This window comes from Apteryx mantelli, chromosome 7 (assembly GCF_036417845.1).
Source record: "Apteryx mantelli isolate bAptMan1 chromosome 7, bAptMan1.hap1, whole genome shotgun sequence".
Lineage (NCBI taxonomy): Eukaryota > Metazoa > Chordata > Aves > Apterygiformes > Apterygidae > Apteryx > Apteryx mantelli.
In genome coordinates this window covers 22,931,329-23,504,257 of record NC_089984.1, presented here as the reverse complement: position 1 = coordinate 23,504,257, position 572,929 = coordinate 22,931,329, and the positions used below count along the sequence as shown (strand labels likewise).

At 43.5% G+C, this 572,929-nt stretch overlaps 14 protein-coding genes and 1 long non-coding RNA gene across 33 annotated transcripts; 9 read left to right on the top strand and 6 right to left on the bottom strand.

Moving 5' to 3' along the window:
• The first annotated feature begins 14,962 nt into the window (after positions 1 to 14,962).
• Positions 14,963 to 77,220, top strand: ANTXRL (ANTXR like). The gene is made up of 18 exons (XM_013958790.2): positions 14,963 to 15,187; positions 27,220 to 27,291; positions 27,461 to 27,532; positions 29,521 to 29,602; positions 29,712 to 29,745; positions 31,834 to 31,913; positions 32,030 to 32,098; positions 32,313 to 32,393; positions 32,494 to 32,554; positions 39,321 to 39,419; positions 41,769 to 41,838; positions 43,618 to 43,696; positions 47,889 to 47,984; positions 49,606 to 49,644; positions 52,721 to 52,819; positions 54,464 to 54,631; positions 55,832 to 55,912; positions 75,548 to 77,220. Exons 1-18 carry the CDS (start codon positions 15,027 to 15,029, stop codon positions 75,776 to 75,778), a joined length of 1,674 nt encoding a protein of 557 aa, XP_013814244.2. The 5' UTR covers positions 14,963 to 15,026; the 3' UTR covers positions 75,779 to 77,220.
• Positions 77,221 to 93,926: 16,706 nt separating this feature from the next.
• LOC106497820 (annexin A8-like protein 1) lies at positions 93,927 to 107,540 on the top strand. Its single transcript, XM_013958843.2, has 13 exons — positions 93,927 to 94,007; positions 94,115 to 94,161; positions 98,147 to 98,237; positions 98,517 to 98,611; positions 99,821 to 99,934; positions 100,783 to 100,873; positions 101,514 to 101,593; positions 102,220 to 102,279; positions 102,813 to 102,906; positions 104,584 to 104,679; positions 104,924 to 104,982; positions 105,854 to 105,976; positions 107,282 to 107,540. The coding sequence occupies exons 2-13, from the start codon at positions 94,141 to 94,143 to the stop codon at positions 107,339 to 107,341; spliced, it is 984 nt and encodes a 327-aa protein (XP_013814297.2). The 5' UTR covers positions 93,927 to 94,007; positions 94,115 to 94,140; the 3' UTR covers positions 107,342 to 107,540.
• Positions 107,541 to 139,075: 31,535 nt separating this feature from the next.
• On the bottom strand, positions 139,076 to 140,209 carry NPY4R2 (neuropeptide Y receptor Y4-2). Its single transcript, XM_013958811.2, has one exon. The coding sequence runs from the start codon at positions 140,207 to 140,209 to the stop codon at positions 139,076 to 139,078; it is 1,134 nt and encodes a 377-aa protein (XP_013814265.1).
• A 28,517-nt stretch (positions 140,210 to 168,726) lies between these two features.
• LOC106497808 (beta-microseminoprotein-like) lies at positions 168,727 to 173,351 on the bottom strand. The gene is made up of 4 exons (XM_013958814.2): positions 173,290 to 173,351; positions 171,177 to 171,282; positions 169,892 to 169,997; positions 168,727 to 169,178 (listed from the first exon to the last, which is right to left on the bottom strand). Exons 1-4 carry the CDS (start codon positions 173,290 to 173,292, stop codon positions 169,049 to 169,051), a joined length of 345 nt encoding a protein of 114 aa, XP_013814268.1. The 5' UTR covers positions 173,293 to 173,351; the 3' UTR covers positions 168,727 to 169,048.
• A 6,873-nt stretch (positions 173,352 to 180,224) lies between these two features.
• LOC106497801 (beta-microseminoprotein) lies at positions 180,225 to 185,361 on the bottom strand. 2 transcript variants are annotated; one of them, XM_013958807.2, is made up of 4 exons: positions 185,197 to 185,361; positions 182,075 to 182,174; positions 181,508 to 181,610; positions 180,225 to 180,608 (listed from the first exon to the last, which is right to left on the bottom strand). In XM_013958807.2, exons 1-4 carry the CDS (start codon positions 185,197 to 185,199, stop codon positions 180,479 to 180,481), a joined length of 336 nt encoding a protein of 111 aa, XP_013814261.1. In that variant the 5' UTR covers positions 185,200 to 185,361; the 3' UTR covers positions 180,225 to 180,478. The 2 variants fall into 2 exon arrangements, with proteins under 2 accessions (XP_013814261.1, XP_067155620.1); XM_067299519.1 differs by lacking the exon at positions 185,197 to 185,361 and having other exon boundaries at positions 182,075 to 182,198.
• A 13,388-nt stretch (positions 185,362 to 198,749) lies between these two features.
• On the top strand, positions 198,750 to 236,371 carry WASHC2C (WASH complex subunit 2C). Of its 4 annotated transcripts, none has more exons than XM_067300003.1 (31): positions 198,750 to 198,794; positions 198,864 to 198,974; positions 199,294 to 199,458; positions 201,145 to 201,210; positions 201,888 to 202,061; positions 202,742 to 202,835; positions 203,255 to 203,313; positions 204,109 to 204,156; positions 205,011 to 205,118; positions 205,947 to 206,034; positions 207,280 to 207,348; positions 207,707 to 207,822; positions 210,320 to 210,392; positions 211,193 to 211,249; positions 213,287 to 213,445; positions 214,211 to 214,341; positions 216,018 to 216,110; positions 216,623 to 216,727; positions 218,113 to 218,229; positions 219,569 to 219,732; positions 220,218 to 220,329; positions 221,247 to 221,429; positions 222,459 to 222,647; positions 224,039 to 224,167; positions 224,376 to 224,471; positions 226,080 to 226,202; positions 227,838 to 227,900; positions 228,575 to 228,787; positions 231,017 to 231,628; positions 232,259 to 232,433; positions 235,857 to 236,371. In XM_067300003.1, exons 2-31 carry the CDS (start codon positions 198,864 to 198,866, stop codon positions 235,991 to 235,993), a joined length of 4,029 nt encoding a protein of 1,342 aa, XP_067156104.1. In that variant the 5' UTR covers positions 198,750 to 198,794; the 3' UTR covers positions 235,994 to 236,371. The 4 variants fall into 4 exon arrangements, with proteins under 4 accessions (XP_067156104.1, XP_067156107.1, XP_067156105.1 ...); XM_067300006.1 differs by lacking the exon at positions 235,857 to 236,371 and adding an exon at positions 235,382 to 235,847; XM_067300004.1 differs by lacking the exon at positions 211,193 to 211,249.
• An 80-nt stretch (positions 236,372 to 236,451) lies between these two features.
• ZFAND4 (zinc finger AN1-type containing 4) lies at positions 236,452 to 265,441 on the top strand. 4 transcript variants are annotated; one of them, XM_067300010.1, is made up of 10 exons: positions 236,452 to 239,927; positions 240,854 to 241,156; positions 248,014 to 248,089; positions 248,189 to 248,256; positions 250,464 to 250,650; positions 254,763 to 254,910; positions 255,753 to 256,937; positions 257,572 to 257,626; positions 260,488 to 260,602; positions 262,664 to 265,441. In XM_067300010.1, the coding sequence occupies exons 2-10, from the start codon at positions 240,973 to 240,975 to the stop codon at positions 262,797 to 262,799; spliced, it is 2,154 nt and encodes a 717-aa protein (XP_067156111.1). In that variant the 5' UTR covers positions 236,452 to 239,927; positions 240,854 to 240,972; the 3' UTR covers positions 262,800 to 265,441. The 4 variants fall into 4 exon arrangements, with proteins under 4 accessions (XP_067156111.1, XP_067156108.1, XP_067156110.1 ...); XM_067300007.1 differs by having other exon boundaries at positions 260,485 to 260,602; XM_067300009.1 differs by lacking the exon at positions 236,452 to 239,927 and adding an exon at positions 239,949 to 240,127 and having other exon boundaries at positions 260,485 to 260,602.
• Positions 265,442 to 275,579: 10,138 nt separating this feature from the next.
• MARCHF8 (membrane associated ring-CH-type finger 8) lies at positions 275,580 to 378,733 on the top strand. 10 transcript variants are annotated; one of them, XR_010884730.1, is made up of 10 exons: positions 301,012 to 301,084; positions 302,565 to 302,670; positions 322,515 to 322,581; positions 323,546 to 323,677; positions 355,296 to 355,346; positions 367,711 to 367,790; positions 368,095 to 368,940; positions 370,881 to 371,061; positions 372,625 to 372,750; positions 375,007 to 375,085. XR_010884730.1 is itself a non-coding variant. In XM_067299995.1 (10 exons), the coding sequence occupies exons 2-10, from the start codon at positions 302,630 to 302,632 to the stop codon at positions 377,666 to 377,668; spliced, it is 1,851 nt and encodes a 616-aa protein (XP_067156096.1). In that variant the 5' UTR covers positions 301,012 to 301,084; positions 302,565 to 302,629; the 3' UTR covers positions 377,669 to 378,733. The 10 variants fall into 10 exon arrangements, 9 of the variants coding, with proteins under 9 accessions (XP_067156100.1, XP_067156097.1, XP_067156101.1 ...); XM_067299995.1 differs by lacking the exon at positions 372,625 to 372,750 and adding an exon at positions 377,364 to 378,733 and having other exon boundaries at positions 375,007 to 375,154; XM_067299999.1 differs by lacking the exons at positions 302,565 to 302,670; positions 322,515 to 322,581; positions 372,625 to 372,750 and adding exons at positions 275,580 to 275,597; positions 377,364 to 378,733 and having other exon boundaries at positions 300,906 to 301,084; positions 375,007 to 375,154.
• Positions 378,734 to 392,701: 13,968 nt separating this feature from the next.
• On the top strand, positions 392,702 to 431,502 carry ALOX5 (arachidonate 5-lipoxygenase). The gene is made up of 14 exons (XM_067300013.1): positions 392,702 to 392,851; positions 400,201 to 400,399; positions 402,152 to 402,233; positions 407,535 to 407,657; positions 412,652 to 412,758; positions 417,860 to 418,032; positions 418,863 to 419,009; positions 419,115 to 419,318; positions 419,552 to 419,638; positions 420,809 to 420,987; positions 423,866 to 423,987; positions 426,372 to 426,472; positions 428,577 to 428,747; positions 430,015 to 431,502. Exons 1-14 carry the CDS (start codon positions 392,702 to 392,704, stop codon positions 430,192 to 430,194), a joined length of 2,025 nt encoding a protein of 674 aa, XP_067156114.1. The 3' UTR covers positions 430,195 to 431,502.
• An 11,351-nt stretch (positions 431,503 to 442,853) lies between these two features.
• LOC106497810 (uncharacterized) lies at positions 442,854 to 443,412 on the top strand. Its single transcript, XR_001294848.1, has 3 exons — positions 442,854 to 442,911; positions 443,187 to 443,225; positions 443,326 to 443,412. It is a non-coding gene; the product is annotated as an uncharacterized lncRNA (long non-coding RNA).
• A 5,124-nt stretch (positions 443,413 to 448,536) lies between these two features.
• On the top strand, positions 448,537 to 464,350 carry LOC106497804 (insulin receptor-related protein-like). The gene is made up of 11 exons (XM_013958810.2): positions 448,537 to 448,572; positions 449,607 to 449,754; positions 451,742 to 451,812; positions 453,077 to 453,095; positions 454,333 to 454,400; positions 455,420 to 455,551; positions 458,937 to 459,131; positions 459,877 to 459,992; positions 460,516 to 460,669; positions 461,527 to 461,690; positions 463,468 to 464,350. The coding sequence occupies exons 2-11, from the start codon at positions 449,664 to 449,666 to the stop codon at positions 463,811 to 463,813; spliced, it is 1,356 nt and encodes a 451-aa protein (XP_013814264.2). The 5' UTR covers positions 448,537 to 448,572; positions 449,607 to 449,663; the 3' UTR covers positions 463,814 to 464,350.
• A 10,869-nt stretch (positions 464,351 to 475,219) lies between these two features.
• Positions 475,220 to 484,558, top strand: LOC106497784 (cytochrome P450 2H1-like). Its single transcript, XM_013958783.2, has 9 exons — positions 475,220 to 475,396; positions 477,404 to 477,566; positions 478,533 to 478,682; positions 479,483 to 479,643; positions 480,058 to 480,234; positions 480,691 to 480,832; positions 481,119 to 481,306; positions 482,617 to 482,758; positions 483,254 to 484,558. Exons 1-9 carry the CDS (start codon positions 475,220 to 475,222, stop codon positions 483,433 to 483,435), a joined length of 1,482 nt encoding a protein of 493 aa, XP_013814237.2. The 3' UTR covers positions 483,436 to 484,558.
• An 8,787-nt stretch (positions 484,559 to 493,345) lies between these two features.
• Positions 493,346 to 497,202, bottom strand: BLOC1S2 (biogenesis of lysosomal organelles complex 1 subunit 2). The gene is made up of 5 exons (XM_067299994.1): positions 497,125 to 497,202; positions 496,264 to 496,380; positions 494,662 to 494,781; positions 494,050 to 494,154; positions 493,346 to 493,508 (listed from the first exon to the last, which is right to left on the bottom strand). Exons 1-5 carry the CDS (start codon positions 497,174 to 497,176, stop codon positions 493,477 to 493,479), a joined length of 426 nt encoding a protein of 141 aa, XP_067156095.1. The 5' UTR covers positions 497,177 to 497,202; the 3' UTR covers positions 493,346 to 493,476.
• Positions 497,203 to 497,710: 508 nt separating this feature from the next.
• LOC106497819 (broad substrate specificity ATP-binding cassette transporter ABCG2-like) lies at positions 497,711 to 516,834 on the bottom strand. 3 transcript variants are annotated; one of them, XM_067299992.1, is made up of 16 exons: positions 516,624 to 516,834; positions 513,914 to 514,194; positions 513,287 to 513,346; positions 511,899 to 512,013; positions 509,420 to 509,572; positions 508,517 to 508,674; positions 507,285 to 507,436; positions 505,997 to 506,113; positions 504,898 to 505,163; positions 504,228 to 504,310; positions 503,766 to 503,855; positions 502,296 to 502,420; positions 501,772 to 501,926; positions 500,215 to 500,304; positions 499,254 to 499,360; positions 497,711 to 498,549 (listed from the first exon to the last, which is right to left on the bottom strand). In XM_067299992.1, the coding sequence occupies exons 2-16, from the start codon at positions 514,192 to 514,194 to the stop codon at positions 498,402 to 498,404; spliced, it is 2,100 nt and encodes a 699-aa protein (XP_067156093.1). In that variant the 5' UTR covers positions 516,624 to 516,834; the 3' UTR covers positions 497,711 to 498,401. The 3 variants fall into 3 exon arrangements, with proteins under 3 accessions (XP_067156093.1, XP_013814295.2, XP_067156094.1); XM_013958841.2 differs by lacking the exon at positions 516,624 to 516,834 and adding an exon at positions 516,331 to 516,376; XM_067299993.1 differs by lacking the exon at positions 503,766 to 503,855.
• Positions 516,835 to 530,417: 13,583 nt separating this feature from the next.
• On the bottom strand, positions 530,418 to 548,914 carry PKD2L1 (polycystin 2 like 1, transient receptor potential cation channel). The gene is made up of 15 exons (XM_013958804.2): positions 548,620 to 548,914; positions 544,370 to 544,483; positions 542,369 to 542,496; positions 540,902 to 541,158; positions 539,605 to 539,829; positions 539,020 to 539,248; positions 538,482 to 538,652; positions 537,605 to 537,786; positions 535,124 to 535,244; positions 534,429 to 534,527; positions 533,502 to 533,623; positions 533,043 to 533,160; positions 532,681 to 532,817; positions 531,644 to 531,791; positions 530,418 to 530,630 (listed from the first exon to the last, which is right to left on the bottom strand). Exons 1-15 carry the CDS (start codon positions 548,912 to 548,914, stop codon positions 530,418 to 530,420), a joined length of 2,559 nt encoding a protein of 852 aa, XP_013814258.1.
• Between the last annotated feature and the right edge of the window lie 24,015 nt (positions 548,915 to 572,929).

The following is a 572,929-nucleotide window of genomic DNA, read 5'->3' as shown; positions in this document are numbered from 1 at the left end:
TTCTGAAGATTTCCCACAAGCTTTTGCTTTTGCTTCTTGAACAGCTGTTAATGCAAAGGAGGTCAGCAGGACTGAGAGAACAGTATCAGTGAAAGGACTTGCCGTGGGTGGTAATGGTAGTGTCAGAAGACACATGAAGATGCCATTTCAGCAAGGCTCAGGGAAGCTTAGTGCTGTCCCAAGCCTCGATCTGCCCTGTGCTCTTCCCCTAGTAAGTCCAGTGAAATACTCATGTCAGTGACACTTTGCAGGAGTAACTCTTAACAGCGGATGGGCAGGAGATTGCCCAGGGCCTAATCAGCTCTATTCTTTTCCGTTCTCCCACCATTCACTGCAAGTCCAGAGATAGCCAAGGAGGAGCGGCTGTGTGCAAGGTCAGGTCTGACTGCTGTCCAAAGGGCATCTGCGAAATTCCCCAGGGAGGGTGAGCAGGTCTGCGGCTACACTGAGGCAGACTGCAGTGCAAGAGAGTTGCTCCCTAAGAGTCAGTGCAACCTGATAGCACCAACACTGCCAATGCATGGCACCATGTGCAGCACTTAAAACAGAGAAATGAGCTTGATGCTAGAACAAAGTAAGATCACTTATAAGTGGGCCAGAATATAAACCTGAAATACACACAGCTCTGAATTTTGGTAGAAGTTTGATTTGAATCTAGACTAACCTCTACATGTTTCTCCTTTGATTACAATCCAAAGCCAAAACTTCAGCCACAGCCAAGAATGCCTGATTTTTGCAAAACTCTTCTTAGTTTTCAGAGAGATCAGACTTGAACCTGAATGAAAATTCTATAATAACCCCTGAACTCAGTACTTGAGCTCATTTAAACCTAAATCAAGTTCCAGCCGAAATCTCTCATCTTTGCCAACAGTCCTCACAGTCTAAGGAAAGACTTAATCATTAAGAATCTGTAAATGGAGTCATAAGGAAAAATGGAGAAGATATACTAGAATGCATGGCATTTTCTTTGACAGAATGAAGCAGGTGAATTGCTCACATTCTTCATAGTGAGCAAAGGACAGAGAACATGATCATAACAATGAATTCTCCAAGACTTTGCCAAAATGATTTTTTTCCCCTAGATTTGATAGGAACTCCTGAGGTTAGTATCAGAACTTCATCTCCTTTAGCTCAACTTCCTATAAGACCTACAGCTCTTACAGTACATTCAGCCACTCCTGTCTCTATCTGCCCAGCATACCCTGGTGCAAACACCTACAAAAGCTTAGAATTACATGGTTCCCACTGACTGTTTCAGCCCTTATTTTCCCAAGCTGCACCCACCACCCCTCTTTTTCCTCTTAGCCTGCCCTTCAGACAACCACCTCTCCAGCTCTTAACCAGTTAGGTGTCCTTCTCTCACCTCACTCTGGTACTAAAGCATCTACAATTGCAACCCACTCTTTCAGTGACCTAGAAATCCCCGTAGGTGTTTTCCAGTGCCATCAGGTCAAGCACTTCAAATTTTTCCAGTGAGCAATTTCTTTTGTAGAGTTGTCATTTTCATGGGTGATATCAAAACAATGATTTTTCCAAAGAAAATACAGGATAGAGTTGCTTATGTTCCTTTTTTTCTTTAAACAAGGAACAAATCAGAACTGGAAAGGTAGTTCTGTATTTCTGTGTGGAGGGGTCTTCTGCTCACAGTGACATTGCTAGCAGCTTCCTTTGATTTCAGTGACAGCAGAGGCTTCATACAGAAGTTTAAAATGAATCTGAACAAAAGAAACTGCCTGAAGAGATGGGATTTCCACCATATTTGGAGGGTATTAACCTGTCTGGTTGCATTGTGTGAAGAGAACTCTGCACAATGTCTCAGAGCTTCTGTTCAGGACATTTGAGTGGGACAGAGTGAGCTAGGCAACTACCTCTCTTTTTGCTTTTACTGTACTAAAAAAGAGGACTTGATGCAATTTCATTTAACATATAGGTACAGACACACTACATCAGAATTACACCTGTCTTATGTTACTGATTTCCACATTTTGTCTACCTGATTAAGGAAGAATAATTCTGCTGTACTCCCATTTCTTACAGATCCCCTAGCTGTCTTGCACATCTGACTAACTCAATCCTCTTCTACTATATAGCTAAGTTTACAGAAGTCTGTCACATGCCTCTTTGTGAAGGTCATATCTTCAGTTCTGCATCATGTAGGCAATGATATACTTGCCTCAAACCACCAATGCTGGGAGTGTCATTGCCTCCTGGAGACACAGGCTCCTATGCAACATAATCCTGCTGTTCTCTCTCGTGTTCTGCATAAGCAGTTCCTATCCCTTTGGGCTCACCCACACATATGTCTCTGAAAGGGTGAAATAAATTTAATATTTATAGTGTATTAGTAGCACATTAGACTCAGATCACCTGTTAGATGACGGGTATTCTCCATATTCTATCTGTCACTGATGAGAATTCTTCATATGGATGAGTTCAGGGATTTGCTGTTTTATGGGCTCTTCATCCCCCAGAGAGTATCTGATACACATATACCATGTCCTTGAGTGATGGATTTTGCATCTTGATTTCTGAGATGTGTGACAGATCTGACAAAGAGCAAGTACCTATAGGCAGGCAACTTCCTATGGATCATGCAACTGGGGATGTTTCATCAACAAGCATATGAAATAGATAGTGCTCACCACAATTGCTCCCAGCCTTCTTGCTTCCAGAAGCAGCATGCAAATTGTTAGTGAAAAGGGTTCAGCCTGATGAATTTGGAATAGTCTACGCCAAATCTCTTACAATGTGAACTATGATACTTGAGGCTGGTTTTGCTAATCCTAATCTAGAGGATTTAGATCCCCCCGGCACCTGCTACATTTCAGTATAATGTAGCACGTAACTCTAGCAGTCTCCTTTGAGGATATAGCTCCAATACTTTGGCTTACCCATCTCCATGTGTAGCTCTTCAGAAGACCTCTGTGAATACATGCAGTTAATAGAGCATTCTGATTAAAACACAATCTGCTTTCAGCTCTTCCTTACTAAGACCCTTTTTGGGTGGTTTCCCATGTTTCTCCATGAAGACTAGCAGCCCCACTGGAATTAGTGTGCCTTTCAGTAGTGTGAGATACTACTTAGCTTGCCTGTAAATTTGTGCTCAGTATGCATGCGTGTGACTGAGTTTCACACAATTGTGACATCTCAGTTTGGCCCAGAAGATCTTTACCACCTAAGTAACATTCCTAAACTCTCGCAGAAAGGTTATGGCAGACTTAGCAACAGAGCCTAACGGAGCCTAAAGCAACACCCACTCTAAGTCTCTAGGTGCATCTCTTTAATGTGAGTACTGGAAGAACTGACCACTTTCTAACAAGCTTTTCAGAAAGAAAGAACAACATGCATTAGTTGGCACTTTTGATCATATACTATTACAAGTGGCTTTGCAACCATGAACAGATAATGCAAACAAAGTTAAAAAGAGTTGCCCGTTCTTCCATCAGGATTACAGGAGGTGGGAATGGTTGATGCCCAGTTCCCTCCCCACTCTTCTGCTTGGGTTCCATCAAAACCTTGAATTTCAGGCTCTCCACCTCCTCTGGATCACAACAGGATCCCCTGAAACAAGCTAGGAAGGTTGTGGTTCCTATTAGGTGGGCTACAGTTTGCATCTCTAGTTGTATAAAACCTGCTCCCTGCCCTTCACCCGCTTTCTAGCTCCAACTGCTGACCCAGGTGATCCAGCCTGGCCAGTGGCTGGAAAGCATGCAAGTCTGTTTAGTTCAGAAATACCAAACATCCACAATGCCAGGGCAGTTCTGTGTATACCCATCCCATCCTATAGTCCAACAGTCTACTGGGCATATTAGGAAATAACTCAATTGCTAAAATGCTCTTCCAAGCTGGAACCCTGCAGATATCCTACTCGTCTCTCTCTCCCCTTTTCCTAGTTCTTGCCTCTCATCCCATTTGCACTAGCTAGGGTTAAAACTTGTGTCTTCCTGAAATATTTTTAGGTGGCTCCCTCAGATTTGAGAAAAAACATTTCTAGGGAGGGGGAGTGAGAGAAAGGCATTGAAACAATCCTGAGTTAATTTTCAGATCCCTGATTTTATACTCTACGGCCTTCAGATGTCACTGCAAGCTCTCCTAAGAAATGTCTGAAAATGCCCAATGTAGAAAGACCAGTCTGAGCAAGGACTCCCATGTCTTCTATTTTCCTAGGATTTGGACCAATTCTCCTTGTCACCGTGGCAATGCTGAACCATAGCACTGCTCTTCACTTCCTGGTGGTGATAAAGGGGCTTGTAGCCTTGCTTAATGTTATGACTGACTTTGACAGTGGGAAGGTGACAACTGAACCACCTTCGCAAAAGGGCAAACTTTTCAGGCAGAACTTAATACTAGTGCTAGTTCTAATGCTAATGCTTAGTGCTAGCTCAGCACTTTAAACTTGTAAATGGAAGGGAATAATAAAACTTGTTTCTCTTAATTTGATAAAAAAACCTTCCAACAGGTTCTTCAATTTTACCTTCATGTTCCATTTTAATCGTGGCTTAATTTGCGTACAGCAATATTCCTTTCAAAGCAATTATCCTACTTTGAAAAAAACCCTAAAAGTTACTCATAAAAACTGTTGACCCTGAGAAGCATCATCCCAGTCTCCTATGATCATGAATGACCATTCATACTCTACTCTGGCCTTTCTCCAGATCAGGGATTAACTTAAACAGTATAGCCCTGCATTTACCAATGTCAACAGAACTGAAAAAACACTTTAAACATAAGAACCATCATTTCTTTCACCTTTTAACTTATTCCTCTGTACTCAAATGTGTGACAGTGTTTACCCTGAAGCACATAACCTGTGACTTCATGCCAATGCACTCCTGTGGCCACTGCCAAAACTCCCTTTGATTTCAATAGGAGGTCTGTCGGACTGAAGAATCCATGATCAGACATGCAGTGTCATACACAATAAACTACAGCTAGTAAAGGAACTGAGTTGATGCAGACAGAGCGCTTCTGTCTGCAGCATTTATTATTCTCTGTTGTTATAAGGAACCAAAGATTCTTATGCATGAAGGAAATTTCAAGGGAATTAGAGGTGGAAAAGTGAGAAGATTCACTTTTTAACTTTTACACTTTTCTTTTGTTTTGTGCAAAGATTTTTCCTCTTTTTATTCAAGTTATGTACTGCAAATGAAAAGAATCCAAGCTAAAATGGAAAGAAAGGCAAGAAGTTAAAAGAAAGGGATGGAGAATTCTTGTTTAAAATACAAAATAAGTAACTCTCAAACTTGAAAAATAAATCCTGAAACAAACCACAATCTGTTTTCTAAATCTGTTAAATTACAAGCTGAGTGGGTCCTTTTAAAGCATGGAAGGTCTAAACAAGCCCTTTCCTTTGGCTCATTGATACTGCAAGATAAAGTTTCTGTGCTTCGGTTTGGACCCAGGTCTGTGAGCTGTTCCTTTCAGGCTTGAAGTGGTTCCTCCATACCTTATGCTCTTGAAAAGCCCATGTACATGAAGAAAATTGTACAAGTGTATGTGGAGAGGACAGGGAAATACAGCCATGTGCTGCCATTCCCAGACAGTTTGAGCTGAACAAAGTCAGCTGAAGGTTTGCCCATCTCAGGCAGTCAAGTCATCATATCCCAAGCAGAGTATGTAAAAGTCTAGTATTACCTTGGGAAGGAAAGAATTGCTGCTAATTTTAAGAAAGAAAACTAGTTATGTGTCATTTATTTCTGAATCTCAAGTTGAGCCCCCAGTTCACCTTTGAGAAATAGCCCACAGGCTGTATTCTTCCCCTCCCAGTATGGTGGCAAATCTGGATCCAAGGGAAGAAAGGGGTCAGCAGATCCAAGAGAAGCCCATTAGTGCCAATATACCATTTCAAATAAATTGGGATTGAACTTGCCTGATGCATGAAAATGGTTTTTCCTTACCATTTCAGCTGTCCCTAGTTTCCCTTCGTCATACCTTCCTTTGCAGCAGCTGCACAACTCTGGCTTGGCAAGCCTCTAAAAAGCCTAGCTAGAAACAGGGAAAATCACTGCCTAGCATCCCCTGAAAAGAACATGAGAGGAGTGAAGAGCCTCATGTCTACTTTGAGCTTCCAGAAACTGACCCTTTCTGGAGTGTGAGACCAGTCTGAAGGTTTTACTGTGAATCAGACATTCCCAAGCTTCTGGGGTGCTCACAACTATGCTTTTGTATCATCATGATATCTTCAGACAGCAGTTCTCCAAAGCTTACAATTTAAAGGCTTTGTGGTCTTCAGACTGTCTTTCATCACCTGAAATCCACAGTGCATGCAATGCAAGCTGACAGCTTTTGATGAACCATCATTATATCTTGGCTGGATACCCAGCCTAGTGAATCATGAAGCTGCCAAATCTTTTTATTATGAACAGTCTCGCAAACTTCAGTGACAATAATGAAGAAGACAGACCTAAAATCTATTCTTGGAAATGAGTAAATACCTCGAGCACCACATCTGCCTTAAGCAAGTCTTGTGAAATACAGGAGCCATTTGGAGGTGCGGATTAAAAGAAAAGCTTCTGTGAAGTTCTTCCTTCTTTCTCTGAGGACAGGGACAGCTGAAGCGAGATCTCTCCTGATGCATGGCAGCTGCCCCACAGACAAACAGAGCTACCACTCTGAAGTAGATGCAGATTGCATCTATGCTCCCAAAACCCACACAAGGATGGAATTTCCATTCTTTACACGAAGCCCAGGAATGAAATGCCTGAGATTTAGCATCAGACCTGCCCTGATGAGGAAATAATTGAGATTTGAACAAGTGCCAGGAAAGTAATGTACCCTGTCCTCACTGACTTTCAAATGGGAGCTCAGTGTCTAACTTCCCTAAGCCGTTTGGAAAATTACACAACGAACCCCCATATCTGCTGCCAGTATCTTCCATGACGGGTAATAGGGTAGGCAAGAGTGGAATGGAGTATCTCACATAACAGGAAAGCTAATATGGATTTGCTGTGATGTGTGATGCAACAGTATCCGCATAGCTCCACATGGAGCCTTCTTTGACCTAGCAGAGCTTGTAGTAAACCAGAGATTATAAATCTGGTTGAACATGAACTGACCCTGCACAGAATCATTCATGTCCCTGTCCCACACCTCTCAGTGCTTTGGATACACGAAATGCAGTCCACTACGACTAGGAGTGCTCTCAATGTTTCAAGCTGGACAATGAGCAATGGTAAATAATATGCTGTTCTGATTAGAAAGGATAAAATCCATTTATCCTTGGCTACCCCACTGGTTCAGAGAGACTAGGTCTAGGAATTTGGGCCCGTGTCGCATAAAATGTCACTACTCCTTTCCAGTTGGGTTGGCCCCAGATGCAGAATTATTACTTTTGTCTGGCACTGCATCTGAACTAATGTACAAGCTAGTACCATCTGTCAGGGTCCAATTCATTCCAAAGTCAGATAATTCACCTGTGGATAAGGGAAGAGTTGGCTATAGCTCTATAGTCTGCTGGTTTTTAAAGACCTAATCTGTATGTGCAGGGCACTACTTAAGGGCTGACTCTTCACTGGCCCACTGCTCCTCTGTCTAATGGAAGCATTACCTTTATCCAACGCTTCTGCTCTTGTGGTTTCAAGGCCTAAGACCTAAAAATAACTCTCTAGCCAGGTCTGAGGATTTTGTTATATTAACAGACTGTGAATATTACAAATTAACACAATTTCAGCTGCACAGTACCTGCATTGTATGGTATTTCGTATTCCAGACTGGAACTACACTAGTGGGTGTCTCAGTGACTTGGTCTAGTTTCTGCTCCCACTGTTTTGGCATTGATCACCCTTCAGAAATAAACACAATGCCCAAAAACGTCATTGGAATTTTGAATTTTACAGGGAACAACCAGAAGAGGAGAGAAAACAGATGTAACAATTCCTTTACTTTTCTCACACACAATAAGAGCATACACCAAACATATGCATTTTAAAGCAGCAAAGTTTTTCAGAGGCAAAAGAACTATGCAAACTTATCTTCTGTCAGACTACAAGAAAGTTTCTTGTCACACGTATGTGTGTATCCATTTACAGCAAAATCCTTGTTTGATTCACATAATTAGAAGAGACACAGGCCCCTGGCCATGGTAGTTTGGAAATCTTTTTCCAGTGTGAATACACAGCAGCACAGCAGTGCTGATATACCTGTCAGGCATAGCTGCTGAGCCCACGAGTCCCACTTGCTCTCGTGCTACCATAGGCACCACACTAAGATCATAAATGTGCTGTCACACAGCTGACTGCTCTGTCCCCAACCCATCCACATGATCTGCAGAATTTCCTCCTGCAGCTCGGTCCCCTCCATCTCCCTAGCTGGTCACCTGCACGGGATGGGAGCTGGCTGCGGCCAGGCAAAGCGCCTCTCGGCTGGGTGAGCATCCTGCCTCCTGCCCTGCCGCCCTCCGCCTCAGCGCTGCTCCGCCGCCTGCTTGAGAAACAAGCCTGTTCTCCTCTCTCTTTTCATCTTCAAACTACCAACGGCACAAAATCGGCATGAAAAGGATCGCTAAGAACAGCATTTCCAGTGCTAACACATTTTGTTCTCACACAGATTTGTGCATTCGTTCACTCACATAAGCATCCAGGCAGACAAAAATCACCATTCCCTATGACTAGCCACAGCAAAGTGAAAAACAACCAGCCCAACAACCAACCAGCCCATGATCCAAACACAATTAGACAGAAACAAAATTCCCAACTAGTGAAAACAGTCGCAAATCTTTTTTCCTCTCTATTCATCTAACTCAAACTGATCTCTCCTTTTCTGAAGTTAAAAGAAATTATTTTATCTGATTGATTTTCAAGATATATAAGGTACATTTGCATTTAACAGTCCTGCTATTTATTTTTGGTAACTCTTGATTTAAAAAAAAGTGATAGCTGTTCAAACATTTCTTTCAGACAGGCGTGTGTATATTTGCATGTATGCACATATATATATATATATATATACATTATATATATATATACACACACACAGACGTTCATAACTATGCATATGGTTATACATACAGCTACATAAGCTTTTGCACTCTTGTAAGTTTATCATGTATATTGGAAGAGGGATATGTCAGGATTGACAGCACTCACTTTCACACAGTTAATATTGAAGATTTCTCCAAAAGTATTAAGTAACATTAACTTATATTAATGTTCTTTACATTAATGCTAAACATTAAATAATGTCAACTAACAGCAAGTAACTGAGTTGAATGACACTATGTAATGTGAAAGTGCGGTGAACAACATAAACTACTGATTTTACACTACAGTGAAGCAAAGAAACCTTCCAATAGAAAGTGTGTTTTGTAAATTAAAATAGGTCTGACATAAAATAATTTGTTTTCCAGCAAAATTGTTTATTCTCTGACCTGGTACTTACTAATATCATATGCAAGTAACATATGACTGTGCTGTAGGAAAATTATATTAACTGGTTCACAGCATTACAGATCTGAAAATACATGCATATAACATCCTAAGCAAGCCACATTCTTTATATGGAATTTATTTTTGTATTTTCTCCTCTGGTTAAATTGTATTCAAATAGAAGAAGCTAAAGGAATATTTTGACTTTATATTAATATTTATATGGCAATAAAGCTAATCTTCATTTCTGTAAGATGATATTTCTATATAGGAGTTCTACAAAGCAGTTCTGCTTTGCTTTGAAATACTGGAAGATGCTTAAATCCCAGAAAAATTAGCTTTCTCAAAGAGCAGCTTATGCTGCGACATAGTTCTACACACTGAAGAATGAAAAAATAAATCTTGATTTTCATCTCCCTGTCTTCCCATTGCCTAAATAAATCCCCCTCCCTAGTACCAACTATATTTAAAAATGGTAACGAGTGGTCAAGTACCACATTTAGCATTTTTTAATAGCTGGAAATAAGGCATAGCTCCTGAGCAACAATTAATTTTTGAATACTGAATTTAATGTTTGACTGCAACTGTTTTTATTTAAGAACAACTATATTAAAATATGTAGCTATTTAAAAATCATGCCTTCCATCAAGATTATTGTTAGGTCTTTCAACTAGTACCTGTCTGATTACAGAATAAAGACATTAAAACACTTCAAACATTTGTGTTGAACTTCATTCCTATGGAAACCTTTTCCTGGAAGGATCTGCAAATGGAATGACCAATGTGACATTTTTAAGTGACAGCAAACGCAGTTTCTAACTCGACCAGTACAAATTCCTGCTAAGGAATATGGATATCATTATACTAAATATCAGTGAATAGCGAATAAAAGCGCGAGGCATTTCCAAGAAAGTTCACCAACGCTTAAATGCAATTAGATCCTAAACGGGAGCGTGGGATGGCCCGGCTGCTCCGATCGCCCGCGGGAGTCAGGGGAGCCGCGGCCGCCGCGGAGGCAGCTGCGCCGGGGGCCCCGCCGAGGGAGCGGCGGAGCCGGCGGCCGCTCTGGACGGCACCGGCTGCACGGGGACCCCCGGGAGCCGCCACCCCCTCCCGCCCGGCCCCGCTCACCTGTGCTGCCGCCCCGCTCCGGCTCTCCGCCGCGCTGCCCCGGGCCGCCGCTGTCCCGCGTGGGGCGCCCGGCGAGGCCCCGTCGCGCTGCGGAGGGCGCAGCCCCTTCCCCGCGCGTCCACGACGCCCGGCTCCCCGCCGGCCCTGACCACAGCGCCGGGGCCGCCCGGCCCCCAGAGACGCCTCGCCTCGGCACGGCACGGCACGGCACGGCACGGCACGGTGGGGGACGGCACGGCTGAGCTCGGCTCGCCTCGGCTGGGCACAGCACCCTCCGCCCCGCGACGGCTCCCGCCCAGAGCGGAGCCCCGGGACCGCCTCCCGCGGCGCCCGCCCCGGCCCCGGCCCCGGCCCCGCCGTGCCCCCCGCGGCTCCCCCGGCCCCGGGCCCCGCCGGCCTCCCCGGCCCCCCCGGCAGAACCTGGGAGCCGCCGCGAGCTGCGGCTGCTCGGGCTGCAGCGAGGGGGTGCTCAGGCGGTGCACGGGATCCCCCCTTTTAATGCGCTCTAAAAAGGGGAGTTGCTTTTAAAGCAAAACAAAAGCAACCCCCCCCCCCCCACACACACACACCTCTAAACCCCTCTTCCCCGCTGTCCTTTGCAGCCTCTGACAGAACACTTCTGATTTATACGGCTATTCTGGGAGCTGCGGATATTGATAAAATGGCTTAAAATGAAAATTACTGCTTCGCAGAAAGTACTCGCGGGATACAAATTATGAATCTGTGTGAGATATCAAGCGATTTGTGGCACAGCTGGTATGTAAAATATAACCATCAAACGTCTTGTCATAATCAGATATTCCCTAAATCTGGACTAGCAACATTGCTTTTGAAAGATGTCGTTCCATATAAATGCCTTTAACGCTTGGTAGAAAATTCTTATGAACATGTTGACAAATGAAATAGCCCAGGTCATTTGATTAGCGTCCATGTAATTTGAATATTGGCTTGTATTGGAAAAAGAAATGTCAACCCTTTAGTGTTTTTGAAAGGATAGATTTTCGCTACAATTAAAGAGTAATCTTATACCAATAAAGAGAGTGAATCACACGCTGCGTGTACTGTATTAAAGGGATTAAAGAGAGGATAAAGTCAACAGTTTATGTTTTCTTTAAAAATTCAGATCAGACAGAATAAATAATGTTAAATAGATAACGGGGATTTGGTGGCTGCCCCAAGCACCATGAAAGATCTGCAACCTATCGCCCAGTCAGGGATGGGTTTCCGGGCCCCTGGGATCTCTCACTGTGTCTTTGGGAACATTTTCTGACTCGGGATACAGATGTCAGCAAAGCGAGATTAACAGTTCCCACTGCAGTTCATAACGCACCCGTTTATATTTTTGCAGCCTGTATACAAACAGAGATACAACGCGTACGAAAGGGATAGTTAAGCGTTTTCACCTGCCTTACGGAACACGGAGCACCTTATGGATCGTGCCTTGTGGAGCAGGGATAACCCGGGTGCGCCGGGGCGGCATCCTCATCCTGCTGCCTGCTCAGTCGCCGGGGCGGGGTGCAGCGGGCTCGGTTTCACTTAGAGCAGTGCCCGAGCAAAGGAGCCCGGCGCCCTCGGCTCTGCAGATCCGCGGCTGCGTCCGTCCGGCCCTGCCCCGGCCCCGGCCCCCACCCGGCCCCGATCCCGGCCCCCACTCGGCCCGGCCCGGCCCGGCCCGGCCCGGGTGCGCCCCCTCTCCCCGCTCCCAGTCGCTCAGACAGAGCGTCAGACAGCTTCTCCCCCCCCCTCCCCCAGCGCCGCCGCTTTCGGACCTGTCAGGCTTGCCCGGTGCATATGACAGCCACCGGAGGGGCTTTGCGCAAATACATACCAAATCCTGCTGCAAATCCCAGCGCGCGAGGCGGCGACGCGGCTCTGCAGAGCAACCCGCAGCCCCGCGGCGCGCTCAGCGCCAGCGGTGCCGGCGCGGAGCGGGCGCGGCAGCCGGCCGGCCCCGAGGTCCCCGCGGTCTTCGCCTCGGCACTAATCGCGGCAGGCACTAGTCAGCGCTAATCGCGCTGTTATCATTGCCTTCGCTTACGCCCAAGAAGCCCTCAAACATGCCCCTCTGCTGGGACCGCGTATCCCTGAGCCCCTCTGGGGAAGCAGGTCGGCCAGTCCGGTCTCTTCGCAGAGGAAGATGAGCAACGAAATTGATGATTTGCTAGTGACCAGAGCAGAAGAGTAATGCACATTATCAGAAAACAGCACACACTGACCATATTTTTCTTTTTAATATCTATTTTGTTCTACTTTGGAGAGCCTGGCATGTTATTTTACGTAGCAACCGGATATCCATCCTGCACAGAGGGAATCTGAAGCTATTAGCATTTATATTTCCTTCTGAAAGGCTGCGGCCCGGTGGGTCTGTGTCCGGGGGCGGACAGGCTGCTCCTGGCACAGGATAAGGTGCGTGGCTGTTTCTGGCACGGGATAAGGTGCTTGGCCGGGACGCTGCGCCGGGGCCGCGGAGCTGTGCCGGGAAATGTGCGCGCTGCGGGCGCTAGTGGGCACCAGCGAGGCCGAAGCCCGGCGGGGCGGGAGAAGGGGGATTCCTGCTGCCCAGCAGCCGCTTGCTCATTTTTTGTGAATGTCAACACAGAGGATGTGGGTTTCTTGTATTTCTCCATGATCTAAGTAATCGCTGGGGCTGAACTGGCCAGCGCACAAAAACCTTTAAAGTGGTTGCTAGCTCAAGCAGCGCATTCAACTTTTAGCCGTGCATGGTTTAAACCGGGCAAGCGGCTGAAAACCAGTGGACCCTCTAATCTTTTCTTGATAAAACCCCTACTGCCGCGGCGCCTTGATGTGTCTGGGCCGGGTCCGGGACAGAAACGAGAAGCCGAGCCGGAGGCGCTTTCCCTGCGGTGCAAACTTTATTTCCGACTCGCAGGCGGCACCCTTCACCGTGCAGGGCACGCGAGGGGGTGCTGGGGGGCGCCGGGGCCGCCCGCCGGGGCCGCCGGGGAAGGGCTCTGAGCGGCGGGCACAGGCGGGCCGCGTCCACGCGTGTCCGCGGCGGGCGTGGGCAGATGGAAAGGGTCCGCGGGGAGCCGGGGGGCAGCCCGCCGCCTTCGGACGGGGCTGCACGCCGACCGCGGAGCCGGCCAGGCCGGGACAGAGCTGCCTTGTGCTGCGGGGAAACACCCACCCGGGACACACACCCCCACACCCCCTTCACTGGCTGTTCCGGGGAAAGGTGCCCTTTTTGCTGTTGGCACCTGAAGGGGCCCTGGCTTTCAGACCAAGCCGGTGCCCCCTCCCCACCCTCGGCTCCCGGCTAACGGGGAGGCTTTTGGGGGCCGCCGCTGGGGCAACGCGCCAGCAAGCCCCACGGGAGACGGCTCCGGATTCATTCCCTCGACCTTGAGTCATGTTCATGAGCCTCCCCCCAAGAAACGGAGAGCAATGTCTAGTCCCAACTCTGTCATGCAGAGTGACTCCGCTCGCATCCCTCCCCGTGGCTCTTTTCATTAATTAGGAGACGTAACGGGTGTGGGGGAGGGAGAAGGGCTGGGAGCTAGTAATTATTCAAACTTTGGAGACAGCCTCCAGATGATTTGCGGGGGCTGGGTCCGCTCTTCAGGGCAGTGCTTTGTAACCTGTGTGTATCAGGCAGGGGGGTCCTGCAAAGCCTCCACTAAAAGATGCTGTTTCACTGTTACTCGCTGCCCGCAGGGTGTGTGCAGACACCACACTCCAGCGTGAGTAAACCAAGGTTTTACCGCGAAAACAAAACTATTTAACGTGGCATGAGAGAGACGTGAAAACATGTGCTTAACCCCCCCCCCCCCGCCCCTCAGGCAACTTCCGTGATAACTGCCCTCGACCCCCGCAACTCAGGTCTGCACCAGGCTCCCTCCGATCTCCCCCCGCCCCGGCTTTGTCACAGGCTTTTGCAAGGCCGCTCGCCACTGCTGGGGCTTGGGGAGCACATTCCTGCCACCCTGCTCCTGCCCGCGACGTATCGCACGAGGTGCCCGGTAGCGGCTGGGGGTCGCACCCGGGGGGGCGGCGCGGTCCCGGCGCTGCCCCCGCAGCCGCGTCCACGCCGCAGCCGCGCACCGGCGGCAGGAGGGCCCCGCTCGCTGCAGCGTCTCGCCTTTCCCCCCTCCGGTCTCCCGGAACAGGAAAGTCCCGGTTCAGCTTTCCCCCATAAGATCCTGCCTCCCCCCGCGGCTCTCCTCCCTCTGCCCCTGCCCGCGCTGGCCGCTGCGGAGGGCGCTCCGCTCCGCTCCGCTCCTCTCCTCTCCGCGCCCACCCGGCCCGAGCCGCTGGGGGCTGCCGCGGCCGCGGAGGCGGCGGGGCATGGGGACGGGGCGCCGGGGGCCCTCCCCGAGCCTTGCCCCCGCCCTGAGCCAGCCGCCCGGGCCCGTCCGGAGCCCGCAGGGCTGAACCGAGAGCCTAAAGTTAGTTAGGTGGGTTTTTTTGTTTTTGGCTTTTTTTTTTTCCCTCCTTGGCGCTTCCGAAGAGGCTGTAAAGTCTGCCGGGAGAGGGAGAGACGGGGGGAGGAGGAGGATTTAAGGAAGAAAAAAAATGGCGAGTTGCAGGAGCAGCGTGGAGAAAGCAGCATTTTTGTGCTGCTTCTTGCTGGCAGCCGTGAGCTTAACCTCCTGCGCCCGGGCGGAGGAGGAGGAAGAGCAAGAAGAGCAGCGCTCCTGCCACGGTGCCTTTGATCTCTACTTCGTCCTGGATAAGTAAGTGACAGTCACATTTGAAAACGTTTATTCACCCTTCACTGCCTTCTTGCAGCAGCAGCAGCAGCAGGGACGTCGCCTCCCGCGCCCTCCCCCTGCTGCCAGACCCGGCGCGCGGGGCAGCCGCCGCATTTGTGCCCCCAAACGCGCGCGTTTCCCAAGCGGAGCATTTAGGGGAGCCCCGGGCTTGGCCCCGCGTTAGTCCGGCGTGCTACCCCGGCAAATCGGGTCACCCTCGGGTTGCGGCGCACGGTGTGTGCTTGGAGTACACAGCGGGAGCTTGGGCGTGAGGCGATGCTGATCGGTGCCCCCAGCATTTCTGGAACTTAGTGTAAAAACTCTGGCAAAGCTTTAAGATGAACTTAGCTATGCCAGGGTTCAATTTGTGCACATCTAACTAAGGCTAAGACTAGACTGTTTGTACGCAATGATTGGTATTTTACAGGCTCACTGTAAGGTTTTATAAAACCTGTTGTTTCTGATTAACTTCTTCAGAATTGCCTAAACCTGTGTTTGAGGTTTGTCTGTTAAAATATGTTGGCAAACACTTTTTTTTTTTTTAATACCATGTTATCCTAATTTAGATATGGCCCGAGGGCATGGTTAAGCTCACATTTGTAGACATGTTATAGCAAGTGTTAGCAGAGTCAGTGGTAAACTGGTACACCCACAAGTATTTCTCAGAAGGCAAAAATTCTGTTTCTCCTGGTGCTTGAATCTGGGCTGGCAAGCAAGGGTTAAACCTGAGGAGTAAATTGTTAGCCTCCCACATGTGGTCAGTGCGATAGTTGTGTTATCCAATATATCCTGGGCAATGCATTAGATGAGATTATGAAAGATTGAAGCCTTTCCTTTGTTACTCTTGCCCAAAAGCCAGGTATAAGTCTGCATTGTTCTATTTCCCAGCTGGGAGGACTGTTCACTCCATCAGGCCTTTTCCACAGCCTGCATGAGGCAAACGGACACCCTCACTCAGGGGTCACTGTATTCCCTTATTCAAGAAGAAAGAAGTGCCGTTAGTAGTCATTTCGTTTTGAGAGCAGAAGGATCTGAAGAAGACCTAAGGCATTTGCATTTCTGAAGATGCACTAATGCACTCTGTGTGGTGGTTTTGGTTTGTTTTTTTTTTTCTCTCCACTAAGAACTTCTTTCTAAAGGCCCCTTCATGCCTAGAAGGAGCTCTGCGAAGGACTAGTGTTAGGTGCTCACATTCATACCTGGCCCTGACCAGTACTGTTATTACGCCCACTCCCTGTATTGAATTCGCAGTAACAATGAATAATGGTGATGGTGATAAAGGTTGTTTCTGTGACATGGTATCTATTTTTTACAGTGTGATTTCCTTATTTAAAATATCATTGTGTACCTCCAGAAATCAGAACACTGCACTCTTATGGTACTTCTCATCTGTAGATCACAAAGCACTTTAATGAGGCAATTACTGTCATTACTTGTGTCATATTTGGGTAAATTGAGGCAGAGAAGAGAATGATTTGCTCAGAGTTACTGACATATCAAGGAATAGGAAGTTGTTTGTGTAACAAGTTCCTCTTCAGTATTGTGGATATGAAATCATACACTTTCTTTTAGCTGGCTACAGGTCTAGTACCTTGGTTTGGGTACTGTCTACTCTGTATGTTGATCTCACTGCAGACTGAACCTGATTGTGGTTGGAGTAAAAGTCTACACTTAGATTCCAGTGGGAAAATTCTTTGACTGCAGTCACAAACTGAGTCTTTATAACCTTCAAGAGGTTTAAAGAGGAACTCTGGTAAGAAAACTGCAGTAGAATTTGTTTGGTCCTTTAGGTGCTTTTAGACTCTGCTCTGTTCCTACTGAAGTCAGGGCAATTCAGTGGCAAAGCCGCTTTTGGCTTCAATGAGATTGCCTTACAATCCGTGTGGGTCATACTAGAGTGCCAGATCTTATGATCCACAGGTCCCATGCTGTTCTCCTGCTGTAAGAGTATGCAGATGACACTCGGGGTGTGCTCGCTGGCTGAGGCTGTATTCTGTGTAACATCTGGCACAGCACAGGGAGGCTTTTTGGTGGCAGGGAGGACTGATTTAGTGGATTGACTCTGGATCTTGGGACAGTTCATTGGAAGAAATTGGATAATCCATTTGAGTTCAGAAGGGTCAGGGTATTCCTGGTAGGCAGAAGGCAAGAAGCCAGTTAGAAGCAGCTGATCAAATTTGAAAATGCATAGATACATATTTTAGAATCAGATTCACGCTGATGCATAGCTGGGAAGAGTTCTGGCTCTAATTTCTAGTGGAGAATCCCTAGAAAAAAGCAGCGCTATGCACCACAGAATGTCCCCACATGTCCTGGGGATTGCTGCCCTTCACTGGTGCCTTGCCAGTGTGGAGTTAGATGCATTCAGTCTTAATTAGATGTATAACAATGGGATTGAAGTATTGCTTCTATGAAAACTCCAGGCTTTAGTCCTATGATGCTGTAGTGCTCTCTTTAGCTGAATGACAGGCCCTGTCTGTGAAGTCAGCCTGGGTAAACCAAAATGACTTTAAATCCACTCTGCTTGCTTCCCCATAGAAAGATGTAATCTCACATCAGTAGGAGGCAAATTGGAAGAAGGCAACAAACCTTTCTCTTTATGCATGTAAGCACTGTGTGTTACTGCAATGACTTATTGGGGCATGACTTTCCTTTTAATTCTGCCAGGCAAAGTCTGTGGGGATCTAATCCTGCAGGCATCAGCCAACAGAGGGAAAAGATCATCTGCTGGTGAAGTTATTGGTATAATATATATGGTGCCAATTAGAAGAAGAAACTCACGGTCTTCTTACAGTTTTTTCTCTTCCTGAAGTTGACTGCAGCTCTTTATATTAACTCCATAGGATAGGCAATATCAGAGCAGGGGAACTAAGCCTTGGATGTCCAAGAAGGTGGCATGGTGTAAGGGGAAAGCAGTGTGGGTGGGAGGGTGACCTGTCACCATCCTCCTCAGGATTGTCTGACCATGTTAGAGCCATGCTGGGACTGCTTAAATCAGCGAATCTCTTGAAGCTATGTGAGGTGGACGTTTGCTGGCTGCAGAGGCGGCTGCCTGGAGTCTGCAATCTTATGCTGTCTGGGTGTCACAATTTACAAGTTACACAGGCTTGAGCCCCTGTAGAGATGTGAAAGAAGATGTCAAAGTATTACCTTGAAGCAGCAGCATATTCTTCTGTTTGCAGCTGAGTTGATGGTAGCCGTCTCTCCGATGGCATGGTCAGGTCAGACATGATACCAAAGGTCTCATGTTCACCTTTAAACAAGTATAGTCCTTTAGTTCAGCATAATGGCTAGCTGAGCATTTTTGACTTGTTTGGTTGCTTCACTTGGTTTGGTTATCCAGGGTCCAGGTGCGTGAAGAAGGCTTTTTTCTTTTTTTTCTTTGGAGTCCCATCCAAAACTGCTGAGGACAGGTCCTCCTAGGAGTTTGATTGCTTGACTTTATTTAGGTCTTGCAGTGACATCTTCATGCCTGAGTATGTAAATATCTCCCTTTCATCCCGGTGCTGTTGTTAACATCCAGCTGTTGCTTGTAATCAGGTTTAAATGTACTTGCACAGCAAAAAGATGACTGACCTCTAGTGTTTTCTAATTATAGCAGTGCCTGGTAGCATCATTCTGATTGTTTATCAGTGCAACAATTATAAACCTGTATTTTAAAAGGGTTTCAAACTCTGCCATGAATATCTGCTCCTGGCAATGCTTGACATAACAGAACTGAGCTGCAGAATTGTCTGTATGTTATATTCACCAAATAAGAAGAAATTCCTTTGATTATTTTTGGACTGTGTGACAGGATGGGAAACAGGAGGAAAAAAGGGATATGAGATTCTCAGAAGTATTTCTGCATTTTTCCTGCTGCGTTGTTTGCTAAAAATCATTTGTATTTTGAGTAAAAATGAGCTGCACAGCCCTGGGAAAATATTTTCTTTTCTTCTTTTTCCACAGGACAGAACATGGCAGTGCAAATGTCTTGAGTAAGGCCCTGGCTGATTTTTGTTTAGAGCAGTGATTCATAACTTTTTTCTTTTTTGGGGGGAGGGGGGTATGGCTGGCCTAACTACCCTTTCTCCCCTCCTCATTTTCCCCTTGGACTTTTGGGTGTTCCCTCTTCGGGGGACTCATGTCTCTTGGGCCCACAGCGGTATTGCCTTTCACGTCAGTTTTGTTCCTTCTCCTCCTGTGCTCCCAAGAGCATCCCTGCCAATGGCAACTTTGGTGAGGAGGTCAGTAAATGTGGTGAGCTGAGCTTCCTAACTTGGCATCTGTTTTGCAGCTGCCTCCTTTTAACCTTGCGAAGCCTCGCTCCGGAGGTGAAGGTCCCCAGTACGGAACTGGTGGGGAAGAGCACAGCCTCTGCTGGTTACTGGGAGATCAGCCACCCTGTCCCATCTCCTGCCTGTTTTTTTCTGTCTGAACTTCCCCTTGAAGAGCCAGTTGGCAGGGAAGGGGGAAATGGGTTGAAACTCGCTCATTTACTTTGTGCAGGCCAGAAAGCCATCAGAACAAAAGGTCTTTCGAAAACTACTATTCTGGACCAGTTTTATCATTTCAAGGTAACTCCAGATACCTTGGTTTTACACAATGTGCTTTACTTAAAGCAAACAAAGAAAAGAGTTTGGTAAAGACCTTTGGTATTTCCCCCCAAAAAGCAAGAAAAGCATTATTTCCCTTCCAATGATTTGAATGAATTTAGTGCTCATGAACATCATGAATTAAAAGTAGAAGTGAGAGCAAGTAGATGTGGAGGAGGTTTTGGCTGTAGGCTTTCACCACAGACCTCTGCCTTTCCCCCCGCACTGGCACCGTTCTGGTCCGAGAGCACTAGGGCAGAGTCCGGCTCTGCGGGAACTTCTGCAGCTTCCCTTGCCTCAGTGCCTGCGCTGACTGCTGCTCGGGCGCAGGCGTAGTGCCTGCGCCAGGAGCGGGGAGCCTGCCTCCCACTGCTGCTGTGGTTAGAAATCAGATTGCTCACTGAGATAGCTGCCTGAGCATGTCACCTAATTTAATTGCTTTTGAAAATCTCATATTTTACTTCTGACTTAAAACACTGATGAAATCTCTTTTCAATAAGCAAGAATATCTATATACTGCAGCCAGGCTTCAGGTCATCGTAACATTTAGGACCTGATGCAGGTAAACTGCCTCTCGAGATTGACAGGACCCCTTCATTGCCTGAATAAAAGTAGCAACCTTGTTCTTTAGACTTCATTGATTATGCTACGCTTTTATTTTTAAAATTGGCTGTGTCTGTCTTCCTCTTTTTGCCTTTTTTTCCCCCTATATAACCTAACCACATCATTTACATGACACCTCTTCATATTCTCCAAATGCCTGCAAGCAATAATCTTTACTGTTTTCAAAACATAATCTGTTGGGATTTTGCCTATCCATCTTTCTTTGTTGTGGTTATATTGCAGCCAGTGCTGTTATTTAATTTTTTTTATAACCAGGTACAACTCCTTGGAATGTTTCAAAGCAAATTTTTACTCAGTTTCAGACATACCTATGTTATTGTAACCAGGCTTTATTTGTTTGTGTTTTGTCTGATATTATTCTGCCAGATTTGCCTTTTAGCAGAAAAAAGTTTCAGGAAAACCAATCTTCCTCCCTCTCCTACCTCAAGAAAAAAAAATGCTTTATAAAACATGGCACAAAGCTAATGGGTAGTGCTTATTTGACATAAAATGTGTACAGTTAACAGGGGAAGAAAAAGCTATGGCAGCTTGTCATTTGCAGTCTATTTATGCATGTAACTAAATCTGATTTATTTGGGGCTTGAGCCAAGGAAGTAAACCGTAAGATTCCCACTGAGCTCAGATTTTGCTTCACAACGTGCTCAGTGACTGAGAATTTCGTTACTTTTGTGTCTGAGCTTGCAGGCTGGGTGCTGGCGTGCAGCACAACGTGAGTTTGTGTGAAGCATAGTCGGGCTGAACCTTTTCATCTCAAGTGGTGAGAAGATAAAGCGGCTCCTGCGAGTTATTCACAGCTCAGGAGTATGGTCTCCCCTCTCCGGATATCTGTTGCACCTTGTGGATAGTGTTGCTGAGTGGCTCTGGCAGAGGGCTCCTGGTTGTTTGAACAGGATCAGGCCATGGAGACTGGGTCTGCCAGGCCTTGTGCTGCCAAGAGCAGCTCCAAGGCTTTGCTGGGAGATCTGGAGTGGCTGGCTTTTTTTCATTTTGTAATGTGCTCTTTTGGTGGTTGGGTGTGTAGCAAGAGCTGTAATACAAGATGGATCGAACCCACGGCTAGATGGTTTACTGTAGAGCACTGGGCAATGTTTGAGGGATGACTTACAAAAGTCAGTTGTGTTGCTGCAGAATTTGTTAGTAGTTTTGTAGGAGAAAAGCCATCTTTAAAAGAATTAGATTCAAATACTTTGAGTCCTGTGCTCAGAGTGCTGGCCTAGGACAAAGAAATCTGTATTCAAGTCACTTCTCTATCTTTGCCTCCCCATTCCAGTTTTTGTCTTGTCCATTAATGTTGTAAGTACTTTGAAGCAAGGACTGTCTCAGAATGGCCATCTCAGACCATGTTTCTAGTTGCCTTTGGAGCAGACAATATAAACTATTCCTTCCTTGCCTGCATGAATCACCCACAGAAGGTCCCTTCCATGCTCGCAAGCAGCATGGTTTCAGAGGAGGATTCTTGTCACTTTGAGTGCTCTGCTGGCTCAGAAGAAGGCAGCAGAGGGATGGATGAACACACGCGTGCATGTCTGAAACCACAACAAACTAGATGCCCCAGGGTTTGCTTTTATTGCAGAGCCATTATTAGCCATGTGCAAGAATGCTGCTGTCTACAATGTGGTTGTGGCCACAAAGAGCTTCTCCAAATAACAACAGCAAATTCCCTGTTTCTGAGCAATGGACTCTATGCCGGGCCACCATTAGCCAAGGGGAGTTTAGAGATTTATAGGGCCCAAAAAATTTAATGGGTGTTATACTTCCCTGACACCACACTCAGAATGATTCCACCATCCTTAAATAATAATGTACTATAATAACAAGTTTGTCTCTTGCTCCAGGATCACCCTTGGAATTGCTGCCTTCGGTTGTGAGTCTTTCTGTGTCAGTAAGAGACAGGCAAATGTGAGTGTGGTGGGGGGAGTGGGAGAAGAGGAAGCTCCTTATCTTTAAGGGTTTCACCTTCTACTTTCCCGCTTTCAGCAGTGAGGAAAGGCTTTGGATCCTTCTGCCTTCTCTCTATGTACATGTGGTAATAAAAATATTTACTGTCTGGGCAGCACTGGGGCATTAACCTTCACTGCTACGCTCCAGGCATAATATGTGTTGCACCCTGTTGATCTGTGTAGGCTCCTCAGTGAATTTAGCTTTGAATCACATATGTCCCCTCACGACTTGCTGTCTGTCGAACAGCAGTGAATTCCCTAAGATTGGGGTGGGCATGACTCTAACAACACGCTCACCAGTTTTTACACTGACATAAAGCTCCATTGACTTAAAAGGAGTTCCTCCAAAGTAAGCTGGAGCAGAATCAAGCCTTGCATATCACATCACTTCCTTCCACCCCCAGGAATACTTACTGACCTCCTCTCCCCTCCCGTCAAGTGGTAGCACTGTGAAATTCAGGAAAACAGCAGCAGGAACAGCAGCAGCAGCTGCTCCTCGGAGCTGGGTCCCGAGGAGGCAGGGAGCACATTCTTTCCTATGTTGTGGTTTGCTGACTCTTCTCTTTGTCTCCTGGGCAAGAGGGACAGAGCTCGCGGGGCTGGGAACATGCTTACAACAAATGGCTGCTGTGGGTTTTTCACTTCAGTTGGGCCTCATTCTGATCCCAATTACGTAGGTATGAACCTGGGGAAATTCTGTTGTTTCTCTGGACTTGCTCCAGCTTCACCCCGGCGGAACCGGCAGCAGAAACTATCCCTGAAATGTTTTCTGTGGCGTTCTGGCTGCCCACAGCAGCTGCTTATTGCTTTGCATTTTCCTTCGCCGCGAGAGTTATGTAACCTCTGCGGACTGAAGCCTCATCTTCCCGCTTGACTGTGAAAAGCCCTTAAACTGCTTTTAAGCTGTGGGTCATTATCCACAGAAGTCTTTGGCTTGTGGGGCTTGATACTTTGCAGTGAGCTACGGGGAAGATCAGTCTGACTGGTGTGGGGAGAAGCCCATGGCACGGCTGTGCGACAGCTGCTGCCGTGACTGATGTGAGGGGCTGAACCGGGTAGCTGCCCACCGAAAAGCAGGAAATCTCTAAAGCATGAGCCGGTAAGAGAGAGGTCCAGCTGTAACAACGTCCCTTCTGCAGACAGCCACAGCACTGATTTGGTGGATCTGCTGTTTTGAACCACGGCAGGAAATTTAAGACTTCCCTGGTTCATCGCTTCCCCTCCTAAACTGGTGGGGTTGGAAGAACGTGTCTCAGACCCAATGTTTTTTCTGCATAGCGCTGATCTTTTCAGTGCTTGATTTATATTTCTCCTCACTGTTCGGAAGGCTCGACACTTCCTCTGAAGTCTTACAGGAGTGTGTCATTTGGGGGCCGAACAGGCCAGGCGCTGAATCTGTTTGGTTGTTTACTGATGGGACAAGGTTCCAGCCTCATCCAAGGCTCCTATTAGCACTGGTGTGCTGATTAACAGGAGTTGCTTTTTCTTAGCTATTTTAAGGTTTTAATGGAAGCAATGAAAGCACTGAAACTGCTCTTAAAGTCATATTGTGCGATATTCAGGAATAATCTATGGCATAGAGCATTGCTGAAAGACCCTGTGCTTTCTCTAAGGTCAGGAATTGCAGAGCTGAAAATGAGTATGGCTTTCAATTCTGGAATATGGTCAGGTACCAAGCTTACAGTACATTTTGAGGGATTTAAGTCACAACCTTCCATTTGCCAAAGAGAACCATAAAAGCCGCCTCGTCCCTTCCAGCCACAAAGTGCAGCAAGTTAGTTTATGCTACTAGCAAAAGTAATTGTGTGGTATGAAAGGTAAGATCCCAGAAGCAGTGAAATGCCTCAGTATCTTCTCTTTCTGTGGGTGTTGGGGACAATATCTGATAGTAGCAGGCAGCTTAGTACTTAGTTTAGCAAACATTTTATTATTGTACATTTTTGTTTATTCTCCCATTAAAACCGCCGTTGATGGTGGTGCTGGGTCAGACCTATGTGGCAGCAGATGAGACTAAAAACAAACCCCAGAAAGCCTCCAGAACATATATATAACAGTAAATAAAAACATTTTACAAAGAGGGATATGATGGGGTGGGGGTGGAGAGGGGAAATCAGGTCCTTATATAACTCAGGCCTTCCCAGTCCGCCCCAACTAGTTTTCGCGAGCAGCATTACATCACCGCAGCAGGAGATGACACGCCTGGGCTTTGAGGGGTGGGGTGAGGAAAGTGACTGCATGTTAACTCAGTGCTGAACTTCGCTGGCACTCTCTATATGGGATTTTAAAACAGCTGCATTTTCTTCCTAGTATTTCTGTCTGGCTTTGATGACAGTTTCCAGCTGACAGACCAGGAATGAGTGATATTTGGGTGCAGAATTCCTTCTAGCAGCTAATCGGGCCCACTTTCAGTCTGAATTACCTCTGCTCAGTAGAGCTGTAGCTCGGTGATGTGGAGCTGGGTCTTTGAGAGCACAGCAGATGTCCTGTGAGGACTCGTACATGACAGAAACCTCCCTAGCTGTTCGAAGGTGGGCGCCTATGGATTTATCACAACCACTTCTAGCTACTCTTATTTTCAGTCACGCTGATCTCCCTCTTTTTGAGAGGGTGGTCTTTCATGTAAGAATACATGGAAATGCACAGTATTAAGGTTATCTATGCATTTTCACTCTAAAAGTCTTCATTTTGCCCCTTATTGGCTTATGATTTTCTTAAATTTTCAGTGTCTTGGCTGTTGTTGTGCAAGCTGTTCTTTGTCTGGGGGTTAGATATTCCAAAAAAATTAAAGGAGTTGAATGAAAAAATAATTCAGACAGTTCTAAGAAGGTACTGGAAATGATGATTTGTTGCTCTTATAAAGAAGTTCCTTGCTACCATCCTTTCTGGATTGCATCAGTACAATCAGTGCCTCTGTAGCTGGCAGTAGAGATTTGATATCTCATCCAAAATAGATCAGCATTTTCCAAGTAAGAAGCTGTGGCTATTCTGTGTGGAGAAGTGACCCCACTGGAAACTGCAGAAATGAAACTTAAGTGGAATGGCAAGCTCAGAATGAAACTGGAAGTGACAAATCCGGGGGGAAAAAAAAAAAAAAAGAGCTGTAAATGCACCTTGAAAAGATGCAAGGAAAATCTGTTCGAGTTTAGCCAATTTAGAAATTTAGTCTGGGACTTTCAGAAGAACCCAGGGGAACTACAGGTTTTGCACTGCCTTGGATCCCTTTGAAAAAGCAGCCCTTGAAGTACATACCTCATATATGTGTGGATTATTTCTTAATGATGAGAAAAGGGCTTGTTTGCTAGTAGTATTGCCACTTTTCATGGGCCATGTTCACGAATATGTAAACATGTCTCGTCTGTTGCCTCGCATGTAAATGCAAGGCTGCACAGATCCAGACCCTCGGTGTGAGCGATCCCCAGTGCTGTTACTTTCACTGCCTGCCAATTTGGTCGCATTGCTCTTTGATAACCAGTTTCTTCTGTGAATGACTCACCAGATCTCCAGAAGAAAAGGCATGTGAGCCCGGCGTTGCGCAAACGGGCTCCTTCTAGCCTGAGTACTTCAGGGATCCCTTTGCTGTCAGTGTCTCTGTCTTTCCTCATCCCTCTGCCCCACCAGCACCGATGCGGGGCAGGCAGGGCTGTTCTGTGTTGCTCACGTGCTCACGTTGTGTGCACCAGTCTGTACCCTGGCGTCCGGGTGTCGGAAGTGACGTGTGCAGGGCCGCGTGGAAGGCCCAAGTGGAGATGAGAATTGTGATACAGGACAATATTTTCACTGTTTTTTTCATGCATTTATACAGAACAATGTCTAAGGGCAGTTAGAGGAAACCTCAGGTAGAAACGTAATGCTTTGTGCTTTACAGTGGTTATGTGGGAGAAGTATTTTAGTTTTTCTGTGTCTAAGCCCTGTGACCCTTCTGCACATGCAGTTTTGTTTATCTTTTTGCCCATCTCTGCTTGTGCCAAAGGCACAGGGTGCATGAGTTTGCCCGCAAGGAAGCAGAAGAAGGAGCCGTTCTTTGGTCGTGTGTCAGCAACACCAGACCCCGAGGGAGGGTTCTGAAAACCATTGACAACTCATGCTTTGTAGCCTTTTTAATGGCTTGGAAATGTAGGGCATAGACCTGCCCAGTGGAAATCACCTGACATTTACTATAGAGCATTAGAGTCCCTAAGATGTAAGATCTAAACAGAGGAGAAAAGGGAAGTGCTAGTATTGCAATTTCATAGATTGGGAATGGGAGCACAAACATGTAAGTTTGTGCATGTAAATGAGTTGCCCAGGTTTTCTCAAGAAGTGTGTAACAGAGCCAGGGATTGACTTTCCAGAACGCTGGTCCAGTGTGCTAGCTATTAGCATGGCCTTTCCCTTCTGAATTACTTCAAAAGCTTTCTCTTTTGAAACAAACAGTAATTCATGGAAACATTCACCCACGCATGCTGGGAGAGTAGATCAGTCAAGACTTTCTGTGTGGCTGCAAGAGCAGAGCTGTGCTCTAGGAAAGTAAATAATCTGTTAGCAGATGATTTAGCAAAATCAAATCAAATGAATTAAACTGGAAGAAAATATTTACATTTTTATATTATAAAAGGAACAAAACCGGATGGGAGCACATCTACTGAACATGTGTTAAAATGTTATGGTAAACCTCTTTGGACCTATTTCTGCTCGCAGTTGTGGGTTGTCATGATTATTCCTGTTGTTACAGCTCCAACACGGTTGCATTAGAAGCCTTAAGAGAGTTAGATGCTTGAGCTCCATAGACCTTTACTGAAGTTGCGTCTTTATCCATATCCTAGCCTAAAACTTAAGAATAATATGGGCAGTTCACTGTGGAATAAGATGAACATATTAAATTCTATTTTGTATGCAGGTCTGGAAGTGTCAGAAACCATTGGACGGAGATTTACTCTTTTGTGGAAAGCCTGGCTGAGAAGTTCATAAGGTAAAGTTTTCTTGGGATGATATTTTAACCGTTTATGTGTGTGTGTATGTATACATATATGTGTATATATAAAAATATATATGTATATATATTCATTACTTCTTAGGAAATGAAATTCTACTGAAGTAAAGTGTGTGTAACATGGATCTGGCTTGTTCTTCTATTTCAGTCCGATGCTGCGCATGTCTTTCATCGTTTTTTCCTCACGAGGCACCACGGTCATGAAATTAACAGAAAACAGGCAAGTACTTCACAGCTGTCACCCAGAAATGCCCTCTGTCGCTGCCTGCCCAAACACCGAGTGGCCCCGAAGCTGGACTCCGGAGCTCCGGGGCAGCCTTCAGTGTGGCACCAGCTCAGGCGCTGATGGAAGTCCTTCCCACAGTTTGCAGTTGGAGGAGGATTTAGGAGGCCTTTTGGTCTCCCATTAGCATTGTTTTCAGCCTTTTAGGAAAAAGGCAGCATTGGGCTCTCTGTTCTTTCTGGTGGTATTTCAGAGAGAAGCTGCATTTCCAGTTGAGGATCCATATTCATGGATACCCTCAGTGCCCCAGACTCATTCGTAAGGGTGGTTTCAGTTTAGGAGCGCTCTGCCTGTGGGTTGAGGTGCCCAGGGCAGTGCACCCACGTCAGAGGGGCTGTGCCCCTGCCCAGCCAAATGGGACTTTTAGGGGAAAGGAGGAGTCTGAGGCCGGAGCAAAATCCTTGCTGCCACCTTCACAACCAAATCTACATTTTTTTTTTCCCAGTATATTTTGGACTTAATTTGTCTCATATACCCAAGCCCCTGTCTTCGTGGTGTTTCTGTTTTCTAAGTATTTCCCTTAATTTCTGCTGAAAACCCTCATTTCTGCTGCTGTTTCCACTAGTGCGAGAGGGCGTCCATTGTACTGTGCACCTTATAAAAGAAGGGGGTTTGGAGCAGTCCTGAAAGCCCCCCCAGCCTTCGCCCCTTGGTGCTCCGGGGCCTCGTCCCAAGCTGGAGACCCCGTGGAAGTCTTGGATTTCCACTGGCTCCGCTGAGCTTTGGCTCAGGCCCTGTTTTGCAGCTCGGTGATGGAGCTCAGCCTTCTTTACTCTTCCCAGGTGGATTTGCTCTTTGCAAGGTGAAAAGTAGACCACAACCCTGTGGCAATATGTTGAAGCTGGTATCAAAACGTTCCCTGACCTAAACCTCTGTTCTCTGCATGGCTTTCCATGTGTGCCTTTTCAGCTTATTTTACACTTGGAAAGGGTAAAAATGTGTTTCTTGCCCTAAGGACATCCCTCATCACAGCCCCAAATTTTAAATTTTACCATCACTCCATATACGTGCCTGTTTCCTCTCTGATTGTGGTTGCACCATCCAAAATGCCCTGTTGCAAAAGAGAGCTTAGAGAGGCTGTCACTGTTATATATTAAAAAAAAAAAGCCACAACATTTGAGGCTGACGTCTGGATTTCCTACATCTTGCCTATTGAATATTTATTTCATACTATGGTTGTCTTATTTGTATTCCATCAATATCTGAAAACTTTGCTAAGGATCAAAGTCTTTTAGTGATCAGCTTGGGGAAAATAAATATTAATTTCCCTGAGTGATCCTCTTGGCTTTAGGAGATTTATTTGTGGAGTAAGAAGCTATGCATCAGCAGTCGTGGTATCAGTCTCTCTATTGCCAGGGAACAGTCTATGCCCAAGGAGCTTGTAAATGGGAAGGAAGGTTGGTCAACCCTCGTCTAGAATAGGAAACGCGTAGCATTCCCATCCTGTTTTCATACCTTCTGGCCTCTGTCTTAATAGTGGAAAAGTCCGGATCCCAGCTGTCCTGAAGATTGTTTGAATCATGAGTTTTTATTTGTCTCATTTTCATGACAGGGCCATCAGCTTTTAAATCCTCATTCCATCTGCAGTTTGTCAGAGTTTATATCTGGCATTTGTTTTAGTTCAGTCTTATCCCTGCTGACAGTATACCAGAAGGAGGGAGGGCCAGAGCTGCACCCTTAAAATGCATTTACCCTGATGTTGTATCTTATGTCCAGTTCTGTGCTCCCATGGGTGCTTGGCTGATTTCAGAACTGTTTTTTTGAAACATCTTGGTTCTACCAATCCTTTAGCTTGTGTGTATGCACTCTGTGCAATTTATTGAAGGGGCTCATAATCTAGGTGCATTACAGGAATATCTCAAAGCAGCAAAAAAGAACTTTTATTAAAATTACTTCCTCCTTTTTTTTTTATTTTCTATCCAAAGGGAGGCCATAAGACGAGGGCTTGAGATTCTTCAGTCTGAAGTGCCTGGAGGAGACACGTTCATGCATGAAGGATTTAAAAGGGTACGGATCACAGTACCTCCTTTTCTTTGATTTATACTTATAAACTTTGCTTTGCTTTGCTTGCTGCTGCTGTACTCAAGAGCTAACAATGTTCTACATTTTATTGCAGGCAAATGAGCAGATTTACCATGAAACCTATGGAGGTAGGCACTGCATGTCACTGATGTTATGTATCTGCATTGAAAAGACAGGGTCGTAGAATTTTTTATATGACCTGCAGTAAACCCACTGAAAGCAGAGCTGGAGAAGGAGCTGGTGTTGCACAATCATTACATTCCATTTGCACTACAGTCCAGCTTTCGCACGGGTGATTCATGGTTTATTAAGACCAGAGGAGACCATTGCAATCACAGATCTGACCCAGTGCAGAACACAAACCGAAGCATTGCAACCAGAACCGCCTGTGCTGCACCCGGAGGACAGGAATACCAGGATTTTCAGGCATCATTGTGTCCTGAGGCTCTCAGCCTTGTCTGTCTCATGCACCCAAGTTCTCATTCAGTTTGGTGTCAGTGTGAATGTGACCAGCTGGAGATCTTGCATCAGTATGAATGGTTTGGGAACAAGTTATCAGTCCACATAAAGTAAATTTTCCCTAAATTTCAGGAGGAAAATATATTTGTGTGTGGGGGGGGATGTTTTCTTTTTCTTTTTTTTTTCCCCCTGTGTAAAAAGAGGGCCTGACTAGTTAAACTGAATGCTTTCTGTCTGATTTATAACTTGGAGTCAGGTTGTTCTCATTTGTGGGGTGACGGTCTCTTCGGAAGATCCAGAAATGGGTCAATGCCTTTAATAGAGTAGGTTGTGAGTGTGGAGTCTTCAGCAGCAACTCTTTTGTGTGACTTCTCAGGCATTTCTGCCAGAAAAAGCAAGAATTCTGAAGAGTCCAAATGAAAATTATTTTACCTCTCCATAACAGATAACTTAGAGAATAGTTCATTTGCTATTAGCTAATTAGGAAAGAAAAAGCAGTAGATGAGCTCTGAATTTATAAAATAAAATATCAGGAAAGAAACAAGTGTTTGAAAGAAAGCAAAATGAAAAAGAGCTCCAATATTGCAGCTTTTTTAAAGCATCCTGAACAGAAAAAATGAGGAATACAGGAATCATGAGGAGTACAGGAATCAAAGCTCTCCACAACCCTTTCACACTTGCAGGTCATTTTTTTAAGGCTTTATGTCTGTGTCTGATGTGACATAGGAAGAACTGCATGGCATAAGAAACCTGTCAGAACTCATCAGTCTTTAATTTCAGACAGTATTGGGGAAAGACACTTGAAATTGTAACAAATTATTTTGAAAAAATAAATACTTCTCTGAAAGTAAGGTATATGTATATTAGCTGCTTTGCTTAAAAGCTGTATTGAAGCAGAATGGTTGATTGAACCATAGTTTGCATATTAATTGGTGTTAATTTTGTTAATGTTTTGCATTTTTCTAGGTAATATTGTGCTATATACTCCATTACTTATACTTACTATCCAAAGTCTATCCAACCTTTTCATTTAAGCTTAGGTGGGACATAAGACAGCTTGTCAGTGCTAGGCAAGACAGGTGAATTTTATCCAGTAGACCTGATCTTGCATTTTTCACGCACTCAGAATTACCATGACCATCACTGGCCGTTCTTGTAGCTCAAGAAATGTAGGACTGAACCCCCTGTGGAAGCACCCCTTCCTGCCATGTTCAGTAGGGTTGCTCCTTGAAAACCTACTGGAGAAGTAGGTGAGATGGCAGGAACATTTCTTTCGCAGAGTTCTCCCCTGCTGGTACTCTCTGGCATTTCTGGGCATGGGTTCTGTAGAGGAGTGGGGAAGGGGAGTGGGGCAGACCTCTCCTTCGGAGATCCTTTCTTTCATTTCTCCATGCAAAGGGTCTAGGTGTAATCTCGAGTAGAAAGGAGGGGTGACCTGCAGGTACAGGTGCTGTGTTACACTGGACAGTGAAATTTGTGCATGGACTTGGGTAGAGCAGCGCTCCTCCTTTGGTGCTGTTTGCGCAATGAAGATGCACAGGTTTTGGAGTATTGCATGCTCTTATGCCTCTGACCTTCAGTTGGGGTAGATTAGTGCATCTTCAATGAGGACGATGCCAGTCAGGCTGAGAATCTGGCCTTGTGATTCTGTTTATTTGTCAGCAAAAAGGCATGAATCACCTCAGACTTACTGTTTCATTGCTAACTCTTGTGTCATCCGTATGCAATCTAACTGTGTTAACTTATAATCCATATAGGAGTTCGAACTGCTAGTGTGATTATTGCTCTGACGGATGGAGAATTGCAAGACGTTCAGTTTTATTATGCAGAACAGGAAGTAAGTCACCTTCACATTCACCCAAACTGGTTTATGTCAAACCTGTAAGCATTTACTGTTGGCTCCACTGCTTATATGGCTTTGTATTTAATGGTTTGGTTTTTTTTAACATTTAGGCCAACAGAGCGAGAAGCTTTGGCGCTATTGTTTACTGTGTTGGAGTGAAAGATTTCAATGAAACTCAGGTAATTTTGAATCTGGTTTGCTTGCTTGGTTCTTGTTTAGTTTTTCTGTTATGCTCCTGCACAAGTAACAGCATCAGATGAAGGCATTTATTTAATTACTTAAGGCATAAATCATTTCATGTCAGTATGATGTCTTTTAGCAAGTGTGAAACAGCCCAGTTTTATCCACTGTAATTTTATTTTCCTCCTGATTTATCATTGTCTTTCTTTGCAGCTGTCAACAATTGCTGACAGCATCGATCATGTTTTCCCAGTAACGGGAGGCTTTTATGCCCTAAGAGGAACCATTGATTCGGTAAGTTGGGGATTTTGAAACCTAGAGGAGGACTCTTTCCTGTCTTAATAAAGTGTAGTTAAAAATGGTTATCAAAAATGCCATTATCTCAATCTTCTAGATTCTCAAGAAGTCTTGCATTGAGATCCTAGCGGCTGAACCATCGAGCGTTTGTGCAGGAGGTAAGTTTGTAAAATAGCCTGAGGAGGCAAATACATAACGATGAAGTGTCAGTAGTGACCTGAGGGTGTCAGAGCTGAAGCCCGTGGATGTGTTGGGAAGCCCCCTCAGGCAGCGGGCAAAGCCTTGCGTGTCTCCTCTTAGCTCAGGAACGAGCTTGCGCAGATACGTGTGTAGCCTCCCCTGCTGAATGTCCCTTGGAGAATTAACTGAGGAGCATTTTGGGAGTTAGAGATACCATTTTTAAAAAATATTCAAGAAAAACAGGAGCCAAAAATGATATAAGCTGTATTGCCAAAGATATCTTACTGTCTAATGGTGACAGCTCACAAATTTCTGGAAAGATTATGTTTCTTGGATCTGCTAGGACCTGTCAGCAGTTAGAACAGAATTTTGCAAAACATTCAGAGACGTTTCAGGTTTAGTGAACCAGGTATAATAAACTGCATAGGCCAAGATACCTGACGCATTTTCCAAAGTGTTAGTGTTTTGCTCGTTTGCGATAAACGAACTGTTAGTGGCTATGGTAAATGTGAAGAATCCCAAAAGGAGCTGTTGATAATTTCATGCCTTTCATGTTTAGTATATTTAACTTGTATTTGTTCTGGTTTATGTTAGCAATTTGTTTGCTTTATTTTTGCTTATATAAAAGACTGTTGCAGCAGAGTAAGAGTGCCACCATAAGTTTGCTGGAAGGTATAGTTTACAGCGTGGTTATTCAAAGCTGATGTTCCTGTCTTGTGTTCATTTCCTTATACAAAAGTGAGCACATATAAAATATAAATATAAAATAGCAATGATGCATGAAAGCTGATCTTGAACGTTCAGATCAAAACAGGAGATTCAGAGAAAATCTAAAAAATCACAGAGAAGAGAAATTGTTCGCTCTTTATTTCCACATGTCAATCACACTATGATCTTGCCCTGAATATTTAAATTTAAAATAAAATATCCTAGTATCTTTTGAATTATTAGTAAAGATATAATTCTGGAATAGACATTTGTCATAAAATCTTATCTGTGAACAATTAAAAAAGGAAAAAAATTGCTTTTGAAAATCTCCTTGCAGAGTTGATCAAAAGTAAAGAAGCAATTTTAAAACTTTGAGATTTCAAAGCTTTTTTTATATCATAGGGTTAATTTTTTTCCCGCTTTTTTATTATATACCAGACAATTTATTTTGTGGAACATCCTATTACAAGTTTTCTCATTTAGCAAAAAGTGCTTTTAGCTAAAAGAAAATGCCTGTAAATGCTCCAGTAGTGATTTCAGTGATTTCTTAAAACTGTTTGGTGCAATGTTACGAACATGTCATTGAAAGCATTGTTTCAAAAGATTTTGAATTTGAAAATTTGAAAAGATTTTTCAAAAGTCTTAGAATAAATAAATCAGAAGAAGATTTATTTTTTAAAATGGACAATGTTTCAGCAACAAGAACAAAATTTTTCTTTGAGAAAAGGGATCAACTGCGGTTTGTTCTGTCCCGTTCAGTGTCACTGAAACAACAGCACCTGAGGCTTGGTGCTTGTGTGCCCGAAGGTTTGCTAATGGCAGCAGGGAACTTTAAAATAGGAGGAAGCCACAGTTGCATCTCTGTGACCGGTGCGTACTGTCTGTGTGGGCTAGATGGCCTTTGACACCGAAAGTCAGGCCTGTAGTAGTTTTTGCCATGAGCCTGGTTCTGTCAGCCTTTTTCTGAAATGAACTCCTGCAAGAGGTTTTAAAAGCGTGAGGCTGCAAATATTTACACTTGTGCTTGTCTTTATTATCCTGAGTAAGCCCATTTACTTCAACATAGTCAGGGATTCATCTCTACAGCTCTATACACCACTGTCTCCTGGAGGGAGTCTCCTTGGATTGAACAAGTTTTCTCATGGTATGTGAATCTGGATCCTGAATCCAGTTCACTGGACAGTCAAATGTAGTTCAACTCTAAATGTAATGTGATTTGTGCAGTTTATTATTCAAGCTTTAATTCAGAAAAGTACTGAAGCATATGGAGTCATCTAAGAATTTTAATGTATTTTAAATTTAGGTAATGATTTAATATGGTTTAATAATAGATTAGATAATAGATAAGAAATATCTAATAATAGATAAGAAATATCATTTGGTTGTTGAATGCTATATATAAATGTATATATTGTACATTTAGAGCTAAAAAATTAGAGCATGACTCTTCTGGAAATTTAGTGTTCTGCTCCTCTTTTTCTCTAAATTAAGAATTTTATTAGCATTTAGAAAAATAAGTATTTGAAATTTGCATTTCAAAATGGTGATGAAAAATATCAAAACATCAACATGTGTATAAAATCAGGATCAGCTCTGACATTTGTCCGTAGAGAGAGTATGTATGTAAAATACATCAAGTGCTTGTCTATATATATATGCCTATATTTCTCTAGATATGTGTGTGTGAGTGCATATACTCCTAACTTTAGATTTTTGGAAGAGGGCCATACACCTTGACATTCCCCAGCAAAGCAGCTTGCTTTTTAACAGCCTTGAAATGTGAATCTGTCTGTGCATTTTGTATGAAACTTATCTAAGTAAAGAGGTGATGATCAATTTGGGTTCTGTTGAGCATCATTACTGTTTTTTAGTAATCTGATATGAGAGTATAAAGGTTGTGTTACTTTGTGTAAACCAGTCTTGACTGGGAGTTAGAACAGGCTCTGACCCACTCATTGTAATCATTCTTGCCACTCATAATTACCTCTGTGTTGGTAACTACTGGTGATCTCAGCTTCATTTTTGATTTGCCAGAGGCTTAGTTAATTGCTGATGAAGCTATTTCCATGCGGTTGTAGCTGAATTACGACAGGTCCAATTGGGACATTGGCTCTGTGTGACGAAGCTATCTGGCGAGTCCACTTACAAGTTGATCTAGTCGAGTTATGACAGTTATCTGATGCTTAATGCTTTTTGACCCTGCAAATTTGTAGTCCCTGATGTGGAGAAACATACTTGGGTCCTTTCTCGTCCCTCTGATTTAAAGTGACCAAGACATGCAGCCTGTAAACAGGCTATCAGTGCAGAATTGGAGGTGCCTCATATCCCGTTTGACAGCATCATTGCTTTGATTATGCTTACGGTACACAGACGTGATTGAAAGGTTTTGCTGGATGTGGCATCCTAGTGGCCGCATCAACCACCAGGTGTGGATGCAAGCCGTCAGCTTCTCGTCAGAGTCACAGAAGCGGAGCCGACAGCACAGCCAGCGCACACCAGCTTCAACCTACCATCTCGCTGCCAGCACTGCCCGGTTGTTTCCGTGCTGACCTTTTTCCCTTCGCTGTCTTGTCAAAAGCTACAATCTACCATCTGACAATAACTAAGGAAGAAAAGGACGCAGCCAGAGCCAGGGCGCAAAATTAAATAGAATTAGCCATTTCAACAGACCATCATCCGAAACGTATTAATGCTCCAGAGCATTTGAAGGACCAGACTTCTTAATAGCAACAACCAAATTCAGTACCAGCTATTCACATTTTCATGCAAGCTTGGTATTGAAACTATATTGTCAGTTTGTGTTGGCAGACAGGTTATTACAAAGGAGATGTTCTCCTTTCGCAACTGACTGTGCAGAGTGGTGATGACAGTGAAAAGAAGGGCAGGAGAAATAAAATGTCTTGACAAGACTAAAGTTCTGGTTGCAGCTTTTATCTTGGATGTTCTGTGCTGAAAGTCTTGTATTTGCTGCATCTTTTTAAAGTCACTGAAATAGCTAACAATTAAGCCTTTGGCTGCTGCCTTTTAAGACCATTATTTCAGGGGCGGAAAATAAATCTAACTTTTATTTCTGCAAGCTGCTTTTGTATAAAGCTGAGACAAAAAGAAATGATCATCTTTGCTGGATGTTTATGTTGCTGTGGAGTGGGCTGGCTAAAAAATTCCAGTGCAATGCGCAGTTGCAACCAAATAGTTCTGGTAGGTGAACATCAGCCAAGCTTGCACTGGGGGCCAGCCATGGCTGTCAGCTCTGCTGGCGGAAAAGGGATGCTGATCAAGAATAACTCTCAGGATGTCAGTTGAGTTAAATGTGGAGTGGCTTAAGGCATGAATCAGACTTGAAGCAGCTCCAGATTTATCCTGGAGTAAGAAGCAGCTGAATTTGCCATACAATCCACTTTTATTTGTTTAAAGAAGTGCATGCCTCCTCCCCCCAATGGGAACCAGGAAGTATAACTCTTCCCTTAATAAATGGGCCAAATTTTGATATTAGTTTTGTGCTCTTGGCTCTTGGCATGCTCATTAAGGTCTTGAATCCGATTGTCTTTCTTCAGCAAAGTGCCAAAGCATATGTTTCACTTTAATATGTGCTCCAGCAGACGTTTTCTTTTTCCCTCCCAAACTATCTTTTCAGATACCCGCCTTCCCTGCAGCCTGCATTGCTTCAGAGCATTGCTCTAAGGACAAGTTACCATGCGGAAAACTGGAGTGTGGGTTTGCAGTGCTTGATCACAACTTTTCTTGCACATGCCTGTGCCCCATTTGCCCTGAGTGCTAAGTTGCATTAGACTTTGATGTAGTGAGACTATGTTTTTGGCAAGAACAAGCTGTTTGTATGGAAAAGCTAAAGCACTCCACATCCTCATACTAACTTGACTGTGCAGAGCAGGCAGACTAAGCTTAATATGTACTTCAGGCACCTTTGATGGGCCTCATATTGTGTTTTCCAATAACAGTCCTTCATCCAAAGCATACAAATACTGTGGCAGGGCATCATATGAAATGATGTCAAGAGCTAGATCTCACTTATATCACTATAAATTAGGTACTGCTCCCCTCAATCCTATCAGAGTTGTTTTCCTCTCATTTATAGTATTTTGGCCTGAAAATAAGTGATGATACATGTGGACTTGTTCATAGTTTTAATTGTTGCTAGTTGAGAACTTCTCTGCAGTTTATTCTGGTTTTCATCTCTGTAACTTGAAGATTAACCATTTCCAGGGGTATTGTGCTGGTGTTTAATTGATGTGAGAAGAGAGTCAGGTCTCAAATGCTGTTCAGAAGCTGGTGTAAGTGAGCCCTGTGGAGGAAATGGATTCAGCTACAGTATGAGATTTCTGTATAAAAGTGTAACCTGTTTTTGACTTTGCCTTGCTGTGTGATGTGGGTCATAGCTGGTTTCTTGCATGTAGCATGGAAGAGAGATTCAAAAAAGCATTTAGAACAGAACAAATTCATAATGTGTCTTTCTGTCTGCCTTCATTGAAGATGTTAGCTCTGTGGTCAACGTGGCAGCTATGGTGTATTTTGTGACCTAGGGGGAAATTCCCACTGCCATTTCCCCCTCTGGCTACATCTCATGCCCAGCTTGGCAATTCTGGGCTGGCCCCAAGAGGAGGCCTTCTCCTGTGGCTGTACCAGACAGCAACTGTGATGCTGTGTCAAGTTCATCTCTGCATAATACAGTGGGAAGAGTGGCAGATGGCTGTATTGTCCTGTAATCAGATATCTAAGGAGAAACGTTATCCATATAGTTTTAAAAGTATACTATGAAGAAGCTGAGAAACCAAGTCAGCTTTCTTAATACCTTCTTCCTTAAATTACCTTTCCCACTTCTTACCTGTCCTGGCTGTGCTAACGCCAGGTGTGGCTTCATGACTGACATAAGCTCAGCTGGTGCTACCAGCACTCATGGTGTCTCTGCCCGCTCCATCCACCTGCACGTTTCTATTTCCAGCAGATGTTCAACCAGCCAGATCACTTTTACCAATCTTGCTGGCAACAGAGGGTTATTTTTCAGGAGCGTGAGCAAGCTCACTGTACAGCGGCATGATCAGCGGTGCCAGCAAAGGGAGGGGATGTGCAGCTGGGACCTCACTTCTGACAGTGTCATTCCCAGATTGGCCTTGCCCAAACGTCAAACTGCTCTGTCAGTAGAAAAACCATTGAAAGCTTGGCTGAAAAGTCTGAGGAGGCATTCCCTACTTGAATGAACAAATTGCAGTTCCTTATCACAGTAACAACAGAAATCGCAGGTGTCTCCCTTGCCCCTGTCAGGGCCGAGTCAGCAGAAGTTCGGGAGCAGCTGGAGGGCAGGCTGAGCAAGTGCTTGCTCTCTGGCCAGCAGGCAGCCAGAGCAGGTCTGATGTGGTGGGTCTCTTCTTGTGCCATGGGTTGTTTCCCCCACTGGGGTGGGGGCCGTGGAGGAAGGGCATGAAGAAAATGGCAGCTTCTAATTCCTTAGCAACTCCCACATGCAGCAGATGTTAGCATGGATGTGCACTGTGTCAGCTCTTGTATGGGCAGAGACTGTGTTACTCTAGGGCTGGTACCAGATTCAAAGTCTTCCTCTCCGATTCACTGGGAGATGAGGAGGGGAGTCCGGCTTTGTCCTTGTCTGTTTGAATGAGCTCCTGCTGAGATCCAAGTGAGACGTGCCAGGGAGATTAGAGGGAGGATTGATGAGTGTGGTTAGCACGGTTGTCTGGCCTGAGAGCAGAACAGGAACCACAAGATGACATGAGCCGAGTCAGGCTCACAGTATTATCATACCATCTTTAATTAAGGTGCTAAGGCCCTGCGAGATGCTGCAGGAGCAACCTTGAGATGAATGCCACTCTGAAGTGCCAGTACCGCTATGGCATTCTGGGCTATTGCAGTTGAATATTGCAAGGGTCAGTGTGAATCTTTTGGTTCGGACATTGGGCAGAAAGCAGCCATGGTAACATTGTATTTCAGATCACTCTGGAAGGAAATGCTGTATTAGAGGGGTAAAGTTAGCTTTTTTTCATAACTCTTTCTTATTTATCCTTACAGAATCCTTTCAAGTTGTGGTAAGAGGCAATGGCTTTTATCATGCAAGAAATATCGACCAGGTACTCTGCAGCTTCAAGCTCAATGACAGCCTTACTATCAGTAAGTTTGCAGGCTGGTGGGAGCCAGTGCTCCATGTGGTGGTGTCACCTCATGGGACACAGCCCACCTTCCATCCAAGTCGGGGAGTCTTTGCACTGGATGTGGGGGAGCTGGGTAGGAAACTATGCCTAACAGAAGCTTGAAATCCATTCCCGTTCAATCCTGCGACCTGTGAGCATTGCGTTGTGGGGGCTTATGGGGGACGTTCTGCTGCATAGTGAGTTGTGGCCTTATTGTAATGGTTCAGATGGGTGACAGATACAACCAGTAGGGATTGGATATCAGGTTTTAAGAGGGAGGAATAAAATTGCTCCCTATTCCCTTGTTCATCACCAGTTTAAAAAAAATAACACAATGCTATCGTGATCCTCTGGTGATATGTTCGAACTGATTCAAGAGATACTTGCTATAAAGCAGGGCACTTCCAGGCCTGCTCTGTTACTCTGGGACGCAAGTCCCTGGTCTCATTGTAGAGAGTCTGTAACATGGAAACTCACTGTAATTGTTGTACTAAACAGAGGCTTTTGTTTGCTGTCTCAGCAGCCAGGCAAAGGACTGAAAGGCCGAAAAAGATTGAGTGTCCAATTTTTCAGCAGTCTCTTATTCCCAAGCAGCAGTGTATGTCTGGCAGAGTAAAGCACGGTGTAGGGAGGGGAACTTTGCTCTTTTTCTGTATATGCTACCCTTGTTGGCTGAGCACAGTAGGGGCTTTTATATTCTGTCGCGGTCAGTCTGGTGCCTTCCCTAGCAGTGAATTCACTTTCAAGAAGGAGCACATGAATTGCTCCTTCATTTCCCATCCTGGCTGCCTACATGGAGGCTGCATTAAATAAACTCTGGTGGTGTCATTCTCATTCCACTTACAGACGCCCTCTGCCAGAGGTTTGTTTCTTGTGGTTTACCAGGTAGCCAGACTTCAAGCTTTTTCTTTATTGTCCCTATTCCAAAAGCACCTTGACTGGATTTTGCATGGGGAGTGCTAGGGCTGATCTGCATTTTGAAGTACAGAAGAGGAAAACTACCCTGAGTCCACATCTTTTCCATGCTTTGTTTTCTTTGGGTTAGGTCTGCAACAGCTGTAATCTGATGTTATGATGAGACACCGATCTGTGTTGGCTGTTTTTTTGCCCTCAGGTTGGCCCTAAACTCACCAGTATAACTTCCCTGTTTTAGCAGAGATGAGGATGTGGAAATGAGTTTTGTCTTCATGTGCGGTTGGGTGGATGAAGCACGAAGCAGCAAGGAACAACTCTTATGTTTTGTTGCTTGAGTTTCTTTTTCCCTGGACAGAAAGAGTAATCAAGTCTCTACAGTACACATAAGCTGGCAGCTTTTACCCGCCCTAAATTCCCATGGGGTAGACTCTTGTGGACCTGCTGGCTGGGTTGACTCCTTGCTGTCTTTCTCTGACATACACCTTAGCTGCTTTGTTGGGCTATTCAGAGCTCAGCTGCAGTCACAGCAGTGACCTGCTCTGCTCTTGTGCCTCGACCACACACTTTTAGTGGGATGTGCCACTAAAAGGTACAATGGAGGACCATTGCTGGGCCTCCCCTCTGTGTTGGTCAGGGGCCTTGGCTGTGTGGGTGTGAGTTTAGAAAGCGACAGGGTAAGCACTGCTGATTGTTGGAGCAGCAGAGTGCAAGGAGGCAGCAAAGCACCCATTGCCTTGCTTTTGGCTCTGCCTATACCGAACCCTGGGAAAACAGGGCTGGCTGCAGGCGCTGCTGCTGCAAAGGGAAAGCTGGGGATGGAAGAGGCAGCAGCTACTGCAGGATGGGTCCTTGTGGTAAGAGCAGTCCTGACCCCATGCTGCCTGTCTCCCATGTATGACCCTCTGTGGCTTTTTCTCCTGTCTCTCCACTTCAGCTTTGCCCCTTCTGTCCTTCCTTTTCCCAGGGCTCAGACAAACCAGCCTTTGCCTTTCCTCTTTGTGCGTGTATTTGGAGGTGGGTAGAGTTAAATTTTGCCTGTGCTTCTGAGAAGCCATGAGCCACCCCTGGGGTTGGAGTATTTGATATGAGTAAAGTTTGGGTGCACTTTTCAGACAGACAAGAGGAGTGTTACAGAGCCAAATACTAGGTTGACTGTTCCTGTTGATACCAGTATAACATTAGCAGGCTAGAAATGCCACAGCTAGGAAATGGAAGAATGTCAATGTCCCTGACAGCAGTTATCAACCATTTTGAAGTCGACTTTGAGTAAGTAGTACCATTGGGGAATATTGACACTTGTCCATATGCTGAATTCATCTATGGCCCTCACTAATGTTGACATTTCTCCAGGGGGTGGCCTGCTCGAGACAGTTTCTGCTTTACATCCCTGACAGTAATTTTCATTTCTTTTCAGATGAAAAGCCGACCATTGTTCATGATACTTATTTGCTTTGTCCTGCCCCAGTGATAGAAGATGCTGGACAGTAAGTATTGTTTTCCAGCAAATGTTAAGAGAGAGGGGATTTCTGGATGAGGAAGTCATTACTAAGCCAAAGGCTCAGAATTTTGCCCAAAATGCCCAGCTAAGAAGACTTATTGTGGTAGGAATAGAGCCATCCCTTACATGCCAAATCCTCTCCTGGTATAAGAAAGTATAGCCCCATGCTAGGCTCGATCTTCAGCATAGCTTAATCAAAGGCCCTTTTGGATCATGCCCCCATATTGTGATCGTGCAGCACTGGGAGTGAAGCTGGCGTGAACGGCAGCGTGATGACAGGTTTTTTTTTTTTTAACTCTCTGGTGCTCTCAGCCAGTCTGGTACCCTCCTTGGAGCAGTGCTAGACAGAGCATACCATGTAAGAGGCGGGGGGTCAATACCTGGGTATGTGGTTCTTGGGGTCGGGGGGAATGTTGCAGCCACGTGTATTGTTGTAGCTAAGGGAGGAAAAAGGGCTGGTCTTAAAACTTTCAACTCTCACATCAGCTCGGCCACAATCACCCTTGCATCCTTGTGCCCATGTTGTACTGTCTCTAGAGATGCAGATATCTGCAATGACTCAGCGTTGCTGTGTGTCAGGTCTCATTCTGCTTTAATGGATGCTGATGGATGTTTGGATTGCCCCTTCTGTTGCATCCTGCCCAGGGCTTCAAATCTGCAGCAAAAACTGCAATGCAGCAAGTTTCAGGTGTTATTGCGCTGCATCTCTGGAACTTCAGAGCTCCACCTGGGTGGGACTGTCTAATAGGACATCTTGGAAGTCTACCCACATGACCAGGTGGTGTTGTGAGGCTGTCAGCGTGAGGTGACTTGGAGAAAACTAGAGTAATAAGAAAGGTAGGGAGGAGTAGGTTTTGGATGCCAGTGGGGAAAATGGGAAGAAGAATTTTGAGTACACACATGTGATTTCTTCTCTGTCCCTATCTCCCATTTTTCAGTTGATTGAATTCTAAGCATACTCTTCATTTTGATTAAAAAGAGATGCTTGATTTGAATTCCTTTGCTGTGTTGTAGATGTTATTTCCTGGTTTTTGCCCTCCTCTGCTTTTGCTGGTGTTAGCATTTTCAGCTGTTTTAATCCCCCCAGACTCCTGAGTGAGATGGCACAAGGCCCCGACTTCCTCTGTGGTTATCTTTTGGGTGCTTAAATACTGTATTGAGAGCGAGGTGGGAATGTTGTACTTGTAGGGGGGAAAGTTTAAGTAAGGCCACAAAGAGACAGCTTAGAGCAGATGCCAGGATGGTGTAAATTCTCAGGCCCCTTCTATAATATTGGAGAATGACTGGAGCCAGATTTTGCTTTAATTTCACTGGCATTTCAGTGTTTTTCCCCGACCTCTGTGGAGGTACTCCGGCTTTACCTGGATGTAAAAGAAAACACTGTCTGTCTCTTCAAGCTGCAGAAGCTGGGGTTGCAGGGGGAAGCAATACCTTAAAGAAGTTTCTTGTGCTATCTAGGCTAGTATTACAAATGTCTGAGACTACATTATGACTCACTGTCCTAGTGCCCTTTGCCCCAGGTGGGATGGAGCTTTTTTAAAAAGAGCATATGCCCCAACTCAATTAAGTCAACATTAAAAGGCTGGTTCCTGGGCAAGCAAAGAGACAAAGGCAGGTAAGCACCTGAAGCCATGAAACTGCCTTGACTCAGCAGGACATGTTATCCATGCGTGTTCATGAGCCAATGGCTAAAACACAGCCGGAATAAAGGGAACAATGAGTATAAAGATGACACTAAAAATAAGTGTATCTGTTTGTGCTTTAGGGTGGTTTTCCTACAAGTCAGCATGAACAACGGGCTAACATTCATCTCCAGCTCTGTCAGCATCACCAGCACACAGTGTGTAAGTAATTGCGATGGGGCTTGACAGAGAAACCATGAGATCTTGGAAAGAGACAGCTGCTCTTCAGGCAAAGCCTCCCTGAATGACCATGAGCTTTCTATAGCTTCTGCATCACAGTTATTGACTGGATCACAGCAAAACTTTGAAAAATAACTAGGGCCAGTTAAGATTAAATTATTGTTGATGATGGATAAATCATGATAGATTACTGAATAAGCAATTACAACAAAAGATTCCCTGCCCATTCCTGTCCCAGGGAAGAGATCTTCACATCTAAGATGACAGTAGAAGGAAATCCATGAAAACCAGGGGAGGAGTGTCAGGAAGCAAAACCCTGTAGAGCACTGGGATCCGTTATGGGATCTGGGGTGGAAGATATAACTGTCAGGGCTTGGATCTAGGAGGGCCACAACATGGAAGAGCCTTTCAACTATCAAGGTTATTTTTTGTTTGGAGCTTACAGCATTTGTTCTTAGACCTCCTCAGTTTGCCTCTTCCTTAAGGCATTTTTACAGTTTCTTAATGACAGGAGATGGTTGCTTCTCTTGCTGTCATGGGGGAAGACTCAAAAGAGATCGTAGCCTCAGATCCTGGGATGAGCTTCTTGTTAATGGGCCATCCTACAGGCAAGCCAAGGGATCACATGCTGCTGGGGGCCAGTGATGGCAGTGACATGTGCCACTCCAGAGTGATGTCAAAAGACCTCTTAGCCTCAGGAAGAGGGTCAGGGATACAAAATCTGATTTTAGAATCAAATAATCAATGTGAAAAAGCTGTCTATTTGTAAATAAGCGGTCTTCTTCCTTGCTTTGGGGTAAGAATAGGTGATCCCCGTAGCTGGTGTAAGTTAGCATCAATACATTATCAGTTTTTAGTACCTGAAGATTTGGCCCTGTGCTTATGGACTACACAAAATTTGCCACAGTACCTGATGCCAAGCATTTTGTATCAAAGTTGAACTTTAATATTAAAAGGATTTTTGTAGTCTACACGAATTGCTGTCATACTGGTTTGTAATCACTGTTGCCCTTTTTGACAGCCACAGAACAGAAGGGCAGGAATGAAGATAGAGAGACAGCAACTGTAATTTGCAATTTTGATTTTTCTGATGTTTCCAGCAATGAAGCTGGGAAATTTCACACCAGATTGAAACAGTGTAGAGTGTGGGGACTCAGAATTTAGCAGAGATGTTTTTGCTGCTTCACCTGATTTTACAAATTCTCCCTCCAAGTTTTCTATACAGAAAACTGATATTTTCACATTTTACACCCTTCTTCTACCTCAGGTATAATGAAACTTTTTGAGTCTGCAGTGAAACACAAGTGTTAACTGGTGCATTCAGTTACCCACACATCATTTATTTCTGAAGTCTTAGCCCTAGTTGGGGTCCCTACAGGCCAGAGCGTGGATGGAGGACGCTGTCATCACAGTTGCCTTGGGATAAAGAGAGGAATCTAGTCTCCAATCCTGTCAATCTGGCAACTTTTGTTGCTCTTGTAGACTGAATATGAAAGATGCAAGGGGCCCGATTCTCAGCTGTACAAACCAGGCTGGCTCACTACGTTCGCATCCCACAAGTGGGGAGGTTGGCAGTTCAGTTTCCAAGTTTGTCCATAATCTCACGCGTTCTGCTCTTTTTGTTTTAGAGACTTCCTCCATTTTCTTTTCTCTCCTGTTTGCTTTTCTGTGAGTGGCAGTCAGCTGGCCTGCTCTGCTCTCCTCCCCAGCTGGCTCTTCTGTCCTTTCTTTACAGTAAGTATCTTCTTGACTTTACTCCTAAAGCCTTTGTGTGATACCTGTGCTCATTCCTGCTCAACTGCATGAAGTCTGCTCTTTCCTTTTCCAAGTCCAGTTTCACTACAATACTGTGTGTACTTTATCATTGGAAGAGGAATTTTTAGCTTCTGGCTGCCAGCAGCTGCTGAGCTGCTGCAGGCAAATGTCTTGGTGATACACGTGAGCACTTAGCGTGGGAAAAGCAACTCCTGGGAATAAAGGTTACAAAACAAGCAGGTAATGTCTATTTGAAGTAACAGTAGCGGTGGTATGTGCATCTGTGGCTCATGCACAGCATCAGTGCTATGCTTGGATTTGTTTTTAAAGGAGGGCAGGAATATGTTCTAAAGTTCAGCTTGATTTTTTCACTCAGCCTTTTCTGAACAAACTGACTTCACCAGGAATTCACACGTCCCAAGTGTCCACTTTCCAGATGCGTTAGTGCTGCACAAGGGCATGAGAGGGACAGAGAGGGGGGTTGCAGTACTGAACTGCACCTGGGCAGTGTCTTCTCACAGGACTCCTTGGAGCAGGAGGCCATACACAAGTCGCAGTGCTCCACCTTGGCTTTCTCAGCTCCATGACCAGATGAGTGAGGTGGGCTAGAGAGCACATCCCAGAATGGGTCAGTTTGTTGCACCTGTAACAAGAAGTCACAGAGCAGCAGAGAGGTGATGCTGCGCTGTGGATGTGTGGGATACTGGCCTGTGTGGTTAGAAGAGGGGGTACCAACCCTTGCTGCGTTGGTCGTGTGTTTAATTGTCAGTGCCAACAGCTCTAGGATTTGGCCTGAGGAAGAATTAGATACCATGCCAGTCAGTCACTCAGGATCTCACCCAGACTTTGCAAAACTCTGGTCAGCTGGTGCTTTCTTTTCACCTTCAGTTTCTTCTCTGTCTGAGGGGAAAACAAGCCCACTTGGACCAATAAGGGGAACTCGTGTCATAAGAAGGGGCTAAGGATGAGTTTGTGTTGCCTTATGGGAACTCAGCAAGTAGTTTTCAGATTTAACAAGGTGAATCTCTTGGACTGTATCCTCCATAAATCTTCCTTAGAATTTGCTTTCTTTCCACCCATCCTCCCACCTATCCTTGTTCCAAAATCTCTCATAGCTTTCTTTCTAGGCAGTTCCCATTCCCTGTAGCCTGATTCACAGACCTTTCTTCAAGCTCTTTTTACTTATTCCCAGTCCCAGGCCATTCTCCAGTTTGCTACCCTGTTTTGCCTGTTCTCTGCTATCCCTCCTGCTGCTGAAATGAACCTCTTCTCAAACTCAGAAAATCCACCATTGAAGAGGTTTCTTTTGACAATATAAATGAAATAGCTGGAGCACTGGAGCTAATCAGCATCACCCAGAGTCCAGTGTAGACCAGGGAAACTGTGTGTCCCAACCTGCTGCTCCTCATCTGCATCAAACGTTTAATTTCTAAAAAGCTGTTAGTTCTGTATGTTTTGCTGGGGCCAAGCAGCACATGTTCATCTGCTTTACTGTTGTTGTCAGGGCAATACCCAGAGTCAGCACATCTTCTGAACATGTTGACATGAAATGCTCCAGGTAGAAAAGAGTCCATCAAGTTTTATCCAGGAAAATCAGGGATCACATCCTCTTTTGTTGCCTGGCTACTCTGAAAAGCTAATCTCAAGTGTTACAGTGGCTATTTTTGAATTCTAATATTTTTAAAGAAAATCTGAACTCAGTTGTGAGTGTAGACACTGACCACCTGTCCTTAGAGTCCTACCGTTCTCTGCAGGGAAATAGATGGATTATAAGTATTGTAGGAATGGTTAAGGTCATGACTACAGTGTGGTGTAAAAACAGCTGAACCAGCTCCAGCAAGGTTACCCAAGAACCAGCAGCATTACAAACTAGTGTGCATGAGCATTCAGTTTGTGTTTGCATCTTGACCCAGACTGCACACACAATGCAGACAGCTTTGTGAGCTGATGAGGCTGAGCTAATGAGCTTGCTCTGCTGTGTTATGTTGGCATGCTAACGCACTCCAAAATACCCATGATTTGAATATCAGCATTTGTATATTTTGCATCTCTGGCAATGAAAGGTTGCTCTGCACACTTGAGAGTCTGTGACCATGTGGTTTGAAATGCCCCTTGGACAATATTAAGGGACCTGTCAGCCCTGATTTGCGAATGGTTCATATGCAAGTTTCAGACCCTTTAATCCAGTGGGCTATAAGCATACCATGAATTCCTTTGCTAACAGGAGGTGTTTCCCTGAATCGCAGCTTCAGATACAGTTTGGTGGCACTAAATACTGACATGACCCTAGCGATAACAGTGTTTGACTGTACAATCTACCTGCAGAGTCAAAGAGAGGAAAACATGGCTCACTTTAATTGTGTGACTTGAAGGTTCCTGCCTTGTTTTTTGACATGTTGAGTAATCATCTTGTTTGCAGCTGACTGGGACGATCCTTTTCATTGCGCTCCTGATTCTCTTTCTGCTGCTGGCTTTGGCACTTCTTTGGTGGTTCTGGCCTCTTTGCTGCACAGTGGTAAGTACAGATTTTTATTCTTTTGACTTTGTTTCTTCTCTTCTCTGCCAAAAGCCCAAGTTAAAGTGTTGGACTGGGCAGTTAACTTCATTCTTTTTTTTTAGGAAAACTACTGCCTGGCTTGTAAGGCCGTGATACAACAAAGTGCTTAAAGCACTTGTTTAAGTAACTTTGCTCCAGATTTTTTGAATGTTGCAAAGCCCAAGTGATTTTGACAGTGACTGAGAAGTGTAACTTTAAAGTGATTTAGGGCAGGATTTTCAGAATGCAGATATTGTTAAAAGTCTGGCCATTCAGAGCTTGTGGACGTGTCTCCAGTGAGTAGCAAAAAGTTATGAAGAGAGAAGCTGTTGTCAGTCAAGCTGTTCCATAATCAGATGTCAGGTAGCTGCAACAGCGTAGTGCTGAACCCAAGGCATTAGGGATTGTTACCTTAGGTTTTGCTTCTTGCTAAAAGTATCATGCTGCTTCTCGTTTCTTCACGTAACACTGGACCAAGTGGCTTGAGTCTGCAGGGTGTCATGGATTCTGTATTGCACTTCGTTATGTTGCACAGACAAGATCTAAATCTTATTTAAAGTCAGTGTAATGTAGGGTGCTAAGTATGCATGCTGCAATTGACAAAGAAACCGGCTATCTAGATCATTTGAAATTTGCACCATTGGGTGAAATGATGCTTAAATATCTTCAAGAGTTGCATGCTGCAATTTCTCTGGGCCTCTTTTAAAAAATCTGTAAAATGCTATTGCTTTCACATTATTTGTTAAGCATGCAAGTCATAGGACTACACATGGAGTTAATAGTTCTGGGCATCTCACAGGAGCCAGTTAGCACCAGGGAGGTCTGGAGCCCTGGTCTCTTTACTATGTTTAATGGCCCCATTGCTGCAACTTGAACGTTGATATTGGTGTGAGTAACTAGTCTGCTGGCTCTGTTCAGGTATTATGGTGCTGTGTGCCATGAGTAACCACAATCATTTCAGTGAGGCTTCTCACAGGACTGATGCTTTGCAGGGTCAAGTCTGGTGTCTGCAAAAGGGGATAGTAAATGAAATGTATGGATCATGGTGGAGGTCATGGTGGAGGTGATTAGACTGCGTATGAGAGAGAGCCTTGAGATGCCTCTGTCCTTCTTCCTGCCACTGCTTGAGCTTGGCCCAAGTTTCTCTAGGGACACAGACATGCTCCTTCAGAACAGGCTTTGAAATCTGCTGAGGAAGAGCATAGCACTAATATGTGCATATGATGTTGCTGCTCTTTTTAGGTACAAGAGATTTATTATTTTATTTTTTTTTAATTTTTGGAAGCTGCAGACTGAGCGAATATTTTGCAGTAGCTTGATAATCTAATGGCATACTTAAGGCAGAGCTCCCAGAATATGTAGCTACTTAATGAGGTGCTTCTTGACTAATTGGATAGTTCAATGCGTGGGTTTAGCTTCTCATCTACATTTATTTTATGCTTGCTCAAAAGCAGTGGGACTAATGAAAGGATTGAATGTGGGAGAGTGGAGCAGGACAACCTGTCTGTGCAGTCCGCAAGGAAGCGGAGAGGGCATAGCCCTGGGAGATGGGTGAACCCTGCCATTAACTCAGGTTTCTCCTGTTCTTTATATATCCCAGGTGATCAAGGAGCCGCCTCCACCACCGCCTCCAGAGCCTGTAAGTATGCTATTTTTGAGCTGTTGCAGTGTCTGCAGCTACTGTAGTGTATGGTGCTGCCCAGGAAGGTCAATCCTGTAGGTGTCATAATGACACCTTGAAGGCTGCGAGAGGAAGTCTCTTGGGCCAGGACAGTTATTTCTGCCTTCAGGCTACTGTATACGCATATAGTGAGACTGTTTCCATCCACAGAGAAAACAGTTGCATAACTCAGAAGTTCACAGCCCCACAGTTCGTACGGTATTTTGTTCCTTCTGCTGCGCATCAAGTAGATGTGTATGAAAGCCTTTGTTTCTCAAAGAGTAAAACCAGTGTGCTGAAGGCCATCTCTCCTCCAGTAAAGCTGCCGTGCTCTCGGCAGGAGCTTCGCCTGGATCAGGAGTGAGGGATTGAGCCTGGCGGCTGGAACAAAGGGTGGCGAAAGCCACGTTCCTGTGGCTTTGGTGCAGGAGCCGGAGGCGGGAGCCTGCCCTGGCTGCACTTCTGCTGCAGAGTGACCTTTGGCAGGATGTTCAGCCTTTCTCCACTTAAGCTTTGAGCTTCTTCGAGGCAGGGTTGCATTTAGCTGTTTTTGGCACGGTAATGTACAGGGGCCTTAACCTCAGCAGAGGTATCACTGTGCTATTTTGAGAAAAACAATAGTAATAAATGCATCTCCAGAGTAAACTCATGCCTTTCTTTATTCCTTTCCCAGACACAGACAGTTAACTGATGGAAAAATACTTGCCTAACCCACAAGAGGAGCTTACAGTTTGCTGCTAACTTGCTGTAACTTGGCATGAATATCAGGAGGCAACCACAGCTGCTGTTTTGAGGTTGCCAGAGGCCACCACTACTCTCTCTGTGATCCTGTTGTTTATCCTGAGCAGCAGTACCATGACATTTTTACTTTAGAATATGCACCAAAAATCATGCCTCTTTTGGGGTGATTAGTGTTGTCGTGAAGCATGCAGTTTCAGCCATACTGTGTTTGAGGGAGGTTTCTGAGAGCATCACACCCATGGAGCAGAATCCCAGATGCTTTGGGATTATTCTCAGCAGCAGAGATTTTAAGTCAGCTCACAGTCCTTTTGACAGCATTTAAGCTTCCAGAAATAACACAGAATACAGATGTTAACCATCCCTTTACTTGGCCATGTCTTTATCCACTATGGATGGTTGCTTTATTATATATAACACTAGCCTCGTAGGGTACTGTGACCTGCCCTTTAGCTGATGTAGTCTGATATTGCTATTATTAAACTGAATTTAGTTATCTATTAGAACTTGTTCTAAACTACGATCATTAGATTTCATTAGATTTCCATCATTTCTAAAAATGTATGTGGTGGCTGTTGATATTCTTGTGGCTTTGCATGTTTAGTGTAGAGAACGTTTGGTATAAACCCTTTTTCAACTGGACAAATATAAGCCATCACTGTTAACTGTATGCTGTCAGAGAGAGTGCTCCTGTCAGGCTTGCCAGCAGTAAAGGTTGTTAGACATGAAGACTTGAAATTTGTGTTACAACCCATGGAAGAGGGAGGGTGTTATATATAGTGCTTATGTTCACAATGAAGTGAAATGCAAATTAATTAAAACTGTTGATATAATTCACCAGATACTGTCTTAGAGGTGGCACAAAATGGGAAGAAATGGATTTGTTTATTTGTTATACTCTTCCAAAAAAAATTCATGCCTTGCTAATAATATATGTTTTCCTGACTTAAAAAAACACCCCTCCCCCCCCAACTCTAGTCTTGCCTGGTCATACTAAAGAATTTGTTGGAAGAATTGACCCATGAACCTTAGCTGAGAGATCAGATGTCACTGAATAAGTTATGGAAATACCTTTTCTCCAAAGCATAATCTAAGAGTTAAGTGAGAAGAAACAAAAGCATATTTTTTAAGTTGTTATTGGCTTTTGGACTCTCAGTTCCTTTCACATTCTAATAAAAACACATAGGACAACTTTGGAAAAAATGTCACCCAGTAATATGATAATAATTTGTGCCCTTCTCTAGTGTTTGGATTTCACTTGATTTCTCATAGTGAAAACAAAGTCATTCCAGGCAAAGTGTTTCTAGAATCATACTTATACTGATGAAAATTAATAGAGGGCACTGTGCATGGCCAGTCCAAGAGCAGCACCCAGATCAGCCTATCAGGTGTGGGTGGGTTTTGTTTGGCTTTGGTTTTTTAAAGAGTGTGAGGAATGGAAGTGGTATGGTAGGAGTCTTGCCAGGCCCCTTCCTCAGCTATGCCCATCGTTGGGGCCGACAGGGAGAGCATCATGGTGTGGCCGTTGGCTGAGCGGGCTCAGCGTAATGCCAGGGAGCCCACGAAGCCGCAGTGACTTCTGTCAGCTCAAGGACTGGGGATGTGTTCCCAGGGTGGTCGAACCAGAAACATTTGCTAGCTTTTAGTTAAGCAAGAAAAGGATGAGAAACCCAAAGTAAAACCCTGATTCAAACTCTCCCATGTTCCAGAAAAAAATCTGCAGTCTTTATAATTGTAGGGCAAAAACTCTGGATCTGAGCTTTCTGAAAACTTGGAGATGTTCCAGTTTCAGTCCCAGTTCCAAGCTGTACAGCTTGAGCGAGTCTCTACAAAGCATCAAGCAGTGCAGAGTAACTGGTTACAGCTGCCATGAAAAAAGGGCCTGATGCACATGTTCGAAAACTCACAGTGCTGTCTTTTTTCCCTGTTAGGTGACATTAAGTTCTAAAAGCACAATTAATAAATGATTTCTTTGGATAAACTGATTGCCATGTTTTCTGCATAGTGTAGTGGCAAGGCAGTATAATGTACAATTCATTTCTACTTTGCCTTCCCTTAAAAGTCAGTTGTGATTTTGAAGCTGAATGCATATTTGACTAAATAAAAGCAGCCTGAAGAGGGGAATAGGCGGTCCTCTTTGGCTTCCCTAGTTAAAATTGCAGCTGCAGAGACAAGAGACTTTTGTTTGTTGTCAGCACGAAAGTGTAACACACAAAGCCAAGTATCCAAGGATCGGACCGTAGGATGCTCACTTGTTTTCCATAGCTTATGCCATTTATGCGAGAACGACAGCAACATCTCCCTGTCTTTCCCATAGGAATCAGATGATGAAGATGGATTGCCAAAGAAGAAATGGCCAACCGTGGATGCATCTTATTATGGAGGCCGAGGTGTTGGTGGAATTAAGAGGATGGAGGTATTTGGCTTGGGTTTTTTTGCTGTTGTAAAAATCAGCGCATTTAATTATAAATTTTAGCAATATATTTTATATGGTTTCTACTCTGATGGAACAGAGACTGGGATTTAATTTGGGCCTGTCCACCTGATTGCACCTGCCAACCAAGTAGGCAGACATCAAGCTGCCATCATTTGCATCTGTAATTAATTGAGTCTAGCGTTATTAGCAGGAGCAAATTAACAAGTTCAGAAATGGGATAAGCACCAAAAGAAGTTTTAATTTACTGGATCATATCCTTCAGCTGGTGCAGTGGGGTCCAGTTCTCTTGACTCAAGCAGTTAAGCAGATTTTGAGCATTTGAGGGTGCAGTGCACACTGTTCCTGGCTTGAAGGAATTTGTTTGAGAATTAAAATCAGTGATTTTTCAGTTGAGCATTAACTCCTAATGCACTAAAAATTTGCCTGGGGAAAATTTCACTCTTTATCCTCCATAGTGAAATGGGCCAATAAATCAAATTTTACCCTGGGACTCATGCACAAGCCAGACTTGATGTGTGAAGTGAGGTACTACTGTGAAAGAAATTTGCCTTGTGGTATTGTATGGCATGTGTGTTCCAGGGAGCCAATGGATAATGCTGTAATCAGCGCTAACACCTGTAAATCAGCAAAATATAAATCAGTTTAATATTCCTAGCTGTGGTTAGTATAACTATAAGGGAGGGAACTGGCACTCATTTATATCAGCTGAGGGCCTAATGATGTCTTTCAGGGATGTCACACGAGAAACTCCATTAGATCTAAATAGTAGCTGAGGGAGTTATGGTGAAGCAAGCCAAACAAGGATCTGGACCAAACTGGGGCTAACAGATTGAAAGCAGTTGTTTCTCAGCATGTCCCTGCAAATCTGCAATTGACATACTGTATCTTAATATTCCTATACCATTTGCCTCTGGAGAACTTCATTCTCGGTGCTGAGTAGCTGAGCAGCCCCATGGATCATACGCGGCCCTTGAATGCAGGAACATGTCTCCTTGAGACTGAGTCAGATCCCAAAAGCAGAATTTCAGCATAAAATAGGTAGTGTATAGTATGTGAGGATAAAGCTACCGTCCTCTTATGTGGATTTACTAGGCTGTCTTTGAAAGAGCTGTTTTAGCAGTAGCTGCACAGCAAGTTTGAGGGCTGGAGCTCTTAGGAAGCCTTTCAAGTACTTGTCCACTGACTTTTTTTTTACTTTTGAACAGAATAACAGGAGCTCCTTAGGGCTAGCTGTAAAAAAACACTTTTTTCAGCTAGTGCTGCTGCCTGCTTTTTGAAAGAGACAGTGGGAAGTGTATTACAACGGTGTCCTACCAGAGCAGAGTGCTTCAGCTTTCCCTTAGAAATGGAGGTTAATCTGTCCTGGATGTTGTGACTCCCCCAGGATCTTATGTTACCAGAAAATGCAAATGCTGATGGTTGTAGGCTGGTTTTGAGAGAGAATATTTGACTCTTAAATGCGTTTCTCAGATTACAGTGGGAGTTTGGTGCCTTCATAAATTTGGCTTCATGTCTGGTGGCATTTGGATCTTCTAATGGGAGCTAGATTAATATCTGTGAAAACCATGTGCTGGTGGGGACCGCTGAAGTGTCTCTACTTACAATGTGCTCTCCTGGCTTCAGGTGCGATGGGGAGACAAAGGATCGACAGAGGAAGGAGCAAAACTGGAGAAGCCCAAAAATGCCATTATTAAGTTGCCAGAGCAGGAATATGAGCCATGGGAACCCAAGCCAAAAAAGCCTCACGTGAGAAAACCCCCTTCCCAGCGGAAATGGTACACACCAATCAAGGTAATGTCTGCCCCTCAGTTTTACAACATGTCTCTCATGTCATGTGTGTTACTACATCCTGTGTCCTCTGCACAGCCTGTCTTACGGTGGGGCTGGGGGAACCTATTTAGAAAAACGGGCAGGAGCCCTGAACTTTGCCCATTTGCTGGAACATCTGTTTCACCAGGCCCTGCAGTGCATTGCTTTTGGGGGGAAGCATGGCAGGGAGGTTGGAGGATGGGAGCAGAGATCTTCCTCCCTAAGCTCACCCCTTCTTTTGGGGTACTTTTGAACAGACAAATTTGGGATATTTGCTGTTGCAATCTACTGTGGGCCCCTGTTTCAAGGCAGTGCCCGTTGAAGGCAGCATACACAGAGGTTCAGATGAAGCGTGCCCTCCTTACTGGGTTTGCACTGTGGCGACGGCCTTGGGTTGGGATTCAGTTCTGTTCCCTTCCAGTTCAGCCACAAGACATAGCGTTTGATTTTGGGCAAGTCACTCAGCTTCTATGTGCTTTTTCATCCTGTTTCTCCCGTGTCATTATAGTATCTGATGTCTCCGTCTCTGAAGTATGTATCCTCACACAACCCTTGCAGTGGGGCAGTGCTGTTACCTCCACTTGCAGACAGGGAAGCTAAAGGCCAAGCGCAGGCCATGTGAGTGACATGCCACGCTCACCCAGGAAGTCGGTGGCAGCGTCCCAGACCCGTGCTTTGTGCACACAGGGCTAAGGCTGGGTCTACCTCCCCACCCTGCTCTGGCTTCCTTGCAGGCAGGTTTAACAGGGCTTCGATTTATTGCCTGGAAAGTACCTGTGATTTTTAAAGCGTACATAGGTAGCTTGGTAGGTAGTCTTTTGGCTGTTTGTCCACACTATGTTTCATCTCCAGTCAGTACAGTAGACAGATTTTTGTTATCCTGCCTTTTGTGAACATGACACCTTTCTAACTGTACCTGCTAGGAGAACTGTTCACATAAAGCTACAGTCATCCTCTGTGTGACCCAGGCAGGGTGGATTTGGTCATCACATGTCAGGTGCACATTACCTACTGGGTGCTTGGCTCTGACTGTCCAGATAAGCAGTAGGCAGAGGACCAAGGGCACAGCAGCAAGTTATGTGCAGACACTTTAATACAGAAAGGTTCGGTCAAGTCAGCTGTCATTTAATCTCTGTTGTTATCTCAAGCCTTCTTGGTCACGCCATATGTTTCTGATTCCAGGGCAAGCTTGATGCGCTATGGGCTCTGGTTCGACGAGGCTATGATCAAGTCTCTCTTATGAGACCGCAGCCAGGGGATAAGGTAAGACATGCTATCATGTCGCTTTTCTGTTAGCAGCAGCGGTGCTCTTCCTGCCTCCCACCCCGTGGCCTGCTTTTGTTTTGTTTTGTTTTGTTTTTTGTCATTGTTGTGCCTTTGTGTGTGTATGTGAGCTTGTCTTGTTCCACATTACCCTAAGGCTAAAACTTTGTCACCAGATTCAGAGATTTCAAAATGAGCTTAAATGTTTGCTGCGGCATATATTTAAAAGCATTGCCCCAAAAGGTCAACAAGAATGTCTCCATTGAGATGATTGGAGGAGACTGGGGTAGAAGCTGGGAAGCTGCAGCAGTGTAGAGCATCTTCTCATCACTACAGGTTCTTTGTCTTGCTTTCCTGGGCACAAATGCCTGGGAGTCAAGGGATGGATTCTTTTTCTATGGGTTCTTTCAGGTTTTAGTTTAATATATGGTAGTAGTTTCACAATGTTAAATATCCATCCTACCCAGCTGCAAAAAGCACTTTGCAGATTTAACAGTAGAGTTAAGTAGTTACTAATAAGAGAAGTAGTGAACTGTGCAGGTGATGAAGAAACAAATTCTCGCAAAAGAGAGAATAGAGTTTCTGCAGAATTCTGTGCTGAGCCACGTTTCTCTGTTATATGCTGTATGTAGGCAGAGTATTTACTTCCTTGATAAATTCTGTTGGCCAAAATGTAGATCAGGAGTGTAGCCTGGAAGGTGCTTGAGCCAGGTGGTAGTCCTGGCCCTGTAGGCTCCCAAAGGGTAGTTTCTAGAGTGTCCTGTTGGTTTCAGTTTCACTGTAGAATTAGGAATGCTTTTTTTTGCAGAAGTAGTCTATGAAAAGTGGTGGGGGATTCCTCATGGGAATGGGAGGGAGTTTGTCCGCATCTTGGAGTTATGCACTTGTCTGTCTGTGCTCTGCCTCTGGGTTACCTACAATAGCTCAGTTAGGAGCGCTCTTACCATTTCCCCATGTAAGCCTGGCATCATTACAGCCGTGTGCATTTTTTTTTTCTGGGGGAACAACTCTCTAAGAATTGAGTACTGCTGCTTTGAACTGTTCCACCTTCAAATTTGGCTTCCTGCAGTGGAGCCTTGAAGCAGGAGGATCAAGCAAAGAGGGAACTATTTTCCTCCTTTTCTGTACCCCCTCTCTGGCCAGAATCCATACATTTCATCACCCTTGCTCTCAGGGGAAGGGGGTCATGTTATAGAGTTACAGCAGTAGGGACCATAAAGTGCTTTTCTGGGGTGGGAGTGGTGCACAGGCCCTTGTGCTGGACTTGTCTGCCTGGATGAATTTCAGTCTTAATAACAGACTTGGAAGGTAGCTCTGATCAGCATCATTTAGGGCAAGTGAGTTGCATCCCTCTGGCTTTTGGCAAAATACTGCGTGGTACTTGGCCAATTATTAGCTGAGCACCCCAGCTTCAGTATTTAAACTTTAGTCTCTTCCATTTTGCTTTTGGTGTGTAAAGGAACTGAGAGAACAAGCTCAGCTTCCTATGCAACTTTGTAAAACGGTCTTTTAACTTGTTTTATTAAGCTGCATTTTCCTAGGCAGCTGTGCTTGAGACACCTTATTTACTTTTTAAGCACGATCTAGAGCTTCTGAATAGGCTCTTTAGGCCCAGCTGTATTTTGATAGCACTAACATTGTATAATATGAATCTATCCTCTGCCTTTCACTTGCTTGGTTCGTACATTTCTATCAGTACAGAGCACAAGAGAGCCTCTGTTAGTCAGAGCGGTCAAGAAACATGCAGGGGGCTGGCTCAGAACAGGGATCCTCAGTTACTTTCCTTCCAGCTCTGCTGTGGGGAGGAGAAGGGACTAAAAAGAGGCTATGTAAAACGGACCAAGCTGAAGGATTATTGTATTAGAGTGAACTTTAGAAAATCAAACGTACATCTGGGAAAAAGGGTGGAAAGAAACCTACTGAGCCAGATTGGGTGGAAGAATAGGATAATCTCTGTTCCCTGGTCTGTGAAACTAACTGATGCCAAAGAATATTGAGAGGGAAACAAGAAAGGGACTAGCCATCTCTCTGCTGTGGAAATGAAGGGCATCACAGTCCTGTATTTCATGGAGAAAGCTGGCACAGAAAAGAGCAAAGATATGCACTGTTTGGTTGACTGGTTCTTGGTCTGAAGAATGGGGAAATACAGGCAGTGATATGAGTGGTTACCCCAGACCTGTAGCATTACCCCAGACGTGTACCCCCAGACCTGGAAATCTGGCTGTGTGGTGCTGGAGGAGGCTCAGCACCAGGGGGGAGGGGGGCAGGGGCAAGCATCAGCCTGACTGGGCCAGCCCAGCAGAGCACAAGTTCACTCGCGTGCAGATGTGCTGACAGCAGCAAAGGCATTTTTGTTTATTATTGTGTAGTTATGGAAGTAAAGCCCAGCATACCCCAGTGCGTGGCGCTCTTCCCAAGCTCCGCCATCCGGAGGCCAGTGACTGTGTGGGTATCTTGGAGAGGGGGGCTGCTTTTGCTTTGTGGTTTTTTTCGGTTTTGGGGAGGGTGAGATTCTTTGTTTTGCTTTCAGGGTTTTTTGGTTTATTTTTAAGGTAATTTTGTAGTCATCTTGGGTTGCTCAGGAAAACTTAAATCTCAGGAGGCAAAAAGAGCACACAGTTGTGTTTTGGGAGTGACGCTTGTGTTTGTAACACAGAAAACTCCTATTATTGTGGATTTCCAGAAATTAGTCAAATTATTATTTTTAAATTTGCGGGGAGTATCAGTGATACAGGATGTTTCCCACTCGGACAAGATAACTCACCAAAGTTAACACTTTCCAAATGTGTTCCATGGTTTACCTCATTTTTTTGAAAAAAATTGTTTATTTTCCACTTAAATTATTTCATCTGAGCTTGTGTTATCTTTTTGTAGCCGTTGGGGGAAATTATGGCAAACCATTTTTTCTGCATAATGAAAATACAAATTATAGTGAAAGAACATCCACAGTAAAGGGAGAAATTTTTTTTTCACAAGGCTTTTGGGGCAGGAAAAGATGACAAAGGAAATTCTTTCTGATATTAAAACATATTTTAAAAGCAATTCCTAAAAGTGTTATTTTTTTCATCATTTGAAAATGAGGAATTAGGTTTGGGTTTTTTTCTTCCAGGAAAAACTGAAAAATACTCATAGAAAACCTTTTCCTTTGACATTTTTAATAGGAAATAAAACATTTTTGGTTGGCTCATTGATACCTCTAGTTTTGTTACAGAAGTAATGAAGTGTGTTAGACATTTTTCTGACCTCTTCAGCATCTTTCCGCACAATCCAGCCCTCTTCTCCTTGGCTCTGCAGAACACATAGGGAATGCAATATGGACACCCCAAGTGCTCAGAATATCTGACTTCTTTTTCCCCCAATCACTGAATGATGTTGAAAATGATACTATTCATGTTTTTTGAGTCTTAATGTGGTGCAACCCACTCCAGTGTGCAAGTGCCTTGCAGGGGAAATTCAGGAAATTCAGAGCCCCTGCCCTTCCTGGCCTGAGCAGGTTGCAGTGCTTTCCAGGGCACCTCAGGGAGATCTCAGGAAAAAGATCCTGGGGTGGACGACCCAGTGGTATTAGACAGGATTGTATTAGTAGGGCTGGCTGTCAAAATCGTAGATGCTTTTTGGAACTGGCTGTTTAAAGAAACCCAGGCAAGCAGAAGCTCTGATGGCCCTTCTCCTGGGATCCGTGCCCATGGCATCTGGCTTGGCTCTGCGGACAGCTCCTCCTCTTTGTCTCCATTCAGTGTCATGTCATGACCCCACCGCAGACATTGGCTATTACTGGTTTGTCAATAGAGTGTCAGACCTCCATGTGAAGCCTACCCTGTCTGTAGGTTCCTGGGATCAGAGGTTGGGCAGGGGAGTCCTGGAGTCATCACAGCGCACAGCCGGTGATGCTTGGATGTATGAATGCAATTCACCCTGCTGGTGCCAGCGGCAGCTGGGCTGAGCGTGGCCGCCTTCTCTGCTATGCCCTGTGCAAGCAGACCCTGGCTGTCCGCTGGGCGGCTGTGCAGTGAAAGGGAGTTTGAGCAGTTCCTACCTTCTGAGTGGGAGACCTGGAGTGGCTCTTCCCCGACCAGTTCTTGTGTGCTGCAAGTGAGGTGAGCAAAGGGCAGGAAGAAGGAGAAGCCTCCTCCAAGTTTGCTGGGAAGAACACTTGGCTACCTTGGCCCACTCCAGAGGACCCCACTCACCTGACTTCTGCAGGTCTTCCACAGGGATGGGACAGCAGGGGGTAAAAACACACTTAGCACTACCCCATCATTACCAGACAGGCTGCTGTTTGTAGACTGCTGTTTGATGAGCTCTCCAATAGCATCAGCACAGGAGCAAATGGATAAAAAGGGCTAGCGGCTCTGCCACCGACTGCGGTCCTTGCAGTAATGTACAAAGGTGAAGCCTTAATACAGGTTTGTGCTACTGCTGCATTGATGGGTCTAAGGATAGTTCTAGTTCATCCCAAGGCTGCTACTCTTCCCTTCCTCCCCCAGCAATTTGGGCTTAGGGGACCAGCAGTCACTGTGTTGATATTATAAAGGGATTGACAGCTCTGTGGGTAAGACTCTGCTCATCCAGCAACAGGGAGCACATCAGAGAGGCCATATGGTCTGGCAAGCAGCATGTTGCTCAGATTACCCAGGCCCTTCTCTTTGCTGCTTTTGGAGCTTCCCCTGTCACTCTTGGTTGGTGTCCTGCCATATCAAGCGGTACCTTTTGACACACTTGCCTATGATGGCTCTCCAGTTGAAAAGTGAAGCATCAGGTCTCAATTTTACATTGGCCTGAGTAGACACAGAGAGAATGGACAGATGCTAAAGCTCTTTAGTCTTCTGGGAATTCATTTAGGAGACTTCCGCTATTGAGTGAGAGCATGGTTGTTTCCTCTGTATGCCCTCCTTAAAGCAGTACCAGTTGGGCTGGTATGAAATGGAAGGGGTCTCGTTTGATGTTTTCACAGAAGTATTGCATTATTAGTCATCCTTGACAAAAGAGACTGGTCACCAGGGAGGAATTTACTCAACACTTAACCCTTCAGATGGTGCAGCTGCAGGAACACAGCCTTGTGGTAGCCATAGTGCCAAGGCTGCTGGTGGGATGAGCAGGACCAGCCGCATTGACTGCCTCTTCTCCACTTGCCTGTGGAGTGCAGGGGTGTTCTGAGTTTGCAGGGGGTTGGCGTGGAGATTAGAGTTTGGAAACTGCTTGTATGTGACTATTTTGCATTTTTTGAAATAGTCTGTAGAAACCACAGCAGCTAGTGGGGAGTGGGTGAGAGGCTAAGTTAGAGAGTCAGGCAGGTTCTCAGCAGTCTCTGCAAAAGGAAACTTTCAAGCCATTCCTCTTGGCCTCATAGATCAAAACTGGGGCTATTACTGACATCAACAAGTAAACTCTAAAAGCTCCACTTTGTGCAGAGAGGAAGGTGAGGTACTTCTTTCAAATGGTCTGCCTAGTTGCTGCTTTCAGCAAATTCATTCCATTCTGCATTTCAGCACATACTGTCACAGGAAATTCTCAGAGGCTCGGTTTACCAAAACCTCAGCCAAAGAAAAAAAAAAAAGACATTTTTTCCCCCCCCGGCAGAATTGCTCTTGTTTTCTTTAAGCTTTAGAAAGCGATCTCATTTTTTGTCACTAAAAATTACCTGAGATTGGATTTTGCTGTTACCATCATCTTGCATACCCATGGGACTTCACTTGAAAATAAGCAATGCTTTACCAGTACTATCCTGTAGCTTGCACATGCAAAGCTCTTCCCTGGGGAAAGGGGCTAGAAGCAAATTTTTCTACAATAATCTGAAAAATGAAATTAGCCTTGATTTTCCTCATTCCCCAAAACTGGAGGGAAAAAGGCTGATGCACAGCTAAAAATTTAGGACTAGGAGCTGCTGTTCATACTGGGAGTCAAGACTTCTGGGTTGATTCGAGTCCTCATCATAGATTCCTTCTGTGACTTTGAATAACGCTGGCTTCTGAAATCAGAACATGCATATTTGGCTTCCTTATTCTGTGGGTCCTTTTCAAAGATATCAAACGCTCTTATGTTGTTGTGTTTGTTAGTGCTCAGCAGATCTGATCACCCTCAAATTTGAAGTCAGTCATTATGGTGCTGACCTTGACATCTACGTGCCTCAGTTTTCCCAACTGCAGAATAATCATGAGAACACAGTACTTTACAGCTGTGAGGTTTAATTAATGCCTGTCAAGCATGTGGGATCCCTCAGATGAAAGGTGGGACACCAAGATGATGGATTATTAATGACTAGTAATTATTTCCTGGCTGCTGCCCACAGGTGGTCAGCAGTTTGACTGCAGCCCACCAGGATGGCAGCAGCCGCCTGTCACTCCTCGCTAGCTGCCCACGTACCAGTGCTATTTGGAGCTCATGCTAATTACTTCTTTTTGAGATCACGTAATGGGCTTTAATAGGCTTCCCTGCCACTTGCGTGGAGATGTGTTGTAATTGCCCAAGTAGTAATTGGCAGAGCTACAGGGGGTGCTGGAGAAGCAGCACTGTGCTCCTTCAGACTGCATTCATCCGAGACCTCTGCCTGATGCTGGGACTTTTCTCCCTGTGCCTAATGTTTCTGGAGCCAATTACCTTCATGAACTGCTGAAAAATTAAAGAGACGGGGGACAGCGCCTGCCACAGTAGGTGATCTCAGTTTGTCACTTTCAATGAAAATGAGACACGTGTAGCACCTGTGTAACTGTTTTTGTTTTTTTTTTTTTTCTTTTCTTTCCTTTCTGTGAAGGAGACCAGTATGCGAAAGGCTCAGTCCTGCTACAGTAGGCACAGTATGGGGAAAAAGCAGCTCCCTGGTGAAGGGCCAGTGTCCTAATGCACAGTTCTCAGGATGTGCTGAGCACTGCAGCTGGAAACATGTAATCAGTGACTAATGAGTTTCCTGTCCTGCAAGAAGCTCACATACTAGCATTACCTCTCGCTTGTGCCAGGATCGTGTTGTTTATGACGTGGAAGAATAATCCGCAAATGGGCTTTGTGGATAGACGCTACCTATCTGCCCTTGGGTGGAACTAGCGGTGTGTCCGCGTCTTTGCAAGCCAGAGGCACACTCAGTAAAAGCAACCACAAGAGGCTCTTCTGGAGAATGGGTGCAAACCCCAGGGCTGGTGCTACTTAGCGTGGGCTGCAGGACAGAAGCCAATGGGAGCAGGAAATGAAGAAGGATTGGCCTTGTGGTTTAAGAAACTGAGCTGTGACTTTGAAGACCCTGGCTATAGCCTGTGTAAGTCACTTCACTTCTGTTGTACTATAGTTTCCCGCTGATATAGAGATTAACAGTAAATTCTGGGAGAGTGAGACTGTGCTCCTAGCAGGATTTTGAAGATTTCAGAAATGGGCCCTCTGTTCAGTAGACAGGGAGCTCTCCCACTATTCTTAAAGTATATGTACCATTTCAATACTTTTTTTATTTTTTTTTCCATGGTAAAGGAGCAGGTTCAGCAGATCTCATTTTCAGTGTTTACAGGGAACAGGACTTTGGGATAAGAGCTGGTGACTTAGTCCCTTGCTAACTGTGACCTCAACACGGTCTACCTCGGGGGGATAGGCTCTTACATATCATTATCATGGGCTTACAGGTAGGACTGCATTGCTGCTCTACAACTGTACTTAAGAGTATGATGTGTCTAAGCTATGCAGGCCTAGTTTGGAGTCTGTTGACTGTCTTTGGGCTTAGGAGGAAGCCCACAACTGAAAGTACATATTTTTGAAAAGACAAATGCACAAATAGAAGTGCAGTTGCATACTAGGACTGCATGTACAGATCCAGGAGGCAAACAGACTTATGTGTTGGCCAATACATTTACTAGTTTCTTGACAGCCAGCCTTGGGTCAATGCTAAATTGCCTTGTTTCTTTTGGACTGCTGGGAGCTGTGCAGCCTGCATTTTCTTCTGAGTTGCATAGCAGTCCAGAGCTTAACCTAACCAGCCTTCCTTAGCTCTCTGCTTATGTACTACTTCCAGTAATTGCACAGGAGTCCGTTTCCCTGTATACAGAATTAGTAATGCCGTGACTTCCTCCAAGGCTGTTTTAGCTCTAGAAATAAAATGCACCATGTAAGATCTGGGTGGTATTGCTATTACTCATACTAAGTTTATTGTCCTGAATGTCAATTAACTAAAGATCAAAAGATACTGTACCTCTGCTTTCTACAGAGGAGCTGTAATTCTGGATGCCTCTGTTCTTGTGTAAACTACTGTGGTTCATGTTGTGGTACCAGAAGAAAACCCAGATCACTGTGTCTGCTGTTGTACATGTGTAACAGAAAGATACTACCCAGCCTGAAGAGTTTATGATCTATGCCTATTAAGTCACTTAAGATTATGCTGATGTTTATGTTCAAAGCAAGATTAAAATCCTCCAGTTTTATATGCCAGCTTTAGTCTCAGATGTGTACAGAAAGCCCTACTGGAATTACAAGACTGTTGTGCCTTTGTTTGCAGCAAAATCTTTGGTGGTTTCTGCTGTATTTTAAGATCTTTCTGCCTTCTTTTTTTGCACGTGAAAATATTGCTTCTTTTCCTTTCCTTTTGAGGTTTCTTCTAGGAAATGTAATCACCTAAGTAGAAACTTCAGTCTTTACTGGTTGATAACTTTCAGGCTTGGGCTAGATGGAAGTTTTGAAGTGAAGCCTGCAAGAGTGGTGTCCCGCCTTAGAGTACTAAAGGCTGGGCACTTGGAGCGGAGCAGAGCTTTGAGGAGTGATGAAGGGAGGTGCATTTGTTTCTTTCTGCAGCTGGGAGAATGCTCCCTATCGGTGGTAGGCTGAGAGCGGTGGCAGTGGGGTGCTTATAAAAAAATTGCTGCTTCAAAACCCAGAGTTGGTACCAGATGGGCTGGTTAAGCTGCATAGGGGAAACATGGTAGGGATATATTTGCATAGAGTGTTAGGCCTCTGAAGCATACTTGAAATAGGAAGGAGAATTCAATGCCAGGACTTGAATGCTTGAACTGCTTCCCTAGTGTACGAATTCCTAGACATAATAAAGTAGTTGTGTCCCAAGGAGCTCTTCCACCCAACCTAACATAAAAGCTTTTGGGAGAGGAGACATTTTCTGTGCTTTGTGAATATATTGGCACTGTTACTGACTGAACTGAGTGAGTCTTATCCGAGGAGAGCAAAGTCCTTGCAAGACAGCCAAATAGAAGAACATGGGAACTGTGGGTTTACTGTCTACTTGTTCTAGGTAGCAGCAGAGCCACTTCAGGGCCAGCCACGCACAGAGGAGTTGGGCATACTTGTATCTCTGTTTCCAGACTCCAAACACAGAGGGAGAGGAACAAAGAGGCAGCTTGTCTGTGTAATGGGCCAAGATCTTATTTTTTTGGCTGAGGCAAGGAAAAACAAACATTTTCACCAGAAATCTCTCTTGAGAGTCTCCAGCATTATCCTGTACCCTCAGCACATAAAAAGTCTTGTGCTCTTCCTCTGTGCACACCACAGTCCCAGCTTGCTCTTGAAGAGACAAACAATTCCCTCCGGAAAGCACAATGATGCTTAATCACCGTTTGAGCAAGATCGTTATGGTCCTTTGTGGCTTCCTTTGCTTCTTCCAGCAAGCTGCCAATACCTCAAGGCTAGGCCTGTTGCACCCAGAAATTGTTTGTTGCTCTTGTTGCTATGCTCTGAAGACATCCCCCTTCTAGGTGATGTACACATACAACCTCCTTTTCCCTGAAAATGCTGAGGGAAAGAGAAAATCTTTTGCAAACCAACCACTGTTTTTTTGAGGGATTTTCTTTTTCTTGAACCACACTCTAGTCTGGTCAGCATTCAAGTGTGGAAATGTGTGGTGCTGTGGTCAAAACTAGGGATGTGAATCATGAGTCCTGAACTTGTAAATGCCAGTTCTGTTCCCAAGTTGCTGGATGACCTTGGGTAGATGACATGACCTGGTAATGTCTCTTCTCACTTCCTTCCCACTGGGAGCCTGATCCAGAAAAGTTGGCAGCAAAGAGGAAGGCAGTACATTGTGCTTTGTGAATACAGGTTTAGGTTAGACTTCAGAAAGATATTTCTATCAGATTTGGATGGGTTTTCCTCTAGGGTGGTTGTACTTTGAGATCAGTGATAAAGTATGACTGATAGACTAGCCTTCTTTATACTCATTGTCATCTATTTCTGGTCTGTTTGCTACTCTGGCTTTTTTAGGTCTCAAAATCAACAGGTTTTGTTATGGATCTGTACTGTGAGTTACTTCAGCCACAATCTCAGCAAAGTCCAAGACATGTGATGTTTTGTGCATTCCTGCAGGAGATCTTGTGATTCTGGCCATTCTTTCAGGAGAAGTCTGTAGCCCATTGCTGCAGTTGTCTGCTAAGGCCAGGCTGGAAAGAGCATGCAGCTCACTGCTGAATTGAGTTTGATGGAAATTACTTGAGTAGCCCTGTCTTCATGACTGGTGGATTCTATGTGTCACATGCTGCCTTGTCCTTTCCTTGTGCACCCACACTGGAAATGTGGCAGCAGGCTTGTTAGAGCTACATTGTAGGGATGTGCTCAGCAGGAGGTTTATTTTGCTGAAGGGTCCTGGTCCTAGCTTAAAAGGCAGATTCCCTTGGCTGGGCTGTTCCTTCCTCCGATTCTTCAATATTGGCCAATCACTCCAGGATTAAGTCCTGGGAACACACTTCTCTTCAGTGTATTCCTGCACTGGACTTTTAAAGTAAAAGAGTAGTCTGCTCCAGAGAATCTATCCCTAGTTTTAAGCAGTGATATGCACAGTCAAATGTGTGAACTGTGGAGTAGTGTCTGCAGATGTGCATGTCTTGGGAACTGATCAGTACTTGATTGTATTCAAATCTCAGTATTCTGATTAAAAAAGCCTCTGTAGCCTGGGATACTGCAGCTATTAACCTTACTGCAAAACAGATCCTATCTGTATTGCTGTTTCATAGTAGATCTGGACAGCATTTTCCAGATGACTCTTTGTCTTTTGGCCCAAACCTGCTTATTTAGATTGTCTGTAAATATTTTTGCGTGTTGGTGGAATTAGTTAAACTGGAAAAAATGCCTTTTAAAAAGTCTCAATGTTTTCAATTTTTGCTTTGAAACACTTCAAACTTACCTGTTCCATCCAAAGCTCAGAGAAAAGGTGTTTCAAATTGAACAAAATATCTGATTCAAGCCCAAGTGAAATTTATTTTGTCATGTTTGCTTTAACCTGAAAAATGAAAACTTTCTGTTGTAGACTTCTCTCTTGACCAGCAAGTGAACCAGAAGATGACTCTTCTTGCTGCTGTAATGTGCAGTGCATGCCATCATGGCCTGTTCATGAGTTTGCCCTGGCAACCTTCCTCTTGTCAGCCCCTGAGGGATTCCCTGAACTGGGTTATCGCACACTCAGAGACAAAAGAAGAGTTTCTATGCTCTCTCTTCCCTTCCCCACCCCATAAATCCTACTCCTCAGCTATTTGCCTGCCATAACTGGAGTGTATGGAGGCCTCCTAAGCTTCTGAAGGATTTCTTCTTGCAATCCCTTTAGCGAGTGAGGCAGAGCCCCAAGTCCCATATTATAAAGGAAACTTTGAAACAACAGGAATAAAATTCTTTCTCAAGATCACTCTGGTTTCTGTGACAGAGTGAGAGACTGAATCAAATTCCTTGCCCTGTGCAGCACTCCAGGTGCTAACCTACTGTCCTAACCACTAGTTCACTTGACTGTCCCGTTCCCCATCCCTCCCACATGTCATGGCTTTCACCAGGCTACAACTCCCCTGGCCTGGTCAGCTTGACCTGTACCTGAACTTGCCTGTTGACATGTCTTTCCTTATAGTGTTTGATTATTTGGGGTTTTTTTTGCTTGTCTTCAACCTTGTTTTTTAGCCACCTACCTTATTTCCACCTTGCCAGGATCATGACTGTGTTTTCCAACATCAGAGAGTCAGTGGGAAAGGGCTGTTTGATGTTAGCCTAGACAGAGGTTTTCGTGTTCAGCTCAAGGCTCATGGGGTGTCCGATCAGAGAGCCGAAGTAATGTGTTGTTTGCATCGAGGGGGCTAGGAGCGCTGGTGGTTCCCTCTCTGCCCTGCCGTTGCCAGCAGACAAAGCCCTTTAGCTCTTGGTGCTCCCCTTCGCCTCCCCAAGAGCGGCTCGTGCAACTCTGCTCTCAGTTTGGCTTTCTGGGCAGCAGTATGGGCAAACTTCAACATCATCATAGCATTAAAGATCCAACCAAGTGCCACCATGGCGAGGGACACTTTTTTATATCTCAGGGCATTAATTTTGGCCATGTCTAGGCTAGGTCAACAGGCTGTACTTTTAAATGCATCAGTAGCCCAAGGCATTGCTTCACTGTGCCTCACTGTTGCCTTGTGCTGTGCTCTTGGTCTGCATGCAGCTGTCATTTCTTGTTTGCTACTTAGGCATCAGGCTTTTTGAAGCTGGGACTAACTTTCTGTCCTGTGTTTCTCTGGTGCTTCACACAGTAAGCCTGTGACTGGGGCTTGTGGGTGGCTTGGTTCAATTTATAGAGTAAGAGAAAAGGCATGAGAGTTGCCTTAAAAAGTGTCCTTGCGGACCCTGTGAAGGATCCGCACGTGCCTTTGATGCTACGCTTCTAAATATCACTGCTCCTTCCTATATCAGGGCACATGTCCTGTTTAAAATCACGTTATGTGGTGCATTTTAACGCTCAGTCCAATTCCTATTGCAGTGTGAAGCGCGTTCGGGGGCCCAGTACGTCACACCTCTTGGCAGTACCACGTTGCCCGCACTGGGCAATAAACAGTTTGCTGCTGCTGCCTCTGGGATCATCCTTGTGCATTTGCATTCATCACTTTGTAATTTTCTATTTGAACTATCAGGTGTACCTAAGGCAGTTATAGGGCCCCTACTGTGACAGTATATGAGTGATTCATAATCCCCAATATAGTGATTTCCCTCCCCTCCAATAACTCCATAACTCCATGATGAAAGGAGGGACTGGAAGTGATCTCAATTTACATATAAAGGGGCCAGATAATACACTGGATAAAGAAAGGGATGAAATGAATTTCCTTTTTAAAAGTAGTGCTGAAGAAAATAGTAATTATATTCTCATTGTCGGATACCAATACTTTATTTATTGGACCTTAGTTTTAAAATCCTCCTCTCTTCAGTCAATGCCTTTTCCTCTCAGCTGTTCCTAGTTTTGGATTACCATCATTTTAGGTGTTAATTCTGAGCTGCCAAATAGATCCCCAGAAAATAATTATTGACAAGGATGGATTTATTAAACTTGAAAATATTTAAAGAGCCAAACTCCAGACTCCCATACAAACAAATATTTTATGGTGATTATAGTTAATGTTTTGATTGATACTTAATAACTGAAAATGGCTATATAAAAAAAACCTACAAATTAATGAATTAAGTCATTAACAATGCATAAAATACAATATTATTAATGATATGATGATTAATATTAAATAATGTAACTATAACTATAAATTATATATTTACTGAAAGCATGATCAGCGACCAAATGACTACTATGGGAATCTCTCACATTTCCAATATTCATCCTTCAACACAAAAGCAATGTCTCAGTCGCAAGTGTAAGATAGTTAGTAAAAGTTATTTGAATATTCCTGAAAACCAGGCAGGCTTGCGTTTTATGTGACAAACTGTTTCAGTGGCTCACTAATTTCTAGCCTGTATGCTGCAGGCTAATCAGTGCAATTCCCAGGAATTTGGTGAAGGTTTTAATGAGCCGTGACATGTTCAGCACACAGGCAGCATGAAGCAGGGCAGTGCGAGGAAGCATTCAGCAAAGGTTGATTCACATGGGTCCTGGCTCCTTAGGAACCAGCTGGTAATCCTAATACCAACCCAAGGAACGTGAATAGTGGGAACTCTGTGCCTCCTTGGATCAGCTCTTTCTCTTTAAAATTACTGTATCCGTAATCTGCCTCACTCATAAATAAATCTGGTTGGCAAGCTTCCCATACTGTTGATGTTTTAGGATACTCAGTTTAGGTGCATCTGCTAAAATTATTCTGTTCTTTTAATCAGTCTTCTGATTTTTTCCAAGGTTCAGCTTTCACAAAAGTCAAAGTGGACGTGACCCAAACTTGTTGACCACAAAAGCTTTGCTAAACCATTGGTTTCTGGGTGTTTGGATCAAAACCTTCACTCAGCTAAACTGATTTTGACTTTCTCTATAGACTAGCTCTCAAATATCTTCTTTTGCCTTGCGGTTTGAAGTTTCATCATTCATTTTATATCTAATATGCCTTGTGTTTTGTAGGTAGCATAAAAGGTTGACTCTGTTCTTCTGAGTTTTAGAACGCCATTTTCGCATTGAGCTACCGACAAATTTTTAGGAAGTGAAGCTAAATACTGACAAACCATGCCTATAGCAAACTGGGGCAGAGTCATCCCAGATAAAAGCCAGTAACATTGATAAATGAAACTGGGGAGAAATTTTACTCCACTTATTTGAACCTGAGGAAATTATGTTAATCTCAGATTTCAGTGTCCTAAAATTAATACATTTGATTGGGAGCTACTTTTTTTTTTTTTTTTTTTTTTTTTTGGTGGTCCAGTGTTTTGGACCACTATGTGAAGAACCCTAAAGTTTCCTGTGTTTCAGAGTGCTCAAACTTTAGAGGAATTATTTTATTTTAATTCATTCTAAAATTTAAAGATAAGTATCATATTCCTGCAAAGTCAAAGACGAAGAGAAATTACAGTGAAAATCTAAGTGAAGCCAGTTCTTCCTCAGTCAAATACCCTTCTCTGGTGGTCAGGATTGTAGCACTGAGATTCCATAAGCAAAAATGACAGTGAACAGAAACCAAGACAAAATTTGTAAAGGGAAGGATATCTTTTATTAGGTCAACTAATACTGCTGAAACGAAGGAACAGACTGGCTTTTGTGTGCACAAACACTCTGGCATGCACAGGGGTGAGGCTGAATTTGATTTTTGTTAAACAAATACCAGGATGTGTATTAAAAAGAACAGAGCAAGGTGACAGCTACTGGCAGATGGGGTGGATTTTTAAAATTCTTTCTGCTGAAGTGCTCTTGGTGTCTTGGATGAAGAGACTTGCTGCCCACCGCACTGTCTTTGAATTGCCCGGTTCCCTTAAACAGCTCCTTTCTACTGAAGACTTGCTGAGTGGTAGATATGAAAGACTTTTAGGGAACAAGTGCTGGGGAAAGATGTACTGAGCATTATGATGAAAATAGCCTAGAAACAAGTTGTGTAGGCTTTCAAGAGGTTCCTCCCTTCCTTCCCCCCTTAAACCACATGCAAAAACACCTCCTAGGTGGTCGAGGAGGCATTGCCTAGGAGTACAAAGTGCCTGAATTACACATGTGATCGTTACACTGGGATAAAAGCTGGAGTCAGGACAAGGGCAGATCCCGCTGCTTCAGTATTTGTACCTTTTGAAAAGCCAATTTGGCAAGCGGCGTAACAAGAGCCTAACAAGTGGATGGGCATATGGGGAGGCAAAATAATTGTGCAGTGGGGAGAGTGTGCAGATGTGAGCTGGAGGGAGGGCGTACCTCCATATGGCGCTGCGCTGACCTTCAGGCAGTGCCTGAATGATGGTACGGGTCATGCTGTCCGAGGGATGCCGCGCCACGTGCGGGGCTGAAACCGGGCAGGACTGGATTTACGCAGATCATCTGCTTCCCAGAAAACAATAAAGCAGCTACCGGCAGCTGTTGTGCCTGCCTGAGATCACTGTGGCATTACTGCATCTTGCAACTCAGACACTTTCCCTAAAAGACGTAGTGCACGCCATCCTTTGGGAGAAAGTAATACTGTTGCCACTCATAAGCGGTGGTGGCTCTCAATCCATGCTAATCACTTGTGTTGATTAGTGTGGTGAGAGCATAGCGTGCAGGATACCTTTGGAATAATATCTTAATATTTCTGTCCATGTTTTACGCAGTTTAAGTGAATTTATGTGCGTCTGGAGAGGAAATTACTTAATCCTTTCAAACAGAGTATTAAAAATCCTGTGGTTACTTTAAGAAACAGAATGATTATTTGAGAAACTGGTGTGGATTTTTTTTTTTTTTAAGTTAATCTCAGAGGAGTGTGCATGTTACAGCAGAGTAGACCATACATTCTCTTGTAAGCAATGCAATGAGCACAGAGCCTAATTCTTCAACCTGGAAATCTTTTGATGAAAGACACTAGATAAGTTCAAAGTACAACTTGTGATTTATAATCATTTGTGCCTCCCTCTCCCTATTGACTGTTAATCCTAACACTAGCTAAGAGCTCAGCCTTGATTTATCAATGGCTGCGTGAAGTGCTCAGAAGAATTTACTCCAGTATTCACCAGTAAGTTGTTGATAAATGAGATTGGAGCTAACACTAATAATCTTTTGTGAGGAAGTGTCACTTCATATACATCGATCATCCAAGCCTTTATCTGTCAGACTCTCCCAACGCAGCCGTATTTTTTCATGACACAATGCGGCGCATGGCCTTTAAATTACCCATCTGTCTGACAAATCAGCGAGTGTGGCAGAAACTGGCAGCAGTTTGACGTCGCCTGTCACTTTAACTGAAGTGAAAGTAATGCAAACAGATTTATGGGATCCCCTTTGATTATAGACTATGAATATATTTGGGATTGATGTTTGGGGGATAGACAGAACAGAGGCAGGAAAGGCTTGTAGGCAAAAGCATTAGCGTTGGGTTTGGAGCTTTACATATCCTATGAGGGAGTTTGTTCTGTTTTATATCTTATTTTTCTTCTGCTCCCCATACGTAGGCTCTCCTCTGAATACCATCTTTAATTTTTCCTTTTTTTTTTTTTTTTTTTTGGTCCTGGGTGATTATTTAGCTGCTCTAAATTCATAACTTTAGAAATATCAAGGCTGAGTTTTCTTAAATGTTATTTGCAGAACAGTTCTAAACATTTCTGTAGTGTTCACTGCAGAGGAGTAAATACTGCTGAATTTCCTAGGTAGCCTGAAGTGTGCTTTGAATGAAATGGAACATAGCAGAAGACAAATGGCTGCTTTGTACAGGCAGGGATGGCCCCTTGCTGCAGCCCTGGCCCAGGGCTTGCGTCCTGTGACAGAGCAGAGCAAAGCACTGACTTGACTTTTGATCTGATGTTCATCTTTGTTTCAGAAGTAACCAGGATCTTACTTGGCTTTTGCCCCGTGATGCCTCCGTGCACAGATGCTCTGGCCCCAATATAGTGTAGCTTTGAACCTGGTTCATAAGCTAAGACCTCTGTAACAAGCTCACTTCTTTAGGAAGGGGATTTTATCCTTTTTGAGGCTGCTGTTTGAGTGTAGTGGTGAATTTGTGATGGTGGAAGCTGGGACCGAGAACTACTGAGTGCGTCTCCTGTACGGGCAACAACGCATCCATTCAAACAGCTCTTGGCTGCAGCCAAGCTCTTGGAGCCCTGTGCCATCCAATCCAAGTAAGTGGCAGGGTGGTACCGTTTGGATGTTAGTACATTTGTTGAATCGTTTTCTGAGCTTTCTGAAGCTTTCACAAGCGTCTCTTGATAGGTAGCAGAAATAGCTCTGTTTGCCTTTCTTCAGAGAAGTCATAAACTTAAGTGATTCACTTATTTTTAAAGGAACAGTTTTCATGAACAAAGCTACAGGCACTGGAAGTCACTTAATAAAATAAATAGTTGTGGTGTGAGTTGTCATGGCTTTTACCTGGATTCCAGGGGAAATTGTAATTTGAGGGGTTGCCACAGAAATTCAGCCCATTCCCAAAACACCTTCAGACTTTCCTTGTGCCGGGCAGCAATGAGCTAGCAGCGATTTTCCATCACTGGTGTGGGGACCTGTATCCCCGTGTCATCGCAGCCATTGGTAGCTGTGGGTATCACAGTCTAGAGCTGCTTAACCCTGAGGGAAGCTTTTCTAAATCTGGAGTCCTGCTCCTTCATTTTGCCTGGAGTGGATGTTGGCATAACTCTGGGCTGAATCAGGCTTGTTGATTCCAGTGGGCAACCTGAGCCTCTGCCCAGCGCATGGCTGTGCAGGTCTCTTAAAACAGTGGAAGGAAGGTGCCTTCTGGGACAGATACCAAACAACTTTTTTGCTTTTCCCCAGCTATTGTTTGCCCTGCAAAAAAAAGAAACAGGTCTCATTCTCCTCTATGCTAAACTGCAGAGACCATTTTTATTAGGGTGATTTCTGCATGGAACAAAACAGGCCTGCTGCACAGAAGGAAGGGGTGCTGGCAAGTGGAGTTCATCCCTTCCAGCCCACAATCGCTTATTTGGAAACCACATCCCAGTTGAGATGAGCAAAAATGCAGCTGTAGCTTGTGCTTTTTGATAAGTAGATGGGAGCTGTGAATAGCCCTTCAGATGCAGAACAGCAGTGATTTGTGAAATGCTGCTGTATTAAAAAAAAAAAGGGGGGGGGATTGAGGCTGGTGGGATTAGCCAGTCCATCAGGTGTTTGAAGGTTCCTCTAAATGGGCTGTTGGCAGTGTCACTCCTGTGTTTTCAGACAGCCTTCATCTCCAGCCTTTGTATGTGATGATGAAAGGCCTTTCTGACTTCCAGGCACACAGGCTTCTGCCAAGCTTGTGGCAGTCAGGTTGTTGCATAATGTCTCCTCCCATCTCTGCTGTGCGAGGAGATGGAGACAGTGATGCCAAGCATTGAGTTCGCGCACACAACATTTTGTGTCTGGAGGGTTTCATGTGGGCCTCCACAGTGACAGCAGGATGCTTTGTAATAAAACATAGTGGCCTTGGGGAGGAATGAGTAGAGTCAGCAGCAGAGATCTTGGTACCTGACTGGGGTTGCTATGTAGGATTTGAAGTGCCCAGCAGCCTCTGGCTGCTCCCCACAGGAAAGCCTAGGTGGACTGAGGATATGTCTGTCCCTCTGTCTGTCTGGAACCTGGTTAATGAGAACCTCTGCAAAGCTGTGTTTTGGTTGAAGGAAGCCCTCATGTGTTTGTATTTAGTCCCTGGTTGAGTAGGACATCCCCAGTGCTTGCTCTTGTTTCAAACTAAGGCTTCTTCTGTTTAAAATCTCTGCCTACAGTTCTCCCACCGCGTTCTACATCCATTCCAAAATTGGAGAGCCCAAGTCCCACACTTTGTTCGTGCTTGTGGGGACAACAGGGAAGCCGCATCTACATTTGGAGCACAGAAGACAAATATACTATGCCAGTCTAGTGTTCCTGGTGTGGACACCAGCTAGGCTAGCATCATTGTGGAAAGGAAAGCTACAGATGGAGCCTTTGCTAGTATTGTTCCACTGGTATAATCCTGTCTCTGCTATGAGGTTTTTTCCTTGTCAGTCAGGGATCTTGCCAAGGCTGGCAGGACTCTGTTGTGAAGTTGTGGCTTTAGTCTCATTCTGCATAGCTCCAGTAGCAGAGCAGAGGGCAAATGTGAGCAATGTCACATTGGGCTCCCTTTTTGCTTAAACAAGTCCTAGGCTATTCTTTATAGGCAGCAACTCTGAAACCCAAGAGAAGCATTGCTTTCTAGTGCTGTCCATTAATACAACATGGTCTGAATGTCATGTGTAGGACCCAGGGAATGATACCGGATGAAGATCTCTAAGCGCAGTCTGACCCTTCTGCTTACAGCCCCTTTGGCTAATTGCTGATGAGTCAAAACACATTTTTGTAATAAATAATAATTTTTTCTTTATCTCCAGGGAAGATGCATAAACTTCACTCGGGTGAAATCAGATGGGACCTCCGCTCCTTACAGCCCACCTCCGAAGCTGCCAAAGCGTGATGACATTCCTCTTAACAATGCTCCAAGAAGTCCTTCTCCTCCTGTGTCTCTGCAGCCTCCTTCCAGGCAGCCACCTCCTGGACCACCCCCATCCCGAGCCCCTCCTGGACCCCCCCCCTCACGCCCGCCCCCCCAGCCCATGGCTTAGAGTGTGGCAAAACCCTGATTGACAAAACATGTCTCTTTGCTGAACACAGCATATTTATTGAGTATTGGTTTACAGTTAAAGATATCAGAATTTGTTGCTGGTCAGCAAAAAAAAAGAAGAAAAAAAAAAAGAAAAATTGCCAAGTGTCAATTTTAATGTATGAATATATTTATACCACACGTGCTGAGTAAACATTCAGTGGATAGATTCAGAGCTATGGGAAATAGGAACAAACCAAAATGATCATCTAGATACAGTTGCAGCTTTAGTATGTATACATTTGAAGATCTATTTACATATGACATTTGTCTGACTTGGTACGTCAGATCATACATTAATAACTTTAGCCAGATACATGCGCATCAGTTGTTTTGGTAGCTGCCACCTGCAAGTCGGTTAAACATAGTTCATTGAAGAATTTGCTTTCTTTCCCCAACAGTACTGCATCCAGATGTTAGCAGGGAGCAATAATTGCAAAGATAATTTTCTGCCTCTGTTTGATTCTGCAGGTGGAATTTCCATGAAAGTTTAACTTAATGAGGTAAAATGAGATTATGTGCCAATAACCTAGCTTTAATAATCTAGCATGGAGGAGTATCTTTTTCTCCTGAGGAAAATCAGTATTGAACCTGCCATCTCTGCAAATGGTTAGACTTGGTTGCATAGAGTAGTCATTGAAGGTCAGATTTTGGTTCTAGAAATCCAAACCCTGAACAAGACCTGGCTTTGTATTTGTCCAAATATCAGCTGAATTTAGAAAAAAACTTTTTGGTTCAGTGTTTAGTTTTCATTTACACAAAACATGCTCCAAAATGGAACAAAAAAATATGTAACTAACATAACTGCTACCATATGCAAACAGCATGTGTTTTATATATACATCAGGAGCATACAGGAATCAATTCCATTGCCATTTAATCATTGAGGATTTTCCTTTTGATTTCTGGATGCTCTCGTGATTCAAATATGAATCCCCCTATGAACATCTATCTTTAGACAGCCCAGATCCTGCTAACATGTAACCTTGCAGTCTGCCTGTGGTTGAGGATGACACAGTGTCTTGTGTCAATGTTAGCCTTTCTCCTTTTCTATATGATGTTTGGCTGGGGTTCTCCCAAGTGTTGGGGCTACTTGCTGATGACCTTAACTCTCTGCGCCATCTGAAAGTGATGTTAGCACCCACATAGAGGTGGGGATTTATGACGCGGGACTGTGGGGCAGTCCACGAATTGTGTTTGCTAAGCAACACCTGAGTGGGTTGCACCCAGATCATTCCCTAGTGAATCAAAGTAACACCTGAGCTTGTTTTTCTCCTCTACCACCAATTATATGGTATTGGAGAGGGTGGCTGCAGATCCATGTGTTGGTTAGCAGTGTCACTGGCTGTGTTACTAGGACAGTTGTAGAAATTTTGTCTATGTTGTGTTATGACGCAGCATATACTTCTCTATCTCTGTGTAGGTGTGGGTGTACAGCACATAATGCTAGTTATTGGCATATAACTCAAAGATAAAACACTAATTGTATCATGCAGTTACTCCAGATTTAAGGCCTCTTCATGCTGTTGCTACAGGAATATAAAGTTGCACTGGTACAGGTAGGAATCAGGCTTACTACTTCCAGTCGAAGTCCCATGTGCAGAAAGCAACACCAAGCTCTCATCAGTCTATGCTGATCACTGTGACATGCCGTGTGTATGCAGCTGGGGCTGTTAAAGATTAAACTCAGAAGAACCACAGAGCCTCTTTCTCCTCTTGCACTGCTCTGCTCTCTTAAGTTATGCTCTTACCTCATGTATATTGGTGCAGGTAGTGGAATCACACTCATTGGTGCCAGCTGGCCTTGGAGCTGTTCCTGATTTAGGCCTGAGCCAGCAAAGCACTTCTGCATGCATTAAAATGTCCTGCAGGTCAAGATGAACATCCTTATGCCCAAGTACTTTGCTGACCTGTGACTTCTTCATGATCAGAAAGGATAATTGGGATGTACTCAGCCCTATCCTCATTCTTTTTAGTCACTTGAATAGGGTCTGCATAATCTGGTCCATAAGAATGGATTTCTGTTTGGAGGAGAAGCGTGTGTTTTTGTGTGGGAACTGTGTAGGCTTCTGTTTGGTTTCTCTGCCTTTACAAAACTTGCTCGGAGAGTAGCACTCCCATGGATGGAAAGGCCTTTTGCAGCCAGTGTGACACTTAGTCAGTCATCAGTTGCTTATCTCTATTTCTTTCAGCTGAAAGATAAAACTAAAATGTGTCCAATTTTTCATTGCAGTTCTGGTGAAGCTCCACTTCTGACACTGGTGAAAGGAACTGGATTGTTCCAGGGAGAGGACAGGGACCTGGACGTGGGGGAAGGTGCTTTGCTAGCAAAGATCATTGGCTCACATTATTGTGGTCATATGGAAGCCTACATGAAATAAATTTGCTAGGTCTCAGCCCTGTTCTAATGCATGTGCGCAGATGACCCTAACAGTCTCTGATGTTGGCCATCTAAGAATAATGAGGCAACAAATTCTAGCCAGGAATTGAAATGCAGAGGGTAATAAATCCCCCTGCCAGGGTAAAAAATGGCCTTTGAGATTCAGCTGCCTGCAGCAATGGGCAGACCTCTGCTGTATCTGTGCTATATCTATATACAGACATCTTAGATGCCAAGTCTTTCAGCACCAGGCAGTGATGGAATTGACACAGTGGTGAAGCTTACAAATGATGGTAAGGAGCCAGTAACACAAAGCAAAAATTTGTTTACAAAATTAGTACCTGTTAATAAAGTTGAATTGATGGATCAGAAGTAAACTTGAGCAAATGAAAAAGTCTGCAGGTCAGATTCTGTCTTGTCTTGGCCCTGTATAGTTCTTAAGGGGGGGTCAGTAGAGACCTCTCGTTGCAGATTTGCACTGATGTTAAAGTAGGCAAAATCTGACTCACCTTCAGTGAGAACAGAGGTGTTGGCTTGGGCAGGGCTTGTTACAATCAAACATCCAACACACCTATTGTTTGTAGTTGAGGGGAATCTTTGCTAGAATATGTCTCGTCTTGCAGAGATAGCAGATATTAACAATTTCTGTGTAACTTGCAAGTACAGTGGAGGCAGTAATGGTTTGGGATTCCAGGTAATCAGGTCCATATATGATAGAGTAGGAAGCACCATAGATTTGAAAATTACATTCAGTGTAAATGGAGCTTTCAGCATCCTCACTATACAAAATTAAGCATTTGGTGTATAACTCAAGTTTTTCCTGCAGCTTCTGCAATGGGAGCACTGCAGGTTTAGATTATAGTTTGTAGGTAAAGTGGGAAGAAAAGAAAGTGAACCAGACTGACTTGCCTTTGCAAAGTGAGTGGGGCAGTGAATACACTGCACTGGCTACAGAAAGGCCTTTTGGCTTTGTAAACATGTGTCCGTTTGCAGTGATCTCAGGCACTATAACAATGCAATAGGAGAAACTGGTTGCTATCGTATAGTCTACTGAGCTTGATCCTCACCTGGTGTAAACTAACATAGGCCAGCCAAAGTCAAGGCAGTAATGCTAGTGTCTCTCAGCTGAGGACTGGCTCATAATAAATGAAGGGACAAAATCGCTCTGACTGGCTGGATGTTTGATTATGTTTGGTTTAGTATGCTTGTAGGCCAGTTGTGATTACAATAGTTGCACTGTTAAGAAATGTTCTCATGTGGGATGATTCCCCAGTATTTTCAAGCTTGTAGCATCATTTGAAACCTGCAAAAAGTGAGTATCTAATGCTTTGCCTCATCCAAGTGAAAAATAAGGATTTGGGGGACCTTTGGCTCACACTTAGCACAGATGTGAGAAGACACAAGGTACAAAGCAGTGGGGAGCAAAAACCCCATGTGATTAAAGCTGATACAGAACCACATTGATCAAAGCATGTTCATGGCCATCTTTCAACCTCAGTGCATGTATTGTCATCTGTGGGAGTTGGCTGCAGAGCAGACGGCCCTCAATGTAAAAAGGAAAAAAAGAAAAAGAATCAGCTCCTCATCTGAATGAGCGAGTATAACAATGAATGACATTATTTCATGAACTGTACCAGTTCAAATGCATGTGCACCTGGTGCTCCTAATACTTTTTACTCCTGTTGGTCTTTAGACAAACTTGATCAGTGATATGCTTTCCCTCTTAAATGTTTGCTGTTTTTATTGTTGTTATTTTGTTTTTGTTTTTTAAAAAAACACAACATTTCACTGAGAAAACAGCCCTTCTTCTGTAAATATAGAGTTTAATTTGGAGGAGACAGCACACTTCTGGATGTTACTGCTGGACAGTTATTTATTAAAAGGGGCTTAAGGTGAATAAATACAGGTGGCTCAGGATACATGCATGCAAGTGTGATAATGCAGTATAGCATTTTCAGTTCTCTAGTTTGGGGGGAAGGAGAATTTTAGGGTCAATCTAGTATGTTTAGAAGTTCGTTACTGATCTGATACTTTTGAATAATGCAATAGAGATTTGTAACATTTAAATGCTTGAACAAATGTGTAGATTATGATAGATTTTCATTTGGGGGGAGGGGGTAGTGGAGGAGAAACTTTTTTAGTTTTTAAGGGAAAACAATGTACTGTACTAAACTTTTCTGGAAAATGTTTTTGTTTTCAGAAACAGGGGGGAGCTGGGCTGACAGCCAGCTGGGGCATGGAGATGAGGGAGAGAGGAAGCAGATTATTGAAGGTCAAGGAAGTTTTACATGGGGGTGTGGGTTTGTTACTGGTACATGTGGTACAAATTTTTGTAACTAACATGCAGCTTCCATGTTATAATCGTATAACCTTTATGCATTTTAAGTGCCTGCTCCATTTTTCTGAGAAAACCTTGCAAATGTAATACCTGCATGCAAATGTGGGAGATGTAGCCAAAGTCTTATAATCCAACATAATGTAGTCTTAATGGATTCAAAATCAACAATAAAAATACTTACTGGTTAAATATTGCTGAGAATTTCATTCTAAGGGTCATTTTGAAAGGGCACAAGAGTGTTTGAAGACTGTTTTTCATTAGCTCAGCCATCCTATGGTCAGAAGGAGAACGTGGAGTCGGGCTGCCAGAGTTGCTACTGACTCATTATTTGACTAAGGACATGGTGTGTTGTGTGCCTCAGTTTCCCTGTTTCTAGCATGAGAATTTCAATTCTTGCTTATTCAAGGGCAAGGCATCATTTGTTGGAAATCCCCTTTGATCTCAGGTAACTGGGTAGAAATGCTGAGTAATTTCCACTGGAGTTGGTACTCGAATATTGCTTAATACATGGGGCAGGATCTGAGCAGTATTGCTGCCATCTTGAAGACTTAAGAACAGAATAGAAACAACTCATAGAAACAACACAATAAAAGCCAAGCAAGATGAGATGCTGGAGCTCGTCTTTAACAAGGAGCAAGTTCTGTGGCAAATCCTACAGCTATAAAAATCACTGGAGACACTAGGCACTAACCAAGGTCTGGATATCATCTGTACACAAACACAATTACTGATTTTTAGGAGTCCTGCCTGAATGACACAGGACTTGATCCTAACATCCCTTCTCACTCATTTTCTCTGAAGTTATTTTTCCCTCTCTCCCTCCCTGCTGGAAATGCTTCCTCTGTATCTCTTTAAGCCTGATTTTGGGAGTGGGGGGAAAGAGGGTGGCCTGGTGGAAACTTATTGCAAGCAAGAAGGTCAGGAAGGGTAAGCCACAAAAATCCCCAACCCCAGCAGGCTGCAATTATGGGCAATCAAGGCAGTTGCAAAGCTGCTGAGCTGTGCTTTGTGCGCAGTCTGCACAGCATGACAACCGCAGCCCCAAGGGTGAGGGGAGAGGGAGCTGGTCCTTGCACATGTGCAGCCCACTGAGCCCACGGGAGCCCTGTCCAGGGAGTGCCATGAGCCATCGCGACACTAAGGACCTCAGCAGCTTCCTTCACAGCTGGAGAGGGGGAAGGGCTTCTCTTGCTCTGCTGCTAGCAAAAGGTTGTGCATGGGGGGAATTGCGCTTTTGATCCAATCCCGCTTCACCTTCCTGCATCTGTGAAAGCAGCACAGAGCTGGCAGCTGGCTGGGAATAGGGGGCTCCCAGGGCCAGGCCACAGGGCTATTCCTATCCGTGGCTCCTCTGCTCTGTAAAGGAGCTGGGATGGGAATGGTCAGTCAAGCCCAGTTTGTGTCACTGTGGAGCCTGACTGCTTTCTGCAAATATGGTGGGCACTGATTTGGGAGTCTGGTTGCTGCATCAAGTCCTCATGGCAAAGCTGAGGCAGGTGGGAGCTGTGGTGTCTGAGCCCAGCAACCATCTCCCTCTGGCTGCTCCTACTTGTGATGTAGTTAAAGGGAGCTGATAGCCTTTGCCCTGGGAGCTGTGTTCCTCCCTCAGTGGGATCTGGGATCGCTGTCCCTGTCAAAGAGCTGGGTTCGCCTGTACTCTGCTGCTCAAGCTGACAACAAGACAATACTCACCCAGAATGGTCTTGTGGCCTTCAGTCTTTTTTGTTACTCCATCTGGTCCTTACGGGAAAGGCAGGCTAGGGCTCTCCAAAGAGATCAGATAAACAAAAGCTCTCCTGGAGCCAAGGTTCTGGGCATTTTTGTTCTGCATTAACAAAAACCTGACACTGGTTGCAGCTGTGGCTAGTTAGGATTATGCATGCCTGAGACAACAGAATTCAGATATGACCTGAACTTCCCCAGAGACTGGGAATGTGCAGATCCAGGGCTGTGGTTACAGGCAGGTCTATAAATAGCTAGTAATGCTGATTTAGCACCTTTCATCAAACATACTTTACAGTCTCAGAAGCAGCATTTACATGTGAACATATATACCAGCAGGGGAATCAGTGACAAGAATTTTACTGGCTTCAGCATCTGGGTCAGGAACTGAAAAATGCCCCTTCCCCCTTTGCTCCCATTCCTATAGACACCGCAGGCAGAGCACATTGCCTCTGCTCAAGTTGTCTAATCTTTATTGTGGGAGCATGCTTTGGTCCTTGGTTTAAGACTTTTCCCAGACTTCAGTGACTTCTATGGCACAGTTCGCCTCTCCCTGCATGCTGATCATTTTCCCGCTCCCCATTACTGCAAGGGAGGGTACCCTGGAAGTCTCCTAGCCAAGTACTACTCTGATTTCTGACTGCAGCTCAGAAGAACAGTTGAGACCCCAAAGATGAGATGAAAGACCTACAAGCCCTACAAAAAAAGGTGAATGCAGGGAAATCCTGTGGAAAGGATTTTCCTGTGTCACGCAGATTGAGAAATGTTTCTGGGTAAGCTTTCAGAGATGCAACATTGGCATGCATGCATAAACAATTAGGTCCTTAGATAACCCCATCTGTGTCTCTGCCACAGAGTTGTGCATTGAGCTCTCCTCATGCCAGCTTATCACTTCCACGTAGCAATCGAGCTGCCCTTTGTCCATGCTGGTGCCCTCCTGCATCTTGCTGAATCTCTGGGACGTGATTCTTGGGTGCAGGGAGTCTGTTCCTACATGATAGAAATAGAGGCCCTGCAGAAATATCTTAGGCCCTGTGACCCAGAATATCCACATTAGAGGTATAGTTTTTCCCTCTGATGGCAAGAGTATTTGGATTTACAGCATGAGTCTTCACAGAGGACACAGAAGAATGTAGTGTACAAGACACATGCACATGTAATAAACACACATGCATTTGGCACAAGTTACTAAATAAAGTTTCCTTCTCCTCAGAGATTGCGGTTGGTGCATTGTTCAGGTAAAATGCTAAAGACCCTGAAGTATTTCCTAGCCTCCATTTCTTCAGTATATAGGAAGATGTTTTGAGCTGACAGCAGGAGTCCCAAGAGTCCCCTTCTGACTATGTATGGCTTCTCAAACCATGGACTTTCTCTCACCAGCATGATTTCCTTTGCTTTTGGCTAGTCCAGACGTAAGTAGTCTCTTTTCATTTTTTTGCTTCCCTCTCTGAAAATAGACTTCTCTTTTTTCATGACTGAAGCTTCTTGTGTTCCTGAGAATCTATACAGTGTGCCCAAGTCATATAGCTTGGTGGACTGGCAGCAACATTTTTGTTGATGTTCTTCTCTAGAAGATTTTTTTACTTCTAAATCCCACTTCCTTGAAAAAGAAGAGAATTCATCCCACCCGGGATATGGTTACTGTTAGTCTCCAAGTACAGGTCTGTGTAGGGCTTCATGCATTCAGATAAATGACATTCAAAAGCACTTTGAGATCAATGGCTGGAAGGTACCAGACCAGCTTGGGTGGTGAAAAACTGGAAGTCCTAAGCCAGGTGTAGACAGATTGCCATGACTGTCACTCTTGGCAAGTGCTGCCTTGCAGATCACAAGCACTGGGACCATCTCAGGGTCATGGGCAGAGATAACTGCAGTGGGAGGAAGGAAGGCTTCAGTACAGCCATGGTGCTGGAGTGGTACAGAGATTGATTTTCATCCTTGATGTCAGCACGGGAAGCTTGGCTGCATGTGGACTCTGGGTTCACGGTAGAGCAGAAAGCTAAGAGGGCTGGAACCTGCGGCACCTCCTTGTCAGGGCACATGAGGGCTGGCTGCTCTGCAAGGGAAGGTTGAGGGAAGAGCAGGCAGGATGTCCTGAATGGACCCAGACAGCAGGTCCACCATAGTCTCTAAGGAGGTGTATCTGGAAGGTGATTCTTCTGCATCCTCCTTGAATCCCATTGTATTCCTTTGCCCAAGGGGTGTACGCATGGTGGTGGTCTGTTCTCTGAGGGCTTGATCCAGAGCCTGCTGGTGCCACGAGTGGCTTTGAGGAATTGACTGAGCAACCTCATGTTCACTGGGTTTGTTATTCCCAGCCTCTGGGTTCACCAACTCTGCAGCATCATTTTTGTGGGTGACAGGGCCAGTGTTAAGCCCTGCCTTCCCTCCTGTGATGCTACCACAGCAGAGCCAGGCCTTGATGTTGCTCAGGCAGTGCTCACCCCAAGCCCTGAGGGCTTCTAGTTCACCACTTGGGAGCCTCCCCAGCACCATGTGGGCAGGCAGTGAAACACGTGGGCGCAGCTGTAAGAGACTAAGTGCTGAGGGAGTCAGGATGGTTCCTGAATGCTACTGCTGGCTCTGGCTGTGATTTACTTTGGGGCTTTGGCTGTCTCCCTGTCCTCCCATTTTGTGCCTCAGTTTCCCTTGCTGGAAGGACAGAGCTCACCTCCAGATGTTTTAGCTATACCTCTCAACATTCCTGGCCAGGCAGTTTCTGCAGCTGTAGCTATGGTGGCTCCTCTCAAACTCAGCAGATGCCAGCTTTTCTCTCTAGGTACCTTTGCAGCTCTCCCTGTAGCAGAGGGAAGAGGTAGGACAGGGTCCCACTGCTGGCTATGTGCACGATACAAGTCTGGCATTCAAGTATATTTGATAGGTCATGAGAGGCCTCAATTCGACAGCAGGAAATAAGCGTTAAAAATAGCCTGTTGGTGTGTTTGCAGATGAGCAAAGTGCACGATGTTTCTCTGCCAGGTTTAGTTCCACCATCCCCTTGCCTAAATAGCTGTTGGAGTGCATGCATACGGACGGCATGCTGTGAAGAAGCATTTGCCCCCACCACCAGTCTGCTGCCTTCCCGGTCTCCTCAGTCAGTGGCCTGAGGGTAGGGGTTGAAACTACCCTGGAGGCCAAGCTCTGAACAGAGCTCTCCCAATCCCCAGGGTGAAAAAGGCTCTGTAACTATCCCAGCTTTGCTGTACTGGGGTCACCCGGCATCACCATGAGAAGTGGGGACTGCAGTCCCTGCCCTATGGCCCCTGCACAGAGCAAGGCCCTCGCTGCTGCCTCCAGACCTTCCCTGCACCCTCTGCTGAGGGGGAAAATCTCCCTCCACCTCCAACATTTCGTTCTGTCCTAGCAAGGGTCTGGCAATACACTGCATAGCATTTCTCCAGTGCTGAGGAGGGGGATGGTGGCTTTGGTGGATGGGAAGGCAGGACAGGTTGAAGTGTGGGACCTTTCCAAAGCTCCCAACTGTGCTGATTCTTGCTTTGGACAGCCTCTTCACCCCTGTGATGAGTGGCCATGCGCATATGACCAGTGATCTCTGCGTCAGCCGGGGATACAAAACCAGGGTACTCCATGGTCTGACTGCTCCAAAGAGCCATGTATTTATCACCAGTCACTCGCTTGGAGAGTTTCTTCCCCAGAACATGGCTGTGTGCACCCTGGAGCATTTCCAGGTGGCAGGGGGCTGCAGCAGCCCTGCTCTGCCCTGGAGCAGGGGACTGCAGTGGCCCCAGACCGGCCTGGCCGAGACTGCCACTGGAGGGCAGGACATAACAACCTATTTCCCACGGTGAAGCAGAAGCCCTGGCAGGCTGAGCAGCCTGCTCAGACATCTTCAAAACAGAACAGGAAAACATCAGCATTGCTTAAAAAATAATAATAAAAAAATCCATTTAAAGCTGTTTTTACTGTGGAAACCCTGGTTAAATTGGCAGTCCAAGCCCCAGCAATAACCTCTACTACTGCCAACAATGTGAACGTGCTGCCAAGGTGCTTTTCTTGCTGTCTGACCTACCAAGGAGCATTTCTCTGTCTGTGCAACTCGTGGGCCATGTGGCTGCCATTTGCTCACTGGTCCTCCTGCCCTTCACCCCGACCAGCATCAGACTGGAGATGTCCCAGGTGCCATGAGGCTGGCATGCTTGTCTGGGGGCTTGCATGGTTACTGAGCAGGGGACAGCCTGCTGCAGGAAATACCTGCTGGCTCAGGGAGGTCAGGTTGCTTTTGTCCACAGTGTTGCATGCCTGTAATCTCAGAAGGGAGTTTATGCAGATGCATATCTATGTGATTGAAATACTTCACACAGATACACACATACTCATATCAGGAGGGAGAACTGTCTTTTGACAGGAAAATTGGAAATGGGAACTGTCAAAGTCCCCTGGGATAAGTTTTCATTTCTTTCTCAGTTACCATCAATCTGTGATGCAATTGGATACCTACACCACTCATATAGGAACTGCCTGAGTCACTGCCAAAATTCCCAAAAGCCCATATGACCAGAACCAGACATGGTTTACTTTGAAAAAGCAAGCCTCCAGCAACTGCTGATCTCACACAATTTCTGCAGCAATGCAATGCTCAGCAGTGAAGAAGACTTGTGTTTCCTAGTCTACTGGCCAGTAGCATCTCGTTATGCATCTTGCACCAAGCTTGATCCCCCCAATAAAAGTGGTGTGATGGCTAGGGGCTCTTGCTGATGTTAAGTTCTTGGACCTGGAAGAGTTCAGCATTTCTGGGGCATTTAACAGCAGAACTGCAGCTAGGTAACTGTATCCTAATAATTCAGCTGCTCCATGCTCTTTGTTCCCACTGTAGTCTGAAGTGGGAAGGCAGCTTGGAGCAGGCCATACTGCTGCTTCCCTTCCTCCATCCAACCCTCCTAGATCTCCACCTTGGCCGCTCCCTCCTCAGCTCCTCCCTTAGGCCTTGCCATGGTCATTCCCTCCTTCCCAGCTCTTTCTTTTGCCTTCCTCAGAGCCTCTCCTTTCTCAGCTGTGTCCCTGCCACTGGCAGATCCTGCATGGCACTGAGTTGGCAGCATGGCAGCGCTCATGAGCCTGTGCTGTGCTCCACACTGCACTTTTCATGTGGGCACATGCACTGGTGAGCTGGGATATGGTTGCTGCTATCAAAGACCCACAGGTTAATCCTGAAACATATGCCGAGTAAAATCCTCCAGACACACAAGCCCTGACTGTCAGTCTACTTCTGTTTCTGAGTCTACCTGTGGATGTACAAACTGATCACAAGAATTCCACATTTGAAATGTTCACCTCTTGTTTATTATCTTTGCAACGAACATCAGTGCTGAACACAGCTCATGGTTTGGAGTACAAGGTAGCCTTTTGGGGGCATGAATGAATGCTTCGTGCCATTTTGCGATTGAGATGCTGTGAGTATGGCTCTTGGGAGAGCTTGTTTTGATTTCTTGCTCTCTCCATGACCCTGAACACATCCTCTCTGGTTTGACTCAATAGACTTTAATTATCTTAGTATCTTAGAGGGGCTGGTCTTAACCTACCAGCTCCACACAACAGCCTTTGTGTAAGCACACAACAAAATGCAAAAACAAAACAAACCCCACACATTTCCAGTGGTTTTGCATTCTCCAGTGGGTCCCAGAACTGGCCTCTTGCTGTGGTGGAAGGGGACAGCATTGGATGTGTAAGGACCTATGTTATTGTGAGATGGATGGCTCAGGAACCTAGCTGTACCTCAAACAACAAGTTGGCACAGGCAATCTTATTTGTTTAAGCCTTGCTCCTGTCCACGAGGACAGGTGAGTAGTCATGTAACGGGTCACCAATGGTCTGCTTAGGTGACAAAGATCATGGTTACTTGAGCAGGGACTGAATGTCATGCCCCTGGGAGAGGAAATCAAAACCTTGTGTCTTTGCTTTTGTTTCCCATTGTCAAAATTTTGAGACACAAATGCCTTTGTTACGCTCACCAAGATGCCTCAGTGCACCTCAGCAGAGTCACCATGATTTTGCAGCAGTGGGAGAGAGAGCAGAAGTTAGCCAAGAGGCCTTCTTGTCTGACTCAGCACTCTCACCATTGGGAGTCATTGGGAGTGCTCCTACCGGTTTTACATGTGACTGAGGGAGCAAAGAAAAACATCTCCATCTGAGGTGAAAGTTTTTTCTAATATATTGGTTAATGCCTGTTTCCTTCAATGACAATGTGATGGTAATACAGTGCCCTATTAATCCGTGAGCTTTTTTAAGCAGGGATTGCTCTTTGACTCCCTACTTCTACAAACTCAGCAGGGACATGGTCTAAAGTGAAGTGTTTCAGGCATCTGACACAGACAGTACTACCATGTTGTGTTCCCAGACTGTGCCACTAAGCAATTAAAAGCTGTCATTCCTATCCTAGCCCAACCAGTAGCTAGTATCTCACGGGGACTGCTTCAGGATGCTGTCTTCATCGTAGCTTGGCATCTGTCATGTCCCTGTCAGACTCCAAACAGTAAAGGGTATGTTGCTACCTTGCTACTTCTTTGAAGGCTAAGTAGCTAAATTTTGGAGACATCCAGGGGCTTATTCTCTTCTCGCTTAGGCTGCTCTGTATACCTCCTTCTCCATCACAGGGTCACTTTGAGCAGCAGGAGTCTTTAATTGTGTACAAATGCCAGTACTGACTCCATCAAGGGCTAAATAAAAAATATTTCCCATAGAGGTAGGTGAGGACATGCACAAAACATTTCACACACAAGCATCCAAAGGCTTCCCGTATGCTGTGTCACACCCACTGCTGGCACTCAGACTCCTGGCATCTGTCATGTCCTTGTCAGATCCAAGTGAGCGTCTTTTGTCCATTTTGATTCAGAAGACGCTTTCTTTGTTGGCCTTTGGGGTTAAACAAGAGTAGCAAATGCCAGCTTTGTTGTTAGTGTGACTGCAAAGAATTCCTTGATGTCAACACTAGAGCAAGAAAGGAATGAATAGAGAAAAATGCTTCAACCAGAATCAGACAGAAAACAGAGCAGAGCCAGAGCAAGCCGAGATGACGCGCTTTGCTGTGCTGTGCTTGTACTTGTACTTGTGCTTGCGTTTCACCCTGGCCATCCCACCTGCAGCAGATGGGCTCTGCATGGCAAAGGTGCTCTGTAAAGTTGAAGTCAGCACACCCTTTAGTAACCTGCACAAACCTCTCTGCACAATCCCACACAGTGCCAACTGTCCCTACTGATCTCAGGGCTCATCCTCCTGAGTTACAAGGTGCTGGGTGGCATCAGGCCCCAAGTTTTTACTCTGCCGCTGTCTCTGTGATTGAACATCCTCCAAAATACATAGATGCAAATTTGCTCCTATGATACTTGGCACAAAGCTGCTTGCAGTAATTTAGGAAACCTGGAAAGTGAAGCTGAGCTAGTAATTTTCAAAAATAAATAATCCTATTTTTGGATCATTTTCACTATGTAAGATGGTTCAAAGGCAAGAGAGGAAGGGACAGGGTGAACAGTGAGCTGTCAGGTATGCTAGTGTAATTTTTTTAGGCTGTAGTGACTTTATTTATTTTTGCATGACAGATGCTCTCATTGCTCAAAACAACTGCCTTCTTCTGTTCTCTTCCTCCAGCCCACACCTCTTGCACAAACAGACAGTAACTTTTTGTTTGGGTTGGCCTGCCAGCAAATTTACACAGCCCTCCCATATAATGATCTGATTTCAGGTGCTGATGAGCTGATTAGCAGAGACAAGGGCATTTTCTCCTAAGAACCATGACAGTATTCAGCTGCTGGTGTTCATTTAAACAATTAAAAAAAAAAAAAAAAAAAGGATAAAAAGAAGTAGCAGAAGGTAGTAATGCCTAGCCTCTAGAGCTGTTTACACAGTGGCTTAAAATCTGCAGGATGAGGTTATTGTAGCTTGTGCAGTGCAGGATTACAAACCAGGCAGAAACCATGGCAGCTGCTGGGGCAAGAGGCTGACAAGCCATTGGAAGGTAGGGTAGGGTAATGCTGATAGTGGGGGTAGAGGAAAAAAAGGCTTGTAAGCAAGGAGGTAATGTCTGCTCCTGGAAAGCATAGAACTGGGTGAGGTGTTAAGAGTTTAGTGCTGTGTAAAAGAAAATCCTGCAGTCTGCTGAATTGGGTCCTTGTCAGAGCTACAGTTCTGTGTGGTATTACTTACAGGCTGGACTGGAGAAAATTACTCATCCCTTGGCTTTGCAACAGAATACCTCTCTCCTATTTGGTCTGATGGTTTTACTCTAATTTTGTGAACTTTAAGTAGTCACATTATACTTTTAGTCAGATTATCATTTTGCACAAAGGCATCTCTGTTCATTTGGTCTGTTATTTCCCTAGTGATTAAGATCTTGATTGGGAGAAAAAAGAATAAATAAAAACTTTGGGGTGAAATTCCCAGCCCACCCTGCTGTTCTTGTCTTGCCTGACACAGTTTTAGTAAAAGGGAAAGCCATGGAATAAGTGAAATTGCTGAACAGCTGAGACCCTATTTTGCATAAGCTCTCATGTTCGAAAGCAGCTGATGCCTGGCCTGAAACTTTCCAGGCATGTGGCCAGACTGTGCTAACCTACAGATGGGAAAGGGGACACAGTGGGCTGCCTCTGTGCCCTGGAAGTCTTTAGTCACCTCAGTCTAAATTAAAGTGTACTTTGAACAGCTCTCATCCTATCTAAGCAGAGAAGCCAGAGTTTTAATAGATGGTAAAAGCTTCCTGATTCAATGTCAGTAAAGCACCTTCCTAAGGTTATCAGCTCATTTTATTCATGTCTTGGATCTTTATGGATTTGAACAAGGTAGAGTAATCCTACCTGTGAGTTCTTTTATAAAAGTTTGCATACACTGGTTGAGCATATATCAAGAGCAGTTCCAATGTCCCTGATTCAAGCTTGGAAAGTCCTGGGGCAGAGTCAAGAAAACTGAAGTACAATGGCAGCTTGTTCATTTTGTCTAGCTGAAAATTGATTTGGAACAAATGGCTTTAAAACCCACAAACCAAACCTGATTATGGGTCATGTGCCACTCCTGCTGGAGGTTTCTGCCCGCTCTTGCTGGATGATGGCTGTGCAAAAGCTGACTCAGCCAGGTGTGTCGGGAGGAGCAGGAGCTCTATGTGAGCTAGCTGGGGGCAGCAACAAGTGACTGGGGATGAGGCCAGAGAAAACCTCTCTTCTGGAGACACTTTGGGAGTGACTGTCCTCACAGTGCAATTGATCCACTGCCCAGGTAACCCTTTTGCAAATAACTGAGATGTGATTGTATTTCGTGGGGTACCAAAGTACTCCAGAGTGCAGGCAGCCAGGATTGCTGTCTGAGTCAAATTTTAACTGTCTCAATGTGATGGTGGGGCAGAGTTTCTATTGACAGTCTTATTAGTGAATTTGGAGGTTGCTTTCCAAGACGAATATTATTTGTGATGCAGAAATGACTTCTTGTTTGTGGCAGAGAGGCTTGGGAGAATCCATTCATTATCTCCTGCCTGTCTTCCAAATTTTTGCACATTCCTGAGGGTAATTTCTGGATTACCTGTGAGACTATGCCTTCCTTAGCTTCCTGGCACTATACAGGCTGTGTGTATATCTCTGGTGCATAGTGAAGTGCAGAAAACACAGACAAGCTTGCTCACATGCACAGCATATTTGTTAAGGGAGGACCAAGGTGTGAAGATCAGTCTGTTTATGTTAAGCTGAGCTGCTTTAAGCAAAGTATCTGCCCAGGCAAAAGGGATAGCAGTCTGTGGTGCCTGCCTCCTGCCACACTGGCCTGAGGGTGCCCACTGCTCTAGCCTGTATTAAGGCTGCCCAGCATTGCTCTGAGCCTTGCTGCATTTGAAGCTCCATTCATCAGATTCTGAGGCTGAAATAAGATTCACCATTCACATGAGAAAAGGATCAATTTTTATTAACACAATGAAACACAATGAATATGGAGGAGCAGGAATCAGTTCAGAACAGTACCACTGCACTTGGAAAGGGATCTCTCAGTGTTCAGTTTCTCCAGACCTTACCTTGCCCATCCATACAGATTTCTTAAAATCTGGCCAGCATTTCTGCACATTGAAATCTAATTCTCCTATTAAAATCTCATATGGGTGTCCCTTCACGGTCTTTTTAGTTCATGCTGGCAAAAATGACTCCTTGGACTTTCTCCCGTTTTCTGTCTGGTTTGGTCTCTGCTCCCCTCTGTGACCTACAGCTGATTGCTGTAACTTTGCAATTTTCTGTCTAGAAGGGCTTCTTTGTCCTTAGAGACCTGAAGAAAACTGACCTCTGTGGTAGGCTGACCTAATTAAATCCCAGTGCAGGGAAAAGGCATACGTAACCAGCCAGGCACAGCCATGGGATCCAGCAAAATAAGCCCACCCTGCTTTGGCCTGCTTTTGTCTGGGAGGACAGGAATGGAAGCCTGCTCCTAAGCCATTCCCAATGTGTGCTGACCGTGACCCTGCCTCTTAAACATGGGAAGCCAAGCCAATGCAGGCTCTAGATGCGTACTGACTATGCCAAAGCAATGCTTCCTCCTTCCCCGAGCATTGTTGCAATCAAATTGCCCTCTCTGTATGGTGGATGTGTCTGGGGGGGGAGTAGCTGGCACAGCTAGTTCCAGTGGGAATAACCAGAGCAGTTTCCCAGGCCATGGGGGATCTTGCTGGGTTAAGCGAAGAACCAGTGTGTGGGAAGGCAGTAAGAGAGGTCCACACCTTGGCATTTACCCAGGGCCCCACGTGGGTCTTTAACTGGGAGAGGGGACGGAGAGGGGACAAAGTTCCTCTGTAGCAAGGGTTAAGATTAGAGCTGGTGGGAACGTTTCCACCAGGGCAGCTTTCCATTTAAAATAAATAAATAAATGCTGGCACGGGTGACTTCTGACAAAAGTCTAGACAGGAAAATCTTGCTACAACCATAAGATATTTCAGCTGATTTCACAGGAACACTTATCCAAATTAAAGTATTAAGAGCTGTTCAGCTCTTTTTAAAATAAACACAAAGGAAAAAAAAAATTCAGTCCACTGCTGAACCTTAACGTAAAACAGCAGCTAGTGCAAATCCCATGGTAAACTTGTCAAGGCTGGCATCACTGAAAGTAGTGAGCCCTAAATGTACTGGTCCTATGTTAGCCTAGAGATGCTTCCTTCCACCTGTCATGCAAGTCCAGCCAAGGGACAGGGAAGGACCTCCCAAGTCTCTGTGTACAGTCTGCTGCTTTACTGAGCTTTACTGCAAGATGTAGGACATGATTTTTTTTTTTTTTAATAGGCCTTGTTGAAAGAAGGGAAATTGGGGAGGATTTGTAAAGTTCTAGTGTCCTGTTTTGCTGTGGTCCAGATTGGTTGAGAGAACCAGTCCTTAATAATGAGAGTGGCCTATTAAGTTGTGGGAGAACTCACTGAGTCTCAGTGGAGTTTTATTCTGGGAATTACCTGGTTGTAATTTGCATGCTGTGTCAGTGCCAGAGGCTAAAATGCTGGGGCGGGGGAGAGGGGGCTCAGTGGAAAAATTAAAAGGTACTTTAGTCAACTGAGGTTGAATGTAGGGCTCTTCACAAGGGAAGCCTGGTTTATTAAGCAACTTGATCTCTCCCTGTGAGATCATATGTGAAAAACAGGTCGAGCCATGTCTGAGGGTGTTGCCCTGTGGAATTTATAGATAAAGGTGGTTTATAACTGTGCGTTCCCAGCACAGAGAAGCTGGTTCTGCCTGCAGTTTCCAGAGGGAATAAGCCTCTTGTGAGAAGCACAGTTATTCTAATTTTCTTGTGGTAAGTTTATTGGAAAGAACTTTTCTTTCTTCCCTTCCCTTCCCTCTCCCCCCCTCCCTGTTTCTCTTATCATGAATTGTGAAATGTGTGGTTTTATTCATTAACAGGTCCAGAAACAACTACCGAGACAGCAATGGCGTGGTGGAAGGGCTGGGTAAGTAGAGGAAATATCAAAGTAAGACCCCTTTGTTTTGGCACCATAATGAGATAACATATAAATTGCATCAGTCACTGTCTGGAAATGAAATACTTCCCTTTAGAAATCAGCCAGACCTATTTGCTGATTATCTGACTATAAAACAGTTTTAAAGAACTTCCAAAACTTTGATTAAGGGAGGTGTTAACATGCCTGCTGACTTCAGGAAAATGATCAGGCTCTTCCTGGTTCTTCGGTTAAGCAGGGTGCTGGGGTGTGTTTGTGTGTCTGGCTATGTGGGAAGATGATGCTGGGGAATAGCTAAATTGCACAGCTGAGTTCTGCATTAGGTCCAAAAGCCATGGGCTCCATGTCTGTTCCCCTCTCCTCTGGGCAGTGATTTCAGGACACTGTGCCTATCCCCATCTTGGTTTCCGGTTGTGTTGGCAGGCCACAGTCACAGAGGGAGACCGTGACCAAGCTGCAGCATCCGTTTTTTTGGTGGGTTTTGAATATTGCTGCAGTGACATAGAATTGGGCACCATTTGGTCGGCTTGCTAAGAGGCAGAAATGCTGTGCGTGCTGCCTTTCGGATTCCTGTGGCTTTGGGCGGTCTGTGGCCCAGGGTGCTCGCGGGATGCCCTGAGCAGCCTCGGCAGTGTGAGGAGGAGGACTTGGTGCCCAGGGCAAAGCACAGCTCTGCCGACATGGCTGGCAGCGCTCTCGTTAGCTAACAGAGGAGGCCGGGACCTGGGGACTTTCTCTCTGTAAGTCAAGGTCTAGCAGAGACCTGCTGGAGCACAGCGTGTGAGGGAGGAGTCGTGACGGGAAAGTTGTGTTTCCCGGCCCTGCCACCTGCCCAGCAGCACTGCCAGCACCGCGCAGGCTTTGCCTTTGCTGCTTTTGTCTCATTTGTGGCATGACCAGTCCCAGAGCCCCCCTTCTTGCTGTGAAGATGGTTTTATGTTTCAGCAGCTCGTACAAGCAGTAAAACTGCAGTGAGGTTGATGTGCCAGAGGACGCAGCAGCTGCTCTGTTTCCCGGCTGTGGCACAGGGAGTCTGGGCGTTGACAGCTGGCTGAGCAAGCAGCCTCAGCTCTTCGCTTGCGTGCGCCAGGACCTTCCCGAGACTAGCTCAGGAGCTCTAAGCCCAGGGAATTCAGGAGGGATGTTCTGCAGTGTATTATATTACTGCAGGTGCGATACTCCCTTGTGGAGTGAGAAACCACTTCACATGGACTTGATCATTTCTCAGGCTCTCAGTTATAATTCTGCCAGCGAGAGGAGTGGGAACTGAAATTAAAAAAATCTTGAAGAAAAATGTCAAGCAACTCTCCATTTTCCAGGTCTTTAACAGAAAACCTTTTCCTGATGTCAGAACATGTCATGACTTTTTTCAGAATATTTGGTATTCTAATCTTCCTTTTTCCTGATCTCCCTCTGCCTCTCTATTTCGTTTTGGAAGCTCAGTGTAATAAAACAGGTTTTACTCAAAGCTTGAAGGAAGACTCACTTTAACTTTTGCCTTTTTTCCCCTTGTTTTGTTTTGTTTTTTTTCAAAGATGGAAATAGCTTGAAAACTTAGAGTGAAGAAAATAAAAGGAGTAAAGCTTGAGAAAGCTTAAAGCTTGAGAAATTTTTTATCTATTGGTGTTGTGGGGGTGGAGGTGTGAAGAGAACAGAAGAGGACAAAGGAAGGGTGGTAAAACAATTGTTTTGATTTTTCCAAATTCTTCGTGAAAATTACAATTCAAAACTGAACAAATGAAAAATATGAAATTTATTTTTAAACTTTCCACAGAAAAAAGAGTAACCCCACCTGCCTCCCTGAATTTCAGATTTTCAGTAAAATACAATTTAGATTTGAAAATATTTTGATAGGAAAATTTTTACCCACCTCCTCTTCATTCATAAATTAAAAAGCTTTTCAGAGCAACAGCTGTAAGGTACACTGATTTTACTGCTTTCCTGCCAATTATTCATCTTCACATGACAGTTACACAGATGCTTTGAGTATTTTCAGTCAGGTAATTATAGGATCAATTCATCCAGAAAAGAGACCAAACTGAACTGGGTTTCTGGAGTAACCTGATGTGATTGTACCTTTGTTGAAGCAATTATATACACAAAGAGAATGAGGTGTAGGATGTGAGTCATGAGTGAGCTACTTGAGCCAGGATGGGCTGTAAATCTTTATTGGAATTAGTTTTAAAAAAAGTCCATTGTTTGATTTGTTTCTGCCTATTCCAAACCTGTATGTAAATGAAAGCCCAGCTTTGCACTCCCTCTTTCCTTGAGTTACTGGGCACAGATCCAGAGTGTTTCTTCGACATGGTCTCTTGGGTGTAGCTAGAGGATTGTCTAACTTTTTCAGAGCAAAATCAGAGGGCTGAGTGTAACCTGTCCACACCCTCCTCTCCGCAGCTGCTCCCTGCCAGTGGCAGGGTGTGGTGGCTCACGAGCCTGTCGCCATGCTGATGTAAAGCTGTGAACAGAGGAGGGCTTCCAGATCCTTCTGTGTTTGATGAACACATCATCCTCTCTTGTTGGGCATCATTGCCTTCTGGTTGCTTGTCGCTGCCCCCAGAGCTTGGCTGACAGGCAGGCAAGTGCTAGTTATATCTGCCAGCAGAAGCTGGACAAGGACACTTGGGCTGGCTTGCACAGTCATCCTGAGCCTCAGCTCATGCCTCAGCTGTGGTGCTAGGCTGGACCTAGCATTTTTTGGCCATGTGCTCAGGAGTGTCTAGCATTAATCTTGCAGACTGTCATTAAAAACAAGGACACAGGTCCTGAAGGGAAGTTTCACAAGCTCTTCTATCTGGCAATGATTACCTGAAGGCTGGCTCAGGGAGAACTTTTCTCCAGGGACAATTTCTCCCTGGGAAGAACTTGGATGACCTTGTATGACTCTAGGGAAAAGGGGTAGAGACCTATTTCACACAGGAAATAAGAGCAGAAGAGATTTGCACCAGAGCAGGAGACTGCTGGGTGGCACTCAGTGACCCATAACATGTCACATTTTTGAGAATATAGTAGTTTCCTGGGACAGTATAAAGCCCTCTGCTGCTAAGAAAGTTAAAAAGTGCTCCTTACTGGAATGAAGTGGTAATGATTTTTTATGAATTTAACCACTCACATGCTTCCATGCTGACAGGACCTTATTGTCAGAAATATGTCAATATATCCAAGCCAGTCCCTTGACTAACAGCTTTTGTTAAATTGAAGCTCTTAAGCTCAGGTTCTGGTTGATGGTATCACTCTCTCGTGGCAATCAGAGACTTTCTGCCCTGGAACTCTGGAGCTGGAAGTTTCCTAGTGATCCGTCTGGGTGATTTCTGTATAGTTAGTCCTCAAGTCATGGAGAGAAGGAGAACATTAATCCTATGTTTCTCCAGGTGGGTCTACTCCTTCAAAATGGCACTGCTCTTGGCCCAAATCCTTCCAGCAGAGATGCTTGCTTCTGTGAAATTAGCTGTACCCAAAATGAAGCAGCAGCAGAATAAAGCTGCTACCTTGAAAAATGGTCTGTGAGAGCATGACTATGCCTTGAAGTGGAAAAGGCTATGTATAAAATGACCCTGTGCTAAAGCACTGGGTAATGTGGTTCCTAATAGCGGTATGATATTATAACATATGTGCTCTGAAGCATTGCCTTTAAGGGGTCATAGGAAAGTCCAGCCTCTGCAGCCTATTCAGCTTTTTCTGTCGGGACCACCTGCACTTAGAGTGTCACAACAGCCTAAGTCATGCTGTCATGCTCTACTGCTTTGCATTTCACATTTCAGCCAGGAGCCACAGGCCAGTACAGCCGGAGAGAGGCAGGAAACTTGTGTTCTGCTTGGAGCTTTGCCCCGACAGATGACTTTGAAGCAACCACTGGAATTCCCTGTGCCTTTCCCAGGTGTAGGCCAGGGATAATAACATAATTTCTTTTCCAAAATGCTTTTCCATCAGCTAATGAAAAGCAGCAGAAAAAAGCCCTGTATTCTTATTCTTTCAGAGAGAAGAGGAGAGCAGGTTCGTGACAGGTGCTTTGAGCTTTGACCCCAAGCCTGATGCTCAGACTCTGTACAAAGCCATGAAAGGGCTTGGTGAGTTGACTTCATTTAATATCAACCACATGTGTAAATTCTTATGTGTTGAGCTTATAACAATCCAATTGAAAGCCTTTCCTTAAGAAAATTGCAGCCAGAGATGTCATGTTTTTATGTGGAGAATTCAAAATTAAAGCTTCCTCAAGAAATACTTAAATTTCTACATCATGAAGGCAGTGAATTAGGGAAGGCTGGCTGGGTACTTGAATCTGAATTTGGGACTAGTCTCAACTTATTCTGTGCACTGTGTTAATGGCTTATTGTTCTTCTCCCTAGGGACTGATGAGCAAGCTATAATTGATGTCCTAACCAAGAGGAGCAATATACAGCGACAACAGATTGCCAAATCCTTCAAGGCACAGTTTGGAAAGGTTCTCACAAAATGATATTCAGTCACTATTTCACTGCATGCAGGATGTAGCAGATGGTTGTACAGTTCATCCTGCAAGCATGGTTCAAACAGTATTCAGGTCTTCTGGAAATACATCGATTGATATTTGATTGTAAGGCCTGGGGCAAATGTGTTAAATTCTATTTTGGTGGAAAAATTGGATTTCCTTCAAGATTACCATTTTCCTGAAAATGGCATTTTTGATCAGAAATGTATTTTTTTAAATCTACATTCACTTAAAGCATAACTTTGCGTTGCTTTTGAGACTATAACAAAAAATTATCCTTTTCTAAGTGTCATTTTGATTAAAAATTTGGTTTGAGGCCCTTTTAAATTACAAAAAAAAAAATTAAACAAGGACTTATTTCATTATATTTTTTTTAGGAAATTTTGAAGAGGAAAACAAACTGTAGTTGTCAAAAACCATGTTTTTCTGTGGCTACCTTTCTGGCTTGGATAAAATCTTATTTTTTTCAGGAAACTTTCTGTGCTGCAAACTCTTCCACCAGCCCTACTGTGGATCCAGTTGTATGAGAGTCACAGTTAAACATGAAAAGGGAGACATGTTGGGAAAGAGCAACATAGGCTATTGGGTCATCGTAGGAAGATGAATCTCCAAAGACCTTTAAAGAGAGGAGGGGGATGCCCTGTAAGGGCCTGAGAAAAGGGAACAAATGTGCATGGGGGAATATGGGACAGTGAATAGAGTTGCTGCATCCTAGGTACCCACTAAAACAGGGTGAGTCATACCCCCAAAAACTACTTTACTATGAGGTTAAGGTTCTGAAGCCCACCTTTAAACAAACTGTGAGCCTGATTCTGTAAAATGCCTTGGTACGCACTTATGCATGGCCTTTGGGATTCACTTTTATGTGAAGTTAATCCCTTGCTCAATTCAAGGCCTTCAGCTGCCTGGTTCTCCAGATTTGTATAGCAGGGTGGAGGAAGATTTTTATCTTCCTGACTCTGTCAGAATTGATTAGTATGGAGGAGAAGCTTGGGTGTCAGGATGACAGGGGATATAGAAGGAGTTAGACAAATCCCACTCTGAAGGTGGGTACCTTTTCCAGCCCCAAGACCTTGCTAATGAACTATCAACACAATCCTGTGGGTGACAGAGATGAGCAGTGCAGGGCAGAGAAGAGTTCTTTTGAGATTTTTTTATAATTATGTAGTGCATGTTTAACAGGATCTGATTGAAAGCTTGAAGTCTGAGCTGAGTGGCAAGTTTGAGAGGCTCATTGTAGCTCTCATGTACCCACCATTCAAGTACGATGCCAAGGAGCTTCACGATGCCATGAAGGTGAGTTGCTTGCATGCTGCTTATTAAGTAATAGCATAGCTCCAGTGCTAATTTCCTGTAATTGCGCTTATTAATGCAAGTGATAGTAACTGGAGTGTTGTGTGATATAATTTCTCAGAAGGCTACTATTAATAACAAACTATATAGTTAATTGTTCTATTAAAGCACATTTGTGGTGAAAAATGCTACTTTAACATTTAGGGCTGCATTTGGATTTTTGTACATATCTCATAGGGCTTGGGGAAGGCAGCAGCAGGAGAACTAAACTCTTAGCTTTGGCAAAGAAAGATCATCCACAAATGCCAGTTTCCAGCTAAATACTTCTTCACTGCTTTCTGCAGTGCCTCCTGTGTATGGAGGTCAACAGTCTCAGGCCAGAACTGCTGCCTGACACCCCATGTGAGAAGTGAAGCCTTTAAGGAATCAATGAGTGGTGGTGAGAGGGCCAGGCTGGAGTTGGTTGGGCACTGCCTGTTGATGCAGTACCGTTTAAAATCACAGATTGAGAGAGGTCTATGAAAATGATACAAAGATATATTGACTGGACAAGAGTTGGTCTCCCCACATCTCTCCAATACTCTGTGTCATCAAAGACTCAGATCCAAAAATGCATTGTAGAAGGGCACAGTTGCATAAAATCATCCTTTAAAAGTTGTACACCTCAGTAAACAAATCTGTGCACAAACCAAATGTGTCCCAAGCTTTCATCCTAACAGTGCTCAGCACACAGCCCGACACTTTGCTGCTATTAAACTCCTCACTTGATGATATTTCTCTAGCAATAGATTTTGCTGCATGATGAGACATCTTCCTCCACTTTTATTTCTCCACTGTGTTGTCAATTAAAGGGTGTGGGAACAAGCGAAGGTACCATCATAGAGATCCTGGCATCACGGACAAAAGCACAGATCAAAGAGATAATCAAAGCATACAAAGAAGGTAAATTGCCTGGGGCTCTGCTTTGTGTGATCAGAGCAATGTGTGGCTGCCTGATTGCACAGTAGGAACAAGGTTACCCACTAACCATGTCAGCAGCCAAATGGGATTTTAAAATTAAGAAGGTACAGCCAAACTCTGCTTTCAGCCTGGCAAACAGAACATGGCTGTGATGAGAAAATCTGAAAATCCTTTTCTTTCTCCATCCAGTTGGTGGAAAAAGTCAGCAAATCACAAATTTGGTTCAGCTGGGACACACAGACTATTTTCAGTGTACAGACGAAAATATAGCTACTCACTTCACTTTATTTCTCCACCTTAAATATACTGTAGATGGGAATCTGTCAAATATGTGTTGGTACATATTTGACATCTCTTTGCTCCCTTAAACTACATCTCTGTCAATAAGTATTGGATTATGCCTTTGACATCAGTGGAGCTAGTGTTACACTCAGCCACAGATGGGAATGCCTGTCTGGGTGTCACTGAGCGTGTAGGCTGATCTCACCCCTGGGTCTTTCTCTAGTGACTTTCTTGACTAACACCAGGCTTTTTGTTTGTCCTTGGGTGGCTGATGACATCCTGACCTTGTGACCCAAATGATAAATTCTCTTTCTCTTGTCCTTCTTTTTCCCTCATGTAGAATACAATTCTGATCTGGAAGAAGACATAAAATCAGAAACAAGTGGCTATTTTGAACAGATTCTAGTTTGCCTTCTTCAGGTAATGTTAGAAAAGAGAAATGGAGATCTAAAGATCTTAACATTTTCCTCTTCCTTCTCGGGGAAGCCATGAGTAGGGGCAATGCAGTCACGATCATCAGATAAACTGCAAAGACAACATGTCACTTTGACTGGTTTTTTGGGTTTTCAGCTTCAGAGCGAGAGAAGCAGGGAACCCCCCTTTCCCTTAGCAACAGTAAAAGAGATGGAAACTTTCTGTCAGCTCTGCAGTGAGGAGCCACCTCACTTTTTCATATGCATAAATACACTCATTACAGTCATTACACTCTCCAGTGATCTTAGAAAACAATGCCCCCAGTTACGATTCAACCCTATTCCAGATTCTGCCCCCACAATGCTGAGAGTGCATTCGGATGCATTTACCCTACTGAACCTTTCAGCAGCAGAATAATTTAGCAACTTTTTTGCTCCAATCATGTGAGTGATTTCAATGCATTTCAGTCAAGGAGTTAGCTCTTGTGTTTTCTGAAACGTTAGTGCTCAAGTACTCTGCAGAAATAGATAGCTGAGAAGGAAAATTCATCTTTGTCTAGAACATACTCTGTGATCCTTGTATGGAAGATACTTCATGAAAGCAAATGGTTAGCTTTCTTTTTATTTTCATAGGGTGAGAGGGACAATGCCACTCTCTATGTGGACACAGCGCTGGCTCTCCAGGATGCAGAGGTACTCTCAAATGCCTGTGATCAGTGGTATGCCTGGATCCCAGTTATCTTGAATTTCAGAGTGCTTGGGCAACAAAATCCTGGTCAGCAGGGGGTTGAAGCCATGGCAGTTTTGAGAGGGCTCTTCTGCAAGCACAAGCAGCTTGGAGTGCTTCAGTTTTGCCTGCACTGCTGAGCCTTGCCACTCCGTAGAGGAGTGATCAGAGCGGGGCTCAGGCTCAGCTGCTTTCAACATATGGAAGTACATGGATACGGTGGAGTGGGATGGCTAAGAACAGGGAAGACCCTCAAGAGCATTGTTAGCTGCTCCGGCTGCTGCAGATGGGAGAGAAAGGGGGAAGAGGTTGCTGCCTAATTTGACTAGAAGATACAGTCAAGAATTTATGCGTTGAACCATTCTAGGAGAGTCTAGTTCATATGGTGTTTTAGATTATTTCAACTTCCTTTATCCAAGCACTGCCTTATGCCACACTCCATTCCTTCAGCAGCTGCATGCGTACAACATCTCTAGTAACTGTGCATGTTAAATTGCAGGCGCTCTATGCTGCTGGAGAGAAGATACGGGGCACGGATGAGATACAATTCATCACCATCCTGTGCACAAGGAGTGCCACACACTTGCTGAAAGGTAAGGAACAGAGCCCCCACTCACAGGTCTCTGAAATGAGACTATCCAAAAAGAGGAGGCATGGCTACAGATGGCAAAGGCAGGTGATCAGAACTAAGCACCTAAGTGTGTGTCCTAATTCTTGGCTGTTCAGAGTGCCCAAGAGCTGTCAGTAGCTTTGGTGGGAGCTTGTGAAGACTCAGTGCCACTGAAATCAGGCTGCTTACTTGGGAGTCCTGATACTGTAGTGATGGCTAGAGGATATAGCTTTTCTTATAAATCCCAGGAAACAGAGACAGTCCCCTTCTAACCAGCTAAGATCATGTGATGGATAGACCTGTGACTCCTTAGCCATGGGTTCCTCTGGGAAAAATCACTGATAAAGCGATGGGTAGACCTTCTTGCCTCAGACTCTTGAGGCCGTCCAAGGCTCTGACTAACGGGTTTTGTTATGTAGGCTGGGTTTAAGCACATCAAGTAGTGTGTAAGTCAACTGGAGCTAAATTAGACTGGTGATAAATTAGGTATGTCTGAGCTTTTTCAAGCTGAGGTCTTCTGAGACAGTTTTCTAGGCCCTGGAAGCCAGCCCCCCCCTCGCGTTTTCAAATTTAATCTCTCAGAATCACTTAAAAAAGAAAAAAATGGCTCTACTCTTTGGCTGCCTCAGCCTTTAAGAGCTGAATTTCAAGCTGTCTTTGTCTGGATGCAACCAACCTTTGGGACATATTTTATCACCAAGCAAATGAATCTGTGGTTTCCTCTGTACTGAGGCAGGCTGTGAGTAACAGTTTATTTTTAAGACTTGAGTGTACATGTTGCAGTTAATATATTTTGAATATGGAGAGCAGGCCTGAGTTGTGAAGATTGTATCAATCTGTCTATTCTGTAGTGTTGCCTTTCACAGAAGTATCAGAGAGTTCATGTCTAGGGAATTGATCTTAAATGTTGTGGAAACTTAAGTATGATGTTCATTGTGTTACAAAGCTCTTTTCCTTCTTTGCTAGTTTAAAAGCTGGAAATCAAACTTGAGGTCTGTAGTTCTGAACCCCAGAGTATTCTGTGTGCAAGGGAAACAACAGTAACTCTGTTGATGATGTTTTGTTAATGTGGGAATTCAAAATCTTGGAATCTGCACCTGTGTTCTGCTTTTCTTTTCTGAGTTGTTTTTTTAAATGTGGTTGGAATAACTTTTCCCATGCTGTTGTCATCATTTAAAAGTCCAAGGGCCATGAGCAGCATAATCCTAGATTTAATCTGATTTTATTTTGGTTCCTGAAGCCAGAGACATGAACAAACACAAGAACAAATGGTAGAGTTGTGCCTACCCTTCTGTAGCTTGCTTCAGTTCGGTGGTTAAACAGTGACGAAGGGTCAGATTTCCAAATATGAAATTATTAAACTTTACCTTTTCAAAAGAAGACAGAGAATTAAGCCCCTCTGTTCCATTAGTCACTCTGTGCACATGCAGTTATTTACTACTTTCTGAGGATTTAGTGAACGTTGCTACCCACTTTTGTAGCTGATTTCTGGGCATGACTAAAGCTTACTGAAGTTAGTGCAAATGTGGCCACCGCTTTAGGCTGCTCTAGTGGGATTTGTGTTTCCATATCTCCAGCCAAGCAATACCTGTAAATATTGGGTGCAAAATGCCTGAGCAGTTGCTTGGTGAAGATTTAAAGTGCCTTGTGTTTCAAACAGTGTTTGAAGAATACCAGAAACTTGCCAGTAAGAGCATAGAAGACACTATCAAGAGTGAAACTCATGGTTCACTAGAGGATGCCATGCTGGCTATTGGTAAGAGCTGCTATATTTCCCTTTTTCTTGTCTGAATTTGTCATCTTTTCTCCTACAGCAGTTGGATGTGGATTGGATCTACTTTATTAGGCTATCTGGTAGGAAGTGAAGCATACTTCTTAGATAAAATAAACTAAGATCCAAGGGAAGGACTGAATTAATGGAAAGCGTGTTGAATCTTTATCACCTGCTGCTCTGGGCTGGGATTATCATTGATACTTACTGAGCCTTTTCATATGCCTAGTGAAGTGCACGAGGAACATCCATTGCTACTTCGCAGAGAGGCTGTACTATGCTTTAAAGGTAAGACTCTTCATTACAACACAGTTTTTTCATACTGGGCGTAACTGTAACCTGACTTCCAATAGAAATCAGAAGAGCCAAAGTTCTGGTGAAATCCAGCAATGTTAGTTGCTAGTAACAGCAGATTCCCTTCAAAAACCTTAGGTAGAAAAGTACCCTTTAGTCTTGAGATACCAAAAGAATCTGGCTTTTCTGACTTAGGACGCCACAAGCAGGCCAGTCCCACCTTCTGCTATGTGGACAAGACTTCTCGAAGAGGCTTTCCTAGGATGTTCATCATGGTGGAGTTTTGCCTATGATGTTAACTTAGTAGATTGGGTGACAATGTTTTCTTTTTAGGAAGCAATTCTCTCAAAGGAGTATAAAATGAGAGATTTCCACATAAGAATACATGAGACATATGGGTAGTGCAGTCAGGGCCAACTGCACTCGTACTTGTAACTTTTAATCCATATGTAAAAGATGCCAGCCATTCCAACTCTTTGGAAGGCTGGGACAACTGATTATTTTCATATTCCCCCCAATTTTTTTGTTATCGATGTGAGCTTAATGTTCCTGGGAATGAAAGATTATACAACATTGGCTGAATCCAGGTGTTGCATGGGTGGTGCTGGGGAAGGGCAGTATGTATTCAGTCCCCACTTCCAGCTCTGTAGCATGTTTGCCTTTGCATTTAATATGTGCAAAGACTTGCAGCGCAATTCTGTGAATGGCTTTTGGTGCCAACAGCAGGTCCAGGAGAAGTAGATATGCTGCAGAAAGTATGTCAAGTGACATTTGAAAACTGACTCCTCCAGTCCTGGACCAGTTTGCGACAGCTTATCCCTTGAACACCCACTAGCACTGTAGACTGACAAATCTATTATTGTAGGGGGCTGGCACCCATGATGGGACTCTTATAAGGGTGATCGTTTCCCGCAATGAAGTTGACTTAAATCTTATAAAGGCTGAATTCAAGAAGATTGCAGGACAGTCCCTCTCCAGCAGTATTCTGGTAAGCATCGTCTTGATATGATCATTCCTAGTCATCACATACATTCCTAACCTATGAGACACTCTCATGGTTGTTTTCAGTAAAAATATTTCTGCAAAGATCATAGCTTTCCTCCTTCATCAGACCTATTAAAAATCTCCTCCTTGAGAGATATACGTGCCTGAAGCATGAGTCTGATTGTGTGCTCTGGATGTGACTTGGGCAAAGCCAAACCTGAGGAGAAAGTGCCAGGCTTCTCATTGACAGACTGCATCTGTGCATTTTATGATCTCCTAGATGAATCTAGATCCATTTAATCCTTCCTGTCACTCCCTTCCTACACTGCTGTGCTATTTCCTCTTCTCTCTGCTGTCCTGAACTTCCTCAAGCTAGTGTCACATAAGTTAAAGCAGTTGTGGCTATTTATATTAAAGCAGTTTACCCCAGATGAAGGCCTGGTCCATACTGTGGTGAGACAGGTCTAGAAACTGAACCTTGTCAAAGCTTATTGTAACTTTTGGGGTTTGAATCTCAGCTCTGAGTGAGTGATCCTTTTCTAGCAGAAAGCCATGCTATCTAATAGGGCTGGAATGCTGTCTTTTATAATCTATCACAAGGAATCTGGTGCATTCCTTTCCCCCAGTGCATATGGCACAGAAGTCCTATCCTTAGTAGTTTCCATGGGAAGTCTCGTTCTGTAATGCAGGCCCTTTCTTCTAATTGACACTGTCAGTGTCTGTCATGTTGATTAATGATCAGTCTTCAAGGGTCTGTATGCAATATTCATTCCTTCTGAGAAGTGTAAATGGGTTTACACCTGTCACCACAAAATAGTCAAAGGGAGCAAAATGTTCATCTCATGATATTCTCTGTAGTGCTTTTCTAGATCAAAATGACCATATTTGTGGCTTTCTGAAAAATGTCATGTGTTGGGGCTACCTATACTGCCCTTTCCTTTCCTGTGAGGGAAAGAACAATACAGGGATACCCAGGGGAGTTAAAGTTGAACACTAAAGGCTCGGTTTCTCTCATTCATGCTGACTTTTTCTGGGCTGCTCTGCGGGATGTAGTCCTGATCAGTTGCTCACCTGGATTCCAAAGAAAAAAATTGGACTTGATAAATATTATTTCAGGTGGCAGCTACAGGCCTTGTTTCTCTATTCCCTTTTGATGGTGTGTCAGCTGGCAATAACTCTGCTAAGTCTGCCTTGCTCTTTGTAAAGCCCTTTTCCTGTGCAGGTATATCTCATGACTGAAAAAGGCAGTACTTGGGGTGCTCAGAGGGACTTCTGTACTCACCTTTTCTTATTTGCCTTCCCCTGTCAGGATGACACAAGTGGCGATTACAAGACAGCCTTACTGAATCTCTGTGGCAGTGATGATTGACAAAATCTAAGAGGAAGACATTGAAATGGATACAGAGAGAAAATTATTTGTGAATAAGTATCTGAAAATATACATTCAGAAAATCCTTCCATCGAGCCAAGTGGAAAACAAGATCAGATTAGAGGTCAAGATTTTCAAAGCTTCCTAAGGGTCGTGAATACTCAGTACCCATTAAAAGTTCCTCAATTCCCTAACAGTTTTTGAAGCGTTCCTGTTTGATTTTTGTTTCTATTTTGTTCTGTGCAATTTCCCTTCCCTTTTAATGCACTGTGAAGGGTGTCACTTGGACATGAAGTTCAAGTTTTCTTCAAGTCATGAAGTCCTCTGTAGGAGTTTCAACACCTGAACAGCTGTACAAAGCTCCAACTGTCCAGAAGCCTTGTTAACTAGGTCTAGCTGGTACAGCACCTACTGTTTGATCCTGAGCAGGGTGGATCCTGAAAGAGTCCCAGCTATTAACAGATCTTTAGGGCATGGGTCAGAATACAGAATCCAAACCTGGGGTGCCTGGTTTAGCCTTTCGTTGCACGACTTCAGCAAGGGCTCACGAAGGAGAAGGGAATGGCAGAACCAAACTGGCCGTAAATGTATGAAAATTAAAAGCCATGTGACTGACTTTCCTCTTGCTTGTGTAGGTCTATGCTGAGGGAAACCTGCAAGCTCAGGGTATGACATCAATGTCAGACTGTGAGAAGGTCAAAACTGGGCCAGATGATTTGTTTTTGGTGAATACAGATATCCTGTTCTTAGGGGCAGTCCTGTTTCTCTTAGACAATGACTCCACAGATGTCATGGACTACCTTGGGAGTTACCCCGCTGTGACTGCCCCTACCACGTGCTGAATACGTATGGCTCTGAATCTGGGCAGTGATACAGTGATAATAGGATGAAATGTTTTGAGAAGCTCAGGTCTGCCTTGACCAATGGTTCATTCTGCTGCTCCCTCCGTGCTCTGAGTAACTCATTTAAATGTGTATTTACTAAAAGCCAGTATGTTTGGCACAGTATTTTTTCTGATCAAGCAGATAGATTTGCTGGCAGAGGCTTGGTTCCTCCATTGCACTGATGAATTGAGCAGAGATCAGTGCAGTGAGGGTGGGGAGTACAAAATGTCTTAGTGAATCCACACTCCAGACCTGTTGTGTGGGGTATCTGCATCCCTCAAGTGGACTTGAAGTGGGGAATGTGCCTATCTCTTAGCTCCTTTAAGTGCTTGTGTTTTCAGCAATACCGCCATTTCTCACCTAGACTAAAACAAACCGGAGAGATTTCTCCAGAGTGAGTGTCAAAGAGACGTTCTTCACTTAGTCCTTGGGGGATGTTGGCCAACAAGATGCCCCCATCCAGGGGTTGTCCCACTCCCCATGGGCTGCTGGGCCCACATGGCTCAGCCTGCAGTGCCCTGCAGCCCAAGCTGGAGAGATCATGCTGGTGTCCTGCCTGCACCATATGGGGTGTCTTCAGAGCTTTCCCTGGGGCTGAGCCCTGAGCTCCTCCACCCTGCTCCCTCCACCTGCCAGGATCTGCTGAATGCGCCCTTGTCACTGAAACACTTAGGGTTAAGCCACCTTTAGGTGGGGTGCCCACTGTAAACTCGTGCTCCTGGGCATGTTTGTCGAGCCTCACCCAAGCATCCCAAGGCACAGCAGAGTCAGGGCTTTGTGGAAGCACATTTCTGACTCACCAAACTTGGTCTTGTATTTCATTTATCCACTTGCCACATCTTGCCTGAACAAGCAATTCTGGCACAGGGATAGACTCCGTTATGAACTCACTGACGGTGTCTTGATACTCTGGTATCTGACTGGAGCTGACCAGGACAGAAAGACAGCTGAGGAAAAGTGTGAATTATGATTAGCAAGGAGATTTATTTGGAGGGAGAAATACATTTTTCTTTCAAATGGGGATGATAAGGATCTTTCTGGCTTAAAAAAAACATTTTCAGTAAATAAAATGGAGGTTTTGGCTAAAATAAAAGTAATGATTTTTTTAAAAATCAAAATACAAAAATTATCACTAAAATCTGAGTATTTTCAACTATGCTTTTCATTGTTTTCTTTTACAGATTACATACCCTTTTGCTAAAAGTCTCTCCCTCCCCTACAAAATCAGAAAACTTCTTATGCAAATGTATGTTTTTAATGGAAAAAATGTTTTTCTCCTGGGAAAACATTCACTCAGGTTGAGCGATAAATGTCCTGGTTGCTTCTGCTGAATACCTAGATATTTGGTTATTTTTACAAGAAATTAGCAAAAGAGAAAATTGCATTCATTTGAATATTTCTGAACTTCCTGATAGCTTTATGTCGTTCTATCTACACTGATTCTATTAATTTTTTCCCCACTGCTGGATCTGTCATCCTGTATAACCTAAACTCTTCCTAAATATCTTTAATCCACTAGGCCTCTCTGTAGGATGTCAGTGCTGCTACTACATTTTCAGAACTGAGGTACAAAGCCCACGGCCATATAGGATCTCACTGCTGGAGGGAAGTGACTTTGTCTCTTGAATGCCAGGTTAATAATCCAAACACAGGTCTGGCCTTCCTCAGGAGAACAGTTACCTTCTCTGTCACAGATTAGACAAAGTTTGGCCTGGCTGCCTCTGAAAGGGCACCAGTATAGGTGCATTTGGTACCTTTGATAACATGTGGACTGAGCCAGGAGCTGCCCTGAGTGTCCTCAGCCCCCTCTTCCAGCAGCAGTCCCAGGAGCCCACCCAGCAGCGCCGCTGGGGCAGACCGTGCAGAGGTAGGACTCGCTGCTCTCTTAAGCTCCAAACAGGCGTGTGAAACAAGGAGCCTTTCCCTTTTGCGCAGAAGTGGCTGCCCCATTGCGCACTCAGGCCTGCACCTGCAGTGCAAAGGCGTCACCCCCTGCTGGGCCAGCAGCTCTTGCCTGTACTCTGAGCTGCCCCTGTGGAGCTGTAGGTCTGATTCCTGACAGAACATGTTTGCCCTCATTTGAGGCCTCTTTGCCCTGTACCTGATACAACTCTGATGAGTACTTTGGTACTTTTTTGCGCGTTGCCCTTTTAAAACAAAGGTATCAGTTGCTTTGCCAGTATAGTGCCCTTCCCTGGCACTTGCAGCTGAATATATCCGCAAAATTTGGGGTAGGATTTTCAAAAAGCCTGTGGGGGAGTCAAATGCACAAGTCTCAGTGACCATCAGGTTTGTGTGCCCCATGGAAGGGGCTGGATCATAACTAGTATGTTGTGTGCGGAGCTAGGTATCTTTTCCAATGGGACAAAGGCATGGAAGGCTACCAGGAGACTGCCAGGAAGCAGCGTGGGCGCTCTCCAGTTGTTGCATTTAAAGTGACATCTCAGTTCTGCAAGGATTCATGCAGCGCCACAGGGGCCCTGAAGGGGTGTCAAGGTCTAGACTCAGCCTCAGGACCAGCCTGCCCCCATGCTTCTTCACCACAGCCTGCTGGCAGTTTCAGTGCCATTGGGACAGGGATATGGCAGTCATCCTAAATTGGCAGATATGTGAGAAAGCCTGCTCCAGGCATCAAAGGACAAGAATCGCATGTGCCTTGTGCTTGCCAGGTGACCCGCTTGATTTTTTAGGAGAGCATCTTGTTTTTGTTGATGCTGATGATCAGCCTTCCCCTGGTTTTCTTAAGAGCAGGTTCAGCCTCTGATTTCTAAACAGAGAAGTGCCAGACCTCGCTGCTGGGAGGATGAGGCATGGGCTGCTTGCTGCAGAGAAAACTGTGCTTACACCACCATCTTGTGGGAGAGCACCCTGCCTGCACTCCAGCAGGCGAGAAGGCCTGGCGCTGGGGAGCGACGGTCGCAGGCCGGGTGGGGGTGGGATATTGGAATGGCCTGAAACGCCCACCCGCGCCCTCCCCAAGGCTGCACGCGCCCGTCCACTGGAGAGGGAGAATAAGCAGCCACTGCACCCCACTCTCTTCTCCTTGTCACTGACATGATAATAGCACCCAAAGACTAAGTCACAGGCCAGGGCCTGCTCCGGGAGAGCAGCAGGGCAAGCACAGGAAGATGAGATTTGGTCCCCTTTAAGCAACACGTGCTTTCCCTCTCGTTGTTTTGAATGGGTGCATTCGCTGACAAGGTGTCCCCTTTCTGTCCCTGCCCCTCCGATCTAGGGACCGATTCTCACCCTGTGGATGCTCACCCTTGTTCTGCCCCATCCTGGCTGTGCAGAAATGCCCTCTTTTGACCAGGTCTGTGTGATGAGGCTTTAGAGCAAGTACAAGCTTAGGGTGTTACTTAGGAAAGGCCATATGGGAACTTGTAACTGCCTGAGCAGGAAGCGTGAACGATTTATACAGATGTACCCACAAGGTCTGTGTTGCCAGAGACTGGACAGACATTGAGTGAGGAGTGATCCTGGCTTTGAGGGATTTCAAATCCGAACAGGGAAGACAGACAAAGTTCAGCTCTTCTGAGGTGTTATGGTGCAGTGTTGCCTGCTGATTTCAGTGAAAGATTTGTGGCTTACGTTGTCTTGGAGCTCCTGTACCTGGTTATTCAGGCTGGAGGTTGTCTTTCCTGTTGGGTTTGCCTGGGCTTAGCACGGTAGGCTAGAGGGAGAGCTGCTTTGGTGTCACTGTGGTCTGCTGATTTATGGATTACAGGCTGACAGGTGTAAGGTGACTTGCCTGTTGGCTCACAGAAGTTTGGTAGTAAAGCTGAGAAAGGAGAAACAACTGAGGGAAGCTGATTCTATTGGTACAATTGCTGGGAAACAAAACAATTGTAAAACATCAATAAAGATTTAATTACATATTGATTGCTGCTAAAATGTTCCCTGGGTGAACAGGTGCTTTAATAAAGCGGAATCAATTCCTAAACTGTTCCAACTAGTCTTTTCCAAATGCAAATATTGACTCAGGGCCTTTCTTTTCATTCACAGTTTAATTAACATGATTTTATTGCACAAAAATCAAGATAAACATTGAGCAAAGCAAAAGGTAGCACAGACTCCATTGGGGGCACTGTAACAAATGCCTGGCATGTGTGTGGGCCTTTTGCCACTTGTCCACCAGCCTTCTTTCCGAGTTGGTCTCCTGTCCTGCAGGAAGACCTGCATGCATGAAGTCAGATCTGAGAGTCTCCTGGGGCTGCTCCAATGCCACCCTGCTGCACCTCCCTGAGTAGCTGCGCTATCATATGACAGAGAGCTCACACACGCATAGCAGGAGCTGGTGCCAACCAGAAGTGCGGGGCGGGGGGGGGGTGAGAAATAGGTGCTTTGGCGCTCTGTTAATTTCACACCTGGGTGTATGTATCAGTAGTTGACTCCAACTACTCTGTTCTGGATACCTAGGAAAATTAACAAAAATCAGTTCAAAATATGATGCCAGTGCACATAAATTAAAATATGTTCAACCCCCAAAAGTTCCCATTCAGGAAAATACTGACTTTAAATAGGTGTAGCTTAATCCTCCCAGCATCCCAGTGGAGATGTGGCCTGAAAACCAGAAGACTGACAACAAGATCCTGAGTCAGTGGCCAGCCAGAAGCAAGCAGAGGCTCTGCAGAAGAGTGGTCTCATTGCTGTAACTTCTGTGGAAAAGACAAAAGTACTGGATGGACCTGGCTTCATTTGCATTTTTATTTTGCAACAGTTTGAGGTCATTTTTATATAAAATACAGTGAAGTGTTGGAACTGAGGATAATAAAATGCCATTACTGCTGTTGGGAAATGAAAGAAGAGAACAGCAGATACTTTAGTTGGGCAAAGTGTCTTTCCCATCTCTCCACACCTCACAATGTTTTCCTGAGGAGGGATCATTTGAGGAGGATGTTCAATATCCCTGTTTCCCTGTGGTTTCCCTAGCAGTGCATGGAGGCACCAGGAAGGGTGCATGGCATTGAGTTGGAGCCAGGGCGGCACCAGGGAAGGGCCCCATGCACGGCTTCAGGGCTGTCATTGGGTGCTGTGGGATCTGGGGGGGTAGCTCAGGCAGCGCTTCCCTTCAGAGCAGGGGGTCGATCTGCCAAAACGTAGGACTCTGCTGGTGCTGTGCAGCACGTCACGGTGGGGTACACCAGAGGGAAGAGGAGGTGGCTTGTGCTAGCATGGACTGCCCCATTAGCTCTTCTGGGTCTGTCTGAAGGGAGGACTGAGGGGAACGCACCCTCCATGCTTGGCAGATGGGAGCCCTTCTGAATGGGAGCAATGGTCTATAATTGCTTTTAAATTAATAAAATTAAACGAATGTTGCTTTTTTAATGTACTGTGCTGTGGTGGGGAAATGCTGCCTGCCACAGGCATCCAGATGAAATTACGTAGTCACCTAGAGTTGTGGCTTCTCACCCGCCTTTCGTGAAGGACCCTATGTTGCTGGCAAGGTAGTCATCTGATGACAAAACTGCAGAATTTCCTGATGAGGGCTTATTAGGTGGTATCTCCATTGTAGGGAATAGGGGTTCTAGTACTGAACTGTAAGATGCAAAAGTGGGAGTGCGCCAAAGATATAATACGTGTTCCTTCATCTTCTCCCCTGAACACAAATGCCCAAGCTGACTCCGGAGACTCTTCGCTGCCTTGGTGGTTGGGATCAACGAGCGCAGTGCATCCCTGTGCTGAGATATCACAGCAGGACAGAGCTGCTGTCTGACACAATGCAGTGACCTCTTCTGCTTCAGACCACATGTAAACAAGAAGGTCACTCCAATTCTCCGTCGTTCCTGTCGCTGCAAACAATGCTGGGCTGGAAGTAGCTGTCACTCAGTCTTATGGTATTGTACATTTGAATTCAGAGGACTTGTCCCTGAGTTTCTAAGAAATTATCAGTAGAGGATTTGTTGTTTACTAAAAAAACTTATGTTAAACTGCAGAAAAAAGCAGTGGTTTTGGATTTATAGCTGACTGTCCTCCCAGAAGAGAATAGATACAGGCAGCTTTGGGGAGCTGGGCTCCTGTCTGTTAGGAGGAAAGTATGATTTGTTCAAGATGTGCTTCTGTTTTCACCATATTCCTTCCTGTTCCAAATCTCAATTATCCACTGTGCATCTGCATTGTGCCTAGGGCTGCCTGTGTCTGTTACAGCCTCAGGACTGGCATTTCTGACCAAAAGTTGTGGGCTTGAGACCCGTGGGTCTCATTTGTATGGGAGTTCAAGTCTTCAAAAAACTTCATCCCATAATACTTAGTATTTCTTTGAAACTGGAAGAATATATATAGTGATATTTGTCTACATGTAAATCATATAGATTCATCCAAGTGATTTTATAATCCTGAGAAACGTTTTCTGCATTACCAGCTGAATAGAAGTACTTATTACAAAAGAAATGCAGGTTTCTGTAAACTCTGTACATGCAGGAATTTAACATTTGGTGAAATAAATAGCTCTGGATCACACAGAGGAACCAGTACTGTTCTCTCAGTGGTAATGAGCAACAGGATATGTTGTAGGCACAATATTATTAATAAATAGTGAGCAACGCAATACAAATCTGTAATTTGATTTAGGATTTCAGCTGAAATTGCTCTTTGGGGTTATAAATGACAGTGAGCTTTCAAATTAAGTTACAGTCCAAACAGGAACTGAGTCATGTGTAACAATGTTCTACAGAAACATAGGATCACAGTTGAGACTGGGCAAAACGTTATTGACAATAGTATATTCGCTGAAAAATGGCATTTGGGGAACAGAAATGAAATTTGACTGAATTTAAAAATGAATGTCAGATGAAAAAAACAGGGAAAAATAAAAGTCAACATTACCATGTATTGATTTCAAAATGGCAATTTTGTTTTAAAAATTGTCTCAAGCTGAAAAACAATTATTAAGAGATTTCATTAATCTGAAATTGAACCATGACATTTTGGATGGGAGCAATTTGAATGTTTCAGTTTGCCTCAGAATAATTTTTTTTACTTTGCTAAATATCTCCTAAATTTCTGTTTTAGTTTAAACCAACCAACCTCAGTTTCCCCCTCAGTTCTTTGGCAACTGAACTGGAACATCCCTTATTCTTGTAGCCATAATAAAAGCTGATGTTGATGAGAGGGGGAAGATTTCATTGCTTTAAACTTCACTAGCAGTCTTACTTCTCAAACAGAAAAGACCAGTGTTCTGGGAGTTAAAATGCATCTGAGCTTAAATAGGAAAAGTAGATCATGAAAAATATAGACAAGAAAAAAGGAGGAAGAATACAGTTGATGTCAACTTCTAACTTTGCCAGAACTTTCTGACTGAAGGTTATGAAGCACGTTAGAATCACCAAACAGCTCTTCTACCTTCCTGTGTTAGTCACTTACCCTTTCCTTTCCAGAGTTTCCAGGGTTTACACCTTAATCTTATTTCATTAATCTGCTAGGAAGCAACTGTAACAAAAATATTTTTGTAAGAAATATTAAGACATACTCAACTTTCCAGTTTGCAGCAGAAAAGTAACAAAAGGACGGTGCAGAAACTTATCCGCACTCTGTGCTAAATGTCTACAAACACAGCTTATTGTTTAGAGGAATTTTATTATCTGTTTAGTCACATTTTTTTCTAACCTACAATAATAGAATATACATTCAATACTCCAGTATCCTAGACTCAATAAAGATGCCTTACTAAATAAACAGAGCTACTGCTTCCCCTGAGATCATATCAGTCATTTATATTAATTCAAGAAATTACAGTTTGAATACAGCAAGATCTCATGGTTGTCCCCATGCAGTTGCCACCTCAGCCTTAGCTTTCTACTTGCAGGCAAGGCAGAAAAAGGTCTTAGAGTCCTGCATGCATGGAGTATTAATGGCTTAATCTAGGGCTCAAATGAAAAACGTCCTGCTGCATTTGAAAATCACTATATTAATCCACTTATTCCTCAGTGCTTCTTCTACCTCTGGGACTGAGAGGAAATCCCTGCACAAGGCAGTTTTCTGCTATGCAGATACACTAGGTTGCCAGGGCTGTGTTGCATTAAGTAATGTGCTAACTGTGAAAGCCAGGTAGAGACAGACCTATACTTCCTGGGACTGTCTGTAGTGAGGCTAAATGGATTAATTTCAGTAAAGTGTTCAGATGCCATGATATAAGCTGTTAAATAGATAGGATTTTTTTGAAGCAGTAAAGCAGATCAGTCTCTTTTAAAGCATCAGATATTACCTGCAGTAAGAAACTGATGATCCCATATGATATATCATTTGTCTATATCCTTTAGCTTGCAAGCACTGAACTAAGTCTAGTTCACATGTCTCCCTCTTTAGATCACCCTGCAAAAAATCCACAATCATACTAATTATTTTTTTTTGTGCCAAATATTCTGGAAAGGTTGGTCAGACAACCTAGGACACTGAAATCCAGGCTAACTTTAAAGAAGAGCAGCTGGTTTGTTTTTCTGGTGGAGAATAGGGAGAGAAGGCTCCCTAGAAGGAACTAGCCAAGTTCCAAGTAGGCATTACTATTTTTTTTCCGGTTCTTTGGTGAACTTTTCACATTGTTCTAATCATAGGTCATAACCACTTTGCTAAATGTTTCAGTGACAGTAAACACAGCAAAAATAATTGTCTAGAAAACATTATGCCTTAAAGCTCTTGTACTAGATTAGGAAGATTGTGGTTAAAAACTGTGGCATTTGGATGACCTTCCTTTTGCTGTTCTTCCAGCTAATACTAATACTCAATTCTAATATAAATAGAGGCAAACATTAGTGATAATAAACTTTCAACCTCTATCACTCACTTTTTATAGCTAGGTTGATACTTGAGGCATCCAGTGCAATTTAAGAGGCAATAAATTGAAACAACCTCGCTCCATTTTGGAGGCTGCCTATGAACTCTTTTAATTTGGTGTCATATTTATTCAGGGAGAATTAGATTATCCTATTCATTAGATGCAGAGGCTAGTGATGAATGGAACAACATTCCACATCAATGGCATTAATTGAATCCTCACAAGCACAGATAATATCCCTGCAGGAAACAGGAGAAGATGGAAAAGTTCTCCAAACTAGGTCTGCAAATATTGCAGTTAAAAGAGAGCACTCCTGGATAGCCATGATTGTTGGCAGCAGTTGAAAGATTTTCATTTTTTTGTGAGACTACATAAAGAGTAGTTGCGGTGTGCAGTCTCTAAGTATATAATCAAGATCAGATCCCTATGGTGCTAGGCATTGTACAAGTGCATGCTAAGGGACAGTTCCTGCTCCAAGGCAGAGTTTAAATAGAAAGACCACACACACACTATGAGGTATGTGGTAGAATTAGCCACAGGAAAAATAAGTGGCTTAGATGTGGTTTCATGATACAGTTTAGCTGCTGTGGTAGCTACCTGCTGCCCTAGCACACTTGTGACAATTCCTTTTCTCTGGCACTTACCTGACTCTGTGATAAGCTGGTCCTGGGGTCCAAACTGGCAGAGAATAGCTCTCAATATTTGTAGCCTGAGGCTTTCGAGGGGTTGCTTGAGCCAACTGAACAGCTTGCAGGTGGTGAACGAAAGCTGTCTCACCTGCTCCCATCCACATACTCTTACCTGTCACTAGTCCAGGTCTCCTCTTCATCACTTGGTGACTCTATTCAACTTGCTAATACAGCAGAAAACTGTCTTGGGCCTTCTTTCCCCAAGGAAATGAATTGTATCAGCTTACCATGAGATCAGAGCAAAGACAAGGGAGGGATTCCCTTCTGCTGGCAGGAAGCTCTTAGTTCAGCTCAGCAATAAAATCTGCCTCCTTCCTTTCCTACCTGCTTGGATCCCTGACCTGGCTGGGTCATAAGGCTGCTGGTACCACAAGGGAAGCAGCGGGAGCAGACAGCAGATGGCAGGGAGAGCAGGGCCATTGGACTGTGACATTGCACCCACGGCACTTTGGAAAATGAGATTTCACCTCTTATTCCACCCAGCAGCCATAGGAAACTTTTCCAAAATGTCTTGTCCAGGATCACCCACAGTATCCATGGCAGAACCATGGAGAGAGCATGGCGCTCTCAAGCCACACATTACTGCCTTAAGTGAATCTTTTGCCTCAGAGGAAATTTGCCTTATTTCAAAAGCAAGCCATAATCCAAAAGACTGTCAGACCTTCCAGTAAAACAGCTGTAAGCCTCAGGTTTGTAACCAGACCCAAGATGATTTTCTCCTAGCTCATGAGTAATACATGCTTGGGTCTGTGGGGAGTTTCTTGGAACTGCATCATTCTTTCAGGGAACTTGTCCTGCTGATAGAGCCATAAGCCAGTGACAGTTAATGAGGGCACAATGTAGTGCTCAAAATGAATGTAAGCTGTCTGATTCATGCCAGTCCTCTTCCTGAAGGGAAGCTGTTTGTTATGAGTAAATTACTTTTTTGCCTTTGTGATAGGTACAAACCAGCCTGAGACATTGATGGCCTTAAGGTGCGAAGAGGTCTGGAATCCAAACTTCATTAAGCTCTGAATTTCCTGGTTGCTTTCTGTGGAAGAGCTTCTACTTTCACACATCCCAGTGGCAAAAAGCAGTGCATTGGGGTGAAGTGGGTTGAAGGCAGCCTGTGTGGGAGCCCCTGGTGATCCCTGGTGTGACCCACGCAGCCTCTCCCCACATGTTCCTACTGAACCCTTTCAAGCATCACTGATGTCCTTCCTGTCCTGGAGCCTGCAGGCAAGAGGCAGGTGTCCACAGCTCTCTGTGCACCAGAGCAGTGCTCCTGGGGGAATTCAGGGACTGCAGCTGCAGGATATTTTCTTGAATGTTTTGGATGCATGCTCCAAACTGTCCCAGAGGGTAAATGAGAGGGCTAAGACGGTGCATGTTAGGAAGGATGATTACTCATGCAAATAGGAGATGATGGAACGGGATGCTAGGAATGCTAATGACCCTCAGCTCTCCTGTGGTATGTCCTCTGCCAGAGGCAGGAGGGTGGGAATGCAGTAGCACTGTCCTTGTTTTGCTGAGGCAGAAACTGAGGTGAGTGTCTTGCTCAGGGCCAGCTTTGGAGCAGGGATTAGAGCGAGGTTTGTCAGAGCCCCAGGGAAATCGCCCACCTGGGAGCTCCACCCCCTTCCTTCTTCTCGTGCTGGGCTACTTTTCATTCTGACCTGCTCTTTCAATAAGCCAGTTCTGAGAAAGTGATCTCAGCCAAGGTCTCGAAGAGGTTAAAGCAGTAATAGCCACAAAGGGAGCGACATGGGCATCTATAAAACTAACCATTTCAGGGCACTAATTTCATCAGCAAGCTAATTGCAAATATTGTATCTAAGAACATTTCCAGCCATCTGCAGGAAGGGAATGTCATATTGCTTGAAAGGCATCATGTATTTATGATTATGTCTTGCTGATAAATAAATCTAATGCAGTGAGTTTTGGATGTCATGATGATAATCGTGTAGAACAAACATCTCTCACTGTTAGTTGGAAGCATTTACATAACCCGTTTATTGTGGTATCTGAATACTTCCTGGTGTGTAAGTGTTTGTCCTCCCAACACTCCTGTTACATTTTATCTTTGTTTTGGAGAATGGCACTGAGTGAATACGGGGATTGTTGCTACTCCCTACAGCAGGGCTTGGCTATGTCTGTTGTCACATAGCAAACCTATCATGCTGCGAGGAACAAAATCTCAGTTTCCAAGGTCAAAGATTGGTACTCTGCTGACTGTTTCTCCCTCTTTTTAGTGGATCCAGCTAAATATTTGCAGTCGCTAACCAACTTTCCTCGTTTAGTCCTAAGCTGACAGGAGTGTCCAAGCAACCAAGGACAGGTAGTTCTGCACCCCCTCTCCAGAGCAGGAACAGTAGCATTGTTGGGACAGTGGAAGTTTGTGCTCTCACTGTCCCCGCACTCTCTGTATTTTGGGTAAATCAAAATTCTCACTTGCTGAAACTGGAGCTTTTGACAGTCTGCTGGAAGGTAAGTAGGTTTTATAAAGCATATAGAGCAGAAATCACCATGTGGAACAGCTTTGCTTAGTCCTTGATGCTCTTCGACTCAGGTAATGGAGTCTGATCTCTAAAGGAAAATGCTGCTTTGCAGGACGGACCGGTGGTGAGGTCTGTCTCTCTGTCTACTTGGACAGCTACTCTCAGCTCTGAGAGGTTTGTTGCTCCCTGGGAACCAAGTTTTGATGTTTGGACTGAGTTTCACAAAACTCTCAAATAATCTCTGTTTGTAACCACCCCTTTTCAAGGACTTGTGTATAATGTATAAATAAAACTCATTATGCTTACATTTTTTTCTCCAGTGCAAAGGTGACCCATAAGACCCTGACATGTGATGCCACCTGACTAGGTGGCAATGCAACAAATAACCTGCAAGATTCTGTCTACTCCCCTCCTGCCCACCAGCCAAGGCCAGTGAAATGAAGCAGCAGTGACAGCACAACCTTGCAACACCAAGTAACTTATCTTTGCATATAGCCTGCGGGATTTGTGGATCACCAGCCAAGGAACTGAGAGTTTAACAACACCATAGGCTCTATTTTGCAAGAGCCAGCAGGCTTTTAAGGAGAAGCCAAAACTATTTTTAAAAATTGGTGTTTATGAATCAGTTTAATGAATGAGATTGTCAGCTTTTACAGCAGCCCTTTACAACAGTTGTAACAATGATCAGTGGGATACTTCCCTCACCTCAAGACCACTGGAGATACCATATTTTGAAGTCTCAAAAGTTTGTGCTGCGACTGACATCCTGCCAAGCACAGCAACATTTCTGTCCTCAGGACAGGGTGAAGTTATTACATGTGGGTTTAAGGCTAAATAATCCCAGGGGTCAGGACGTTTAGACTGAACTTGCAACATAGCTCTTAAAATTTTTCTTATTTTCCTCTAGAATAGGCCAGTTGAAAAAACACACTCATGTTTCTTGTTAATTTTAGCATGTGATTAGCAATGAGACCTTGATGTTGTGTACAAAGGAAATTGAAACCTGTCCCCAGAATTAAGTTGCTTTTAAAAGATTTATTAATGTCCCAGGCTGTCTGGGCTCCAGTCCCGGTAGCTGATTTGTCTGGGCAGATCCAACGCTAGGAGGGAGGCCCATGGACTTTAATGAAGTTTCTGTGGGGTGCTGGGGTCCAGTCAATGTCTTCTCAAAATCATGACCTATGGGCTGAGAGGTGCAGAACACTTTCTTTTCCCATTGACTTTAATAAGAGATGTGGAGACCAAGCACCTGCAATAATAAATAAACACATGTGTACAAAGTGCTTGCCATAGTAAATAGATGTATGTAGCTGTTGAATGAGAGCAACGTGAAGGGACCCTCCAGAAGGATCTGCCAGTGCAACCTCTGGCAGATCACTAGCTGGGTCCCGCTTTTCCTATAGCTTGTGCTATATGTCTGCTCTATGAACATACTCAGCACCAGACTTTGACTTCTAAAGCCCTAAAAGATTTGCATGTGGATACCAGGTCACAGTCCTAAGTGTGGTTTCCTGCCTCCCTGGCTTGTGGTTCCTGCATGTGATTGCCTGGGGCAGGGGCTGGATGGCTTCTTGCCTGCAGCACAGGATTTGCTTCAGCTCCTGCTCTGACACAGCCCAGGCTATGTGACCAGCAGATCCTGGCTTTGTCTGGGTACACAAGATGACTTTTTTTTTTTTAAACTGCTTAACGCTTAAAAGCTTCTTCTAGCCTTTCATGCCTCTTCCCAACAGAGTTGCTGTAATAGTAATGTTTTTGTCACAGCATGGAACAGGTGTGTAAGCCAGGCAGGAAAATTCACCTCATATTTTGAAGCTCTTACAATACAGTAGAATATTAGACAGGGCCTGCACAATGTCTTTCACCAAATAATAATAGAAACATTTTATTCTGCTTTCTTGAGCTCAAAACTGATCACAGTGTTCAGCTTTTTATTTTAGGATTTTACATGTATATATAGATAGATAGATATACTCACACACACACACATATATATATATATATAAGTTTTTTATATATATATATATAACTTTCAGCTGAGGTTAGATGTTCCAGTTAACACTTGGCTTTTTTGCCATTAAATCAGGTACTTACACTCAACTGCTTTTCTTGAGCTAATCTGGCTTGGGTGGAAGTGAACACAGTATGAAATCAGACTCAAGCTGCTGTGACCACTGCAGGGCTCTGTTTCTTCCTCCGTTGAGCTGGGACACTGGGAGGCACAGTCTGTTTTTCTTTGCATTGGCAGTAGGCTGACCTGCTCTGTGAACTCTTTAACAGTGAATTGTGTGAAAACTCCCAGGTCAATCGAGGTGCTGGGAGGGACTCCAGAGAAGGCATTAAAGTGTAGGAGCATTTCTCAGAGTCTAGTCTTTGTCCATCCTACAAGAGTGGTAGTGTTAAGAGTAGACAAACTTTAGTCTTCTGAGACAAAACGTCTCCTGGAGGAATGACCTCCCGGTTCATATTAATTGTGGATAGCATTCTTCTTCAGGTTGCTCCCAAATTATAAGTCAGCATGCCTTTGAAAATGAAATCCTGATTTATGGACTAAATTCTCAGTGGTTGTGGAATCACTTAGGAATGGAAATTTGAGCACACTTCAACTTATGGTAGGTGGCAAATGACCAGTATTTTGACAACAAAAATAATTTATAGCACAGATGCACTTGATGATGTATATGTAGAAGAACAGCCTATTTGTTCATGCCTAGGCTCCCAATTCAGGTTGCCACAGTGAAATGAAGAAGAAAATAACCTGCTAACTAAATGAACTTCTGGATAGTTCAAAACTGGATAGGCCTGGATGGTAACTGGGCTTTGACCCAACTCCCTCTAATTCAGCCTAATGTTAATTCCCAAAGGCTGGGCAAGCTCTGAGCGCCTGGAAACAGGCTTTTGAAAATAGAACTCTTTCAGCTTCCACTTCATCTACCATAACCTTAACCCTGCTTTCAAGATTGTCAAGGGTCTTTATTAATGTTTGCAAAGGATAGCCTCATGCTTTGCAGAAAGTAGCTTCTTAAGTATGATGCACTGTTACAATCTTTAATACCTAAATAAATCATAAAATCAGGAAGCAGACTGATTGTGGTTTATTGGTAAGAACTGGGTATAAAATCATCAGCTGAGACATCAGGGCATGAAGAGGTGAACAAAACAAACTCCATGTAATTCCAATCTAAGATAATTAAACCTGAGTGTTAATTGCTAGGAAAGGTCTCAGGAAACTTGCTCTTCTGTGTTATTGCATGAGCTGGGCTTTGGGCTTTCAGGTGAGTCTGCTGAGGAAGGTGAGTCTGAAAACTGACTAGCAAAACAAACTAGCATAACCTTTACTGCAGAATCCTATTACATTTCCCTGTAGAACAATTATTAGTGGAGATCTAATGACAACTAAAATTTCTTCAATGTTTTTAAGTTCCTTGTTCTGAGGCATTTATCACTCATAGAAATATTTGGCTGATGATTTGGAAGTTTCCAGGCCTGGTTCTATCTAAATAGGAATTCTTTCTAAAAACAAACAAATCTCCTGGGTTTTTTTTTTTGGGGGGGGGGGGGGAGGGAGAGAGGGAAGGAAAATGCAGTGAAATGTAGTGATTGTTGTGCTGTTCCTGTGAACTGCTGGAAGACTTTAGGCAAATTCCTGAAAAAAGAAGAGGGCTTCCTAGGTCAGTGCCACCGTGGGGAAATATGCTCACAGGTGGCCTCTGCAAAAGAGTTATTTTTATTGTCTATGCATTGCAGAAAGACTTATCAAGGTCATGGAAAGTCTTGTGAATTGGCAGGCTGGGTTAAAGGAGGAAGATTGAGGCAAGACTGGTAATGTCCTTGACATGCCAGCCAGGCCAATGCCTCAGCTGTCTGGCACCAGATGGGGCTGTAAGGGCTAGTCCACAGCTACCACCAGCTACTGCGGTAAACTCTTTCACCAGCTAACCAGGTTTTATCCTAAAGGTAATGTAGTTAGGAGGTACCTTAATCAAAGCCTTCTAACTTCCACCCCTACATTAGCTTGTTTTCATGCTAATGTTGCGCTGTACCTTATGTATCTTTTCTTTCTCTCTGATGTTATCTGCCCAAGGCAGGTACAAATTGCAATCACAGGCTAAACAGCCAAACTTTTTTAGTCCTTCATGGTACATGGGCTGGGTCTTTCTCTGATCCTATTAATCTTACTTTGTAGCTGCCCTGTCTTGTGCAGTTCTTTCCTCAAAATGGATAATCAGAGCTGTATATTGAATTCTGCACGAGGACCTTGCACAATGCCATTTCTATTACCAAAATATTGCAAACATTACTCTGTAAATCCTCAGATTGCATTTGCACTTCTCATAGCTGCTTCATGTTATGAGCTCACAGTTATTCTGTGAGAGCAGGCTTTTCTCCCCCCCTTTCTCAGCTCTGTTCAGCTGCTGAGCCTTATACCCTTTTCCATGCAGTTCATTAAAAACAGTTTTAGGTTATTCGTTTGCAACTTTGTACTTTCTATGAAACTTAATGTTTTAGTTATACTCAGTATCACCCTGCTGATGCCTCCAAATTTAGGGTCATCTTACCTACTTCCAATGCCATTGTCACAAAAGGAAATATAGGCCAGTCCAAAAAAACTTACCCATCAGTTCCAAGCCACCTGTGTCCAACAACTAGTTTTATGTTTCTACATAATCCATTGTCATCTTTAGCTGTGCTTTTCTATTTTCCTTTTTAGAAAATCCTCATTTTATCTATTTTCTTACTAGTCATTTCTCCTGTGAATTGCTTCATTTAACTGTGAAGATGCTAAATCTGCTATGTTTCCCTGTCCAAATACTGTTAGTGATATCCTCAGTGAAAGCTGCCAGCTAATCAGACATTTGCTGTCTGTGGTAAGTATGTGTTACATTTTTCCCCTCTTCTCCAGGACTTGAATTTTACTTCTTTTTAATCATTTGTTCAGAAATGTTTACAGAATACTGAAGTTAGATCAATAGATATCTGAATCTGGTGTCACCCCTGATTTGAAAAGAGACTACATGGTAAATTCATGTACCAGCCCTTTTACTGTTGAGGGATGGAGATTACCAGATTCTCCTTTTGTCTAACCAACACTGTGTTGTTTTTGCCTGAGTTTCACTACCACCTCTGTGGTAATTTCCAGTCATCACACTTAGCCATCTTGTCTTTGCCATGCTGTTATCCATAATGTGAAATGAAACCAAGGATTAATTTTGTTTTGGTTCAGAAATTACATGAATTTCTTTAATTGCCACCTTACCATATTGGAAAGCAGGCCTTGCATTTTTTTTTCCAGACTTTCCATTTATACTTACAGTAAAATAAAATGGTGTACAACTTCTTTATAAGACTGTGGGAGAAATATTTTTACTCCCCACCCCTGCCCCCACATACCTGCTCCTGTTCCTGCTCACCTGCCTGCCTCTGGATGTGAAATGGATTCAGGGCATCAGTTTTTATCTGTGATTTCTGTAAGTGCCATTCTTATTGAAAAGTCTCCTGGGGATTCTAAACTTCCAAGTCTGTTCGTGGTAATGACAATCCAAATAGTGGGAGTTCCTAAAATGGAATGGATGGGTTATGAGTTAGTGCAAGCTACTGCAGATCTCTGTGTTCCCACATTCAAGGAGAGTGCTATGAGAAAACACACTTCTGTAATATCTCAAGGATGCCCCAAGTGAATATTGCAATCTATGTGGGAAAGCAGCAACATTAAGGTTGGTCAGGCACAAGCAAATAACTCGAGAACCCTTCTCTGGGAAGGGCGCTGTAAAACTTCCTTCCTGGGGAGGTGGCTCCAGGTCTGCGGCTCAGGGCTGTGGCGCACAGTGTCTTGCGTGGCCGCGGGTGTTGTGTTGTGCTGTGCTGGACTGGGCACGAGGCCCGATCTGCAGGGCAATTGGCCTTGGGGTTGTTGTGCCTGGCTTGGAGCTTCCAGACCCACCCCCCAGCCAGATCTTCAGCCCTAAGTGAAGCACTGGAATTACCACTGTGTAGGGAGAAACTCCAATCTCTCTGTGAGGACGGATGTAGAGAGTTGCTGGAGGTATTTCCTGGAATAACAATTTGTGGTGAACTTTTTGGTCCCCCCCCCCCCCCCCCTTCTGTTCACTGATAACTTACTAGCTGGTCTTGATGGCTGTGTACATATGCATTCACTCAGGTTTTTAATCGGCTGAGAATTCCCAGCCTGTGAGCTTCATGTTGACTCCCTGTCACTAGCAGGCAAAAAAAGCATAATTTTCCCAACTAAATATGTTTGTTCAGATCTATCTATCCTGCTCCTGTTACTTAGTAGTGGTTACTTAACATCTTCTCTGTGGTCTTATGTTGTATAGGACAGAAAATAAAAATGAGGCTATCATATTCCACTCATGTTCCATGGAGAAACTGAGCCAGCAGAATACAATTATGCAAGCTGGAACGTGAATGGCCTCCAAAACACACAGCAGGAATTCCCCTTGGCACAGTAGTGCTCAAAAAAAAATAATAAAAAAAAAAATTGTAAGTGTTATAAGCTGAGAAACGTCCAATGGTGTTAATATAGGACTGGGGTACTGTTACAGAGCTTATAAGGCAAAAGATCAACATGGGACTCTTCTTCCATTCAGTATGGAATCTAAATCTTTAAGTTAGATGCCACTTTTTTGGTGCACTCATGACCATATACAGTAATTATAAATACTACATCACTTCTGCTAAGAGCAGTCGCAATATTCAGTCCAAACTGCAGGCTTAGTACCTTCTGCCTAATGATAACATTGTCAGTATTTTTCATTTCCTGCCCTGAAAGACTGTTTAGTTCTACTGAACATTGTTAAGCAGATGTAGTGTTTTTCACCCGAGAGGGGGTTGTATGTCGATTCTGGATGAAGTGATTCCTGTAAATAAGGCTTGCAAAATGCTTTCTGTCTGAACAAAACTATGGGCCAGTTTTTATTACATGCTATTATTATAATTATAGGATCTTCTGCTTAATCAGGATGCGCTTAATTAGGATAGCCATTTAATTGGGACATCTCCCAAGGAACCAATTTAACTTAATAATATTAGTGCTATCTAATCAGGGCAGCTTAGGAGAAAAAAAATTGCTTTTAAAAAATAAGACCCCAAGAGAGGGAAAAATAAACTGACATTTTGCCATTTTGATATACCCTGTCCCTTCCCTAAAGATTTGAATTGCAGCATGGCTCAAGTGGCTGTGGAGTTGGTCTCCTTAAAGTCACAGAAAGCAACCACTGTCCTCCTGTCATGAATGCACCAGGCACGCTGTTCCTAGTGGCTGCTGTGTCCTCACACTAGAATGTCCTGGCAAAGGAGGCCCATGAACTTCAGATTGTGCCCAACAAGAAAAGAGTCTCCAGTTAATATAAATGACAAAGCTAAAAGTATTATTACATTTTAATCACAAAAACATTGCGAAGGATCTTAAAACCTGTTACTTGTTGCTTTATTTTAAAAGCAGAGCTTTTTAAAGACAGAGATTCCCACTGAAACTGTTGGTCATTGAACTTTTGTTTGTACCTTAGGAAAAAAGTCTCCCTTCTGCATATAGCTTTCATTTTGAAAAGAATCATATTATGGCTCTACATTCAGTATTTTGCGAATAGATAAAACCACCTAACTGAAGTTTGCTGGTGCTGTAAGAAAACAGAGAATGATGCAAGTTAGGGATACATTTCAATAAGAAGTTCAAAGGGCTATTTTCCATGGTAAGAATTAAGATTCAGTCTTGACCTGAATGATGCAGTGAACTAATGTGATTCCAGATGGGCAATATGAGCCTGCAGCTGAACCAGTGCTGAATTTGGAGTTTCAAACAACAATGAGAAACTTGGAGTGAAAGAAAACAAAGTAGAGGACAGACCTCCAGCTGATGCAAATCAGTGACATCCCACCACAATCGGTGCAGGTGTACTGATCTACACATGACAAAGACTATGGCCTAAGACAGTAAGATGAAGTAGTGATACATTTGCTTGTGCAAGGTTCTGACCACACTCTGCTGAATGAGTATGAAACAAATCCACAGACTGAGGGTTTAGTTAGACAGGATGTTGACTTCAGTGGTGGAACTTGTTTAAGAAATCTTAGTCCCCAAAATTCACCCCCTGATGCTTGTTCCCGTGCTGCAGGTCACTGTCCCTTTAGTTGGGCTAATATAACTATTTATGGAGCTACAGCATCAGCTGGACCAATTATACAATATTTAAAAATAGCCACTTTGCATTTCTTGGAATTTTTTTTTCATTTTTGCATGCTATTTTTAAATGCATATCAGTTCAGCTATCCAGTTCCCAGCTCTGCTGGGATGTATTATCACAGCTTGTGGTGTGATGAAGAAGTGGATGGGAGGAAAGCAGAAAAGAGAACAGCACAGTCCCTGAATCCAGCATATTGTATAATTGCACACTGACTTACCTTACATCCTGCTGAAAGTAGGAATGGCTGTTACATGATGTTAATTAATTAGAAAAAAGCAGGTATCTATCTTCAGTTGACTGTACCTCTTGGGTACTCTACATACGGGTGTAGGCAGAGCACACAGAACCAGTTATGCTTTCTTTCATGTAGCTGAGGAGGTCTAATGGTTAACCAAATAAGAACTAAAATTGCATGAAAGCTTATCCAGCAAGCTCTGCATAGGTATGTGTTCCTCAGGGGCTGGAGGGCTCATTAGTGCTACAGAGCTTGCAAAACTGAACTCATTCAAACTAAGCGAATTACAAAATCAAGTGACTCCCCAGAAAGGGGAATTGTTCTAATTGTGTCACTGCCCATCCTTATTCAGGTCACCTTGTGCAGCCCCATTTTTTCAGTGTACTTACTCCCTGCATGTATTCTGGGTTGAAGATGATGGGGCTGCAGTTCTCAGAGATTCAGGTAAGGTTAAGGTAGAAGCTGACTTATTGATTAGTTTGTTAGTGCAGGGCTGGGTTCAACAACCACTTGGTTACAGACTTCCTGTATGATAGTGGCATGTCACCTTGGAGCTGGATTTACAATTGGATTTAGATGAAGTTTAGGCACCTAAATCCCAGAACAGGATCCTCAGGGCTCTTCCTAATGTTACACGCTGCTGTGCTGGTCCACTTCCTCGGTCCACCTGAAATCCTGCTGGGACCATGTCCAGACCCCCCCTCGGTTCCGTTGCCACCAGTCAAGCTGTCACCTTCCCGGTCCCCAACACTCTCTGCAGACCAGCTGTTGCCCAACTTGTGCTTCCCAAAAGACTGCCTCTGTAGGTGTGTATTGACAGCGAAGGGAAGGCAACACCCTTCCCCTATGCGCTTGTGCCGCTGCCGAGTAGCTGACACACAGCTTCGCTACCCTGCGCAGGGTCTGTGGCGGTGGAGCGATGTAGCTGTAGCACAGGTAGATGAACAAAATCCTGACTGTCAGAACAATGTCTTTCAGATCTCTGAAAAGAAAAATGTAAGGTGTAAACCTAGTTAATTTTTTAGCACATACTATTCTCAAGAGTTAACTATCTGCACATCATTATGGTCTCATGATTAAGAGCAGGTGTTCTCTGGTGCTGGTCAGCATCTCTGACTGTGTGCACACACAGACATACAAAAACATACAAGACATACAAGAAGACATCCCTGCATGTGCTTGTGGCAAGTAGGAAAAGGCACTTCTGGGCCCAGTGAGGTCTGCTGGTATGTTCCAGCAGCTGGAAATCTAGTTCTCTGTAGCCATCTGCACTTAATTTCTGCATATCACGAACACACTGGGAGGCCTTGAGCTCATTGTGAAGATGCCGCCCCCTTCGTCTCGTGTTTTCCACTTGAATCATGGCTGCACAAAGTACTGTGCTCCCGCACAGGTGGGCGCTTGTGTCCGCGCCTGCAGGGACAGTGGTGCTGCCGCGCTCTCTTTCCCCATTCAGTTCTGCCACCTCTCTCACTGACAGCCTGGCCCTGCTATCAGTTTCTGCTATCATTATCAGTTCTTTTTCTTTTTTTTCCTCCTTCTTTTCTCATTTTATTGCCTAATAAGGAGAAATTACAGTGATAAGAGCAAAACTAAATATAAATAACATGTCAATGTTTCTGTCTCTTTATCTTGGTTTCCATTTACATCTTGTATCTCTCTCTTCTTTTCCTTTTGTTTATATTGAGAAATGCAACATGTAGGTCAGATCATTAGCTGAGCCCAATTGTTGCCCATTTATATCAATATTGCATTGTTGAATTGGGCTGACTGAAATCAGTTTCTTATGTCTCTCTCTCTTTTTTTAATTCTCAGCCTTTTTATATTTAAGTTTTCAAAAACATAGTTTAAGCCTTCCTTGGCCTATTCATTTTCCACTGTGAAAGCAAGCAGGGTTGATTACATGAAACTAAATCAAATCAACTGGTATTGGTTATAATTTCTATTATGACAGTGACAAAATATTCAGTAGGCTGAGATGATGTATTGCAGTGGGAATTTGCATTGCCACAGGGTAATGCAGACAGAGGCCCAGAAGACACACAATCTACCGTGGCAAGGTGTGCAGAACGAGGGAGGAGATGGGGGAATAATGATGGGACTTATTCAAGGTCAAACACTAAGTCATGAGCAGTGCCAGAAACAGGTGTCATGTCTTTTGAATTGCCCTAGCTCACACTGTCCCTCAGAGCTGTGAGTTTGTGGGTAATCTTATTTACACAGCTGCCAATTCTAAACTTTTCCTCCCTGCTAAACACACAGGGGAAAGGCAAGTTTGCTGGACCTGCAGGGCTCCAGCTAGGCTCCACTGCAGGGCTGCAGTGGCCTCCAGAAGGCTGCTGTAAGCCAGTTCAGAAATGAGCTGGTATTCAGATATGCAAACAGTAGCATTTCTGTGGGAAAACTTACTCTTTTGTGAAATACTTTGTGGAGTTCACTGTGCAGTGGGCATCTGATCCTTTAGCAAGGTCTCCAGCTATTGTTGTCATGCTGATAAGAGTATATGGGAGCACAAGTCCTGCCTTTGCTGTATGAAAAGCTTGCAGTAGTTTCCAGTCAAGAATAGTCCAACTAAAACATCAACTTGGATGTATCAAACTGCCCCGAGAGCATAGGGAGGAGTTCTTAGTTTATTGTCAAAAGTGTCTGAGGTGCAATTATTTGATAGTCTGTGCTGGATGGTGCTTGAGTACATAACTTAGTTCCAGATTTGCACTTTTTCAGGGACTGATGGGGTGATAGCTCCCTCTCTGGCACTGCCAACAAGGAATAGGTATTAACAACACCCATCTTCATAGAACCTCCTCTCCATCAAGATTGCAAAGATGTGCATGCCATGTAATGCTGTTATTAAAATGCGAAAATCAGCTTAGCGATTTTTCTTTTCCAGGAAGGTTGATATTGCTGGGTGGAATGGGATGCTTCTGACTGACATAAAGCCCCTTTCTGTTCCTTTTTAAGGAGAAGGACAAGTAAAAGATTCAGAACTATTACACATAACTTTAGGGTTCCTAAGGAATATCTGTAATTTTTTTTTTAATACCTGGTAATTATTCACAATTGGTGCTTGTTACTACAGGATACAACATGGCTATTCTTTCCTAACAGGACAGTGATTTGTAAACCTCCATTAAAATAATTGACTGTATTTTCCTCAATAGTTATTATAATTGCTGTTAAAAACATGTTCGATTAAAAAACAGGTATTCTGGAGAGTTGTTACTACTTATTGGCATCTTATTTATTTGTATTTATCTATAAAAGGAAATATTCAACATTGTTTGCTCTTAGAATAAAATGAGAGATTGCCACTGATAAGCAGACTTAAAATAAGCATTGTAGCGCATATTTTTGTTTCCTACCAGTAATAATAGACTACTGAGACCAAAATGAACACAGCCAGTCCAGTTGATGGCTGAATCATAGCAACAGCATCAATTAATTTGTTTCCAGGTCTAAAAAACTAATACTTTATGTAATCTCCTAGAAGCAAGACATTCAATGTTAACATCTTAAGTCTATTCCTTATGCTCATCTACCCTCTCTGCACACACAAGTGCTTGCTACTATCTCTTTTGTAATGACTTCTACTTGTAAAAATTCATATTGAATTTAAGATAGTTGTAATAAAGGCGCATTCCTCCTTATACTTAAGCTTATTAGCTGTTCTGTAGTGCACCAAATCATATCATTTACTTACAGTCCAGTCACAACAGTGCATTCATTTCTGCTTTACAGTCTTTATCATTACCTTACTGCTTTTCCATGTTTTTTAATTCCAGTCAAGCTAACTGTTAACCTAGAAAATGTTGTATGGTAGGAAGTCTAAAACTGAGCAATTTCTATTGGGACACAATTATTCTCAAGTAAACAAACTTGTGTTCAACCTTTTTGCTGAATGAGGGACTTTTTCTCATCCTTGCGAACTGTTTCTTAGAAAGCCTTAAAGTGTTTTATTATGAATGATATTAGAATATGTATAGTGTACTTGTTACTCAGTGGCACAGATTCCTGAGAAATAACAGGGGTTTGAGATTCATCTTATTAATCTTCAAATGCTTCACATATTGCTGTCCTAATTACTTGTGGTTTGTGGAAAATTAGTCAGTGCTCAGTGAAAACAGTTTGAAGCATAAAGCCTCATATTGTCCTCACTTAAAGCTCAACCTTTGCAAAATCTTGAATTTAATATATTTACTTTGCCGTGCACAGAATTGATCGTGTGCTGGATCAGGGCTTTGTTAGCAAGTGTAATGCCTGTTGCTTCAAATATGGGCAAAATATTTCCATTTGTTTCAGCCAAATGGGCTCCCCGCTTCCTTCCCACAAATAGCAGGATGCTTCCATGCCTGGCCTTCTGTGAACAACTCGCCCAGGAATGGAACACAATTACCCTGCCGTGATGCTTTCCCTGCAATGCATGGAGAATTTATTCATCCTATCAAGACCCATATTTCACAGACTATTTCTGAGGGAGAGGAACTAGATTAGCAGTTTGCAGGTTTAATAATTCCTTTTGCTCTGCTAGGGAAGATTGGCTTGCCTGCTGTGAAGCTGTGCATATGTGTGTGTGTTGCCATGTGCCCTGCGGGACTTCTGTGATGCCTTGTGGAAATGTGGATTATTATAAAGGCACAGCTTACAATCTGCAGCAGTTTAGCTGCATGACTGATGAATGGAGTTAGGTACAAGCTGAATTGTAAATGAAACTGGTGTAGCTCGACAACTTCATCAGCTTTAAAAATCTTAGCCACAGTGTCAGCCAGCTTCTGTTGTCTTCCAAATGCTGTGAAATTTCCCCCAAACAAAGGCCAGAAGATACATGCATGTTATGCTCCTGAAGCAGTCTGTGTATTTGCCGTTAATTTAAGCAAAACTCTCTGCTTGACTGTACTAGTTTGCTGTGCATTTAGCATACTTGCTGAGGAGACCAGAACCTTCCGGTATTTTTCAGATGTTTTCTCTGCTGTGAATGCAGTGTATTTCTGAAATTGGTTACACTGATAGAGACTGGCCTTTAGGACATCAGGAACTATTCTATAACCTGCCTTGAAATGAAATAAATACTTGGTACATGTAATTATTTTCAGTCATTAAGTCAGCCTATCAAGTAGATAAACCAATGGTCATTACAGTACTACAGGCATAACGCAGGATAAGTACATTCTGCTTGCAGTCACCGTGTAATAAAATGGAATCAAGACAGATACTTATGATATATATATAAAATTTTTTTAAGTATTGTGGCCAGTATTCTGTATTATGGTTGCTGCTGAACAAAGTATTTTCTACCATACAGGATGAAAATTATAGCACTATTTAACTGTTGGGGTTTTTTATATATATAAAAATGGATTGACTGGTGGGGTCTTATCAATTTTAGCCCAACAGAAAACACTGAAGCTTAATATCATACTGGGTTTCTGACACATAATCTCTGTGCTGCTACTGGGCTTCATGTTTGCTAAACATTTATTGGAAGAATAACAAAACAGTTCTGACTAAGGCCTAATGAGCACTGTCTGGCAGGAAAAGGCATTATACAAAAATATAAATCTCAGTCTTATCCTACTTATGACTTCCTGAGTTCAAAGCAGTGACTTTGTAAAACAAACTGAGATAGTGGGGGAAGCTCATAAAAGCTACATGGATGTTGATGTTCATAAAACGTAAACCCAGATTACCCGTGGTGCTAAGCAACAACAGTTTCCATTGAAATCAATGTGCTATATCCCTGAAAATCACACCAGTATTTCTTGAAGAGACGGGCCTGTAAAAGAAAGGTCAGATGAACATGTGAGAAGTCACATATGTCAAAGTAAGTTATTGGCATGAAAGAGTCCTTAATGGGTCCTTAGGTTGTGATGTCTTAATTCAGAGCAAGCTGTATAGACTATCACACTTGGTATGTGTGGTCTGCATCTGGCCTTGGCCCTGCTGGGAACAGCCCTCCTGTGCAGGGCGGCCGGCTGGCTGTTACACATCCTTACCAGCCACCTGTGACAACACCATCACGTCTGTGCCCCGCAGCGATACACTGGGCCACGAGCAGACATTGCTGCTGCTCCTCTTCCCTGCATGTGTCAATGTAATAAACATAGTCGGGTTAGAGCGCAACCTGTGGTCATCTCCAGTACCTTGTTTTACTTTGTAGGGGCAGGTAACCCAGCTCATAAAAATATACTCATTCTTTTGACCCAATCAAAGCATTTCTGAGGTTCGGTAAAACTTTGATACTGGCAACCTTATTTTTCCAGTTGGGTTTCTGGTTGTGGTTCATGACCATATGTTGTGTAGGGCCCAGAGTCCTATGAAATTCAGGCAAATCTGTGAAGGTGAGCTGAGTCCTGGGATCAGAAAATTGAAATGTCCCATGCTGAATTTTTGATACCTAGCCTGTCCTCTTCTCCTCAGTTGTCTGAGCACCATCGTTTGTCCTGAGGAATAACATATTGAGTTATTAATCCTTCACATACCAGTGAGCCTTAATGATACGTTATAACTTTTTTTTCCCTCCTGATTGGCCCTAGCTGAGAACTAAATCCTATGTACTTTACATTGTAAATAGTACTATGCCATTTTATAGAAGCAGGCACAGAGAAATGAAGTAATATAGGCAATATCATTTTATTTGTTATTATTAGATTTCCCAAAGTGTGTCACTTAACATCACAGGAATAAGCTGTTTTCTTGCTTTGAAGATCTTACTGTGTTCTTACAACATGTCACAAGAGGCAGGATCATGAAAAGGTTTAAAAAAGAAAAGCTGGGGTAAGGTCTGAGAGTTTTATGAACTCATGATTTGCACAATACTTCCTGCATGGTTCCTCCACATTTCTTTTGCAACTCAGTGGCAGAACTTTGTAAAGAGCATATTTAAAAGCATCACTGCAGTACAACAAACACAACAAAGTTTGATCCTTCTTAAATGTGAACATTATTAGTTATTTACAAATGGAAAAAATGTATATATGCTATTTCTGTCCTGTTACCCTTTGCTAGGACTAAAGAGAGGGAGCCTCTCTTGCCTGTTTCAACAGACACAGGCTGTAATTGCATCCAGCCTTGTGCCTTTGCCTTCAAAGGGAGCAGCTGCTAGAGTGGTTCTTAAAAACTAACAGCTTAATATCTTCTACTGCATTTGTGCACAGCTACATGCTTAGCCTTGCAAGTCTTTACGACCACACATAATGAAGAAGTGGCGGTAAAGGCACCTTTCCTGTACTTGTGATGGAAGGATTCCCAGTGTGTAAATACAGATAGGGCTTACATGTGGGATAGACGTTTAGCCCTTTGGAACTTAGGTTTTTCTGGGCTTACCCTAAAGTTTATATTTAGCTACCTAAGGAACTTTGGAGGTTGAAACACATGTGCCTCCAGATGGTATGTAAGGGGATGAATGGGCAGTAGCTGATTGGGAGTTTTGATGATCTGAATTTTGCAATTAGATGTATGGGTGGGATTTGGTGGGTTTTAATGCCTAAATCCTTTAGTTTATCTAGCCAAAAGTCCATTAGCATCAAACAGCACTTGATTCCAAGCTTGACACTTCCTTCAGTCACTAGAGGAAGATAAATCCCTGTTTGTGTCAGTCTGGGTTGTTCTAACGTTGGATCTGCTTGCTTCACATATGCACTTGTGATCGTGGGTGTCAATGGCCACATGAACTACAGTTCAAAGAAGAGTCAGACTCAGCTTATGTTTCTACCCTTCACAGGAATAGCTGGGACTTGATGCACAACGCACATACAGCATGTCAGAAATTGGCCCTTAGAGCTATATAACTTCTTTATCAAAAGTTTTCACTTAAAACTACATATTCATGGAAGCAAAAATTTCAAGGGTAATTGCTTCAATTTAAAGCACTGCTGCTTGAAAAGTATATATTTAAGATTACAGATCAGATAATCTTCTATGTTCACATTTAGTAGAGTATTTTACTATAGCTTGACACACATCTTAGTTAATTAAATGTGGAATTATAACAAGTACAGGAAATGGACAGGATTACTTAAGGCTAATAGGGGTGAACTTCACCCAAAATACAAAGACACCACAAAGTTGAAGCAGTATTTAAGCCCTCAAATACAACATAATTCATGTATAAATCAAGTTTGCTAGAAGGAGCTAATATATTTTGCACTAGTCAGCACCACATGGTTGCATAACTCTGTTTTCAGTTACAGTAGTAAATTTTACACTAGAACTGTACATAAGAAAAAATAAGTCCTCTTGTTCTGTGTTTCTAATGGGCTCAGTCTCCAGTCTAGAAATGACATTGCATACAAATGAATCAAGAAAAACAACTCTTCATCATAACTGTGACAAGAAACAATGAAAAAAACAAAGCAGAAATCTATTAGAAAGAAGCATAAATATCTTGCAAGAAAGTTTGGGGAAGATGCAAAGGGTATTTGCACATGAACTCTCTTACTGAGATACACAGGTTCTGCACAGATTCAGAAGAGCAGCAGCCTCAGCTTTTGCGTTAATACTCTGAACATAAGAATTTAAGGTCCAAACATGTACTCTGCCAAGAATTTCTATGTGCCCAGCTCATGAGAAGAGATTCACTCCCGTTTATGTCAGCTGAGGATATGATCCGCTGCTTGTTGATGGCTCTTGCTACTTTATAGCATAAGATTTTGCTCTTGTCTTCACCCCTAAATACAATCTTGGCTTCATCTTCAGATACTTTGTCCAACATCCATATGGCCTGTCAGACCGCAGCATGGGAAGGATTCACATAATTATTTACCAGCTCATCTAATCAGAGAGCTTCCAGCCTAAGGGATTTCTAGCTTTCTGCACAGCTACACATTGGATAGCTTCAATTCTATGCAAACCTATTGACTATGATGAGTAAGGACAGCTTATCATAGCATAATTCAGGTTAGAAAGGACCTCAGGTGGTCATCTTTGTTCAGTCTTGTGCTAAGGTTAGCTTAACAACTCAGGACAGAAGATGGCTCCATACGTCTTTAGCACTGACCTACTACACTGTGAATTAAGATGCTGGTTGTCTTTTTACACTTGCTATTTTTTTATTTTTTTTTAAATCACTTCCTCAGTGTGAGCTTCTTGAGAGTACCTGCTTCTTGGTTTCTTAGCAGTCATTGAGCAATGTCTCAGGCTCCAGAAGTTTGTCATATCATTCTTTTCTGAAGAAAAATGAGCTTATTTGTAGGTTTTGTGGTCAAAGTCTAAAAATACCACAGATTTAAAAAAAACAAAACAAAACAAAAAATGACCCTCACTTCAGTAGAGCAACTGATAATGCATCTTATTTACATGTAGCTTGGCTTTAAGATATGTGTCTCCACCTGACCTGGATTCCACTTGTGTGTTTTTGTTGACCTTTAATTGATTAGTCAGAGTCTGAGCACCTCTCTGTTGCTGATGCCAGCAAGCAGGACTGGTATTTGACATGTGGCTGTATTTTAACAGGAAACTGAAAGCCTCCATGCATAAGTTTATCTCTTTGGGAGTGCAACCGCTCCTAAAAGCTAGGGTTTCTGGAGGCATTTTTTTCATGTCTATTTCAATCTTCTAAATGGGATACTCTGAAATTAGAGTACCAAAGAGCTAAAAAGCATTTCACTGTTGAAGTAGCAGTAGAACCTTGCTACTAAGGCTTGGAAAAACTCCAGTAATCCAGCCATCTGATATTATCATGGCATGCATTTTTAGCATGTGGAGCTTTGTGACTGACAGGAGCAGGAATCGTGAAGTCAACCAGACTGGATTTCCACGTAGATCTGCAACTGTTTTTCGTCTGCTTAAAAATCATGCTCAGCATCATCTCAATGTGTTTAAGAGTCTAATCCACAGAGTAACGTTTTCATCTGCCACCATTCCTCAATAAGTAACTGTAGTCTTTAAGTAATAGGATCGTTGTTCTGTGTCTCTACAGTAGACAGACGTTGCAAACTGGCATCCAATTGTTTGATATGAACTAGATCTGCTGAAAGATTAGTGTCACCTAACAAGCTGTGAGAATCAGCAAAGCACAAACTTTTCTGAATTTTCATGTCTCTGTCCCACTGGTCTGTCAACAGTGGGTAAAAATCTTACTAATACTGAAAAATCAAAGAGAATCTGGGTAGCTGGGTAACGCTCTGGGTAGCCTGCAGCGCCGAAACTGAAAGTCTGGGATTCTGCCTCAGTCATGACAGAGATGTGAGCTTAGCTGATGAATCTAGTGTCAGTCTATGTGCATCCACATCTTAGTTACTGAGCTGTTAGAGCAGCCCAGTCTTCTCAATATCTGTCTGTACGTCTCAGTGACATGAACAACTTGTGCACCATAGGAGCTATATGCTTACAAGCTTCCTTTGCCCGTTCTTCCAAAAATCAGGCAGCAATGGGCTCCTGTTCATATCGCAGCTACAGCATCGTCAGTTGCTTTTTATACTGACAGGTAATATAGTTGGTTTGCAGTGTGCTCCATGCATCCCTCTGTAAACGTTTACTGTCTGCTAGATAGAATTATGTCTGCAGTTCAACATCAGTGAGCCCTTAGAGATTTCAGTCTGCATGGTGGATAAAGGTAAATGATCATATTCTTCCATTGATGCAGTTACTGAATTATGCTGGCAGCTCAGAATCAGTGACTTCACTTCTTTTTTGAAATTGCTATTTAGGAAACCATAGATAACAGGGTTGACACAGGTGGAAGCCATGGCTACCAGGTGGCACAATGAGAAGATCAGATTGTGGTGGCAAGGTGAAATGATTTTGTAATTCCAGTCCACAATGGTGTTGAAAACGTGCAGTGGTAACCAGCAAACAGCAAAGGCAGCAACCATGGATGCTAACAAAATGTTTATCCTTCTCAGCTGAACTGCTCGGTTGCTGTATTCGCTTTTCTCAAACATGTCCTTTCTCTTCTGCAGACGTAAGTAGATACGCAGATAGCAAACTATAATGAAGAAGAGGGGGATGCAGTATTGCAGAAGCAGCAAAGTGGTGGTGTAGATAAGTCTGTGCTGCTCAGAAGGCCACGAGTCGATGCATATGGCCTTGTCAGTGGAAAAATTCATGATGTACGCGAGCTGCTCATACAAATCATTAGACAAGATGGATGTGGTCAGAAAGGGCAGGGACATGAGGCATGCTAAAGTCCAAATGACTCCAATTCCTAGATAGGCTTGGGAGATACTTGGCCTCCAGCCAGTCGGATTTATGATGAGCTGATGTCTTTCCAGAGCAATAAGGACAAGAGAAAGAATTGACACTGTCACAGATGTGCACTGAGTGAAAGAGGTCATTTTGCACATGACCTCCCCAAATATCCAGTAGTCCATCATGGTGTAAACAATGGTGAAAGGCAGGCAGACAAGACCCATAAACAAGTCTGAAATGATTAAGTTGGAAATAAGGATGTTGGTGACATTGGCCTTTTCCTTCTGCCTGGCTATGACAGCAATCAGACAGATGTTTCCCACAATGCCTAGGACAGTCTCCAAACTGTAAGAGGTGGCCAGAAAGACAGTAAGATCAGTGATGTTCCTGCACTGATTTGAAAGGTGTGTGGGGAAGCTTCGGTTTGAGCTCCAGTTCTTACTGTTCATGAAGGGAAAACCATCATTAACAACCCTCGTTTTATTCATCCTGGACCAAAAAAGATTATCCAAAAAGGTGATAAGGAAATAGACGCTTTTAGGGTTGGCTTCAGAAGACTCAGATTCTCATCTGTTCTGTGCAGCTGCAGAGGATCTGGTTAAATCTGCAAAGGAAAGGAAAAAAGATTGCTTAATTATGCTACATGAGATAAGTCAAAAGGGTAGCATATGGGGGAGTGAGATAGGGAAGTGAACACCAATGATTCTGTGTGTCTTTTTTCATCTCCCTTTCATTTAGTGTATTGGACCATAAAATGGAGTTATTTGCTGGCTTTGCTAAGGGTTCTTACTGTCTTTAAGTCAGTGCAACTCTATTGCAATATACTTGTATTGAGGTTACCCCATGAATTTAAGAACATCTTACCTTCATGATTTAACTCAGTGCAGTATCTCAAACATCATTAACATGGTAGACTGGCATTTCAAAAAGACTGGGCCAAGTTACAGTTGGAAGTAAAAATTATGTGTAATTCTGGATTTGGAAGGTTCTGATCCAAAAGTGAACAGAAGGTATTGGGTGAGGCTGCATTTAATGTCATTCAAGCTAAACATCAAGGTGAAATCTAAGGCATACTAACTGCATAAAGCTAACATAGAAATATCCTATGCGAGTTAATCTGTGAACCGAATTTGCAATTGCAACCAGAACACATATTTGCTTGAGACATAATCACCATGCAAAAATTTACTCTCAGATCCTCAGCAGGGATAACATGGAACAGCTTTGAAAAAGTGTAAAAAGATTCAAAATCAATTCAACATTTTTTTGCTTCTATGCAGCTGCAATAACTCATGAGAACTCTAGTCCTACTCCCCTGCTTCTCCTTTCTGGATGAACTCCCGTGTCCATGAGGCACTGATGTCTCCCTCTGGGAGGCCAATGTAGTCATCACAGGACTTACCAGAAATATATTCCAGCCTCCTGATTTTGGCCATAGGAGTCATTGATTTCAACAGCCTCACTTAATTTCTTGTGAAAAGTTTATTATTGATTCTCCTCCAGCATAATTTTGCTTTTGGCAGTTTTTAACCAAGAGAGTTCAAAGGTTGTAATAATATGGACTAGTGATTTACTAGATACTGTTTCTGCACAGGCAGACTGGTCTGCTTGCTAGCTTCTGCTGCAACCCTTGAGCTGGGCTTTTCAATGACGTCTCAGGCAGATGAGCACACAGAATTAATAGGGGCTGGACACTTCTGGAAATCTCAGCCATACGATGGACTCTACCAGTGGGCCCCTGGGAGACTGTTACAATCAACCCACATCACCCCTTCTTCCCAGATCCCTTTCCTCCTTTGTACAGGGGGAGGATATCCTCTTTCCCTTTCCTTATGGGTTTCCTGGTGCAGGGCTCCTCCCTTCAACCAAGTACCAAGAATCCACTTATGTAGATAGTTACCCCTTGCCTTGGCACAGTCTGCTCTACAGTCCTGCCTCTGGAGTCCAGTCTTGTGCTATGTCAAGAAGTGGAGAAAAACATCTAAATCTGCTGAGAGTTCTCCTCAGGTCACAGGCAGCTACGTGGAGTATGAAGGCTTGTAATGTGCAGTGTAAATAAATACTCAGGGAACGACACTATTTACCCATTGCATGAGCCTTTTCTCAGCAATAAAATGCTACTCAAACAAGTTTGTGAGGTTGTGATAAACTTCTCAGGATTTCAGAAAAACAAGTGGTCAAGATATTAATACATAAATAAAATGATGTAGTGAGATTATCACTGTTTGAGTAGCATTTATTGCTGAGCAACTGCATGCATAAAGGTAACCAATACTACACAGAAAGGGTCCACCATACTATGCTTTTTGGTTTATCTCATCTTTTGTTTTTATGATTTGTACTGTCTGCTTCTTGAGATGTTGCTTCTCAGGAACTGGCAATAAAATCAACCGTGTACAGTAAATAAAAAGGTGTTTTGTGGCTGTTGTTCTGCTTGATCTGCAAAAATTAGTACAGTCAGTTCTTTTGCTGCTTTGTCAGACCTGTTGATATATCTGTAATATATAGGCACCTATATGTCAGAGACAGTCACACAAGTAAGATACGTTAATATTTTCTTTCTCTTGAATTTTCTTTTCCTTAGCATTTTAAACCTTGAATAATAATCCAAAGACGGCAAAGGAAATTTTCCAAAATGTGGGCATAGGTATGACTGTTTCTGTCCACTCGCTTTTGTGTTGTTCCTCACCCAGGGTGAACAGATTTATTTCCTCTCCGGACCAACAAGGAAAGGCAATGACTGTGTGTGAATTGCATTATCATGTATGGGGAGGGTCAATGCAGAGAAGAGCCTGTTTCAGCTCGTTCAGTGTGAAAACGGTGATAGAATGGAAAGCCAGGAACCAGTCCCATAGCTTTTCATGACTGTTGGCCTGTGGGGATGCTGCATGGGAAAAAGAGCAATGCGATCAGCAGCCTGCAATATTGTGTGGTACCAGTTGAAGGAGCTCAGTCGTGGCATTCGGACAGGACAAACAGGCTCTGCTTTCTATGAACACATGGGCTTTGTACTATGGTTCCAGCCTAGTTATCCTTAGCTACAGTATCCTGGACAACAAGCACATGCTTCTCTTTTGTTGCTTGAAAAATGTGTGCTGGGTTATTACAAACATCTGTGCCTAACAAGCTAAGCCCTCACCAGGATCCCAGACTCTTTTGGACGTGCTGAGGGGTCAGTAATGACAGCTAGTAATGCTGACACAAGAATACAATGTAGTGGAGCCGCTCGAAAAGTAGGAGCCAGAGTACACCACTGTAAGGGGTGCATTGCCAAAGGCGGAGTGTGGCTGTAGGTCTGCGGCAGGCGGCATACATGGTGGGGATAATGAATGTCTCGGAAGGCCTGGAATGCATTTTTTTGGGTTCACTGTCTCTCAATACTTTGCATTCTGTGGTGTCTCTCACACGGTGGCTGTCAAGCATTTCCTAGACATCCATTCTCCAGTACTGCCCAGAGGTAAATAATGTATTATCAATGTCTTATCACAGATAAGGGAACTGAGAGACAGAAGAGCAGTGAGACATCAGCTGCTCAGTGTCTCAAGGGAATCTGTGGTGCACTCTGCAGGTACTTATAACTGCCTGCCAACCTGATGTCTTTGCAAAAGTCAGAGCCCAGATCACCTAGGTCCATAGTTCTCTGTGTCTCTTATTATGGCAACCATAATGTAAAGAAGCATTTCTAGAAAAACAGGAAAATAAAAGTTATGGTGAGCTTATATTTATGGCTCCTGTTATGATATCTTTAGATGGCAGATCCTGTACCATCTCAAAGTGTTTGACTGCTATTTGGTTTGGTCTAAATTAAGAGCTAGTAGTAAGCAATGTGTACTTATTCTGTTCAGACATTTGAATGAAATGTTAGTTAATGTACTGAATTACAAATGCAAAGGAAAAAGCTATAGCTCCTTGCTATATCAAAGATTTGTTGAATAGCCAGTGAAATATAGCAAAACCCATATGTATGAGCTGACAAAACAGCATTAGTTTCTAGAGAGTGAAACAATATTTACTTGCTTTGTAGGAGTAACAAGCCTACCTCCTAAATCAGTTTGGAGAAGGAGTGGGGGGGAACAGGTGGATAAGGTTTTTTTTTTCTTTTTTTTCTTTTCCTTTTTGTTATTTGAGAAAAGAGTAAACCTGTTCAGAACCCTCAATGAACTTCAAGAGACATCAGTTATAAAAGCTAACACGCAGCCTGAGATAGTTTCTCTGAAAGGTGAGTATCACAAAAATCTGCAGCAAGTTAGTTGGATGGAGAAGGAGAAAGTGAAGGAGCTTTCAGATTTAACCTTGGTGTAAGTTAAATTCTTCATCTATGTCTCTTAGAGACATTAATCACCGTGTTGCCTGTGATGGAAGCAAGGAAATAGAGCAGGTAAGGTTTGAAGACTTTGTCTTGCTGAATGATGCAGCCTTTTGAACTAAAAAAAATCACTCAGTTTGTCTCAAAACAAAAAACATGCATCAGTGGTCAACCTGAAAGCCTTGTCCCAAATGGCCAGCCTGTATTTTCCAGAAAAACTCCTCATAGAAAAGGGAATTCTATAGAGACGTCTCAGGGAAGAAAATGAAACCCTCAATGTGTTTCAAGGAGACTCCCAGATAGTGGTTCCAGGCAGTGAGTGCGCAACTGTCCTTTGAGAGACCTCTGGACTTGAAAGTGTCTTATGAAAAAGAAAAACTGCTTCCTGGAGGCAGGGAAACAAGGGACAACTGCTGATAAGGTACTTTATGTGCTAACTGGGAAAAGATAGGTTGGTCTTGCAAAGCTAATCTTCCAGCCCTCACTGAAATCAAAAGCCAGGAATCAAAAGACATAGCTGCGGTGGACATTGTGTATCATTTTTTCACTTCAGACATAAGTAGAAGAAAACAGTATATTTGTAGTACTTGTCTCCATTATCTGGTACCCAGAAGCAATTGCTTTGTCAGGCTTAGTACCTTAACTGGTAGCTCAAGTTGTTTGCTGCTTTCATCCAGCAAGTCTTCCTGAGAGAAGCAATTCTCATAGATGAGAAGTGAGTGTATGGCTGTTATTTAAAAAGCTATGGGAATTATTTGGAGTAAAGCAGCTATAGGCTGCTTATAGCCTCTTAGAAACAAATGAGCAGTGGAAAGGTTTGACGGAACTCTGAAATTCGTATTGCACGTATTAACTGAGCTGGCTGTTGACTGACTAACAGTGGTACCCCCTTCTTGCCTGCAGCGACATTAGCTGCAGGATTGGCCCTGTTTGACCTTATATCTGGGAGAAAGGTTAGCAATCTGTTGGCTGTCATTAGAGGTTCCTAGGAAGGCAACACTAATCAGAAGAGGATACCTGTCACTGCGTATGCACAGTCATCCCACAGCAATTTAAAATCTGTGAGGGTTCTGGTACAATGAAATTTAATGGTGGGCTTTTTGTTCTTCTCTATCCTTGTCAAACTGCATTTGTTACAAAATTATTGGGAGTGAGTGCCCTAGGTCATCAAAAAAGCTAATTCTCTCTATTTCTAAAATGTGCATAATTAAGGTGTACCACAAGCTGTGTGTATTAATACATTGCAAACCTATAACATTGGCAGCTGGTATAAATACCCATGAAAGTGGGTATTTTCTTCCCCTCTCATATCTATACATTTTCAGAAGGAAACCATGCAGGGGATATAAGATTGTGACATGGGTCTCTGATCTGCAGAAATCAGGAAAGTTTTACAAAAGCATCTACACTGAATTTTTATTTTCTGGCTAAGTTTATAACATCCTTATGGAAGATGCAGATCTAGTTCACAAAGGTAAAATGTGGCTAGCAGGTCAGCAGGCTGGAGAATGGTAGTGAAATCCCAGTTCCCTTAACAGTACAGGCCATTGTGAATTGGCTTGTACTCAAGAGGAAAAGAAGCAAGCCTGGGCATTCAGAAAGGTGATCTTTACCCAAGGATGTGGGAAATCCATAAATCACTGTAATGGGCATCTTAGCAGGCAGCCAGCTAGGGTAACTGGAGAGTGATGTGATGGGTACTGGCAGAAACTGCACAGAATGGGTCAGGAAAGTAGGGGGTCTTGGGGTCAGGAGGGAGGAGTGTTTTTCAGTCACCAGTGATAACCTGGAAGGCTTTTTGGCAGGCAGCAAGGTGGCAGGGAGCACACTGAACCCTGAAAATCTCCAAGAAGTTTGCCATCTCCCTCTTAGGCCCTGCAGGGCTTCAAGGCTGTGCTCCCTGTTTGCCAGGGTCAGGCCTTCTGTGGCATGTCACACTGGATCCATCTATCAAAAACAGGTAACTGATGAAAAATGATGATCTGGTGGACCCAGACTCTTTGTGAACTCTACCCAAATTTGCTGAATAGTTCCAGGGTGACTTAAAGTCGTGATTTAGCTGGGAACTCCAAAAGCATGAAGAATGCACTTTCTCCATATACCCAATGGGAAGGGAACATTTCATGGAGCTGAGAGATTTCCTTCCAATCCCTGATCTGAACCAGATGGAGCTGAAAGTTAAAATGCAGTATCCTTCATAACCCAGACAATCACTAACTCCACTGGGTTAAATCACAGAGCCAGGTATCATCATCACCTGTGCATTGGTTCACACCCTTTGGTCTCACTAAAAAAAAGCTCAGAAATGAATTAAAATTATTTTGTTTCTAATGGAACAAAATATTGCATTCATACCAAAATCACTTTTTTTTTAAAATCTGCAAAAGCCTTCTTCTCTTAAAAAAAAAAAAAAAATTCCAATCCCTCAAAATTATACTTTTAATGTTTTGGTTCAGGCACTGAGTGACAAAAGCAATTGTTTGCACAGACCTAATCAAAAGCCAAACTGTAAACAGTAAAGTATTTATTAAGGTCTCCCTTGCTTTTATAACCCTTCTTGCTAAATCATTACTATTAATAATTGTAATAATGTTTATTATGGTAGTATTTAAAGACTAATTGAGAATAGGTCCTTTTGTGCTTAGTGCTGTACAGATCTAGAGGAGCAGACAAGTCTCAGCCCTGAAGACCTTAGAAGGTGAACAAGGGTTAGGGAAAGAGCTAAAAAGTATACAAACAGAACAAAGAATTTATTACTGTTTTTCCTTGCCTTGTGACTGGATTCAGAGCCCATTACTTATAGTGGACTTTGGATCAGGTTCACTTCATATTTCTGCCTTTGTTTCTGCATTGTTTTTAAACCCTAAAGAAATCCATGACATTCTAATGGAACTGAAGGATTGTGCAAGAATTCCCTGCTCCTAGGAATCCAGTCTGTTTAAAGCCTTCTAACCCATGACTTCTCTTGAATTTAAACTTCATGTCCCTGTCAGCACCAATGGATCAATTTTTAAATTTAAATGCTAATTGAATGCTTCTCTTTACCTCCTGCTTACTCTAATTATTAAATGAATGAAGAATCATATCATATAAAGCATTTCAGAACTCTTTTTTTAATCCATATTCTCATGTTCTTTTAAAACTTGCTTCTTTAAACTGTATTAGTACAACAGCCACTCAGTAACTCTCCTTCAAATGTTTCTCACATATAACTCTTGCCTCAACTCCTGGATGAAAGTTTTAGGAGAATCCTTGGTTAACATTTTCTGATCAGAAATTGGAGTCAGTTATCCAAAGATCTGAGCAAAAAGTTAATCAATAATTATGGCATCTGCTGTCAGCCACTCAAGTGAAAGTTGAACAGATTTTTATAATCAGAAGTGATGACTAATAAGTAGATCTGAGCTGTCATAAAGTTTAAACAAAATTTAGAAAATCCTTACCTGTTACTGATTGAGAAAATTACTGCTGTTGCTCCACATTTATGTCTTGGAAGAATGAAGGAATGTTGTAGCAGCAAAGTAAGATCTTCTGTGTCTCAGCAGTTCCGAAGAGAAGCTCTCTCTGCTCTTTCTGTAGGTAATTTGGATGGCATCTCTCTCTCTCTCCCTCTCTCTCCCTCCCTCCCTCCTTCCTTCCCTCCCTCCAACTTAGCCAATGAATTCTGCCTTATGCTGCTTTGAAGTTCTGGCTCCCTCTGCTGCTGCATGAATGTATAAATTCTACAGATACTTGAGATAAATAGCAGCTTCAGGATAGAGCTATGAAACTGTTTGAAGTATAGCACACGTCTATGCCGCACACGTGTACATGTGAGTGGCATGCAGGCTAAAGCAAAGGAACGAAACAAGGGAATAGAACCTATTTCTATTCTCCTTATTGTGGCAAGATTTCTGCAGGATTCAGAAATTCTGCCTCATATGTATAACCAACTTACTAGTATCAGTTTTCTCTGTTTTTCCAGTCCACTACAGACTAGCATTGCAAATTTATTTTAGAAGGATCCAGGCTTCAGGTCTTAAATATCCAGACTCTGAAAGCCCAAGAGGTACAGTGTTATTCAGATAAAGAACTCAGAAATGTCAGGGCCTTGAAAAATTAAAAAATACAGGAGAAAAAGGATTTGCAAAGGTGCCAGTTCTCATTGATTCTTTCCCCTGTCCTTTTTCATGAAAACCCAATGCAGAAATTAGAGTTGCTAATTTTTCTCTTGCCTTGAGAAAAGATGAACAAACAGAGTATTTTCAAGAGCTATACCAGAATAACCTAATTTGGATATTTATTTAAACCAGCCTTTTAGCCATGGTTGACTGCTTAACTAGTCCAGTAGTTGCTGCTATTCTGGGGCCCTTCAAACGGCATGATAAGTAGTTGTAGCAAATATGCCTTTTTGTACATAGGCACATAGTGCATCAACAAAAATCAAACATTTCAGTACCAAAAACTAAGAGTAAGAGCAGTTATTCATTTGCACTGTATTCTTTCTTTCATTTTGTTTTTTTGATACCAGCTATCAGAGATGTGGCTGTCTACTTTACGTTCTTAGCTGACATCTTTTATCATTAGAGAAATAATCAAATCAGAAGCATGCATATTTAAGGTCTTTCCATGGCATTTTGGCATTTCTGGTGCCTTATGATACTGAGAAGTGTGAAAATGGAATCTGTGTGATGAATGGTGAAAGCTAGAGAGTTGTCTTTAGTTACCAATTCTTTCTTGTGGAAATGCTTGAGTTGCTCCTTATTTTGCATTACTTATTTTTCCCAGCCTGCTTTTCAGTAGTTTTATTTACCATCTAGTCTGAAACGGTAGCCTGTATCCCAGCATTCTGCTTTAACGCAGGCTCCTCGGAAGGAGAAGACCTTTCTCTTCTGCTTAGGGAAGGGGGCACAAAGAGTCTGTGCTTCCAGCTGAGAAGGCAGCAAGCCACACAGATCTTGAGTCTCCTGCCAGCTCCTGAGGAAGCAGAGGCTTCCTATCTTGCTGGAGCCAGAAAAACTGAAATGATTTATTTAGCTGGTCTGTTCACTTCTGCTTCTTCCCTAATTTATTTATCATATGTTTATTTGTTCTGCTGTTCAAAACATTAAAGAAAGGGGAGGGGAACCACTAGGACACAGACTGTCCTTTTACAGGAGAACAATTTGATTTGTGGAGCTGTTCTCTCTGCCTCCTCAGCTTGCAGCACTCTTTAGCCAGTCTAATCTCCACACCTTCCAAAGAGTTACAGATATACTGTGTCACTTTTATTCTCTTGATTCAGACCTTTGGACAGAGCTTGCAATAGCAAATTAGCATCTTCTCTCATCCTAAAGTCAACAGAGAGAAGTTGCAGCACTGATCCTGAAAGACTGCTCAGGCCTCTGCAGCCCAGAGATCAGGAAATGACCTAACTGGGATTACTTTGCTATGGCATCTGGGACTTTCTTCATGACAGATCTTTAGGATGAACTGGTATATCAAGGTCTTGGCCATTTTCTGGTGAGGTGAGTGGGGCTACATTAGAGTCCTATTGCATGTATGTTCTTTCTGCTCCCTGTCCAAACTGCAGGGAGAAAATATGCGCTGTTAACAAGCTGATGGGAGAGCAGCATTTGCGTGAGTCCAGCCCTGCACTGTTTTTTGCAGCTAGGACTTGCGCAGACACACAGTAGTCACTGAGCGTAAGCCAAGATACGTGGTGGGGCCGGGACTGCCATGCAGCGGCTGTCCTGACTGCAGCACAGTGGGGACAATACTGGAGCTAGCTTGGAGTGAGAGCAGCTCCAGCAAGACAAATATGCAAATATCTGTTTCCTTATCCAGATGGGTCTTACAGCCTTGGTTCAGCCCCCTGCTGAACACAGATCCTGGTACCTGAGATGACTGGTTTGAAGCTGGTGGTGTTTCATTTCACTATACAACCAGTACTACTGAACAGGTACCTGTGGATAGTGTCTGTGAGAATCCTGACCTGCTAAGGCTTTTGGCAAATGCACAAGCAATACTTGTGTGGGGGTGCGTAAGGATGGAAATTCCTTTATGTGAAGAACACTTGCAGTTGGAAAGCAACATGTAAATACAGTAGAGCCAGCTATTGCCAGTCATGTGCTGGTCACACTGGCTGTTTCTGTTCATATCAGTAGATTTGCATTGATTTTTAGCAACCAATGGACCAGCCCCTGTTTGCTGTTGATAGAGAATGTGGTAAAGAAATTGTAGCTGGCATAGCATGGAGCCTGTCCTACTACCCGTGGAGTGATAAGAACACATGTTCCAATTTTCTGTCCACAGTACATGTTCCTGTTGCAGGCAGGTGCTTGGGAACTGTCCTCTTTTCTCTGTGGTTTATTACGTAAGACAGATGGACTCTATGGAGACAGCCTGTTCCAAGGGGGTACAGATGCATGGGAAACAGTCCTCTTTGCGCTGGCCAAAGAACACGTTTCTGCAAGAAATTACAGGGATAGCAAGGCCTCTACCAAGAAACACTCATGGGCTGCAATTAAGTATTTCCCTGGGAGAGAGGGGGATTGTCATAGCTCTAGGACTATAACTGCACCTTCAATGCTTTGAGAGTCTCCTCCAGGGCTCGTGTGTCAGGCTTCTAGCCATACTAGCCTTCATGGATGGAGCCCCAAGCTCTGTGTCTCTTTCTCTCCAGTGAACCTGGAGTTTCAGAGACAAATCCTCCCAAAGTACGTCTAGCAAATCTAATTGTGGTTTAGCATCTGGAGTCCTGTTCTCTCTCTGGCACTGTTAACCACTGAGCAAACAGTGTTCACAAAGTAGAGTACTAGGTAATCAATGGCAAAATTGTTATGGAGAAAACGTATCATAGAGCAGTATGTAGTCCATGTGTATGCTAAGCTTAGCATTCTTCATAGCATCCTAAACAGTATTTTGAACAAGTTTGGTTTTGCTTTGTCTTGTCAGAATCTCTGTCTCTTTTTGAAACAGAACAGGCATTTTAACCATTTTCAGCCTTCTCCAACTCATTCATACCCTTCCTTCCATGGTGTGGAGGAGTTAGTGAAACTGATTTAACTTCCCAGGGATTTTTCTGAACTGGTTAAGTGATGTTCCTGCCTTGAGGAAAGCCGTGTAACTTCTGTCCCCACCCCCAACCAGGCCCTTACAAATGCATCTAACTCTTAGGAAGTTGATAGCATGATCCCTTATCTACCCCATATGCCTGTTGTCTCTGTTTCCCTGTTTCCAAGGTCTTGCATCTGTCCTGAATCCTGGAACTCTGTCTGAGCCCAGGGAGAAGATATGGAAGCAACTGATGTCTCATAACAGTTCAATAACATTTTATTTCAAAAGTCTGTTCTGAAGCTTTTTAAGGTACAGCAGATTTGGTAAGTAATAGTACACATGAGAGTTCTGTGGCAAGCATTGTATACAACCACTGCTAGCTCAGTTATTTACAACAGAGACATTGGTGGCCAGCCTTTGGGGCATGTCTGCAATAAGGTCCAGCCTGACACCTCTGGATAGATCTGTAGCCTGAGGCCTTAGGCACTTTGTCATCATCCCTTTCATGACAATATAACTATCACTTAATACAGAGGAGTTTAGGCAAAGAGATACTGTTCTCTCTAATCTACCAGTCATTATTCTCAAGAGACTGCATGGTACTATCAATTTTGAAGATGGGTTTGCATGATTTTGATGTTAGGGTAGTAGACTAATTTTTCATGAGTTGTTCACAATAACTGGCTTTTCTTTTCTAGAATGAAACAAAGTGATACTAGAAAATGAGTCAGAAACTGTGTGCCCTGCTTTAGCTTATGTGTCAAAAAAGGAATATGAAACAGTGGTGTTTCCATAGATTATGTTTAGATGTTATATGAAGCTGATGCCTTTATAAATGCTAATGCCAGGCAAAGGAAGACTGTTCGTTGTTATTGTTTTTCCCTTTTAACCTTAGAAGAACAAGACATCTTGTTGCAAGGGCACAGAGAACTTTTCCCCACCAAATGGTGACAAAAAGGCTTTTAGCACTTCACTGCTTTAGAAGTTTCAAAAGCAGAAACAACCCCTCACTTGTAGGTGCTGGTTTGTGTCCCCTCCAAGGTCTCCTTGCAAATGGATGTGTGTGTCCACGATTTCCTGGCCAACTGTTAGCAGAGAGGGGAGAGTGGGCAGCAAACCTGGGACCAGGCTACAAGTGCAACATGCTGGCTGTAGGCTGCCTGCCTGAAGATGAAAAAGGCAACCAATGCAAGCTGGTTAGGGAAGGATCTTTGAGCATGGAACTTTCTAAAAACCCAGAGTGGTACATGGCCATTCATGACAGGGATTTTCTCTGCAAAAAGAAGAGGGGCTATAAAGGCTCACACAAACACATTTTTGAAGAGACTTATGAGAAAAAATAAGAACAAGTAACTGAAGCAACAGCTTAGCCACACATTTATTTGAAAGCAGTGCACTGAAATGTGTTGATCCTGGGACTTGTTCAGTGTCTTTTCTGGGTCTTCAGGCTTCTGAGAGGAAACTCCTGGCTCCTATTGAAATTACTGCTCTCCAGATCACCAAGTGAGCTGTTGGGTCACAAAGTGGATCACTTGGAAGGTATTTGCTGCAGCAGTTTGATATGGATTACACTGAGAATCAAGGCTGTGATAGGAACATTCCCTAGAGAGATGACATGGTTCTTTCAGAGTCACCCTCAAAATCAGTGGCAAGCCTGGATTAGGCCCAGGATCTTTCTGGGGTGACTGCTCATGGCTGCTGTGGGAGACAGGACACCAGGCAGATGCGCCTGGGTCTGAACCATTTTGACCATTCTTGGATCTCCTTGCTTCCCTCTCTGTGTTTCAGAAGGTAATATACTTCTTGCTGTTTTCCCAGTGTCATCAAATTCAGTAAGACATACTGTGATTGCATGATCTGTGGGGTAACTGTTGTCTGCAGGCTGTTCATGCAAAACAGTGGGCAGGATCCAAGTTCACAGCTTCATTTGCTTTGACTTGTCCGTGTCCTCTTATTCTCAGCCTGCAAAGTGAAAGCAGGGTAGTCAGAAATTTCCACAGCTGGGCAAACTGTCTTATTGGCCCTCAGCAAGTGGAAAAGTGAGGGCTCCTCCATTGTCTGCCACTGGCACGTTGGATGGGGCATAGCCAGTCTCGGTCATGTCCACTCCTTTACTTCCAAGAAGGCACTGGGGAATATTGTCTTGGGTAACTGTTACTAAGGAGTTCTAATTAATCCCGAGGGGAACAGATTTAAGGAGCTACAATTGTATTTCTCATTTTACTTACTTCCTGAAACTACCTTAATGACTTTCTAATAGTGCCCAGAGTCATGGATGGATTTTCTTCCAAGCATTGTTAAGCTATTTTCCTTAGTAAATGAAAGTTTTCTACGTGCATGCTTTCAGCACCACACTTGAAAATCAACTATATGACTGTGTTTTTTCACAGCAGATATTAAAAAGAAGTTGATGTTTCCATCAGCTAAAATAATTAATTGTAGTAAGCTTCAGCAAGGTAGTCAAAAGAGAAGGGCAGATGAAGAAAACACCCATATTGTCACTGTTGAATAAGCTGAACGCACTCAAATGGTTTGTCTGGGCCTTTTAAGTTGCATAGCTCTCTTGTTATAATTGCTTTTAATGTTGTCTAAATATAGGATATTTTTCATATCGCTTTCATGGACTTTGTACCAGGCACAGTGTAGTGCTTGAAGTCTACTCTCTAAACATGTTTTATAGTCTAGGCTTTCTGTACAAACAGTTTTCATGGGGTTGTTTGTCACTGGACTTTGAACCAAACAAGTTTATTGCAGGAAATTCTACCCCAGTATGGAAGGCTACCGAACTATTTATATGACATTTCTTTGCAATAAGTTGGACACTCAGGCATGGGTTTGCCTTTTTTTGTTATATACCACTCATCTCCTGGAAAATATGCTTCCTTGTGCATTTGCACTAATGGATTGAGCTGCACAAGGCACCAGGGTGGGGTTAGGCTTTCAAAGTTCTCTCTTCTGCTTTATTTCATCCCATTCTTCTAGTAAACATGCCCTTGGGAGAAATGTCATGTGCGTGGGATACCATAATGAATCTGTCCGTCTGTCAGGTTCGTATAACGCCTGTTATCTTAAAAGTAAATGATTTCCAAATCAATAATTAGCATTGTAACCATGCTCTTTACAGACACCATGAATTTTTCTGCTTTCTACAAGATCGACTACTTAAGTGACGACTAAAAAGGAAAAGCAGTTGTTTGCTGTATGTGCAAATTTATTTAACTCTGGATCCCAATAGGTACAAAGTCAAAAAGTTGTCTGTGGTAAAGCTTGGTTTCAAATGTGTATGTAATATGGCAAGCCACCTAGTGACAGAGATGAGACAGATGTGGCACAATTAGAGCTGTGAAAGGCATGAGGAGAATCCCTTCCTCCTGAAGCCGTGCTGCTTTGCTGCTTTCCTCTAAATGAGAGGCCCAGAACCCATTTGTCTTCTAGGGGAGATGTGGAAGAGGAGAAACACATCAGATGGTCTTAACCAACTCCATTGTAGACTTTGCAGCTTATCTCAGGATTGGTCTTTTTCACCACTCGGATGGAGCAGCTTTTCTTGTGGAACAAACCAACACAGTTCACTTTGTCATAGTTCTTGGGGATGAAAACTCTGTCATTGAGAAAGGCAAAGAGAAAATCAGGAGCCAAGACATGGATTAGGAAAAGGATGCTTACTGAGCCACAGCAGTCCTGGGGCAAGCTACACCATGGATTGATTTGACTCACAGTTTCCATTAATTACAAATGCTATGGACTATCATAAGAGGAATACAGAGCTTTGATCTTGATTGTTAACAGCTAAAGTGATCCCCCAATATGCAGTTCTCACTGGTCATTCTGTTAGAAACTGGCATAAATTCCCACACAGAGACAAAAGGGAGGCAACTTTTGGCTTCCCCATTTGGACTAAGGCTATCTTGAGAAGAACAAACTATTTCAAGAGTGCTGAATCACCCCCATGTGAATATCTTCTGGCTAGGCTTCTTCTCAGCACAGGCAAGCTCCCTCTCTCTTCCTGCTGGGGAAGGCCAGGAATATTCCCCACCAAGGGTTCCCCATGTTGTATTCTTCCTGATAGGTCTTTTATGGGTCTCTTTCTCCTTCATCTCAAGAAGAAATTTTCCAGCCTTCTGGGGAGATAAACTGTTCACACCACTATATTCTGGAAGGCACAGCTCTCCTCGATGTGTCACCTCGCATCCATGAGGCAGGAACTTGCAAGAAGAATTAAAAAGCAAATTCTCAGAGCATGGGCTGTGTCCCCTGTTTTGTGAAGTGGGAAGGGTGGGCTCTTGGCAGCATGGAGAAGGGTGAACAGCACTGGCCTGATCAGATGCTTGCAGGCAGACCCCTGGCCTGGTGCAGAGCTACAGGAGCCCACATGTATGTGTTTTGGGATGTTTAGGGGTCCAGAGACAAGCTGCTGAATAGAAGGAGGAAGAAAACTAGGGCTAAAGGGAATCATAGACCCAGTTAGGGTCAAAAACAAAAGAAAGGCTGATGAAGAAGAGCTGTGTGCTTGAAAGTCCTTGGCTGTGTTTCGTTTTGTTTCATTCCAAAGAAGTCTATGGGCCAGGCAAGTCATTTTGCTTGGTTGTGATTGGAACTGACTGGGAAATAGGAAGATGAATTTTTCTCAAGTGCATATGAAATTCTAATGCACAATTTCATTGAGGTTTTCTATGTCTGAACATCTCAGTCAGTTCCTGATAAACAAACACAAATTTGGGGGAACTTACAAGCTGCAGCAGATCATTGCAGTCATCTTACACCTACACTGGTAGCAATGTTCAGTCTTCCACATAGCACCAAAAACGTACAGGTTTCCATTTGAAAGGCACCCTACGTGCACACACCAGAGAACAATAGCCAGTAGATCAATGTGAACACATACAGACATAGACCACAGTCTTATGTTTGTGGACTGGCAACCAAAGCACTGATTTCCATAGAGTTACACCAGGGAAGAATGTGACCCAGGACTTTGCAGAAAGGATACAAAGTCTTTGCTCCTGAAGTGTGCGTGAGTGTATGATATGGTATGAGAAAATGGTAACAGCCACATACCAGAGAAATACTATTCTGCTATTGCAATGTGTCTAAGAAAAGCCTTAGCTCATGGCTAGAGTAGGATCTTTCTGATCTTCTTCATTCTCAACACAGAGGTCTAGACTGTAATTTCTGTCTCTCCCCCTCCCTCTCAAATTTTTATTAGACTTCAACTTGTTCCGCTAAACTGAATTTAAACACTGGTTGTGTTATTTTTGCTTAATTTTAATGTCAGGTATCTTAGATTAGTCAACACTGCTTAAAAATAGGTGCTTTTTGTCATGTAGGCATAGCCTTCAGCTATACATCAGCCCTGAGGGTGTGACTGTTGTAAGGGATAGTGTCTCTGTCTACTCAGAGATGCCTCCAGGTGGTTTGATACCCAAATATGCAAGTGTTTGGATCTTTCCTCAACGCAGAATGAATTATATTATTCCAACATTTCTGAGAAAATTAGGTTTTGAGTCTCTGAACTATTGTCTCAAAGATGACTAGTATATTTCCCATTCTTACCGTATTTGCTGGATGGTCTAAAGTAACAGTGGGCATCACACAGAGTCCTTGAGAGGAGAAGGATCAGGCAGAAGACCAGCAAGAATTTCTGGAAGACAGACAGGAAGCTTTCTTTAAAATAAGTTTGTTTTTTTTCAATGGTCCAGTAGAATAACTTGATGGTGCAGAATTAAGGACACGTCTTACTGTTCCCATGAAACTCGGACTAAAAAACACTCCCAGCGTACACACACACCCATATAATATAAGCTTCTGACTTACCATACTTGCACGGACTGCTCACATTTCTTAATGAGGAATAGTGTGTATTTATATACAGTGAGGAAACAATGGTCAGTGCAAAGGGGGGTGATGAAAATGTGAGCACCACTGGTGCCAATGGACACTCTAACCTGTTCCGATCATCGATCAGAAGATGTGGCCTCAAGAGGTGTTGCAAAAGCAGGTTTTGTGCACTGACATACATCAGGTTCTTGATCTCCATTGTGCTGGTGTAAATCTGAAGAAACTCCAGTGGATACACTAGTTACTTCACATCAGCACTGGTGTTAGCAGAAGAATTTGACCCCCAAGAAAGCTGCACCTTCGGAACTGGCAGGCCATCAAGAAACAGCGGGGAAAGGGCACATGGTAAGCAAGGTGGCAGTGCGCTATTGTTCAGCTGACCTGCCACAAGGATATCACCCCCAAGTATGGAACAGGTCATTCATACAGTGCAGTGGTGTGGAGAGTCCACTGTTCTAAGACTGATTTATTATAATTTCAATTATTTTATAAGAGACGCATTATTTTGTCCAAATTTAGTGACCTGTGGGGACTAGCTGTAGAGTTTTGTATCTCTCAGTTGTTCATCCAAAGCCAAGCCTAGGGGACAAAGGCAGATCACCATGACCAGATAACGCCTTTTCGGCAGCAAAAGTGAGATGAGCAGTGCGTAATCTCAGTCCAGAAGTGAATGTAAGAGTCAGGATGCTTCTCACTCTTGTCTCCCTTCCTGACAGCAACAGCAGTGATGCCAAAGGTTGGGGGAGGCAAGGAAAGTGAGATCCCAGTTCTCTTTCACCACATGTGTGTCCTGCCTCTAACACAGCTGCAATCAGAAGCCTTGCAGTGTTGACTCTGGATGTCATGAGGGCATTTTTTTTTTCAATACTCATCTGGCCACGGATATCTAAGTCTTTGTGCAATTAGACTGTTGCAATACAGAGTTCTTGAAGCTGTACCTGAAAAGCAACCAGGTAAACTAGTACAGATCCCAGCTTTTGTCTGTGGCTGCGTCAGGGGCTGTAGGGATTCACTCCTTTGCTGAACTGGAGCATAGGCATAACAAGTTAAAATAGTTACCAGAGGATTCCTAGCTTAATGAATTTCATTAATCCAATTAGCATGGGTCCTCCAGCATACCTAAGTTTCATTAGACACCTTGATTGGTGTGGCTGAACTCATTAAATTTCACTGATTGACAAACATCTAAAGGAAGTGAAGCTGCACTACAGGCAGTTTTTGGATAAAAGTTGCAGTGGCAGAGCAAGCCCTGTCTTTGTAGGGTCCAGAGTAAAGAGAGGGTTGTGGAGAAAGTAGTTGTTTGTTGTGACAGAAGACTTAATTCATGTAAGTTTTTTTTCTTCTTCTTTCACACCCTCCCCCCCCTTCTTTTTTCAAGCAGGAAATTTTAGAACTTTTACTGTGGTTTGTTTTTAATCTTGCAATGTAGTTACCAGTTTTGTGTTACTAGTTTTGTGTTATTCTTATGATTTTGTAGATTATGCTCTGTGTGTGTGGTTCTGTTCTAGAAAACAGTTCTGGTATCTGATGAAATGCCTTGAGGAAAAATCTCTCTTGTGATACTTCCTAGTTGTAGTACACTGCATTTAATGTGTTGGGGTGAGGGAGAGTTTTTGTTTTATGTGTTAATTCTAATGGAGAGGTATAAGAAAATGAACAAACGTGTTCTGAAAAGAATGATTTCCTCAAAATAACTTCATTGTTAGCTGTTAGAAGAAATAAGGTGAAAGTATAATGTATTTCTTAAACTACTACGCCTTTAAATATGTGATCTGAATTGCTTTTGTTTTAATTAAGCATCTGATTAATGTCTAGAGGCCCGTCTCACTTCTGGCCTGTCTCTGCCGTAACACTTGACATATCTTGCACTGCTTCTTGTGAGAGGCAAGTGCTATAAGAGTATTGTTGCAAGGAAACATAACAAACAACTTCTGATTTGGAGGGTACGGTGGATTCTAAGTTATCCTCTTAATCAATTGTATCTTGGAGGGAAATAACTATATTAATGAGTTTCTTATAACTTTTGCTATATCTTGGGTAGGCGAATGTGTAAAATGTATGTATAAATAGGAAATTGAAGTGCAGTATGATTGAGGCTACTGTTGTCAGAAATGCCTGATAGTTCTTGCTTCTTAACCATATGTTTGTCTTAAAGCACGCTGTGTGCATTTTTTCCTCTTAAAAAGACAAGGCAGCTTAAGGCATCTTGGATTGCAGACTTGAGAATGAAGGGACCAAATGCTTTTGAAAGTCTGTAGTCTTGGGGGAGCTGTCTATGAGGTCAGTAACAGATCAGAGCAGAGTTTGAACCTGTCTTACTGTCCATGTTCCTGCTGACCTGCTCTGAAGCCTCTTCTTGAGACAAGCAAAGTTTTCCAGGTCAAAAAGTAACAAAGGAGTTAAGAGGATTCTCTGCTGTGCAAATGCAAGTGAACGTTACCTCTGGGGCTGCTGTGTTAAACACATGTCCTCTGGGGTGCCCGTTTGTTATGGGAAGGTTGATTTCCCCTAGCCTGGCTTGCCTAGAAGATGGCTGGGAAGGTAAGCAATGTAAAGTACCCCTCAGGCTTGGAGGGACCACTGCAACTCACTGTTCTCCCTGTGTATCTTTTCCCTGGGGATCTGTGGTGTTAGGATGGCTCCCGGCCCAGCCCCGGATGAACTATGACCTAAGGCAAACAAACTTCTTCATCCAGCCTTGAGGGTTTGGCAGCAGTTAACATATGGGTCTCCTCAACTTGAGGTCTGTGAAGCGATGAGAGGAATGGCCAGTGCTGCCTTTCCCTGTTTATCTAGCTGTTTTGTCTGTTGGGGAAGTTGCCAAACTAAACTGGTCACCTAACATAGCAGCTTGACTAAAGCAGTGACTCTATGCAAAGCTGAGGAGGCAGTTCTGCCCTGGGAAGCTTTTGCTTATTAGAAGTTTTTCGGATATCGTGAGGAGAGCCCTGGAGTGGAAAGGGCTGGGCCCTGCTTTCCTCCCTCAGCTGTTGAACCAGAGGGTGCCCAGGTGGCAGTGCTGATCACTGAGGCTCTGACTGAGGGAAGGGGACATGAAATTTGTAATTCAGCTAAAACTTGCTGACATTGAAAATATCTCTTCACCAGCCTGGTGACTTCAGACTTGGTTTGCTGGTTGTCTGTCACTCCACCTTGTATTCTGTGATTAAAACTCTATCAATGGACTATTTCTTTGTTAAAGACAATGGTGGAACTTCAGAATTGGATTAAAGCACATAACCATTTTGGAGCCAGGTGAAATTTATTTCGTATCAGTATAGTTTAAAGAGAATCTAGGAGGTGAAATTGATGTTTCTTCTGACTCTGACAAAGGATTTCCTCCATTTCTAGCAGAAGTCATGAGAGTGAGTTGTGAGGTAGGACAAGGCTTAGCCGTGCTTGTGTGTGTGCAACTTTGGGAAAGTCAAACGGACTTCATGAAATCTGACTCTACTTTTCCTATACAATTGCCACCTGTGTGACTTAGACCTTGTCAATGAGAATGTTGTTTGCCGCTTATTAGAGGTGCGGTAGCATTGGTGTGGCTACCACTTGCGGCAGGTGGTACTGTCTTCCCTCTGTGGGAGGGATTCAGCATTGACTTCCCAATGCTTTTAGGTTATGCAAATGTACTCTGTCCAAATCTTCTCCTTAACTGAAATTAAACAGAGACTATTCTCTAACTCTCCCTTTCTTCCCCCATCAGTTCATGTTACTATAAGTCTGTGGACAAAGAGCAGTTGTTTTTTTGTTTTGTTTTTGTTTTTCAGCAAAAAGAAACCACTTGGGGTTATATAGACTATGAGCATGCTCCCTTTTGTCTAGCCTGGCCTTTTCTCTGAACACTCTCTCCTTCCAGCAATAATTGCTTTCTCTAACTGCTGTTCGTGCAGAAGTCCTGACTTATTCTTTAAACTGCTCAGCAAGGTGACCTAAAACATAATGTGATGTAACATCCCCCCCCCACACACTTTTCTTGGTGGGACTTAGCTATTGCTTTTCCTTCCTTTAGTACTAGGACTGGGGAGGGGGAAGATTAGGCCTGAATCCATGAAGTTATTTAGATTCCAAGGTCCCACTTGCTTTCAGCAGGATTTGGCACTTGCACAAATCCTGAGTCTGGCTCCAGAATAGCTCCTCGCTTTCTTGGCTACACTGCACTCCTGGCATCTCTGGTCCTTCCTCCCCCTATCCTGGAGAGAGCATTGCAAAGTGCAGGGGAGTGTGCTCAGGGAATTGCAGCCAGGACAAACACTTGCACATGCCCACAAGCTGACATGATATGGAGAGACAGTTGATGGCAATGCTTTGATGGAAGTGCATTGGGGTGACTGCTTAGTGGTGGAACTGGGCTCTGTGTCTGTTTCCTTGTTGGACAGAACAACCAATACAGGAGGTATAGACTTGTTTTTATTGGATCTGTTACTATCTTTGGCATAATCCAGTTTGAATGACCATACAAGGGATTAATTCTAGCCTAGGCTTGTCATGGAAAGCTTCCATGTGCCAGTGATATCAAAGGGAAGAGGGAAGAGAAAAACAGACTTAAGTAATTTTTCCCTCCTCTCTGATCTAGGGAGTGAGAGCTCTGCCTTCCTTCAGCAGTGGAGGCCTGGAGGTAGCTTGCCACTGCCACCTCTTGCCCTCATCCTGAGGAGTGTCTTGTCCCATTTCTCAAAAGGGGGTGGGAAGAGGCTGTAGGTGCTCATGCTCCTCTGGAGCTTGCGTGGACCTTGTTCCTCTCATCACAAAGACAAGAGCTGCTTGAACCCATGAAGTGCGGCCCTTCTTCCCAGGTGGTGGGAGTAGGGCTGGTGTCCATGGCTGCCAGTGCAGGTGGAGCTGGCAGCGAACTCCATGGGAGCCCATAATGGCAGCTCTGGGAAGATGACCTTGAGTCACCTCAGCTCCAAAATGCTGGAGAGAGCCTTTAGCCTCTTGGGTGTGACCCACTCTGTATGGGACAAGTGACTGATTTGGCACCACCATAAAGTACTCCTAAAAGGGCTGGACTTTAAAAAGCCTCCTTTTTCTCTAATGCTACCAGCCATAACTTCCCCTCCCTCTTTGCTCTTGTGTGAGCCTCTTCCACTCTAGCCAAATTTCAAAAGAGAAAAGGGTTAATCCTAAACTGAGTCTACCTTCTCTGCACCGGTGCTAGGCAATGAGCCATTCTGATATCTGATTTTCTGACACTGGAGCAGGAAGCTGAAACAGCTTAATGCTGTCTGTTAGTTTGACATCTCCAGACACTTTGGTATCTGTCAACTTTCTTGTCTTTGCCAAATGCTGAAGATCCAGGAAGTTCTTGTCTTTTTTCTGACTAGAAACTGACACAACCCAATGACTGGGTGTGCTTTGGCCAGAGCTGCATCCTCAGCTCAGCTCCTCTCTGGACCTCAGGTGGGTGCAGGTGGCCAAAACAAATCGGGAATGAAACTCTTTCAGGCAAGAAACCAAAGTAACACAAAAACTCTTTAACAGTGTTAAAAGTGTTAAAAGCTGTCTGCTAGGTGATGTCTAGTTAGGAATAGAAGGTCATGAACTTCATGTCATTTAATACCTCTGCTTGTGTAGAGCACGAGTCTGTCCAGTAGAGCAGCAACCTGTAGATATCCCCTCTTGTCCCCATCAGACACATTCATCTAACGACAGTTCTGTTTTGACTTCAGCTATTCCTGAAAATACACCTTTCTTGCTAAGAGGCCTGAGGTCTCCTTCCCAGAGACCAAGGACTGCAGGAAGCCCTAGGGCAGGATGGATGTCTACCTGATGATTCCCTATCACAAGACAACAATCTTCACTGATGCCAAAGAGACAACAACTGTGTATGAGTCGAAGAAGGTGGTGGCCATCGGAGGAGCAGCAGCTTTACAAAGATGAACAGCTGCAAGATGACAGTGATAAGACTTTGCTAGACTGTGGCTTAAGCAGCCATAGCTGCCATCCTCATGTGCCTGCCCCAGTAGGCTTGGTTTTACTCAAACCTGTCAATGGCTTCTTTGAGCCATTGCGCATTGACCCCTTCTCAAGCACCGCAGAGCTACTAGATGTTATGAAGTCACAGGACTCTGGTAGCAGCTCTAATGAGCAAGACTTATGCTAAGACCAACATCTTCTGTTCTGCCTCTTGAAGACAGGATGTTGGTCTTGCATGTCTATGTATCCTACTTCCATCCACAGCACTACCTGGCTAATAAATGTGACTACCTGACTCATAAAGCATTACAATTCAGTTGCATGATGTCATTGTGCTGTAGTACCCATAGAACTATTTCCTGGGATTCTTCACTCAAAGTTGTGCTGGAGGAGAGTCATGGCAGCAGCCAGTGACATGTGTGCCTATTGAACTTGTTCTGCCACTTGTGTTTATTTCAGCCAATGCCCATGGCCTTATCAACTCTGAGTTACTGGTCTTTCTTGGGGAAGAAGTGTTGCAGAGACTGACTTGGTAGACAAGCAGTTGTTTCTGCCTTGACTTCCACAAATAGTGTCTCTGAAGACTTTGGCCGGAAATCTTGGGGGAGAAGAGAGCGGAAGGAACTTCTGGTCATGTTTGTTGCAAAATGTTTGGAAAGACTATAAGACCTGAGCAGAGGGCAAACAGAGCTTGTTACCTCAAAGTTAAGGGACACTGCACTAATACAATACACAACAAGGAACTTCTAAAGCTGACATTAAGTACAGTTACTGGCATGAGCTGTTGAAGAAAACTCTTCCCCAGTTGATAGGGGTTTTCAAAGCATTTGGAATTTCCTTTCTGGCATCTACTGTCCCCATCCCTGAAAGTGAAGAAGGATGCAGTAAAAAAGGAAGCATAACCAGAAATGCAAATAATAAAACTGCGTTTTTTGAGGAAAGGTCTGTAAGAAAGGACAATATTGTTACCGCAGTTTTTAAGCATGAAGTATGTCCTGTCAATGCTATTACTGTTGAAAAAGCTTATGAAGTTGCTTCCCTTCCAATACAAAATTGATTCCAGCTTTGTATTTTCTATGATCCAGCCTCTCTAATTCAGACCTACTGTTAGATTCTTCCACTTCATCCCTAGGGATGACTGTAAGCCACCTGGTCTGATTGAACACACAGTACTCTGCTCCAAGAGGCAAATTCTTGTCTTTGTTAACACAGAACAAAAGCACCTCAAGTAAAGGTGCTAATGTGTTTATTCCCTGAATGAAGCTTTGAAATAGTATTGTTGCAAAGTTTTCATTCTCTTCATCAATGGTATTTCAGGCAAGCCAGACTATGTCCAACAAAAAAACACTCTAAAACTACCCAGTCCTGCCCATGATATTTGCTTGGGGGCTTCTCTCTGTCGAGTAGACTAAAGACACTTCTAAAATGCTGCTTATGTTTCTAAACCTCACTGGAGCAAATAGAAATTAAGCTCAAGTCTGCCAGCAGAATCAGGATCTAGGTTTTCATCTTCTCTATAGCTCTTGCTTGTCCAGCTAGTAGTCCTTCCAGCACAAAAGCACTACGGCAGAACCAGGATGCCACCTAGTGACTTTAGCAGCACTTTTTTTTTTTTCCTTTTTATTAAAAAAAAATTCTGGAGCTGACAGTCATTTCTGCATATGAATAAGCTGTACTAATACAACTGGAATTGTAGAGAAATTTACCCTATCAATTGCCTGATACTTTCACCAAGGCTTGCTGGAAAAATTAGGTTTTCTCTGAAATTCTTGGCTACAGCTGTAGCTGTGTGAGGCAAAACTGGCAGAGAACATCAGAGTATGGCACTGGCATGCCTTTCTCCATGTCTGATGCAGTTTTGGTTGTTCTAACTTTTGAACCCTCTTTCTTCCTACTGAAGAGGGATGGAATACTCTCCTATTTAAAAGCCATAACTGGAAAAAGGTGGAGAGAGGTGTTAAGGAGAAATATTCACTTGTCAACAGAAATAATATTCTAAAAATACAAGCCCGGGGCCAGTCATGCAGCCTAACCAGATATTGAACTTCTGGGTGTTATACTCACAAAAAGTCTCTGCCAGAACTCAATAATATTACAGAGCTGATTTCTTATCTAATGCATTTGTATCAGTAAATCATTTACTGTTCATATTAGAGAACAATACTTTAAATATTTTTCAATTAACTTGTTTGATAGTTTGCTTTACAGTCCTAATCACAGTCAAATACTACAGATAACAGTCAACAACTGAGTTAGAAAAAAGAGGCTGTTAAATAATCCAATCTGTAACTTCAGAGGTCTAAAGCATTTTACTTGAGTAAATAATGCACCAATCCCTGTTCACTTTCCCTGTTTCCTTTGATGCATCCTTTTGTCCAGCAGCAGGGCAAGAAGAGGAGAGTACCTCAGTAAAATATGCTCTTGCAGCCTCTGGGAATCTTTGTCCCCAAGCAGGAGATGGGGAGACTAAGGAATAGTGTGTTTGGAGACATCAAGCAAGGAACTGAAAAGGGGAGGCAAAGTGCCTCAGTGAGCTGCTGTGGTAGACTGTGGTGTCTTCTCCTTTCTACAGCTTGGGCAATAATTTTTTTCACAGTCTCTAAGCCTTTGTGGTCCTATTGTCCTTACAGTGCGTTTTGGGGCTTTGGGGGTTTGGGTTTCTTTGGGGTGTGTGCTTTGAAAGAGGTTATCATCTTGTGGCGGCAAAGGGCTGTGGTGGCAGTTTAACAGTGCTCCATAATGGAGACCTACATGAATTATTGTCTGTGCAAAAACACTGAAGCTCTGGAGAAGTGTAAAAAGCATGGGTCAGTGGCTGAGACTTCTGTGCTGAAGGAAACGAAATGTCAAAACAGAATTTGAGGCGTGGGGAGGAGTGTTAGAGTAACCAAATCCTGGTGTGCATTTTGGATTCATCATATGACTTCTGTGTTCTAGAAATTCCTGCAAATAGCTGTGATAAAGCCAATCAGTTTGCTCTAAAATAAACCATTGCTTGGCCTAGGGAAACATGCACACAATAGATTTGAACAGAAACCTTCAGGCTTTCAAAAGGTGCCAAGGCAAACTTTCCTGCATACCATTAGAAGAGTTAACTAAGAGCAAATTGAACAAACTAAATTGTCATAAACTGAATTCTTCTATGTTTAAAAAAATAGCATGAAGCAGAATGTGAGCTGCAAATCTCTGGCTTCTCTAGTATGCATAAGATAAATGAGATATACACACTCCTTGTTTATGATTGTTTTAGTTGGATTTGATTTTTCAGATTGGGGAAGAATTGTAACTGAAACCCCCCCCCCCCCCATGAATGGATGTGAAACTGTTAAGTCTTAGGTGATAAACAGTCTTTAATACAAAAACTTCTAACAATTTATGGCATATGCATTCTAATTTTGGGCCTGACAATGAGTGGGTTTAAAAGACTCAGTATTTGGCATTATACTTCATTATTAGGGCTAGAAAAACGCCTTACCTGTGATCAAAAGGCTTGCCTTAAAAAGGATTACTGGGGGTGGAGGAACCAGAGTCAGCTATCTGAAACTTCCCGTCTTCTCTAGCAGGGCCGGTGGGAATGCTGTGGGCCTCCAAACCAAGAGATGGAAACCGATGAAAGAGAGCATACAACCTCTTCAGCTCTGCCCAGAGCTTGTTAGCCTCCTCAGGGTTTGCAAAGTCTTTTTTAAACTGTTTACATGGCAGTATTTTTGAGGAACGTGGCTCTCATGTAAATGTTTATTCTCTCAGTCATGTGGAGCTAGTGTTGTTACACTAAAGCTTTCAAGAGAGTTTTCTTGTCTGGTTTTTTTTGGTCTTTTTTTGTTTGTTTGTTTTTGGGAGGCAGTTGTAGCTGTATGTGTTGAAGTAGTGAAATGCCAAGATAAAACATCACTTGGCAAAAGTGGGAAGAGCAAAGCAGAGTTTTGTATGATCTGTCTCCGCTTTCTTAATTTTGAGGGTTTTGTCATCCTCCCACAGCTAGTCTCCTTGCTACAGAAAGGAGCCAATTCCCTGCTGTACTTCTGGTGTTTAAAACTAGATGCAATAGGTATCATCTGCTCCAAGTTTTGAAAAGGAAAGAAAGAAGAGGAGAACAGACAGCTCTTTGGAGGCTTTTTGGATTACACATGAAATTAATTTTTCTTACTTCTACATAGTAGACAGGGTAGATCCACACATCATGCAAGACTTGACAGGTGGTGGAGAAGGGTATTTGGGCGGTTTAAAATGTGATTAAATAGGTCTGGGTCATGTAGGATCACCAGTAAAGCTGTTTTTCCTGGAATGTGGGCACTTAAGCCCTACTTAGCCTTAAGGAGGAGCAAATCTTTGGTCGGAGATTACTTGAGGCTTCATGTTCTCTGCGGAGGCACCTTAGAATTTAATCTGGAAATCTTTTTCATACAGAAAGGCATCCATGCTGGTACCCTGCCTGCATCATCTCTTTTGGAGGAAACTGCAGATAGCAACCCTACAATATTCAAGCTCTACAGTGCACTAGTTCCTCAGAAAATATTTCTGAGTCCTCTGGCCTCAAGCCTGGAGTACTGGAGTCTGTGCTGGTCTCATTGTAGGATGCCTTCAAATATGCTTTCCCTTAGCATTGGCAAGCAAGTACTTAATGATCAAAATCACACTCACTAAAAATAATGAGAGAAGAGGTACTCTCAAACTGAGGTATTTGGGGTGTTGAGCTCTGGAGCTCCACATGCAGCATTTTCCTGCATTTCGCAAGAGCATCGATTCAGTTGCAACCCAGTCTTGCATGTGCTCCTGGCAGCCTACTGACAGCTGCAGACTCTCTGATCTGGAGCACAAGATCTCTATCAGTGCTGCAGTTTTTCTGTTGTAGTCCTAGAAATGAGGAAGAGAGAGAGAGAAGCAGCACACATCATGCAGAAGCCCCTTACCTTTTTCCCAGTAGACATAATTGCTACCGCTCAGTCTTGATATAAGAAGTGCCTTATGGGCTGTGTGACACCTCTACTCTATTTGTGCAGAGGCATAGCAGCTTTGTCTTGTAAGGTGTTCTCTAAAGTACATCACTGGAGGTCCTCTTTCAAGAGGGCATGTGGCTGGCAGTGTAGGAAAAAGAGCACGAACAGGATTCTCTTCTGGGAAGGAGAAAGGAAACTGGAAAGGGAGTAAATCACTGGGGTGCAATTCCTAGGGTCCCGTGCTGCTTACCGGAGCACATGTGGTCAAGGCAGCACTGACACAAGCTGCAGGGTTTGCCTTGACCCCACAGACAACAAGACAGTGCCCATGTTCCTGCTGACGAGGTGTATGCTTGTTCCATAGTTTGGAACAAGCAGGTGTGGAAGCTCTAATATGTCCTTTTCTGTTATGGTGAAACAGAGCATGGGGACATAGGATGCTCATAGTCATTTGTGGGAAGAAGCAGTTGAACAAATGTACCCGTAAAGATTATGAAGCAGTGCCCTGAGGGAGAGCTTACACTGGCATGTGTATCCCACTCAGTTATTGTTTGTGGATTTGCTGAGTCTCTTCTCAGTTTAAGTCCAGATCACTCTGTTCATGCAGCCACAATCCTGCCTATCGGCTAGTTTGACAGCTTGAATTTCTTATGGGTTATTTTGAATAAAGGATCCTTTTTTCTGCCCAACCCCCAGGCTGAAGACTGGGTTTGCTGTGCTGTGAGTGCAATGAGAGGGTAATGCTGGGTGGCTCCTGCAGTCCATAGGTTGGACAAGCAGATGTCTGTCTGGGGAAATAATTAGGTTAAAGCATATAAGACACTGTCATAGAAAAGTGAGTTTTCAAAAAGATTTTTTTAAGCTGCTTTTCATTAATTCTTGTAGGTTTTCTTCCTCAAAAAAGAAAGTAAGGGACCCATTAGTCACATGAGTTTCATCTTTTCATCTGATTTTATTTTTAACTTTAAGAAACAGTTGTATGCAGATAACAGAACTTACTCCCTGGCACCAAAGTGTGACTGGAGAATAATTAAAATTAGCAATTACTGATGATGCTTTAAAAAAAAAAAAGTCACTTTTGGTTTCTGATCTCAAGCAAGGAACAAGTCAGCTCCTTCTTCATGGAGAAGCAGAAGGCAGAGAAACAGGGAATCTTTTGTGAGTAGATACAGCTCTCAGTTTTATCAAGCATCAGGTTTGGGGAGTAGATTTCACTCAAAAGCTGCATATTTCAATGTTTTTGAGTTTGAGAGAGAGAACCCTGGAAATGAAAAAAAAGAAATCTCCTCCAAATCCACCACCCTTTTCTGTTAGCCCACCCATTCAAAGACTGGGCATTCTTTCGTGTGATCATCTTTCTCCACCACTTTGTAACTGCAGGTCAACTTGTTGAAAATAGCCTCACATTTCTCTTCATCAAAATTAATTGGTGTTGCATAGCTGTCATTGGAAAAAGAAAGATAGATGATGAGAGCAAGAAGTAAACAGCTTCTATTTGAGAAAGTATCTACACTTTTAATAGGAAGAGGCTGTATTGGGAGCAAAATGAAGTGATTGCTCAGGAGCAGAAAAGGGAGCTTCAGCAAATGTTACTTAGTCTGCTGCTAAAGTGGGATGAGGAGAAAGTTGTAGTTTACTGATCTGGTTACACCTGAGGAATATTCATTGTGTTTATTTGCTACTCCAATATCAATAATATCATTGCCATATCTCTTCAGCTACAATATGGAACGGGAATTGCATGACTGGCTAGGTATCACTACAATAAAAATTACAGTCAAGCCTATGTATCCTGAGCTGCTTCTTGGAGAGAAAAGAGCAGCAACGTGTGGAATTGGAAAGATCTAGATTAGGAATAGGAGAAAACTCTTAAGCAACTAAGTGTTCTCACTTGGGTCAGGACTTCATCTGAAACTTTTGCCCCGAGAAGATTTAACTTTTTTTTTTTAGTCAAAAATTATTTTTTAACATAAGCTATATTTGTCAGGAACTTCTTGCATGCTCAGTGATGACGGTGTTGGGTTAATACATAACTTTATGGTATGGAGTGAGAGAAGAGTTGTGGTCATTTCTCAAGGACCTCTGAGTAAAGGGAAGTGTTTTGTGCTGTATCAGGGTAGCAGAGGAAAACCCCACTGCCAGTCTGAACTCACCTGGTACAGCAGCCTATTCCTTGCCTGGAACAAGAGCAGTCCATGCAGTTCTTGGTCTCCCATTGGGAGCCAAATTCATGGAACTTTCCCTCGAAGTCAGTGCAGCCTGAAAATACAGCGTACAAGCAGCCTTCAGTTGCAGAGCAATTGCACTAACAATGCTATTGCCTGTACAAACAGGGTGGGATCTTTGTAGGCCTTTTACATGAACATATCTATTTGATAAACACTGAGCGTCCCCAACAGAGCAGGACTACTACTATAGTCATGCATGGAGAAGGGTATCCTGGGCCCCTCTATTTCCTGTGGCTCTCAGCAGCATGGGCTTTCCTCGAGCAGCTCATCTTTAGATACAGGAATTGGAGCACCCAGCAGAAAGGAAATTAGGCGGAAACCTGGTCAGGAGCAAGAAAAGTCTTTGACATTCCCCCCTCTCATTAACACCAAATGTTGTTGACTTGTTATTTAGAGCAAGACTAATTCTGCCCATAAAACTCTCCCCAGTCCTCAAATGCAGGAAGAAGGCATATAGCGGATGTAAAGTACCTGCCCAATGGTCATGTAACAGATTTCCTAACTGAGTGATGTGGAAAACAAGATTTTATGAGGACAGGGCAAAACAGAGTGAAAGGTTTTGGCATTCTAGGTTCTGTCTTTGCATACTGGTTTTGAGCACTTATTCTACTCTAGCTCCCCTCATCTGCAGTCTGATAGACTAGCTGCGTTCTGGAAGAGCTGCCCCAGACTCAAGGGGAGCAGCAATTCTGTTCTTAAGAACTTTCCTTGGGACAGGGAAACAACTAATGAGTATATTAATCAGTGTGCTGAACATTTGCCAGTCTGCTCCCTGCTTTACACCTACCGTTCATAATGCCCTGCCGTACACATATGCGCACATACCCCCTTCTCTCTCTCCCTCTCTCTCTCCCCCCCCCCCTTCTCTGTCTTTCTAAATATGCTGGTTTTGAATTGCAAATGTAATGCACTGGGTAGCTGCCATAGTAAAAACAGAATTATGACTTCATGCAGATGGATAAACTAACCTTATGCTACTTTCCTGGAAAAAGTCCACTTGTAATTCAGCCTCTGTGATGCTCCTCAAATAAGCCCTTCCCTTTTATAACATATTATAAATTCAGTGCTCTCTGTATCCCATTTTTTCCCCAGTTCCCCATGGTTTCCCCCCACTGTTCCCAGTTTCTTCTAATTTGTGATAAATTGGAAAAATCAAGTCCATCATTGCTTGTGGTGATGTCTATCAAGCTGAAGACAGTTGGCTTCTTACCTGGGACCTCTTTATCAGACTCCCGCTTCAATTCTTCCACGAAGCAAGATGCATTAGATAATGTCACACTAATGGCAAGAACAAGAAGGCAGGCCAAGAAGGTCTTCTGAAGAATAAAGCAGAGTTAATGTGAACACAAAAGTAACTATTGAAAAGTCTTGATGCTACCACCTTTAGAAATAGAAAATTTACCTTGTGGTTTTGAATCAAAATCCAATTGTCTTTTTCAGCTTAGACACCTTAACATACAGCTAGGAACACCGAACCATTTAGAAGGAGTCTTTGCAACCTGCAGTTGGTCTGAGTCAGGTAGCTACATCCCAAGCTATTTAGTAGCTCGTGCTTTGTAGTTCTGGAAATTCCCAGTTCAGTGCTTACCACATCACTCAAGATAGTTCTCATTGATATGTAGTACACGGTCCTCAGCAATGCAAGTCTTCTGGTCTAAATACATTATTATGTTTTCCTCGAACTACTTGTCATGCATGGCACTAGTCTGTTCACCAACAAATTTGATCATGTTTGTTTTGCTGAAACGTATTCTGCTGGTAAACAAATTCTGGCTGGAAAGTTGTCATTTTGTGGGTCACATTTGCATGTATATTACTGTTTGGGTTTTTTACTGTTGACCAGTTTTATTGCTGGCTCAGGAGACTGCCATCCTTTCAGGACTGGAAATGGAGAAGGCAGTAGCTTTACCAACTTTTTTGGGCCTCTGATTCTTTGCAGAAGAAGACAGGTGAAGTGTGTGTAGCTGGGACCAGGGAGATAATGGAAGGGGCAGAGCATCATTTTGGGGGCGAGGAGGGAGAGAAGAAAAGTCTGTCTTTCCAAGCTGTTAAAATTGGGCATTGCCTGAGGCAGTACTGGTAGACCCAGCTCTGTGAAATTAGCCTGTAAAAGGAGTGGGTTCCACTCTTCCCTCCCCTTCCCCTTCTTTTTTCTTGTAATGACACTGCTGAAATGATTTGGATGTCCAGAAGCTTTACTGTTTAGTACATCTCTATTTAGTATATATCTTCTTAAAGATGGGGGGAAGGACAAGCTAGAATATAATACGGTAGAGAAGAGATTAAAAACCACCGGATGTTCCTGTAGGGACAAGATAAATGAAAATAAACTAATTTGAGCACTGAAAACAAGGGATTTCATTGGAAGGCAGCAAATTTACAAGACAATAGATGTTATTATCATACAAATCATGTGATCATTGCTCCAGCACCATTTGCAAGGAAACATGGACAGGAGTATCTGATCACTCTAGGCAAGTCAAGTACAGCATATTAACATGTTTTCTACATTCATAACCTGTCTTCCTCATTCCTAGCTTCCCCTATAGACCAAACACGTCATGGAAGGGGTGAGGAGATCTTGCTACAGGAAAAGATCATAGAGTAAATTAGGTCAGAAGAGACCTCTGGATGTCACTTAGTCCAGCTCCTTGTTCTGGACCCAGATGGCAAGATTTCGGCATGGAGCTGCACCTGTCTGCTAGAATGGGACTAGTTCCAGAGATCAACCTGTTATATCTTTAGGGACACTGTCTGGGTCTGGGAAAGGTTGTGCTAAACAGTAGGTGTTAGATCAAGGTTTTAAACATGTCTCACTCAAATATTTTGTATTTCTGAAAGAAGGAAACAAGATACTAGAATGCAGTGATATAAATTTTCCTGTGGGGAGAGTTTAGCTATATTTGATCTGAAAATGACTAAAAAAGGCAAGATAACATTTCTGAGTTTAACTAAATGTTCAGGTGTTACCCAAACTTTTCACAAAAATTAAGGTCAGTTCCATGCCGAGACACAGCAGAGCTGCTTTCTGCCAGGAAAGAGATTACACTTAAACATTACAAGAAAGTGAAAAAAATAAAGTTATAATAAAAGCCTTAGCTGGGGCAGTATTAGACATCTCCTGCCATACAAATTCTGCTGTCTCTTACCCAAGGTTCTTGCCTGCCTGTCCTTATGTATCTGACTTTTTTTTCTCAAAACACAGAGCTTTTACTATCTCTGAGTTATTTAGGTCTATGAGCGCTCAAATAAATCTGATAGAATCTCCTATAAGATCTCTAGCAGCATACCATGTTTCTTAATCATAAAATGCAAGGACTCACCATTCTTGCAGAATTACAAGGCTTCCAGGAAGGAGGCAGCCTGTAGGAAGCTGATCTTCTCAGAGGACTTATATAATGAGAGGGACTTTCTGGCACCAGTCCTTGAGCAAACTGAATATACATGAATAACTCCAATAAGGTTTTTGCCAAATGACCTCATATGGGTGGGCATTATTAAAATAAGCCAATTATAAACAGGAAGGTTTGGTCCTGAAAGGCACTGAAGAAATAGGTGTGGCTTCTGTGCAGCAGAACTGGAAGGCAAATATAGGAGGTACTCAGAAGGAATTTCAAGCCTGGAAGGAATATTTAACACTCAAAGTGAGAAGCTCTTTAGAGATTGTGTTGTACTTTTTACTCACACCAAAATTTGCAGGCTCAGTTTGAACATCTAGGTTTTAAAAGAGACTGACTTTGAGCTATCTCCTAGCTTTTTTCGTTCATCAACCGAAGATGAAAGAAGGCTTTTGTGGGAAAGGATTGGTGGTTGTAAAGGTTATATGGAAGACTGGATCTCTGTGGAGAGAGGCTGGCATCTCTAGGTCCTTAGAAAAGGGTGCCAGATAATCATTTTCTTCCTCGTTCAGTTTTCCACTATGTAGAACCCTCTGTGGGTGTAAAAAAAAGGCATCCTATACTTTCTCCCTGTATCTTTGTAGCCAGGGAGGAATGGCCCTTTCTGCAAAGGCCGTCAAGAACAGGTGCTGTTTCCAAAGGCTTAGGAAAATAGCTTTATAGCAAGGGAATCAAGTACAGCTCCCTGTTGCTTAGCTTTGATAAAGTTAGTTCAAGTATTGAAAACTGTGTGGCGCTGGTAACAATAAGCCCATCACAGTCTGGCTGCCTAATCGGGTTGCCTTCTTGTTTGGTTTGGCAGTTCATGTTGAACTCCATGCTGGGGTGACTACCCCACCTCTTTTACCCATACTACTCAGTTGAGAGTCAGTTCAGGATGTCCACTTGAGAAAGCCAGCAATGTTGCAATTCATGTCACAGAGTGACCACAAATTGTGGGGTCAACCTTAGCTGGCTTTCAACTCAGTAGATTGGGTAAATAGCCACCACAGTGTGAAGAGACACTTCTTTTGTAGCTTTTCTCTGGCTTTTCTTCAATTACCAGATCTTTTTTCAGGGTGGGAGATAAGAACTTAGGTATTTGTAGGTGTTCATAGGTTTGATAAAATTGCCCAGAATCAGCCTATCACTAAAAATTGGATTTGACAAAGCTTATACATGTACTGTCCTGAAACAGGAAAGGACAGACAATATAGCCGCATGGTTTACTCTCTTGACACCTAATCACTGATAAATCAACAGGACATGTCAGCCTGTGAGCACAAGCACTGGGTATTTCCTTATTGACTTCAACAGAGTCCAAATGTCCACTTTGGATCTCTTACAAGTATATATGAAAGTAATTAACAGCACGGTTGTAGCTTGAGATACTGTTGCTCTCTGATCTAAGGAAGCGTACTAGCTATGCATGCCTGCTACTGCTCTTCGTAACCTTTACATCGTGTGGAAGTAGCTCTTTCACCTTGGCTGTGAATGCTGTGGGAGGCACCTTTGAGTCCTCTGTCAGGTATTGGCTCCTTCATGTCTTCGGAGGTAATGTGGAGTAAGCATTCCATGATTAGTTTGGAATAAAAGGACCATCAAATTACATTACCTTAATTCTGTACATGTTTTTAAAATACATGGTAATTCCTGAGCTTATCTGGAAAATGTTTTCCTCTCATGTCATGATCCCCAAATGAAGGATCAGTGCTAAGCAAGAGACATAAAGCAAGATGAAAAGACCTAAAGGGTCCGGGAACATCAGGTTGTGTTTGCAAGGAGGCTACCTCTCTCTCTCTGCCATGTGGGGACCGCTGGGGAAGGTAGCCACAGGTACCATAGCAGCAAGGTCAAAAATCTGGAGGTAGTAAAACAATGATTAGGAGTTACAGAGCTGGCTAAGAAGAGGTTTCCAGTTTATGGGAAAATGTAATATTTCCTAAACTTCTAACATTCAGCTCAAACCATGCAGCAACAAAAAGATCTTAGAAATCTTCAGTGAACCAGAAAAGTTTATTCCAGAAATGAGAAAACACAGTGATTCCAACCACAGCTTGTTATTCAAGCCTTGCAGTTGATTAAGCAAATTAAGACCATAAACCTATGAAAAGGTAAAGACTTTTCAACGGAGCTGTGACTGAAAGAGTTAGCCATTGAATGTGTAACGGGTGGGGATGTTGCTGTAGTTCTTGCCGTTGGTGCTCCTGACTTGTTGAACTTACATGGCGGGTAAGTTCACATGGTGAACTTACAGTGGGTTCTGCTCTGGCTGCACCGATTTTGGAAGCAGTCCTTGGTCTTCTGAGTGGTACCAAATTTGTGCAGTCTTCTGTCTTTAACACAACCTGCACATGCATGCACGAAATGAAAGGAAATTCTCCTGCTTAACTTCAGATTATAAAGTGAATTATTTAGAACCATTTCTGGGCTTTGTTGGGAAAGCTCACTTAATTCTGTTTGTGTCCCACCTATTCAGCTTTACTTAGAGAGCACAAGCTTGTTCCCATTTTCTAACTTGTTAGTCACTGATTCCACGAAGATAAAACTCAGTGGTTGGATGTTATTGCTGCATAGCCTTGGAACAAGTCATGGCAGGAATGCAGCCACACAATGCTTCAGTCAAATCCATGGGATGTCTTGGCCACTGGGATCTTTTCCCTGTTCTTTTCTTGCCTGTTGTTTTCCACTGTAAGTGATACACCATCCTGCTTTCTTCCTGCTGTTGGGTCATCTCATGAATGCAGGAAAAAAAAAAAAATACTTGCAACAATGTTGTTAAGCATTTCCTCTCTCAGCAGAGGGGGCTTTTCAGTTTATAACATAAGCTGGAGTCAAGATTTCTGAGCTTTATTGCTATTTTTTTTCTTTTAGGAAAAAAGTTTCAGATAGATACCCTGGCAATTGAAAACCCAATATAATTGCTTGTTGAAAGTAAAAGCTCTTTTTTTAAAAGTCTGGAGGGAATTTTGGATCTCATTGAAGTTCGATTACTCTTTGAAGACTCTAGCTCAGCTCTTTCTATGTTTCCTTAGTCTGAGAAACTCACCCGAATTCATTTTCTTGCTTCTCTGGTGTTAGCTCTTGTTCGTGCTGAGCAGTTCAGATTCTCGTTCAAGTATGTGTGATGGAGGAGGTGACTGTGTGATGGAAGATGGACTTCCCCCCAACACAGCTAACTGTTGGAATAATGGGTTAATCATGTTGATTAAATATGCTGTTTCTTTCCAATCCTATAACAAGCATGAGATCCAAAGGCTGTGATAGATTTCTTGTTTCAGTCACTCATGCTCTTACTGGTGCTGTCAGAAAATTAGAAATCTTATTTTGCCGAGAAGTTCATCTTCATCTGTAAGAAATTTGGCACCTGGTTTCAAAAGAAACACTTGGAACTCTAGGAGGAAATAAGGCTTCAGATTTTACTTAAGTTAAAAGTGAACTAAGCATCTCCAAATCACTTAGAATGTGGAATCCTATTGAAGAAATACTAAGAACATGAATGTGGTCCTATGAAATAACATATGTTTCAAAAGAAAATGTAGTCTTAATTCATAATACTACAAGTAGGGCAAAACTTGAAATACTGAGATAATTCCAGTAACCACATGGCACAGTTCCAGGCTATAGCAAGCTTGCAGTAATGCTCATGTGTACAGTTCTCAACGGTTCCAATTAAAAAGTAAACCATGAGAAGCTTCGAGGTCACTTTTGTTACCAGTCAAATATAATTATTTTTAAACAAGGATTGGATTTTAAAAAATATGAAAAAATATGAAAATATGAAAACTATGAAAACTTCAGTTTTTCCCAAGAAACAGTTCTGTGAGCTATGTAAATAGAAAGCCTATGGATCTCCATGCTCAGAATATTACTTCTGCTAAGAAGCTGCAGCTATTTGTTCTTTAAATGAGCCTTCAGTCATCAGTTGCCAGTTCTATAAAATATATTTCACTTGTGGACTTTTCTTGATTGGTGTTTTCTATATAGAATTGCTGTAGTTTTTGGCCTATGGAGAATTCTTTATTTTGTTCTTCCCCTGAAATGGGAGGCTGCATCTGTACAATTTTGACAAGAGTCAGCAGAAAAGGGGAAAAAATCATTCATGACAAGTTTCAAAATTATTTCTCTTCATTAGGTTATGAAACCTATTTTGGAGGGATTTTTGAAACTTACGTTAAGCAACATGAGAACTTTCACTTCCAAAGGCTGTTGTTCTGGAAAAACAAAACATTTGGGGAATGACATGATTAAATCAGTGAATGAAAGTCAAATTTAAAAAATGCATATGCAAATGTTTGTACTGGAAAAAACTGAACTGACTTGATTTCTGACCCTAGAGATTTCCTTCAGCTTTGCAGGAAGCAATTTTACAGAAATATTACTGACTATTGACTGGCATTCAGCCTGCAGTGCAGAGAACTTTAAAAGGCTAAGAATGTAATAGCAATGCTTGCAAAATGCTTTGATGCTTTTTTCCCAAAAGAGGTACCTCAAATGAAGCCATAAAAGTTTAAAACAATATTCATAGGCAAATTACCAAAAACAAAGCCAGAAAAAACGCATCACATTACATCTTTTTGATTGTACTGATGGCTCACAGAGCTTGAGACAGGTCTTCCTGAGCAAGTACCACTGCTGAATAAATACAAGCTAACAAGTTTTCTGGACCAAGTGAGGATTCCTGTCCTAAGAACGCTCAGCAGGGCCACTTGCAACCTTGTACTTTTACCAGACAACAGACTTAATAAGATCATGAAGTATTGCTAAACAATTCACTTACCCTGGAAGGTGTGCTTGTTTTCAAACCAGATGAAAGTTAATAGCAAACAGTTTTTGTTTGTTTTTTATCTCAATCCTGGATCAAAGAGGCCACACCAAAGCAGCATTTTATAGGGTATTGTAGTCTAACCTCCTATATGTGGGCAGCTTTAGGATATAACCAACTGCTGAGTGGGAAATTTGATTTAGAAGACCATCCGTGTTTGGACTTCTATCCCCGGTGAAAGGCAGAAGTCCAGAATTTAGTTTAGAAACATGGGGGTTTGTGAGGCCCCAGATAGGGGATTTGCATGTAGAGGGTTTGGGGTGTCTTTGGCAGCAGGCTCTAAGGCAGGGCCAGGGGGAGAAAGCTGGTGTGAGGACCTAATATGGCTGTTGCAAGTGAAACAGAGGCAGGAGAAGACTTGCTGTCTCAGTAGTGTCAAGTATTCTCAAGGTCTCCTGCTGGGGAAGTGGTGGGGGGGAAGGAACAAGGGAAAAGATGTTAATATTTCAGCGCAGAGGGCAAGGGGTGGCAAGGCAGAACACCAGCAGCACCCAGCATTGTCCACACCACACCAAAAAGTTACCCTCAGGTAACCACCACTGAGGTGCAGGGTGGATTAACTCCTGCACAGCATGTTTGTCTTCCCTTTTCCCTGGGGAAATCATTGACTATTTGTTACTTTGTCTATTCACACTGCAAGGAGTTAACCTCCCTAATTTCCACTCCAATGTATGTAGGATTCAGTAGAAATCCATGTTTGAGGTCCCTAGGGGGAAACTTTCACTGTTCCAATGGCTATGCTACAAATCTGGAGGAGATGGTCTCAGCATGTTACACAGGACTCCAGCACCCATCTGTGATGGTTTGTAACTTGTCCCTGCAGCCTACCTTGACAGTCAGAGGGTGTTTCCCCCTCTCCACTATTTTGGAGGCTCTCCAGTATCTTATTGTTCCTAGCAGCTTCTGGCTGACCAGGTATTTGAAGCAAAGAAGGCTGCTGGGTTTACCATTTTTCCTTCCAGAAGATAGAGCTTGGAGAAGTAGCTGGGAAGTGCCAATCAACACTCATATCTTGTCAGAGGTGGAAAATGTGACCACCTCCCCTGAAATGCATGCAAAACCCTCCCACCAAAATGAATAGGACTGTTGGAGGGGAGGTGGCCTTGACAAGTGGGTACCTGGTCTTGGGCTGATCTAGGAGGTACCTTTAAGAGGGGTGGCAGGTTATGAAAGAAAACTGATCTCTTCTCTCTGCAACACCTTCTACCTCTTAATGTTGAGAGTGAAACTGAAATATGGCTATGAACCAGGGAAAACATGTTTGTACTCAGCAGACACTCTTAATACGCTAGGGCAAGAAGGGTGTAGTAGGAAGACAATGGGTCAAAAATCTGGTTTTTGCTAAATGACCTGTAATCACTTGTGTTTTGTTTGCCATGTAATAGAAAGGTGTGTTGAGGACTGACAGCTTGTATACATCCTGCCTGAATGTGACTCACAGAGGATTACTTTGTAACTTGAAGGCTCACGCTTTTGGCTGGGGTAGCGGGAGATGATGTGCTTAACTTAGCAGACAAGGTCTTTTCTGAATCCTGGCAGTAGGTAGTGCCTCTGTGTGTCCAGTTCTCACAAAGAAGTGATTGAGGGTCTCCATCCCAAGAGCATCTCTTGAGCCAGCTAAGATTGTGCTGGATTCTCTTCCTACTCCAGAGCTTTCCAGTATCTGACAAGTGGGACCCAGCTGTGGTGGTCACAGTCAACAAAGTATTGAAAGTATTGAAAAACTGTGATTTAGAGGAGGAGGTATCTTCCTGGAGGGAATCTGGTCCAGTGACCTTCTCCCCTCCCCAGACTGCTGTGTTCCTGGAGTGGGAGTCATTATGCAGCATGTTTGAACAGGTGCATCCCTTCCCAGTGATGACAGATTTTGTCACCAGGGAAAATACATGGCTGCTCTGACACTTGGTTGGAAGGGAACCTGCAAAGTGTGGGAGTGGCTTATGCCAGGGCACTGGTATATAGTGTGTCAGGGAAGTGAGGTGATGAATGCATTCCTCTCAAAGAAGTTGAAGTTCCCCAGTGTTTTTATATAAAAAGAACAACCGTTATGAAGGGCTTCTGGGTTGCTTTGTCTGGGTTTATTTTACTTAACAAAGCTCAGTGATGCCAATGTCAGTAATAACAGAAATGACACATTGTATCTGATTATACATCTTATATACTGAATTAGAAGAATTAGGAGATTAGAAGTGAGCTGCTGAAGTACTCTCTCTTAGAAGATCTCCCATGTCTTAGAACATCTCTGTCATGGCAAAGCATCTGTAGGAAAGGAAGGAATTCAACGCAGAGAGGTTTGGAGCAGGGCTGTTGTTAACCCACACGAGAATAGACAAAACATTCTTTTGAGGGGTCCTCCTTCTGCACCACGTCGTAATTGCAGCTTTCCTTGTTGAAAACTACTTTACATTTCTCTTTGTTGTAACCAACAGGAGTATGAAAGCTGTCATTGGCAAAGAAGAAGCAAATGTTAGAATGAGAGCAAAGATTCAATAATTTAGTGGTTCAGTGATTATACATTGAGCGACTGCTGAGTGAGATATCTCTGAAACTACAGCTAAGAACAGGTAGCTATCCTGAGTGCTGCACTGACACAACTAGATGACTTCCACGGCATCAGCTGGTGTCTTGCTGCACTGGGCTGTGTAGATGTACCCGTTCACTCAAAGCTAGCATAGGGATTTCTAGCACAGCACTTCAGTGTGACATAAAACATGCTGGGACCATCTTTATCTCTTTTCTATTAATTTTTCATTATTGCTAGTTTGCTTAGTTAGAGTGTGGTTTCTGTTTCCTGACAGGAGGGGTGTCACCTGAGCAAAGGCGATGATCATAATCAAGCCATTTTTGCTCTTTGAGAAGGTGCAATGAAAGAAAAGGTGAATGTTAGAGTGAGATGCCTCAGAGCAGAGCCCTTGTCACTCTATGGTCTCCATGTTTAGTGGAGAAAAGCATCTCCAGAAAGTGATTCTGATCATTATGGACCCTTATGAGGGGCCTCAGTTAAGCACCTGGTGGTACTAATTCCTTCTAGCCCCCACTTTCCCTGCCAAAGAAAGACTTCACTGCAGTCTGAGAGGAGTTTGTAGATGGCTTAAAGGTAAAGCCAAGTATCAGTAGGATGTGTCTGGAAGGGGCTGTCCATTCCCAGGAGGTAGGAAGTGAGCTAAGGAGAACACATCCAGGGATTTAGGTGATCAGGAGCCATATGTGACTTGCCCCAGCTCTGTGACATAGATGAGGAAAGGCTATCTTGTGCCTTTAGGAGTTCATTTATTCTTGACAGATGCAAACCCACAGTCTTCCTATGGGCAATGGTCCCACTGAGAAGTTCAAACTTACAGGGTGCAGCAACGCATTGCATCTCGGGTGCAGCTGCATCTGTAGCAATTTTCTGTCCTTGAGATTTCTCCGAAGGGGTATAGTTTTCCATCCAGGATACAGCCTGCACAACACAGCAGCAAAACAGAAGTTATTTAAGCTTCCACATAAAGGCTGAAAAGTTTAAAAATAACTGCAAGTCTCCTGGAAATTTTCTGTCTTGATACTGGTAAAGTAGAAGTCATTCTGCTCTGCTGGCTACTACCCAGACTATTTTGAGAGCCTGAACCTGTTTCCTCTCACTTCTTAGAGACAGTTTCAGTGTGACAGATCTGAGGTAGAAGTGAACAACCAAACAGCCAGGGCTGCTATCTGCTGTCACAGTGTATTCGGAATTACCCTCAACTCCACTAGCAGCTTCATGTGCTGGACAACAGAACTAATATTGCTGCAACTACACCCAGGGAAACTTGATGCTGGAACCTCCTATTCAGGTCTTTCTGACATCTCCATCCTCCCTAAAGTTTCAGGCCCCTCCTGGCAGTTCCCCACAGAGCTCAGCCAATACAGAACTTTCCCTGTTCTTACCTTCATCAGATTCCCCTGGCTTGTTCATCTTCTGAAAACAGTATGCATCACCCAGTGCCACTATGATGCCCATTGCAAGAAGGAAAGCCAGAAAGCCCTTCTGTAAGAGAGAGACAGAGCCCATTGCATGAATTTAATTCCACTTTGATTATCTTTGTTTTGAAAAACACATGGAAACATTGTAAGAGGGAACTCCTAGATATTTCATTACACTGGTGACTTTTTCCTTAGATGGGAAGAGACAAAATGCTCTAACATAAATGTGTTTGCAGCATCACTTTGTGTTAAGGCTCAATCTCTAGTAAAATCGCAAAGAACCTCAATACTAGTATACACTTGAAAGCCCTGTCAGACACTGTATTAGTGCTTTATTTATTGCCTTCAAGTCAGATTTAGCTATTTCTCCTGCAAACCACTGTGTAGCAGCCCATTGTTTTGCAAAGATACAGGCTTCCTAAAGATATAATGGTTTTGGATCATGCTCTTCCTTAGTCAGGGCCCTAACTTTTAAGCACAGCAGTTTCAATAAATCTGCCAGTGGAGTGAAGATCTCTGACTTAATTATATTCCAGCAAGTTTTGTGAAATGGTGACTGGGTAGAGAAGAGAGACGCAAATTAGTGTCTTAGGGCAGAATTCCAGAGCTGTATGTTCTGCTTAGAAGCATGTGAACCATCTTGTCAAACTGTGCACACATAGGTTTGGACAAGCCACAGTACATCCTTTGTCTTGCCTGATGGTGGCAACAGCTAAACATCTTTAAGATGTCAGCTTGGACCTGCTGAATGTCCAGGACTTAACTGAAAAGACCTTTGTAACTTTGTATGGGCTGTTATGCTGGGGTAGCAGGATTGAATAAGTGTGAGAGAGCACAGGATTATTTTGATTGTTTCCTCTGGATGGACAGCTTCAGGCAAAAGTTTAGGAATGGCCAGAGACTGAGAATGAGTGGAGGAACTTCTTTAAAATTTCTTGCTGTCACTTGCAGATTAGCACAAAAGCATTGTAAAAGAAATAGATCTTTTCAGTTAGTTCCAAACTCCAGAGACTGTTGCTTCTTGAAAGTGTGGTTAAAAGTAGCAGTGAAAGTCTTTGTTTTTAGAAACAGCTCTGCTGCCTACCTTGGGCGACTTGAATCATGAACGTCAAAAGACAGTGAAAGGTTCAGAAACTTAGGGACATGGTGAGCCAAGGTGAATTTCCTCTCTCTGCTGTGGAAGATGCTTGCTCTTTTAATCCCTGAAATACTGAAATGTTACAGGGTGTAGGGATATTTATGGTGCAGTGAAAGGGAGGAGAAGGGACTCCAGAATAGTCTGGGAAAGGTGGAATGCTCAATTTCCATAGTGGTTCTGCAGTTTGGAGTTCTTGAGGCTTTGGGGTTGAATGGAGCTGGTCACCATGCTCAGCATTGTAGCCAGAAAGATAAAAGTCAACAAGAGAGACAGAAACTCTTAAAACATGCCATTCCATGGTATCTGGCCAAAGCAAAATTGTCTAACTCCTGTACTGTGAAGTTATGAGAGAACACATAATATTGCAACCTGTCTCTGCTAAGCCTCCACATGCATTTGGCATGGATCTGTAAGGCTGTTTGCTGTACTGCTTGCTGCCTGGGGCTTTGTGAGTTCAGGGGATCCTGGCCTTCCACAGAGGATCTCGACATGTTTGGGATAGTGCTTGCTGTATGTCAGTTGCCGCGAGCTTGCTGAGTTTGGGGGTGGCCTTCCTCCAAACTGGTTCAGCTGTTTGCAAAAGCACAGGCCAGCTCTGCCAGAGGTCTTACTGTTGTCACTTATGCCTTTACTGCAACAGCTAGAATCCTTTTCTTTGCTGCCCTGGGCTGCTTTCTGTGAATGTTTTATCCTTTGTTTGCTCTAATGTTTGTCCTTATCTTGCTATTACTAAATATGCCAGTCAGATGAACTTGGACATGCTCCTCTCTCTAAAGAGCAAAGTTTTGGATCCTCCACTGAATCAACACAGAAAGAGAAGGGGAGGTCCATGGTGTAATTGGTGTCTGAACTGGCCTTATGCTGGAACGACCAAAGGATACATCAGCTAAGTAACAGTTATTTAGCAGAAAAGGGCCCACATATAAGTAGGCTGAGTGCAGAGGGTATCAAAGCAGTAAGAAAGCACTGCAGAATCAGTATCTTTCATTAAAAATGGGAGAGATTATTACTGTTACAGTAATGCCAAGGAATCTTAGTTAAACATCAAGGTTGTGTTGTTCCAGGCTTTCCACTAACAAAGCACTCAAATATTTTTTGCTTCAGATAGTTCACTCCCTTAGAAAGGGGATGTCATCAGCCATCTTGCAGAACAAAATCTTCCGAACTGGATTTGATAGCCTTTGAAAGTGAATGAATTCATGTGGAATGAGATACCAGATCACCTTGTCCAGCTATGTTTTGTCCAACTGAGTATAGACAAGCCTTCAGAAAAGTTTAAGCAGAGAAATAAATACATGATAATTTCTCCATTTATTTACAAATCTATTTATGGAACAGAAACTACCACCTCCTTTGTAAAACTTCAGCCATTCCTGAGTTTGTCATCAAAGGTAGTATTTAATGTCTGTATGCGTTGGGATTATGTGGGCATAAATTAGCAAAAAAATGGGCCATAGGGCTTTGTTTATCTATTTAACAATGCCTAAATGATTCAGATTCTGCAAACACATTTGGAAGCTTGAAGAGCTGAATCAGGACATCTCTTGATATATCAAAAGAGAAATACAGGCTGAATACACTGTGCATTATAGATTTCATTGTAAAGGGAATGTATTTTATATGTATTTCACATCTGTAGCTTTTGAAAGCATGGTCCTAAGTGTTTACAAAATTGCAAAGACTTTTACAAAGGACGCATTTCTAAGAAAAGGATAACAGCAGGTAAAGGACCCAGCGGTATGTTTGTACAGCTTCTTGCAAACAATTACAAAACAAAGAACAAAATTCAGTCAGCTTCATAAATGTCTCATTTCCTTTGCATCTTCTAGCAGTTTTTTAATAAAATATAGTCACACTGAAAAAATGTGTAATTAAGTGATTCTCTTGAATACCCTTCTTTTGCAGTTTTGACATGAATAGCTTTTAAAGATCTAAAACATTGACTTACCATTGTACAATGTGTGGATTCCAAAGTGCTTGAAGTCTCTGGATGAACTCTGCAGTGCTTTATGTAGAATCTGCAAGCAAATATTCTGTGGTGCCTTTATATTGAGCAAGTCATGTCTATAAAAATAGCTTGCTCAGCTCAAATGCAGTTATGTTGAAATTTCTGAGGAAATCACTGAAATCTGGCCAGCCGGTAACAAGAAAGTGTTTGATTCTGTAGAGCACTGACCCAGGCAAAGGGTTGAACTAGGAACTCTCTATTCCTTGTAAGGCTTATGATTAGACTAAACTCCTTTTGGATGAAATACAAGTACTGACAGGCTTTCAAGGTAAACTGACACAGAGAGCTGTAGACAGTATTATATGGTCGTTAGGTTGTCTTATTAGTCCAGGGGATTTTTGACTTTGGCAGGAATGCTGACCATTTCTTCTTTCAGTGGGCTGGGATGCGCTTAGAGGTGGAAAGTAGGAGCTTAGAGATCTTTTGTCAGCTCTTTGATGTATACTCATGTTTATTGCTACAATGTGCACTGTAAGATAACCAAAGGTACTTGGTCATTATCAGTATCAAAACCTCTTAACATTCAGATCTTAGTCAAAGCTGGATCACTTTACGACATCTGTACTTTTCCTCAAGTAAAAGAAATAATTCCTCCCAAGTCCAACACTCGTTGTTCCTGTGGGACTTTTCAGGCTTTGGTTTGAGTAGCTGTGATAGAGTATATGATCACTTTTATACATGCAAAATGCTTTCACAAGCAAAGATAAATTTCAGAGTGCTAATCAAATACTTTGGTTTCTCCTACTCCTGCAACCTCAGTGACCCTTTTCAGAATGAGATTAATAAACTGTAGCCCTGCCCTTGTTTCAACAACACATACTCCATTATAGATGCTGACAAGTAATTGGAAATTCATTCCCATGGGATACTCATCATCAGCTATAGGAAGTTTGGCATATCATTTTAAAATCACACTTAGAAACTTTGGACAAATAAAGACAAGAAAATTTTGTTTTATTATAAGCCAAATAATTATTTGTTTTGAGAGCAAATTAAACAATTCACAAAATGGTTGCAAATACTTTGGAGGGGTGGAAAGGAATGTTGTCGTTCATTTCCTCCTGTGTATGATGTATATCTGAGTACTAACAATAATTTAGGTTTTGGATGTATTCACTCCCAAGAATTCAGCAGGAGCAAAAAAATGAAGCACATCATGTCACATATTTCCATGATCTTCTTGGAGGAATTGCTGAGGCTGAAGTCTGTGCAGCTTTGATTATCATTGAGTAAGAAATACATAATTCATGAAAAGTTTCTAAGCGTTGCTTTTTACAGACTTTATAGCTGACTTTTTTTGTTCTGATAGATCACTACATGTTTTAAAACTTTGATTTTATGAAAATCATGTTTAGGTCATTGAGAAAATTCAATAATTTCATTTTTCATCCTTTGCTTCCTGCATACTACATAAAGTAGTCTTGTATAATCAGAATCTTTCTTTGTCTAGTTCTTTGCCTGTGCTTACGGACTGTCAGATGTTCTCTCAGATGAAGTACAGTGTTTCTAGTCTTCAGCAGTTTAGCACAGACTTCACTTCATTCTTGTAACCCATTTCTGAACAGTCCCAATTTGACAGTATCTCATTTCAAATCTGAATATATAACAAGGTAGGAAAGTCTGCCTATTCTGTGGAAATGACCCCAGATACTATCAGGGGAGATAATGCCTCCTTTCATCTATAAGTACTTCCCTGTGTATACATTTGAAGACTGATCTACTGTCCTAGGCACCATATTATTCGGGTGCTCAACATTTGCTTTCCATCCCTAAATTCTTTTGAGGGCTACTGTTGTTGAAATGGATTTTACATTTTACAAAATTTACATATTTACTTTGAAACCTATTTGTCCTGTTACATTGTTCAAAAAAATGCTGATATATGCATTTGATGTTCTGAGAAATAGCAGTAGGGGATGCCATTATACATTGGCTCCCACTAACTACTGATTCTGTGCCAACATTCTTGCTTACAGATGTGAAGTTTTTATATTTAGTCATCTTTAAAACATAGATTATGTAAGCACCTGTTAGGCAGAAAACCTTATTCTTCTGCCAACGAGTTCTTGATAAGCATGCTGGAGCCCTGCCTGCTGTGCTGCTAAGTATCTGCTGGTAGGCTGACATTCCTTCCAGTGCCTTTCAACCTCCGGTCTCAAGATATGCAGATTTTGCTTTAAAAGAACTGTTTCCTCAGCCTCTCCCTAAAGCCTCAGATCTGGCTACAACTCTAATGAGAATATAATGTTTGTGATCAGCTCAGCCATTTCTAATTGTTTTCAATACTTTTCTCAAGCTGGTAGCTGGATTACGAAAGCATACAGCCTTGAAGGCCTGCTGTCTCTGAATGCAAGACTCTACTGATGATCAGGAAACACTTTTAACGCTTTGTTGGTATGATGATTGCGAGTAATTTCATTCTTAGTGTTTACCTAGTTTCCCAGCTGAATACTGCTAAACGTGTCAGGTGTCTTTCAGCTTCTCATGAAGCATTTTCTCTGAAGTGTTGACATCTGGAGAAATCCCTGAAAAGGTCTTTCTGTTCAGACACCATGGTATTCTCTTTTTAGTACTTCGAAGTACTTTCCTGGAACATTCCTATTGGTAGCTCGTGTTCCTTTCGTGCATTTCTGCACCTAGGACAATGATCCTTCCCAAACAAAGGCTTAGCTACTACATCATCAAATGCAGGGGTGGGACCTATGATTGTCACCTAGAAACACCTTTCTGGTTCTCCAGTTTAGACTGGAAGAAAATGCGGATGGGTTGAGGTGAGGTAACTCAGGGTTCCCTAAGTCTGCAGGACTCTGTCTTGCTCCTGGAACACAACAACTGGACAGATATTGTGAACAAGAAATTGGTTTGCAGACATGCATTATACCAGTTCCTAGTGCAGAGGTTAAAAGAGAAGGAGGTTTGAAGAAGCGCCTGCTAATGTAACAGGTACAATGCCAAACTGTTACTAAAACATGCAGCATAACTGACCTCAAGTGCTCAAAAACCAGAAGGCTATTTTTAAAATCCAGAGTTTTTTAAAAAATAATATTTTGGATGTGGGGAAGAGGAAATCATTAGGGATTTTTTAGTCTGTGCAATTCTAGCTTCCCTTTACAATCACAAAGACTGGAAATGGGACATTTTAAAGTTCAAAAGTGACTCCAGGTCTTTAGGGAAAATGCAAATGCCACAACAACATACTTTATAAAGATACAAGAGCTTTCAGTACTGAAGGCAAAACTAGCAACATGGACTTATCTCTGGAGGGAGGATTAAACCCAGTGTATCTTCCCTGTGAACACAGTGGTTGGTTTTGATTTAGAGCACAGGTGTCACCCAGGTAGGCTCTTTGTAAGTGCAGATGTGGGGGCCTGAGCAAGGCAAAATCCAGAAGTCATAACTGAGCCAGATGTCAAAATAGCAATAATCTATTTTATTTCTGAATGATGTGAAGCCTCAGTTGTGTGATGCAATGTGGCTTATTAGTGTCAGTATCTGATGTACATCTGTGAGTTGCTGTGCTCATGAAAAGTTTGTGTTGTCTATCAAAGCTCTGCTAATATTGAGGAGGAGCCTGGAATATCCTCACATGGAACAAAAGGATCTCCTGAATACCGGTTCCTACAGATACAGGATGACAAAGGGTTATTTTCAGAAGCAACCATTTATCCAGTCTACGGCAAAAGCTATTCAAACTGTCATGTGCCTTCGTCTGTGGCCAGCTGGACAAGTAGGTGTCCCAGAGCAGCCAGCCCACCTTGCAGGGCTGGAACAGCAAGCAGTGCTCACAAGCTGGCTAACCACTGTGTAAAGCAAGGTGAAAGTGATTTGGTAAGAAGAAGTTAAATTCACCTTCTCTGAGGGGTGTATTAAATCTTATCAGGTTTATTTGGGGTAATGGAAAGGAAGGTGATGCCATTTATCTTTGTCCTGCCCCCATAGTCCTGTTTTGTGGCCCCCTGGCAATTTGCAGCTCAAGCTAATCTGTTGTTATTAGGCCTTTTATGAAGTATATCTGTAGAGCTAGAGAGAGACAGAAAAGTCTCATTCCTCTGATTTCACTTCCAATCCATTCAAAAATCTTCTCATTAAATTGATGTAAAACCCAGTCTGGATGTTCTTCTTATATTTTAAGCCTAGTGTAGTTTATGCTGACATAAACTTACTGTAGTTTAAGTACATTCTCTCTCTGCTAAAGATAAATGCTAGAGAGACTCATTTTAAGTCTAAATGAGTTTGCACTGTCTTAAATAAACTAATTTCACATCATTACTGTTAAACTAATCCAATTCTGACTATAAACAAGAGTTTAGAATGATATTCTTGGAGGGAAACACAATATTATAACCTGCTATACTAAATATACTGCTGTTTTGGTCAGAAGAGGCTGCTTCTGTGAAGCAAGGTTGACATATATTCTGCAGCAGCAGACCATCAGCAGCAGTTAAAAGGCATGATCCTGTAATGGCTTTAGAGGCAATGCTGCTCTTACAAGGAAGGATTCTCCCAACATGAATATGCATATACAGGACCTAGCAGGAATTCTTTGACAAGGCTCCAGAATTACCCTGCAGTTTTTATGCCCTTTGCAGCTGCCTTCAGCTGTTCATTTAAGTATGCATAATTCTGATATTTCCAATTTCAAATAAGAAGAAATATGCCTTCCCCTCCTTTTTAAATATAAGATGTGTGTTCTGATTTCCATTACAAAAAAATGTCCCTTTCAGATTCTGCACAGCCAGAGGGCAGATGTCCTTGTGGGTGGGTTAATACTTGATGAGAGAACAAGTATTTTGCAATGTTCACTGCTGATTCTAATAAACATACATGCACCGTGCAGATAAATATTTGCTTGGAAATCACATAGATAAGTTTATATACATAGGAAATAGAATTTTTAGCTGCTGAAGAAAGTTAGAAACCTCCCATTGACTTCCGCAGTCTTCTGATTAGATCTCAGGACTTGAATCAAGCAAAGCACTTAAATATATACTTTGCTTTAGACATGTGGGTAGTTTCATTGTCCACAGTGGAGCCACTCCTTGTTCTCAAGTACGTGCTTGGCAGACAGCTTTGCTGGGTCAAACTTAAAACACAAACTGGGAGTCATCCTGCTCTGGATTGCTTTATCAACTATGATATATCAATTGGTATGGAGAGTGTATTTCTTGACCTGTTTCCAAAAGAGAGAGAACAGCATTATTTTACTAGTCCTATGAGTCTCTTGTTTCAAAGTTTTGCTAACGAGTGAAGGGGAAAACCATGGGACTGTGATTCAGGACCTTTTTTTTTTTCCCCTTGATTGTAATATTGACTTGATACATAGTTTTTGATGGCTCCCTTAGGTATGTCAGGGATTATGTGTTTCAGAGCTTATTACATGACTGTGAAGGACCACAGAACCCATAGATAGAACCTGATATTCACCCTCCCCCATTCTCCACACACCAGGCATTCCTACCTCACTCCACAGGGAACCAGTTGCAGGGTAATGGTCATCCTCTAAGACCATGGTTTTACTGGGAGAGGTGACCTTTGGGGATCAAAGAAGGTTCAGATCTATACGAGGAAAATGATAAGCCAACAAAGTCAAGTGTGTGCGAGTCTTTTTCCGGGTTCTTTTAGGGCATTAGCATAAGTTCTGCGCTGGATTTCTTTTTCTTCCTTTATGATTTCTAATTATCTGAAATGAGTTTATATTGAACTAAAAAGGAAATCTGTCATTCAACCATCTTGAATTTTTTCCTGCTTGCATGACAACATCTTCCAGTAAGAAAAATTTGTTTAATTTAATTCAGTGCAAGGCAACAAGGTCTTTTAAATGATGTTGTGTAATTATAGTCTGCTTATTTTTAACACACAGAGTATAATTAATTTTTTTATAGGAAAGGTGAACTGATTTTGAATCCCCTGAGAGGGACACACTGATAGGCAAGTGGTGTGTTCTGTCATTTCTGTCTGCAGCAGAAATGTTACTAATGTCATAGGCAGAAGTTAAAAACAAGAAACCCTCCAAAGTAAGAAAAACACAGTCTGAATAAACTAAATGAGATATTGTCTGGACCTTCTGCAGGTTATGCACCACAAACAAGCCAGTGGAAAGAAGAAAGAATGTTTCAATGGCTGAGGGCAGGAATTTAATCCTGTGTAATGATTCTTCATTCTTTTTGCCTTGAGAAAAAACAAATTGCACCAAATGTCAGCTATTTTAAGAAGCTTACCCAAGAAAACATAATAGTGTGATGCTCAGTAAATCTACAACCTGTTTCCTAACTCATTGTGGCCTACCCAACTGTACCACCAGGAGATGCTGACATAGAGAGATAACTGTGGATTCAGGCCTATACCATATCTGTTCTGAAAGTCCTTACATATTTTCCAGGATAACTCTAGCATGAACTTTGTGAGCTCTGTATAACTTCAAAGTACATATTTGCCTCAGCAGCTATCCACTTATTTGGAGCATGGCTGTGGCACTAGAGTGAAACAGGCAATGCTTTGCGGCAGCTTCACAGTTCCTTGTTACTTGTGCTTTCCAGCGCTCCTGCAAACTTCCTTCATTGGCACCTACAGTCTACAAGCTGTCTTACACGTGATTCCCAAGGAAACCAGTTCAGATTCATCATGGTATTCCAAGTCACCAGCACAGCTCTACTGGCTTCAACCTGCTCACATGGTCCCTGCCAACTCCTGAATGCCAGATGAACCGATGGTCATGGTGTTTTGAGCTGGGAAACAGGGGTATGTCTGGGAGAATATTAAAAGGCACAATTTTGAGTATAACACTGAGTGTGCTGATAATTCTAGTGCTGTTTTAAGGTAACTTGCTTAACTGGGTTTTGTCAGACTGGATTGCAGCATTGAGCAGTCAACCCTGAAGCAACACTACTGAGAAGCAGAAGAGGTCAACTAGGGGTTCAGCTTCATACTTCTGTTACAACAGAGTGTAAGATGGCCTTGCCTGTGCTCTGGACACTGAAACCACTATTTGCTGTGACCCAGTTATTCTTCCAGAGGACCTAATTTCAGGGAAGAGAGGGGAGAGGAGGCTTTTGTGGGGACTCCCAAGGTATGGCTGTTACTGTGATGTATCAGCCAGCAGTGAATCCCAAGAAGGAGGCAGAAATACCTGTGGACATTCAAGGTTCCTGTGCCAGTCCAGTGACAGCACACTTGTACTTCCTTCTGGCTATAGACACTCCTTTCTATACTGTGTATGAGACACAGGCATCTTCAAGCCCTGACTTTGCCAGCCTGCCCCAAGTGCTAGTGGCCTGCAGACCATGCAGGAGCTGGAACCCGCTTCTTGGGCGCTGGGGAGTTTTGGTATTTGCAGGGTATGCGTAGCCCCATCTCACTCCACACTGATACCATGCCACACAACACAACATTTGCATTAGAGAGAGGAGTGGCATGGAAAATGAAGACCAATGCATGAACTGTATTGGCTTTTTTCTTGCATGACAGGGAAGCTTGTCTTTTTATTGTACTTTGAATATTTCTTTTGTTTGCATCCTGTTCTAACATTATAAAAACTTGTTTGCTTTGTGTTAGCTATCAAGAAACCTGGCTATGGTATTCTCTTTTCTTTTTTTCCATGTAAACATCTGTGAGTTTAACTAAGTGCTGTGTCTGTTTAAACTTTTGTTAACTCTTCAGCTGTAAGGCACCAGGAAGCAGCATTTCTGCCAAAGTTTACCCATAGATAAAAAAAACAAATAATTTTACCTAGGCAGCAATATGGCATCTCATTACCCTGGATTACCAAGAAGAGAGAATTACATTTTAATTTATATTTAATTTAATATCAAAACCCTACGTCTTTGTCCACTGTAAGCTGTAAATTCTTCAGGAACAAACATTCATGGGAACTTAGCAATTGCTTCATCCAAATAGCTTAAAAAATAAGTAAAAGAGAAAAATCATACCCCTCTAATAATCCTGTACCAATACAGAATATTTCATGCTATTTCATAATCTGCCTAACATGTGTGTTAGAAAGCATTCTGTCTCTAATACAGTCTCATATATCCTGAAAGTGAATGGGTATTGCATATCTAATGCCTCCCTTGAAACTGGTCATGTTTATGGGGATGTTTTCTGGACAAAGAAATCCCCTACTTGGTTTGAGAATAGTCAGGATCCATTCCAAAAGAAAATATTTGCCTTTAGCTCTGCAGAAGTTGTGCAGAGCGAGTAAGCTGCGTTCATACATACCGACTGCACAGTATCGGCCTCCAAATAATTTTCAAGCTTGTATCGTCTTGCTTTTAGCCTTCCACTGCCATGCTGCAGCTGCTGAAAGTCCTGTGCTGTCCCCTGGGCCTTTTGAGGTTATTGTGGATGCCACTGAGGATCAGGCCCATTGGAAAGAATAGGTGTCCACTTGTGCAAGAGTGTAAATACCAGATTAACTCCTTTGCTTTGCTAATACTTCTTGTGCTGATGTTCACAGATGTTTTCCTGTGAACATAATGAACAAGCTTAGTGGTTAAGATAACCTACACCTAAGTTGGTGATTCAGGAGTACTACTGTGCTCTTTGGTCTGGATAAGCACCCCAAACATCTGTTGTACCTGTCCTACCTCCTTTTCTCCCCATCCCATGACTTGGTTTCTGCAGGAAGAAAGCTTTGGGACCTAGGCCAGGATAAATTCTGTGCCAGGGCACAGAATCCCTAAGTGTGCCAGGGTGAGCCCCAATTGCTGAATCTAAACAGAGTTAGTTTCAATCCTGCACTAAAGAAGCAAACTACAGATACATATTTACATCTGTATACCCAACTGAGTTAGAAAATCCTAGAGTCAGATGCAATTTCATGCATAATCCTGATGCTGTGTCTGCATGTAAATAAGCTTTCACACTAGAGCAACAAACTTGCAGCATTACTGCCTCCAGTTTAAGTGTTGGCTTACTAGTACCAAACAGGGGATTAATGGACCGGCAGCAGTCTGGAGTAGTGATTTTTTAGACAGCATTGACAAACAGCTTCTGCACAGGCAGTGGCTTTTTCCACCATGGAACATGACTGCAGAAAGTAGACTGAAGTAGGACCTAGAAAAGGACCATGAAGGTTTGTTATTCATGTCAGCATAGCTATAGCATCCCATTTTGCTGTGCTAGTTCTCCTCCTCCAGAAACTGGAGGGGTACCCAGGAGAAATGAGCACCAACTGCAGTATGTGTCATGTTGCTCAAATCTGTCTTGTGTAAATTCCCTTCAAATCCTTTGTGTCCTGTACTCTGGCCCACATCTGTAATTGCCAGGGGCCTTCCAGCAACCTTCTGACTGTCTGACTCCACCTTAAACAATTTCACTGCAGCCTTCAGAGCCCCATCAAGACACCTCTGACTCCTTTCATACTGCTGCAAATATACAAAGCCGAGCAGTTGTATGGGACTGATGAAGCTGCAGGAAACGGCAGTCTGCTATGAATTCTGTCCTTGTGTTAGGCAGGAAAGATAAGCTGTCCCACAGACAGCTCCAGGACATCCCTGCTCTAAAGGGTCCTAGAGAATCTGAGATGCACTGACAGAGATTCCAGTGCCACACACAAGTTGTAGAGAGGGAGAGGGAGCTTGGTGCCTAATCTGAAACTGTGTGGAAATGAGAAAAGTAATTTTCATGACTTGATGTTTCATTCCATGCCACAGAGCTTGGGGCTGGCATCAGACAGCTCAGCTCTGTGTAGTCTTACATGTTCTGTTTCTTCGCATGCAAATCAGTCCCTGGTGATATATGTGATTATTGATACCCTTACATCCCATATTCATTTGGAAAGTTCTGAGATGAACAGCAAGAGATTTTTCTTGTTGCCATCTTCTCTGTAACCAGAAGGAATTTTAAGGCTGAATTGCTTTCTGGGAGCCTGAGGCTAATGATAGTTAGGCTGGGACTTCTAGAAGGGAGATTTTTATTGTGCCATTTGTAACTCTTTCTGCTCAGAGATTGGTGTATGCATCACAAATAAACAATTTCCCCTAAGGAAATATTCCAGTTCCATGTCATTACTCTTTTGTGTTTGTTTGTTTGTTTTCCTAAAGGAAGCTAATTTGCAAGACACCCCTAGACCTGAAGCTGCTTGATGGTAAGGCCCTACATTTTTCAGCATTACTATGCATAGAGCATGTGGACTCCATGTTCTAATACATGCAGTTTTATGCCAGTAGAGAAACCCACTGCATTATCAACAAAGAACTTATTGGATTTAATCCCACATTTCAGTGAACATGAAAACTAACTAAAGGCAGTTTGCTGGGTTTTTGAGTGTTGCAAAGGAAGGAACTACAGCAAAACACTGAAGGCCTTTGAGAATAATTTTGGATTAATTCCATCTGCCTGGCTTTTTACAGTCTTATTTGCTCAAGTTATTGTTATGAAACTAGCCTGGGCTAAAATTTTTCCACCCGTACTTTGTTGATTCTCTGCTCTGTTATCAGTATATTGTAATTATTCAAGTTCTACAGGGGTTGAAGATAAGAGCCAGTTCAGTAATAGTATCTTATCATAGAAAAATAGAATTCAAAGGGATATGGTGACACTTTGCTTTTAGAAGTTCCTATGGCCCCAATCTAGCAATATATTTAAAATATCTGGATGTAGCCATTAAAATCAACAAATGGGAACTTGAAAATCTTGGGTGTTTCTTCTTATTTAAATTAGTAGAGATAAGGAGTAAGTCTCCCAGTGTCCCTGGTTCCTCCCAAGGCCTTTGTTGTGCACCAGTGCAAGACACAGGGGCTAGTGTTCATTATGATCCCAGTAAGAAAGGCACTCAGATTCTAGAAGGTGTTGCTTAAAATACCATACATTGGAGCTAACACAAGAAGGAAAGAGGATAGATAATCTTACATCCCTTCGGGTGCTGGGAACCCCAAGTTCTGCAGCACTGGACTGATCTCCAATCAGGGCATGGCACAGCACAGCACAGGGTGTAGATCCCATCCGTGGAGATGTTCTCTTGGTCTTTAGAGCTCTTATAGGATTTTCTTAGAAGAAAAAAATTCTATTCATCATTTCTACTGTCAAACAAAAGGATGTTCACATGAGAACTTGCTGCTTCACTTTAGGATAAAGACAAGGACACACAGGTGCTGTAATCACCCGTACCAAATGAGGACTGCCTATAGACTCCTTCGTTACAATTAGCCAGCTAAGTGTACCCTGTGGCCAAGGGTCATGCAGCATAACACAGGTCTGAAGGCCAAGCTATATGTGCAGCACAACACAGCACAGGTCTGCGCCTACTCAGGTTAACTGTTATGTGGCTCACTAACTCCCTGATATACAATGGTCTTTCAGATAGGATCATTACAATCTTCTGAGATCCTGATGTAGATAAGTTGGATAAATAAATTCCATGTAATAATAAACTGACTATGTAATGAGTAATGTAGTTACTAACTGAAAGAACAGATTATTTTATTGTCATTTCCTTTCTCATTTATTCACTTATAATAAAGAACATATGAAATAAAATAGTATGAGAGGTTTTTTAATCCATTGGAAAAAATGAATTAGTGAGAAAATGGGAAGTTACAGTGGGTGTTTGACCTGTAAAGGCCCAAGGATAATTCGCTGTGAATTCCAGTGTGGTGATTTGCACTATTGCTCAACTTAGTGCTTTCTCTTCCTATTTTCTTCTCTGAAGGCCTCAGGGTACAGCTATCTTGAAGATTAGCTCTACTTGAAAAGAATTATTTCTTGAATGATAGGAAGTAGAAGAGGAAAAAAAGAATAGTTCACTCATCATACTCTAAAATGGTTAAAAAAATACCTACTGCTAGGGCTTCCATGGTAAAGCCATTATTTGTAATAGTATTTTATTTCTTCCAACAAATCCTGGAATTGTGGTGTGGATTTATTGAGCTTAATCATGTTTAAATCACATGAAATTTTACCTGACCTATGGACTGTGTAAGAACTGAACAAAAATATGAGGATTTGGGCCATCTCTACTTGTAAGAGTCTGAGCAACTTCATACCCAATTGTAATGTTCCACTGGTGAATGCTGCTGTGCCACATACATGTTACCATGTCCAGCGATTCCTGCTGTCCTGGACTTTATTCCTTGTGTAGAGTAGGGTCCCCTATTTAAAGTAATGAACAGTGTCTCAGTCAAGGAGGTAAGACCTCTGAAGCAGTCACAGTGGTTGAAGCTACCTCTCAGTTGCTTCTCAGTGTCCTTCTGCTGGGTGTTGCTGTCCCTACAACTTGCAGAAGGGACAGGGGGAACATCCCTTATCTGTCTGAGATCAAGCTCAGTCAGTTTAGCTCAAACCACCTTCGCTGGCTGATTTAGGATGAAAGAGGATGCTGAGTGCTCAGACAAATCCTCTGCACCTCCTGGTCTACCGGGTCTACCTTGAACAGCTCCCCTTTATAAGGTAAAACAAGGGCCAGATGTTCAGACAAGTGCCCAGCTTTCTGCGCTGCTTAAGCAGCGGGGCCTCAACTGGTATAACAACCTGGCATGTGTCTGGGTGCTGAGCCCTCACAAATATTCTGTCCCCCTTACGCTTTGCAAAGATTTCCTTTCTCGAGGCCCATGTACTTTACTCAGCATTAGCTGTGCGTGGCTGGATCTCTTGATGCTTGGTGGCGATCACAGAGGCTGTTGGTGTATCTCTGTTTTGCCCGTGTCCCTGCCACAGGTACCGTTATGATGACAGATATCACCACGTGGTGCCGATCACTAGACAAAGTCATCCTTGTCTGTACGTGGGTGTATTTCAGCCCTGGGGAAACCCCCTCTGTGATTTGCTCTGAGCCTTTTGAGACATAGCGTGAGCAACCAAGGTGTGAAAGGTTGGCTTGTTCTCAGCTTTGGGCTGTTAATCCGTGCCACGTGTCAGCTCCCGTGGGAACCGGTATCCATAACATGCATGACAGACTGACGCATGCACACAGGCAAGCTCCCCGTGCACAGCTACGAGGCAGGCAGGCAGGCAGCTGGTACCGCAACATGGATGCAAACTGCAGGTCCCACTCCGACCGTGCTCGAAGCCCGCTGTGCTTAACACACATTAGCAGTGCAGCTGGCCCCACCGACCCTTAACCATAACCCCGACTGCTGCCTGATGAAGAGCTCGTGGCAGCACCAACGCAGGCCGCAGGCCACCAGCGCCCGGCCCTCATCCCGGCACGGCCTGCCTTGAGCCTGGTCCCCACGGCGGCACTGCCCCCCCGAGCCCGGCCCGAGCCCCGGCACCGCCCCCACGCGCGGTCCGAGCCCCGGCACTGCCCCCCCGAGCCCGGCCCGAGCCCCGGCACCGCCCCCACGCGCGGTCCGAGCCTCGGCACCGTCCCCCCGAGCCCGGCCCGAGCCCCGGCACCGCCCCCACGCGCGGTCGGAGCCCCGGCGCGGCGCGGCGGCGCCCCCTGCCGCCCTGGCTGCGCGCAGGCCGGGCCCGGCGGGGCGGAGCGGGGCGGAGCGGGCCGCGCGGCGGCGGCTCACGTGACCGGGCCCAGCTGACTGCCGGGCGGGCGGGGCGGCGTATGGCGCTGGCGGGCGCGGGGGGCAGCGCGGCCCGCGGTAACGGTGAGTGCGGCCGGGCCGGGCCGGGCCGGGCCGGGCCTCGCCTCGCGCCTCACTTCCCTTCTCCCGCAGATGAACGAGGCGCAGGAGGCGGCGGAGCCGGCGGCGGTGTGGGAGCGGCCCTGGTCGCTGGAGGAGATCCGTAAGGGCAGCCAGAGCTGGTCCTTGGCCTCGGACGCCGGGGTGAGCGGCGCGGCGGGGCCCGGGGGGGCGCTGGGCGCGGCGGGGCCCTGGGCGGGGGCGGCCGCAGGTGCCGGCGCGCGGAGGGCGGCTCCGCGGCGGCGGCGCCCCCCGGCCTCGCCCCTCCCGCCCGGCCGGGGAGCCCTTCCCTGGGGACGGGGCAGGACGGGGCTTGGGGACGGAGCCAGCCCCAGCCCCTTCGGCCTGAGCTGCCTTTAGTTTGATGCTCGGCTGAAGCGTGTGGGCAAGTCCGCCCTTGCCATAAACAGGGCTCAAAAAAAGGAATTGGATATTGACCGTTGCTTTCATGTGTTGTAAACAGCTTCTGCATTTCCTGCAAGAGTTCTCCCAGCAAACCATTTCCAGGACTCATGAAATCAAAAAGCAAGTAGATGGATTGATTAGTGAAACAAAAGCCACAGACTGTCGCCTTCATAATGTCTTCAATGACTTTCTTATGTTGTCCAACACGCAGTTCATAGAGAATGTGAGTATGCTCGTGTATGGCATCAAGCTCATACTTCAAACATTGGTGTCACCCCTTCCTGTGATGTGGAAAAGTGACTTGTCCTTGTGGCAAGTCTGATGTTAGTTTAGAGATGAAATGGCTTTTAATTGCTTTCTGTTAAAAGGTCTCCCAATTTCTGCTAGAGTGATGCACTGTTCAAGATGTGCAGATTCCCTTTTGCCTCTTCTGAGGTATCTTCCTTCTTGTTTATATATGACTTGGAGATTAGAGGTGTTGTTGTTGTGTTTTGTTTTTTTTTTTGTTAAGACTCTGAATGAGTTGAGATCTATGGGTTGCCATGGTATATCTTTGCAAATAGCATAAATATAGCAAGTGTACCTTACCTGTCTAAATGTGGGGAATGTTATACAATACTGTAAGGTTTGCCCTTTTTTTTTTTTTTTTTAACTGAAAGCAGGCTGTATTCAAGGTGTTGGATGGCAGGCAGTTGTCTGTTATATTTGGTCATGATGGGCGTATCTGTTGGTTAATGCTCCCATGTTGTGAATATTGCTATTTTGGGAAGGTAAAAACTAGAAGTAAAAGTCTGTTATGACATTGTTATACGTGCGCTCTTACTGATGCAAAGACATAGAGCTTTAGTTGTTTTTCAGGTTTTTTTTGTTTTTTGAAGCACTCTGAGTTTTATCAGACATTTTGTTTTGATCAGCATTGTTCTTAGGCCAGGTGTGCCTCCTATGAAACCATGCTGCTATAATTGGAAAGATATTGGCAGAGGACAAGAGAATGGAAATCTGGATCTCTAGTATTTTTTTCAGTGCTGCAGTGTCTCTCCTAGCCTGTTTAGCATTGTGATCTGAGGATAATGGGTACCAAATGTCTTAAATCTTGGGCACTTCAAGCTGTTTCTCCCCAGATTTAAGCACACAAAAGTGTCCCCCCCCACCCCCTTTTCTAATTCTCAGTTTAATTTGATATTTGGGATCTGTCTCTTCCCAGAGGATATTTACAATCTGTGTTTGAAAGATTTGAATTCAAGCGTGTAGGTTCAAGGGGCGTTTTTTATTCCCCGTATCATCTTGTAGCTGCTCCTAAGAAAGAGTGTCAAAGGAGCTAGGGGAGGGATCATCAGAACAAACTGAAGCAAAATGAAAGCCGAGGGAGGATGTGACCTTTCTCCCTAAGTATGGGAGAAGGGTGAACACTAAGGAGGAAGAGCTACTAAAAACACAAGAACCTAAGGGAATAGACTGCTCATAATTAAACTTAGGCTTGACTTTGAAAGCTTCAAGAATATCTTTGTGTTGGGTGTTAAAACAGCTTTTTTTCCTTTTTTTTTTTTTTTTTTTTTTAATTACATTCAAATCAGTCTATGAACAGGACTAAATGGTCAACTTCTCTTCCACTGCCATGGTCAGGTCCCACCTGCGGTCTTGTATTATCAGTCTTGGGTTGAGAGACTAGCTGACAGTAACTCGAGAAGGATTAGTTTAATGCATGAAAGAGGCTATGAAGATGTTTAGCATGGTCTATGGTTTTTGATTTTGTTTTGGTGGTTTTTGGTTTTAGTTTTGAAATGTGTAAGGAATTAATGTGCTGCTTACTTATATATTAAGTGTTTTTTACTTTATGGGTGGTGCCCATGGTGTAGCCTCTGCAGCAGTACGTTGTTCTTACTTGAATTAATTTTGCTTAAATTTGTAGAGAGTATATGATGAAGAAGTGGAAGATCCTATTCCCAAAGCTGATGTTGGAGACAAAACAGAGCAGGTAGTTAACTTAAGCTGCTATGAATGCTAGCAGCATGTTTGCAGCTGTTGTCTGCCTTCTTATTTTCAAGCTTCTTTTGCAGAAGTTTACAGCTTATGAACCAAACTGCTTCCTTTCTCCTTGAAATCTTTCTGTTGGATAGTGCATGTCATTCAACCATAAAGTTGACGGTAACACTGAAGGCTGCTATGCTGTATTATCATCTACTAGGACTCCCCACACCTTGATCTTGTATCTAGTAGGCAACACTTATTGCTGTTTAAAAATTGAAGCATGTTTTTTAGTAAGAGGATTGAGGCCTAGACTATCTTATGAAATTCAGAGACAGTGAATAGGAAAATTGGAATCTGATGGCAAATCCCAGGGATATAAATTTGGAGAGCTTTTTTTTTTTTAATCTTACAATCTAGGTGTATTATACCATAAAGATTCCCTTGGCATCTGGGAGCACAAATAGGACAGTGCTGTGCTGATGCAGATGCTTAGAACATCTCTGTTTCTGGGTTTGATAAAGATGAGTTAAATGAAGCAAAAAAAAGTTGTGAAGGTATTTTTCTTATATGTAATGAAATTGCTCTCATCATACTGATTTGAGGTTAGATTTTTTTGAATGCACGTTGCAGTGAGACTGAGTTTGAGTAAAATGTAATAAGAATGTGTTGTTGCTGTTACTAAAGGAAAAGACCCGGGAGCAGAAAGAAGCTGATCTGATCCCCAAAATCCAAGAAGCAGTGAACTATGGGTTGCAAGTTCTGGACAGTGCATTTGAACAGCTAGACATCAAAGCAGGCAACTCTGACTCGGAAGAGGAAGAAAGTAATGAAAGGGTGGAACTGATACTTGAGCCAAAGGTACAGAGACCTATTCTTGCGAGCATTGGGTTTGCATTTTGCTGGACTCGCTCTTCACTGCTGTCAGCAGTATCACTGTACTAGTATAAAACTAATATTAGTTACCTTAAAAAAAAAAAAAAAAAAAAAAAAAAAGATTCAGTGACCACATTGGAAATAGAAGTGCTCCATATTGAGCTATTCCTTGTGTAGCTTGCTTGCCTTGCAGTTGAGTTGGCGTTAAGGCACTCCTAAAGGGAGTTAGTTCAGTGGCAGAGAACATGGAAAGCGAAGCCTGAATTTTGGGTGGAATAGAACCTTGAAATTTCATGCTTTTTAGGTAGAAACCATATGTTCATAAGTGGTTTTTATTGTCCCAATAATTAAGAATGCTAGGTGCACAGTTTGGGATAAGACTGATGTCTGCCAGTCTGTGCGAGGATATTCAGCTGTTATGACATGTAAGAAACGTGTTGGAACCACACAAATGGAAATAGCCTTATCTTTGACAATATTAAGAAGGAATAAATCTCAGCTGGCCTACGCAGTTGTACTCTGGCTTGCAGCATGTGTGTGGTGGGTCTCTCTTGAATCAGGCTCATATCTTCCTTATGTTGAAATAAGGGTTGCAAGACTTGTCTTAATCAACAATGCAGAGCTGTTCCTAGATGTCAGAAAGACTTTATGTTGTCTGTTTCTAGGATCTCTATATTGACAGGCCTTTACCTTACTTAATTGGCTCTCAGCAGTTCATGGAACAAGATGATGTTGGCTTGGGGGAGATCTCTAGTGAAGGTGGGTGCAGCTTTACCTTTTATTTCTGTGGGAGTAACTAGTTCCTAATCTGAGACTTTAGTCTGTTTTAACTGAATAGCTTGGGTTATACTGCATAGTGTTCTTGCATATTTAGATGCATACTGTAATTAACTAGGGGAAAATGTGCAGTGTGCTGTAACAGCCTCCCACCTGGCACACAGTGTGTTGTCAGTAACTAGTGCTCTATGTGTTAGAAAAACAAAGTGCTGAAATTTCAGCAACCTCCAAACCTCTTTCAAACCAGTCTCTTTTCCACCTTATTTTTAGTTCTCTTTACAAAGCCTCTAAAGTCACAACAGATATGTTTGGTGACCAGAGAGCTTCAATGTGAAGATGTCATGCCTGACATCTTAACTTTTAACTTGTTCTGTTAACTTTTCTGTTTTTCTCTTAAACAGAAGGGTCAGTAGATAGTGATCGTGGAAGTGTAATTGACAGTGAGGAGAAGGATGAAGAGGTAAGTGATGGAGAACTGCTCTGGAGAAATGCTACTTTGCATAAGCATTTGGGAGCCCTTGGTTATGTGAAGTCATTAGCTACTTTGCTTTTTCGATACTGTCTTGAGACCTCACCGGAACAGTGTCTACTCCCTATGTATTTCCCTTGACTATTCTTATGAAGTAATTTTTTTCTGCAGCCTTTCAGAAGAGCAGTAAAGTTATTGTCTCTAACTGCTGTCTATACCAGAGGATTTTACTGAAGTGTTTTATTCCAGTCTAACTTCTTTTACTGAAGCAAATCAGATGCTTATCAGGAATTGCAGCTATGGAGAAAATATCTATTGTAAATTATGATGACCAAGAATGGGATGGAGAATAACAAGAACAATTTTAAAAGCTTAAAAGGTGTCAGTGATATGATTCCAGGCATTGCCTCATAAAATCTGCTGCATTGGACTATGTTTTGCCTGCCTTGACTGGGATGTCTCTGCTTTCTAACTGATATTATGGGAGCACTCCTTTTCCTGAGGAATTTGCTTTTGTTATCTTTTTTTCAATTAAGATTAAATCACTTTTGAGTTACTCAACTGCCATTTCAGACAGAGCTCTCGTTTTTTTGCTAAATCAATGGTATTTTAGACAGTTCTCTTCATAGAAGATGGTCAGTGATAGGGAAAACAATTGCTTGATTAGGCTGCAATGAAGAGATCTGAATGTCCAAACCCAAGCAAGTTCAGAGCTTGCAAGCCCTCTTCCTTAACCACTGGACATGGTAATGTGTAATATTTGTCTTTGGATCTGTTGTGTTCCAGGAATCAGATGACGAATTTGGAAACCCTAGTGAAGATGACCAAAAGACGGTACGGTCATATACCCTGGTACAAGCTGAAAGACTTTTTACTCATGACGTAGTGAGGATGCAGGAAAGAGGAGATAAGAATTTTAGACAACTAACTATTAAAAGACCTGGTTAAGCCTGATTTGTATAACTTTGTGTGGGTAGGTTGTCCTGACCAGATGGCACTGACACTGGCATTATGAAACTGAACCTGAGTTGGGCTTAAAGAGATTTTTGCAAGCCATGTGGGATGGCGTTGCCTGATGTCCCTTTGCCTCAGAAATAACTTTGGAGCCATCAGAGGTCAAAGAACCTACCCCAGGGCAACTAGACTCCTGTGGTGGTATTGTATCTGTAATTAAAATTCTAGACTTTTAATGCAGGAAGTAAGGAACATGTATTTCCTTTCGTTCTGCTATCCATATTAAGACTAGCTCAAGACAATATAGTTTTTCTTTGTTTTTTTTTGTTTGTTTGTTTTTAAATCAGTTGAGCTCAGCATTCCTGAGTTAAGGCTAAATACTAGGCCTTTACAGGAGAGCAGTTAGTAAATTAAGGGAAGCTGCGCAGCCAAAGCAGTTCAGGCTTGTATACGCTAGCAGTGTATTGCTGATGAGTTCCTTAGTGCCCTAGGTTGCGTCTCTGATCCAGAAACATTCAGTGACACAGCACAGGGATGTATTGGAGAATAGAGCAAGCTGCTTGGAGCTAGGGCTCTCTTTACCTCAAAGGTTGTGAAGTACCCCGAATTGGCTGAATGTTTCCCTCCTCTCAGTAAGTTTGCTCTGAATATATTATCTAAGGAGATGGAGTTTTGTGCTTGTGTCTCTGTATGCCAACTTCAGGAGAACACAATCGGGTATTATTGTTTCTTAGAGGACAGCACTGATGAGTGATGAAGATGATGATGATGATGGCTGTGATCTCTTTGACTCTGAAAAAGAGGAAGATGAAGATGGAGACTTAGATGAAACCACAAGGCCTGTAAGTAATTGCTGCTGCCCTGAGAGGGGAGATTTGATTTCTCTCATGAAAGATATCTGGCTTTAGTGTGATTATAATGATAGCTCCCAGTTACCTAGGATGGAATCCTGTAGAGAGGGCCTGTAAGGAAGTTGTATGGTATTTTAACATGATTGTTCAGTCATTTTGCCTATAAACTAAAGGATTCCTGCAACCCAAGCTGGCATCAAAGCTACCTTTAAAGGTCATTAAAAATTACCTGTTGCATTTGTGTGCGGTAGATACTTCCAGCTTGTCCTGCTCCCAAAATAGAAAGACATTTGAACATTATGGGACTGTAAAGGATTAGAAATGGCTTGTTTTTCTTGATGCATGCATAATCTCTTAATTGTCGTCTTAAAATAAAGCTGCATTGCCTCTTCTGAGGGCTTCAGTCAAAGTCTAGGCAGGAAATTGCACAGATAGGGCAGTAGAATATAGTATTTGTAACTGCAGCTGTGTAATGGGAAGGGAAATACTTCATAAGAATGTTAAGACAAACCCTTTATCTTGTCCAAAAAAAAAAAAGTGCTGTGAGATGAAGTCCCTTTCTTTGTATCTGGTCTGAATCAGCACTCCTATCTGCAGTAATCAGCCTGAAGGGATGAGCTGGAAGTGTGGAGGGCTAATAAGTTTTTTTGGGAACTCTACCTCTGTTCCTGGGAATCTTATCAGATTTGTTGGTTTAGATGGCTAAGTATTTGGAGGTTAAATATCTTTATTTCATCTGTACACCACTTTGTTCCTCACCAAGTTGCTAACAGGTTTGCATATAAGGAATATGGTCTTTGTTTTCCCTCGCCACCCCAGAAAAAGAAAAGGCCAACATCCTTTGCGGATGAGCTAGCAGCCCGAATCAAAGGAGAAGTACCAGTCAAACAGGATGAAGAGCAGTCGTGTAAGTTAACTCTCAGTTTCAGTATGTGCTTGTGAGATAGTGGGGGACTCCTGAACGTGTCAGTCAGGAGAGTCCATGTAAGAGTACATGAAGTTATGCAGATCTGTTATTTGTGCCTGCATGAGGCGTGAAAGCCCAGAAAGAGGGATTAAAGTCTGTAGTTATAACACACACAGTTTCATGCTATAAGAAAGCTTTTTGGCCATAACTTATAGGAACAAATTGGAGTTCGCTAGGAATTATAGTGGAAAACTTGCTGATTTGGTGAGACAAATCACTCCCCAAATACACACATGCTAATGGAAAGGAGTTTTCTCCAACCTCATTTTTCCGCAGCATGTAGAACTGCATGTTGGACTGTGTGTACGTTTTCCCTGTTTCAGGTATTTGAAAGCCACTGGTCACTGTAGTCTCTTTCCTTGAGCTCTGAAGTGGAAAACCTGCCAAACAATAGCTTGGTGTTTTCATGCTTTTTTTTTCCTTTCCTCTTTGTGGATTAAATATACTGCATTTTTTGAGGAATTTTCCTTGCTAGTGTTCTCAGTGATATTTTAGGCTAAGTATTTTATTTATCTTTATTCACCTTTCAAACAGGGAATGACATATTTCAAGTAATTAGTTGTGCAGCGAAACAGCAGTTGCATATAGGTGTCTGAAATTGAGTTGGCAAGTGTTTGTGAGCCTGCTTTTGACCTGTAACTTGGTGAGCATGAACAGTCAAGAACAGTGTGTGTTTGTTCTTGCTCCGTTCAAACAATCCAGTTAGATTTGTGGGTATCAGAGTATAAAACCTACAAGCTTACTGCCTTGTTCAGCTATGGGGAAATCTGTCCATTGAAATTGTGGGGGTAAGAAGAGAGGGAATAAAACTGTCTTCACCTTCTTAGGTAACTGAATCAAGCCCTAGCATGTGTCTTGAGCCATTTGAGATGCTCCAAGATTTTGTATACCCTCTGTGGGACCTGCACTGTCTGGAGTGCTGCATTACCGTCAGGGATCTCAAATGACACTTGTCTGTATGTGGGCAACTGTGTTGAACCCATAGTGTCTGACAGAATGATGCCATCACATTTCTAAGTGCCAATTTTAGAAGCTGCGCTTCATCGGATTGCTTCAGTAAGCTGATAAGTAGGAGAATATGTAGATCAGCTTGGTTTGATTATGTAGATTCTTATCTTGGATTGATCACAGGTCACAGGTAAAGATGGACTATTTTGTTTGTGCTTTGAACTTTTCTTCTTAAAGCCCTATCATCAGAGACCAAAACGAGGAAAAATCTGAAAGAGAAGAAGGAAGTTAGAGTTCCATCTGATGGTAGGATTTCATTCTCTTTGCTTCTGAATTGCTGGCTGGATTGTAAGGAACTACTTGGGAAAGTGCAGTGTATATACTGTAAAAACTGGGTGGGATATCACCAGGCACCCTTCAGGGTGAGTGTACACAAATCCTAGGTTGGTGTTCTGCTTGTAAAATAAGGTCAGAAACGGGCATAGTGAGAATTTCTCCTCAAATGTGGTCTTGTGGACCAACCACAGACAGAAAAGCTGCTGTAGACAAAGTGAGTTGTGTGTGTCGTCTTTATAAGAGCAAGTGTTTATTTTGGTTGTCTCTTAATCCTCTTTTCTGCAACTTGATCAGTCCCACCACAGCTCCTGGCTCTTGTGCTTTCTAGATGATGAAGATGACATCTTCAAGCCTCCCAAGCTGACTGATGAAGACTTCACGCCTTTTGGTTCCAGAGGTGGCCTCTTCAGTGGTGGGACAGGCCTCTTTGAGGAGGAGGAGGAGGTGAGAACACTAGAGAGGATGGCAATGGAGATCCCTATGTGTGTCCCCCTTTAAAACAAACAAACAAAAAAAACCCCCACAAACAAACTAAAAACCTACACAGATCCCTGCCTTTGGAAGGTAGGGAGAGGAAACAACACTTTGCTGGGTAACATTCAAGCATATTGGGACAGCGTAGCTTTCAAGTTGGAAGAAGAACCATACAAGCCAGCTACTTGTGTTCTTTTTGGCCCAAAGCCCTCTCTTCTGTGGTGGTGCTGATAGAGATGCTAGTATGGTTCTAGCATTGCATTAGGGAGGCTCTGATTCCGGCAGAGCTTACTCAGTACATCACTTTTTCCTACAGAGATAAGCCAGAAACCATGCAGTCTATGTGCAAACAAGATTTCTTTTAAAATGTCTGTGAGAATGCTGAATCTTGTTATTCTTTCTCCTTGAGTTTGGGAGATGGTTGAGGGGGAAGAGAACTCAATGTCCTTCACATCTTATCTTCCACAGGCTACATCTGGACAGTGATACTGTTGTATTTCTCTGTTCTGTTATTGAAAGGTCCCTAGGGCAATAATGTTATGCTCTTTCTTCTAGCTCTTGTACAGTTCCAGGATTACCCGCACTGGCAGGAAAGTTCACCTTAAGCTTACTCTTGTGCTATATTTCTATAGCTGACTTGATGAGGAAATGACATGAAGTGCATCTTTGTCCTTTTATTAGCATCACAGTTCTTCCAGTCTGTGCTGGACAGTCCAGCATTTGTTTGTGCAGATGAAGGGGGAAGGAAATCCAATACTGTGGGTACCTAATAAATTTTAAGAATATGATAGTAAAGTTATAAAAGAAATAACTGCCTCTGATTTTCATCATGCAGCCGATATTAATAATGGTCAGGCTTGGTTCAGAATGGCAGCCACCCTGCTGACTTTGCAGGATCTTATGTTCCTAGTTACAGCTACAGGAACGGAAGTCAAGTGTTCCTTGGAATTGAGGCTGTTATCATGTGAAATTTGAAAGGAAACCTCATGTACTGCTGACCTCAAGCTTAATGTGCTAATTTGCTGGAATATATCCAGCAAGCACCAGACAAGGGCATTGCATGAAGGGGAAAGGATAGCTGCATGCAACACTTTCTGCTCAAATATGTCCTTTGTTGGAAAATATTAACATGCTTCCTCTATGGCACCAATCATTTAAAAAAAAAAAAAAAAAAAAAAAAGTCCAATGCTGCAGGCCAGCTTTGTGTCAGTGTGAATTCAGATAAAGCTATCTTGAGAGCATCTTATTTACTTATGGCCAAGACTACTGTCCTCATTCTGTTAGACACAGGACAGCCAAGCAGATTTGTCTGTGATAGTTGCCTGCCTGCATACATTTGTTCTTATTTTTTTTGTAACTTGAAAGCTAATCAGCTAGGAGGGCTAACTATCTTCAGTTACCCTGTAGCATGAAGGAGGCCTCACTGTGTAGAAGGCAGCCACAGTAGGTCAACTGGCAGATAGTAACTGGTGAATGTGCAGTAACTCAGCAACATCCCTGCCACTGTCCTCCCTTTCTCCTCGTGCTTCCTGAGTATTACTGCTCTTTTTTCACAAAGCTTTATGAGAAGATGTGTGCTTTGAGTCTCCAGGGAGCTAACTTAAAACTTTTAATACCCAACCTCCTGTAAGAGGGAGACTTTCCAGAAACTGAGTGGTCAGTACTTGTTGGATTTGCAGGATACCTGGAAATCCAGGCTGTGCTTCTCAGAGGGATTCAGCTGAGTTATCAGCACAGGGCGACTTCAACCCGGGCACAAAACCTGGGGAGCAGCTCTTCAATTTCTCCTGGTCTTGAATGTAGGAAGAATGGTCTTGGTTCAGTTCAGCTGCAATAAGAGTTTGTTGTTATGTGTGTGTGGGAAACCTGTGTCATCTTTCTGTGCTAGTTCTCGAGGACTTTTGTGGGAATGTGTTGTCTTGCAATACTCTTGAGCTATAATATATATCCCTGCACCATACTAGTGTCCTGAAGTCTCCTGGAACAATATAAATCATTCATCTTGTGCATATTAAGTTTAGGAGTATTTTTATGCTTGTTCTGACCTGAAATCTTCCTTTGAACCTTACTGGATAATCTTAAATAGGAAAGTTTGGAAGGGTGTGTAACCAGAATCTAATCAGTTATATAATTGGTGTAAACCCTTGTAGATGTGCAAATAAAACATCATTCCTTCTCTGCAGTGAACTGACTGACAATCAATGTAAATTAAAGGGTAAACTAAATTTTAGAGGGTAGAAAGCTACTCTTCTGAATGTGTGCACTCAAGTGAATACTTGAGTAGCTAGATTTAAGTTTATATATGCAGACATCCTTTTAAGAAGGGAGTAGCGGTTACCTCCCCTGTCTTGGCTTAAAGCGGATATTTTAGGTGTAAAAAATGGACATTGCTGCCTTTTGTTACAATTGACAAATTCATTGCTTTTTTTTCTTTTTTTCCCCCCTTTGCATCTTCATATACTATCAGAGTGATCTTTTTGCTGAAGCACCAAAAAGAGAAGAATCAAAAGAGCAAGAGGAGCGAGTTCCAATAAATGAAGGTAAGAACCAATTTTTGCTTCCTATAGTCCTGTGTATGCTGTGCTCTATCACAGCTAGCAGCTAGAGTGTTTTGTTCCCAAACTAGTAAGTCTGGGGAAGTAATTGTTCTCTGGGGAATAGAAGAGAGTTGCCAACATCTGTTTTCCTTGAGTTTTAAACATAAGTGTTTGTTCACTATGATCTGTCTCTTGCAAACATGTTCTCTTCTGGGGTTGAAAAGATGGCCTTACTGATGTTTCCAGAGCTTATTGCATGCATTGAGTTCCTGTTGCTGAGGAATGCTTTGCAGACTATAGTGGTGGGTTAAAGCAGGGGCAAGATTTCTTCTGTTAGATTGATGCATGTTTAAGTTTCGTATTAGCTACATATCTAGACTCCTAAGGAATCTGACGCACACACACATTTTGTACCACAGCTGCTTTTACTGAAGCATTGTAATTGTTGAATTTTCAGATATGGGCTGGTAGACAAAATCGCTTAATGCTTTGGAGGTATTAAAAGTGTGAATGTGAACTCTTGTAAATAGTGCTGTTGTGTAGATGTATATCAAATGTATAAGCTTCAGTGTCATAGGCAAGCTTTAGCTGAGCAAAAACAGCTAGACTGTTCTGATATATATCACCAAAAAACAGAAGTTCAAGGCGAGTGTCTAAAGACTTCTGGGCTGTTGAGCAAAAAAAAGCTCAGAAGACTTCTCAGATTGTTCTCTCTATGGTAGAATTCTGAAGACTTTGACAGCATAAAGCAAATGCATCCATCTTTAAGTTCTTGGTTTGTATTGTACTTCCTGTGATTTCAGCATCCTCCACAAAGTCCTTAAAGAAAGTTCCTGCAGGTGCAGTGTCTCTGTTCCCAGGTATGATTCATTCAATAGCAAATTGCTTCATGCGCAAAATGCTCTTTTCTTTAAACTGCACTGAGGCGTTTTTAAAGAAGAAAAATATCAAAATATGGCAGCACTGCATTGCTCAATCATGTGCTTAATGACAAATACAGGTGCTTCTACCATGCTAGGCCTAATCTGCAGCATGCTTTATGGATAATAAAGCTTCTGTCAGAGCTCTGAGAGTAGATATCATTGGCAGATATTAGCTGCTGTTGGCTTCCAGTGTTATGCTAGTTTACTATTAAGGATGTGTGTTACTTGGAGTGATACTATGTTGTTTAAATGTCCAGTATACACAGTCACAGTTTCCCTCTATACTCTGAGAAGAATGTGCATTAAGTTTTGATCATTGAGATTTGATTGTATTCTTTTGAGGTTAGCAGAGAACAGTTTAAATACCAGTACTTGAGTTTTTCTTTTTTTGTGACACAGGTAAACAAAACCACTCTTGTTTTTCTGTTTTTGGTTAGGAAGATCTCCCTACATGGGGAGGGAGCAGATCTACAACCTGCAGCTAAAAATGTTTGTGCTAAGAAGCCTGTTCCTTATCTGATTTAAAGCTGAGCAATAAAAAGAAACGTATGTCCCCAGTCATTCTGAATCTACTGCATTGCAGTAATCTTTGTCTCTGTGTAGCGTCAGGGTCTTTGCCTGATTAATATGAATTACCTCACCTTTTAAGTTTTGTCCTTTATTAAGAAAGGTCCATTTTAAGATCATGACTTTGGTTAACTGAGCCCTCAGTCAGCACACTTCTTAGAGCAGGAAGGATAAAAGTGCAGCTGTTTTACTCCAGGATCAAAGACGGGTATCTGCAATGACTGTTCTACATAATGATAAGACTTGGTAGAAAACTTTAAAATGGCAAATTGTGACTTTTTCTTGGAGATACTGTTGCATAAGCAGTGAATTTCACATAACTTTCGTACTGTGTGTTGTTCTAGTTCATCAGTGATTAAATTATATGTAGCGTTTGTTCAGTCTTCAGTTGTTCCCTTGAGTAACTTGTAGACAACAGACTGAAGTCACCAGAGAGAGATCAAGACTGAGGCTCATTTGCTATTCGAACTTGCTTGATGAACAAATTTTCAGTGAATGGTTTGTTTAGGAACTTTTTAGGAACAATTAACTAACCAAATTTTGTGGCTGTGTTTCTGTAAATCCTGTGGCATTTGTAACTGGGTGAGCTTTTGCTTTTTTTAATTTAATTTTATTTTTAATAATAAGCTGTTGCTGTGAATGCTCAAAATTCATGCAGTCTGCTGACTTTAGCCAAACAGCAGCTGTTTTACTCTTTCTACCAGCCTTTCAATTAAAGTCTTTTTTGTTCACTATTCCCAAACATCTATAAATAAGGAACAAAAAGACAGGCTGCTGATTTTAGCAAAACAGCTAAAAACCTGTTTGCAGACAGTCTACCCAGATTATATGTATCACTGAAGCAGGACCTTTTCACACCAGATGCAGAACAATCAGCCATTATCAGATTACTCCATCTTGATCCTAGCCGTGTATGCAGGAATCTTAGGGACAAACTAAGCCTCACACTGCAGTAGTACTAGTGGTTTTGCAAGGACAAGTACTCCTCTTTAGAAAAACTCGGTCATCTGTCCTCCTCTCTCCTCAAGCATCTTGCCATTTTTTTTTGTCCACAGTGGCATGGCTTACTAGTTTGTAAGGTAGGATTCTGGTTTGGGAAGTCCATCCAGACCATGGTGTGGGACTGATGGGTCTCCTAGCTTTAACACAACCTGGCTGGTGATCCTAGGGAAGATAAACAGGTTTGAGGAAGAAGTGATTGCATTATGAGCAAGTGACTGTTGTCTCTGACTTGGCTCTATCAGGAAGTGCTAGTGCTTTTGGTAAGGCAGTGTTTCAGGAATGCATTTAAAAGTTGCTGTGATTGAATCTGTCTGCCTGGCTCCAGTTACTGAGACACAAGTCTAGTTTTTTGGAAACTCCTGCAATAATGTCTTGGGTGGGGGGGTTTCCCCATCTGACCTGCAGGTGGGAACGATGTGTTTAATTCCTCTGTAATTGTGGAAAAAGACAAGAAACCTGCAGCACGGAATACAGAGAAGGTCCCCAAACAGCCTGGGAAAGTTGCTCTGTTTGATGATGATGATGATGACTTCTTTGTGGCAACTAAGAAGCCTCCGGATTCAGGTACCTCCATGTGTTTGGCGGATAGTTAAACATCAAAGGTCATCAAAATTCGAGCTGATAGGAACCACTGAGTTACAAAATTCACACTCAGCACTTTGTGTTAGTGCTTATGCTCTCCCACTCTTATTTATAAACCTTTCTGTCCCTTGTTGTTGGTACTTCTACCTGTGTGAGAATTGTTTTTTGTTTTTTTGTTCTTTTGAGGGTTGGTTTTTTGTTTTTGTTTTTTTTTGTCTGTAGGGGATTTTTCTTTTGGCTGCTCTTCTGCTCAGATTGGTATGGAGTTAGCTTATTTATACATGCTGTCCACTGACCTTCCTCTCTTGGGAGGCTTCTTCTAAGACAGTATCTAGATGAGGGAAACATTGTGTTGTGTGTGGTGGGGGTTTTTTTGTTTGTTTTTTGTTCTTAATTCAGTCAGTCTTGAGTCCCCATGCTCAGCACTCCACATTGGCAGGCTCTAGACCTTTAGAGATGCCAAGCCGATGGGAAATGCTGTATTCAGGGACTTAGAGGTGCCAGCTGACTACAGCCCTACTTTAACAGACTGCATTGTCTGTTACCAGTGCTTTCGGGCAATGTTCCAGTGCTGTCAGGTAAGTGGTATTTCACTTTGTAAGCTTGCCTAGCTTTTTCTCTTAAAGATCTCAGTTGGTCATCTTTAAAAATGGAGCATGATATCCTTCAGAACTTGGGTATCTTGTCTTGGTCAGTGGTGGCTATTCTGTTCTAGTTATTCCCTGTTTGTTTCGTCTTTTAATTCAGTCAAGTCCACATCTGATCTATTTGACGATGATGAAGGTGACTTATTCAAGGGAAAACCTGTCATTCCTCCTGTGGCTGCCAGTACAACTAAAGAAGCAGAAAGCTATAGGGAGACAGTCATGGAAAAAAAGGTAATAGTATAGAAATTGGTCTTATGGCTAGTGTTCTAAGAAAAAGTTACTGCTTTTTTGCAGCTGAAATAGTCTTTCTCTGTAGAAAAATGTGGAAGTACCATATTTGAGAGACAGAACTAAGTTTGTAGTGTCTTTGATGGCCAGACAGTTTCAGGGGTCCTTAAAATTTGAGAAGCAAATCACATTTGAGTTCCTTAAAAGCTTTCTGTGACTGGTCAGTGACTGCAGGAGTTTCATTAAGTCAGGACTTCAGTGAGAGCGACATAAGAAATCTCTGTTAATACAAGTTGTTCATTACATGCATGGTTGAAGTGAATGTCAGTCTGACCTGAGAACCTTTGGAGGCACAGCTGTGTGCTGCAGGTACCATGTTGGTACTTGTGCAATGACCACAGGCTGGTAGCAGCTTAACTGGTAACTTGTTGCTTGTATATGTTGTGGGGGAGAAAGGTAAGCGTCACAGTTCTACCTAAGTATATACAATACTTCATGAGTACTCAAAAAGCTGTTCTTCAGCTTATAGCTCTTGAATTGTAGAATATTCCAGATACTGTTCTGAGTATGTGGAGTTAGAGACCCTCCCGACCCCAACTCCACTCTTCCTTTTCAGAACAGTGTCTTGAAGAAAGTGGTAATTCTCCTTGTTTCTATATCAGACTGTACATGTTCACATCAAAGGTCATCAAAATTCAAACTGATAGGAACTGAATTTGAATGGTGTATGTGTGTATTTTATATATATGTGTATATATACACATATTACACACACATATACACACACACACACACACACACACACACATATATATGTATACATATTTTCACTCTCCAAGGAGCATATGAATGTAAGGAGCTACATAATGAGAGGGGACGCTTTTTTTTCCCCTCCAAACTGGTAAGTGTACAGCACTGGGTATGTCCAATGCAAATTGCTGCAGAACTTTCTTCTTGTTGCCCCATGAGAAACACCTGAGTACATCACCCAAAGCCACCACCTAGTTCTAGTGCAATGCAGGAGTATCTGTTGTCATGGAGCAGGAGTGGTGATGAGAGGGTTGTCCAATGTCATTGCTTCTGCTTCCATTCAGAAGATGTTTGGGAGGTAGGGAAGACTTTCTTCTAACCTCACAGCACTTGGCTTTCCTCCAGGGGAGGATGAGAACTGATTAAGCAGCACCACTCCTACTACCTGAGGAAGTGAGGGCTGTTTTACACTCCAGGTTTGCCGACAGTAATGCTCAGGTCTGGAATCTTCCTGGCAATACAGCTGGTGGCAGGCTTGGGCTGTGCAATGCTAATACACGAAATTCTGGTTGGCACAAATTTCCTTATTCCTTTACAGAATACAGCTTGTTGAAGGAATCATTTTACTTTAACCAGGGGGCCTGGCATAAGTTGCTGCGTAGACTTCCTGTTGAGAAGGATGGTGGTGGGAGGAGAGACCTATGGGCTTTCTTGGAGTAGCCATTGCATAGCTCTGGCTACATTGCAGGAGCTTGCTCAGAACATGAGTGTTGAACTTCCAGACCACTGGTAACAAGCTTGTGCCCTGTTCCTTTTGACTGCTGAGCACTGCCAGCAGTGTGCCTCCTAGAGACAAAGGATCATGTGATTTGTCTGCCCTTATTCATTCTAAATGGGTGCTCATGCAGTGTTTTTCACTTATTCTAAAGAGTCAGCTATCTTCAAATGAGGACTTCAAGCCTTTAGCTGAAACAACTCCCAAAAAACAGAGGGGCCTCTTCTCTGATGAGGAAGATTCTGAAGTGAGTATCTCTAATAAGTACCTGCAGAATTCCTTGGGATCTGGGTTGCTCTGACTTTACTGGTATCTGGAGACTCCTTGTTTATTTGTAGGACTGGGAACTTTGACACCCAGGCTTCTGCTCCCAGCCTTCCTGAAAGTTCCTTCTTGCTCCAAGAGTAAAATTTCTGAGAACTTTTTCCCTAGTGTTAGAAACCCAAACTTGTGTGGTGTCCACACAGGCAAAAATTGAAATGTTGAAGAGGTAAGAACAGCCAATCAAGAGCAAGAATCATGAAAGACTGTATGTGTGTAATCTTGTCCTTGGCTTCAAGCTAGCAATTAATTGCAATTAATTTCTGAGGGAGACCCCAGTGGAGTTGCAGGTGGTCAGTACATCTGAATTGAACAATCTTTCCCCACTTCATGGACATAACACTTCTTTTTCTAAAGCAAAAACGTGAATGTCACATTTAGAGTTTTAAAAAGCAGATAGCATTGCTTTGCAAAGTGATGTTTCTTTGGTTTGAGCAGGACTTGTTTTCATCAACTAAAACTGTGAAATCCAAAGGAACATCTCTCCCCACCAACAAGTCTGTGACAAAAGCTCCACTCTCCTTGTTTGATGACGATGAAGAGGTAAGTACCATTTCCTGATATTGGCTATGTATATGAACCTTCCTGGACAGCCTGTTGCAAACACAGCAGAAAATATTCAAACACAAGTTTAAAACACTAAGAGCTTATAACTGAGGTTCTAAATTTAGAGCACTAAATCTATCTTCTAACATTGTGTAGTAGTTCTGTGCATGAGGACAGCATACTGTGAGAGAAAGAGTGGATACTCTTCTGGATTCTTGGTGTCTCTTTAGAATTTTGCTGTCGGTGCATCTCTTCTCTGGACTTAAACTAAGGAGATGATCCCTGTGGTATGACTAGAGAACACTGAGCTATAGAATTGATAGAGTCTTGGAGAAGCTGTTTTATCCCATCCTGGAATACCTAGCCATGTGGAATACTTCTTGCTTCCCCTCTGTGATGGCTGGTGAATTCCTTTTTTTTCCTTGAGTGTCAGTGTGTAAGAATCATGGCTTCTAGCACAGCAAGTGAGATCAGAGCACAGGTCATACAAGGAACTTTACAAATCTGGATTAGTAACTTTTGTACCCACTTCTCTCTAACACGTGCTTCAAAGCTTTCAACTCTGGACTTGCAGTCTTCAGGGGGAGTTAATTTATGCCATAGTCGTAACCTGAGGCAAAAAAGAGGTCTGTTCAGAGCTATAAGATCTGGGACTTCAGCAAACTTGAGAGAGATAAGTGTGGGGGGATTTTTTGTTTTGTTTTGTTTTCTAAGAGGGGGCTGCTTTCAGCTCTCCTTTCTTCTGAGTAGGGGCCATTTGCAGATGCAGCTGGCAGCACAGTGAAACATTTTGCAATGTGATTAAGATCTCTGGTATCTGCGGTGGAGGTTCTATTATGGAACTGAAGTGCAAGTTGGGTGGAGAAAAGCATAAATAGGAATGTTAGGTGGTGAATGCAGCATCTACTTGTATATATTTTGATACCTGTACGATAATCTGCATGAGTGTTTTCAGGTGCAAAGCCTTGATTTTTGCCCAGTAGTAGTGGTTCAGCTTTTCTTTGCCCATCTTCTTAGAATGGGATTAATTCCCCCTCTCATTACACAAGTACAGAAACTGTACCCCATTGTTTTAGCTGCTGTGCAACAGAATTGCTGGGTAGTGGTTTTTGGCTGCTAGTCAAGCCTTATGGTGGAGAATCCGTGGGCCAAATCCAGGCTGTGTTCTTAGAGGTTTCTGGTCTATCAAATACTGGGTGTGATATTCCCTGTACCACAATACTGCATCACACTTAACTGCCTTCAGAAAGGGTTCAGGAAACACTGTTTCTCTGCCCGACTCATCTCAGAAGTGGGTGGCAACAGAGTCTTGCATGCTGATGACTTCTCAGTGAGTCTTCCATCTTGGCTTTGGCTTTTAGTTTTTTTTTTTTTTTTTTAAGGATCTCTTTGGTGTGGTGACTGCCAAGAAGCAACAGGCAAAACCCCTGGAAGAGAAAGCAAAACAGTCGGAGCCACTCAAGAAAGCCTCCAGCTTATTGTTCAGCAGTGATGAGGAGGTACTAAAGAGTGAGATTTGCTTGAAAGGGGTTACTAGGCTTTATAATAGGCAAAGTACAAAACTTGAGACAGGAACCAGCACTAGAACCACACAGCGAAACTCTGTTCTGTGTCCGCATGCCATGCTTGCTTCATTCTTGTGACTTGGTTTGCAACTGAGGAAGCTGTCTCATTCTTACCTCAAAATTACTCAGGATCTGTCTAACAAGATGTCATGTGGAAGGAATAATCAGTATTTTCCAAGTGATTTACAGAAAAATGAATAATAAATGAAGAAGGCTTCTGCCAACAAACCTGACTTTACTAAATTAATAATTACTTGGTATTAATAATAAAATACTAATAATTAATAAAAGAGGGAAATGGGTTTGCTGCCTCATATTGCTTTCATTACTATGAAGAAAGTTTAGAAGCTCTAGATAGGTAAGCCTTTGGAAGGCTGGGGATGGGGAAAATTAAACATGACCAGTCTCTGGAAGAATAATCATATATCTACTAGGAAGGGATTAGGTGCTGTCCTGCAACTTAATTAAAAGCCAAAGGCACTGAGTAATTAAAAACTTGACTGGAAAGTCTTTGAATTAATTCATGTCAATAGGATCCAGAACTTTCAACAGAAAAATTGCTCTTTTGCTTAGATTTCATTTCAGTATCTGTCCTGTAACTGCTTTTTCACCAAGTATTAGTGCCATTAGATAAAGCAAGGCATTAATTTCTATCTTCGTGTAAAATAATGCAAGCCCAAACCGGTCACTGTCAGAAAGAGAAGAGAGATGAGGAAAGAGGCAAACCAGTTGAAGTGCTGGGAATAAGAAAACATGTCAGCTAGAAAACTCTGCCAAAAATAGATTTCTTCCTAATGTAGTTTTTTTTTTTTTTTTTTTTTTTTTGACTTGCTCAATAGGTAGGCTTGATTAAATGCTAGCTGCAAAGAAAAAAGTACTGGTAAAAGTTGATGAAACTAAGAAATGCAGCTTCATGCCCACTAGTAATGGCGTGTGTTATGTTTCCCCGTACATCACACTTTCTAATTATTTAAATGGCACAGACCAGCTGTGACCTTACTCCTGCAATTCTGACCTCAATTCTGGAGAGCAACTATAATAGGAAAGTGTGTGTACCCTGTTTTATGGCACAAATATCACGTGCCAAAAGGAGGCCAGGCCCTCTGTAAAGCTTGAGCAATGTCAAGTCAGAATTGCTAATAGAAAGGCAGGAAATGAAACCAGTAGAGGGATGCAAGGACTGCCAATGTGCTGAAATGTTTTTGCTTGTAGAGATGATGTGAAAGTGGCTTTGACCAGGATGAAAGAAACTTAAGAGTTTCTTATTTTTAAGGACCAGTGGAATGTCTCCAAGCCAGCTAAGCTTCCTTCTGATGATGACCGAAAAGAAGACCCTGCAAAACCAGCTAGCACCATCAGTCAGGCTAAAGCTGTGAAGAAGACGAGCCTTTTCGAGGAAGATGATGATGAGGATTTATTTGCAATCACTAAAGAGAGGTGAAAACCCCTGATGGGGAAAGCTTTTCAGAACAGCCCAGCATTGCCCTCAAAACCTGACAGAGCCGGACACATTTTGAGTGTTCTCCCTTGTTACTGTTGCTGAGAAGGAAGTAGAGATGCATGAGTGGGAACAGGCTGGGCTGGGCTCTTTCACCTCTCTTGTATCAGTGTGATGGTTTATTTTTTTCCTCACCACTGTCAAACCATGCTCCTCATTTCACTGCCTCCAATAAGGAATCCTGCTTGACCCCTTTTCCTCTCCATTTCTGCAGAGGGCCATACAGAGGAGGTTGGGAGGGTGGTAGGATTCCTGAGAAGTGAGGAGTTCTTTACCTAGGGCCTGTCCCTGCAAATGATAGCCCTAAGTTATACTTCTTAAATGGATGCAGTGAATGGCTCCTGAAACTTTTGCATTGATCTTCAGCTTTTCTTCTCTCTCTCTCTCTCTCTCTCTCTCCCTCTCCCTCCCTCTCTCCCTGCAGCCAAAGAAAGCCACAGAAGGTATCACTGCTATTTGAAGATGATGCTATTAATGGAGAATCACTCTTCAGCTCCCAATCAATGCTACTTCCTTCAGCTGCTAAGACCGCAGTGGTACTTCCCCCTTTCTTTTAAATCTAATGTTGAACATTAATCAGTCTTTTTACAGTGTGTCTTCCTTGCTAGGTACTGAGTGTAGGCCCAGCTTGTTTTAGACAATGGTAGTTCTAGCAAACTTGGAATGGAATCAGGGCAGACTGAACTCATGCATGTAAAACTTCTCACTAGCCTTAGCCTAATGGAAATTTTGAAATCTCCTTGATCGCTACCACCAGATTTGTTCGGCTTACGCTAAAAGCCCTTGCTGAGGATTTTCTGAGAACTCTGAACTGTAAAGTGCTACTAAAAGGGACAGACTTCACCTTTTGTGTCACCATTCAAGCTGACCATTCAGATACATCTACAGGCTTTTTACTGGCCCTTTGTTGAGGGTGCTTATGCTATTCTGTCTCTTACGAGCTCCGCCCATAGTGTACTGCCTGTCTAATGGTGCTCTGGAATAGGAGGAACGCTAAATTTAATACAGCTCTATCCGTGATGGGACCTCCCCACCCCAGCTTTCTGCTTACCAGGAAAACAATTGTTATAGCCCATAAACATTCCTCCTGCCCTTGCCCTTTTCAGGTTGGGACGAGTGTGGGCTTGGGAACAGAAAAAGAACTGCCCAAGCCACAGTCTAGCTACTGGCAGTCACACAAAACAGTGCAGTAACCTAGACAAGATTTCCAGAACATCCACTCTAAGCCTGAAAATGATTCCTGGCACTCTTCAACCAGACTTGAGGGCCTGTAGTACTAAAAATCAAAACTCACAAATTGGAATGTCCCATGGGAATAAAGTAGGAGAGAGAAAGCCTGTTGCCAGTGTCCTAGACCCCTGCAGATGGCAAGCTGAGAACCTGCTGTTCCACAGGACTGTATACTTCTTGTATGCCCATCAGTTTTGTGTCAACATCATTCTCAATTTTGCAGGAGAAAGTAAAACCAGCACAAGCACCACCTTTGTTTAATGAAGAAGAAAAAGAGGAAAAGGAAGATGTGCCAGACACAGCAAAGTCTAAACAGGTAGAAGATGCGCTGTGGTGTTTAGATGAGTCTGGAGCAGTTCCTGTATCAGGAGGAGCAGATGTTGCAGGGCAGCAAACAAAGGAAAAAGTGAGGGATTTTTCTTGTATTAATCAGAAGCTTGACAAAGGTTCAGTTTAAAAATCTGTTCACTGCTTTGGGATAGAATTCTTTTTCTGGACTGCCTATCCTATTGCTAAGGAGAGAAGACTTGGTCTCCCTGTTGCAAAATCACTTGTTGGCCAGTTGGCCAGCCAGCCGGCAAATTGAATAAATGACACTTTAAAAGTTGTTTCCGAAATGGCATAGGCAGAAGTTGGCTTTTTCTTCTTTTGCAGACTGAGTGGGGTAGCTTTTACTTGCATGCACAGATCTTTCCTTTGAAAAACCAAACAGCCTATACTAATGTGTAGGCTTTGCATCAGGCTCACTAACTTTATTGTTTGACTATACCATCTGATAAATGTAAATGAATGTAAAAGCTGTGGAACTGTGGCTCCGAGTTGTGAATTTCTTCTGGGCAGTAGTATTTACAAAATGAAACTTGTGTATTATTGAAAAAGCTTCAGCAGAACTTACTCTTGGGCATGCTTCTGAGTGATTGTTGGGGAATTACCAGCTGATGAATTTCCAGGATACTGTTACCATACTTTATGCTTTCCTGAGCACCCTTAGGGTTCAGATAGTGCTGCCCACTCTGAAGAATCCCAGATTGCATGAACTAGGGATATCGGAGATGATAGCAAAGCTGCTGAATGCAGCCTTGTGCAGCGGATGCAACCTAGTGTGTATATATATGGGGAGGAATGCTTATGCAGCCAGCTACTTATCAATAGCACTATGGTGCAGGGTGCAAGAGGAAACCTGTATTTCCATCAGAACCATAAAATGTGTTCTCTTCTTTATCTATTGTAGTGTCTCTTGGTTATCTGCATGTTACTATCCTGTCTACTTAGGAAAAATGATTTGAATTCATCTGCTGTGGTACTAGATTGCAGAACTCTGACCACTGCTGGTATTTAACCAAGGGAAATTACCATTTTGGGGCAACCCTGAGCTAAATTTTTGCCCTGTGTGTATAATGTTGTGGCGTTTTTTTTGTTTGTTTTTTAACTGTAGTTGGAGCCTTTTGCAGCAACATCCTTGGAACGAGTCAGTAATTCGGATCAGTTTGCCACATCACCACCAGCTCTGGAGAAAGATGTCAAGACCCAGGCTAAAAAAGTTTTAAGCTTGTTTGAGGAGGAGGAAGAAGAAAGAGTGGAAGATGATGATGGCATTAAAAATGCACAGAAAGAAATTGGTGTGGTGAGTCTAGAGAAGTTCTGGGACACTAGGAAATAGTATTTCTGCCTCTCTACCTCTTCTCTTCTAGGAAAGCTCTTGTTTTTTCCCTCCCCTCTCTTTATACCATGCAGATTAGCCTGTCTTTATTTCTGAACTTCCAAACTGTATGGGTGAGAAATGGTGCCTGCCCTTCACTGTGATCCTGAATCCCTTTGTCTGTAAACTTTTTCCACAAAGTCTAAAACATTTTAGTGTGTGCTGGTACAAAAAAGAAATTCTGCACTGATGTTTCAATGTAGCTGCTTGATGTCTGCTGTACAGAACTCATTCCCTAGTTACCTCAAGATCAGAGGAACTAGAAAGCAGAAGGATGTGGAGTTTGAAGTCTTGTGCTTTATCCCTTCTCTCTTTTTTTTTGTTTTGTGTATGCCTTTTTTTTATATATTGGTGCAGTCTGCTTGGTGGATATATGCCTGCAGACTTGGCTTCAGCTAGAGGTATCTTAAATTCTATAATTCTATTATATTCTATTTTCAAGCATGCATATTTCTCTCTCCTCCCCCCCCCCCCAGTTGCCATATTCTGGCTTTCCTGAATATGAATATGTCATTAAGAGGTGGGCTTTGAATCTTCAGCTGCAGTATCCTTGGATCCAGGGCAGCATTCTTATTCAAATGTAGATGCGCAAAAAATTTGTTCAAGTAAACTTGAAGTCATGTCCAAAAGCACATGCTATATGCTACAGTATACCATAAGGTTCTGTCACCGTATTGTGACTGTGTAAAGTGATGTAAATTGTCAACCCTAAAGGCTCTACATACTCTATTTAGAAATCTCTGAAGCTAAATGAAACAGCTCTTAACAGAGAAAAATTCATGTTTCTAGCTGCCTCTGAGACAAAACAGATTGTTAGCCAGAACATTCATTTACCTGTTGTGAATGTATGCTGTGGTTTTGGGGCACATTGCAAGATGGTGGCAAGAAGCCACATCTGTCCTATGAACTTAGGAAAACCCAAGTCCTTTCAAAGCCTTCCTGGAAAGCATTCAGCATGTAACAGCCATGGAGTCACTGAAAACCTTCCCCTCCCCGCATTCCTAGAGGCATAAATGGTAAATAGTAGAGGCAGTTTCTCAGGTCAGCAGAGGGTTCTAATTAAAACTTTACATTTTGGTTAATGGTTCCTTTTGAGAAGATTATAATACAAGCATTTATATGGTATGTTTTACAAATTCAGTCAAACTAAAAAATAAAACTGATGGTTAAAGTTGTGTTTGTGTTACCAGGATTGTAGTGTAGCCTTAGGTGAATTGCCAGTCTGCCTTATCACTAGCCAAATAAGTCTGTGAACTAGATGCCCCCCTTAAGGAGGGGGGTTTCTTATCATGTGGACCTGTCTTCTCTCCTTCCAGCCTTCTGAGAAAGGCACCCGTCCCAAAAGCACTGGAGTTTTTCAAGACGAAGAGCTTCTCTTCAGTCACAAGCTTCAGAAGGACAATGATCCAGATGTTGACCTCTTTGCCAGCCCCAAGAAATCCATGGTGAGGTCAAAACTCTCCTCTGAACCTGTTTGAAAACAGTCTTTGAAGTGTACAGCCTGTGAAGCTTCCAGTATTCCTTCTTTGGACACTGCTTAAAGGTCACTGATCTCCAGGGAGGACCAAGTGCTAGAATCAGTTTAGGCATTGTGGGCACCAGGAAATGTGCTTTTGATCTGTGACACATCTTTTTTCCCCTTTGTCTCTTCAGTCTGCAAACCGTATCATGAAGCCGTCATCTGGAGGAGGGCTTTTTGGGGATGACGATGAGGATGATCTCTTCAGTACTGCTAAAACAAAGCCTCTGGTATCTGCTCCTCTACTGTAAATGGCTTCTGTAAAAGAGCTTGGAAAGAAGTGTGTGGAAGGGATTTTTTCCATATGTATTCCTGCGAGAAATGAAGTGACATGATTAACAAATCTCGTCTTTTTAAGAAAGAGAACAGAAATGGCTGTTGTGACCCTGAAGACATAGGCAGCAAACAGATGCAGTAGATTTCCCAAAGATGGGGTGGGAGAATTGGATTCCTTTCCTCCTTGTGTGTCACTGGGATTGGCTTAGGTGTAAGAGATAACACCTGAGCAGAAATCAGAGTGGTAGAATTGTATTTGTATTGTTCAGAGTCTGTCTGGTTTTATAGATGGTGATTTCTTGGAAGTGGGAAAACTTCAGCTTACTCTGCTCCAGAGGGCAATGAGATTCTTTAGGCTCTGTGTGCAGTGTGGGAAGGGTAGCAATAAATGCAACAACCTCTTCTACTGCAAAAAGCCAGGGAGTAAATGTTAGTGTGTCTTTTTTTGTTTTGTTTTCTACCCTCAAAAGGCTTAATGGTTTGTGTAAGAAATTCTGATTGTGTATCCAGAGCAAAAGCCACAGGTCATTAGCCCAGTGGTAGAATGTTGGGAACAGAATTTGTAATTGCCTGGCAACATAAGTCTAGAAAAGTCAGGTTGACTTCCTTACAGACTATGTATAGCTCACTTTCCTTTCTACTTTAATTCTTTTGGCTAATAATAATAACAAAAATTACTACATGAGCCCTGATTTTTAGGTTCAGCCCCTCTACAGAAGAAATTTACATTTCCATTGTAAGACTTTTCATCTTTCATAGTGTTTGTGCTCGTCCAGGCTCAGAGTCCAGTTCTTGCCTACTTGAAACTGAGTTTTCATTTGCTATTATGACTTGCCTGTCATTCATACATGCCTGAGCCTTGGTCTATGAGTTATGTCATTAAATTGATTTAATTTAAGGCAATAATGTGGTATTGAAATGTTCCTGATAACTAGCTATTGCCTGGATTGTTTTTAGAGGGTGAGCAGCTGCGGTAATGAACCAGTGTGCATTACAGATGGCCTAGGCTCAAAGTTCTAACATGCATTCTGAACTGCTGCTCTAAATGTATTTAGAATTTAACTAAATTGAAGCCAACTCTTCCTTTAATCTATTTTTATATCTCCAGTTGGAAGTTGGGCTAGAAAACTGGCAATAGTTCCTGAAAGTTCCTTCTTTGAGGACTGTGGAAGGAGTAGTTTTAAATAACGAGGGTTTGGCAGTTGTATATGGATCCTGCTTGCTTGAAAATGAAGAAATAGCTTTCCTTAGTTAGCTTTGTGCTTTTTTTCCTGCTGCCCTGTGTATGAGAAATGTGCATGCGTTTGGAAGTTCGTCCAAACTCATTTTATGTATAATTACCATAGACGAAAAAGGCTACGGTAGGCTAAAAGGAGGGGAAGGGACAGCCCCTTGTCATTACAAAGCCAATGCCCAATGACTCTGCATTGCAAAGTCGAAAGATGTGGCTAGTATTCTGCGCAAGTGAAAGTGAGATCGTAAAAAGCTTTATTTGGTTTTATTTGTCCTGCAGATCATATTTTTCCCCTATTTGTGTTGACTTCTGGTCTTAATATTTTCAGAAAATACCAGAGAAGAAAACAGTTGCTAAGGCCAGTACTAGCCCTTCCTTGGAAAGCAGTAATCTTCTGGAAAATGCTTCAAGTGCCAAACAAGATGAAGCTCCGAAGGCAGAAACCACAGAGGTAAGTACCTAAATCTTGTGCCTTGAACAACATGCACAGAAAAGGGCTATGCATTGTTTTGTTTTAAATAAGTCTCCTGAAAAGATCAAAACTAATGCCTGGCCTTATTAGTTGCAAAGCTGTAGAAATGCAGCAACACGTGGCCAAACTTGTCTCTGCTTATCGGCAGGCGCACTGTTATCAACAAGAGGTTTAAATGCTGTTGAGACAGTGTTTTATTCACTGCCCGCTGACTTATGTGACAGCAAAGTATAAGGCAGTGAAGAATTAGGCATTGGGTTCAGTATGATGGAAAATGAGGTGTGATTTGACCCCTTGCTTGCTCTTCTCTGAAGCATCAGCATTTGTTGGAGAGAATGTGATCTGTAAATGACAGGTATGCTTTCTCAGAAGGGAGTTCATGGCACGTAGCACCAATCTGTGGTTATTGAAAATCTTATTTTGGAGGCTGTATGATGAGCAAACAGGACTCCTACTCCTGATCTTAACCTTGCTGAACTACACATCTCTGGGAAAGGCAGCCTGGATGTGAATTCTGGTTTGTGCCTCATCAGAGCTGTTTGTTTGGTTTTTCATTATGTGTGTCCCCCCCTCCCTCCCCCCCCCTCTGGCTGAGGAACACAGGGTTAGTCTGTACAGCTAGGAATTAGCCTGTCTTCACTTGAAGTGCTGTACTCCTTGATGCAGAGAACCACACTGGTCTTCCCTTTTTCTTTACCACTGACAGTCTGGCATAACAGCCTGTCTGAGATTCAGCTGAATCCCCCAAGCATGTAACTGGAGAATGATCTCTCTTCTCAGATGGTGGCACTCCCCTGTCGTGCTATCAAAGCCCTCCAAAAGAGTGTCTGCACCTTTCCAAATACCTAGATACTTCAACCTGACTGAGGGAGCTCTGAGTGGTCAGTCACACCCATGGCAATACAGCCCAGCTCAGAGCCATAATAAATCACATGCCTGTGAAGAGCAAGCCCCGGAAGAACATTTTAGCTGGTTTGGCTCATCCTCTAGTCCTAGAATTGATCCAAGTCTTCAGGCCACACAGCTGCTTTTGTTCATTTAGTCTGCTGGTCTAACTTCTGGCATGGATGGCTTGCTTCCTATAGGGGAGCTCTCCTGTCTCTGAAGCTGTGTTTTTATGTAGGCTGAGAGATACAATTTTGTAGCCCCCTTGGCTTTTGCATGGGTTTCCTTGAAGTCTGTGACCCTATTATAGGCAGTTACAAAGAGAAATGTCAGTTATAACACAAACTGGCAATGTGGCCTCAGAGGTTTTAGGAGGGGATAAGAAAAGAGTGTGATTGTCACGATTCGATTCAACTAGAGGAGAGTGCCATATGACACCTGGAGAAGATGGAAGTTGTAGGGTTGCTATGGCAAAGCACAGTACTGGGTAGAAGAAGTGGGGAGTGAAAAAGCCATAACAAAGATGGGGGACTGAGAAGAAGCTCAATATTGAGTGACTGTAGCTCTCGTAGTTGAATATGTGTTAACAACAAGGTATCTTCAGAAGATATTGGTGAGCAGTGAACTGTTTTCTTTCTATAGATATATTAAAATGCAAACTATGGTCTGGTTGAAGATGCTGGTATCAACTTGTTTAGCTGATGTTTAATCCAGTGTAATTTTGTGCAGAAATTTACAGGTCCTGTTCCCATTAAAACCAAAGAACCCTCATCTCGGATTGGAAAGCTACAAGTAATCACTTTACTGGCATTTTGACTACCAAAAAAAAATCTTCCTTGCCTCACTGATGGCTCTCTCTGAAACAAAATCTTTTTACTTCCTTATCTTACGCTTGTGATTTTTTTTCAGATGACTTATTGTCCATTGTTACTTTTTCTGTATTGCATGTTCAATGTTTTATTCCCTTCCCCCTGCCCCCTTCAGACCTGACTCCGCACTATTTAACTCTGTGTTTGGGGGGAGAGAGGGTGGGCTGCTCTCTGACCTGCTATTCTTCTTGGTGCTATTTTAAGTGTGCCCAAAGACTTGGGGGGGGGGGCGGTTCCCCCTTTTCTGCCATGAAAAAGGTAATAACTGCCTATATTACAATAACACTCTAATGTCAGAACTGTTCTTGTCTTCAGACAGGATGCTGAGCTACATAGCATGGCCACAGTACATCAGACCAAACACCTGTTCTTAGAGCTCTCATACAGAATAATAGTGCTGAGCTCTCCACAGATTTAGTGAGAGAGAGGACATGGGAAACAGAAGTGGGTAGGTGTGAGAGAGGTCAGGCATTTTTAGGAGTAGAACTTGAATGCGTAAATGCCCTAGCTCTTGCTGCTTCTCTGGGGCCATACTTTTCTTGAGCAGCATTAACATCTTTTTCTTCTGTGTATGTGTGTTTTCTTTCTGTTTTGTAGGCTAACTTAGCTATTAACCCTGCGGCCTTGCTTCCTGGTGCAATGCCTAAGGTCTCCAGTGTAAAGCCTCCCTTGCCAGTTTTGGAGACTCCACTGCATGAGCCCAGCAACGTACAGAACAGCAAAGCCTTCTGTGCTGCAGGAAACAATGAAGAACTTGGTGTGAGCTTTGATCAGCCCATGCAAGCGGATACCTTGCACAGTGCCAATAAGGTAGCAGGATACAAAAGGGGATTAAAAACACTATCTCTCTGTATTCTTGGAGAAGCTTGTGTATTGCAAGTTCTTCTGTGTGGTCCATCTGAATCTAAATATAGGTGTGAAAATTCAATCCTTCCCCTCCCCCAACCACAAAAGAGAAAGTCAAGTTTATTACATTCTTAGCTCTGTAAATGCTTCATTCAATAACTTTTTAAAGAACCTGTGTACATCCCCTAAATACAGTGGTTTTCACTATAGTTTGAAGGTATTTTAGCATAATATCTTGTTCTGTTCCATCCGAGTCTAGCCAGGAGACACCAGTCTTAAAAACCAAAAAGAAGGTATCTCTCTAGGCCAACTATAAAATCCATCATGGATAGCTACTGTGGCAAGATATCAAGAACACATCACTGCTATAGGTTAAGCTGTACCTCTTCTGTGGGTAAAAAAGTTATGCTGTCCTGAATTGTCACTCCGAAACCTTTTTCAAGCAACAAGTTGGGTGTGGGTTTTTTTCTTTTTTCTTTTTTTTTTTTTTTTTTTAAAAAGTCACTGCTTTTGTCATGATGGACCTCCTGGCTCACTTGTTTTCCATTCATACTTTTTATTTTATTGACTGCAAAAGACATTCTACTTAAGGATTTAATAGTTCTTTAATAACGATTGTACCATGTAGTTACGATTTTGTCTGGGTTTTATAATTTTATAAATCTCTTGGGCTTTCTGAGAATAGTGATTGAACAAGATAACCGAGGGCCTCAACATTGATCCTTTCTTCCCTTAATGCTGCTGGGGCTGTTCTTTACTAGAGGAGAAGCAGAGATAACTTGGGAAGATACAGCAACTGTCACCATAATGTTTGACATGACCCCTTAGTGTCAAACGGGTTTGGAGCTTCTACATCAGATTAATGCGTTACCATGTAGGAATCCTTATTTCCAATATCAGCATGTTTGGCACAACAAATAAAATCCTCTATTGTGATACTTCTAAATAGACAGGCTTGCAAAAGGATAGAGCTACAGCAGCATCTAGTCAACCTTGAATTTTCATTTTAGTACAGCGATAATGCAGGTTTGCTTACAGAAATAGTCTGGGATGAAACATTGTAGAAACTATACAGTGAATGTTTTTTGTGGCTCAGACTACACGTTCTAATTTCAGCATGTTGTTGCTTCTTGAATCTTTCAATTCTGAATTTGTTGTAAATGTATGCAGCCAAACACACTTTTTTCCAAAGACTGGATCAAAGCAACCCACCCAGCATTCTGTTTCTGCTTTCAAAGCACAGTGCATGGATCAGGGGATCAGGCTTCCAAGTGTATCTCCCTTCCATCCTCATTTTCCTGGCTTTCTGACATGCATTGATTAATACAGCCCCACCTCCTGAAGGCAGATGTGCTGCTAAAATGATTGTGATAAAAGACCATGGCTCCTGAGTTGTCCACCTAGCTCGTCCTTCAATTCCAACACAGCAATTAGTGAAAGGGGAAAGAGGGTTGTACTGTTCTGTTTCCTGCCTCTCTGAATACCCCTGCCCACATAGGGTGTAGTAGAAACTGTAATGAAAATTTGCAGGGGGGCTGCTCTAACACCAGCAAAGGAACAAACTACAGCTGGCTACACACAAAATGAAATTAAATGGAAAATGTTATTAGTCATGACCTGGCCAGAATGTGCATGCAGGAGCCCCTAGAATAGCATGCTGTCAGACTGACGTATTACTTAGAGCTGAGGGTCTAGTGGCTTGCTGACCTGTGTTGTGACTCTGTAATTGATAGCTGTTGCTTTTGCACCCCAATTCCACCCACTGTGGAATGACCAGAAAGCAGCAAATAAAAAGCTGCAAACTTGAGGGTTCCACTTGTCTCATCTTTCCTCTTTCTGAAAAGTGGGGGGAAAGGGATGATGCTGAGCTCATGATGCATGGAGCCTGCTGCTTCCTCTGAAGCTATATCAGTGTCTGCTCAGCTTTACTTGCTCAGTGTTACCAGCTGAGCTCTTGTTTAAATGTACATGTAGCTGTTCAAATTACTTAAACCCAAAGCTATGAGCAGGTCTTGGAGTTAATCCAGTTTCAATCATGTGATAGTATGAAATGGGTAATGCATGTTAACTTGTAGTGGTGTGAAGGCAGATGAACTGTTACAAGAGAACATTACATGAATCTTAACCTGTCTTCTGCAAAGTGTGTTTTTCCCTTATGCATAACTGTGTTCTGCTTTCACTTCATGCTTGCAGACCAGGATCAAGGTTACAGGAAAACGGAGACCTCCTAGCAGAACAGCCCGCCGTCTAGCTGCGCAAGAGTCTGGTGAGAGTGAGGAGGTGGACAGCGCTAAGGAATTGCAGTCCTTGCTACCAAAACAGAGATCGGAAGTAGTGACCATAAAGGAGCCTCTTGCTACTGAACGAGAATCTAAGGAAAATGGCTTTCTCTCTGGCTTGTCGCTACCAGCTCATGGCAGCATTCTCTCTGTTGGGACAGACAAACTCCTTTCTTCAGAATCCACAGACCAAGGGGATGATCTGTTTGAATCAGAAGACCTTTTTGCAAGCAGCTCAGCATCTAGACCAGCTGCACGATCAAAGGCAAGGGAAGGAATGGCAGAGAGTTTGGCAAAAAAAACCATTAAGGATAGGGAGAAAAAGCCTGTTCTGTCTGTTCTGGATGATCAGGACAGTGATGATTTCTTCCAGTCTGTACAGCACAAGTCTTTGAAGAAAAATAGCCCTATTCCCTTTTTGGAGGAGGAGGAAGATTCTCTCTTTACCTGTCAGAAAACTGGAAAGAAGGAACTGAAACCTGCTGTCCAGCAAGGTGTTGACCCTACCGCCCAAGATATCTTTGAGGTAATGGTTGAGGCTTGCTAGAAGGAGTTAGGGGGAAAGCCTGCCACCTTGACCTTTTGATACCCAGGGTCTTATGCAGAACTTTCTTCTTAGGCACAAGTTGAATGGAGACTGCTGAGTAGGATGGGGTGTATAGATAGGCCTTCAAGGTAAAATACTAGACATACACTGCTACTGGGCAGTAAAAGCCCTTTCCTTGAATGTTCACCCCTTTAATAGCAAAAGTGGGGTTAAAAGGTAGGGCTTTAACACAGAGCAGACATGTCAGTTGATGTGCTGTGACAATGTACTTAAGAGTATCACCTTTTTCAGACTAGTAAAGTACTTAGTTTTCTTCTGTTACCTGCCTGTTCGATGCACAGCAGCACAAATAGCTCTTTTAAAACAGAAATAAAGTTGGCAGACTGGGGAGCTGGTACAAGCCTTTGTGTGCTGTATTCAATCTGTGCACAATCTCACAGTAAGGCCTGTCTGCTGGGCCTACCATGGTGAGAAGGACTTGAACTTCTCGGGTTTGTGATGCCCAGGCTGTCAAATCTTCTGAGCATCTCAGCTGCTGCCTACAGCTGAACTTGACTGTTCTGTTGGAGCATGTTGTGTACTGATGATCTCCTTATGCTTTGTTCTAAGGATGATATATTTGCTACTGAGGCAATTAAACCAACAAACAAAGCAAAAGAAAAAATGCCAGAGACTAACCTGTTTGATGATAACATTGATATATTTGCGGATCTCACAGTAAAACCAAAAGAAAAGAAGACCAAGAAAAAGGTGGAACAAAAATCCATATTTGATGATGATATGGGTAAGTGTTTAATATCTTGGTACTAACTTTATAATACTGCCCTAAGTTAATTTAAATCAGATGTTGTAGAACCCTTTGCTTTCTTTTAATACTTCAACTCCTCTGAAGTCTCTGGCCATTTTCAGTTTTTTAACCTCTGATGAAGACCTCCTACACTTGTAGAACTAGCAAAGCATTTAAATGCTTTATGAGAGAGTGTATAAAATTGTCCTGAGAAGAGGAATAGGTTAATTCCTGTAGTGTTTTTCTCACCTTAGGGAATTAGAAAATGAATATTATTTCTGTCTGGAGAAGGAGACTAATCTCTTGTTCTCATGGTGCTAAGAAATACACTCTCCATTCCAATTTCAATGCTGTTTCTTATATCTTATTTTTGGATGAATCACTGATGTGAATAAACTAGCACCTCTTTTCCCTTCCTCTCCCCACCTTCACTATTACATTCGCTATCATGGAGTCCCATAAGATTTTGTCTACATCTGTGTATGTCCAGAGCAACTTGCAAATACTACACCAGAGAACGGCAGTTGACCCTTTATCTAGACCTTAGTAACAATTTTCTTCTTGAGAACAATATAATTTAGAGAGGAGACTACCATTTCTCTTAGTCAAGAAAGCAGCATATGATAATGTGAAGTAATGAAAAGTATGCTCCTTTCTTACTGTCCATTAGTGGAGGTAGTGGAAGTCATATGATCCTTGATTGTGTCTTGTTTGTTCTCAGGCTCCTCATGTTAATAGCCCTCCAAGGGGATTCCACATATTTCTTTTAGAAAAACTCCCCCTTTCCCCTAGCTTTAAGTCCTGTCAGGCTTTGTTCTTTCTGACCTGTGCATATTGAATCTGATGTATTACTGTTTTGCGTGGGCTGCTCTTAAGTGTCCAATCTGATGGAATGACCTGGCCGAAATCTCTAAAGGTGTTAGAAGGCTTGCCAGAAAACATTCATTTTGAGATTTCAAAATCTTCTACTCTGAAAAATAAGACTGATACTTTTGCAGACAAGCTATTTGAAATATATATTGGGTCAACAGAAATATTTTGTTTTAATCCTTCACTTTTCCTGTAGATTATAGCAAATAAAAGAACTTCCTGAACAGCTGCCACCTTCCAAACACTTCTGCACAAAAATTCAGAACCTCGTGTTGAAAAAACAGTTGGAGAGTGCCATCTGAAAATAAATTTTGAAAATGAGTCCTGACAGATCCTTTCGCTAGTACTTCCACTTTTAACATCTATTGTAGTGCTAGAGCTCATTGTTTGGTGTCATATCTGATGTTGAAACCTACATCACTGTTTAAGGGATGGCCCCCCTTCCTGCACCCTGATCTGATCAACTTCATGTTCCCCCACACCACTGACTGTTTTTATGATGCAGCCACATGTAAGCAGCTTCTTAGTGTCCCAAGGTATGGGGGTCCAAAACTCTAGCAGGAGTGTAGGGAAGATTGTTGAAGGTGAGGATGCCAGACTGGCAGCAAAGGTAAGATTGGCACTTGCCTACCTTTAGGTTAAGGGTTGGCTTTGATGATTATGGTGGCACTTTACCAAGGCTGCATATTGTTGTCTTAGGAGCCCCGTTCTGCTTGACATAAAACAGAAACTGAGTGCCCTTTAAGGGGGAAGGGGAAGGCTACGGGTTGCTTGCTTTCTTTGCCCTATCACACCTTCTAGTCTTTATTTAGTACATTTGTATGAGATTTGTGGTGGCAGTAGTAGAAGAACTATCTTGTGAGTCTTTGTCCTCCTAGCCTCATCAGTGACCTTATGGCTGATTACGCAAGAAACATCTTGATGTTATCTCTGCCCATCTGGAACAGTGTGTGTGTAGGGGGAAATTGGAGACAGCTTTCTTGTGCAAGTTGTCAATACTGTTTCCCATGCTCCTTCCTTTTCCTTAAGCCTTGTTATAAAATGGGAATGAGACCTCAACAGCTGACAGCACCCCCTGTATTTCCCAACTGGCTGTGAAGCTAATTCATGTGATGGCTTTTTACTTTGGAGGGATGCCAGTAGGGGATTACTCTGTTTTACTGCCTTTCTAAACTGCTCTTAGGCTGAAATGCTGTCCTGAATTAATCCAGTGTAATCCCTGTTATTTGCACAGTAGTGGACATGTGCTAGAGGGGAAGAGGCAGCAAGAAGAGAGAAGCAAGTGCATTGTGATTGGCCATCTCTTGTTTGGCCTCTGCTAAAGGTTAGAAGATGTGCTGAAGGCTAGAGTAGCGTTTCTCATGTTCTGGACCACTAAATGGCTATCAACCTCTTTGTGAGGCCTATCCTTAATAGAGATTCAAGACCAGCTACGTGCTATTTACACTGGCCTTATCACTAATGATCCATATACTTTACTTTGGGAATTGTGGGGTTTTGTTGTTGTTTTTTGTTTTTCCTCACAGTCCCCCTGCATAGTCTCTGAGTAGCCTAAATTTAAAACCTTAGTATACAGGAAGAGATGGTGTTGTGTGTGCCTAAGAAACCTCCCAGAATATAACCTTTTCTAAGTCCGAAACAAACCTTTCTGACTGTGACCTCCCGTCTGCTCCATGGCAACAGTTCAGCACATGGACAGTAGAAACTTCATTCTTTTCCATGAGTACAGTCCCAAACATCAGTGGCATCAGCCACAAGAAGAACTGCGGGTGTCTGAGAGCTCTGCTGCTGGCATAGGTTATCCGTGCTGGAGGGTCTTCTCTTACCTGTTGTTATTCTCCAGGAGAGAAACCTAGCTAAGTCTCAATAGCAACATAAGAATTTTCTACTTTGTGGTCCTGTTTGTTCGTAACAGAAATGTTTGCATTGAGGAAGACAGTGGAAGATCTTGATTCAGGACTACAGATGGACTTTCTGAATACTCTGTAGGATGTCAGTCATAGTTGTCTGCCTCCTTGCATCTTGGTTGTGCCCTATTCTCTGGTGACTAATGCTGTCTTTTTATTGTGCTGTAGGTTAAAGACTTTCTTATGACTAGCAGATGTCACAACAGTAGTCACTAGCAAGTACCACGTTCTCTTCTGATTTACTTTGACGCCAATCTCAGCAGCTCTTAGATCTCTCAAGTTCTTCAAACACTGATGCTCCAGATCAGAGGGATGTTATCTGGAACTTGCAAAGTGGAATTCATTGTGGATGTTAAACTTACTAATGCTTGTCAGATGCTTTTGAATGCTTGGAAGTGTTGTAAAATATAAAGTATTTATTCTGCTCAACTGAGAAGAAAAAATATTCTTGATTTGACTTACAGCTACCCACGTATGTTCTTACAAATGCATCTAGAATCGCAGCAGCAGGAAAGCATTTGTTTATCACAGAATGTCCTTGGCAGTTGCTTCTGTGTGCTGGAGACATCTCCATGCAATGTTACTTCTGTTTGGTAATCGCATCCTTTTAACAGCTATCTTTTTTTCTTTTTTTCTTTCCTAGATGATATCTTCTCTAGTAGTCTAGTCAAGATACCTGCTCCTAAAAGCCGATCTTCTCAGGCAACCTTGGATGTGAAATCTCAAAGCAAGGCACTGAGCACATTTGATGACCCACTGAATGCCTTTGGAGGCCAGTAGCCGGGGGGGGGGGGGGGTGGTGTTGCAGAGAGGAGGCCTTCTTTATGTCCTGTCCAGTACTAATACTCTGGATTATCTAATACAATAGAGCTGAAATGAGATGGCTGTGGTTATTTAAATGACAGGCTACTCATTTTACATGATTAGTATCTTCTTGTACTGGGTCTAATTGTGCTTAATATATTTTTTTTAAAAAAAAAAAGCTTCAACAGAACGGTAACCTCCTGCTATCCTGTTTCCTGGTGCCCAGATGAATATAACCTGTGCAATACCTGCAATGAAGTAATCTATTATACAAAGTATAATTTGTTTTATTGAACAGATCTACGAAGAGAATCATTGATATTGCTAAATAGTAAATGGAATCTGTTTAAACCAGATCTGGCTGTATATCTTGCTTCCTTCTTTACCACTTGCAAAGGCCATCTGCATCATGACTTGAAAACAAGTAAAACCACTACCATGATGTGTCTGGGTCAGCTGTCAATCTATTGTGCTAATGTTACTGTAAGACTGAGCCCTGCTATCAGGGACAGTTCTTCCTCTTATGTCATAAAGTAGTTAGATATTTTGTTTTGGCAACTAATGCAGTCTATAAAACAGCAATGGTTAATACTTCTCTGCCAGAAAAAGTATGACAGAAGAGCACCTATTACTACTACATCAAGATGATAAAAATCTGATGTTGTCTTCTGTTCAAGTTGCACCAAAATTCTGTGTACAGCATTTTCCAAGGAGTCTATCTGTACTGGGCATGCTTGGTCACTTCCTAGATGACAAGGCTATGTGCATACCTTAATGTAGAGACTTGCTTGTGCCTGTGGGCTTGATTCACCTCTTACTGTCCATTTTCCTTTGTCATCTGTTACAGTTTTATCATAGACTGTTAACAGGAAGACATTATTTTGTGGAATCTCACTATCTAGTGTGTTTGGCTTAATTCTTGCTTCCCATGTTTTCTAGATTGCCCTTTTTGAATTTTGCCCTTAAACATACTTAATGTCCAATGGTAGGCACTTGCTCATCTGCATGCAATACAAGCAGAGTGAATGTATAGCTAGAGAAGGATCAAATGTTTATCTTACCAGTGGCTGTGTGCAATTCTGTCTTTAAAACTAGGCTCTCTGTTTTTATGACAACAATGTACTACTTGATCATTAGATTGAAAATGCTGCTTGTTCTACTTTCTGTGAATTTAAAGCAGGTGCCCAGAAGACCTCTTTGAGAGCATTCTCACTGTTGTTCAAGCCATTGTTCTGAGATACCTGCTTCAGTCTTTCCTACTTCTGGAGTTGGCTTTACTTTATCAGGCATGCTAAATACTACAGGCTAAGCATTTAGCAGTATTTAGGATAAAGCAGAGGGGAAGGTTGGGAGTGGTAAAGAAGCACCATGCATTGATTTGTACCTTAGGTGGGCCTGGCACTGATTTATGTTGGGCGTTGGGGGGGAGGGGTAAGTGGAGAGTAGCAGCTTGGAGAGGAATGTGGGAGATCTTTGCGAATGGGTGTCTACAGTGAGAACTCTTGCACTTTATTTATAGGCATTACATCTGCTGCTTATGTCTCATACATGACTTGTACTGCCTCTTTACTCCTTTCTTCTGTGCTTAAAAAGGCTTCAAAGACATCTTGGAGGGGAGAGGAAGAAGATGGTGAATTTTCCTTTCTTTTCTCCATCCTCCTTCTCAGCCCTTCACGTTAATAACTTGTATTAGCATTGCAAAGAGTGCCAGTCACAAGCCAAGAACTCTGGGGGCCAGAAGCTGTTGGAGTAGAAAAAAGAAAGCTCCTGTCTTTTAAAAGAGTTTCTTAAACTTTAATGTGAAAGCTCAGTAGAAAAAAGGCCTTGATAGAAACTTGCACTATATCATAGATCAAAACCTTTCCTTCTCTCCCCCTCCCCTAATCTTTCTAAAGTGGCATATATTAAAGTTGCCATATTAAAATGTGTGGTCCTCCATGAGCTCCCTTTAACAGATTGTAAATCCTAGTCTAGGCACTCCACTTTGTGTTCTGTTTTTTTTGTTGTTTTTTTTTGTTTTTGTTTTTTTGATCTGAGCAGTGTTTTACTGAGGTTTTGACCTGGTCCTTTTTTACAAACTTTTCTTAGATACTGCTGTAATTATTTAACTTTTGATAAACCGTGGCTGTTTTTTCTAGGAAGGGCAGGACTCAAAGCCCAGTAGTACAGCACATAGCAAGTATTGGAGTATTCTAAAATTTCTATGTGCATGTGTTTAAAAAAAAAAAAAAAAAAAACCAAACAAAAAAATTGTACTGTGTGTTTTAAGTGACCGTGAAGCCCAACAGCTAGCGTAATTGTGATTCTTGCATAATTTAAAACCTGAATTGGTAAGTAAATCAGTGAGTTTAATTAGCACCTTTTAATAAACTAAGCTTGTTTTATTTGGCATTTCATCAGAAGAACAATCTGCTGACCATGATCGTGCTAGGAAATGCTGTTGCCCATATGCCTACTGAAAATGAACCTGATCATATTATGTTAATTAGGAGTAGAATCAACTATTGACGTTGAGTAAACTTGTCTTAGAGCACTGTATTTCCTATTGTGAGCTGCCTGGCTTCAGCAGGTGGTTCGTACTGTGCCACTGTTCAGAGTCCTGTGTAAGGAGATTCTGTAGAAGCACTTACAGGGTGGGAGAAATTATTCTTTTGCTTTTAATAAACTCTCTGGCATGAATTGGCATTGCTCTAACTCGGTAGCTATACTACTTTAGTACTGCAGCACTTACATACGCACTAGCGAGCCATGTGTGTTTCTGCAGTTGAAAAAGGAAATACGCTCAACAGAAAAGAGAGAGAGTGTTGATCTTTCTGCTTTGATGGAGTAGTTTTGTTGCCGTTTCTAACATTTTGCATTGAGCTGGGGCTACCTGATTCAAGGGCAGCTCTGGCTTACAGACACCCTTGCCTCTTCCTGCATGGCTGCGCAGCTTCTGCTTTTCCTAGTGTCCTTCCTTGCTGAGGATTTATGCCCGGGTGTTTCAGAACTACAGCTATTTGAGGGGTTTTTTTTCTTGTTCATCTTCAGCAATACAGAGCTGTTCCTAGAACATGAAGAAGGTGCTTTATAAGAGTTTGGCTTGCATTAAAAGCTGCATCATGGCTTTAAAAAAAACCCAAAAAAACATTGAAGCATAAAAATCTTTCAGAAATAGGAATCTAAGCAGCAGGTGTCTACTTCATGATCTATTATGAGTATATTGCATGAGTGAAACTTGCTAACAGCTCTGGCAGGGGCCTTCAGACCAACTCTTTGACCCAATCGCATTGCTGAAACACAGCCTTGTAAGGGGTTCCTGCCGTAGCTGGTTTTTGCTAACTGAAGCGGGGGTGTGGGTGCTGCCGTGCCCCTACCAGCAGTTGAGGGAGAGGGAGGCCACCTGACAGCCCTGTCCATGTCTCTTCCTGCCTTTCCATGGGTGAGGTGGCAGGAGGACTTTTTTTTTTCCTAAATCACAGCTGAATTTGAGGTAGAAACGATGTTTTTGCACATTTCCCTACTGTGGTGATACGGTGCGAGTTTGTTCTGCACCGCCCAGCTTTGCCCTTCGTCTCTTTCCACCTTTACGTCTTATAACAGGGCCGCCATAAGTCTCGGCCCCTGTAGACTACATGTTCCAGGAGACACTGCGGCTTGCCCCTGTGTTGTCACGTGGTCACTGCTAGGAGGGAGGTGCTGCATCCGGGTGCTTCCGCGCGTACGCGCTTACCTCTCTTTTCTCCCCCCCTCCCCCCCCGTCTTAACGACCACAACAAGCGAAATCAACGCGCTGAGGCCTGGAGGACATCCTCCCCTGATGGCTCCAAGGAGCACCGCCCCTCGGGAGAGCTGATTGGGCGGGCAGCACGAGAACAGCCGCCGCATTGGCCCGCCGCAGAACGCCCGGCGGGGATGTCATAAAGGCTTGGTAGGCGCGGAGGCCGCAGGGGGCGAGCGGCGGCGGCGGCGCGGGCGGCTCCCGGGCTCCACCTCTCTCCCGCAGCGGCGGCTCCCGCTCCGCCAGGCCCGCCGGGGCTGGCGAGCTCCCTGAGGCGCACTGGGCGGGCTGCGCGGGGCGGCAGGGGGTCTCGTCTCCCCGTGAGCCCCGCGCGGGCCCGGCGGCGGCAGGTGAGGTGAGCACCCCCACGCCCGGTGCGGGGCAGCTCGGCGGCCTGCGGGCCGGGGGGCCGGTTCCCTCAGGGGCCCTGTGGCGGGAGGGGCGGCGGGAGGGGGAGCCCTCCCCCCTTCTCTCTCCTCCCTCCGGTGGGGCTGCGTCCCCGGCGGGCAGGGGGAGCCCGCCCCTGGGGGGGAGGCGGCAGCGGCCCCCGTGTCCTGCCCGGGTGGCGAGGCGGCGGCGGGAGAGCTGCTCTCGCTCCTTTGTTTGCGGCGCCCGGGTCCGGCTCGCCGTGAGGGTGGCAGGGCCGGCGAGCGGCCGGGCCCGGCAGGGCTGAGAGTGCGGCGCTGCCGAGGAGCAACAGCAAAACCTCTGCCTTTTCCGAACCCGGATGGGTCCCTGTCTTTCTGGCCTTCTCTGCGGGGAGTTTACTTCAGCTGTGACCCTGCTGAGGGCTCAGCCCTCGTCAGGAGGCTTTGGGGATTAATTTTGCAGGTCAGGTGATGTCGCTTGTGGAAAAAAACAACTAAAAAGAGAAAGGTAATGGGAGTTGAAATACTCCCTGAAGCTTGAGTTTTAAAATCACGGTGTTACTAATACTCTTTGTGGCTATCTGTTGCACAGGTTACCTACCAATCTGCTGGTTTTTAACAGCCATTTTATTTTTCATCAAGAATAAACTGAGACTCTCTTTGAAGCTGTATTGTGAGGTTGCTAGACTATGCTTGCTTGCTTTACAGGTGAAAAATCCAAAACATGAACAGCAATACACCATACCTGTCCTCAAAGCTGACTTGGCTAGAAGTGGAACATAGTTCCCTAACGGATCCTCTAGCAAAAAAGTTGTAAGTCCTTTGTAATGGCCAACAAGAAAGAGCCTCCTTTTTTCAATGAAGATAACTTGGGACCGTTTCACTACAAACTTCCTTTTTATGAAACTATGGAGCTCTTCATTGAAACGCTTACGGGCACATGCTTTGAACTGCGAGTGTCGCCCTTTGAAACAGTGATTTCTGTGAAAGCTAAAATTCAAAGACTGGAAGGTACTGTTCTCTCTTTTATATCAGCTTAAACTTTATCAGTTTAGAGAAGTCTTAATTTACAAATGATAATCGTAATTTTGCTAAAATTAAACCAGGTAATTTAAATGGTTTGTTCATTAGTATTTATAAGCTTGTACTCAGTTTATGGTTTAGGCTTAATTGGAATTGGTATCTTGCTATTTTTTTTTTCTTTTCCTGTTATCTTGTATATCATTATTAAGATAAATCTTAATAAATCTGTTGTAAATCTTTAATTATGTTGATGTTACATGGGAGATGCTATTTTCTGTGTTTAAAAGATTATCTGAGATATAACCTGTTTGTTAATGAGCCAAGGTTCTTCAAGCCTAGGCTGTAAACTTGAGTCTTGCTGTATGTCTATGCTGCAGCTGTTCAGGCATACTTTAAACTAGGTGCTGTGGCCGTTGCTACTTGGGTTAGCCAGTTTAACATAGTTTGGTTTGTCTATAGTACTGTAGTTGCAAGAATAACTGCAGTGCAGGCAAACCCCAAAGACGGCATGAAGTTACTGATCAGAATTTGGTGAATGAAGTTTTTCTGGCAGATGTCTGTCTGAGCAATGCTTTGTCTAAAAGTGATAAATTTGGTATGTCTTGCAAAGTGAAAACATCCTTAGAGTTATGAGAGCAGCCCCGATGCTAACACAAGGAAAAAAGGTGCGGGTTTTAGTCCTCTCTCACCCCTTTCCTTCCATGGTGGGAATGACCCTGCATAGGAAATGTCTTTTGAAGTATGTATGTATACGTGTTCCTTTGCTACTTTGCAGTGATGCATCCTCTCTGACTTTGTAGGAGTTGCACAGCTGTGTTACTGCATGAGCTGAGAGTTCAGGACTTGGTAATTTCCAGAAAAGGGATCCTCTCCTTCCCCAGTATACCTCTACGTGTTTATCATGCTCCTGTGTGTGTGGAAGCTGCTGTCTGGGAGATGCAACATGCTTTAGATTTGAATCCTAAAGGCTCTCCTCCTCTTATGGAAACCTGCATTGATGCACTGAAACCAGGAGTTGTGCCCTGGTAGCTGTGCATCAGTCTTAGAACATACAAATATTGCAACGATATGGGGAGCTTTTCACAAAGGTCACATGCTAGAAGCTCCACCTGCAGTTAGCTAGAGTTTACCCCAGTGTAGCTATATGGACATGCTTTTGCTTCATGTAGACAGGGCAGTAATTGAACACAAATCAGAGAACATGTCAAGGAGCTTATGGATCCTGGATGTGAAACACAAAAAGGAAAGGTGTTTTCCCTCCCCACCCTCCTTTCCTCCATGGCTGAATATGGTGGCGATGGCATGCTAACTAAGAGTGAATTAAAAGGGAGTATAGACAATAGGGTACGGGAGAAGGCAGGTTATGTGGACAGGGTAGAGTATAGAATGAGGGGATGAGCTTTAAGGGGTGCAAGAAGAGACCAGTATAAAGATGTGAGGAAGAGGAATTTGAATTTCTCATAGTCCAAAACAGGAGATTACAAATAGGTATATTGAATTATACCTATAGCCTATTATTATAGGCTAGGTGTGCCTAGTTCATGAGAGCATCATAATTCATAATAAGAACAGCTAGTACTAAAATTATAATATTGCTTATTAGGAATTTGATTCACATGATGTGATTCTTAGGATGTTAAAGTAATTAATGGCTTAGATGCCTGCTACGTAGACTTAAGTATATTTCATTAAAACATGGAAGATGGAGAGTTCACTGATGCTTATCATTTTATTGACAAAAGTCAATTGAAATACCTTGATAATCCAAAACAGAGTTAAAAGATCTGTAATGTCCTAGTTAATATGATACATATAAGGGGCAAAGTGGTGTTTTTTCTGTTGAAATCAGATTGATCAGCTATGCATGTGTGTGTGAGGGGGACAGTTGCACAGTGACAAACTCATTTTACATTGTATTTGAGGCTGGTATTGCATGTAAAAATAAACAACTCTTCAGTAACAAAGTTCCTGTTATAATGCACAAGTTCAAGTAATGAATCACTCAGGTGAATGGAAAATCCTAACTAATTTTGTGGTTGTAGTATAGCATGGAAAGCAAAAAGCTTATTTCTGTTTCTGCTGCTGTTTTTCACTTTTTGTTACTATATCATGTCAAATTTTATGAGGTGTGAACTTCTCCCATTTAAGCTACTCTTCCAGCTAGAGAATGAGAGAGCAAGAACCCCACACTGTCAGGAGAATATATAGGGCCCTTGGTGTGCTTATTGTCTCTGTGGACTGATTTGTGTGTTGAGGATGATAGTATGCAAGCGCACAAAATGAAAAATTCTGTGAAAATGTTTAATTGTACCACTTGAGATCTTTGAGAACAAAATCTAGAATCATATCAGAAGTTAACAGATTTATTCAAAAGGTCTGGGCTCAGTCAACAATACCTCTAACTGGAAGAGACTGATAATAAAACCATATCAAGAAGAACTGATCTTTGTCCACAGCTAGAGTATCAATAACTGTAGGCTGTCTGCACTGTAATAAGAAAGAATAATATCGATGACACACAATGAATTCTGAATACTTCTGATACTGTTTGTCATTCTTATTACCTCTTTAATGATCTGATGTGGAAAGAGTTTTAGACTGCTCTAGTAGGCATTAGTATCTCACTAAGCGAGAGCTCCAGATTATTCTGGTTGGTCTCAGCAAAGAATATGGATAAAACTTTATTAAGGGGGCTCTAGCACATCTAAAACTTCTGTATGAGTTTGCTCATAAATTGAAGCTAAAACAGATCTGATGTGTGCTAGGAGCAGATCCAAGCATTTGCCCTCAAACATATTCAATGCAAACTGAGTGCATGGTGTTTGTTTCCAAATTCATATTTGTTATAATTCTGTCTTGGAGCCACCTAGAATAAATCACCCCTCTACTCAGATACACTGAATGAGCCTTTGTAGATGCTACATTGGAGAAGAACTAACTTCCTTTGTCTCCGATACCAGTGGCATAAAATCTAGAATATTCTCATTCAGCAGCAGAATGTACTGTTGCCGGCAGCACTACGTGCTCCCTTAATTTTACTTGTTGTTGGCTATTTGTATGTTAAAACAGATGATCATGGATAGGACAGTACCTGGGTTTCAAGGTGGAGACTGAGATTTTTTCACATGTGAAAGGTACTTAAATAGCAGAATTTCACTGAAGAGTAAATAGCAGGTTTTTTTAATAATAAACACTGTCACTCCCTTGAGTGATCTGTTGTTGCTTTCTACATTGCAAAAGTCTTTGTGGCTGCTGTGCTGGAGAAGTTTAGGATTTTTCACTGGGAAACAAAATTTATTATAATAAATTTTACAAAAAAAACATTGAGTTGGACAGTGTACTCCTAGTAGTGGTTAATTCACTGATCTATCAAAGAACCATAAATAAAACCTGGAAACATGTCTGGTCAGTCATATAGGACTGAGCCTCAAGGGAAGAGGTGGGGCTTGGTTTGTTTTATTTATTAACTTGTGAGAATTGATTTCCATGGAGTGTTAAGGCCTTCATTTGCTTAGCTAGGTTTAAAATAGGAAAAAAATGTGAAACCAGTCATGATATTTTTCAGTGACTGCTTGGAACTGAACTGTGGTCTGTACGTGTGAACATCTTCCTTTTTACCTCTAAATTTGGGAGTTTTCTTGTTCTTGTATTAGAACAAAGGGGACAAATGAGCTAGCTTTCAGAGTACTTGTGTTTAGTTCAAGAGAGAGCAGATGCAATAACTTGATTTTTTTTTTTTTTTATGTGTATGTACTCTCAATTCTTAGTGAGAGTTGTTATTTTTCTTTGGTCTGTTTGCTTTCGTTATATTGCTGCCTATCTGACCCTTTGTACCTCTTCACTAGTGTAGCTAGTTTGTGGGGCAAAATGAAGAGGAGCAGCCCAATTTCCGTGTAAGCAGGAACAGAAAGTAAACTCTTAAGAGGCTTTCCAGCAGCTGTATTGGTTGAAAGATGAGTAAATTGAGTTTGAACTTTGACCTTGAAGTGTTTGTGCTGTTTTAAACAAAGCCTTTTGTCCTTATCCACAACACAGAATAAGGGTCATTCTGAAATCTACTTAGGGTTAAACTCAACCACATCAGTTTCTCCAGTAAGCCTGCTTAGCATGCCAGAAAGACAACTAAAGCGATGAAGCTTAGGGGTAGGTCTGATAAGCTGATTCAGGAGGAGGGATATGATCCCTGCTCTATTCCCCTTCCCACAAATTTTAGTAGGTCAGATTGTGTATTGAAATGGCTGCAGATGTGCTGACAGTCCAAAAAAAAACCCTCTTCTGTCCTCCTGTAGCCTTACCTGGGTAACCCATTTCCATGTGAACATTGAGCTGTAGCTTTTTGCCCTATTCTTCTCTCTTAGTCATGATTTAGAGCAGACCGATGATAGTCATATGCTGCTTAGAGAGAGGGATGGCAGAGGGGTATCTTGCGCTTCTTACTGTTGCCAATTTTATGTACTGATTCCATGTGTAAACGTTTCCAAGAAAGGCTCACTGTAATCCAGAAAAGGGACAGCTGACACATTTTCTTGTGCATGAACCTATAAAGCACATACTATTTCATCTGTATATAAATACAGAATTCTTAGAAAGCATCTTAAAAAAGGAACTAGTAATAAAGACTTGTCTGTTTCCCATTACAGCAGAGAATAGTATTTTCAACTGTGCATTTCATTAAAAATACGTTGTCATTGTTAAATGAACAAAAACATGTTTCACTGCAGCATTGCCAGTTGCAAGCCAGTCTTTTTAACAAATGCGCTCTCAGTTTATCAAAGTAATTGGAAGTTGCTCCTTGGAGGCTGCTGAAACCATAACAAATGCAGACAGTAATGACTATTTGTAATCAGAAGACTTGCAAAACAACATAGGAGAGAGCTTTGCTGCAGACTCACTGATTCTTGCCAGCTTGTTCTTACTTTGCTTACGCTGCAGATTTGAAATGTAACCAGTTATTAAATAGATGCCAGAGTAATAGCTATTATGTTAGTCTATGTGAATATATTCCCCTCATAAATGTATTGTGGACCTCAGAGGATGTAACTAACAGTCGTGTTAAATGCATTCTGAGTGAAGTAAAGTCATGTTGCTAGCTCATAAAAGATCTAGAGGTGAATTGTAGTGAGGAGAGGGGGAAATCCACTTCAGTCTTCTGCTCTAAAACTTAACCAGAAACAATGAGTGTTCCTTCAAAATGCGCTTTCTTCTGCATGAGGGCATCCACTTAGCATGTACGCTACCCACCTGCTGAATCTGCTTGGACTCTCACCAGGATTTGGTGTCCTTTTCTTCCTTGCTGGTGATGTGTTGGGAGTTTTGTGCTCTTCCCCCAACTAGGAAGGAGCTGCTTACCTGACCTTTTGTCCTGCCTTGCCGAGCACTCTCACGGGCCTTGGGAAGATGGCCCAAGATGTTTTTGGCAAATCACCTGGAGGACTCTGATCTTTGTGTTCCCCTCTCCCCGAATCTGTTTTGTCTGCTGTTTGAGAACTCTTACTGTGTAGCATTACTACTTGCCTCTTTTTTTTAAGTATTTTTGAACATGCAAATAAGCAGTAAATAACACAATTTGACACTAAAGTGACCAAGAATAAAGTACAAGATAAGGTTATTTTAATGTAACGTTATGAAAAATACAGCTTTTGCTTCTTAGTCTAAGGAGTAGTGTTTAGACCTTTCTTCAGAAAGTAGTTCTTGGCCTCCATAGATTTTCATTTTAATTACAATATTTTGGGAATGCATGATGAAATCATAAAATTACCTGGATTTCACTAGATAAATCGGACAGAAGTATTTCTTTTTGATGTTGAAGGGAAGATTTTTTTTCAAGGCAGAAAAGACCTGTTCATCTTCCCCTTAGCCTTAATGTTCTTTGGTGATCAAAGGTGTCTCTTCCTTTCGTAACTGCTCTGGTTTGTAGTCTATCCAAAAATTGGAGAATGGCAGCCTTTTACTAAAAATGTGTAAAGGCCTGGTGTGGTACCATCTTTTGCTTATTCTCTTTAATGTATATTAGATCTGTATTTAAATGAGTTGACTGTGAAGGCAAAAAGGAAACAAAGGTAATCATTAGGTAGAAGTAGATTTTTAATAAGGAACAAATACTCAGTACACTTGCTTCCTTTTAACAAAAGATTGTCATGCCAAATCTGTCCCAAAACTTAGAGTTGAAAAATGAGCGTTGTTGAATATGAGTAATAAAGTGTTCTGATAGCGTAAAAGCACAGAGCAAAGTAAAAAACAAAGTAGTCCTTTGTGTTTGCTGTACAAAGTTCGCCTAACTAGTATGGTACTATGTTGTACATCTGAACTTTTCAGGTTCTGGACTAAGCAGTCCAGATAAATACTTTCTTAGTTGTCACCACTGCACTAGAACTGTCACCAGCATTTCTTAATGGTACCTTGTCTTTACTGTGAGTAATACAGAATATCAGTCTGGGATAAATTATTCAGCAGGTCTGTAGTTAGAGGTTTTATCCTGTTTTTCTGTCAGCAGACAGAAAGCTCTGAGGTACAAATAACAGGAAAAAGCTCTTTTACAGTTACCAGACGAGAGTAAGAGTTGCTTCAGGCTTATTGTGTACTTCCACAAACTCCTTGTTGAGCCAAAAGATGGAGCTCCCCATGGGGGGCACCAGCCTGCTAGAAACCTTAACTTTGGTCTTAATAATTATTCAGGAGGTTAGGCATCATTGCTGAAGTGCTGTCTTTGTCCTGCTTCCTTTCTGCTGCTGCTGCCCCCTCCTTTCTTCTCCTCTTTGTTCTCAAGCATTCCTCAAAAAAACCAAATGTCCCCCAAAGCCTTCCCACCAAACTCCAATTTTATTTTATTATTATTTTTTGGTTAGGTATTCCTGTCTCTCAGCAGCACTTAATTTGGAATAACATGGAACTGAAGGATGACTACTGTTTGAATGATTATAAGTAAGTATAGAATAAGATTGCAGTGAATGTTTCTAAATGATCGTTTACATAGGCAATAGAAAATCCTACAAAGTTTTATTTATTTATTGCCATTTACAGCATTTCAGAAGGCTGCACTCTGAAGCTAGTTCTGGCTATGCGAGGTGGACCTATTAACACTAGAAGAGGTAGGTTTAATTTCATTCATAAATTCAGTTTAAAATGATGTATTCGTGCAACACCTTATGACTGTGGACAGATTTCTTAGCTAAGCATTTTGGCTAGGCAGACTTTAATGCAAAATTAATTGGCAAATATTTGATTAAAAAAAAGGAGGGATAGTTTTCCATCTCTTTTCCATAGTATACCAAGTATACCATCTTTTTCACTTTGCTTATCCTTAGTTTACCAAGTATCTTTGAGACTTGATAATTCTTTATACACAATCAGGAATTCTTAACTGGAAAACACAAATATGCACATGTAGTGTCATTGTACAAATATTTTCTAAAATCTGGTTAGTAAGGGTCAGGCATTGTTTTAGTTTGATAAGCTTGGTTATATGGTTCATCCATAGAAGAATGAAGGCTTAAAGGGGAGAAATTTCCTTGGTATTTTCACTTGGAAAGCACTTGGCATATCTTTTAGGCTGAGCATTCCCATCATAAACTGAGCTGAGCTTTCAAAAGCAATCAAAACAAGCTGAACATTTGAGTGCTTTCATGTAATGAAATCTCAGTTGTAACAGTGCTCTAAGTATAGTCTAACAAAGGTAGTTTTGTAAAACAGTGCATATTTAAAAATGTATGCTTAACTGAATTAAAATTTTAGGATGCATGATTGTAAGAGAACTATGTTAATCTTTGTTTTCAAGAGAACTCATTACCCTAAGAGCACTGATTTTCATTGGGCAGCAGCTGATAATAGAATAGTTCCAGCTATGAAAAGTTCGTTGTAAATGTTTAACGCTTCTTTCTGAAGAAGCTCCTGTTAGGAGTCCCAAGTGCTCTTAATAAAAGAATGCAGGGATCTGTTCACTTAGTGTAGCAAATGTGTTAGGAAATTACTTTCTCCATGTAAAATTAGAGTGAGTGAACTAAGCAATGTTCTTTCTGCTTTCAGAGTGGGCGAATTACCCCAATTGAGGCCATTTACAAAAAAATAATGCAAGTTTTAATTAGTATGATAATTCTAATTTTATTTTGGACCCATTCCTCTGACTGCCAGATAAACTCACCTCTAAAATAAGTTGTAAAACCATCAATATACCTTATGCATAGTGAACTGGCGGTCTTCTAACTTGTCTTCTGTGTTCTGTTCCCCATCTTTTGTATCTCTACAGTAGTGCTTAAGAGATACAGTTAGAGGTGTGCCCTATAGTCAACAATATACAGAGAATTTCTCTATTCAGTTTTTGGCAGCTGGGGAGAAGCGTGACCTGGTGATCTTACCACGCTCGTTGTTTAATAACTGAGCTGATCTTTTAGGCTGTCTGTTTTTCCATTTCTTTCTCTCCCACATATGTAATTATTGGTAGGACAGCTTTTCCTGAAGTGACATCCCATATGCTAAGGGACCAAGGAAAGGTGAGTGGTAACATGAAAGTGAGGAGGAGCAGCTAATTTAACATTAGAAATTAACTGGATTCCTTAGATCTTCAGGTTTGTGTTTTTGTCACTTCAGTCAGTGTCTCCTATAGGTAGGACTTAAAAATACCACTGAGCTGTCTCCTGAATACACAATGTCATAACTGGGTCTTCTATTCTATAGCTTTCCTGGGTGGTTTGGTAGATGCTACTACATTTAAATCTCTTGCATCCTTCAGAAATGCTGAGAGTGGGAGATGGTTCTGGCTAGCTCTGGAATGGATTTTAGTGTCTGATCAGGTGAATGAATGGGGATTTTTAGAATACAGGTTACTAGAAAAACAGGCCCATAGCAATCAGCATCTAGATTTCTTTATTTACAAAGACTTCTTGTAATTACTTGGAATTTATGTGCTAAAGAATCCTCTGAAGCATAGAGGTGTGACGAGCGAGTGAAGAGTTAACAGGACTGAACGTAACATGACAAGGTGTAAATGTGGCAGAGAGGGACTTGAGCTGGATGTTTTATGTATGCATATCTAAGCATTTGACTTGGATTTAGAGAATGCTACTTGCAGAGCAGCAAGAATGTTTGAAAGAGGCTATTTCAGGTTGAATATTCGATTGCTGTTGTCTTCCAGAAGACTGGCCTATTAGTGTGACACTTTTGTATCATTACTGTAGTTATCTTTAGACATAGTCAGAAAACTGAGGGTTTTTCCCTTGGGAGAGCCAGAACTACAAGACACGGAAGTACAAGTTGAAATAATTTGGTTTTGTTCCTTTTTTTTTTTTTTTCCTTTTTGTAGTTCCTGTGGAAGACCCTATTAGGGAAATGGCTGAATATATGGATCCCAGTAGAGAGGAGATCTGGGAGAAGGGACCATCCAACAAACAAGTTACCTTTTTAGTATATCGAGAAGGAGATCAATTGAATTTCTTCCGTGTGGTAGACCGGGGAGATGGCACTCTAACACCATTATCTGAGTCTTTGAGGTAAAGTTGATTTTATATTTTTTCCTCAAACAGGAATGCTGTATAATTTTCAGCTAATAAATGTTGACTTTGTCAAAAGAATATATGGAGGATTGGAAGAATTGTTCCTGAAGGACTACCAAAATGCTGTAGCTGGGTGGCCTAACTATACTTCATGGACAGTGGTCATTTTGACTGGCTTCTGTCACTCTGTGTCACTACAAAGTGAGATAAAACTGACCTAGTCCCTTGTGGCAATTCTTAATATCCCAGCCCATTCTCAAAGAAAACATTTTCCAAGACAGTCAGTTTGGCAATAAGGATATTAAAATTTTTTAATTAAGTACCTTTCTCTCTTCCCAGCCCAAGCTTGCTTTTTTATATAGACATGACTTCACCAAAGGATTAGTCAGGAAGATAGTAGATTGGCAGTGCAAAATCCTGCCAGGGTTTGCTGGAAGATACAGAGGAGCTGCTCAGAACTATTGATATTACTAGCCTTTGGGCATAACTAGGCCTCAGATTAGCTATTGTTGAGGCATGAAACTTGTCTGAATCACTGTCATAGAATCAAAGTACTGTTATCAGAAGGGCAAGTCTGTCACTTAAATTACTACCTTGTAGTAAGGTGTAGTCTGGGTTATTTTTTTAAAGCTATTGCAAGTGCTGAAAAGTATTAAAAATTTATTAGGTTCTGTCTTTATACTGCAGCTTTTGGGTAGGCTTTTTTCCCCCCTGGAAAATTTACAATTGTATAAATATTAAGGAAAGGAATTTTGCTATTCTAGGGACTAGCTGCTTTTTCCCCCAAAACTAAGACTTGCACTGTTTTAAATAGGTATTCTTGTTCTTGTTTGCAAAATGAAAGCAAGGGCCTTCTACTAGGTCTATATTTGGTAGATTTTTCTGGTTAAACCTTGCCCCTTTCTGTAGGGATTAGTGTACAGACTATTTTTTTGGCCTGTTGCTTCCCTTCTTTCTCCCCCACCAAAGTGCTCAGCAGAAGAGTTGATCTGTACTTAGATCCTAATGCAAGTAATATTTACAGCCTATTGAAGTATCACAGTTGAATTCTGAAACAGTTAGTGAGTACAAAGAGCTAGTGTTCAATATACAATTACTAGGGGGAAAGAGGAGGAAAAGCTACAAGTATGTTAGATCTGTCATTTTATCTTTCAGTGCCTATACTCTTTTACAGTAAATAGCCACATACGGTATTGTATGCAGATTTGAAATAGAGGAAAAAAGAAGTATAATTGGTAGAACTGAGCACCTTGCTGCTGTATTGGGCTAGACAGGCTTCTGGGAAGAAGAACAGACAAATGTACTTCCTGTTCTCAGTAGTATCCTGACTTTGCCAAATTGTTCATTCGTCACTTTAAACTGAAAGAATCCCAAAACCAATCCAAAGAGCTAAGACTGAGGATGTTACACTGCAAGAAGTTGTCAGAAGGAGCTTGAACTTTCATTTGTCAGTATAGTAGTCTCCCTGATATCTGCCCAGCTGTTCAAATTCTTGGATTTATTGGGTTTTATTTGCATTTAAAATGAGCACGGACAATTGTCTGAAACTTTTAATGTTTCTCAGTTAGGTACTCCTAGTGTATAGATTAAATGGTAATTTACTTTACATTTGGCTAAGTGTAGCAAACCAAAGGAATAAACCACACTGATCTGGCTTTTGCAAGGACATCTTGGTAAGCCTTCAAAGTACAACAGTGTGTGCAAAAGTCAAAGTACGTCCTCCTTAAGAAATTTTGTCATTGTTCAGAAGATCCAGTTAGGCTGGAAGCCCGCCGAGTTGAATGCATTCAGCTTGAACTACCTCTCTTCCTCCACATTTTCTGTGGGAGTTCAGTTATGGGCTTTTCTACTAGGGCAGTCATTAACTTGGATGGGGAGGACGCACCCACAAATTCTTTTATTTATTTTTATGGCTAATAAAAAGAAAACTTACCATGTCAGACTTTGTGTAGAATGGAAAAAGTGAGAAAGGGAAGAGAGAATGGAAGCAAATCAGACCTCCTTTCCAGTTGAGCTTTATACAGAAAGGCTGTGAATCGCTCTCAGGATGCTAGTGTTTTCCACACTGATGGTTAAGAGTGTTTATAGGTGTGGGTGTACTGCTGACTGAGCAGTTTGAGGCACTCATCGGCTTTTTTTCATTTGGCTTGAGTGTGAAGCAGAATTCAGTGACCTCAGTTTAAAAATGGGCCATTCTTTTGGATTTTGTTTTATAACTCTCCAGACCATTTTATTTTGTCTGTGGTTAAGTTAATGGTTAAAACGTGACAAAGTGTAAATATATACTGTGATTATTCTCTCTGTGTTAAAAGAAAACTGCTGAAACTGTGGTAGAGCAATGGCAGGCACTAGCAACAAGACAGTGTGTTTCAACAAGCTACTGATCATCTTTCAAGCGTGCATTTTACGAGCAAGATCTCAGGAATGTCTATAATTATGGATAAAGTCAGCTTGAAATCTGCTCTTTGAAAAACGATCTAAAAGTATCATCATGAACAAAGTTTCCTGTCCAATCTTCATGGCCTCACAATCTCATTCCAGTTAAAACAAACTTGTTACTACTCCATTTTTGAAGTTCTTGCCTCCTATTTAGCCAGAAAATGTAAGACAAATGACAAAGCTGTTTTTGCATAAAGGAAAAAAAATATGGGAATGTTATTCCCTTTTTTTTTCCTATTTTAAGGGAAGGGGACTGCAAAGAATTGTTTTCAGTTGATTATGACTTTTAAGTATTTGCAGAGTTAAAATTCTGAAGTGATTCTATAGTGTTGAATCTTTACCAGGAGAGGTGTAATGTGCATGCTGCCTGTCCCCATACAGAGCTGTTCAGTTTCTGGTAAGAAACTACCCAACTATTATGCAGTCTTGCTTTGAATTTGCTGCCATTTTATTCTTAAAGATCTGTCTCCCAGCTGTGCTGCCTTCTGAACTTTGCTACATTTTAAGAAATGGATTTGGAGAGTCAGGGCAAAAATACTGGCCCTAGAGTAAGGGCAGCAGAGTATTTCCAAGAACCAGGTAAGATGCCAGCTTTAATTAGTGATCACAGAACTGAGATCTGTTATGCAAGCATAAGATTTTACGTATTTTGTTATAATTACAGGAGATGTAGTTTTATATGCCTTTCTTGGAACTGACTTTCTCATGGCATGTAGTTTTTCCTTTGTCTCTTTTAGAAAGAAGAAACTTCTCATAAATCTTTTAAGATGTTTTTATGAACAAAGGGGAATTGCCTGATTGTCACAATTTCTAGGTGCTGACAGCATAATGGGAGAATTAAAGCACTTTTTAAAATTACTATACACAGTGTTGAAAATTCTTCAATTTATGATGAGTCGGACACTCTTAAGGGTTATTTCATTTTACTGTCAAATGTTAGATTTGTGTTACTGAATGATGCTTGATAGGAAAAACAAGTCAGATACTGAATTTAAAACATTGTCTTTTTCCATTCTGTATTTTAACAGAATGCAAAAACTCAGTGTGATGCTATAAATTTCCAGTGATTGAGTTAAAATATTTTGTCTTTGAATCTGTTTATTTTTTCCGAATGTTGGGACTCTTTGGAAATCTAAACTGATCATTTTTTTTATTTTTTTTTATTTTGAAAAGGAGAAATAGAATATCACATCCACATGGGTGACCCCTCCATTTCCATTTATGGTGAGAACACCCCTCAGGATGGATAGAAATTTGGACTTTCCTTCCATGCCAGTGTCTGGTTAATTGGAAAACTGATCAGCTTGTTGTCTGAGTCACACTGTTAACAGCTTTGGCCATACCTTCAGGAGACACTTGTGGAACTGGATATTGCCTCTGTGGGGAAAATATATAGTGAGTGTAAACCAACTGTATATGGTATAACAACTTCCTGAAAGTTGGGCTATGTTCTGATTTCAGCATCATCACTTTGTCTGAGCGCTCTAATAAGGAATGTTTATCTTCTAAAATAAATGGATTTGAAATGTCTTTGCATACAGTTTTACATAATGCTTTGTCAACAGATCAACTACGGATTTGGCTTTCTAGTTGTGAGAATACTCTGCATTGAAAATATAATTAAATTACTTGATCAGAGGGTGAAAACAAACTTTCTTTTTTATTTTCAGTGGTGGTTCAGTTTATAACTTATATGCTGCTGATGAAGACGAAACAGAGGCATCACCTTCTGGCCAACAGATTATTGAGAATTCAATTACTATGAATAAAATGAAGCTGCTTAAAGCAAAGATGGAGAACATGAATCTGAGTAAAAAGGTGAAGCTGCGGGTTCAATTCTTCTATTATCAAATGACTTAAAATTTCCCAATACTGGTCTTGCTAAAAAGCAGATCAGTTAGTTTTTTGACTGCCCTCTTGGAAAATGGAATGATAAAGGATATATGATTTTATTATCTGTCAATTAATATAGTGAACGTCACTGTGTAAATATCCTTCTGCTATGGGACATTGACTTTACTTGTCTCTCTCTCTCAGCATTCAAAGAATTCACTAGTGGTACTGGATTTATTTTGTCTTCTGATGCTTTAAGTAGTATTGTTGTGCAGTACTGATCTGGTAAAATCAATAAGATGCTCTTAAATGACACTTCATTAGAGATGAACTGTAACTAGAAGGCCTTTAAACTTAAATAGAAGAATGAGATCACCTAGTAGATGAAGCATTAGGCTGGTGTTCAGGAGATCTGGATTAAACTTAATCTGAGAGATTTAGTAAAATTGTTTAATGCCTGTGTCTTGGTTCCTATGCTCATGTGTAAAGCGAAGATGGTAGTACTTCCTTTCTTTTATCATTGTCTTGTCTGAGACAACTCTTCTGAACAGCTTTGGCGTTCTGGCTTCCCTTTTCCTCTGGTACATGGCCTATTTACTAAAAAGCTTTTTCTGATTATCATCTTTGATTTTAATTTGCGGATGTCAGGGTGAAGTTTTCCTGGCTATTACCAGATGAAGGAGTAGAATGAATGATTTGATGGTGCTTTCTGGCCTTAAACTTTCTGAAATGCTGGGACTGTCGTTGTTATCGGGTCTTTAAGTACGACTGTAGTGAAAATACTAACTGCTTTTTTTTTTTTTTCTTTTTTTTTTTTTTTTTAATAGCCTAAGAAAACTGTCAAGGTGAAACCTCGTCCTCCAGTGGCTCCTCGACCATCTAGTAGCTCAGTGGCTGCTGCTGCTCGTCACAGATTTTTAAGAGTGCTCCCCCATATCGGACAGTCCTGCCTACCTCCTCCTGGGAATTCATATCCTTCGGAGTCTTCCCAAAATGCACTTTCAGCTTTGGCTACTTTGGCCACTGCTGGTAGAACAATGCCATCCATAACTAATGACTTTCTTAAGGAAGATGACACCTGGCAGAGCACCTCTTGGTCTCAGTCAGTTAGTAGCATTAGGTTACCACCAAAAATATCTCGTGTCGAACTAGAAAATACAAAGCTACCAACAAATAGTATTCTGACTCCTGCCTCATCTCTGCCTACAAATTCAGAAAAATCGTCTGAAAATGTGATCTCTACAAGTGATAAGGATTCTATTCTGTATGCAAATCTAACAAATTTAGAACCATGTGGAACAGAAGAAAAGCTTCTACCTGAAACTGATGCTTTTGCTTTATTAACAGAAGCAAGCACCACTGAACAGTATAGTGAGATATATGACATAGGAAAGGTGAACCCAGAACTTGGACTGTCTGATAGGGATGAAGAGTCTAAGGTTGTAGAGCAACATAGAAAACCTATTAGTAAAGTGCTGAGCACTGCAGCAATGGAGGCTGGGCTTCTCAGTACTCGTGAATTAAGTCCTCAGAAGAATACGCTTTTATCACCTCTTCGGTATTCAGCACAAGTGGCACATCATAGTTCTCTGAAACCGCAAACACAACCCAAATGCTTTGAGGTTGGTAACATGAGATCTGCAGCCTCTCCAAATGTGCTCCGATCTTTGGAAGTCCATAGTATAGCAGATTCCTCTTTTTCTAGGACTGCTAGATTTCGTGGCATGAAAGTAGATTCACTTGGCAAAAGACCTGATGTAATTTCTAAAGTGGAGGCTAGGGACATTACAGATGTGGCTAACAAAGCATCCAAAGAACCTGCAAGTTCTGTAAATAACTTAGGATTTCTAGCTTCACTGGCCCGAAGTGCAAGCAGGGAAAACTTAAAGAATTCCTGTGGGACAGGCAGGTTTCGGACTTCTGGTATTGCACTGCCTACAAACCTTCAGGGTTTTCAGGAAGAAAGCTTTAGGAAAACCGCTCTTCCAAATGAAGCTGCTGAATACATTCTAGTGAGTACTAACACTTCCAAAGAAGTTGGAATTTTTCTGTTTTTTCTGATTCTGGCATTATGAAAACCGTATTTCTGGTGTGTGTGTCTTTTTAGGGAAGGCAGTTGGGGTGAGGGGCATACTTAAATCCCTTGTGGTTTGAAACTGTTTTTCTAAATTGCTGTTAGTGTCTTGGCTGCATATTTATATAAATGGGTCCTAGAAGCAATTTTTTCTATGGATTAAAGCGGTTGTTTAGTTCACAACAAAAATTCTTAGTTTTGGTAATGATGCTAGTAGAATTATGAGTTTGAAATGTCATCTTACTCCTGCTGCTCATTAGTTGTCTCTTGCTCTAAAGTTTGCACTGAGACTGGCACCATATGTGCCTAATTTCAGGCTTATAATGTACTATGTTGTTTTGATATGTTGTTAAGTATGGGGAGACTGTTAAATAGTCATTTTGAGCACAACTTTGTATTGTTGAATTTTAATTTCTTGTACAAAAGTCTTGGACTCTCTTCGTAAGTACATTGACTGATAAAACATTGGTTTCAAACAAGCTGATATCGGACTGCCTAATCTTTTATGTGATTCCCATCTGCTAGTAATTTTCTTGTGAAAATCTTATTTATTTTATTTTATTTTTTTTTAGTCTGCACATGGGCTTGGAATGAATGGAAGTGCTGCAGCTGTAGGGAAGAGAGTAGGTAAGTAATGTAACTTAATAATTGAAGATGACTTAAATCTTTCTTGATTTATCAAATACATAGAGGGCAAGAATCCTATTTTTGTAATGTATGTGTTTTTTGAAGTCCTTGCTGTATTACACTTTTATAACATGGTATTAACCTTTAATAGTTTAAGCAATTCTTTAACATACAGATTTCATCCTGATCTTAGGTAGACTTTACTGTGACTCTCTCTCCTAGCTTTTATTATTAATAGTTAATGAATCCTACATGTCATCCATAGAGATAAACATGACCTTCTGCTCTGAAGTTTCCACGAGTTCTGCGAATACTTCTGTGTATACTAAAATCAGAGGGACTGCTTTCATTAGTAGTACTGTCTTTAGGGCTGAAGTCTGAGCATAAAGAATTTGGCAAAAGGAAAGCAGGGACGATGCAGTAAAGGCAGCGATGCCGAAGATTAGGAAAAAATTGAAACTGTATCAGTAGTTTTTGGGGCGCACATCATTCTTCCTACCCTGGTAACTGTGGAGTGCTTAGTGCTTGACATCTACTGAAAGTGGATGTGTTGTGCCTAAATATGAGTTTCTTGTGTGATAATTCTTTCAGGAAGAATTAAACTGTCAAGATAAATATTTCTAAAACTCTTAATCCATGTAAGTTGCCTTATGTTAGGAAAAGGGCAGAAGAGTATTGCCAGCTAGTGTTGCTTTAATTGATCGCGAGTCTAGGCTGTATTAGCTCTTTTAGAATGCAGTACATAATTCAGGGGATGTAGCTCCTGCCTCTTCCCTGGAAGGTATTTTTTTCAAACAGCGGCTGAGAAAATAACTTTCCTGGCTGTATTTGGAAGTGTGCTTAAGAAAAGCTGTAACATACTTTCTGAGTCTTGACAAATTTCCCCCCCGCCACACCCCAGTGTGCCTGTGTTGCCTTGGCAAACACAATGGTTTGCTTGTCTTCTGCATCTTCTGAAAACTGTTTTCTTGGCTCATTAGTGTCAAGATGACTATGGACTTTAGGTCTTGCAGTCTTTTCTGTAGTGGGCAAATCATCCTAGGCAGTGAGAATGTTGCTTTTGGGATGGTTGAAGTATTGCTGGTTTGGTAATTTTCGGAGCTGCAGCATAAGTCCAGAGGCAGTGGCTAAGGCCTGTAGGCAGCTCCAAGAGGTCTGGCTTACTACAGGAGTTACTGAAGACAGTGACCGAAAGCATCTGCTTAAGGATTCTCTGCATGATCAACCTGTTTTCTCCTTCACACCTTTGACTTGCAATTTGCAGAATTTTTCTTCTTTTTGCATGACTTTAGCAAAAGAGATGCATGCATTCCAGGATCTTAAGATCCAGGTATAGAGAATCAGCTAGAAGATAGATCTTCCTCGTATAGCAACTGCAACAGCAAATTTGATGGTATTGTAATGGTTTAAGAGCAAAAGCTGCTAAATAGTGGCCTTCCTTTCACAACTGAGGGTGCAGCTTTGAATTAACAATCAGTATTAATAAGCAGGTCTCTCTGTACCTACTCTGTGGGAAATGAGATGATACCATAATAGCCCTGTCTGCATTGTGGGAAAGCCCCCCTTTCTATAATCTGTTTCATTTCAGTGGTATTTAGGTTAGACAAAAATATATTTTCCAAAAAGTTCTAGACATCAGAACAACAAAGTAGATATTGTTATATCGTGCAGGCTTTGGGGAGAAAGGTGGCTGGTAATGATCTCTTGTATAACTGGCCAAGGGGAAAATTTAGTTTGTCATTGAAGACCTTGATTTATTTTTAGTTACTTTCTTTTGTAATTGCTGTAGGGACTGTAAATGTGAGAACAGATGTATTATATGCTTAGATATGGCCCACAGTGGGGACTGTCTTCAGTCTCCCTCTTCCTCACAAATTACACCAGCTGATGCTTTGGATATAGTATGCTTTTAGATGATGAAATTGATAGCACGGACAAACATTGTCTGGAAGTCTCCACGCTAGATAGCAGTGGGATAGCACTGATCAGTAGTGATGGCTGTAATGTGAAGTGACTGTCTGGTGTTATTACTGAATGTAGCCTGCTGTATCTCAGCTGAGAAATGACTATTAGGACCAAAGGTGTGCTGGACAAAGAATTCTTCTCAACCCAGGTCATTTTTCTGGGAGCATCCTGACAATATAGTGGTAGAAGCACTGAAAAAATGTTCAAGAGTATGTGTGGCTTATTTTCAGTATCCTACGATGTGGTAAGGATGAATGATCAAGTTGTGGACTAAGACCTGCTTTGTGCAGAAGGAGGGCAAGTGCCTTTTCTTTACATACCCTCTAAAGATAAAGGGAGAGCCAAGAATTATAGGGCAAAAAAAGAAAGGAAGATAATTTTTTGTCAAGTACAGAACTCTCAAACATCTGCAAAATGCGCTATGAAACCACACAACTAAACAGAGGCCTGTAGTCTAATAATGTGCTTTTCTTGCATTACAGAGTGCTAACAAGATTTTTAAAATGTTGCTGTATTTATTTGGCAAACTTTATTTGGCAGTGCTTTCCCAATCACGTGTATTTTTACTTTGCATTTATGAAGCATTAGGAGATGTTTTTTGACTTCTTCTGTAACTTTTCATTAATGTGAATTTTTAACAGATGTCAAAAACAATGTGTCCAAGTCTCACATCCTGCTGCCTCTTCTAAAGGTGGTGTTAGGCTTGAGGTGTGTTTTCTGTTTTGGCTTCGGGTTTTTTTTGTTTGTTTTGTTTTCCTTCTCTCTTTAGGCCTGGGGGACCCACCTGAAGTATCCTAAGAAATACAAAATGAATCTGGATTTCAAAAGATAACATTTAACTAGTTTATGGCCAGGACTAAATAAAATTTCTTTGCTGTTTCTACCTCTAAAAGCAGGTGAAGCAACCCATCTTCCACCTGTGAATGGCTCAATTCAAGCAAAAAAGAAAATTACAAAGCATTGCTTTCTTTGTGGCAAGAAAACTGGATTGGCAACCAGCTATGAGTGCAGGTAGGCTGAGTATATAACCAGCTGTTGTTTAAAATGGATAGCTTGATTAATCAAAAGGTTTTCTATGCTGCATGGTATTCCTTAAGTGTAGCAAATCAAAAAGCAGCTTTCAAATTGTTTGTGATTCGCAGTTCAGCAAAATTCCAAGAAATAAGATTCAGGAATGTTGTACCTGTTCTGCTGTTGAGGTGTACATTGTGCCGGAAAAAATCAAGAAATGCAAGGTGTCAGGAAATGGTGAACTTTTTTTTTTTTTTAAGACAGAGAGAAATGATGTAATATAGAAGACTTGTGTGGGGAGAACTTGTTTAAAGAATTTAATTATTGTTGAGAAACTTTGCAGAACATGAATCTGTAGGAACTTGAGGAATGACTTTTTTGTTGCGGTTTTTAAGAAAACCTACCTCAGATTTGGCCCTGTTATTACATGTCTGCACAGTTTGTGATTACCTCTTATGAGTTTATATTTGACAATTTATTGATCAATGTGTTCCAGTTCTTGTGAAAGTGCAGTCACCTTTGAGCTTCTAGAGTACCTCAAAAGCAGAACCCTAGTGTACTGGTCCCCCAAATCATGGCTTGCTGACAACATATTGTCCTTGAGACTTGCTGCTACTAGTGGTCACTGGAGATTTAAAACAAAGTACTTTCCCTTTTTCTCAAAGTACAGTGTTTCCACAACATGTTCTTTTTCTTGGTATCATTTCCCATGAGCTAATAAAGGTTGGGAACTGCTGCACTGAGAGCTATCTTTGAAACTGATCTGGGTTCATGTCAATCATCAGCAAAACTGAACAAGAGTCCTTCCATTGGGGAACTGTGGTGGAGAATTGCAGGGTGAGGTTCTGCCTCCTTGCCGACTCTTTGATTTTTGTAACAATTTTGGACATTACACACTTCTCTACTGAGCAAATAGCTGTGAGGTTTTTCTAGAAATAAAGCAGATTTGTTATGGTTAAAAATGAAGCACAGAAAAGGGGGAAAATCATGCATCTCCAAGAATAGCAGCATTCTAGTTTCAAAAGGAGCAACCATGTAACCTTTTACTACAATGGAACATCAACCAAGTAAGAAATACAGTTGTAATAGAGAGACAACAATTACAAGACCAAGAACCAAAGTAAAGCAGATTTGTTACCAGATACACAAGCCTCAGGAACAGCTGTGAAGTTTTATGAACCCAGATAGATAAATAGAGGATCATTATAGTCTATAATGTGACAGTAGTTGGGATGAGCTATTGTCAACCTGTTTGAAGAGAATTCTGAGTTATGTCATTGCTGTACTGGCAAGAAGCAACTATGTCAAATGACTTCGGGCAACAGGACACTAATATTGGTCTCCCCTTCAAGCACTTGTTCGGATCAGGTACAATGTATATGTTGTCCTTTCTCTTGTTAGGAGTTGTATCTGTGGCAAGTTGTCAGATTAGAAGGCAAAATCATAATCCTAACTCATTGAATTTGCAACTGATACTGGAGACATGCACCCTTATCCAGTCATGGAGGACAACAGTCATGTTTCCTAGAATCAGTTCATCTATCTTTACAGCTGACTAAGTCTATAATTACTAATTTGAGTTTATTTCAGGCAGAAATCAGTGCTGAACTGAACATCTGTCTTGGTGCTCTGAATGATGTGGGTTTCTTAATTAAAATGCATTATGTTGATTTCACCCAATGCCGTTATTTTAGATCTGTGTATTTGTCCACTGAATTCTGCCTATTGGTGTTGTGTGAGATCTTGCCCCCCACCCCCCAAAAAGGCCCAACAACAAAGCAAGCCCATCGTTCTTCCTTTATAACTGTTTGCAATCCTGATTAGCTGATTCCAGGAGTACCAGTCTTGCTTAACTTCCTAGCTGAAGAGACTGTTGGGTCAGAACTGTAGCATTCAGTGACAAAAATGTCATAGTGATTACCCCACCAGTTAATGTTATCAGTCAAGAATGATTAGAATCCAAACAGTTATGTTAAATAAACAAGACATGATTAAGCCAAAGGGCTCCCGGCATGTCAGCGAGAGAAAAGCTTGTAACATCTAATATTCTTGATTCTTCAGATGTGGAAACAACTTCTGTGGAACTCACCGCTATGCAGAGACTCACGCCTGCACCTACGACTATAAGAGTGCAGGGCGAAGGTATTTGCAGGAGACCAATCCCGTCGTTAGTGCACCAAAGCTTCCCAAAATCTAACATGGTTGTGCTGCATGTGGCCGTTCTGCCATTGAAGAGTTGTATTACATTCAGAGAAGCACTTGCTTAAACTGCATAATTTTGCCCTGCTCCATATCTAAAGATTTGCCAAGTAACAAAAGCACATGAGGATGCATCCTGTTGAAGAATAATGTGAACACTACTGCAGTTAACGCTTTTCTTCTTTAGTGAATGAAAAGCTGAAGATAGTTTTTAAAAACTTACACTATGATTTAACTGTTACTGCACGTCTTGTGTTAAGTGTTTTATATTTGGAAAGCTATTTCACTAGACAAGTCTTTAAAAGATGCACTTTACTAACTTTATTTACTGTAACCAGACTTGAGGGGGTACTGTAATGAGGGTGTCATGTAATGTCTTCTGTACTCTTGCGTTTTGTCCATTGCGTGGGATTTTTAAGTTATTTCACTAGAAAGATTTTCTTCCCTCCCTTTTCTTCAAACAGCCTGTTGAGACCTTCAAGGGGTAGTGCATTCTGTCCCTCTGTTCCGTTCAGATTGGTGTTCATATGCTGTGTATCCATTCTGAAAATGACATATCATGTTAATCACACTTTCTTAAAATAATACTGTTTATAGGGCAAGTTTTTTTAAATAGAAAATTTCCCCTTTGTTGCCATTAAATACAAGGAACAATTTATTTTAACTTTTTTTGTAATCCTAGATTTTTTAAGACTTCACAACTTGGTTTGTTAAGATGTTGAATGCTGTTACTGGAAGAAATTCTAATAAATATTAAATTTTATTTTGGTTTATGCTCTTACAATAAATGCACAAAATAACTCTTCCTATTTTACAGCATGCTCCTAATTAAGATTTGGATTTTGTTATTTGTAGGGGGGAGGGGGAAAGGATTTTTGTTTTTTCAAAAGCATTGAGTCATCTCTGCTCCCACTGAAGTCAGTGGTAAAACTTCCACCCGCTTCATCAGGAACAGTGTGACCAATACTGTGGGCTTTAAATAAACCTTCTGAAGTCTTGCAGATGTACTAGCAAAGGCAAAATGGGTGTTCAACGAATGGCATGTATTAACCTGTAGCCTTTATCATCTCCAGCTGATACTGTACAAAAGCAGTTCAGTACTTGCCTGAGAGAGTCTGAAAGAGCATGTAGCTATTGGAGAAAGTGGTTGTTGTAGGAATAATGATTGAAAACCTTTCATTTCTTTAAGCATATAAAATCTCCACAGATGATATGCTGCCTGAGATGTTCTATTCTGAATACACTTTAAAACAAAACTCCACATTACATCTAAACACTTAAATGTTATGTTACTTTTAAACTGAAAACCTTGCTGCAACTTATCCCCTTTTTTGCCAGATTCCTCAACTGCTTAGTTGGTTGTGGTATTAAAATGTTGTATGCTGCATTCCAGCCAGAGAGTAGCAGCTGATGTACATGGCAGTTAAAAGTTGGGCCAATAAAGGAAAAGGATCAATGAAAAGATAAAATAGTAACTTAAAGAATTCTCATCCTTGGAGAAAAATCCTTTTTGTGTAGGCCACTTGCAACTTCTTAAACTCCTTGGGATTCTCAGTGATGACCCTAATGCCTATAGTTTTTATTGTATCTTCAATACAGGTGACAATACCTGATGCCAAAGGAAAAGAATAAGAAACAGGGCAAACATAGCGATGATTTTCCAGCCATTAGTGACTTGTGGCTCAGCAGCTTTCTAAGCCAGAGTTATTGGGGTCTTTGAAAACAAAGTTGGCTCTTGTAGGAAGTGGAATTAAAATAATATAGGCTCTCATAAATTAATCTCATTTTGTTAAGTGTAATTGACTGGAAATTGTTTTGCAGTGCATTAGAATGGCTGTACTAAAATTTTACTAAAGCTGCATAATTGAAATTTGTGCCAGAGTGTCTAAGTTGAATCTCTACTCCGTTTGTAACTTTCCCTTTCTATGTATGTATAATTCTACTCTGAAGTGTGCAACCATATTTTTCAGAGAATACAATATAGTAATCTGTAATTTCTATGCATGTAGCTTATTACTTTTATTACACCTCATTTTTATTATACCTGATACAGGCATTTCTTATGCATAAATCTTCAGGTTTTGTTCTGATCTTCAGTACTGTATGACAGATGCTGTTATTTTCAGAAAGTGGAACAGCCCTAAGAGCACTTAGGTCTGTAATTAATGTTTTAGTTGCTGATTTATATGCTAGAAGGTTTTGACAAATCCTGTGTTAGATTGTGCTATGGGTTAATTACTGTTTACTGTGTAAACTTACCTTAACAATTTGGTTTTCTGAGTATTAGTCAGTGCTTTGTGGTGCTATGCATCTGCTGTAGACAAATGTTTAGCTTTTGTGCATTTGTTCACATATTTAGATTGTATCATAAAGCATTTACATAGTGGAAGCTTAACAATGACTTTGGTGTGTGCTCTTCTACTTCCTTTTTGAATAATTCTTTTGCATGTTTTTTTTTTTGTTCATTGCTTTTGTTTTTTTTAAATGTTATCTGAGGAGCTGTGAGGAGGTTTAACCAGGCTGATCTGCTGTTGAATGATCTCCAGGATTCTTGTGTAAAGTTGATAAGCTTCACACAGGGGTCAAAAGTGTTCTTGGATCTTGAATAAAAGATTTCCTTTCTCTGAAATCTTTAGAAGGCAGCGGTGATAAAAACCTGTGTGCTTGCAATACCCATCTCTGTTCAGCTTTCAACCCCTTGGGATGTAATTGTACTAATGCCTTCTATTAACAGACTTCAGTGGTAGATAAGGCTAGGATTGTTAATGCTTTATATTATAAAAAGGAAGTATTTCTATCTTTTTCAGACATCAGATAAATACTTTTTTTTCTTCTTTCTTTCTTTCAGGTGCTTTCAACTTTCCTAACAGGGGGCACTGCCTGCTGGATGTGACTTGTGGGTTGGAGCTGCTTGTATCTACAGGGAGTTGCTTGTACTACTGCCGACTCATGTTTTTCCAAATTTTGTATTACTCAAGTTCATCTTGAACTGCATTTGAGATTTTCTCTGGTGTCTGTGTTGGTACTGAGCCACTCTCTGCTGATGTGAGGACATCTGTGTGACTAGGAAAGCCATGTGCAGCCATGGGACAGTTGTGTGAGCCTGCACTGTTTCTGATTACTGTAGTTTTTACCCTGATTTTAATTGGGGGTTGTCTTGCAATGTTTGCCATGGTTGGAGTGCTGGGGGAAAAAGAATGAGAGAAAGTAATTTTCTTTTTGTAGTTATTGTCCTGTTTAAAGATGATTATTTAAAAAAAAGAGGATCCGCTTAATATAGAGATGAACTTAGACTGTTTCTTGTGAAGTGAGTGTGTTAGAGCCTTAGAGCCATTGGGATTCTGTGGGCAATAACACTTTGTTTTTAATGTGTAAAACTGTAATTCTTCACTTTCTCAACAGATATTTCCCAAAAAAGCCTCCTGTTTTTTTAGCTGGTTTCAATTCCTAGTTTATGTTTGGTCTTTCAAAGGTTAGTTATATGTACCATTGAATGCTGCAAGTTTATCTGTGCATGGGTAAAAGGATATTCCTTTTCACAGCATTATTTTATTATCGCCTTTTCCCTATGCTCAATGAGCAAATATACAGATAAAAGATTTTTGCATGCAAAACTTTTCAGTTAATCAGAAATGTTTTATCTACTTTTTATTTTTTTTCCAGAAAAGAGCGATTGTTTAAAAGATAACAGGGGTTGTTTCAACCATGGCACATTATGGTACAGCAGGGGCCACTAGATGTCGGTGGAGAAACCAGCCTGAGAGCAGATTGAGGATAAACCAGTCAAACATACCTACAAAACAGGGACAGAACGATCTATTTCTAATGATGCTTGGACTGTTACTGCTTTTGACCTATTTTATATTCCTAATTGTCTTTATTTCCTCAGCAGTGAAACATAGATACCTGACCAGGACAGGTAGCTGTCTTGGACAAAGTAGCTTGGCAGGCTGGTCTTTGTCCTTCTCCCCCATCGCTCTGTTTGTTGTAAGGTGAATGTTTGCCTTACTTCTCTCTTGATGAAAATCTACCACACCCTTTTTATTAATGTTTACAGCAACGGGTTCAAGAAGAGGGTCCTCTGCTTTAGCTCTTGTCATTAGCTCTTGGGACCCTCTGAGATCCTATAGGATTCTTGAGGAATCCCTCTGTTTGATAAGAGTTTCCCTAAGGTGATTGTGTGGTTAAAGGACAAGTTGCACTTCAAAGCCTTCGAAAGTCTTTCATGAGTGATGTGACAGATGTTCTGTGTATTTCTCAAAAGGTGAAATCATGTCATCCAACCACACATGGATTGGCTCCTTGGCCTGAGTCCTTTCCTGCAGCTAATTCCATGAATATGAAACCCAATTGTAATGAGTTTCTCTTAGGGCTGCTGGCTGCATCTCAAAGGCTGTTGTTTCAAAGCAGTCGAATAGGTCAAAATGAATGCACAATTTAAGAAAACTGCAGAATTCAGTGTGTGTCTTGCTTTATCAATACATGAATCTCTGTCCGTAGCTTAAGTAGGTTCTGCTTATTCCAGCCAGTCTTCCTTCCTACCTCACACACACTCAGTGAGTTGGAGGCTTTGTGTTCCCAGCTTTTCTGTGTCATCCTCTGCCTCTTCCAGCTTTTTCAGCAGAATGAATCCATATATAAGCCAGTATGTTTGGGTTGCTTTATCGATCTTGCCAGTGTGACCATGTGGCTTTGGCTCTAAGTTCTTTTATGGTCATAGTGTGCATATTTGATGGAAAGTATTTTAGCTCCTGTTTTGCCTTTCCTATTTAATATTTTTTATCAAAAAAATTTCCATCCCTGCATAACCAGCTATTTAAAAGCACATGCACAGAAGTTTGCATAAAAGAGGAAAACAACTATTACTGTAACAGTCTTCTCAGACTGAAGTGGACTTCAATTTAATTGGTTGGCACTGGCTAATTTGAAGGAATTTGGGCTTGCAATGTTCGGTGTAAGACATCGGTTTCATTTGTTCTTCAGTCTCTTACTAGAATAAGGCTTGTTTAGTAATTTGATATTTTTCAGAAATTACTATAAGCATCAATCTGCAAAAGAACTGCAACTAAAACTGCAGTCTGCTGATCTGGAGTGTAACTTTCCTCTTAAATGTGGACTTTCTGGCAGAGAACCTGCCTAGTTGTTAGCTTTCTGTGTGAAGCTGCAGAGGGGAGACACCAGGGGGCAGTGGATGCATTAGGAATGGGAAAGTTTTGTTTTTGATAATGAGATTTACAAAGAAAACTATAGATATGGAAAACGGTGATTTTTTTTGTTTGTTTTTAATAACTTCTATTCAGCTTGGTCTCAACAGATCTGAGGAGCTCAGCAGTAGTGTGCATTCCTTGCCTTTGCCTTATTCCAAAGTTGCTCAAAAAACTCAGTGAAAGGATGCCTCAAAAATACATGCTTGTATGCATATATATATATATTTTAATAATGAAAACTGTTAGATAATCTTAATGTGCAGGGAAAGAGAGCTGCCCTCTATTTCTCCCCACCCACCCATCCCGCAAGTGTGAATTTCAGTGGGGTCTGCTAGCTAATGGATGCTGGATAGCTGGATGCTATATGCGTAGTAAGAAATATTACCTCTTCCCCTAACTGCATAGTGTAAAGAGATAACTGTTACTATCTTTGCTTTATGAAAAGAGGATGAGGATATGAAAGGATAAATTCAGTGTATATGAGGAGTGTATATAAACAACTGCTCAGATAAACTGGTCCCCCTTACTACTTTTCCTTTCTGGCCCTGCCATTTGAGAAGCTTTACAGGTCTTCAGCAATAGAAATTTACAACTAAACCACCTTTAAGGCTGTTTTCAATTCTTTTTAATCCAGTTTTCAGTGTAGCCAATTACTATATATCATTATGTAAGGATTATGTATTCTAATCACAGCTGGATCATGAATTGTTAATGAAATTAGGTGTTCTGCTGAACATCAGAAATTCAAAACAAAATCTAATCACTAAAACAGTTTAATTTACTTGGTACGTGATTACAAGGGTTAAAGAGTTGGAAATAAAAAAAACTAATGTTGCCTAAAAGGAAAAATCAAAGATTTCAAAATACCCTGGCTTCTCTCTCTTTCTCTCTCTCTCTTTTTTTTTTTTTTTTTTTTGAAAACAAAGTATGATTTAAAAAAAACCCTGAAGGAACAGTGAAGTTTCTTCTTTCCTTTTTCTCCATACAGTGTATGTGTAGACAGTCTTCTCCTTCTGCTTGAACTGAAATTGTTTGAACGCTAGACTGTGGATTTATTTTGTGTGAACCCAGTTTGTACTGAGGTCAAGTGCTGGAACTTTATCTTTGGTTCTAGTTACAGTGTTGAGAGTGAGAGTTGGGTGACAGGATTTCTTCTTAGTGTTGCCTGTGTTGTCAGTCATCATAGGTAGTTTACTTTAGTGGGAACACAGGACTCACTAAATTAAGTGGATCAACTAGAGAACCATCCAGTCCAGCATCTGTCTCCAAGAGTGGTTGGTAACCGATTCTTCAGAGGAAGGCTCAAGAATTCTTCAGTAACCAAGTGTGCAGTAACCTGATTTCAACACTGGGTCTTATCTCTGATGCTAGTGACTGGTCTGAATTATGAAGAACTTAATATCTTTGCATACAATATGATATTAAGTCGGATGTTCATGAAGGTCTAATATTATTCTTAAATCTTGATAAATTTGGTTTCAGTTACTAAGATGTGAGTTGCACAGACCAATTATATGTAGTGTGAAAAGCATCTTATTTTACTGTAGTTTTGAATTTCCTAACATTTTTTTTCCATAGTGTTATGAGAGAGAACAGCGTCTCTGAAACGTTCAGTATGTTCTGTATTTGTATCACGTTTCCTCTTATTCATCTCCTTTTTATGGTAACAATTCCAATCTCTTCACTGTCTTTGCTGTTCTAGGGCCTTAACTGTGCTCATTGTGCTTCTCTGAACCTTCTCTAATTTTGCAGGATACTTACAGAGATTCCTCTGTCATCTTAAGTTCTCTGGTTCCCATTTTTCTGTCATGTGTATTTAGCTTTAAGTTGCTCAAGGTAGTGACTGTCACTTACTAGGTATTGGTACTATGGAAGCCTCTAAAAATGTGGATTAAATAATACTTGTAAAATAGGAAATATGCCCAGAGTTCTTTAGAGAAATGTTCTATAGAAATGCTTAATATTATTAGTCTGTTCTCTCGGGACAGAATACAAATGCTATTGGTGAGAGTCTGAGGAGAAAATGTAGCAAAGCTCTGTAAGGGGAACGTCTAGCTGAGAAGTTCAGCATGATCCTAAATAGCCATGCATGTGAGGAAGATATTGTCTGGGTTCTGTTACACAGAAACAGGCTATTGTTATGCCTTTGTTGCGCCTATGTGTTGGATGAACGCAATCTAGCTCTTGCAGTGGGGGAGAGAGAGGTCTGAAAATTCAACTGCTAGGTGGTAGGCTCAGCAAGGACAAATGTCTTTCCTCTTCTACATCTCTGAGCTTGGAAGGGGTGAGTTACCTAATTCTGTACACTCCCCTGTAGTCTGAACTGCATACCTGGAAGTACAGCAGACTAATCAAAACAGATCCTCTTGTCCAAGAAACTTTTTTGCTTTTTGCAAAGTAGAGGAAGGAAACAGGGAGCTGTAGTCCCAGCTGCAGCACCACCTGACCTTTGGAGATTCATCCGTTCTCTCTGAGCTTCACTTTTCTCCCCCCCTGAGTGTGGTACATATCATGCCTTGTGCAAACATTAAATTTGTTTGTGTACAAAGAAGAGACTAGGGTGCAGACTCCTCCTTTTATCTGGATGCTAGATGACTTACACTTGGTTAAGGTTATAGCACTGTGACCTCTGTAACATTGCTGATCAGGTTGCCCTACAACCATTTCACTCATATCTAAAGAACTAGGTCTATCTAGAGAAATAACCTTAAAAGATCAATTTGTTACATTTGCTGATATTTTTATTAGTTTTTGAGGCTTGGTAATGAGGAAATACCTATTAACACCTCTATATGGAGCCTGGGTTAGGCTCCATGGCTGCAAAAGCTTATCTGCTCTGAGACAGATTCAAAGCTGTATCCAATCTTGTCAGTCTTCAAAAGCACTCTCATGTGACCGTAAGAACTTGCTGAAGTTTGCTTGGGTGTGTAGCTCTATGCCTGTTTGTTATGCACCATATAAGATTAAACCTGCTACGTGTAGGGCTGGCTACAATCATTGTCCACTGACTACACAGTGTGCGTTGGTCTTTCATTGCTGTGTTGGGAAACAGGTTACAATTTGGTTTGAGGCAGGAATGCTTTTTTCTCTTGTTATTTTCCAAATGGTCATGATGCCACTCTGTCTCGGAAATGACTTTCAAATGATCTTATCATAGTGACTTTCCAAGGTTAGGTTTTAGTAAAAATGTATTACTACACTGCTAATTTATATCTTGCATCTGACACTAAAGAAAATCTGCTAAGTTTCAGGCACTGGGAAGTGTGCTTGTTAAAATGTCTGCAAAGCACCTACTTGGAGCTCTGTCAGTGTTTTTATTAAAGGTGATACAAGCTGTGAAATCTGGTGCTTTTCTGGGTAAAGCTGCACACCAGTCTTGGTTTAAACAGACTCCGAGTGGTGTGTTCTGCTGGGTTGCTGCTTGCCAGTCACTAAGAATGGAACTCACATGGACAAATTAATCAAAGAAAGAAAAATCTTTTATTTTACTGCAACTCTTTGGATCTGTTGCCTGTATATATTTTATGAGTAGCCTCACTTCTGCACTTCCTTTCTTCTATCTTGCAAACAGAGGCTCAGTGCTTTTTATGCTGTACAGTGCTTTATTTTACAGTTCAGTATGTAGTATCTTTCAGGTGCCTGCCATGCAGTTCTCATGCATGATCTAATTTCTCCTTGTGTTCAGTTCTTAAACTGTTGCCATTTACTAGGGTAGAATATAGTCTTCAAACAGTGAGTATCTTTTGGTCATCACATGTCTCAACATTCCTGGTATTACAGCACTGATTTTTTTGGGCTGGTGAAGAAATGAAGTGGCAGTTGTTCCTTTACTGTTCTTGATGGAATCCGGAAAACACTAACTTTCTGTATTCTTGAAAATACAAATTTGCCCAGCAAATATTTTCCCTCTTAAATTGACAATAGAGATGCATTTAATTTTCTTGATACTCTAGGGGAGAAAATGGCAAAAGGTACTCCCACCTATCCTAGAGAGGAAGCTAAAGCTGATGCTGTGTGCAGCACATTGACAACAAGTTTTAAGGAATCCCGGATCCTATAAAGGTAAGTACTTTTTTTTTTTTTTTTTCTTTCTTTCTCCTTTCAGAACATGGAATTATCTCTGTATGAATGAAGAACGGTCAGGAAGGATATAGCCCTTATTTGTATTTCCTTCCATCTTCCTGCTTGGATTCATGTCAATTCCTTTCACCTTCTGCTGATGTTCCTCTTTTTTCCATTTCTTATCAGAATCTGTTTTACTCATCTATCATAGGCAGAAAGCAGCAGAGCAACAATGCAGAAAAGAGTGAATTCTGGGCTCATCTTCAATAAAACAGGGGTCTTCAGATAACTTCTGGAGAAATTCCCCTGCTCTCTGCCAGTTGTGTATGTATGAGAGAGTGAACAGATGGAGAAGCACACAGCACAGGATATGCAGGTGGAAGGAAGTAGAGCAACTGAGCCGAACTGGAGAGAAACTAGCAAAGAAAAAGGCTTGGGAGGACATCCTGTCCTGTCTGACACTGTACATGTCATATTTGTGCGTGCAAGCACATATACAGAGGAAGGCTTGCATGTTCCTAGCAGCCCAATGGGGCACTGTCTGGATTTAGTTTACTGGTCATCAGTCTTGCATTCTTTTCTTTAACTTCTTGTTGTCTAGTTTAATAGATCTCCTGTTCTGTGGCCTGATTTTTTCCTTCTTTACATTTAAGATTAATAGCCACAGATAGGTTATACACATGCATGTGAAATGAATGAGTATGTATGCACTTGAGTGCATGAAGATGCTTGACCTGCCTATTTGCAAGGGTTTTTGGGGGGTTGAAGCAACTAGAAGGATTTAGGGGAACTACAGTCTCCCATCAACACCTCGTATTAGTGTGATAAAGACTGTCATTCTACATCCCCTGCAGTATGTCTAGGGCTGCTTCCAGCCCTCAGTCTGTAATGGCTATTCTAATTACAGTGATTTAATGTTACATGCTGTTGTGTAAAAAATTGCAAGAAAATGTTGCGGTTTCTTAAGACAATTACATAGGAGACTGGTACAGCTCATTAAAAATATGGTGGAGATCATTTTAATTAATATTAGGGAACAGATTTTCCCCCAAAAATCTAAATAACTTTGGTGACCCAAGCCACTGTGGAATTCTGAAGTGATCCCCTAAACTATTGTGATGTTGCTATGGAAATATGCAGATGCTCAGACCAATATTGTAGAAGAAAAAGATCATTTATTATTATCTGGGAAGAATGAGTGATGCTTGTCCACATAAAAACTGCTATAGGTATTTTCATAACTAAAGGCAGAAAAGAGGGCAGAGTTGTACAACACATTTTTTAGCATTAGTTTCTGCCCCATAAGACTTCGTGCTGAAAGGAGTATTTCTGAAAAGCAGAGTCTTAACTGTAAGAAATCTGTGCTGCTCCTGGGGAGAATTGGAGTCTGTTGGGCCCAGAGATACTTCTCTCATTGTGACTTGAAATATATAAAAATATATGTATATATTATTATATATACTATATATGTGTGTGTGTGTATATTTGATAGCAAGCATATGTAAAGGCCACATCTGTGCTCACAGTCCAGATCCTGTGTGCTGGGCATTGGGACAAATCTTTATGCAGACCCATCAGTATCTTCAGCTAAGCATGACATGGATTTCTAGGCATATGTTACAGGAAGAACCTAATCAGCAAAGCAACAGATGTTCTGTTTCCGTGATTTTTTTTAAGTTCCTGTACTTCCTACTGGGATTGTCAATGGCAGTGCTACCTAGCAGCAGAATTAAAGGTGTCTGTGTGACTAATGCCTTTCAACTTAAATTTATTCTTTCTCCCATATTTTTAGTTAGTTGCAACTTTGTTGGAAAAGATTTGCAAAGCCTTAGGTTTGCATTTTCTTCTGAGGGCTGTCAGCCATGCAGGGAGGATGTCCCACAACAGTGCACCTCAGCATCAAGGCTTTGATCCTAGCTCTGCAGTACGGTGTTCACAGTTGTACTGGTGGCTTGTTGTAGCTCCTTTCATTTCAGGCTTAAACATTGGTCATTCTGGCTCCTGTTCTGTGTCTACTTTATCTGGAAATCTGCCCTCTGTGCAAATGCATTTCTGTGTAATTTCTACTTCTATTTCAATTGTGTCTACAGGCCCCTTTCCTAGTTTGGCATACTGTACTTTGTGGTAAGCTATACTGTGCCCACAGTGAGATACAATCCTACCCTGACAAATAATCCCAAAACAAACAATCATAAAAGGGACTGAGAGTATGGAGGGGGAAAAAGAGTCTCTGAGATTTCACTGTGGCCTCAAGGTAAGCTAGCAGTACAGCTGAGAATGGAAGCTGACTCTCTCTTCAAGTCTGTGTTATAGTAGACTGCCTATAAACAGGACATGATTATCATCGTATATTCACATTTCCATACTCTGTCTTATTAGGGGATATAATTATATTTTCTAAGTATCTGTTTTTTAACTTAAGTCTACATATGACTACATAGGACTTAAGAGATGCCCCTTCGTCCTCCTCCCAGGAAGACACGCTGTGTACTCTGTAGGTGGCACTTCTCGCTCCTTCACTACTGAAGTATGCCTGGTGGAAAGAAAAGTTGTCCTAGCTCTAAAAATAAGTGATAGAATTTCAACTCAGCCTCTTTATGCCCTAAAAATCTATTGTAACATGTTTAAATGTAGGGGGTGGTTGTACTCTGCACCAGAAGGGGCTACCTAATTTTATACCCTTTTCTTGCTGTTCTCCAAGGGTAAGTGTAATCTCCCTGGAGTTCTGTAAATTATTGATGTAAGTGCAGACTCTGGAGATGAACAACTTTGACCAGATTCAATGAACAAACTTGTATGTTAAGTCGGGAGCTTTACTTGTTCTCTTTTTTTTTTTTTTTTTCTCGTAGTTGTATCTGCTTTCTTGGCTGTGCTGCACTGACTGAAAAAGTTTAGCGATACTGCTTTTCTTCCTGTTCTTTTTCACTTATTTGCAAGTGTGATACCACTTCTGGGTGGAGTAAATCCCTCCTTTGGTATTTTCTCCTGTAACTCTTATTTTGCCTTTTTCCCCTGTATAGTTCACCTCTATAGTACAGTTTTCCTATTCCAGTGTATCTCAGCAAATCTGTATTACCAGTTTTCATCTTTGGGAAATCACTATGGTTTACTACTTACAAAATGGAATGTAAAATAGCTACAGAGTGTAGCACCCAAATATAGCTCTGGGGCAAACTCCATTTAGCATTCTTTTAGTATTTGAACCTTTTCTTTCTCTTACATAATCTCCTGCTGATAAATCAGTATGTATAGATGAGTAATTTATACAAACACCTTTATAGCCATCTTCAAGCTTATACCACACATTTTAAAAGAATTGAATGGCACCTCACAAAGTTAGTTTGTTTTTTTTCCCCCTCCCCTAATTCTGCTAAACAGCAAGCCAGTGTCCATCCCCCCCCCCCCCCCGAAATCAGCAGCACTTAAAGTTGTGGTAGGAGGTGGCTGGTGTGTGTGAGAGTGAGAGCAAAGCTCAGGACACTCAGCGATCACTAGCTTTGCTGCTGATTTTCACCGAACTGCTTCAGGTGAGTCACTTCCCTTCTCTTGTACTCAGCTTCTCTACTTCTGAACCCGGGAGAAACCTTCCTCTTTCTCCTCTCCAGCTGCACACAGCTCCTCAGCCCTGATGCTATCAGCTGTGAAGACGCGTAGATTTTTTGGGTTGAAGGTGCCCAGGAAGATCGGGGACGATGCGGTAACGTAGCCTTGTGCTGGCACGAATCCCAGCGCCGTGCCTTCCCCGCGCGGCTCCGCCCCGGGCTGCGGGAGCCGGCGCGCCGAGCCCCCTGCCGCGGGGCTGCGGTGCGGACCGGAGTTCGCGGGCGAGGTTACCCGTTTCCCGGCGCGGCCCGGGGTGGCGGAGCCGCGGCCCCGCCGCGGGGGCCGGGCTGCGCCGGGGCCTCCGCGCCGCGTCCCGGCCCGTACCGGCGCGGCGCTGCCGCCTCGCTCCCCCGTCCTCCTCCGGGCCATGGCGGCGGCGGGGGCGGGCCGGGGCGGGGCGGCGCGCTGACAGGCAGCGCGGAGAGCCGCGGTAAACAGGAGCCGGGCGAGGGAGCCGGGGGTGCCCCGGCCCCGCAGGAGCCGCGCAGCCCCCGGCCCCGCCGGCGCCACGGCTCGCCGCCTCCCGGCCCCGGGCATGGGCAGCAGCCGCAGGGGGAGCCGCCGGGCCGGGCCCTCCGCGGGGCAGCAAGGTAGGCTCGGCCGCCGCCCCGGCCGGGGGCAGCCGGCCGCCCTTGCCGGCGGGGCCGGGCGAGGCCCGCTCCCGGCGGCGCGGGGGGTGCGGCGGGCGGGCGGGCGGCGGGAGCGGCTCGCTGGGCCGCCGCGGGGGCCGGCGGCGGGGACGGTTCGCCTTGCCCGGGGCGCTGCCCTGCGGCCGCCGCCCGGCCCGGCCCGGCCCGCCGGCTGCGGGGACGGCGCTCCTCCGCGGCCGGGAGCCCTTTCCCTCGGCGGAAAGCCGGGAAGGGGGCGGGCGCCGGCGGCGAGCAACAGGCGGCCGCGCGGGGGGCGGCGGGGCTCCCGCTCCCGCTCCGCGGCCCGGCGGGGCTGGCAGCCGGCGGGCGGGGGCGGCCGCGGCTTCCCGGCCGCGGTGGGAGTCGCCGGCGTGGAGGCTCCGCTCGGCCGCCCCGCTGCCAGGGCCGCTCCCGCAGCAGAGCGGGTGGATGCGGTGAAGGCACCAGACCAACTGGTAGGAAGCTTCCCCCGCTGTCGCTTTGTGTCCTCTTTGCTCAGCCTTTCCTCGTCTTGCAGCGAGTGTTGGCGCTGACGGTGTTAGTGCTGCTCGGTGGAAACTGAGAGCAGATGCGCGGAAGGTGTGTTTGCGTTAGAGTTTTGATTCAGAGGAGGACCCAGTTTGAGTACAGGTAGTGATGTGGAATAAAAGTACGTCAGAGAGAAAACTTTATTCAAAAGGTCCTGATCGTAATGTGAGCATAACAAATCATGCAGTTTCATAACAGGGTAAGAAGTAAAGTCAGAATTCTTTTTTCATGACTTTAGGAGCAGTTGGTAGATAGAGTAATTCTTGACTTGTTCGTAAGCCTAACACTAACTTTTCCTTTTTTTAGTGTGTTGGAAGTGTGAGGAAAAGGTAGGATTATTAAATGCCAACGTGAAGTGGGTTTGTTTCAAAGTGCAGTGCAGGAGAACCTACAGCTCGGGCTTGGGAATTAGTAAAGTTTATGAATGTTTCAGAGCATAGCAAGCTTGTAAAGGAAACCAGCAGCATAAACACACAAGGGACAATCTAGGCAGAGCTTGAGAGGAGGTGGAAAGAAATGTTGGAAAGAAGATAGAGGCTAAAGAAGAGAACTGATCTGACAATAATACTTAGCTGAAACAGCATCACTGTTTAAGAACTATTGCTACTGAAATAACTTCTGGAGAAGTTTCAAGTCAGGCTAAGGGTCAGTCAATGGTAGAGTGAGTCAAAAATTTTCAGGGGAAAGAAGGTTCCTTTGAAAAATGCTTATTTATCAAGCCTAAGATGTTCTCTTTGGAACATCTCAGGTTTGATGAATTTTCACTGTTGCAGAGTTCTGCTAAGTCTGCCTCTGGACCAGGATATCTGGAAACATCAAGGGTCCGGACTCAAGGATGTGTCCCAGCCACCCAGGATAATACCTGCTCAGAGATGCTGGAAGCTGCTCAGCTGTGGCCCACGCTGATTATTCAGTGCTAGAGTCCCCAGAGCGAGCCCTGTAGCTGCTCAGTGAAAGTGAGACTTTCCCCAGGATTTCTTACTGCTACAGTTGCTGAAACTGATAGAACAACTGAAGAGTGAACAGCTATCCTTTTGCTGGGGACTTCATGTAGTTTTGGTTACAGTCTGATCTGAACTTAAATCAACTTCATAATTCGCTGATTGTTTGGTTTCATTTTTACTTGGTGTTCAGCCAGCCCTAGTCAGTAGTTTTGCTTATAGGTGTAAACTAGTTGAAAAGAAGGGATTTTCTGTTTTGGGGTGTCAGATCTGAAGAAAGCCTGCAATCTTTTTCATACCTCAGTGTAGGCATATGTGGTCAGAATTGCTGGAGGTGTCCAAATGAGGCAGTTAACAATTCTAATGCTAGAAAATCCACTTGTTCCCTTACTGGTTTTGCCCAGTCTTAAGTGTCATGAGGATAGATTAATTTAGAAGGCCGGGGCATGCTCAGTTTGTAGTTATACTTTCTATATTTGCAGGGGCGTGTTTTTGTTTTCTGTTATTGTTGGTCTAACCTTTTGGACAAGCAGCTCTTCCATATTAAAGGGTGAAAAGACTCAATCCTCCCAGCTGCTGGGGCTGTCACATATACTCTGGGCAATGTGCCGAAGTCTCTTCTCTGCCGAGCTGATTTCCTCATTGCTCTTTCAAACACTGATATTAGTAGGGGAGGCAGATGGCTGCAGGAGTGTGGCACCTCCCAGTAGTAATGCTGCTCTAGGGAGGAGAGGTAGGCTCTTGTTACAAGGCCTAAAATGATTCTGCTGCCTAAGAAAAGGGAGCCTCCTGCTATGGGTCTTTCTTATACTCGCAGAAGGAGTCAGCCCTAAGGTGAGTGACTGATAGCCAACATCATAAACAGTTATTGAAGAATACAGGAAAAATTACCTTTTGCTGGAAAAAAATGAAGACTGAAGAGTACTTCTTTTTCTTTTAGTTAGTTAGTTAGTTTGTTTCATTGTGGGTTCCCCCTCCCCCCCCCCAAATGTAAAGAGCCCTTAATTCTGTAGAAGAGGTTGGCTGATATGCTGTAAGAGGCTGATGCTGGGTTACTCTGCAAAATGAATAAGCTGCAAAGGAAGGAGCTGGAAGGAACCCGGCATGTTGTTGTGCTTGGACTATGTCTGGATGTGGTGGAGCCCAAAGCTCTGCTGTTCTGTGGGTGAAGTTGGGAAGATGCTTCCTGTCTGCTTGCTGCATAGATAGGTGGAATATGGGCGGTAAGGGGTGTAACTTCTTGTTTGTAGCCGAAGAGCTGTGGTTTCAAGGACACTGCATTTTTATGCTGGCACCTCTTGGAAAGGGTCCCTTCTGCATTTGTTGTCTGATTCTTACTGTACGTTCTAAAGTTCATAATATGTTCATATAGCAAGTTCTAAAGAAACACATAGAAAATGGTTTAAAGCACCTGACTTTCATTAGACATCAAGGCAAGTTAATGTCTCCTTTGTCTTTGAAAGTCTGCCACAAATCTTTAATGGCAATGTCTGTCTGTGTACGGAGGTGTTTTGCCATCCAGAACCTCCATAAGTAGCAAAGCAGAATATAAGACATCCAGCAATCCAGTTAAATGCCTTGTGGAAGTGATGTCTTGTTTTCTTAATTTTGGTCTTTCTGGCCTCTGAGACCCTTGAACTGCTCATCTTCTTTTGAAACTCATTGCCTAGGAAAATAGGTCATCTCTGTTCTTGTATTTCTTCTGATTGGTTCATAGGATCCGAAGATGTTTGATGTTCATAGGTAGCTATCTTTCCTGGGTGGTCTTGTGGGTTTGCATATTAGAGAATGATAAGAAAGCTTTTACATTGTAATTCTGAGCAATTGCTTATGTCTAGGTTTCACTTCCACTGCTTCCTCCTGCATTTCTAGAGCAAATGGGAGGCTCATATGTGGCTCTGTGGATAGCATGGTCTGAAAAACAAGATTTCTTATACTTGTAACAATTTGGCAGGACCAAGTCTTATTCTGAATTACTGGAAAAGTAATGGGTGTTGAGCTTGAGAGGTCGAGGATTCTCACTTCTGTGGAGAACGGCATTTTCTTCACTTGAGGGTAAGCAAGATGAATTTAAACCTCAATTGTAAAGGATGCATATAAATAGTCAAAGCTGTAGAAGGCTATAGAGAATGGAAAACTTCAAGTCTAGGACATAAGATATTGGAGAGGAAATTTTCCTGGGGAACAAGTTATTTGGTTATTGCTTGCTGCAGATTTTCTTTCTCTGAAGCATCCAGTGCTAGCTGGTGCAGGGCCAGCACAAGTGAACCACACAAACCATGCATCTCATTCACTGTACTGATTCCTTTATAGTGACATATGTAAATACCACCAATGTTCATAGAATTTGTGCATAGTTTACTGTAATGTCAGTTTTGTTGACTTGTATATTAACTGTGAAGATCTGGTGGCATCTTACTTTGATGTAGCAGAACTGACATTAAACTTGCTGGGTGAGTTTTGTCAGTAGTGAAGTTCCACAGCTCTGGGTCCTTGAAATGCTCTTTACTACCTTAGGGCCAGTTTTACTGGTTCTGTTGTCTGGCTTTAACTGAAAACACTGCTTGTCTAAAGAACTCATCATTTCTGAAACAGATGCTTTTTCACTGCTTACCACAAAATTTTATGGGTCTTTTATCAAGTAATCAAACCACCTTTCTGTAAAGTGTTAAACAATCAAATAACAGATTACATCGTGTTTATTGATTCTGCCATGGAGTAGGTAAATGGACACGATACCCTTGCAAGGTCTTTGCAAGCAGTGTTTTCTGTAACTGTTCAATGCAGTGAAAAGTACACTTTAAAAGCTATGTTATTCTTGAAAGTAACTCATTACCAGAGAGCCAGGCAGTTCACAAACAACAAAACCCTCAGCCTTAAACAATTCCTTGTGCTTGCAGTTTCTTTCCCCAGGGACTAGGAGAAAGCTAGGCTTCATTATGTGTCCAACTGATTATCAGGTTTGAGCCATTTTAGATCAGCGACACATGTAAATGACTTCTCCACTTTTATGTCTTTTTAAATGAATGCCTATCTGAAGTTCACCTTAAAGACAAGTAGGGGAGCTTGGCAGCATATCTTAAATTTAACCAGAGGTCTGTTGTGGTTGATGGAACTCAGCTGTAAACAGTATGGAAACTTTGATTCCAGGGATCAACAGCAAATGTTGATTGACCTTAGTTGTTGTGGTAGCAAAGTTCTAGGGCCTCTACATGTATGTCTAATAGGTCACAAAGTATTAATAGATTCTAGAAACTACGGATGAGATTTTCTGTAGTTTGATGGAATGAGATGCTCGAGTCAGCCAGCAGATGAGCACGTTACTCTTTGAGACTCAAAACCAATGAGAGCAGTGGTACCCCCCAAATTGCCAGTGGCTTCAGTAAGAACCTGTGTTTACACACTGTGAAAGATAAGGGCTGCATTACAAGGAACAAAAATATTCCCAGCTGCTCATCCCTGAGCAGGTAGCTTGACTTCAGTCATGTTCTGAACATAGGACAAGAGACTTTTCTCTTTGAACCAAGAGGGGCAGTTGGATAAGACAGGGGGGAAGGAAAGAAAGAAAGAATTTGAGTGACAGACAAAAAAATATGCAAGGTTACACACACACAGTTGCTCCTTTTTAAAAAAGCATAGAAATTTGTGGTGCCTCCCTTCCTCTCAAATGCACTTTATTTTTAAAAAGCCTTTCAGTTCCTCTTTATTGGGCATAGTGTTCCTACAAGGAAGAGTATCTGCCAAAAAATGACGCTTTTAATAAACAGGTTACCTCTGGGTCTGATCTGCTGACTTTAATGACCAGAATAAGTTGTCCCTATGACTTACTGCTATTAGCTCTGTGCTATTAGTACTGCTTGGAGTGGGGGAGGCACGCTTCTGCTCTTATCGAAGAAGTTGGTTTTTAAGTTCCAGTCTCTTGTTACCAGAGAATTTGAATGGGCACAATAGTGGGAGTCCTCGTATTGCTGTGACTCCTGGTTCTGAGCGGTATTGTCTCCTAGACGTGGCTTTTGGAGTGAATTTTACCTGTAGAGGATGATTTGAGTGATATCAGCTCAACAGGGCAAAACAGATTCTATGCGTACAAGCTGCCCTGTAGCACCAATTCAATATTGAGGGAATATTCATTCAGGTATTACTAATTTAAGCACTTTTCTGGGCAGCAGGGATGAGCCAGGCCTTCCTGTGAGAAGGAAGGTGATGCCATGTGGGTTATTAGCGGGAATGCCTCCTCTCCCAATTGCAGAGTTTACAAAAGCGAGTCCCTTCATTTAATTGCATTCATAACAACCTCTTAAAGCATCACTTGGTGGAAGAACCTCCTTCAAATCCAAAGAAGGCTGTAGCAAGACAGAGAGCCTCCTTTGACTATTTATATTTGCTTTCACTGCCACTGCCTCCTCATGTCATCTAGGACAGAGGATTAATATCTCTGATCCCTCTATTTCTAGTTGTAAAAGCGCAACGTGTTATTGAGGGTGATTCACCGCTAGGCCAGTCCCTGTTCTAATCCCTTGTAACTACAAAATCATCAGTCGGAAGAGAAAGGCTAATGGGAAAAATGTGGTGTATTCTTGTGTAAGCTGTATGTATGTGAGAAGATGGATGGATTGAAACACAGGCAGTGTTGCAATACAGGGCTCTGCTGTGCTTTCATAACATGGGCTATGTTACAGCAAGAAATTCTTGTGACTGCCTTGTCTTCCCCTATCCGAGTGTGTTCTTGTCCCCTTCTCTCCTATTTCCCATGGCCTCCTTCACCAAACCGCTCCTAAGGGACTTGCACTGAACAGCTTGGTTAACCCTGCTACAACAGAAAGCGGAAGTTGACCGTGACTTTCCTGTTCTTAATAAGCCTGGTGAAGTCTGAAACACCAGAGCAGTGTGAATAGCAATTGGTAATAGTTTACAATAGGCTACAAGAGGGAGTGTAAAATACACAGGGGAACAGGCCGTCTCTTCGAGGGGGATAACAGGAGGCTTTGGTTTTCCTTCCTTTCTCATAAGTGAATTGAGTGTTACTTGTAGTTCTGCGTCCAAAATGATGTCTGTTTAAATGTGATGATTGTCACCATAGCTTTCAGAGTCATATAGAATCTGCCTGCCAAATCCAAACTGGAAATGCCAGGACTAGCAAGGATAGTTGTTTTCAGGATTTTTTTGTTTGTTTGTTTGGGGTTTTTTATCCTTTAGCTCACTTATACTTTGTATAACTGTTTAAATTGAAGCTGCTCTTGTAAAGTATGTATGTAAACCTACAACTCCCAAGCAGACTGAAAACTTGAAGATGAAGATGAACTGCTGCTCTTTCACATTGAAAATCATCTCTAGTTGAGTTTTCTTACTCCAAACAGCATAAATGTGTGCAGACCTAAATGTTGTCTGGCTGCAAAAAAAAATCTGTTTAGCTCTAAAAGAAGAGGAAGTTCTCTTGCAGCTAAAGGTTTGTAGTGAGAGACAGGAAATCTGAGTCATGTTCCTGCTTCTGACCTGTATTTTCTGGATTAAGTTGCTACACCTATGTATATCTTAGTTTCCTGCAACTCAGTTGTCACCTGTCTCAGATGGTTGTTGCAAGGTTCTTGGGGGTTTTTAGCCTGCTTTCCAATGGGAAGCGTGCTTATGCAATCACACTGCAAGTAACTTCTGAACCTGTTGGCTAAATGTCAAATATTTGCTGGAGTGGTAGAGGTCACAGGAAGAAAGGAATGTAAATTGCAACGTCATGAGCATAGAGGGAGACGGTCTGTGTTGCAGCCTCACCCTGCATTGAAGCCCATAGAGATCGCATGTTTTTAAACACAAGATAACTCACATGAGTGAGTGACTCCTATGAACACTGCAAATACAGGATGCCGAACTGTAAAATATCAGACTATGCTAATCCTCCTGCCTATTGGATGGCTGTCTTTCTTTGCAAGGCATTGTGAGAGCCTAGGGGAAAATGCTAAGTATTGTTACTACATTGGAATTGGCATGGTGCAGCAGGCTCTTCACAGAATTAATATCTCATAAAATAAGGGGGTTGGAGGAGAGATTCAGTTGTAAAACTACGGGTCTTGTCAGATTGGCTTGATCTTGGGAGTTAACAAAAAGGAGTAACATGTTTGATTAAAAGACAGAAGGGGAATTTAACTTTGCTCTGGGCATAAAAAAAGCAGAAGCCAATAAAAATGAGATCAAATTTCAGCCTTCTAAATGCCTCAGTGTTCTTATGCAGTGTGTTAACATATTGCACTTGAAATATCTCATTGCTTTTGGGCATGAAACCTCTATATAAATGTCTTTTAGCCGTTCCTTTGCATTAGAAGTGTTTTTATTTCTGTGATTCTCATGACAGCAGTGTTCAGCTATTTTGTACCCTTCATCCTAGGGTCAGAACTGACGGGAGGATAACCTGTCTGACAGAGATCCCTGAAGTTAACACAGTCTTTGAAACATTTAAATATTCACCAAGTTGCTTTCATTATAAAATTGTGAGGTTGGAAAGGTCTCTGTGTTGTGCTGTACAAGCTGCTACATGCTTTGGCAGGTGTGTGAGAAAGAGCCCTGCTCTGATACACCTGAGGAGGTCTGCATCTACCAAGGCTTTTTAGAGATGAGATGCTTTTTTATGGGCCTTCCTGGAAGTGTAGAAAAACTGCACTGTGGTGTTTTCCAGGCAAATTGCTGAGAAGATAGGGCTTGCAAGACGCTGGTCTGTTTTCCAAATGGCAAGAAGTTCAAAATTACATGCTGCAGCTCCTTTTTGACTTTCCCTCATCCATCTGACTCCTCCTTTAAATGAGGAAACACATGGTTTTGTTTCTGGCTAGACAGTGTGCAAGTGACAGACTAGAGCTATGTCTTTGAAGCTTCGCGTCCAGTGCAGCAGGAAACAGTGGAGTGTGGCAGCATCTCCTCCACTTACCTGCATGCTATGTGCAGCTAACTGCTCCGATCTCTGCTTTGCTGTCTGCTGGTGGTTTTCTTCTGTCCAAGATCTGACTCTCCCATGGTCTGCTTTTGGTGTTCTGGGGATCCTGAGCCACTTGTATCTGCACAAGGCCTAGACTTTTATGCGCTAGTGGTATTGATATCAACTTCACCAAATACAGCATTCCCCCCCAAACCAGGTGTCCCAACTCCTTTGGGTATGAACGCCTTATTTCATTCAAGACAAGATTTCTCACTCACTTTAAAAGCGTAGCACTGTGTGGTCCAGCTGTCTGGGAGCCTGAGTACTAGGAAGCTGAGTCAGGATCAGTTCCTTATATAGAAAGGGAATTGGATACATCATGCATTTTACTCTTGGCTGTGATCTTCTATTGTATGTCTGTTAGACATTTGTCATGGTTGCTTGCTTTCTCTGTGTACTTGAGCTCCAGTTGTCATCTGGGACACGTGTTCAGTCTGCATTATCCACCTTTGAATGGCTACTGGGAAGTTTTCCAGTCTGCATGTTCTCACTGTGCGGTATTGCAGGTGTTTTGCATAGGTTTGGTAGGCCTGTGATGCCCTGAAGGCATCCTGCTGGTTAGGTTGCTGGTTGCCTGCTTGTCAGCTGCATTTTCAGCCCTCCATAGCTGCTGTATTTAGGTTCTCGGCTTTTTCAGACCTGCATGGGTTTGGCTTAGCCTGCCCTGCTTGACTGTCTGGTGCAGGGGTTGTGGGAGAAACTTGCAGGGAGGGAAGTTGTGCGTGAATGCTCTGCTCAGAGGAGGCACGTTTCCCAATTGCAGCTTGGTGCTGCAGTATCTCCCTTTCCACGCGACCCCACAGATCATACACTCTGCCCTTGTCACACAGTTTGACCTGACATTGTTTCTTGTGTGAATAAAGGAAGGAGAAACTCTGAGAGCTGATGATCTGGACTGTCCTACTTCGAGCCGTATCCTGTGTGCTCATGGACAGGTCTTCACGAGTGCCTGAGAGTGACATCTGAGCCAGGAATAGGGAATTTGATAACATGAGAAAACTGTTGGTTTCAGGGTTTAAAGTAGTTCTTGTCAGCAGGGAACGGAGTAGAAAGCAGCCTGACTGTACACAGCATGTCCCTCCAAAGCCAGTAACCTGGACATACGGAAGCACAGACCTGCTTTTCTGAGATGCTGTTTATTCACAGTGTCCAGTCACCCCTGTAAGTCTTCTGTTGCTTGCTTTCTTCTGTGTGCCTTTTCTTCTTTCTTTACTAGAATGTGCAAAAAACAAACAAACAAAACAACAACAACAAAAAGGCAGGGTTAGTCATGCTTGCGTGCTGTCACTTTAACCTGATAAACAATAAGATAGTGCAGTATGCTATCGCTAGGCCTTCTGTGACCCCTTCTATAAAAGATGCCGCTGCAGTGTGACAGCTGTCAGAGGGGTAGGTTACTCAAGCTTGTAACTGTCTTCATCAGTGGTGTGTGAAGAGGACTCTGCCTTTCCAGACCTTTTTATCTCCCATTGGCATTCTTTGTAGGCTTTGAACAAGAAACCTGGAGCTCTTAGGAAGTTCCTTCTCAGCTGAACGATAGCTGCTTCTTTTTTTCCCACAAAGATGACTGATGGCTTTGGTGGCTTTGGAAGAGTGAGAATTAAATGTTACATTGGAAGTTGATACATAAAATGGAGTCTTAGGAAAGGCAGTGACTAATTTATAACTGACTGTGACTCTTGCTTAATCAGAAGATTGCTAAAAAATAATCTACCTTCTAATTCCACAGTTGACCCCTAATTAAAGTAGTATTCTAATCTATAACCTGCAGAATAGACAAGACCAGAGACTGAAGTGGTATCTCTGTTTTGTCAGCCAGGAAAGTATGGACAGAATCAGTATCTGGAAAGGGGAGACCAGGTGCTGTAACAGTGGTGGTACTGACTTTGCACTGAATTCATACTGATTGATTGCCCCAGCTAAATACTGTAAGGTGCTATGTTGCCAGCAATGTCTTTTTTCAGGCAGAGAAGACACCTTCCTTGTTTTAAGAATCTGCTTATTCTGGAGAAAAAACTTCACTCCTTTAATTAAAAAAAAAAAATGGAGCAAGCAAACTTTTACCCATGTGTTACATGCACATGGTATCTTCGTTTCCTGTTTCCAGCTGTTACGTAGCATTGGGCTCTGCATTATTCTTTAGCCTCTTTTTGTTTAGTTTCCAAGTTAAATTGTTATTATACTCTGTAATGGTGCAATGAGAAATCAGCTGACCTTGTTGCAGTGTGAAACTTCTGTCAACTTTGCAGGAAATGTAGGCAATGTGAAGTTGTGCCAAATTACTACTTAGACAGAGGACGGTAATGAGAACTTGCAAAAAACCAGCAGCCTAGGAGCTTTTGCCACTGCCAGGTGATACCATTCACTGAATAGCATGTGTCCATGTTAAATTAAGTGCAGCTTCCTCCAGGACAGATGTTTTATGCCTCACTCACAAAGAATGCAGCTAATGCAGAACTATGCTAAACATTAGGTCACTTGTGGTGCGAAGGAGATAGTGCCTCTTCCTAAGCCTGAATGCTGCTTCCTCTAGCACCCAGAGCCTGAAGTAAAATGATCCGATCCTCCAAGGAGAAACCAGCAGTGTTTTGATCACTCATGGATTCTTATCACTTCAGAAATAACAGGCTTCACATCTTTCATCTTTAAAGGCTTTATGACCATTTTGATGCTACACAGCCAATGTGTAGGAGCCGCTACCAAAGATGGGACTGTCTCTGGGGTGGAACGTGCCAACTGTTTTTAAGCATGCAGAAGAGGAAAACTGAGGAGATTTCATCTTGACTCTCTAACATCATCTCTTGTGTTTGAAATAGGGAGTTGGTTTCTTTTTAAGTTAAAAAAAAAAAAATCTCATTTCTGTCTTTTTAACATGATTAGTAGAGAAATATGTCCTTATTTCTCTATTAGCCTAATTCAGTAGACATTCATATTATTTTTCTGTAGGAATCTTTAATCTATTCTTTGGAAGAACAAGTGTGCCTGGTTATTACTGTAACTACTTAGACAAGGGAGAGAGGTATGTGAGGGAAAGTAGGGTGAGGGAAAATGTGGGGTAGAGTAGGGCGGAGTTTTATGTTTTTTTGCTTTTGTTTTTAACTTCACTGCAGCTTGCTTGAATGCAGTTGATGTAAAATTCTGATGTGATCTCAGCAAGTTAAGTGCTCCCCACTTTCCAACAGTATGCTTTACTCCAGGACTGATGAAATTTTGGCTAAAAAATGATGACCTTTTTCTTCTTGCCTTCAATTTCAACAGATATCTAGTAGTTAGAAACTGCTATTCCTTCCATTTTTTTGTCCTCATGAATGTTTCAGGTTTTGTAATAGTGTTCATGTGAACCAGAATTGCATGTGCCTTATTTAGCACACTTGGCTCACTCTCTGGCTACCGTCTAAACTAATTTAAAGCAAAGTGCATCTATCATGGGAAAAGGGAGAAAAGCCACTTCTAAATGTGATAGGGTTGAAAAATGTGACATGTCATTTGGCATCAGTGATGTTGTCATGATCCTGAACTTTATTTTAAGCCTTTCCGTGCCTGGACAACTTCCCATATTGACTTCCTCTGCTTGCCCTGTGGATATACAACAGCATCCAAGAATCCATTGCACCATACTGCCCTGGCTATTACCAGCATCCTTCTAAACCTTGTTTTTCTGACAACCTGCTGCTCTCTAATGGTAAGGGTTCCTTCACACCTTTACTAGATGGAGTAACTTGGGTGAGGAGTTCCAGACTTAACCTATGAAGTTCTGTTTGTGCACAGCTGATGGAGGTCATTGCTTGAAGCACTTCCTTGAGGAAAAGCCAGAAGTCATTTAAGCAGTAAGGCAGTGGAGCGCTGCGAGTCAGCCTCTTTCTAAGCAAAAAGAAACAGGCCTGTGCAATTCTGAATTCTGCAGTTCTGAATAGGCGCAATTTCTCTGTACCTGCACACTGTGCTCTTTCTTAGCAGGCTTCTGCAGCTGGCTGTGGTTGACTGGCGATAAGCTGCTAGTGGTTCACAGACCAATTTTAGAAATTCTGCTTTAGTTCTGATGATAGAAAGATAGAGTGGATTTTTTTATAGGATTTTTGCAAAGCTTTTAAGTGCATAGGAATGGATTGGCAGAGTTTTGTAATGTTTCTCAAAACTTGTTGTGTCTTAAGCATTTGTATCTGTCACAATCAGCTTGTTAGTTTTATGGCTGCATTTGGGAGCTGCTGATCCTTCTGTGAAGTCTTTGGCACTCCATCTGGGTTAGTAGTGTCTATAAGTGACATCACTTGCTTTTGTTATGTTGCCCAAAATGAAGGGACTGCTATCTGGATGGGACAGAAAGAATTAATGCTCAGTTGCTGAAAAGAGAGCAAGAAGGACAAAGGATGAGGAAGTAACCACTGGACACTAGGTTTCTTGTAAGTGTAAGAAGGCAGCAATTTAAAGGAACCCACAGTCATGTATTCATCTCATGATCGCAGCTACTGGCTATTTTAGGTACCGTGGAGATGAATGGCCCTTTATAGACCGCGGTAAGGAATGCCTTGTCTGTGGGGCTCAGTCATGTCATATCAGTTCCCTCTTTTCTGGTGGCACAGGGCAGTCGTGGGGGGAGGACGCACAGAATGGGCAGGCGTTCCAGCACGCTCCTGTGAACGAACAACGTGCTACTCAAAGGAAATGGTTTGTGCTGACACTTCTCTGCTGCCAGGACGTGTTGGTGTCAGCACTCATGTGGGGAGCTGGGATGAGGGAAGCCAGGCTGTTTATCAGCCCTCTCAAATCAGTTGCCTGGTCTTTAAACTACACCAAGGACATTTGAGATATGAAGAGAGCACACAGACTTTTTAACCCTGCTACATACACCATGGTATGGTTGCAGCTGGAGGAGACCACCTTGTTCTGGTGCTTCAGGGGAATTAATTCTGTTCATGGACCTGGACTCTGTAGGCTTTATACAGCTTTCCTTTTTAAAGATAATGCTGTGATACAAGTTTTTAAATTCTTCATAGCGTAATTTTATTGTTGAAATTGATGAGAAGTACCCTATCTGTTTCTAGCAACTGTGTCAAATCAAGAATCTAGCAATTGCTGCTGACCACAGCAATTGCTTATGCAGGTGTGAAACTGAAGGAGTGATTAATACATCCACTGCTATTATTGCTCATCTTACTGTAGCACTTCAGTCTGTGATCTTGTTTGGGCCAGATACTGTATATTACCACAGTAAGGAACAATACCACCCCCACAGAAGCGATCTGTGTGGATGAAACATGCTGAAGGTGGGGAGGTGGAAGTATTGTTATCCTTCCATTGTACAGAAGTGACTAAAGCGAAGAACTTAAGTGATCTGGCTTACTAAACCACAACCAGCAAGCACGTGTTTATATTGGTGATATTTGAAAAAAAAAGTTAAAGATGGGTATTTATGTTCAGGGGGCTTTGGGCCCCCAGAGTTGATTATTCTTTCTGGAGTGGGAGTTCTCACACAACTCTCAGTAATGGCCTGTCCTGTGTTGTCCTTTGGAAAGGAGGTTTCTTGCTGAATATTGTCACTGTATAGAGAAGGTATCAGCTTGGAAAAAGCTGAAGACTATGAAACTGTAAAGTAGACATACTATACCTGAATGTAATTTCTGGTAAAAAGCTCTTGTTGAAAGCTGTTGCAGTTCAATGTCTCATAGTATTTTTCCCTGTATTTAAAATGAAAAGTAACTCTTGACTTCAGGGATAGCAAATCACTTTTGGTAGCTAGCTTTGCATTAGCAGCTCAAATTCTTTTTAAAGCACGGGAAATTATGGTCTGAAATATTACTTACCTGTGTCATAAATGTTTGTGGAAGAATCAGGCACAGAATGCTTGATATGTTGCACTTTTTGCTGTACGCTTGAGCTCTTGAAGAAACTAGTTTTGGACTCTCTGATCCCTGGATTGTGCAAGTCCTCAGGAATGTGGTTCATAGCTATTTCCTCATGAGGAGTTTAAAGGTTTGTCATAATGATGCCAAAATCTAGATTTTTATTAAGACTTGCAAAGAAAAGGTATGTTGCAACCTAAGACTGCAAATAAATAGTTATCTGGGATCTAACTCATAAATCATTCAAAAGAAATACATTGTTATGTACACCATTTGGGGAATTTCTTATTTGCTAGAGGCAAAGAGGCAATGATTTTATATTTCTTCAAAGTACAGAATCATTTAGTCAATAGTATATTCTTTTTACTCCAGCTCAAGAGGAATATTGAAGCCTATTAGCAATTAAACAATAGTGAAGAATGTTGCTTAGGCTCCTGTTGTTCGTAACTAGCTTTCACAAATGTTATCCTCTGATGTAATGGAAAATAAGTGATATGGCAGAGAATCTTCCTAAAAGTGCATCATTGTTAGCTGTATATAATACAGAATGTGAGCAATGTCCTTACTGAACAATAATGAGATTGTTTTCTTTCTTCACTATCTGCTGTTGTAAATATTTACACTGTTTGAGAAACACAGGCTTTCATTGTCTTCACTGTAAGCTGATACATTTGTTTTTAAAGGTCTTTATTAATTTTGAAGTTAAATGTACAGAGCAATTTTTCTCTGGGTTACAGAACTGCTCTGCTTTCAATTTTTATGAACCCAGAAGAGATTACAGCAGAGAATGGGAAGTGATCATAAATTATCCATACATGCTACGTTATATCATGTGGACTTTGTATACTAGACTAGAAACTTGCATGCAAATATATGCTGGTGCAGATTTCTCTCACTGTTCCAGATGTATTTTAGTATGTCCTGTTTTTCGATTGTTTGCAACATTCAATACGATTTTGTTTTAAAAACTCCATCACCACGTGGAACATTTTGCCTGATCATGTGGGTATTTTGTATAACAAATTCGCTATTATTCTCGAGGTCTGAGGTGTTGCAATGTCCTTGACCTACCATGTGCTCTCTTTTCATGGCATGTTGTAGTTTTGTGGGTTTGAGCTTTTCCCCAGGAACAGGGGAAAGGGATGTGTGTTGTGTATCAAGTGGATGTGCTGTGGACCTTTCTGGGCTGATTGCAGGGAGATGGGCAATTGCAGAGGACTGACTATGGCAATTTAAGCGAGCTGTTCCCAAACCTGTCTTCCCAGTGATCTGACTTTTTCATTTTCCTTTGATTGAAGTATTTCAAATCACATAAAGCCTCGCCACCACTCTCTCTAGCCATCTCCCTGGGTTAGTAAGGAAATGATGCGCTGACGGTTGCTTCACCAGCGTGAACAGGCGGCATCTATGTGCTGGAATTCACGTAGGTTTTGGACATGTAATGAAGAAGGAAAAACAACCTTCCTCAAAACCTTAAGAAAGGACGTAGTATTGTTGCATGCTGTTATCTGACTGTGAATATTATGAAGAAGCAAGTCATTGGCCCAGTCTTTAAAGAAAATTTAATTGCATCCATGTGATCAAGGCCACCTAATTTTTGTACTGCAATATGGATTCACTACAAGGTCAGAGGAGAAAAATGCCACTTTTGGAGAGGGGCATTATTTTCTTAGAAAGCCTAACTCTGCTTATTGTGGGAATTGACGGGATCATGGCTCAGAGTGATATTACATGCTGTGATATTGCATCTTGCTTGGAGCAAAGCTCTGAAGAGTTGGAAGAGATTGCTGTGTGATTCATGTGTTAACCTGCTTTATTTGGAAGCACCTCAGGGCCTGGAAGATGTGTTTAATGTGAAGTGGTAAGGTGGAACAGTGATTGTTTAGGTGAAAGAGCAAGAGGTAGGCACTAATGCAAGTGGATTTGGAAATCCAGTGGAGCAGTTAGAGAGCTGCTTGTCAGCTTAGCAAACAGCAGCTCTGACAATTGAAGTCCTGAGACCTCTCTCAGGCTCCACCCTTACAGGTTCCCAGTGCAGAGACTGAAATTTCTCCATTAACTCTGTTTCCTTTTGCTTATTAGTTAGAGACTGTCCCAGGGATCACGGATACTTTTAAAGACTTTCATCAACAAATATACAAGGGCAGTGTTTAAGAATGTTTATTACCTAGCAGACCACAGATTTAGTTAATGAAGTTCTGTCTCTGCAGCAGCAGCAGTCTGCCCGAGTACGCATATGTGTGTGCTGCCACTTTGTGGGTGCCACAGGATGTCAGTAATGATCATGGATGCTTGTGATGCAGGTCAGTTGCTATTAGTAATGTAAGTGGGCAAAAGTCATTTCTTTTTTTCTCAAGGGATTGTAATGATAGTATTATCTTGTTATTGGACCAAGGAGAAAAGATACTTGTTTTCTTTTGAGTGCTACTAAGCTAGTACTTAATTACACTTAGCAACTGATTTGTTTTGAAGGGGACTGAGTTTAAGGAATTTGTTTCTCAGAGGTGCAGAGCCTGCCCATCTTCCACTGAAATCAGGGAGGCGGGGGGAGCGCTAAGAGGTTGGCACCCATTATTTATTGATGCTGCAGTTTTAACAGCTTGCTTGTCTAGTTCTATTATGAAGAACTGTTTGTAGTACAATCATATTCTTATTTTGAGAGGAGTCAGTCAAAGCTGGCAGATGCATCTATTATGTTGTGTGTTTACAGCTATATTTTCCTATGTCTTGAGAAGCTTTCAAAGAGAACATGCACAAGGATCCCTTGTACCCTTTCTACCTCTTTCTGTTCATTTCAACTAAATAATAACATGATTTAAAAAAAATTATTATTAGAAGAATATTTTTCAATCTTGAAGCTCATTATTTTTAGGATGCTAGCAGGTGGAAGAAAGGAGGAACTGAGATAATTTATTAAAGGGAGAAGTTGCAGCTGAGCTAGTAAACAGTGCAAGTTATATGGGCAGAAGCATAGCTGTAAGTAGCAATACTTCAGGTTTATACCAGCATAGAGCAAGATCTGAATATAAGGGTTCTTTTCACTTTTAGCGTTAAGCTAATGCTAAACTGCGAAAGGCACTGCAGGGAAAGTTTTGGGAAAGAAGAGTTGTTTCTTCTCCCTTACTTCAGCTCAAGTCCCCTTGATTAGATTTGTCTGTCAAGCTAACAACTGCATGTGAAGTGCTTGAGCCTTGATGATATCTCTTAAATAATGCTGTTAACAAAGCACTGATTAAGCTATAGTAAAACAAAATGAAACACAGATGCAGGATCCTCTTTTTGAAAATGCACATCTGTCATCTCTAGAAAAGAATTATGTAAGCTACATTAGTCAGGGAGGAGTTCTGACAAACTCAAAATAACGTAAATAAAAGCTTCAAACTGGTGCCAACACAAACTAATAGTGTTGGAAATATTTGCAAATATGGAATACATAGTGTATGAAAAGTACGCATAAGCTACCTCCAGTTGAAATGGTAGGGTAGGTAAGCAAAATAACTGTTCATGCAGGAATTTTCTAAGGATGAGTGCTTCTGGCACTTTCAAAACAAAAAAAAAAGAGATTTTTATGCTCATGGGGTTTTGAGACGTCACATCTAGGCCTCCAGCAGAAAAACAAATCCCAAAGCTGTGTTAATGGATAGTTTCAAGTCTCACTTAATGAGAGTATGCCTGCTGATGAATCTGTTACACTAACTTGCAGTGGTCTGAGGTTTCTTTGGAGGGTTTCCATTCCTGTTTGGGTTGGCCAGGTTTCATATTACATAGAAGGGGAAGTTTCAGAAGATCAGAGTTCACAGCAATGTTTTGTAGCGTCTTAGGGCAGCAGTTTTCAACCTCCAGCTTGTTCACCACTAGAAGTCCATGGTCTGCATCTAAGCCATAAAAGGTTTTTAAGAAATCAAGTCTGTTCTCTTTGGGCTTATACTCGCTGTGCAAGGGTCCGCAACTCTGCCTAAAAGTCTGTGTCTGTAAACTGAAAGAGATTGAAAAGCCCTGGGTTATAGGGATAGCTGCAAAATAAACCAAGTCCCATAAATAGTTTTTATCTTATCTGTGTTACAAACAACAGCTTAGATGTTTTACCAAAGTTAAATTATATCTGTCATGATTTATGCTGACTTCTTATTCCAAGAAATGGACAATATTCAAATCAATTTTGTGGCTGGATTTTTCATGTTATTGGACAGTGCTGCAATGTCTTGATTATCTACGCAGGAGTGATTACTTTCTTTTAACCCCCCCCCCAGTTATCGGACCATTGGCCTACTTGATACAACTCACTGTCACTAATGTGGCCAGGGGAATTGAGAAGTGCAGGAAACCTTGGACGTGCAGTTAGGAAAACACACAGGAGAAATTCCTTCCAATTCCATTTTGTTAGAAACTATTGTCTTGCTTATATCATGTGTTACAGGGTTTATATCTTTCCAGCACACAAAAGCAGATTCCTTTATTGTCCAAAGTGCCTATCGGACTTTAGGAAAACAGAACTGAAACATTTTGGCTTTTTTTTTTTTCTTCCTCTGTGAGTCATGTAAAGCATGTGTACACACCCACATATATCCACAGGATGCTTTTCTTTTGGGAAGATATGTACATCTGCAGCCAGTGCCACTACAGCTTCCGAGCAAGAAGCTGTGAAGTTCTCCAGCATATGCCATGCAGCAAGGGAATGTGGTGGACTTTCAAAAGTTTAAATGACCTAATAAACTGCTCAGTTCATACCACATGTTTTCAGATTCCACTAGTAACTGAACCGTACACAGGAAGCTGTGATTTGTATTTACCTCCAAACTTGCCACAATCTGCCTGGGAGTCTTTGGCAAAAATTTATTTTGGAATGTGTAGCAGACAGAAAGGCTGCAATGGGGGCAGGTGAGGGAAGACAGAATATCTGTCTCCACATATGCTCTTCCAATGGCACTCTTCACTGTAACAGTCCAGCAATTTACAGACTGTTAGGCTCATCTCATGGCTGATATGTTCTTGCTTCCTCAGTGGAGAAACTGAGGTCCTGATGTGGTGGATGCTGTGCCATTAGAATGGAAGTGGGGTTTCAAAGGATCTCCCAGCTATTTCTGCTATAGTGAGGTTACCTGTTGTTGTAGGTTGTCTGCTCTCATGTACTTAATGCTGATGACCCAAGGGAATCTAATTGTCTGTTACTGTCAGAAGACATACTGCTCAGGGGGATGCCCTGGCCACCAGGCCCAAGTTGCATATAGGCTTTTTCTTCCCTTCTGCCTCTAAAATACCTGCAAAGGCCGTTTGTCTCATTTCCTCTGAATCTTGTTGTTGCTGTGACTGCATGGTTCTAGCAGTATAACGAGGATTGGAGCATTACAAGTGATGTGGTTCCAGATGCCTGCTGACATTTTTAGTTACTGTTTTTTCTGCCCAGCTGAGAGCAAAACTGGACTACCTGGGTGAAATCTCAGCTCCATTGAGGACTCTCCGGTGGACTCTGAAGTCAGGATTTTGCCCTTTTTTTATCTGTTGAAATGGTTTCTGAAGATTCTCCACAATAGCGGTCTTGCTGCAATCCATTCAGGAACCAGTGTAGCTATAGATAGGAGGAATAGTAGAGCTTCAGGCTGTCCTGTGTCCTGTCAGCCAGGTTTCAAGAAACCTTCTTTGGTACGAGCAGTAGTCTAATACTTGTAGCTTAATGACTTCTGACAACATCAATAGAGAAGTCCCTAAAGGGGCAAGCTGTGAAAACACACTTAGTTTTATTATTGTTTGCTGGATACCCAAATTAAATGATCCTGAAGGTAAAATGAAATCTCTATGGCTTGAAGAGCTTAGTACCTGTGTCTTCCTAGAGCTCTGTATGTTTCCAGGCCCAAAGCATTAAGTCATCAAAACTCCTGCTCAGTTTCTGTCTAACCTGGGAGCACACAAACTCCTTAGGGGACTTCACATACCAGTCACTGGAGAAAATACTTAAGGAACAGCCATGGAGCAAGAGAAGAACAAGATCCCTCGTCCTCTTTAGGCAAATGACTACTGCGCCTATGAGACCTGGCTCATGCATATACCCCTCTCTCTCTTCTCCTATGCTATGATTACTTCCACCTTTCCAGAAAAAAAATGGAGCTGGAAAGTCCTTTTTCCATGAACAGAATAGCATCTACACCCATGGCCATGACACCTCTTTTGCATGTGGGGTTTATGAACTAGAATCCCCCACAAGTGAGGAGGAAATAGAGTGCTCCTCAGTGAGTGTCCTGAGCTGCTGGATAGACCCGAGGTTACCATAGCAATGAGGATTGCTCACTTTGTGTGAGAGAGGGCTTAAGCATCTAACTGTGGAGTAGGATTACTGCTGTGAATCCTGAATTGAATGAGGATCTAGGAGCAGTTCCCTTGGATCAGCATTTCCTACTTGGGTGTCTTTTTGGCAGGTCCCCAATTCAATGTGCTTGAGGCTTGAATCCCAATTCTCAGGTGCCAGACTTCTCACACCCAAAACAGGGATCCTGTGGTATTAATTTAGCTGTGGAAAAAATCCTATGGAGCTTGTCTTGACTTGTTTTGTGCTGAGTGGCACTGCTTTTCTGGCATCCTTGCCTGTTTGCACTTGGTACTGCAGATGGTCAGTTGACTCATGTAACTTTACCCTTTAATTAGTGCTGTTGGAGCTAAGGTGTTTTCAGGTTGACACTGACAAGTTTTAAGTGTGTGCATTGTTACAGATTTCCAGATCTGAGATACCAGTGTGGCATCTGTGTGAAGTTTAGAGCGTTTTCCCAGCTGCCCTTGAAGAAAGGCAGGCTTTGTTGAGTGTGTCTACCGGGCATCTTTACCAAAGGAGGGCTGTTTCACATCTTCTCTGAATACCTAATTGGATTGTATCTGCTGGCTGAGCTCTTTCAAGGAATTCTAACACATGCCATTCTTGAAGAACCCGTAGAAAAACTGGTTTAATTTGTTTGTTATAATCAGGGGGGTTTAACTGTGTTTTCTAGTTTTCCTTTTTCCTGGTTAGGCAGTAAGATGTACTTGCCTGCAAGTCCGAAAACCCTTCCTGAGGGGGATGCAAAACTGTGTCCATTTTCCATGCCTTCCGTCCCCCTTGGCTAAGCCATCTGTGGTAGTAGCATTGAACACGTTGCCCAGCAGATTTTCATTGGAGCTTAACACTCTGTATTTCATTTCCTTCTGTTTTCTTGGGAAAATACCTTCCACTCCTGCTTTGTTTATTGCAGTTTGACATTCCTGACTCAGCCCGAGTGTGTGTCTCCTCTGGCACTCAGGGCTTGACTCCTTTCAAGGATGAAGCTAAACTGGTGTGCAGAGGACAGGGGAAGTTCAGTGTGTTCTCGTTGTACTAGAACTGAGATTAAATAGTGCTGGTAAGTCCCATGTTTCCCTCTGTCCTCCAGTAAGGAAGTGTCCTTGTTACTGATCATTTATGGACGTAGAAGGTGTGTTTTATATTTAAAATGGGTGATGCCTGCAAGTTATGGAGCTATTGCCTTCATATCTGTCGTGTATGCTTTATGATGTACTGTCTTAGCATCTATACAGGTAATATGGCCTAAATCCTGAGCAGATGTCAGTAACACTCTTGAATTTGGCTAAGCGCTCTATCCAGCAAATGAAGTGTGTGATTGGAAGGCAGCAGGCTTTGCCTTTATTTTTGTTTTTGCCAACAACTTACTGTATAACCTTTAGTAACTCTTTTCCCCTCTGTGAAAAGAGGACACTGAACTGTCATTGCCTGTATAAAGTCCCTTGGAATATATATATATATTTTTTTCTCCAGTTAAGGAAAAGCGGTTGAAAGGTCGTACCCTGCTTTCATTTTGGATAACTGCAGTGCTCATGTGGAGTCTAATGGAAATAGAACCAGATCAACATCTTCCACAGAATCAAAAAAAACTGGGAAGCTTGGCCTATCTTTAAAATTTCCAATTTATTGAATATAATATTTAATTAAATATTTATGCAATATATGTTAAGTGAATGCACTAAGTGCTGGGTTATACCACTTCCAAGTGGTTAAGCAGCATAATAGATAGGCCATCTATCTAGTCTCCACTTCTGCCATCACAGATTTAAAAAAAAAAAAAAAGGAGGGGGGGTGGAGGGGGAGAGAAAAAGAATTTGATATGTTATGGAAATGGAAGAGTAGTGCATCATCTAGTTGCCCTATTTAATATAGTTCCTGCTGTGTTAATTCCTCTCTAAGCCTTTCTTTAAACACAATTGATTATGTCTAATTTGCGACAGGTTAGGTTCCAACTAAACACTCCACGATCCTACATGTTTCAAAAAGCTTTTGATTTAATGCAACTTTGCTAATCTAATAAAAGTTATGGCTAATTATGCCTGCCTTTCAGATTAGTGTTGCCAATTTTGGCTAATTTATGTCTATTACTGTCTTTCCTATCTTTAATGCTTCCTTGTGTAAAGTTGAATTAGTAAAAGAAGGATAAGGTGTATATAGTCCAGTGGATTTCTGATTCCTAGCAAGGGATTTTGATTATAATATTCCCTAATGGCCTTAAGGAAGGAACAGCTCGCAGGATGCCTCTTCGTATTGCAGGTTGCAACATCTTTATGTAGGTGCCCAGAAACATTACAAAGTTGATTTCTTATACAAGAATTTTTGAAATTTTATAAAATTTTTAATTTAAAATCTAGAAGAAGTATTTGATAGAGCTGACTGGCATCTGCCCAACATTCTTCCCCCCCCCCCCGATTCCTTTATTTGCTTTGAATTTTTGATTGATATATATCTGTATAGTAAGATTTTTCACTTTGGAGACCAGTATTTTTGTGAGGGAGCAAAAAATGATTCCCACTGGAATAACGAAAACGAAGCTTTTTCTTTATTAACAGAGTTTCAGTTTCTTTCCCCCTTATACTTTTTCAGTTCTTTTAAAGCCATTTTCATGATTTCCAGTTAAAAATAGCTGGTTGGATTTTTCCTGTTATTAACCCAACATGAAGGCTAATTTATAACCTAGAAACAAGGTTTACAGGACAAGAGGCAATGGACGCAAATTGAAACACAGGAAATAGCATCTGAACAGAAGAGAACACTTTTTCACTGTGAGGGTAGTTACACACTGGAACAAGTTGCCCACAGAGGTTGTGGTTTTCTCCATCCTTGGAGATACTCAAAACCCAAGTGGACATGGTCCTGCGCAACCTGTTCTAGGTGACACTGCTTGAGCAGGGGATTGGACCAGATGATCTCTGAAGGTCTCTTCCAACCCCAACTATCCGGTGATTTTTTTGTGAACAAAATCGTGTTTCCTTACCTATGAAATACATGTATAAAATACATGTAATGAAGATGAGGCTACGCAAATTTCCATTCTCTCCTGATGCAGTCCTACTGCTTCCCTGTCTTGAAGTACTTCTAGTACAGGAGAAAAAGTATGTTTTGTTCTGGTGTCTTACTAGTTCAGTTGTTCAGTCTCCTTTTTTGGTGTTCCTGATGACAGTGGATGATGAGATGCTTTTTTTTTTTGCTAACAGCAGGCAGAAGCTATTGGTTCTTATTCCAGCATATGACTGGTGGCAACAGTTCTCTTGTAACTTCTAGAGTTCTTTTCTTTACATAGAAGCAACCTATGTTTTTTTCCCTCTGCCTGGGGGTAAATAGAAGCAGTTGTATTATAAGCTGGTATTATTGCTGTTACTAAGGCTGTGTAACATTTCCCGTTTCATGATGGCATATTAAGTTGATAATTGCACTGCCAGATTTAGCTTATACATAAACAGGGGCGTTTCCTCACACAGGCCTGTGGAAGATACAGTACATTACACGCACTGCAAGGCCTCTGCTGGATGATTACTGTTCTGTAGGCAGGAGCCAAACACGGACCCCTGACTGTTTTTAAGCAAAGCCACAACATCTAATCCAGTACCATGCCTGGGGCAGTTCAGCCCAGCATGGTGGAGCTGGTGGTTGAAGAAACCACCTCCAGCGAGCTCTGCTGCCCATGCCTCCAGCAGCTGCTCCCCCGCGCAGCTGAGAGCTGCTGTTGCACCTCCTCCCCATCCATGTGGGCTCGAACTGGCCCCTGCCCTCTGGCTCTGCTCTTGGACCACTTTCAGAACTGGCGGATAATTCTTTTTTTTTTTTCTTCTTCTTTCTCCCCCGCCCCCATAGACTGTGCTCTGACCCGTTTAGTTCTAGCTCTTGAAAACCTGTCTCATTCCTCATCCAGCCAGCGCACCAAAAACTCTCCTATTCAGAAACTGGAGAGAAAATAAGACATCCACCTCAGTCCAATAGGTGGCTTAGCTTCAGTTTAAAAACAATTGCTTTTCAAGCTACTTAACATCATCTAATATTTTTACTTTTTAGGTGCAAGGACTGACAATGGCACCAAATGAGTGCTGCCTTCAAGCCTCCTTGCTATAAATGATAGGACCAAACAAGGCGGTGTGATGAACATGCCACTGCATCAGATCTCTGTCATTCCAGCTCAGGATGTTACCTCCTCCAGAGTCTCCAGGAGCAAGACCAAAGAAAAAGAGGAACAGGTAATGTTAGATATATCAGATATTCACCAAAAGTTAACTGAATATAAAATGGTGAGGTTATCAAGTGAGGCCTAATTCTGATCCAAAGCCCTCACTGCTTGCATGATTGCTGCTTTTAGTGAAAATGAATGTTACCCTCTCATCTCTTTATTCTCATATTTGCATTTTAAAGCAGCTGGCTGCAAAATATTAGAAATTGTTGTGGAGTAACTTCAGCAAAATACAAACTACAGCCTTCCATTTTGCATAAGAATTCAAGGTGGATGGGGATTTTGTATGGCGGTCTTTGTACCATTGCTGTGGAACCTGTAACAGATGTGTTTTTTTGTTTGTTTTTTTTCCTTTTTTTAATGGGAAAAACAGTATGGGGTGTGAACCCCTATATGCAGCCAGGCATCTTGATCTCCTTTGCTTTCAGCAGCATCTGGTAGCCATGTAAGGATATTGGAGTGCTGCAAGGAGGGAAATATACACCTATATGTATGTTTACTGTACTGTTTCTTGGAGACTGTGATTGTATTTTTAGCTTGGGATGATATGTGTGAATGGAATTGTTTTGAGTTCTTGTGATTGTGTTAATGAGAAACAATGTAAAAATATCTGAAGTATCTAAAGATTCTAAGTCTAACAGAATCTAATTTATGGCCTACTTAACGATTTTTTTAATAGTATGTTGTGTCTGGACTTCACATGTAATAACCTTGTTTAGCCCCTGGACAGTGTCTCTGATCAAGCTAAAGATTTTAGTATACATCATGCTTTCATGTGCACTGTACTGCATTGAATTTTACATTATCTGTCAGTTCCACAGCAACTTCTGTATGGTTTTTAAGCTTTACTCTGACATGAAAACAGGTCAAGAGAACATTCACATTATGGAACAACTGCAGGGATCAGGGTTATTTTGTGGACTAGGGAGAAATATTTAGTAGTGGTTAGATTCTGAGGAGATCTAGAGTGATATTGATTACAGATGGGGCATAGCTTAAGCATAAGGAACTAGAAAGGCGCTGTCATGTTACAGAAAAGGGTTCAATAAGACTAATTTGGGAGCAGGATAAAGGAAATTGCTTCTGATGTGTTAAGGTCATCTGCCCTGACTGCCATTTTCACCTGTGAGCTGTACAAATTGCACCCATGAAAGCCACTGGTGATGGTAAAAAATAACTGTCCCATGGTCTATTTTTTCTGTATTCTTGACCTTAGTAAAAACTTAAAATGGACTTAGCCCTTCAGATTCTTAAACCAGTAAATACCTGGGCTCCTGAATCCAAGTAGGCTGGCATGGCTCTGCTTTTGGTTGCAAGGACTAGGCAGGAAGTTGTCTTTACAGTCAAGCTGCTTTAAATCACTGAAACATCTTGTCTCAAGAGTCCACTGGAATCTCTCACTTCCTGTCTATCACATGCATTTCTTTCATTTTGGTCTGTGAATGTGTTGGGCAGGTCCCTAAGAGGGCTTTTTTTCTTCTTCTTTTCAGCCCCCTCCCCTATAGAAGCTGTCCATTTTAGGTAGCAATGCCAGCACCTCCAGCCAAGCAGGGACATGCTGACAGGGACTGAAACAGCCCCCCAACTAAATGAATGGTAATTCTGGGAACTGACTACCCTCTGGGGGGAGGGGGGAGGTGTGTGTGTCATGTGAATTAGGAGGCCGATCAGATTAAAACTACCTGTGGTAACTGTTTTGTCATTCAGTGAGCCCCAGAGTAAGAGTCCCTAGTCTCTTTCTAAACCTGTTCTTCCTTTCTGACAGTTTATGCTGAAACGTCAATATTAAGAAATGTCCCCTATGTTTTCTTAGTGATAACTAGTCTAAGTGTTGATTACTGTTTCCCCCCTCCAGACTGCTGTACTTTCATGTCTTGGGACCTTTGAGACAGAACAGAATATTACAGTCAGGACTCGAAAAAACTGTTTCTTTAAATATGGCTTCTGTGAAATACTGCAGAGAAAATAATGGGGCCTGGGACTATGCAAACAATATATTAGACTGGCCTGGAAACACTTTTCATTTCCCAAATCTTGTCCTTCCTATCTCCATCAGCATATTCATCCATCCCCCAAGTCTCCTGTATTCTGCCAAAACCACTGTTGGAAGACAAGGTGAGCTGCCTGCCGTCCTTGGTATGCAGCTGTACTGACATTGCAGCTGCTCATGTGCATTTGGGGCCATGGACTATCCCCTTGTGTGCTCTTCCCCCCTCCTGCAAACTGCATTGCTTCTGGTGTTAACCTTTAATGTTGGATCTAATGAATGAGCTGGAAGGCAGTCAAGTTGTTGTTAATGTGCTGTCTTTGACCGATCCAGTTACTTTTTCATGTTGTATCAGTTAGGACATTCAAGGCCACTTGCCAGTTGGAGTCCCTGTTGATCCTTGCATACAGTCAGGACCTGCTAGCCATGATTGTAAGTTTTGCTGATGTTTAAAGTGTATTGTAAAGGGGAGATAGGATGCAAGGGAAAGAAATTGTAGACCATAGCTGCCATTTTTCAATCGCTTCAAAATGCCCGTGTTCTGTTTGAGGTAGAAACCAATGCAAGATAAACAGTAGTGTGAGGAGTGAGTATGATCTTGTATTGAGCAAATCTGTTGAGCAGTTGTAGATGATTCTTGTGCCCTCAGTAACATCTGTTGTACAAGAGAAAGGACACTCTGTAAAACTGAGAAAGGCATTTGTACTTCAGTTTTGCTTTGTGGGTTTAGCTTGGTGTGTTTGTGATGGTGACCAAATGGTCACGATTACAGAATTTGCATCTTGCAGCAGCTAAACTGAGGCCAAATTTCCCCTCCTTGGGTTCTGTATATCTAATAAGATGATATCCAAACTACCATGTCATGCATGTCCTGTGCTTCAAGAGATTGGTTATCTGTGTCTGATTACTTACTTGCTTGACCTGAGGAAGAAGGGGAAAGCTCTCCCTTCCACAACATATCTTACAGTTATTTCTCCATGTTGTGGGTGACCTAGGCACAGTTCTCACATGGATTTCTACAAACACATATAATAAATTTTCAGGAGCAAGTGGAGCATTTCACACAGTTTGGTTCAAATGCCTCAATTGCTGTAATGTTTAATACTCTTTACCTTTTCTATGTAGGAGTAACAGTAGGCACCTCAAAAAAAGGAGCGCTGTGCTCTTAAAGTTTTGAGTTGCACAAAGCCACTTGCCAATCTGAACAAAATCAAACAAACCCCAAACCACAACCAAAACCAGTATTATTATTTCAAAGATAAATATGTAGGTTTACATAACATACCAGGCTGTGTTCTTACAGCACGTGCATTGTCAGGTGTGTGTTTTGTGGATCGAGCAGACTCTGTGCACGTCTCTCTTGTTTATTGCCCAGCTCTGGCTAAAGCCAAGGTGAATAAAGGTAGAGTGTCAGCAAGCATATCAAAGGTTGGCTTGCTTTAGTTCATGTTTTGTTTTCTTTTGCTTTGGGAACTTGCTATTTCAAACTAGACCATTGGCCTTGTCTGTTCTGGCATCCTGCATCTTAACAAGTCCTTTAGAGGAGAGGCTCAAGAAGCACCGCCACAGAAAATGATGTACCAGTGTGCTTAGAGAGAGAACTTCACCAGCCTGTGAAAAATTAGTGTTTGGCTTATCCCCAGAAGGAAGGTGCTTTATATCCTGCTCTCCTAACTTTTGTGATTGTGGATGTGTTTAAATATCCACATTTGTAGTAGAGATGCAGAGGAAAATTTCTCAGACTGAAGAGAATCTCTTACTATTTCTTCTCTTTCATGCTTCTGATCAAGATATAGCTTTGTTATTTCAGGGTAGGGCTTGACTGATTTTTTTTAGTAATAATTTTCCTTGCTACAAGGGTGAGTTTTCTGTGCTAATGATTTGGGGCTGGTAGTGAAGAACAACAAGAAATCCTTACCACCATTATCATTATAAGACAGTTTTTTGAACTCAGTAATGTATAGTCCCTGGGCATGTCTCATGGTGGATTAACATGTAGATTCAAGGCCTGTGGAAGTTTGTGGCAAAAATCTCACTGAATTTGAGAGGTGATAAAAGGCTAAGCCTACCTTTTATGTTTTAAGTCACTACTCTGTATTAATATGTATTGATAGTTTATAGTGGAATCTGATAGCTTCTGATTCATATTAATCTAATTTTTAAGATTTAAATCAATTGAAAACTTTTGTTAACAACAGTTTTTGCAAAACTTTGTCCATTTTTCACAGTAAAAATGGGAAAGGTCATAAAGGGATTACCACTCTTGCATTTAACTCAGATGAACTGTTAGCTTTAAGGGCTATTAATAACCATTGTTAGCTTCTTACTGATCCTTCACTAGGAATAGCTTCATGCTTACCTGACTTGAGAGTGTCATGGTATTGTTTGGGAAGTGCCACAAACCCCGGCACTCTGTGTTGGGTGTAACACGTTGTGCTGGCAGCGATGTTTCCTAACATACCCAAAAGCTTACAGCTCTCTGGATTTGGCATGGAAATAAGGAACAGCTGCTGACAGGTGTTTTGTGATGGAGCATTGCTTCTTTGGGGGTTTTGTGCCTTATTTGCTGAAGCAGACTGATGTGTACAACCACTTCTTACTGAAAGTTACTATAATAAATGAAGCTCCCCAAGTAAAAGTTATTACACTGCTCTTCTGAAAATGTGAGAGTAACTTCACAGCTGTTGCCTCCTGTGCTATGATCTCTGCAGATCCCATAAGTGGATCAGGAATGGACAAGTTCAGTGTTTGAATGGGAGATCATGAGGTGCTGGACCAAATCATATTGGTTACTGGATGTGCGGTACTCTTTCTTCCCAATGGCCTGGACCTCAGAAGAAATACTAGACTGTCCTCAAAGATTACATGGCATTTATCACAAAAGCAGAGATGTGTCCTAGTCAAATTTAAACTTAGTTATTCCACTTGACTGACCAAAACTCCCTTCTGTCCTAGAGAAACTCTTCTTGTCTTCAAGTGGTATGTGATATTACTGGCTGTTGCATGCTCAGTGGGGATTTTATGGCAATCTCAAACATCACTGAGTGCTTCTTAAAGCTGCCATTTTTGGAGGTACTATGAGTTCTAGGGATGCTACACAACTGCCTAGACTGTAAATCGCACAGTACCCAGTTCTTCTGGATGAAACTGTGGTGAAACAAGTACGTTGTGCTACATCTTACTAAATGTCTTCTGCCTTCTTAAAGATCTCTTTAATTTTGCAACTGAAGAGGCATTATGGCTTATTAATTCACATCAAGCAATGTAGTCTGTTTTATTTCTGCTATGCTTTACTGGAAAAGAAGGCTTTACTTTAGAACAAAGCAATAGATGTTTGTAAGAACTTTTAGTTGAACTAGATCAGCTGTGCAACATTAAGGTGCATGTTTTAACTTGTTGAATCCAGTGTCAAAATTTATGAGAACTTTTACATTGGGTACAGAACTGTGCTGTGACCTTTGGGGGTTTTTTGCATTCATTTTTTGGACTTTGAGCTGTGTAGGTGGGCTGTGATTAGCTGAACTTGATCCAAATGTTCAGGCTAGAAAGTTGTATGGCTCTGTGTGCATTTGGTTTGTTTCTCCGTTGAACCAAATCATTCATTAAGCAGCCAGGCTGTGAATCCTTTGAGAATTTTGCGCCTCATTATTTTTATACTGAGATTTGTGTGTTTTTACATGTAGCTATGTAATATATTAACATTTTGTCTGGCATTTTTCCTTTATTAAATTCCCTTTGGATAGAAACTGGTTAACTACAGAAGAATTTTTGTCCTTTAACTCTTCAGTGAGAAGCAGAAAGGATCTCTTGCTGTTCTGCCACAGTACTTCTTATAGCCTGACCTTCGAAGTAGGAAATGCAAAACCCTTTACTAACAATACAAAACTTTGCCTTTAGATAGCATGTTTTACCACTGGATCATAAAGCATTTATCAGAAAACGTCAATGTTACTCTTCCCATTTTTAAAAAGTAGCAATTAGACAATTTTTCTGACAGAACATACAACCTATGACAGAAACACGCCTGTGGAGTTGCAGCGAAAACGCTCTTTTTTTGCAGTCTGTGAACAGGTAGGAATCCTTCCTAGACCTCCTGGTTTGAGGATACACCAGATGACTGAGGTGGTTGTAACAGTCTTCTGCACTGCATCCCTGCAGTGATGCTGTTGTGCTGAGAGTGTGGTATTTCCGTAGCCAATTTCTTACGTGAAAATGGACTGACTTCGTCTGACATTTTAATAGATGTTTGTGTATGAGCATGTGCCTGATGTACTCCCACTCGGATTGCGTTTAACAGGTAAACAGACTAGTGAGGAGGACTAAGTAAACAGGAAAATTGTTTGAGAAACTGCTTTGCGCCAAATGCCTTTCTTTTTTCTGCAGGTGCATTTGTACGTACTTCAATACCACCCTGCTTGTGATCTCTGCTTTTGATTATTAGGAAAGAGTCATTCTTGTACTTGTCATGATGACTTAACTGTTGCTTACATCAAACCTTTACTGGGCCAGGCCTGGTTGTACCACTGGTCTGGAATTTGAGGGCCTGAGGTTTCAGCTGTATGTCTCTTACTGTCCTACTAGGAGGTGTTGGGCAGGTCCCTTCAGGTACCTACATCTCCTTTCTCCTGTCTGAAAGGGGCTCGCACTGCTGACTGGCCTTGGAAAGTACTTCAGGTCTCCAGATGAAAGCTGAGTAGCTAGAGGCATTTATCACTATATCCTCTGAGATGATGGCCTTGCAAGCATCCCACTTCTGCAACCAGCTCTGCTGAACTGGTCCCGAGCTCTGCTGCAGAGCTTGATCGAAACAAGGAGTGAGCAGAAATGGGTCCGTCTGCCTCTGCAATGGAGGTGTTGCTTAATCTCTACGATGGTAAATTTGTAAAAGGCTGGTTGTGACCTTCCTAAATCCCCGTACACGCGTTCTTCCCTTTTGTGTTGAGTGCAGGATGAGAAGCTAGTCCTCTCGAGGCCTGTTTGTGCCTGCTGAGCACCAAAGCATGTTACTTCCCAGAAAAATCAACAGCAAAGAAGGAAGAGAGGAAACAGGAAACATGAGGAGGGGACAGGAGGGAGCTGTTTCTGCTGGAGCAGTTGTTGCAAAGCAAGTCAGATCACGTAGTTGCATTTGGTATTGTGTTTATCTTGGAGTGTGTGCAGCATGTGTGTGTGAGGAAAGGAGCAGATGGCTTCTAAGCGGAGATGAATTATGAAAGGCAAACTGCGGGAAGTGGTTTCTGAAAAGGATTTGAAGGAGAAGAGGAGAGAATCCTTTCTTTTAAAAATTCAGTAAACATTACAAAAACTAGCAGCAGTTGATGTAGCAGTAGAGCTGTATTTTATGTAATGATGCTTCAAGGAAGAAACTTCTGAAGTTTCAGGTTTTGCTGTTTGCTTCTAATCAGACTACTTATATGTGTTCTCTGTTTTGATTTTATCCATGTATTGCAAGTGAATTCCTTGTTCTGGTATCTCAAGACTGGAAACTTGTAGTTAATTATTCTGACCTGTAGCTGTTGCATTAACTTGAATCTGTAAACCACTACTCTCACATATTAATGCATAATCTCTGTCTAATTATAGAATAGATTCAAGTGTGGGTGGTTTTTTTTTTTTTTTGGTAGTTGTGTTGATGATTTTAGAGTAAGTTAATGTGCCACTGCTTTCCACAAATGAGTCCTGTATCTGAAATCAGGATGTGTTGAAGGTTTTTTTTTTTAAAAAAAAAGCATGCTTGCTTTGTTTTCTAAAGAGAGGTGTGTGTCAGCCCTGATCCCACAGTGAGCTGTATGTGCATATAAATATCTGTTCCACTGAAATCATTGCAACTCCACAAAAACATGGGTCAAGACCCTAATCATACTCTGCAGTGATTTTTATCTTCCAGTGGCTATACAGTTCTTTAAAGTGATGCTGTCAGCTTCCTGCAGAGTGATTTTTAATGTTCTTTATGTATTAAAGGTAATTTCTGTTCATGAGAGAGACTTGAAGTACAGGTTTTTTCTTCTGTAGCATATTTTGCCTCATGTGTTAGTGCTTATTGACTGTTGGTTTTGTTCTTTCAGACTGGTCTGTTTCTTTGCTTGGTGAAGTACTTAATTAGGTTGGGTTTTGTGTTGTTTTGGGCTTTTCTGTTTTTTGTTTAGGTGTGTGTGCTTGGTTGGTTGGTTTTGAGGGGTTTGTTTGTTTTTAGAGGAACAAAGACTACAAACTCTGCTAGGGAGGCATAATGTGGTGTAGTACCCTTAAAGTGTTTGTACTTCAAGGTTTTTAATATGTCTAGTTTTCAAGTTGCTGTTTTTTCCTTTAAAAAAATCTAAAAACTTGTCGATAGCCTTAGATTTGCACCTCTGAATTTACTTAATTTTGCTTGGATTTTATGCCAGTTATGAAGAAATCTTGCCTGGGGGTGGGGGGTAAAGGTTGTTTCATTCATTAGAAATCACTTCTCCATTCCTTGCAGAAATCTCAGCTCCTATGACCATGGCCTTCTGAGTCAGTAGGCCTCATGCCTAGAAACAAAATCCACCTTTGGGATCTATTCAGCTACGGATGGTCCCAGAAGTGACGGTCTTTCATCTGCCACTGAACCTTTTTCTCTCTGGTAGCAGACATTGCTGCTGTATTAGAAAGTTGCTTACATAGATTTTTCATGACAGCCACAAGTCAAAGCACTTTTTCATTACTGAGCAGACTCCAAATGGGTGTTCTGTGAGGTTTAGTGTCTGAAAATCAAAATCTCATTTTCTAGGAGTCAAGAACTGAATTTTGACTTCTTCAAAGGTAAAGGGAAGGATAGGATCCCCTACTTGTGGAGGTTTAAGTTTATTTCTAAACTAATTCTCTCTTTTTGTGAATGAGCAGTACTTTGTTTGATGTTAATGCAAATGAGTGAAAGTGACCCTTTTATAACTTCTTGAATGTAGAATGTATCTGATTCCTTATGAACCTGATGACAGGTGGCCACGTGGACCAGGAAGAAGATCATCCTCATATCTGCAGCATTTGGCTTATCCCCTGTGCTAAGTGCGTGCTGTGTGCTCCCTGTGCATCCTTTAAGGGTGCAGCAGGTCTGTGGCATTCCTGGAGGCACTAGTGTGAGACCATGTAACTGAATGTGGTGCACACACACAAGCATGTATGTTACGTTAGATACAGATATACTCAGATTCTATGAGTGTGGGCACAGTTTTTGGTATACCTTTAACATTAGTACATTTTCAGGAATAAGTTTTTATCTTATGCTTAGGTTCTTCAGGGACCTTATAGTAAAGAAATGGGATGTACATCTTAATTTTTTGTATAACCGACTTGAATGGATATTAAAGCTGGATTTGGAAGCACAGATTTCCAGTGTGCCTTATTGCCTTGAAGGATAATTTGCATTTCGTACTCCTAAGGATTTATATCTTGGAAAGTCACCTACGCCAGACCTCACAGACATAGACATTTTTATTTTATATTTATTTGCATCTAAAAAACAAATCGTATTTTTTTTTCTAACTCTCAAGTCAAATTTGCCCTCTGTTAGCTGGAACTAACATGTAGTTGTGTTCACTTAGTTAAGTATATTGCAGTTAATGCCTTAGTGAACTTGTTTTTTTTCGGAGGAATTTTTGGTTTCATTTGTGTCTTTAAACTCTTTTCAGGTCTGAAAAGTGACTTGCTGCTAGATATTCTAGATTTAGCTTATAAGCAAACATCTGTAGCTGTTATCTGCTCTTGACTTATGCTCCTCAAATATGAGATGAAATCTTAGATATTTATAATATCTTTGTGTAAAAGCCAAAAGACTTTTTTTCCCCCTTCACTTTCACATTCCAGCCAGTTCTTCGAGAAAAAAAGATTAGTGTGTGCATGTTTGTTATTCTGTTCTTTATTTAATGGCTCTTTAGCTCACTGTTTTTGCCAGATGTATTTACTTTAGATAATATGCTGTAACATTAAAGTTTGGGGAATATATTGTCCAGTGTTACAGAGCGTAGGACTGAGAATTGTCTTTTGTGATTCTGTTCTGTTTTCGCGACCCCTCCATATCACGTTCTTATTGCAAACAGAGATCTTGTCAATGGGGAGGAAAATATTTATCACAAAACTGTAGTTTCTACTGGTCTTTCAACTCATTATTATCCATATGGCAGATTTATTTTTTATTGGAGAGGTCATATTCTAGGTTCAGACACCACTAGCAGCTATCTTCATGTGGGATTGTCTGTGCCAGATATCCACAATTTTAATTGTCATTTTGATCTTGTCACTGAAGAAACAGGTTTACTTGGCATGTTAGCTAATTTCAATCATCTTTGCCGTATTTCTTAGGGATGTCTGTAACAGCACTGTATTTATCCTCTATCCCTAGCTTCTTGGACACCTACAAACTTCAGTATGGCCAGTAAGTGAGGCAATAGTATGTAACCACATAATTAAATACCACACACACATAATTTAACCAAGAGACTGTGTACCTTTCTAGGATGTACAAGATTTCTTTCCCAACTTAGAGGTTAAGACCGCCAGTAGAAATTTAGAGTAAACAGGCGTATGATGCCTCCCTATTAGCTGGGATTATCCTGCTACTCTGTAAGGCAGTTCTTCCCAGCACCCATAAAGTTCAACACTGAACAGGAGCAAGGCCTTGGAGTCACTGCCTTCTAAGCAGATGCTGAGGGATGAGTTTTAAATGCTATATAGCCATGACACTAGTTCAGAAGAGAGAGGTGAACTTACGTGGTGAGGACCAGTCGGGGAACCATTTCAGCAAAAGAAATAGTAGCTTTGGGTGCAAAGGGAAGTGAGAACCTGATGATAAATATTAGACACTTATCAGCGTACCTGAGAACAGAGCTCCTGGGGATGCTGATTAGTTGGCTGAAATCCCTATAAGCTTGATTAAAGTTGACCTGATTTGTGAGGTTGATGAAGAAATGAGTCCAGAAAGGAGATGTCCTGCGCAGTAGAAGCATGTACACTGACAGTCAGATGTGGGCATCCGCTCCTTGAACTTTTATTAGTTATGAAAATCTTTTGCAACAAAATAGTTGACATTTCTTCTGCTAGCTGTAGCTTTGTAGTAGCCATTTAATTAAACTGGTGAGTTTCTTGTAGAGCTGGCAGAGGTGTGCATTAAGAACTTGCCTATGTCATACTGCAAATCTGTGCTGAGGCAAGTTTTTGTTTTTGTTTTATGAATATGGCTTTTCTGAGCCAGCGTACTGGCCTTTCATCTGTACTTAGCAAATGAATAAATGAGTCAAAAGAATGGCAACCCATGCTGTCCCTTTGTATTCTCATGTCATTTCAGGATAGTTTTTTAGCCAGTATTGGGACCCGTTTCGGAGGTGGCTGCTGAGTTTGATCCATTGTGAAATATCTCCTGTAATAGATTTGTGCTTCCACGTGTGTATGATGATGGCCTCTCTTAAATAGAGAAAAAGATGCATGCTAGAAAGGAAGAGCAGGTCTTTGTGTATCTTCTAGCATTTGGGGAATGGCTGTGTAGAACACAGTTGTAGCTCCCACAGTTCCATACCGTATCTCCAAGGCAGATATATGCAGACATGTCTGTGAGTCCTCTGAAGTCCTCAGTGAATAGATGTTACACATGACAATCTGTGCGTTATAACTTCTGTGCCCTATGTTGATGCCAGATTTTACTATACAGCCCATGGAAGTGACTAGTCTACAATCCTTTTTCAGCTATTATTTCCTCTTCCTATACTACATTTCAAATCCCACAACCATGTATTGATCAGAATTATAGATTGGTATTGAATTCTTAAAGGAAGTACACAATTATTCTTTTCCTGGAATTTGGAGACAGGAACCTAGAAAAGACATTTTCAAAGTTGTAAGGACTGCTTCTTCTGGCTGTTTGGATAGATGCTTGACTACCAGGTGATCAACTGATTTTCCTTCAGAGTGGACAAGGAACAGCATGACAGCCTTTTAACACACACTGTTAACTTTTCCTGAATGCAAAGTTTTAGAGCAGGAAACTTATTAGTCAGCACTGACTGGATGCACAAAATCCACGTTGGTTGTAAATTTTTTCCTGCAGTTGTCCACCTGCCTATTTCTAGTAACTATTCCCAAGCAGTAGTTGCCAGAGAAAGTGGTTCTCTCTTTGTTCAGTTTGAAAAATCACAGTACGTTTCCTTCATCAAATGGCTTACGTAGACATGTTTTGGCTTCAGTTTTTAGGCACAGTGACAGTGAAAAAATTTGGTCGACCCCAGAGAATAGGAAGGATTCTTTTCAGCCCTTTTTAGTCATGTTTACTGTAGTGCAGATGGCTGGAAGCACATTATTTGGGTAAAGATTGCAAGTCAGGCTTGTATGTAACCAATTGAAATATTCACTAATTTCTATATTTTAATTTCTCTGAGCTGGTTAATGAAACAGCAGTTAAATAGATTCATTCCACATGAAATGCTGCAGTGCGACTTCCCCTTTGCCTGCAGACAAGCATCAGGTACTCCAGAGACGCTGGAGTTACTGAAACATCCACAGGTAGAAATGTTGAAGTGATCCCCTAAATAGGATGGTTCTGGTTTCAGACACCAAGGTTAGGACATTTGGGAAAAGGAAAGTACAACTTATGGAGTACCTTTAAACTTTAGACTATAGCTATTTTAAATTAAGCTCTTAAAAGTGAAGCATTAGGGTACACTTAATGGAAACATTTGCAAATTAGGGCCAATGGGTACATGCAGTGTTGTTTTGTGCTTAAACTAATATAAGATATTCTCTTCCATTACTGTTGGGCATAGGACAAAATTGGTTCTTTTCTGCAGTTAGTTTGAAAACGTTAGTTATTTGGCTTATGTTGCTACAAATCACCAAGCAGAAAAATCTGTGTTATCATACAGTGATAATGCTTGTTGGTTCACACAGAGGAGGAAAAAAGAAGTGTGGGTACACATAAAAAGTTACTTTGTGTGTAATTTCTTAATATGCAAAGCACAGCATAGCTATCTAAAATAAAAATATATGTATGCATTTGTAGGCATTGGTAATACAGGGCTGATAATCCTCTAAATTGAGGTCTGAAGCAACCCCTGCCCCCAAACCCTCTCCCATTAGTGACAAGGTCTGGCTGAGAATGGCATGTTCCATCTCAGTGGCTCCTTTGAGGTTTGTGATGTTGAAGTCCAACAGGGATGGTCAAATCTGACTTGTAATGACCCATGTTACAGGGTTAACTAGATGCAATGTATATTGAGCCCAGCGCTCATGGTATTTGGAAGATGCACTTAGCTAAGCCTCCAGCCTTGACTTGAAGATGAGGGGTAGATCATCTGCTTTCGTTGGTGGTTTGTTTCCATGCCAACCACCATCACAGAAAACCACGCTTTTTTTCTTCCCCCCCTCCCCGCCCCTCTCCTGAGTTCAACTGGCCAAACAACCAAGGGGTCACTGCTATAATGCAGTGGAGAATTGCATTGATCTTATCCTTGAACTCCATTCTGGTTCTCATTTCCAGTTGTCACTTCATTGCAACTTCCTACATCCTTTACTCCTGTAGTTACTGCACTCCTGCTTTATAAGCTGAAGTCTGTATAACTTGCGGGTCCACCCTGTGTTGCTTTACTTTTAGTGAAAGTAAAATACAGTTTGTCTGAGCTCAGTTTTCCCCAAAATCAATTTCAGATGCTCAGTGTTTGTGAGGTGGCTGTAGCCTCATCATTTCCACACCCCTGCTAAGCTTTGTGCCACCTGAGAATGCAATTGGCAGTTACTTTCCTGTTGTTTTTCTTTATTCATTTCCAGATGATTATTGAAAATACTGACTAGGGTCTGGCTTAGCACCTATCTCCATGGAACAGGTAGAAATATCTTCATTTGATGATGATTCTCCATTGACAAGGCCTACTTCAGGTCTGTCAGGAAACGACTCTTAACTATTAACATGTATTCTATTAATATCACTTGTTCCATTTTTAGATGGAAAAGTCTCATAATGTTAAGCAGTTGAAAATTTCTCCTCAGTAAAGTTACCTGTGTTGAGAAAATTTATAGCTTTAAAGAAAGAAGTGGGGATGACTTGGCAAGACTTTCCTTTACCCTCCCTCCATAAAATCAGTTATGCCTGTGATGAGCTAGTGCACTTTTGCTGTCACTCCTTCCACTAATTCAGAGCCTTGCTGTCTCATGCCCTTTACGAGTCATTGGGTGCCTTGGAAAACTTACAGGAATTTAGGTCAGTCTCCCACAAAATCTCGATTTGGACCAAACAGTTTCATGTGTACAAATCCAGACAGGCTTATCAGTGTCTCATAAATATCTCGGATGCAAAATGAAATTGAAGAAGTATTATTTCTCTTGAACACATCAAATCAAATCCTTGCTGTTTCATGTACCTTGGAAAATACATAGAGCTTCCTTGAAGCTTTTGTGAAATAGAATCTTGTTAATTCATACCAGTAATTGGAAAATATGTTTCTCTTTTCCTACCCACTAATATTTGTGGCTTTCTAGGGGTAGTAACTAGTAAAAGCAAAGATAGCCAACTGATGCTTTACAGTACACTGAGCAGCATTTGATCTGGAGGCTGCACTGTAATCTGTGGAGTGTGATTGTGAGAGGGGTTTGCTGTACAGATGAATCAAAAGAAGCAAGGAAACCAGTGTTTTGTATAGATAGCATCCAAATAACTCTTGGATGCATTGGAGAACTTACAAGCCCTTCAAACCCTGATGCAAAGTTTGGAAAAAGAAATAAAAGGGAACACTTTGCCATTACAGGCACAGTAAAGGTGGGAGTTTTGGTGAGCTAAAATAGATCACCTGGAGATGCCAGTGTGGCAAAGAAATGGGGAGAGCACGTTTCCAGCAAGACTATCCTTTGTCCCAGTATAGCTGTTCTGAGGGGACCTTGCAAGAGTTAGCAAGGAAAGGTTCTGGCGTAGGTAACAGACCCAGGTAGATGTGCCTCCCAGTTTAGCATTTGTTCTGTGTCTTGGGAATTGAATAAATAATGGTGTTTTGAAATACGCTTTTTTTATATATTGTTACAACAATAAACTGATTAAAATATTAGGGGGTTGCAGTTTTCATGGGCAACTGGGCCTTTCCCATTAACCAAGCTGCGAAACAGGCAAGCAGGAGTTCAGAGATACAACCTGCATGGTTGCACTGAGTTGTCCCCCCTCAGAGTTTTGGTTCCTACTGCATCATGTTCATGCTATGCTGGCTTCTTTTTTTTGTTTTTTGTTTTGTCCTTATCATCTGTAAACCTCTGTTTCCGTTTGAGTATAGATGCAGCAAAGAGCACGAAACATTGCTATTGCTGCCTAGGTTTATGAGCACTTTAAAACTTGCCTCCCCTCTGTTTAGCTCCAAGTAGAATTCCCGTCAGCTGCTTATCACCCAGAAGCATTCTTGGTTTTAGCTTCTGTTCGGGGTCCTGTGCTCTGCCTCTGAACTGCCAGGAATCCTCTGTCCTTCCACCCCCAAGCTGGAGCTGTATTTAGGTCTCCAGGATTATCCAGGCACTCAGGCTGTCAGAGAAACTTTCTGCTTTTGTGTCTTTGGGTTACTCCATGACTGTAACTCTTGCTTGTGTTTGGACAGTGTAGTCCTGCCTTTGCAGAGACCCCTGAGGCTACCACAATGTAAATATTTAATAACCACATAGTGAAGCCACTGGAAGCCGGTCTCGCCTCGGAGGTGGGCAGAGCCTGGAGAAGGAAACAAGGGCCAAAATGCAGCCCCGCGGCTCTTCAGGAGCTATGTGCAAATAAAGTCAGCTGCTGGAGAAAGGGCTCTTCAGCAGCCTGTTTCCTAATTGGAGCATGCGATGTTTTTGTTTGGCTGATCTGTTTTGGGTCCCTGACTAATGTGAAGAGATCAGTAGTATGTACTGTATTGAATGCGATAGACATGGTATCCATATCCAAATACTTGCTTTCATAGGTTTTAATATCTGGGTCTGGCAAGTGGAGTAGACATGAAAATTTCAAACTTTATTGGTTTCAGTCTGACTTTTGTGCTGTTAGCCCATCTGTTAAGCAACTAGAAGATAGCTCACCATCAGGAGAAACCCTGCAGTTCCTTCTTTTTGACCTCTCCTTACCTTTAGTGTTAAAGCTGTTCATTTAAAGGAACTACTTCAAAAGTGTTGTTCCCCACAACCTAATACAGCAAAACCCAAGTGTGTTTTTTCTGGCTCGCTGTGAAATGCACTCCCACTATTTATTCCCTTCCAGCAAACTCTGCTTGGTTTCAGAACGTGACACTGTGGTCTCTCAGCATGCTGCTGACTGGCGACTCGGCAGCAGCTTTTGCTGGCACCTGCCATGGTATGGGGGTAACCGACTGGAACACAGAAAAAGTAGATTGAAGTCCTCCTTTAGACTTGCTTCTGTCTTGCTACCTGCAGTAAGCTTAGCTAGGCATGCACAAGGCTCAGTGCATTAAAAAGGAAGGAAGGCAGACAAGATCAGCTGATTTCTATGGCACTGCTATTTTTCAGTTCAGTTGTTAAGAGAGAGATACCTGTGAAGTGTGAGGTTCTGGTTCATATCCAGAAATTTGGGGGTGTTTAAAGCAGAGCCCTGACCCCCAAGTCTGTTACATCTTTCCTGTTGAATTCTTCTTGTGCAGTTTTTAGGTGGAATTTAGCTGTTGCAAATTTTGAGTCTGTTCAACTTTTTTTTCTAGAATAACTTCTGGGGAAGCACTTACAGTTCCTCTTTATAACAAAGTTCTGTTTTTTACTTTTTTCTTACATTTCTCAAATGTTTGTGCAAGATGGTGTCTAACTGGTTCCTGCATGTGCAGTTTTGTTGGGCAACACTTGTGTGCAGTCCATTCTTCAGAACTCAGATGTTTTTTCGGAGGCCAGAAAGCAGAACAAGGAGCCAGAGCTGTAGATGTGAGAGGGGAAAAAAACATTCAGGAAGCTCAATATGCTCCCTGGTTATGGCCTTTTCATTTCATATTCAGTCACCCAATTTTATCGAGTCTGAAGTGTTTTTCTTCTTCGCTCAATCTCTTAATGCATTTTGAAAAATTTCCACAGACCATGTTGTTACATTCCCTCTTGTTTCGTAGGTATGTTAATGACACCCACAATACTTGGGTGTAAGCAACATTATATTGCTTTGCAGAATTGTAATTTTACCGTTGCAGTGATGAGTATCCGAATTGGGCACAAGAAGCAGCTGAAAGTCAGCTCCTACAAGCAGGTATTACCACATTTCTGCCAGCTGCATGGAAAGGTGCAATTTTTTAAAATGTGATACTTGTTAGTCCTTTGTGGGGAGTTTGAATACTGGCACTAATTTAATTAAAAATAGATATAAAATCCATAGGTTTTTTTTTCCCCCTACTGTGAAATTCGCATAAGATTGGAGAAACATCTGCTGGGTTAAACTCTGTTAGCTTCTTCAGTCAGTTCCTTGCTTGCTGAAAGTCTCTCCAGCCTTGTTTGTTTGGAAAAAGTCTCATGTAACATTGCATCTCAACAGCCTGGACCATTTCACAGAACAGAGAGGAGTAGTGCAGTGCTTGCCCAAGCATGATTGCACAAACTCACAGGCAGGAAACACTTCTTGTTATTTAACGGCACCTTATCTTGCCTTTCTCCTGTTGTGTTTGTGCCATCCAAATTAATTCCTCCTCCCCTCCTCCCTTCTTTGGGTATAAACCTGAGAAATGTCCATAAGCTGTTCCTGGGTAATAAGGATTTACCTGCTGCTGCCCGAGATGGCTGCTGAGGGACTAAGGAACTGAGCAACCACCTCTCCAGCAGCTCTGGGGACATGACTGCAGCCAGGCTGTGAACGAAGCGAGCTGAAAAGCTTGGGAGCTGCCTGCAGGAGAGCCCCGTTGGTCTGCTGTGCACTGTACCGTCTGCCTGAGCCTTGTCGGGGCAGCGTTCCTGGGCCACGTGCCTCCGGCAGGGAGCTGTACTTCAATTCCTATCTCCCAAGTTGGTGCCAGCAGCTTCCTGAGCATTTTCAAAGCTGCACCCAAATGGCTTCTGCTGCCAAAAGTAGGGTGCCTAGAGTTGTGGCACAAATGCAGAAACTAGGGCTAGAATATACTGAGCTAGAAAAGTAAGCTAAGCAGATTGCTCCTGGATTGTGTCTGTACTTCCCTAACTTAGGGCCAGAGAGTACCATAAATGCATATACTGAGGGTGTGTCTTTTGTTTGAGACGCATTGTAGAGAAATGACCCATTTTACTATCATTAATTTTTAATGTTTTTACTGATCAGGTGATAACTAATTTTTTTGTACTGCAGCCTTCAGTTCAGAATACTTCCCCCCCCCCCCCCCCCAAACATCAAAGAAGTTTGGCAACTCAGAAATTTGTGTAAGGTCTGAAAGGAGGATTTATAGGAAATGAGCAGATGGTCTACTAGAGAATTTCCCCAGGAGGTTGCAGTTACTTAAAAATGGGAGAAACTAAATAGACTGTACAAAATTTGACTGTAAAATTAACTGGCTGGCCAGTAGCTAAGTACTTAACCAAAATAATACAGCTTGGCCCCTAGCATAAGCCTGTAATGAAGTGATGTGTCTTTGAGCTGACACTGTGCACGTTATTTCAAGTTTCACCTAATAAGTGCACGTGAATAGAAGATGATTTTGCTATGCATGGTTTTTGCTATTCGGAGACTTCTGCTGTATCTCCTCCTTTTGCAGTGGCAACATTATTCTTCAGGCATACAGGAGAATGCTAAAAATGCTGTTCATTTAAAATGAAATAGAAAACTGTTCAGCTAAATTCCTTTAATTTCTCAACTGCGCTCTTGTTAGCCTCTTAAACATATGGATTGATGCAATGGTTGAATTCCAATTTAAGAACTAGCAATATTTAATTAAAAAAAAAATTTATTTTGGAGAATGCGAGACTTGAGACTATTTTAACCCTAAATAGTCAAAAAATCACAAGGCATTGCAAAAATCCATAAACTCATGTCCTTTTGAAAGAGTAACATTTGGAATTGTCTTGTTTGCCATGTGGCTTTAGACCTTCAACATTCATATTTCCAGTGTTTTTCCGAAGCTGTGTTATCGGGGGGGGGGGGGGGGGAGGACGCACGCAAGTGTTGGTGCATGGGTTTTTAAATGGAAGATGAGATTTTTAGTGCAGAATGCATGATTTCAGTTGCAAAGGTTTTAAGAAACACAAACTTCAAATGCTATGTTAAATGAAATGATGGATTCAGAAATGAGTTCTTTATTCTTTAAAAACTTAAGAGAAGTATGCCATTTTTATTTAAGTCTTTCTGAAGGACCCTTTGTAGGGGGCAGATAGACTCCAAATTTCTCATGTTATGTTTCAAATTGAAATACCCAGTGGAGAGAACTGTGAAATAGCAAACAGGATTTAATTACTCTCATGCTCATCTGTTTGTGTTCAGGTTTGTTTCTCCCAGAAATTTATTCAAAATGCCTCATGCCGTGGAAGTAGTCCTGTGGTCCATGTGCACACAACAAGTTCTGTTGATATTCCACTGGTGTAATGCCAGTGCAGAATGTAATTAAACTGGATTTCTATTCCAGCTTGCTGTGTTTGCAAAATTCTTTGGTAGTAATACACCTACTGAATTTAGAAACCAACCTTCATAACCTTTGACCTAACATCCTGAAGTGCTAAAAGGAAGAGGGTGAATCTTTATTATGTGGTGAAAAACAGCAAATTCTTAACTGAGCCTGGATATATACTGCCCTGTGTACAAAGCCTTACAGACATGTTTTTATGACAGATGGGCTTCCTCCTCCTACCCCCTCAGGTTGTTTCCATTAGCCTCAGAGAGTCAGAGACTCTGAAAAAAAGGCTCAGGACGCAAACCTAGTTCTAGTTATAAGCAGAGACATTAATGAAAACAGTTACAGAGCAAATTTTTGACAATGCAGTTGTACAGGTTCAGCCAAAGCAGAAGTTTGGTTTACAAAATGTTTATTAGCACTAGTCCTGCATGAAACAAAACCAGATCTCACTCCAAGTGTGCAAGAGTGCCAGGCTGTCATAGAGGGAACAATATTTTGTAGATAAAACCAAGCACACTTGGTATGGAAATACTGAGAGACAAGTATTGAACTTGCAGTTCCATTGGTAGAGCTAATCTTGCAGATAGCTGTGATTACTGCTTGCTGGGGTATATGAAATTGTCTGGCATACAGAAATGAACATAACTTACCTTGTTTAGAAACTATTGTGTGTTGCATCCGAAATGGATTTCAGATGTTTAATCTGCTAATGTTTGTTCATAGTGTAGTATCTCGAGTACTCCGTATGATTATTTCTTTTTCTCTAACAAGGTGTATTCCTTTGGCTTCCTGTCCAGAAACAGAAGATCTCTCTATAAAGTAGTCTTCCTGTATCCTGGCTTACCCTGCCCTATTGTTTACATCATGGTACATAATGTACAAGACTGGATTTATGCAGAGACACTGCCTTCTGACTTTGGGCAGCCCTGCCATTTCTCTGGAAGCTTCTCAGTTCCCAGTTTTTAAATAATGAAGGAGGAGCTGGAGGAAGACATTAAGGCCCTGTTTTTTAAATATTAGGAACCTTTGCTTCCTTGAGGTTTACCCATAGGATACTTATAAGTGAAGTATTTTTGTAGTATTTATTATGGATATGATAATATTTTTGTGGATTTGATTTTGTATTGGACTCTTCCTTTTTAAAATGGAGTATTTGTTTGGAGGGAGAGTTATGCAGAGTGCTTAGAGTGGAAGAACGGCTCTAGTGCATGAGACAAAAGGTCCATTTCGTCCAATGTGTTGTCTTTGACCATGACTGGGAGAAAGAATATAAGAAATGAAGTGCACATAGGGTTAGTCTTGCCCCAAGCTGCCTCCCAGGTTCGTGCTACATCATTTTGTGCTAAAACTGAATTCTGAATGGAGTTGCAGTCACCTGAAAATCTCAGTTTAAAAGTGGATGCATCAGGGAACTGATGAAGGTGAGGAGATGGAGTTGGTCTGGGCCTTTATGAAAAAAGTGCAGTTAAAGGAAAGGGAAATCCTCTCCTGTGGAGTTGCTTTGTGGTGTGTGTAGTGTTCCTGGGGTCATAGGGAATTCCAATGAAAGCATGAAAATAACTGCAACTGTATGAGTAATGTCATCTAGAAAGTCTTAAGGCTGGCTTTGATCCTTGCAGGAGGATCACCCTTAGCAGAGGTGAAAGGAAGTGTCCTGTGATGCCCTCAAAAATAATAACTGGTCGTGACTGAGCACTGGGTTGCTCTTTATTGTGTTGAACATCCTTTCCTCTTTGCTTCCTATCTGTCACGTTTACCTGTTACCTCTTTTCTGCTGAAGTTGTAACTGGGGGGAGGAGAGGAGAGAGAGAAAGCAGGGACTGTCTCCAAGTTTCTATATGACCTGAGAGGTTTGTGCCCCAGCTGAAGAACCACAGTTGAGGATTTAGGAAGTTGCGCATACTCTCTCTCACTGAAAATAATGCATTAAAGCCATGTTTCCTTTACAGGAAACTAACTGCTTGTGAGAGTCTTGGCAGTTGTGTTTGGACACCTATGTCATGTGGATTGCAGCAGGTAACCGATAAACATGTGCCAAATAATTTGTTGTGTATCTAAGTACCAAGTCAAAGCAAAACAATTCTGAGAAATAGAACAGAGTCTGCAAACGGCATGTATCGACATTTGCCTACTGCAGTAGTTGCACTTGCAAATAAAGGACTTGCAAATTAGCCCTGTATTTGTTCACTCTTTGGAAGAATCTCTGAAAGCAAGTGATTTTTGTAGTTGGCTTGCAAAATTGTACTGAGATATCAGAACATATTGCCTAAAAGAGGAAGCATGTGAATTTATCCCCCGTATTCCCCCATCCACTAAACACCCCTAAACAATCTCTTTTCTCTATATATAGTCAATTGAATTTGCAGCCAGAGCAAGCATTTATTTTACACCTTCTTTTTGCTGTATCATTTTTTGGTTTGCTTAGTTTTGCTCATTCTGCCACAATCTTTATCTGTCTTCAGTGTTGATTTTTATGGCTTATCTTGCATCATAGCCCTTAGGAATAAAAAACCAGTAATAATTACTAAGCAACTGACTGAATTTACTAGTATTGTATAGTGTGGAGGTATGGCTCTGTGCTTATCATGCTTTCTTTGACTTGTAGCTGCATGGATTTTTATCTTTAAAAAATCTCCAGCTCTGTTGGTTTGACTAATGAATAGAGGAAAGAAAATGGATCTGAAGGGGCGTTTTCCTTGCTCCTTGGACACTAGGAGCATTTTTATGCTTCATAGCACAAAAATTGCTAGGGATTTGTATATTACAGATTGCTTTTTGTTGGGGGGAGAGGTGGACATCAGCTGCAGCAAGGAATGGAGCATGTTCATGGGAGTTCTCATGCATTATTCATCACAGGCTCCTTTCACTGGGATCAGCTGGAGGAAGTAGTTAGTCTAGTTTGAGCTACACTAGTATTATACTTACAGGGCTTAAACAAGCCCAGGCAAGTACAGTACCAACTCTTTCTCTTCATCTGCAGGCAAATGTAGGGCAGTCAGCAGCTCTGCTTACACAGCTCCGTCTCTTTAGTCTGGATAACAGGAGTCATGCAACAAGGGAAAGCCACACTAAGGATACGCACATGCACTCGTGCTGGAAAATGAAGCTTCAGGTAGGAGAATGCCTTGTCAGCGGAGTATCTGGGCTTATAATTGATTGTAGAGATGCCAGTAAGCCTTGCAGAATAAATATGTACGTTAGGGCAGCCGGTCAAGAGGGACTGCTGTAGGGGTTCCCCATTAGAGTGCTGCATGAAAGATCCCTTTTTGTGTGATACTTTGTTCAGTTCTAATTACGAAGCTGCATTTTTAAGCACCTTTCTTCTGTTCGCACTAACCTGCTGCTGAAGGTGCGGGTGACTAAAAGCAGAGAGACAGCTCGCTGGGATTTTTTTAAGCTTGCTTTTTAATTGTATTGGTATTAGCACTTTCAGGGAGGAGGGGAAGGGGGGGGTGTTAACCATAACAGAGATTCTGCTAAAACATAGCTGAGTGTGATAAACCTTAAGCTCCAATTGTGTCTTTTCAGAATGTGTGCATTTGAATGGCTGCAGTATTTACTTTTTTATTATTATTTTCTGAATAAAGATGCTGGTGAAACTGGGGCTTGTGTGCTCAAAAGCTTGTCTGTATTTTCTAATAATACCAGTTGTTCTGAAAAAGCTATATTCCTTCCGTATACGAGCTTTGTGTTCTTAAATCGTCAGGGCTCAAGCAACACTATTAGTTCAGTTTTAGACAAAGAAGGAGATTTTGCAAAACCTTATGGAACAATAACAAAGGGTCTTTGTTCTATTTTGTAAGCATTATTTGCTCTGTAATGTGTGGGTTTGTACATGTGTGAGAAAGGGAGGAATACAAACACATAGTCTCATTTGGCAAGAATGTTCAAATGTTACTTGCTTTTTGTGTCTTAAGTATGTATGCTGCTCCTGGCTGTTAACTGCACTAGTGCGTGTGTGTCTCTTGCCTGTCTGCCTTCCCTGTTTATGGGTTTTGTTTTAATTTGTTTTTGAGAGGTAGCTGCTCAAAACCTGAAACTTGAAATAGCAAAGATTAAGAGTCCCTGCTAAACAGTTAGGACAAAATGGTGTGCTTTGGCATGCAGACAACTTGTTTCTTTTAAAAATGGTAGCTTTAACTCCAATTCAGGGTTTGGTAAATAAGCATTACTGGTGGAAGCAGAAATTGTCAGCTTTATGTGAAATCCCCAAGGAGGAGATTAAGGATCACGTGCTTTTGGTGAAGCTTAAATGTATGCTGCCTGCCAGTATGTTGTCTTCTAAGATGACTTGATCGCCTAAATATAATTTGCATATACACAAGAATATGGTATTTTAGAGACATCTCTTTTTTTTCTTTGTTAACAAAAATTGGGACTGACTATATTTTTTTCACACACTGTAAGCCTGTGATTTTTGGGGGGGGGGGGAAGAAGGAGGGGACACATCAATACTGCTTGGAAGTCCTTAGTAACTTGAAATGTTGACTTTTAAAAAAACTTATAGCTTCTTTTGACTTCATATTTTAAAGTTCCTGATATTTGTATGCTGTATGTACAATGAGAATTCATCTGTGCCTGCATTTTGCAGATGCTACAATATTTGTTGTAAGATATAGAGATGGGAGTCTAATGCTCTTTTCCACAACAGACTGGGACCTTTTAGTGTATATGACCTTTGTTTCATAGCAGTTCACTAGCAGAATTCTTGATACCTGGAATTACTAGACTTGTTAGGTTCTGTGCATTCAGTTTCTTAACTGAAGTCAACAGAATGAGGAGATGGATTTATGATTCTGTGATTTAACCTTTTAGAATTTTTTTTTTTTTTTTACATTAAGGTGTATTTTACTATTTCAGTACCCAGTTGCTCCTGGAGTGCAGAGTTTAGCATGTCTAAGCATGAGAGTATAGAGAGGGAAGAGTTATTTCTGCACTTTTATATTTAGTGCACTGGGCTGATGTGTTGAGAGTTTAAAATACAGTTTTATAAAAGCACCTCTGTGTTGTTCTTTCTAAAGCATTGGCATTCAGGTTTTGCCTGTACCCAGGCCCTCTACCGCCCACTCAGCTGTTTTTTGCAGTCAAATAAGATTTAATACTGTCACTGTAGCGCAGAACAGCAATTATAGCTGTATTGGCATAGAGAAGAGCCAAGCACATTCACCTCTGGCCTGAGCCTGTTTGTGCCCCGATGACAGTACCATCTTGGTGCCATCTTAAAGCTCCCAGACATATGCCTATATTGCAGAAATTCCTCAAATCCTTGACATAGGTGAGGCAGGAGAGACGTGGATGGACTGTGACACTGTAGATCATGAAAGCTCACTACTGTGGAGAGGAGGTTGCTTTATTCAGCTATTTGCTATTGTCTAATTCAAATAGACATAATAATAAAAAATAAGGAACTTTCAAGTGTGGTCAGGGACGTTCTGGAACAAAATATCTGCAAAAGTTTCCAAAGATTTGCTCCTCGGTGAGGAAAGATTCAGACTGTGAACAGAGCACTTCAGGCATTACTTAGAGAACCAGGAAGGTGAGAGATTGTACTGAACAAAAACATCAGCTAATAAATGAAGGTGTGTGGGGGGAAGTCATGAATACAGCTTCCACCTATTTCTCTGTAGATCATTGTAAAGAGTTGAAATCAAAATAGACCTGGAAGCATGATGCCCTCTGTGTTCAGATGGGGCCTGGGGAGAAGTCTGAGACTTAGATAAAATTTATCAGGTTTATCCCGTATGTCAGTGTCTCTTTGTAATGGAATATAAAGATTCCTAATGGGAGGGTCAGAAATACAATGAAAATATTCAACATTTGGCAGCAGCAAGAAGCGACAGAAACTGAAATGAGAAGTATGTTTGTTAGTGTTAAAGAAGTGAATGGAAGAGGTGCTAATAACTAGTTCTATGTTGTAAAGGTGGCATCTCATTGTAAAAACATTTAAAGGAAATGGTGGCAGTTATGATGTCCTTCTGAAAAGGAAAAAAAGGAGAATATAATTTAGCTAAAGATGGTGGCCTCTGTGAATCTATTAAGCTGTGGAGAAACTTCATTTTTATATTTCTCAGCTAACAAGCAATTTTAAAGATAGATTTATGTTGGGAACAAATGTAGGGGGGTTTTCATTTGTTTGTTTGTTTTGTAGTTTTAAAAACACCTGAAGAATAATTTTCAGTTGAAAAGAAATTTTTCAGTAGTGTGAAATGAGCATACTTTCAGTTCGGAGCCTTTTGCTACTAGGCTCTGTCCCAGTATGCTTAATGGTGGGCAGTATTCTGAGGCCATAGTGGGGTTAAAATCAAATTTCTTGTAATAACAAATGATGCAAAAAGTTATTAGGTGTTCATGATGTCAGTGTGGTCGCCTGCCCTGTGCTGTGTAGCCTCTTCTCAGTGTTAGCTGGCCTCCCAGTGATTTTACCCCTCATCCCTTCCCCAGAGCTGGGTGGCACACTCTGCCTTGCCTCCTTGCTCCAGTGGTGGGGAGGGGGAGTGTCTGCCCTCCTGGCTGTGGGGAACCTGTTCTTTCCCCAGAAGAGCTGGAGCTGCCCCTCGGCGGGGTTAGGGAAGGGAGGCGGTGCCTGTCCTTGGAGAAGCATGGTGTGCCAGGCTGGAGAGCTCTGGACCTTGGCATGGTGGAGAACAGCACAGGGGTCTCATCGTCACCTTGTGCTTTGGCTTCAACACTAGGATGGAGGTCACCACAGGCATGTCTTGGCCCTTGGGGACAAGTGGGGGGCAGTGAGAAGAAGGACAGACCATTTTCTCCTACCCAAACTTCCCAAAACCTCTACGACTCCATGTCCAAAAGGCTCAGAAGAATCGCAGGATGCTCTGAGATACCATGAAAACAGAGGAGCGAGTGCTGTCCATCTTTTCCTCCTTTCTCTCCCAACCCTGAATGTCTGAGACCTGTCAGGAACTGTAAATCTGTAGTAGATCTGTAAATTGAGTAGTAGGGTTTGTTTTAAGGCCACAGGGTGTTGTAGTTTGGCCATCCATGTGGCCACTAAGAAAAGAAGCCATACTCAACCCCAAATAACTCTCCTCTTGTTATTGATGCATCTGATTTGGGCAGAAAACCTCAGTAAGAGGATGTCAAGGGCTTAACCTAGTTATTATTGACAGGAGGGTTGGTTTCTGTAACAGCTAGCTTTTACTCTAGGTTCTTGGGAAACAGTAACCAGGTGGGTTCTGCAGAAAGAGAAAGGGTGTGGTGAGTGTGTGGCATGACAGTGGTGGGACTAGAGGTCCTGGGTGGAAATAATTTATATAGTGGATATAGTACTTGCTCATGATTTAGTGGTGTTGTAAAGCAGTGGACAGATGAAATGGAGAACATGGAAAACAGTAGAGTGAGATGTCAGTGACTGCCAGATCCAGACCTCTGAAGTGGGAATGACTGCACAGTTAGCAGAAATATAAAAGCTCCCAGTAGGGAAGTGACCCTGTGTAAGATTTGGTGGAGGGAGAGGGATGTCAGGCAACGATGTTTACCTCTCTGGATTTGACTGCAAGCTGACAGAAGCAAGCTCCGATTCAAGAGCTGTGTGAACACATTAGTGCAGAGCTATGCCCGACCAAGTACAGCTTCTCTCTTGACAGGTCTTAGGCACAGGGCACAGCAGTGTACTATCTTGGCTGTACGCTCTGGCTTAGTCTGTTTTATATGTACATTCATAGTAAGTAGCAGCGAATTAACAGGTTGGAGGTAAAGTAGTGCTTTGATGTTTTGTGTACACTAAATGGTAGTGTGTCATTGCAGTTGTGCTTTGGAGTTCGCCAGTCATGTATTTGTCTTTCAGCAATGTTTAGAGAACAAGCCTGTGTGAGGTGACTGTTGACTTGCAAAATATCTGAGCTTAAAGCTAACAAAAATACATTTCAACACCGTTTGTAACTGTTCGTGTATGGATGTTGATGACCTTGGGCTTAGATACAAAATAATGAAAACAGGAAGGTTAGTTAGGGACTGCAAGCCTCTCAAAAGTGTGAGACCACCTACATGTTAAGCTTTGCAGAGAGCTTTAGCCAGTGTGCGTTTTCTCTGTTTCGAGGGGAGTTTGTATGAAGCTAGTGAAGGCTGGCAGCTTGAAAAGCACTGAGAAAATGGAAGTCGGGAAGGAACTGGCAGCAACTATTGTGGTTTGAGATTTGGGGAATCTGTTCTTGTTTTGTCGTCTTGCAGTGGGCAGCAGAGTCCTCTTTTTAGGATCTCCTTGGGTATTTTCATCTAACCAGGTCCCTGTAGTCCAGGTATCTGAGACACTGGTGACATCTTTTCTTCCTGCTCTTTTCCTGACATGCATTGTTGGGGGTTTTGAACTGTTATTTTGTACTAAGGTCCTAAATTCCATTTCTGGGGAAAGTTGTCTCCTGTACAGGGCTATGGAGTAATGTTCTCTTGAACTCTTCAGGGAAAAATGCCTATCTCGTGAATTTTTATTATTGTAGAGAACTGACTTTAAAGACCCCAGAACAGTCCCTTATACTCAGTAACAGCAGTGCTGAAGTTGTCAACAAGGTAAAAACAATAGCTAGAATTGACAGCGTAAGAACTGCCATACCAGGTTGTACCAAAGCACTCTGTGGCACTGTGCAAAACTATATGCTTAGGGGATGGTGTAAAAACAAGCATATAATTATGTAACATGTCTAAAAGCAGGCATATCATCACGCATATAATGATGCTTCCCCATAAAGCTCTCCCAGCCTCCACTGATTTGTAGCTCAGGGACTTTTCTGTCTTTGTATTTAATAGGCCTCAATAGATTCCTGTTCCACTAATCTATCCAATAACCTTTTGAACCCAAATAAACTTGTAGCATCCAAAACCCGCTAGGACAAAGACTCCCACCTGTAACTGTGGATTGTGCAAAGAATCATCTCTCTGTTTGTTCTGAACTCATTTCATTTGACATTCTCTGGTTCTTTTGTTGGAAAGACGGTGGGAGATTGTTTCCTAGTCATTTCCTCCAGGCCTGTCGTTACTCTCTGTGTGCTCCAGCACATATAGCCTCTCACTTATCTCCTTTCCATATTGAAGAGTGCCAGTCTGGTTAGTCAGTTGTTGTATGGAAACCATTCACATGTTCATTCAGTCACCCCATCGTCCTTTTCTTATCCTTTTCAGCCTTACTTATTTATGTTTGATTTCTGTGGGATTAGAGCTGCACGTAGTGTTTAAAACAGCGTTCCTGGGTTTATGGAAGGACACAGTGGTTCTCTGTTTCGTTCTCTATCACTTTTTTTAATAATTCCAGACACTTGGGGGTTTTTTGGCCACTACTAAGCACTGAGCTGATGTTTCTGTAAAATTACTTTTATAACCTGAAGATTGCATTCCTAAGTACCTGGACCATGCTCTGAATATGTAAAATTGGGGCTGTCACTTCACATTTAGCTTGCCTGCATTTCATCTGAAATTTTACTAGCCAGTACAATCAGGTCCTTCGGCAGTTCTTCACAGTTAGACCTTGTCTTTGCTAATGATAGGAAGTTATACAGGAAGTAAATTTTGCCCCGACCTCATTTTTTGCCTCCTTTTTCAGACTATCACAGGCTCTGGCATAGATCCCTGTGAAACCCCAGTGGTGACTCCCTTCTGTTGTAAAAACTGTTATTTTAAAAAATTATTCTTATTTTTTACCCTGTCTTTCCTATCTTTTAGCCAGTTATTTATCTGTGTGAAAGCCTTCCTTTCTATCTATGGTAGCTTAGAACCTTCAAGGTCTTTTGGGGATGAGATTTTGTCAAATTCTTTCTGTAATCTAGAGAGTCTAGGATCTAGACCTAGTTCTGTGTTTTCTACATCTTGTTGATGCTTTCAAAAGAAGGAGGGGGGAGGCAACAAACTATTAGATTTGTGAGACAACTTTTCTTTACAAAAGCTGTAATGTATAAGACTTATTCACTAGTCTGCTAGTGATTTATTCAGTACAAATGTTGGCCTTCCTATGCTGTAGTTTCCTGAATATCACCTGGCACCTTTGCTAGAAACTAGCGTTGCATTAGTCACCTTCCAGTCTTCTATTACTAAGGCAGTTTTGAGCAAGAGTTGATGCTCCATGGAGATTAATGGAACTATTTTTTCAAATTTATGGGTCAAATTCAAATTTTTGGGCCAGGTTACTTTTAAAATGTAATATGACTTAGGATTTCAAAACCAGTTTTCCACAAATATTATTATTGATTCTGTGAAATATCTTCTTGACCAAACATTTGTGTACAGATAGATAGAACACAATACAAATATTTATTTTAAAATAAAATTACATGTCTGACAGTTATTTTAAATGTAGTTCACTTTTCTTCAAAAAACAAAATAAAATATTTCCTAGCTTATTTACCTGACATGATTGTAGTAGGTTTTTGGTGACATCATGTATTAAAACATCCTTTGGAAAAATCTGGATTTATTTGAGTGAGCTCAGAAAAAAGAAATCTAAATCTCATTATTTTAGTCCTAAATCACTAGCCTTTTTCAGATGTGGTTTAAAGATGAGTTTAAGCAGTATGAGTGCTGAAGGAGTTTGTTTTGGTTGGTTGTTTTTTCTTTCTGTCTTCTCTACTGAAGATGGAAGAACTCAAAGGAAAACCAGCATGGTTAGAGTGGCAGTGCTCAAATTTTAGAGTTAAAAAAAAATAGTAAATTTAAGTAATTTTTTTTCCCTTTGATTTTTTTTTTTTTTTTTTTTTTAGTGAAACTTCTGATCCTCACTCAGAAAATGTTTTGTGTCCAATTTGGAATATGAATTCAATAAATGAGTGATACTGCTTTTTTTTGTTATCCAAGCCTCTCTCTCAGTGATTATCTTGCTGGATAGAGATGCAAATTAAAGCGCAGGTTTGGTCAGTCAAATGGCTGTGAAAATAGTATGGCCAAGGTCTATGGCAAAGATCTCAAGAGCAAATTCAGCTTTTAATTGAAAATCAAGTTGTTGGTGTTTTTTGTTTTTTACAGAATACTAGCCTGACAAACCATCTCAGCAGGAGGTTAACATGGTCTTTAAGCATGTCAGAGAGTGAGAGAGAGGTTAATGGCATTTTTTGGCTAGTTGGAAAGATCACATTTGCCTGTTACAGACTCTTTCCAATAAAATGAGGAATCAGAAATGCAGACTTAGGAGAGATTCTGACTTAATACAAAGCTGTTTTGTGTTCTCTACAGCGCCTTTCTTTTTTACACTAAGGTTGGTGTTTTTGGGGTACCACTGATAGTACGCTTCTTTCTCAATATTAAATCTTGGTAACAGTCATGGTGAATTAGATTCTTGCCACTACTGATTTGTCCAGAAATAGTTTTACTCTCCATGTTTTTAACTCTTCCATATATTCCTTCTGACCTTTGGTGGCCAGGCTCCACTCTTAGCATGGTCCTTGCACGCTCCAGTTCCAGTTTCTAGTGACATTGGAGTCTCTAAGGGGTTTATAGCAAGGCTTCACTTAAAGCAGCTTTTGAGAGCAGGTAGTTTCATTCTTCAAGCATTATTTTTTGGCAATGCTGTATGACAGTGGCATAGAAGACCTCTAACAATATGTCCTATTTTACTAGGTAAGACATGTAGGAAAAGAATTTCTTTAGTCTCTCAAAACTTTCAGTTGAAAAAAAAGTGAGCCAGCCAAAACATGGCAAGAAAAGGTTTTGCTTGCTCCCTGTTGCCCTCAAGGAATTAAAGTACAAATTGAAGTGGCTTGCCCAAAGAATATGCAAAAACAATGATGAAACCATGAATTGAACTCGTCTCTCTCTGGCTCAAAATTCAGTGATGTATCCTTGACCATTTCTTTCACTTGAATGCTAGGATGTAAAATTGGGCTACGAGTTCTGTCTGAGGCCTAAATTCTCATTCAGTAAAGGTATTGGGAATACATGGAAATGCAGGGAAAAGGCTTATCTCCAGGCTTGCCTGTTTTTCTCTTGTTTAAATTTCCTGTTAAATAAACAAACATATGTGATTATTTTAGTTCTGAAAACTTTGGTGCAGTAAGCATGTTGAGTTCTGAGTGGCGTCAATGGATTTTAACTGCACCTGTTAAAGGCAGTCTGACCCTAACTAATATTGGTGATTCTGATTAGCACAATTTGTTGTTTCTTTGGGAAAATTACTCAGCTGTACTGCCATCTGGCAACATTCTTTTCCTCTCAAGCAATAAAGGTGCCCCCATGGCTAATTGTTAAGCTTTTGTGATATATGTGTTTTGATAGAGAATTGTCTCTCTGTCATATACATTGTGACCATGAGTGTTAAAAGTACAAAGCCATGCCTTCTATATTTTTAATAGTACTTTTACATGTCGCATAGAACCTTTCACTCTGAGCCATGTCAAAGGTCTAGAAAGGTTTTGGAAGAGCAGAAATCCTATCAACAACAAGAGAAATCTATCAGCCTCAATGATGAAACCCTGCCGCTGCATGACAGTATTGTAAGAGCATTTGGAGAAGGACAAAAAAAGACTAACAGTTCAGTCAAAGCTACAGAGCTGAACTTTGCCTTTGAATTGTTAAGAAAAACAAAACAAAACCCCCTTTCTGCCTGGGTCTTTAACAATCATAAGCCTGTAAAGAACAGAGAGAATTTCAGATTATGCTGTTCTTACCATGTCCTCCCCTTTTTGATGTCTTCTGTGGCTTCCTCTCCTTCCCTTTCGTGTCTCTTCTTGATGTGTTTTTGACTTCACTGAGTTTTTGTTAAACATCACTTCTGAGTATGTTGTTTTTGCTTATAGATTCTTGCCATTTGTTGCTAAAGCTACACGCTTCATATGGTTGCATTTGCTAAAAATATTCTTTTGCAAAATGTCTTAGATTCTCTAAGTTTCTTTGTCAGTAACATCCCTTCTCATCTGTCTGCTATACATGGAGGAGAGATAATGATCACAATTAGGGACTTTCCTCTCTCTATTACCCTGATTTCAAGCTCACCAAACAACTACTGCTGCTAAACGTATTTGTTGGTGCCTGTTATTCAGGCATGTGGGAACCTTATGTGGCTTAAACTGAAACAATCAAGAAGACCCAAACAGAAGATCCCTTTTTCAGTCATCTTAGAAACTAGGATTTAATGAGGCAGAGGGGCCAAGGAAAAGTAGCACTCTGAAGATCTTTGTTGTAAAGTTCCTCTGCCTTGTTTAGGAGCAAAACCTGTGAGGTTCTTATTACCTTTTACTCTCACTGAAGTGATTCAACTTGTTGCACGATTAGTTCCACAATGGGTTTGAAGGAGATGTCACTTCTCTCTTCCTTTATGGCTTCACAGGCACTGTAAAATCCGACTGGGAGGTGCCCTTCTTGAAATGAGTTAAAATACCCTTGCCCTGAACTTTGTCTCTGGCTTGGCAGTGAATAATTTTTCGTTCATTTGAACTGATTAAAAGAATATGCTTTCTGCATGAAGATAGCTGTCAGAAAATCAGAAGGGCCGAACTCAAGCCTTTCATCATACAGCTGGACAGCTCATATCCACAGATGCGATTTCTTCTAAGTTGTGTTTTTTTGTTATTATTTGCAAAAACAAGAAAGGTACAGTGATACTGCACAGAAGTGCCTAAAGACGTAGGATGTGCTCCAAAGAACTTACTTTCTTAGTGAAGGCGAGACAGTATAGAAGAGCATTATGAGCGAGTTATTTTCCCATTTCTTCAGATAAGTGGTTCATGGCTGAAAGACTACTTGTCTCTCTGTCTCATCCCTTTTCTCTCCATTTCTTCTTGTTGACGGACTGCATGTGAAGGACAGAATGGCTTCAACCGCTGGGCTAGGTGGTAACCTCAGACAGACAGCCTTGACTCTGTGAATGGCATCTGGTGAGAAGAAATGAATTTTGAGCCTAGTAAAGAAAATGGTGCCATTTGCCCAAAAGCAATAACCACACAGACTTGTTTTTTCCTGAGATGCAACACTTAAAAACAAACAAAATCTGAACAGAGAGACTGAATTTATGAGATGCCTATCTTAAAAAAAAGTGGTAATTTTGTGATCTCAGGAGTGAGCATGGAAGCACCATGCTGATATATCTATCCTGTACAAAATAACTGAAAGAAAGGTTGTGAAGATAAAGGTTCTTCTAGTTGTTTTTAATCATATTTGAATTCCATTTTTTAGCAACTAATGCTTGAGACTTGTACCTCTAAGATTTTTTCCTTTTTCAGTTACTGTGTAATGTTGCTGACTTATGATTTTTATCATGTGTATTCTGCTGCACTCAGCCTCTGTGAGTAGGGACGTGCAAACTCTTATTTTATGAATGTTAAGCTAATTTCATTATTTTGAAACTTGAGTCATAGTTTTTGCGAATCTAAGATTGACAAAATTGAACTGTCTAAATCAGACGGGGAGTTTGAACAGCATGTATGTTGATTCAAGTTCTTAGAAAGAAGGAAAAAAAATTAGAAGTGGCTATTCAGCTAGAAGACCCCAGGAGAAAGATGGGAGTTTAAAATGATCTCCTCCCCACTTTTTAAACAACTATGGCACTATCAGCTTCTGCTTACTACATCCAGTAGTGCTTCCGTGGCAATGTGGAGACCTGACTTGGCATATTTCTAGACAAACCTTATACAAGGTCCTGATAATGCTCATCTCACTGTGGAGATGCCTGATTCTTTCACTTTATTTTAGTAGAAATGAATCTGGAGCTCTTCAGTGACAGAAACCTGTGGTTCAACAAGGGAGAAGGCACTGAGATAGCAAGGGAGGTATTGGAAAAGGCAGGAAGAAATGTCATAATGTTCCTCCAGGGCCTGGTTTCTGCACCTTCTGCTAGGCAGCTAGGTTGCTGTCAACATGAGTTTTTGTGCTTCTCTTGTTTGGGGATTTTTTTTCTCTTTGTAATTTAACGTCAGGTTCCCAGCTTAACCTAGCATAACAGGCAGCTATCTCAAAACCAACCAATTTAAGCTCCCTTATGTTGACCTTGATGGTTGGTTGGTCTCCATATTGAGACTTTTTGTGGTTACTACACACAGTTGTTTTTTTCTCTTGGTATTAAGCTAATAGTTTCCTTTGAATGGTTTTTGCCATTCCATCTGGTTTCTGTTAATCGCTAATTTTGTTGTCGTTTCTTGTCATCAGTTTCTCTGTCTAATGGAAAATTAGTGTTTTATGACTCATTGGGGTGCTTGTTTTATCTAGATTGCCATTCAGTGGTTAGCATTAGGACTTTGAAATGTAACAACACTATTCCCTAAGGAAGTGTTTGCCTGTCTCAAAGGGGTCAGATTAGTTTGAAGAACCAGATGTAATACCTTAGGCTATTTGAGACACCAGCTCTACTTTCAAAGTCAGGCTGGGCCATTGAGGTTAGAGTAATAATCCCTGTATTTTCTCTGTCTGCCTTATTCAGGAACTATGCTTCTACTAAAACTTTTTTTAATACTGCCCTCTTTCATATTTGTGGCCATGCACCCATTCTGTCTCCATGGGAGCACTGACTGTGCATTGTTCTCCATAAATATATCCTTTATTTCAAGTCAAATTTAAATCTCCTGACTTCTGTTGACTTCCTGTTTCCCAGGTTATGATCGGGAATCAGAGCAGGAGTTGACTCGGTGATAGTCTGTCCGATGTAGGCATTGCAGCTGGACAGAACCTCTCCACTTAGATGATGAGCCTAGGTGGGACCATCAGCCCCAAAATGGGTTTGTGTATGGAAAAGCTTGGGAGCTGATGGCCTCAAAGTTGCAGCAGTTTATAACTGTCCCTGTCAGTTTTGTCAGCTGTGAAGTAATGAATTTTGGTGACATGTTATGAGACTCCAACATTGCCACATCAGCGTTTTAGCTGAGTGTCTTGCCTCCATTTGACCTGCTGTTTCAGGCTGCCTGTGTTTTTTCAACTGGAAGCGTTTTCATATTGGAAAAACTTTTTCTCTTTCTTATGGTTATAAGAGTGAGAGAACTAAAAGCCTGACCTGTACTTTGGAGGTTCATGATTTACCACAACACCTGTACTCAAATGGAAGATACACTGTAGACGGAAGAAAAAATAAATAAATCTGTCCATCCATAGAGCTTATTTTGCTTGGAGGAGAAATATTGGTTGTGCAGGGCAGGAAGTTTTGTGTAGGTATAAGTTTCATTTGCACCATTTTTTTTTTCATGGCATGCTTGTGAAATTTAAACAAATTCCAGCCCTACCCTCGCTCTTAATTATACATTGAGTGTTTTCTTTTCTGCTGTTTGATGCTGTGTTAAATGTGAAGGGAAGATGAATAGTGATTCCAGGACCATGCCAATTCCTAAGTGAAGTAGCTTTAACTTGCACAGTGTGATTTGACTATAGCAGGACATCAGTCCTCCTCATAAACTGTGGGCACTGCTATTGCACATATGACTGATAATGAAAATCCTAGCTCATTACAAGCTGCAAATTCAAGACATGCATTTTTGATAAGCTGCTCTTCTGTCACAGTTTCTCTCTGCTATACTGGGTCAAAGCTCTAGTACAGGTAAGATTAAGACCATTTCCAAGCTATCTAGCGTACAGTGTCAATCTAAGTCACTGTAGCTGTCCTAGGTGGAGAGAAACAGAAGTAAGGAAATACAGATGATAATTTAAAAAACAAAACAAAGGTAGCACTTCAAAAAAACAGACAGAACAAAGCCCAAATTCATTTAATGCCCTCTAAAATGCCATGGAAAAAACAAGCCAGGTACATACAGTGATACTGTGACCCAGAGGCAGACTTTTCTTTTTTTAAAGGCATTTTAATGTGTTAAGAAATTCTGGTGCATATTCTACAAACTCACCATAATGTTATGTCAGATGACAACCGGAAGAGATTTAGTGGTGGCAGCTGAGGTTCTTTTGTCAAAGGATTCCTGAGATGCAACAACTGTAGGAAGGATGTTAATATTTTCATTTATACAGTCCGTTATCATGAAAGTGGGCAAGGTACAACAGGGACATTCTTTGGGTGGGTAAGCTTGGAATGGGAAGTCCCCGTTCTCCTTTGCCATTAGGTATTCTTCCCTAGCCCATGAAGAAGAATGTAGAGCAGGGCCTTTGTTACACTTTTTCTTGATGCTTCAGACCCTTAATGGTTTCTGCAACTTGCCTCTCATCAGAAGACCTACATTTCTCATCCCAAAGTAAACAAGGAATATGAGAATCTTCTTGCCATTGTTTTAAAAACTTAGGAGAGAGAAGGGTTGTTTCTTCTCTTTTTTTTTCTTCCTCCTCAGTAGTATTGTTGCTTATCACTTGCTCTATCCTACTTTCACCTTTTGCTCTTCTGTTTTTTATTTAAAAGAATTTTAACTTCTTCCTTGCCAAGCAGCAGCTGCTTTTGATTTATCAAAGCACAAGTGGAAGCCTTCTTGCATGTCTGGCTCCGGGGAAGATGTTAACATACTTTTCACTGAGAGGAAGAGAAAGGTGAACACGGATATATTTGAAATGAAAACAGAGCATCTGGAATATCAAAAAGTGTGAATTTAACAAGGAGGAAACATGAGCAGAATGCTTGTAACACTTGCCTTTCTGCAAATCCTCCTCCATAACAGAGGCTTCCTCACCATTTATAGATGTGAACCAGTTTTACCTGTCAGCACTTTTCTAAGGTGAACTCAGAGTATTCTATTCCATTCTTTTCAAATGGCAAAACTGAGCTTTGGGAAGGTTTAGTATCCAAGGCCACACAAGTCTGAGCACAGAAAGTGCATCCTCCTGGATCCCAAGCCTCTGGCTCAGTGGTAATCCTAATCTTTGCTCTTGTTCTTTGATGCTGTCTGTGATACGAATGAGATCAACCACCTTGCTGTTATAATTTAGCAGACATTTGCAGGACTTTTATTTTGAGAGAGTGTCTTTGACTTATAGTTTGCTATATCCCTTGGGATTCAGCTGTGTTTAGTGCAGATTCTTTGCATTAAATGAAACCAAAATGTAGTTTGATTCTTATATGGATATTTTTGAATACTTTAGTGATAAAAGAAATATGCCTGGCTGCTTTTACTCATACTTAATGCACCAGTGTCCATCCCACTTAGCTTTTGTTGTCATGTAGCTGCAGTTGTCTTTAAACTTTCTTGTATTGGGCTGTAAACTCTCTGAAGCAATTCCAGCCTTTTGCCATGTGTTATAATGCTTAGCTCCACAGAGCCCTGTTCTTGAGTTCTGTTCTTCCTTGAAAGCATCAATTGAATTTGGCACAGTTGTCTGATTTCTAAATTATATCCAGATAGGATGTTCCAGTGGTGCTTGGCCCTTGGGCCTAACTCTTGTTAGTGAGTTTAACTCCATATCTTTCAGGGAATAAAACTCCTGCTTCTTTAAGTATTTGTCAGAAGGGCATATTTAACTAGGAGTAGAATCGAATGCTTTACCTTTGAGGAGTGTTAGGAAGCAGGAAAATAAAATCCTCTTGGTTTTAAAACTGATTACATTCCTTTTTTGCTAAGGCTTAAAGGAGTTCCTCTTTGTACCTAGATCTTACAAGGAGGGCTGTGTTTCTTCAAATTTGTCCAAATTTCTTGTTATGGAAGACACCCTTCTTTTTACAGTATCCCAACACCCTTTGCAAACATTGAACTAAACTGTATTTCCAAATTGTTTTCCAGTGGAGACAGGGAATGATATAGAGAAAGAGAATATAGATAATAAGAGAAAGATAAGAGAAAAGGGCTGTTGCGTGTGGTCGGAGCTGCAGCTAAGAAGAAATAAGGATAGTAAAAGGCAGAATGAGGTAGAGAAAATGTAGGCATGACATGAGTTAAGATAGTGTTATGGGACAGTGGAGGTGGCTGAAAATGCAATTGATGTGGTCACTGGTTCATTTGCTTTTCTGCTTGCTGTATCTCCTTGCTGCTGAATGACGCGAAGCAATGCTCACTTATAGGCCATGTTTATGTGTGGGCTTTGCTGTTTTTCACCCTGCCACCTTCAGAAGCAGCTCCTATCTTTTAATCCCCTTAAGCCTCTAGTCTCTCACCAAAACATGTCCCTCCTGAAATGTAATCCTCTTACTTCAGTTCCACTGCTATACTACAGTTATGCATGTCCGCTTTAGAGTGCGGGCAGCAAGGTTTCTACACACGCCAGAAATTGAAGAAATTAAAATATCAAAAGACCTAGGTGAGGAGTTCTCACAGAACTATTCTCTAAAGTAATGTGCTTTAGTCTTGAATCCCAAGAGTAGTTAACTTTTTTGGAAAAGCCCGTAGATGCCTTATGCTGTGATGCCATCATAGTTTTCACCTGTGACCAAAAAATTAGGCATGTTTGAATGTTAATTTATTAGTTGTATTACCCTCAGTTTGCTTGCCTCCATGCATGGGAATGAGATTGTGGACCTTGTTGTACTGCCAGAGAAGGGCACAGAGAACTTGGGATCAAGCTTACAAGCAGTGGGGACAAATAGAAAAGTTGAGGGGAGGAGGACGATTGATGGGATGAGGGAGACTGATTTTTGCCTGTGAGGAAGCACTTAATAAAGTGTAGGCTACAGTAGGCAGCTATTCAGGCATATACCAAATTCTGATATTGCATGTGAAACTCAATGCTCAGACAAGCTCCAGGTTGGAGATTAATATTCTGCTACTGAGAAGATTAAAACGGGAGATCTTGATCATGTTCTCCTTGCGTTGGCACAGTTTCGCTATATGTGAAACTCACCCCTGTGCAGAAGTCCTGTGCAAAAATCACACATGCTGTTCAGCCATATATGCCTGTTATGGTACACAGCTGCTGTCTGTAGCTCTGAGCATCACTATGTATAAGAGTAGGACAGGTAAGGGTGAACTTTGCCCAGGGCAGTGTAATTTCCCTGTGCCTCAGGTTTCTCATCTGCCAAGTGACCCTCACATTTGTCTGCTTCAGGACACTGGTGTAGAGCTCCAGGAGTATATTTTGCAAGGACCTTTTGATGCAAAGGGGCTGTAAAATTGCAAAATGGTCTATCATTTCCCTCTTACAGTTTATCTTAGATACAGTGTAGTTCAGCTCTTGATTTTAGCTGCTTGCTACTGCTGTTCAGTGTTGAATAACTGCAGTATTTCACTTTAAAGGGGCAATAGCATGTAGGAGGATAGGTGTTATAAAAATACAAGAAGCGTGTTCTTTTCATGTTGTGTGCTAAGGTTTCAGCTCTGTAGTACAGCCTTATTTTCAGTGATGATTTGGGCACAAGTTGCCTAAATGCATGTCTGCATTGAGAGTTTCTTCTGACTTATCCCCTTCTTGATGGCATCCATTCTACCTTGTAAGTTACCAGCAGCAGATGTTATCAAGGAACCTCACAGGAAAAATGCTTAGTTTTTCTAGCTGCCTTAGAGCATCTGCCCCTTGTCCCTTTGAACTCTTGCTTTTGTAATTTACCACTGTTCTTTGCTACTTTGCTTTTGGCTGAAGGATAAAACTGCTTTGAGTTTTAAGAGCTGTTGTTAGAGTGACTGGAAGAATTTTGTCCAGTTGCTTGTCAGCATAAAGGTGACGTTTTCATCCCTTCCATGTGCTGAACAAGAGTTTGCAAGGGAGGCCTATTTACATGCCCAAGGAAGCACTTCCAGGGAGCTGCAGACCTATATTTAAATGTCCCCATCTCCCCATTTTGAGGGGTATTAAAAATTCATCTCTGGGATTCATAGGTAGTTGTTGTGACTACAGGGTAACCTGCACCTCTTGACCTGCCTGTGTTCAGTTTTGAAGTGCCACTTCCCAAGTGCCAGTCCTTGCTGCCTTCTTCTCTGAGTGGCTCCCACTGCTCATCATGCTCATTTCCTTGCAGGAATCGCTGTTCACCAGCCTCAGGCCTTCCCTGACCTAACAAATGATTCAGTCCTGCCCATGAATTGCCTCCTGGATGCCTGTGCAAAAAGGGTGACATTTGTAACTTCCTCAGAACAAAGCACTCACATATGCGATTGTGACAAAGAAGCAAAGGGTTAAAATACAAAAGACCCAGTCTAAACTATATCTAAACTTTAGCCTTTCCTTGCAGATCCTGCTCGTCCTTTTTTAACACTGAAAATGCAAACTGGAAATCTCTGATATGGAGGGGTCTGAATTTGGACCAGATTGCTCACATTTGAGTCTTCATGATTTTAATAGACTTTTTATTTGAGAACGCAGTCCAGTTGTTCTTGTCTGTTGCATCCGTATGCCATGCTACTGTTTCACCAGCCTGCCTGCCTGCACTGCAAGATGCAGCTCGGCAGCATCTGATCCTTCCCCGGCACCCCCGCCTTTCCCCAGAGTGGTTATCTCGTCAAATCATCTATCTTAGCTCTTAGAGAATGCCTGCACTGTATCTGATTTTTCTTTTTTGCTAGATGACTTACAAAAGGCTCCTTAAAAGTAAAATCTCAGAGAGAATTTTGACATTTTTTGTAATGTCCAGATAGGCAATATTGCTTGTCTGGGTTTTGGCCTTAAAGAAAAGCAGATTTCCAAAGCAGCTGTTATTTATTCTTTAACCTCCTGGAAAATACTTCAGTGGTCATTTCAGAGTGGAAGGATAGTATTCTCCTTTAGAGATAATGCTCTCTTTTGTATTTTCAAAACTCAGAGAAATCAAAAATAAATGTCGTTCCCCCCCCCCCCCCCCAAAAAAAAAAAAAGGTCATTAAGTTCCAGTTGTGGAGCAGAACCTTGTTGTAATGGAATCAGTAAATCTTGTATCAGTGCAATGCCTCTATGGAAGTGTAGAGTCTAAAGGAAGACTTGGTTTCCCTCAAGGTTTAACTTTGTACTTTCAGAAGGTGTATAGAAATGTCTTTAATCCTTTAGCGATTCTTTGTGACTTTTTAAGAGTTATCTTTAGAAAACACAAAATATATTTTAATTAAATCTATTATCTTCTAAAGCAACTGCAGATTTCATAGATGTACAAGCTTTTATTTCTGGAGTTAATGAATATGTAGAGCAGTGAATGTAGAGAAGATTGAAACTGAATTTTTAAAATCTGACTTTGGTGGGAGTCAATTTAAAGCCAGTTCGACAAAAGCAAATGATATAAAATAATGTACTTTTTCTGAAAACTTTGATGCAATTTCCTGTGTCAAACTGCCCTAGCTCAAAGCTCTAGGGAATGAAGGGCAGGAGATTTACTGTGAATGTGAGGCTTATTTATAACCCTTTCCCCTTGGGAAATAAACTTTAGAAAATGTTGTGTCAGCGCGTGTGCAAGAATGCAGCACAGTCCCTGATAGGTCAGCCAGCATTCTGACAGCTGCAGTTCATTTTCTATTTCATACAAATAACTGAGAGAGGCAGAGAAACCCAGCTAAGTGGATTGTTTAATACTACTGGCATAGTAAGGGTATTTTTGAGCTAATGCACTTGTATCTCCCTAAAAACCTCTGAAACCAAGGAGGATTTTGCTGGAACTAGAGCATGAGAGTTTAAAAGAGAGAATGACTAAATGCCTTCAGTTAAGTGGAAAAGCTTCTATTCCAATAAGCTAATGACCCAGAGATTTTATTTTAGCAGAAAATGCAGGCGTTCCTGGGACTGTGGTGATAAATTTAGAGTTCTTACGCAGCTGCTGGCATTCAGCTCATTCAGACGCACCAAAACCTCAACCCTCCTCGTTAGACAGTGGTGCTCTGAAGTCTCTCGCCTGGAGGAAGAGCTGTTCTGGAGGGCTGCCTCTCTTCAGCCAGTAGGTTTTGTTAGTCCCCCACCTGATTGCTTGAGACAATCTTTTCCTGTAATGTGACACGATTTTAGGATTACAGTGGTGGGAAATCAGGCTGCTTGTATGGAGTGTCCCTTTCTGTGTAACCCTGCCTTGCACAGGAGAGGTGGTTAGAAATACCCTGCTCACGGTCCACTGTGCCTGTGCCACCTGCTCGGAAAACGTCATTCCTTTGCTTACTGCTCATTGGCATTTCAGCTGACCACCCTAACTGTGCTGGGGCACTGGGCTTGCCCCGGCTTTGCTTAGAGTGAGCACAGCTCCATTGGCTTCAGTGTTAGCGCTGCACAGCTGTTCATTCCTGCATGGGAGTTTCTTTTGATAATGCTTCTGCGTCTCCCTTTTGAATATGAAACAAATGTAGATTTCCATGTGCAGAGAAACACGTTTTTCTAGCTAACTCTTATTGCAGTTTCTTCTTTCTCTGTTTCTCATGCTGCAAGGCAAATTGATGTTTTTAAAAGTGTTCCAGGCCTCGATCCACTGAAGTGTACCTAACCCCAGATGAAATATTATGATGTTATTGCAATATTTTTTGTAGGTCAGGATGTTGTTAGTGGCTCTATCTGATACTTTCTGAAATCAGAGGGGTTTCTTGCTGCTTTCAGTGGGACCACTAAGTCTACATGAAGTGCTGCTTTATGCTTTCTCCAGGAAATAACCCTCCATAAGACACATCAAGAGTATGCTTCTTAGCCTGCAATAACTGGCTTGAATTACCTGCTTCCTGGTGTTCTTCTAAAGGCATGGGACACAACTATGAAGTCTTACTTGTTACTGAGCTGTATGTCTTTTCTTTGTTTTGCCTTATTTTTTCTTTTAATAATCTGTTTCCATTGTATCTTCATGTAAAGGCTTGTCCTTTATTGTCGATCACCCCAACTGTTTGTCCCTGAACCCTTTGCATTTCTACAGTATCTCTTTTTAACAAGGCTGAACTCCTGACCTGATTGAGATTGATGGTGGAATTCGCCTCAACTTCTATAAAGCCAAGATTTAATCTCTAGTGACCATACCCGTAAGCTGCTGATGGCCCATTGATTTTTATGCCGTTTCTGTATTCATTTCCACCAGTTCCTTACTTAAAACCTATGTAGGTATTTTGTTTGCTTTGTTGACTGCTGCTATGTTTTGAAGAGAAAACAGATAAGGTCTCCTTTCAAGAAGTACTGCTGTTGAACACAGAACTAAAAAAGATGCCCTGAAACAATGGGACTCACTATTTTGCTTGCTGTGCCTTTGTATAAGACTTTCTCTTTAGTCTATGTGGCCATAGCATCTTCTTTTTTTTTTTCAGCATCTTCCTAAACAAATGTAAGGCTCCTGTAGAAAGGACAGAATCAGGATTTTTTTTTTTTTTTTTTTTTTGCATCCTGTTGTTTCTTGCGACTAGAAAGAGTATCAAAAATTTAGAGAATCTAAATCTCCTGAGTGCTTACCTTACACCAAATGATTCAAATGATTTTTTCTTTGTGGACATAAGCTATTGTGACAGTGGAGAAGGCAGAAACATGATGTACGTATATACTAGTGATTCACATCAGTAAACTGGATAGCATCAGCTGTTAAATAGACATGAGTCTAGGTGGTGTTAACTGATTTGCAGATAGATGCTGAATTCTTGTCCTGCTGTTCTATCAGGGCCCCGCTTAATGAGTGATATATAAGAAAGAAAAAGGGAACACTGATTAAAACTCTGCTTCTGTCCCTTCCTTTGCCTGTCTTTTCATTCTTTTGCCCTCAATCTCTGTGGTGTACTATGCTGTACTTTCCCTATCCCTGTTCTATCACTGGAAGATAACCAGAATCACCAGGATTTTTTCCTGTGAGTAATGGGTCCCAAACATCCTTTGAGTGAGAGAGTGCCAGAGTATCTGCTTGTGACTGAAAAACACAGCATTTCTCAGTGCACCCCTTGTTTACTGGTTCCTGAAATTTGTTTCCATGTAACTGTTGGGAACTCAGCACCCTCAAATCTCTTGAAGTTACTCAATATGTTGGTCTTCCAAGTGCAGTGCTCTAAATGTGGATATAAAGTTAATGACTACAGATTTTTAGGCTAAAGAAGGAGTAAGTGAGTTTATAGCATGCTAAATCCTCTGGGTTGAGAGAGAAGAGGCTTTTGCAGCGTTTAGCACTGTGCAAATGATAGAATTGGTTCATATGTCAGTGAGAAATGGCAGGTTGTGAGTTACTTTTGCTCAGGCGGGAAAATTGGTGAAGGGAATGATCCTGAAAGAGCTGTGAAAACAAGAGCAAAGATGAGATTTAAGAAACAAATCTTTCTCCTTAGCAGATGCCTTCCTACAACAGATGTGTTGGCTGGTTCAGGTCTGAATTTTGCACAGCGCCCTGAAATGTGCAGTTACAAAGAAAGCCCTTGCTGGGCTGCTTGCTGGATTCCCCCTGCTGCTGTGGTGTCCTTCAAAGTGTATGTATGTGGGCCTGACCTCTACCAAGGGCTCAAAAGGTGGCTTTTTAGTCTCTTTTTGCTTCTTTAAATCACAGGACTTGGACAGCTTTGGACTTCTTGAGAGGGGGTGGTCAGTAATGGTATTGCAGACTAGAGTCAGGTGTTTCAAAGCACGGTCTTACTGTGCTTAGAGTGAGGTGCCTTTTGTAAGGGCCTCGCTCTAACCAGTGTTTGGCTGAGTAACTTTAATAGTGGCTGTAGGGCCCCAGTTCCTCATTTACCTAAACTGTGTATGATTAGCACAAAGTGAGTTTGAAATGCTGCAGGTCCAAATAAGAATATTTTGCAAACTACCCTGATAAAAATGGCAAGATGAAATTTCAGGCAAAGCCAGGTGGTCTATATCAGAGTAGGCATTACTAAACAGGTCTGATGTCTACAAGTTCTCTTTCAAGAGCTTGGTTGTCATGTGTTGTTGGCCCTGTCGTGTTAACTGTTACCTAAATACCCTAAATGCTTTCTGAGTTTCATCTGAGAAGTGTTTGCTGCAAGTGCTATGGGGAATATCATTTGCCCTTATGGTCTGTGCAGTCAGAAACAGGGGAGAAGATTGTTTAGTAGATAATGTCTCTTAAGAAAGAGAGGGCTAAAAGACTAGAAAATCTGTGAGCAAAAATAGAAGCATCTTGTATCCGGTTAACTTTGGAAGTATCCAGTTTTCTAGTTTTGTTCTGAATCTGTTTTTAGATTCAGGAGGCCTTTATAACCATGGCTAAGAGATGATTCTGTGATTTGCTGTTTTAATATGATGCTTTGATAGTATAATATGAGTTGGAAATCAGGGAAGCTTTGTGGACATTCTTACCTGAGCAAAGGGAGTGATCCAGGCACATACATCACATCCAAGTTCCATGTCATGTGCAAACCGTGCAGCCGAGTGCCACCCTCTCCGAGGAAAGTGTGGCAGCATGCAGGCTGTTCCCTTGGCAAACGACTGAGAAAGGCCAGCTCTTCTCAAGGCTTTCTGGGCTGCAGACTTCCTAGGTCTGTTGGCAGCTTGCAAATTCCAAATTACCAATTGCCTAGAGGGTTTTTAAGTCTGTGAATGTTTAAAATAGTCAACTGCTTTGGCATGTGCACGTGCGTAGTATGCCATGAGAATTTCAGCAGTTGCATTAAATGCAATCACTTTCCAAATGAGAGAATGCTATTCCTTTAAATCTTTTTATAATTACTGGCTTCCTCTGTGTTTGTATCCCTCTTGCTTCTATTAAATACGCAAAATTGTTTGTAGTGGCATTTCCACTCTCACACCGGTAAGCTTAATGCATACTGCTTCCATTATCAAGAAAGGTGTATATTTTTGGATCATATCTTTTGTAGTTCATATAATTTGTTCCCTGAGGGATGGAATCATTTTTCTGTGTTGCGTTGCATAAAGACATGCATCCATTTTAGGCAGGTTGTCTGGCAACAGCAAGATAAGAACATCCATAGAACACCTTGGATGCCAAACTCTTTGCCATTTACATCCTGTATTGTAAATTGGGCACGTGACGTGAATTCAGTAGTCTGCAAATGAATGTAGGGTTAGTGAAATGTACCGCACTGATGGTCTTGCATGGAAGTTAAAATTTGCTTTTCTAGGACAGGCAGTCTCAACTCAGCAAGAGGAAGGCTTTTATGTTATCTTCTAGGTCAAATAATTAAAGAGGGGAGATGGAGATCAGGTCTTAATTTTGGAATGGGAGCTGGAGATGCACTTTGTCCATAATCAGATGCACTTTGCAGATAGCCTCTGAAAGTAAAGCCAAACAATGCAAAAAATAGTAAAATGGTGTGGAAAAGAGTATGGAGAATAAAACCATGGAGAAAAGTGGCTTTTTGAAGAGAATGCTGTCCTAACCTTGTCCAGCACTCTTCTGGTTGGACTCCAGTTGAGAATGGATCCATGTGCTCCTAAGACCACTGACAAGACCAAAGACAGCGAGTATGGACTTGCACACAGCTGGAACATATCTGGAGCCTGTGTCCATCAGGTTTGCATAGCTGCAGGCAAATCTGTGCCAAGGTCTAAGAGCTATTCCTAAGGTAGACAGGAGATGAGGTGCATGGTGCTTGTGACCACTCTGGTACAGATATAGATGAGAGATTCTTTATGTACTTCAACATTCTACTCTATTTGACTTTGAATTGCTTCTCATTTATATTTCTTGTTTGTCATCTTTTAGCCTCGATCTTGTCTCCCCCCCCCCCCCCCCGAGGTACCTTTGAATTCTGCTGTTAAAGCTGTTTGGTGGTCTTTTCTTTTCTTTAGTCTTTCTTTTCTGTTAAAGCCATATGATCCTGTGGGTTTATTTCTGTTGCTGATGTTCTCAGGCACAGTCATAAATTCAACATCTGGAATAAAGCTTGTTGATTCTCCTGTTTTTTTTTCTTCCAACCTTGTTTTTCCCCTTCAAATTGTTTCTTCCTCATTTGTCTCCTGCTGCATTAAGTGGCTGCTCGATCTGAACATGAATGAGCAAGCTAGTGAGCTTCTAGAAATCCTGCCCGAGTAATGGCTTAGGCTTGCCACAGTGAATTTGCTATAGATTTACCACTGTGATGGAAGATCTGAAATCTTATATTGGGCTTCCGCACTCATTAGTGAATCATTGATCCCAGAGAGTCCAGTGTGATCATCCAAGAATTACCGCTTTATCCTATTGCTTCATTTTTGTGGTGGGAATTGTTGAATAGAGGATACTGGACTAGATGGATTGGGCAGATTGTTTGGATTCCTGTTTCAGCGTTTATTCCAGATCTACAAGAAGGCCCCCCCCCCCCAAAAAAAAAAAGTAGCGTGATTTTTGCAGCCCTCTCTGCACAGCTGCCCTTGTCCAGAGGTAAATACTACACAGGAGCAAAGATGCAAGGTACAGATGCCATCATTCTTCCTTGGTTAGATCATTGATGAATCTTGATTGTAGCTGATCATATTCATGGACAAAAATGTGAAAGGAGCAAGATCTAAGTTTGCCAAGCACTGACTTTCTAAACTGTTAGCAAATCTATCGCTCTTTCATGATAATGTGGTGACTGCCAAAAAAAAAAGAAAAAAAGGCCATATTCAGCTGAAATGATCCAAAATACCATTTTCTGCTGAAATAATGAAATGCTGGGTTCTGTCAGTCACAGTATCTAGTGCTGACAGAACTTTTGTAATTTAACAATCTATTGGTTTTGACAGAGGAAGAAAGTAATTCACAAAAGCATCTCCCATTTCTTTCCTCTGGTACGAGCCACATCAGACAATTAAGTGCATATGCAAGTATTGTAAACAACAATAACAAAAAATCCTCCCACAATTAAAAGCATACATTCTTTTTAATTGCCAATGTTCTGATATAGAATTACAGTGCAAGATTTGCATGAATTTTGAGAAATGGTTGCTAGGAAATCCGATCCCAATTTTGAAACCTGAAACAATACCTGTTTCTTTATGGCTGCATGTTTGTAGAAACAGCTGTGCATTCATGACCTGATCAAGGGATTTGATGGAAGAATCGAATTTTGTTTCTGTCTCTGACTTGCTGCTTAACTGTGGAAGGATCATTCAACTATTCAATATTTCAGCACCTCACAGTTTCAAGCAAGGCTGGTCTGTGTCCTATTTTGTAAGTCTTGTAAGAATGAGAATTGTTGTGTGAATGGGAGCCATTATTATTTATTCATTCTGCTTTGTGAAGCTTTTTATTAAGGAGAACAACCATTTATACAGAGGACTGTTGAAATTCTGTCTGTCCCACTGACTGTTGGTAATGGTAAGAGTTTTACTAGGTATCAGTCTTGTGCTTAAACTACCATTATAAAAAGCGACCATAATGCACAAAATGAGATTCAAATGGCTTTCAGATCCCAGGTAGAAAATCACAAGTAGGCAATGCTCTAGGCAAGCGTGTCCTGGCTTTTTGTTACTGCATCTCTGGTGGGCTAGTACTTGTGAGGATCTGCAGCTTGGGCATTGCAGTAAGAAGAACATCAAAACAAAGTGCTTGCCCCTGAGGTTTATCTTGAATTGTTTTCCTATTTCTCTGCTTTTAATTACTGAGATTTTACTTGGAGAACTCTTTTCCTGAGATGAGGATCTTAAGCCATGTTACCAGGTCACATAACATCACATAAGTTTTATTGCAAAATGGGGAGTATAGTGCCCCATCAGATCACTCTGTGTGTGTGTGTTGGAGAATTAAGACTTCAGGAAACAGACACGTGCTAGGTTCATGCATACCTGTTGGCAGTGGTGATGCAGGCAGGACCCTCCTCTGGTGCCCTGTGCCCAGGTGAAGTCCTTTGCCCTCTTCTCCCAGTGGGAAGAGAGAATAAAAATCACCTGTCTTAACCCTTGGGATAGATCTGGCTTGCAGTTTCTTCCCTGTGATGATGAACACAGGTGAAGATGGGTTTAGCAGTTGCCATCTTTAGAACTGAATGCAGCTGTGAGGTCAAGGATGTAGCCAGCAGAAGGCTATACAAGCTGTGAGACCATTTCCTTATTATGTTCTCTTTGCTTATTGATTGCAAACCTTATTGATTGGAGGGGGGGGGGAACAATTAGAAACATGAAACCCAAGTCAGTTTACCAAGATATTTTTCTCCTTCCATCTTGGTTAGATGTCCTTGCATCATTTCTTTAGGGTGCCCACTTGCTGAGGCTATATTAAATCTACGGCTGAGTTTGAAGAGGAGGTAGTGTGATACACTGGTATTGTAAGTTCACAAGGGCAGTTACGGCTGCCTGAACTGTTATCAGTGGGTGGAGACCCTCCTTCTGCCTCAGTTAATAGAAGCTGGTGCTTTTGTATTTGCAAGCCTGGGTTCTAGTTTTGGCCATGTTATTTACATAGCTGTTGTATTTTGTGGAAAATGGATATATTATAGTAGGGAAGCAAGGGTAAAATAATTTGCTGTCCTAAATATGGAAGACTGAGGTAAACAGGAGGATGGGAGGTGCCAGCTTTTAAATTTCTGGAGTGAGAAGAGAGAGCAATTATGTGAGAATAACTGAGGCATGGTGGCAGAGGGGAAATGGGCCAGTGAGACGGAGAAAGGCAAGATGAAGAGCGGTGCAGGGAAACCAGTCCTGGCGTGGGGAAGCAGGTGTGAGCTGAAGCAACTGCTGAAAGAGGAAGGCAGCTCTGCCTCTCGCAGGAGGAAGCAAACTCAAGGAGGATATAGGGTTAAAAAAAAAAAAAAAAAGAATTGGGAGGGGTGAGGCTGGCAGGAGGGATTCAGGCAATGGCAAGCAAGTGAGTCCGGAGTTTAGAGCAACACATACCACTGTAGGAAGTGAGAGCAGTTTTCCTGTCTTTCAGTAATTTCCCTGCCTCTGCCTTTCTCTTTGTTTCCTCAAAGCCAGGCTCTGGTGGGGACCTCAGAGCAGCAGCTGGCAGTGGCTCAGAAGAAGTGAAGTCCTGCAGCACTTGTTATATTTGACTATCTGATTTATTTTTATTTTTATTTTTAAGTGCCTACCAAGTGGTTCTAGTTGAGTAGGATGCATTTTGAAAGGCAGGATTCCCATTATTCCATATGGAAGGACTGATCTGCTAAGGAAGAACTATACTCACTTTATCTAATAATCATATGGTCCGTGTTGGCAGATGCTGTGTTTGTCTTGACCTTTCGTTAAGTGCAAAGACTAATGCTCTTGCAAGAGGGAGGGAGAGCATGTTTAGGGCTGTAATTACCAGACTAGAATGTGTCTTGCTGTGCAAGGAGCACATACTGGAAAGATATCTGAACACCTTTATTGGGTAATGATGGTACCATAGTAGAGGCTTAGCCTTTTCACTCTCATGTTAATGCTGATTTGTGAATGATCTAAAAGATCCCAACATGAATGTTCTGGTGATGGATATAGTGTGAACAATGAGTTTCTGTTTGTTTGCCTTTTAATTAATTCATATCTATTTAACATTTCTGTCCCTCCTGTGGCAACAGTCATTGCTGTTAAAATCCACCTGTTCCAGCAGCTCCTTTCATGGTTTTACAGCTTTTTTCCATCTTAATGACTGGAAAAAATACAGCATATTTATGTATCACAACATATTTATGTATCACAATATAAGAATCACCAGCAGATACAGGATCTATTTAATGGCTTCCACTGTGCTTTTTCCTTAACAGTAGATTTTTATCATTTTATTTGTAAAAGAGAATTAAACAGCACAGCTAGAACTCATGAAGTGTATTACTTGGAGGTGCTTCTGTTGCTGTTTAATGATGAAATAAAAGAAATCTTTATGGTGTTTTGCAGAAGCTGGTGAGAGCATGCTATAGGTTCTTTTTGCAGGTGTGTCACTCAAGCAGTCATAGTGAATTGCAGATTGCTCTTGCATAGTGAAACTTGATTGTTTACCTGTTATCAGCCCACCTCATTTTAAAGTCTATGTGTAAGTAAACTGGGAGAGTTGGAGCAATTGTTTCAAAAAAATCTCTCATTCAGTAAACTTAGCACAAGGTGACAGGCTAAGACAGGGTCAGCTGGTGGCCCAAAGGCTGAAGCAATGTTACCTGGGTGATGGCACCGCTTGCTAGTTGATAGGCCAGCCAAACTGAAAAATTTGTTTGTGTGTGTGCTTGCAAATCCATATTGGATCTGGTAGTGTCTGTTGGGTCAGTTGCAACTCCTTGATGCACTCCATATTCCTTAAATGAATATTTTTTAAGAACACTTGTTTTTGTTTAAAAATGACAATAACAAAATCAACTGTACACTATCATCTGCTGATTGGAACCTCTGATAGGTATGTTTCTAATAATAGATCAATAAACATGATATGAAATCTGCCTCTCAGATGCTCACAGCATCCATCAGATAAAATCAAGATCCTGGGAGCAGAGCAGCCAGACTAGTTTCTGTGGTATGGATAAGAGTATGTTTGCTCTGCATCGTTTACTGTGTTGTGCAAATACAGCTCTTGTGCTCCAGCCTGTTCATGCTTATTGAATTTCAGCTCATCCTTTTCAACACAGGTGTCTGGATATGTTCGGTCACGCTCCCTTCCAGGCATCATCTTCAGCTAGAGCGCAGTGTTTGGGGATCGTTGGGTTAATGTGAAGAATCTCTGCTCAGTTTAGTTTTGTCTTTAGATATTTCACCCTGGAAGTCTTTGAAATCTGAGGCTGGGTTTGAGACTGTCGCCTGTATGGAGCTGTATGTATTGCTTCAGGCAGGCTTCTCGGTTACTGGATTCGCTCTTCACTGTCGTTTTCCCTTGTCCTACATAGGCTTGCTTTGTTTACCTCCCACGCAGCCCTGGAAGGCCCAGCAAGTACAGCCCCCCCCCGCCACACACGCACGCACACACACACACACACACTACCTCCAGCTCACATGTTTGCGGTGACAAATCTTTGTGCTTGCCAGCTTGTGTTGGGTCTCCTTTCGTCATAGCTTAAGAATATGTCCCCAACCCTCTTTCTTTCTTTTTTTTCCCTTCCTCTTGCCTTCTATAGCTTCAGTGAACTTTTTTCTGTTGCTATAGTTACACTGTCTTTGATGAAATTTAGCTAGTTCCTTCCCTTAGTTGGAGTTAATACCAGTTTTGGCAGTAGCCCAGTCCAATGTTAGTCTTCACATAGACATCATGCCCATATTCTTTGGGGGTTTTTAGCTGTTTGTTTTGGTTCCAGGAATACTGATATGCAAGTAATAAAAGCTTGTTGTCATCTCTGTAATCAAACTGAGCCTTGCGCTATGCAAATCTGGCATTGAAGTCAGTGGTTAACCGGGGCCACAGTTATTCCAGACCTTAAATTGATCCTTGCTGATTTTTAATTTGGTCATCAGTCAAAATTTGTGTGGGCTCCCTGGTTACCTCTCCTCTGTTCTTCTGAAAGAATATTTTACTGCCTTATTAGTACTCAAACTCCTACATATAGAGGATTTCAGGACACGGTATTTTCCAGATTTTAAGGAAGGAAGTACTGCTCATATCCGTTAGCCAAGGCGATGTCCTCACTGTGTTGTGAGGCAACCAGTGTTGTTGCTCCGCTCCTTGCTAAGCGTACCCCTGCCGCGCCTTCCCTGGCACGATCGTGTCGCTGTGGTTTAGTGGTGATCAGGGAGGGTTAGCAGAGAGAAGAACTCATCTCGTGTCTCCCTTCTTTGGTGATCTTGTGAGATGGCCCAGGTTTGAGCAGTTTGGGGAGAGAAGCCCTGCTGATAAGGAAGAGTCTGCCTGCTTTTAAAAGCACATGATGAAATCTTTGCATTGACTTGCCTTTTCTCAGCAGAGAGCTTTGAGCTGCTCTAGAAATGGGCTGCAGGAACGAATGTCTCAAAGGATCCCAGGGATCTCAAAGCGTCGGTGTAGCATCTGTGTACCCTACCACGTGAGCTGACTCACTGTGGACTTCAGTCATTAAAGGTCACTTGAGCTATAGTAAATCACAGCCAGCAGGCCTAAAACCTGGTGCATTATGTCTAAGCTGATCTAGAACTAACTGCAGTTGACTTTTTTATGTCCCCAGTTGGTATGTATGCAGGACTTCTGATCCTGAGCTGTCTGATCCGCCAGTGCCGGTGAAAACTGGAAAAGGGTGCTGTCTGAGTGTCTTTGTTAGGTGATTTTGGTTTTGAGAATAAAGGGGTGAAGGTGAAACAGTTTGGCTCCTAAAATACCAGATGAAAGAATGCACTTCTAGAAAGTCTTGCCCAGCATAGAGCTCATAGGAGAAAGTAGTAAACTTGCCCTGTTTTTTTTTTTTTGTTCAAGACTCAAACCATTTCACACCCGAACTTCACAAACTTAGAGGAATGTAGATACTGATCTGTAACCAAATGTCATGACTTGCTCTGTTTCTAATATTTGCTTAAAAAGAAGTGTTTCTTGTTGGATTTTATCCAAAAAAGCAAAGAACAAGCCTTTGCAGATAAATTCCTATTTTCTCACCACTGGAACAATCGTGTTCAATTACACTTAGAGTAAACTGATAGTGTTCAGAAAGCAGAAACCCATAGCAGCTGAAATATCATGGTGAAACCTACAGTATATTTTGATAGGAGGCGGTAAGATTGTCATCCTTATCAGTCAGGGCTTGCACAGTGAAAAGTGAGTAACAGCTACAGTCATCACTGATTTCAGTTTTAAAAATTGCAGCTTCTGCAATCCCATCTTATATGGTGTTTCCAGTTTAATTCAGAGCTCTGTGGTAAATGGGAAGTTCCTTAGTAATTCTGCTTTGTCTCATGAAATGACATGGATGTGGTTATTCAGCATTGTTTGCTGACATCACTGGGATACTTTTGTTTTAAGCAAGAGCTTACAGTTTAAGTGGTTGGATGTTTGCCTTTTCATGTAGATGATGCAGGGCCGAGAAGTAACCTTTTCAAAATAGCTGCTGTCTGAGGAAAGGGCTTTGCAGTATTGATAGGGAGAAGAGGTCATTGTTTTAATATTTTAGTTTGTATTTATCTTGCCTCGTTGATTTTCTACACAGTAATTTCGTGTTAAACAAACCAAACAATTTAGTGATTGTGGCAAAATTCAAGTTGATGTCAATGAAGCAACATCCTTAAAAACCACAGTGGTAATGCTTTCTCCATGATATTTCATTTCTAATATCAGCTTTACAATATCATCATAACTGTGATCTGTTGCTGCAGCGATCCTGTTCTTTCTTTTCCAGAATGAGAAGGCTTTGGGGCATTCTGTGAGCCATTCTAGTAACATCTCAAAGGTATGTTCCTCAACACAACTCAGTCTTTGATAAATTTGGGGATACTGGGATTTCTTTAGTTTTAAAATTGGGATGATATACGTGACAATGTGACCGGTAGAAAATGTTTCTTATGAGTATCTGTAGTTGATAGTCACTCTGTTGAAACATTAGAATTCTGTTATTTTGCAGATTCTCTTTACAGGTCAAATCCAATCTAACCAGAGTAGGTTTTCTCTTTTGCACTCTCAGCTTCCTTAGCTTGGTAGGAGCAAGATAAGTGACAGAGGCCTGAGATCTAATCTTGGGGGGAAAAACTGCTCCAAAAACATCATTCACGTATATTCATTTATTCTGTAAACTATCCAATTTAATGTTCTCTGTAAGATATGTATACTCATATATCCCATAATATGTTTTGGATGTGTGGTTAGACATTATTTTATTGTCACTTCAACATTAAATTATTGTTAAGGTCATGAAATGCATTGCTACCAGGGCATAACCGTGCAAGTACCTAAAATATTTGATATGGCAAAGAGTGACCTTGTAAGGGACGCATGATGGTCCACCCATTCTAGTCATACTTGAATCTAACGGATGGACACATTAAAAGCATAATTGCTTTGTTATGTCATCAGCAAAAAAAATCTTCTCTGTCCAAGATAACTCATTGTACAATACATGTCGTACTCCCACTTCTGCTTACCAAATAAGAGGGTTTTTAATTAGCTGGAAGCATAATGGCTTTCTGCTTACAAAACTACAATTGCTTAAAGCTTTCACACTAGCAAGGCTGTGGTGGTTGACCAGTATTTTTCGTGGGGCACATATGCGTCAACCCTTCTTCACCACATTTGTTGTTGCTGGTAATGGTGACTTTTAATGAGAAGCTGAATCATTATGGCTGTGACAGGCCTGGGTCACTTCCATTTTGGGTACTTAGGTATGACTAGCTTCATATGTACTTATCTGCAGCAAAGGAAACAGTGGCTGCACTAAATTTGCAGTTTACATGGGCACAGACAGCTTTCACTTGGGAACAGAAAGACAAGATTATGGAGCATTTTAAATAATGAGGAGGGCAACTCTGCAGTGTCTAATGAATTGACCAAGCTGAAGATGATGTTACCACGGAGTGATGCAGGCTTGTGTTTTGCATTCAGCATTGGAAAATGTATATTCACAAAAAGAATTTTGAAAAAATGTCATGTGAACATTGCTTCTGATTTGTACTTTTCCAAAACTGTGCCTGTTCCTTCTTACCCTTGCTGCTCTTTTCTTAGGTATCCTTAGTTGGATTTTCAGGTATTGTTCAGCAGAGATGGCTGTTCTTATCAGCAGGAGTCACTGCACTTTTCCTAGGATGTATGAAATTCAGGACAACAAGCCTTGCAGCAGCAGCAGCAGTTTGATACACATTAGGTTGTTGCTCCCAGTGGAGCCAACTCTCAGCAGAAGACACGTACACAAAGCTAGCTGCGCAGTTCATTCTTAATTCATCAAGAGTTGGAAGGGTGGTAGTGCAGTGGGAAGAACATTGTACTCGGGCAAAGCTCTCCCCAGGAGTGCCGGCAAGTGAGATACTAATCTGCATTCTTCTTGAAACACTGCAGAGTTCAAAGTGATTATTGTGTGTTGTGAAAGCTAAAGTTCTCAAGGGGAGCAAAAGTCAGCTTTGCCAGTTCAACATAAAAGATTTTGGTTCCAAACATGAGCTTCTTGGAGATATTAATGCTCTTAATGTTCCTCTTTTGCCTCTGTATCTGATCTGTTCAACCCCTCCGCTCTGGAGACAGCTTCTAACAAGAGCAAGAGGTGGAAGTCTCATCAGTGAAATCGGTCACCTGATTTGCCTCATTCCTCTAAATGCTGGTTTGTGCATCCAGACAATCTGGTGCTAAACTGCAACAATTTATTTTGCAGTCTGCAGTTGGGATGGCTGTCACAAACTATTTGTAGGACAAATGAGAAAAGGTTCTAGTAGTGAAATGCTGGGTGAAAGTTTAAGTATGTGGAAATTCTTTCATTAGTTTTGAGGTTTAAAAGGAAAGTTCCTTTTATTTAGAAGAGTACAGCAACCTGGCCAATAATGCAGGTCGAATACATGTAAAGAAAAAAGTATCGACATACTTGGCTGCCTTTAATAGCCCCTTTGGAATCCTCAGAGCGTGTTGGCACTACAGTATTTTAAGAGCAGCTATTTAACCAAAGTTTAATTTAATTGTATGCTGCATTTCTGGATATATTGATGTGTATGTGTACAGAAATAATAATCACACTTCCTGCAAATGACTGCTCCAGCTATTCTTTTTACACTCAAATCTAGCTTCCTGTTACAAACAATTGGCATTGAGACTTGATTCAAAGTCCTTTCTGGTGGTGATATGTCATTATGAACCTGCTGCGATTAATACTGAATATCTTTCCACTGCTCGCAGTTGAACAGTGTAATATGAGTGGGAAGGACTGAGTCAGAACTCAGCCCCTAGCCAAGAGAGGATGCTGTGTTACTCAGTGTGACTAAGGCAAGGATTCAATGCCCTAGGGCTAGAAGTGATCAAGGAGCAAGGCAGACAGATGGTGCCGCTAAAATTGAGATCAGCTGGTAGGGGTAGCAGGACTCAGCTGAACATAGACCCCAAGTGTTGGGGCCAGGTGGAACCATCCCTCAGGAGGAAGGGGCAAAAAGGCAGTCCTCCAAGAGGCAGATGCTAAGAGAGGCTGAGGAGGTGCTAGTACGTGTGGCCAGGCCAAGGAAAGAAAGAAGAACCTGAATATTTGGCTGGCGATGGAGGCCAGAAGCAGCAGAAAGGGAGTGGGGGATAAGATGTAGGAGGATCTTCATATGGTGCCATTAGGTTTTGTGCAGTTTGTTACACACTGGGGGATGTGGCATTCCTCCAGGCCCATCTTTGCTTTTTTGGTGTGTATATTTCAAACATTCCTTTTAAATCTGTTCCACAAGAAGTGTTTGAATTTCTGGAATCTTTTCTATATTTGTTTTGAAATAAAAAAAATAGACAGCATTGCAGGCAGGTTGAATTGATTTAGTTGTGGGACTCAGACAAGGCCCAATTCCAAACTTGCACTGTTCAAGAGCAGTGACGTTGATTGAAATGCTCCTGATTTGCACAGATATATACAGGGCAGATGCATATCTCAACTGAACCAGCATTTTTGCTGAGAAGTTACAGAGGTTCATTGGTAAGTGCCTTCATGGTACAAGCCACACAGGCATATAATTAAGCATAATAGAAGCCTCAACTTCTTAATATAAATAGATTTGACCCTAAAACAGCCAGACACTGATAGTAGCTAAAAAAGGGATTTTCACAGTGATGGTAATTCATGTCCTCTGCTCTTGAATAAAGGAATTCTGCTAACAAGCAGATTAAATGAGGTCACTAACAGGGTTGGTCTGTAAACAGTTATCCTCTAATTAGTGGTATTGTTTAGCTTTAAAGTGTCTGGTAGACCCTGATACTGGTGATGTGATGTATGGAAATATCTTCAGGTCATCTGCGTACTGTTCCTGTCATCTTATTGCTCTGGAGGGATGATTTTAGTGTAGTGAGGAAGCTCTTGTAGTCTTGTTTTCATAGCCCTCTACGGGATAAGCTTTGAAGATGCAAATACTGGGATCAGAGCAAAGGAATCAAAAGTGTAGTCTTTAAAAAATGTAAATGCTTTGTCTTTTCTGAAGGCCTGTACAGCTTTATATTTTAAGCAGAAGCACGCTGTAAAGTATTAAATTATTCTTGGGCTGAATGGCAGCCAGTGCAGATGCAAAGTGGTAGCCTAAGCTTGCTATGAAATTTAAAATCCATTTAGGCTGTTCATCAGCTTGGAACAGAAAAGCATATGAATACACACATCCACTGTTGCCTAAAGCTTTGAAGGATTCAGTGAGCATCCATCCATAGAAAAGCAGTCCAGATTTTTCAATCGCTGAGCTTAGTTGTCCTGTGGTCTATCAGGTGACCAAGGTGTACTGCAAAGAACTGCTCTCAGAGGTGGTTTTTTTCAGGTGTTTGAGCTTATTTGGGGGGCAGGGAAGTGGAGCAGAGAAGTTGCTTAAAAACAGCAAACAAGACCCTGCTTCTACTAAGCTATTGGGGAAAGGAAAAGACAGGAAAAATTGTATCGTGTGAAGACTGAGGTATGATCTCTCCCCACCCAAAAAGTGTGGAAACTTGTGCTTGAACACAGTGCTGTAATGTTCTTATAAGAGTATAACAGTCTCCCTGTTCTCTGATGCTCCTCATTGATACTGGATTCTCCTTATTAGTATCATCACTTCATATAGGTATGAAGGGCACCTCCTGAAGGAGAAACCCGAAGGAGTTTCCCATCCCCTTGTGTTTCCCTCAATCTGTTCAAGGTATTTTGAGGATGATTCTGAAGTTATAAGGCTTCCCCCCCCCCCCCCCCCGCAGAACCTGTGTAGTTGTTCCTGATTTCAGCTGATATAAGCCCTGTGCTGTGAACAGGTTGAGTTACACCTGGGGAGATTTTGAAAGGATAGATAGCCTCCTTTCCACTACCTTTGGGTCTGGTGTCTCTAGCATAAGTTCCTGCCAGAATCCTCTCCAGGTTTCTTTGGGAAGTCTGAGTGGAAGCTGACTTCAGCTTCACTCCAGTTTCTAGATGTAGTTTTAACAGTGATCATATGCATTATATAAAATATGGAACAAAGTTCTTCCAGCAGCTGACTCCGGAGAATTGGTTCCTTTAGAATTGTTGCCAAAATTGTATGTTGAAGTTGACCATCCTGAAAATTTCAGATGCCTCTCTTCCATATCTTCATAGACAGTGTTTCCTCTTCCTTTACATACCTACACAGAATCACAGAATCGCTGAGGTTGGAAGGGACCTCTGGAGATCATCTAGTCCAACCCCCCTGCTCAAGCAGGGTCACCTAGAGCACATTGCACAGGGTCGCCTCCAGGCGGGTTTTGAATATCTCCAGAGAAGGAGACTCCACAACTTCTCTGGGCAACCTGTTACAGTGCTCTGACACCCTCACAGTGAAGAAGTTTTCCCTCATGTTCAGATGGAACTGTCTGTGTTTCAGTTTGTGCCCATTTCCTCGCGTCCTGTTGCTCGGCACCACTGAAAAGAGTCTGGTCCCATCCTCTCGACACCCTCCCTTCAGATACTTGTACACGTTGATAAGATCTCCTCTCAGCCTTCTCTTCTCTAAGCTAAACAGGCCAAGCTCTCTCAGCCTTTCCTCATAAGAGAGATGCTCCAGTCCCCTAATCATCTTTGTGGCCCTTCGCTGGACTTGCATTTCACACTTGTTCACCAGAAAAAGAAAAAAAAAGATAATCTGAGATGCTAATGTTATGGGGCTTTGGGGACAAACTTAGGAGGAACCTCTTTTTCTCTTGCAGTCAGATGGGTTTTATCAAGCAGTCAATTACAACTTTTTTTTTTTTTAATCACCCTCCATCCTTAAAATGCATCTTATCTCAGGTAAAGATGCCTGGTTTAATATGCACTGGAAGTCAAAATGGCATGAGTCTAGTAGGAACATTACTGGAGTGGGCTAGAAGTTACTGATGTTTGGTCCTGCCACACTGGTATTTAAGAAATGCTTTCAAAAACAGCCTCTGAACCTGGGCTGTCTACCTTTCTCCATGTCCATTCTGTCTGTAGGTGGCCTGTTCTGGCTATCTCAAGTTTTGAGTATGTACACTCAGCATGACTGGTTATTTCTGTTGCTGCACTGCACTGTGGACTGAGTGTGCTGGTTCAGTTTGAGGCCTCCTTTGGCACACATGCAGCAAAATGACAATGTCTTTTCCAGAGATAAGTGCTGGAGACTTTATAGCTGCAGTGTACTTGAGCAAGAGCACCCAGCCAATGTAAACATGGCATATGCTTGCTGGAAACATGAAAATGCAAATGCATTGCATCCTCGTGAAGGTGTTGGTTTGGCTGACAGCTCTAGCTGGAGCCAAGCAGTTATTCGTTCTGCAGTGGCTCCAGAGAATAGCTGGATGCGTCTTTTGGGTTTAATCAAGGCCTCCGTGCCTGCCTTCAGCCCAGGCTCAGGACTTCTCAGCAGAGCAAACACAACTGAATTTTGCCACTGCCGAAGAGATGGGGTTGGGACTGCCCCTGTAAAGGGGAAGGGAAGTGAAAGGTGCAGAGGTGGCACTGAAACAGAGAGGACTGGGAGTGTGGGGAGGAGAGTCAGGCTTGTTGCTCCTGCTGTTTCCATTTTAATGCAGAAAAAGGACATAAACATAGCTGCCAGATCTGCACAGAGGTGAGAGCTAGTTGTTTCAAAGCAAAGACCATATCTCAACGCACAGATCATAGTTAGCTGCAGTTTTGCTTGGCAAATGTGGTGTACAAAGTAACATCCCCTTCTTGAATAATAATATTCAGATTCCTTGGGTCTCAGCAGAGCAGCCCCTGACATCCTTTCACTATCTGAAGGCAGGAGAGCTGTACTGAGGAGGTTTCCAAGGAGTGCCCTGCAGTGGCACTTAGTGCCTCTTTTCACCAGTCCCTCACCTTGTCTTCTTGCTTAGATGCACAGACTGTACCTAGATCCTGCCGAAGGAATGAGAAGGAGCAGGAACAGATATGGGTCAGTTGGTCTTGGTCTCTCTGGCATAAGTGACTCTCTAGGCATAAGCTAAGCAGGCAGTAGAGCCCAGGGCTTTTGCTGCCTCAGGTGATGTGCTGTGCAAGATAAGTGTCTGCCATGCCCATGTCTAGAGGCAGGCTTGCCTTTTTAATACATGTTTAAATAGGATCTGTGTGAGGAAGATAAAACAGCTCTTTGACAATGAGTTCTTTTAAAATACAGAGCATGATAACCATTTCTCTGATCCTCTGTCTTACCTGTGTGTTTCCACCACATTCATCATTGTGATGTGTTAATACCAAGAGAGACAAATCTGATTCAAACAAAACTCCCAGTGGCCCTTTGCAGATCAGAGCTGTGTTCTCAATGCTGAAAAAGCATCACACTGTGGAGGGATTTTTTGGGGTGAGGGATTAAAGGCAATGGGCCTAGATTGCTGCTGGTTCTTGGTACACAGACTGCTCTGGTGCAGTGGTGGGAGATGTCTCCTCTTAGCCAATGCCTACTATAATTCTCTATGTCTCTAATCCCCACAGAGGGCCTCGTGGTAGCTGGGATTAGCTCAGTGGAGAGGACCATCACTGTGCTCATGTTGCCCTTACAGGGAGAGGAGGCAGGCAGAAATTGTTGCAATGGTCTAGTGACATTTGGGACATCTTTTAGATCTGTCCAATTTTTGACATCAGGTGCAGCTACCTTTTTATTTTTGCTTTATTTATTATTGCTCTATTTTTTTAAAGCCAAGGAAAAGAGAGCAGTTTTGAAATAAATTCATCACAGTGTAAAATAAAGGCAAACCCATAATCAAAACACCAGGTTGAAATTAAGGTTGTGAAGTGTTTGGCTCCTTGCTCTATTGTTATCTCTGTGTTTGTCTGAAGCTCCCTGTGCTGCAAGTTCTAAGTAAAAAGCTTAGAACTGTGCTTCTTTTCTGTAACTCTTTATCTGCCTTATCATCAATTGTAAGCCCAAAGGAGAGAGATTCTCTGTTATTAAACATGTGTAATGCTTAGCATGCTAATTCCCTGGTCCATAGTTGAGACTTCTAGATGTTTTTGTAGCACAAATAATAGGGCAACAGTGTTTGTCCTAATCATATGGCACCTACAAATGACAAGCTTTGCAGGTTTGGGGAAAACCTATTTGCTTCCTTCCCATCAGACTTTTAATCAATGGAGAAATTCTTCTGGAGCTGAGCTGTTTTTAACTTCCTACCTTCAGTAAGTAATTTAGTAAAGTTGTTAGAAATGTGACAGGCCCTGCTCTTTAAAATGAGGTATAATTACTAGTAGTGAAGTGCAGCCCAAAGAGGGATGGCAGGAACTATATACAGAAGAGCCTTCTCAGATGAGCAGGTTATTCTGAAATAAACCCAAGCCTTGACATATTCGCCACTGCTCACTGCAAAGACGACTTTTCTGAGGCAGCCTTTTTTTTCTTTTGCTTTTTGATGGGCAGCATGTAGTTGCAAGCAGGGTTTGTTTTTTTTTTAATTAGAAAAGACTGACTTCTTTCACCAACAGATCACACTTTTCATGGAGTGGGGGGAGAATGAGAACAACCAGCCATGACAATTTTCTTCCTGATAGCGAACCTAGAGAGAGCTGTAGGCTTCCAAGGATTGCCACCTTCAGAAACACTGCGATTATCTAAATGCCAGTGTGGAGGACCACACTGTGGCCTCACTGAATTGCATTAGATTGGAATGTCGATATACACAATTAACTGACTACTGACCTTTTTTCTGAGCTATTTTAGGCAACCGGTGTGGTTGTACAGGGCAGCTTGCTAGCATGTAGTTCCCAAGGCTAGTTGCTGGAGATGATATTCACTCAGAGGAAGGACATGGAAGTTCACAGAGGTTCAGCATGTGATTCTGGGTTTAGAAGGGTAGAATTTGGGTTTGTTAAAGTTTAGGATACCTGTTACATAATGAGCATGGCAGAAACCTCATATAATGAGTGCTTTAAAACCTACTGCTGTCCTCATTGTAAGTAACCCATTTAACTAACAGTGGTACTTGGGAGGCTGACTGCTAGGGTCTTTAAGGATGGTGTGTAGCAGCTACAGTTTAGCGAAGGCTTTGAGTGCTCATCTTCCTGGCCTCTTTAGAGCTGTGCCCTGCGTAAGAGAACGGGCTGTGCTCTGTGTTCGTTGGATCCACCTCTCTGCTACCTTCGTCCATCGTGCCACCTCTTCTTTGCCCTGTTCTAGCCCAGGCTGCCAATGTTTCCTCTCTGCTGTTGCACCTCTCTGCCCTATGGAGGCTGTCTTGAGTCAGCAAACGCAGCCGAGCTGTGTTGACTGGCCAGTGTCCTCTGCAAGCACCTCTGCCTGCTGTTTCTAGGAAAGGCAAACTTATCTTCTTGGGCTCTGGGCAGCAGCTTGCATTTTACCATGCTCTTCTCTTGTCAGTGAGTTGTGCCTCACTGATAGAGGGTTACAGCCTCTTTGCTGTAACCAACTGATATTCTACCATCAGCTGAAGCTAGACATTAAACAGGCCTGGGAAAAAAAATGGTTACTTTTAGCTCATATCAGTATCCTAATCTGATTTGCGATGCAGCTGTGTAAACACTTTCCCGAGCGCAGAGCATGGGAGGGAAGAGAGAGGGGGAGGAATGAGACAGGAGGAAAGTTGGACTATGTCTTTCAGTGGTAGCCACAGCTTCCCTCAGCTCAAACTGAGGTGCAGCGAGCATGTAGCTTCCTCAAACTTCTGCTGTTCTGCTTTGTGGTGTATTTCCAGGTGTGGTCGCTTTAGGGTTATGTTCGTATTGTGGTTGCATTTGCATTATGTGTAAAATTTGGAGCAAAAGAAGACCTTCTGTATAGAAGCAGGAAGATATTGAAAGAGGAACAGGAAATGTGCTTTAGATATGGTTTTGCAAGCTGTCCTGAACAGTGCTGGCATCTAGAGGATGATATTTGACAGTGGTACCATTGGAATAATGGCTATACTTCTCAGTTCCATTTATGATCTGTTGAGCTTTACATGAATTCTGAGGGTGTTTATATTGTATATGTATTTTTTGTTGTATTGGGCTAGGTTTCTTTTCCAGTTTCTAATATTAAATGTTCTTCTTGTCTCTCACTGATAAATGAGAAGAATTAGTAACAGAGCAGTGGGCAAATTCACAGTGCATGGTTGCAGTTTGGTGTAAGAAGGAGAAGCAGAACAGTACACTTAAAATGCAAATGAAATTTCACATTCTCTTGCCTGTCCTAGTCTTCTGATTTCTCAAGCATCATGTCTTTGACGCTCCCTCTTGGTGCCAGGCAGTTGGATTAAGAAACCAGTGCCATGGGTTTGGAAGGGAAATTTTGGATCACTGAATCTAGTCATCTGCTATTAGATTGTCACATCATATGTACTGTTTTCTTTTTTCAGAGTGTTTCATTTCTAAAATGAAAAAGTAGAGCGTGTAGATTCTTTATAAGCAGGTTACCTTCTGTGCTGTGCTCATAACAGAAGACCTGAGACAGATTTATTAGTTGATTTGTGACTTCAGTTCCAACAGTATATGGCTCTGTTTCCATGGTAGAATGCAACACGCTGTTTTACTGGTTCAATATTTTGTTTTTAGAAGATTGCTAAATATGTCTTTTTAAATAATTCATTACTTAGATCTTATTAATCTTCATTTGCATAATTATAGCAGTTCCACATGTCAGCTCTTTCACTAACTTGTCTTTCTTTTAAAAAAAAAAAAAAAAAAAAAAAACTCCACAAACTCTTTTTGAGAGATAGGATTTAAAGTCAGGGTTGTACCTACTTTCAGGAGAGACTGAGAATAAAATAGAAAATTTACAAATGATAGTTGAATTTACCTCACTGTATGATCAGTATCCCATATGACTAGTGTGTGCAGGTGGGTAAAATGCAAGAACCATAGTTTCCAGGATAAAGCCAATAACTGATCTTCAAGTGTTTCATTTGTTTTGTCACAGGTGTAACATTGTTCAGTTTGCTTTCTGGTCTAAAGTTATTCTCTTGTTTTTGTCTTATACATATATCTAGCTGGGCAGGATTGGAAACAAGTTTAAGATCTTGCTACAGATCTGGAGGTGTGTGTTTGGGTCTTGCCCTTGACTCTTGCAGACCCAGCTGTAAATGGATACCTGGTTATTCAGTCTTGGGGCACCCCAGTCATCCAGATGTGAGGCCAGGAGCATTGTTCTCTTCAGTGCTGTTGGCTACAGAAACAGAACCTTAACAGATGAGTCATGTAACACTGCAGACAGTTTTATTTATAAAGTAGCATTCATCTAGTATACCCACCTTCTCTCACAAAAAGTATATTGTGTGGCAAGGGACCTTGCTTTTGCTAGCAATTTGCTAAAGCCTGCAGCAGTCTTGTTAAAATATACCATAGAAGCTTTTAATGGATTAAATATGGAATCGATTAGACCCGAGTTAGGTGTTGTGTGTGCATGCACTGTGAACAGAGATCCTCAAAGCTGCAGTGGCTGAGCTAGCTCTGGAGCCTCCAGCTGAAGCACAGGGCTGGGCACAGTGTGCTTCTGTGGCAACACTGCTTTTGTGACCTGAGGTAGTCTCCCAGTCTGGCTTTGTGGACTTGCACGGGTCTGGGTCTGTGCTAGCTGTGCTGGTTTTACACAGCGTAGCAGGATGTCGACAATTCCATTGCTGTGCTGACTGCACTGTTCACTTGTGGTTTTCAAGCTTTGCTTTGCAGATCAAAAGAGCTATAAACCTTTGCTTGAATTTTGAAATGGGAGCTGTGTTTTGCAGCAGTGGGTGAACTGCACAGCATATTCAACATCCATGGAGTATGGGAGAGCCAGGTGTAAAGATTCTCCATCTCTAAAGATGTCATCAAACCAGGTCTCCTCACCAAAACCTTTAGGAAGGGTTGAAGAGTTTCCATGAATGATCCACAGAATCTAGTGGTAGAAAAGACCTTTAATAATAAGCCATCTAGTTCCAAATGAAGCAAAGTTTTTTTTACCATACTGATTTTAGAGGTTTGTCCACTCAGTGTTAAATATGCCAAAAGCTTAGTGTTTTTTTTTTTTTTTTTTTTTTTTTTTTTTTTTTTTGAGTTAGTTCAGCTGGATTTTGAATTCTTCAGCTGTTTTACTTCTCACTGTGGTCTTGTCAGGTCTTGTAAACGTGTTTGCTGCCACACCTTTTCTGCAAGTAGATGGAAGACCCTGTCAGAATAAGAGCAGGATGAAAGGCCTCAAAGTACAAAGAGTACTTCAGGGAATGGTCTGATTTGGCAGATGGTGCTTGTGTGCATATGCTAGTACTGAAAACAAGTCCCTAAACAGTGTCTGAGTTATTGAATTACTGAAGGTTCTGTGTCATGAAAAAACAAGCCTCTAATCTCTTGTCATCATTGTAAGTGGAGGGATTAGCTATTATGCGGTAGCTAAATTCCGACTAGTCTATTCACACACCTCCATCTAATTATTCTAATTACTGTACCATTGCTCATTTCCTGAGCTATTGTTCTGTGCAATATTTGACAGCTGGCAGGTTCCGCTCCAGAGACGGCTGCATTTGACCTTGGGGAAAAATGTTTGTATTCTGATTACTACTTTTCCAAGGATGAGGTAGTGTGACCTCCCTTTCTAGCACATGGCAATAGAGCCTCCCTTTCTTGCAACTAGACCTTGAGCATCAGATGTAGTGTGATAGCTGACTCCATATGCTGTGTTTAACCCTGAAGTTGACTGCAATGCACACCAAACTCTTTCCACCTGTGACTTGCTTTTTTGTTTTTTTGGTTTGTTTTTATTTCACTGCAGGCTGGAAGTCCAACCTCTATCTCTGCTCCTCATAGTTTCTCTCGGACTTCTGTTACACCATCCAATCAGGACATCTGCAGGTAAAGTGTGTTGTTTCCATGGCTATGATGAGGCTCGTGCAAGGTTCAAGTTAAGAAAAATCAAAACTGAAAAAGCATGGGTACTAGGAAGTAAGCAATGTGGGGTTCTGATTAGAAATGTCCCATTTGTTTGACTTGACTGCTGTCTAACACTGCTTCATTGAACCCCACTCACTGTTTGGCCCGCTATGTTTGCCATTCCCACACTAGCCATAACTCTCATTTCTTCACTTTTAATTATATGTGTTCTCTTAGGTAATTGTTTTTTACTTTCTGTGCTTTTATTCCACTGTTCTGCATGCAGTTCCAGTGCAGTGTTTTCTGAATGTTGTCATCACAGTCCAGTGCAGTCTGCTGTTGTCTTGAAAAATCCTCACTGCCAGAGCTCTCTGACACAAGGGGTCACTGTGACAGTAATCTGTCAGGATACGTTACATGCAGCAAAGAGAAACTCCCGTGGGCAGGATTGGGTCCAGGCACTCAGGTCTACTGAGAATGTAAAGCCCACCCGCACTCTGAAATTCTCCAAGTCCCTCAATGATGTGGACCAGAAGGCACAGAGCACCAGTGAGTGCTTTGACTATGTGGAGCGAACATGCTCAGAAGGCAAATTGACCCCAACTCAAGAGCAGTGTTTAAGGATTAACAAATTTCATCTTAAAGAAAGGAAATCGCTGAATCTCAGACCTCTTTCTTTTAGCAATTCTAAACATTCCTACATCCCTTCCCTTTCCAACTACTCAAATGCATCGGGAGGAGCAGAGAATCACAGCACTGTACATATCCCCTTGCTGGAGGACAAGGTGGACCATGACACTTCAAGAAGCAAAAAACTGCTGCGCTACCTTTTTTCCTTCTCCCACACTTCCAGCGCCAGCAGCCTGCATAAGTTCCTCGAACTGGAGAGCTATTCCAGTCACTTCCAAGCTGAGAAATCCTCCAGCGTGCTGGTGGAAAGCACAGACTTCTGCTCGGATGATATGGGAGATGATGACGTCTTTGAGGAAAGCACCTCAGTGAAACTGAAAACGAAAGAGCAGCGGGCGCCACTCTGTTCAGTTGAGAAGGACAGTGACCTTGACTGTCCTTCCCCCCTCTCAGAAAAATTCCCCCCTCTCTCCCCTGTGTCTACATCGGGGGATACCTGCAGGTTGGTTTATTGGAGAACCGCCTACCTTTGAGCTCTCCCATGTGTGGTGGTGACCATTCTGCTTTCTCTGCAGTCATGCTTTTTCTCTCTTTTCTTTTACCCTTTCATCTTGCTTTAATATGTGCAGTTTGAAGTGTGCAGCCTTCCCTCCCCTCTTTCTTACGCCCCTCTGATGCACTTAAGTCCAATAGGCAAAAGAATTTTCTTTGGAGTCAAATTCTGTTGCAATTTGTTTCAGGTTTGGGATTCTGAGGTGGTATTTTTCTCTTATCAGTGCCCAAACTGGGAATATGATGAGAGAATCAGCTACACATATTAAAGGCCAAGATGAACTTTTCTTAGCTTTTAATGAGCAATGTGCTTTCTTGACAGTCATTGAGGGTGGTTACTGGCTTGGGTTGAGGGGTGGGGAGTGAGGAGGAAAAGAGACTGAGTGCTGCTTCTGAGATCTTGTCAGTATAGTTTTGATTTTTAACCCTTTTCTCCCGGTTTGCATTTGTTTTGTTCACAAAGGGCTTTCTGGATGCATTAATTGAAAGGGGGATTTGAGTGTTGAGTGTTAGTGATTGGCCTGTGAGATGTCCGTAGCATGAGGTCCAAAAAGGATGTGTGTCCTCCTTCCAGCCGCAGAAGATTAATTATGTCCAGAGATGGTAGGAACAGGCAGCTCTGGACTGTCCTCAGGGTGAGTTTTTGGCAAATCTGCCCCATCCCAGCTCCAAAACGTGGCTGAGGAGCCAGAGACACCAAGTACAGGAGGAGTTATCACACCCCTCTACCTAGCATTTTTCTATCCTAATCTTTTTCCTCCCTGCCACTACTTTCTGAAGCTGGCTTTGTTACTACCTGCCAATATTATTTGATTTCCCCGTTCCCAGCAGAATCTTATTTCTGACTGGCTTGTCGACAAGATGCTCTTGTAATCCACCCACTCCTTCATTTCCACTTACCAGCTATCAGCAAGGTCACAAGAGGCAAGATGCTACACATCAATAAGGGATTTCAGTAATAGACAGAGATGGCAGCATGCCAGGATATACTTCACACATGCTTAGTAATTTATATTCATTCCCCCAGCTCCTTACTACCCCCCTTTCAATTCATGATCTCTAGGGTTATCTCTTACACATGGTTAGAAGGACTTAGGGATGTTTGATGCAGACCAAGTGTGTATGAATTGAAAATGGAAATAGCACCACCCGGTAGTAACACTATATCAGGTGTCCTCACTGTCTACCCAGTTAGGCAGTAAGGGAAATGGGGAATTTTGCAGACCTGACGCTTCCTTGGCAGCTCTTGAAAAGTGAGAATTGGAGAGCAAAACAGTTAGTCCATTCAGAATAGGTGTATTTTGGAGAGATTCAGTGCTCTAGCTTGCAGTGTGGGTCTGTCTCTTAGCAATTGGCACTAGAAAAAGTCACTTTGCCTGTGCAAAATCCAGGCTCTCTAAATTAACTCTTCCTGATTCTAGGGTGGGCTGTTTCACAGTAGGTTTGGGAATTTTGTTTTTGTCTTCTGTTTTAAATTGTGATCAAGTAGCTGTACATCTCTGTGCATGTTTTATCTGGGGAAGTGCTGTCTGATCTGTTCAAATACTATTCTCGGTGAAGTACTATTGTTCTAGTAGCTGAAGAGTTGTCATTTCTTACCCTGTATTTTCTTTTGGATACTGAGTTTCTGTCAGGCTCTGTGTGTCTGCCTCATCTATTAGAGAGAAGCTGTCTAGTTAGCAGTGTCTGTGCTCAATTATTTGGGGTGTGTGTATGTGCATGCATGGCAAGGGGGTTCTTAGTTTTAGCTCCTTTTATGGAATACATTCCTTTGTGTATGTCTAAGGATCCTCAGTGGACAACCTTATGTGTGATCATAGATATTACATGCCTTTTCCGCATCCTTTTTGCTTCCTCTGCTCCTAATGAGCAGCTTTGTTTCTGATTCAGGATATGTCACTGTGAAGGAGATGATGAGAGCCCTTTGATTACCCCCTGTCACTGCACGGGAAGTCTTCATTTTGTGCACCAAGCCTGCCTGCAGCAGTGGATCAAGAGCTCGGATACGCGATGCTGTGAACTTTGCAAGTATGAGTTCATCATGGAGACAAAACTGAAGCCTTTGCGAAAGGTAGGCACGCAGAGAGCTTCCCAAAGGAATTGCTTTGTTAAAACACAGCTCTCCTCTGAAATAGGCTGTCCTTATCCGCGGTCCCATGGAACCCGCGTATTTATCATGTTTCTGTGGCTCTTTAGTAGTCTGGTCAGTTTTGTGTATGTGTAAAAGGAAACTGTTTAACCTTCTGCCTCACAAATTCAACATCAATTGAATCCAGCTCTGGGAGTTAAATAAGAGTTTTCCTGCTCTCAGCCTTTGTAATGATAATTCTGCTTTCAGAATTCAAGGTGGAAATCCTGTTGTACTGCCCAAGTCAGAAATGAATCCCAGTCCTTTTTCTCTGATTGCATTAACCTGCCAACTAACAGCAGAAAAAATAGTCAAGGTTTATTGTAGTCCAGAAGCTCTTTGTGTAAATATATGTGTAAATACACACACACATGCACACAGCAACTTGATTGTTTCTTCAGTTACCTTTCAGAGCAGATGCACTTGCTTTGCGATTCCCCCCCCTTTTTTTGGGGGGGGGGGCCATGGATTTTTGCAGTATTGTTATCTCCTTGAGCTTGCTGTGCTGAGATCCACATGACTATTAAATTCTCTTGAAAATATGAGGATTTCAGATTTAACTTCCTTTAAATCTCACTTTAGGAATATGATTTGGTTAAAATCTGTAGCCTTTTTTTCAGAAGCAAATCTGTTTTAGCCAAAATATTCAGTGCAAGAAGGTTCCCTTGTAAATATATTTTCATTTTTATCTTTTCATAAGTTGTATATGACTAGTTTTAGTACTTTAGATTGCTAGAAACAGTATTTTTGTTTTATGAAAAATAACACATTTCATAAATATGGTGACTTAAAATATATGTACTTAAATACTACTTTTATTGTAAGGCCAGTTTTTGTTTGCATCCTTTTTGTTCTCCCACATCCCCCGACTTTCAAATTCAGTTGGTACTTGCCATCGGGATTTTGACATGGAAACTATTGGTATTCGTAGTGTCGACAAATCTTGCCGTATCTAACAAAATAAAAGAGGTTAATAACCATAACCTCAGTCTGGAAATAGAACAAATAGGAAAGATTAAATTCAAGTATGATGATCCTAAATCAGGTAGCGTGGGAAGTCCAGACTGCAGCCCTCCAAAAGCTGCTATGGGAGCTTGTCCGATTCTTAAAAGTGACTCATAGAAAATAGAGCAGATTTCAAACCCCTCTATTTTTTTTTTAAGAGATGTGCAGCCTGCAAAATATACAGCATAACTTGTTATATTGATAGGAAGACTTCTGTTCATGACTGCAGTGAATCATTGCCTTCTGAGAACTGTAGCTTTTTCCTTGATACCTGCTTTGCACAAAGCATAGTAGCTCTGAGCTACAACATTGGCTGTCATAGGCTCTGTCCACAGAGACGACACTTTGCACAACCCAGCCATAAGGCATTAAAGTATAGAAAGTGCTCACTCTGCCTGGAGCGAGTGGGTGGCATTTTCTGAATATTTGCTCCCTGTGAGAAAAAGCTAGTGGGCACTTTCAGAACTGAGTCACTCAACATAATTAGTTATTTCTGAACAGGTCATCTGTGGGAAAGAGACCAGATGCCAGAAGATAGGGACAGAGCCGTAAACAGAAGGAGAAGAAATTTAACTCTCAGTACATCTAAGGAGTCTTCCAGAGGTTCAACTGAAGCCAGAAGAAAAGGTGGCGATGTATCTTTAACTCATCCTTTATGGTATCTTGTCAGGAGAAAATAGTCTGGAGTTGGTGATTATGAACAGGATGGGACAAATAATAGGGCTTGTGCTTCTCTAGAGTGGAAATGGAGTTAAACCTCCCCAGAATCTTAAGGCTGTATTGCAGCATAGTGTATTTATTGGTCTGCAAAGCATTCAAACACTCAGATACTAAGGGAATAGACTGAGGAACAAACGGTGTCACGATTTAAATAAAGATGATGGGAGACAATAGAGGGATGCTTCATTTCTAAATTTCAACAACAAAAGAAAACACTAAACCTGAATTTCTGCTGAATTTTATGTTTTAGCAACACTTAGAAAACAAAAAACAAACAGAAATGCTGACTATTTTGATTGGGAAATGCTGGTTGCTGTGTCATCAGAATTGTACAGCAGGGACCTAAAGATTCCAGTTTCCTCTTTGGGCTACTGTGTAGGTTGCAGAATATCTTCTCTTTAGCTGTGTGCATCGCTTGAAGAGATGAGACATGGTTTGGTGGCTGTGATGCCAGCAGTTCATGGGAGATATAGTTTAACAAAGGAGCTGAAGCTGTGGAGCAGAAAAAAGACATACAAATTAGTCTAAGTACAAGTCCTCTTGGTGCTGTAAGAGCGTTCACAAATAGAACTCACGCACTTAGATTTTGACTAAATAAATGAATAAATTTATACTTTCTATAGAAGGTAAACACCTTTGTTTAGATGTAAAATCACTTCTCTGTTTAGAACACAACATCCAAAGGAAATGTTTTGATCAGTCCTTTTCGAAGAAGATTGAAAGAATATAGGTTTCTAGCACAACATGAGTCTAGCATATCATTGCTGGAAGTCCTCAGTTCTTGTGCCATGATGAAATTTGGTTGCCTTCAGGTCTAGAGGTCTGGCTTAGACTGGCCAAAGAGATCCCCTGTTGGCAAGACAATGAGGCTCACAATGTCTCCGTTCTGTGGTTCAGCTAGCTGCCTTGTAGTTGTAGCAGTGAAATAATTCAACATGATGGGTGATCTCAGTCATACCACTAAGGTCATCCTCACTCTTTTTCACATTCTGATTCCTTTTTGAAGACTACTACTTTTCTTCGAATTGTTCCAGGAGGCGTCAAATGCACCTCTCTAGACACACACAGATGTGGATAAGAAGCTTATGTGCCCCACTGTGTACTTTGTGAAAGTGTGAGAAAGGCCCATCTTGACTCTACATTCCAGCCAGACATGCTGAGTGATGTGTAACCCACCCCAAAAAGCTTTCATTATGTACATAGAGAAATCACCTAAAAAAGCTTCCAGAGGTTCTGGTCAAAAATAAAGGCTGTTTTTCTGCAATTGCTTGGAAAGTATAAGTTTCTATAATGATTGTCTGGTTTCCTTGTATCCTTCCTAAAAGACAGTGACCTACTTTTGTGGTTTCTGTTGGAGCTGTATAAACATTATTGATAGATGTAAATCTGGGGGTTTAACTTGCTGCATCCTCTCACTTACAAAAGCTGTCATCTCAGTTCTGCTGCCTATTCTTAGGGCACATGTGGTTCCGTGTTTTAGTACCCTTGAAACACAGAAAATAAAACATGGGTGTCACTGCTGTAAATATTGTTAAATATATGTGAAGATTGAATGCGAAACCTCCAGAGGTAAGAATGTGCATTGCTGAGAGCTAAACAGGCTTGACTGTGCACCGAGGGCCTCTAACAGAGCTAAGTGTGAGATGTCTTACACACACTGGCCAATTGGATCACATATGACTTTTATTGCAGTCTGTTTTACTGAATGCCTGCTTGAGCAAGGCTACGCTTTTACCATTCAAAATGCTCAAATGTGACTGTGGGTACCCACTGTTCAGTGACAGATGCACTAAGGAGCAGCCTTGTTTGGGCTGTACAAGGCTTAGTGTTGCAATTTCCTAGGCTGGAGTGAGTCTGCAAGAGCATGTGGGGTGTGATGACACTGCACTGAGGCTGCAGGTGAGAGGTGAGCCCTAAAGTGCCCCTCCTGCTCCAGGAGAGCTCCTGTCACAGCAGGGTGAGCTGCCAGCCGTCGGACACCTGCTGCGGTCAGAGCGATTATATTGTGTGGCTTTTAAAATCTGTGTTAAGAGGAAACCAGTCGCCTGCCTGTTTTGTGTTCTTACCAGTGTTCTCTTTTGGTATATATTTGCAATAGTAACCAGAATAAAGTAACCAGAATAAACATCTAATTTCTTACTCTTCTTCTGGATTTCTTGCCAGTGGGAGAAGCTGCAGATGACAGCCAGTGAGAGGAGGAAGATCATGTGCTCTGTGACATTCCATATCATTGCCATCACCTGCGTTGTGTGGTCTCTGTATGTCCTGATAGACAGGACTGCTGAGGAGATAAAACAGGGACAGACTACTGGTATGTCACTTGATTATCTTCCTACTCTTTCTCTTGGAGTAATTATTTATCCTAAATGCAGAGAGGACGCTGATCAGGGGAGGGTATAGGTAATGTTTTTGATTAGCCTGAGGTTGGGTTGATTTAAAAGCGCAATTCTAAAATGATTTTGTTAGATCAGTGCAAATTTGTTTGGGGGTACTCTTAAATCTATTTCATGTCAATTTAGTTTGCACCTGAAGTGCACAGATATGAGAGCTAATCCACTGTAGCCAGACACAAAATTGCTCTGGCTTAGCTAATTTAGTTTAAAATTGGAACAGTTCCTGAGTGGATAAGGATGTGAGCATTTGTTTGCTGCTTTGACTGCCCTTAGGTGGGCAAAAACAGAACAATTTAAGAAGAAGAAATAAAAGAGGCACTTGAATCCAAATCTTTGAGGTAAATCAACAAGATTATTCTTTCTATTCAGTCGTGTTTGAGATGGGTTAGCACAAATTTCCTGTAAGACACGTTAGATGGGAGAAATTTTAATGAGTGTTGATGCATGAAGCAGAAGAAATTCAGGTTGATGCTTAAGACTCCAATTCATGCACTGAGGTGACCTACAGTGGAATTCATGCAGTGGCTGCCACCCCACTGCTGGGATGTGTTAACTTCTTGGACAGCAGCTCATTTTCTTTAATATGCCAGCTGTAACCTTACCAAATTGATGTCTGCTTATCTTGGTGTGCTGCACTGCAAATGTGCAGCTGTTGCAGAACTCTCACAGACAGCTGAGCTGTCCCTGACCATGGGGATGGGGAGGGACAGGGTATAATAACCAAGGCTGGGAGCCATTAAAACTGTTTCGAGGCAAGCTGTGGAAATTGTTGGCCTTTCAATGTGAGGTTGCCATATGATAATGAAAAGCATATGCTTACAAAGATTGATAGGCTCCAGGTTATTTTAGTCAATAAATATTTTAGACAAACATGAACAGTGATAATGTGAATATTTGGTACTTGTTACCATGCTTTCTTTGCTCCCTTCATTTGGATTCTAAATGGAGAGTACACCAACGAGCTGGGAGTATAGGGGGTGTGCACATATACGCTTGTGTCCGCACAGGGGCGAGCATATGCTATTGCTGCTTACAGATGGGATCAGGTATGCTCACCTGTGAGTCAGCGGTTCTGTAATATTAATCACTGGCAGGATTTCATCAGTTGTCATGTCACAGTTCCCTTCGTATTTTGGAAGTATTTTCATTCCTCCCATGCTACCATGCGTTTTCAAAAGACCAAGTGGCATGTATCTCCGTAAAAACTTTGAGCACTTGGGAGGCCATAATTTTGTTACACTGCTGGTGATTCTCTGAGACACCTGAAAGTGAGTGGTTCAGCATGGTTTCGTATCCATCCAGTGATGTTCCTGGCCTTTCAAGAGGAGAGAGACTGGGTGGATACAGGACCTACATAAACAGAAAGGGTATAAAATGAATAATCTCTGATTTAATTGTAGCTGATAGAGATGTAACAAGAGCCAATAGCTAAAAGTTCAAGCCAGATAAATTCAGACAAAAATATTGGTGCTTATTTTTAATACGGAGAGTAAGCTTGTCAGAATGCTTTAAAGTCTCCAAAACTTGCAGTTTTCACATCAAAAGAGATGTTCTAGTTCAACTACAAGTTATTGGGTCTGATGCAGATAAAATTCTCTGACATAAAGAACATGTTAAGCTCAATGATAACAATGGTTCCCTTTGACTTTAAAGTCTATGACTCCGTGTATTATGTGATCACTGAGTGGAACAGACTTCTTGGGTCACTGAGTTGAGTCTCCTGCTATCAAGAGGAAACTGTACCATAAAATTCCTTTCATAATCTGATCAAATTTTCTTTTAAAAACAGGTGTAAAGGAACCTAAACTTATTACTGGCTGTTGTCTTGACTCTGCTTGGAGTTGTGCTGCACAAGGGCTTAGACATGGAGGAACAATTGTTTTGTTCCTCCTCTGGTGGATGAGAATAGATGTAGTATATGAACAGTATATGAACTGGCATAGAAACCTGCATGCATTTGACTGAAAGGGACAAAAAAGCAAAACAAGAAAAATGGCAAAATAAGAACAGTTTGCATGGCCTGAACTCTGACCATTTCCTTAAAGGATGTTTTTGAGAGCTCCAGTGCAGTCTAGCCAATATTGACCTGGTCTTTTCTCTTTTTTTTCTTTTTCTTTTTTCTTCTAGGGATTCTAGAGTGGCCATTTTGGACTAAGTTGGTGGTTGTGGCTATTGGTTTCACTGGAGGACTTCTGTTCATGTATGTACAATGCAAAGTGTACGTACAGCTATGGAAGAGACTAAAAGCTTATAACCGAGTAATATATGTACAAAACTGTCCGGAAACTAGCAAAAAGAATATTTTTGAAAAACCTGCACTAATGGAGCCAAACTTCGAAAGTAAAGAAATGCTTGGGGTTCACCATTCAGATACAAACTCTTCACATTACACAGAGCCAGAAGACTGTGCTGCAGAAATCCTTCACGTCTGATTGCTGGGTGGGAGGGGTGTTTCTGTATGTCCTTGAGGATTTAAAATATCTTTGTTTACTGAGAACTTCTCTACCTTTTTTAAATCAGCTAACAGCTGAGGGCTGTCGGATGAATTTTTTACATTTGTGTTTTGTTGGAATTTTTTTAAATTCCCTTGGCATATCTGTCAGTATGTTATCATGGTTGCATACCTCTCAACATTTTGTCTCTTGGACTAGCTGATCAAAGAGCCACAGGATACTGGGTAGAATGAGCCTTGGTTTTGGTATCAAGCAAGCCACTAGTGAACTGTCATCAACTCTATGGAGTCTGTTACTTTAGAAGATGACTCAAAATGAATCTGGAATATGTGTTGGGTTTTGTTTTTTGCTTTTTTTTTTTCTTTAGCACAATGAAGGAGGTTGCCCCAGACCCTGAGGGAAATGAGAGACTAGAATCTAACCTACCGCTAACACTGCCACTAACATTTTGTCTTAGGTAGCAGATGTAAAATTATACTTTACATATTGTGGTGAGACTTACAAAGCATATAGCACTTTTAAAAATCTTTAATTTGTAATATGTATGTCCATTGAAAATGAAACTTGAAAGAATGTGTCATTTCAAAACATTTCTTCATTCTTTACCCCATCCATTCTACTGGAACATAAACCTCTTGCCTTATTAAAAAAAAAAAACCTTTTTTTAATTCCAACATGTGATTTCCATCACATGCCCATGTTATCTTACTAAGCATAACACTAAAAACTCTGCCTCTTTGGGTTTCTTTTGAGGGGCAATTTTTTCAAAGGATATTGCACTTGTGACTTGTATATGGAGAGTAGTGGATGTGTACAGTGTTTGTTTTCAATGCATAATGGTTTCAGTGCTCTGTTTTGGGGACTGGTTTTGCTTTTTTTTAAAAAGCTCTATTATACCATCAACAGACTTGAACAAGCATACCTGATGTAACTTTCATTCCAAACCATTGACAAAGGGTTTGATGCTACATTGGTAAAAATGTGAGCTGTTATGGAAAAGAAGTTTATTAGTCAATACACATGAAATTGGTTTCCCTTCTTTAATGCTGTGTCATGTGTGAATTACCCAGGAATTTGTCATTGTGAGATAAGGTGTTGAGAACAAAGTCTAAAAAGTAAATATTGCATTAACTAGATAAGTTTAAAATGACCTGCCTGTTTTCAGTCCTCATGGTGATGCATTACATGGTCAGAGAATAATGTGGTCTGTTGTTTTGAATTTGGGGCTGGCTTTTTAAACTCTCTGCCCTAATGAGAAAAGAGAGAGTTAAAATCAGTTTGAAGAGGTTTAGACAGAGATGCCTGAAGACTGGGGTGTCTGTTGTTACTCACTTAACCAGTCTGCTTTGCTGAACCACTGTCTAGGTTCAAGCCCTTGTTTAACAGCATCTGCTGTCAGTGTGACTGGAACGGAAACAAAGCCCCAGTAAAAGTCAACACACAGAGCCTCTGCCTATGAAAACTATGCCTGTGAAAACTTTCCCCACTTGAGCCCTGTCTAACAGAAAACAAAGTCAATGATAATCTATTTGGTCTTAATAGGAGTTGCCGCGACATCTCAGTTAGTTAAAAGCTTTTGTTACTTTTTGAGATATTGAGCTAAATCCCAAGGTCCACTTCAGGTTTTACTTAGTCCTTTTTCAAATACAGCTTTCATTGGGAAGACATTTGTATAATAAAAACTGTTGCTTTAACTTATCCCCAAGAAAAAGAACAGCAAGAGATCAGTGAATTTTCCTTAAAATATGATATTAATTTATTTCTAGGTTAATCTTTGTTTTAAAAATTGGCGGATTTCTTAAATGGCAGAGAGGGGACTATGCTAAGAGCAAGTGGTTTCTAAGAGCTGTTAGAGGAAAAGTGTGTGTGTGTGTGTGTGAGAGAGAGAGAGAGAGAGAGAGACAGAGACATCTCATGCTTGAAGCTTACTGGCTGTGATCTTCATGAACAACATGGTACCTTGTTCTTGAGATGTTTGAAAAAAGCCAGACCTCTAGACAGTCCTAGCAAAGCTGCACTGGCTTGGGCTTGTGTGTTGTGCTAGGTGTCAGAATGTCCTGTATGTATGTGATATAAGCAGACAAACCCTGCATGCCCTGCTAATGTCTGGGCAGCAATCTTCATGACAATATGCATGTAGAGATTGTTGCCTATGCCTGCCATAATTCAAAGTGCAATTACTGGGGCCCTTCCCTGAACTCTGCTGTGATTGATCCTGTTCTATTATTAGAACCCAGATAATAATACAGTCTTTGTTTTGATTTTTTTTTGTTCTGTGAAAAGGTTCACTGGATAAACTCAGGTGGGTTAAATATCAGGTCTTACATGCCTTCATCATGTTCTTCTGAAATGCCCATGTGTGCAATGCTTACGCATCTGCAAGATGCTCATGTTACACCTGCAAGATGCAGAGAAGCAGCTGCTGACTGATGCTGTGTGAATTCTCATCTGATCTGTGGCCAGTAGGTGAAATGAAAATGGACAAATTCTGATATAAAGCCTGTTTTTCAGCTCACATGTGAGAGGCGCTGGTGTCTATGACTGGTGTTCTGACTAGTGCCAATATGGTATACTGTTACATGCTGTCCTGTTTCAATCACTGTCATCAGTGATTCTTGGTGAAACACTGTGAAATCTTGTTTGGCATTTTGGAAGGTCTGTGTGGCATATGCTAGTTAGTGTTCAGCACATTCAGGTTACTGATGGCTTTTGCTGTGCCCTTGTGTATCTTGGGAAGGAAAATCATCTCCAGTAAAACTGGCTGGAGAAAAAAAAACAGCAGATGAAACTATTTCAGTCAGTGCTGCCATTAACCACTTCCTTTCCCCAGTCCATCTTTTCTGAGTGAAAATAAGACCTAATATTTCAACTCTTTATATCTCTTAGAACTGCTTATACCAGTAAGGGCTGCAGAACAGATCCCTCTGTTGGGTACTGTCATTGATTTTTGCTTATGCTGGTGACACTTCTCATGTTGGTTCTTGCTTGGTGTTAACACAGGGCTTCTGGAGTTGCGGTTCTCTACTTATGCATGGTGCCGTCAAATGGTATAAAAAGGCTTGAATGGTGCTTTTTTCTTCTTTCTCCTGAAGGAGATTTTGTTGACCTGTTTTCAACTTCTCGCTGCAAGGCATTGATGCTAGCTCAGGTGAGCTCCGTCCTTCCCGCCTGGCCACCAGCACTGGCAGTGACCATTCCTCACCAGACCAGCCATTCCCAACCCTTCTCCTGGCAACTTTTCAAGTGGCTGGAGTAGAAGTCTGACCTCTTTTGGCGATGGTTCCGTGGCCAAAGTCAGTCAGGTTCCCCAGGACTTCTCAGAGACCAGAGGGAATATAGGCTTAATATCACTTACCCCAATCCCTTCCCTAGATTGCTAGAGCCTTTACTGATTTGCCCCATGGAAATAAATGCCCTAGGCAGCTGACCAAACTCCCCTTCCATTGGCATAGCAAAGTCCTGTGCAAAAATGCATAGACTGTGCCAAGGAAATTTTCCTGCTGCATCATATTCAGTATATCTGCCGGATCATGAACATGCATTATGTTAGAAGTGCAGGCAAGCGCTGCAAAAGGTTGATCCACTTTAAGAGATCATGAGATAATAAATCCCTATGAAATCTCAGGATTTTCTTCAACTATAACCTTGTGTTTGGGGATTTGAAGTGTTGCCCTGTGTTCTGAAGAGATTGGCCAGACCTGGAGACAGCTTCCTGTGACTGAATGGCTTTCAGGCTGGCTTTGCTTCAGCAGGGGGGATTCAGCAAAGGTTACACGGAGCCTGCCAGGGTTGGAGAAGTGCTGGGACTCTGTGCTGCAGCAGGAGAAATCCCATGAGAGAGTAGTAACTGCCTTTCCAACCCCCTACAGCTGATGCCACCGTACGGATCAGGCCGTTGATGCCACTTGTCCTCCCACTGTGAGGAAGGGGATGGGCTCCCTGTGCTGCCCTTCGGAAACCCTCGCAGTGGGCAGGAAGCATGGATGTGACCACGCGTGGGAGCTGGTTCCTATTGCCCTGTGCTCAGCCAGATAAACATCTATTACAAAGTGGGAGCCAGGTCTGCAGTTCCCCTAAAGCTGAGGAGTGTTACATATTTCTGGTGTAGTTCGCTGTGGCCAGCAATGAAAGGGAGGTCCGTCTTTCCATGTTGGGTCCCTCTCAAATATGGGTGAAACAGGGCAAATACAAATGCAAAGACATTGCTGGCTGGATTTTCACAGGATTATCCTAGTTATGCAAAGAAAACTTCTAAACAGGACCTTTATTTTGTGATTATTTTTTAGATTTGAGATATTGCAGTGTCTGTATATTCCAATGAAGTACTGAAAGTGCTTGTCTTTGTATAGGAGATAACTGTTTAAAAAAAGTTGCAGCTGATCTTATATTTAGGTAAAACTTTTGTAGATAGGTAATTGTATAATGTTAAACAACTTTACACTGGCATGTGTTGTATAGTTTATACAAAACACTTCACACTTCTGCAGAATTTTTTAGTTAGTAAATTTCTAGTAACTTAAATGTATAGTTTTGTATCCTTTCATGTATGTTCATTTCTCAGTATTACCACTTGCAGAATAATTTTTAGTTTCTTAAACTGTAATTGGTTATTTGTGTGTGATACACAGGGTTATTGACTGCAGCAATAAAGTGTTTCTATAAAAAACAAAACAAAACAAAACTGGCATAGTATCCGTTTTGTTTCAAAAAAATGTTAGAGGCCTAGTGTAGAGAAATGTTGAGCTCTGCAGTAGTAAGATGATCGAAGTGAGTCACTTTTGCTGGAGAAAATAGAGGACTCTGTGGCTCTTCAGTGTAGCAGGTCAATGCACCGTAAGGGCCAGTGACAATTTGATGTTAAAAATTATTCCTAATCCTAAAGAGACAGTTAAACATCAGAGTAAGTGGGTTACTTCTTCATTGCAGTGACTTTGTTCAGGTGCTTTGGGGTCAGATGCAAGAATCTTGTGAAGAATTTTCTGGCTTGTGTCATGCAGGAGGTCAGGAGAAAGGATTGCAGCGGGTCTTAAAATCTGTTGAGCTTCTTGAATGGAAACTGAGTGTTGTTCTGAATGTTTTATGTCTGAAGTCAGAGTTTTCATGTGCACTGGTTTCTATGCAGAGCAGAAGATGCTCATTACCATAATTCTCTTCCAAGAAGAAAAATAATTTTGTGTAAGCATGCAGTTGTGAGTGGCTGTGCTTTGCCTGATGGCATGAGCACAGATTGTGCTACACATGTTGGCTTTCATGCCATGACCCAGCCTCAGAACTGGGAAGTCTTCAGCTGTATTCTGTGGATAGATTTCTAGCACCAGGAGGTTAAGGAAAAGGGCCATCTGCACAGCTGTGAAAAAGAAGGCCACAAGTGCTAAAGAACTAAGACCTGGAAGCATTGTCTGTAGTGGACACATGGGGGCGCAAGGAAACATTTTTTTTTTTTCTTGTTGTTGGGGTGTGTGTGTGTGTGTGTGTGTGTGTTAGAGAGTGATTAGTTTTGAATTTATTTTAGCCAAGAAAGGGGAGGGAGTCTTAATACTGCAGTCCTAGAGAGGTGTTTTCCATGATGAACAAAAGGCACTCTCCTATATTCCTTAGTGAAGTAAGTCTGGTTGTAGTAAATCATGCTACTTGTATAAAGTTTACAAAACCCACCAGCAAGGCCATTATACAAAAATACTTTGATAGAAAGATGCTAAGACAGTTTCCAGAGCCTGCTGTTTGGTTGACAGTCTCTGGGATAAAAAGCTGATAGGTTAAGGAACAGAGCCTGTAGAGCTGTCTGTCCTCTGGGTAAATGTGCTCCTCATCTTGGGTTCAGGCATCCCAAGTGAATTATAAAACAACTTCTTTCCTCTTGCAAATTTTGTTTCCTCCTAAAAGAGCCTTACTGTCACCCTGTGAAGCGTATCCATCTCTGAGGCGGATCAGAGCACTGCTCAACGGCACACGGCACAGCAAGGTGACTCCAGGAAAAGGCTGAATTTTACAGCTGATCTCGAGGAACTGGAGCATGTGGTGAGTACATTTCTGTCATTTGACTAGCCAGACCAGCATGACTTGCTTCTTGGATCAGAACAGAGAGAAGGTGTCAGAAGGTAGGAGAGCAGCAGCTGGGGTTGGTAAAATCTACCTGAGTGCTCTCTGGAGGCTATGGAAGGGTCAGATTTTGCAGCTCTAGCTGCTGACACTCCAGTTCCTCTGAAAACCAAGCCCCAAGAGTCTCAGAGTCAGACTTCTGTCTGCTAACCTGCTCCAGTGGGAACTGTTGCAGAGAGGCCTGAGGGAAGTAAAGGTGACAAGGTGAAAAAAGTGAGGCTCACCGAAATTGCCTGATGGAGGGGAGACTGGCTCTCTGCAAGGGCTTTGTCAGGAAGCCAAAGTCAGGAAAACAGCTGTGGTGGTGGTGGCGGCTCTGGCCAGGCATTTGTGGCTCACAGCACATAAAGCAGGAGGCAGATGTGCTATGTTGAGCAAAACAGCAGGCTGGCTTTTGCTGAGGCCAGTAATGCTGAGGTGTGGGCTGGGAGACTGAGCTGCCCCAGAGATGAAGCCTGCTGCAGACATGGCCATTTCAAGACCACGTTTAGCCAGTAGCATTAGGAGGACCATGTGTTGCTGTTTAGTGCATCCTGCAGGGACTGTGCATCCTCTTCCAATCCTCATCTTCTCCACAGCCACCCTGCGGACCATTGCCCTGTCATCTACCCCCTCTATTTCAGGCTTCCTTATCTCCAGCCCATTCACTCACGCCGCATTCATTTTGCTTGTGCAACCCCAATTTCCTTCCTCTTTTCCCACTTCCTCTTTCACCACCATCACTATTTCTCAGTCACTCAGCTTGCCTCTGGGCAAGGCTGGGCAGAGAGGACATAGGAGGCTTGTGCTAGAAGGAACCAAATTACACCAGCACGTGATCCATAGAGATGACTATCAAAGTGCCCAGAATGGATTCTGTGAAACTGAAGCACAGTGCCCACCTGCCATTCCAGTTTTCTCTGTAAATCCTCTGGGTTCTGTTCTCTATGTAGGATGCTCTCTGACATTTTGGGATTGATGGGGTGCAATGTTATCACAATACAGACAGTCAGAGGAGGATGCTCTTTTACAGCCCTAGGACAGGTGGCCTCAGAAAATCAAGCAAGAATATCTCATTATAGAACAAGAACCAAACACAAGGAAAATCCATTCCTGCTGGCCAAACAGAGGGAGGGGAACATCTTTCAGAAGGGAGGTGGGAGAAGCTTCTAAAAAGGTCTGTAGAGCCCTGGGGAAAGAAAGCAGGGAGCAAGTTCAATGCATTACTTGGGACAGGATAATTGGAAATGTGATATTGCAGAGAGAGGATCAAGCAATGGCAAGCTCTAAGAATACTCTTTCCAAGTGTATTCAAGGGGAAGAGGCAAGGTTAGTGGCAGAGGAATTGGGAGCTGAAGACAGGGAGGAGACCTTGCTTTGAGTATGATAAGGAACTGAATGAAGTTGTCTCAAAGGCTTTAACATCAGAGCAGGGTTTGAAATAATTATGCATAAAACAACCAGGAAGCTTCACAGAATAGAGGAAGAACACCACCACTCAGGATGTGCTTGTTAAATCCCCAGACTTCAAAGGAGTAGACTTGCAATCCTTAACATTTTAAGACTGCACTAAAATCAACCTCCCAATCATTTCTGCTGGGAGCTCCTTGCTGTGCTGAGTGGCTCTGATACTCTCCTTTCTTCCTCAAAGGCCGCCTACAAATAAGGCAAGCCAAGCAGGTTTGGGAGAATCGGTCACTGTTAGAGCTGTAGGAGAAGAAGGAGCTGAAGATGCAAAGCCCCAGACCTGCAACTGTAAATGGTGTTTCTTTCCACTAATTTGGTGCTCAGTGGTCCACAGTGTTTTTCAAAAGCAGAGAAATGAGTTGGCCCTGGATCCGTCCCCCGCTCCCTGGTCTCAGGGAGTGTTCTGCCACTCAGAGCATTTGTGGGCAGATATTTCAGAAAGGGGCTGCGCAGAGAATCATGGCACAGCCAGGTCGCTCAGGTGTGGAAGAGGGGCTGGGGGCTGTTGGGACAGGAGGTTCCTTTGTCAAGGCAAACAGTTATTTTTGTGGTTTGGGGAGAATGGGAATCATCTTGGGCTACAGACTACTCCATACTGTTCTCCATATCTGCTTTTCACCTGAGCATCCCCAAATAACACACAAAGCACCATTGTCCCCTTCTTGCAGATAAACTGAGGTCTCCCTAGAGCCTGATTTGCTGCTAGTCTTGCTCTCTTATTTAACTTCTTTCTCTTGAAAATACCGTGTTAAAGAAAGACATTCTTTTCCAGCTCCACAGGGTTACCTAAGCCATATTCCATATTGTGCTAAATGGGATGAAGGATCCCATAAATACCACCTCAGAAATGGTAGGAAGTTCATGGGGAGAGAGAGACTCAAAATCCCTTGAAACCTGGCTGATCCCTTGCACAAAAGATTTAATGATATTGTGATGATATTGCAACTCTGTTTTGTGTTTGTGAGAGATTTGTCTGGTGTCTGCTTTGTCACAGCCTGGATGGCACAGCAAGGACACTCTGTGCTGAGCTTTGCAGTCCTAGAGTTAATTTCTGGACCCTCCAAGCTGGAACAGAGGCAGGACTACAAACAAGGAGCTTTTTCTTGCTGATCTGGTGAAGCAATACACAATTACCATCCATATGTTCTCATATATTAATCCCATGTCCCTTAGATTATTTATGTACCTTGGAAATTTCTGTAGGCTCTACTGATCTTCTCAATCATTTGTTAATTAGCATGTTGTATCATTCCTCCCCCCCCCCCCAATCTTTTATTAGCATACTTCAAGGGAACCATCTGCCCATCCAAATTAACTGTAGCCTCAGGAGGGCTATAAGGTATATGTGACATCTTCACAGAACAACCTTGTTTTTCATTGGCATGACGAGGGGATAAAGAGCAACTGACTTCTGCTGTGAAATTACATGTGGTAAATCTGAGTGATGCTTAGGGGAATGGGACCTGTGAGTAACAAGCAGCAATATTCATGGCAGAGTAGATATGCCCTTTGTAGAGGACTGTTTTAACCCCTCTGCTGACGTGGCCAGCTCAGGAATAGCAGCATCCCTTACTTTAAGGGCCCAGTTCCCAGCTCCATGCTTGTGAGTGCAAAGATCTGGCTGCTGCCTTGTCAAACCGTTTTCAAGTGAGAAGTGAGGTGAGCAAGACACAGACAGGCTGAGTCGTGGTGGTCCTAGTGCCGCAGGGTGTCGTTCCTCACTGCCAAGGTAAGTGACTTGGGGAGAAATAAGCCCAGGCTCCTTGCATGTGTTGGTTCTGTGACTAGGAGGGACTGCCCAGTTTTGCAAGCAGTTTCTGGAGCCCCTGCACCGTGTCTCAGCAACTGCACACATGAAGGCGTGAAAGGCAGGAAAGTAGTTATTGGCAGCGATTGGATATCAATTACTTCGTGGTCTATCGCATTTTCTCTGCTGGTAGTGATTGAGCACGGAGGTAACGTTGCACTTCGTCTAACAGCAGTCCCTTTGTCCCTTCTCCGCAGCCACAGCGTGGCCGGTGAGCTGGCTGGCCCCACCCCGCGGGGCCCTGGTCCTGCTTCTCTCTGCAGCCGCCTGCCTGCCTGGCGCCCGCCGGGGCTCCTCAGCGCCAGCGCTGCTCCTCGCGCCGCTCCCGGCGCTGGCAGCGCTCCCCGGGGCGCAGGGCCGGCTCGGGCCGCTCCGCGCCCGGCAGGGGGCGCTGCTGCCCAGCGCGGCGGCCGGCGGCTCCCTCCCCGTTCCCTGCGCTTGTTTCCCCTTTCTGGGTGTTTTCAACAGGGTCGAGAGCAGCGCGGTGCGGGAACAAAGCGAGCGGACACCGGCAGCGCGTCTGATTCCCAGGGCTCTGCCTCTCTGCCTCTTAAATATGAGGCTACGCGGTTTAGGCTTTGGTGTGGTGGGAATTTGGATCTACCCGAATCCCCGAGGGGTTGGGGGGTTCCTTGGGTCTGTCCTTTGCTGGCTGAAAGTCCTCACGACCAGACCTGTTGGTGGTTTCCAAGAGCCTGGCCCATGCAGGGCTACGGACCCGTGGTGCCTGGGTGCCTTGCACGGAGCGGGGTACGGGCCGGTGCCTCGGCCAAGGCACGCCGAGGCGGCTGTGCTGCGTGGAAGACCCTGGCCCAGCGGGAGGAAAGCGTCAGTGCTGAACCATGTCTCGCATCCTGCACCTCCCTTGGCCTCGGTGCCCACCACCATCTTACCAGAGGGCTTGTTCTTTTCCTGTAAAAGGCAGCTACTGGAAGAGAAGGCAGAAGTGGCGAGAATGGCCGTGTGTTTTAAGTGGGTTGGAGGTTTTCACAAAGGAAGCGGGGAAGCAGGGTCTCCCTTGTCCTGAGCGATTCAGCAGTATCTCTCCAACCCCAGGAGTGCTCTAGCCATTGGGTCATGTTCTGGGTTGGACTCTGTCGTCCTCTTGCAGCTTAACCACTGTGCCAGGAGGAATCCAGGGTAGTGTTGGGGGAGCCGGCGAGGAAAAACACCAAAAGTCTGCGTCTGATCCCATGGCCTAATCTTTACGTCACTCCCCTTGCATCCAACCATGGTATCTGGCTGCTATTTCCAGGAGTGGTTTCCTCATTTGACATTAAGCAGCCATCAGATAGACCCCAGCATGATTCTGTTCCTACTTTTGATACAGTGTGGGTCTCCTGTGGGAGAGCTAATGTAATATCTTGATAAAATGGCTGCTTTCATTTTTTTATAGAGGGAAATAGGATCCATCTCATTTGTCAAGATTTCAGTGAAGTATTTGAAACTGTGCTAATAATAAATAATATCAATAAACCATTGCAGCTGGAAATCAGGACAGAACTGAGAGGTGTTAAAAGGAACAGACTAAAAAGAGAGCTGTGAAAGGGACTGGACAGAGGTAACAAATGCACTTGTACAAGTTTCAGGTACAAGAGTGAGCTTATCTAATACTTTAATGATATTGGTAAGAAAAGTTGCTGTGATGTAGGGAAACGCCCAAGTCACACCTGCATACAGAGGTCGCCAGAACAACCTGAAAATAGAACTGATGACCCAGCGGAACAGAAAGATGTTGAAAAGCTCAGTCAGAACTGAAACATGAAGAAACATGGAAAATCACCAGTGGAGGTTTGGACAATACTTTGCGCCACATTTGCAGCAAAAATGAAGGTGGCCTTGTCTGACAACAGCTAATTCTGAAGCACTTGATGTGTTAAAAGGTTTTCAGATAACTCTTTCAGTGAAGGCTAAGAAATTTGGGGCTGGCAGCACTCATGTAAAAATGAAATGGATGTGTGATTTCTTTGAAACCTTTATATTAAAGGAAAGGTGAAACCAAAGAACTTTATGAATTAATAGTGCACTTTTATGGGGTAGTGTTGCCCTTGGAAGGGATCACAGTGTAGCAGCAAGGATCCCTTGCTGATTAAATCTCAGGATGAGCAATCAGATCTCTGGGCTGAAGCCTGTAGCTACCTCAGGTGTGCCAGGGCCAGTGCACAATCTTGCACTCCTGAATGCTATTTAAAAAGCAGCAGCAGACTAGAAATTCATGCTGATCAATTCAGCAGAGCCGAGGAAGGTTCAGTGAATTTCTTACATGTCTGCGTGTAAATCTATACTCTGAGTACGGGAGACCCTTGAACTCTGATAGAGCCACAGTACAGCAAAAGGCTGAGCCTCCATTTGTATAGAAGATAGGATGTAGAAGATGTAGGAGACCTTCCACAACTTGTCTGGGTGAGTGTAGCCCAGTATCATCCCACTCCTGTGAGAGAAGAACAGGACCCTTTTTTCAGGACGTCGCAGGCTGCCCATGTTCCATTTGGCCATGGTGGGTAAGTAAGGCAGGCCACAACACATCTGGGGTAGCTGCAGTTTTAGAAGCTGAACCAGAAACATAGCGAACGCATCTGGCAGCATTGCCCAGCATCCCAAGACACAGCCCAGAGCAGCAGCTCACCAGCCATGCTGGAATGAGGCCTGAGGCGCTTTGCACCTGGGCTTGCCAGAACAGAAATGGACGAAGCCAGCGGTAACTTCAAGCTGTTGACTTTAATCCCTCTCTTCCTCTTTTTGAAGGTTGGGAGCTGATAATGCCAGCCCAGCTTCTTGTGTGAGACAAGCTAATGTGTGCATGGAGTGTCTCAGCTGAAAATACTACAGGAATATGATCAGTAAATGAGGTGATGTGAGCATAGCACCTGGAGTGCAAGTGTGCCATGAGTAAAGCATTTCTGGGCAAGTTTTAAATTAGCTTGTTCTGTGTATCTGTTACTGGAAATTCATAAGAGCATGGAGACTAACTAGGCAAAATGCCTAAGGAAACCTTGTACACCTCACAGCTCACACCATGGTGAGCATTTGCTACTATTGCTGCTAATATCTTGTTCAGTAGATATCTGTATTAATTTGCGCATTGTCCAAATGTGCTGCAGGTGCATTGTGGGGTTTCAAACTGGTTCATCACCCCAGTGATGGGAATTAGGCAGAATTGTAGAAAATTGGTTTGAAATAAACATTGAAGCTATGTAATATACCCCCAGAGAGAAATCCATGAGATGTGCAAGACTGGGGCTAAATATATTTCACCATCAAAAGCCTCAGACAGCACGAAATGAAGATAGCTGCTGAGTATCTAATGGTCTTGCAAAATGCTGAGTTTGGGACAACTTGGTCTTCTGACAGCCAGGAAACAGGGAACTTGGTCTGACCACAGAAGAGTGGTGGAAGGACAGCAGGACCTACATACTGTGAAAGGCCCAAACTTTCTGCTTTCAGCACAGAATCAAGCGGCTGCTGCTGGCAGCCGAGCGAAGGGGGATCATCTGTGAGATAGCAAGGGTGAGAGCATGTGATATTTTGGTTGCCCGATAAAAATGTAGGAGAACAGCATTGGCTGGTCTTGACACCTGAGTGTCAGGTGTACAGTATTGCTGCTATGGGGTTACTTTCTCTGGAGCAGGCTGGGCTATGGAAGAAGCACAGTCAGCTCCTCTGTCATCTTAATGACAGCATCTTTATTGTAGCAGAGATCTGGTGCTTGCTATATGCAGGGTGGGGACTGTGAAATTGTAAGCTTTTTAGAGTGATTTGTGGAAACGATGCTGGGGTTGTGTGTGTACAGCTCTGATGTGTAGATATGCTGGTGGTTAGTTTTATGTACAGCTGTGCATAGGCAGCAGGGAGCCTGACAAGATAATGAGAATGCAGAGAATAAAGTATAAAGGGGATAATGCAGATAAGGACTTACAGGTGTCTAGACCTGTGAAAGAGGTGACATACATGAATTTGCAGATTTGGTATATAATGAGGATAGAGTATGATGTGAGTATAGAGCGAGTAGATCTGGAGGATAGTTTAGAGATAGTGGGATATGTGAAGTGTGCATGTGGGGGTGGATGGTGGTAGTGTATTGAGCTGGAGTAGTGTACACACAGAGCTGGGTGTAGGGTTTGGACGCAGAGGAGTGAGTATGCCTGCGTATTGGGGTGATTAGGAGGGGAGATTACAGAATGCGGAGCAGTTTGAGGGTGTCAATGAACAGCTGTGAGCGTGGAGGTGACAAGGCACACTGCTGAGTGAGGCTGAGCTGCCTAGGGCTGCACACAGCTGCGCCTGGCAGGAGCGCAGGGTTGCTCTGGGGAGCAATGCACAGTGTGCAGGGCTCTGTGAGCACTGTGCTGGACTGTGCAACTGTGGGGAGGTATCAAGGGGAAGGTGCTGTGCACGGGTCCGTGTAGGGGGTGCTGGTGTGGAGCTGGGTGCAGGGACAGGTGCACTGAGAGGGCAGTGTGCAGGGTGTGGGGTAGGGGTGCTGGGACAGAGGTGTAGTGCCAGGTAGCTGTGTGGCACCGGGGTGCAGTGCAGGGTGCTGGGGTAGGTATGCTGGGACAGGGGCGCAGTGCAGGGTGCTGGGGTGGCTGTGCTGCGATGGGGCTGCAGGAGAGGGTGCTGGGGCAGGGATGCTGGGGCAGGGGTGAAGTGCAGGGTGCTGGGGTGGCTGTGCTGCGACAGGGCTGCAGGAGAGGGTGCTGGGGCAGGGATGCTGGGACAGGGCGCAGTGCAGGGTGCTGGGGTGGCTGTGCTGCGACGGGGCTGCAGGAGAGGGTGCTGGGACAGGGGTGCAGTGCAGGGTGCTGGGGTGGCTGTGCTGTGACGGGGCTGCAGGAGAGGGTGCTGGGGCAGGGATGCTGGGGCAGGGGTGAAGTGCAGGGTGCTGGGGTGGCTGTGCTGCGACGGGGCTGCAGGAGAGGGTGCTGGGGCAGGGATGCTGGGACAGGGCGCAGTGCAGGGTGCTGGGGTGGCTGTGCTGCGACGGGGCTGCAGGAGAGGGTGCTGGGACAGGGGTGCAGTGCAGGGTGCTGGGGTGGCTGTGCTGTGACGGGGCTGCAGGAGAGGGTGCTGGGGCAGGGATGCTGGGGCAGGGGTGAAGTGCAGGGTGCTGGGGTGGCTGTGCTGCGACGGGGCTGCAGGAGAGGGTGCTGGGGCAGGGATGCTGGGACAGGGCGCAGTGCAGGGTGCTGGGGTGGCTGTGCTGCGACGGGGCTGCAGGAGAGGGTGCTGGGACGGGGTGCAGTGCAGGGTGCTGGGGTGGCTGTGCTGTGACGGGGCTGCAGGAGAGGGTGCTGGGGCAGGGATGCTGGGGCAGGGGTGAAGTGCAGGGTGCTGGGGTGGCTGTGCTGCGATGGGGCTGCAGGAGAGGGTGCTGGGGCAGGGATGCTGGGACAGGGCGCAGCACAGGGTGCTGGGCAGCTGTGCTGGGATGAGGGTGCTGGGACAGGGCGCCGGGCAGCTGCGCGGCACAGAGCGCCTGCGGGGCGCCGGGGAGGGCTGGCCCGAGGCGCTGGAGTGGGCGGGCCGGGCCGGGCCGGGCCGGGCGGAGGCGGCGCCGTGTGCGGTCTGTGGCGGGGCGGGAGCGCGTCTCCGCAGCGCGGCTCCGCAGCGGCAGCCGGGTCGGATCGGGTCGGGTCGGGTCGGGTCGGGTCGGTGGGGCCATGCCGTCCTACACGGTCACCGTGGCCACGGGCAGCCAGTGGTTCGCGGGCACCGACGACTACGTGTACCTGAGCCTGGAGGGGGCGGCGGGCTGCAGCGAGAGGCACCTCCTGGACAAGCCCTTCTACAACGACTTCGAGCGCGGCGCGGTGAGTGCCCGCGGCCGGGCTCCGCCGGGGCAGGGGCCTCCCTGCCTTGCTGCCCGGGCTCCCCTCTGCGGGTCCCCGCACGCCCCGCCGTGCCCGGGGCCCCCGCGCCCCGAGGAGCCCCGCAGCGCCCGGCGCGGGAGCGCTGGCACCGCGCACCCGTGGCAGCGGGTGCTTCGCGCCTCTGTCCTTCGGTTTGCCCCGGGCTGTGGTCGGTCGCGGGGGAATACGAGGCTTACAGAGGGTCTCCCGGTGCTTTCCTTATGAATACTAGGGAAATCTGTTTGCTGATAGATAATGTGTGATTGATGGCGTGTGTAGATACGGTCCCAGGTTATTTATAACCCAAAGTCTGAGGAAGATGCTCGAGCAAATTCAGAGGTGTGTGGACTTACTAGCCGTTACTGGTTGAAGTTACTCGCCCTTGCGATTAAACTTTCATTACTCAGAAACGTTGTCATCCAGATCTCCCAAGTGGACATCCATACTGTCTCTCTTATCTAGTGAATACTCCCATTTTTTAAACGGAGCTTAACAGCATTAGCAAGAGAGGTTGAATAAGACCTCGGAGTATCCTACAAACTTGTGGTTAGGATGCTCTCCCAGGAGGGCCGAGCTCTCCCCCTGGCTGAGAAGAGGAGCTCTGGGGTCTCCAGCAACTGAGCGGTCTCTTCTTATCCCTTGGTTACAAAAGGGGGCTCACTATTTTTGAGAGATGGTCATGATGGGGAGGCTTGCTGTGAACCTGTAGCAGGGAGAAAATGCCATGATGTGGGCATTAAGTATATGGTCAGCAGCAGCTCTTGAGTTGCTGCAGCACCGGTTCCAGCAGGAGCAGATACCTGTGGGTGCTGGACTCCCTGAGTGAGGAGGCAACGCATGGAGGTTTGTGAGCATTGGTAGCATTACAGCAGTGGATGTGTGCACCTAAAAGTGTGCCTAAAAGTTATGTTCTCTTTGGGAATTTAACTTTTAGGCACATTTGAAAGTTTTTACCTGGATCATAGCATTTTATATAAAATACATTTTTAGGTAAGTACGCTTTCTGAGGCAGGGACAGCTGCAGATGTTTCCTAGAGCAAAGATCCTTGACTAAACCCGGATCAGTACTTTTCTCCCTGTCCAGATTAATTATTTTCTTTCATTTTATGTGTTTGTTTAATACTACAAATGTACGTCCATTTTTTGAGCCTGTATTTGTTGTGGAGAGCGAGAATAAATCTATGTTCCATAAAGTCTCTGGCTCATTGGAAACTTGCTGTATGATGTGCTAAGTTTTGATATTGAGAGCAGCATTTTCTTGGACAGTGCTGTGTGTTTCTCCAGGCACCTGTCCAGGTAACACTGTCCTCAGAACACTGTAACTCTTACTAATAAGTTGACCAAAGAAAGAAAAGAAAAATACAGAGACAGAACCCCACCCCCCAAAACAAACAAACAAACAAAAACAGAAGGAGGCCAGAAGACTGTCAGGTTGGTTGGTTTGTCGAATGCAATTGACACCAGTTCTGTCTTAGTATTTCTTTCACTAGCATTGTTCTTTTTCTGCAAAACAATTCAATCAGGAACACATTTGCAAAAATGGACTTTTTCAATGGATGGCCAGAATTCTACGGTACTATCTTGTAAGGCTTTGTCTGCTTTTCCAATTTCTTTTCTAAAAGTTGGGCTAGGCTCAGTAATTCCACTATCCTGTCAATGGCTTCATTTGAACTAATGCAAATTGTGGTTATTGCTAGATATGATGAATGAAGGCTTGGACCAATTCTGAATAAGAAATTTGCATGCCAAATATTGATTACGGGAAAGGGATGTGGAAAATCCAAAGGGACTAGCACAATGGAAGCTCAGTTTTCATTTTTATTAGTCTTTCTACAAGTACTGTACACAAGCGATTTGGAAAGTCGTAGTTGTTTTTCTTTACTCAGTGACTTTTGAGTAAGTTCCTGTTGGTGCAGAGAGATTTCAGTGAGTGTCACAGTGCCACTCAGTTCCCCGTTTTCTTCCTGTTTCCCCTTCATCTGCTTTTGCTGTGGTTGAAAGAAACACACTCCCCAGTATTTCCAGGAGGGAAATAGGGCTCTTTCCGCTTAGAGTTTTGTGCTTGTGGAGAGAGCTTGTCTGTGTCATCCCTTTTGCAGTATCAGGCTGGTCAGCAGGAGGCTCTCCTCAAAGAGAAAGAGCTCAGGTTTTGCGAGAGATTAAATTGCTTGGACAGGATGCTCTGGGGGCTTGGACAGTCCAGCAGTCTTACTTCTGTTCTTTCACTCTGAACCCAACTGTTTATGAATGAATTATCTGTCTTTTGACAATATAAGAAGCAAAGTTAGAGAAAAGAGTTAATGAGAGAGGAAAAAAGAGCTGTAAGAAGAGAGCTATAGCACATTGCAGCAGCAAGGCTTTGGAAGCAATAGTGCGTGTTTTTGTCATTAACACATGGCCTTGCCGGCTTGGAGGTAGAGAAAACTGGATGAGTCAGGAGGGGACCTCACTTTCAGCAATGCCGTTAGCTTGGGGACTGTGATGGCCAGAAAAAGATTAAAAACCTTCAGGCATATTTAGGCTGATTGAATGTCCTTTTTGCATTATACTGACGAAGACTTGTGCAACTATTTTAGGGCTCTCATAATGGTAGTGAAGAAGTTGTTTCCCTGAGGAATGAGTTCATGGCAACGGATTGTCTACAGATGTGACATTTCTATCAGCTCTTTGGGTCTGATTCACTCTGCTCTTTAATCTTAAATCTTAGATGTATTTATATAGGTGTGAAGTCATAGTAACTATAGAAATATATATGTGTAAATGAGGATTTCTTAAAGGAAATGGTTAGCTGAACATTTAAAGAAGACAAAGGCTAGTCAAGTATCTTGGGCAATGAGGACTTCATGAAAAAATAAGACCAATTTCAGGCTTTCTGTGCCATACAAGTCACTTGACAGCAATGGGTCTTCATGAGGACTTGAGCTAAAAATAATGCAATTTCCTTTGTTGAGATGGCTGTTTCCATTCACCCTGTTCTTCCTGTGTACATGAGTAGCTCTAGAACTGGAACTAGAAATGAGTGAGAAGATAGAGCAAAAAGACCTGAGGTAGCCAAATACACAGCAAAGCTGATCCAGGTGCAGTTTATCGTTTGTTTCTGTAGGTTATGGCATTAGTCTTTGTGTTTTAATTCTCTTTACAATGATGAACAGAAATGGATAATAATCCAGGTAGATTTGTTGAATCATTTGGACTGTGCCTCTTCAAGGTGTTTACTTACAACTCTGGACTTCCAAGAACAACAGGACCATGGTAAAAGGGAAAGAGAGAATTGATGTTGTGTTTGCAATTGCATGTAGAGGTGCATAAGCGGGAAATGCTTGAGTTTGAGATATATGGTATGGCAGCCTGCAACTGGCGACAATTTTGCAAAGTGCTGTCTGGACTTGGAAAAGAAATACAAAATTGCAGAAGTACTGACTCAGTGTGAAACCCAAGCCTAGTAAGGAGTTTATTGTTATGAGCATACAGTCACTGTTTTTATTGAGAAAACCAGGAGCTGTGGGGAAACAAGTGTGAAATAGGAAGGATTTAAGTATTGCCTATTTCTGGAAAGAAAATTTGTAGTGTGGGAAATAATCTGAGCATATTACCTACATTTTCTAGCCATCACCTAGAATTCTTTGACAAGGGTGAAGGCAAGAAGAATGGACCTTGGGTGATAGGCAAAGATCAGGGTGGGGTCTGAAATCAGCTTCTGTGGGAGGAAGGAATCTCGTCTCCCTTGGCTCAGGAGCACAGGAGGTATGTCTTACATTCACCGAGTGCCACAGTTGTCGTTTAAGACAATGTATTACTGTGATTTTTGTTCGACTGAGAAAAGCCTCTCAGCATTTTTCAGTGTGCACAGCTGGTTCAAAATCATGAATCATCAAGGGAATGAATTTACCTTTGTGCATTACCCTTTTAACTGCTTGGAAATAGCATGTTAAAAGGGTAATGCACAAAGGTGAATTCAGTCCCTTGAGATTTGGCAACAAACTTTAAAAAAAAAAAATTTAAGATTATTACAATTTATTGGTTCTACTGAAAGAAGTATTTCTGTTCTACTGCGGAGATGCAAAGAAGTGAGAGACATCAGTTTAACATGGTTGAAATCTTAGCTCTGGGGTTTGGATCTCTCAGTTCAAATCCTGGCAGATAGGTGCTGTCATCCCAAGCTTGCCAAGGATTGCCATGCTATCTGAGAAATGCAGGTGGGCCCAATTCCCCTTTTGTGACCCCCTGTTGTTTATGAGTGTGCTATTGACATCAGCAATGCAAATTTTGATTTAAGACATGATAAGGTTCCTTTTTAAAAGAAACAGTTGCATTTCTTTTGCTTTAAGAGGCAAGGGGGGAATACAGCTCAGTCTGAAATTAGTCTGATAAGTCTCATCAAATCAAAATAAGCGATATTGGTGCTATTTTGAATACTTGAGCTTAAAGTGAAACTAGACTGAATGTTAGAAGAACTTCCAATATCCTTGTTAGTATGAAATAATCCCACATGAGTTGCAGTGTAGCGGTCATGTCCTGAACAGTTTCAAAGTTGATTAAAGCACATCATTGGGGGAAGACAGGTAAGGACAATGTTTCATTTTCTGCAGAACAGACTTCAAAGCCTAAATGTTTTTTCATTTTTCTCTAACTTCTGTGAGTCAATTAGATGTGACCAACTTTATGAAAGCTGATAGTTTTATGTAATGAATTGTGAGAGAACTGAGGCTGCCATCCCAAACCTGGTGGACAGATAGATGTCTTCATCCCAAAACAATCATAGCAGCTGGTAAATCATGCACAGCTCATAGAAAAGGGTAGTCTGCATTGATTGGGAGGCTTGAGCTAAAATGGGAGAAGAAGGGATGCCAAGGGATCCTCCTGATCATGTGTTTTCTTCTAATCATGTGGGTGCAAGTTGCTATGAATCTTTCTTTTGTAACAGTTGAAATAATAGGTGCTATCTGAAGGCATTTAAAAATGACTTTTCTTCCTTTTTCTTCTCTGGAGTTTAATCTTTCTTCAGTTTTCAGAGTTGGTTCTTATGTGAATTAGCCTTTCCCTAGCAAATAATACAGTAACAGTGAGTATACATCAAGTGCCTGGGGAGGGCTGGAAAAGCACTCCTGAAAAGAACAAGCGGAGTGTGGTGGCTTGGTCAGAAGCCAAATGACAAAGTTGCAGGCAGGTGAATTGCTACAGACCCTGCAGCATGTAGAGGAAGAGTGCCTTGTCCTTTTGATTTCAGCAGCTGGTTGGTTTCTAAGAATGTTGACTGTGTTAAGAAAAACCACAAGAGAGTGAAGTCTCATCTTGCAACAACATTATGCTTAGCAGGATCGTACTTTGAGCAGAGTAGGCTTTGCCCACTGCTCTCATGATTGCAACAGACAATTCAGCTTTGTTATGATGCATTTGGCAGCCCCCATTTTCTCTGAGCTGTTTAAACTGTTGGAAAGGGAGAGTTGATTCTTGTTCTCCTGAATTGCCTAGCTCTGCATGGTGCTTTCTTGGTCATATTTGAAATGATTACTCATTTCTTTCTATTCTGGTATTACCTAATAGTGCAAGTGCAATCACAACTGCAGTATGCTTGGTACTGTCCCTGCATGTAATAAGACACTGCGCACTTCTCAGAAAGGTTAGCCCCAGACTCACGAAGGGGCTGAAGTACCTGTTTTTAGGATAAGAGTTCACAATCCTAAATCTTTTAGGCGATTAAGTGAGGGACTTAAATAGGCACCGAGTCCCTTTAGTTATGCACTTAAATTCCTTGTTGAGTGAATAGGCAGAGTTCAGCACCGGAGAATTCATGAGCAAGGCATGCTTAACACAGGCGAGAAGTGCCACAGGGAACAGCATGTTCACAACCATCCTTCTCCCAGGCCTGGCCGCTTACCTGCCGCACTGAAGGCAGTATTGTGGGAAAGTAGGATTCACACACTGAATCGATGCTTCGCCTTGGTGGCTGAAGTCACCCTGTTGTATGCAGGTGACTAGTGCTCTGTGGCTTTCAGTGGCTAGAGCACTTAGCTGCTTAGTTTTACTATTGTGCATGCCCACAGATGCACACACCCTGGCAGAGCCAAGCGGCTCTACACCCATTTCAAGCCATCTGATGGAGGAGCCCTAGGATGTGGGCTCAGGACAGGCCTACCACTTGCCAGGAGTGCTGAGCTCGGTAGTCAAAGCCATTGCAATTCAAATGGAAGAAGAAAATGTTTGCTGCTACTGCTCTTATGGCCCTGTGACTGGAACAGTCAGCAAGAAAGTGAAAGCATGGCATTTGGCTTCCTCAGCCAGACCAGGTTCAAATCCACTCCTCTGGCACCACCACAAAGCTTGAGCTAGAGGCAATGCCAGGATAGGTCTGCTCCTCATCTGGATCGTTGCACAGCCAATAACTCAAAGTTTCTGGGGTGTGTCCCTGAAGGCCACTGATGATATGGGTCTTATCCTTCAGTACCAACTCACTGCAGAGCCCCTGTGACCAGACTCTTAGCATGGGCAAGGACTAACCAGACTAACTACTATGTTAGTCTGGGCTGAAGTCCCTTCACGTTGCAGGAGTCAGGTCTTCAAGCTAACTCCAAATTGAGGAAGGAGCTAAAACAAGTTTCCACATGCTGTCTAAGGAAGTTTGCTGTGAAAACACGAGTGCCTAAAGACACTGAGGTACATATAGAGCTAGCTGGGGTTCTTGTGAATCTCTATTTTCAGTTAGTTGCTCAAATTTCTTTGTGAATCTAAGTCCCACAGACAGAGAAGAAAAGGATCATTGTCCTCATTTAAAAAATGGAGAACTGAAGATGGTAGAGAGAAGGCCAGCCATAAAAAGCATGAGGCAAAAGGAATTTAGGTATTCTGAATACAGTGCTTAGTCTGAAACACATCTGACTAATATACACAAGTCTTTTGACTCCTAGTCTGGTATGTTAATCTCATTGCCATCCTTCTACTTCAGTGGCAGGAATAGATGACTCCTAGCAACACCTCTTCCAGGTATTGCTAGAGCAGTGGTAAATACTTTCATGGTCTGCAGATTTTTCTCAGGCTTGCATACATTTCAAGGACTAATACCATTTTTAGTTTGCATAGAAAAATATTTCTCCATTTCTAGAGTGCTTTATGTCATCTTGTTTGTTCTTTTATCCATCTTTCTATTAGGTTGCAGCCTAATAAAAGATCTTACTTTTCTCACCTAGAGCAAGCAAGAAAGTTCCATGTGCCAATGCCATACCAGTCCACAGTGGATGTCAGATAAGCTTGCAAATTGCTGGTCGTGCTTTCTGGGTGTTCAGTGGATCACTGATTGTATTTCTGCTCTACAGGTTGACTCATATGATGTGACTGTGGAAGAAGACCTTGGAGAAATTCAGCTAATAAAAATTGAGAAACGAAAATATTGGTACCAGGATGACTGGTACCTTAAGTATATCACTGTAAAAACCCCACTTGGTGACTATCTGGAGTTCCCATGTTACCGATGGATTACAGATGAAAAAGAAATTGTCCTCCGGGATGGAAGAGGTGAGAGCCATGAGAAATCTGATGATGTGTGGAGCATCCAGGATTCCTCCACCTCTCCCTCCCTTTTCCCTGCATACCTCCCAATCTTCTCTCCCATGTGCAGACCCCATGCCAGTTCTCTTCTGAATCCCAGGGAGTGGCTTCTCCCTGCTGATTGGGACTGGTTTATGTACAGTTTGTTGGGTTGGATGCTGGCTGTTGAGTTGGATATCTTGGGAAGCACATGCAAGGGAGAGTCCCTAGGCTGGCTTGACTATGAAGGCTGACTCCAGTGACAAGGTTCTGTCTGCTCCTGGAAGCCCTTTTGGCCCTTGAGCTAATGTCCTGTCGCTGCTTCCTGATGAGCCCCTAAATATGTATTTTCCCCATAATTAGGTGGAAATTATCTCATTTTCTCAGGAGTAAAACAAAAATCCAAAAATAGGCTGCCCAGCAGGCACTAGAACTGGTTGGAAATGGCAGCTTCACTTTTCTCTTTTATGCTATCAAGTCCAGGAGAAGGCAAGATGAGATGGATACAGCTACTGTGAGTAACAGTGACCTGCTGAGAAAAGTGTTTTGGCACTTCTATGCTCTGTTCAGAGTGAACTGTTGGACCTGAGACTTGTGTTTTGACTGTCTCTGATTACCCGCGTACCAGTGCTGCGACAGGGGACAGGGCAGTCATTTGCCACCAAAGTTTGCTTGTTCCCTGTCATGGTTTCTTAGTGTAGCTTGGCTGCTGTAGTGGCCTGCAGCCTGAGTGCCTGAAAAAAACTGACAGTATATGGAGTGGTGGGAAATACACGTTTTTCTTCCCATTAAGTTGTTGGCTGCCTGGCTAGTACATGCTCTTGGCTGAGCAGTTGTGTGTTTAAAGCCTTTTGTGCTATAATCATAACTTTCAGTTTCTTTTTGGTATTCAGAAGGGCTTTCCATACTTTGTAATTTGATTTATAAAAATTCTGGACTTCCAAAGAAAGCAGCTTTCCATGGACTTCAGAATATGGTGAGGTAAAGGAAAAAAGCAAGTGACACCCTGTTGATAACTTAAACACAGCCAGCCGGAGGCCTCTAGCCGTATGTTATCAGTTGCGTTATCTCCAACATTTCCAACTCCAAACCTCAAACAGCTATTTCCGTGAAACTCTTTCTGACTTTATCTGCCCTCCCTTTTGTATATGTAAAGTGAGTCAGATACCTTGCTCTTTCTCCTGATCTCTAAGGAAGTCTCTGCGTTATTTAATGTTATTATGAATACATGGTCAGAAGAGCAAGCTGTCAGGGAATGAAACCTCACTGTTTTTTCCTTCTTCTCTCTGTTCTCATAATAAGAAGAAAAGTTTATTCCTCCAAGCTGATAGGGGAGAGTATGGTTCAAGGAGAGGGGATAGAAGATATTTCCTAATATAAAAAAAATTCCTCTAGACCTTGTAATGTAAAGTTCATTCACATGTCACTGTTCAGACCTTTTAACGCTAGATAGGTACAGCAGGTGTCTACTGTAGGTATCCAGGTTTTATTTATAGTTGAGACAGATATTCCTAACGTAAGTGAATTGCTCTTTGGAGGTGCTAAGTTAGGAAGTTACCCCCTTCCACAGACTGTCTAGGGACCTATGGTTTTACTTCAGGTATTAAATAGGATTGTGCCACTTAGTAAAGATATAGGTCAGAAGTTTTGAACATTTGTAAACGTTCCTGTTCTCCTCAAGACCTGGGCAGTGATAGGCAGAGGGACCTCATAACCCTATGTCTTTCCTCTGTTTCACAGCAAAGCTCCCCCGGGATGACAAGACCCAGATTCTCAAGCAACACAGACGCAAAGAACTTGAGGACCGGCAAAAAATGTATCGGTGAGTTTCCCATAGCTCCCCAGAAAGTCCAGACCCTGTTCTCATCCAATCACCATTTAGCACCAATTACTGTACTGGTGCTAGCTGGCAGCCACAGAGAGGGATCAAACACTGAGTGGTGACCCTGCCCCCAAACGTCAGTGTTAAAGCAGAGCAAGAAGTAGCCACAATATGATGTGTGTTGGGGCCTGCGTCTCCCTTGTGCATGTCCTGGAGTGAGTGTCACAGCCAACAGTCTGGGAACACTGCGGTGCTCTTAACCAGTCCCAGCAAATCCAACTCGGGCGAGATATGGCAGAAGCAGAGTATATTCAACTTAGACTTTTGCTGTAAGTATTGGATTGCTGGATAAGCAAAACTGTAAATTCCCATGTTGGCCATATATGGGTTTTACTTGCATGAAATTCACTGCAAGTGATGATCATCCTGGTGCAGGGGGTGTTACCAGTTATTTGAATCCCAAATAAGCCTGTCTGGAAGGCTTTAGCGTGAATTCAGTGTTACAGTCTGTGTGTGGGCCCTCTGGCACACAGTTCTGCTTTCGAGGAAGAGTCAGAGACAGATTTTGTTTGCTATTTGTATGCAGTACTTCACTTTTGGAACATGACCTAAACATGTCTGTTGTTACCAGAGCTTATCAGCTGCTATAGCAAGTTAGTCTGTGTTGTTTCTTGCAGTCAGGTTCAGTGGGTGGTCTGGCTCCTTTGGAGTGAAATGTAATGTGTTATCAAAACAAAAGGGACATTTTCATCTTCAGAGATGCTTCCCTGCAGTTGTTTCCCACCTTTATACTGTCATAGACTTTTTCTCCTAATCAAGAGGAGGTCACAAATGGAGAATGCTCTCTTTTATTAACAGGTAACTCCGGAAGACATAAAACATTTCCCTTTCCTAGGAACATACTCTTCCTTAAAAATGCAGGATTTTTTTGCACTTACATCATGAGAATAAGGATCAGAAGAACAGAGGGTCCATTCAGAATTGATGGATTGAGCCTTGGTGTATGTGTTGTTGACATCATTTGACTAAGAAAGGATCTTGCTTACAAATGATGGAAATAAAGCAGAGTAAAATAGCTCCAAAAAGATGGGTGGTACAAAATTTGATTTATGTATGCAAAAAGGAAGGCAAAATCATTTGTAATTTCTTGGAAACAGCAATTTACAATTCAGATGCATAACTGATAACACACAATGCAGTCTGTGTGGCAGGCAATTTGGCAATACCCTTGAAATCTTTTTCCCTAGAAATTATCTCCTTTTGTTTTGAAGTAAAAATTCTTCCACATCAGATGCCAAAGTGAAGGACACAGTGCAAGAACATATATGGCAGAGAACAGAGAATGCGTGCCATGACCATTAGGAGGTAATGCTCTTCTGAGAAGCTAAGGCAAGGCTATATGTGTCTCTGGTAGAATTGCTTTTTGGAGAATACTGAATACATACCTGAGCAATTTTAGCTGCTAGTCATTTTACAGTATTTTTTGCAAATGTGGGGCAGATGGCATTCCTGCTCAGTGACTTCTGCAGTGACAGCTGGGTAGAGCATTATTTTTAATGTAGCAAGGTAGTTCCCTGAGCATACCTTTGGACACTAGCAACTTTTACCAGGGCACAAGTCATTTACAACTCCTGTGTGTTTCTATGTCTGTCCATTGCACAATTATAATTAAAAAAATTGTTTCATGTCACTGCTTACTTGAAATCTCAGGTTATCAATCGTTACAGATGCATTTCAGTTCTGCAAAGATGTAGCCCCCAAAATGAGGCTAATGTGATCAAACAGTGTATGTCAGGCAGCTGGCTGCCTCCCTCCCCTAAATTTGAAGCTAGTCAATTTCAACAAAATATGACAAGTGTTTGGAAATATAAAGTTACTTCAAGTTTTGTGAATCTAGGTGGTCAAGTAGATGCTTTCAATTGTACTTCAGGAATCCATAGGATACTAGAAAGTACTCACAGATTCTCAGAATGGTTGAGGTTGGAAGGGACCTCTGGAGATCATCTAGTCCAAGCCCCCTGCTCAAGCAGGGTCACCTAGAGCACGTTGCACAGAATCACGTCCAGGCGTGTTTTGAATATCTCCAGAGAAGGAGGCTCCACAACCTCTCTGGGCAACCTGTTCCAGTGCTCTGTCACCCTCACAGTGAAGAAGTTTTTCCTCATGTTCAGATGGAAGTGTCTGTGCTTCAGTTTGTGCCCGTTGCCTCGTGTCCTGTCACTGGGCACCACTGAAAAGAGTCTGGCCCCATCCTCTTGACACCCTCCCTTTAGATACTTGTACACATTAATAAGATCTCCTCTCGGTCTTCTCTTCTGCAGGCTAAACAGGCCCAGCTCTCTCAGCCTTTCCTCATAAGAGAGATGCTCCAGTCCCCTAATCATCTTTGTAGCCCTTCGCTGGACTTGCTCCAGTAGTGCCACATGCCTCTTGTACTGGGGAGCCCAGAACTGGACGCAGTACTCCAGATGTGGCCTCACCAGGGCTGAGTAGAGGGGGAGGATCACCTCCCTCGACCTGCTGGCAACACTCTTCCTGATGCACCCCAGGATACCATTGGCCTTCTTGGCCACAAGGGCACATTGCTGCCTCATGGTTAACTTGGTGTCCACCAGCACTCCCAGGTCCTTCTCCGCAGAGCTGCTTTCCAGCAGGTCAACCCCCAACCTGTACTGGTGCATGGAGTTATTCCTCGCCAGGTGCAGGACCCTGCACTTGCCCTTGTTGAACTTCAGGAGGTTCCTCTCCGCCCACCTCTCCAGCCTGTCCAGGTCCCTCTGAATGGCAGCACAGCCCTCTGGGGTATCGGCCACTCCTCCCAGTTTTGTATCGTCAGCAAACTTGCTGAGGGTGCACTCTGTCCCTTCATCCAGGTCATTGATGAAGAAGTTGAACAAGACTGGACCCAGTACTGACCCCTGGGGGACACCACTAGCTACAGGCCTCCAACCAGACTCTGTGCCGCTGATCACAACCCTCTGAGCTCTGCCATTCAGCCAGTTCTCAATCCACCTCACTGTCCACTCATCTAGCCCACGCTTCCTGAGCTTGTCTATGAGGATGTTATGGGAGACAGTGTCGAAAGCCTTGCTGAAGTCGAGGTAGACAACATCCACTGCTCTCCCCTCATCTACCCAGCCAGTCATTCCATCAGAGAAGGCTATCAGATTGGTTAAGCATGATTTCCCCCTGGTGAAGCCATGCTGACTATGCTGGATCACCTTCTTTTCCTCCACATGCTTGGGGATGGCCTCCAGGATGAGCTGTTCCATCACCTTTCCAGGGATGGAGGTGAGGCTGACTGGCCTGTAGCTCCCTGGGTCCTCCTTCTTGTCCTTTTTGAAGAGTGGGGTGACATTGGCTTTCTTCCAGTCTTCAGGCACCTCTCCTGTTCTCCATGACCTTTCAAAGATGATGGAGAGTAGCTTAGCAATGACATCCGCCAGCTCCCTCAGCACTCATGGGTGCATCCCATCAGGGCCCATGGATTTGCAGGTGTCAAGTTTGCTTAAATGATCTCTAACCCGATCCTCCTCGACCAAGGGAAAGTCTTCCTTTCTCCAGACTTTCTCCCTTGTCTCCAGGGTCTGGAATTCCTGAGGGCTGGCCTGAGCAGTAAAGACTGAAGCAAAGGCAGCATTCAGTAATTCTGCCTTCTCTGTATACTTCTTCACCAGGGCACCCACCCCATTCAGCAGCAGGCCCATGTTTTCCCTAGTCTTCCTCTTGCTACTGATGTATTTGAAGAAGCCCCTCTTGTTGTCCTTGACATCTCTTGCCAGATTTAATTCCAAATGGGCCTTAGCCTTCCTCGTTGCATCCCTGCATACTCTGACAACATTCCTATATTCCTCCCAAGTGGCCTGTCCCCCTTTCCACTTTCTGTAGACTTCCTTCTTCTGTTTGAGTTTTGCCAGGAACTCCTTGCTCATCCATGCAGGTCTCCTGCCCCCTTTGCTTGACTTCTTACTCATAGGGATGTACCAATCTTGAGCTTGGAGGACGTGATCCTTGTCTACTAACCAGCTCTCTTGGATCTCCCTTCCTTCTAGGGCCCTAACCCATGGGATTCCTCCAAGTAGGTCCCTGAAGAGGCCAAAGTTTGCTCTCCTGAAGTCTAGGGTTGCGATCCTACTTGGTGCCCTGCTGCCTCCTCGCAGGATCCTGAACTCCACCATCTCATGGTCACTGCAGCCAAGGCTGCCCCCAACCTTCACATCTCCAACCAGTCCTTCTTTGTTAGTACAAGGTCCAGCAGCACACCTCTCCTTGTTGGCTTGTCCACCACCTGTGTCAAAAAGTTATCATGAATGCTCTGCAGGAACCTCCTGGACTGTTTGTGCCTAGCTGTGTTGTCTTTCCAGCAGATATCAGGGTGGTTGAAGTCCCCCATGAGAAGCAGGGCCTGGGATCGTGAGGCTACTTCCAGCTGTTTGTAGAAAGCCTCATCGACTTCCTCTTCCTGATCAGGTGGCCTGTAGTAAACACCCACAACAGTGTCCCCCATGCTAGCCTGCCGTTTAATCCTTACCCATAAGCTCTCGACTCACTCTTCATCCACCCCTAGGCACAGCTCAATACATTCCAGTTGCTCTCTCACATAAAGAGCAACTCCACCACCTTGCCTTTCTGGCCTGTCTTTCCTAAAAAGCACGTAGCCATCCATGACAGCATTTCAGTCATGCGAGCTATCCCACCATGTCTCTGTAATGGCAATGAGATCATGGCCCTGCGACCGCACACAGATCTCTAATTCTTCCTGTTTATTCCCCATGCTACGTGCATTGGTGTACAGGCATTTCAGAGAGGTGATCAAGCATGCAGGTTTCCCAGGAGGGGTGCAAGAGGATCCTCCATAGTCATGTCCTGTGCGCGCTTCCCTGGCTGCATGCATCTGCTGGAGGCATCCTGACTTGAGCTGCATTTTGCCGACTACCCTGTCTCTATAATTCTCCCCTTCCCCCATCTTTCCTAGTTTAAAGCCCTCTTTACCAGTCTGGCCAACTTGTTGGCAAAGACAGGCGTGCCCCACTTAGTGAGGTGGATCCCATCTCTCCCTATCAGCTGTCAATCTTCAAACAGGGTCCCATGGTCGTAGAAACCAAAACCCTGTTGCCAACACCAGCGGTGCAGCCAGTTGTTAACTTGGAAAATCCGTCTACTCCTCCTCCTCATGTAATATAAGTCATTATTATTGTCCCAAATTAGCCTGCTGAGTCACAGAAGCAGTCGAGGTGAAGGAAGGACACAGCTATCTTTCTGGTAAGTTTATATGGTTAATCTAACCTCTTCTTTTCTCAGCTGGAAGGAGTGGCATCCTGGCTTTCCGCTGAGCATCGATGCCCATTCTCACAGTGAACTGCCCCGTGACATCCAGTTTGACAATGAGAAAGGAATTGACTTCATTCTGAACTACTCTAAAGCGTAAGTGTTTGTGGAACTTCAGGAGTTCTGAAAAAACTTTTTGGAGGTGGGGTAAGGATCTGATTACATTTTAGGTTAACATCTCAAGATTAGATTTTTTTTCTCCTAGCTGGATCTGAAGCTAATGAAAATAGGAAAATACTGAAGGAAAGGATATCTATTTCTTTTTTTGATATCAATATTTTAAGCTTTTCAGACTTGGAGCTGGCTGATCCCCTTCATTCTCATTAGGCTCTTTTCTGGCTGTGGAAGGGAGGAGAGGCACTGCTGAAAAGCGAATGTGTAGGAAAAAGGGTTTTTCACACCTTCTGTCTCAGGCATCTGACTAGTTCTCAGAGTCACCCCCTGGAGATGCTCCTCTCCTTTGACTGTGTAGGGAAGTGAGGCCTTAAAATCAGACACCAAAAAAAGATGATATGTGTGTCCCCATGAGACCCTGTTGAAGAAAAGTTGTGCTCTGCAGCTCATCACTTAACCACAGGTGAGTGTATTCTGCCTGGGGCAACAAAGTCACCATGCGCCCACTTGCACTTGTCACATCATCGAAAAAACACAGCCTTGGCCATGGGGTGAGCATGAAAAATCCCACAGAGCTCCTTCAAATACTACAGGGTTAGTGAGGCAAATAGGCCCGCTGTGGTCTGTGAGTCCCATTCTGAGCTGTCACAGATGCCCAGATCACATATTACCATATCAGGCGGTGGGGAAGTCGGAGAGGAGGCGAGAGTGCTCCAAGATCACCCACGACTTCTCCATCTGTGATTCTGCTAATCCGCAGGTCTCTTCACATTTTGAAAAGGTGTGCTTCTCATTATTTGAATGATCAGATGGTGATTATGTCATCAAGTGTAGACTGATATGAACTAGGGAGTTTAATAGCCCTATTGAGAAATTTGCAACTTCTTGTGACAGGAAATCCTTGCTTGTCTGAGTCTATCTGGGGAACTGACGGAGGCTCAAGCCTTACCTGTTAGGAGAGCCATCTTGGTGTTATATCTGTGCAATGCCTTACTGACTTTCACTACCAACAAAGAATCAAATCCTTTAGCTTCTTCTGCTAAATAGATATCTACTTGCTTGTTTTCTAAATTGGAAAGTTGGAAGCTTCAAAGAAAACATGTTTTGTTTGGCTTCATTAGCTCTGCTGTAGATCTCTCCCTTCTTCCCTCTCTCCCCCACACTAGGATCGGTTTTTCACAATAGAATGATGCTTTATAATATCAGCAAATATATTCTTTTCTTTTTTTAAAAAAAGCAGTGACAATCTCCAGCACATATGAACATGGTGCTGGGTATGCTTCTGCAGCACATACGGACAAATGAACCTAGGTCTTTCAGAGTTATTTGGAATAAGGCAGCTCAATAACTTTTAAGAGTAGTGGTCTCTAGCTTCCTATCTTGTGCAAACTAGGATGATAGACAAATGGTGGAGTAGATAGCAGAGTACCAGTTTTTGTGGACTATTAATACTATAGTATTGGTGATACCAGAGAAGTGGCTGTAGGGTCATACAAGGATTTAAATTAATTGTGCAAAGCATAGATAGACATGCTCTCTCTGCTCCCCCTGCAAGCTTACCCCCTGGCACAGTGTCTAGCTGGCTTGAGGCCCAGATGCAAGAGATGAAATGTCTGTCTTCCCTCATCTCCTTGTCCTATTCTAAGTGCCTCTCTCATCTGTAGATCCTGGAATAGTTACACTTCCTGAACTTTATATCTATGTTTAGGCTTTTGAAGAACCAAATCTGCCATCAGTAATATGAGCCGGAAGTTGAAGTCCCTTCTTACCTCATGAAATATCTTATTTCTCAAGTGGGCCTTTTGGACTCAATGGGATTTTTAAGAAGTTTTAAAGAGTTTGGGACCTTGACTGTAGGTCCTTGGAAAACCCTAGACTCTGATGTTCCTCTTCACCGGATAGGTGTTAGGACCCAGCCCTGCAGAGTTTTTAGCATATGTTTTTAGTTAGCAGCATAACCCTGATCCCCATGGGACAGAGCCAGAGATGAGGCCATCCTGAAAGAGGGAAAAACCCATCACAGCTACACTGTGGTCTCTAGTGAATAAACCTGTGGCAAACACAAGGAAAGGTTCCAGGCAAGGGACGAAAGCAAACACTGTGCCATTCTTCTTTTGGTCCAGCTTCAGGAAACAGTCTAGCTCAAAAAAGCAAAGGATAGCTCCTTTAAGGGAAGAGGATAGGTGTGAAAATACACAAACCCCATGCAAGGTCATTGGGATCTTCTCTTGTTACCTTAACAATGGCACATGATGTCAAACTTTTGCAAAACTTCTATTTCCAAAGAGCTGCTGCTCTTGGTAGAGCGTTAGCCAGTGCGAAACACCTGCTTCCAAGTCCATTTGAGTTATCTGAGTGATACAAGAGCATCAGCACCTGAAAGCCAGAAATGACCCAGTCTGCCATTAGCAGACATTACCAGTGTGAAGGCTACATTCCCCTTCACCCTTCTAGCAATCCCATCCTGCCAGTCTGTAACATATTGTCAAAGATCCTGAATTGCAGCCAAGTGAAACTTGCAAAGCAGTCAACAGGGTGCAGGAACAGCTATTTTTGTTATTGGTTGTAATGACACCTCCCCATGAAATAGGAACCCGAAACTTTATTGCAGATAGCCAGCCATTCTGGAGAACTGGTGTGACACAGAAGAGATTTTTCCAAGGAACGTCAGTGCTTCCTCGCTGGCACGCTGGGCTGAAAATCCAGACGTATGCTATTGGTTGTGTGGACTCTGAAAAGCTTTGGGGAGTGAGTTCGATAGCCCTTGTGTAGTTATGCTGCTAAGCTTTTGGGGCTTGGGACAGCTGTTTACGCAAATGGAGTGGAGACACACAAAGGAAGGCATGCGGCTTTCCTTCAGATTGGGTACGGTAGAGAGAAGGACACTGAGGTGTGTTTGGGAACCCAAGCGCAGAAGCAGAGTTGCAGGGTGTAATGGTGGCCTGGGTGTGAATTTATGGAAAGATGTGATGGCAGTGAGAGTTGTAAGAGGCTAGGAGGTAGTCACCCATGGAAGAGGGGAGGGGAAAGTCCTATTTCTTGGAACACTTAAAAATGAACTTAGCAAGTGGAAGATATGGCTGGGAGATTGCTTATGCTGATGCAAGGTTGGCTCTTTCAATGTTGTTGGCAGTGTGTAGGTGGCAATAATCCTGAAGGCTTTTGGTGCTGATATGACCTACAGCATCTAGCAAACCAAAATCCTCATCCTGGATTCTGTGCCAGAAACACAGGCTTGCATAGGTATTTTGGACCAGTATTGCATTTGGGCAGATGAAGTTTTACAAACAACTCTTTACTATTTCTTCCTTGCTCTGGTTTCAAGCATGTACCATGGAAACATCTGAGAAATACTTGATTTCTCAGGGAAAATAAGTTTTTTATTTCCTAAATCCTAATCCTTTGGAAATTTCTCCTGAGAGAGGAAATGTGGAAGATTGCTTTCTAGGAAGTGTTCTTTGAAACATCTCAGAATAAATGTATGCCTGGCATTCGATGGGTTAAACCACAGCAGGTTTGTGACTATCCCAGGTGCTGGGCCTGCTGCTTTGTTTGATCAGGCTGATAGCCCCAGGTAGGAACAACCCCCTAAGAAGGAGAGGAGCAGCAGCTTCTGGCTCTCGTGTTCAGTGCTTCCCAGTTGCAGAGAGTGAGGGCAGAGGCTCTACAGAACCTTAAGTGACGACTCCCCAGTGAGACAGGCTCAAGCAACTCTTCTCAAGCTATTGAGTTTTGCTGTTTGAATTCATTTAAACATCTGCACTTGGTTGTGCTTCCACTTGACATTCATCTGTGATTTGGGCAGTTCAGCTCATTGAGGTAGTGTCCTGTCCTAATATCTACCCAGAAAGTCCTGCCCAGTAGTTACCCTCCTTTCTTGATGCTAATGAAAGGTCCTTCTTTGGTCCTTGTATGATCCTTTTGTGTCCCCATCAGGTGTCCAAAGAGGTTGTCTCCTGCTCCAGCCTAGAAAGTTGCATGAGTTTTGCTTCCTAACATGTCTCCAGGCACCATCTCTTGCCTTGACCTTGATCTGCATTAGGATAAACATCCTTTACTGCATCTCCCCTGTCTGGGATCTGTACAAAAGCCTCTGCCTGATTTATTGTCATGCTGGTCTAGACGCCTCCTCCGTTTTAGTGCTTGCTGTTTCCCTAGGCTTTCTGTGCTGTTTGGCCACTTCTAATCCAGTTCTTCCCCAGGTACCTCAATCTAAGTTTACTGATAGTTAATCTACCCTTTTGGGGTTCTCCTTCCATCAAATTCTTAAGAAGAGTTCCTGTGATTTTGTGACCTTTCTTTGCTCCATTATCTGCCCTGCTTATCTTTGTGTGGTGTGCATGCTTCTCTTTGCACTTTTGAAGTGTTGGTGCAAAGCCAGCTTTCTTCTTCAAATCCATTGTTTGCCATCCAGTCAAAATAAATGATTTTTGTTTATTAGTAACAAGTTTTGTATTTATATAATGATTTGGGACTTGTCAGGGTCTCATAGGAGGTGAACTTGTTTGACTTTGTTGTAGGCAGAATACTTCCCTGAGTTAGAGCTCCAACCAGATGTTTCTGGCTTCCAGCTCCACGTTCATGTGATGTCTGCAGCCAAGTGACTTGGTTCCTGATGTTAAAGTAGAGCATCAAGTTAACTCCCTGTCAGACGATGTCTGGAGCACTAGTTTTTTTGAATACAGGTTTTGTATGACATAACTCTTATAGCACTGCCATTGTGGGCTGCCTAGAACAACTCTAGCATGGAGTTCAATAAATGCAGTAGCAGGTAGTGGGTTCTTGAGATGCCTTTCAGGCTTGCATGTACAGGTATAGCCAGAAAATTTCCTTCTGTAGGGTGGTCAATCTCACACATTTCGTCACTAAAAAATTTGTTGTGGGTTGGTTTATAGAAGGGTGGAGAAGAATGGAGAAGGGCATTGGGGAAGCTGAAGATGATTTTTTCAGAGGTTGTTTGTTTGTTTGTTTTTAAGGATGGAGAATCTTTATATCAACCGCTTTATGCACATGTTCCAGTCCTCCTGGAATGATTTTGCAGATTTTGAGAAGATCTTTGTCAGAATCAGCAACACAATCTCTGGTAGGTATATCAGCATTTGCTCATGCTCGCATCCCAGAATGACTAAGTAATTGTCTTGATCATTCCTGATTAGGGTGGAAGTGGCTGACCACACTTCTGATCTCCCCTGCCTTATCATAAATACACTATAATTTTAGACTGCTGATCACACTAATAGCCTGCAAGACCAAAAAGTGAAGCTATGGTCTCACTCAAACTAAAATTCCTGATGATTGCTCAATGATGTTCTCCATCCTTTGCTATCCTGGAGATGAGCATCATAAAAGCCTTTTGGCTTTTAAAAAGTATTTTCAGATATGTGCAAGGCCCATACGGACAAATTTTTGAAAGTATTTAGCAAATAAACCTAGAAATAGCTTAATGGATTTTCAAAGCACATCATTAATTGTTAAGGCTTTTTTGAAAATTTCATCATATATCTCCTGCTTCAGCCATCTCAATGTACAGGGAATCTTCCAAGAGGCACTTTTGGAAATGTTGTTCTCTAAAAGAAAGTGCTATGGTCACCTCCTCTGGCCTCCTGCATAGACCAGGTGAAGGAATGTTGCCCACATTCTGGCCATGTGCCTGGTTCTGGCTGCACTGATGCTGAAGGTCTCGGCTGCTCCTGCCTGCCCTGCCCTGCCCTACTGCAGGAGGGTGTCCTCACCTCCACTCTGTTGTCCTACTCCTGCATGCAACTCTCCCTCAGTCGGTCCTTGCATTGGGTCAATGATTTGGGGTAGTTTAAGTACTTTCAGTTGCAGATTTTTCCTGACAGGTTGATTTTTGACAGAACTCGTTTCAGGCGTGGACGTGCATGCTGTTAGAGCAACAGATCTGGGGACAGGTAACAAACGGCTGGGAATGACCTGGTAGCTGTAGCTTCTTCACCAGATCCTGCTGCAGCCAAAACAGGCTGGCAGACCACAACCTGAGGAACCCTAAATCTGAGTGGAAATTGGTAGGAGTTAGGTCTGAAAAGCCTTGTGGCATTTATCCAAAATCGCATCCATTTCCAAAAATAAGTCAGAATTAGTTGTGCATCCTGCCACTAAATATTATGCTGTGTTTGCTATTTTGCAGTCACATCTTCTTACAAAAAAAAAAAAAAAAAAAGAAAAGAAAATCACCCCTCTGTATGAGTGTGAGTTTCACTTTTATGTTCAGTGATACTCAGTTTCTGGAGTATCATTCAAACTGTTAAAAACTCCACTGATGTAACATTAATATACTGGAGACAAAATATTTCTTTTCTTTAATACATTTCAGTAGGGTAATCTTGGCTGTTACTTGAAAATCAAGTAAAAGAATTTCAGACAGATGAGGGTTTTGAAGCTCATGGTGTCATTTCTGTAAAGTAGAAAGCCTTTGAACTGTGGGCCAGACCTAACCTGTTATTATGACCCACAGCAATATTATTTTATTTTATTTTACTATTTTATTTCACTTGGAGGAATCCCATGGGTTAGGGCCCTAGAAGGAAGGGGCGTTCAAGAGAGCTGGTTAATATTCAAACATCACTTCCTCCAGGCTCAAGAGTGGTGCATCCCTATGAGTAGGAAGTCAAGCAAAGGGGGCAGGAGACCTGCATGGATGAGCAAGGAGCTCCTGGCAAAACTCAAACAGAAGAAGGAAGTCTACAGAAAGTGGAAAGGGGGACAGGCCACTTGGGAGGAATATAGGAACATTGTCAGAGTATGCAGGGATGCAACGAGGAAGGCTAAGGCCCATTTGGAATTAAATCTGGCAAGAGATGTCAAGGACAACAAGAGGGGCTTCTTCAAATACATCAGTAGCAAGAGGAAGACTAGGGAAAATGTGGGCCCTTTGCTGAATGGGGTGGGTGCCCTGGTGAAGAAGTATACAGAGAAGGCAGAGTTACTGAATGCCGCCTTTGCTTCAGTCTTTACTGCTCAGGCCAGCCCTCAGGAATTCCAGACCCTGGAGACAAGGGAGAAAGTCTGGAGAAAGGAAGACTTTCCCTTGGTCGAGGAGGATCGGGTTAGAGATCAGTTAAGCAAACTTGACACTCACAAATCCATGGGCCCTGATGGGATGCACCCACGAGTGCTGAGGAAGCTGGCGGATGTTATTGCTAGGCCACTCTCCATCATCTTTGAGGGGTCATGGAGAACAGGAGAGGTGCCTGAGGGCTGGAAGAAAGCCAGTGTCACCCCAGCCTTCAAAAAGGGCAAGAAGGAGGACCCAGGGAGCTACAGGCCAGTCAGCCTCACCTCCATCCCTGGAAAGGTGATGGAACAGCTCATCCTGGAGGCCATCCCCAAGCATGTGGAGGAAAAGAAGGTGATCCAGCATAGTCAGCATGGCTTCACCAGGGGGAAATCATGCTTAACCAATCTGATAGCCTTCTCTGATGGAATGACTGGCTGGGTAGATGAGGGGAGAGCAGTGGATGTTGTCTACCTCGACTTCAGCAAGGCTTTCGACACTGTCTCCCATAACATCCTCATAGACAAGCTCAGGAAGCGTGGGCTAGATGAGTGGACAGTGAGGTGGATTGAGAACTGGCTGAATGGCAGAGCTCAGAGGGTTGTGATCAGCGGCACAGAGTCTGGTTGGAGGCCTGTAGCTAGTGGTGTCCCCCAGGGGTCAGTACTGGGTCCAGTCTTGTTCAACTTCTTCATCAATGACCTGGATGAAGGGACAGAGTGCACCCTCAGCAAGTTTGCTGACGATACAAAACTGGGAGGAGTGGCCGATACCCCAGAGGGCTGTGCTGCCATTCAGAGGGACCTGGACAGGCTGGAGAGGTGGGCGGAGAGGAACCTCCTGAAGTTCAACAAGGGCAAGTGCAGGGTCCTGCACCTGGCGAGGAATAACTCCATGCACCAGTACAGGTTGGGGGTTGACCTGCTGGAAAGCAGCTCTGCGGAGAAGGACCTGGGAGTGCTGGTGGACACCAAGTTAACCATGAGGCAGCAATGTGCCCTTGTGGCCAAGAAGGCCAATGGTATCCTGGGGTGCATCAGGAAGAGTGTTGCCAGCAGGTCGAGGGAGGTGATCCTCCCCCTCTACTCAGCCCTGGTGAGGCCACATCTGGAGTACTGCGTCCAGTTCTGGGCTCCCCAGTACAAGAGGCATGTGGCACTACTGGAGCAAGTCCAGCGAAGGGCTACAAAGATGATTAGGGGACTGGAGCATCTCTCTTATGAGGAAAGGCTGAGAGAGCTGGGCCTGTTTAGCCTGCAGAAGAGAAGACCGAGAGGAGATCTTATTAATGTGTACAAATATCTAAAAGGAGGGTGTCGAGAGGATGGGGCCAGACTCTTTTCAGTGGTGCCCAGTGACAGGACACGAGGCAACGGGCACAAACTGAAGCACAGGCAGTTCCATCTGAACATGAGGAAAAACTTCTTCACTGTGAGGGTGACAGAGCACTGGAACAGGTTGCCCCGAGAGGTTGTGGAGTCTCCTTCTCTGGAGATATTCAAAACACGCCTGGACGTGATTCTGTGCAACGTGCTCTAGGTGACCCTGCTTGAGCAGGGGGGTTGGACTTGGACAATCTCCAGAGGTCCCTTCCAACCTCAACCATTCTGAGAATCTGTGATATTATATTATTGGATGTGATAGATACACAGTGTACATTTGTTAGCCTGTGGCTCATCAAATGCGTGTGAATGGCCAGACTCTGCCAAGAAAAAGTTTTCCCTCCTGCTCTGAAATTTTGCACCTCTTTAGGATGGCTAAGGGCAGTTACAGGCATAGGAGTAATTTCTGTGATCTCTGGTATAAAATAGAGCACATAAGGTGGCCAGAACAGCAATTTGTTACATGTAATAAGATTGCTTTCTGAAGTATTTTTAACACCTGATTTATAATCTAGATTAGTTTCATTGATAACATTACTTACTCATGAGCAAAGCTCCAATTCTGTATGTTTTGAACTTTAAGCATCAGTCTCAATTACAGTAATGCAACTCTGAACCTGCTTATTTGCAAACTTTTGCAGAAACAGGGCTACTACAGAAACTGGTTTGAGACTTTGTTTTCAGTCATGCAATTTCTGTCCTGTGTGATCAGTCATTTTTTGCCTGGTGTAGTCTTCAGACACATCTGCAGACTCATTGTGCAAATTGACAAAGATGTCAATTTTAAGTAAGCTGTAACTTTTTTTTCTCTCTGTTAGAAAGCACTGTGAGTTCTGAGACTTTTTTTTTTTTCCCCATTTATCATTACATTCCTCTAGGTCTCTCTTCTTCATCCTTTCACCTTTTCTAGAAAAATAAGTTCCTTTCAGAAAGAAATTTCTGGCTTGGTTGAAAATAGGCAGTAATGGAAAACTTCATTTGCTTCATTTTTCTTCTAAAGACATCAATGGGATTTTCACACTGATCCTGTTTTTTCCGACTCTGAACTTGTAGGCTGAAGTGGTGGCATGGTGTTATGAAACTGAAAGCTGTAATTGCGGAAAACATACAGTAGTACTACATATGTTGTAGTGAGGAGATTGAGTACCTGAAACTAGTATTTTTTTAAGAATGAGTTGATAATTTGGTTTAATATTAGCAACTGACAAATAAACAGAGGAGGGGAAAAAAAACCAAACCAAAAAAAAAACAAAAAACAAGCAAAGCAAGCAATGACAGCTGTAGTGAGAAGCCCAAAGTCAACATTGTCTCCAGGTACCTCTCACCCAGATCCAGCTGTGAGAATCATGCCAGCCACTGCTCTCATTTCCCTACCCACATTACTCTGTATTTCGCTTCCCCTTCCTGTGCCATCTTTTTATGGCTCGTTTGCCTGTACTGCATATCCTGGAAATTTGAAGAATGAGAATTAAAAGTACCCTGGAAGACCTGAGAAAGTGCTCTGCAGAGTGAGAATATTTTTCATAGGAGTGGCATCTTTTATCTGTCATTGCTGCTGCACATGGAGAAACCACTGATTATCAATTTAATTCGTTTTGAAGTGAAAAACAAAGATTACACTGTTGATTTAGTTTAAGAGAATTTTTAAAATTCTATGGCAACTTTTGAATCTTTTTCTTGCTACTTTATTTAGTCAAAGTTGCAGTGTGATATAATAAAAAGTGGGGAGTCGGGGAGGAACCTCACGATGCAGTGATACTGATGCTGCCAGCTTGTTTTTCCTTTAGAATATGTGATGCAGCACTGGAAGGAAGACTTTATGTTTGGATACCAGTTCCTGAATGGATGCAATCCTGTACTGATCCGGAGATGCACAGAGATACCCAAGAAGTTTCCAGTGACGACAGCTATGGTGGAGTGCAGTCTGGAGAGGAACCTGACCCTGGAGGAGGAAGTGAAGGTGCTGCTCTGAATGAGGCTTTGCTCCAGCCTTTCCTTCCCATCTTCTCTAGCCTACAAACCCTGTCCTAACTGCTTTCAGCCACATCTCTCTTCAGGCTATACAGTGTGTCATGGCAAAGCTGGTTACTTCTGCAACTTTCTGTTCACTGCTATCCTAGAGTTGCAGGCGATGCCTTTCTCCAGGTGCAGTTAGACAGATGTCATCAGGAGAAGAAGGGTCCTTTTTTAGTGGTTTCATTTGAATGGTTTGGGATTGACTGACTCACAGGAGCAAAGTGCCTCTCTCTTTCCTAGCAGGATCTTACCTTCTGTCATCTGCGGAGTTAACTAACATTCCAAGGAAGGGTGGGTGAGGGCAGTGCATGCCTTTGGTTTGCATGACGAGCCAGGGAGTCTCTTTTCAGCTGGCAGCATGAAGCTGGTGTTTGCATCAGCATCATTGCATGTGTGCCAAATAAATAGTAGCTCTTTGCTGAAAGGCTCAAAATTGGGCTCTGCAGGCACAAGCCAGCTAGTTTATACTAAGGTACCTGTTGCCTTGAGAGCATATATCATCCCTGAGGCACTGCAAATAAGGGTGCACTGGCTGCTGGCTTGTAACCCCAAGGTGCCAGCCAGCTGCCTTGGCCTAGACTTGCCAGCTATTTTGTTCTGAGCCTTACTGCTTGCACCTTTCTGCTCTTCTTTCTCCTCCTCCCCTGAGTGCTGTCTTTCTCCTCTCTCATCTCTCTCCTGATTGCCACCCTGTCCTGTTCTCCCACATTTTGCTGTGTTCCTTCCTCTTTCCCTCTCTCTGTTAAAACACATCACACCCTTTGTTTTTTCTAGCAAGGGAATGTTTTCATTGTGGACTATGAGCTACTGGATGGTGTGGATGCCAATAAGACAGATCCATGCACAATACAGTACTTGGCTGCACCCATCTGTCTACTGTATAAGAATCTGGAGAATAAAATTTTACCCATTGCAATTCAGGTGGGTTTGCTCTCATCGTCTTTAAAGGGATACATGACTTGTTGGCTTGGGCAGCCCCTTAAGCATGAATGACTTGGATTTTTGTATTCTTTTTATACCTTTCAGCTTGGTCAAAAGCCTGGGCCAGAAAATCCCATATTCCTTCCTTCAGATGCCATGTATGACTGGCTGCTAGCCAAAATTTGGGTTCGCTCATCTGATTTCCACATCCACCAGACGGTGACCCATCTCTTACGGACACACTTAGTTTCAGAGGTGTTCAGCATAGCTATGTTTCGGCAACTGCCTGCTGTACATCCCCTCTTCAAGGTTGGTTTTTGTATTAAGGGGTATGTGTGGGTCAGGGAGCTTATCACATTAATTTGACAAACTGAAGGGAAGCGAAGTCCTGGTGATGACCCAGCTGTGATAGCTCAGCTGGCTGCCCTGCAAGGCAGCATGCATCTAGCTGCTGTCTTCCAGGTCTTTAAACTTTACACCTGATTGTTGTAATATTCAATCATGAATATTTGCCTTCTTTCACTGTTTGTCCTGTTTCACAGCTCTTGGTGCCCCACATGCGGTTCACAATAGCCATCAATACCAAAGCCCGAGAACAGCTTATCTGTGAATGTGGCCTCTTTGACAAGGTAAATAACCCCCTTTTCAAATCTTTATTATTCTTCAGAGCTCCCTACATGTTTTTATCCCTTAACCATCACATATTGCCTGTTTCTTGACCTTTCTACTAAAAAGGAAACACTGTCAATGTAGTGCACCCGTAGGCACGCAGCTAGGTGCCCAATTTTTTGAAGTACTCAGTTATTCATCTTGAGACAGGGTGGTAAGCAAAATAATTTCCAATTGCAAAAGGAAGTTCGCCTGGTCTCATAGAAATAGATGTGAATATAAGATAGATTTCTAAGCCACAAATATTGGGTACAGATTCTAGTCACTGTCTTCTTGAATTGCCATAAATAGCTGATCTGCAGATTTATTAGGATTAAAATTTAGTTTCATCTGTGATAGTGAAACATAGCCCTTTATCATGAACTGTGGTTCAGATCATAGGTCAGATCTGAACATCTAAACACGATTGCATTAGTGTCTAACATATACCAAGCTCGTCCTCTCCTGACTCCCCAAGAAACGATGTGCTGCATTTGCACTGCAGGTTGACACGCAGCAGTGTCTGCCACAGCATGGCAGCAGCCACAGGGAGGTTTCAGAAGCCCTTTCAAAGAGGGAGCCTCTGCTTCAGGACGGCTTTGCCCACTTGCACCTCTGGCACCAGCCAAAGAACAGCATCCGTACTCCAGTGTTACTGCTCAAAGAGAAAAGGGAGGTTAAATCCAGGCACCTTCCTTGACTTTTGTACACTGCTGCAGTCTCTGGCAACCCAGCAGAGGCTCCCGTCCATCTGAACAGAAGCACAATATCTGTACCCCATGCATGTGGGATGAGCATGGTATTAAGAGATGCCCACAGGGATCCCTGCAGCTCCAGGATTTGATTCCAATATAGGTGGACAACCAGCTAGAAAGAAAATAAGTATAAACTGAATACTGCTTCAATGGTAGCATCATATGCTAGAAAAGCAAAATTTGGGAGCTTTTGTGCAGTGATCATCTAAAGAGTTTTGCAGTGCTGTTTATTGTGGACATGCTGCGTTTTCCAAATGTTGTTTGTGTGGAGATACAGTTTTCTCCTGGAAAAACAGGTGCTTCATCATTTTAACTGCCATCTCCTGGGAATTTGCAAAGCTCAGTACAAGGTGGTGATGTTCATCTGCTGTTCCTGTCTTGCCATTCTTCCTGCAGGCGAATGCTACAGGTGGAGGAGGACATGTACAAATGGTGCAGAAAGCAATGAAGGATCTGACCTACAGCTCCCTCTGCTTCCCTGAGGAAATTAAAGCTAAAGGGATGGACAGCCAAGAGGATATTCCCTACTACTATTACCGGGATGATGGCATTAAAGTTTGGGAGGCTGTAAAGAGGTAGGAGACAATAGATGCTAGTTTTCTGTAGAATAGAACCACGATAGATAGAGAGAAGCACTGGAAGAGATCATCTGGAGAGTTTGTGAAGTCCCCAAGGGTGGAGTTTCTTACACCAGTTTGTATAAATAACTTTCAGGAAGTGGTTTAGGTGAAGATGATCCTGTCCTATGGCAGGGAATAAACAACATCACATTGGTGAAAGAGGGTGTACGGATAGCTTTTGAAGAGCGGTCAGCAGCTCCCAGCTCTTGCCAGGTTCGCTGTTCAAAGAGTGCAGAGAGCCAGAGGCTGCTGCCTCACCCAAATCTTGCTTTTGTGAGGCACAGCTGAGGCAGGGCAAGGTACAGCTGATCAGCTAAATAACTGTCTCGTACCTGCAATGCACCTTCTGCCTAGCTCTGAGCTCAGTGGGTGCTGGAGCCCGACTGCCATGCCACTGGCATGCTTCTGATCTGGGGAAAAATATGTCGTCAAACACGCACCCCTGAAAGACTGCTAATTCCAGCTCTTTTCAGCCCTGTTCTCTAGTGTTCTGTATTTCAGAGATAGCTGTATAATTACATACTCCTGTATAGAATTTCACAGTGTTTAGTGAGCTGGAATTTAGCCCTGCAAAGGGAATTTGTTTAGTGACTTTTTCAGCGATGCACAAACCAAAAGAGGACCTGGCTCTCCTCACCAGCCATGTGAGCTCTGCAGGGTTGATGCAGAAGTGAAAATGTGAGCTTGGTCTGCATGAGAGAGTTCTGTTTAGAAACCCAGGCAATTAGGTATGAGCTCATTTGAACAAAACCTTTCTTAAAATGCCTTAAAATTGCAAGGCCCAAGTTTTGTCAGGAAAGGCAGCGATTCTGTATCTGGAGATGTAGTGCAAGTCTGCTCCATCGTACAAACGTAGCTCCTTTCAGAACTGAGTCACAGTCTCAGAATGGACTGATTTATATGCTTTTTACCCTCCACTGGCATTTTATTCACCAAAAAAAAGTATTTTTGCATTGTATAAGTGGCTTGCTAGATATGCAGCTGTTTCTGATCACATAGCTTTTGAAAAATCTATTCAGTAAAAACCAAATGTTTTATATACGCAAAGTTGGATGCTTATCATGCAAGCATAATGTTTAGATATGCTGGTTACATCTTTGTCTCCTGAGCTTTCTGTGTTTTGGAGGGGGATTATCTTGCAATATTTCCTGCAATTGTTAGTGCCCTTTTGAGAGAAAAGGAAGTTATAATTTTATGTAGTTGTTTTCTTGATGTAGTCTCCCTGCTTATGTGTGTTTGTTCTTGCCCCTCTTTTCTTTCCTGTGTTTTCTTGTGCTGATTGAGATCTGATGTCTTTTCAAATACCAGATAGTACATAGTCAAATGCATTAGTGTGACTGTGGTTGTTAACCTAGATGGAAGAAGGTGTTACAGTGTCTCAGACTTGGCTGAGAGATTATTCACAAATTAATCATGTGGTTTACAAAAAGTGTGGGAAGTCCTCTTTTCAGTGTCTGTGAAGTCCTGACCCATGAACCCCGTCATGCACGTATCTAGTCACTATGATGGTCACACAGCAAATTTTTAAATGTCTTCTGTGATACTCGGGTTCCTATTTCTGATCTAAATGCAGACGTTTACAAAGATATTCCAACCCCAAAGGCCTCATCCGCACTTCATATAGTAATTTATATTTGCATTGGAGGGGGTCTAAAATACTGCCACATTGTAAGAGAAGGATTACAGTCCATATGCATTTGGCACAGGTGCCAGTGATAGATGCAAAATGCATGCAGAGCAGCGTTATCTCTTTCTGCATCTTTCTGGTTGCCTGTGGAAGCAAAAATTATGTAAACGTGTTTATGCAGATGTCTGTCTGTCTCAGTAATAACTTTTGACTATTGGCTGATAGCAACCACATTGATGGAGTTGTGAAGCTCTCCAAATTGCTGTAATTTATAGCTTATTGGCGAGAAATCAGGACTGGATAACAATTCTTGATCCCATCAGTCAGGTTTTGCAGTCAAATGTTTCGCACTATGGGTTGCTGTCAAAATACTTAGAGACTGTAGGAACCTGCAGAGCTAACAGAACGTCTCAGTGTAGCTCAGTTAACTAGTCATTCAGTCATGAGATACACATCTGTGGGAAATCAGGCTTCACTGTTTTCACTGCTCTCAGAACTATTTCTATTAAATTAATATTTTAAGAGCCTTTCTTTCTGAGGTGAGTTATCCCGGGCAGCTTGTACAGCGGAAGGGGTTTTGAGAAGAGGAACTGAACAGACAGAAGATGGCTGCTGTGTGCAGTGGCTCTAGAAAAAAACCCTCAAGACTTGGTTTCCCCAGCAGTAGTTTTCTGGGCCACCCCCACTCTGGAGTGCACCACTGGATTTTGTGAAAAGTATGTGTGGTCGGAGGGCATCAGCCGTTTGAGTGGTGTTCAGGGGTGCTTTGAGGTATCCCAAGCTCAAGGGATGGTGCCTGTATTGCAGTTTGGGATCCCCTGTTCCCAGCATGAGAACCATGTGGATGATGCCGGAGGGAGTCTGTGCTGAGTGAAGGAAAGGATATAGATATGGGAGCAGAGGTCTGGGCAGGAGCAAAGCCTCCAATAAAGGAGTAAGGAGCACAGAGGGAAGCATTGGGAGAGTTTGGGGGCACAGTGCTGCTCAGCATCTTTTTGGTGGGGGAGGAAGTGACGCTGCTGTCAGCAATGAAGCAAAGTTGCCTCTGTGAGTTCCCACCGCTTGTGGGGAAGAGGTGGGAGGGTGTCAAGTCCTCCGCTTGCCCTCCCCTCTTTCCTCATGCAGGAGATGCCCTCTCTGCACACTCAGCAGCAGGAACGCCTGGCTTGCTTTTTGGTTTTTGTTCATTTTTTCCCTTGGCTGCAGTTTTGCAGAGGATGTGATTCGCATCTACTATGAGAATGATGAGGTGGTGTGCGAGGACGTGGAACTCCAGGCTTTCGTCAAAGACATTTACGTCTACGGGATGAGGGGCGTGAAGGCCTCAGGTAAAGCGCTATGGCCTGGCCAAGTCTAAAGCTTGTAGGGTGCCTACTGCTTTCAGAGCTGCTTGCGCAGCATGTCTTGAACTGCTGGAGACCCTCTGCCTTCTTGGCCCAAAGACGCACAGTTTTATGGGCGAGATCCTGGATCAGGCCCACCCTCCCTCAGGAAACTGTCCTTTCCTGTGCCACAGATCCTCACCATGACCTTGAGCAACTCACGTAATTTCTCTGTGCCTCAGATCCCTTCCTGTACACTGGGAATTGGTCCTTTTAACTTCTCTGTTCAGACTCTAAGCTTGTGGGGGGAGAGGCTGTCTTTATGTGTGTATACAACCCTCAGTAACTATGTATATGCCCCCTGTTGCTGGGACCACCAGAACCAGGACTGTGATAGAAATCAAAAGATAAAGCAACACCCCCTTGAATCATCTCATCCAAACATTGCACCAAAACAGAACAAGTAAGGATCTCCCCAGAAATGTCTTGCTGCACTTTGCATTTGTCCAGCATTTGTGTCATCATCAAGCTTTCTGCTGTCTTCAAGATGAGATATTCATAATTCTTTCCAAGAAATATTTTCCTTTGCTCTGTCTCCTCTCACTGCTTCTCATTTCTTGCAAGCCATTGCTTGACTGTGAGAGCTTTCATCTATCACATGGCTCTATTCTCCCACCTGAGTTAACGCTCCTCTGCCCTTCCCTAGGCATGTTCTTTTCTTCCTTCCATGTGTTTTGTCCAAGCAGATTTTCAGGAATTTATATAGCTGGGTGGGGATTCTTTGTACTGTCCTGACTGCTTTATGTCTGGAAACACCTGTCGGCCAATGATATGGGGCAGATAGCTTTGGCACTGCATGCACGCACGTGTGTGGGAAACTCCAGGCAGAACTGTGATGTTTCCACCCGTTAACGGTATGCCTCAGTGTGTATATAACAGCCTCCTGGGCTTTACCTGCCTGGACAAGCAGAAGACTGGGGGACAGCTAGTTATTATCACTTTTGTTTATCTAGCTGTCTCAGGGTTTAAGAAAAGCCTAGGAATGGCCTGCTAATAGGAACCTCCTGCTGGACCTAAGCATTTTAATGTGGGACTAACACTGAGCCTTTCCAGGGCTGCAGCTGGCATGGCATGCTACAAGCACCCTTGGTGGCAGGGCTGCCATCCTGCAAGCTGTGCCACAGATCCTCACCATGGATTAACCTGACAGGCCTGCAGCATCCCTGCCTATACTGCTGCTGCCCCAAAGGCTGGGGCAGAGAGTGCAAGGGGATTTTCCGGGGGCTGGGAAGAATGGGAGGAGGGTAAATGGGGGAGATGGTCACACCCTGGGCTCCTCCCTCCAGTCACCCTCCTGCTGGGACCACTGGTCTGACTGGGAGTGTGCCTACCACCTTTAAAAGATGAGCACAGTGTGCTGGGGATGGGAGGATGCAGGAGGGGAGGTTGCTTCCTCCCCTCTTCAGGCTCTGTGGCTAGCCGTAGCTACCACATTCCTCTTCCCACCCTCAGCCTGAGCTCATGTCTGCTTCAGGCTGGCGGTGGAGACATGACAGCAGTCAGCCCAAGCAGGGCACGTCACCCCAGGGTGCCAACAGCTCCTGAGGCATCCTGAGACTCGCAGTCACGCTGGGCTGGGGCAGGGACAGGGAGCTGGAGCCCAGGACCATGATGGGGAGGGGACAGGAGAGACAGAGAGACTTGGTGTCAAAATACTTCCCTAGCCCCGACCATTCCCTTCTTTATTTATATAGTTCTGGTTATTCCTCTTCAAAGAGAGCTTGATGCAACTATTTCTGTTCCTCTTTCTCTGGTTTCTCTTTCAGAAATTCTCATTTCCTCACTTCCCGTTTCAGCAGATAAGCTTTCCATCCACTCTTCCTCACAGTGCACCTGATCACCAAGTCTGGGACCTTTTTAAAGCCAAGCACACAGTCATTTGCTCTTTGGCATGAACTTTCCCTGCTTGCATTGCAGACTGAAGAAAAAGGGAGCATCTGAGGCCCCTGTCCTGTGGACTGTCTGGGTTCCTTGCTGCAGGGTAGGTGGGTGAAAGGACAGGGATACAGTATTTTTTTTAAATATAATTATGTTTTGCCTTTCCCTTAAGGAACTCCAAATACTTTGCAAACAGTGGTGATCCCTCACAAACCTTTGTGAAGTAGGGCAGGATCGCCCTCTTTTTTACAGCTGGATGGCAAAGACATGGAGAGGTTGGGTAACCACATGAGAAAACCTGTAGCGGAGACAGACGGAGAATGTTCTGTTCGTGATGATTGCCGTGCTGTCCTCTAACTCATGCCTTTTTAGTCAAAAGACTATCTTGGATCAGCCCAATGACTTGGGAGCTCATATCTGGGTAACTGCAGGCTTTCTTCTTCCTCATTTAGGGTTTCCTAAAATGATCAAGACACGAGAGAAGCTGGCAGAATATCTGACAGTGGTGATGTTCACCACATCGGCCCAGCATGCAGCTGTGAATTTTGGTCAGGTAGGAATTTCTGGGAAGACTGGTCCTTCTAGGCTGGGACATGCATTTGCCGGGGCCATATCTGAGAAGCGTTTTTCAGAAGATGAACAGACATTACATTACTCTTTCTTGCCAAAATAACTGCAGAGCCATCTGCAAATTCCAGTGAAGCTTGTGGAAACTGGGTTCTTTTGGAAGCTGGGAGAGGCATTTTGACTCCTAGATAGGTAACGAAGCTAGAATTTTGGGGTTCTATCTTGTACATTTGAGTTTTAATAATTTTATTATGGGAAACATTTTTTAAAAGCATTTAAATGGGTCACTAAGACTCATTTCAGAAGTGCTGATGGGTTCAGGTGCACAGCTGAGCTACCACAGCACCGCACTTTTCTAGATATCACCTGAACTGCCTGGGTATGTGCTGGTAGTCTGTGTCTCATTCTGCAATGAAACACAATGAATTATGCTAAGTAGCTTTACTTTGCGTTTGCTGTGAGTGCATGAATGGACGATTACCGTGGGTTGCTATCGTAAGCCAGGTTAATTTGACAATGTGCCTGTGCCTAGACAGCATACATCCCATTTTCAGATTTGGCTTAGGTTACATCTGCAGTGCAGCTCAGTGCTGTGACTGCAGGTCATGTAGCTGCACACACCATCTGTCTTTGATTTGGTTCAGTTAAGTATTTCTACCAGTCCAGCCCCAGCAGTATAGAGCCTATTGGAGTAGTTACCAGGGATCCTGAGTTAACTAGTTGAAAGCTACCTTGCACATGTCTGCAAAACCTGCACTTCTACCTGTCTGTGGCTGCATGAACAAGGTTAAATCTCGCTGAAGTCAGTGGGACATTGGTCCAGATCCTCAGTGATATCTAGGTACTTAACTCCCACTGAAATATGTAGAAATTGGAAGAAGAATATTCCTGAGGATCTGGGCTTTGGTCAGGTTTTCAAAAGCACCAAAATGCTTGATATTCTTGATGCACGGATAGGGCATTGCTACCCATTTCTGGAGTTTGTGAGCCACTTGGCAATTCTGAGCTACCTCTCTGAGGTTTAATGTGTCACATGCTGATAGCTTGTGGCATTGCCTGCCTTTAGTGACATATAAATGCCACGAAACTATAGCAGCAGCTTGCCTTTCAAATGTTGTTTCTTCCAACATCAAAGCACGTCAGAAAGCAGACTCCACAGCCAGAAGCAAAGCTGTTCCTCAATTTGCACAGAGCTTTTTTGGGCACATCTTCTGGCTTCAGGGACAGATAATCTTACAGATAAGCAGGGAGGCCTTCTTTCTTACAGCGATTATTCCCAAACATGTGCCACATCACTTTCCATGCCAACCCTCCTGCCCTCCCCTACAGCTCAGAGCCATGGAGTCAGTTGTTTCATGGGCACAGTGCCAGGTAATACACCTGGAGAAAGTCCTCAGGGTCCCTGGCAGCCCCACTGAGCTTGTCAAGGGAGAGCACAGAGATGCCAGCCCAAAGCTTGGCGTGCAGGTGGAAACGCCTCTAGGAGCGCAGAAGGGCGCTGAGCACTGGGTGCTCAATCTTCCCCTTGAAACAGAAGTTGAATCTTATTAATGCCCCTGACCCTGAGAAAAAGAACCCAGGCTATTCTTTTGCCATATTTGTGGCCAGAGACCTCTCAGAACATTCATATCTAATCCATCATTGCAACTCATCCCTCAGGAAATCCTGTCTATTCAGCTAGCACTCAGAAAATGAGTACAGTACCTTTGGTCTGCCCACCTCCTTCAGTGAAAAATCATGTTTTAATATCACCCATGCTATTAAGGGTCATCAAAGAGCCTGCAGAGAATGAAGGGGGGGATTGGCATGCACAAGATAATCAGCCTGCGAACAAAAGGGTCAGGGTCTTCAGTAATAGGAAGACATGGCAGGGAGACAGGGCCCTGACAGTAGGAGGAGATGGCTATGCACTGGGGAGCAGGGAGATTGAGACAGCATAAACGTGGTCCATGTGCACTGGGGACTTTCCATCAGGCAGGGCTGAGGGTATGTACAGAGGCATGTGTTCAAAGAGTTCTGAGTTTCTTTATGATGCTCATCAGTACCCACTACTGTGATTTTTCACTGTACTCTCTTGCCTCATTGTACAGTATGACTGGTGTTCCTGGATTCCCAACGCCCCGCCAACAATGCGCTGCCCTCCTCCGACAGAAAAGGGGACAGTCACCATTGAGCAGATTGTGGAGAGTTTGCCAGACAGAGGACGTTCTTGTTGGCATCTTGGAGCTGTCTGGGCCTTGAGCCAATTCCAAGACAATGAAGTAAGTCGACCTCCCTTCTCCAGGTGGTGGGGATGCTGGTGAAGCCACGAGGGCTGTGGCAAGACCACACGGTCTCATAACGTTGGAGTGCTGCTCCTGGCTCTGTGTTTGATATGAGCATGTTTGCCTCACTGTGGAGATGTATCAGTAGTGTGGATTTTCCCTTGTTCTGCTGGGTGCAAGCCAGCTGTGAGCCAGAAGTTGTATTTTTACTCTGCGGCCAAGTTTCAGCGAAGACGAAGGTTTCTGAACTCAAGCATGGGGCTACCGAGTCAGGATGCTAGTGTGGGAGGAAGAGAGCTGCATAGGCAGAAAGGTTCTTCTCATGCTTTCCCCAAGCAGTGCTGGTGGAGAAGCTACAGCATCATTTATCCCCTACATCCTGTCTCTTTGGTAAATCTGCCCAGTGCCACACATGCTGCAGCTGTGGCTTCTGGGTCAGGACTGGCTTGTGTCTGGCTGGTGTGGAGTGCAAACAGAGCAAGCCTACCAGAGGCCTGGCAGGCGTCCTCTGTAGCCGTTTCCCTCCTGTGAAGTGGGGTCATTGGTACTTTGCTGTCTCACCCAAGGGCTGTACCTAGAGTAATCCGTAAATGGAAGATGCTGGACAGAGGTTACTTCAAATGAATTTCCCTTTAAGAAGACAGCAGGTCTTGGCTGGGAAGCTAATAGTATGGGAAGCCTCTTGGGAAAGAGTTACTTAACAGGAAAGAATTACTTAAATCAGGGAGATGAATATTGGCAATGTGTTATTCTGTGCATCTTTGGAGTCTAAGCAGACTGAAACAACTGTCAGGTTGAACTTTGGACAGTCTTAAGTTGACATAAACTTCCTCCATCACTGAAAGAAGCAATCTCATTCTTTTTTCATTGCCGACTGTTCATTCCCCTCCCATGCTGCCCATTTCTTGTATCAGCACAAATGTTTGGGAGGCTGCAGAGTGAGCTGACTTGGGGAACCGATCTGGTTGACAACTAGCCTGAAGAAATGTGCTTATTTTTCAGTGGATCAGCTTCCTGCAGGTGGAGGTGGTGCCACATAAACACAGCACTGAACCAGCACTAGGGAAGGAAAGATGCAGGAATGATAGCAAGCAGCCAATGGTGGAAGGAGGATGAGCGTCTTTCATTGGCAGTGCCAACATACACTAGCTTAAACATTGGTTATACTTAATATTAGCATTCCTGAAACTTTGGGTACATAATGTTGAGACAGAGCAGCCTTTGCTTTCTCAGAGCATGATTTCTTGGTGTCTTTTTCAATTAGCTATTTCTAGGCATGTACCCGGATGAGCACTTTGTCGAGAAGCCGGTGAAAGAAGCTATGGCAAAATTCCGCAAGAATCTTGATGAGATCGTCAGCACCATCACGGAGCGAAACAAGAACAAAAAGCTTCCTTACTACTACCTTTCCCCAGATCGGATTCCCAACAGTGTGGCTGTTTGAGCAGATATCTGTGAGCATTCAGAGGAGTCTAAAGCTAACAAATGCTTTCCTATTAAGTATGCTTCTTATCAGTGACCTTTCAGGAATGGGTAACATAAGAAACCTGCCCTTTCCATCAAAGCTGACCCATAGTTTAGGTTGACTTGAACTTGAACAAACTAAAACAAACATGAGTATGACTAATCTTACAGATAAAGTCTAGCTGGCAACCTTCCAGGTCAAATTTGTTCTAGAAATCTTGGAAAAATAAGCTTGTATTAATCTTAGAATCAATGTGCATATTTCTGTCAGCTTTCCCTCTCCTGGTCAAAACAATAAAATCCCAGAAAGCATGAGTCAAGCTGAGTACTGCCATATTGTGTGTGTGAGCTGGACAATGACAGTAACATGGAACTGAATGGAGAGAGGTATTTTATATTCACATTTCACCCATCTTCGACAGTGAAAATAAATAGTATTGGGGGCAATAAGGAAGTCACATTTTTTAACTCCTTCCTGTTTTAAGGACACTTGGCAGCACTGGTGACATATGAAACCAAAGTCCTTAAAGTTTGTATCTCGTTTTTAATCCAATTAAAACAAATGTTAAATGTTTTCATTACAACTTGAATGATCATGATTAGGATGGAGGTAGGAGCAGGATGCTTTCATGACATAGCTGAGGGTTTTTTTTAACCACTTTCTTCCTGAATTCATGTGATGTGAGATAGCCTGATTCATAGAAATCAAAATTTTGTACCTACGTAAATTTGTATATTTTTTCTACAAAACTTATAGAGTTTGCTTCAGTCTCTGTCAGCAGAGTTTGCTGTCATTCATATGTATGGGCAAATGTTTTGCTTAGCTCAATAGCAACAAAAGCAGATCCAGCAGTGCTTATGCAGGATTTCTGTTTTGTTGGTGAGGCTGATGTTTCTGTGGATAGTTTATTCTGTTTTGTGGGGGAAGAAGGGGTTAGTTTGCATAGTGATAAAAATTGTGGAGAAGGGTTAATTGACAGCTGCTAAGGGGAATCTTTGGATTTGGCCAAATAATCACAGTCTGTTTCACCTTTGTTAGAAACAACCAAGTTTTGCTTGTGTTTTTCTTTAGACCTGGTTAGGTTCAGAAACTAGGGCTATGATTAAAGTTGGGGAGGAACAGAGACATAGTGAAAGTGAAAATGAGACTTTGGAAATCTGAAGAGTAGTAGTTTTGTTAATAACACTTTTCATTTATTTTTCCCAAAATTTGTTCCTTGTACCAGCTTCTTCAGCCTGCAGTGTGTTTTCTCAATAGATAAGAAAGCTTCTTGTGCTAATAAAATAAAACTAAACAATAAAATTTAGCTTTTATTTCTTAATTCAATATCTAAGCTATATAGAAATAAGTGCAATATGCTGTGTAGAGAAACAAAGCTCCTGCACTTTGAGAAATGTAGTTATTTCTGTCATTCATGTGAGTTTCAGAAAAGGGCACTGCTAAAATATACATCCTCTCTGTTGTATATGAAACACAGAAGTGGAAAGCTGAACAGATTTAGACACTTCATAGTAGGCTGATTCCCACTTTTTCCACCCAGCTTAAGAGTTTCAGCAAAAATGTGGAAGGTAAGACCACTTCCATTTCTTGAGGAAGTACATTTAAGACTTGTGTGTCTTCCTTTTACCGCAGCCCATGAAAAGTGATGACTGTAGGAGTCAAGGCATGCAATTGTTTAGCAATGCTGGAATTGAACTAGGGGATCAGAGACCATAACTTGAGAGCCACAAAAAAAACAAATGGCAACTGAATTGCCCAACAAACTGACGTAATGTACCCAACTCACCAGCCTTAACTCATGTTCTTCCCCTGTGTATGTCCTCTTGCTTCGGCTTTCATATGATAATGATCTACACAGTCAAGAAACTAGAGAGGCTGATGTCTGTCCTCTTGCATCTGTTCCTTTTGCTCTAGCCTGTGGTTCTGGGATACAAGTAAAGCTGATGGGAGGTTTGGGGAATTGACTCCGTAGCTTTGAAGGTTGGTATTAACCTTCTGATTCAACTGCAGCAGAGACTGTGGAAAGAGGTAAGAAGGTGACAAGTAACTCTGGCACCAGAAAGGAAGCAAACACATGCAAATAGTAAAGCATTCACCAGGAAGTATCCTCCTGTGAATGGGCCATGGGTTGCTCCCCTACATCCTGCTGGGTACCGGTCCTTAGCTGTGGCTTGTACAGAGGTTTTCCCTAGGTCACAGTACTATGTACGGATACTGCAGGGATCACTCCCAGGTGGACATGAAAGGATCAGCTCTGTCCAAAGTAGGCCATGGACAGTTTTGTGATAATTTTCCTGTCTGGTGTCCATTGTCCCATGTTTAATGGGCTTTGACAGCCATTAGGCACATGTCTTGGCTAGATGACTGTTGCTGCTGGCCAGTCCAAGTGAATTTAGCCTGTCTTTTCAACTTGAGCTTCCTTGCTGTCTTTTCTAATTGGAGTGATTCTCAATTGACTAGAAGATTGAACTAGGAAATATCCCCTTCAGAAAGTCCTGGCACTGGCTTGGGAGGCTTCATTGTCTCAGCCTTTCCACTGGGTGTTTGGTCACAGAAGAGGAGAATCCAGCTGTAAAATACCACTAGTGCTAGGGAGAAAGGAACAGGGAAGAGTTGTCCTAAAGGACGTTCCCAAACCCAAACATCCTTGTGATCACAGAATCTCAGAATGGTTGAGGTTGGAAGGGACCTCTGGAGATCATCTAGTCCAAGCCCCCTGCTCAAGCAGGGTCACCTAGAGCACGTTGCACAGAATCACGTCCAGGCGTGTTTTGAATATCTCCAGAGAAGGAGACTCCACAACCTCTCGGGGCAACCTGTTCCAGTGCTCTGTCACCCTCACAGTGAAGAAGTTTTTCCTCATGTTCAGATGGAACTGCCTGTGCTTCAGTTTGTGCCCGTTGCCTCGCGTCCTGTCACTGGGCACCACTGAAAAGAGTCTGGCCCCATCCTCTTGACACCCTCCCTTTAGATACTTGTACACATTAATAAGATCTCCTCTCGGTCTTCTCTTCTGCAGGCTAAACAGGCCCAGCTCTCTCAGCCTTTCCTCATAAGAGAGATGCTCCAGTCCCCTAATCATCTTTGTAGCCCTTCGCTGGACTTGCTCCAGTAGTGCCACATGCCTCTTGTACTGGGGAGCCCAGAACTGGACGCAGTACTCCAGATGTGGCCTCACCAGGGCTGAGTAGAGGGGGAGGATCACCTCCCTCGACCTGCTGGCAACACTCTTCCTGATGCACCCCAGGATACCATTGGCCTTCTTGGCCACAAGGGCACATTGCTGCCTCATGGTTAACTTGGTGTCCACCAGCACTCCCAGGTCCTTCTCCGCAGAGCTGCTTTCCAGCAGGTCAACCCCCAACCTGTACTGGTGCATGGAGTTATTCCTCGCCAGGTGCAGGACCCTGCACTTGCCCTTGTTGAACTTCAGGAGGTTCCTCTCCGCCCACCTCTCCAGCCTGTCCAGGTCCCTCTGAATGGCAGCACAGCCCTCTGGGGTATCGGCCACTCCTCCCAGTTTTGTATCGTCAGCAAACTTGCTGAGGGTGCACTCTGTCCCTTCATCCAGGTCATTGATGAAGAAGTTGAACAAGACTGGACCCAGTACTGACCCCTGGGGGACACCACTAGCTACAGGCCTCCAACCAGACTCTGTGCCGCTGATCACAACCCTCTGAGCTCTGCCATTCAGCCAGTTCTCAATCCACCTCACTGTCCACTCATCTAGCCCACGCTTCCTGAGCTTGTCTATGAGGATGTTATGGGAGACAGTGTCGAAAGCCTTGCTGAAGTCGAGGTAGACAACATCCACTGCTCTCCCCTCATCTACCCAGCCAGTCATTCCATCAGAGAAGGCTATCAGATTGGTTAAGCATGATTTCCCCCTGGTGAAGCCATGCTGACTATGCTGGATCACCTTCTTTTCCTCCACATGCTTGGGGATGGCCTCCAGGATGAGCTGTTCCATCACCTTTCCAGGGATGGAGGTGAGGCTGACTGGCCTGTAGCTCCCTGGGTCCTCCTTCTTGCCCTTTTTGAAGGCTGGGGTGACACTGGCTTTCTTCCAGCCCTCAGGCACCTCTCCTGTTCTCCATGACCCCTCAAAGATGATGGAGAGTGGCCTAGCAATAACATCCGCCAGCTCCCTCAGCACTCGTGGGTGCATCCCATCAGGGCCCATGGATTTGTGGGTGTCAAGTTTGCTTAAGTGATCTCTAACCCGATCCTCCTCGACCAAGGGAAAGTCTTCCTTTCTCCAGACTTTCTCCCTTGTCTCCAGGGTCTGGGATTCCTGAGGGCTGGCCTGAGCAGTAAAGACTGAAGCAAAGAAGGCATTCAGTAACTCTGCCTTCTCTGTATGCTTCGTCACCAGGGCACCCACCCCATTCAGCAGCAGGCCCATGTTTTCCCTAGTCTTCCTCTTGCTACTGATGCATTTGAAGAAGCCCCTCCTGTTGTCCTTGACATCTCTTGCCAGATTTAATTCCAAATGGGCCTTAGCCTTCCTCGTTGCATCCCTGCATACTCTGACAATGTTCCTATATTCCTCCCAAGTGGCCTGTCCCCCTTTCCGAATTCTGTATACTTCCTTCTTCTGTTTGATAGTATCATGATTCTCACTGCCGCTGAAAACACAAAGTGTATCTATCTCATAGTTGTCCCTCAAGAACTACAGCTGCCTAGTTCTTTGCAGTCAGTCCCAATTCTGCAGGTGGGGAAAGGCAATGAGAGAGCAATGAAAGTCAACAGGTCAGCTCTGATTTTAGGTGCCTGCTTTGTAGAGAGCTTGTCAGAAAGTTGATTATCTGCAGCACACTCATTTTAGTCTTCTAGAGAACAGACTTCATGTGTTCAATTCTGGCCACTCAGAATTATTTGCTCTGTTGCATCCAGGGCAGAACTTGGAACAGACTTCAGAAGGCTTGTTTCTAAGTAGCAAGTTTTAATCAACCTTTCCTGCCACAGCGGTAGCTAAGTGGTATCTTAGGAAGTAGTTGCATATACTGAGATGGTAGCACAGAGTGCTTAGTTTATTTTATTTGTACTATAAACAGGAATAAATGTTGCACAATCCGACTTGGCTGGTAAGTTTGGCGGTAACTGTGTGTCATGTTTTTTTTAATGGTGAGAAAACATGGTTATGATTGCTTGGGCTGATTGCAGCATAACACAGGTCTTTGGATTTCCCTGAAGCATTTCCCTCTTCAAGTTCAATAGGTGTGGTAGATATTGGAAAATACATTTTGTAAAGACACCCAGTTGTGATTTACTGAATTGCAGGAAGCAAGGGTTCACCTCAGCACTCATCACTTGTCTCACTGTTGAATCACTCTTGCTGTTAAAAATATGTGCCTGCATGCATTGAGTTACTGCTTCCTGCAAAGGCCAGCTTCTTGCCGTAGCTTCGTGTGACTGGAGAGCCTTCTCTGATCAGTTTCTCAGCTGATCCTTCCCCTTTCTTTTGGTAAACTGAATAGATTAATTTCCTGGAGCCTTTTGCTGCAAGATGTTCTTTAAACCTGTTATCCATTCCCATTGCTTCTCTGTTAACACTGTGGACAGTTGACAACACTGTATTAACACTATGTGGACAAGCATGTAGATCCTCGACAAGGGCCATGATCCAATATGACTATTTCAGTCATTATTTTCTATGCTTCATTTTCCCCTACCTGCAACTACATGTCTTCTGTTTGTCCCTAGATTTTGGTCTCTGACGTATAAAAACAAAACTACAGATTGTTGTTTGCTTGCAGCTAGCTCTTCAAGCTGGATAGAGATCTCAGTGGCCCAGCTGGGCTAGTTCCAGTTAGCAGGGCACTTGTGTGTTTCTGTGATTTATCAGCAACTTCTTTGTCACACTGGTTTCAACATTCAAATTCAGCTGCTGCTGACTTCTCCAGTCTGTGATCTCTGCTAAATTGTTAAGTTGTAGGAATTAAATTTGAATGTTACAGCTGACACACATCTCTAACTGTGAATGCAGAAGGTATAGAAAGGCTGGGTAGGTGCATCAAGGAAGTCTTGTCCCTGGGCCCTGCATGGGGGTAGAGACATGTGCAGTCACACATGCAATGTCATTACTGCTGGGACCAACTGGCAGAGGAAGGGAGGGAATAGCTACTTACCAGCTTGTCTTAATTTGCATACACACAGATACATATGTACAGATATACAAACATATCATCAAATACAGTCATGTAACATGATAGGAAGTGTGGATTAAGATGGTAAGCCATCACAAACACAGGAGGAATTTCAAGTGAGCAGAAAGTTGCTACCTAAATTTGGGTTTTGGCTAGATAGTGAGTCTAAAAGACTTAATAAAAGGTTAATCAGGCTTTTTCATGACTGTGAGAAATTAGTGCCGCCTCCAAAGGTGGTGTCTACAGTGGTGAACATCACAAAATATGTTAGCTACGCAAACAGAAGGAAAATGTCAGCTATAGAGAGTTGTCCATAACCACTCAGAAAATTAGAGGCCAAATTCAGGAAAACAGGGGTGTTGTCAGTTCTGTGACTTGACCACAAGGCCTACTTTCCTTATCACTATAGCTCCCTTACAAAGCAAAAGCTGATGTTACAGTTGCCCAGATAAATCAATGGATGAAGTACTGACTGTCATCTGTGATATCAGGAGAGAAGAGCTTTACCAGTGCCAGAAACTCCAGCCAGAGTGTGCCTTTTTCTGGGGAATGCTGGGAATCTGAAAGGTTTATTGGCCTATGCAGTGGCATGGGGATGCTGAAGAAGGTGTTGCTGCTTTTGACACCTTTCTGTAGACCCCAGAGGTGTACAGTTGTAGTTTCTGTGAAGTGAGTTCTAACACAGTGTATTTTTTTAATTGAATGGATATGGAACAAACTGCACTTGAAGGGGCGGTGGAGGAGAGGGAAGGCTGCTGAAACAGTTGTTTTGTGCTGCTTCTCAAAGATCCATGCTATCACTTTTAAAATCAGAATCAGCAGAGTGGTTTAAGTGTTTGTTCATTTGTTTCTTTAAAGCAGAGATCAGTGAGATTATTTTGCACGTAGTTTATTTCAACAAGCTCTCTTTATTCATAGAACAGGCACAGCAGAGGCAGTTTGAGTTTCCAGCTGTGTGGATGATATTTTGGGACAGCGAAGGATGTTCTGACTGCTGACCTGAATTTATCACTGGGGTCAGAAAATAATTTAATATCCATATTAGATTAGTGCATCCCTGTCTCTTCTGTCAGTTTTAGTGCCAAGAGCGGTTTCAGGTGTTGTGAATTATTAGCCACTGTCAGCTTATCTTCAGTAACTATTGGTCTCTTGATGCAAATCTTTGCCTTGGACAAGGTAAAGGGAAAGCAGAAGACTTATTGGTTGATATTCTGTTGATGCTGGAAACAAGATTCTAGGAATGCTCTAGCTGATGTAGCTAATAACCCCTGTTTATGGCTAGTAATTGTAAGCAGATTCTTTTCCAAAGCACTAGAGGGCAGCAATAGTATATTAAAAATAAATCTCTCTCTAGCTGGGGGCAGGAGGGGTGGTTACAAAGACCACCAAGATGAGCCATGCTTCCTCCTTCTAGTGCCATTCCAGGAACACTAGAAATCTTGTTCCATTGCAAATGGATTTCACATGGGCGCTCCTAGCAAATTAGCTGGTTAAAGGCTGTTAAAGGACAACTTTACTGATACTGAGCAAGAATGACATTACTGGGCTATTGCCATTTATTTGGTAGTATCAGACACAGCTGTTGCCTTAACATACTCAGTACTTGTGGTTTTGCATGCCAGGCTCCCTCCCGTTTGAAGCCTGCAGTTGGCATGAGATGGGGGCTTCTGTACAGGGTATTTGTCTGTCAGCCCTTGGCCTAGAGGGAATATCATCTCTTATCAAACACTTCTCCTGCTCTTGAGATTTCCAAGGTGGAGACTAGATGCTCTTCAGGTTATCCAGCATTGCTGTCCAGAAAGCAGAACTTTGAGACTTTCAGCTTTTTCTGTTTCATATAAAACTGGAAGTGCTCTTTGAGGCAGGCAAGGCCAAAACAGTAAGAATTTAACATTTTAGACGACAAAAGTGTATGTGACTTGAGCTCTTAAATATTACCTAGGCCTGAGGACAATTGCAGTAGCTGTCATAAAGTCTGCTCTTACACTACAGTCATTCAGAGCTGAAAAAATCAAGCTGGATTAAGCCCTTGCTGCTTCAGTACGTGACTCAACATCTGTTCTGCTGTAACCAGCAACAGTCTTGGTTCAGTGGGTCATGTGCCAAAGCCCCCATTTCTTCTTTTAAGGAAGGACTGTTTTCTCTTCTTGCAGAGATCAGTGCAGCAAGGCAAAAGAGTTAATTGAATTTAACTGAATAATGAATGATGCGGAAACATGGATGAAAACCCTATATCTGAACTCTCATGGGCTTTAGGTAAATCTGGCTCTAAATCCAGAGAGTGTCTAATTTTGTAACTCAGGTCCATCTCTAACTAGCTACATATCTCCAAGCTTCACAGCACAAGATAGTCTCTACCTGGGTCAAGTGTATTTCAAAATCATCAGATTAGTAGGATAACAATGTACTTGTTCATGGGTATTTAGTGCTGTTGAAATGATCCTGTATTGTCTGCATTAGGCATTGCATCCTGCACTAGAAGGACAGACGGTTTGGCTACATAATCCACACAGCAAATCTCTGTGTTACTGGACAGTTTTTTTATCTTACATTATATTTCCTATTTGTATGCATGTCAATGGTGGACAATGTTTGAATACCTTCAGTACAATGAGAGAAAGTTTAAGTGAGCTGCTGTTCAAGTGTTTCCCTGTAAGAGTTAAGCTGGAACCAAATATCCTAGTTCTAACATCTGTTCTAACTTTAGGGCTCTATCCAGCTCTGAATTCAGCTTCTCCAGTGGGTGCAACCAAAACTGTACATCCAGCAACCTTTAACTTTAGCTTTGTGGTGTTTAATATCCAGTACTCAGTGTTTAGGCACCATCTGTAATTAAATAACTGAGTTACCACTTCATAAAAAAAAAAAAAAAAGTTATGTGAGAAACCAATAAACTCAACAGTTGATGGGCCAGGCCTGTTCTTGGAAGACCTCTGTCGAAACCAAGAGAGCTCCCTCAGATGACAATTGGGCCTTGATTTTTTTACCTACTGAAGGAAGAAATAAGGCACTGGGATTCTTAATAGGTGAGTGCAAAGTTCATAGCTCCACCTTTTCCAGTGGTTACCTGGATTGAAGCCAAGACTGGGTGAAAATACTTGAAATAAGAGCAAAGCCATGCCCCCAGGACAGAGGCATGCCCTGAATCATTTATCCCACATGCCAAGGGATAAGCTTCAGGCGGGTTTGCTAGCAGACACCAGCATTTTCCACTGCCTTCTCACACAGCTGCTGACATAAGGTATTTAGCTTTGCCCAAGGAAGAAAGAAAGAAAAGGAACTGGATATGGGAGAAACCAGGAAGGATATTTCATTCCACCTATAAAACCCACGCACAGGTGGAAGAAAGGGAAGGAGCAGACATCTTTGTGGGACTTGTGAGCGCCACACGGTGAGTAATGTTACTTGTATTTCTTGCAGAGGCTAGTAGAACATGAACTGCTGTCCTCACCACTGAACTCTCCAATGAGTTTATAGAAAAGATGAATTTGTCTCCAGCTTTGCTAGCTTCTTCCCTCCTTCCTTCCTGACATGCTCTCTGCAGAATGAACATTACTGCTTGGCTCAGCTCCCCAGATCCAGGCTGTTTTTAATGTTATGGTAGTTTGGTAACTGCAAGACAAATGTGCATGGGAAGAATGCCACTAAGCAAGACTAATTGTCAGGTTCAGCTGGAGATCCAGCTGTAATTAGATAGGCACTTGTTGGTACAGACTATGCTTTTCTTTCTTTTTGAACTCTCTGGCTTCAGATATATTTCCATTTAACACACAGTGGGTTATTAGTTACTACTAATAGTGTATTCACCTGCTCAGACTTATCTAGTGCTAGATCTATTTTTCAGGTGCCACCAATTTCTTTTCCTTTCCAAAAATAGCAGACCTTGTGATTGCAGATCTCTTCTCTCCTTTTTGACCACTTGGATCCTAACAACATTCAGTAACAAAAAGTTGTGAGAAAGAGCAATTAGTGATCTCTCAAGTTACCCATGTTTCCAAGCCACTAATGAAATCATGTTGTTTATGAGAAAGTGAGACGTGGGAGTCAAGGTGGTAAAAGATTTGAGGTGGTAAGGGATGCTTTGGAACTCTGGGGGTCTGGATGCGCTCAGGATCTTCACCCTTACTAATAATTTCTTATCCTGGATTGGGCTCAGTGAGAGAAAGCATAGGAAACTGCCAAGGTTTGGGTTTGAAGTCTCTGTTCGCAAAAGTGACACATGTATCTTTCTCACACCACCGTTATCTTTCATACATGCCTAAGCAAACATGCATGCATGTAGAAAGTAATGTGTCACCTATCATGATCTAGATTTGCCTGGGGCAAAATATAATATCTGAAAGAAACTTACCTGGCCTTGTTACAAAGCAGAACTTTCTCTTCATATACTGGCAGAGCAGGATTGTTTCAGATCCTGAAGGACGTTAAGCATTCAGTAGCCATTAAGAATGAGTGGGAGCTGGAATTTGGCAGATTCCACATATAAGGACTTGAGGAAAGTTCCCATTGACCCAAAGAGGAACTGTACTAACACAATCCTATTGAAATGCTAACAATATCCAGCCACCTACAAAGCAGGAATTAGGTTCTACAGGGATTAGACCTTTTTTCTGAGACGCTGAACATATTAGACAAATATTGGCCTTTAAAACAACTTCTCAGTTCAGTTGCTCCTTGTTCTTAGTCCTTCCTTAGGGAAGGCAAACTGAACCTCCAATGAATGTTCGTAGATCATTTCTAATTGCCTGTTAAGGTCTGAAATCCTGCAAACTGTTCTCATAAGAATTCTTCAGTTCCTAATATTTACTGTCTGACCTTCTCCTTTAACCTGTCTGTTTTCCAGGCTTGACCCTGATCCCTGGCTCTGGTCTGGCCATTAAGTGTGAAAAGTCGGTGCTCTACTTCTGTTTAACAGTTGTGCCTGATTGATTGAAAACAGCAAAAAGGAACAGTGCAGGGGAGAGAGAGAACACGTGCATGCCACTGCCATGTCCATTTGCTCTCTGACTCTCCAAACACCCTGAGAAAGATGAATAGTGACAGTGAGACAGAAACCTGCGAGCAGTGTGGAGAAAAGAAATGTGGTAAGGGTCTCCAAAACCAGTCCCCACTAGGCTGCAACCTTCAGCTGGCCCAAAGGCTATGAACATTGTTCTCTAAACTGGGAACATCCTCTAAGACCTCTATTAAAATGCTAATACTGTCCCTGGTCTGTGGGGGTATGTCAGAGGAGGTGGGGAAAGGGAAACTCTTGAAAGTGGTCTTTCCCAGGAAGAGATCATCAGCAGAGAACTTTCAAACAAAAGTGGATTGCAAAGTCTCAAAGCCTTAGTAGTAACACTTACAAAAGGGCCAAGTGTAATTTTCAACAGTGATTCAGGAACAAAGTGAAAAAGGGAATTAAGCAAGTAACTTCTCCTGAAATATAGATCTGTTCTCTTCCAACAATGGAGTGTGTGCAGAACCTGAGCTTTGCTTGGGACTGCTCTGGATGGGAGTCTCACTGCTCAGGTTTGCTAGTAATTAGTTCCTCTTAGGTCAATGACTACTGAAGGTTTACAGTAACTACAGTGAACTTTGAAATAAGTTCTTTGGAGTCACTTCATAAAGCAACAAGGGGAAGCTTTCCTATCCCAAAATATTAGCTCAATTTCAAATTAACTGTTTTGAGTGTATGGAATAAAATCGTAAGAAAAGAGAATGATCTACTTCACCAAAATCAGATCTTGTTCCAAACTCGACCCTTTTTCCGAGCAAAAACATTAGGCAGCCGTGAGGAGAAATGCAGGAATCCAAAAAGCATATTCAGAGACTGTGATCATAAACTAATCTTCTAATAGGTGTTTGTTCTTTCATTCAAAGTGCAGAATTTCATTCAGATTCTAATACCTGTTTATATATTGCCCAAATGCATTGCCAGTAGGCAAAACTAGTGGTCTTCCTCACAGTGAAGGAGAAGTCATTGTGCTTTGAAGCTAACTGGATTTCCTGGAGAGATGTTTCCCTGCAGAAACAATATTCCCAACTGTGTTGAATGAGCTGTACTACTATTCATCTTGTATCATTTCAGGTGACCTCATTTTTCATAAGCTCTATTGCTATGACCTCTACATCCCATCTGCACCTGCACCACGGAACAAGGAGCAGATAGATGTTGACAGATTTATTAATGAGAAGATTGTGGAAGTCCTGGAGAACGATGATTACTGCTGTTACCACGGTTGCAGGAATTTCATTGGCGGAGATATCATCATGCAGGCCATGCAGAAACCCATGAAAATTATCCCTGTTACACTTATACCAGTCTACAAAGACCAATATTTCCTAACCCTTTTAGACATGCTGATAACTGCAGATAAACTGAGGAGAATAGTGTTGCTTTTGTTTGATGCTACTTATACTAGGCCCAGTCTATTACAATGTTGCTTTTCAATAGAAGCAAATGACTCTCAGCTTTTGCGCAAAATAAGGAAAACCATAGACCGTCATAGAAGATTGATTCCACTAAGCAGAAGGAAACAGATAGTATTGAAGGAAATGGACCTAGGTAAGATCATAGGTCTTGTCATGTTTGACTGTTGGATTCATTTAATTTGAAGTTTACTTTGCCCTGGGGAGGGAGAGGAGGGTGATAACTTTGGACTTGGGAATATGCACCCAGCACTAAATACGCACACAGGGACAGGTACTAAACATCATTAATCACAAACCGGCTTGCTTGTTTCATCTTAGATTAGACATGATTGTGCCTTTTGGTTATTTATATTCTATGTTACCCTGGCAAAAACTTGCTTAAGTTAACTTCCTGCCTTCTCTTTTCAGAGTCTACTTCGTTCCCCTCATCCACCACAGGCAGAGATTGTAAGTGCTTTTTGTGTACGCACCTACTGCAGAATGACTGCAGGAGAACAGAGTTGGATTTAACTGAGTAACGTTTCTGTTCTCCATGTTTGTGTTACAGCCCCTTTCAGGAGGTCAGATAGATCAAGGGAATCATTCAGGCCATACTGGAGACACCATGGCACCTTTTCCTCCAGCAGAAACTCATTCTTGCCACTGAAGCACAGAGCGTTTCCCCACAGAGGTACTGCTCCTGCACTTACACTCCCATACACAGAGGCATCCCACCCAGCAGCAGTAGGAGGACTTTGTTGCAACAGAATTTAGGAACTTCCATTTCCCCCACAAAAGACTCCTGCTTTTGCAGTTGTGCTCTTGCTATGCAAAAGAAAGGCCATATTTATCTTCATCAGAGTAAATGCTGGAAGATGATTCATATAGGCATACTGTTTTATCCAGTGATGGTTAATAAATGGCGCTTTGCAGCTGCAACAAAGACAGATTTTTAGTGGAGCAATATGTAAGCCAACAAACTGCAAAAGAAAGAACTGGTGGGGAAAGCAAGCGTGAACTGTTTTTTTTTCTTGTTTATGGCATTAAGTGTACATCTGACTGACTAGCGAAACTAGCTGAACCATAAAATACAAGTGAGGAAGGAGTTGTGTTACAATTCAGTTTGTGTCTCAAAGGGTTAGATATTCTTAATAGGCAAGAATTAGCTGAAATATGGATTGTCATTCATGTATGTGTAGCATTCAGCACTCCTCTGAGCTGGCTTCAGGTCTTACCATAATCAATGGCAAGACTTCTCTTCCAATTCTTCTCCTCCAAGAGGGCAGTATACTGATTCTTTCATAAAAACACAAGCTGGAGTCAGGTTTTGGCTGTTGCACCACATTCAGGATAAGTATACAGCTTTGCATTCTGGAAGATCTTTTAGGAGCATTGTGTGCAAGCTGTGGCTATTGGGAGAAACTGGTTTTGTCAGGACACCTAACAGGGTAGCAAGGAGTAATTCTCTTCTGTATGAGATAGGTTTCTGACATTTTGTAAGTGTGTTCATTGCTACTTTCCTGGTATCATCCCAACCCACATTCTTTTCTCTGAGGACAGACACACTGAGCAGCAGTCCCTGAAGGTTGTGATCCAGTACAGAAACCAGCTGGAAACTATGGGAGGGTTCCAGGTGATATGTGTTTATTTTGTTTTCTGTCCAGAAATTGAAGACATCCTGAAAGAAATGTCCTATACACCTTTTCAAGAGCAAGGTGATTGTTTTCTGAGATACTGGGATGCTAGCAATGAGTGGATCAGACAACGTATCTGTCAGGTGTTGATCAGAAACATCAGGAGGGATTTTCTGACTTTCTGTAAACTGGCAGAGCTGGAGAGCTTGGAGCTGAGAGTAAGAAATCTCATCCAATGCAACAGCTCTGCTTCTAACAAGGAGCTTTGCATTCAGAAGGAGAAACTATATTGTTGGATTCTGGCAGCAATGTTTGTTCATGTCTCCACAACAAACAATGTGAAGCTGAAGGCTCTGCTGAGGGGAATGGTCTTTGCAAAATGCACTGTTCCTTCAGGGGAGAGAAATTATGAGCATCTGTGCCTTAGTGCCTACCAGAAAATCAGAGCAGCCGTCTCCACTGCTATAAAGAAACAAAGGCCTTGGTCAAATTTCATAGAAACATATCTGAAGCACTTGGAAAGTTTCCTTAGGACACTGGAGGAAAGAGTGACTTTCACAAATCAGAGGGTCCTGCAGTTCCAGTCCATCCAGAAGCAGCTTCAGAGAGTACCCTGGATGATAAGACATGTCTTTATTCTTGTTATTACCGAAAAGGTGAGTAACAAGCCAATCAGACTACCCTAGTATTTCTGTTATAACAACTCCTGACTTGTCCATCTCTCCTTGGTGTGACATTACTCCTCGGGAGCAGCACATACAGGGCCCCTGGGCAAAGGACTTGTTATATGACTAACCCAGGGCCCAGATTATATCATTTTGTGGCCTCAGACAAGTCACTTAATGGTCTGTGTCTTAGGCTCACTGTATTTAGGCTGGAGACTATAGTACTTGTCTGCCTCAGAGGGCCAGACAGTGTTCCTTTGTATTCAACTGAGACCTTGCAAAGCGTCCTGAGCAAAGGACCATTGGTTGCTCTGCTGTCCACCCAAGGAAACTATGCTTAAGAGAGTCAGAATAGGCTTGCATCTCTTTAGTCAGACATGCAGCCGGTTACTTATTAAAAAAAAGTAAGCAAACGAGCAAACAAGCCCACAGTAAAAGTATATAGGTGTAGCCAGTTCAGGTCCTGTATGTATTTTCCAGGTGTTTGAAGCCAAACTGCTTGCAGTTAGCCAGTCCTTCTTCCTCTATGTGTGCACAAAGTTGGGGAAAAATCACTGGGAGATTTTACTGGAAATCACTGAACGCATCACCGAACATATCCAAGCCAGCCACACACAAGGTAAGGAAATGCAGGACTGGCCTGAGGCATAGGCAAAGTTAGCAGTTGCTTTGGGCATCAAACTTCTGGCAATGGCAAAAGAGCCATAGCTCTGCTGATCACTATTCCAAAACATTTAATAGACTGTATGCCCAACTATTATTCTGTTTTTCAAAGGATAATATTCATTCATATGATTGAGGAAGATGATAACAATGATGAAAATGTAACTGTTCAGAAAGAGGCAGGACTGGGCTTTAGATAAAGTGGCTGAGACCTTCATTATCCAGTCTTTCTGAGCCATTTGCTTTGCAATCCGTTGAACTCAGTCCTGTGCTGCTGAGACAAAACTTTCAACAGAGACATAAACCAACACTCCAGTTGCCTATGGATGTTTATGCTGGCATGACCTTGTCAATGAGATTGTGGTGACCTGGCTCTAATGACCTAGTCAATGCCATAGCAGATAAACAGTATTCTTCTCCTTATCCTGTCTTGAACCATTGTACAATAGTGCCATGTTCTTTTTAAAAGTTGCAATGTCTGTTTTAAGGCTCACTGGAAGGTTTCTTGCCCGTTGTGAAATATGCAGGCTCTTCTGCAGTGGCATTAACAGAGCACTTTTCTGTCATAGGGGCAGTAACAGAGTGCCTGAATCTTCTCCAAAGCCTGTGGGAGTGGTGCATGAGAACTGCCACTAAAGAGAAGAAGCCTTTGGTAATGACCATCCTCAATCATTTCTTCCAAAAGTTGCTTTACCACCCCCTGAGTGAAGTAAGACACTGCATCGCACCACTGCTCTTTAGCAAGGATGGCACAGGCAGGCATGTTACCGAGCTGGGAAACAAAATGATCCCAGCTGATCCCAGCCATGTGGAGGCAGCTCTCCGAGAATATCTGAAGGTCACCTTCCCTGATCTAGTCCTTAAGGGACAGCTGAAAGCAAATGCCAGTAGCATGGTTGTGCAAGGAGTCATACCTGCAGGCAACGTGAAGATCTGCATAGCCAAACAACAGACCCTGAATGACATCTTGCAGGCGAATGCCACTGACAGTGACTGTGAAAGGTTTCAAGAGGTGATCAGAATAGTGACTCTGTGTGCAGACAGGGAATCCATTGCCAAGCTGCAAATGTCCAGTGCCTGTGGAGTGCCTCCTTGGTACATGTTGGAAGATGGGAATCCACTCTTGGCTTTCCTGCAGGAAAAGAGAAATAAGCTCACCCTATCCAATATGTTAGGCATTTTAAAGGATATTGCCACAGCTGTCTGGTCCTGTCACCAGAAAAGGGTCTTACTTTGCGACATCACACCAGCCAGCTTCATCGTGTTCACAGGTGGGAGACAAGGAACGAGAGCTCTTCAGATCCGGGCCAAGCTGTCTAATTTCCTCCAGGCCAGGCTGGCCCCTCCAGAGGATGAGAAATATTATTCAGCTAGTGATTGTCCTTATGAAACCATCAAATCCTCACAGCTCACAGGTAGAGACAGTAGGGCTGGTGGGCTGGGCTGGGCTTGGGAGAGGTGGGTTCTTTTTGCTGGGTTACTATTCACTGAACTGCTCTTTGTGAGTCATTTCTCCGCTTTGAGTTTGAGTATCCTCAGGAAAAACAAGATTAATTTGTCCTTTCCCATATCTGTGAAGAGCTCAGCGTGCCCTGATAAATGCAAATTAGCACTATTAATTACACGAATATGCAACTAGATCAAGAACTGCATGATAGTATAGAAGTTTCAGAGAGCGATTATACTTAGGCTGGCCACAGACAAAACAATTGAATTCAATTGCTGGGACTCCAGTTTATTCTCTTCCTGCTTGGTTTTTATTGCAGTCTGACAGGGTTATCATTGTGCTGACTGCCTGGCTGGGGCTGGCTGGCTCTTAGAAATGATTTACGTGTGTGCAGCACCAGTTAGCACTTGAAACTGATGCAGATAGCGTTAACCATGTGGTTCTTACAAGGAAACGGCTCTGACAAAAATAATTGTTTCAGGAAGTACATAAATATTCAACCAGTCAGTGCATTTGATGACACCTGTTGCAAATTTTCTTGGGGAGTTATCGTAACAGACTAAGATTAAATCACTGAGTCATCAGAAATGATAGAAAACCCAAACTGTAAACAAAGTCAGTCAAAGGTTAAAGGATGAAACTGTCCCAGAAATGCTTATGGGTGTTTTAACTTTGAAGCCCTTCAGCTCATTCTCTTTGAAATCCTAGGCAAAGCCCTTGCTCACTCAGTTTACCTTTCTGTAACTGCAGCCACACATGCCTGATTGCCCAGGAGTATGGTATAAGGGTGGGTGAGTGTCTATGCGGGTTCTTGGACATGTGATGAAGGCTGAGGCATGCTACAGCCTTCCTTCAGAGAAGACACTAAAAGGGCCTCCTTTTTTCATACCCATCAGAAATTCTTCGAGACCTCCATCCCTCAGTCAGATGTGGTTACAAATGGCCAACAGTTTTCTAAATTATTAAGATACAATATAGACAGTGTCTCACAGACAGCATGATTTATTTACCCCATTCTGCTTTCTTTAGCCCCCTTACTAGTAACTTACAGGCTGTCTGGTAGCTCTTGTTAATAACAGTTTTCTCAGCTTTTTTTTTTCTTATTAGCCACTTCCAGGTGCTCTGAGGATGATTACTAATAGTTGCAAAGATAAATCTATATCTGTGGCAGGGGTAGGAGAATCCTGATCATGGCCTTTGTCTTGATTCACTTCTGTCTTAATACAGGGGACAGTGAGGAACCACTGTCCATATACTTCAGTGCTCCCGAGTCTCTGAAGTACCACATTTTCTCTGCTTTTTCTGACGCATGGGCCATTGCTGCGACATTTTACTCCATTCTCCTGTATGGTGGGCAGACATATTTTGAACTCAAGCACTTGTCTGTGTCCAGGTTCATAGAAGAGGTAAGTGGCTTTCATAGGGGATCAGAAAAACATCTTTTCTACTCACTGGGGAATGTGTTCTTAAAGACAGAGGGTTTTGGGGGTGTGAAGGGACATTAATGGTGGCCCATGAACATCAGCCATGAAAAATGCAACCTATTCCAGCCTGAGATACTGAAGTTCACATTGAGTTCAGTCTTTAAACCATGGGCACTTTGACAGAACATCCGAATCTGGAAAAGTGCACGAAGAACAGCATTCAGCCATTCAAATAACCAGCTGTCCCTATCTGGCTGGTTATGCATCCATGTGTCTGGTCTGGATAACCTCTATTTTCCCCAAAGTAACTGGAGGAGTGAAGGCTCCAGAGAGGCCCCTATGGTAATCAAGTCTTCTGGAAAGAGAAAGGAAATTACAGAATCTGTGAGAACCAGAGAGAAAATCTGCATATTGTTAAAAGAATTAGCTTAAACAAACATAAGTGCTTGCTACAGCAGCTTGTGTAGGGTAAGCAGAAGTTGAAGTTTCTGCTCTGAGTACTGTACTGAATTACTGTATCAGAGCAGTCTGTGAACCAAATATGCTTGAATAACATTTCTGCCTTGGAGTGGGAGTGTAGGGTCTGATACTTCTATGCCTGAAAGATCTATAACTGCTGCGTTGGAAACTGGTAAGAAAAACAGAATGGGAACAGCTAGGGTATAAAGGGGTTTAATTAAGCAATAGGACATTGTTGGGTATTTCAAGGGTGAAGTCATCAAGTGAAAGGTTACATGGAAGCCAAAATGGCAGCAGTTTAAAAATCTCAGCAGTGTTACACAGTGCTGTAGGGGAATTAGAAGAGTTAAAGAGATATTTAGGTAGGTCAAATTCTGCTCTGTTACCTTGGTGTAATCCTGGAAATCAGTAGTTGACTCATTTACATTCCCAAAGCTGATGATGTCACCTTGTGATAATAGGATAAGGATTGCCCAGGGCTTTTACTTTATTGCCATGCAGTCAGGCTCAGCTGCAGTCACCAATGGTTGGTCCTTTTCTTTGTCTTTCCCTCTTAGATCTGCAGTGGGCACAGAGCACAAAGACCAGACTCAATTCCCCTGAAGCTGTGGGACATGATAGTCCCTAACTTGGAGCATGATGAGACAGAGCGCGCATCCATGGAGGCATTGTTAGAGCACTTGGAAAACTACAGGAGTACCCTGGGTATGGAAAACACTTAAACTGGCTAAACTCTTGGTCTTGTAGCAATGGCTACTTAATGCAATATGTAGTGTGGTAGTATTCAGTCATGGGCCTGTGATAGGTCTGTACAGACACAGCAAAAAGACAGTCCCTGCCTTAAAAAAGCTAACAATTTTAAGATAAATGTAGCCATGTGCCCATTCCCTCCTACAGAGGAGCAGAGAGCCCTGCAAGTGGGGGAGTGCCACCAGTTAAGAGAGTTAATTTTAGAGACCTCCTTTTGTTTTTTCCCCGGATCCTGCTTGTATCTGTTTCTGTTACCAACTAAATACTAGGCCAGCAGTGTGAAATTCCTTGTGCTGTGAAAACCTAGGTCTGAGGAACTCAGACAGCAGCACGCCAGTACTTGTCATCTTTCTATCTCAATAAGAGCTTGTAGAGTGACAGTAACAGTGACCAGCCAGATTGTTTAATTTGTTTAAAATTCTTCATGGTATAATATACCTGACTAATAAATTCATCAATGCAGTCAGGATCTGGGTAAACTTCTCCATCAATCCCGTGCCATGATTGTACCCCATAGTGTTCTGGGTATCCCTCCTTTCAAGGAAAAGCTCAGATCTAGCTCTACGTTTACGATGTCTGCCATAGTGAGACCTTGGGTTTTAGGTAGTAGAATCTGATTTCATTTAACCCATTTACCTGGTATGGGGCAGTCAGAGGGATAGAAGTCTGGCTCCTCAATGTTACTTGCCTTGACCTTAATCAGTGACTTCCAGTTGAACTAAAAATAATTTTGGCTCCCTGGTTGAATTCTTTTCCATTATGCTATGAAAGCTATTAAATATGTAAGAGACTCTGCAGATGACTACAAAGAATTTTATTAGCATAATGCCACCAACCTGACACTTCAAACAGCCTGAAACAGGCCCATAGAAATACAGGAGGCATGAGGTCATTTCCCAGCCTCTAATCTAATTCCCTGGTTAAAGCACAGTCTGATGGATTTATCTGCTCCCACAGCTGGGAGTGTTTTGAGTCCTCTTCATAGAGGAATTTGTCTCTCTTTGGAGGGGCCAACACATTTCCTGTAATTATTCACAGTCTAACCCAGACCATAAGGACATGCCCTTGGTGGTTTCTGCTGCCTGGTGGTCACTGCTACAGCCCCTTGTTCAGGTGTTGTAAGACATTTAACAATATTGATACCACTACTAGAAAGCACTCATATTTATCTTAGTCAGGGTTCACTCAGAAGTTAATTAAGGCTTTTGGCTCCTGCATATACCCAGTATACAACGCAAGTTCCTGGGGGGGTCTGGCCAGCCAGTTCAGCATAACTGCACAGATACAGCAGAGGAACGTTTCATACTCAACGTAATTATTGCAATTTGTGTCAGCAGTGGGAACTAGACTGAGATCATCCTTTTACATGGGTTGCTGAAGAGTCATTTCTTTCCCAACCTGGTGCTTGTCTATATAGCTCTTTATTCACTTTTCAATACATTATTTGAGCACCTTCCTCACATACACGGAGTGATAACATCATGGGCAGACTAATATCTGTCACATGTAATTCTTCTTCCCTCTACTGCTTTGCCTCCCCACTTGCTGCAGCTTCAGAATCTATTTCAAGAGAAATCCCAGTAGGCGAGTGGTACATTGCTCTTGTTGAAAAAGTGGCAGCAGATTCTCTGAGTCATTTTGTTTGTGCTGGAGAAACAGCGATAACAGCCACAGTCTCTGGAGTTGCTGGAGCATATGGATGACTCTCATGTTATTTGAATGGCTGTTAGATACTTTCATTTCTGACACAATATTTTTTGGTTGTGGCCTGCAGTTCTCAGCCACATTTTTTGCTTCAGTCCAAGAATAAGCTGAGACACACTTTTTGTTTGCCTCCAAGACTCTCTGTAGTCATGACAGTGAAGGGAGCTCCCTTCCTGCCCTCAAGGCGTGGGTAGTACCAAGTACAAAGTCTAGCCTTTCTTTTCTTTTCTTTTTCTAGGGTCAGATCTGGACAAGCTGCATGAGATAATGAGTCAATTCTCTCCCATCTGCGAGGAAGATATTATAAGGGTAACTGTAAATGCTGCTTAGTAACTTTTCCGGATCTGCCAATTTTGTAAATATCTTCTTGCCTGTCCTAGAGCATTGCATCTTGGGCACTGGCTGCTGTCACTCACATTATAGCTTATTAATGGTCAGTCCACAGCTAGAAGTAGTTTTGTGTTATTCTGCATGGTAATTTCACACACAGAAGCTACCTGACCAAGGAGGAATGAGTGTAAGAGAAGAGAAAATCAAACCTGTGGAGTTGTCCTTTCTCCAAGGCCTTGTGCAGTCTCCAAGCTGCCATTACAAAGCAGTTTGTGGGCAGATGTGACCTCATTTGACCTGCAGGCTCCAGCTGTGCGGCTGTTAGCCTGGGCTGGTGGACAGTGGACCTGGTCTAAAAGCTGTGCTAACCCAGCTGCGCTGCTTTTCTCCAGCTCATGTGTTTGGGCACCTGCAAAATACGGTGCAACAGACTTGGGTGTTGTGAGTCCCTGCTGTTAACAGCTTCATTCCTGTTGCACTGAGGGTCAGCAGGAGCACAAAGACCACTTGCCAGACCATAGCAGACTGCCAGACCACAAGGTAACCTGTCTGCAGGGCATGCTTACCTCATGCCAGATATGCATTCAGAGAAAGCCAGTCCGATAACCTGATCATCAGGTCTCACACAGTGTTTATATTAGGCTTTGAATGGTCTGGCTTTGTTCTGAGCTTGCCTGGTCACTGCTGAACCTCGAAAGGTAGGAAAGCTGTGTTTGGCCATGCCTACAACAGTCAGATCTGGTTTCTCTCACCCTGTGGGGAAAAAAAGAGGCAAACTTGCTGGTCTGAATCTGTTTATGGGATATAATTGAGTGTTGCATTATTTTCACTGTGAATCTTGATCACTGCATTTGGCCCAAAATAAAAGCACCCATTTAACAGACTTGATAGTGGACTCAGCAAAGCCAGGATGGTTTCAGACATGAAGAAAAATGTTTTTTAACATTTTTAGTGCAAATTTTAACTTAAAAGCAATGGATTTACACCATTGGGAGCCTCCTTAATCCTGGGTTGCTTTCTTACATTCATCTTATTGTAGCAACAGCATTTCACAGCAGGTTTTTCTTGTTTGGGGGATGAAAGGTCATCCGGAAGTCTTCTCCTTCCCAGAATCTGCACTGCCATCTCCTGGCTTTCCTGGCATTATTAAGTCTCAGGGGTAATGGTAGGTCTGTCTGCCTAGAAGGAAATAAACAGAGAAAATAATATTTAATTATGTTTTCTTCTCCCTTCTGTTTTGCAGGGCTACCTTGACAGCAAAGGTATGAACTAGTTTTCTCAAAGCATGCATGGGAAATGTCTGTAGCAGGAAAACTTTCTTAACAGTACTTGCGTCTCAAGAGGAAATCAACGTATGTAATAATAGGAAGATGTAGAAGGCTTTGCAAAATATGTGTACTAGATATGGCAGAACAGTGACAGAGCAGGTTGGACCACATTTGCGTAAGCCCCGGAATGTTCAGAGGCTTTGCTGAAATAACTGATCAAATTGGGATCGTATTCAGATGTGTGAATTGGTCCAAGCATCTAGTGAGAAAAGGTCTTCCCATGAGATTTTTCAGAGTTTCCCTACAGATGGAGATCCAGAAACACAAGCATGGGGATAAGTTAGTAGCTCACCCAAAGCTGGGATCAGTTCTGGATGAAGTTTCAGCTTGGGTCTGACAGTTTATGTGTAAAATCTCCCAAAATGGATGTTATCAATCATGAAAAGGGAGCCTATGCTTCATCAGTTAGCCCAGTGTGTGGGAAACTGCCAAAGGAGGCTCAGCGGGGCTGGGCGCAGGTGACAGGAGAACTTCAAGAATTCAAGACCTTATAAACACCGAAATCATGTGAGATTATTTCCTATAAGAATTCAGAAATGATGAGAATAAATGGTGTCACCAGCAGGTTGCTCTCTCAGGGGAGGGAATCTCACTGGTTCATTGATTTCGGAGGCACACAGTGCAACCTAACTGCACTTGCAGTGTCTTTGGAATGGACGGCCTTTCAGGATTGGCATCTCTGACTTCTTTCACCCCGTTTGGATAGACTCAGAAATAGACATGAGTGCATATGGTCTGTGGTGATGTAGAGTGCAGTAAACATATTATGCTAAGAGAGGATTAAAACACTAAAATTTGCAGAGGTTCAGTTCCCTGCTTCCCTCTTCCTTCATTTTTGCCTGGCCGAACATGCTGTGCTGAAAATGGCAGCCCCATGGAGCAGAGCAGAGAACTTGTTCTCTTGGTGTGGGATTATTCTACACAAGTTACTTTTCTGAGGAGCCATTTTATGTAAAAGCATATTCTGGTGAAGGGATTGCATGACTCAGCCACAGCAGCAGGTGTTAAATGCTCCTTCTTTAAAAATGTAAGGCCTGATACAAATCTTCCTTAGGCAGGGGTAAACAAGGAACAACTTCCCAGACATAAATGCAGGTATCTCAACACATATCTGGCGTATATATGAGGAGAAATAGGCTTCCTTGTATTTTTTTTCTTGTTGTTTCTTCAGGCAAATTCAAAAGGAGTGATCCACCAAATGTATTTCCAGACATGTGTGAAGACCGTGTTGAGCAGAAGGTAATGCTCTGGTTTCTTAGTTATCACTTTATCTCTCCTAGCAAAGCAACCTTTATCTGCTTTATCAATAGAAATACTTAAACTTCACAGTCAAAATTATTTGAAGAGACAGTAGCTAGAGACACAAGCTAGACACATTCAGATAAGAAATACGACTTGTGGTAGATTTGTTATCATTGGCAGTTCTTGAACTCAACCTGGCTGAATCTTTCAAGGTTATGCAGGCAGTTCAGACAAGCAAAAATTCATTGTCTGTGCTATAGAGAAAGTCAAGTGAAAAAAAACACATTGGTTCTTTATGACTTCATCATTTATTATAAATGCACACTATAAATGGAGGAGCCAATTTAAGAGGAACCAGAGTAATAAACCAAAATCCTTGAATAGCTGGGAAAGAAATGTGGTGGAGAAACTTAGATATCTGTAGCTTTTATGTGACATGTCTTTATGGTTTTGTTTATTGTTTTTGGTATGGCTTGGCCTGCCAGTTTTTCTGCCTCTGGGACTTTCAGTATTAACATTTCCATTATGAGTGTATTTACTTACAAAAGATACAAGACTGAGTTTCCTATAAGCATCATGTTTCATATGAATAACAAACAGTCTCTTCAAAGCCAAAACTCTTTAGGCCAAAAAAATTTCAGAATAAATTTTGGATATTTGTTTCTGGTTTTCCAAATCTTGAGGTGTTTAAAGTTGGGAGATGTCACATGTTTCTTCTAAATGTCAATCAAGTTAAACCATCAGACTGTTCTTTTACTCTTCAAAACGTAATAGTTGTTAAAAAAGCTAGTTAAATTGATAAGGCCAGTTAAGACAACTTTTTTCTATTACAAAGTCCGTAATTCTTCAATGACTCCTTTCAAATCAATGGGATTTCACTAAGGTTATTAAGAGAAGAGCTTGGCTCTTCCTTACCATGACAGGTAAGACTCAAATTCCATCATTTTCTCCACAAAGATGATGGCATATTGCTGCCAAAGAGGATACTGGCAGTTAATTTTCAGATTCTCTTGCAGGATGACTGCTTATGTGAGTTGGTGTCATTCAGAATGAATCATATGACCAAGACAGCCCTGCATGCATTAGAACATGAGAACATACTGCCAGTAAAAGAAATCACGAACTACTTCCCCATGACCACCACACTGGTGAGTGCAGCAGGAATGGTTTGTGAGAGCTTTGCTGTGGCTCTGTGTCACCAAGGGAGCAATGGCTGTGGCCTGACTTCCCGCACATGGAGGGCTGGCGGGTGACTACTGCGTGTGCAAACATGCAGGGGAGATAAGACAGAGCAGATAAAATGCAGCTGTAGGACAGCTTTGGTTTTTGAGAGTCTGGTTTGCTAAATCAGTCAAAAAAAAAAAAAAACAGAGAGAAAATCTGATGTGAATGTGGGTCTTATGCCTTTAATAGTGTGGGTCATCCATTGGTTGTCACTACTGTTTTCTTGCATTCACCTAAGCCAACTTGTTTCAGGTAGAAAGTGGTGTGATTTGGATGTAGCCTTGTGATTGTGCAGAGATAGTCCACTGTATTCTGGGAAGCGATCAGGAGAGCTAAGAAAGAGAAACTCTTTCTTCATTGCAATACAGTGAGATTGGTGTTTTCTAGAGTGTTTTATGACAGATTGATGACGTGTGAATCATAGCAGCAGTGACCTCTCAAATTTCAGGTGTGGATTGTTGTTTGGGGCAGGAGGTGGCTGGTGGTACGACTAGAGCTTAGGCTGTAGGACAGGCACATCTCTGGGGAGGTCCTGCAAAGCGTGGGACAGGCAGGGAGATGAACTGTGAGTGGGGCTCCTTCAGCTGGGCAGGGGCGCATGAAACAAGGAGAGGAGGGTGCCAAAGGGGCTCAAAGCACAAGCATTGACAGTTTTGCCTAAGAATGGCCCCAGTGTGGGCAAAATGTTGACAGGATCACACAGGGAGGAGGCAGGCTGAATGTTCTCAGAAAAGAGTGGAACTGGAAGGTAGGAGCCAAAGCTGAGAGGCTTTGAGGAGAAGGGAACTGGCATAGTGGGGACATGAAGGAGAAACCTGCATGGAGCCTTGGAGGGACCTTGCAGGGTGGAGAGGACAATCCCTTGCCAGGGCTACCCAGGGCTCCAAAGAAGTCAGGTGTTGTTATGGTATCTGGTGCCCTCTGCTGATCCATTGCCAGATCACCTTAATCGCCTTAAACACTTTTTAGAAATATTTCTTGTCCTTTGCCAACACTGTAAATCTTTAATGCCTGGTGAAGGGAATGCTCTGGCTTCCCACTACAGTATTTCTAAGAGAACATGTGTAGACATCTGGATGGGATGGGATTTTTCTCCTTGATAGAGTTTTACTGCTGGCAGCACCAAGGTCTCTCTTCTTTACATCTCAGCAAGTCATGGAGTGTTCCCTCCCTGCTGGTCTGATTTCCCTTGAAGTCAGCTCTGAGCTCAGATTCAGTGTTCCCAGAAGAAGCTTATGATTTTGCCTGGACATGTCTAATGTTCCCCTAGTACAGTGGTTTTTCCATGTATAACCATGCAGGCATGGCTTGACTGAGTACCAGATCATTATGATCTCTAATTCTGTGGTTATCAGTACAAAATCAGTGAGTCATTTTGCTTAGGCAGCATTCCTGTTCCTTGGGCACAATGCAGTATTTTTTGTTTCCTGATGAAACAAGCAGACTCCTCATTCCCTGAGGTCATAAAATATGTTGATGACATTTGCTGGAATTGTCCCCAGCATTTTCTCCAGGTACAATCATGCAATCATTTTTTCTCAGCCTTGGCAGAAACATCAGAGAACCATGAAGCAGTCATTTCTGGAGTTAGTTAGCATGAGGAGACCCCCATGGAAGATGATAAAAGCAGTCCTGCAGCGGCAGTGATGTGGTCCTGAAGCACAGGAATCAGTGCAGGGCCTCCAGATCTATGCCAAGTTCAGCGACTATGGAGTGCTCTCAAGCATATTGTGTTGCCAACCATTCAGTCCCTAAACTCTGTCTCTACATGCATCTCTAACACTTCACAAACTTCTGCCACTGCCTTTGTGTGGATTTGATGGTGGCAAGTGTGTGTGTTGGCAGAGAAATGAGGGTCTGAGAAGCATGAAGTGTAAGTTTGCTCCTGTTAGAAAGGCTGATGTGCGTGTGCAGATCCCTTGTGAAAACACTCAGTTGGAGCAAAGCAGGCAGAGAAAGGCTTCTGCCAGTCATTTTCCTTCTCCCTGAAAACAGAGATGGAGACCTTGAAAAGGGAATATTCACTGAGGTATTAGGGAGCTTTTGATTCTCCATGAGTGCTTTTTACTTTTCCTGTAAGCAAGGGAGATGAAGGTTTAACTCCACAGCAGGATGATTTTCCATCTATGATCAATGGGCTTGTTTCTCTCTAATAAATTAACTTTCATAATCACCTTAGAACTAAATGATAGACCATACTTTCCCTGGGACTGTTGAAAATCAGTGATCATACCATGGAGAGGCTTTTAGAAGATGATGAAGGCATTACTGGATAATTCTGCTCTTATTCTTTCCCCTGTTAATCTGGAGTGATTCTTCTGAATTCAAGAGAAGTTCTGCATGCTTATGCCAGTGTAGGGGAGTAAAGAGTTCTTTCTCTGTAGAAAGGTTTTCTTTGCCACATTACCTGGTGTCTGGGTTTGTCATGTCTTGACCTGGGGTCAAGACCCCATATAAAAGAGGAGCCTTCTTCTCGCTCAGTAAATAGAGGAATGAGATTATTATCTTTGCAGACTTCCTTGTGCTGATTCCTTCCTTGAGTAGGGAAATCACCATGTAGCTGTAGCTGTTTGTATGAAGTGTTTTGTGGTAACGCTACTTGGCTTCTTCCCTCTGTGTGTTCCAAAGAGCTGACCAGTAGTAGAGAAATCTGCTAACATTTTCCTCTGAGAGACTGTAAAGTGTTTTACTAGACTTTTAGCCCACGGGGAGACTGAAAGAGCTGCACAGTAGTTTATTGATGTGAATGAAGAATTGAATAAAGGGGTTGCTTTGCAGTCAATGGACCATAAGCTCTGGGGGTCAGAGACCTTGTCTCAGTTTCTGTCTTTCCTGTCCTTTGCAAGGTAGAGCCCTGGTCAAGCACTGCTGCAGTATACAGTTGTGATTTCTGTATTACTGTTTGTGGTGTCTGGGGAGGATATGATTTTGAACTCCCAGACCTAGTTAGTCCCATCAGGTGAGGGTGAAATATCACACCTGCTACACCATGCTAAATATTTTCCTGAATGCAGATGGGCTAATTCTGCTCTGAGATGCATGTGTTCCCCTGCTGCAGAGGTCCTGGCTCTGCCCACTGCTCATTCAGAGCTAGCCTGGGAATCTCTGCACAGTACATCTGTATGCAAGGTAGGCAAACCACATAAATCCAGTGGAAAATACAGCATCCTGCTGTTCCCTCCTGGAGGATGGGAAGCTGCTGGGAGAGATGCATGTGGAGGCAGAGCTCTGCTTTGCTTGTGATGATTTGTTAGCAAGCATTTGTCCTGTGACTCCTCTCTCTAATCTTCTGATGTCTCCCTTTTGCAGATCTCTCAGCCTCTTGGTGGCAACAGGACGTCCCTAAAGCAGGTTGCTGCAAGTCCTGGCATGGACGATGGCAAGCTTCTCACTTGCCTGGAGCAGGTTGCTTCTGCCATGGAGTATCTTCATTCCAAAAGGATCATACACTGCGACCTGCAGTGCAATTACATTTACATTAATTCTGGTCACAAGTGCCCAGAGGTATTTGTGCTTCATACTTGTTTACTCATGGTTCAGATCATTCCCTAGCTTCTTGTCCTATCTCTGCTTGGCCCACTGCTACCTGGAACCACAGTCCAGTTATACCCCACTGGATCTCTGTACAAAGTCAGTCGTGGGTAGATGAACTGAAAAGTACAGAGAGGGGAGTTAAGGTGCACAGCATTACAGACATTGACTGTTTGTCACATGCCACATGATGCATTTTTAGTTACATGCAAAGGGGAGGCTTGCCAAATATTAGCATATATTTTTTTTAATCTGGGAGTAGTGCACAGAGGGAGGTCACTGCCAGACGGAGCTATCCTATCCTATCTTATCCTATCTTATCCTATCCTATCCTATCCTATCCTACCCTATCCTATCCTATCCTATCCTATCCTATCCTATCCAAGACAGGCATTCAGGACAGAGGTATCTAACTGTTTTCTGGCAGTGCTCAACACTGTCCGGTGAAGGAGATATTGTATAAAAAGCTTATACTGGCTATCCTAACTTTTAAAAGGTGAATTTAGATGAGTGTCAAGGGCAGGTCATTCCATCATTACTCATCCCTGAACTATAAATCATAGGTGCTGGCTGCTGTCAAAGACAGGACACAAATAAACGAGGACCTTTCTAGCAAATCCTGCAGCATTATAACTGTTAAATTCTTGCTGCTCTTGCTGAAGGGTAGATAAATGTTGTGGATTATATCCCCCCCTCTCTTTCCTTTGTCTTTTGAAAGGTGATGGCAAAAGTTGGTCGTTGGGGAAGAGCAGTCTGTCTGCCACATCCAGGGACAGATGACAACCTCTTTGAGCCATATGTGCGCAAAGTTATGCCAGCTGATGCAGCCAAGTGGTAAGTGGATTGTAACATTTTACTCCCCCTTTCTTTTCTGCTCTTTTTTCCCACCACAAACTCCATCCCATTCATCCACAACTTTAACCACCACCTTGTTTCACAATATCCATGTCCTTCTTATGGCTCCTATGGAAAATGGCGAAAATGCAGAGGGTTTTCTTTTAAGTGTTGTTCATGTTCTACCTTATGCCTGGCCAAACAGCAGCTTGTTTGTTTCAGAGAAACTTTCTTCTGTTTTTCTGTCCTGGCAAAAACTGAATACTCTCAAAACTTTTAATGAGGAAAAAATTGCTGTCGTGCCTTGTGCCCCCTTTCTCTTCGATAGCTTAGTTATGTGTTCCATGATGCACCATTGCCCATTTCTCTTCTTACTTAGTTGCTTAGCTGTAGCCACTAATACAAAGTGTGAACTCAAGTCTCTTGATCTACAGTGATATGGACCACTCTGCTTTGCCTTGCTCCCTGGCTCTCTAGTATATAGAAACATATTAGACTAATAACCTGCTCATTTCTTCAATAGGGCTGCCCCAGAGGTGAGAAATGATGGGCTCTATTCCCGAGCATCAGATGTCTTTAGTTTTGGGATTGTGATATGGGAAGCTTTAACAGCACAGTTGACCAACCTGCACATGTTCAAACCACTGAAACCTTTCCACTCACTGAACTTCAGGGAGGTAAGGATGGTAAGAGTGTATTTTTGGGCAACTCAACAGCAGCTTCTCTGTAACCCTGGCATGGCTAGGAATAGGAGGACCCATCTTTCAGTTTTTCTCCTTCACATGTGGAAAGAAAAGCCTCCCAAGTGTGGATGTTGCCATTTATCAGTGGGTCATTATTTCCTCCATAATTCAGTCAGTATTTGAATTGAATATTTGAATTGCAGTGCCAGTTATGGGACTCCTTTCTTAGACTGGAAAGTGTATTTGCCCCACAATCTGCTCTTCTGTTTACCTATACTTTCCCTTAGGAAAGCTGTACTCAGGCTTTGGGGGAACCTCCCTCCTCCCCCACTTGTGCACTTAGCTCAGTTTTCTGAGGACACAGGACTTACTGTTTGTGCTGCAGCTGTCTCTGTTCATCCATTTGTCAGCACCCCAGTCCCTTCTTCCTCCACAGTAACTTTTTAACTTGTTGAACAGATATACTGGAGGAGTACTGATCTCAGTGCTATTAAGCTCCTGCAACATTTTTGGAAATAGGCTCCCTCTGCAGAGGGAAAAGACCCAGATTAAGGCCTCCAGTGATAAAAGACTGCAGTGTAAACTCAAGCACATTGCTAGAGAATTCACATACCAGAGAGCTATCAAAACCTGGCTTTCTAAGCTCTTCTCAGGGAACTATTTGTTGCTACTAACTTCAATTAGCACATAAAAATTATGGTTTGTTATGCAATAATGATGCAATAACAGTGCAAGCTTGTGCCTTTTCTTTTTTACTAGTGAGTTTGTGGCAGGGCAAAATGTGCATCCAGGCACCAGTTCTCAGAAAGCTAATGTGAAATTGTTTTTGTTGTCTGGCTAAATAAAAACAGGTTCTAAAATTCACGGAGTTAGGAAATATCCCTGGTGATTTCGGCTTTCCAAAGCTCGCCAGACTGATTGAGTGCATGAAGGCCTGTTGGAATCACAACCCCACCAAGAGACCTGCATTCTCGGCCATATTAGAGGTGATCAAAGCGGAAAAACCAACAGCCAGGTAAATAGTATGCACTTGCACTCCCTTCTTGTGCAGCCTCATAACTGGACATTCAGTTCCACTGGTGAGTGGTAAGTAATATCCACAGGGGTTGCTCTTACCCCAGGGAAGTCTCCCAGCCTTTAGTCCACAGCCTCAAGCGAGGCCAACACTGAATTTTTTGCAGAAATAGTTGTGTTGCTGAAGGTCTGACGTATCTTGGCAGAGGGAGTGAGGAGGAGAGGGGAGACAATTTTACACAAGTGTCCTTCTGTGCTTTGGCTGGCATTTGGGGTGGGGGGGTGGGGGGAACATAGCTAGAACAGCCTTTTGCCAGCCTGTGTTAAAACCATTTTGGCAAATTCTTTTTGTGCCTAATCAAGACCCATGGGTCTTCTGCACCATGCATGACATCTCAGCAGTATAAATTGTCCAGCACAGAGCTATGTATGACTGTGGTGATTGCCTGCAGCAGGAAAGCAGTCTCGCTTACAGTTCTCTTGGGTATTACTGTGCTGTGTCACAAAGACCCAGCGTTAGAGCAGGCAAGCAGCAAGCGGGGAGCCTGGCTTGCAGAGACCTCCACTTATGCCTCGGTGGAGCGGGCCCAGTGTGGTGGGAGGGCTGTGCCATACTAGGTGCACAACCCCAGGGCAGTCTGGGGAACTTTGGAAACTTTGGTTTCTAAACTTTGGAAAAACACTTGGATGGTAGCTTCTCAGGTTATCTGCCTGAAGTTTATTCCAAAATCCTGGAAGGAGGGAGAACACCAGCAGGAAACTTGTTCAGGTACCAATAATATAATAATGGAGTTAGTACCCCATAATTAGAGAAGTTGTTCTGGAACTGCTCCATTTGCTGCATTTGCTTTAACCAAATTCCCCAGGGCACAGACACTTGCTTCTTAGGAAGTTCATATTGTTTGCTGTTAGCGTATGTACAAATAATGCCAAGGCAGCAGAAAAATGAGTGCCTGCCTCCTCCACTTGTTAGGTCACAAAATTGTGGCAGAAAACACATCTCTAAAGGGGAAGTCACTTGCCTCTATTGCACCAAACCCTGGTCTCAACAGCATCATTGGAAATTCTGCCCTTTACTTCAACAGGAAACAGATTTTGTCTCCTTGTAAAGAGTCACTAAGTGTCTTCATTAAAGGTTTTTAAATGCTAAAATATGGTAGATTTCAGCACGAATTTCCAAGGTATGGTCATGAAACACAGTCCTGCTGCCCTGCAGACTGCTTGCTTGAGGATGTCTTTAACCTGACAGACAGCAATAAGCAAAATTTTTGCTTGTCTCTATCTGTGCATTTCATGGAAAGTATCTCCTAAGATCTGAATGAAGGGTATGGAAAGCTGAAATAGAGACTTGTCACAGCAGAACATCTCTGATCTTAAAAAAGAAGCCCTGAATGAAAAATTATAGTGTAAGGTTTTTGGGGTGAGGTCTCTGATTAGCACAGCTTCATATTATAGTGTGCTGTGCATGACATCCGCTGGCAGCCCAGCAACACGCTGCTGCTGAAACAACACCACAGCAGCACGTAACACACAGCCGTTCCAGGGAGTCCTGCGGCTCCCCATACCAAGGGGAAATCACATGGTGTTCCATACTAGCAGTGGAGAGATGATTGCTTCCGATGACACATGCTCCTCAATAAAGATGGGAGCTGGTCGTGAGTCCGGTAGAGATGTACCTTTTAAAAGATTTTGCATGTTTTTAGAAGAACAGAGCCAGTTCTTAGCCAAAGCATACCCCAGCAGCACCAGTACTTCTTTCTCTCCTTCTGTCTCCAAAGGGACTGCAAGGCTGCTAGGCTCGCAGCAATGCCTTCTACTGCAGACACGGAGGACTACGACTCTGTTTACTTCAGCAGTGAAGCTGCAGAGGAGGACTCCTACAGCCATATTTACAGCACAGTTGCAGAGTCTGATCCTGATCTCCCGCAGGCTGAAGACAATGTATCAGGCCATGGTGATGTCCCCCGGGTCCAGCTGTTAGCAGAGAAGGCTCTTTATTTCTGCAAGCAAGACAAATGGGGACAGATGGTTAATGAGTTTGAGGAAAAAAGAGGAATAGACAGGAGTCCAGCCACTATCAAGGAGACTGACTGGTATATTGATACTGGCATTAATTGGCATTAAAAAAAAAAAAAAAGGGAAAAGTAAGGAGCTGGGCTTCTGCAAATCCCTGACTGGTAGCGGGAGAAAATCCAAACACAGCCAGTACCAGCCAGTAGAGAGCACTGGGATCTCATAACACTCAGGGCAATCGGATGACCTCACACAGTCACTGGTGGGACCAAACAGTAAAAGAACATCCTCTCTCCCGCAACCTCCATCCTGATCAGAAATTGTTAACAAGCTAGCCAAGCAGCAGGAGTTGTTCATTTCTCGTAACAACCCAATATCAGTTAACACAGAGGATCCTGCCAAAGTTGCTTTGCCACAGTGCCGCTTGCCAACCTTTCAATGGGCTGTTTAGTAACGACACTGTTTCCAAAGACTGCTCCACACTATTTCTCCCCTGGCAAGGAGAATGTGTCTGTGGTAGGCAGGAACCCAGCAACCTCAGTGACTGTGCCACAAGGACCTCTCTTCTGCCAGACTCACTTTTCAGAGTTCACTTTTTAGAGTTCACTTTTAAAAAGCATTTCAGTGTTAACATGTGAGTTCATGGCCTTTGGGAATAAAACTGTGATTTTGTTTACTGAAACAACTGTGGTAACAGATAGAGTTTATTTGTGGTCCCCCCCTCCCCCCCCAAATATTGTTAGTGTTTTTGGATGAAAGCTAGAAACCAAAAAAAAAAAAAAAAAGCTACTTCAAGGTGGGAATTTACAGTTCTGTTTCCCTCTCTCCTCTCAGCTTTGTCTTTAGGTGAATTAAACCCATCTTAAACTGCATAGCAGCATGTGGATGGACATAGGTGGAGAAGGAGTACAGGAACAGCCAGCAGCTAAGGCTGGGTCAGACCAAGGCTTTATCTATGCTAAAGCCTGTCTGACAGCACTGGGGATGAGTGTAGGGCCCACACATCTGGCTGCTTGCAATAGCCTCTGTATTTGCTGATGAAGAGTCAAAAAGGCAGAGTTCAGGAGACAGGATATGGCTTTCTTCATCCCTCCAGGCACAGCCTTGGATGAAGATGAGGAGAAGACTGGGCTTGTGTGGGAGGCTGTAGTAAAAATTTCGGTTACATATTTCTTGGTGGAATTAATTGGTAAATCCATGAAATTAAAGGCATAATTCTTAGGGTGAACAGAAGATGAAGAATTATTTGGCATTAGATGGCAGCACTGAGCACTGGGCTGCAGGATAAAGCAGTCTGACGTTTTAAGAGCAGCATGTGGGACACAGCAGGAAAGAAAAGAAAGAACAAATTTCTGGGACTCAGGTGTCATATCATCTGTGTAGGTATCCAGCTTCAATAGGCACAAAGGCATCAATCTCTCGGTGCGATTTCTCTGGCAAGGAGCAAATGATTTTTAGCACAAGTTCTAAACAAACACCCGATGGATTTACCCAAATATCTGTAGCCTTGCCATACACATGGTGCAACTGTTACAATTTTGGCAGGCTCAGGTATATCAAATATGGCCCATGTGATTCTGCATCATAATGTAATTACACAGCAGGTGGCTAGTTAGATTGTACAACATAGTGTAATCACTGCGGCAAAAAGTGTTTTCAGACAGAGAGAAGAAAGAGGGTCTGCAGAGCACCTGAGAAAGGAGCAAGTCTGCGACACCTCAGCCCCTGCAGCACAAACCTTTGCTTGGTGAGCAGTGATCTGGAGGGATCTCTTTGTATATTAAGAAGATCTGAATCCCAACAGCTCTCCTTGGGCTTTGGCTAAGCCTGCCAGCGGCAGAAAAGGAGCGGGGGAACGTCCCAGATCAGTTTCAGCTCATCTCTTGCTGTCTTAGGGGCTCCAGCCAAGTGGCCTGGTCACAGACCACTGGAGCCAGCTGCCCCCGTCAGCTTAGCTCTCAACAGTGAGAGTTAATGGTGGCTTATGTCTGTGGGTGATTAGGAGGAGGAGGAGGCCTTCCTCTCCAGCTGTCCTTGCTCTCAGAAGAACAAGCCTGGTGTGCTCCCAGCACACAGGTCTCTTGCCCAGACTGGGAGCGTTGGTTGACCTGTGATTGCACAATGCAACAGGATTTTCTCACATCGACCAAACAAGTCTCTTGGCCCATATGCAGTCCAGTGCAAAGCCCCAGAAATGTCCTGTCACTCTGGAGATGACCTTGCTGCAGGTCCTTAGGAGTATTTGACCCCTCAGCAGGGCCTTAGGTCTGCAAACCCTTGGGAGTATTTATTCTCTTTTAAAAGGTGAAAATGCAACTGATCCATTGCATTGTCTTTGTGCAGTGCTGCCTGTCACTGGGGCTTCTCATTTATGGTTTTGGTTTGTTTGGGAAGTAAAAAGATGGTTAAAGTCTTTAGGGAGCAAAAAGAAGGATAAGGAAAGCAAATGTCTGTAACAAGGTTGACTGATTTGATGTTCTACAAGAAAGGCCTTCCTCTGTACAACTAGAAGAGAGCAGCAATCTACTGGTGTCACTGTAAGCTCTCCCAACGCAAGAAAATATTGGAAGAAATTGTTAGGCAGGGTTCCTAAGGGAAGGGTTTTTTTTTTTTTTCCTCTCCTTTGAGGACCATTGGCTATGGGTGCGTGATTTGGACAACTCTCCTTTAGGGCTTGCTCCCAGCAGTAACAGTCTGCTGCCGGACTGTTAAATGAAAATAGACAAAGTGGCTAAGTACAAAGGTTATCCTGAGTGACACGGCTCTCTTGGTTCCTCTTTGGTTTTGCGCTCTGCCTTTAGAACCAAAAATGTTTCAATGCAAATATTAAAGTTTCTGGCCTTATCGTCATCAGTGGGATGATCATAAATGAGTATTTCAAGGGTGCAGTTCACCTTACCTAAGATTCAACCCCAAGACATTCCTGTCTGACTCCATTAACTCTAGTGGGGGGTGCAGACAATCAGATAAGATGTAGGCCGCCTGCTAGCTGTGGAGCCTGTTATTTTGAGATATGAGGAACGACCCACATTTTTTTGTCAGTGGGTGTTAAGGAAAAAATGGACAGAGGTGGGTGGAGAAGCGTATAAAGAAGGGAATTCATATTGCTCTTTTGATTCTTCTTTTTTGTTGAAATTTACTGAAGCCAGTGCAGTCAGAACCAATTTATCAGATTATTGCTCACACACTGATGGGGCAAGTGTAGAATTAAATGAAGGCTGAACATCCATGAAGCCAATAGATGACCAATTTCCATATATATCAATATAAAATTAAATGAAAAACCAATACCTTAGCCAAGTAGCTTAAAATCCTTTTTAAATTTGTATACCGTGGTTAGATAAATTAGCCAGATAGCTGTGTTTTTTTCTTGTGAATATTTGCATTAGTTCATCTAAGTTTGTTCATCACTTTCAATTGCTCTTAATCATTCATCAGTTAAGATTTATTTCCTTTCATGAAAGCCCAGGCTGTCTTGCCCTCTTATCCTTGCTACTTTTCAATCTGTGCTTGGAGTCAAGGGAGTTCAGGGCATAGCAGTTCACTCCGTAGTGTTCCTGTTTTAATGTGTAATAACATTCAAAGGTCATGGCAGCCTGCAAAATGCATCAGAAATGCCTCCCTGACCTATGTAAATCCCTTGTCTGCCAGTGGCACAGCATGGCTGCCACAGGCCAGGTATAAGGAATGAGGCAGGACCGGACACCTAGGGGTGCCTGTCCCTGCACCTTTCTCCTTTGCAGCCTGCAGTCCCTTCCGTGCTCTCAGGAGTGGAGCCGCGCGCCCTCTTCCCAAGAGACCCACCCCCTCCGCCCAGCACAGTGCCCTCATCCCTGGCCCTGTTCTCTCACATGTTTAGAGGATGTAGGTATTGTCTTTTAACTTTTTCTACCTGCTACCCCTAGACAGTTCTTGCTTACTAAGATTTTTACGCTGAGGTTTCCTGCCGCAGCAGCCTTGAGGACTTTGCCTCTCGCATGACTCTGGAGAATGACAACAGATTCATGTTGCTTGAAACTGCTCTGCTGGGGTTGTTTTTTACCCAGAGCTCCCTCTCCTCTTGGCCTGCTAGTACATAGCCTGTGAGGCATTTACAATTCAGGACTTGCACTTGGTGATTGGACTGACGATTTTCTTCCTTAACGGCTCATCTCCCCTAAAATAGCAGTCTGTGCTCCATAAAATGTACTCAGTTGGACCCATGAAAATCAAATCAAATTACTCTGCATCTAGTGGTGGCACTAGTCACAATGTCATAAGGATGAATCCAGTTATGATGTTGAGACTAGGCCTTGAGAAACTGGATTCAGACTTAGGAAAAACACTTTATCTATGCAAAACAGGGGCAGTGATACTCCCATTCTTAAATTCTCTTTTATTTAGGCTGAAGTACTTACAGGCAGGCCTTCACCCTCACTTACTCTACAGATGCCTTCAAGTACAACTGGATCAAGTATTAAATAACAGTCTCTCCTTAATAACTCTTAGTCTGAGGATTCAACGTACCTTATATTGACAGGTATAATGAAAGAGGTCATTGTACTTTAAAAAGGTACATTGAAAGAGGTCATGCTTTTTAATAAAAGCTGCTTTGTTAGTCTGATGTTGGATCCTTTCAGCCGATGCCTGGATTAACTGAGTTCATTAAGAAACATTTAACCAAGCCATTTGCACTGACAAATCAAATATCCCTCCTGCCAAGTCCTTGTGAAATATCATATAGGCTGTGCAAAGTGTCTGTTTAGCTTCTTGTTAGTACTTCGTTTTGCCTCCAGTGACAGTATCATCCCAGCTATTGAACACTAACAGAATTTGTTGTACTGTACCACATATGGATCAGTGTGTATATTTTGCCTTAGCACTACTGGGAGATTTACTTCAGTTAATGACTCTTTATTTGAAAGTCATACAGGAGGAAGGCAGGGAAAAATACCCAAATGTCGATTTTTTTTTTTTAATTGTCAGGTTTTTTTGAAATGTCATATTTTTAGACATCTTTCAAGTGAGGAAAAATAAATCACAGGTATGTCAACCTCTTCCACTAGTCCAACTGTGTTTAAGCCAAATGATGGTGAACATCTGTCATTTTTATGACAGAGAACGCATTAGGCACTGTCGTTGCTAGAGGAGATGAGCTGCAGCAGAGGAGTCTTTACCTGGGTCTTGTTCACCCAGTGGTCTCACACATTAAATCTGCAGTGGAGAGGAACGGAAAAGCTTGTTACATGGTTTGGCTATGGGATGGGGCAAAAGAATGAAGACCTGAATTAAGACAGCTGCCACAGAAGAGAGTGGGCCATGTGGCCTCTGAATCAATCACTATTAAACATTAAATGAAACTCAAACACAATGAGTATCTTAGAAAATCTCACTTCAGCATGAAGTACACAGATATTTGCTTTAATCTTGTGAACTCTGGCTTTGGTTCATTCATAAGTTCATTTTTTAATGTTGTTTTCCAAGCCATTGCTGCTTGCGTCCTGCCAGAGAAGCACTGTCTGTACATTTGCTACCCTAATCTGCTCATCAGTTCATGGAGGTCTTGTCCCTCAGGGGATGCAGGTCATGAAAGATCAGGCTGTATCAGTTCAGCTGTCCCTGCCAGAGTTTTTCATGGCTGACTTCCACCATGGTGAGTAGAGAATAAGGTCCCAGAAACTCCTCCTCAACCCTGCAAATTTTCCTTCTTCCTGTGCCACTGTGTAGCTGTGTTGGCCTTAGCACAGCAATGCCTTGGGGTCTCTGGTGAAGGCAACCTCTGGTGCTCCGCTGTCTCCATGCTTGTACCCGCAGCCCCACTGCATACTTACCAGCTTGCCACTACCTCCTTCTTCAAAGAAACACCCCTCATTGACAGTGCCCTCCACCCTGTCCTGTGCTCTGTGCACTGCTCCTTGACTTGTAGTATAGTAAACACTATAGTAAACACCCTTTCCTCATTTCCTTCCATTTTCTGGCTCACTCCTTCTTTCTCAAGGTACTTTACATTTCCTCAGTTACTATATAGAGTCAGGAAATGTGATGAACACTTTTACTGCACTTGATGTATTTTGGCTTGATTAGAAAAGCCTTACTGACAGACAGATATGAATACCTGTAAACATGAAGTTAAAATACTGTTGGTCTCTAAAATATGCTCCATCCAGAAACTGAAGCCTCCCAGATGGTAAGAAAATATATAAATCTGCCTGTGTGAACTTGTACTGGAAGTCTAGGCTGATGAAACAAATAGCAAATAGCATATTCTCCCACAAACATTTGCATTGTAACATGCTAGTGGTTTCTTGTGTGATATTAAGGAAATTACCTTAGCCTCATTTGCTACACAGTCAATGGGTAGATGGTGTCATCATGGTGAAGAAAGACCATCCTCCTTCTAGAAATGCCCATTGCTGGCTGTGCCAGTATGTGAGATCACTTTTTAGGGCTATTCTGTTTCTATAATTTTCTCTTTTAACTTTCCAAACTGTACTGCCACTCTGTGCTTTTGTTTCTGGCAGGACTGCAAAGCATCGTGAAAGCATACGTTAAATCGGTTGGTGTTATCATCAGTTACTTTTCTCTTCAAGTTTTAAATGCATAATTTCATTTGCTTTCCTTATAACTGTAGCTACTTGATATCACCAAGTACAGCCAAAGTTTCTGTTACTTGATAATTGCTGAATCTTCCCTTCCACTTCTTTATCTCCCAGGGCATGAGCCTTTCAGATGCCCTGCTGTGCAGTGTGGTGGTTCAGGAGGAGCTCAGCTGCCTGTGCAGCTAAGGCAGGGTGGGCAGCTGGGAGCAGCGACCTCAGGAGCCCTACCATGCTCAGCCATCTCCTTTGCAATTTGGCAGCCTTCACATTTGTGCGCCTCTCTACCTTGGGACTTACTTTCCCATTTCCTGACTTTCTTCTGCCTGGCTTGGGGAAGGGCCTACTCTTATTTGATGCTGAACATAGTCTGGAGCTAAGACACTTGGCCCTGCCAATGGGTAACAGCAGTTGCATAATGATTTATTGTTGGTGGAGTCCCAGTGCCGGGTACATGTTGGGAGCCTGTGAGCTAAACTTCCTTGCCCTTCTGGAGGCTGAACAAGGTCATAGCAATCTGCTATTTATTGAAAATCCCTGATGAACAGAAGCCATTTCATTGGCTTGATTCTTGTTCAGATGAGTTGTGCTTTGGGTTAAATGAGTTTGTTCACAAATGTTTAACCAAGTCTTTTGCACTGGCTGGTGAAATATTTCTGCCATCATCTGAAAAATAGCAATACGGTTTGTATCTTATCTCTAGTGCTAGCTGTGTTACATACATATGTGTTACACAAGTTGTTGAATGGTGCAGTGTTGACTGACCCTTGTTACATTCTAATCACGGCAGATCCTTTGTCTAATTGCTGTCAGAATAAAGGCAGGGGTTAACACAGTCAATTTCTACAAGGAAGGAAGGAGAGTCCTTTCTGAAAGAAATAAGGTTTTAGCAGCTGAGATGTTGTTACTCACAGCAGAGCAGGCAAGAAGATGTCCGCAGGCCAATCTGCGTAATGATAATACATTACATCTGACAATACAATATATCTGGCTATACATCTGATGATACAAGTATTATCCAGCCTTCCCAAAGTGCTTGAACAGAGCAGACAGTCCAGCAGACCTTAGAAGAGACTGGAACTTGCACAACTGGTGATGTTAGAAATGTAATTGCATGTCCTTGCCTCCCAACTCATTGTACAACATCCCACCCTCAGGGACTCAAGGGGCATATCTGTCTTCTTCAGAAGCTGGATCTTATTTCAATTCATTTGTGGTATCTGTGTAATTACATAAGGGTTAATCTGCATAAAACTGTTCTTAGGTCCCTTGATACCCAGCACAGTCCCCAGTGCATGGTTAGCCAGAGGGTATGTATTCTGACGTTGTAATGCTTATATCCAGGCAGCCTCCTTTGCTAGGCAGGAGTTCAAACATTCCTTTGACAGCAAATAATAAAAGGAATACAGATTGAAACTTGTCATTTTATTTGTATCTGGGAACAGCTATTGGCTAATAGCCTGTACCCAACTTTGCAGTATGGAAATTCAGGATCCTGAAATTTCCCTAGGATCTCTAATTCCTGCCCTGAAAATGCTGGGAGTCACATGTGTTTTCCAAGCAAATGTATATCTCTTTCTTACCTTCTCTTTCTTTCAGTGTGAAGAAGAATAGCTGGGAAAGGGAAGTAGCCATCAAGTCCTGTTGGTCTTCCCTTCACTGAGAATGTGCTTTAGCTGAAAAGAAATAACTTATGGCAAAGCATAGCTGAAACAAGAGTGTTGCTAGGCTACAAATACACTTGAAGAGGCTGTTTTGGAGGTAAGATGGTGGCATTTTCTCACAGTCCCAATCCAAAAGATACCAGAACTGAGTGAATTAAACAGTAAGAAATGTAGGTCCCAGATTAAAGGCTACATATAAATACAAAGGCTACGTATAAATACCATCCCAGGAGCAAGCCCATACCCACCATGAGGCAGAGCCAGCAAAGCAACAGCCTCCAGAAGACACGTCCAGAGGGAGGCCTGGATTTTGAAAGTCTGTGCAGCGCTTCACACAGTGGAGTCCTGCCCTGACAATTTGAGCAGAAAATAGCACATGCAGCCAGAGGACAGTGCATTTTGCAACGCTCCGGCATTTGCTTTCATGCCACACTGGGAGGAAAGCAGAATCTTTCAGGTGCTTCTTGTGAATGTGAACTGCCTCAGGATGGGTCTTTCCCACTCAGAAAAGCCTGGGGTTTGGTTCTTGTCTTTCTCTCATCAGAGGTGACCCAAGACCTTTTGCATTAAAATCTCTTCCCAGTGAAACTCACAGAGCCCTCCAAACAGTTCTAGTTTTACCCTAACACCACTTTGAACTCTTCAGAGGTATGTGGATAATGAGATAATAAAAAGGGCATGTCTGGACATGGGAGTTAAGCCATGAACAAAGCCCTGCTTTTCCAGTGCATTAGTATTCACAGCAGTTGTTTACCCATAGGGATGCAGTAGGGGACTACAGGGCACCTTGTCTGCAAAAGTCAAGGGGGAAAACAATTGCAGACAACTTCAGTTTTTCCTCTATGGCAATGACCATCCCAATGTCACCATCCTTCCAGACACGGTCTGGAAGGCTCCCCTCATTTTCGCTTATATACTCACTTCTGGCTTTTAAATACATGAGTACCTTCAGTGTGCAGTATTCAAACCAATGTTCATTGTATCAGAATTTACAAGGTTGTTATTTGGTAAAGAACATCATTAGGACTAGGAGAGATGCACAGGGAATCAGAATCACCTTCTTCAAAACAGCCAGACATCTAAATCTTATTAGTGTCTCTTCAGTGAGTGATTCATTCCAAATTAAAATAGGTGCCTAAGAAAAGTCAGATGTCCCACTCTCTGGAGGTATCAGTGTCTCTCCACTAACTTGAGGTCTAGCTGATTTGTGCAGTTACCTTTTTAATATCTAAATTTAGATGAGAAATGTTTCCTCCTTCTTTGCTGGAGAATGTGCTAGTCCTCAGCTAATTTGACTAAGAATAAAATATGCCCAGCCTTTTCATTATGTTTTGACAGCTCAGTGGAAACCATGGCCCAGTGTTCACAGCTTCTCTGGTCTATTCTTGTACAAATAAAAGTGTAGATGTGAGCACTCAAAGAATGGTCAAACTGATGCAGACTCAAGGTCTACAGCATCAGGCTGGAGCAGGAATGAAAATGCCTTTCACAGCTCATTGACATTACCTGAGGGACAAATAAGAAATAGAATATATCCTCTAAGTTTTAACACTCCCTTCCAGTGTCACACCATCTAAGACTTTGTATCTTTTTTTGCCATGTGTCTCAAAAGCCATAATGGGATGGGCTGAATGTCAGCAGTGGGCAGAGCTGTTCTCTGGCCTGTTTTGCCGGCCGAGAGGAGGCCAATACTGTGGTAGTTTGGGTGGGATTCTCCTCGTCTGACAATGGTTATCTAAGAATGTGGCTCCTTTTCTACTTTGTGGAGAGAAAGAGGCACTATTAGAGGACAGTGACACCCATTTAGTGCCCCCACCCCTACAGATAGATGCCCATGGGAGGGCTGGGGCCAGTTGCTTTCCTTTCTAGACAGCTGTTGCTGGTGAAGTGAATCCTGCCCATTGGGATTGCCAAAAGGATGCTGTGTAAATGTGGGCCTGTCCCATCCCTCGTCTCTCAACCCTCCCTCCTCCACGTCCTGTTTCCAGCTAGGGGGAGTGGTGGAAGCAGCCCTGCCATTTACTCTCTCCGCCTGGCACAACTTCGGGATGGTGAAGAGCTCTGAGGAGCAGGCTCCGCCAGCCCTGCACTACACGGGGCTGCGTGCTGTCCATGGACTAGGCTGGCAGTGCCATGCTGTGGGAATGGTTTGAATGGGAGCCTGTATGTTCTGTGCATTTTTGAGGTCTCAGCAAACTGATTGATGTGTCTCAGGGAAAGGACAAAGGGCCAGAGACCCACGTGTCTGAGGCAAAGAGCCACAGAGCAGTCAGAGTGCAAGCAGAGCCTAGAGTGAGGTGGAAAGGCTTCTGCACTCATCCCTATTTATAGGGTTTTTTGATTCCTATGAGGATGAGGACTGGGAAACAATATTTCATTTAATATTTTATATTTTATTAACTATTTAATATTTATTAAATTGATCATTCTGCTAAGCTCTGATCATGGTGCATTTACCTCGCACCCTCAACTAGTTTCCAGAGACATCTTGAAATGTAGGAGCTGCACGCTGCTGCAGGACTCTGTGGTTCAGGCAGAACATGTAAACTGCTCAGTGACAATACAAATGCTATAGACAATGATGTGATTTGTCTGGTTAAAACAGCAGACTAGGACAAGCTGAGTTTATTCCTCAAAATTCTGCATGTGTGAGTACAATTGTGTAATTTCATTCCAGAAATGGAGGTGAAATATCTAAAAAGAACTTGGGGTGATGCCACAGCTCCTCCCTCCACTGTGGTCAGATACTAGAGTGACTGGCAGATGTTACCCTATGTGTGAGGACAAACAGCAAGAGTTTACACATATACATTGCAGTAGGCTCTAAATATTTCTGTTTTCTGGTCCATCATGTATGTTGGTTCTCTACCATTCACTACCTTTATTCTGTAAAGGAACACACCAGGACAATATTACTATATTTATAGGTCCCAGTTGTCACAAGGACTGTTACAGGTCTTAACATTGCCAGTCCTGGAGAAAGAAGTATTTCAAGTTTTTTTTGACAGCACTAGAAGCTGATTTCTTTTGTTCTATTTTACACAAAGAAACAGAAGAGGTAAAAAGTTAGCATATGTAAACAATTACTTCATTCCTAGTTTGTTCATTTTTATCTTGTGCAGATTAATAAGTAATCTCCTATCTCATAGGAAACAGAAAGGTGCCATTGGCTGATTTTTTCAGGTGCTTCAGTGCTAGAGCATATATATATATAGAAATGGATTTGCAGGTCCAACTTCAGTTTCTTCTGAAACTTGACATCTTTTCTTTGGCCCACCATGGAGCCCCTGGCAATGACCACTATTTTCTTGATGACTTGTTTCTCATGCCTTCTCTTTTCAGCATGGAGAAGTAAATCTCAAACAGGGAAGCAGCCTCCAGGTCCTTTTGCACTCCCCTTCGTTGGAAGCATGCTCCATCTGAACCCGCGAAACTTGCCTCAAAGCCTAGAAAAGGTAAGGGATTGTCTCTTTTCTTCCTATGTTGTCTCCATTGCATTTAAAATGAAGTCCAGTGCAGATGGGCTCTCAGCTTAATGCAACAGACAATGTCAAAGCTGTATTGACCAAATGTCAGACTCAAAACTGAAAAAAAAGCTTTCTCAGAAATATGTGCTTCTGAAATCTATATAATGTCTATTATAATAATCATAATAATGATGAGTGATCTGCTGACCTCACGGCAGTACTGCAATTTGCAATGGCTTTGCAGTCAAGGTACTGATGCTGTTGCAGTATTCATGGTACTTGTGCCCGACTCCACAAAACTCTGGCAACATGACCTGGCCCTGGTTTGGGGAGGACCCCCCCACTCCATTTTGCTGCCTCTTCTTCCTAGCCGATAGACATGATCTCCTGGAAGGGGACATAGTGAGTGAAGCAGAAAAGTTCGGAGGTGAAGGGTGCTCTCCATTTCTTCTCCCAGCTAATGGCACATATTTGTCAACCAAAACCTGTGTGCTGGGAGTGCTGCTGGAGCACCTGTTACTTACGTGACTGCATGGGGAGGATGGCAGATGGAGGAGAAGGGTCTCTGGGCTTCCAGACGCTTTGAACTGAGGTCCCCTCCACCAGGTGAAAACCCTTAGGGGCAAATCCCAATATCCCTGGGAAATCAGACCAGCTGAGAAGCTCTAGGCTTCACCTACAGGCCCAGCAAATCCACAAGTTTTACCAGTAGTGTGGAACATGGTGGCATTGTAGTATTTTGCCAAGTATGAATACTTGGAGAGGGAGAGGGTCAAGCGGTAACATAGCTGCACTGGTCAATAGGTCATGTAATAGCGGGCTTTTCAGTACCAATGTCAGCAATCTACTTCAGACTCTACTGTTCAGCATTCATTTATCTGCCTCCACATGGCAACTTTATACCAGAAGCATTGTTCCTCAAACAATAATGTCTGTGGAGAGCTCAGAGGTGTGCATGCTGGGCACTGCTAAAAAGAAACCCTTGTAGATTAAATATGCCTGAGCCTATATTTATTCCAACTCTTCTCTCACACACCCTTAACAGTGACTGAGATTCTGCTGAGCAAAGCAAAATCCCAATTTTTCCAGTACAATGACTACATGCCTCCAGCCTGGACATTGTTAACCAGTTTTACGGATTGGTGCATAAGAGAACAGACAGTCTGTCACAGTGGTGTGGGATCCACATATATTTCCAGAGTTTAAAAAACAGAAAAAGACCCTTTGTATGAAGTGCTAGGGCTGACAAAGCTGCTTCAGAGCATTCACTTCTTCAGCGCAAAAATGTAGTGGTGGCTAGCATCACTGTGTGCATCATCAAACATACACATATGAGCTTCTTTTTGCCTCAGTGCTTGTGGATGTTGAGAATCATAAGCACCCTCTAAGCATCCTGCTTTATTTTAGAGCACAAGGTTATTCAGTTTCCTGCTATAAAAAATAGGACTTTATCTAGCTTGCTCTTAAAGACTGAACATGAGGTGTTCCAGGTCAGACCAAAAGTCCACGTCCTTTTCTCAACTGTAAGCAGATGCCTGGGAAAGCGTATGTGACTAGTACAAGGAGTCAGAGACTCTTCCCTGGTATACTCTTCCAATTTCCAGAGATTTGTGGCCCAGAAACTTTTAAAGACAAGTGTGGTGTGTTTGTGTTTGAAAACCCTTCATGGACTTCTGTGACCATGCCTAACTGTTTTTTGAGGCTGTGTAAACTGTTGTTATCCACTCTGTAGCAAGGAGTTCCAGACTGTCCTGAAGGCCCTGTGAAGAATCATTTCTTTTTGTGGGATTTGGACCTGGCACCTCATCCTTTCCAGTCATACCACCCACTTTTTGTATGGCTCTTCCCTCTTCCTCTGGCTGTAATTCATGGTTTAAAGATTTCTGCGTTGCTACTAATCAATGCCATGTCTCAACAATCAGACCTCTTTGTTATGAAATTCTTTTTGCTTGACTGACATTCAGAAATGGTATTTTTTTATGTTCTTTCCTGCAGCTCAGCAGGAAGTATGGTCCTGTCTTCACAATACATTTAGGCCCAAAAGAGATTGTGGTGCTGTACGGCTATGATGCTGTGAAAGAAGCTCTGATTGATCAGGCAGATGAGTTCAGTGGAAGAGGTGTTCTACCACTGCTTGTCAAATTCTTCCAGGGAACAGGTATGTTCCTGGTAATCTTAGCATGCAGAGCTGATGCTTTCAGTGCTTCAGGAAACAGCTGAGAAGGCAGTGAAGGAGGCAGTGTGGGGGATTTCATTTATTATTGTCAGGTATAAAAAATGAAGAATGAAAGACAAACAGCCCAACTCTCTACTTGGATCCTTGAGTAAATGGGAACTCCACACACACACTCACACTAAAGTTGTTTAAGGCCCTAGGCTGGTTTCACTGAGTTCCTTGTTTTTTCAGCAGTCTTCAATTTCTGGCCAAAAATTTTGTTCATGAAGTATGCCTGTAAGATCTTTCTTTTACTTTCCCATCTCTGAAAATATTAGCGATACATAGACGCTAAGGAATCAGCAAAAGTCAAATTCCAAAGTACAATAAAGAGGAGTTAAACACAAAGTACAATAAGAGGAGTTGTGCCAGTAAAAGCCAGGCCCTGGGTTCATTCAGCAGGGCAGTTCCCAGTATGGTATTTATCCAAGTAAACAGCTGATCCAGTGTGTACTACAGGTTCCGTGGTATGAAGAAAACAGAAGGCTAGAAAGCAAGAGGGAAAACAGAATCCCCAGGATTTCCATCCAGCCTCACCCTCAATAGATGCATTTAGTCGCCACAATAAGCAAACAGCTCTTTCTTGTAATGATTGTTTCAGCAGAGGTCTTTTAGAGAAAGCCTTGTGGCATCCAATAATGAGGAACACCATCCCTTTTCACAGACTACTTCATACTCCTCCTTTCCTTTGTCCCTTGTGTTTTACTCAACCTGCGGCAATTAGAAGGATCAGATCTGCCACCTCCAGAACTGCAGAAAGTTAGGTTTTTGGGCATACAGCAAGTGCACAGAATTGCATAGAATGCCACAGAAAGGTGTCTTTGCATGTCAAGTATTTACTGTGCAACTCTTACTAGAGGAAAAAAGTCTGTCTCCTCACAGAGCCTCTGTTTTTCCTTCCTGTGTCAGGCATTGTGACCAGCAATGGGGAGACCTGGAAGCAACTCCGACGATTTGCCCTCACTACCCTGCGTGATTTTGGGATGGGGCGGAAGAGCATTGAGGAACGGATCCAGGAGGAAGCTCATTTTCTGGTGGAGAGGCTTAAGAGCACACGTGGTAGGACACGAACTTTGTGGCTACTAGGACAGCCTGCATGTCTGCAATGCTAGTGAAGAGTGTGGAGATGCTTCACCAAGTGCATGACACAGAAAGTGGGCATATGGCTGCTGATTTTGCTCCCTGACTCAAGGGGTCTTGAAGAAGTGGCTGATGGGATAACTAATTTTCAGACATTTGATTTTGGATCCAGTCTTCTGAATACTAGATAATACTTCCCAGTTCTTAGGGAGGGGATGATGGGGAGAGGGACTACTATAGGCTGTTTTCTAGGACAGGGCATAGGGTAACCCCACTGGTTTCACCCTATAAAAGCCTTTTCTGGTAGCATATCAGCCAAGACTATTTCTTCTAAATACCTCCCCGGAGAGTGGCACAGTGCCAGCAGGGATCACAGGCTTAATTTCTGCAGCCAGCCTTCACATACATTTATTCTGTAAGGAAAAAAGCAGACAGCCTAAAAGGATGCTTGGAACATCACTGTTTCCGATGAGCATTGGTTTTGGTGGGATTCTCAGGGCCATTTCTAATAAGCAGTCTGTAAACTAGACAGGCATACATCAGCTGATAAGGGACCAAGGCACTCACACCAGTGTCCTGCTGAGAGCAGAACAAAAGACTTAAACCATTTAAACAGGAAAATCTTCACTTCTAGTAGAGAAGAATAAATTGGATAAGCCCTTTATCATCCAAAGGACTGTGGGACTCTAGCTCTTAAATGGATGCAAAACTTTCCAATAGTGTCAGGGGAGGGAACAATGGATTGAAATAATGAATGCAAGATACTGATTTTGTTCCAGAGCGGCCCTTCAATCCTGGCAACTTCCTAGTCCATGCTGTTTCCAACATCATCTGCTCCATCGTCTTTGGGGATCGGTTTGATTATGAGGACAAAAAATTTCTGACTTTAATTGAGTTGATGGATGAAAATAACAGGCTCCAGAACTCTATGCAAACACAGGTATGTGCAAAGTTTCATTTCATTAATAAACTTATAAATGATTATAATATTTTATTAGTGAATATTTATGTAATTCATTTTTCATTGGGGTGGTTTGTCCTAAAGTAGGAGAAGATTTTTGAAGGCCAAAAAGGCAGTTAAGTGACCAATTCCTGACTCTTTTTTCCTTAAGGACTTGCCATTGTATGTCCAAAGGAGGATATCATTGTAAAAGTAACTAAAATGTAGTGAAGTCTTTCCTTGAAAATAGTGACACCATGAAGTTTGTAAAAGGCATTAAAATCCAGTTGAATAATAAAGACCTACTGTTCCAAATGGGTTTAACTGCCCTATTTTCATAATCACAGTTAAGGGGTAAACTTTGCTGCATTCAAATTAACCAGAATGTGTTTTTCCATCATTTTATTTTTACAGTTATACAATTTCATCCCAAGTATCCTGGAGCACTTACCCGGGCCTCATCAAAAAATGGCGAAAAATATGGAAGCAGTTTGTAAATTTATTTCTGAAATCGTAACAGCCCACCAGGAATCCCTGGATCCCACCTGTCCTCGAGATTTTATTGACTCTTTTGTTATCAAAATGGAACAGGTAGTGTAACAGAGATACCTTTTTAGATTACAAGAAAAACACTGTTTGGAACCCCAGCATCTTCTCACAGTCATGACGGGGCACTCTGCTCTTGCCAATAAAGACGGAAATTTGTTTTTCTTGGCACATCAGCTTCAGTCTGTCCTCTCCATTTTCTTACTCAGAATTTTTAAGACAGACAAACATAGAACTAACAATGACATGCAGCACTAACCAAAGTTAGGAAAGCTGAAGGCTAATTTGGTTGATGTAAGTCAGTGTTCCTCCCATATTAAAAAAGGTTTATGATGTTATTCAGTAAAAATACTGTAATTGCTGGTGTTCTGGAGAGTGAATGTTGTATTTCTAAAAGGACATTAGATGTATCTAAAAACATGTATGATGGGTACAGGACCTTCCTTTGTAAACAAGTTTCTTAAGCTTTGCCCTCAAACAATTTGCCAAATCTTTCTCCAGGAGAAAGGGAATGCTCATTCAGAATTTACCGTTGAGACCTTGACCAGAACCACACTTGACTTGTTCCTTGCTGGAACAGGGACAACCAGCATCACACTAAGATATGGACTTCTGATTCTCCTGAAATACCCAGAGATACAAGGTAATACAAAAGGGAATAAATAACTGAAAACTATTTTTTTACATCATGGAATCAATTTGAACAATTCATGTCATTACCGCAAGTGGCAATGTTCCCCTGACTAAGGAAACATGTATTTACAATATGGAATGTGTATCAGTCTTAGTTCTGTTCACAGTAGAAAGGTATTAGTACACAGTATATTCATATACTTCTGGTGTGCCAAAAGCAAGTTTTGCTGTAAATACAGGATAGGCCTATGCAAACAGATGGGAGACTTGTCCCTTCAACACTTATTTCCTAACAGAGAAAATTCACAAAGAGATTGACCATGTGATTGGCCGAGACCGAAGCCCCTGCATGGCAGATCGGAGCCAGATGCCGTACACAGATGCTGTGATCCATGAAATCCAGAGATTCATTGATTTCCTTCCACTTAATGTCCCACATGCTGTGACCAAAGACACCATGTTCAGAGGCTATCTTATCCCCAAGGTCAGTTCCACTGCTTCTGAGAAAAGTCATAATCTCTTGCCCCAAAAGAACAAAGCCACGATGTGTTCTGTTCATTGTATTCTATTTTCTTTTCAACCACATTTAAATGTGATATAGAATCATAGAATAATTTAGTTTGGAAGGGTCTTCTAGAAGTTATCTACTCCAGCCCCCTGTATTTGAAAAGAGCCTTTCCATCCTCTATGTGAAGAGGGAGATAGAGCTTTCTAGTATTTCACACAAATGTAAGCAATCAAGCTTTTATATTTGGAAAAAATATTCAATATTCTAACCAGCCTTACCTTTAAAATTCATTGCAAAGCATCTTTGCCATACTTAGTCTCTGCATAAACTGATGGCACACATTTTTACTCACTGAATGCTCATTTTAAGCTGGTTCAACTTTGACTACTTAGATTAAAAAGTTCTGTTAGCTTTTTACAGAGTAGAGGAGTAAAGGATCATGAATCAATGATCAGTAACAATGCTTTTCAAGCTGTGCTCTTTTGCTTAGGGAAAGAGCATTTCTAACCTTCTAATAGCTATGGATTAAATAGAGATTCATTTGAGCTGTTTCCTAACTCACCAGGATTTTCAAATCACATGTGCATGTGTAGACTTAGGTACCCTAACCACAGTAGCCCAGAACTCTGCTAAGTTTTGCATTGTTCCCTTTCAAAAAATCTGTGAGATGGTCACAGAGCTTACACAAGCCAACAGAACAGAAGAAGAAGGCAAATAAGAGCTGGAGCTTCCTGCTCTGGACTTCAGGGCTAGCTGGATACTGATTCTCTTCCTATACCAAAGCCTATGAATTCAAATAATTTCAAAGCTGGGAAGTTGAGAACTAAGGTCTCAGCTCTGGAGGGAGGCAGATACCTCAAACTAATGGTCCTTTGGAGGTGTTAATATGCACTAAAACTGGCAATGGTCTAGGCCTGTGTTTCCTTTTATGAATCAGTATTCCTGCTTCTTACTTGTTATAAAAATAATTGCTATTGAACGAACTGCATCAATGAAAAAAGGTAGCCAGTTAACTCTCAGATATAAACAAGTACGGTTGATCTCAGTCAACCATTCCTAAACTTCTTGCTCAGAAAAAAACTGTTATTTCCTAATACTTTAAATCTCACCCAAGATTTTCCCCTGATGGCTCTTTTGGAGTTCTATTAGTTTGTCTCATGCAATTTTAATCTTGCTACTTCTTATTGAAGGCTGTATATAGTGGGTCCATGTAGGGAACTTCTCAATGCCACTTTCCTTTAGAGTATCTCTGCTTTAATTTTCTTCTCCTCTCTTTGCTAATGCAGGGCACCATGATATTCCCTGTGCTAAGCTCTGTCCTATATGACAGCAAGGAATTTCCAAATCCAGAACAATTTGACCCAGGACATTTCTTAAATGCAAATGGTACCTTTAAAAAGAGCGACTACTTCATGCCATTTTCTGCAGGTAAGTAAGTACTCTATTTCAGATCATAGGCTATCCTCTCCTAGAGACTCTCTGAAGATTTCAGTGGCTCTGTCACCATGGTCTACACAGTGACGTCTGGTGATCTCCTGTTAGAGTCACTTCTGGGCAGCTCTAAGCCCTGTACTGGAGTTCCAATTGATTTCATCTTTTACCATTCCAAAAGCTCCTCCAATGGATTCTACAAGAAGAGATGCATGAAGTATAATCCACAGCCATGCCACTTGTCTCTCCAAACTTATTATCAGACAGCAGCACGACATGAGAAGCTGAAATCTTCAAATTGCCTTTGCCCACCAAGCACTCCCATATTGTTCTAGACACTGAGCCCCCTAGTTTAATTCATTCACTTCCCCAAAATGTCGTAGTGCTGCCTGTTCATTCTGAGATGTCTGAACTTTCATTAAGCAGTGATTAAAATAAGTTGCTAGAAAAATATTGCACTATCACCTCACTTTTCTTTATTTTTCCTTGCAGGAAAACGCATCTGTGTAGGAGAAGGTCTGGCACGGATGGAGCTATTCATATTTTTTACAGCCATCCTGCAGAATTTTACTTTGAAACCTGTTACGGATCACAAGGACATTGACATTTCCCCAATGATCAGCAGCCTTGCAAACATGCCCCGACCTTACGAGGTCTCTTTTCTTCCACGTTAGCCAAGTAAAGACAGTTGCCAACCCCCAAGCTCCTGAAAGCTCTGGTTGAATGACAATCATTTTCTAACCTGGAGATAATGAAACACTGAGACCATTTGCTAGATTCTTTATCGAGAGAAATGTCACACTAAAAAGAAGAAAATGTTTGTATGTATCCAGCTCTAAGGCAAGTAGGTGGTTGCACAGGGGAGGAGACAGCTCCTTATGGCAAAACTATACAGGCTTTCCTTCACACTTACTTCACCTAACCCAGGTTCCTATCTGGTTTCTGACACCCTGACATGTCAGGGTATGTGAGTTGGTGCTCTCAGAGCCCTGCCACTGCTGTCTGTACCACCTGATCCTCTCAGCACAGCAGGAACAGACAGTGACAGCTGTACTATAGAGTTTTTCCAGACACTGCTTGAGGTACATGTCTCTCCTCTGCAGTTTCATTTTTTCTGTGACCTATTTGTAATGGTAAGCACAAACTGTGTAGAACTATTTTTTCTGTCAGAAGATGACAGTCTTCCATCCTCAGGCGCTCAGCAGACACTGTATTCTTGCCATAATATATATCCTCTCCTTTGGTGGGGATAGAGTTTATCTTACGACTAGGCAGATGGGTTCCCTCTTATGTGATTATAATAAAGGTCCGTGAAATTACACTTTATATTGCAAAATAAAGAAAAAATAATAAACTGGATTGATGTTTTTCTGAGATCCTAGACAAAAGGGTTTTGGTGGATAACCTGCCTCCATATAACCTAGACTCCCAAATGTTTCCCCAGCTTTGTACATCCATGACTATTTTATTTCACTCATTTATATGAAATGCATTCTGACTTGAAGACTGAGCTGGTCTATGACCTAAAAAACTCTCCTTCCTCGTGACAATGTGAGAGTAGGCTGGACTGACCTTATTAGACCTATTAGAACCCAGACTGCAGTTAGAGTTGTCCATTGTGACAAAACAGGACAACTAATTGTATTGGATACACCAATTCTACTAAAACAATACTGGGACCCCCCACAGTGCCATTTACTAGAGTAATGGCAGCTTGCATCTTCCCATACCTCTATAAAGTGGGTAAAGATCACTAAGGCAATTTTACAATGCGATTAAAAAGTGTTTACATGAGTTGCCAAGCATACATGTACATATGTAAGACTGGCATTTCTTGACTAGATCACCTTCCCTGCAACATATAATTCATAGTGAAGAGAGGCAGCTGAACCTGTGCTACGTGGAAAAAGACAGCAACAGTAACATTACCACAATGGCATTAATTGTTTATGTAAAGCACCCCAAACTTCTTTTCCTCTCAAATCGCAAATACACTTGACATACCACAAGTTGGTAGCATAGCATTACAAAGGCACTGAAATATGAATGAAAGATGCATGAAAATGTCATCTGGTTTACTGCCATAAGTCTCCTTGCCAATTAAAAAAGAATAAAGCACAAAGTTCACATCTAAAATTTTCCCTTCGTGCTTTTTCATAATTTTGCTGGAGGTGAAGCCAATTGCTTTGGTTTGGAGTTGTACAAGTCACTATCTAGGAAGACAGCAATCGCCACACACGGTCTCACTTCATGCCCAATCTCAGGGTCTCCTACTGTGAATGTTACTTAACCTCTCCACCAGAAAATGAGCTTCCTCCTGGATCTGCTCCTCATTACTCTTCTTGCCCATCTCAAAATTTCGTAAGGTTGTGAGGGCAAATCAATGAAGCTGCTTCCACCACTCTGCATTGCTGAAGGTAATACCTGGAAAAGGAAAGAGCACATGACAAGAGGTACAGGATGAATGGGTTCTACAGCTGCAAGGAAGAGAAATAACTCCATCTCAGATCCTCAGTCCCATTCAATCACTTTTCTATCAAATTAGCCATAGTACATCCTAGTGCATTTATGCCCACTTTATGCTCTAACAATGGCTGCTATAGAACAGATCATACTTGAGCCAGCATGAAGTTTGTGGGCAGCTTCACAGTACACTAGTAAGATGTACAGTCTCACTAACACAAGATTAATGTTACACTGCTTCAGCAAGTGTCATCACTAGATCCTACACAATGAAAGTGGCAAATACCTATTGCCAGGTAAGAGATCAGGACCACCCCCATCAGGGTATGGTTTTGTGGTACAGCAGAGCTGCTCTAGCGGCTACCCAATAGTGGAGTATTGTAGCCCTAATAGTAGGGCAATCCCATGGCCAGCTCTTGGCCAGGTCCTCCAGCTGCTGCCTTTGTCCAGAGACCTGCACAGCTCAGGGAGTAAACTGGCAAACAACTAACCCCATCAAGAATTTAAAAAAGCGTGACAAGTTCTTTGCCTAATCAGCTGCTCACTGGCTCACCTCAGGCTCAGATGAGCACCAAGGGCCCAAAAAAGAGGGATGCTGGGAACATATGGCCAGGATCACAACCGTCAGTGGCAACTAGCCAATAGATCAGCTTAGACATATCCTCAAAGCACCCGTCAGCAGTGTGCACAGGTGATACTCAATATTGCATAAAAGCCACTGGGGCTATATTGACTCTTCAGGATAGTTTGAGTAGTAGAAGGAACTCCACTGTGCTACTTCGGTTCTGGGACTCACCTCCCTAAATGGAATTAGTTTGTCATGTAAATACACCAGAGATGTTCTGTACATGTGTCATAACTGTAACTCACAGCACTTATGTACTGAGACACACACACACACACACACACACACACACACAGAGCAAAGTATCCAACTTTCTTCCTGCTAAGGGATCTGAGGAGAGTTTTCACACTTGGGCTACTGCCTTTTCAAGTAATACAGAGTGTGCCTCACCTGGCTCCCTTCTTTCACCAAAGACTCTCAGCATGAGAAACACAGCTTTTCCACTTTCTGCAATGTGTGGCCCTGTTAATAGTTCCCCACACACATGAACACACTTTGGTCACTCATATTTCAAAACAAGGAGACCAGGCAACTGGTGTCAAGGACAGATAACCCACTTTCTTGCTTAGCTTGTGGCATCTAATTTCTATTCTAGGTGACTCCCTACCCCAGCTTCCCAGAATGTTTCATCTGCAGCTCTCTGAAACGCTACTTGTAAAGAAAAGGAGAAACCCTACACAGAGAGATTCCCTAAAAAGATGAGCAAGACGAGCTTGAGAGCATTGCATCCTGTGCTCTCTCACTGCAAGAATTGACAAGCTCTGAAGCCATTTAGTCTGAACTCTCTTGATAGACTAAAATGTGGCCTCTCATATAGAAGACATCATATGATAATCACCAGAATAAAATGATAGTACCTGCTGCAGGTTAGCAGCATGAGTAACTACTATGGGCAGTTAAGCTTTAACAAAGCTTTAGGTTGCACAGTCCAGGGACGACTAGTGAAGAGAACCTTCGGGAAGCAAAATGGAACTGGTCTTTCCGGGGCCAAATGTCTGAAAATCGGCCAAACTGCAAACTAACCTAGTTTTTGGTTTTTAGTATAACCTAGTATATGGTTTTTACATTATTTCTAGAAAGAGCAAATGAATATCTGATGTATCAGATTATATTCAAATACATTCATTTATATAATCCAATATGACTGTAATCATTCCTATGATTATATTCATATCTGATTATTTTACACAGATTAACAGCATTGTATTTTAGATGTAAAGACAATAAAAGAAGGGTTCTGAAACAAGACAGGGCACCAAAAACAACCACAGGCACCAAGCCTGTGGTCTTGCCATGATCCCCACTTTATTTCCTGCCATAATTCTCTGGTTAAATGCCTTTTAGCATTCTGCAGAGCAAACTTTACCTTTATATCTGAGCAGCTATTTAACCTTCTCACATTAATTTCTCATTTTCATTTTTTCATTCATGTTTCCAGCTGCAAACAGTTCATACTATTTTATTGCATGAATTTCCCATGCCATATCTGTATTGCATTGTTCTCTTCCTATTCCTTATGCTGTGCCTTTAAAATTTTAAGTAAAGTCCTTTAACTTGCTATCACATAATAGAGAGACCTATTTCTCTGGGGCAACTTGTCTGGACTCCTCTTGTTCCTAGCTCAACTCTTTAGGGGTGAGTGAGGGAGTCAGGGAAGGCAGCCAACGCAAACCAACAAGAACACAGTTGTGGCTCCAAGGGGCTGCATCACAATGTGGAACAGGGATGTGGAATTGGAGGAGGGTTGAAACTGCATCCTGGAAGCCTCACCTTATGCAGCCTATGGTACAAACACCAGTGTTATGGTAACCAATAGCTGCTCTTGGTTCCCCTGCGTAAAACATACCAATCAGACAAAAATCACTGGCTTCCAACAAACTTTGATGAATTGCTTTAATTTTTAATTCTTTGTGACCTGTGTTAAGGTTCAGTCTTGTTTTACTGTAATATCAGAAACCAGGGACAAACATTAATCATTAACAAACTTTGCATTAACAGACCCGGCCATATTTTCATCATATGCTAATAATCTTCTGTCTACTACTGTTGTTAAGCACAGCTTAGATGTTTTCCCTGTGATGCAAAACTACAAATACAACATAGTATTCATCTTCAGGCCACTAAACACTTGTGATTAGCATCCCACTGGATATCTTTTAACATTTCTATTGAACCCAGAGCTCCAGGTGAAACAGTGTACTCCATTCTAGAAGAGTTATTTTTCAGATGCTGAACATGTTGCAGTTTCTACTAATGATTTAAGATCCCATTCAGAAGACCAGGATGCTTCCATAAAATATTATTCTAAAGGTTGGACCTGATTTCAGAGGAACCCATTGGAACAGCTGGGAAGAATTGCCTTAAGGATGCTGCGGAGAAAATCCTGCTCTGGGACTGAACTTTCCATTTCTGCTTAAAGAACTGCATTTGCTCGGCTGACTTTCAGCCCCTGGTTTGCAGTTATAGTCTGAGTCCTCAAGACCTGCTTCACCTCCCTCTGACTTCTTGCATTGTGCTTTGACAGACCACTGATGACATACTTTGCTCCCTGACTGTCTCTTCTGTCAGCCCTCCCCTTCCTCTGTGCTCTTTTGTGTTCTTCCCTTCAAGCACTTGCATCGCTTTGTTACTATCTTTTTTGGCTAGGAAGCACCACAGAAAAGAAGAGAAGAGATGGAGATTTAGTCTCCCACTGTACCTGCTCTGGAATAGCTCATGGAATCTCCAGGTGAAATGCCTGAGCAGGCAACTGAGATGTGCCTTAGCTTTTGGACTAGGCATTTCGCCAGCACGAAGCTGTTGACATGCACCTGGCCACGTCTCTTCTGTCGTGCTGCTCTTCAAGGACCTGCTGTCCTCACTGTGGTTTTGATTCTATTAGTCACACACTATTAGGCCCTCAATCGGACAGGGGAATGGCTACTTAGAGACAGAACTGAGAACACAACTGCCAGCTCTTGTCCTAATTAGGATGCCACTGTCACACAGTCATCAAGCCAGCCAGACAACCAATCTCTAAAACTGTCTCCCAAAAAAGGGTCACTTGTGGGACAAACTCCTCTTGCCATCTCTACTTCCTGGAGATGGGATACTCAAGAGCTTGTGAAGAAATTTGTTATTTCTGAGTTCTCTTACCTGAAAACACTAGGTGCTTGCTGGCAATACAAAGCTGGACATGGATTTTCATCTCCGGAGTTCCCAGAGATTTTCATCTTTGTAGTTTTGAAATACCATGGTATCCTATACGTAGAGAAGACATTGTTTCAACAGGAACAGGATTTGGTCCTTACTTTCCCTATACTGTGTTATCTTGTGGGAATTTTCTCTTCTGATACATCACTCTCCTGTGGTCATCTTGCAAGCCTGTCAGGAAAACACAGTAAGCAGAGAAATGCCATATTATTTTTCTTTGAAATTTTCTATGCCTGGATCACATTGATTCCCAGACCTTCCACCAGCCTGCTGGGCTGCAATGATGTGGTGAATAGATCTCTTCAGCAAAGCAACTGTCCAATAGACCTGCCAGTAAAAAAGGCATGGCTAAGCCAACAAACAGCTCTACAAAGTGGGTCCAAATAGAAGCATCACTGGAGCCTGTTTAAATACATTCTTGAGTCTTGCTATAAAAATACAAGCCAGACACATGGCCTCTGACTGTGAAGAGATGGGATGGGGCAGGCCAGGAAGCTCCATGCAAACTGAGCATTTGCCAGGTGAGGCAAGTGCAGAGGGAACAAAATAAAATATTTTTATTTGCATGTGATTGTATTTACCTGTCCACAGTCACTCTGTCCCCTTGATCCCCTTGACCTTGAGGGGTTAAGGGCAACACCTGTTAACACCAGCTGTTCAGATGCTCTCTCAGAGTGCCCCATTCTGATTTTAGTTGTGACACTGGCAGTATCCTCTGCTTTCAGATGTGCCTGCAGGGACTGACTAGCACGAACAGCCAGGATGTGTGTACTCCAGAGAAGTGTTTTGTACAGTCACAATCATCTGCTTCATCACAAATTTCCAAGACTCTGCTGAGCAGAGGGAAACCTCTAGCCTTCAGGCCCCTGAGAATGTGTTCTTGCTTAGTTAGCACTAGTCCATCCTTGGGTGTAGCCCCTTCTCCCCAAACACTCTGGCAATCCTGGCATCTAACTCCCACTTCAGGAAAACTTCCTACTGGGCTGCTATAACGTCCAAAGCTGTACTGGCAACATAGGATGCTCCAGGCACACATCACGGAAGGAAAGTCTTGCTGCCACGGAATGAGCTTGGTACTTGGTTGAGTCGTGCTTAAGGGTGAAAAACCTAACTGTCTTCTATTTTCTGTTAGGAAAGACTAGCAGTACCAAAACATCTTCACCATCATGTGCCTCCCTATGGTCTTGAGATGAAAAGTTTTTCTACTACATCTCAAACAGCCCCCGTAGAAAGCACTGGAGGATGTAAACACAAAACGGAGAGAAAGGCTGTGCTGTTCTGCTTGGCCACTGCAGGAATTTACACAGCAAGGCTACTGTTATGATCCTAGTGACAGAGCGAAGCCTTCTTACTGTAGCAACTCAGGTGAGTTTAGGCATACCAAAAGGAATGTGGACAGTGTATGTTAAGGAAAATGGAATAGTGACTGCGACACATCTTTAAGACAGAGAAAGGATGGCATGCATCCAGTTCTGCATCCAGCTTGAATCTGTGGAGTCTGTCTCCCAGTGAGAGTCCGAGTGAGTACCTGGTATGTGCCTGACAAGGGAGTGGACTTGCAACAAACATAGCAGTGTGCTGCCCCTGGAGGGTGGAGCCTCTTTGGGCCATAACTCATTCTGTGTTCAGTACTTGGATTTGCAGTTTCTTGGCTGAGATCAGAATTTATCGGGCTTGCTGCCAAGCTACAGAGCAAGTCACTGGCACTCACTGCTTGATATTATCCTTATCACATAGAGATGATCACAATGCTTTAGACGGCAGATGGGCAGTTCTCCACTGCAATCTCCTGGGATGCAACTGTTTTACCCCTCCATCTTGGTCTCTGCACCTAGCCAGTGAGTGCAGGGCTGGCTGTATCTCTGTGGTGGAGAACAATCCCTTTGTGTGCCAGGACCCATTTCTTGCCTCTAGCACCACCTTCCCAGAAAAAGTTGGGAGCTAAAGAGAGCACTAGGCTGGAAGAGCAGTGGTCTTGTTTCAGGCCTAGAACAACCTGCACTGGTAAGCATTCCAGTGGCTATTCAGCCCTAGATTCCAATTTCCACATACCCAGGACCAAGCTGCCTTCCAGTCCATTTCCAGCCTGATATGAATCAGGGTCTTTCTTTTCTTACAGAGGGTAAGAGACTAGAGAGTGCAAGAGAAGAGATGGCAGATAAGGATGCGCAGACTAGGAGCCAAATGGTTCATCACCTAGGACAGTATTTTCAGGTAGGCCTTGGTGAACCAGTGACAGTGTTCTCTAAGTATTACCTTGTAGGCACCTGAAGCTACAAAGCACCTAACTTTATGTTGTCCAAGCCCACACTGAAGCAAAGCAGGTGCATGAAGAAAGGCAACTAAGACAAAAAACAACCCAGCACTGCAACCTAGTGGTGAACATGATTGCAGCATTCTGGGAGTGGAGGACTTACAGTGTATCAGGGACTAAGTTCCAGGCCACCTTAGAGTGCTCAGTGCTGTAATGAAAATCCTTGTTCCTCCAGAGGACAGAGGAGTTCTGAGCAGCACCCTCAAGACAGTTTTTACATCAGCAGCAGAAGACCTGTGATTTTCCTCCAGAGTGGCAAAGAGAAAGATGGTACTACAAAAAACACTGGTGAGTCTGGCCAAAACCTGTCCAGACCTAATACGACATACAGGTTCACGCAATGCTGGAGCAACAGGACTTGTAGATTATCTACCATCTTGTCTTACCGCTCTTGCTGTGCGACACTTCCCAGCATCAGAGACCATCAAGCAGGCCACTGTCCAGGCTGTCATTCAAATGCCAATCTCTAGGCACAAAGATTTTTAGATCTGGCTGGCTAGATCCTATGCTCCAGAAGAATTGAGAACACACCATTGATCCTGAGATGACGATGATCTGTCAGCTCTTAAGACTGGTTGCCGTTCTTCATGGTACAATTTCCTCCAACACAGAAATGGTAACTCATCTATTGGTACTTGTTGCTGTTGGGTCAGAGGATGTTGCTTTGGTAACAATACCGAAATATCTAACTTGCTTTCAAAAGTAGAACATTTATCAGTGAGCTAATAATGGAGAACAGCAATACAGATGCAAATGTCCGGTTACCTCTAGGAGGCTTAACACTGTGCTTTAAAGATGCTCATTCCAAAAAGGCCTTTCTTCTAACTCAACTCTATTCCTTAAATCCTACATCATGGCCATCTAGAATAGTCTTTACTATCTTAAAATCCAAGATTTTGAAAGCCATACTGAAGGCTTTCAATGGTTCCTCACTTCACTACTCTTAAATAGCACCAGGGAAGAGACAAGTCAATCTTGACTATTTAAAGCTGGTATACACTGACTGACAGCTTTATAATCTTCACCATATCAGCACTTGACTAAGCACTCTTCTGATTAGCCAGCAGGAAGTTTGAATTTCTTAATTCTTACATCAGCACTTGTACTATCCTCTACTGCAACTTACTCAAAAGCCAACTTGAACTAGTCCAGATCAACATATAGGAGAAAAAAAGAACCTGGAGTAGGAGCAGCTGTTCAACAAATAGGGCTCTGCTGAACTAGCAATCTGGAATGCTGTTGATGTGGTAGAGGAGCTTTTGGTACTGGGCATGCACCTTCGAAAACTACTGTGATTAAACTATGACACGAGATGCTTCTTTGGGAAATTAGAGAAAGTATCTGCTAAATCAGCTGACCATGTGGTTAAGCAATATTCTTGTAATTTCACCTGAGGTCCAGGCAGTCAAAGAATGTGAGTACAGGAATACTTGACACAGAGTTTAAAGCACGTTCTCTTCTATCACCTCCAGTAGCTGAAAGGAGTTGGTCTTTGTTATCGCACCCTTTGAAAAAAAAGACAACTTGCATAATCTTTCCAACAGGAGTGTGAGATTCCAGAGAGACAAATGCAGCAAGTTTAGTTTTATTGCAATTTTATCATAACTAGTCTCTCTATTTCAAACAGATAAAGATGGATGCCAAACTTAAGCATTTTCAGTATCATGCTCACAACTCCAAAGGCCAGGGTATCTTCTCAATGCAGGATGCAATGAAGGGGGGGGGGGGGGGAAAAAGAGGTTTGAAAGAGGTTTGGGTCCTCATGCTACCAAGGAATAACATTTTTACAGGTTATGGAGGGCTTTTCCTAGGTAGAACATATTATGGGGGACACAGGACTAACACACAGACACACAATATCAACAGAAGGGTTCGGGACAGGTCTCACTTTTTTCACTACAGAACAATAACTGAGGCAATAGAAACATTTGAGAAGAGGCAGATATTCAGCCTCAAGAAGGTTAGATACAAGAAGTTACCAGTCTTGATGTCAGCTGTAATCAGCTCCTTGGCAACGTATTTAATTGCTGTTACGCAATTTAAACAAACAGAGATCAGTCTTTCTCATAACCCAACTTCCAATTTCAATATTATTATTAAGTCAAGTCTCTGTTGTAGATTTCATCGTTTCTCCAGTTTTTTGTACTTGGCTTCTGCAGAAGGAAAAACAACAATGTTTTAGGATTGGATGGGGAAAAGGCTTGAATCCTGCAGGGTGCTATACATCTTAAAACTCAGGTTAATTTAGAGGACCATTTTTTCCTGACGTATTTAGGTGAATCTAGTTGTCCAGTGGGATTTTTAAGAATTAGGTGCTTAGGTCAGACAACTAGTATTAAATTAAGCCAAGGGGATTTGGGTGCCCGGTGGAACTTCATGAATCCCTCTATTTGCAATATTAAACATCTGTCTTGAAAACTCGGATCACTGCACATTGCAAAAAACAAACCAAGTTTCATTAATAATCTGTAGCTCAAGAATACCTGCACAAGTCTACCTCCATATAACTTGATGCACTAATCTTTTACCAGCATCTGCCACTTCACATGCACCTCTCGTATTCAGTTGCCCGAAAGCAGGTCAATGCTACACTGTACGGGCAACTCTACAGCTCAGAGAAGCTTATTTTGCCTTGTTAAATCCCCTCACAAGGGGCTATGCTGATAGCTAGTAACAGTAGGGGGCAATAGTTACCAAGCTTTTTGGAATATGCATCCAATTTGTAAGCTGCCTGCTCCAAAGCTGCAACCTGCTCCTCGATTAGGTTGATCTGTTCCAGATATGGCTGAAGAGCAGCATCTTAAAAAGGAGAAAAATCATATTTTTCAGTTCTTATTAATTCACTCAAGGAAACAATTCACACTTGAAACATAAGAACTTCTCAGGACATTCTTTGGATAGAATACTTTAAAAGCTTCTTTCTCACCTGCCTCCAAAATCAAGTGGTGATGCTGATAGTCATATTTCAGTGAAGTATGAAAAGTTTAACCTATAGTTTCAAACTCAACACTAATAAAATACTGTGGGAATCAAAAAAGTGTTACTCAATATCATTCAGTTCTGAAATTAGTGGCAAAATAGTTGTGACATAGGCTAGCATAAGAGAAAATATAGCTATACTTCTGAAATTACATAGTCTATAGCCTTAAAGAAATACACAAGATTGCAAAATATACATGCTGTTACACAATGACAGTCTTCTTTCCTTCAGAGACTAACGCAGGGTAAACTATCGGATTCTTAGATGCTTTATTTACTGTGTAAGTGTATAGTTTATTATACTCCTCCACTTTTTGGTTTACTTACATTTTTGATTTAAATCCTTCAGATTTCTACTGATGTTTATAGCAATATCTTTCATTTCCAGGTACTTCAAGCTAGTCAGCTTGTTCATGTTTTCCAAGAGTTTGTAGTCTTCACTGGTGGCTTAAAAACAATAAAGTTTATTTTATTTGAAAGCTGGTACAGTTTGAATTAGAGGCATACTCTTCAACAGGACTAGATATTTCAAAACAATATCCAAATGTAATTAGGAACAGCTTAGCTGGTAATACAGTTATTAGCAGAACACTCTGCAAAAAGAGATCACATTTTGCAATGCAGAAAAATCAGCTGGACTGATGACTTGCACTTGCAATATATTCAGCGAGAGAAAAATCGACTAATTCCACACATTTCTACTACTGTTCTGACAGTCAGATGCTTCTACTTACAAAACAAATTAGGGTTAACAAATTAGGGTTTACAAAACAAATATAGGGTTAGACTTTGTAACACTAAGAGATTAACACATTCACCAGAAATACCAGGAGAAACTCCTGAAGAAAGGAAATTTTAAACTGTCATTTTGAAGACAGCCTCTGATTCATCAAAACGTAAAAAAGAAAAGATGCTCCAAGGATTACAATGGCAGACTGAGATTTGGGCGATCCCAACACCTTCCCAGCATCACAGGCTTCCTTGCCTACCTCAGTCAAGTCACTTAGATCCAAATTCTCAAGATATCCATTCAATGATATTTAGAAGTTAGACCATTAAGTTCCTACACCCCACAGCTCCCTGTCTGTAAAACAGGGATAACTGATCTTCTATACCTTTACACCAGCATGGAAGGATAATCACATTAGAGATAACAACAACAGTAAGAAGAACCCCAGCTAGACAGGCCTACGCTTAAGCAATCTAACTTTGAAGCTGACCCTGCTCTGAGCAGGGAGTTAGGCTAGATGATCTGCAGAGGTCCCTTCCAATGTAAATTATCGTACAATTTCCTGATACATAATCAAAGCACCTGGACAGGCTTACAGATTTTTAAAACCTAAGTATATGAAGCAGGACAGAAAGAACAGTTATCAATTATGTTCTATATTGCTATTTGTACTTTAATCGTTTTAACCCACAAGTATCTTAAATAAAACCTCCCAGGCTGTAATGTTTTAAAGCAGATCCAGTCTCCTGAAATGGGCATTTCAGTTTACTTTACTCCACTTAATGCTGCATGGCAGTTTATTTTAAGGCATGAATGCTGGAACATGTATGTATGATCCTTGCTCTCACTTGGAAATAGAAGAACTGCACAACCGCCACTCTCAGTTGTCCTTCTCTTCCAGTTCTTCTTAGCCTAGATCTGCTATGTTTTTGCCCACACACAAGCTTGTGCCAGACTAGAAATATCTTGTTACAGTTGCTGGTATCATCCTGAAAATTTTTTAAAAATATTTGTGCTAATCTGGGACTTCATTAACATGACTAATCTCAGTGTTGCTAGTAGTCTAGCAGCTTGCCAGACTTGAACTGCCAGTCCTGACAGATACGATCTAAACAGGTATAATTTAGACAAACTAGACAGCATAATTCTTAAAAAAAAAAAAAAAAAAGTACTTGCAAGTCAGTACTGCAATGCATTACCTGTCAGTTCACCTGTTAAGTAAGTGGCCATTTTGTTGAACATGTCTTTACAAAGTTCATTGATGTCTGCTTCTGCCGGTTCCTTAGCTTCCTCTGCTGTTTCAACAGCAGGGTCCTCTAATCAGGATACAAACAGAGATCATGGAATTAGGGGAAAGTTAGCGGGTACAGAAATACATCATAAAAATTAAACAATCCCAATATCTTTTTAAATAGACCACATCTAGTTTCCACGCATATTGTCTACTTTACATTAAGGGATAACTAACCTATGCAGGTTCCTTAAAATACCATCGAGATTATTTTAAAATAGTATTTTGGAGTTAAGAAACAGGTACCTGCTCTGATGGCATATATAAATATCAGCCTGCTCTTATGTTTAGATGACAGGAAAGCAGGATTTGGGGAAAACTTTTGAGTGGCGTTGCCTCTAAACACATCACGCACACTGCTCTTGATCTTTCTCCATTTCTAGTCGCTGACTTAAAGTACGAGAACTGCTTCCAAGCCGATAACCCGTTTCTCTTCTTCAAACCCACTTCTACCACAACAGGTGCTTGCTCCGCTCTCCACGGAAATAACCCAGGCCCCGCCTTCACCCCGAGGACACAGCCTGGCATCGCCCGCGGCTTGGACACCGAGGATCCCCAGGCCCTCAGCGGCTCCCGGCCGCGCCAGCGCCAGCGCCAGGGCACAACCGGCAGCGGCGGCGCCCTCGGGCGAGGCCAGGCTCCCCGGCGGGGCGGCGGCGCCCGGCTCCCAGCTGCTGGGCCCCGCGCCGCCCCTCACCCCCCGCGCAGCCCCGCGGGCAACCCCGGAGGACGAGACGGCCGGCGGGCGGGGAGCCCCCGCGGCCCTTACGCTTGGCGGGCTGCGCGCCGGCCTCGGGCAGCCCCTCCGCCGCGGTCGCCATGGCGACAGGCCACCTCCCGCCGCCACCGCCGCTTCCGCCTTCGCCCCCCCGGCACGTCGCCGCCCCGCCCCTCGGCGCATGCGCGCGGCCGGGACGGTCGCGGAAGCGGGTCGGCCCCGCCGCGCCTGCGCTTGCGCCTGCGCGGCGCTGCCCTCCGCCGTGGCTTGTTGCGGCTGCGGGGCAGAAGGTTTAAGTCTATTTAAAAAATTCAGCTTTATGTGGTGTAAACGTGCAAGAGCGGGCGGCTTTCGTAAGCGCGACTGAGTTATTTCTGGAGCACCAGGTCCAGCGCTCAGTGGCTGCTCCCGGCCCGGCCTGCACAAGCCCCAGCTCCCGAAGGGCCACCGCCGTCCTCCGGGCCCAGGGCGCGGCGAGGGGGGCAGCTGCCGTCAGGCCGCAGCCCGCCCTGAGCCAGGGCAGCCGCCACCAACACCTTGGAAAGTCCACGCCATTTTCTTAAGCTCAGTATCAAAAATAGCAGGGTGTGGATAGCACCACTAAGGGGTAGCCCATTAAAGAAAAAGTTGCCATTACTAAGTATACAAAACCTGGTTTATTGTTAAAAAAGAACAGAATGGGAGGAAATTCCTTTCTTAAGTAGTAAATGGTTCAGTTCTACAGTTCATCAGTATCATACTTGTCACTTGGAGTTGGTCTCAGACACTGTTTAGTTTTCATGAGCAAAAGCTGTTGCTGTGAGAAGTTGCTTCTGTTGTGATGCTACTGGAAGGAAACCGTTCTCGCTTCGAGAGGAGAGCTCGTTCCCTGTTTACTAACGTCACTCGAATGCTTCTCCAATGCACCATGTACACTCAGGCACTAGTGAGGGCCAGTGTATCAGTACATAAATGCCATCATAACCTTGTACTGTGTGTGACAAGAGAAGCTCATATTTTCACAGGGAAATGTTTCCTTTTGAACATTTCCTGTATAATTTCTCTGAAATACATCAGAGGCTGGCCACAGAAGAATGAAGTTCTGTAACACATAGTTTGATAAGTACCCAAGAGAATATATTCCCCTCTTAGGTCCTTACAAATTCACCTACTCGGTGTTAAAAACAGAATCATATAATCACATGGAGATCATGGTTCAGAAACAAGGTGACAAGACTCCCCTTTGAAGTCCAGTAGTCAGCTGAAATCTTTTGGCAGCCTCCAGTAGGCTTTAACAGGTTTTGCAGTTTTAAGTCCTGAGAAGCTGCAGAGCAAGGCAATGGAGGAGTCTATGTGAACTTTCTCATAAATCGGAGTTTTGCATAGGCTATTACAAGGAAGATAACAGTCATGCAGAATAGAGCCACTATGTTTTCCCACATAGCCCAGTTGGTAGGTGTAATTCCCTGGCTGCAGAGGTGTGTCTCACCAAAACAGCTGCAGAAAAGCATGGAGCAGAAGTTAGTATGTGCCACCTGTAAGTCTCAAAGTAATTACTTTTATTCCTGTTCCACAAAGATTCCTTTACCCACAAATCAGCAAAACAGAAGTGACAGAAGTGGAGTAGCTTAATAACCCATCATGAATCAACAGCCAAAGGAACAAATCTAGATCTCGGGTTCTCATCATCCTTGAGATGATCCTAGTTGCTGTATCAATAGTCAGAATATTTCAAGTAGGGAAGTAACACTGGGGGATACCATCCCTACAGATACAGAAGAGATCCAAGGAATCATTATTTACCAACTAGCTCTGAGGGCCAGGCATGTTTCTGATCACAAGTCTACTGCTTCCCACCAAGTCCATAAATTGTTGCCCATAAATTGCATTCCTATTGTAAAGTAACCCCAGGGTTGTTTGTTCCTAAGAAAACTGATAAGCCAGGGCCAAGTAATCAAAACCAATTTCATTTAGCTCATTTGCCCATTTGTAGTAGAAGTCTTGTCTCTACTTCAGTCTTGGGTAATTGTGAAATTTTAATAGATACTCAAAAAATACATTATATTGTGACAAATTCTTGAGGAGACTAGTTTTTGAATGGTTATTCTGTGAATAAGATAAACATTTGAAATAGTCATAGATTTTTCTTTGAGGAAGACATTACAACTAGGCCTAAGAACCATCATGAGGTAGACACTTACATTTCTCCTGAAATAACTGGGGGACAGCTGCCTACAGGCACTGTAACATTCAGATTCTTCTCGCTGCCACAGAAGTAGAGATCTCTAAACTCATTTACTTGAAGAGCCTAGGGAAAGAGTCAGACACCATTTTTTACAAAGAGTTAGTGATTTTGGGCTGAACACCCAAAGCTGAAACACCTCAAAGGCATTTATTTAAGAGATACATACTCAGTCATGTTCCTTTTAGGCTTCTTAAGACTTGTATTCCTTTTTAGGCTTGTGGGACTGCTCCACAAGCAGCAACACTGATAAAACCTCTCAGTGATGCCAAAACAGGAAAGGTCTCACATCCCTCCCCCCTTCCCTGATCCTTCTGTTGTACTCCTAGCCACATGGTCCTGCCCTCCCCACTGCACCAGCTCTGGCATTCATTTGCCTCTTCAGTGAGCAAATTTTACTTAGCAAAGATGGGAAATCCATCTTTGAGGGGTACCCCAGCTCCTTATTATTCTGAAACAGCAATTAGCCACATTTCACTTTACAGAATAAGCAACACTGAAGACTGACACACTCAGGTATTATGGTAAATACTGTAAACACAGATATTAACCTCACAGTTGCCACCCAAATAGCAGTCTCTGGAGGGGGCGTGCAATATTTAACTTTCTTCTGAGCCATAAGGATCAGCTATTCAGGTTAGGAATGACGGCTTCACTGAGACAGCTTGCTCTGCTGCTGTCCATGCAGCACTAATTTTGTGCTTCAAGTGATTTGCTCAATATGTGGGGTTTTCCACTTCTCACACATAGATTAACTTTAGCTTCCTTTGTGGGGTTGGTTGGTTTTTCAATCACCAGGTTCATGTGAGAAAAGAACGGAAGTCTGGCTTTTAAAATAACTGCATGTACACTCAAAGCTCTCCAGGAAGCTGCACCATGGCTACCTTATGCACAAGAGACTGATGCTACTTTTTACTCACAGTGAGGCCATATCGTGGGATGCTGAAGTACTTCAGCCAGTTGAGCCAGCCCATTACAGAAGGGAGGTTTACTAAGAGGCCAGAAAAGATCTGAAACAACAGAACAAAAGAAACTGTAATAGAGTCACAAACTCTTGTTATTGCAAACACTACTATTCCTGCACAGATATAATTGTACCTCTACCCAGCATGCACCACTTGTCCAGCAGAGGTGCACTGTGATGGATGGACCTCCTACTGCTGTTATGGATGGACCTACAGGCACAAGTGCTAACCTTGCAGCAGTGCCAGCCAGCTGGCCTAACAGCACACCTAAGTATCCCAGTTGCAAACAGCTTGCAAAAAGGACAGAAAGGTTTTCTACATCTGCATGTCAGCTACAAAGGGACTGCTAGGGAGATCTTACTCTGGAGGACTGTGTCCTATGGTAAAGCCAGCCAGAAGCTGAAGAATGATGACTGGGAGACGAGGAAGTAGAAAAAACAAGGAGGAAACCATGGGGATCCTTAGGGGCTATTACTGTTTTAGGTTCCTCCTCTGACCTACATCCTGTATCTGTGCTCCTTACTGCCTGGAGCAAAGTTTGTTATTTCATTTCTTAGTGCAATTGGGCTTCATGGCTAGACATGACACTTCAGAGTGTGCTTTGTCTATAGTATCCTTGTGCTTATCTCTATCCTAAAGACATCAGGGTAAGCCATTCATTATAAAAAAAATGAATCCATAAAAAATGTTACTGTTACATTTTCTGTATATCAGCTGCCCTTCACTGCACAGTCACACTACTCCTCACCCACAGCAAGTGTTTGAAGTGATTGACTATCATTTAGCTTTTTGCAAAAGCAAGTTAAAATAAATTGCAAACTAAAGGATAAGAGATTTGCTGTGGGCTCAGAATATGTGTACAGAAAACTACCAGGAATTTCCTGACAAGAGGTAACTTTTTATGCTACGGTAACCTTATAGGCCTCACAGTCAAGAAGTTTTATCACTAACGACATCATCTCTTCAAAAAAGAAATTACGTCCCTTGTCTCCATGTAGACAAGGTTACTTTCTCCCTCACTTGCTGTCTTCCCTAGAATTTCTTGAAGAAAAGTCTTGAAGTAATTTCTGAAACCCCAAAGCAATACTGAATTAAAATAAAGAGAGGGTATGTTCTTCCTAACCACACTAGGCAAGAAGAGTCAACGCAATAAAAATCAGGTTTGTGGTTTGGGTTTTTTTTGTTTTCTTTTCTTTAAGTGATCTAGCTGATTGCTTAGATTCATCATATTGGAAACCTCAAGATTTTTTTTTAAAAGAATTTTTATAAAGAAAATTTAAAAAGAACACTTTGGGGGACACTAGGTTTACACAGATCTGGTGGCACTGCACCTACAGAATTGCATCTGAGGGATGATTTGACACTTGATCTCAGGACTGGGGGTTCTCAGCCTGCTTTTGGCTGGCTCAATCCAGTCCTCTCAGCTTGTCTCCTAAACCCAGCTGTGCTCCGTCAGTTGTCTCCTCACCTCCACCACCAAAGCAGCACACACGTAGACCTTTATATACTTACAAGCATCAGGACAAAACAAACAGTGATGAGCAGATTGGCCACAGCCACTACATCCATCCCAGCACTTATAGCCAGAGACATGGCTGTGGCAGTGTAGGATACCAGTACCAGGGTCAGCATGAAGAAGAAGAACCGGCCTGCAACAGCCTGGTAGCCTGACAGAAAACAGAGAGGGAAAAGCCTAGTAAACAGCCACATCATGAATCCCAGAGAGGTACCCTTGGACTCCTACAGAAGGCATGGAAAGCTGGAAGAGAGAGAGTTTGGAGATGCAGCAATTGTGCATGCTCCAGAGGTCCCAGCAAACCTTGCCAAAAGACATGGTCAAGCAACTTCCTGTCTTAGATTGCAGGTGTCTCTGCCCCTGCCCTAGAGTCCTCAGAAGCTATTCTGATGCCAAGCACTTAAAAATCAGTTGAGGGTTCAACCAGCTTCATTGTATAGATGTAGGAATTAACTCTGGCCAAGTCAGAAATCAAACATGTTGGAAGATGACAGGTTCAATGAAAGCATCAATTCCTCACCAATCATCCAGTAACTGATGCATGAGAATATGATGGCTGGAGCAGTTCTCATGGGCAGCAGATCTCCTACCATCAAGGCCAGGAAGTAGGCAGACACACGGTAATATCCACTGGTGTACTGATGGCTGCAAGGACAGGAAGGAGGGGAGTTGCACAGGTCTAGAGGTTATGTGGGAATAACGCTCAGTATGTGTATCTGGTTTGTCCTGGTTCAGTTTCTGTTCTCTTTGTCACTGACTCCCTCTCTATGTGCAAGCTGCTGATTTTCTGTGCTATCACTTCCTCATCTGTAAAATAAGGGCAAATGCTGATCTATCTCCTGGACCTAGCAATGACACTGAAAACACTTAGACAGGTGACTGAAAGGCCGTGACTGCTAAGCAGCATACTGGAGAAGGAAAAAAAACACCAAAAGCACCTAAAGCTCTTTTCAAGAGAATAATCCTGAACATGAGAGCAGGGGAAGTATTAGACTGCTATTACCTGGAGGAACACTGTATCCACAGCTTTTCCAGCTACCTCAACATACATCCTGTTTACAAGGGAGGGAGAGTGATACCAATAATGGGAAAATGCCTTTAGGACATCAACTTGCCTCCAGTTCTCAGGGAAATTAAATATCATTACAATCTTTTGCTGCTTAATAGAGCTCACAAAAAGATGCTGTAAGTGGTTAAGTGCCAAAATTTTCAAGGACACAGCTAGTAAACTAAGCTGGTAAGCAAGGCATCCTGGCAAGAAATGTCAGTGTGGGAGGATTTAATCCTGAACAGCCCCTGGGGTCAATACTGAGCTTCCCTGAGCAAGCTGTGGTAGACCTGGGCACATCTAAACTTTAGGACTCTCATGCTAGTGCCTTACAGAAATGATATACATTTTCCAGGCTCAAAGCCCCAGTCTACTCTTTACTGCAGAAGATCTGTCTCTTGCCTGCTCATCCAGTAAGCTGGAGGTTATTCCAAACTACATTTTCTACCCATATATAGGGGTGCACTTGACTGTTAGGGAGTTCTTATAAGGCAACCAGCAGCTCTCTTCCTCTCAGCATCCTTTGTGAAGCTCTTCCAATAACTTTGCCTTCACCTTTGCATCATCTTACCACTGTGCGATCATTGATGGATAACTTTTCACCCCTGCAAGTGAAAAGGCAGGCTCTGCCCTGGCAGGGCAGAGCAGATTTCAAACCAGATGTTACCAAAAGTAAGAAAAGTACTTCCCAATTAACCATGATGCAGCAGGCAAATAAAAGGGTTTTATTCCTCCCCTCCTTTCCCCCCATCACTTGCATCTTACCATTTCAGCTCCCTATTTTATGGACAGACTTAGTATTACTATTAGAATCTACTGTTGCAAGGGAGAAACCAAATCTTAAGTCCTGACAGGTGAAAATCATTTTGGTTATCCTGTAAGATATTTGTCCCCCCTCCCCACAGAGGCAAGAGGAAACAGTCTAAGAGCATCACTACTTACACAAATAACTTCTTGTCTCTGATGAACAACTCAATTGCAGAGACACTGGAAAAACACTGGTTTGTGGTGACAAAAAACAAAGAACCAACCCTGAAAGGCAGAACAGAACAGTCAAGAAGTGAGGAGACAGCCAAGATCAGCACTGATCATCACACCAATTGAGTCAGTGCTTCTGTCTCTCGCCACAGTATGGAGATACTTAATTGGCTACTGTAGATCTTAGCTGTAAAACCAGGCTTATTCCTTTGTCTTCCCCTTCATATTTCCTTCCTTGGTCCATATCTGTGAGCCTGATGGGACGGTGGTCCCTTTAGAAACTCCAGGAATACACATGTTGCCATGTGTTGAGACTAGTGAACCCAAACCTCCATCGTGGTCTAAGCAGAGCCCAAAGCCTTCCCTGCTGCTGAAACCTGTCTGCTACACACAGGGAAGTGAGCAGCCTGCAGCTTTCCAACTTACCGATTCTGAATGCCACTTCGATCCAGTTTTGCACCAAAAAAGATGGCACCCACAACCAGGGCTAGAATTATGGTCACTGCAATCTAGAAGTGGAAAGAAAAAAGGGAGAATGTAGTGCCTCAACTTATAAATAGGGACAAGTCATTAGACAGTGCTCAGTCACTAAGGTACATGTAGGGTTTAAGATTCACACCTGCCTAAAATCTTTGCTGTTGTGAGTCAATGCATGCACACACACACGTGTGCACATGCGCACACACTTCAGCCAAATTTTCCTGGTTTATCCTCTTCACTTTTCTTTTAGTCTTTCCTAGCCATGAAGATCAGAGGAAGTGCTTTTCCACACTCAAAAAATAACCCAGCTTGAAAATTTCAGGTAAGCCACAAAATTAACATCACCCTGGAAACTCCACATACGAACTCAAGGATGGAGTATTTCCTTTGACTCCTCAGTCTTCAGTGCAGTAGTCCTTGTACTGAACTAAAATGGAGATTTTTTTCAAAAGCAAAGGGAGCTGGGCATTTCATTCCCCTTAAATGGTAGTGGCACAGAACCTTCCTATTTCCCTAGCTGCCTTTGAAAAGAAAATCAGTCCTACAAACTGCTGAGTGAGAGGACTGAGGGACTAAGAACAGAACAAATCTGCAACCTTTACTAACTGTTACCTACCTGTGCAACAGAGGCCTGCGGGTTCCTGATGAGGTTTTTCAGAGAACGCTTGGACACCCAATACAGTTGGGTAAGGAAGCCATTTGCATAGGTAATCTCATGTCCCTTCTTGGGTAGCCTCTGCTTGCTTCCCTGCCCAAGTTCCACTTTCCTCAATGCTTCCCTTGTGCTCTGATACAGGCTGGAGTTGAGATACTTCTGGTGCAGCACATCTACCACACTGCTGTCCATGTTTTCTTCTGCCACTCCATTTTCACCACTCACCTCTGAACAGCAAAGACAATATAAGGCTTGTAATTCCCCATGAACCTTACCCTCAGACAGGGGTCAGCTGTGAAAACTGGATAAAATAGTAGGAATGCTTAGAGTATTTGAATTGTTCAAGCCACAGCCCTGCACTTAGGAGGCTAGCTTGAGTGAGGGGGTTTCCCTGCAATTTTAATCCAACCTAGCTTGTTGCTTGTGGCACAAACATAGCCTCCATCTCAGAACCAGCCACCAGAAAACTTTTATTTCACTGAATTTTGAGGATCAATGATTTGCTCAGATCCATTCCCCCATGCCCCAAAGGCACCACTACCAAAACTGTTTAACGGGTGTCTAATGTACCCTTATAATCCTTCAGTCATGGTTATACTACAGCATCCCTTGCATTTCCAACATTTCACTCAGTGTAGTGTTAGAGTTTGTTCTCATATCTAGTTCCAGTGTTTCTCACTGTTATGTAAATCCATTGCTTCTTAGCCTATCTACCCTGTCTTCTCTGCAGCAGTCTCTTATGTGACTGAAAACTTCCGTCTTTTGTCAGCTGTCCCTTGAGACCAAGCAATTCTAGTTCTTCAGTCCTTCCCACATACCAAGTTTTGTAGACTACTGATATTTCTCACTACTCTCCTATATTATTGAAGGAAACAAAATCCCTTTTAAAGAGTTTTGAGATCTTTAAAGAAGCCCAAAGCAAAGTATATCTATTAGTAGGGAAAGTATATGAAAAGGAAATCTTAGATTAGAAGAAATCCAGAGGATAAAAGCTCAGCATCACCACATGCTATTTCCCTTCTACTCCACCCAACAGTGGATTTCTCCTTCACAATTTTACCTCTTTCTGTGTCCACAGGTCTGTAACCTTCCTTGCTTGCTGCCACAGCAGTTGAATCACCATTTATGACATCAAGGAAGAAGTCAGCTGGGTTGTTGAAGGGTTCACATTCATATCCTTTCAAAAGAGCAACCCAGCAAGTTTGTATTGCAGAGAGCACATCTCAGAAGGCCAGGCTTAATACTACATCACTTTTCCACAACCCTACAAGAACCTCACAGCTCTCCATGAGCATTAATTTACAGCAGTAGAACAGACAGGATTTTGGAGATGGGGAAACTAAGGTATCAATACTGAGCTGCAAAGCCAGTTATTCCTCACTGACTTCAGGTGAGAAGAAATCTGTAAATTGCTTTTACACAGCTCAGCATGAACAACTCTTGTCTCCTTCCCAATCTTGTTCAATCACATCCCACTCAGAGACATACAGCTCCTCACTAGGTGTTGCTAGATGTCTGCTCTGCAGCCTCAAATGCTTGGGCTACTCTAGGACCTCAAATCTTGCTTGTGTTTCCTTGATCACAAGGAAGAGAAAATGTTGTCCAAGGGTTTTGTTTCATAATATGGTTCTAGCCATGGGATGGGGAGGAAAAAAGCAAGGATGCTCATCCTGTAACATTCCTGTGAGGAAGGAAGTTGGGGGCGAGGGGATACAAAGAGGAGTAAAAGGAATAAGATTGGTTACAGCACGTCCCCCAAAGCCAGGGAAAGCCTACAAGCTAACATGTCCATGGCAGATTTGGAAATCCACTCCACATCCTCTGTCCATTATAGTCAGAACCCCTCATCCTGCTGACTTGTACAAGGAGCAGCCACCCAACAGTGCAATTATTAACCTGTCCTAAGACTCACCATGGCTTTCCCCACTCAGTCACCCACCTGTACCCAGACTAGAGTAGATTCTTGGATCGGCCTCTACAGATTGCTGCCAATCTACAGGCTATGTTTCAAGACCCACTGGGTCTGTCACCTAGGGTTGGCAGAAACACAAACATTTTGTTTGTTGCATATCATGCTTCTAAACATGCAAGCAGCTGCTGTTTCTTTGGCTTGGTTCTAGGCAAAACAAAGGCAGAAGAGACCCATGCTCTGTGCTGTCTGGAAGACTTTGCTTTTATTATTTCTTATTCTCCTAGTTTAACTAAATACTGTTCAGACTGTAGACATACAGCCTCTGGGTATCCTAATAATAAAACTGCAGAGGAGTTCTATCCAGCACTAGGTTAAGAAACCCTTCACAGATTAAAATTGTTAGCTGTTACCTTTGCTCTTGGTACAGAAGACTTACCAATAGAACGAAAATATTCCAGGGCCTGCTTAGCAGGACCATGGTACAGCACCCTTCCCAAAGCAAGTAATGTCAGACTGTCAAACAGCTTGAATATGGAATAGCGGGGCTGGTGGATGGAAAAGATTATGGTTCGGCCTCTTCTGGAGAGCCTGAAATAGAAATAAAAACATCTCTCAAATACACCATACTTTGCATTTTGGAAAGAACATGTTAAGCCAAACAAAAATTAATCATCCAAATCTGCAACAAGCACTTGTCAGCTTCTAAGAGTCTCAATTCAGTAAAAGAGTAGTTTCCTTTTCTCTCACTGTGTCACACACTGCAAGACCTTCAGACAGCACCTATGATTACAACTGTTATAACCGTTGTTACAGTTCAGGTAGACAAAGTATGATGTTGCCTGTGGGCAAAGGTTGAGGGCCACAGCTGCTATGTAAATCCTCCTCACACATTTTCTATATCAGGGTTCAACTTGAACAATCTGAATGGTCCTACTGCACTTAATGACATTTCCAGGGCCTGCTAGGTAATGCCTGGAAATCTGGCAACATGGTAGATTTCTCTTAGCTCTTGTACTGAGCATTTACTCTCTAGAGAAGTCAAAACTAGCTTTCTTTCAGGTTTGTCAGAAGCTCTTTCAAGTGCTTTAGCACTCATGCCCAAATATCCTTGCTGATCAAAGGCCTCTATCCACAAACAGGAGAGCAAAATGTCCCCCCAAATAAAACGAGACAACATGACAAACAAAGGAGGAGGATTAGGAACATGTTCTCATGAAGTGAGCCTTGTTTGGTCCTGTTTGTACCACAGGACAGTTTGTTTCCAAAACAGATACAGGGGGTGCTCAGGATAAATCTACAGGTGAAATCTAATCTCAGCCTCAGGCCCTTGCCATAGTGGAAGAAGAGCCTTTGTAATAGACTCAGCTGGAAGGCCAAGAAATTATGATTACAGGGCCTGACGTCCCAGTCCACCCCTCTCTGTGGCAAAGGGAAGCTGTCCAAGCTACATCTGCTTTTTGGGCTTCAGTCCAATGCTTGCTGTGGAAAGTTTCCCATCAACTTCAAAGGGCTTTGGACAAGGCCCAGATAAAGAATTAACTTCCACTTCTGAGTCTACTAGTCCAGCTTTTTACCAGTACTATAGCCACTCAGTCATAGCAGAATTCCTTTTTTAAATAATGAGCTGGCAAAAAAATCCCAGCAGACCCCTGAAGAACTGACTCTTACTTCTTCAAAAGGAAGAGCACAGCATTGGCTGTGCTGGAATCAAGGCCAGTTGTTGGCTCATCCAGAAAAAGGACTGGTGGCTCCGTGATGAGCTCCATCCCAATGTTGGTTCTCTTCCTCTCCCCTCCGGACACTCCCCGGATCAATTCGGTTCCTACCTACAGGAAAAAGTGTCAGGCATTCACAACAAGACCCAGCCAGTGCATATTATGGAGTTCAGCGCTCACTACACCCAGCAACCCTTTTCATTTTCAAAGAGTCCAGTCACTGAACACTAGGGCTAGCAGCAGATGATGGGTCTGATTTTTAAAGGGCACATTAGGTATTATGTAGCAATAAGAAGATAGTCTGATTTTCAGAGGTGCCAGGCACCTTTTGACTTCAGGGAACAAAGATGGCACAGACAAGGAAGAGCCAGAATGAGGCCACAGCTGTCAGAGACTGCTTTGGTGTTCAGGGATGCCTTTCGCAGGTAGCTCACCTGCTGCCTGAGTGAAAGGGGAGATACTGCCCTGAAGAACAAGCTCTGCACAGAACATCTCTACCACAGCCCAGTTTTCCATCCCTCACAGCTTTTGGCAATGTAAAAACAATTTCCTTGCCTTGTCCCACAAAGCCAGGAAGTAACTGAGCAGCTTTCCAAGGTGCTATGGCTAGGCAACTTTTTGCCTCTGCACTTATACAACACACTGGACATGGTCCAAGATCTTCCCCTTTTGGGAAGAAATACACATGGCTCTTCCAAGCTGTCTGCAGAGCTGCACTGATTTCCTGTGTGCAATACAGTTTATTCAGGTTCCTGTTTAACTTAGGGTGGCTGCACTCTTGCCAGATTACCCAGTGTTGAATAGTTTGGTTTCCAGAGGTAACATGATTTCTAGGACAGCTATTCTCACTACTCACCTTCGCATCAGCCACTTTGCTTAACCCCAGCTCACTGATTATCTGGGTGACTCGCTCTTCCTTCTCTTCAATGGTGATGGAGCTGGGGAGTCGCAGGGCAGCAGAGAAGTGCAGGTTCTCTCTCACTGTCATTGTGCCCATGACAACATCATCCTGAAAGCAATACAAATTGACAGTTGAAAAGTCTCATTCCCAGCTACCTGAATGGGCAGCAGAGTCCCTGTAGTGGCAGTTGCTGGATAAAATGTTTGGGAGCCACAGTAGAAACTAGACTGAGCGATAAACCCTGCTTGAAAACTTACAGGACACGTGAAGTTCAAGGTCACTCAGCAGCAGCCAAGGCTAGACTTGAGCTCTCTGGGCTCCCAGCTTGCACTCAGCACCAGCCTTTACCAACTCAGCCTGCTTTCTGGCTCAGGAGTTCTAATGCAGAGGAGTTGTACAGGCAGTGCATTTTCCAGACAAGCCATGGTGGGGCAGGGAAGTTAGCTGGTTTTGGAAAGAGATAAACTGCCAGTCCAGCTGAAGCCAATGGATGCTAATACAGCTCAGCATTCAGGGCAGTCATTCAGGGAGTCACCCAAGTCAGCTCAGTTCCCAGTTACAAGCTACGTTGTGCTGTGCCCCAGAGCACCCACTGAGTTCAGTCAGCTGTGATTCCGACGAGCTCTCCCCAGCTCCCCTCTGGGAACCAGCTCCTCAGAGGAACCAGACAACTACACCAACATGCCCTCCCCCTTTATTCCCCCCCCCCCCCCAGTCTCTCAAGTATCTGCAACTCTTGAGCACAAGACATTACTCTAAGGACTATCCCCAAGCAAAGCTTCAACATAGACACATGCATTTTAAATAAGAGTCAAATCTAACCAGCTGCCAAACATCTGGGCAGCTTTGGGACCCCTTCCATGTCAGATGCAGTTGATCAGCTGGGCAAAGGATGTTTTAGCCAACTGCATTTGGCCCTGGAGTAAATAGGGAAGCTTAATGTGCTACTGTGCCAGAAGTATGTGACAAGCACCACTCAGGCTGTAGTTTTGTGATAAACTGGCTTTGGTGCCAAAGCTGGTTTAGGAAAATCCTACCACCACTTCCCTCCCTGTGCACACCTTCAAACTCTCTTCCTAGCCCTTCCTGCATTCCCCACCCTCAGATCCACCAATACAATTCTTTGGGCACCGCACTGGAAACTCAGCTGGGAATCTCTTAAGTCACCTTAACAACCAAACCTAATAAATGGTGGAATGACACCCTCACTTACCAGGCATGAGCAGAGAGGCCACCATGAGTTTTATAGGAATGCAAGTGACTTGGCATGTCTGCATGCTCATCTGCACAAAACTGGCCCTATAGGTATGTAGGCTTTTAGGCATTAAGTGTTTATTTCACTTCTTGGGCAATCTTTCTCAATCTAGGAAGTAGTGCATGGGGGTGGAAAGGGAGAGAGTTTAATGTCTTGCCTATTTGCATATCATTTCAAGGTTAGATTTGGTCACTTTGTTACTTTGGACATTGGAGAGATGTTTCAAACTGGGACCTCTTGCAAGAACCTTTCTGGCCATTTATGAGACATTGAGGATTTGGAGATTTTGACCTGCAAGATCAAGATTCAGTATCAGTCTTCTGAAATGCATCCTCTCAAAGCCCCCCAACTAGCAGCTTTCAGAAAAGCTGCATATTCAGTGACAATTTGCAATCAGAAGCCCTGGATGGTTTCCAGATTCGGCTGCTCATACAGCTGCCAAGAATACCCTCCTTCTCAGCTCCCCCAGCACTTTGAGGGTCTATAATTGGTCCAGGCCTCCACCCACTTCCCCAGATTCAGCTGGCTTTTCCTGTCTCTGACTGGGATGAAGCTCTGCCTAGCCAGCCAGAATCAGAGGAAGAACAGCAGGAGTCTATTTACTTCCTAGAATTATTGTCCGATAGTTTGAAGGTACTTCTTGCCAACTAAAACTACTTCTGAATTTTACAAGGGTTTGGTGTCCCCCCTTCCACATACTCCCCCCCCAACCCTGGCAAAGCCCAAAGAACAAGCCAAAATAGCCCAGTGGTTAGGGCATCCATGTGGCCTCAGGAAGACAAACACCTCCATGCTTGTCTAGAAGTAAGAGTTTGATCCTCTGTTTTCCCAGGAAAATACCCTAACATCTAAGTTATCAAATTAGGTTCTGTAAGGCTCACTGAGCATTTCCTAACTCAAGAGTTTAGGCTTTGCTCATCTTATGTGACAGAGCCTTACCTCCCCCCCCCCCTTTTTTTTCAAGAAGCTATTCCCACCCCTCCCCCTCCAGCCCTATTTGCTCAGAAGTGAAGACCCTGCAATCTGTCATTCGTGAAGCACAGTAAGTTCCCTCCAATGTACCACCTCTTGCTTCTCATGAAGGACACCTTTCAAAGGCTTTACACTATAGCATGCTCTTGGTCTGCACTCCTCCCTCTCAAGGGCTCCCAGGCCTGCACTGAAGGCTCAGTTACTCACCTGCACAACATATCCTGAGATGCACTTGAAATTCGGAGGTTGTGGGATGCCATCTATAAGCACTTCTCCAGACAGGCCTGCTGGGTCCTTTCTGGCAGCCAGCACATCTAGGAGACTTCAGATAAACACCAAGCATTAGATTTTGCCATAACAACTGCTTTTATCTTTGACTGGATAAGTACCACAAGTCAGGACTGCTCACAGCCCGCTCACAGCATGCTGCAAACCAAACAAAGAACATGGGAAGGGGCTTCTACTCCAGGGCTTTAGCTTTTTGTGCAGAAAGCAGGGTGAAGATGCAGGATTTAAGTGCAAATTGTACACCAGCAGTATTGGTGGTCTACAGACCCTCACAATTACAGCAGTCACAACCCCCTACAGACATTTACTCAGTCTCCACATTAACAGCTAACCTCAGTTGAAAACACACACAAAAGCACCCTGCCAAGTAGCTGAAGTCTGCTTTCCAGCCAGTGGAGCACAGAAGTAACTACTTTGATCTCAAGGGAATTAATCCAAATGGGTATAAACAAGACTAGAGTTAAGATCAACTATATAAAAGTAATTTTAACATATTTCTGGATTCTTCTTACAGCAGATGCAGAGGTCAGCCTGTCTGCTAGCTAAGTAAACACGGCCTTGAGGCTCTGCTCTTGAAAATGTCCTGATTAGCTGGCAATCTCCTCAAAGGGGATGATCAAGGGTCACCATGAAGACACACCTGTGTGAACTCTGGCCATCTTTGCCCGTCCCTGACATTCTCAAAGGTAGAGAGTGCAAAGCTGGTTCCACTGGAGAGAAAATAGCATCAGCATTGACAGGAGATAGTCTGCAAGGTACTTCTCTGTGCTTTCATCCAAAGAACTCGAAGTATTTGCACTCCCCCTTGCGAGGCCACAGGCAGGTTGGGGTGATGATCCAGAGTAGTTGTTCTACAGAAAGACATTATGCCATTTTCCTGGCAGTCCTCAAAAAGGAGGGCTCAGTCTGGCATCCCCAAAGAAGTCTTGCTGCAGCAACTTGACACAGGACTACCTCCCTCCTGCCCCTGAGGGAGCTTGCCAGCAGGACAGAGTATCCACATGTGCGGCAGTCACCCCATTCAGCTTGGTAACTCAGGCCACCAAAGGCGACTGCAATAACACAGGACTACAAATCGGAGCAGAGGCAGGTGGGCACACAATCTGTTCTGGTGACCCCACTACAGGGGAGGAACCTCCAGCAGAGCAGGCAGCAAAAGGACATGATGCCATACCACTTCACAAGACTTCTCACAGGCACACGTCAAAGGCCCAAGCCTCAGGATTCCTCAGGTCTTCCCCAACCCTCACAGATTCCCATATCCCCTTCAAACAGACGACTCCGAAGGAACAGAAGAAAATACTCACGAAGATTTACCACTGCCTGTTGGCCCCAGGATAGCGTTCAAGCCTGGCTTCATAATGCCACTGGAAGAAAAAGAAAAGGATTATTCCCAGATGGAGGGCTGTTCATATGCAGTTCATAGTGGAAATGGGATGTGAACAAAATGCTGTTGAAAGGAAAACTTGAGAGATTAAAATCTTCTCCTTAAATCTCAAATCAATAAGCACTTTTCCTGTCTTGTCCCAAACTGCCAGTCAGAACAGAACCAGAGCTGGACATAAAAGCAATTACAGCAAACAGAAGTTAAGGTGTCTTCCCTGCTGAGCTGGGTCTGGAAAGAAGAAATGATTGCTCTCTGCTGCTCCTTTCCTCCCACCTCAGCTCCAGCCACAGTTTAGAGAGCCCTCAGATCTTCTTCCACATGAGTCTGATCCTAATTTGCTCAGATATTTAATTGAAACTGCTCCAGCTAAATCCCAGCTGTTTCACCTACGGTGAATTAGGAAGTGATCACATGAACTGCAGACGAGTAGGAGGGCAGTCATTTCTTTGTCAGCACACCTGAATCTAGAAGATGACATGGATGTCACAGTTCCACAGCAGCAAGTTAATTCCTACCCCTCCAGAACTTTCCTTAAGCAAAAACTTACTAAACATTATGAAGGATCTTCTTTTCTGCAGTTTTCCATTTACACAGGAATCCACTGGACTGCTTGACAGAGTACTGAATGTTATGGAAACTCACAACAGAGCCCCGAGGGGATCGGAGGGACTCTCGTGTTGGAAATGAACGTTGGAAGTTGCCTGTTCCTTTCTCTTCTCCAACAGAAATGACGCTGTGGTCAAATGTGTCTGCCATCATGTCCTTGTTACACAGGTCAAACTCTGCTGCAGGTAGTTTGAGGTCACTGTTGTTTTGGGCAGTTCCCATCTGTTGAGAGAAACAGTGCTAAAACATGAAAGGAAGGAGATCTGAGTGAAGAGGTGTGCAGAAAGTTGCTTGGAAAAAGCAAGTTGACACACACCACACCACCCTCTACATGGGCCAAGTTTACAGAAGGACGGACATCCACACTGGAAGACATTCAGTAATCCACAAAGAGGCAGAAACCTACTGATTTAGAGCAATATGCATAGCCTGTTTTAAGAACTGGACATGTATGTGCTTGAAGAGGTGATATTAGCTCAAAGAATTTCTTCCAAGATGAAAATCCAGCCTATCTATGGTGGTCAATATCTTGCTTGACACAGTGAGGACTACAAATGCAGGTTGCTACCACTCAAGCTAAGGAGACTCAAGCTCCCCTCCTCCAGGTGTAACATACTTATCCCCTCTGCAAAGCCAGCAGAGGAAACCTGTAATGAACCTGTATGAAGGGTCACAGAAAGACTGTAGAATACACACATTCCTTACCATGATTCAATAGCAATAGTACAAAGATGCTTCACAGCTACACAGAGGAAGAGGAGTTTGGATGTGTGAGCAGGCACCATTTACCTTGAAGAACTGTAGGATTTCTTTCTCCCACAGGATGAGGTTTGGGACATCCCACAGTAGGGATAAGCAGGTACATGATACAAATCAGTATATTATGGAAAATTAATTATGGTATCTTTTTATAATCTCAGGCAAAATTATAAATAGTTCTGGTTCAAGCAGATGATCTGCCTCTGTAGCTCAGTGTAGGAGCACCTGAAAGGAATGACATGTAAACAGCACACAGAAGGAACTGCTGCCCCTGCTCATAAATCAGAGCTTGCCTAGTAGGAAATGCATCAGTACTGGTATAACCAGCAATTACTATAATAACAATTAATATTGATATAACTGCTGCTATGACTACTAAGTGTTTCTTCAAGGGGCTGCTTCCCTTACTGTTGCTGTTGGTGTAACTGACTGCAGCAAGTCTGAATCCCCTCTCTCATTAAAAGCACGTTTAAAGTTATTGCCTTGACATTGCATGTGAAAAAGGATTTGGAAACTCTGCAGTCCCCCAAGTTCTGCAGCCTGTGTGAGACCTGGGCATAGCTTCTGCCCTGCCTTTTAGCCAGAGGCCCCGGCAGCCGTAAGCTCTCCCTCCCCTCTTCCAAGGGACTATCGCAAGGAAGAGGGGAAATATTGCATGCCCTTGCCAGAAACTGAACACAAGTGGAACTGAACACACTCGTGGTAGTCTAACACAAGTTAGTCTAAGCATTCACTTCCCTTCTTAGCTGCTGGGATGAAGGTATTTGTTGGAAAGCTACAGAGCTGCTGTGCTCGCATGGAAAGCCATGGCAGTCACAAGGCTAAGAGCAAGGAGAGGGAACTGTGCATAGAGACATCCAACATCAGTTGGTTGAGTTTTGCGGGAAGGCAGATGTAACTCACAAATTGCCCTTTTCCCACCATCTATGCCTGACCCCCAGAGCTGAGGGGATGATAACCAGTAGGACCAATAATATCCACCACTGCAGAGGATTTCTCAGGGAGTGAGATGGTCATCCTTTTAAGAAAAAGGAGTGACAACAGCCAGATTTAAAGAAACAGAAACTGCCCTTTCCTCTCTGTCTCTTCTTAACACTTAAGAAAGTTTGAAAAGTTGCAGTAGCTTTTGCTGTTTAAATAAAATAAAAATTGGTGGGGGGAAAGGGTTGTTTGTTTAACTTGGACACATCCTGAACTTCAAGGCTGATCACCCCTGGGAAAGCCTTTCCTGTGGGAAGCAAGGAAAGATCTGCTAGTTATATCAGCAACAGAAGCCTTATACACTTGAAAGGTTGCACAACACATGGGGGGGGGGGAGAATCAGGGTGACCATGACACTGGAGGCAAATACCTGGTTAGACTTTTGAACTCTCGACTGTCTTGTAAACCTCACCTGTTCTGGAGAGCCAGGTTCTTTATCTGAACAATAACAGCATAAACACTTTTGCAAGGGTTTTTGCTAAGTTACTGATGAGCACTGGCAAATTAAACCATTACTGTGGGTGTGTGCAAGGATGGCAGAAAGATGAAAGCTTAACAGCGGCTACAAGCAAGCATTAGACGTCAGCACATCGCAAGCCGTTTCCAGCAGTCCCCCACCTTTGCCCCAGGTGCTCGTTCCCGTCCCGCACGGAGCTGCCGCCAGTTTTCGCGGCGCGGCGCAGCAAAGCGGGCTCGGGAGTCAAGCCGGCAGAGACACGTCGCTCCCCCGTTCCCAAGGCGAGCTCGCAAGCGGAGCGGCTCCTGCCCGGCTCGCGGCCCCCGCTGCCCGGCTCGCGGCCCCGCCGCCCGGGAGCGCTGCCCCGCGGGGGAGCCCGAGCCCCGCCGCGGCCCCCGCCCGGCTGCGCGGCCCCCGCCCGGCTGCGCGGGACGCGGCTGCCCGGCGCCGTTACCTCCTGCCGCGGCGCCTCCGGGACGGCGGACACGGAACTCTGACCGCCGCGCTGCCTCGGCAGCGTTTTATAACCGGCTCCGAGCGGCGGCTACATAAAGCGGCGGCGGGGAGTGCCCGGCGCTGTCACGCAACCCCGCCGGGACGCGGGCAAGGCGGCGGCGGCGGCGGCGGGGGTGCAGCGGTGCCGCCGCGGTACCGCTCGCCCGGCCGGCCGGCGATGGCCCCGCCGCGGGGACGCGGCCCGCCCCGCTCCGCCCCGGCCCGGCCCCGCTCCGCTCCCCCGGCCCGGCCCCCTGCCGCGGCTGCGCGACCCCCGGGCGGCGCCGGGTGCCGGGGCGCCGCTGGGGGCGCCCGGGGCTCCCCGCGCCCGCTGGACACGGGGCGGCGGGGCCCCGGGAGGGGGAGCTGGGGGCCGCCCGCGGCGCTGCCCGACCTTCCTGCTGGGGGGGAGGGTCCAGGAAGGGGAAGAAAAGGAGGGAAAAAGATTGTTTTCTCGTCGGAAGCCACCAAAGCACTGCAGGGTGTCGAGACACAGGGGCATCTCTCCGCCAGCTCCGTGGTAAATCCCCCGTGGCCTCTGCAGGCTCTCCAGCACAGAGGGATGCGCTTGCTGGAGGGATGCGAGGCAGCACCCAGCTTTCCCTCCCTTGTGCCTTCTGGAAAGGTCATCATGCCCAGTGGACATTTTCCTTCCAGCTGGGTCAGCTCAGGCCAACCCCTCTGAGAATGACAACGCCACACTGATTTCACGTCTCCTGCGACAGTGCGCTTCTTGGGTGTTTCCCCTCTCTGGGCCCAAGGGGGTCACAGTAGCCTGAGGGGCTCCAAGTTGCCTGCTGTCTGTGGGGAGCCTTTCAGCACTTGCCATGTGTTCCTGGTTTGTGAACGTGTGAAAGCAGGAAGATTCAATTTTCGTTGGTTTGTTGTCAAGGTTCCTCTTCAGCCTCATCTTCCCAAGCACTATTGTCTTTATAAATAAATTCACTCTCCCCAGACTCCTTGGTGTCACAAGTTCAGGAAAGACCTGCTTTTAGGCTTTATAAAGATGATTTGTATTGTGCTGTTAAGTCACCATAATAATTACCTTTGGTTTGACTTTTCCTCTGCAGCTCTGTGCAGCAGTGATTCCCTCTGTACAGCACTGCATTTCTCTAAGTACAACTCTTGCTAGATCAATTTAAGACTCAGATAAGCCAAAGCATGTTTCTAACTGTCCAATCAATACCAGCAATAAAAACTCAACAAGTTCATCACCTCACTCACTGACATTTGCCCCACTTCAGGCATGTACTTGTTAGTTCATGCTGTTGACACACTGCAGAGAACGGACCCTCGCATCTCTCGCAGCTGCATTGCTCTACAGGGCTGATAGGAGTCCAGAGCAGGTGGGATTATTGGGGTGTCTACACAGCTTTAGGCACAAAGGCAAGGAAGGCAAGTTTTGCCGTAGGTACGCCCAAGGATCAGGACTGCTGAATAAGGATTTTATTTTCAGTCACTTTAAGGAGCAGAAGCAGACTTGAGTTCATGTTTGGTTTGTTATCTAACTTCCTCCTTTGAGTAAAATCTGCCTACACTGAAGACTTTTGCCCTAGTTTATCACCAAGAATGCACATCTCTTCATCTCCAAGGGTATTTCAGACTTAAGCACTCACTAGTTCCCACTGTGCTGCAGTGACAGCCTTCTCATGACGTGCACAAGACAGTGGGAAAAGAGGTCTGTGTGCTTGGGAGCAGAGGGAAGCTTATTCAGAGCAGTGTGAGCTTGTAGCTCCATGCAGTGCCTGCACAGTGATGCAGAAGAACCGCTTGCTAAAGCAACAGGGTTAGAGGATGTCAGTTACTCTTGACAGTCAGTTGCAGTTGCTCAGCTGCTCCTGTCTAGGTGACAGATCCCTTCCTGCCAGCAGTTACAGTGGGGAGCACTGCTCCTCCCACACTGCATGAGATCAAGAAAAACACTTCTCCAACGCCTGTGCCTAAGCACATCCTGATGGCATTACTGAGAAAACAGTTGTCATCCCTTTTTGATGGGGACCCAAGATACGGGGAGGAACTAGATCTGCCAACCTAAAGCATTTGGCTTGTGGCTCTGGCTTTCCTTCTGCCCGTTGCTGAAGTGACAGTTCTTCTGGGCCTCTTCAAGGCCCTTCTGATCTCAGTCTCTTTCATGTCCCTTCCCAGCTGGGCAGCATGGGGGAGAAGGTTAAAAGCTCTCCCTTGCTCCATGCACATGGACTGTGCCTCAGCTGCCCTGTTTACTTCTGACCACACTAGGGAAATTGGGCCTGACTGAAAATTAACCTAGCAACAACAGAGAATTAGGAGGAGGGCAGTATTTTTCAACTGCGTCTACTGATCTAGCTGATCTAGCTCATAATGTGGCTGAGGAACATTTCTGCCAGTACAGAGGCAGAAACCCCTGGCGAGGGGTGTGAGTGTTTAAGCCAAACACTCATAACAAGCCTCAGAAGAGCCTAGTGCTACACACTGTATTTTTCTCCCACTGCACCACTCTGTACATAAGCAGGAGGCAGCAGTGCTTTCTGCTGCTCATCCATGGGGAGGAGGATTCACCTTCAAAACTGACACTGTCTTTGCTTGTCATTAAAGCATATGGTCTTTATAGAAAGATAACAAAGGCATTAGCCCAGCATAAAACTTTAGCATAAGCCCAGCATAAAGCTCTAGCAAACTCCAAGTGACAAAGCCTTGTTGCTTTTACTGAATGATGTTAAACAAATTCACCTATAGGCTTTGGCTTGATACAGTACGGTAGCAAAGCAAGACCAACCTGGGTCATATTTCAGATCTCATGCAGGTTTTAGCACAAGTCTGGTATCTTCCCTCTTGCTCCTGAGCCCTGCTGCTTGGTCTGATCTGTCTGCCACCTCAAGGTCACAGAGCAGGAGAGATTGTGATACTGTGCCAGGAATGGGGGAACGCACCTAGCAGGAAGTCAGGCTTTGAGGAGTCCTGCTGAAAAGCATCATTCCCATTTGCAGCTAATCTGAACACTGTTCTCTTCCTATGGGATCTGGTCACACTAGATATGTCCCTTATGTGCCCCAGTGCACAGAGTGGAGAAGTTACCAAGGACTGTCAGTCCCACTGTCTCCTGAAAGCCCTGGACTCTTCTCCCCTCCTTCCTGCAGCCAGAGCCACAGAATCACAAAAACATTGATTTGAAGGGGCTGCTGGAGGTTTATTCTAGTCCAGCTCTCCACTCGGGCCAAGACTTGCCAACACTTAATCAAGTCAGCCATGGCTTTGCCTAGCATAGACATGAGATGCAACATTTTCAGATCTGTTTCTCTGCTGCTTTCCTTGGGATGCCTCTTTCATTGCCCTGAGGATCCAGGTTGTTTTGATCCAGCCTAATACTGAATTTCATAAAGCTCATAAAATATTTCAGGGACTTGAGCCAGCAAGAGAGTGAATGAGAAATACATGCAGGAAGAACTGGATGCTAATGAGTTATTATTGCCTTCCCTACGGAATGCAGCAAGAAGCAGATTCCAATGCTCTGTGTACAAAAGCAGCTGAGATCAATGGAGAAGAATAGCAGTATCAGACATAGGTGTGCATGAGTGAGAAATATTTCCTAGCTTTTCTTTACCAAGAGCTCCAGAAACCATTCTGAAAGACACACCCTGTACAGATGTGTACAGCTGTGCTGAATCTGCTGCATGTACAAGTTCACCACCCTATGGAAAAAGACATTGCCTTTTCCACACTGACTAGTGCTGACTGGCCTCCCTTACTAGGTTAAAGTGCTGCATGCCTTGGGGAAGTTGGCTTTTACAAGACTTGCAGATTACATAGAAATCTGACTCTGTAAAGTTTTGTTAATCATTTAGTCCATCATCTGAATACACAGCAACTCTAAATCCTTTCTCGCTTAAGGATAAAAAAAAGATTCAAGCAAATCTATATGTAAAGGGAATCAATATTTAACTAGTGCGGTACATTGAGCTTGACAGAAATTATGAATAGCTAAACAAAGGTCAACAGAACTACACACAGGTATTATCTGGGTAAAATAGATAATCAGGCAAGGATAAAATATTTGTAGTCTAGAGTATCTAGAGCATCTAAACCACAGCTCCAGTTCTTCAGTAGTTAAAAAGCTAACATCATGTGTGTACTCAGATATTTACAGCTCCAACTTGCAGTTATTAGTGTTGTTACAGAGAACTTAGGGCCACGATATGAGGTGCAGTATAAATACAGAGGGACACTCCTTTACCTCCCAGTCTAGACAGACAAAAGGAGAGAGATAAAACAGGCAGAGGGAGAAGAAACGCTGAGGTCTGATGCGAAAGCCGGGAATAAGAGACCTAGACCAGGGAAACATCTTAGTCATCCTCTGTAGCTGTTAGGGGAGTAGCTTTGGGAGCCTGCTAAGAAAGAAGGAAGCTCCCATGTGCTCTCCAACAAAACAGATCTGGAGAGAGACCCAACAAGACCCCATACTCTTACACATTCAGAGCAAGGCTTGGGACTGCAGACTAACAGGAGAACTGACACCAAGTTAAGCTGGGCAGCAACACAAGTTCTCCAGTGCAAGACTCATCCACATTTGACACAAGCTACTGGGGCAGGATGCTCCAAATATGCTTTCCACTGCCATTTGCAAGAATGGACAGTCTGTAGTTTTGCTTCCCTTCTGAGGGTCTCAGTGCCCACAGGAGGTTAACAGGATTGCAGAGTGTTTTATCTGTCCAAACTCAGCTCTCCAGAGGTTAGCTCCCTCCCTAGATGTCAATGTGGGCATACACAATGTTATGTGGACTTACTACCTCCTTTCTCAGGAGCAAAGTCCAGGCTGCCCCAACAAGCCGCTTCTAAGAGCTGTTTAACTTTTAGCTGCTACCAAGGCCTGAGCTTCTGCTGTTAGCATTTGCTGTGGCAGCACTGAACAAGTTCAGACTTCCTTGCAGTAGGCACTGTACACCCAGAGACACAGAGTGTCATTGTCCCAAAGGGCTCAGACAAGGAACACCATACAACAGCAGAGTGTGAAACAGCAGGCCAGTAAATGGCATGTATTCTGGAGATGGAGAAATAAAAAACTAGCTCTGGCAAGGCCAGAGGTCCCCCCTCCTCTTGTACCTTCCTAGTTGCCTAACATTGCTACACGACTCTGGCAGAGAACTACCAAGCAACTTCCTTCCAACACGGGACAGAGCATCACATTAGATGAAAGAAGAAGGTAAACTGCAACGGCTGGGAAATCTCAGCTGCCCCCTGCTCTGGTGCAGACTGCATGTAAAGCACATTTGCCAATAAGGAAACTGAGGCAGAAGGACAGGGAATCACCAGGCAGTAAGTGTTATAAAAGAGAACCCAAAGCACTGGGCCAGATTAGATATTTGACTTGAAGATAAAGGCAGTAACATAGATGAAGGGAAGAACTCACCTTGCAGCTAGCCTGACTGGTTATGTTCCACTAGGTCCCAGATGCATCTCCATACCTAGCAATTTCATTTTGTAGAGCCAGTGCTTAGTGGTTGCCTAGGCCAGGGCATCTCAAGTTTTCTGACTGTGCTGCTCTGCTCCCCTCCAGAACTAATTTTCTCTCCTTGTTTGGAAATTGCTGTGTAAGTGGGAATGGCTGGTGCATGCAAAAGGAACAGAGGTAGCCCAGAGCTATCATGAATGACTGAACCACAGCTAGGTACTCTAGGACAGAAGCCAGCTGGCAGTGATTTGGGAGAGGGGGAGGGCAGGAGGATAGGGTAGAGAATCATAATGGAAAATAGAATGATCATTGTCATCTCCTGAAGGATACAAAGAGGCACATCCAAAACTAGTGCATGGTCACCAACCTAAGAAGAACTGAGGAGACATGATGAGGACTCAACAGCTGTGAACCCTTATCCTCTGTCATCACAAGGATCCTTGATCACAGCACCTGAACATGTGTCTTGGTGCCTGAATGCTGAATAGACCATTTGGAAACATCTGTTTGTGCTCATGAGTACACAGGCAAAAGAACACCAGCCTTGCTGCGTTTGTTTTTTGCTCCTGGTTGCCTGCACTCACCTCTGCACTGGTACATGCCCAGTTCAGCCATCTCTTTTCCTTCCCTTCCAGTAGCTCCTCAGCAATGCACAGCCTTTACCAAGGCCACTCATATCTCACGCCAGAGCTAGAGGCCCCTGTAGCCCAGTTGTGTGGCCAGGGCATGGCCCACAGCCTCCCATCAGAACTCAAGGGCCCTGAAGGGCCTGTTCATCAGGTCAGGCTATTCTCCTTGAAAAGCTTTCCTTCTTCTCAGGCAAGCGTGAAACATAGTCCCTGACGAGTTACTTCTGGAAAGGTCACCTAGGCCTCTCTCATCAGTTTCAGTCCTGCTGAGCTTAACAAGGCTGGCAAAATCAGAGCAGGAAAGGGTATGGCCTGTAGCAAAGTGTATCTGGCATACAGAGGCGGTCATCAGGGCTATTCTTTCAGTGCTGTAGTGTGTGCTTTCCCTCCACCTTTGATGCTCTGGGAAAGTCTAGAAAGTGGGCTTGATGCCACAGCTATCCTTCAACCTCTAATTGCTTCTTCTTGTGAAGGCAAACTACCGGTCACACACCTTCCCAGAGTGACCTGGATGAAGGGACAGAGTGCACCCTCAGCAAGTTTGCTGACGATACAAAACTGGGAGGAGTGGCTGATACCCCAGAGGGCTGTGCTGCCATTCAGAGGGACCTGGACAGGCTGGAGAGGTGGGTGGAGAGGAACCTCATGAAGTTCAACAAGGGCAAGTGCAGGGTCCTGCACCTGGGGAGGAATAACCCCATGCACCAGGACAGGTTGGGGGTTGACCTGCTGGAAAGCAGCTCTGCGGAGAAGGACCTGGGAGTGCTGGTGGACACCAAGTTAACCATGAGCCAGCAGTGTGCCCTTGTGGCCAAGAAGGCCAATGGTATCCTGGGGTGCATCAGGAAGAGTGTTGCCAGCAGGTCGAGGGAGGTGATCCTCCCCCTCTACTCCACACCTGGAGTACTGTGTCCAATTCTGGGCTCCCCAGTGTGAGAGAGATATGGAGCTACTGGAACGAGTCCAGTGAAGAGCTACTAAGATGATGAAGGGGCTGGAGCATCTCACATACAAGGAAAGGCTGAGAGAGCTGGGCCTGTTTAGCCTGGAGAAGAGAAGACTGAGAGGAGATCTTATCAGTGCGTTTAAATATCTGAAGGAAGGGTGTCAAGAGGATGGGGCCAGATTCTTTTCAGCAGTGCCCAGCGATAGGATGAGAGGTAATAGGCACAAATGGAAACACAGGAATTTCCATCTGAATATGAGGAAAAACTTCTTTACTGTGAGGGTGACAGAGCACTGGAACAGGTTGCCCAGAGAGGTTGTGGAGTCTCCTTGGAGATATTCAAAAGTCATCTGGACAGGGTCCTGGGCAACCTGCTGGAGCAGGAAGGTTGGACTAGATGATCTCTTAAGGTCCCTTCCAACCTCAACCATTCTGTGATTGTGTGATTCTGTGATCCAGTGATCCAGCAAGCAGCCCGGGGACCAGACCCTGGTGATGTGTGATTTCAACCAGTGCACTGCCTTTGCCTCCATATCTACATGGTGGAGAAGGCGAGGCTGGTGGCATGGCCTCTTCTGGGCCTGTACAGGATAAAACACTTTGAGACAGGAGGGATTCAGCAAGACTGCCATTTCCCATTGCTGTAACAGTTGTCTATTCTATAGGAAACTGAGGAAAAGCTCTGCCCTTTTAAGCTCTTCATCCCAGAAACCTTTGTACATGATTTCAAAGCTTTTTTTGCTTTGCAAACTCCAGACATGTCTGAACAACCTAGCTGGTTTGACATATTAGAGTAATATATGTGCATGCAAATGTATATGCACAGTATCTCCATGTCTGAGAAAGCCATTTGCTGTTTTTTCTGATGCTTTTTCCAGAAGGCAACCCTGCAGGTAGTCACAGCCACCAGACATGTCCTGTTGGGGTGGCTTCTCAGCCACTTCCTAGGCAGCACAAGCACAGCCAGCTTCAAGCTGCTCAGCCTTGCATGTTGCTCTGACTGACAGTTTCTCAGGCTGCTGCACCTTCTGGCATGTAGGGGTGAGCATGTCAGCAGAGAAATGACTGGTCTTTTCAGGGAATGGCAGGGGTCAGTATATGGCACCAGAGTGGCTGGCTCTGCCACACACATTTCCTCTCTCCATTCATAGCTGGATTGAGACAGCTTGTGCTGTAGAGCCCTGTCACTCAGCTAGGTGCATGGGGTCTCTGGGTAATTTGCTGTGGTGTGCCACCATGAAGCGTGGCTTTGAACGGTGACATCAGTCTGGCACCTGTCATGCACATTGTTTTATCAGCTCAACATTTGCATTCCTCCCTCAGCACTTCTGTGTCACTGCTCAGCCTCAGCTCACCACACCCTGGGGACTGGCACTGAGCTGCCATCCACTTCAGTGCTTGTACGTGCACAGTGTGGCCGGCTGGCTGGGAGCTATGCCAGGCATTTGCCACCTCCAAAACCAGGCCACGAGCAAAGCTTCTAAGTTCCACCACATCTCTCCAAAATCTGGTGTATTCTTTTCAATGTGTCTCTTGGCATCTAAGCTCAGGAGAAGGACTGGACCTCGCACCCAGTGAAATTCCTCCTATGTCTACCGCTCTCCCAGTACCAGGCTCCTTGCTTTCAGGTAGGGAGGCCCTGAATTAGGGTTTTTGTGACCAGCAAAAGGACTGCATGGCACTTTCTATGAGTTTGTAGTCAGCTGGCTTATCACGATGCTTGTTTCTCACATCATTTTCTCTAGTTTCTGATATAGTCTGTTTCTGAGTGAGTTGTTCCCTGATGTTGCTTGTTTCTTTGTGACTCCTGCTGCAATGTGTTTGTAAAAGGGGAAGGGGCAGTGAGATCTCCAACTGAAAATATCCTGTGTTAAAGGCTGACCAGTCAGCAGTAGCTGTATGCTAATAATAGCTCTTATTACAGATTTGTCACAACACTGCAAAAATGAGCAAAACCTGTACTAACCCTGTTTAAAGAACGGAGAAAGAATGAAGAACTGTAACCTGCCAGAGATGGGCAGAGTCTGCAACAAAAATGTGGGTGGGTGGCTCTAGTATGATAAGGTGTGTTTTGGAAAGCTTGGGTTGTCTTTGCTACTGATCTGCAAGGTAACCTTGGGAAAGTCATTTTTCTATGTTTCAGTTTCTCTCAGTAAAACAAATGGGAGATCTGCTACTGACTTCCTCTGAAAATGGCACTGAGAAGTGATCTGCAGACGTGAGGGGTTGTTAATGGTGCCGGCTGACACCCACTGGTAAACTAAACACAGGTTTAGTAAGGAAACTCCAAAACTTATATTTGTGTAGGGTCTGGAGATTTACATTCTCCCTTTAAATGTGCCAAGTTAGACCTGTCCCTTGCTGGGACAAATGCATCATGATGTTGGAGAAATGCAGGGAAGAGAAACTGCAGGGAGCTTTCCAGGCTCATGGCCACTGCAGGTTGCAGTTACCTCTCATCCGTGGCTAGAACCTGGTTTCAGACATCTCTGCAGCGCCTCTCCCTGCTGGTTTTCTTGTTCCACCCTGGGCAAGTCAATGCATCTCTCCATGCCTCGCCTGTGCTTGATACGTGGCTGTGACACTGCCCTCTTCCCCCTGACTGGCACTGTGAGCTCTTTAAGGTAGTCCCTCATTCGGAGCACACCCAGCACCCAGCACAGTGATCTTGGACACTGCTGCTGCTGGCACGAATCACCATGGTGGACACCCTTCAGACCACCTTTTACTTAAACTTGTCCAGATCACCTCCTGAAGATTTTAAGTAGCTCAACGCACAGCCATCTTCTGCCAGACAGTGAAGTTTGGATGGTTACCTTGTACAAATTGCAACAAAACACAGCCATGCATGTACTACAGAGGAAAAATACTTTACTTTTCCCATGAGATGCATATCACCTAAGTAATACCACCTTCTAATGGGAGGCCCAACAACACACATCTGGAAATAGAAGCCACAAGGACTTACCAATCAGTGAATTTATGTATATATTTCTCAACTAGCCTAAATACACAATTGACAATGACACGCAAGCAATTGCTGGGGACATGTGGTTGGCTTGCCCTGCTCTGAGACACATCATATACATGGCAGCATGTTTGACAAGGAACAGGCAAGACACAGTTGCACAGAGATGTACAAGTAAGAGAGAGGACATTAATGCAGGCACAGGTGTATACCAGTGACAGGACTTGTTTTACACTGAGAGTGATGCTGGCACAACCAAAATCAGAGCACTGGAAGAAGAGAGTGGTCTTTCTGCAAGAAAGGAGGCAGGAAGGCAAAAAGGAGCCTCCCAGCCAGGTGCTGGATCAGATCCAGGAGACCTCTGCAGCCTGTGGTTCTCGTGTGATCCCAGCCAGCGCGGGTACAAAGCTTCCCAACAGAGCAGGTCAGACTGCCTTTTGCCTCTCATCCCAATGGAGAAGAGGCTGCCAGGCTGCTCTTGTCAGTGGGAAGAGGGGAACCCTGGTCAGCTGGGCTTGCTGCTCCTGCTATTACCATGACTTGGAGGAGTGAGAGGCAGCTGCTTCTCCCAGCTGTGGTGGCCCTGTGGGGATTCCACACTCCCCCTCAGCAGGCGAAAGCTGGCTTCCCTGGGTCCGGGCATGAACAGAGCTGACAGCACGACCACAGCCATTGTGGTCCCCCAGCAGCCTGCTGCCCCAGATAGCTGCCCGTGTTACCTGTGACCTGGTTGCCTGAGGCTGCTGGCTGCTGGCCTGTGGATCTGGACACTGGCTGCTGTGCCATTGCCCTCTCACCTAACTGCCTTCCTCAATGCTAGGGGTCTTTGACCAGAGGGGAGCAGGGGGTTGGAGGGTGCAAGTCCCTCTCCTGAGCCGCCTGGTGGCTTCAGCATCCCTGCCTCCACAGGTGAAGCCTCCTTGGAGCTGGTCCTGACGCTGCTTGGCACAGCTTGGGAGGGGAACAGAAACACTGGGCAAAGCAAACAGGGAGGTCTGGTGCCACCATTTCTGTTGGGCAGAACAACAAAAGGATATACTCAGTGTGATAAATCTGAGGCTTTATAAAGCAAGGCCTCACAGATAATCATTTTGATCTTAATTTTCCCTCCAGGACCTGACTTCAGAGGTCTGTTTTCCTTACAGTAGTTATTGCTAAGTTTAGAACCTGATCCTCAGCCAGCAACATAACTTCCACTGACTTCACCAGTGGAAGATCAACCCCCTAAAGCAGACAATTGCTCAGATTTCTTCCCTGGTGTTAGGCTTAAATCTTCATAGATCAGTATTCCAAATGTTTGACTTCTATGCAGGAATACAGATTCAGGACTTCACCTGATACTCTGAGCGTCTGGAAAAGGCAGATACACCTTCAGAGATTTCAAAAGGGCAGCATATATTTTTGTTACAGTTAGGTGTCTGCAACCACACTCTGCTACTGAGCCAGGAGCTGAGACAAGGTCTCTCAAATGAATTTAAGGAAGATCCTTCCTCTATGCCTCTCAGCACACAGACCACCCGCTTCATTAACAGCAAGCTTTCCACCTTCAGTCATGACCATGTTTCAGTTCTGACATTTGTAAGCGACTATGTGTGTGTGTATTATTAGCGCCTATTGGAGGTACATAAATCCTCTGTTTGATTATAATTTAGCATATGAATTTTCTGTTTAATTATAATTTGCAAAAAAGGGGTCTGTTCCAGCCCTTGGGAATTCTCAGATCCCTGACATGGGCCATTTTCTTTTGAATAAGAAAAAACTTCACCGCTCCGAGTAGGAGGAAATAGTGGTGTCATGGTTCTGAGTTCAGCTGCAATAGCTGGAGGCAAGAAACTCCTGCTCAGTTCTGAATTCAGTGGGAGCTGGGAGTCCAGAACTGTGGCAAGGTCCCATGCATAAGCCTTGTCCCAACAGCAGGAATGGCTGGTGCTAAGTAGAGTTGTGAGAGCCCACAGTTCCTGGATCCACAGCCCCTGGCTGAAATCTGAGCTCCCTGGGGCCTGGGTGATCCTGAAGGACCAGGTCTCACAGCTCCTGCTAGGTTCTCACAGCTGAATAACCTCCTTTGGTTTGTCAGTGATATTGTATAGCTGTGACAGCCCTGGAGCCTGGGCCACACTGCTCTATCCAGGGCCACGGCTGCTCCTGAGGTTCCTCAGACATTCCCAGGGGATGCTTTCCTCCAGAACACAGCAACATATCCATCTTTGAAAAGTGACAATATGAAATGCCACTGCACAACACCACACTGAGCTTATCACTGGACTGCATAGCAGCATTAATACAAGTTGTTAGCAGTGATCTGGTACAACTCATATTTCCACCAGCTTTAAGCCTACAGAGCCTATTTGAGGTTAGCCATTGTGGAATAGCAATGGATAGGCTATTTCAAATACTTTTAGAGTGGTCCTGTCCTGAAATTTGTCATAAACAACATGTTTCACCCCAGAGCTGGTTGCCTTTCAGTGGCGAATGAAAGCGAGCCCTATAAAGTAAACTTTGTAATAGCCCTGGGATGCAATTTATTATAAAACTGGAAATTAGTCCAACTAACATGTGAAGTCTTACCCCTACTCATTTCGCTGGATGATCTTGTGCCAGCATTCCTCATCAAAGATATTAACCATTGGTGTGCTTGTTACGATTACAATAACCCAAGTCACACAAACAGAACTGTTGAGCTGGAGAGTAGAATGAAAGGCCTGCTTCTCCAGAGGTGTAAATCAGAATCCACCCACTAAGTGCAGTGCTGATTTACACTAGCTGCAATAGGCTGCATCAGTTACAGGGGAGGGGAAAAGTCTCAGTAAAATGATGAATGCCTAGGGAAAAAGAAAAGTATTTTACACCTGTTGGAGAAAATGACATTCATCTCATTTTCACAATACTCCTAAACTAAAATGGTGTTGGCATCCACAACTGCAAACAAAAATGCTTCCTTGGTAAAAATGAGAAGTGTCACAGCTTTGGAGACATGGTGCCAGTTTTGTGAAATATCTTGAAATGCAGTTTAAGGAGCATGAAATTAAACAAACAAAAAAAAATTTGAGAACATTTTAGTGCCAACAGCTGTGTTAGAATCCATGTTACCAGATGGTCATTCTCTAACATTCAGAACTTAGGACTTAGCCAGTAACAACTGCTTCCCTATTTGTGATATATCAGATCTCCTCCTAATTACAGTGTGAGTCAACTCTCATTTCAGTTATCTGTGTAGGTGTTTGTATCCCCTTATCCCAAATTCTGACTCTAAGGTAGAGAGAGGGTTACCAAAGCATTCTGGAAATAAACTATGATAGAAAAAAAACCTGTTAATAATCAGGTAGACACAAATAACTAATTTCTTCATTCCATCTCACACTGATGATTACATCTGTCTTGTTTACTTAACAATGCATCTTTGTCCTACAAAAAATCTTAAGAGTGAGCATGTAGGTGTTGGGAACAAGTTGCAATATGCCACTCTGGACCCAAGTGTTCCCAGGGCTCTGGGGTCTTCACATCTTGAGACAGGATAAGTAAAAGGACCTTGGACCAGCCTGTTCAGAGATAGAAGCCAAACAGAACATCTGTTTCCAAATTTCCCCTAGTCTAGAGATACTGGGGCCAGAAGTTCTAGGTTTGTGGTGTCATCACTTATTTTGGAAAAAAGCAACCCTGATTCTTCACATCACCAGTCCCTGGCAACAGTGGTGTCTGTGCTCAGCTGACTATTCTAACTGCAGGGAAACAACAGACATTGACTTAATACCTTGGGAGCCAGAGTGGAAGCACTGGGCTGTTTGCTAGAAGTGCACATCAGACTGAGGCCGGGTATTCTTGGACACCTGAGACCCTGGTAAATTTGACCTGGGCAAGCTGGGGTAGATCCCATTTTGCGCAGAGCTGCCACTCAGGCTGTTTCTTCGTAAACACTCCATTCCCCAGCCTTCTGGTTCTCCTTTTCCTAACCGATCTGGGCTCTGGTGGACCAGTTCTTCCTGACTGGGTTCTTCCTCCTATTAACCAGGAGAAAAATTGATTTGTGTTGTTAGCAACTTACCAAGAAGTCTAGCAATGTTCCAAACAGCGAGACAAGGCTTTGCACAACCCTTAAATATCTCCCTGCATTCTTCCAGAAATTAGTACAAGCCGTCTATTAAAGATCAAATATACTGTTTGCTACAATACTTTGATGAATGTACATTCAAGCACTGGACAGATGAGAAAAGAGTCATCCCTTTTCACCTTCCACAAGAATATTCCCAGAAGTGCTGTGGCAAAGCAAATTTGCAAGCAAATACTCAAAGAAGCTTGCAAACATATTCACATCAGAAGTAGGACCTCCCAAACACACTCCTTCAGATGGAAAGTGGTCACAGGAGTGCTCTGCCCCAAAGATAAGCTTTCTGGCTCAGTGTGTGCTGTTGGGCTATTCTTGTTATGTGAGCCATGAAAACATAAGGGAATGATATGGCTCCCACATGACTTATTGCCTTTGGCTTTAAAGTTGAATGCCCAAATATGCTGGTTCATGGGATATAGGCAGCCTTTGGCAAAAGTCACGACTTTGCAATGAGAGGTTGTGGGCATACACTAACAGTCTTCCAGTCTATGTGTGATAAATAGTCCACAGAAAAGATGTCAAGATTACAGTCCACAGAATTATCATTAGCTGCCCTTGCTGGGAAGAACAGTATGATCTTTTCTGGTGGCTGAGGATAAGTAGGTGCAATACAAGTGAAGACAATTGAATTGCATCCATTTGCCACAGGAATGAGCTTGGTGTCAAAGGAGCTGGAAGGTGTATTTAAGGGTACTGTGGTTAACTGAGGGATGTGAAACAAGAGCTTTGGTGCTACTGTCCTTAAACAAAAGAGGCTTGATCATGCAAAATGCTGATCATGCCCAACTCTTTCTGTTTTATGTGAATGGGGTTTTGAAAAGCATAGCTGATACCAGATCCATTCACAGAGCAGGACTGATCACCTACCCTGGAGCTGGTCCAGATGCCTGGTGGAGGTCTACCAACCTTACTAATGTTATCCAGTGGCTTGCCTTTCAAGTCCTTCCACTTCAGCTTGTTTCTCTCCAGCACCTCTAGCTTGCTCACCACCGCATCAATCTTGGAGCCAATGCTGTTGATGGACTGTTCCAGCTGCAGCACGCGTTGCAGGAGGCTGGGGAAGACAGTGGAAACAATTGCAAACTTTCTCTTGCTAAGGACACCAGGATTTGCAGCAGATATCTCATAGACAACAGGTCAGATATCACATAGGAGTGAATGCTCCACATCAGACAAACTGATTCATATCCACTGGACATGTAACTCCCTGCTACACTGGACTTTCAACTGTAATTGGTGATTTTGCTGAGGGTAGATCCCAAACAGTTTGGATCACAGTCCAGCTACAATCTAGTCCTATTATATTTAATATTGCACCCGCCTCTCCTTTGATAGAGCCCTGTGTGGATTGCTTAGCGTTTCTCTGCAGCAGAATCAGGAGATCGTGATTCTCTGTGCTGTATTTATCCATGTTCTTCCTGCAGAAGAAACAGCCTTGTATTATTCTCAAACCTGGAAGAGGAAGGCCAGCTAGGCTATAAACCAAGTATGTTTATTCCCACAGGAGCTTCTGTAAAGATACCAACTTCCCCTAAGTCTAGGTGACCCTGCTTGAGCAGGGGGGGTTGGACTAGACGATCTCCAGAGGTCCCTTCCAACCTCACCATTCTGTGATTCTGTGAAATGTTGTCCAGGCCAGCTTCTGACCTGAAGCATGACAACATATTACCTACCCATGGCCAGCTGACAGCTGCAGAGATTATTCAAGAGGCATAGAACAAAATTACTCAGCTCAATCTTTTACAGAAGCAAGCAAAATACATTACAAGAACTGCCCCAATTCTTCTCTGCCCTCCTCATTTACATGTGTACAATGTAAAAAGGGACAAGCTGCCACTGCAGCTGCTCAGCACCAATGTAAACAGTTACATCAGGGAGGGAAGCAACAGAGAATCAGACCCTTCATTTGCAGAGAGACTAAACTACTTCCAGCATCAACATACACTTGCAACTCTTCTTTGGAGACCCAGCTGGCCTTATTGGCATGGTTAGTCTTTGCTTCCATGTAGGCCAGATTCTCATCCAAGTTGTTGCCACCATAGGATTTCCCCAAGTTTTCAATCTCCGTATTCAAAGCAACCTAGAAGACAGATGTAGAAACTCCTGCAAAGCTGGATAGTAACGCTGTGTCAACTTCACTATGTATTCACACCTAGCTTCACAAACGTTACACACTCAACTACTCTCCAAGTAGAGATGGAGCAGTGTTGCCTGTTTAGTTTTCACCCCCAATCCAAAGACTCCAAAGGCCACTGCAGAGTGACCTGTACAAAACAGAGGGTTTCTTCCCTTGCCCTTCCTTTACCCTTTTCTCCTCTAAGTCATGCTTCATCTGCTGCTGCTCCTCTTCATCAAGGATCCGGTTGCCATCTTTGTCAAACCTGGAGAAGGTTGCTGTGATTTCATGGTCTGCATGGCCTAGTCTACAAAAGAAGAGAAAGGAAAAGCCCAAGGCACCCAGTTACATAGGTAGGCTTTAACAGTGTATGAGCTCTGCTTTTGAAAGCGATGCATTGTTGACATCTGCCAGTGGCAAACCTAACCATTCCAAATGGGAAGAAGACAGCAACACAACTCCATTTAGAACAGGAGATTAAACTTGCCCAGAAAGGAGGCCTTTGAAAGGTGATAACAACCATTTTTATATCTTATGTTATCCAGATATGAGCTAACTGCTGTCCAGACCTTGAAGACCACAGAGTTTAAATGATCTGTATGATTGAGGAAAAGGGTAAGTGAGCATCCCTCAAGCTGACTCACTTACTTCTTCAAGCTCTTCTTGAAGTCCTCAAAGTCCAGTTCTTTTGTTCCATTCTGCAGTGCTTTCTGTACATCAGAAATCCTCTCCTTCTTCAGCTTCAGCCTCATCAGTGTCCGGTTGTAGCTCTTAAAGGTGCAAATGGACATTGAATCATGGAGGCAGAAAGGCAGAACGGTGAGAAATAAGGCAGAGCTAGCAGTGGAATACAGATGAGCAGTTGCTGAGTAATGCAGGGAGATTTCAAGCTTTCCAGAAGCAAAATGCAACACTGCTGACTGGGCCTCATCTCTAAACTAGAACCACCTCTTCAAAGTAATACGAACATGGTACCCAGTGTCTCCATATGAAAAATTACCCTCTGCTTTTCTTTTCCCTACTCTTCCTTTATCTGAGCTGCCAGAGCTGCCAGCAAGCAGCTGTCCAAGTTAATGTCTCAAATACCATTCATTTCGAGGATATTGGTCTACAGCATAGACAGTTGTGAACTTCCAGGACCTTTCCAGCAGTTTTGCCGAAGAGAAATCTGGATGTCACCCACCAAATTTTCACTACTGTAAAATGCTCAACTCAGCAAAATAGAGCCTGCCACTTCATTTGCTATTGATCAGCATGCACTGTGTCAAGGACACTGAAGAAGCTTTGTCTAGTGATTGTCGTGGGAAGGAAAGTATCTGCGAAACACTCCTGGCTGCTCATGCTCAAGTGAGGAGCTTCCCTCCACCCCTGCTTTCTGATCTCCTCGTTGCCAAAGGGTCTGGGAGCTTGATCTACCCCAGAAGGGAACCACTGGGACCCCTGATGCTACTCTATGATGGGAGATCTGGAGTTGGCAACCAGCTTTTTCTCTGGTAAGTTCCACATGGGTCAGAGATTCCAAGAAAACATTTCAGGATTTAGCTAGAGAGCAGTACAACTCTCCATTTTCATCACCTGCTTCAAGATGTCTGAGAGCTGCAGTTCATCCTTCTGGCTTGAAAGCTCCTCTTTGACTTCTGAGTAAGTGTCATTGATGATGGCCAGAAACATATTCTAGAGAAAGTAAAAAAAGAGATGGAGTAACCTGAAACACCTTGTCTGTCCCAACAGCTGAGGCAGCAAAAGACAGGCATAGCCCTGCAGGGCTCAGTTAAACAGGAGCTCTTCTCACGTACCCAATGGGCAAATGAAAGGCTGTTCCTAGTTCAAATACCATCTCTGCTAGCCTATCCTGCATGACATTAAGGTATATTTTCCCTGGTGGTAGATATTTAACTTAGGCATTGTGAACGTCCCTTTCCACTGCCTAGAAAGCCAGGGACTGTCCCCCATGCTTTCCTCCCTGCCTATTAGAGATCAGCTGGTCTGAACATCCTGAATTCAGCTACCGCACTAGTGGTATTCCCAGTCATTTTTAGGCTCCACCATGAATAATATGAATATGACCTTTAGTGTCTCTGAGCATCAAATCTCCAATTGCAATCGTGCCCTTTTTCTACTTTGGTCTATTTGTGCTGCGCAGCTATTGTAACAGGGACTTCCTCTCCCTCTCAGCATCTGTATTGCACCTAACATGGGCGAGGGATTGCCACAAGAGGTCTCTCAAGCACTGTTGTCAATATAGAGGCAAGGAGGCCTTTCTTGCTTACCAGGAGCACAAAGAAAACAAAGAACACATAAGTGACGAAATAAATAGGCCCAAGGACCCTGTTGGCGTTGTCAATGGAATTGTAGTCAAAGTCACCGAGGATGATCCGAAACTGGGTGAAGCTGGAGGGGAGGAAGAGCACAAGATTACACAGAAGCATAGACATTTATCCCACCTCCTAAGACAGTCTTGCGGTGAGCCCTGAACCTGCCTGCAGCCTGGCCACAGACATAAGTCAGAGCTGGGCCTAAGACACTCAGTCCGACTAGTGAGGTAAATGTATCCCTAGTGCTTCAGGGGTGAATGGAGCTGATCTGATAAGAGCAAGAGCTGGCTGGAAAATAAAACATGGTTTCCACACAAGTTTTTGGCTGTCTAAATTGTGTTTGCTCCAAACAGGAGTTAAAGAATAAATTCTGAATTTTTCCTTATAATGGCATTTGACTCAGAACCAAAGAAGCCTTCCACGGCAAAGAGACCATGAGAGTGTGGGGAGAATGTTACTACAGGCCAGTGCTCTTCAACCTTTTGCAATTCATAACACCTAAAATGAAGCAAGTCTAATGAAGAGAAGTTTCCTTTTTTCAGTCACCTTCCATAGACCCCTTAAAAGCAGGCCCTTGATGCCAGAGGTCTGTGGAGCATAGGCTGAAAACCACTGCTGTAGCATATGTCTCCCTTAACATCACACACAGCCTAAGTGGGTGTGTGGACCGAAGGATTGTCTCAGATGGGCTTGGGTCATTCTCTGCAGCATTTTTCTCCTCCAGTTACTTTTCTTTTTTCTTGTGGGAAGTCACAATGTGAGGTCTCTAAAAAATTGCCCTGAAAGGCCAAGTTTAACTGTCTGTATTTATTACACAAGTGGAATTTGCAACCAGTCACAGAAAAAGCAGTTGTCCCAAAGGGACTATTTCCTGAATGACCAACTTCAGTGGCAAAGTTGGTATAAGTCCCTTCCCTGCCACCCCTTTCTGCAGGTATCCATCCACCTATTCTCTATTCCCACTGTTCATCCCCCATCTCGGGTATCCAGATGCATTATTTGTGGGGCTGCTTTGGAAATGGATCAGTGAAATGACTCAGGAAAAAAAAACCTCAACAAAACAAAACAAAACAAAACACTTACAGCGGAGCCCTGTGCAGGGAAAGACCTTGTTCTGTCTGAATAATGCAAAGATTCATTTAGGATTCCTTGCATTTGTAATATTTAGGGAGCTGGGAATGTTTTCTAGGTCTAAGAAAGAGGAATATGTCTTTGCTTTCTCTTTTTAGGTTTAAACTGTCTCACTTCAGTGAAGTTTAAACCTCTCACTCCAGTAACTCAGTAAGGAATTTTTTCCCCCACTTTGAAAATTTCCACTTAATCTTAGACAATTATACAACAGACTTCAGAAAACATGCTGAATTTATGTTGAAGTTAACATATAATATGACTACAACTTTCAGAATGAACTGTAATGTTGAAGCAGAACTGCTATCTTATCAAAATCATAGATTTAAGCATTAACATAAGCCAGAGTCTAACTTTCTCATTTCATTGTATAAAGCTATCATGTTGATAAGATAAATGCACTACTTCAGCTCTTTCCTGTCAAAATCCAGTAGCAATAAACAATATTCCTTCCAAATGCTTCTGTTTTGATTAAAATGCATTATCTGAAGCAAAGCTATTCCACTGAAAAATTGTCACGCAGCTCTTGCCCAGCCACTGAAATGATGTGAGCTGCAGGTGTATTTGGAAGTCAAAGAATTTCAAAGCTCTGGAGCCTACCTCTGGGGCTCTTTCTTTTTTTAAAACCACCTTGAGCATTATCTTTCGAGTTACTTAGTTCTTGCCACTAGAATCATAGAGAAGTGTAACCTAATTACAGCCTACAGCTGCCTGCCGGTGTATAGAAAAACAAAGTGCCCAGGTGTCAGTGATGGTCAGGCAGCATCTTTCTACCACCCTTACAGACCCCCAGTGGGTGAAAAGGTGAGAGAATGACCTGGAGAAGCTAAACTATCAGCTGAGCTGTGATGCTCTTCCGCAAAATGACTCTGAACTGCTCTGCATGCTGAGTGCCCTCAGTGAGCCTAGCAGCTCCACATCAAGTGAAAGCTGTCTAGAGTTCAACAAAACGAAATGGCTTGCTAAACACTTGCTCTGAAAAAGATGGATTTTCAATTGAATCATGGGGCTGCAAGGAGCCTCAAAGTCTGGGTAGGATCAGCTATTCACATCCCTGATAATAAACACCTGACAACCAAAATTCTGTCTGTAACCCTTGTTTTTTTCCCTCACTGCATTCTTTTTCCTTGAGGATGTTACAGCAGAGGGATGGCCAGCAACATTTTAGCCACTATGGCTTTATTACATGAGATATAACAAATCCCTAATTGACATTCAGATTTGAAATTGGGGAGAGGTTGGAAAGCAGTTTAAATTGTTACTGACAGCTGAAAATGACAAAAATGTAATTATGACTTACACACTTACATGCATTTAACAAAGGTACTGAAGTTTTCCACTTGTGTCCCAAAAAGAAGGTAACCCAGCTGGGCATAGGCAAAGAAGACAATGAAGAACATAATGGCAAAGCCCAGGATGTCCTTAGCACAGCGTGCCAGTGTGGAGGACAGTTGGGTCATTGTTTTGTTAAAGCTAATATACTTGAATATCTGCGAGAAGAACAGGGACAAAGTTAGGCCAATCCATCAGGTATGTACATGCTTGCTAAGGCAAGAGGGTCATTATAATACCAAGGCACTGAAGAGACAACTGGGCTGGGGGGATGGTGGCCTAGAGTTCAAGATGTTTGTCCCAGGTGTGTCACTACCTTCCTATGGGACCATAAGCAAGTTTATTTGTTTCCTGTGTCTCAGGAAAATGTAAAGAGGGACTGCTGTAAGGACTCATGAATTGACGCTAATAAGAAGCCCTGCTTGTGGAATGGTTTTCCACCACATCATGAGGTTTTGGTTGAAACGCAGAGCCCATACCAACAGACAAACCATTTCCAGCTGTTGTGTGGCCATCAAGAAAGAAAAACACGGTTTGCTTGATCGTCCATCCTGTACTATTTTAGTAATTTGGAGGACAAAGTTATATTGTGCTCAGTGTCTTCAAACAACCCTTTCACACCACAACTTCTGAGCTCATCTTCTTGTCCCATATCTCCAAAGAACGGGCCTCAGAGTGCAGGATGAAAATTTGTCTGGATTTCTTATAAACAGAATGTACTACTGAGGAATCCTTCTCTGTTCTATAGCTTTTACTCCCATTTGCTCAGGGGGATGGAAGAGACAAACGCCAAACTATCTGGAGGAAGAGATCTGAGACTGCACCCCTTGCACCTCTCAGACCCCTGTAATACCTTGATCCAGGCAAAGAATAAGTTGACTGCATTCATATTGTTGTACTGGGTCTGCCAGAATGCCAGGAATTCAAAGTCTGCATAGGTATCAGGGTGTTTCAGCAGTTCTCCCATCAGTCTGTTCACCTCGATGGTGCGAAAGATGTGAAACCCAATAGCAACGATGGAGAGCTGCAAAGAGGAAGTGTCTGCAGTGACTGCTGTGCCTATGGTTTCCATATGAATTCAAGTATCACAGAGCTCCTTAGTATTGCTGCACAACTGTAGCTAACTGTGAGGATGGAAATAAGGTCTTAATGCACTGGATGATGCCCTGACCAGACTCACAGTTCCTCAAGCATCCCTAAAGAAAGAATTTACTCCTAATAGGCGATGGAAGAGTATGTGTTCACCTTGTTCTGCTAGTTCATTTTGCTTCTGGAGCAAAACACAGGTCCACTCTTGTCTTATCTGGCCAGCTTCCCTGTTCCTTTGTTTGTTTTGGCCCTTACACCTCCCTGCCATTGCTCCCCCAAAACAAGTGTGTAGGGATCCTCACCAGAATGACGACCACATCCAGGATGTTCCAGATGCTGCTGAAATACTGAAGCTTGTGGATCCGCAGTTCCAGGATCTCCTCTACCACATAGTAGAAGATGAAGACACAGAAGACAATTTCACAGGCAACAATGAAGAAGTCCCATGTGCTGACATATCGTATAAGCTTGACTGTCCGGATTTGCCAGGAGGGAATGGCACCACCAGTGGCTGGAAACTCAACAACTAACCTTGAAGGAGACAAAAAAAACCCTATAATTACAAATGGGATGATGGAAGCTCTTAGATAATTTTGAGTGGCATCAGACTTGAGCATGAGCTATCCACCAAACCATGAGTGGAAGAGATGTGCTTATGCAATCTTATCTCTGATGTTTCACTGCTCATAATAGGACAGGAAGAAAGGTCAAGAGAAGAGTGACTATTGTGTCAGGAAGACTGAGTCTTCTTACTAAGGCTTACAAGAGTTATTGATGCCTCTCAGGCCTACCTATGATGGACCAGATCATAATATTTGCATTATAAGAAACTGTGGCACTGAGGAAGAAGAGAGAGGCAGAAGGGTTTCCAGTGAGATTCAGCCTACCTCAGAACACAGAACAGATTGATATTTGCATTATACACTGAGAAATCAATGAAGACAACTCGTGTCCCCCGATCCAGCCACAACTTCTCTTTCAAGACCTTCAGAGCTTCAGCACTCTCTTCTCTGGTCAACTTGAGGTCTATGTAGTATCCTCCCCCGCTGTAGCTGGTTAGTCTTCCCCAGTGAGATGAGCCACCCAGCTCCTCCTCAGAATGGTACCTCCACCTGCAAGAGACAAGCCATAGGCAAAGGTATCACAGTCCACAGCTTGGATATAACCTAGCAGCCAAGAGAAAAATGCAACTATATCCTCAAGGGACACAGGGATTTAATTCAAGAGTTGGCACCTAACTCTCTATTCTGGATCTGAAGCTGCATCAGTTCTTCATTGTTGATAGACTTATGATCTACTGCTTCCCAGCAGTGTCACAACATGGCTTGCTGTGTAATAGAGGGATGATCCTGCAGGTTCATAGGCAATTCCACTGTCCTGTTTTGCTGGAGGTTACTCCCAGGATCTGTTGTATTGCTTTCTACATGCTTGCATTTATTTTACCTTACAAGCAACAGCTTTTCTTTCGCAGACCAAGACACATGCAGCAATCAAGGAGTTAATAAGCTGCAGCTGTGTCTCACTAGTATAGAGAAAATCCATATCAATCACATGAACCATCACTAAAAAAGATCCAAGTGTGAGATGAAAAACCTAGCATCAGTTTTACAGGTTGCATTCCATTTCAATGAAGAAATTAGGAGAGCTGGGTCTTAAGAAAATGATTTAGACATCCCTGGTCTGCAAAAACAGGCTGGGAATGGGCTTCCAAGATGAAAGGGATGCACTTCCTTCTCTCTGGCTCCTAAATTCCAGGAGGGAAGCAAATAGTGTCATCTATTTGTTAGATCTGATCCCGAAGGTTTCTATCCATCCTCATTCTCTTAAAAGCAAAACAAAAACAAACAAACAACCCCCCCCCCCCACACACACACAGACTATCTCTACCTAAGTCTCCTCCTGATTTTTTGGTGCTTCCCCAGCATGTCTCACTCTGCCCCTCATTCTGTTTTACTTTTCCTCAGAGAGACATTTGGCCTTATTGATAAACACAAAGGACTCGCTGTCTCTGGCTGCAAAGGGCATTCCAGCCTTATGCAAGAAACTTATCCCCCAAATCCTGCAGCTCAGGAGATCTCATTTTAGGTAGAACAGACTGATGAGGAGCAATTAAACACACACACACACACACACACACACACACACAGATTTTCTAACCTGAACAACAGAAGCAGATATACTTACGCTGTTCCATTGATGAGTCCAAAGGAGACTCTTTCCTCCTTTTCTTCTGAGTACACATCATAGCAGCCTGAGATTTCCTCTTTGAAGTCATCGTGGACCACACAGGAATTGTTCTTCACCTTCAGCTGTCGCATGCGTGGGACACCCAGCAGCAGATTCTCATAATAGATGTATGACTGGGTGCTGTGTGCTGCTAGGGACTTGTTGTTGTACCACTTGGTCCAGTAAAGATTGTTCAGAAGGGGACCTTGTGCATACTGCAAGAAAGGGAGAGGAGAGCATCTCATTCATAGCCCACACCTCAGAAAACTTTTCTTGGCCTGGGCTTGAGATAATGAGACCTGACCTGTCTCTCTCTGTTTCCCAAGCTGGGAAGTGGTAGAGCTCATGTTGGCTATGTGCTAAGGAGGGGAAAGACCAGGGCTGGATGGAGCCACAGGATGGAAGAGGGATGCTGGGCAGGAGTGTAGTTACCAGTTCCTTGCAGGCCTATAAATATGCTTGCTTGTACCTTGTGCTAATGAAGAGATGAGGGGCCTACACGCTTCTTTGTCCCTTCCTCTTCAGTGAACACAAGTTTGGAGGAGTTGCCCTGGCATGAGCTTGGAATTACAGGATGGAAAAAAGATGTACCAGTGCCCTGGAAATAGCGGGGGAAAACAACAGTGCCGTAGTTCATTGTACTTTTCTAATATTTCAGAAAAAGACAAAGAAAATTGACAAGCAATTTCTGGCTTACTGGCTGACACAAATGGCTGCAATATCTCAACAACCTTCACTGTGGCCCATCTTATTCTTTCTCCAGTTTTTAGATGGAAATGTGACTGACCCCAAATCTCTTTTCCCCTCTTTATTCTCTTCTGATAAAAGTTAGGGCAAATTTTCATTGAGCTTCTTCATAAAGAATCTATAGAACAGGCTGGCCCAAGCCTGAATTACAGACAGGTTAAGTATACAGTTCCCACAGATGCCCATGAAAGTTGAGATATGCTCATTGTTAAGACACCAGATCATATGATTCAAAGCCATTTCTGTCACAGGGAAACCTGGAGTAATTCACTTGACCTCTCTGGGCCTGAGCTCCCTGTCTGTGCAATGAGCATCACATCACAGCAGTTTCTTTTTCCTGTTACATCCTGTCTGCTTAGCTGATAAGTTTCTGGGGAATGGACTCTTTCAGGCACTCACAACACTTAGCTTAGCCAATATTCTGGCCACAGTGCTCAAAGGGATATATTTCACATCATCAGTGGCTATTTTGCATGCAAATGATACTGTAACTTTTGCCAACAGCTGGCAAGAGTTTGTGGCAGGAGAATGCCTTGCTGAAAGCACTAGGTACAACTTTCAGAGGGAGCAGAATATCCCAAACTAGACAAAATCAGGCAGGCACAGAGAGGTACAGTGCAGAGCCCCAGGATCAACAGATTTCTAGCCCTCCTCATGCTGGGCCAGATTTGTACTCACCACCCAAAAGTCAGCCATGCTACCAATGGACTGGAAGGAAACGCTGCTGTCTGAAGAGGTCTGCAAGAAGAGCTCAGACATCACTTTGGTGTAATAATAGGCACTGGAGCTTGTCATTCCATATGTCACTACGAGAGAGGAGACAAGAGGAAGGTCCTTCCTTGCATCTGAATAGTGGAACCTGATTTACATTCACTGTCTGCATAGCTTGTATTATCACAGGTAAGCTGAACAGGAGAAGAGTTTGATGCTCAGCAAAAGCACTTTGGCTCCTCCCAGCAAGACATGATCTGAAGAGGAGACTGGGGAGAAGAAGTGTTTGTATAGGGGGATGAAGCCATGTGACTCAGAGCTCACTCCCCTCTCAAGGCAGCACTGGTGGGAGGAATCTCAGCCTCTTCACTCCCTTCTCCCATTAAATATACCCTTGACTATTCTGGCCCAATCTGGTATCTTAGCTTGTTTTGCTTCACCAGAGCAGCAGCTCTCCTGCAGGGCTGGTTTTGCCTTCAAAGCCTCAAAGGTCCTGACTCCTCTGTTTCTACCACGCTCAGTGAGAAGCCCATGGCAAGGAACAGGGCAGGGAATCCTATTCCTTTTTCCTGGTCTCCTGGCCTTTTATCCCTAATTCAAATGGGCTATTCACACTGAAGGTCCTACAGATGAATTTAAGTGTTTAAGGGAGTTTAGCCTTGTACTCCAGTACTAAACTTTAAAAGTTCAGAAGTTAATCCTGGACATGACCCAGAGGAGGATGGTTTCTACTGATGAAGAAACATTGGGAGCTCTTATCATATTACTTCCTGTTTACCAAGGGATTTACAACCTTATTTACTTTGTGCTCCAGGATTTAAACTGACAGATTGACAGATTATAAGAGTTTAAAGGCCAGGAAAGACCATTAGATTATGTAATTGAAGCTCCTGGGTGACATAGAATTCTTTTCCTTAGATGAAATTTCTCTCAGAAATTTTCTTTCTCAGAACAGCGTCCATGATCTGTATTTTGAAGGCACTTAGTCCTGATCTGAAGCTATGAAGGGATAGAGACTACCCCATTTCCTCAAATTGAAAGCTCCAGGTAAGATTTCATTTACCAAGGAACCTCAAACAAGAGTGAGGTCATTTAACTCCCCTGAACATGTTGCTCCAGCTCTCCAGTGCACCTCCAGACGGGAAAGCATCCATCACTGTGATCACCGAGAACATGTCCTACTGTTGAAAGGGCACCAGGAAAATAAAGCAGCTGACATTCAACCACCCCTCCTCCCCCAGATGAGTCAGAGCACAAGTGCGTGTGCCTGTATGTCCATGTGCGTGTCTTGGTTCTTTTGGAAGAGTGACTGAGGTGCTGTTTCCCTGGGCCAGTGTGATAGTAACTCAGGTCGGTATTGTCTGTGTATCTCTCCTGACATAGGGTCCATGAAATATAAACCCTTTCACTGTCTCATGCCACAGGTGTTCTTTTGTGATAAAAAATGAACCTTCCCAAAAAACAAACAGCCATTGTTCTACCCACACAAAGTTCATTAGCATTCCGTACAGGGCTGCATTAAATCCACCCAGGAACAACAATGTGAGCTGCCATCTGCATTATCACCTCAGCCACCCCTCAAGTCTGAGGGGAGAAAATATTTCTGCCCCCTGTGTCTGTGATCCTAGGAAGTTTCCAGAGCTGCTCTCTGGGGCTTGAACGCTTGTCATGAAACTGCAAAAAGACCCTGGGCAGATTCTCTTAGGACTATGGAGTTGATGGAGTGGTTCAGAAAATACTGCTTAAACCTAGCCAGTACCAGTTTAGTCTACAGTTATAGTGAGTTATTTCACTTGTGAGTGCAATAGCTATTCTGTAGGTTAACACCATGCCTGTTTGCTGCAGTGAGTGCATGTACAATAAATTTAACACCTGAAGTAGATGAAGGAAGTCCAGTTATAAAACCTCACATTCCTCCTCTCACACTATGCACAGAAAAACTGCCTATGAGATGTGACAGCTACTTACACAGACAGATATCCACCAAGAACACAATATAGACTAGCAGCTCTCGCAGAGTGGTCTTTACATAAAGTTCTCGGTTTTCAGCTGTGTTTTCAGTCAGTGTAGTACCCCACAGACCTGTTGGGTGTAAAGAAGAAATAAGAGAGATTTGACAACCATTCTCAGAGGCCCTGTGAGGAGTTGAAGCCCTGTTCCCAAAGAGTTCTTGAGTTGTTAGATTCTTGACACTTTCAAAGCAAAACCTTTCATCTCAAAACCACTTTTTGTTTCAAAACTTCACTAAAAGCTGTAAAAACATGTGAAATACATGAAAAATAACTCCTAAAAGGAACCATTCCATTGTGAACAAAGATTTGGCACTGACAAAAAATGAAATATGTTGTATTTATTGTTTTGCTAAAAAACTTTCCAGTTTTCTGCTTCAGTTTCAGTCTGATCTTTTTTGCCAGTTTTTCAGCTTACACTTTGCAGAAATTTAGTCTTTGTCACACATATTCTTGGAACCACAAAACTGCATCTCACTCGTCCACAAAGCCAACACTTGACCTTCTGATAGGACTTCAACAGCAGAACTGCAACTGATGTTAGCTTTACAACTACACTTCAGTCCTTTCAGTATATACTGAACTATCTGGCCTCAAATATTCGTGCCTTTCTTACTCAAAAACTCTTGCAGATTTCTTGTAGGTCATAAGACTTGATCAAATACCTCAACTCAATATTTTCAGATAGAATTTAGAGCCAAATTATCCTCAGGGTGTGTATCAACAGAGATCCATTGACTTCAATACAGTCATGCCTGTTTACGACAGCTAACGATCTGCTTTCTTCACACAGCAAAAGCAAGTCATTAAACATCTCCAGGGTTGATCAAAAGGAGAGGAACATTTTCTTTAAAATGAACCTTGCCATTTTGGTTCTGATGAATCACCTGACACCATTAATTTTTTGTTTGTTCTTGATGTAATGACTTTCTGCTGTGATCGCCACAAGTCTCCTGAAGTTGAAAAGCGCAAGAATTTCCACTTGAAAGACTACTGATGGGATCCATGTCAATAATACTGATAGTCTTGCTCCTTTCTGCAACTCCTGGACAGCTCTGCTCTGATGCCCACCCCCAGTTGCATGCAACAATCATCCTCTTGCAAGCCAGGATCAAAGCTGATCAAAGGCCACACAATTTAAGCAGTCTCTGGCAGAGGAAGAGAAAGAGCTTTTTGCTTTGGAGCAAGCAAAAGTGGTATAGTGTTGCGTGTGCATCCACTCCTATCTTTTTGATAGTTTTTCTGTATCTCAACAGACAAGAGAGCTTTTTGCACCTTTAGCTAGCATAACGACTCTCAGCACCCACACTTACTCCTGAACAGACAAACAGTAACCTGCTCTGACCCTGCCGAGAACAGCAACAGAAATGAGAGTCTGGAGGAGACCTGGGTTAACTCCTGTGCAGGAGAGAGTGGTATGTGGTCTAGAGGACTCTTCACAATAGAGAAAAACAGCAGGGAACAAAGGAGCCAAGAGACTAGTGTGAGAGACTAAGGTAAGGCTGAGGAAGTAGAAAGGAAAGGCAAGCTAGTCAGAGGAGGAGGGCACAAGTTGATATTGTAAATGGACTCATGATGATTTGAACTTGCTTCTCATTTTTGTGTTCTAAGCAATGAATGACAAGAAAATGGGAGCATACTCCAGTACAACCAAAGGTACACTAGAGATGGGTCAGAACTCTGTCCTTGTGAAACCGTCTGTTCAGGTCACTCTTAAATGACTCCCATAATCTCTAGATCAGAGCATGTCACAATCTTTTAACAAGTTTATTTGTTCTTCCATGAGGCAGGGAGCCTCTAGTATCCCCATGCTGGGAACAGAGGCATGGGGTTTCTTTGCTACAGGAAAAGAAGTGCACTCAGGAACACCAGAATTCCAGGACACCTGAATACCCTTAAAAACTTGGTTCAGAGACTTGCCCAAAATTATGCCTGGAGGACCATGAGGCTGGTCCTGTGCCCTTGTCTGTCAGATTCTATCTGCTAGTTGTAAAACTATATTGGTTGAAGTTTGATTTCAGCTGTTTTGTTAGGGAACATGCAATGGAAGTCTACCAGCTCCTAGATGAAGCATGTTTCCAGCTGTGTCTCCTTTGTCCTTGCCCTGCTTTGGATGGCTGGGGATGGAGTTCATTCGGACTAGAAGGACACTCAAGACTGGAAGGTATCCGGACTTCCTCATGACATCCTACATGACAGTCTGGCACTTACAAGGCAGAGCAAAAGAAGAATTTAGACAACAGAAAAATCTATGCCCAGGTTTCATTTGTAATTATCATCCTGCTTCTACACAGGAGAAGAACATCTACATTGTCTTCTGAGGCTGCTCTTAAACAAAACTTGTGAGCCAGGCAAGTGCCAAGCTCAGTCTCAGGTACAGCTGGACATCCTCTTCCAAAGGCAGTGGGAATCCGGGTGCCCCTCAAAGGTTTCAGTGCCACCAAGACACCTAGGAAAGTCTGTCTGTAGATTGCCTGTGAGGCAGGCAGGAGCCAGAGGACATAGAGTTGCTTGGAGTCAGTTCAGAGGGGTGCAGACCTGGGCAGTGGCACCGGATGCTGCAGCTACTCACTGGTGGGATGACAGCTTGTAGCTCAGTAGCTGGTGAGGATGAAGGAAGACCTCAACAAGCAAACTAAAGAGGCATGGACAAGTAACCCCAAGGAATGGTTGCTAGCAAGAAACAAAAACTGTCCTTTTCTGTCCTTAGACAAGTGATTTATCCTTCCTGCCTCCATTTTCCATGCGAGTCACTAATGTGGTTAAATAAGAAAAGAAAAAAAACAAAAAAAACCCCAACTATCCTGAGAGAGGCAATGAAAACTAATTAGCATGTAACAAAGATGCAAAGGACACCATTCAAGGAAGAATTCCCCATACAGTATCTGTGAGGCTGCCAGAAGCCTTTCTTCTCACCTGCACAGCTCTGGTCTGTCCTGCAACCTTACTGCATTTACCACCCTTGCTGGCAGGACACACTGCTGCAACAGCCATGAAAGAAGGGAATGCTGTAGTGTCCTGACAGCTTCTCATTTGCACTCTCCAGTTTCAAACCTGGCATCTCAAAAGGGAATTCTGGTGTTATAGATTTTTTTCTTCTTTGTTAGGCCTTGCAAAATGCCTAGAGCAAAGGACATCAGAATAAAACAGGTAAATGATACACTCCCTCTGAACAATCTGTAGTTACCCTCCAACCCTTTCCAGCATTGCTCCTTGTCCAGGAGAGATCTCTAAAGCCTTAGTTCTAGCTTTCATATGAATCAATGGTGTTGGACTGCAACTGCAATGACAGCTAAGAAAGAACTAATCACAGAGAGGTTGTGCAATCCTGGACCAAGCTATGCTGCCGTATGGCTCAGAGGGGTACTTGTGAGACCAGGAAGCAGAGCTGCAGATAAAAACTAGTCAGAAAGAAAAAGGCATTGGCAAACAACACCCCCCCCCCAACTCAAAATCATTTCCCTAAGAAAGACAGTTCCTTGCTCTGCCTGCCCTCTTCTTCTAGCATTGGGACTTTATGCCTTCTATGAGAAACAATTCAGCAAATGCCCTTGTCCAGGGCTGTATCCTTACAGGCAACGTACATTGATGCTCCCAGCTTTTAGCCAGTTGCTTCTGTACAAGCCTACACATTGTTCCATTCCCCTTTATCTTTCAAGCAGTAAGCTAACACCTCTTTCCTGCAGCTGCCTTAAAACAAAGCCTTCTTTGGTACATTTTTGTTATCCTCTGTATTTCAGCCCTGACAGCTCTAGATTTTCTCCAGCAGGTATTTATGTCAGTTCATAAGTTTCATAACATTGGGGGGGGGGGGCAGTACCACTCCATTTGGGAAATTCATACAAGACGAAATATTCTCATCATCAAAGTGATGGCTCCAGTGGACACAGGACATCTAAGTTCTGCCTTAGGCTCTGCCAACAGGTTCACCGCATGACCTTGAGCACACCCCTAAGTCTGTCTGTACCTCCTCCTCTTTAGGAATGGTAACAGCACAGATCCTGGAGCTGCAGCAAGGCACATGGAATAAGGATGCTCCCCCCAGGTCAGCTGAAGATGACCTCTGAAGTAATGCTAGTCTATGTTGAGCAGGTTCCCAGGCTATAGAGATACATTGGGGTTTCTCCCTTCTGCATTCCCTCCCCCCAATATCATTGCTGTTCCCAAGGATTAGTAAAGCCTTTCTAGTTGGAAGTCAGTTAGCTTTACCTCGGATCCCTCTGAAGATGTAGAGGCAGCACCTGGGGAAAGGACTTGTCTTCCCATCCACAGCTTCGCTCTGCTCCTCCTGGCAGGGCAGCGGATCCCCCACCTCTTCAAAGTTCTCATAGGGATTCTCCAGAATGGACTTGGGGTTGTATATGGCTCGGATCTTCAAGGAGGTAGAGGGAGAGCCATTGTAAACAGGATTATCCCAAGCTTTCTTCCCCACTGCCTCCAGTTCATGCTCCTCTGAGGCTCGAAAGTGGCTCTCAGCTCTGTTGTTTAGATGAGGAGAGCTCATGGCTATTCACTGGGGACTGAAATACCTTTTAAACTGAAATTCCTGGGGCAGTCTGCCCAGGCTGGAGTTTTAAGCTAGCAGAGAGAGAATCCGTCAGAGCGAAACAGCTTGTCTGCCTCAGCAACATGGGGGAGGGTGCACCACCAGCTTCCCACAGACAGCACGCATCCTGTCTCTGTTTTATACCGGCTCAGCCCGTAACACATATCAGAGGGTGGCACTGCCCATTGTTAGGAGCCGCTGTCAGTCCTATTCTTCCAGTAACACCGATACATCCAGGAGATGCTCTCTGCTTCTCTGCTGAGATAACAGATCCAGATGTTGAGGTGGGAAGAGCAGGCTGCCAGGAGACTGACACGAGCTGAGGCAGAGAGGGGAGAAGAAAGAAAACTGGATTTAACTGGGCCTCTCAGGCTGTCTGCAGCCCAGATCAGCTCCAGGTGCATCTCCAGTTGGGCTGAGCAAGGGCTGAGGGCACAGTGTGATCCTGGTGCAAATGCCGTTCGAGAGAGAGGGGTGGATATTGCTGGGGAGGCTTGGGCTGGGCACAGGGCCCAGCAGAGCCGGATAGGAATTCATTACCCCGGGGATCGGGGAAGTTTTGAGTTTTGAGTGAAGTGTCAAGCAGCAGAAATCCTCTCTGCGAGAGAAATGCGGCACGGACCGAGCTGGTGGGGAGTCACCAGATGGCGCCGGCGGCTAGCGCCAGCACTGCAATTGCGCCCGGGCTCAGAGGCACGGCAGTTCTTTGCAAGCATTGCGCGTGCTGCCAGTAAGAAGCTGTTTTATGTCCAAAAACGTGATCCCAGTCCGAGTCTCCCCAGCTCCCTCTTTGCTCTCTCATTGCTAAAACTAGGAGTGGGAAACGGGAGCAAATTTCTAGAGTTTGTTAAAGAAACCAGGGGCTGGACTCCTCCGCTTTTGCAGATTTTCCACAAGCTCTGTCATGCCTGTTTGCCCTGAGGCAAACCTGGAGAAACTAGGGTCGTATTAGGCAATACTGTAAATAAAAATAGCTAGGCGTTGCCAGCATTAATCTATTGGCCAGCAGCAAGCAGTAGAGCAGTAATCCCAGGCCTAAGGGGTGCTATGAGGCTTGTGCCACTGCAGGGGAGGATCAGGCTGTGGCCTAACTCTGGGATGACAGGCAGTGCATTTTGGATGATACCACAGATATAAGAGCTGAGGAGGAGCAGGGGGAGACTGCTGTAGGAGCATTGCTACTGGAGGGCTCTTAGGTGGGCCTGGAAAGCTTGTAAAGGGGTGGCAGTCATGTAGCAGCAAGAAGCCGAAGGACTAGCCCTGTTTCACAGGAGCGGGGTTGTCTGCTGTGGAAGAGGCATCGGAAGCAGTGGGCTTCCCCCCTGGTGGTAAGATAGTAAATGAATGTATAGCCTAAAGCCTGGTTCCTCTTCAAGTCTGAGTATATACCCTGAAGGAGGTGCTTCTCCAAAGGTATTGATGGTAGCTGTGTTTCCTGACATTACCCAGAGAAACAATATGACTTTTGCACCTGTAGGACCAGAGGCTCAAAGGTACAAGTCAGGGTATTTTGTCTGGACTACCATGTTCATACAGGTGGTGTTGCAAGGCCAGCTGAGATGTGCAGTGTCCTCCCCTTTGCTCACCTACCTGATGATGGCCTTGAGCAGCCATTTGAATAACAGTGAGGCGAGACCTAATTTGCCAAAGGGCAATAAGAGGGCTGCAGTTGGCAATTTCACTGATAGGTTGGAAAGTCACTGGAAATCTGGGCTGAATCCTTGGTAATTTCACTTTTAGGCTGGAAGGTCACTGGAGATCTGGGCTTGATCCTTGGACTGATTCTAGTATTATTGGCGCCTGTTGTATTTTATTAGTCATTAGCAAAATGAGGGCAAGGGGAATGGAGTCAATGGGGTGAAGAGATGGAAACCATTTGCAGAGGTCTCCAGTACTTGGAATGCTCAGGGACAAGGCCTCCATGAGAGGCCATATGACAGGGCCAGGCATCCATTCACACCCCGTATGACCACATAACGGGTACCCCACCTACATGAAGGAAGCGTGGGTTATGGTGCTAAGCGGCTACTTTGGGGGAACATGCCCTTTTATTTTCACAGTGCATCCTTCTCACTGCCTGCAGTACAGCACCATTTCACATCTCCTTTTCTGGGCCCAGGTACATCACAGATCTGCCTCCATGCTGGCCCAGGCACAGAGCAGATGAGAAGAGCTGGGGGGACCTTGACCTTCTGTTATGAACGACTGAGTCACCCACCTGGCCCAGAAGACAAGTCACATCTTTATCACCTGAATTTGAACAACCTATCACAAGTCAGAACAAAGAGCACCCTATAGTTAAAGAAACACACCCAATGCTTTGCGTGCAGGCTGGGGTGACTCATTCATTTATGTAGATCTGTGAAGGTGTCCTTTGCAGCCTGTAAATTTTAACTGTACTGTTAATGCATGCTTCAGTTTTGGAGGGGAATCTAGGTGGGGCTTGAGCTGTCTGTCTGGTTTGCAAAATGATATAAGCACATCATTACCATGAGCCAGAATTGTTTTACACTAGTCAGTGCATGGAGATATGTCAGAGATGTGAGCCAAACCTTAGGATAATAAATTGCCGTATTGTGTGTTGCCCTTAGTAATGTCTGATGTAAAATGATCTGGAGCACCAGTATTTGCTGTCTAAGAAACACCACGTATCTGATGGCATCTTTCTATCCTCACTTCATGCATTTGTTCCTTCCCATCCCTTGGGTCTTATCCACCAGACTTCAGTTCTTGTGAAAACAAGCAGACAGGGTTTCTTTTCTCCATTTCTTTTTCTGTGTTGAGGTCCATTTTTCAGCAGGCATAGAAGAAGCCTTTTAGAGGTATGCAGGCGGGACTGTTTATAAAACCAGAACCCATCATCACAGCAAGATTCAGCATGTCAGGACAAAATGAGCACCAACCCAGAAGTTTTGCTGTCAATAAATGCCTTAAAAATACAATGTGGGAGTGGTTTCTGGACTGACCACTCACTCACTGCACCGAAAGGTTCCCTGAGTAGATGGACTCTCAGCAGGATTGCTCGCTACCAGTTACAGGCCAACAAAAAATCTTACGGGCTCAGGACTACTACAGGGCACTGCATTTACTGCAGAGCAATTCCCCTCCCCCTAGTCCCTCTGCAGCCAGAGTTGCTTAAAGGGAGCCTGAAAATGTTTCTACAAGCATATCTCATTTCATTGCGCTTCACTTTATTGCGCTCCACAGATATTGTGTTTTTTACAAATTGCAGGTTTGTGGCAACCCTGCATCGAGCAAGCCTATCAGTGTCATTTTTCCAACAGCACGTGCTCACTTCGTGTCTCTGTGTCACATTTTGGTAATTCTCACAATATTTCAAACTTTTTCATTATTATTTTATCTGTTATGGTGATCTGTGATTAGTGATCTTTGATGTTACTATTCTAATTGTTTTGGGGTGCCACAAACCACACCCATATAAGACAGCGAACTTAACAGTTCACTTAACACATTAAGTGTTAACACTTAGCAAATGTTGTGTGTGTTCTGACTGCTCCACCGACCGGCTGTTTCCCGGTCAAAATATCAACGTTAACAGGAGTTTGGAAGAAGTTGATTCCAGCCCTCATGGATGACTTTGAGGTGTTCAAGACTTCAGTGAAGGAAGTAACTGCAGATGTGGTGGAAATAGCAAGAGAACTAGAATTAGGAGTGGAGCCTGAAGATGTGACTGAATTGCTGCAATTTCATGATAAAACTTTAATGCATAAGGAGTTACTTCTTATGGATGAGCAAAGAAAGTGGTTTCTTGAGATAGAATCTACTCCCAGTGAAGATGCTGTGAACATGGTTGAAATGTGACTGCAGGGATGGAGATTTATTTTAGATACTGAGGGAAGCCATTGGGCAGGTGAGAGTAACAAAGCAGTGAAAGAGTTTACCTAGGGAGGGGATACATTCTGTGTCACTGGAGAGTTTTGTTATGAACAGATTAGGTGAAAATCTCTTAGAGATGACTGAGATGAACTGAGTTCACTGGAGAGGAAGGGAGGTAAGCTAGGGGATCTTTAAAAAGCTCTTCCCATCACTGTCTTATGTGATGCTAGGGTTACGCCTCCAGTTCATGCCAGCTGGCCAGCAGCTTCATGAGGTAACCTATGAACTATTCAAGTATTTCAAGTCCAGAGGTAAGCTGGAGCAGCATGCTATTAGGACAGCATGCTATCAGTTGGCTTGTGATCACTCACGAGACCAGGACATGCTGTCCCATCTTTACCACAGATGCCTTCTTCAAGGGCCTGAATCCACAGACCAAAATATCTAACACAGTAACCCTGGCATGGAGTTCAGTGAGATGCTCAGGCTCATAGGGAAATAAAATATGTTCTTGCGCTGGCAAGCACATACACACACACTTGATCCAGGTAGGAAACAGAACTTCCATCCTGGAGGAAATTATGACATTTTGAAATGAATTAAAAATTTCATCTGATGAAAATCCCGCAGGAAGAGGAGAAAGAAAGATTGCATTAAGATTGTTGTTTGTTTGTTTTTTAATCTTGGTAAATTGTTTGGATAATATTGTCAGCACCCTGACTTTAAATTAGGCTAATTGAAACAAAATACTTAAGATAAAAAATAAAATTATCTTGAAGTTTATGCGCACAAACTATGCATATCTGTTATGATTTTCTGTTGAGGTCTCCATCAATTAAAAAGTGTCAGAGCCACCACTGATGAGCAAAACTAAATCGGATAATATACAAAGATCCTATATTGTAAATAATGCTGCTTTCACAAAAAAAGACATTCTGTAAGGAGAAGGAATATCCTTTATTACTAGGAAACAACAGACATGCTTTAGAGTGCATAAACCTTCCTTCAGGTTCCTGCAAAACTTCTCTCTAAAAAAAGCCTTGTATTTCTAAAAGTTTGATTTTTTCCCAGTGATGTCTTCTGACCTAACAAAATATACGGCCTTTCCCCACATCCCTTGCCTTGCATATTGGATTATCACAGCTGTAACAACTCTTCTACTATAACAAAATTAAATTCTATAACAGTTACCCTTAGTTTAGCAGCAATTTGGCAGGCACTGAAACTCTGGCAGCTTTACATCACTTAGAAATAGTCCTGAAATAATAATCTGCAAAGTTTTCCAGAAATAGGAAAGAACATGATGGTGAGAAAAGAAACATACATACCAAGAATAGGTCCAGAGCTCAAGATTGATTTAGCCATCACAGTTGCTACATAAATGTGTGGATGCTATGCCTACTAAATGTGCATTATTGTGACCTTGTAACCAATCTCTTGAGTCAAAACTAACCTTTTTCACTAGCTTTTCCTGGACTCATGTACTAATCTTATTTTGGTAATATAGAATTTGTCTTCCATTAGCATCATAAAATTTAGTTTACTTGCATTTTTACCTAAGGGAATACTCCCTCAAAGACTCTCAGGAAAGCTGACAACACAGCACAAAGAGCAGGCATGCAGGAGCGTTTGTGGGTTTTTTTTTAAGCTGTTCCTCTATATAGCTAATACATGGTGCTTACATGGTGTGAACACATCTACAGGAGATGACAATTTTACTTTACAACAAATGGTTGAATCTACTATAAAAAAGTCCAACCACCTTCTGCATAAAAAGGATAAAGCAGGCATTTTTGTTGCATCTAGTATAAATACTTCAAACAACAAAACTTTTATTAGAAATAGTTTCCTTCAAATTTTCACTATCAAGTTATTTCCTGTCATGGTCATTATGTTATTTGTGTAACTATATTATAAGAGAAGTAAAAGCCACAGCTAATTTTGCTATCATCAGTTTGTAATGTGATGATTACATCCTGCAAAACAATGCATGAGGGTATAATCATATGGAAGGACCTCATAAAGGTACATGAGATTGCCTTTGAGGAACAAAAAAAACAGGCTTTTCTTTTCAAATAATCCAAAGAAAAAAAAGTTATAAACAGTATAAAGTATAGAAAAAAGGAATAGATAGGTATAATGATGCAATTACGTGATTCTTTAGTTTATGCTCTTTTCCTAAAATCAGTAGTAGTTAGGCAACATATTTAAGCATCAATATTAGACTCTGTCCTGTCCCCGCTTCAGCAGTTCAGTTCCTGCTCACTTTTAAGCTGAAATTGATAAAAACAGTGCCTCTCCTTTGGCAGGGACTGCTTGGGGCCATGCCCCAGCCTAAGCCACTTTGGCCACAGTCTGCAAAGGCAAAGGGAGGGAACAGGCCACTCTTGGCTTGTGGTAGCCTTTCTCTTACTTGCCACACCCCCACACCCACAGCCCCTTGCCAAGGGCCAACCACTCACCCCCATTGCCAAACCATACCCACTCCTTTCTCAAACAGGACACTGCAGCTGTCTGCCATTTACTATGGGAGAAATTTGGCAGCTTAAAATAGGGAAGCAGGAGAAAAGAATTTAGGCTTAAGGCAATGAAAAAGGAACCCACTTTGATTTCTCTGATTTAGTAAAGACAACAGCCCTGTCCTGTGAACATAAAGGCTTTATTATATACAGTAGATTGGGAGGTAAGAATCACATTAAGACACTTTCAAAGGTCATGAGAAAGTATATTTTATTTGCTTTTCATTAGGAAAATTTACAGAACTGGTGACTTTCTTCCAATCAAGCTAGGACAACCTTGAGTAACTTTATTTGAACTAATTACAATAAGAGGATAAGAACTAAGTGGAAAAAAAAAGATTTATTTTGATGACCTGCACCACAGTCTAAAACTTAATTTGAGAATTAGGCAAAGTGCCACATTTACCCAATCTTCTCTGGACAGAGGGGAATTCACCATCTGTGTAAGAGACATGATGACTCAACCCCACATCTTTTCCCCCTTCGTTATGTTTTTTTGGAATTTGCTGAGGTTTGAGCCTGCAGCGGTCCACTCCTGTGGGACCTGGTAACAGTGCAGCTCTGCACAGCCCTCCTCAGGCCAGGTAGGCAGAGGAAAAAGGCCTGAAGTAGGCAGCTGGGTCTTGAATCTTGGGGTCACTTGCAAAAACCCACCTCTGATTAGCTTTCCACACCAATCCAATTGCACCACACACACAAAGTCAGCTTTGCCCTCTACACTGCACCTAACAGGTACCTACAGACTGCTCAGAACCTACCTACGACCTGCCCAGATTTCATCCGTTCACACTAACCCACGCTCCTGCTTTCCAAACTGCATCTCATTTGCATACTGCACCTAACAGGTACCTACAGACTGCTCAAAACCTACCTACGACCTGCCCAGATTTCATCCGTTCACACTAACCCACGCTCCTGCTTTCCAAACGGCACCTCATAGACAAGCCTCCACAAAACAAGCCACTCTTCCCGCAATATTAGTCTGACAAACTCCTGCCTGAAAACTTACACAGTAACAATCCAACATCAGCCAGCTCCTGAATGAAAACTCTCATGATCTCCCTGAAATGCCACTCTACGCATTCTGCTAACAACAACACCTGTCTCCTCACCACAGCCAAGACACTCCAGTGACTGGCACAAAGCTAGAATTGCATGTGTAGTGCAATCTTGTTGGCATGAATTCAAGCAGAGGTGGGCTTGAAAATTGCAGAGTGCACACCCTACAGATGGATAGGACATTTTACTGGGAAATCTGTGTTCTCCCTGGGGGAAGTGTGCAGGCAGAAGCTTCCTAAAGACCCGGAAGGGAACCGTTCTTCAGGACCCTGAAGCTGACAGTAATCCGAGGTATCTGCATTGCAGGGCAGGATCTTCTTGCCCACCTCCTTCCGCAACTGCATCAGGTGCTGCGAGTGAGAGAGCGACCAAGAGAAAGAGGGAGACAACAAACACATGATTTGACAATTATCAGTTGGGTGAAATTCAGCATGTTACCAAGCAAAAGGGCGAAGGAAAGCTTTTCCTCGATAGCACTTTTTTTCCACCTTACCAGCACCTCGTGCCTCCCACTGCAGGATAGATGTGGAATTCCCAGTGTTACGAACCTGGGGAAGAAAGCATGAGACAGAAAATAATATGGGACACGGGGCATGCAGTGAAAAGAGTAAAAAGGGGAGGGTAAAGATATCGCACACAAGCATGACTTTCCAGGGGAGGAAGAGGAGCCAGCGCAGCCAAGAGCGATGGGCCCATCCCCTTACCCCCCCCCCCCCGCCCCCCCGGCAAAACTCACCAGCAGCTGCTGCCGACTCGCCCGTCTTCAGGACAGGAGGCCTCCGGGCACCTGGACCGCAGCTTGTGCTGCAGGATGCCCGAGGACGGTGCTGAAGCTTGGGTCAGAGGCTGGCACTCTGGGCACGCGTAGCTGGGCATGACCAGCGGTGGCCAGAGAGGCTTCACCCCTGCTTACGGGCGGCTCGCGCCACCGGCTGGACAGCATAACCCTCGGCACCCCAGCCGGGCCCTGAGTTACAGGGCAGCCCTGGGCCCCAAAGGGGACGGGAGGCTCCTTTGCTCCAAGTCAGGGGCACTCTGACCTAGGCCCCGCTCACAGGGCGGTCACCCCCAAGCAAGCTGCCGGCTGGGCACAAAGTCCCCGCGACCCCACACCTGCTTACAGGCGGATCGGCACCCAGGGAGTCCAAGAGCTCAGCCGTCCCCCACAGCAACAGGAATGACTCGCCACAGCCAGGCAGCGGAGCGCAAGGGCCACACCAAACCCTCCTTACAGGGCGGTCACCCTCACCGCTCCACGCTAGCGCCAAGCCCTCCAAACTGGCGGGCTCGCACCCACGCCCCACTTAGGGGCTGGCTGCGCTGGCTGACGCACAACACCCCTTCTTCTTCAGGAGCCCAGGCACCGACCTCAGCCCCAGCCGCGGGGAGGTCGCACGAGGAGAATAGGCGGCAGGCCGTCCCGCGCTGGCCCCTCTTGCGGGGCACTTCCTCAACCTGCCCTCTTCTAAAGGGGCAGGGAGGGGTCATTCCTGGTTGCTGGCTACAGCAGCAGGCCGCACTCCTGTGCGGGCGCCCCGGCCCCGCTTACGGGGAGGGCAAGCTGCTCTGGGTGACACAGGGCTCCTCAGCTCGTGACAGTCGCCCTGCTTACAGGCTTGTCACACTGGCCAGCCTGCCAGCAGCACAGAGAGCCATGCCGGCAGAGACCTAGGCCCTGACTACAGGCAGGTCGCACTGCCCACAGCCTTTGCGAGTGGCTTAACTCTGCCCTCCAGCAACCAGGACCAAGCCTGGGCTCTCCCGCGACGCAGGGCGCCAGGCAGCATCAATCCCCTGCTGCACCCAGAGTTCCTCTTGCTGTCCTGGGAAGCGTAGGTTACGTACGCTGCAGTATTAGAACATAAAGCCTAAGGACAGGCTCGCTCACTCGCTCCCCGCCAGGCACGCACACCAACACGCGCACACGCACGCACACACGCACACGTGACTTTCCAGGAGAGCAAGAGGACCCAGGGCAGCCGAGATCAACGGCCCGAGCCGCTTACCCACGAGCGCGAGGAGAGGCTCAGACTTGCCGCCAGGTCGCACGGAGGCCAGAGCCCTCACCATCACCAGGCGCCCCGTACCTTGCCCAAAGGCAGATGCTGTGACAGACACCCTGGTTACAGGGCCGTCACGCTGGCCAGGTTGGCAGCGGGCGGAAAGCCGCAGGGCAAGGGGCCCGCCCCTGCTTACAGGGCAGGAAGGGGTTCCAGAGAGCTCAAGTTCCCCCTCGGGCGAGGGGAGAGCGCCTCCCACCCTCCTTACAGGGTTCTCGCTCTCCCCAGGCAGGTGAAGGAGCCACGTGGCAAAAGGCCACCAAGAAAAATCAAAGACCCGAGCCCTGGCTACAGGGAGGTCGCCCAGCGCAAAGTGACAAAGGGCACCAACAGGGCCAGGGATGCTCTTAGGTGACCTGAGCCCTGCTTACAGGGCGGTCCCTGTGCCCAGAGGGCCTTTCTCTTCCCTCCGCTTCAGTCTTCCAGCGCTCCGCTCCTGCTTTTGAAGCTCACTGTTGACTTCCTCCTCCTTCTCCTCTGAGAGCTGCTGGAACGGAGACATGATGTGCATGGAGCTGACCTGCACCAGCTCCAGACCCCTTGCGTCTGTTTCCCCCAAGCTGCTCCTGCAACTGAGAGCAGAAGGAAAGAGAGGGAGCGTGCTTAGGACCACCATGAGCAAATGCAAAGTCCCAAACATGAGCCCCATTCAAACGCCCCAAGAGGCGGCTTACTCTCATGGTGGTGCAGACACTCAGTGTTGGGCCATCGTCTTCCAAGCGTGGGGTAGCTGGCTGTTGAAGTGTGGAACCTTTGGCACAATGTTCTATGTGATGATTCAAGACCAACTTTTCCCCCTTCGTTATGTTTTTTTGGAATTTGCTGAGGTTTGAGCCTGCAGCGGTCCACTCCTGTGGGACCTGGTAACAGTGCAGCTCTGCACAGCCCTCCTCAGGCCAGGTAGGCAGAGGAAAAAGGCCTGAAGTAGGCAGCTGGGTCTTGAATCTTGGGGTCACTTGCAGAAACCCACCTCTGATTAGCTTTCCACACCAATCCAATTGCACCACACACACAAAGTCAGCTTTGCCCTCTACACTGCACCTAACAGGTACCTACAGACTGCTCAGAACCTACCTACGACCTGCCCAGATTTCATCCGTTCACACTAACCCACGCTCCTGCTTTCCAAACGGCACCTCATAGACAAGCCTCCACAAAACAAGCCACTCTTCCCGCAATATTAGTCTGACAAACTCCTGCCTGAAAACTTACACAGTAACAATCCAACATCAGCCAGCTCCTGAATGAAAACTCTCATGATCTCCCTGAAATGCCACTCTACGCATTCTGCTAACAACAACACCTGTCTCCTCACCACAGCCAAGACACTCCAGTGACTGGCACAAAGCTAGAATTGCATGTGTAGTGCAATCTTGTTGGCATGAATTCAAGCAGAGGTGGGCTTGAAAATTGCAGAGTGCACACCCTACAGATGGATAGGACATTTTACTGGGAAATCTGTGTTCTCCCTGGGGGAAGTGTGCAGGCAGAAGCTTCCTAAAGACCCGGAAGGGAACCGTTCTTCAGGACCCTGAAGCTGACAGTAATCCGAGGTATCTGCATTGCAGGGCAGGATCTTCTTGCCCACCTCCTTCCGCAACTGCATCAGGTGCTGCGAGTGAGAGAGCGACCAAGAGAAAGAGGGAGACAACAAACACATGATTTGACAATTATCAGTTGGGTGAAATTCAGCATGTTACCAAGCAAAAGGGCGAAGGAAAGCTTTTCCTCGATAGCACTTTTTTTCCACCTTACCAGCACCTCGTGCCTCCCACTGCAGGATAGATGTGGAATTCCCAGTGTTACGAACCTGGGGAAGAAAGCATGAGACAGAAAATAATATGGGACACGGGGCATGCAGTGAAAAGAGTAAAAAGGGGAGGGTAAAGATATCGCACACAAGCATGACTTTCCAGGGGAGGAAGAGGAGCCAGCGCAGCCAAGAGCGATGGGCCCATCCCCTTACCCCCCCCCCCCCCGCCCCCCCGGCAAAACTCACCAGCAGCTGCTGCCGACTCGCCCGTCTTCAGGACAGGAGGCCTCCGGGCACCTGGACCGCAGCTTGTGCTGCAGGATGCCCGAGGACGGTGCTGAAGCTTGGGTCAGAGGCTGGCACTCTGGGCACGCGTAGCTGGGCATGACCAGCGGTGGCCAGAGAGGCTTCACCCCTGCTTACGGGCGGCTCGCGCCACCGGCTGGACAGCATAACCCTCGGCACCCCAGCCGGGCCCTGAGTTACAGGGCAGCCCTGGGCCCCAAAGGGGACGGGAGGCTCCTTTGCTCCAAGTCAGGGGCACTCTGACCTAGGCCCCGCTCACAGGGCGGTCACCCCCAAGCAAGCTGCCGGCTGGGCACAAAGTCCCCGCGACCCCACACCTGCTTACAGGCGGATCGGCACCCAGGGAGTCCAAGAGCTCAGCCGTCCCCCACAGCAACAGGAATGACTCGCCACAGCCAGGCAGCGGAGCGCAAGGGCCACACCAAACCCTCCTTACAGGGCGGTCACCCTCACCGCTCCACGCTAGCGCCAAGCCCTCCAAACCGGCGGGCTCGCACCCACGCCCCACTTAGGGGCTGGCTGCGCTGGCTGACGCACAACACCCCTTCTTCTTCAGGAGCCCAGGCACCGACCTCAGCCCCAGCCGCGGGGAGGTCGCACGAGGAGAATAGGCGGCAGGCCGTCCCGCGCTGGCCCCTCTTGCGGGGCACTTCCTCAACCTGCCCTCTTCTAAAGGGGCAGGGAGGGGTCATTCCTGGTTGCTGGCTACAGCAGCAGGCCGCACTCCTGTGCGGGCGCCCCGGCCCCGCTTACGGGGAGGGCAAGCTGCTCTGGGTGACACAGGGCTCCTCAGCTCGTGACAGTCGCCCTGCTTACAGGCTTGTCACACTGGCCAGCCTGCCAGCAGCACAGAGAGCCATGCCGGCAGAGACCTAGGCCCTGACTACAGGCAGGTCGCACTGCCCACAGCCTTTGCGAGTGGCTTAACTCTGCCCTCCAGCAACCAGGACCAAGCCTGGGCTCTCCCGCGACGCAGGGCGCCAGGCAGCATCAATCCCCTGCTGCACCCAGAGTTCCTCTTGCTGTCCTGGGAAGCGTAGGTTACGTACGCTGCAGTATTAGAACATAAAGCCTAAGGACAGGCTCGCTCACTCGCTCCCCGCCAGGCACGCACACCAACACGCGCACACGCACGCACACACGCACACGTGACTTTCCAGGAGAGCAAGAGGACCCAGGGCAGCCGAGATCAACGGCCCGAGCCGCTTACCCACGAGCGCGAGGAGAGGCTCAGACTTGCCGCCAGGTCGCACGGAGGCCAGAGCCCTCACCATCACCAGGCGCCCCGTACCTTGCCCAAAGGCAGATGCTGTGACAGACACCCTGGTTACAGGGCCGTCACGCTGGCCAGGTTGGCAGCGGGCGGAAAGCCGCAGGGCAAGGGGCCCGCCCCTGCTTACAGGGCAGGAAGGGGTTCCAGAGAGCTCAAGTTCCCCCTCGGGCGAGGGGAGAGCGCCTCCCACCCTCCTTACAGGGTTCTCGCTCTCCCCAGGCAGGTGAAGGAGCCACGTGGCAAAAGGCCACCAAGAAAAATCAAAGACCCGAGCCCTGGCTACAGGGAGGTCGCCCAGCGCAAAGTGACAAAGGGCACCAACAGGGCCAGGGATGCTCTTAGGTGACCTGAGCCCTGCTTACAGGGCGGTCCCTGTGCCCAGAGGGCCTTTCTCTTCCCTCCGCTTCAGTCTTCCAGCGCTCCGCTCCTGCTTTTGAAGCTCACTGTTGACTTCCTCCTCCTTCTCCTCTGAGAGCTGCTGGAACGGAGACATGATGTGCATGGAGCTGACCTGCACCAGCTCCAGACCCCTTGCGTCTGTTTCCCCTAAGCTGCTCCTGCAACTGAGAGCAGAAGGAAAGAGAGGGAGCGTGCTTAGGACCACCATGAGCAAATGCAAAGTCCCAAACATGAGCCCCATTCAAACGCCCCAAGAGGCGGCTTACTCTCATGGTGGTGCAGACACTCAGTGTTGGGCCATCGTCTTCCAAGCGTGGGGTAGCTGGCTGTTGAAGTGTGGAACCTTTGGCACAATGTTCTATGTGATGATTCAAGACCAACTTTTCCCCCTTCGTTATGTTTTTTTGGAATTTGCTGAGGTTTGAGCCTGCAGCGGTCCACTCCTGTGGGACCTGGTAACAGTGCAGCTCTGCACAGCCCTCCTCAGGCCAGGTAGGCAGAGGAAAAAGGCCTGAAGTAGGCAGCTGGGTCTTGAATCTTGGGGTCACTTGCAGAAACCCACCTCTGATTAGCTTTCCACACCAATCCAATTGCACCACACACACAAAGTCAGCTTTGCCCTCTACACTGCACCTAACAGGTACCTACAGACTGCTCAGAACCTACCTACGACCTGCCCAGATTTCATCCGTTCACACTAACCCACGCTCCTGCTTTCCAAACGGCACCTCATAGACAAGCCTCCACAAAACAAGCCACTCTTCCCGCAATATTAGTCTGACAAACTCCTGCCTGAAAACTTACACAGTAACAATCCAACATCAGCCAGCTCCTGAATGAAAACTCTCATGATCTCCCTGAAATGCCACTCTACGCATTCTGCTAACAACAACACCTGTCTCCTCACCACAGCCAAGACACTCCAGTGACTGGCACAAAGCTAGAATTGCATGTGTAGTGCAATCTTGTTGGCATGAATTCAAGCAGAGGTGGGCTTGAAAATTGCAGAGTGCACACCCTACAGATGGATAGGACATTTTACTGGGAAATCTGTGTTCTCCCTGGGGGAAGTGTGCAGGCAGAAGCTTCCTAAAGACCCGGAAGGGAACCGTTCTTCAGGACCCTGAAGCTGACAGTAATCCGAGGTATCTGCATTGCAGGGCAGGATCTTCTTGCCCACCTCCTTCCGCAACTGCATCAGGTGCTGCGAGTGAGAGAGCGACCAAGAGAAAGAGGGAGACAACAAACACATGATTTGACAATTATCAGTTGGGTGAAATTCAGCATGTTACCAAGCAAAAGGGCGAAGGAAAGCTTTTCCTCGATAGCACTTTTTTTCCACCTTACCAGCACCTCGTGCCTCCCACTGCAGGATAGATGTGGAATTCCCAGTGTTACGAACCTGGGGAAGAAAGCATGAGACAGAAAATAATATGGGACACGGGGCATGCAGTGAAAAGAGTAAAAAGGGGAGGGTAAAGATATCGCACACAAGCATGACTTTCCAGGGGAGGAAGAGGAGCCAGCGCAGCCAAGAGCGATGGGCCCATCCCCTTACCCCCCCCCCCCCGCCCCCCCGGCAAAACTCACCAGCAGCTGCTGCCGACTCGCCCGTCTTCAGGACAGGAGGCCTCCGGGCACCTGGACCGCAGCTTGTGCTGCAGGATGCCCGAGGACGGTGCTGAAGCTTGGGTCAGAGGCTGGCACTCTGGGCACGCGTAGCTGGGCATGACCAGCGGTGGCCAGAGAGGCTTCACCCCTGCTTACGGGCGGCTCGCGCCACCGGCTGGACAGCATAACCCTCGGCACCCCAGCCGGGCCCTGAGTTACAGGGCAGCCCTGGGCCCCAAAGGGGACGGGAGGCTCCTTTGCTCCAAGTCAGGGGCACTCTGACCTAGGCCCCGCTCACAGGGCGGTCACCCCCAAGCAAGCTGCCGGCTGGGCACAAAGTCCCCGCGACCCCACACCTGCTTACAGGCGGATCGGCACCCAGGGAGTCCAAGAGCTCAGCCGTCCCCCACAGCAACAGGAATGACTCGCCACAGCCAGGCAGCGGAGCGCAAGGGCCACACCAAACCCTCCTTACAGGGCGGTCACCCTCACCGCTCCACGCTAGCGCCAAGCCCTCCAAACTGGCGGGCTCGCACCCACGCCCCACTTAGGGGCTGGCTGCGCTGGCTGACGCACAACACCCCTTCTTCTTCAGGAGCCCAGGCACCGACCTCAGCCCCAGCCGCGGGGAGGTCGCACGAGGAGAATAGGCGGCAGGCCGTCCCGCGCTGGCCCCTCTTGCGGGGCACTTCCTCAACCTGCCCTCTTCTAAAGGGGCAGGGAGGGGTCATTCCTGGTTGCTGGCTACAGCAGCAGGCCGCACTCCTGTGCGGGCGCCCCGGCCCCGCTTACGGGGAGGGCAAGCTGCTCTGGGTGACACAGGGCTCCTCAGCTCGTGACAGTCGCCCTGCTTACAGGCTTGTCACACTGGCCAGCCTGCCAGCAGCACAGAGAGCCATGCCGGCAGAGACCTAGGCCCTGACTACAGGCAGGTCGCACTGCCCACAGCCTTTGCGAGTGGCTTAACTCTGCCCTCCAGCAACCAGGACCAAGCCTGGGCTCTCCCGCAACGCAGGGCGCCAGGCAGCATCAATCCCCTGCTGCACCCAGAGTTCCTCTTGCTGTCCTGGGAAGCGTAGGTTACGTACGCTGCAGTATTAGAACATAAAGCCTAAGGACAGGCTCGCTCACTCGCTCCCCGCCAGGCACGCACACCAACACGCGCACACGCACGCACACACGCACACGTGACTTTCCAGGAGAGCAAGAGGACCCAGGGCAGCCGAGATCAACGGCCCGAGCCGCTTACCCACGAGCGCGAGGAGAGGCTCAGACTTGCCGCCAGGTCGCACGGAGGCCAGAGCCCTCACCATCACCAGGCGCCCCGTACCTTGCCCAAAGGCAGATGCTGTGACAGACACCCTGGTTACAGGGCCGTCACGCTGGCCAGGTTGGCAGCGGGCGGAAAGCCGCAGGGCAAGGGGCCCGCCCCTGCTTACAGGGCAGGAAGGGGTTCCAGAGAGCTCAAGTTCCCCCTCGGGCGAGGGGAGAGCGCCTCCCACCCTCCTTACAGGGTTCTCGCTCTCCCCAGGCAGGTGAAGGAGCCACGTGGCAAAAGGCCACCAAGAAAAATCAAAGACCCGAGCCCTGGCTACAGGGAGGTCGCCCAGCGCAAAGTGACAAAGGGCACCAACAGGGCCAGGGATGCTCTTAGGTGACCTGAGCCCTGCTTACAGGGCGGTCCCTGTGCCCAGAGGGCCTTTCTCTTCCCTCCGCTTCAGTCTTCCAGCGCTCCGCTCCTGCTTTTGAAGCTCACTGTTGACTTCCTCCTCCTTCTCCTCTGAGAGCTGCTGGAACGGAGACATGATGTGCATGGAGCTGACCTGCACCAGCTCCAGACCCCTTGCGTCTGTTTCCCCCAAGCTGCTCCTGCAACTGAGAGCAGAAGGAAAGAGAGGGAGCGTGCTTAGGACCACCATGAGCAAATGCAAAGTCCCAAACATGAGCCCCATTCAAACGCCCCAAGAGGCGGCTTACTCTCATGGTGGTGCAGACACTCAGTGTTGGGCCATCGTCTTCCAAGCGTGGGGTAGCTGGCTGTTGAAGTGTGGAACCTTTGGCACAATGTTCTATGTGATGATTCAAGACCAACTTTTCCCCCTTCGTTATGTTTTTTTGGAATTTGCTGAGGTTTGAGCCTGCAGCGGTCCACTCCTGTGGGACCTGGTAACAGTGCAGCTCTGCACAGCCCTCCTCAGGCCAGGTAGGCAGAGGAAAAAGGCCTGAAGTAGGCAGCTGGGTCTTGAATCTTGGGGTCACTTGCAGAAACCCACCTCTGATTAGCTTTCCACACCAATCCAATTGCACCACACACACAAAGTCAGCTTTGCCCTCTACACTGCACCTAACAGGTACCTACAGACTGCTCAGAACCTACCTACGACCTGCCCAGATTTCATCCGTTCACACTAACCCACGCTCCTGCTTTCCAAACGGCACCTCATAGACAAGCCTCCACAAAACAAGCCACTCTTCCCGCAATATTAGTCTGACAAACTCCTGCCTGAAAACTTACACAGTAACAATCCAACATCAGCCAGCTCCTGAATGAAAACTCTCATGATCTCCCTGAAATGCCACTCTACGCATTCTGCTAACAACAACACCTGTCTCCTCACCACAGCCAAGACACTCCAGTGACTGGCACAAAGCTAGAATTGCATGTGTAGTGCAATCTTGTTGGCATGAATTCAAGCAGAGGTGGGCTTGAAAATTGCAGAGTGCACACCCTACAGATGGATAGGACATTTTACTGGGAAATCTGTGTTCTCCCTGGGGGAAGTGTGCAGGCAGAAGCTTCCTAAAGACCCGGAAGGGAACCGTTCTTCAGGACCCTGAAGCTGACAGTAATCCGAGGTATCTGCATTGCAGGGCAGGATCTTCTTGCCCACCTCCTTCCGCAACTGCATCAGGTGCTGCGAGTGAGAGAGCGACCAAGAGAAAGAGGGAGACAACAAACACATGATTTGACAATTATCAGTTGGGTGAAATTCAGCATGTTACCAAGCAAAAGGGCGAAGGAAAGCTTTTCCTCGATAGCACTTTTTTTCCACCTTACCAGCACCTCGTGCCTCCCACTGCAGGATAGATGTGGAATTCCCAGTGTTACGAACCTGGGGAAGAAAGCATGAGACAGAAAATAATATGGGACACGGGGCATGCAGTGAAAAGAGTAAAAAGGGGAGGGTAAAGATATCGCACACAAGCATGACTTTCCAGGGGAGGAAGAGGAGCCAGCGCAGCCAAGAGCGATGGGCCCATCCCCTTACCCCCCCCCCCCGCCCCCCCGGCAAAACTCACCAGCAGCTGCTGCCGACTCGCCCGTCTTCAGGACAGGAGGCCTCCGGGCACCTGGACCGCAGCTTGTGCTGCAGGATGCCCGAGGACGGTGCTGAAGCTTGGGTCAGAGGCTGGCACTCTGGGCACGCGTAGCTGGGCATGACCAGCGGTGGCCAGAGAGGCTTCACCCCTGCTTACGGGCGGCTCGCGCCACCGGCTGGACAGCATAACCCTCGGCACCCCAGCCGGGCCCTGAGTTACAGGGCAGCCCTGGGCCCCAAAGGGGACGGGAGGCTCCTTTGCTCCAAGTCAGGGGCACTCTGACCTAGGCCCCGCTCACAGGGCGGTCACCCCCAAGCAAGCTGCCGGCTGGGCACAAAGTCCCCGCGACCCCACACCTGCTTACAGGCGGATCGGCACCCAGGGAGTCCAAGAGCTCAGCCGTCCCCCACAGCAACAGGAATGACTCGCCACAGCCAGGCAGCGGAGCGCAAGGGCCACACCAAACCCTCCTTACAGGGCGGTCACCCTCACCGCTCCACGCTAGCGCCAAGCCCTCCAAACCGGCGGGCTCGCACCCACGCCCCACTTAGGGGCTGGCTGCGCTGGCTGACGCACAACACCCCTTCTTCTTCAGGAGCCCAGGCACCGACCTCAGCCCCAGCCGCGGGGAGGTCGCACGAGGAGAATAGGCGGCAGGCCGTCCCGCGCTGGCCCCTCTTGCGGGGCACTTCCTCAACCTGCCCTCTTCTAAAGGGGCAGGGAGGGGTCATTCCTGGTTGCTGGCTACAGCAGCAGGCCGCACTCCTGTGCGGGCGCCCCGGCCCCGCTTACGGGGAGGGCAAGCTGCTCTGGGTGACACAGGGCTCCTCAGCTCGTGACAGTCGCCCTGCTTACAGGCTTGTCACACTGGCCAGCCTGCCAGCAGCACAGAGAGCCATGCCGGCAGAGACCTAGGCCCTGACTACAGGCAGGTCGCACTGCCCACAGCCTTTGCGAGTGGCTTAACTCTGCCCTCCAGCAACCAGGACCAAGCCTGGGCTCTCCCGCGACGCAGGGCGCCAGGCAGCATCAATCCCCTGCTGCACCCAGAGTTCCTCTTGCTGTCCTGGGAAGCGTAGGTTACGTACGCTGCAGTATTAGAACATAAAGCCTAAGGACAGGCTCGCTCACTCGCTCCCCGCCAGGCACGCACACCAACACGCGCACACGCACGCACACACGCACACGTGACTTTCCAGGAGAGCAAGAGGACCCAGGGCAGCCGAGATCAACGGCCCGAGCCGCTTACCCACGAGCGCGAGGAGAGGCTCAGACTTGCCGCCAGGTCGCACGGAGGCCAGAGCCCTCACCATCACCAGGCGCCCCGTACCTTGCCCAAAGGCAGATGCTGTGACAGACACCCTGGTTACAGGGCCGTCACGCTGGCCAGGTTGGCAGCGGGCGGAAAGCCGCAGGGCAAGGGGCCCGCCCCTGCTTACAGGGCAGGAAGGGGTTCCAGAGAGCTCAAGTTCCCCCTCGGGCGAGGGGAGAGCGCCTCCCACCCTCCTTACAGGGTTCTCGCTCTCCCCAGGCAGGTGAAGGAGCCACGTGGCAAAAGGCCACCAAGAAAAATCAAAGACCCGAGCCCTGGCTACAGGGAGGTCGCCCAGCGCAAAGTGACAAAGGGCACCAACAGGGCCAGGGATGCTCTTAGGTGACCTGAGCCCTGCTTACAGGGCGGTCCCTGTGCCCAGAGGGCCTTTCTCTTCCCTCCGCTTCAGTCTTCCAGCGCTCCGCTCCTGCTTTTGAAGCTCACTGTTGACTTCCTCCTCCTTCTCCTCTGAGAGCTGCTGGAACGGAGACATGATGTGCATGGAGCTGACCTGCACCAGCTCCAGACCCCTTGCGTCTGTTTCCCCTAAGCTGCTCCTGCAACTGAGAGCAGAAGGAAAGAGAGGGAGCGTGCTTAGGACCACCATGAGCAAATGCAAAGTCCCAAACATGAGCCCCATTCAAACGCCCCAAGAGGCGGCTTACTCTCATGGTGGTGCAGACACTCAGTGTTGGGCCATCGTCTTCCAAGCGTGGGGTAGCTGGCTGTTGAAGTGTGGAACCTTTGGCACAATGTTCTATGTGATGATTCAAGACCAACTTTTCCCCCTTCGTTATGTTTTTTTGGAATTTGCTGAGGTTTGAGCCTGCAGCGGTCCACTCCTGTGGGACCTGGTAACAGTGCAGCTCTGCACAGCCCTCCTCAGGCCAGGTAGGCAGAGGAAAAAGGCCTGAAGTAGGCAGCTGGGTCTTGAATCTTGGGGTCACTTGCAGAAACCCACCTCTGATTAGCTTTCCACACCAATCCAATTGCACCACACACACAAAGTCAGCTTTGCCCTCTACACTGCACCTAACAGGTACCTACAGACTGCTCAGAACCTACCTACGACCTGCCCAGATTTCATCCGTTCACACTAACCCACGCTCCTGCTTTCCAAACGGCACCTCATAGACAAGCCTCCACAAAACAAGCCACTCTTCCCGCAATATTAGTCTGACAAACTCCTGCCTGAAAACTTACACAGTAACAATCCAACATCAGCCAGCTCCTGAATGAAAACTCTCATGATCTCCCTGAAATGCCACTCTACGCATTCTGCTAACAACAACACCTGTCTCCTCACCACAGCCAAGACACTCCAGTGACTGGCACAAAGCTAGAATTGCATGTGTAGTGCAATCTTGTTGGCATGAATTCAAGCAGAGGTGGGCTTGAAAATTGCAGAGTGCACACCCTACAGATGGATAGGACATTTTACTGGGAAATCTGTGTTCTCCCTGGGGGAAGTGTGCAGGCAGAAGCTTCCTAAAGACCCGGAAGGGAACCGTTCTTCAGGACCCTGAAGCTGACAGTAATCCGAGGTATCTGCATTGCAGGGCAGGATCTTCTTGCCCACCTCCTTCCGCAACTGCATCAGGTGCTGCGAGTGAGAGAGCGACCAAGAGAAAGAGGGAGACAACAAACACATGATTTGACAATTATCAGTTGGGTGAAATTCAGCATGTTACCAAGCAAAAGGGCGAAGGAAAGCTTTTCCTCGATAGCACTTTTTTTCCACCTTACCAGCACCTCGTGCCTCCCACTGCAGGATAGATGTGGAATTCCCAGTGTTACGAACCTGGGGAAGAAAGCATGAGACAGAAAATAATATGGGACACGGGGCATGCAGTGAAAAGAGTAAAAAGGGGAGGGTAAAGATATCGCACACAAGCATGACTTTCCAGGGGAGGAAGAGGAGCCAGCGCAGCCAAGAGCGATGGGCCCATCCCCTTACCCCCCCCCCCCCGCCCCCCCGGCAAAACTCACCAGCAGCTGCTGCCGACTCGCCCGTCTTCAGGACAGGAGGCCTCCGGGCACCTGGACCGCAGCTTGTGCTGCAGGATGCCCGAGGACGGTGCTGAAGCTTGGGTCAGAGGCTGGCACTCTGGGCACGCGTAGCTGGGCATGACCAGCGGTGGCCAGAGAGGCTTCACCCCTGCTTACGGGCGGCTCGCGCCACCGGCTGGACAGCATAACCCTCGGCACCCCAGCCGGGCCCTGAGTTACAGGGCAGCCCTGGGCCCCAAAGGGGACGGGAGGCTCCTTTGCTCCAAGTCAGGGGCACTCTGACCTAGGCCCCGCTCACAGGGCGGTCACCCCCAAGCAAGCTGCCGGCTGGGCACAAAGTCCCCGCGACCCCACACCTGCTTACAGGCGGATCGGCACCCAGGGAGTCCAAGAGCTCAGCCGTCCCCCACAGCAACAGGAATGACTCGCCACAGCCAGGCAGCGGAGCGCAAGGGCCACACCAAACCCTCCTTACAGGGCGGTCACCCTCACCGCTCCACGCTAGCGCCAAGCCCTCCAAACTGGCGGGCTCGCACCCACGCCCCACTTAGGGGCTGGCTGCGCTGGCTGACGCACAACACCCCTTCTTCTTCAGGAGCCCAGGCACCGACCTCAGCCCCAGCCGCGGGGAGGTCGCACGAGGAGAATAGGCGGCAGGCCGTCCCGCGCTGGCCCCTCTTGCGGGGCACTTCCTCAACCTGCCCTCTTCTAAAGGGGCAGGGAGGGGTCATTCCTGGTTGCTGGCTACAGCAGCAGGCCGCACTCCTGTGCGGGCGCCCCGGCCCCGCTTACGGGGAGGGCAAGCTGCTCTGGGTGACACAGGGCTCCTCAGCTCGTGACAGTCGCCCTGCTTACAGGCTTGTCACACTGGCCAGCCTGCCAGCAGCACAGAGAGCCATGCCGGCAGAGACCTAGGCCCTGACTACAGGCAGGTCGCACTGCCCACAGCCTTTGCGAGTGGCTTAACTCTGCCCTCCAGCAACCAGGACCAAGCCTGGGCTCTCCCGCGACGCAGGGCGCCAGGCAGCATCAATCCCCTGCTGCACCCAGAGTTCCTCTTGCTGTCCTGGGAAGCGTAGGTTACGTACGCTGCAGTATTAGAACATAAAGCCTAAGGACAGGCTCGCTCACTCGCTCCCCGCCAGGCACGCACACCAACACGCGCACACGCACGCACACACGCACACGTGACTTTCCAGGAGAGCAAGAGGACCCAGGGCAGCCGAGATCAACGGCCCGAGCCGCTTACCCACGAGCGCGAGGAGAGGCTCAGACTTGCCGCCAGGTCGCACGGAGGCCAGAGCCCTCACCATCACCAGGCGCCCCGTACCTTGCCCAAAGGCAGATGCTGTGACAGACACCCTGGTTACAGGGCCGTCACGCTGGCCAGGTTGGCAGCGGGCGGAAAGCCGCAGGGCAAGGGGCCCGCCCCTGCTTACAGGGCAGGAAGGGGTTCCAGAGAGCTCAAGTTCCCCCTCGGGCGAGGGGAGAGCGCCTCCCACCCTCCTTACAGGGTTCTCGCTCTCCCCAGGCAGGTGAAGGAGCCACGTGGCAAAAGGCCACCAAGAAAAATCAAAGACCCGAGCCCTGGCTACAGGGAGGTCGCCCAGCGCAAAGTGACAAAGGGCACCAACAGGGCCAGGGATGCTCTTAGGTGACCTGAGCCCTGCTTACAGGGCGGTCCCTGTGCCCAGAGGGCCTTTCTCTTCCCTCCGCTTCAGTCTTCCAGCGCTCCGCTCCTGCTTTTGAAGCTCACTGTTGACTTCCTCCTCCTTCTCCTCTGAGAGCTGCTGGAACGGAGACATGATGTGCATGGAGCTGACCTGCACCAGCTCCAGACCCCTTGCGTCTGTTTCCCCCAAGCTGCTCCTGCAACTGAGAGCAGAAGGAAAGAGAGGGAGCGTGCTTAGGACCACCATGAGCAAATGCAAAGTCCCAAACATGAGCCCCATTCAAACGCCCCAAGAGGCGGCTTACTCTCATGGTGGTGCAGACACTCAGTGTTGGGCCATCGTCTTCCAAGCGTGGGGTAGCTGGCTGTTGAAGTGTGGAACCTTTGGCACAATGTTCTATGTGATGATTCAAGACCAACTTTTCCCCCTTCGTTATGTTTTTTTGGAATTTGCTGAGGTTTGAGCCTGCAGCGGTCCACTCCTGTGGGACCTGGTAACAGTGCAGCTCTGCACAGCCCTCCTCAGGCCAGGTAGGCAGAGGAAAAAGGCCTGAAGTAGGCAGCTGGGTCTTGAATCTTGGGGTCACTTGCAGAAACCCACCTCTGATTAGCTTTCCACACCAATCCAATTGCACCACACACACAAAGTCAGCTTTGCCCTCTACACTGCACCTAACAGGTACCTACAGACTGCTCAGAACCTACCTACGACCTGCCCAGATTTCATCCGTTCACACTAACCCACGCTCCTGCTTTCCAAACGGCACCTCATAGACAAGCCTCCACAAAACAAGCCACTCTTCCCGCAATATTAGTCTGACAAACTCCTGCCTGAAAACTT

Coding starts and splice junctions, on each gene's coding strand:
- LOC106497804 (XM_013958810.2), top strand. CDS start 449,664: ATGATAGTCCCTAACTTGGAGCATGATGAGACAGAGCGCGCATCCATG. Junction 449,755..451,741: donor AAACTACAGGAGTACCCTGG/GTATGGAAAACA, acceptor TTCTTTTTCTAG/GGTCAGATCTGGACAAGCTG. Junction 455,552..458,936: donor TCCCCATGACCACCACACTG/GTGAGTGCAGCA, acceptor TCCCTTTTGCAG/ATCTCTCAGCCTCTTGGTGG.
- LOC106497784 (XM_013958783.2), top strand. CDS start 475,220: ATGGAGCCCCTGGCAATGACCACTATTTTCTTGATGACTTGTTTCTCA. Junction 478,683..479,482: donor GAGGCTTAAGAGCACACGTG/GTAGGACACGAA, acceptor ATTTTGTTCCAG/AGCGGCCCTTCAATCCTGGC. Junction 480,833..481,118: donor GAAATACCCAGAGATACAAG/GTAATACAAAAG, acceptor ATTTCCTAACAG/AGAAAATTCACAAAGAGATT.
- LOC106497808 (XM_013958814.2), bottom strand. Junction 169,998..171,176: donor GTCTGATAAAGAGGTCCCAG/GTAAGAAGCCAA, acceptor CTGTATTTTCAG/GCTGCACTGACTTCGAGGGA. Junction 169,179..169,891: donor GGAATAGGCTGCTGTACCAG/GTGAGTTCAGAC, acceptor TTCCAATGACAG/CTATGCAACACCAATTAATT.
- LOC106497820 (XM_013958843.2), top strand. CDS start 94,141: ATGGCGTGGTGGAAGGGCTGG. Junction 98,612..99,820: donor TCAAGGCACAGTTTGGAAAG/GTTCTCACAAAA, acceptor CATGTTTAACAG/GATCTGATTGAAAGCTTGAA. Junction 102,907..104,583: donor TGCCACACACTTGCTGAAAG/GTAAGGAACAGA, acceptor TGTTTCAAACAG/TGTTTGAAGAATACCAGAAA.
- LOC106497819 (XM_067299992.1), bottom strand. CDS start 514,194: ATGGGAACTGCCCAAAACAACAGTGACCTCAAACTACCTGCAGCAGAG. Junction 506,114..507,284: donor GGAATATTTTCGTTCTATTG/GTAAGTCTTCTG, acceptor CTCTTTTGAAAG/GATATGAATGTGAACCCTTC. Junction 499,361..500,214: donor TCCCACGATATGGCCTCACT/GTGAGTAAAAAG, acceptor CTCTTTCCCTAG/GCTCTTCAAGTAAATGAGTT.
- ANTXRL (XM_013958790.2), top strand. CDS start 15,027: ATGGCGAGTTGCAGGAGCAGCGTGGAGAAAGCAGCATTTTTGTGCTGC. Junction 32,099..32,312: donor AAGATTTCAATGAAACTCAG/GTAATTTTGAAT, acceptor CTTTCTTTGCAG/CTGTCAACAATTGCTGACAG. Junction 43,697..47,888: donor GCATCACCAGCACACAGTGT/GTAAGTAATTGC, acceptor TCTTGTTTGCAG/CTGACTGGGACGATCCTTTT.
- ZFAND4 (XM_067300007.1), top strand. CDS start 240,973: ATGGCCAACAAGAAAGAGCCTCCTTTTTTCAATGAAGATAACTTGGGA. Junction 241,157..248,013: donor TAAAATTCAAAGACTGGAAG/GTACTGTTCTCT, acceptor TTTTTTGGTTAG/GTATTCCTGTCTCTCAGCAG. Junction 257,627..260,484: donor AGCTGTAGGGAAGAGAGTAG/GTAAGTAATGTA, acceptor TACCTCTAAAAG/CAGGTGAAGCAACCCATCTT.
- WASHC2C (XM_067300003.1), top strand. CDS start 198,864: ATGAACGAGGCGCAGGAGGCGGCGGAGCCGGCGGCGGTGTGGGAGCGG. Junction 202,062..202,741: donor AACTGATACTTGAGCCAAAG/GTACAGAGACCT, acceptor GTCTGTTTCTAG/GATCTCTATATTGACAGGCC. Junction 206,035..207,279: donor ACAGGATGAAGAGCAGTCGT/GTAAGTTAACTC, acceptor TTCTTCTTAAAG/CCCTATCATCAGAGACCAAA.
- ALOX5 (XM_067300013.1), top strand. CDS start 392,702: ATGCCGTCCTACACGGTCACCGTGGCCACGGGCAGCCAGTGGTTCGCG. Junction 412,759..417,859: donor AATCAGCAACACAATCTCTG/GTAGGTATATCA, acceptor TTTTTCCTTTAG/AATATGTGATGCAGCACTGG. Junction 419,639..420,808: donor AATGTGGCCTCTTTGACAAG/GTAAATAACCCC, acceptor TTCTTCCTGCAG/GCGAATGCTACAGGTGGAGG.
- NPY4R2 (XM_013958811.2), bottom strand. CDS start 140,209: ATGAATAAAACGAGGGTTGTTAATGATGGTTTTCCCTTCATGAACAGT.
- BLOC1S2 (XM_067299994.1), bottom strand. CDS start 497,176: ATGGCGACCGCGGCGGAGGGGCTGCCCGAGGCCGGCGCGCAGCCCGCC. Junction 496,381..497,124: donor CGGCGCGCAGCCCGCCAAGC/GTAAGGGCCGCG, acceptor TATCCTGATTAG/AGGACCCTGCTGTTGAAACA. Junction 494,155..494,661: donor GAAGGATTTAAATCAAAAAT/GTAAGTAAACCA, acceptor CTCCTTTTTAAG/ATGCTGCTCTTCAGCCATAT.
- MARCHF8 (XM_067299995.1), top strand. CDS start 302,630: ATGCTGACAGGGACTGAAACAGCCCCCCAACTAAATGAATG. Junction 355,347..367,710: donor ATTCTAGTAACATCTCAAAG/GTATGTTCCTCA, acceptor ATTTCACTGCAG/GCTGGAAGTCCAACCTCTAT. Junction 371,062..375,006: donor AACTGAAGCCTTTGCGAAAG/GTAGGCACGCAG, acceptor ATTTCTTGCCAG/TGGGAGAAGCTGCAGATGAC.
- PKD2L1 (XM_013958804.2), bottom strand. CDS start 548,914: ATGAGCTCTCCTCATCTAAACAACAGAGCTGAGAGCCACTTTCGAGCC. Junction 533,624..534,428: donor TCTCAGACATCTTGAAGCAG/GTGATGAAAATG, acceptor TGCACCTTTAAG/AGCTACAACCGGACACTGAT. Junction 532,818..533,042: donor ATGACTTAGAGGAGAAAAGG/GTAAAGGAAGGG, acceptor TCTGTCTTCTAG/GTTGCTTTGAATACGGAGAT.
- LOC106497801 (XM_067299519.1), bottom strand. CDS start 182,198: ATGGGCTCTGTCTCTCTCTTACAGAAGGGCTTTCTGGCTTTCCTTCTT. Junction 181,611..182,074: donor GCCAGGGGAATCTGATGAAG/GTAAGAACAGGG, acceptor TGTGTTGTGCAG/GCTGTATCCTGGATGGAAAA. Junction 180,609..181,507: donor GCAATGCGTTGCTGCACCCT/GTAAGTTTGAAC, acceptor TGCCAATGACAG/CTTTCATACTCCTGTTGGTT.